The sequence below is a fragment of the Calliphora vicina genome, chromosome 4 (genome assembly GCF_958450345.1).
Source record: "Calliphora vicina chromosome 4, idCalVici1.1, whole genome shotgun sequence".
In the NCBI taxonomy this organism is placed as follows: domain Eukaryota; kingdom Metazoa; phylum Arthropoda; class Insecta; order Diptera; family Calliphoridae; genus Calliphora; species Calliphora vicina.
Genome location: NC_088783.1, coordinates 29,834,414 through 30,310,266, shown reverse-complemented (window position 1 = coordinate 30,310,266; position 475,853 = coordinate 29,834,414). Strand labels below are relative to the sequence as shown.

Here is a 475,853-nt window from a genome sequence, read left to right as displayed (position 1 = left end):
ATACGATTTATCGTACGATTTATCGTAACGTGTATACCTAGCATTAATATATTTCATTCTGATACTTAATTTTTTATTAATTATGTGAACGTTATAGTGTTTTATAATTTATTTACATCTTTCTTTCTAAGAAATTTTTACTTAAGAGAATAATTTAAAAACTCTAATTAATAAAAACTAGACAAATTTTCTTGACTGATTAAATGTCAACTCGTAATTGATTGGTTTTGGTTTTTCAATACTCCAATTTGGTTCAGACAAATTTTATAAAATGATGTATTGACGTTTCGACATATAGAACACAATTTTAAACATTTGAACTGATTTATATGAAGATTTTATATTTTACATAAATATATTTTTTTTATACAAATCACAGATATATGTTTTATCATTAAACATAACTGACAGAGATATGATTTATTACCGGTGCAATATAAATTACCCAATTTCGTCTAAGAAGTGCTTTAGAAAAAGTTTATTTCGAAAATAACTCCGTAGGTCGTGAATGAATGGAGGTTAATGAAATTTTACTCAGTTAGAGCTGAGGTATTTCTGAATGGATTTGTATTTAAATTTATTTGTTGTTGCAATGGAGAAGTTCGTTCAGCCCCTAAAATTTTGTTACCATAGCCCCATGAAAGTTACTTACAATAACGTATCTAAAATTATAGCGTAATTCCAAAAATATTAAAACTTTTGTTTGTGTTTTTCCGTTTTTCCAAATTCAATACAGTTAAATTTGAATCTTGGGGAACTTTTCCCAAGAAAACGTTGCCTTTTCAAAACAACTTTTCTGTACAAAATTTTGAAGATAAAATTTTGCTCTTTTGACGATAACATTTCTATGGAATTGTTGACTTTTGGATGACAATTTTATATAGAAATGTAGTTGGAGGACAACTTTTCTACAGAAATAATGCCTATTGGAGGACAATTTTACTACAGAAATGTTTCTTTTTAGAGGACAATCATTCTATAGAAATGTTGCCTTTTGGAATACAAATTTTCCATAGAAAATGTTGCCTTTTGGACAACAAATTTTTAATAGAAAATTATGCGTTTTTGAATACAATTTTTCTAAAGAAATGTTGCTTTTTGGAGGACAACTTTTCTAAAGAAATGTTGCTTTTTGGAGGACAACTTTTCTATAGAAATGGAGAACAACTTCTCTATAGAAACGTTGCCTTTTGGAAGACAAATTTTGAATAGAAAATGTTGCCTTTTGGACGACAAATTTTTAATAGCAAATTATGCCTTTTTGAATACAATTTTTCTAAAGAAATGTTGAATTTTGAAGGACAACTTTTCTACAGAAATGTTGCCTTTTGAAGAACAAATTTTCTACAGAAATGTTGCCTATTGGAGGACAACGTTTCAATAGAAATGTTGCCTTTTGGAGGACAACTTTTCTATAGAAATGTTGCCTTTTGGAGGACAACTTTTCTACAGAAATGTTGCCTTTTGGAGGACAACTTTTCTACAGAAATGTTGCCTTTGGAGGACAAATTTTCTACAGAAATGTTGCCTTTTGAAGAACAAATTTTCTACAGAAATGTTGCCATTTGGAGGACAACTTTTCTACAGAAATGTTGCCATTTGGAGGACAACTTTTCTATAGAAATGTTGCCTTTTAGAGAACAACTTTTCTACAAAAATGTTGCCTTTTGGAGGACAACTTTTCTACAGAAATGTTGCCTTTGGAGGACAAATTTTCTACAGAAATGTTGCCTTTTGAAGAACAAATTTTCTACAGAAATGTTGCCATTTGGAGGACAACTTTTCTATGGAAATGTTGCCTTTCAGAGAACAACTTTTCTATAGAAATGTTGCCTTTCAGAGAACAACTTTTCTATAGAAATGTTGCCTTTCAGAGAACAACTTTTCTATAGAAATGTTGCCTTTCAGAGAACAACTTTTCTATAGAAATGTTGCCTTTCAGAGAACAACTTTTCTATAGAAATGTTGCCTTTCAGAGAACAACTTTTCTATAGAAATGTTGCCTTTCAGAGAACAACTTTTTTATAGAAATGTTGCCTTTCAGAGAACAACTTTTCTATAGAAATGTTGCCTTTCAGAGAACAACTTTTCTATAGAAATGTTGCCTTTCAGAGAACAACTTTTCTATAGAAATGTTGCCTTTCAGAGAACAACTTTTCTATAGAAATGTTGCCTTTCAGATAACAACTTTTCTATAGAAATGTTGCCTTTCAGAGAACAACTTTTCTATAGAAATGTTGCCTTTCAGAGAACAACTTTTCTATAGAAATGTTGCCTTTCAGAGAACAACTTTTCTATAGAAATGTTGCCATTCAGAGAACAACTTTTCTATAGAAATGTTGCCTTTCAGAGAACAACTTTTCTATAGAAATGTTGCCTTTCAGAGAACAACTTTTCTATAGAAATGTTGCCTTTCAGAGAACAACTTTTCTATAGAAATGTTGCCTTTCAGAGAACAACTTTTCTATAGAAATGTTGCCTTTCAGAGAACAACTTTCTATAGAAATGTTGCCATTCAGAGAACAACTTTTCTACAAAAATATTGCCTTTTGGAGGATAACCTTTCTATAGAAACGTTGCCTTTTGGAGGACAACTTTTCTATAGAAATGTTGCCTTTTGGAGGACAACTATTCTATAGAAAGACAACTTTTATATACAAATGTTGCCTTTTAGAGGATAACTTGTCTATAGATATATTGCTTTTTGAAAAACAACTTTTCTACAATTTTTCTATAGAAATGTTGCCTTTTTTAAGACAATTTTTTCTTGTTAAATACAACATTTCTGTAGAAAATTTATTTTAATAAAGAAATTTTTTTTAATGAAAAATTGCTCTCTAGACATTTTTTTCTAGAAAATGTAAAATAAAGAAAAACATTAAAATTTTCACAAAGAAAACAATACAAATAAATGCAAGTTTTGCATGTACTACATACTTTAGTCAGAATACCAATGTTTGGCTTATGAAATTACGCTAATTTTTTTTTTTCAGGGAGAAAATAGTTTTAGAAAAATTCAAATAAAATTGGAAATATCTTGAATTTCGAAAGGTTTATAACATTTTAATTTAAACTAATTAATTCAAATAAGTCTATTTCTATGTTCCTATATTTTTGAATTTATACGAAAATGTCTGATACAACATTGAAAGCGCTTTTCAAAGACCTTTCACAATATATCAATATTTCAAATGTTTCCTTTTGAAAAAATATGAAAAGAACCTTTTTATATAGCTCACCAAATACTGACGCCAGGACAAACAGAAATTGTCTTTTCAAACATACTAAACTTTAATTTTAGTAGGGAATATCAACACTTTATTTTTCCTATTTTTATCAATAATAAAACTATTGAAAAAAGAATTGAAACTAAACACACTTGTAGCAGCTACTTGTCAAGACATGAACAAGCACGACACCACATGACACCATAAATCCAACAAAACTAAAATACATATGTACCAACAATACACACGTTACAAATTTACAACAAACACATAGAAATTATTCACAAGCCAAGTGATGACGTAACAAATACACATATGTACAAGCTTAAAATACAAGATAATGCTGAATATGAAAACAAACAACACCGTTAAACAACAACAAAGTTATGCCACAACCATGTCTCAACTTTTTCCATATGCTTAGTAAGATTATCAAAGGAAAACTACCAATAAGAAAGAAGTTAATAAAAGGAAAAGGAAGAGCTTTGCTAGAACTTTGTTAATTCTTCTATGATCATCCTTAAGATAGACTATACAATTTTATGCATTGTAATGAGAATTAATATTTCCTATGCAATAAAACTGCATTTGTAGAAATGCTGCCATGTATAGTGCTTATATAATTTATCAAACATGTGAAGCATACTTTAGGGATCTTTAAAATAACAGGGTTTCCAAGTCTTAAATTTGAAGTGAAAATATGTGCTGAATCAAAACTTATTTCTTAATAAAGGGATTGGAACAGAAATTTTCTTATTTATAGAAATTTGTTTAAATATTATCTTCAATGTGATGTGATAAAAGTCAGTAAGCAAATGTTTTCCTCACCTAAAATAATATGTACATTTTACAATTGTTTTGCTCTATTATTGAGATTTTCAAAACCTTTAAATTTAATGTTATACAACATATTTGCATACAAATATGTATATGTATGGATTTCTGGAAATTTTGGTACAATTTAAACATCCCCAGAAAATATTAAATAAAATTATTATGGTAACCCTAACAAAGTATTACTACTTATTCTGCTTTAATTTGTAGTTAATATCCCACAATAAGTATGTACTACTAACAATCAGACTCCTATCACTTATGGAATCTTAATAGCAAATATTAAAGTAATTTATAAAAAAGCTACGCATATCCCTAGCTGCAATATTTACATATAATAAAACATCTACAAAAATATTTACATAAGTAAAAAAAACTCACTTTGCCACAGCCCATGATATTTTAATTTTTACTTTTCACACTTTATTTAATAAGCACGCACCTTTTTTACACATATTACTTTATTTATTACTTTTTACTAATATTTAACACAACAAACCATTTGATTTTGCAACATTTTTTAATAAATTTATTAATTTTCTTTTCCACTCGCGTTTTCACTTACTAAATGCAACCGATTAGTTTAATTGTCAGAGGACGACTAAGCAAAATGAATAAAAGAAAATAAAGCTCTTCTAAGCTGAAGTCTAATTTTAATATGATCATCCTTAAAGTATGCTAAATGATTTGAATAAATGAATGTAAAAAGCTTTCTAAAACAAGGAATAGGATTTTTATAAACAATTACATATATAAAAAGAATGATTATATAATTGTTTATAAAAATAGTGCGTCAATAATAAAATAATACCATTTACATTTAGACTTATTCTTATGCATCTTTTTCCATAAGCTGAGTAAGATAAAGGAAAAGAAAGAGCTTTGTTAATTCATCTGTGATCATCCTTAAAATAGACTATACATTTTTATGAAATAAAATGAGAATTTATATTTCCTATGGAGTAAAGCTGCACTTGTAGAAATGCTACCATGTATATTTCTTATATAATTTTTCAAATATGTAAAGTCTACTTTAGGGATCATTAAAATAACAGAGTTTCCATGCCACACATTTGACCTAAAAATCTCTACTGATTCACAACTAATTTCTTATTTTATTTAGTGGTTACGTCTTTTTCGTCAAATATTTGACATTAGTTTCTTAATTAAAGGATTGAAACAGAAAATTTCATATTTATGGAAATTTATTTAAATATTATTTCAAATTAGAAATGTCAATAAGCTAACTTCAAATAATACATTTTTTAATTGTAATCAATCAAAATTATTTTTCTCTATTATTAAGATTTTCTAAATCTATAAATTTAATGTTATACAGTATGTATTAGAATAAAACTATTTGCATAATATATCGCACTGGTTCCTCTAAAGAGCGTCTACTCAAAATTTTAAAATTTTCACTTTTTCCAAGAAATCGATGTGCAGTGGTCATATCTGCCCACTGTAAAAATCTGCTATCATTTTCTCTACTCTTTCACCAAAAAATACAGTATTAAAAAAAATATTTTTTTGCGAGTTGACTCTCTTTAGAGGAAGCAGTGCGATATGTTACAATTTAAACATCCCCAGAAAATATTAAATAATATTTACGTGGTAACCCTAACAAATTATTACTACTTATTCTGCTTTAATTTGCAGTTAATATCCCACAATAAGTAATACACATTGACAAGCAGACTTCTATCACTTATGGATTCTTAATATAGAAAATATTGCATTAATTTACAAAACAAACTACATCCTTAGCAGCAATATTTATATTAAAACATCTACAAAAATACTTAAATAAAAAACTCACTTTGCTACAGCCACCATTTTGCTTAAGTTGATTTTTATATTTTCTTTTAATTTTTCACACTTTATTTAATACGCATTTTTCTTTACACACTTTTCAGCTAAACTATTGATTACTTTATCTCCTATTACTATATTTAATACAATTAAACACTTTATTTTGCAGTTAATCTAATAAATTTATTAATTTTTACTAACAATCGCGTTTTTACTAGGTAGTTGCAACCGATTAGTATGATTGTCGAAGGAGGACTGAATAAAATAAATAAAAGAAAAAGCTTAACTGACATTAAGCTGACGTTTAATTTTAATATGATCATCCTTAAAGTATGCATTACAAATGAAACTAAACATTCATTCGCAATGTTGCCAACTCTAATCTGTTCTCTAAAGTAGTATTTTTAATTCCGGTTATGCTTGCACATTAATAACGAAATAAATTGTTTAGTATTCTCACCTTTAAGATGTTAAATATGTACATTAGGGAAAAAACTTTTGACATTTTTGCCAAATATGCAAATTGGCATAGTATAGTCGAATAGAGCATTAAAAAATATGGTATTATTTTTTCGCCGTTGTTAAAAAAGTTCACGCACCAAATGCAGTAAAGTTTTTCATTAAATTTTTTCAATTATTTTGAAAAACAATATATTTTATTTTAATAATATCTGCGGACATACTCACACTCAGAAAATGGAAGCATTAAGATTTACAATGTATTTACGTAGTCCTGGATGCATATTTCGTTATTTATCAAATATACTGGACCGACACCAGAAGAGGAGAAACACCCCCATATCATGATGGATCCACCGCCTTGTTTTACGATCTTCTTGGTGTATTTTGGATCATATGCTTTATTGTCTGGGCGCCTAACATAATATTTCCCATCGGATCCAAATAAATTTATCTTTGTTTCGTATGACCACAGACCAAGAAGAACGTAAAAACCCCATATCATGATGGCGCTGGATCCATCATGATATGGGGGTGTATCTCCTCTTCTGGTGTCGGTCCAGTATATTGGATAAAGAACGAAATATACATCCAGGACTACGTAAATATATTGCAAAGCTTAATGCTTCCATTTTCTGAGGAAGGGATGCCCTTCAGATGGGAGTTTCAGCAGGACAATAGTCAGAAGCACTCCTCAAAATTGGGAAAATACTGGTTTGGTGTCAACAAAGTACCTCTTATGGAATGGCCTTCGCAGTCACCGGACCTTAACCCAATGGAACCCCTTTGGGGAGTGCTCAAGAGAAAGCTAGAGGGTTTCAGTCCGAAAAATAAGCACGAATTATGGGAACAAATCCAGGAAAAGTGATTTGACATTGACAAGGACGTTTGCATAGAAATTAGTTGATTCCATGAGCTGCAGATGCAATAAAGTTGTGAAGAACAAAAGTAGAGCAACTAAATATTAAGATAAGATAGTTTTTTAACAAAAAATATAAAGATGTGCCTCGAAAAGTTGAATCCTTTTACGCGTTTCTATTATTTTTTCCAGTAAAAATATTGACTCTATACATTGTTAGTCATATAATGTATTAAAATATAGATGAAAATAGGAATGATTATGTTTTTTCTTAAGCTGTATGTCTGATAAACAAAAGTGCATATACATTTTTTTAAACAAAACTAAATTTGACTAACATACTTTCCAAGTTTGAAAAAAAAGCATTTGTTGCTATTATTTTTTCCAACACATATATAAAAATATATATATATGTATATATTTTTAAATTTTTTTTAATTTTGGAATCAATAAAAATCATAATTATGTTTTAGATTGGCATTATTTGCATAAATATAACTCATCTAAATCGATTATAAAATTACAATGTTTTGGTCAAAATTCGTGGACCATAATTGTTATTCATGATTTTTGTTTTCATGTAGTTTTAGTATTTTTTGTTTGTTACATACATATTTAAAAAGCGCCATATGTGCATTACTAAGAACCTACTGATATAAGAAAAACAATAAAAACTCAAAATCTATAGCATAACTTGAGGATCACAATAATATTTAAAGAAAATGCAACCTTGCATTAAAGCTTTTTCTCTTATTAACTTCTTTCTTTTTGTTAGTTTCCTTTTGAGATTTGTGCTAAGCGGATGCAAGTAGAAGATAATAAAGACGTACGCGAGTGAAAATTTTAGTTTTTAGTTAAAATAATTAATATTAAATTGTTTGTTCAGGTGTAGTAAAGTATTAAGTGTTTAATTATATGAAATAAATTAGTGTTTAGCTATAAAATGCGTTATTTTGAGTGAAATCTTAAGCTGAAAAAAATGTGTATAAGAAGATTGCATGAATGAAGAAAAAGCAACACCGGCAAGATGGTGGACACTGCAAAGTAAGTGAATATTTAAGGTTTTTTTTATATGTATGTATATTAATATTAAACGTGTTGTAGCATTTACATACATATGCCCAATTCACAACTGGTGTTGTAGCGTTGTATCGTTGTATGTCGTAATTTTTTTTATTAATGTTTTGTTTTTGTTTCGAAAAATTTGTTTGAAAAATATTTACGACATACAACGATACAACGCTACAACACCAGTTGTGAATTGGGCAATAGATATTGTTATCAATATGAAATTGTGCTAAGAGGTTTACATTTGTGTAAGGATTTCTATATAAGAAAATTTCATGACAAAAAATAATTTGTTTTCAGGGTTGCCATTTAATTAGTTAGTTAGTTTTGCTGCTGGGGTTATTTTATTTGTTCTAAAATGCCTGAAAATAATTGCAGAGTAAAAAATTAAAGTTAATTTCGACATAAAACTTAAATATTTTGAAAATTTTCCTAGTTATTTATATACATACATATTTAAAATAAATTAATAATAAAAAATCGGGTTTAAAACAAGCAATAATTTAAATTCTCTAAATTGTTTAATGTAAAATCAAAGATTGATTTAATTTAAAGTTTAATTTCTTCTTTTTAGATAATTTAAATAAATGCTTGTTTTGAATATGTTTTTTTTTGAAAATTTAAACTATGGTGGCTATTTTTATACAAAATCATTAAAAAACTTTTTTCACATTAAAATTGAAAAATTTTCACAAAACAAAAGCAAATAAATAAGTAAACTCCAATACCATAAATATAATAAAATTAATAATGTAAAGTGCAAAATGAAAACTGTGTTACTAAAATGCAAGTACAATATTGTGATGTTATTGTTGTTGGCATTGAAAAGAAAACTTTATGAATTGTTAAAAACTTAATTAAAAATTAAACAAAAATCAGCAAAATACACAGTGTAATAAATAAACAAAAAAAGAAGAAAAAAAGGTTTGAAAAAAACAATAGGGGTATTCACTATGATAAGTGTATTCAAGTATTAAATATTTATTTATAATCAAATGAAGAATAAAATTAAAATCAATAATATTTTTTGCATAATTAATACAAAAATTATGATAAAAAGAAAACACTTGTCAGCAAGAATACCTCTACTATTAAATAAATTCCCAGCAAATACACTATAAAATGTTATTTTCATAATAAAAAAAACATATTTTCATTCAAACTTACTTTGATGACATAAGGTGACATTTGCCGGGATATACATATATAAATAAATAATGAAAGAAAATTATAAAACAAGGTATAAAATTAAAACTTTAAAGAAATTTATAAGCAAGCTAAACTTATAAATAAAAAAAAAATAAATATATTTACAATAAATTTGAATATAAATATCTGCAAGCATATAAACAAAATACAGACATAATTAAATAAATAACTATTTCTATTTAAATCTTACTAAGTATGAGGATTTTAGTTTAACTCTAATTTTCCTATTCATAGACTTATTTTATTACGTGCATACATATATTATTTAAATAAGTTTACTCTACTAAGCTGATAACTAGTTATTAACAAAAGAAAACAAAAATATTCTACATTTAACATAAAACAAAAAATACTCTAAAAAATGTATTTACTTTAAATTAAAGAAAGGATTAAGCAGAAAAATATAAACAAAACCACACAAATTTTGTAGTAGTTTTATGTATAATTCTCATTTAAATTCTAAGATTAAATAAAAATTTATTCTACTCAAAAGTTTCAAATGGTTTAGTTTAATTTTTAATGATGTTTATAAGAAAGTGGAATTGCTTTCAGAGTTTAGCCAAGTTAAACTGTTTCAGTTTTATTTTCATTTTATTTCATGAAAGAACCATAGGCCAGCGTTTATCCAACAATATATACGATTATCTGTAGAACATACATATGTATTTGTGGTGGCTGAGTTTGTCGTAGCAAAACCTTCACTATTGAAGATTCGAAAAAGATATCAAATATTTTTTTCTCAAAATGGTCTTCATTTCATAATCAGGTCATCTCTTATTGTAAACAGATTTCTTCAAATTCGAATACATTTTGTATGTGTTTCTGAAAGAAACATACCATAAATGCGTATATAGTAAAGATTGGCTTATTCAAGTGAACCTAACCCTCCCTCTGTACTAACAAGATTTATTGTATCTGAAAAATTTTAAAGTGGCAAACGCCCGATTATAGAATCAACTTTTCGTTGATCCTGTATGTATTTTAAATACACCAAAAGTTAATAAGATATCACACTGTATATAACGACAGAGCAACCTCTTTTATGAAAAAAAACTTTTTGGGAACCTATTTACCCCATATATAGATAGAGAAGTCGATATAGTAATATCCGTCTGTCTGTTGAAATCAACTTTCCGAAGCTCCCAAATAACTTTCATAACTGATTGATACATTAATATACTTTATTAATCGATTTTAAATACCAACTTTATTGGTATTTAAAATCGAGAAAATCGGCTCACAAATGGTTGAGCTATAAGCAAAAAAGCTCGACTACGTCGATTTAAAAAAAAAAACAAGTAAGAGTGCTATATTCGGCTGTGCCGAATCTTATATACCCTTCACCAAATTATACTTCAAAATTTTAAATATTTTTAGGTAAACAAAATTTAATTTTTTTCCAGTTGTTTTTTTTAATTTTTTGAAAAAAAAATTTTTTCGATTGTTATTTTAATTTTTTTTTTTAAATTTAAAATTTAAAAATTTTTTTTTGTTTTAAAAATTTTTTTTTTTTTTTTTAAAATTCGGGTTAAAAATTTTTTTCCGATTTTGACCCATTGTAGGTCCAACTTACTATGGTCTTATATACGTCGTTGCAAAGGTCTTTGTCTATATTAATGTCTTAGTAATCCAGATATAGGTCAAAAATCGAGGTTGTCTTGGTTTTTTCCTCATATCTCAGTATAATTCTCGAAAGCATGTCTGACAGAATTATTGAAGATTTGGATCCCGAAGATATCTGGGGTCTTCAGAAAATTGATTTCAACAGACAGACACACAGACAGACGGACATGGCTTAATCGACTCCGCTATCTATAAGGATCCAGAATATATATACTTTATAGGGTCGGAAATGAAAAATGTAGAAATTACAAACGGAATGACAAACTTATATATACCCTTCTCACGAAGGTGAAGGGTATAATAAAAAAATTCAATCAAAATTTTTTTTAACCAAAAATAGTTTTTATATTTGGTGAAGTGTAATAAGATTTGGCACAGCCAAATATAGCACTTTTACTTGTTGGTTTTAAAATTTATTTTATAATTTTTGGTGATGTATCTAATTATAAGATATACATACTGAATATTTGGAGAAAATCGTATTTCCATCCTCATCATTTATGATTAACCGATTCAATGTTTTATAATTGAATTGTCTTAAAGTAAACGATTTTTTTAAGCCCGATAGAACGAAAGGGTTAAATGTCATACTGCATTCATTTTTTGAAAATCATCATGAATTGATTGACGCTTGAACAACGCTACTTAATTATGTGAATTTACTTTGATTCTGGCAACTGGCTTAACGGGTTTTTTAATAAACAAAATTGCACGCTTTTGTCATCAACGGGCATTATTTCTTCAAAAATGATGACGTAGCTCGCGTTACGTTCAATAGAGATTGTTACCGAACCATGATCAATGATTGTTTGTTGTAAAATATAGATGACATTGATCCGGGCGAGATCTACAGGATGGCGCTAACTGCCATAAGGCGATCGCAACCATCGATTTATTGAAAACATTTTTTCGATAACTTCTTTTCAAGAAATGGACCTGTCAATTCACATTCAAAGTCGTGCTATTTCACACCCCTCGATTATTTCCGGTGGGTCCGCATGAAGTCATTGGTTTATACCAATAAACCAGTAACAATTAACGCCTTGTAGGCCAACATTGTTCATGTTATTCGTGACATGAGCAATGCTCAAAAAAGTGGCCTAAAATTTTACGTTCAGAATGCTCTTCGTCAAGATGCCTGAAATCATTTTCAAATGTTAATACCATGAATTGATCTTTCAAATAAAATTTTTTTTTGATTAAAAATTACTTTCTTGTGTTCTGGTTTTGATAAATTATATTTAACTGAAAGTTCTTCCAAAGCTAAAGGGTTTTTCAATGGGGATTTTCGAACTTTGAAACTTGATAGCGGTCATATTATTAAAGTTACATCTGTCGAATCACCGTGGACGAATATAGCGTTCAACAACACGTGCATATGATAAAATTAACGACGAGGAACAATTCTGAATGCATGAGTACATTAATTTTGAGATACCAAACCACATGAGATCCAAGTGCATCCAATGCATCAGGAAAAAGTCAGAGTTTGTTGTGGAATCATGGAAAATTGGACATTTCGAAGCCGCGGCGAATACGATGTTAGTATATTCCATACATAATGGCATCGATAATGGCTTTCCAAACACTTGACAACACTGCTAAAAGTATAAAAATATAAATTTTATACATTTTGGTTTGGATGTGTACCAACCTGAAAGGTTGTGGTCCGTAATTAGTTGGAGACATTTTTGTGGAGCGCTTTGGTAAATCATTAATTGGTTTATGTCTTTGCTGTTAACCATTATGCAGTGTTGTGCAACAAAACATCATTAGATGGCGCTTTAGTAGATGGTGCGGGGTTGCTGCTATAAGTGCTGCCAGATCGTTTTTCACGATTCTCAAACGAACCAGTTGCGTTCGGAACAGGTTCGTAATGAATCCATTTTTCATCAAAAGTAATAATTCGGTACCAAAATGATTTTCTTTTATAGCGTTAAATTTTTTTTCAATTTTCATGCAAGGACTCATTCAATCCTTTTTGGTTGGCCTGGGCGATCTTGTATTCCCTGTCAAAATTACCACTTCTGAACCTCACAAACCATCTCTAACACGTTGAAACCAATGGAACATATTCACCATAAGCTTTGATGAGCAATCGCTGTGCTTCGCGACATATTTTTTATACCCTTCACCTTCGTGAGAAGGGTATATATAAGTTTGTAATTTCCACAATATAATTTTCCGAACCTATAAAACATATATTCTGGATCCTTATAGATAGCGGAGTCGATTAATCCATGACCGTCTGTCTGTCTGTTGAAATCAATTTTCTGAAGACCCCAGATATTTTCGGGATCCAAATCTTCAATAATTCTGTCAGATATGCTTTCCTATTTAAAATCAGCTAAATCGGTCCACAAATGGCTGAGATATGAGGAAAAAACCTATATCTGGATTACTAAGTCATTAATATAGACAATATGGATATCTAATGTTAGATATTTCAAAGACCTCTGCAACGACGTATATAAGACCATAGTAAGTTGGACCTACTATTTGTCAAAATCGGAAAAAATATTTATTAAACCGAATTTTTTTTTTTACCAAAAAAATTTTTAAAATTAAAAAAAAAAAATTTTAAATTTAAAAAAATTAAAATAACAATTCGAAAAAAAAATTTTACAAAAAATAAAAAAACAACTATGGAAAAAAGAATAATTTTTGTTTACCTAAAAATATTTAAAATTTGTATTTTGAAGTATAATTTGGTGAAGGGTATATAAGATTCGGCACAGCCGAATATAGTTCTCTTACTTGTTTTTAAATTGAAAATGTTTACAGTTTTTCCATTCACGGTCTTATCTTGTGAAATAAATAGATTTAAAGATCTTTCCCCGGAAAAATATAAAATTAATTGATTTCTTCCCACCCTCACATTTTTCAATCCATTAAAAATGCTTTAGATTTGATTGTCATACTCTTTCAATTGAAAGAGTTCAATAAATAAAACACACTTTTATTTCTTTCAATTAAAAAAAAATCATAAAAAACAAATAAGAAAATAAAAACAAATTAAATAACAAAATAATATAAAGTTTTTTTAAAAATAAAATACACAATAATGAGGGCAGTAAGTACAAATACTAAATGATCCACATAAAAATTTACACTTAGATTAAAGGACTAGTAGTAGAAAATAGTCAAGCACTTATGGATCTCAAGTCTGTTCTCAATTAAATTAATTAAAATTAAAAATAGGAAATCATAAAGAAAAAACAAATTAAACTCAACAATGACAATCACAGTTATAAATTTGAATAAAAAAAATCTTGGTAATTTTTTACATATATAGAAATGTTTATAACAATAATTAAAATATAAAATATTTTTTCTATTTTGTGGCCACTAGACCAGACTCATCAAAAGTTTGCAAACAAAAAAATATAAAGTGTCATCAAGAGTAAAAAAGTGTATTTGTGGGTGTGTAGGGGGGTGTTTAGAAATCTTTGGATCATTTTGTTAATACTTAATATATAAAATATGTTTAATAAGAGAATTACACAGTTGTCTAATAAGACAACTTGAAAATCGAGAAGTTACTAAAATTATTATAATAAAAATGGCCTGTTAAAGGGGTTACATGATTAATAATCAATTTAGTAATTCCGGTTTTCAAGAGATCTTTTTATTGCAATCTGTGTTTCTCTTTAAGTGAAAACTAGTACATAAATACTAGACTGTACAATATCGCAAAAATATATGTTAGTGTATAAACTATCAATTAATATACAATATTCTTAGACCCATTTTCTTAATATCAGGGGCCGAATTACCGCATTGATGATCGAATGATCATTTCGATATTAAAATTATAATAAATAAGAAAATTACGATCAATTTTATTCTATATAGAATGCAGTAATTCGATTATATGTTATCGTCAGGATTTGCAATAACATTTAATTGAGACTTTAAGTCTAAGATTATTTCTTTATTTTTTAAATTTTCTTTTTAAATCTTTAAGATTATCTTTGTTTTCTTTTTTAAAGGCAAGTATTTTGTTGTTTAAAACTTAAATTACAAAAAAACACAAAAAAAACTTATCAACTAATTTTGTAGAGCTTAAAACTAGCGAGTTATTGTCGTTAAATAGAGAGTAGTGATATGATTTAGGGATATAATAATAATGCCTCCTTAATATTGAGATATTTATAGGTTCATTTTTCTAAATTTGTTCATAAATGAATATCATTCATTATGCAAAACATAATTTAATAATAATAATAATAAAAATCTACCAGTCTTCATCATCCTCATTGAGTTCAGAAATCTCAAGACGGAAAGGCGTTTGGGCACCTTTCAGTCTACGATGACAGGTGCGACCCAAGGGATTGTGACGTAAATCTACCAATTCTAAACTTTCACTGGTTATAACATCATCTGTGTCGATTTCTAAAAAGTAGAAATAATATTGTAATCGATTTTTATATTAATATATGGTTTTCTAAGGTTAAATCTTACCTATAATGGCATTATGACTGGCATCTAGTTCCTTTAATTTAGGCATTTTGAAGACCACTGGTGGCAATACAATAAATGAATTGTGTGAGATATTAAGTTTGGTTAAATTCATCAAATCCGCCAGTTCATCGGGCAATTTTGTCATTTGATTATGTGAGAGATTTAGATCTGTAAGACATTTATTTGTTTAGTTTTTTTTTTTAATTTTTAAAGTTTCGTTCTTTGTTTTGTATTTACCTGTTATCAAACTGAATTTCATGGCAAATTTGGGAGAGATCTTTTTGATCACATTACCGCTGAGATCACAGGTTTTCAATTCTGTATTGCGCATTAAATGATAGACAGCATCTGGTATTTGCATTAATTCACATTCTGATAAATCTGTAAAAATATAAATGAAAGAAAAATTATGTTATCTATATATATAAAAGAGTAACGTTACTGACTGACTGACTGACTGACTGACTGAATGACTGACTGACTGACTGATTCATCATCGCACAGCCCAAACGGCTGAAGCTAGAATCACGAAATTTTAACTGTGGGTTCCTCCCTCCCCAAAACGATCCGATAAGAAGGGATTTTTGGAAATTCGAACGTTTAGGGGGTAAAAAAGGGTAAAAACGGGTAAATTCGGTAACCTTATATCTTCAAAACTAATAAAGATACAAAAAAACTTAAAATAGCATGTTACTCCATTTAAAAAATAAGCTGACAGGTGTTTCGTACTTTTTGGAAATTCGAAACTTTTAGGGGAGAAAACGGGTAAAAACTGTATTTTGGTACTTTTTTTGCACCCTATGTATCTTTTAAACCAATAAACATAGAAACAAATTTTAAATCGTATTCTTTAATTAACAAAAAATAAAAAATATAAGTTTGGTACTTTTTGGAAATTCGAACCTTTAAGGGATAAAAATTGTGTTAATTTTTGGTACTTTTTCATAAAATATGTTTTTCTATAATTTGACATAGACATACGAATATTTTATTATGAGCTCCCACCACGTTACAGAAATTTATTTGAATGAAATTGTACCACCTCAATGGGGATAAAAAAGGTACCAAAAAGGGGATAAAATCGGGAAAATGCATTATATTTGAAATTATTAAGCCAATTTTGATAATTTTTTTTAACGTTGGTTCCAGGATTCATACAAAAATTAACTAACAGGGTGTTATTTGGAACTCGAGTACCAAGGTGTATATTGGGCCAAATTCGGGTAAACAGTTTGGTACTTTTTTTAAAGTATATTTATTCTTGGGCACATTAACACAGATTTTAATATTTTGATACATGCCAGTAGCATAAACAATTTTGGCAAAATGGAATATTTTTAAATTTCAAACTTGAGGGGTGTTCAAGTAAGAAAAGGGAAATTTGTACTTTTCTCCTAATGGTACTTTTTTAAAATTTAAATTATTTCAGTTATCGACATTAAAGTTAGCTGATATGTATTTGAGTGAAGTTAGTGTTAGGAATAGGGGATAATATTTAGGTACCAAAATGTGTGAACTGTACTATAGGTACTTTTTTGTTCATCTAATGGTACTTTTTGAAATTTCTATAATAATGGACTTAGAAACATGAAATTAAACATATATGGTCCTAAGTGAGTGAGAATTCTAGGGGGAGACTTTTTGGTACTTTTTCTTTATTGGAATGGTACTTTTTGTAATTTCTTCACCAATGAACCTAGAAACATGAAATAAAGCTTATATATAAACCGAGTGAGTGGGAAACCACAAGTGTGGGTTTTTTGGTACTTTTTCTATATTCTAATGGTACTTTTTTGAATTTTCTATAACTATGGACTTAGAAACATGAAATTAAGCATATATGGTCCTAAGTAAGTGATAATTCTAGGGGGAGACTTTTTGGTACTTTTTCTTTATTCGAATGGTACTTTTTGTAATTTCTTCACCAATGAACCTAAAAACATGAAATTAAGACCGGAGTGAGTGGGAATCTACAAGTGACTGCTTTTTGGTACTTTTTCTATATTCGAATGGTACTTTTTGAATTTTCTGTAATAATGGACATAGAAATATGAAGTTAAGCATATATGGTCCTAAGTGAGTGAGAATTCTAGGGGGAGACTTTTTGGTACTTTTTGTTTATTCTAATAGTACTTTTTTGAATTTTCTATAACAATGAACTTAGAAACATGAAATTAAGCATATATGGTCCTAAGTAAGTGAGAATTCTATGGGGAGACTTTGTGGTACTTTTTCTTTATTCGATTGGTACTTTTTGTAATTTCTTCACCAATGAACCTAGAAACATGAAATAAAGCTTATATGGATCCGAGTGAGTGGGAAACTACAAGTGGGTGCTTTTTGGTACTTTTTCTATATTCTAATGGTACTTTTTGAATTTTCTATAATATAATGGACCTAGAAATATGAAATTAAGCGTATATGGTCCTAAGTGATTGAAAATTCAAGCGGATACCTCATGGTACCTTTTGTTTATTCTAATGGTACTTTTTTTAATTTTCTATAGCAATGGACTTAAAAACATGAAATTAAGCATACGTGGTCCTAAGTGAGTTAGAATTCTAGGGGAGACTTTTTGGTACTTTTTCTTTATTCGAATGGTACTTTTTGTAATTTCTACACCAATGAACCTAAAGCCATGAAATTAAGCTTATATGGACCCGAGTGAGTGGGAAATCACAAGTGGGGGATTTTTAGTACTTTTTATATATTATAATGGTACTTTTTTGAATTTCCTATAATAATGGACCTAGAGTTTCCAAAAAATCGAAGAATTTCAAAACCACGGTTTCGGTTTTGTGATAATTTATTAAATCTTAAGTATTATAGAAACAAAATTAGTTGATAATATAGGAAATGATATACAAATCTAAAATTCAAACTTGACGGGTTATGGTTTAGTGAATGCGAATTTAAAAGTGATAATCAATGTTACTATTTCCTTATTGCAATGGTACTTTTTGAATATTTTATAATAATAAACCTAAAAATTTAAAATCAGGAACACATTTTGCATTTTCTATAATAATGGACCCAGAAATATGAAATTAGACATTTACAATTAGATTCACAAAGTGAGACTTGATAGTACTATTTCTTTCTTCTAATTGGGGTGGCGAAGCACACCGGGTCAGCTAGTTGATATTAAAATCTCTGCAAAAGGTATTGAGGAAGCTTATCTTCTGATATAAAGCTATTTAAATTTTTTGTAAAGAAATTGAAGATGAGAGCGATTCTACAACAAGTACAACGTTAACAAAAACCACATACAATTTGTTTTTGTTTATGTTGGCTGGGCTGTCAAAGTCTGAATGTTGGTTTTGTTGATCTTGCGATTGTTGTAGTATTCGCAACAAAAATTTGACAGATCAGCCTCCAAAAAAGTGAAGTGAAGTGAATTCGCCTTGGATCAAATCAGTAGTGCAAATTTTTGACACTTGAAAATATGCTAAAACCAAGTAAGAAAGTATGATCGGTCAAGCCCGACCATTTAATACCCTACACTAAGTAAAAGAGCAAAAACATTTTTCTTTTAAAATTTCAATTATTTATATTTTTAAGTGATTTTCGGAAGTGGTCCTTATATGGGGGCTATGACCAATTATGGACCGATCACCATGAAATTAGGTCGTGTGATTTATGTCTATATTAAAGTTAACTATGTTGAATTTTGTATGTATACCAACATTTTTAAGCGATTAAAGTGATTTTCGTTAAAGTGATTTTCGGAAGCGGGCATATATGGGAGCTATGACTAATTATGGACCGATCGTAACAAAATTTGGTGGCATAAATTTTGTGTATGCAAAACTTATTTGGAGCGGAATTTGTGGAGATACATATATAAATTAAACATTTATGAGCGATAAAGTCCAATTTCGGGAGGACATTGGGGTATGGGGCCTAGGTGAAATAATGGCCCGATTTCAGCCAGTTTCAATAGGCTTGGTCCTTGAGCCGAAAAAATAATATGTACCAAATTTCATGGAAATATCTTCAAAATTGCGACCTGTACTCTGCGCACAAGGTTTACATGGACAGCCAGCCAGCCGACCAGACGGACGGACATCGTTTAATCGACTCAGAAAGTGAGTCTAAGTCGATCGGTATACTTTAAGGTGGGTGTTAGACTAATATTTTTGGGCGTTACTAACATCTGCACAAACGCATAATACCCTCCCCACTATGGTGGTGTAGGGTATAAAGAGATAACCCTTAGATATATTTATATTGACAAATTAAATTTGTGGCCGACGTTTTTAGATAAAATTTCAATTAATAAAAAAAAAGTTATATACATTCAAATTTTTAAAAAGATCTTCATAATTTTTCTCTTATATTGAGTGTATGACTCAATATAAGAGAGATTTACAATAGATGGCGTATCGTTTGAACGCGGTTTTTGTTTTTAATAACTTATATGTCATTTTGAAGGATATGTATCTGTCATTTATTCTCACTTAGTTATTGAATATTATAGTGTAAACAACAATATTTTTTTGTTTCGAAAATGTTGAATTTTGTACCAACAAAGAGTCATATGCGTGAAGTTTTGCTTTACTTCTTTAATTTGAATAAAATTAACGCTGAAGCACCCCGAATGCTCACAGTAGCTTATGGTGATTGTGTTTCATCGGTTTCATCGTTCCAGAGATTGTTTGTGCGGTTCAGAAGTGGTGATTTTGATACGGAAGACAAAGATCGACCAGGCCGGACCAATAATTGGAGGCATTACTCAATGAAGATTGTTGTTAATCTCAACATTTTGGTACCATACGAATTGAAGCCTAGAGATCTTGAAAAACGATTTTGCATGTCCGCAATGATGCCATAAAAGAAACGCCATAAAAGAAAATCATTTTTGCAGTGAATCATTACTTGCGATGAAAAATTGATCCATTACGATAACCCGAAGCGTAAGATATCGTATACGAATGCCGGCCAGGCAGCCTAATCGACACTAAAGCAAAATCTCAACTGCGCTAAGGTAATAAAACCTAAAATCTGGCCAGACCATTACAGGGAACTTGTACCGAATGCAATTGATTCGTTTGAAGCGATCATTAGCCGAAAAATTTCCAAATTATGCGGCCAGGCGTGAAACCGTAATATTCCATCATGACAACGCAATACCTGTTAAAAAGTATTTATAATGAAGTGGTTGGGAAGTTTTGCCTCACCCGCTTTATAGTCCAGACCGTTTCATGTCCGACTACTATTTGTTTCGAACGATGCAGAACACTCTCTCTCTCTGGGAACAGAGTATCCGATATTGGCTTGATTCTTTCTTGGTCTCAAAAGATGTCCAGTTCTTTTTGGCTTGGAATCCACATGTTTTCGAGAAAGATGGGAAATGGCCAATACTTTGAATAAATTTATATTGTACAAATGTTTCGAAATAAAAGCTAAAAATATGTATAAAAAAAATCAATTTTTGGAACATAATTTCCCCGTTTTAGGAATTTAGATATTTAACGACAGACAATAGCTAAAGTAATATACCCATTGATTAAAGAACCTTTCGATATACAGAAGTTCCACATTTTATAGCGATATCTTCAACCGCTTGAATTTTATACTAATAAAAGAACTTCAATTTTTTCTTCACGAAAAATCGTTTTTTAAACCACCACTTCTATGGAAGTTTTTTTTTGTAAAATTGTGAATTTCCACATAATTTATGATAACTCAAAAAGGGTTAGTTCGATATTATTGAAGTAAACTTAGTAAAGCTCTATTTTTTGCTTCATATTTGTTATTATAACTCCAAAACTACAGAGCCGATTAAAACGCAATATATGCATGCAGATGCAGGAAAATGATTTCAAAATTCAATCAATCGATACTCAATTTTATGTATATCAGACAAAAAAGTTAAATTTTGAGAAAATGAGCGATTTCACTTAATTGAGAATAAATTCGAAAAGAATCATTCGCTTTTTATGTTCTATATCTCATTGTGTTTCTATTATATGCAGCTTTGGGACAAAGTAATAAACCTGAACAAGTTCTGCCGTTTTCGATTTTTCATGAGTTTTTTAAAACACAAAAATTAGCTATTTTCACGTAAAAAATATATTTTTTGCTTAAATTTGTTATTATAAGTCCGAAATTACTGAGCCGACTAAAACGCAATATATAAACAGATTAAAGGTTATGTAAATTTGAACTTTTCTAGGTTAACTTCAATAATATCGAACTAACCCTTTTTGAATTATCATAAATTATGTAGAGTAACATCTAAAAAATTCACAATTTTAGAAAAAAAAATTTAAAAAAATCTATCCATAGAATTAAAATTTTTTACCATTTTTGTACTTAGTTAGGTTAGTGAAGCCTTCTTTTTTGCTGTTGACATGTGTAATCATATGAAGTATATTTTATGTTTTAAATCAATTGTTCTAAAATTATTTCCATTTATTTTGCAATAAAAACAAAAACATTTTGGAATTGCATTATATATGTTTTAGATATTAATACAAAGTCTTTGTGAATTACGGGGACAACAACAACGAAAAATAAACATCTGGCCGCCCTTTTCTAAACATTCTACAAACAACTCTGTTTTCATTCATATTTGTTTTTGTTATTGAATTTTATCTACAAATGGTAAAAATAAAGCAAACGTATAAATAAATACACATTCGAATTTAGTCATCATTATTAAATTTAAATAAATACATATAAAAGAAAAAGAAATAATAAATGAAACTTTACCTAAATGTTTGCTTTCTTCAGCATTTTCACAGCGTTGAACTACTTGTACCACTAAATGAGCCATTTTGTTAATACGTTTAACAAAACCTTTAAATAAATTTCACAATAAAATTATACAACGTTTAAAAAAATATGAATATTTTATTTAATATAGAATATTCTATGAATTCTTTCAATTGGTGTTCACCTTAAAAACTTTTCAACACACACGATCACTTTGTATTTTATAGAATGAAAAGAAACTAACAATTCAGACCAACTGTTAGCTGTCAAACACATTTTTCTTTTATTATGTTAACAATCAGCTGTTTAATTTTCTAGATACTCTTTTAATTTTTAAGGTATCGCCAATTGAAAAAGAACTTCTAATACTCTTTATTAATGCACCTTCATATTTTTGTTGCAAGGTTGTACTGTTAAGAAACATGTTTTTTTAATTATTTATTGGTTTATTTAAGCAAAAATCCTTTAATTAGATTTCTTAATTTTTAAATTTATAAAATTTTTCTTGTTAGTGAAAATGTGTTTTAGAATGCTCTGGAACTTTTTATTTATTAAATCTGTTTTTTATGTGAGATCTTTTCCTCTCACGCTTGTTCTCTGCTCAGTTTCACGATTTCACTTGGACTAATTTATGTTTTCATTTGAATGGATCTTGCAACGTGAGTTTATGCCAATATGTATCTTTGTCTTGTTCAAATTGTAAACAAAGAGTATTTAAGAGATACATGCTGCCGCTATACATTCATATGTACATAGATATATAAATATAAGAGCTTTTACACTGAGAGATTTTATAAGGTTTTCTGGGAATCACTGTGTTGTGAAATTACGCATTTAAAATAATTATTATATCGTATAATTTAAACAAAGAAAGTTCTGCTGTAAAGTAAAATTGTTGTTGTCAAATAACTATAACAGCTTTTCGTTTCGTTGATCTTGTGATGATCGGTTATCGAAAACTCATGCAGGAAACGATATTAACAGTATGATTTGCCTTACGATTTATTTAAAAAGCTTCGTATTACAATATTAAGTAAAAGGGAAGAAGCAAAAATATAAGATTTTCATTTTGAAAATTTAAAAATTAATAGCATTGTTAATATCTTAATAGAAGTACGAAAGTGGTTTTATTTTTTTTTTGAACTACTGAGAACAATAAAACTGGTGACCAGAAAAGATTTTACGAAAATTTAGCAAGAATGGTTAAGAATAAGGTGACCAGACAATCAATTTGGAAAGCTGTATACTTCGCCGTAACACGATTATTATGACTGATGAATAATACAGAACCATTATCAACGAGATATATCAATTTAATGTCACTACATGCAATGTCATTGATGTCGTTGTTATCGGATCTTATTTGTTCGAGGACGCCTTGTGTAACACGTAAGGTTTCAGATCAATTTACAGCATAAAACAAGTAAGAAAGTATGGTCGGTCAAGCCCGACCATATAATACCCTACACCAAGTAAATGAGTAAAAATATTTTTCTTTTAAAATATTAATAATTTTTATTCGTGAGTGATTTTCAGAAGTGGGCCTCATATGGGAGCTATGACCAATTATCGACCGATCACCATAAAATTAGGTCGTGTGATTTATGTCTATATGAAAGTTATTTATGTTGAATTTTGTGTATATACCAACATTTTTAAGTGATTTAAGCACGTTAAAGTGATTTTCGGAAGCGGGTCTGTATGGGAGCAATGACTAATTATGGACCGATCGTAACAAAATTTGGTGACATGAATTTTGTATATATAAAACTTATTTGGAGCGCAATTTGTGGAGATACATTTATAAATTAAACATTTATGACCGATAAAGTCCAATTTCGAGAGGACATTTGCATGGGGGCTAGGTGAAATAATGGCCCGATTTCAGCCAGTTTCAATAGGCTTGGTCCTTGAGCCTTGAGAAAAAATAATATGTTTCAAATTTCATCGAAATATCTTCAAAATTGCGACCTGTATGTACTCTGTGCACAAGATTTACATGGACAGCCAGCCAGCCGACCACACGGACGGACATCGTTTAATCGACTCAGAAAGTGATTCTAAGTCGATCGGTATACTTTAAGGTGAGTGTTAGACCAATATTGTCTTCATCTTTTTGGGGAAAATATCCGAATTTGGTTTCATGTAACTTTTTAAAAGAACCAGATAACTATATGGAACTTGTATATATTTTATTTAAAATTTTAAAAGATATTCCAACTACGAAACCACGTAAATCCCAATAAATTTAGAAACATTTCAGCTTTGACTGTGTATAATTTCATTAAGATATCACCTGTCGTTCACAAGCTTTGGAATAATTTCCAAAATAAATTGTTTCTAAACATCTGTGCCCTGTTAACGTGACTGCTAACTGATGCAGCCACATGAGCGATGAGTTTTTATTGTATCAAATTGATAAATTGGGACCGGATGACATGTAATCAGTGTTACCATATGTCAAGTTTTCCCGTTATTTGCAAGTTTTTTGGGACGCAAAAAGTTTTATTTTCAAAAAAAAATCTTTTTGCAAAATTTAAAATTGTTGATATCTATATGTTGAACCGTTTATTTCTAAATTATAGTCCCCGAATTCATTTACCAACTGGGGGATTGATTTGAATATATTGAAAATAATGCGTAAGAACCCAAAGAAATTTAGGAGCTGAAATGTCTCCAGTACTAAATTATCTCAGTCTGAATTTGGTTTTGTAATTTTAGTACTTAAAAAAAGGTTTTTTTGTTGAAAAAAATTTTTTCTTTAGAAATAAAATTCTTCAAAAAATATATGGCCTCGGTTCTACCAACAGAAAGAGAGTTCGTAATGATGAATTAGGTTTAAAACAGTAAAAAATTTGTTTACACCATCAAGGCTTCGTACAACTGTTTTATCAACCTGCTAATTTGAGGTCCATTTGTCCAGCATGAGAATAAATTGTTTTTAGTTTTAGTTATAAATACGAATACTTATTAGCTATGTTCAATAACTAAAAGTTGTTACTAGTTAGTAACAATTGTTACTGGAAAAGCGTTCATTAACTCAAAAACTTGCAAGTAGAGAAAAAATCAAGAGCGTATAAATTTTAGAGAGTGTTCTCTCGTTGCAAACTATTACAAGTTCTATTTTGATGTTTATATTTTATATGTTTTGTGTTATTGTTTATTTATTTAAAATTTTATTTTTCTGGTGAAAAAATGCCAAAACAAAAGAATTTTCAATAAAATTTAAGAAAATGTGAGTATTTATACATTTTAAAAGGAATAAAATAAGGAAATGGTGTGTATAAAACAATTGTTACTGGAAAAGCGTTCATTTACTTTTTACTATTTTTGAGAATTTAAGAAATATAATATATATAGAACTATATTCTAGATTACTTAGAAACAGTAAAATGGCAATTGACTTCAAGATATATTATCTGGGGTGTAAAAAGTAACCAGATATATAATTTTGGAGTCATTCAAATTGGGAAGATTTACTGTCTAAAAGCGATACATTTACTACTACAGTAGTCGAGATGTTGACAACAGAAAGGCAACATTTTGCCACAACATTCTTTGTAATTTTTAGGGTCAGATTTTTAAAAACAAATACTATGTAAGCTGTTCACTGCTTTTAAACATAAAAAAGACAAAGGCATAATTTTTCCCAGAAAATAAACGCCAAAAAGTAATTCGGAAAGTCTAATAAAATTTCAAACTGAAAGTTTACTTATTTTTTTTTAACGTTTACTAATTAAATGCTTAAAAGCTTACATAAAAAGCTTTCTATAACCTCCTCATGTATTTTCTCTCTCTCAAAAAAAAAAACAACAACAACTAAAATAACATACACTCAAAGCAAATTGTTAGTATGTATGTAAGCATGTTCACAAAAAATTAAAAATATAATTGAACATTTAAAATTTATTAAAAGATAAACAGGTCATTACACTTACCAAAACTACTCGTACATACATACAAATTCGTATGTAGAGTTGTATGTATTTGGTATATAAAACTTGATCAAATGCCAAAAAGATTTTTCTTTTTAACAAAGAAAGAACCCCCCTGCCTAGGCACTTGTATGAACATCAAGATGCAAAGATTTGGATAAATAAAAACAAACAAACAAATAAACAATCAAATCGAATCGAATTCAAAGAAATGCGTCAAATGCAATTTCTTACACTTGTAGTTTTTTTAAAGTTGTAAAGAGGAAGTACAACAACAACAAAAACAACAACAAACATAAAATTGTAAACGTTTTTAACTTAAATTTATTATTATCATTATTATGTATTATTTGTTGCTTCTGTCATGGTTTAAAGAAAAACTAACAAAAACACAGAGACGAATTCATTAAATCACACATATAATTAGCCATTAGGAGAAAAAATAAATTAACAAAGAAACTTAAAATAAAGAAATTAACAAAGATAAAATCGAAACAAAAAAAACATGTACGAACGGTAAAAAAGTATCACAACATGGCACGCTTTTGCACCACCACCATCATCAGGCAGGCAGCATGTTTTCAATTTTACTCTTAAAGGAAAATTTTTTAGCCGGAAATGTGACAAAGAAATAAATAAATTATTATAAATAGGTAATTAAGAAAAATACAATAAATATATGTAGATACATTTAAATGAAATGTCATTATTTAAGAAAACACAAGTACTACTGGTGACAATGACAGATTTATTTATATTTTATGCGCCATAACTTTTTATTTATTTTAACATATGTTTTCATATATAAATATTTAACTTTTTACATTACTGTATTATTGAATCATTTCACCAATCTAGGGAGACAAAAATAAAATTGTTTAAGATAAAGCTTTAAACGTGTAGGTCATAAACTAGATTATGACCTTCATTTTATTAATATATAAGGGGCGGGTCTAAGAACCTGCCACGCCCATTTAACATGAAGTTAGAGCCGTTTTTTTAATATTTTTTATTCGTTATACTAATTTTTTACTTTTGAATACAATATACAGGCAAATCCTGGTATGACGAACGATATGTTGTCAGGCCCATTCGTTAAATTGAAAAATTCGTTATATCGTTTTTTTTTTTTTTTAATTTTGGACAACTTTTACTGTATTAGAATTTAACTAAACATATGGGGTTTTGATACCTAGGTTGGATGAGCTGTGTGACATTAGGAGGAATGAATATTGTCCAAATTTGTATATCTTTAGTAGTTTTTACTAATTGTTCTTTTGAAGTCTGGCATGGTGCACTATCCACGATTAATAAAGCCTTCATTGTAGGGGATTTCGATTCTGATTGGTCGATTCTGAAATGATTCAACCTGTAGAAAATTAAACTCAGGGCCAAACATTTCAAAAATAAACAGATTTCAAAGATTCCAGATTCCACTTAATTTGTGTGAAGATAATTTACAGGAAACACTTAGTCACGATAAAATGTTTGTTTTTATTTTCTTCAAAATGTTGAGAATTTTGTTATTCCATATTTCATTCATTCATCTAATTTTTTTACTTTATCTTTCAGTGAAATTCTTCTACGGTTTCCCATATTTAATTCACGTGAACACTTACACAATTATAGCCTGTTTCACAATATTGAATGAAAGATTTCGTTCGTATTCTAAGCGAAAGAAAGCTGATTTTGGATTCCCTAACTTCATATTTATGTGAACGAATAAGTTTTATTTCGCTTAGAATGCGAACGAAATCTTTCATTCGATATTGTGAAACAAGCAATTAAAACCACTATAAAAAAAATTACAGCACCTATTATTAAAGAGAGTAACCATTGAAAATGGTACTGTAACGACTTATTTTCTTATTTTTACTTTCTTTACTACTTTCATTTTTTTTATACTTCTGTTCGTTATATTGAGCGTACAATTTTCGATATGTTCGCTATATAAGGTTATCAATGTTAAAAATTAGGTCGTTTGTTTGTTTTTTCTCACCATTTGTTATATCGACGAATTTGACCGTGCGTTAAATCGGATTTTTGTTAAAGAGAGATATGTTATACTGGGATTTGCCTGTACTAACATAATACTAAAAAAATAATGTTCAAGACATTTTCAAAATTATTTCACACAATGTTCTGAATCTTTTTAATACATTTGGAACATTAATAGGTCAGTAATTTAGACACAATTTTTCCACAAGGTCGGTCGAGAACTCTTTGAGTTAGAGGAGGTCAAAATTTGACGGGTGTTTTTTCTCATCCATGAAACTTATTACCTATTGTTCTTAGTTTAGATATATATTTCCTCAAAAAATTATAATTTTTGACTTTTTTTTGCAAAATTAAAATTTTTTTCTCTCTTTTTCTTAAAAGAAAGCTTAGGAAGTTTTTTACTTTTTTTTGCAAAATCTTTTTTTACTTTTTTTTTTCAAAATGGACGCTTTCTTATTTATTTTTTTTGCACAAAATAAATCCTAATTATTTTCCTATAAGACCTTTTTGTTCCCTTAGTGCGATGCGAGTGGGATATCTATCAAAATAAATATTTTTTTAACTCAAGACAAAAAAAACACTTTTTTGTCTTTTTTTTAAAATTGGACACTTTTTTGTTATTTTCTTTTTGCTCCAAAGATAGCTTAGGACCTTTAAGAGCTTTTTGGTCGCTTAGTGGGATGGAATTGGTATATATCTACTAAAGGTATCCCGATAGACCAATCTATAGTGTGCTGGACTATTAATCTGAGGGTTGCGGGTTCGATTCCCGTCAGAGACTCTGTGTGCATCTGCAGACAAGCAAAGCGCTTCGCAGTTTGTGTTTGTTTTTAACAAAAAAAAATGTTGAACTCAGAGAGTTGTGAACCGATTTTGTTGTGTTTAAATTACTATTCAATAGGACTAACCTTAGTGCAAATCCCGATCGGATGACATCGGTTTCAAAAGTTTTTTTTATACCCTTAACCATGAGTGGCAAGGGTAATTATATAAGTTTTTTATTCCATTTATAATCTCTACATTTTTCATTTTCTAGCTCACAAAGTATTTATAATCTGGATCGTTATAGATAGCGGAGTCGATATAGCCATGCCCGTCTGTATGTTAAATTCAACTTTCCGTAGCCACCAAATAACTTAAATACATCAATATATCCCCTATAGACCCGGTTCGGTTGCTATTTAAAATCGAAAAAATCGGCCCATGAAACAAACCAGGTCAAGCTCTTTTAGACCTTTGCAACGACATATATAACATTATAGTAAGTCGGACCTACAATGGGTCAAAATCGGGAGATATATTTTTTAACCTGATTTTTTTTTCAACAAAAAAATTATTTTATCATAAAAATAATAATTGAATAATTGAAAAAAAACTTTTAAAAAAATTAAAAAATAATGAATTTACATTAAAAAATTAGAAAATTTTTTTAAAAATTTGTTTTTTTAAATTTTGTTTACCTAAAAAAAAATTAAAATTTTTAGTTTAATGTATAATTTGGTATAGGGTATACAAGATTCGGAAAAGACGAATATATCTCTCTTACTTGTTAGGTTAATGTTGACCTTAGAGAATAACGAAGGGCGGGGTCGCAAAGTCCCAAATTAGAGCACCTCGGGTATATGCAAAATTAAAAATTATCACAAATTGATGCTTCTTGATAAGGCATATTTTGTGTATTGAAAATAACAAAAATGAGCTTTGGAGCTAGTATTCTTAAAGTTGCGACTAGGGTTTTTAATTTCCCGACCTTTTTTGATTCCCGGGAAACGGGAAATTTTGTTCTACATTCCCGGGTACCCGGCTATTCCCGAAATAATAATACTGTATATCACTGTATATTATATCCAAATTTCATATAAAAACTTAGTGTTATAATTAATAAATATCAGAGCTTCGAATTAATTAATAAAATTTGAGCTTAATTCACAAAAATCTTAATACGTAGTTAAAAAATGTCAGCCTTTCATTCCATAAATCCATTCTAATATTTAATTTTTTAGGTTCATTCCAAAGCCTTTGTTTAAACTGAATTAATTTTAAAGTTAATTAATAACAGAATTTATTCAAACTTTGAATGATTAAATTTTTGTTAAATCAAATCATTTACAAAATTAATAAAAATTGTCTTAAACCTTTTTGTACTAGATTTTAATTGAAGAAAAATTTATAATAATATAATATGCGGTTTATTATTGATTTAAGATATAAGCAAAAAACTATAAAAAAAAAACTTTTCACTGTTTTTTGGTGAAAAAAACATAGTTCTAACTTGTTTTCTATGTATTTTCGTCAGTTTTTAATTGCCGGGTTTCCCGACTAAAAATACCGGGTATCGGGTAGTGAAATATTGTAGTAATGTTAGTAATTTTAAATAATTTTAATACTACTTATTTCACAAGTGAAACTTTAAATTGTTTATAATCCCGATTACTTGGTAACTAAAGTAACAATTGTCTCTACACTAGATTACCTGGGATGCATAAGGTAATCAAATTGCCTAATCTTACAATGAACTCATCCCAAAAATGTATAAATTGAAATAAGACAGGTAAAATAATGAGTGTGTGAATGGACATCAATACTGCTATGAGTTTTAATTGATTAGAGATTTTATTTAGCTGAAGTAGGTATATTTCTACTTGTGTATAATTTCACCATTTACTTAGCAATGAATCAGAATGGCTCTTAATAGGACCTATTTATAAAAGTGTTACAAACCTAATAATGAACAGATAATTCCTCCATTTATATGACAGTTTCTTTTTTTTTGTTAAATAAAAGTGGACATTGGTCATTTATTGTCATAAACTTGACGTCAGCGTCATTCTGTCTGCTTTGTATTTATTTGAAATTTTAAATACATTTATTATTATACACATAATATAATAATATGCAGTCAACAAACAGTTCTTTCTAGTCATGGGAATTATCTAAATGATGTTTTCTTTATTCCATTTTATCTGTATTCATATGTATTAAGAATTTTCAAAAACACATGCGTTTTAATATATTCTGTCTGTTATTCAAAGAAATCTGAAAATTTGGAAATTGCGCAAAATTGTATTTTTGCTGAAATGTTGCCAAAAAAGAAAATTTTCAACTGTATTTGGTCTAAATAATATAATGAAAGAAAAGAAAAAGGAAAAACGCAATTACAAAGAAAAAAAGTATTATTGCAGCGTCACTTTAAAGAAACTCATAAATTCGTTGAAAAACACATGAAAAATATAAAATGTTAAGAAAAAAAAATAGGAAATAATAACAATAATTTTCTTTATTTGCAGTCGTTAATTGCATTGTTTTCTTTGTATTAAACAACAAAAAAATAAAAAAAAGTTTACATTATTTTAACATAAAGAAAATGCGTTATTTATTTAACAACGAAAGCAATCAACACAAAAGATTTCACCATTTAAAGGCCCTGTTTGTCCCCTGATCATTTCACCTTCACTTTTATATTTTTTGTTCAGGTTTTCTGGCTTTTCATGTAAATCACGAGTCTTTACAAGAAATGCCATTTTTAACACATTTCATTTAATTTTACTTTATTTAAATGCGTCTTAGATAATTTTTCTTAAAAATACACTTCAATTTGTTTTCAAAATTAATTTATGTCAAATTTGTAGTTCATTATCGTTTGTTGGGTTGGTTCTAATTTTATTTTCATTTTATTATTTTTAAATTTCTTTTTTGTTTTGTTTTTATTATTTATCTTTTATTTGTCTTAGAAATATTAAAAATATTAAATACGTTTCTAGTTGTTTTCTTTTTGTTTACAAACAATTCATAATAGTTTTGTTATCTGGGCTGGGGGTTTTTTGCGGTTGTGAAATTTGAATTGAAAATATGGCCTAATTATGAAAATGAAAACGCATTTTAGTTTAAAGAAAAACGCATTTCACTTGAAAACAAACTCATGTGATGATTTAATGAAGGCGCAAAAATTTGCGGCAAATATTTGATAAAAATATTATGTTTAACACAACCATGTTTTGTCTCTGCATGTAGTTCTGTGTCAATTGAATTGACTCAATTCTCTTTATATTTGGCACAAATATTAAAGTTTTTGAAATATTGATGGAGTTTTCAGTTAACTTACAAGAATATTGGAAATTCGAAATTGGCTGTAACAACTTTTATTTTGTCTTATGAAATTCATGTTTTTTCTGCCACTTTATTTACAATCTAGTCCAATGACCTTAAACTCTTAAATATAAAACATTTTTATTTGTATTAACTAGCTTAACAGGCCAGTTACTGTAATAATAAATTTAACATTCAAAATTATAACAAATACGTCTTCTTTTTTTATTTTTAAAATGTTAAACAATTGATTGTTGTTCAAAAGAGAAAAAGGTAAACAAATGTAACATCGAAATAGTGAAACAATTTGGACGGGTTATTGCTCGTGCCACCTTGATAAGATAAAAACAAAACGAAACGAACAAACAAACGCCCAGTTAAAGTTTTCTTTTGTCTAACCCACCAACTGGTAGTTAGTTAATAATCATTATCATCATCATATCATTTGTATTACGTAGCAGAAATTGAAGAATCAAAACAGAAAAGAAATAAAAACAAAGGAAATTTGTTCATATATGCAAATTGAAACGAATTTTGTGGTACCCTATTAACTCTTTCATCCACAGTTTTATGTGCATAAGTTTATAATCAAAACAATTGCATTTTTATTTCCATTAGGGTTCATTTATTATGAAAAATTAGGAATACAGCTAAAGGTTTTTATGGAATAAGGTGGTTAGTTTTTTAACCACCATGGCGGTTGGCATTACAAATAATTATGATACAAATTTTCTTAAAATATTAATTTGTTTGATAACTTATCATTTTGACAAAATTTTATTATTTAATTTTTTCTTATTTACGACTTATTTATTATGAATTAGACCGAAAGTGTTTGTTAACAAAATTGTGTTTTAAATCTACAATAAGGTTTTTTATGCATATAGCCGTAAGCTTTTAACACTTTACGTATATTATTTTTTCTTTAAATCTACTTTTTTTTGAAAGTATAATAATCTGTGCTGACAGATTAAGTTTTAACTGTAAAAGTACAATAAGAAATCCAGGGTTACAAAACAAAAGAAATAGCTATGTAGGTTTAATATAATTTGGTATACCCCCATCTTCTATGTAATCAACCGGCTCTTCCGTACAATCGACAATCTTTTTTTACCATTTTGGTTCCACCGCAGCAGTTTGGGTAGATAAGTCATATTTTTATCATATTTTAACTAGAGCCCCAAAGGAATGTCACCGAGCACCATCATCAGATCTAATTGCTCCTAATAATCCTCTTCTCCCCCGGGTTCAAGACAGCATACACATTCCCACCCGAAATTTCCATTGAGTACACGCAGCATCCTTACAAAATAACATAATATTATATAGATAAATACATAATATAAATCCTATTTCAGTCACAGTGGTTAGTAATCTAACCACCATATTACTTACGTTATTTAACAAAGAGTATAGTATAAAATATTACTTTGTTAGCACAAGCCAATCAAACAAACACTAAATAACATAGTAACACTCTGGAGTTTTTTTATTAAATGCGGAAAAACCCCTTAGAAAAACTTCGGTTTGCAATATTTTCAAATTAATATATTAATCTTACCAGAGCAACCTGAGGCCAAAGTTTTGCCAAAAAACTTAAATGATGACTTAAAAAAATTTAATTGTTTAGCAAAATGTCAATAGATGTCACTAAAAATTGTTTAAAGTCTCTAGAAATGGTGGTGGTTAGTAAAGTGACCACTAAACCTGAACAAGTTAAAATAGGTGCAATATTAACGATATTTAATGAATGAAACTTTTTGGTAAAATACTGGATATAATAGAACAACATTAGCAACAGATAAGAATCTGAATACTGTAACTTTAAGAAGAAAACTTATAAAGAAATTCCTGAAATTCCCGACAAAGAGATCCCGAAAATTTCCAAAAAATATTTCAAAAAATTAAAAACATTATTTTCGATATTCCCAAATGCTAAACGAGGATTAAAACTGCAAATATTAAATGTTGCGGGTTAGCGTGGTAATGGATTTAAAATTAGCGAATTTCGTAATTGATCACAAATTTGTTTAAATTATTTCTTTAAAATACATTTCGTATTCAATTTCGAATTGTCTCTTAGGTCTGCTGATTTTTGTGTTTGTTCGTAATTTAAAAATTTCTAGGACACTGATAAGCCGTTTAAACTCTAAACTAAAAAATATTAAACAGATTTCTAAGTTAAGAACTATACAAATAGATATATATATTTTTATTTGGACTTAACCCATGATAAATAAAAGTTAAAAATTCTGTTTGACCATTGTTTTTCAAGAAAAAATTATGGGAATTAGAATGTAAGATAGGGTAATCTTAAACAAAATTCTTTTGAAATGAGATTTTCGTTCCAAACATGTTTAGTATTGTATGCCAGGCAATAGCGCCAACTAAGTGAATGAAATAGCATTGACTCTAACACTTTAGCAAGAGGCAAAATTTTAATTTAGAATTATAGACTTTTCAACAAAACCTCACATTATTGTTCACATAAATATACTTTTATTTTTTAAATTTGCGATATTTAGTCGCTTGAAATATGATGGCTTTAGCATTTGATATTAAACCTAGACGCCAAGAGTCTTATAGGCCAAACATCGCATAATTTCTTGATTTGGAGATGTCAATTGGCCGTCTCGTTCTTATGATTTAACTCCGCTTGACTATTTTCTCTAGGGCCAACATTTTTAAAAATTTTTTGAAAATAAATCTGGCATTTCGGAATGGCTAGTCCGATCGGGATAAAATTTGATGTGGGCATAGCCAAGTATTCGAGTTTAAGTTTTAAAATGGACCCTACAAAATCTCCAGGGGCGGCGCTTTGGAGACTCAAAGTAGGGTAAATTCGAGAAGAAAAATTTTTAAACACGTGCCATTTTTTTTGTTTCCCATCCGATTTGAAAGATTTTTATATTTTTGGAAAGCGCAATTTATCTTTTATAACTTCCGAGTTATAGGAATTTGAAAATTTAAATTTTTAAATTCTGCCGCTTTTCCGCTTTTTTAAAAGTATAGTTCGTATTTTTTGACTGAATGGACTTGAATTTTGTTAGTTAGACAACTAAATTACCCATAATATACAGAAGATTTCAGAGCAATATCAATTATGGATTCAAAAATAATGGATTTTCAATTTAAAAATTCAAAAAAAACTTTCTTTAAAAACATATAACAATTTTATGTTTCTCTGTATGGTATCTTACGGAGAACATTTTGATATAAAACCATGTCATATTTTTCGAATATGTCGCGCCTACGCTCTTCGGAATTTGACCTATTTTTTTTATCAAAATTTTAAATTTGTGCAACATTTTCTAAAATTCCAAAGCTGGGATCAGAAAACTTGTTGTGTTCCATATTTATCGACAAAGTATTTTCCCAGCCCCGAAGGAAATGTGTATCCTATGGGCAAAAATTGTAAAAATAGCATTTTTGGGATTTTCGCTGCAATTTTTAAGAATTGAGGGAAATTGAAACTGATAATGTGTTGCTACAACTGTTAAGGTAGTTTATGTAATAATTACACAAAATATACTTTAACTGACTGACAAAAAAATTTAAATATGGCTTGACTTTAATGTAACTTAATTTAACTTGACATATTTCCTCACAAAGCAAACAACCAAAATATTTTAATACAATAAATGAAAAATATTAATACTTTAATACTATTTAATTATTTATTTTATATAAAAACAATAAAAGCAAATAATTAACAATTTAATAAACAATATATTGTATAAAATCCATTAAAATGTATTTTGAAATACAGGTATTAGTTAATTAGCACGCACATTTAATAATTGGCTGGCTGGTTGGCCGCTTAGCCAGTCACTCGGACAGGCCAACTACAAACGGGCGAGTGTTACTCAGTCAGTGGGTTAAAACGGATTAGGTTTTTACAAACAAACAAACAAATAAATTATTTAATTAATAAAACAACCAACTGACAGTTTAAATGTTATAAATAGCTAAAATGTAATTGATGTATTGTTTGTTTGTAGCCGTAAGCATTTTCAGGTTATTATTTGCACTATTTATACAAAATTTTGTAAGGTGATGATGATGATGATGATCGTTATGAATTTCTTTCTTTCTGTTTATATGTATGTGTGTAGTTTTGATGTAAACAAATATTTCAAAATTTTCTTTTTAGCTGTTTTATAAATTTATTTATTTCTTATTATTATAACATGCACTTTGCAATTGCGGAAAATACAATACGATATAAACTACAATAAATTTCAAATTTTGTGTGCTTTTATTCGATTTTAGTTTTTAAGTATAAAAACACTGTTTTCTAGTTATGGTTTATTTTAGTTTATATTTTTTTTTGTTTGCCAGCAATTGTCTAAATTACATAAAACGTTGAAAAATTTGAAAATTGTATAAATAATAATAATAATAAAAAAAGTAAATAAAAAATCATTTGTTACATGTGGTCGGTCAGTTTATGTGAGAGTCTGTCTAATAATAAAAATTAATGAGAATGAAAGTTTGTTACACATGCAATACACTTTCGATACCCTATACTACCATATATTGGTCTATTAGGTACTACCATGTAGATGTAGTTATATAATAATACCTTGGGAACCGACACAGAACTGGTTCTATTACTGACACATTAATATGGGATGTCATGACTGATCAGAAATACTGCAAAATACTCAAACCAGTCTTTGGGAATTATAGCCAACACTTTGGCAATACTATTAATGCTGTTTTATTGCTTGAATTTTATATTACTTCTCAGTAAAAAATCTTATTTGCATGCGAAAGCCACTTAAATGCAATTGTGTCTGAATCCAGATTCAAAATCGTTACTATGAAATAGAGTTTCGTATTCGGTTTTAATCGAAACCGAAACCGCGGTTTTTCAAGGCCTAAAACCGAAACTGACTATTATTCTTCGGTTTTTACTTTTAATCTATTTTCAGTAGAAAAATTAAAAATTTAGAAATGAAAAACAAACTTTTTCATTCAAAGATTCATCCAAATATTTTCTGACAATAAATTTCAAATGACTGTTTATTTATTTAAATTAAAAAAAGAATGCAAAGTGTTTTTAACAAAGACATATGGTGTTTTCTTTTCTGGCATAAATGATGCATTTTTTCTGCCTTTTACCCTTCTTTGTGTTCTTTTCTGAAAAAAATGTGGTTTGGTCGTGTTCTTTTCTAATAATGTTACCCTAAAACCCTGAATCTATGCTACTGTTTCACCCTCAATTTTATCAAAGGGTTAGAAATGCACCACTCGTTAAAAATGCAACACATTATCAAGGTATTGGTAACATTTAATAAATGGTACAAAATATATAGGCAACATTTTGTGTCAGAAAAGAAAACACCATTAGTTATTTTCAAATATCCAACAAAAGTATGGAGTATTGACTGCCCGGTGCGCTTCGCCACCCCAATTAGAAGAAGGAAATGGTACTATTAATTCTCCCTTTGTGAATTAATAATAACTCAAGATAACATGCCACTAGTTTCAAGTTTATTGGTTCATTGTAATGTATATTCGAAACGTATTATTAGAATTAAAAAAGTACCATAATGACCCACATTTTGTATTCCCAATCAGCATCATGAATGCCTAATTTCATATTTCTGGGCAGATTATTATTTAAAATCCAAAAGAAATGTACCACTAAAGTCACCTTTTGCGAATTCTAAATCATTTAGAATCATGTGTGTCTAATTTTTAGGTTTATTATTATAAAATATTCCAAAAGTACTATTACAATAAAGAAATAGTACTATTATGTACATAAGTAAAATAATTTAATATAATAAAAAGTACAATTAGAAGATAAAGTACCAATTTTCCACAATTGAACCCCCGTCATGTTTGAAATTAAAGTAATTTCCTGATTATAGGATCAATATTATAGAAAAAGTACAAAAAGTACCATTTTGAAAAACGAAAAAGTACTCCTTAGTTTTGTTTAGTTTTCCTTTTTTGGTATCATAATACCATTGAGCCCCATATTCCTGATTATTTCTTTACTGAGAAGCATATTAGCCAACGTTAATGTATATAAGCTAACTAATTTAATATATTAAAAAAGTACCATTAAAAGAAAAAAGTACCAATTTTCCTTTATCCTCTTGAACACCCTTCAAGTTTGAATTTTAAATTTGTTAGCTTTTCCTATATTATCAACTGATTTTGTTTCTATAATACTTGATATTTAATTAATTATCACAAAACCCAAAAATAGTATAGTTTTTTGGAAACTATACTATGAAAGTAGTGAAAAATAACTTTTTTTGGAAATTTTCAAATATATTTTTAGAAACAAATATGCGGAGTATTTAGCAGCCTGAAGTAGAGTCAAATAAAATTTAATAATTGTAGTAATAATGTCAATTCAGTCTTTGTTCTAACTATTTGTTTAAAACAAACGTTTTGTTTATAATTAAATATCTTATCTTTTAAACAAATATAAATGCACAAAAGATATATTTAACATTTCACTGAATTAAATGTAAATAATGATATTTCAAAAAAAACAAAAAAATGCTTTTTATTAATCATCACTGAATGTATACAAAATTAATTGATTGATTAATAAATTTGTCCAAGGTCGTTGTCGTTGCATTATTGCAATACATGTGAAGCTAAAATGATTATATTTAAGAAAAGTTAATAAAACTGTCCTACACAATAGGGCACCACGCCCATGGAATACTCATTCGAGTTTGTCTTTGGAGGCCCTTTTAAAAATCATTTTAAAATTATATCGATGGAAAAGTTGTTTACCAACTTTGCCCATTTTCAATACCAAACATTTCTGAACAACACAGATTATTTGAGGAAAATTTCGTCCCCCTAGGCTCTTTTATCTAGAGCCAATCGTCCATTCAACGGATATATTGGATATTGGAAGGACATTTCTAGACCGCCTTAGAATTTAATAACGACTAAGAATATAAATGTTTACTTTTGTGGGTCTGCGACCAATATTTCTATGTGTTACAAACGGAATGACAAAATTGGGATACATTGATTTTGTGATTCCGTGGTGGTGGGTATACAAAAGTTCGGAAATTTTTAGCAATTTTCAAGTAGGAAGACATAGGTAGGTGGTAATTTCAAAAGCATAAAAAAGTCTTGCTTGATTGATCTCATTTAATTTGTATTATTGGGCGGGAATTTGGTGGTATTCCTTTTGCAAACAGAAAAATAGAAAACAATATTTAGTTCTCATATAAATACTTGAAAATGTTTCATGTTGTCGTGGTTTGCCTAATCAAAACAGAATTATTAAGATTGAATCCATAATTTAATAAATTTTGAAATACTGACAATACTGTTAGAATTTCAGCATGGCTTCAAAATTCACATTTATTTTCTATACCAGATGTTCTGATACTCCCAAAAGTGAGCTGGTAGTTGGTAGAACTTTGAAATGTGTCCTTAGATCTACTAAATGTAACCAAAGAATTAAAATCTCCGGAAATGTCTTCTTTCTCTAATAAAGTTCAGTGCCCTCCATTCCACACTTTTTTATACCCTACACCACCATAGTGGGGAGGGTATTATGCGTTTGTGCAGATGTTTGTAACACCTAAAAATATTAGTCTAGCATCCACCTTAAAGTATACCGATCGACTTAGAATCACTTTCTGAGTCGATTAAACGATGTCTGTCCTTCCGTCCGTCTGGTCGGCTGGCTGTCCATGTAAACCTTGTGCGCAGAGTACAGGTCGCAATTTTGAAGATATTTCGATCAAATTTGGTACATATTATTTTTTCGGCCCAAGGACCAAGCCTATTGAAACTGGCTAAAATCGATCAATTATTTAACCTAGCCCCCATACAAATGTCCTTCCGAAATTGGACTTTATCGATCATAAATGTTTAATTTATAAATGTTTCTCCACAAATTGCGCTCCAAATAATTTTTATATATACAAAATTCATTTCACCAAATTTTGTTACGATCGGTCCATAATTGGTCATAGCTCCCATATACCCGCTTCCGAAAATCACGTCAAAGTGCATAAATCGCTTAAAAATGTTGGTATACTCACAAAATTCAATATAGTATACTTTCATATAGACATAAATCACACGACCTAATTTCATGGTCATCGGTCCATAATTGGTCATAGCCCCCATATAAGGCCCACTTCCGAAAATCACTCAAAGATATGTATAAATTATCGACATTTTAAAAGAAAAATATTTTTGCTCTTTTACTTAGTGTAGGGTATTATATGGTCGGGCTTGACCGACCATACTTTCTTACTTGTTTCATCTTGGACCAGCAGTCAGGTCATGACCTGATACTGCAAAACATTGTGTTGAATCTAGAAAAATACGTTATGGGAAGGAGGGAGGAAAGGCAGACTTTCTATTTGAATTTCCCTACATTGAAAGTGACAGGAATTTTGTTTATTTAATATATTCTGCTGAAATTAAGGCAGCTGTTCCTGGTACCTGGTACGTATAACATCCACTAATACAAATGAAGCGACATGATATGTTGTGCGTTTTTGTGTCAACATGCGACATGCTCAACCCCATTCAGAGATCAAAGGATCCTGATTAAGCAAATCCTTCTTGTTTTCCCCATTGTCCCAATCATCGACAGGCTTGGTCTATAAGTGAATGAATATGAATGGCAAATCTTGCTGTCATCTGCAAAAGAAAATATAGAGTAGGAAGTTTGACCTAAAAGGTCCTTTAGCAAAATAAAGAATAGAGTAGCAGAAAGAACGGAGCCTTGCGGTACCTCTGAATAGATCTTCAACTCTCGATTTAAATCGAGAGAAGTTATTATTGACAACAAAAGCTAATGAAATGCGACTAGACGATCTCATCGTATTAATTTTCAGCAAGTCTGACTGGTTTAGATCAGCTTTTGAAACTCATAGTCAGCAAGGTCGATTGTTTACTAGAGAACAAGACGACCAAAGATTAAGATCAATAACTGATCTATAGGTGTAAGAGTAGGTGTAAGAATAAATGGCTCAGCATCCATATTCTAAAATGTATCCTTCTGCGCCTGCAAATGTACTTATATCCCACTGAGGAGCCTATTTCTTGGCTTGTAGATTGGTCTGGCGCGCTTTCATTGGGCCTGCACTAGAGTGTCCAAAAAACCGACAAATTTAAAAAAACCGGTTTCCGGTTTAACCCAAAAAGTGTGTTTTTAAAAAAACCGATTAAACGGTTTCGGCTTTTGTCTTCAAAAAAAAACCGGTTTACCGGTTTATATTAAATTTTTATCTTTAAATTTATTTTTATTTGTGGACGCTAATAGGAAATGTGTTCAGAATTGTGTACTAAATCTTGGGAAATATCAATATAATAATTTTAGAAGAAACTCTATTCAGTATTATGTAATGAACAGCTTGAGCTTAAGTGCCAGACGTGCTTTTTTGAATTGTTCGAAAAATTCCTTTCGTGATATTTTTTTCTTAGGTGCTTCCACAAAAAGTTGTTAAATCGACCCCTTCTTATAAACTGTTAGAAATAGAACTATTCTCTCCCAATTTTTGTCAGTATTTTTAAGTTTGTTTTAAATTACAAATTATACGAAATTCTATTTTACATATGAGCACTATAAACAATAGCAGAATGCTGTTTCACTTTGTTGTTTTCCTAAATAATTCTGACTGAAACCTGTAGTAAATTTAGCAAAATTTGTGTATTGTAGAACAAACCATATGTTTGAATGCATTCAAAAATGTTTACCATAAAAAACCGGAAATCAAAATTTTGTTTAGAATGTAAAAATTAAAAAAAAATAAAATTTTGTTAAAGAATTCCTCAGCAAAGTAATAGCAAATATCCAAGGTCTTTTAAATAAAAGTAATTTTTCTCTCAATATGAATATGTAGTACACATCACCCAAAGATAAATTTATTTATTTGCAAAACAAGTAAATAAGACAAATAAATAATTAAATTAATGAGTTTTTGCCTATTTCTTTATAATTTTTTTACGTTTTAAATAAAAACTCATACAAATAATATGTACAAAAAAAGTAAAACCCCACTGTAACTAATAGAGAAGACTAGAGATAAATGTTGTATATATTTTGCAAAGTATACTGGCACAAATTTATGATTAATCCAAACAGTTACTCAAGGTTTTTTAAGTTGGGTAAATGTGCAGTTTTTTTTATTTTGTTACTATTGCACTTTAAGTTTAAATTATATTAACTGGTTTTTGAAAAATCCATTAAAACAAACTTACCCAACATGTTGTTCTCTTTGGCATCCTCACAGCGACCCACTACCCGTATAACACCGCGACCAGCTACAGGTGAAAATGTAACAATTCCACCAATTCTGGCAATATGAGGCGGTACTCGAGGATCATCTTCGTATTGTTGAGTTGAGAGGCCGTTGTTATTATTGTCATTATTATTGTTATTATTATTATTATTGTTGTTGTTATTGTTGTTGTTATTATTGTTGTTGCCATTATTGGCAATATTTGTAATATCATTACCGAATGGACGCATTTTGTTGGATTTTTGGTTAAGTTTGTTTTTCTTAATTAATTTCTGTTCAGTTTTTTTCTTTAAGTTTTTTTAAAACACTTTAATTGAGGTTTTATTTAGTTGTTTTTTTATTCTTTTTATCACTTACAATTTTATTTGAACTTAATATTTTTTTTAATTAAAATTTTTCTTTATTAACTTGTTTGTAAATTTAATATTAATTAAATTGTTTTTTTCTTTTATTTTATTAATTAAATTTTCTTTAATTTTCAGTTACAAACCGTCTGGTAAGTCTTCCGTTTTTCAAATGTTTCAAAAGCTTTTACATCAGCTGTTTTTATACCACCGTAAAACCCAAACAAAAGAAAATTCACAACCAAAACACAACTCACACACACAAACTCAGTCCAATTACAAATAGTACGAACCTATGAATGTTTAACGAAGTCAAATTAATACAAAAACAAAACATAACAACAAAAATCAAGCAACATTCATCTATTATTTAGTGTGTTTATTGTGACGTGATTTTTTGATCTGTTTTGTTTTCCTTTTCATACGAAATACATAAATACAACAATAATAACAAGAAAAGACAGCGATCGTACATTTGCGTCTTTTAGTTTTTTTTGGTTAGTGCACTTGCTCTCTTAGCTGTTTTTTGCTCTTACTCTCACTATCTATACTTTTAGCGGAAAGCTTTTTTTTAAATATGACATAGAGTTGCCATTGCTTGGATTCATTCTTGTTGTAAGTCAAAACTTTATTACTAAAATGGGGATTTATTAGCAACTGAGAAATCAACATTGAATATATTTATAAGTTCAATGAAATCGGAATTTAGTTAAAGATGTTAGTAGATTTAAAATCATTTTCGCATTTGTTGTGGTCTATTTTAAAATACTGCATATCGTTTATTATTTTAAATAAATTTTCTTTAAGCTTGTATGATACCAGTGAGTTATTTAAAAAAAAAATTTAGAACATAATTCTCTTTTCAAAAGAGTATACAATAGAGTGTTCCATGATTGTATGGACGAAAAAATATTACAATGTACACACCGCCCCCCTGGTCAACGACGCAAAAAATGCATTCTTCAGGTTTTGTAACAAATTTTCGATTAAATAATTACTTTTGCAATTTATTTAAAAGAATAGAAATTGTACGTAATTGTCGTTCTAATGAGAACGACACAGACGGACAGACAAAAATTGGTTAAAAAATTTTAAAGTTACTAAAAATTACCCCCCCCCCCCCATAACTCAGGTCACATAGTGGGGCGAATCAATTTTTTTTTAGAATCTGGCATTTCTAAATGGCTAATCGATTTAGATTTTTTAGTAGAAAAAGTGCAATATTTTTGATGGACGGTGTTTTAAGGTGGCATATTTTTGAATGTAATTGAGATATTGACTTGACATTTTTTATGTAAGACCAAAAATTAACTTATCTAAACAAAACAAGTAAGAGAGCTATATTCGGCTGTGCCGAATCTTATATACCCTTCACCAAATTATACTTAAAAATATTTTTTTTTTAAATATTTTTATTTAAACAAAATCAAAAATTTTTTTTTAATGTTTTAAAATTTTTATAAAACATTTTTTATTTTCCAAATTGTTTTTAAATTTTTTTTAAAAAAAAGTTTTTTTTTAATTTCTTTAATTAATTTTTTTGGAAAAAGAATGACAAAAAAAAAATTTTTGATGAAAAAAGAATTCGGGTTAAAAAATATTTTTTCCCGATTTTGACCCATTGTATGTCCAACTTACTATGGTCTTATATACGTCGTTGCAAAGGTCTTTGAAATATCTATTATTAGATATCCATATTGTCTATATTAATGACTTAGTAATCCAGATATAGGTCAAAAATAGGTCAAAAATCGAGGTTTTCCTAGTTTTTTCCTTATATCTCAGCCATTTGTGGACCGATTTTCTCGATTTTAAATAGCGACCGAGCCGGAAAATTTTGGACATATTGATGTATGATTCGTGTATGTAGGTTATTTGGGGGCTTCGGAAAGTTGATTTCAACACACAGACGGACATGGCTATATCGATTCCGCTATCTATAAAGATACAGAACATATATACTTTATGGGGTAGCAAATGAAAAATGTGGAAATTACAAACGGAATGACAGACTTATATATAGCCTTGCCACTCATGGTGAAGGGTATAAAAATATAACTCGGAATAAATGGGGATCAAATTGTTCCTAATATTTGCAATGCTATTGAAATTTTGATATAAATTTTAGTTTTAGAATCTCAATAAATAAATAATAAAATCTTTACTTATCAACAAAACTAAATGAGATTTTCAACGTTTTTTAAATCTGTCATTCTAAATAACAATATATAAAAAAATTTCTAAAAAGGTCAAAGGGAATCCCGCAATTCCTTAAAATTTTAGCAAAAATCCCAAAAATGTTTTTTTTTACAATTTTGCCACATTTCCTTCGGAGCTGGGAAAATACTTTGGTTATAAATGGGAAACACACCAAGGTTTCTAAAACTGTTTCGCGTTTTTTGATCCCAGCTTTGGGATTTTAGAACATAAAAAATAGGTCACATTCCAATGAGCGTAGGGGCGACATACTAGAAAAGTAGGACCTATTTTATATACCAAAATGTTCTTCGTAAAGATACCTTACAGAAAAATATAAAATTGTTATATGTACTTAAAGAAAGTTTATTTTTATTAAAAAAAGAGTTGAGCCACCTTTTCGAGCAAAAAACAGAAAAAAATCAACTATTTTTGGAATACTTAAATTGAAAATCGTTTATTTTTGGATCCATAATTGATATTGCTCTGAAATCTTTTGTATGTTATTAATAATTTAGTTGTCTAACCAACAAAAAGAATTCGGTCCAAAAAACCGACTTATATTTAAAAAAAAGCGGACATTTTTGAAATGCCTATAACTCGGAAATTATAAGAGATAAATAGTACACGCAAGCATGTTTTTGCAAGACCTAGCCGAGCGCTTTCCAAACATATAAAAATATTTGTAATTGAAAAGGAAACAAAAAAATTGCACGTGTTTAAAAATTTTACATGTCGAAGGTACCCTACTTTGAGTACCCATAGCGCCGCCTATGGATCATTTATAGGGCTCAAATGATCGAATACTCCTTGGCTACGCTCATGTCAAATTTTATACCGATCGGATTAGCCATTTAGAAATGCCAGATTTATTTCCAAAAACTTTTAATTCTGCCCCACTGTGGGTCACTAGATCAGAAATGTAGGAACAAAATTAACATATTTTAAGAAATATTAAAATAAAAATTGTTTCAAAACTTCATTTTCAAATTTTTAAAAATATTATTAAACAAATTTCAGAATTTTTTGATCATCTAATTGAGATTTAATGAGAATATAATAGGGAATAGAAAGCCTCCTATAGTTATTCCGTAATTGCGATTATAAATTTTGTGATTTTCGAGAAAAAATATTTTTTTTTGAAATATTTTTGCGAATTAGGATTTTAAAAAATTTTAAAAACTCATTTCGATTTTAAATACATCTTTAATGGATTTATTTGGACTAAAATTTTATTTTTCGGATCTAAGGAATATTTTTCTGAAATTTAATAAATATTCGTATATTCGTAATTTTATACATTTTCATAAAAAAATCCATATTTTTCAAAATTTTACCTATGATCCTGCAGATGTATGGCTATATTTCTCGATAATATTCATAATAGAAAATGCATTTGAATTTGCCAATTGTACAAAACTTAGTATTCAGTGATATTATTTGAATTATTATAGATTAATTAAGCCTAATTAAACATTTACTTTCAAATTATATAAAATAAAAAGTTCAAATAATTACCAAAATATTCATAATAATCGATATCAAAAATAAGGGCCAACATTAAGGTATTTTCCGAGATTTTATGAAACACTATAAAAATATATTATTCTTTTATTAAATTCACATTTAGTTAATTTATCACCGTTAAAGAATTTTACTAAATAACGATTGGCAACTCTGCCCTCTATACTATTAAGCTTTCGTTTTCTATGACTTTGTCGTGTGTCTTTTGGCCCTATACTAAATGCCAGTGGCGTTTTAAATAAAACAAAAAAAATGTATATGTTTTTTTTTGCCAATATATATTTTTTTCTATTTTACAAATCTGCAGGTATTTTAATTTTAATTATAGTTTTTTTAGCTCTTTTTATGCGTTTGTTTTCATTTGGTTTGTTTTTTGTTTGTGTCTTTTTTTTAAATTCATTTCAAATGTTATGGTTCTCGTATTATTTAATTGCTATTAAGAAGAAGTGCGCCAATTTTGTAAAAGTGCCAATATTTATTTTTAAACAATTAGAAAATTTTGGCACACACATCTTAGAATGTTTTTTCTTGTTATTTTGAATTGCAGTTGCGAATAAAATAAAATTAGAAAGCCAAAACGCATGCATTACTAAGAATTGCAAAATTTATTGTTAAATACGATAGATCGAGTACAAAACATCTCGTTTTATTTATTTGTTTGTTTTTTTTTTTTTTGTTAAATTTTTTATCTGGTGTGTAGACGTTAAATGTCATGTGATTATGTTGTAAGAAATAGAAATAGATTTGCAATTGTTTTGAAATGAAGGACTTGCAAATTAATTAAAATTATGGCTAAAAATTATTAATAACCTAGATTTAGTTTTGTGTGATCTAAAGGTCTTTGCTTATAATAGAACATTGCACTTTTTAGTTATATTTTATAAAGAATATTTGTTGAGTTTTGTTGAGGTCATTAATTAAAATAATTGTGTTTATTTAATGAGAATAAAAATTGAGGACATACAGAAACACGAATCTTCAATTGAACATCAGCATAAACGCATTTAAAATTATAATTAGTCAAGGACTTATATTTTTACAATTATTTTTAATTTTTCTTTGATCCCACAAACTTTTTAAGAAGCCATCTGGGAAAATAAATTTTCATCAGAACAGGCTGTTATACACAAGATTTTCTATAGAAAAGATTGTTATACACAATACTTTCTATAGAAAAAACAATTATATGCGGGATTTCCCATAGGAAATACTGTTATACACAAGATTTTCTATAGGAAATACTGTTATACACAATATTTTCTATAGAAAATACTGTTATACAAAAGATTTTCTATAGAAAATACTGTTATACACTAGATTTTCTATTGAAAATACTCTTATACACAATATTTTCTATAGCAAATGCTATTATACAGAAGATTTTCTATAGAAAATTCAGTTACACACAAGATTTCCAATAGAAAATACTGTTATACACAAGATCTTCTACAACAAATTTTCTACAGATACAACCGTTATACACAAGATATACTATGGAAAATATTTTTAGATTTTCTATAGAAAATACTCTTATACAGAAGATTTTCTATAGAAAATACTGTTATAAAAAAGATTTTTTATAGAAAATACTGTTATACAGAAGATTTTCTATAGAAAATACTGTTGTACACAAGAATTTCCACAGAAATTACTGTTATACAATAGATTTTCTATAGAAAATACTGTTATACACAAGATTTTATATAAAAAATACTGTTATACACAAGATATTTTATAGGAAATACTGTTATACATAAGATTTCTATAGAAAATACTGTTATACACAAGATTTTCCACAGCAAATATTGTTATACAGAAGATTTTCTACAGATACAACTGTTATACACAAGATTTTCTGCATAAAGAACTGTTATACACAAGATTTTCTAAAGAAAATACTGTTATACAGACGATTTTCTACAGATACAACTGTTATACACAAGATTTTCTGTAGAAACAACTGATATACGCTAGATTTTTTATTGAAAATACTGTTATACACAAGATTTTCTATTGATAATACTGTTATACACAAGATTTTCTGTTGAAATACTGTTATACAAAAGATTTTCTGTTGAAAATACTGTTATATACAAGATCTTCTATAGAAAATTCTGTTATACACTAGATTTGTTATAGAAGGAAAAAAGCTCTTTTTATTTAATTTCAAATTCTCTTTGTCTTTGTAAACAATTTCTCTTATCTTTCAAAATAAAAGCAAAGAAAAAGTGATCACACGTTTTGATCAAAAGCAAAACAAAAAAAATTATTTGAGGGGGGTGTTTCTAATCATGTGTAGAAAATAAAACTATTTGCCAGTATGACACATTTTGTGCACTACATTTGAGTTGAAACAAAACGTAATAAAAAAACACGATTTGTAGAAAACACAACGTAAATATAATTTGGCTGACAGCCAGAAAGAACAATATTTCCTGAGTGCCGTGACTCGGTCAATATTTTTTTATTATTTTCATATTGTTGCTGTTAGTGTGTTCAGAATTTTTATAATTGAAACAGGCAGGCAGGCAATGTTGATGAATTTTTTGTACTCAATGTAAACAAATGATAAATTGTGAACAAATTATGGGAATCTCGTACACATACAGGAATTTGAAACAAACAAAAAAATAAGCCTCAACAACAAGAAAAAAAGTACGCATAAGGTGATTTTCCATCACACATTTCGATGACGGCTGAAAACGGTTGAATTGTTGGTCGAAAACAACGGAAGAAAGGAAATGTAAGTGACCGCTATGGGGTAAAATCTCATTGTCGCCGTAGTCTTTGTTGGCAAAAGTATAAAGAACTGGGAAAATATTTTAGTTGAATTTGTCAAGAATTTAGTTTAACAATTGAGGAAATTAGAATAAGTTGTTAAAATTGGACTAGGCTTTTTGTTATGTTTGTTCGATCAATGACAGTTGTAGTTAAATTTTTGTTGTGTTTAAAATGAGTCACAATTTTAATCTATAGCGAAACACTGTACTTTGAAGTTATCAGGTTGATATTATTCTACCACCTGCATAGAAATGATTTTCCACGAATAGTAATTTGATTATAATTGTGGTTTTTGATTTAAGGTAAATATAATTACTCATAAAGTAGCATTATCAATTATTCGATATGCTTAATTCATAACACTACTTGGCTTTCTCAAAGTCTATGAGACGGATGTAAAAATATGTACTCCATTCGAAATATCGCTCGACTTGATCCACGCAGGATCTTCGAACCCAGCTTGATCAATCCTGAGTTTAGGGGAAATGAAGTCTGATATTCGTTTGTTTATTATGTGCGCGATGCCTCTCCCTTTTTTTAATTCCTATAGATTTAACTTCTTTGGCGGCCTTCGGTAAGCATAGGAGGCAATACTTCATCAGCTTAATTTAAAACGAATGGGCTGCCTGGGTACCCAAAATTACTGTGTTGCAAGGCGTTTATCGGGGTTATACCGTTCATGGTCGTATGACAGAGCTGAGTTTACAGAAAACTAAAGGTCTTGATGGCTTTCCTTTATGATCTATTTGGTAATTATTTATCTTAATAAAACACCCATCTTTTGTATATATTTATTTTTATTTTCTCATATTTAATTTGTTTTTTTTTTGTTGAATTCATAATTGATTTTTTTGTTAATAACAATTACATATTTAAAAACTAATAAAATACATAATTTGTTTAAAAGATTCCGTTTTTCGTTTTAGAATTAAAACCTTAAATACTGTTTCATTTTCGATCCTTCTTACTTTCTGGTAGTTTTTTTTTTGTGTTTTCAAACAATATTTTCATTTAACACTCTGCTTTGTTTTATTTTATTTTGTTTAATTAATAAATATATTTGTTAAAACATTAAAATATAATTGGTGTATTTGTAACACTAAGTTGAACTCTGCTAACTTTATTTTCATGATGAATAATTAAAATATTTTCTGGTTGTTAAAAAAAAGGCCGTTTTATTAATAATTCTCAATAAAGATACAATAAACGATTTTAAGAAAACTATTCATAAAAACTGGTGCAATAGTTGTAAAAATTATAATTTAAAACAGCCATTCAAATACATCCATACATAAATGTAAATAAATGTACTCATTGGTACGTAAATACTACAATTACATCCAATATTCATTATTATGTATTTTTATTTTCAGTAAGTATGTATGTACGAGTATCAAGGGAATTTGATTACAACCTTGTCTAATTTTTTTTTAGGGGGAAGGGTTCATTTTGTCTACTGAAGCAAAAATCTTGCTAAATGTTTGTGTTTCCCTTTATATTGTGAACATATTAAGTTTGATTATAAATGTCAAGCCTTAATTTCCAAAGTTGCACAATACTTTAGTTTGTTTTAATATCTTAAACATCTACATTTTAGATTTAGTTCTAGTCATAATAGTTATACATGTATGTTTGTATGTAGTTCTTTTAATACTTAATTTTTTTATTTTATTTTCTTGTTGTTTTAATTTGACTACTTCAAAATTCCATAATATGTTTTGAAATGTTTCAGCCTTATTTTTAAAAAAAAATTGTATTCAATATGTATGGAAGGTGTGGTAACCTTCTTTATTTTTGTATCCTGCCACTGCAACATTAATGCATGGCAACACCTTGAGCATGCTGCAGTCCAGTGCACAAGTACAACATCGTAACACTCAACGCCTGTATACGTTCCTCGGATTTCCCTAAAATATTTGGTTTAGTTGCTGTTTGTTGTTGTGTTGTAGCAGTTTCAGTTGTGGCCAAAAGTTCACTGCTGCCATTTTTCATTGAAGCAGTTAAATTCGAATGTATAGCAGTTTCACTGTCCAGAGCCAAGCGTAATTTTGAGAGCTGAAATGGTAGAGAGACAGAGAGAAATATTTTGTGAAAATTCGAGAAAGCTTAATTGCACATATTGAATAAATTAATGAATTAATAAATTATTCAAGATTTATTGTGTATAACAGTATATCTTGTGTATAATAGGAAAATCTTGTGTATAATAGAATTTCCTACAGAAAATCTTGTGTATAACAGTATTTTCTATAGAAAATATTTTGTATAGCAGTATTGTCTATAGAAAAACTTGTATTTATATAGAAAATATTGTGTATAACAGTATTTTCTATAGAAAATATTGTGTATAACAGTATTTTCTATAGAAAATATTGTGATTAACAGTATTTTCTATAGAAAATATTGTGTATAACAGTATTTTCTATAGAAAATATTGTGTATAACAGTATTTTCTATAGAAAATATTGTGTATAACAGTATTTTCTATAGAAAATATTGTGTATAACAGTATTTTCTATAGAAAATATTGTGTATAACAGTATTTTCTATAGAAAATATTGTGTATAACAGTATTTTCTATAGAAAATATTGTGATTAACAGTATTTTCTATAGAAAATATTGTGATTAACAGTATTTTCTATAGAAAATATTGTGATTAACAGTATTTTCTATAGAAAATATTGTGATTAACAGTATTTTCTATAGAAAATATTGTGTATAACAGTATTTTCTATAGAAAATATTGTGTATAACAGTATTTTCTATAGAAAATATTGTGTATAACAGTATTTTCTATAGAAAATATTGTGTATAACAGTATTTTCTATAGAAAATATTGTGTATAACAGTATTTTCTATAGAAAATATTGTGTATAACAGTATTTTCTATAGAAAATATTGTGTATAACAGTATTTTCTATAGAAAATATTGTGTATAACAGTATTTTCTATAGAAAATATTGTGTATAACAGTATTTTCTATAGAAAATATTGTGTATAACAGTATTTTCTATAGAAAATATTGTGTATAACAGTATTTTCTATAGAAAATATTGTGTATAACAGTATTTTCTATAGAAAATATTGTGTATAACAGTATTTTCTATAGAAAATATTGTGTATAACAGTATTTTCTATAGAAAATATTGTGTATAACAGTATTTTCTATAGAAAATATTGTGTATAACAGTATTTTCTATAGAAAATATTGTGTATAACAGTATTTTCTATAGAAAATATTGTGTATAACAGTATTTTCTATAGAAAATATTGTGTATAACAGTATTTTCTATAGAAAATATTGTGTATAACAGTATTTTCTATAGAAAATATTGTGTATAACAGTTTTTTCTATAGAAAATATTGTGTATAACAGTATTTTCTATAGAAAATATTGTGTATAACAGTTTTTTCTATAGAAAATATTGTGTATAACAGTTTTTTCTATAGAAAATATTGTGTATAACAGTTTTTTCTATAGAAAATATTGTGTATAACAGTTTTTTCTATAGAAAATATTGTGTATAACAGTTTTTTCTATAGAAAATATTGTGTATAACAGTTTTTTCTATAGAAAATATTGTGTATAACAGTTTTTTCTATAGAAAATATTGTGTATAACAGTTTTTTCTATAGAAAATATTGTGTATAACAGTTTTTTCTATAGAAAATATTGTGTATAACAGTTTTTTCTATAGAAAATATTGTGTATAACAGTTTTTTCTATAGAAAATATTGTGTATAACAGTTTTTTCTATAGAAAATATTGTGTATAACATTTTTTTCTATAGAAAATATTGTGTATAACAGTTTTTTCTATAGAAAATATTGTGTATAACAGTTTTTTCTATAGAAAATATTGTGTATAACAGTTTTTTCTATAAAAAAATCTTGTGTATAACAGTTGTATCTGTAGACAATCTTCTATATAACAGAATTTCTTAAGAAATTCATGTGTATGACAGTGTTTCCTATAGAAAATCTTGTGTATAACAGTTGTTTCCGTAGAAAATCGTGCGTATAACAGTATTTTTTATAGTTAATCGTTTGTAATCGCATTTTCCACAGAAAATCTTGTGTATAACAGTATTTTCTATAGAAAATCTTATGTATAACAGCATTTTCTATAGAAAATCTTATGTATAACAGCATTTTCTTTAGATCTTGTTTTAGCTGCATTTTTTATGGAAAATTGTTTGAAATTTGTATTGAAAATGTTGTCTAAATTCACCACACAATTGCGATGATATGAGAAATTTAAAAAATATTATTCGAACGTTATTTTGATGCCGAACAGACATATATTTTTCCATTTCAGATGAGCTGCTATCGTACACAATAAGAGCTTATATAGAGAAAATATAACAGATTTCCAATTGTGACCTAATTCAAGTCTTGTCTCACGAACTTTGAATTTCACAGTCTAAAGTTTTGTTAACAAAATAACAACTAAATAATCAATTCTCTTACCAATATATTAATTTTATCCACTCTCTCGGAACCACTTAAATCACCATAAAGATTTTTGCTAGCATTCTTTGCCAAACTCATGACATCTTCATCCTTAGGTAAAAGCATAATATGATCGGTAATTGAAATAATTTGTTCGGTCGAAAAGCTAGTAACATCGGAGGGCAATGCTTCCAAACGTTGGGTAACCAAATCAAAAGTATTTGGACCTAAAGAAATCACAGAAGATTTTCTGAAAATATATGAAAACACAAACTCACAATTTATAGAAATATAATTTTATTTATACTATTTACCTTGAAGGTGTATGTTGGGGAGTTGGTGGTAAACTTTTTGCTATCGAACCCGGTGTTACGCCACCACCTACACTACTACTCACATTGCCCGTAACACCCGCTATAGAAGATACTATGCCAGGTATGGCTAGATTATTAGCTGAATTAACACGCTTAATACCCTGTGCCAATAAACCAGTCAAACTTGAACGATGCACCTCCAAATTACTGGGTGACGGTGTAGTAGCTGTTGATTTTTTGTCGCTATTGTCTGAGTTAAACATAATTTCGTTTTCCACTGGTTCTACGCCGGTGTCAATGTCGGCATCGGTAACCATAAATTCGGGTGTTGCCACCGTTGAGGTTGTTTGTTGTTGCTGTTGTAGTGCAGAGGAACAATCTACCGGACCGCATACTGTGGCATTTTGACATTTATTTATGCATTTCTTGTGGCAACACATAAAACAATCGCGACACTGTACGGCATCTTTAAGCCAAATTTTCTTGCCACAAAAATCGCATTGTGTGGCTCGTTGGAAATGTGTGCGTATGAAGTTGTGGGCTCGTGTTTGGTATGTTGTGGTGGTATCAGTGGACTTGATGGAAATGGTGTCCGAGTAGCCACTGTCATCGGTTTTGTCAACAGAGGTGATTGATCTGAAATGTTTGGAAATAATTGTAATAAAATAGTGGGAAATGATTTTAAAGATAGTTATTAAGCATGGAGTTTATTAGGTTTAATAAGGCTTTGAATTTGGAATTTATTTTCTATATTTATATTGACCGTTCTCAGCGATCGGGATTGCACAGTTGCTATAGATGGGATTTTATTGAACGAGTTCAAATTTAATTTGTAATATAAGGATCCGTTCTTTGTCTTACCCCCATTTTCTCAATCTCCGGTTATTTTTTATCGTGACGATAAACTGACAGTTCTCATACAAAAAAAGATGTTAATTGGAGGTTTATCGTTACGAAAAACGATAACCGGATATTGAGAAAAAGGGGGTTAGTGTATTATAAATTTCATGCGAATTATTAAAAATTTCTAACAAGACTATGGCCGTAGCCTCGAGATTTCGTATTACAGTTTTCGATCGCGTTTGATCAACGTGACCTCGATCAACTTGAGCTTCATGGGACTCCATAGAAATCACAAAAAGTGTCCAGAGTTGAATTAATTTGACATGAGTGTTTCCAACAAGATAATGCTAAAGTGATATGAGCTTGTCAATTAACTTACTTGGATTTAATTTTCAATGGCTGTTTAGAGGGTGTCTCTGTGGCTCCCAAATTGGGATTGCCCTCCCAGGTAAAAGCAAATAATATATCACCAAAACACAAATTGGGATTAAAACCAGATTGACTTGACAAATAATGATTTTTTCTGAAATAAAAAAATGATTAATAAAATTTATAAAAAATCTAATAATTTCATTAAACTTACAAATCCTCTGGTATGGGTGGATTCAGTTCATACGCCTTAAACGATTGACTCAAACTGGTTTCACAACATTCGGCCAATATCTGATAGATGGGTATATTGGTGAAACCCAACAACTGATTCTCTCCCAAACTTTTTCCATAAACACACACATTTAAGTAGCGACACTGGGGATCCAATTTGAAATTACAAACATCTTCCATGTGTATCAAATTTGCCAATTTACAATCGATTGTAGAATGCTGATAATAATGTTCAACATCATTTACGCCCGAAGCCGCATTAAAACTGGTAAGTAAACTTTCACAATTGGTTTTAGACGGAACTTTGTGTAGAGTAGCTTGTTTGGCTAAAACTTTAGCTTTTGATTTGGCCTCCTCATCCTTAAAACTCTCACTATGATCACGACTTATGGTTTTTTTTAAAGCTTTCGCTATGAGTTTTGTCTTTTTGGGGGAATTGGTAGGAGTATTCGATAAACTGGACTCGCTGCTGGTGCCCTTGTCAATGCTGCTGCGTATGGGTATGGTATCAGTGGGCTTGGCAGCTGTGCTGTAACCACTTTTATTATCTCCCAAATCTTCGTAGATATCTAAATCCTCTAAAATGGCATCGTTGCGTATAATACCCGGTATGACACGATCAATGCGCAAACAAAAACTATTCGCCTGAAGACTCTTAATAACTTTGGCTACTTGTTGTATCGTAGCCACGCGTTTTCCCTCTATGGCCAACAGAATGTCACCCACTTTCAAATTTGATTTACAGGCTGGGGTATTGGGCAACACTGCCTCGATTTCTACGATATCAGCCGCGGACTGTTTGAATATAATACCTATTTGTTGGTTTTTAGCTTTATGTATCTCCACATCCAGGGACACCATAACATGCCGATCATCCTGCTGGTGGGCCTCCACAAATGCTAACGATGCCATGGTTATGGAACAATAAATATCCGTTAAATGTGACGGACACATTAGGCGTGATATTTCCGAGACTTTTACTTCCAACACCCCATTCGGTTGTATACCTTCACCCTCGCCCACATCTTCTTCGGGTGTCTTGTGGAAAAACGGTTTATAACGTAGTTTATAATTGGGTAGGGTATGCTTACGTCTGACCGCTTTGCGTATTTGATTCGATATTAAACTGGTAATGTTGGATTGCATTTGTCGTCCCTGATATTTCGATTCAATGGCCAAGTCCAATTCCGGATCACCCAGAAAACTCAAAGACCAATGGGTGTAGGGATTGCGAGTAAATTGCAAGCGAGCTAAGCCCGAAAGTTGTTTCACTGCAATATCATAAATGAATATATTAAATAGACTTTAATGAACTTAATTAAAACTGTTTAGCTAATATACCTTTCAATGTCAATGAACCTTTCTTGCCCAGCACCATATCAGCATCTATTGATGTACGGAAATTGCCCATATAATGAATCTCCAATAATAAATCTAAATTCTCAATACGTTCGCCACTTTCATCCAATTCAACATGATGAACTCTTAAGGTTTTTATCTCCGGAAATTGATCACCCAACTCAAGTTGTTTTATCTACAAAAACATATAAAAAAACTACATAAATAACAACAACAATAATGAGAAGAGAAAGAAAACCAGTGAGTATGAGAAGAAGAAAAAAATAGAAAACAAAACAAATGAGACAATGAGTAAATAACCAGACTAATTAATGTCATAAATTAACACCTACAGACACAAATGCTTATGAACGTAATAAGAGTGTGTAAAACACAACAAAAAAAGCTACCAGTTCTTTACATCAAAACAACAACTACAATAGCAGCTGTAAACAAAAGATGTAATTGTCTGTGCATTTATAAAGCTAAAGGATAATAAGGGTAAAAACTATAAAAGAGGAAATGCCTTTTACAGATAGGTCTTAGGCGACAGGGATTTCAGCGATTGTATTCCTAGAGTAAGTATTAGTTTCGATGTATATTTTTAAGAATGTGTCGCTTTAAAGCTTAAATATTGCACACTAGACAATGCTCTATTACACAGTGCAACACGAAAAAAAATAACTATATACGAACACCACTACGTGATAAACAAAAAAAAGACCTGTGTCTCCAAGTTTTGCCCAAAGTCATGCATTTTTCTTATGGGCCCCCAAAGATTTGGGGCCTCGGTGTCATTTTTGCAAAAAAGTGATCATTTTCTCAGGCTCATATCTTGCAAACAGTTCCGAATTTTGATTTACTCTCTGAGGCATACTTTTAGCCCTTGTCATAAAGAACAAAAATTGTGAATCAAAATCACAGAAAACTTTAAAATATTCGAAATCAATTTTTTTAAAGCTGCCTAAAAGTTCCGCTGAAGCAGACCGATTGCTCATCAAAGCTTATGGTGGATGTGTTCCATCGGATTAAGCGTACGAGATGTGGGTATGCGATTCAGAAGCGGTGACTTTGACAAGGAAGACAAAAAGATCGGCAAGACCAGTCAAAAAATTTGAAGACCAAGAAATGGAGGCATTACTCCATGAAGACTGTTGTCAGATACAACAAGAGCTTGCAAAATCATTGGGAGCTACTCATCTACGAGCAGCAGAATTCATCTAAAAGCAGAGAAATTGGTTACCATACGAATTGAAGCCGATGTCCGAAATAATGTTTGAAAGCTATAAAAGAAAATCATTTTTAGACTTGCGATGAGAAATGGATCCATTACGATAACCCGAAGCATAAGACATCGAATGTGAAGCCCGGCAATCCAGCCGAATCGACACCAAAGCCAAATATCCATGGCTTTAAGGTAATGCTCCGAATTCGGTGAGACCAAAAGTGTCCTAGCTATTATCAGCTGCTGAAATTCGGCCAGTACATCCAGGGCACCTGTACCGAACACAAATGATTCTATTGAAACGAGCATTGGCCGAAACCAGCCCAGAATATACGGTCAGACATGAAACTGTAATATTCCATAGCCCAGACCTTGTCCACCCGTCCGACTACTATTTGTTTCGATCGAAGCAGAACGCTCGCTCTGGGATTCGCTTTACTTTGGAACAGAGTAGCCGATATATGTATGCTTGCTTCGTTCTTAGTCTCAAAAAATGAGCAGTTCTTTTGGCTCGGAATCCATATGTTGCACAAACCATCTTTCGCAAGTTGAAACCGATGGATAATATTCACCATAAGCTTTGGTGAGCAATCGGTGTGCTTCTACCGCACTTATAAAGAAGTAAAGCCAAACTTCTCGCCTATGACGCATTGGTGGTACAAAATTCGACATTCTCGAAAAAAAAACTTTGTTGTTTACACTATAATGTTCAATAACTAAGTGAGAATAAATAACAGGTATGTACTCATTAGGGTATTCAATTAATCGGTTAACCGAGCAAATAATTAATCGGGGTTTATATTGATTTGGTTAATAATCGGTTAATTTAAAATTATTCGATTAACCAAATAATATCTATTTTAATTTTAAATTGAAAATACAACAACGAATTTTGTGTACACAAATATAACAATTCAACCAAAAAATAATAGCAAATATGGTATTCGAGATACTTTTTGTATATAATTTAATTATTTTCATTTTAAACAATTTTTTCTTTAGATTCAATAAAACTTGGCTTGGAAAAAACTCTCTCGTTGATTGTAGATGTTGGAGAAATCGAAAGCATGACGAAGAATATTCAATATCTCAGTTTTTTTTAGTTTTTATACCCTTCACCTTCGTGAGAAGGGTATATGTATAAGTTTGTCATTCCGTTTGTAATTTCTACATTTTTCATTTCCGACCCTATAAAGTATAGAGTAACTTCGGGTAATGTGGACTACCGTTTTGTTTTTTCTAAATTTTGGCCACAATATATATGGATATTAAAAGAGTTGTGAAGCAATAAATTAGCTAATGTATTCTCTAATGGTTTTTGCAGTTGAATATTTTTTCCGTTAAAGGATAAAAAATTTATGTGAAAATATTGTAAGGAACCCAAAAATCAGCATTAAAAAAAATTGGAGGGTAATATGGACCACTATATGAGGGTAATGTGGACTAGTATTTAATACATAAAATTCATGAACCAGCTAATCATGAATGATTAAAAAATTTAATTTCAATATATTTTTATTAATACAAACTAAAAAGTCGCGTTCTTGGCTTAGATAGATACAAAGTACATAGTTATTGTCGGGTAATATGGACCAGTAGTACATAATCAAGTAATTTAAGTGGTACACATTACACGAACTTGGGTTACAGTGGTAAAAAGTTATTTTTACCTAATAATCTAAATGTGCTTAAATTCTTACCAAATATATGCAAAACTACGTGTCCACTTTAACTATATAAAACAACCAAACATTAAATTCTACCAAGTAACTGTACCAAATTTTGTTTCTTACATGAACCGAAAAAAATGTTGAGCAGGCGCATTAATTTCAATACAAGAATAAAAAGTCAACATATCAATAACTCATGAAAGCAAATGTGCAATTGTCGTTTCAAACAAATTGTAAAATGTACGACAAATCAGTTTTATCATACCTTCAATAGTTTCTGAAAAAAGACACTGGTCCACATTAGACGCATAGTCCACAATACCCGAAGTTACTCTATATATTTTGGATCCTTATAGATAGTGGAGCCAATTAAGCCATGTCCGTCTGTCTGTCTGTTGAAATCAATTTTCTGAACACCCCAGATATCTTCGGGATCAAAATCTTCAATAATTCTATCAAACATGCTTTCGAGAAGTTTGCTAAATCGGTCGACAAATGGCTAAGATATGAGGAAAAAACCAGGACAACCTCGATTTTTCACCTATATCTGGATTACTAAGTCATTAATATAGACAATATGGATATCTAATGATAGATATTTCAAAGACATTTCCAACGACGTATATAAGACCATAGTAAGTTGGACCTACAATGGGTCAAAATCGGAAAAATATTTTTTAACCCGATTTTTTTTTCACCAAAAGTTTTTTTCGCTAAATATTAAAAAAAAAAAATTAGAATTTCAAAAAAAATAAAAATTTAAAAAACACAATTCGAAAAAAAAATTTTTCCCAAAAATTAAAAAACTGCAAAAAAATTAAATTTTGTTTACCTAAAAATATTTAAAATTTTTATTTTGAAGTATAATTTGGTGAAGGGTATATAAGATTCGGCACAGCCGAATATAGTTCTCTTACTAGTTTCTAAGCATATCATTAGTGTCCTTTTTGGATTGTTTTAGATATTGAATACCTTTTATAGTTTCGTTAAGTTCTGTATATGTAAATGGAAACACATTTTTAAATACATGTAAATTAAATATGTCAGTTGTTATTCTCACTAAACATTTTTCTTGGATGTTCGAAAAAATTAATAATTTTAATTTGAAATTTGTAATTGAATTGAATTGGAAAAATAAATACAAAAAAAATATGTTAAAGTGCAAAAAAAAGGAATTTCGGTTAATCACGTTCAAAAGATACGCCATCTATTATAAATACCTCATTTTCAAGACATACAGCCAAAACAATTTGGTCAGCTTTGATTTTCCAAGACTATTATTAGGTCTGGCAAACCTCAATGCAACAAACTATGCAACAAATCTTTCATACCACTTGCGGTTAGTAGGGTTGGATACAAATAAATAAAAAACTGGTAAAACACATGTCTTCCAGCAGTAAGTGAGCTGCTGTGTATAGATGGTGCAAACGAGTGCAAGCACTCAATGTATCATGTAATCCCACTGTTATAAAATGGACGTACATCAGTGACGATAAGGACGAACGAGAACACTATCGTCGACGTTGGCGACCAAAAGATATATGCAGAGATATGCAGAGTAGTACGTATGAATAAGTATCTGAATGGTGGTCATAACACACAGACACATATAAGTACATATGACTCGTACTCTCTGTGCCCACATATAAAAAGGTCATCAGCAAATGCTGGCAAAACGATATAAAATGGAATCATTTTAATATATATGTATTTTTTCCATGTTCCCTGATGCACTTTTGCGTGCTACAAACATTCATACCACTTATGCGGGTTTGTTTACGTAGTTAATTGTATGTAAGTGTGTATGTATATTAGACAACTCTGTATGTATGTAAATGTAAAATTCATACATGTACTACTTATGTACGTGCAACACTCGTACATGAATTTAGTTGTTAATGATGATGATAGTGGCATTGTTGTTAGTAACCTATATACTCTTCTACAATAGAAAATGTAGTCCTGCCACATGTACCTACCTACATATGTCTGTATAATGTCTTTTTTTCTTGTCTCTTAACACACATATCGAGCAAAATTAATAAATACTTTGTAAAGAATTTAAGACAATTATAAATTATAGATATTAGTTTTTTCAATTAATAGAAATGGGCAAGTTACAACAACACGTTTGCGTGTCTCTATGAAACTTAACTGATATTTATTTTATTTTATTTCGGTCACATTACGTTATGATAATGTGTTTTAAAAGAAATCAATTTGATTTTTACCCAAAGGATGAATAGGAAAAATATTAAAATTTGTAGAAAGTTTTTAAATTTATATTATGACGCAGTAGTTTTTTTTTAATATTTGGGAAAGTTGAAATTTATATGAGTGTTTTGTGATTCCTTCTAAATTTTGGAAATTAGATTCTTTATTATTATAATTATCCTACAAAATGGAGTGAGAAATTAAAGTCTGTTGTATTTAAATAAGTTCAATTTATATTGTTATTAACTACATTTTAAGGATTCTAAAAATCAGGAACCGAAACAGTTATATTTAAGTTTTAGTTGATCGATGCGGAGACCTGAATACTGGATCGTACAATAAAACCTTGCAGTTCAGGTCTCTTTATCTCCATGTAGAGATACATTTCCTGTGGTTCAGACAAGATTTATTTGGAAATGTTTAATGTATAATTCCTCTTATCGGCAATTGCACATTGGCAGCAATCCCAACTTCTGTTCCTGCAAAAATCATTCAAATATATCTTGTTCTACCAAGAGCTGGACTCTCACGCAGAAAAAATATAGATAGTTGTGCATGTTTACTGTAACTATTTCAAAATTTTTTCAAGTTTTTTTTAACAATATTATAGTCACAGTAACTATTTAAATGATTGTGGTAACTATAATATGGTTAATTTACGATTCACATGATTGTATCAACTACAGGTTACAGTAAACAAGTATATGTTTTGACAACCAACGGAAGCAATTCCGTTATGATTCTTCAGTCCGATTTTCTCTTTGAACTTTTGTGCCGACTTAAGGGAGATGTATTTAATTTAGATATAAAGTTTGTCTAGTATTTTTAACATCTGTAAAAAGTACCAATTCGGCTTTAACCACTTTGACCCAGAATGCTTTTATTAGCGCATATAATATAGTATGCCAATGGCTGGCATGGAGAGCTTATCGTTAGAAGACATTTTCATTTAATAAGAAGACAGCAATATATGCGATAACCTCTGAGTATAAAACGGATTTTATTCACGACAAGATTCTACGGAAGGGAATATATAGGAAATAATAGTGTTTTTGTGTCCTCATACCATGTTCTTTATTAATTCTTAACATTGCGATTTTTTACATCGAAAATTGACCTTTGACCCTTTGGAAGTAAACAATTTTATTCACATAATTTTAAGGACAATATCTTTGCCTTTAAAATGGAATCAAAAATTATGTTGGACTTTGAGTAGTTTCAATGTTATGGGCAAGTATGTGTATATATTTTTGGACAATTTAAAAAAAATTTTCAATTTTCAAATCGCTATATTTTTTAAATGGAAAGGATTTCCGATGAAAAAGTCATTGATTTGAGGAACCCTTTGGAACCGTAATATATGTGGTAAATATCATTAAAATCGTAGATTTCAAATCCGAAAATATCAGTTTTCTATCCGTTTTGCTATGGATTCTCCCATGTGTCTCTTGCACATGACGATCCCGAAAATATTCCATAATATAAGCATTCCTCAGTAGTACCGACAATGTCATGCAGGGATCTTTGCATATAATTGCCTTTAAGTTATGCTTGTTATACTGCGTGAGGATATTCCTGGCATGGACATCAATCAGCCTTTTAAATAAAACAACGACGACAGATAATATGGTCTATAGACCTTTTTGGTACTGCGGTTTATCTTTCCATCATTGGGAATAAATACCACAGCACCTGGTTCATATTTCCCAAATCCTTAATGTTACATATGTGAGTTATTAGCAACTTGACCTGTCGAAAGTCTTCAGCAAACCACTGATCCTGGAGGTCGATTCTGGTTCTGTGAAACAGTGAAATTCACAGAACCAGAGTTCTGTGAAACGGAGAAGTATGAACTTCTATATGGTAAAACAATTGAGATATATCTAATTTCGTAAAGCAGTAAAATATAAAAAAAAATTAACGAAAATATGATTCAAAATTTGTTGAACTTATGGCGCTTCTGTCGAGGAAACGAAATGTCCAATTGATAAACCGTTTTGTATTGGAGGAGAGCAGATTGTCAGCTTCCGAAAAAACATACAACCAGTATGGAGAAACTCACAAATATCCAGACGGACCAAGCTTAGAATATTCAGCACATGTGTAAAGTCTTCTCTGTTATATGGAAGTGAAACTTGGTTAGTATCGAACACTATCACGCAAAAACTAAAGGTATTCATTAACAAGTGTTCCAGAATCATATGCAGAATATTCTGGCCTAACAACAACAGCAATACGGATTCCGGGAATCTTACCAACGAGAACCCATACTAACACAAATAAAACGTAGGAAATGGAGGTGGATTGGACATACTAGCAGAAAGAATCCTGACAGTATAATAAGGATGGCACTAGAGTGGAACACTCAAGGTTCAAAAAGCCGAAAACATAAACGTATAATAAGTATGATGGTGTAGAGTTTTAAGTTCAGAAGGCAGCAACAATTATAAAAAAATATTGATGAAAACACCATGAATAACCTTTACTCTATCTACTTACTACAAAAATAAGGCTCAAAATTACTTTAAATACCACTTGATTTTGCCCTTGGTATAACTATTTCTACAATATACATTTTGATATTGTTAAAGGCCAGTAAAATAAATAATATGTTTCATTTGGTAGGTGCTTTCGTCATAATTATAACTGCACTTACACTTTGTTTTCTTTTTTTTTTGTGTTTTTTATTTTTACATACCGTTAATTTATCGAATAATTTGCCTGTTGTTGTTTTTGCTATCAATTCGTCCAATTCCAATGAAAGTTTGCGATAAAACCATTTTCTCACGCGATTTGAATTTTTCAATTCATGAAATAGGAACTGCATAACAAAATTCAATGACACCAACGACGAAGCATCTGGCTCTTTGCTATTTAAATTGAAACCCGAGGCGATTGGATTGGATGGTGTGGTTGGTGCTCCAGCTGATGATGCAGTTGCGGCGGCCACAGCTGCAGATGATTGATTAAAAGCCAGAGCAGTTTGATAAAGACTCTGTAATAGTAAATGGTAAAAATGTAAATTATTGAAATTGTTTTTGTAAATGAGAAAAAGGCTGATCTGTATACAAATATTTACCGTTGGCAATTTGTATTTGGAATTGATGTCCTTCTGCTCGGGTGTCTCCTCGGGCAGTAGGGAGAATTTCATATACACATAATACTGCAGCAGTAGTATAAAAACTGCTCCAATTATAAAAAATATAAAACACAATAGAATCAACATGGAAAAGTTTATATCCATATTGATTGATTCGTAAATCGTGCCGTTTTAATTATTTCAAAATTCTTTGCTATTGTATTGAGGAATTTATGAATTGTTTGTTTGATTTTTAATTATATTTCATCACTCTTTAGACTCATACAGCCAATCACACATAATTCTACAGTCGTCTGCGGAGACGGAAAAGTCAATAAATTTGTGTTTTGTTAAAAAAAAGTTATTTTTAGTGCATTGTTTAATATACAATAGATTGGTATACATTAACTTAGGGTGTGGGTTGTTAAATTCTTCACTAAAAAAAATCAACTTTTAAGCAGACGTGTTACATTTTTGATTTTTTGAGGAAACTCTTTCCCTCTTTTTTTTAATTTTATTCTGCACTTTTATTATTATTTCTTATTTATTTTTCTACAGTTTAATCATAACTTTTTAGCAGTTTTATGTAGATTTTTTAAATAAATTTCTTATTAATTTAATTTCCGTATTTCCGCTTTTGTTTATTCGACGTGTCTGTATCACTTGCACTTGTATGGACATTAATATTCAAAGTATTTTTCTACTGAAGTGCTTGCGCTTTGGGGGTGCATTTTGTGTTCGATTCCGTTTTGTTCTCACGCTCTTTTCCAAACAACCCCTTAAAATCAATAGTTGCGCCGGAGTTTAGTTGTGCTGCCATCAGCTGTTTGAGTGGAAACGAAACATGTTTGTTATTCAGAGTTTTGTTTGCATTTGTTTTTGTTTACGATTTGTTTGTTTTCAAACAAATCCGGCATTTGAATGTTTTCATTTGATGAAAGTAAACAATCTAAATCCATTTTGTTTTTGTTTGTTCCCGCGACGGCGGTGGTGTTTTGCTTTCTCTTTTGTAAAACAGTGGATGTCAAGGATTTATTTAAAGGTAAAGTTTACGGTCACATACAAAATACTTAAGTTTGAAAACTTTCGAGTGCTCTTTTACTATCCAATGTAATAAGAAAGAGATATTTCAATTTTCGAATTGGGGGATGATCTTGTATTTGTGGTTTAAAAAGTACATATAATTAAGAGTTGAAGTCGAATGATGTCATTGAGCGAAAACCTTGTTCTTACGCTCCCTTGTTGTAGCTACATTTTCAATGAGACCCAGTAAATGCAATTCTTGTTCTATATCTTAATGTTTATGCATTTATTTATCATGAATAGTAATGACCAATTTACGAAGATAACATTGATTTAAGAAATAATTGATGATCAGAAATAGGAGTGATCACACATTGAGCTCCTTCTCATGATCACAGATTAAGCCTGCTTTACTTAAAATCGCAGTATTTATGAAGATATGAACGATTTAAGATATTTGAGTTTTTTATACTAAAAATCGATTATTGAGCACGTTTTTCTTAAAATGGCATTATTTACGAAGATATTAAGAATTTAAGATATTTGAGTTTTCTCTACTAAAAACCGATTTTTGATATAAAATATGAGTGATCACAGATTGAGCTTGTTTTTCTTCAAATCGCAGTATTTACGAAGTTATTAAGGATTTAAGACATTTGAGTTTTTTAAACTAAAAACCGATTTTTGATATAAAATATAAGTGATCACAGATTGAGCTTGTTTTTCTTGAAATCGCAGTATTTACGAAGTTATTAAGGATTTAAGATATTTGAGTTTTTTAAACTAAAAACCGATTTTTGATATAAAATATAAGTGATCACAGATTGAGCTTGTTTTTCTTGAAATCGCAGTTTTCACGAAGTTATTAAGGATTTAAGATATTTGAGTTTTTTATACTAAAAATCGATTTTTGATACAAAATATGAGTGATCACAGATTGAGCTTGTTTTTCTTAAAATCGCAGTATTTACGAAGTTATTAAGGATTTAAGACATTTGAGTTTTTTAAACTAAAAATCGATTTTTGATATAAAATATGAGTGATATGACAGACTGAGCTTGTTTTTCTTAAAATCGCAGTATTTACGAAGTTATTAAGGATTGAAGATATTTGAGTTTTTTAAACTAAAAATCGATTTTTGATATAAAATATGAGTGATCACAGATTGAGCTTGTTTTTCTTCAAATCGCAGTATTTACGAAGTTATTAACGATTTAAAATATTTGAGTTTTTTATACTAAAAACCGATTTTTGATATAAAATATGAGTGATCAAAGATTGAGCTTGTTTTTCTTAAAATCGCAGTATTTACGAAGTTATTAAGGATTTAAGACATTCGAGTTTTTTAAACTAAAAACCGATTTTTGATATAAAATATAAGTGATCACAGATTGAGCTTGTTTTTCTTGAAATCGCAGTATTTACGAAGTTATTAAGGATTTAAGATATTTGAGTTTTTTATAGTAAAAATCGATTTTTGATATAAAATATGAGTGACCACATATTGAGCTTGTTTTTTTTAAAATCGCAGTATTTACGAAGTTATTAAGGATTTAAAATATTTGAGTTTTTTAAACTAAAAATCGATTTTTGATATAAAATATGAGTGATCACAGATTGAGCTTGTTTTTCTTGAAATCGCAGTATTCACGAAGTTATTAATGATTTAAGATATTTGAGTTTTCTTAAACTAAAAATCGATTTTTGATATAAAATATAAGTGATCACAGATTGAGATTGTTTTTCTTGAATTCGCAGTATTTACAAAGTTATTAACGATTTAAGATATTTGAGTTTTTTATACTAAAAATCGATTTTTGATACAAAATATGAGTGATCACAGATTGAGCTTGTTTTTCTAAAAATCGCAGTATTTACGAAGTTATTAACGATTTAAGATATTTGAGTTTTTTATACTAAAAATCGATTTTTGATATAAAATATAAGTGATCACAGATTGAGCTTGTTTTTCTTGAATTCGCAGTATTTACGAAGTTATTAACGATTTAAGATATTTGAGTTTTTTATACTAAAAATCGAGTGATCACAGATTGAGCTTGTTTTTCTTGAATTTGGAGTATTTACGAAGTTATTAACGATTTAAGATATTTGAGATTTTTATACTAAAAATCGATTTTTGATATAAAATATGAGTGACCACAAATTGAGGTTGTTTTTTTTTAAATCGCAGTATTTACGAAGTTATTAAGGATTGAAGATATTTGAGTTTTTTAAACTAAAAATCGATTTTTGATATAAAATATGAGTGACCACAAATTGAGGTTGTTTTTTTTTAAATCGCAGTATTTACGAAGTTATTAAGGATTTAAGATATTTGAGTTTTTTAAAATAAAAATCGATTTTTGATATAAAATACGAGTGATCACAGATTGAGCTTGTTTTTCTTAAAAGCGCAGTATTTATGAAGTTATTAACGATTTAAGATATTTTAGTTTTCTATAATAAAAATCGGTTTTTGATATAAAATATGAGTGATCACAGATTGAGCTTGTTTTTCTTAAAATCGCAGTATTTACGAAGATATTAAGGATTTGAGTTTTTTAAATTAAAAATCGATTTTTGATATAAAATATGAGTGATCATAGATTGAGCTTGTTTTTCTTAAAATCGCAGTATTTACGAAGATATTAAGGATTTGAGTTTTTTAAATTAAAAATCGATTTTTGATATAAAATATGAGTGATCACAGATTGAGCTTGTTTTTCTTAAAATCGCAGTATTTACGGAGTTATTAACGATTTAAGATATTTGAGTTTTTGGACTAAAAATTGATTTTTGGTATAAAATATGAGTGATCACAGATTGAGCTTGTTTTTCTTAAAATCGCAGTATTTACGAAGTTATTAAGGATTCAAGATATTTGAGTTTTTTATACTAAAAATCGGTTTTTGATATAAAATATGAGTGATCACAGATTGAGCTTGTTTTTCTTAAAATCGCAGTATTTACGATGATATATTTTATTGATAAATATGAATGATCACAGATTGATCTTCTGTTATTGATCGAAAATATGCATTAATATTTTCTGATTTTTTCCATAATACTATACCTTATTTCCAAGAAGGGTTTTGTTTTTTATATACATTTTTTGGTAAATAAAACACTTTTGATAATTTTTTTTTAATTTTTTTATGTTTTCATGTATTTGAAAAAAATTATTTAGTTTTTTTTTTACTGCAGTTTTTTCGGTTTTTATAATTATCCATAATTTTATAATTTATTTATAACAATAATAACTAAATTTGTTTTTTTTTGGGGGGTTTTTATTTTTGGTTGTCTTTTTTTGTTATAATTACTTTTGTTTTGTTTTTCATTCGTAGTCTGTGGTGTGGACAAAAATTGTTTTGTTTTTTTATTAAATAGTTTTTTTTTTGGTTTTTCTTTTTTGTTAATAAAAAAATAAAGAATAAAAATGGTATTAATGAATAAAATGCATAGTTGTTGTTATTTATTATACACTGAACCAAAAAAGAGTATTTTAAATAAAAAGAAATGTTAATAATATATGTATTGTATATATAAAAATTAGCCTTAGAAGGATTTAGAAATAATGTGGAAAAAATTTATTGAACTGTGGGGAAGGAACTTAAAGGGAATGAAGTTGGTAAAAAGAGAAGTCACTAGTCACTAGTGTGATAGAAATTGTTAAAGTATTTATGGTCCATATTTATATGTCATTGTCTTTCCAAATGTCTTGATACACATGATCTAAGTGAGAGTACAGTATTCGAACAGTGGTCGGTACTCTTAGCAACTAGCTGATGAAGGTGATCGGCTGCACGAATGTCAACGAAACTCATAAAAAGAGAATTTCAAGAAATATGAATTTACAAATGTGTTATGTTCTCTTTGAGCCGATCACTGATTTATCCCTGTTATCTTCACAGCAATCCTCTTATTAATTCCTCAATTCAATAAATATTTCCTTAAATTTTTGAAAATGTTGCTGAATAAATTAAATAAAAACTTATCATTGTATAAATGGCTCAGTTCTGAAATCTATAATTGTTCAAATAATTAAAAGAAATTGTTAAGAATTTGTTTTTTTGTTAAATTTTGTTTTTTATTTGGTTTTTAATAACTTTAAGAAAATTTTAAGAATTTTTAGCGTTTATTTTGTAAATGGGATTTTTTTTTCTTTTATTATATTTATTTATTTCTTTTTTTTTTTGGTTTTGTTTCTTGTTGTATTTTTTGGTAAAAAATCGTTTGGTTTTTTTTTTTTGGTTTTTTATTTAATAGAAATAAATTATTATTTTATATAAATTTTTTAACTACTTGTTTTATGTTTTTCTTGTTTTTTGTTTATATTCAATACGTATTTACAAATCTTAGCTTCAACAAAGAAAACAATTTACGCGTTTTTTTCTTCTGATTTTCAGTTTAATTCAAAAAAATGCTTGTTTTTGTTTTTATTAATTAAGCGGTTTTTTTTGTTTTATTATAAAGATTGATGTTTGGTTGGTAATAAAAAAAGTATTTTTGTTTTTCTTTAAGTTTTTAAATGTATATACGTTTGTTTTGTTTTGTTTTGTTAGTATTGTATTATTATTATTTATATTGAATTTGTTTTTCTTGTTGTCGTTATTATTTATTTAGTTTATTTATTAAATGCCAAATTATAGTTTTTTGTTTTTATTTGTTTATATTTTTGTTATATGTGTGTATGTAGGTTGATATTGAGAGGGAAGGAGGAGGAAATTAAATGAAATTATGATTGAATTTTGAATTTGATTACACTAAGTGATATTCTGTTAGAGGCTGAGTATTTTAATTGAAAATTTGAATAAAATTGTAGTTCCCTCATGTATTTTATGTACTGTGTAATTGAGTTATGATAAGTAGTAATTAGGCAGTAAACTCATCAAGATTTGGCAATAAACATAGAGTCATGTCCTTTCCACGTTTCTTGCAAACTTAGTCGAATATACTTAGTCCCTTTTAATAACTATTGTTGCAGCTGCATCGACCTTGGGAAATGGGTGAAGTTTTCTCATCTTCTTTGTAAATATTCGGCCTTTTTATACGGTATAACTTATACGAATTATCGAGAGGTAGTGATCTGACAATTTAATTCATGAATGGCGGTATAATCTTAATCTTATCAAAGCACGTACTGATCTACCACGATAACCAACTAAATAATGGGAACTCTGTTATCGTGCTCGTACGAGACTGACAGGCTCTCATTGTTTTTATACATTAATTGGCTTTTAATACAAATACAATACCTACAAATCCTAAATAACGAAATCAAACACACATTTCGCAAAAAAAAAGACACAACTTCCCAGCAGTTCTAAGAGACAGTCCCAAACTTGTGATTTTACCCATCATTTAGGGTGACAAAAACGTGACTAGTTATTTTAACACGTCTATGTCCTAAGCATTTTGATTACAATGAGACTGTCTAGCTGATAGCTGGTCCAACGCATTGGAATTACATACCGGTTACATTGCGTCAGTTAGCTTACTAGCTACCTAGCTGGTTACTTGATCAGCTACATAACTATTTATATTAACATTTATGCTAAAAATTCAGCTAAAAAGACATATCATAGACAGTCCAATAAATGAGTTTTGGTTGACAAACCTTTAATTTAAGTTTATTTTACTCAAATTTTTTTGCCAGAATTGTACTTAAAAATTTAAGTACGATTCATACTCATTTGTACTTAGAACAAATATAAATGGGATTGATTAATAAAATCAAGCGGAGATTTTCTTAAAACAAGAATGAAATTCTTGAATTAAGTAAGAAAATCTTGTTTTAAGTACAAGTGTGAAGTTAAATCAAGTTAACTCTTAATCTTAAAATTAAGAGTGACATAACTTGAAATAAGAAAACAATTCTTATATTGATCTCTAAGAGAAAAAGAGCGGTATAAAATTTACTCTCATTGTAAATTGTATACAGTACAAAATAAACGTTTACAGTAACTTCACTATAGGTTACTAAGATACACTAAAGTGACTAATGACTATTGATGCTGAAGCAAAAATAAAAATAAACTATATGAGAATTATATCAACACAATTTGTATAAAACCAGTTTGGACGAATTACTCACACAACATTTAAAGTGTCTACTCTCTAGATTACTTAGAGACACTTAAGTGACAATTGTCTTCACGCAAGATTACCTGGGATATATGAAATATCCAATTGTCTTCTCTCTGTACTACAAAGAGTATATACGAGTAAAATAACCAAAATATATAAATTCGGGTCAGCCAAGCGATAGGATATTAGTGACAATTACTGTCTACTAGGGATACATTGACTACACTACTTGCTTAACTGCTGGATTCAGTCTCATTCTAATGTAACATTTTCTCTTGATAGCTAACTGTGAGGCAAGAGCAAGTAAGTAAAATTCAACGCATTGGTGATGATGAGTATGTGGCCTAAATACAATCAGCTACGGAATTTAATTAAATGTTATATATGCGCGATCTGATGGATCAATAGAATGTTAGAAACGCTAAAAAGGTGAAATGTCAGACGGATGGAGCATTTTTCTTATTAAATCTTTTAATCAATGGTAATAGGCCCAAGTAAATTATTCAGGGTTTCAACCTACTATTAGTGCAAGAGACATAAATTTTAAAATATTCTATAGTTTTTTGATGTTTTAAAACAATTATAAAATTTGTATTGAATCAATTGGATTGGTCATTTGAGTAAGTTCATGTTTAGATCACGGAGACTTATTTAATAAGTGAAAAATACTTTCGCTAATGATATGATTTATTATCATTATATTCTTCCAATGGCAACCTATGGTAGAATCGGTAAATTAGTCATAATAGAACAGTCTTGAACAGTTCTGTTTTGACTGATCATACAAAAAAAGTTCCAAAAATGAAATGTGATCGGAAAGGTCAATTTATAAACCACTAGAGGGCTTATTTAACTTATTTAGACTCCGGAAACGCCTTTAAAAGCATCTACATCGAACATGCTCGTATATACAATGCAATGAAAAACTATCTGACCATTTCTCGATACTCCATCATATATATCTCACTTATCATATTTCACATTTTGTTTTCAATTCTGGTCTTAAATTTGGGACTAATGCTCTGAAGGTTTTTTGTATAGTCAAGTGCAATATTAGCAACCCTTTTATTTTTCACAGCATCAATTGACGAATTATCGCAATTTAACGGACTCTAGAAGATATAGTTGAATAGTGACCATATTGAAATCGAGAGTTATAACTGCTTATCTTGGGAGCAGCAAACAAAACACCGCAAGGTGAGATGATCTCTCCTCTACTGCGAATGATTGTTGTTTTTTTTATCGAATTGAAATAAGAGAATGAAAGCTGCCTATATTCAGTTATGTTTCTAAATGTATAAGCAATATCATGTCCAATACCAATGCTCAGCAACTGGGGCAAATAAAGTGAGAAGGTACCAAGGTACCAAGCTTCAGGCGATCTCATTGAATCATATCGATTCTACTAGACTGCTTATGTTCTGCGAGCAACAACTGTTCAAAACGACGATCAATGGCATGATAAACTGTGTCCAAAACCTCTAAATATTTCAAATTGATATGATCAGCTCATGCTAGAAATTTTAACCTAAAAATTTGTGAAATAGCTTAAAGGGATTATTTTCAAAAAATATTTTTCGAAAAAGTAAAATAATCGATCGAATCAAATCCTTAAGAAGTTTGAAAATGAGAAATATACAGGTCTGTCACTGGGTTCCATTCCGATCGTAAGTGGAATTATTTCCGTATTTCGCTTCTTCAGAAAAAGTAAATTGAAAATTGCTTTCGGAATGAAACATAATTTAGAATTATTTTTAATCACTTCCAAAAAGAGATATATTAGAAGTACCTATTTTATCTCACCCTGAAATAAACTGGCATTGTTTACCTTCATGTGTTGTTTTCCACACAATGGTATGTCTTTGTATTTTTCACTAGCAACATATATTTTTTGTAGGCAAAATCTTGATCTATGGTAATATAACATACTTACTTTAATTTTTTGTTATCTGTTACATTAATTAGTTTATCTTAAAAACATTTTACTCAAACATATTTTTTGGCAGAAACAGCACATTTGACAAAGTGTGATCCTTCTAGTGCATAATGTATAGACATTGCATATGTGTTCAAATCCACTCACCAGGGTAAGCAAAGTCACTTTTTGAATAACTCGTTATCAAAATATACTTTTGAATCAATTAATGCCGTTTGTATATTAAATTTAAATAATAAATATACTTTTGAATGAAGTAATGGTTCTGTGTGTTAAATTTAAATGTAAATTTCATAAAAATCGATTAAAATTTTTTTAAAAATAATAAAAAAGATTTATTGTGTGTGATTTCCCACACAAGGATGGGATGAGGGTTAGAAAAGACTTTAGTTAAAATATTTGGTTGGTAGAAACAGCATGATCCTTCTAGTGAAAATTTATGGAAATTACATATGTGTTGAAACACACACACCAGGGTAAGCAAAGCCACTTTTTAAATAACTCGTTATCAAAATATACATTTGAATCAATTAATGCCGTTTGTATATTAAATTTAAATGTGTAAAGAAATTTCTTAAAACTTTTGTAACATTTTTTTTTTTTAAATTAATAAAAAATATTTATTTTGTGTGATTTCTCACACAAGGATGGGATGAGGGTTAGAAGAAGATTTTTGTTTAAATTTGTGTTTGGCAGAAATTTAACATTAGACAACAAAGTATGATCCTTCCAGTGCAAACTATATGGAAATTACATTTGTATTGAAAATCACACATTAGGGCAAGCAAAGTAATTTTTTTAAATAACTCGTTATCAAAATATATTTCTGAATCAATTAATGCGTTTTTGGGGTTAAATTGGTGAGCAGGAATCGATTAAGAATTTATTTTTTTTTTAATTAATAAAACAATTTTATTTTGTGTGACTTTTCACACAGGGATGAAAAGAGGGTTGAAAAGTTTTTGGTTTACAATGACACAGTTAGAGAAGTTTAGCATGCTTGTGTGTATTTTGTTTATTGCTTGACGAATCGAAATAATTGTTTGCCTTCAAACGAATTTCCCTTAGTGTCTACAATATAGGTGTAAAAATTTATTTCAGTTTAAATCTAAAGGTTCTTAAGAAATAATGAATATGTTAAGAATTTTTAAGGAATTTTAGAAAAACAATTTAAAACTTACTTAAACAGCCTCTAATAAAATGGCCAATCAAGAAAATGATGAAAATAATGAATTTGGAATGGGTTTTTATTTAACAAAAGTTTTATTAATTTACAATTTATGTAAAAATTGGCTGTTTATTATATTTTTTTTTTGGGGGGAGGGGGTTTTAATGTTTAGCGTGTTTTTTTGTTTATATTTTACTTAATTTTTTAAATTCTTTTTTGGTTTTATTTTTAATGTTAAGAAGTAATGAATTTATATTTTTTTTTTGGTTTTTTTATTTTTAAGGTATAATAAAAATTTTTTTGTTGAAGGCAGGTGTTAATATTGTTATTTTTTATAAATACAGTTCAATTTTTTATGTTTTATTAATGTTTTTTTTTTGGTTTTATTTTATAATAATTTTAATTTAATAATTTTATTATTTAGTTTTTTTATTTTTTATTAATATTTCCTATTTTTTTTGGTTTATTTTCACTAAAATACGTTTTGTTTTAATCTAATATTTTTTGGGGGATTTTTTTTTCGCTTTTTTATATTTTTTAAATTATTTTTTGGTTTGTGGTTTTGTTTATAGAAAACATTGTTTGTATAAACCGGCTAGTTTAGTTTACTTTAAGATATATTTTACAATTTAATTAATTTAATTTTATGTGGTTTTTTTTTTGTTTCTTTGTATTATTTTTGTATATATAAATATTAATTAAATTTAGAGGCATTATAAAGTATATTAATTATTTTGGTTTTTATTTTTATTTTAAGTTTAATTTACAATATTAAATGAAACTATTTGAAATTGTTATAAAAATCTATAAATGTCTAAAGTATTTTTTTTATATTTTATTTTAATGAAATTCATGTATTTTTTGGTTTCATGTATTTGTTTAAATATTTTTATATATAAAAATTTCTTTTATGGAATTTAATACAATATAAAATCAAATTGTTCGTTTTCATTTTTTATTTTTATTATTATTATTATTTGGGTTTTTCTTGCGCTGTTATGAAGGGAAGATGTTTATAAATTTTTAAATAATAATTTCAAATATTAACATTTAATTCATATTATTTACTTTTCTTTATATTTTTTTTTTAATATTAATATCTAAATGTTTTATTTTTGGTTTTTGTTTAAGTAATGCTAAATGTTTATTTGGTTTTTAATTTATTTTATAAATATTTTACACTTTGTTTTTTTTTTTTTGTTTTTTAAATTTTCATAATATTTATTAAATTTCCTAGTGTTTTGGTTTCTTATTTTTTATTTATTTGTTTAATATTAATTTTATTTTAAGAGTAAATATTTATAACTCGTAATCCAAGGAACAGATCAAGCTAATGTTTCTTTTGTATTTTTTTTTTTGGAAAGATTTTTGTTTTTGAAAAAAAATAATTATATGTTTATAAATGGAAAATTTATTTAAAAAATGTTTTGTTGTTGCTGTTGTAGTGTGTTAGTGTTTTAGTATGTTAATGTTTTTTTTTTGTTATGTTAAACTAACAAATTTATTTTAATCTCAATACTCAATGAACAACATCTTAGAAATAGTGTGTTTAACGAATCGATAAATTAAAATGTTTTATGCCTGTGTTTGGTTTTTAAAGATTTTTTTTTAAGTGAATTTTGTATTTTGGCAGTAATAATAACTATAAAAAACGATTTTTCTTAGATGTCTTTATCGGTTGGTTTTTTATATTTATATACAAATATATGTATGTATCTATATACTTATATAAAAAGTTAGTGATTTGGTTTCATATATTACAGTTTATATACAGTTCTTTATATATATAAGACTAGAGAAAAATAATCATTAAATTTATCTAACCTAAAAACAAAATCTATTAAACTAAATAAACTCCAAAAGAACAAAGTTAATTTCAATTTCTTAAATTTACTAAAAAATAAACTACTTCAAATTTTATAAAATAGTTGAAGATCTGTCAGATCTTGAAATTTCAGATGAACAAAAAGCTGACTTTCTTAATGGTATGCTCTTTTCATTAAATATTATTTGCTGTACTAATCAGCATTAAAGAAGAATAGAGTAAAAGTTGTTTCCCCCTGGATCCGCGTCAGATCTATTCTCACGTCTGGAACATCCAGAACTTCTGACAAGCATATACACATGCCTTCATTCAGAGATCGTCACAAGATTGATCGAATAATTCATGTTTGGCCCCAAGTGGATCTTGTCTGTGAAATAATATATATTTTTGGATGTGGAGAAACAAAAAAAACGGAACCTTGCGTTAAATCCTAATTAATCTCGATCTTGATTGATCAGATCTCATGTACAACAATTCGTTTAGTAGCGATCTCTGATAAAACTCTTCCAGCAAGTCTCCCTAACAGTGTGCTCTAAGAAAGCCTGAGTGAATTATAGGAGATCTCTGTAGAGTGTGCCCTAAGAAAGCGCTCTCTATGTTAAACGTTGGACTCCAATAACAACAAATAATAACAATAATTGCTATCAGAGGATCATTTTCAGGGTTATTAGGATCTATCGTTAAATTAGCAGCCATCTAACATAAAGGAAATTCGCTGGCAAGATAAAATAGGTTACCTAATGGTCGAGCTATAGTTAAAGAGCACTGCATCAAGACCAATGCTGGTATGTCATCTGACTCAGGAGAATAATAACCTTTTAACAGTACGACTCCTTAGAAATCAGACAGTGATTGATTACTTCAGATATGCGATTAATTCTGCCAAAAGGTTAGCCAAAATTATTTTTTGATGAAAATGAAAGCTTTTACCTTTGGATACTTTATTCGTGACAATTCTGCATTTACAGCGAACTTAACTGCTTAGAATGAATTCTAATTCTATGGAAAATAATGTACAAAGTGAAATGGTTATCTACTTATGGAATGAGAGAATCTGACATCACATCTCAGACATCACTAAACACTTGCAAATATAGCTTAACTAAAGATGCAAAGTGTCTCAACTAAAACTGCCAGAGCAGATACAATGTGGGGAAACCCAATGTCGTAAAAAAATATGAAACTTACTTAAGCAGTCATAAAATCAAAAAGACGTGAGAATGAAAATAAGGGAAGCCAAAACCAGCATAAGCATTTTTATCGTGCAGGCAAGCTCGACTTGCCTATTGTTGTAAAATGTTAACTTTGGAAATCCTGCACTACAATACAATAAACCCTATGCTAATGCTCAGCTACACTTATCAAGAGTAGACCAATTTTGGCTGGATAGCAACAGAAATTCTTTAGGACAAACGTTGTGGTTTCGGGCCTGATATAGCAACTTGCATGAACAGGGGTCAGCGGTCATTTGGACAACCAAATCTGGTATTGAACTTATCATATGTTTGGCATCATATGAAGTTAATTTTGTTCAACACAAATATGAAATCTACAATGGAAATCTACAAATGAAATCTACAATTTAACAAACACAATTTGTAAAGCATTTTGGCTAGTCTGCAGAAAACTCCCAGAGAATTTGATGGGAATCGAACCCGCAATCCTTAGACTGTTAGTCCAGCACACTATCATTTAGTCTATCGCAAATAAATCTTTAAAATAAAATCCAAAATTCAGTCTGGCTAGAGAAAGTTCAACACAAATTTGCAGGTGAGATATCCGAAGAGAATTTTCTTTTAAATTAAAATAAAAATATCGTGCATCAGATCAAAAAAATCTTGTCCTATTCTCTTCAAAGCAGTTAAAGTATTAAATAATATAACAGCATGTTATTGCGGAAAAAATTCTCTCAAATCAGTAACTAAAGCTGGGTTTCCGCATACACCGTAATCTATTATTTTTTCCTCGTCCAATAAAGAAAATTTATTTTTTTTATTCATTTTGATTTTCTTTAAATTTGAAATAAGAAAATAATTTCGTTCCTACAGCACCGAAAACAACCTACTTGAAGTTGTTTTCGTTCCGGCCCCAAATGACAGGTTTTTCGTTACTGATCGGTGCCGTTTCGTTTCCAATTTTCGTTGCCGATTTCTGGAACGAACTTTTTTTCGGTGCAAATGTATAGAATTTCGTTTTCGGTGCCGATTACGGTGTATGCGGAAACGTAGCTTAAGACGTGGGGCTTAGAGTTGTTGTTCACTGTCCTTGGTCGAGTAACCCAGTTGATTCCGTTCTGTCATTTAAAGAATACACAGGGAATAATTTGCTGCGGAAAATAATAATAGCTCTGGCAATACCGTGGTGAAAATGAAGCATCCTCCATGCATTTAACTGCTCCTAGTTCATGTCTTCCAATGCAAAACTAGGCTTGTCATTTGAATAAAAACTATTCGAATAATCGAGAAAAAATAATGACTAAACTTTGCAGAATCCTAGGATTAGAATCTACGGAGAAGGAGGTTCAACAAAGATTATTTCAAATTGTAAAAGTAAATTTCCAACTAATTTTGCCAACTTTGAAAAGTTAAAAGCCATAGAGATTGAACTAAATTTGCATTTTTGCTTATCCTTTCTTATTAGTTCAAGTCAAACTAGTTTAAATTCTATCACAATTAAGTGTGATAAATATTGAATATCTTGGTGGCGTTTCATAAAGACCAATATCATAATATAACAGTCATAACAGCATGACATAACAGTGTCATAGTGATCATTATGACAAATGTGCTTTAGGTCACTATGACAGTGTACGCCACCTTAATAACAATTTGATTTAATAAATAATAAACAAACACAAACTGCGAAGCCTTCTACTTGTCTGCAGATACACCCAGAGTCTCTGGCGGGAATCAAACCCGCAACCCTCAGATTGATAATTCAGCACACTATCCTCTATACTCTCCGGTCACCCGTGAGAATAATTAAAACCGACTTCATATAAATCTGAAGTCTATTCAAATGCACTGTCTCTTTGGTCCTCGGTCAGCCCAAGACTTGGACTTTAAGGTTATCTTGTATAAAACCAATATGGTCGTATGACATCCAGCTATATTGAACAGCTTCTTCTTCAAACATCGAAAAGGTACAACGAAGATAGCCAAGACTTTTAACAATGATAAAAATAGAGATCTCAATGTTCCTACAATACGCGAGGAGATCAAATACTCTCGAACTACAAGAAAAAATTACTAGATCTTCCCAATCCACTTGCAAGGGAATTGTTATCCTTTGAGGTTCACAGACGCCTCAGAAGAAGAATGGAAATCTTGGATCTAGTCAGATGATATTATTGATGAATACTTTTTGTGGGATATTAAAGTGACAATAACAACTTTCTTTTTAATTTAGGTTAAGGTGTTAAAGAGAAAGACTCAAAAAAAAAATTTCAAATAATTCTGCCACAATTTGGAGTTTATTTTTCGAAATTATTAAGCTTTAACATTATTATTATTATTAATTATAAAATTTTAAACTGAAATTTACTTCAAAAAAACTAAAGAAAAACTCATAAATTTCATACCTATATTACTTTACAACTACCACCTCTGTATGTCTGCCAAAATGCAAATCTCTATTATTTTTTGTTAATTTAATTTTGAATTTAAAAATTATTAAATAGTACTCGTATCTATCGTATTAATTAGTATTTACTTTCTTATATTGTTTAAATTTCATTTTGCTATATATATTTATATTTGTTTGTTTGTTTATTTTAACCTACCATTAGGTCTACAGAGGTTTTTGTTCTATGCCTAATATGGGGAGGAGTGGGGGGCGGAGTAGGATATTTACGATTTCGAATGTAATTTCTTGTGCGCTCTCGTCTTAAAAAATTGTATTTTATTTTTTATTATATAAATTTATTTATTAATATTTTGTTTTTATTCATTATTTAGTAATTTAATAACTATTATAAGAAAATGTCATATTGTGTAAGATTCTGAATTGAATGATGCTGATTTTGACATATGTAACTGATTAAACGAAATGGTGACGGTGTATGTTACGAGTATAATTTGTTTATATTTTATGTGTTTGTTAAATAATTATTTACATAAAAATAATAAATAAATTAAAACAAATATGTTTAACAAGGGCTTATATTCAAAAAGGGTTATCTTTATTATATATATAAGTAAAGATAGATCTTTTTGAATATAAGTATTGATGGCAATGGTTTATATGAAATTAATAGGGCCTTGATTTTCTTATTTTTTGTTTTTTTTTAGATTCTTAATGTTTTTTAATGTTTATGTTGTTTGTTATTGTTTAATAAAGTACTAGTATGTTTGTGGTTTATCTTAATTTATTAACTTATTAATTTTATTGAGTTTGTTATGATTTTTCTTTAATTTATTTACTAGAGAGAGTTAGAGATAGATAGAGAGAGATGGGTTGGGAATTTGTGGGCTGTTTGTTGTTTAGTTTATTTTGTTCAATAAGTATTGCGATCGCTTTCGGAAAATTCTCTTTTCATTTTCTTTCGTCTTAATTTAGACCAATTGTTCTAATGGTTCTAGTGGTTATGTTGTTTATTTGTTTGCTTTCAATAAAAAAATTGATTTTCTGTTGTAGTATTTGTTGATTTTTTTATATATTTTTATTTATTTATTTTTTATTAAATATATAAATTGTCTAACTACTGTATGTGTGTCTGGTTGTTGTTACTGTTTGTTAATGTTAATGCTGTTGTTTCTGTTTTTAATTGTTTATTAATATTTAATGATTTGTTTTCTTTACTGAATTGTTATTACGATGAGTATAAAGTTATAAATGTTTATTTTTTATTTTATATTTATTTAATATTGTTTTATATTGGATTGACTGATTATTTTATTTTTATTATGATAAAATTGTTTCTCTATTCTGATGCTTTTGTTGTTTTCAAATGTAAATTTTTCTAACTAATATTTTTGTCTAATTAAATTTAAAAAAAAGGAAATTTTTAACAAAACCTATAACTCTTAATAACAATTTTACCAAATTAAGCACTTTTTGTTGGGTTTATAGCAAGTTTTTTTTAAAAACATTTTTAAAATGCTTTATATTATTTAAGATTTACTCGTTTTAACAATAGTTTTGTGATTATATTTGTATTTTTTTAAAAGGCAAACACTTGAAATTTGTAAAGTTAGTCAATTATGGAACATTGATCAAAAAATTACTTTTTTTTAAGATTGAAAGTACTAGATATTGCAACCAATTGAAAGCCATTTCAACTAATTTGAACTATGATTCCATTTGTAAGTATTTGAAATTAATTTTAAAGTACTCTGTATTCCTTTAAAAATCTAGTTATGTCTATCTGTATGTATAAATCACGCTTATGTTCAAAATACGTCACTAAAGTATACGAAACTTTTCCATCATATTTGTAATTCTTCTAGAAAGTTTGGTATTGAAAACCATTCGAATCGGTTTATTAGCAAAAAAAGTTATAAACAAAAATTTTGCGGGCAAACTTGAAAATTATGTTTTACACAACAATTTTCAATATTAATAGTGTTTGATGCTTAGCTTGTTGTTGTAGCATGTGTATTAAGATATTGTTGTAGTTTTGATTGTTGTTGTAATTTGCACAATGTGTAAAAGCAACAACAACACAAGAGCATCAATTTTGAGGCGAATGTAATTTTAGTTAGAAACTCTTTCAAATTTTAATAAGTTTTTTTCCACCATTAATAAAGGCGTCGAAATATTCATCGCAGGCCAACAAAAGTATATATATTATGGGCCTTATGCAGTTCTAAGATGATCTAGCTATGTCCGTCCGGCTGTCCGTCTGTTGAAACCACTATAGGGCCCAAACGAAAGGAACCTAACAGCTGACATTTTCCACAAATACTCTCTGTTGATTTTGTTATTCCGTTTATAACACATCGCTGACCCACAATATTATTTATATTCTGTGTCCTTATGAAATTCTAAGATGATCTAGTTATGTCCGTCTGTCTGTATGTCTGTTGAAAACAAGATATTGCCCAAACGAAAGCACCTAGCTAGCTAAAATTTTACACACATACTCTCTGTTGATTTCGTCATTCCGTTTATAACACATTGAAATACTCATCGCAGTCCCACAAAATTATATATATTCTGGGTACTTATGAAATTCTATCACGATCTAGCAATGTCTGTCCATCTGTCTGTCTGTTGAAAACACGATAGGGACCAAAAAAAATAAGCTAGCTAGCTGAAATTGTCCACAAATATTCTCTGTTGATAAGGTTTGTTTGGTATTGAAATTGTGAAATTTCGGTTCATGATTTCATATAGAATTATACTGTAAAATAAATTATTGCGCAATTTATCCGAGTCAGCATAGAAGGTCTCACTTAGAAAATGAATTGAACATTTATAATGTTTGCAAGGATTGGTTCAAAACTGAGCCACGTCCCTTATAACTCCTACATCAGAAACATATTTTATTGTCCCATATTGATGGTGGGTATTTCGATTGCATTGTTAATTGTTAAATTAGATATTCACCTTCGAATCTATATATTATTAATGAACACAAGTTGACGTCTATATAAATCAGTGGCCGGCAGCCATAGCCACGAAGTGAATCACGAATATGAGCGAAACTCATTTAGGTTATTGAAATGGACACAAATTGAAGATTGCGCATCAAAAACACAATCAAAAAATCCTTTTTACACAATATTACAATACATCCACTAATACGGCAGGCTCTATTTGTGCCGACCACTGATTAAAACAGATATGAATGTTTAAAATTTACGAATTTCTTTTCTTTTGTGTTTGCCTTTTTTCTTGCCTTCTAACTACTCTCCTTCAGTGAGATCATTTCATAATAATAAATTTTTTATTATATATAATTTCTTTAATAATAAATTCGTTTTTTTTTCTTTTCAAAAAAATAAGCAATAACTACAGGAATCTAAACAAGTTTCGTAACAGGCTGGATGGTATTTTGATTTTTATAAAGTTAAATTATTAAAATATATGTATGTACTTATATTGCATTTGTTATTATTATAAGATTAAATTAAATATAGCACAAATTTAACAAATTTTATTAGAAATTTAACAGAACGAGATCCATAAGTTGCTTTTTAGTGTATTTTAATTAATGCAAAACCTCTACTCCTAAACCCTTATCGCATAATTTTACTTGCTTTAAGAGCCAATATTACAAACCTACTATGTATTTATATTATAAAATATAAAAAATTTTAAAAATTTCCAGTGCTTAATTTGGTGTGTATTTTAGTTTTTAGCAAAGTTTTTTTTTTAATAAAATTTTAAATGAATTTAATATAAGCTTTTGGTTTTAAGAGAAGCTAAAATGTTTTTGTTTTAGAAAAATAATCATAATAATAAGTAATAAATCTGCTTAAAAATAAATCTAAAAACAATTCTTTGGCCTTGTTTTAATTCTTGCTAGAGGTAAAAATCTTGATTTTCTTTAACGTTTTATTTTATTATTATTATTTTTTTGTATTTGGTTAAAAACTTGTAATAAATTTGTTTTCATAACATTTTCATTATTTAGGTTTTTTTTTTGTTTTTCTTCAAGGTACATACTTAAAAATGTTTTAAAGCTTGGTTTACAATATTAAAAACTAAAATGAAGCTAAGGTTTTTTTAGTTAATGGTTGTTGAGGAAATTGTTGGTTTCAATCATATTTGGGAAACTGTTGAAGTTAAAGGAATTGAGTACTGTTTAAATGCTCATGAGACTTGTATTGTTTGGCTTTGTAGTTTTCCTTAGTTTTAGTTAAGACAATTGCCGCAAACAAATTTTTTGTTTCACTTATCAAGTGAAGGTAATGATTTTTACAAGCAACAAGGTTTATTATCAAAAAATGGATTGAAATTATAATAAAACTCCAATGATAATTGAGTAATCTTTCAATTCGATTCATTGATAATGCCTTCCTAAATTGAAAGATCACTTTTATATAAAGTGTTACACCTAGAACTGATCTGTTTCTCCGATGATCCTGTCATGTGACTACATTTGTGACAGTTGCATTTCCTCTAGGGATGTTTATCATATATTTAATGCTTTTTAAATTTATATAAATTTTCCATTTTTGCTACAAAATGGATACATAATAGACGATAGGAACAATGCAGGTAAAGTAACAAACTTTGCCTTCGCATTCCACAAAATCATTACTACTTAGGCGTAAAATATTAGTAAGTAAATGTGAATTATATTGAGTGGAAAAAGCGCGTTAAAATGTCTATTACTGATAACTGAGAATTTAATAAACTCATTCAGATGTGAAGATCATATATAAAGACTATTTTTTTTTACTTGAACCAGCACTCAGGGGATTTCCCCCACATTGTGTTGGAACTACGAAAATAGGTTATGAGAATGAGGAGAACCCATCTACAACTACTCGTATAGTGCGATCTCTGAGAGAGCTCGATTTAAATCCAATATCAAAAGGTATACAGTTTATCTCGGAACTTTTTCTCAAAAATATTTTCAATCATTGATTGGCATCGATCTAGATTGCTTTAGAATTGTATGAAGAAAAGAAAACTCTAAGCTAACGGCTGTAAATCCTCCTTGAATTGCTCCCTTTATTACGAAAATCCATTGTACAAGAAATTCGTATAATCGCATTAAAGCTGAAGTCGGAAATTCATTCACAATAGTGGCCGTCAAATTCACACAACCAAATTATGTTCACAAGACTTAACGGTTTCGTTTGCTTTCCTTTAAAGCGTGAGCATATGTAGGCGTAAAACAATGACAAACAAGCACATCTTCGGGACACGAACATTATTACACTAACACGAGCTTATTACACTAACATGAGCAAAGCTAATGTTCAAGTCGCTTTACGAAAGACGACATCAACATATTCTCATATAATATGAAAACCAATACATTCTCTGAAAATTCTACTATTAATATATACTTGAACTTGGATTAAAGCTCTTGATTCCATCGTAATTAGGTCGAAATATGTTCTCAATGGTATTTATTCACTGGAACAACTTAGACAACACCACTTCGTATTGATATATGTTCCAGGCATTCAGGTAAATGAAATCGCTGATGAGTGCACTACTAATTGGTGGTCCCTGCACGTAACTCTTGCACTCCTTTAGTGATGATATTGAACTTGATAGGTATTGAGAGACTGAATACTCTGGCTCTATCTGGCAAAGTATAGGATCAGGTCTCTTTTGTCTCTTGGCAGAAATTCGATCAGGCTTCTTACGGGTACAATTACTGTTCACATTATGATTGGACAAAGGTTACCCAAGTTATAACTATATATTGTAGCAGTTGTTTAGATGATGAAGAATCTGAACTCAGGTGGTCTAATATCACCACATGAAGAATATCTAGAATGCTCTGTCCCTCTCAAAGGCAGAAATTCGAAAAGGCTTTTTACAGGTATAATTAATGGGCACAGTACGATTGGACATAGTTTGCCCATGTTAAAACTATTGTAGGAGTTGTTTAGATGAGAAATAATATACACACGACCTTCTATGTGAATGCCCAAGAGCGCAGATTAAGACATCCTAGTATAGTTCTCTTTCATGATCTGGACTGTCTCAAAGATGTGACGAATCTGATAAAATTTTTCAGAAGTACAGGTTGGTTTTTACGGCGATCACTATAGTCCCAAAGTAATCTGTATAAAGGGAGGGCGATTATTCTCTTACAACACATGTAACTTAACCTAACCTAATGCATTCTCACAACGATACAATGTGCATTCTACATGAACGATTTGAGTGTATGTTATCTCTTGCAAAGATTTCGAGAATGTGCACACCAAGATCGAGTTGATCGCATTGATCTCGACTTTTTCTTGTGGAGCTTTCTGTCTATGCCAATAATCCACAAGTAACCGATGCCGTTAAAGTCATCTATCAAATTTAGCTGGATCTATGCCGCAGAATCATTGAGAATTTTAACTATCGAATTCATGCTACCGTTCGAAACCCTAGAGTAGATTGTAGTAATGTCACATCCCATCCATAATGGCACACATATGCATTTCAACAAGAAACAAATTTCATTATCATCTTGTTTTATTTGATTTCAATATTAAAAACTTTCATATCAACTATATATTTTCTCAGTAAATTTTAATAAAATTTAAATCTTTCTTGCCAACTGGAAAATGTTCAAGTTTTTTATGAATTAGGCCTACTATAATGTCTTTCAGACCATATGAAAAATAAATTCAATGAATTCAGCATCTTTTCAACAAAATTAAAAGTAAAGAAGCTTATCGCGACATGAACGAACATGCTTGGATCAAACTGAAAATCACTCGGAGGCTATAGTCTACTGAAAATAGTGAGAAATTAGCATATTAGTTACGTAAGTATCTTTAAATATGAAATACTATCACATCAGCTTAATTGGCTGATTAATTGGCTTTCATTTTCAACAGTTACTCAATTTCAATAATAAGGTTTTCACTTAAGTTATAAAAAATTATCTAAAAACTGGGTGGAAAAATGTTTAAATATTCTTGAAAATTTAGTGAAATTATTTAACAAATGTTTTTAACTCTACATTTCCTGCTACTGAATTCAGATATTTCAGTAGCCTCAATCAAACTTAGTTGTGACAAACAATTTCCTCCAACCATTAACATAATTTTCATGATTACTTGTTTGTTTTCGTTTAATCAAAGTATTTTGTTGTTTAATTTAAAAACTATTTTAAAAAGTCTTTGTTTAATTATTTGCATTATTCAAAAATGTATAAATAAATTAACAAAAATTAGCTGCTTGATGATTATTTTAATAATTATTCTAGTTGTTATACGTAATGAGGAGTTGAGGGGGATGGAGAATTTCTTTATGTTTTTCTTGTTTGTTATAGTTTATGTTTGTTGTTGCAGTTGTTAATTAATTTTTTTTTATGATTTATAATGTATGATAAAGATGTTGTTCTTGTTTATGCTGATCTGCTGTTGTTGTCATACTAATCATTTGATTACAAATTGGTTCTTCGAAACCACTTATGGGTGAATCTATTGTGGCGATAGTAGTTGGTGGTGGTGGTTGTAGTAGTTGTGTTGTTGTTGTAGTTAAAGTGCTGCTATTGTTGTTATCGATTGTTGTTGGCGGTGTTGTTGTAATTGGTGTGTCATTGGTCTCATGATATCTACTCGAATAATAATTAATTTCATGATCTGAATAGACTTTTGTGGTTGCAATATTTGGTTGCATGAATGAAGTTTCAGCAATGATTGCTTCAATGTCAATATCGTCATTGTCATCATCATCAATATGATAATTATGCCTTAAGATGGTTGTTGGTAGTTGTAGTTGTTGTAGTAGTAGTAGTGGTGTTGCTGTTGTTGTTGTAGTTGGTGTAGGTGGTGGTGGTGGCGTTATAAGTCTTTGGTTACATTGTAATAATGTTAATAAATCATTATGTGACATGGCGGCTGGTATTGTTCTTCCTGTTGCTGTTGGTTTTATTGTTTTATCAAAATGTTGCATTGGTATTGTATCAAAATTATGATCTAAGTCTGGTGCGGATAGTGTGGTTTGTAAAATGGCCTGATGCTATACCCAGATCTGTTCCCTTCGATCACGCGATCGCAATCAAAGCCTTTGCTAGCACCAATCCTCTTCGTCTGAATCGGAGTGGCGTGCATGAAGGCCACCCTTTGGCTTATAGCCATTCATAACGGGTGAGGGTAAAACTCTCCCCGTTCTGCCCATAGCTACCGCTTGTTCAAAGGACAAGGGTGCTACGTATTCCAGTCTGTAAATGAGAAAAAACAAAAAAACAAAAATCATAAAAAGACAAAGAGATAGGAAGAGACAGAAATAAATATAAACATTATTAAGACGAAGTTCGTTTTAACTACATAAATATTTGTTGTTATATACTTAATTTAATGTATTTTTGTTTGTTTACGATTGATGTTTTTTTTTTGTTACCTTTCTCTTTCATACTCCAACTCACGATCTCGTTCTCGTTCATATAACTCACGCTCTCGATCCCGATATTCATATCGTGGATCGTCGAGTAAGCGGTCCCTATAACGAGCGCGATCACGCTCACGTTCTCTACTACTATAATACAGATCTCTAGGGTCCCGCAACAGATCGCGGTGGTGTGGCAACGAGTGAACACTATGAGGTGTTGAATGATGTGTCTGCAACAAAAAAACCAAAAACAAAATGCAAGTTTATCGAAAATAAAAAACCAAAATAAATCAAATCATATGTTTTTTTGTTGTTTGTTGTAAAAATCGGAACATGCTTGGTAGTTGATGAGCGTGGTTGGTTGGTTGGTTGGTGGTGGTTGTACGAAATGATAATGAAAAACTCGTCACTCGTATGAATGAATTTTTGATTTATGATGTGGGGGGGGGGGAGTACCAAAATAGTGATAATTTTTAATACCAAGATTTAGTTTTTTTTTCCAGTTTGTATATTCTTTTAACATGTTTCTCAATTATTTTAATTGTGATTTTATTTATTATTTTAATAATTGTGTGCTTTACGAAAAAATGATCCCTGATCTTTTATAGTTTATGAATGTTTTCAATGTTGTAATGATTCAACTTAAGAAATCTGAACTTGTAAATAACCAATTCCCCAAAAAAAGCTGCAGGTATCATGCAGACATTCATGATGATGATTTCATGCTTTTTGCATGCATTCTGAGACTTTAGTATTCACGCGTTCTGAAGATGTTTTCGTAGCAGAGTTTACACTAAAGGCATCTCGCTTATTGGAATGTCTTGCGAATAATATTAGTTTTTAATAATTTTTTAATATCCCACTTAATACTTATTTAAAGTAACTAACTTTATAATTTTTTTATTTTAAAATACAGTATTAAGATTATTTATAAATCTAAGTTAGAAAACAAAACCTGAACAAAAAAATACTTTAACTATGATTAAACAAAATATTTACTCAATATATTACAAACTTTTGGTACTTTTTCGTTTGAGGGATTTGAATTCCATAAAACAAATTATTCAATTCTTGATGAACTTCTCTTTTCTAATATGGTTATCCACTAGTGAAGTAGAAAACTGACAAAATGTACAATATTGATCAAAAATGTCATAATCATTATATCAGTTTCCAATGAAGTTTTCCCTTGAGACATTGATGGCTACTTTGGAATTCAAATAACCGACAAAATATGGATAAACATGCCTTATTGTCAAAGTCATTGATCATACAATATGTGGTACCCCTAAACTTCTTAGTTTTCTATTTGATATAACCATTATCACTAAGGATCATGCAGCGTCTCTTGTTTTACAATTGGTCATAAATATAAATCAGAACATGATTAAGGATTTCGAGTTGTTTCATCAATATCACAAGGATTTCTTACGAATCAAGAATGAATAACGAATTATAGCAATACACATTGAATTATAATTGTGGATTTGTGAAGCCGAGAACACCGAAATATTTTCTTTTGTATTACTTATGTTGGTTGTATCAAGACCTGAAATTACAAGCCCTTAAAATATTTGGATTACAAATCTCTTCTAAGCGCCACTAAATAACGCATTTTAGATATATCAAGATGACAAATGGGAATTGTCTATATGACGTTTGTTCAAAACTATCAGATTCAGATCCTGGAATTCCTTCCACTATGTTTCCGGATAGGCTTAAGATGCTATCGCAATGACATCATTATTCCACCCGACATCAACCGAATGTCTTTAGCGGATCTTCAGAAAACGTTGTAACGTTGTCATCTTTTTTTATTTAGTATTGTATAACAGTTCAAACACCACAACAACTTCTCCAAATTATTCAGCTGTATTACAAAAATAAGAGTTCTATGAAAAATGTTTTTCATGCTGACCTTCCTAACCAAAATTTCTGAACCTGTAACGTGATATTAGGATTTTTTATGTTTGATTACGTGAAGTCGAAAGCTTTCGTAGTTAAGTTAGCTACGATTCAATGTCCAAAACATGGAAATCAACATAACTCGATTAATTCGCTAGATACTGGAAGCAATGCTGGCAAGAGTGATCGAAACTTGCATATTCCGAATGTACCACCTACATTTAAGCCAAATATCTTTAAAAAGTCAATTTCAGGTCATCGCAAAAATTCTAACATCCAATTCCATTTAAGATGCAACAAAGTTCTAAATGATCTCAGATACCTGCGACCTAATAAAGTGAATTTCTGCTTTCAAGAATATGTACTCGCTCCCGGATATCTCAAGATGACTAATGTAGATCATCTGAGTAAAGAAACCAGGATATTGCCGGTCGGTCTCATAAGAACGATATATATATCCCTTACACTACGTATCCGGATGGCCTTCCGACATAATGAAAAAATGCTCCACCAAGTGGAAGACTCCGAAGCCAACCGAATACAATAACATCCTAAATGAATAGCCTATGATCTTGCATTGTGAGTGGTTGCTTTCAAGAATAATTCTCTATAAATATAACAACCGAATATGTGTAGATGATCAATGTGGATCATCTACATAAGGAGACGAAGATGCTGTCTGTCATCTGTCAACATTATTTGTTGATGGCCAAACTTCTACTAGTCATTCGAATAGACTTCCGACGGCGGTCTTCAAAGCTATTGATAGCTAAAGGCGGATGTCCGAAATTAATATCATGCAATCTTTTAAATTGAGGGGTTAATTCCCACGTAAGCAAAATATATACCCAATCCCAATTAAGAGTCAGTTGGTCTGAACTGCTAACGTGAAGAAAACGAAATTTTAAACTATTTTCATCCTCCAGAGCAAACTTTCCAGGCAAAGCTAGCTACTAGCCAAAAGGAAATTTTGGGATGAAATTTTGGGGCACCTAATGTTAGGCTTTAGGTCTGAAATTTGCGAAATATGACTAATTATTTTATCTCAGAACTTCGATCAAAGCTACGGTTCGAATCTGGACTATACTAGTAAGGACGGGGAAGTTAAACCTCCTATATCCCACTACTAAAGGTTGATATTCGAAAGATTTCGGGACTCTACAAACAAATCCTGGTGTAGTAGGACGGATTGCGGGTTGTCCAGGGCTATTTGGCCAAAGTTGGATGCAAAGGCAACCAGAAGAAGAAGAAGAACTGATAAGCGGGCACTGCTCTATTGGATCCTTCATTTTTAAATGGGATATGGGTGCACAGAACTTCTGTAGATTGTACGAATTGTGGAAATGGAAGAACATATTCCGCGTAACTCTTCTAGTCTACAGGGTCTCTGGCAAAAATGGCTAGGGGAAATATTCCATAATAAACTAGGAGATATAGGTAGATATGATCCAGGAAATCTTTTAGGCTTTATTAGAGGAATAGTCTGGCTATATTTAGATAACTAGACTATGTGAATCCCAGTCAATACTTATATCCTACACTTCTTTTTTATTTTTATTTGGACTAGGGTTATCTTTATGGTACCTTACTTCTTAACGTTGTCTCTCTAATTTAATTTCTTCTCTTCGCATTAAGTTCACACCAGGTTATATTTCTAAAGGGTATCACAATGGATCCTATGGGTCTCCGAGTGGAATTGTACACACCACTTTAAATGAAGCATAATTCCCAATACAATATCAGCGTCAGCGGTTTGGATCCAAAACCGATTAAACTTTTGAAAGCTGTTACTAGAAATCAAAACCTTAACTTAACCATGTAATAATTTCGGAACAATAAACTTGATTGTTTAGGTTGATGGTTGCACAAATTTGGCTTCTGGAATTATGAATTATTTGTTCCGATATCGTGTTCTTCAGATCTTCTTAGCTCTCTACTACAATTATTTGTTTTTAAAATTGAAAATGAATTGGTATAATATAATTTTATTCTCATCGCTATCCTGTTCTAATATTTTTAAATATATTTATATCCCAAATAATCTATTCCCCATTGCGTACCTTATAAGAACCATCAAAGGTTTTAACATACATTTCCTTCCATTATATATACAATTTTTCACTTAAATTTCCCCAAAAAAATACTTACATGTGTTGGACTTGCATTTAATTTTGGAAAATTAATATTTGTTGGCTTTAGCTGCAGTGTCGATGGTTTACTTGGTGTCGGTGGTAGACGTCTACCTCCACCACGACGATGGTTTAAATTTGGGTAACTATGTTGGCCATGGGGTCCACCTAATTTGTTAGCGAGAGAAAAACACAAATGAAAAAGAGATGTTGTTCAAATTATAAGAAATATTTGCAATGAGTGAAAATATTGTATGTAAGTATGTTTTACATAAATAATATATGGAATAAATTGAATGAATAAGTATTTAATAACACACATTTAATGTAGTTGGTTTATTTTGCTGATAAAATGTATGTATAGCGTTTGTTGTAGTTAGTTGTTATTGTAGATAATGAATTCGCTGTTATACAAATTTAGACATCAATTAATTAGAAATTAAACAGATAGAAATAGAGACAAAGTGCTCTTAACAAAAAAATCATATGATAGACATGCATGACATTTAAGAAAAAATAAATGATAATTGTTAAATAAATTCATAAAGAATAACATAAAATCTTAAAGTAAATAAATTCGAAAAGTATAAACAACTAAAAATAGCCAAACTAATGGCCTAAAAAAGCCATACAAAATGAAATTATATAGAAAATATTAATTAATTAATTAATTAAAAACGAATAACATAAAACATAAATTTGTTAGTAACGCATAAACCCACTTAATAAAACGTTATGATGACATGTTATGACATGAAGGCGCACATTGACATTGACATAATTTTGTTAATTAAATGTTGACATTTTGGATGACATTTAACACATAACAAGACGGCGATTTTCTTAAGAGCGAGAGAAAGAGAAAACAAAAATGCATGTATGATATAGATGGATTTTGATAAATAACCTTTGAGATGAGAGTTGTATTAAAAGCTATTTATTTATTTAGTTAAATGAGTCGTATGAGGCCTAAACGAACATAATGACTGACATTTGAATAAACATGACACGATCAAAAAACTATTTTCAAACCAAAAAAAAAAAAGAAAGAAATGCATGGCTCTAAGAAAAAGACAACAATGACTTGACTGTAACAAATGATGCTCTAAGTTGTTGTTATTTGACTGACTGACTGATTGATTGTTTCTAGTGTTTTGTTGTTGTAGTTGTGAACTTGACAGCTAGTGTTAAATGATGATGGACCCCAAAAAGGACCATCAATTTCTTGTACTGAAACAGTGTTTTTTTTTTTTAATGTTATTTTGATTTTACAAAGCAATTTAGACAAAAACATGGATGTTTCTAGACTGAGTGTAAATTAGAGCTTTTTATTGAATTCGAAACTGATTTAAAGCTAATAAAAATGATTTTGTTTTTCTTTTGTATTTTTGTAGGTGATTGAGTATTGACAGAGTGTTGTAGTTTTTATATATGAGAGAAAAAAGAGTTATACTGAGTAATTTGGCGAGAAAGAGAGATAGAGAGAAAGAGTATAACAGTGAAAAATTAATATAGAGAGTGTGTATAGAGAGTACCCATATCAATCCCATAGCCAAGTCTATCTCTTTCACGCATCTCCTGTAGTCTAGCAGGACTTGGTGATCGTGATCTTTGACATAGACTTGTTGTCCCATATGTGGGATAAGGCAGTTCAGGGCGTCTGGTGCGCGGTAAATGGCCACCATAACGTGAAGGTGAAGGCGAGCGGGCCGGACTTGTCGATGCTGACCATGAACCTGTTAGTTGGTATACATTAATAATTGAAAAAACAAAATAAATAATAAAGAAAAACAAACAACAACAAATAGGCAATAAATAATAGAGAAGGGGAAAAAAGTATATATAAATTTTCTTTTTTTTTTTTTTTAAAATTCATGTAAAATTGTTTTTTTTTTAATAAAATATGGCAGAATATTTTCAACAATTTTTTTTTAGATAATAATGCGCAATTTAAATTTAAAGAAATTATAGGGAAATCATTTGTTTCAAAAAAAGCTTATTTACAAAAGCAACGAAATAAGTTAATAAAAAATCTAATACATTTATTATAAAAATATTTATTATTTGTAGTTTGTATAAAAATTGTTAAAATGTTTTTAAAATTGGTGTAGGTGAATTGTTTGGAAGAAATATTAAAATTATTATTGGCATTTCATTCTATTCTCACAAGCTGTAGTATTCCCGATATCAAATACTGATATACTCCAATTAAAGCTAAACATTTTTCTAAGATAGCGTTTCACAAAATGTTTGTCCTGGATTCAGTATGAGCTTGATCAAATTCTTAAAAAAACGAAATTTGCTCCTAAATTTCACATTTGGTTTAAAAGTGGTCAAATACTTAAGAATAAATTAAAGTTTCCTAAACTACTTTCAGTTTTAATCCCACTTTTTTGAATAATTTTTATAAATGTTTAATTTATGTAGGTATCTACACAAGTTTCTCTCCAAATATGTTTTAAATATGTCGAATTCATGTCACCGAATTTGATTATGATCGGTCCATAATTAGTCATTGTTCCCATAAGACCCACTTCCGTAAATCTTTTTAACGTTCATAAATCTCATAAAAATGTTGGTATACGCATAACATAATTACTTTCATATATACATAAACTATGACATAATTTCATGCTGATCGATCAATAATTGATCATAGCTCCCAGAAGTCCCACTTCAAAAATCACTCTCGAATATTGTTAGTGTAGGGTATTATATGTGTCGGGCTTGACCGATGATACTTTCTTACTTATTTGATAAGGAAATTTGAAGATATTTATGGGAAAATGCATGGTGATAATAATAAAAAAAACATATGGAAAAATCGTACGTTCGCGACCCGTACGTTCGTGACCAATTAAACCAAAACCAATAGAGATACTTTATTGTGTAAGTTCTGAATAGAGACCTAGATTAATACACTTTTAGAATAAACTAGCTGAACCCAGTCTGCGTTGCTGGCCCTTCAAAGACCAAAAACCAAGAATCTGACTTTACACTTTTCTGAAGATTCTGTGAAAACTTCATCAAAATCGGTCCAGCCATTTTTGAGTCCATACGGAACTGTACATACAAACATCCATTTTTATGAAATATAGGGCATTAACGGTATAATGTAAAATTTTGATTTTTACACACCCCTCCGCCCACAGACCGAATATCAAAAATATAACTATACAGTATTACCCGCTGGGCTATTGAGAAGATTTCCAGAAAATTTAATTAAAATCGGTCCAGCCGTTTTTTATATATATAGATGGAATTAGCGGTATAATGTAAAAATTTGATTTTGCCACACCCCTCCACCCACAGACCAAAAATTCAAAATCTGACTTTACAGTCTTACCCGCTAGACTATTCTAAAGATTCCCTGAGAATTGCATCAAAATCGGTCCAGCCGTTTTTGAGTTCATTCAGAACATACATACATACCCACATACAAACATCCATTTTTATATATGGGGCATTTCATGTCAAGTGAACCAACTTTTGAAATCGATGTCTTCCGATCGGGATGAAATTTGCACCAAGGTTAGCTCTATTGGATAGTAACTCAGACACAATTTTTCAACAACATCGGTCGAGAACTCTCTGAGTTATAGGGGGTAAAATTTTGACAATTTGGTCAAACAGGGGTTTTTTCTTATCCATGTAACTTATTACCTATTGTTCTTAGCAAAATGTGTCCCAAATAGTATAGATAGCTATTTCTTCGATCTTTCAAAAAAAATATTAAAAAAAAAAAAAAAAAATTTTTAATATTTTTTTTCCGAAATCAAAAACTTTTTTGACTTTTTTTTAAAATTTGTTCTCTTTTTTTTTTTTTTTTTTTTTTCTTAAAATAAAGTTTAGATATTTTCCTTGAACACCTACTTGGTCGCTTAGTGGGATGCGAGTGGGATATCTATCAAAATAAATATTTTGTAACTCAAAACATAAAATTTTTGACATTTTTTGCAAAATCAAAAACTTTGTTGACTTTTTTTTTCAAAATGGACCCTTTTTTAATCTTTTTTTTAGGTCAAACTAAAGCTTAGATATTATCCTTGAAGACCCTTTTGGTCGCTTAGTGGGATGCGAGTGGGATATCTATCAAAATAAATATTTTTTAACTCAAGACTTACAATTTTTGACTTTTTTTTTTGCAAATACGATTTTTTTTCCAAATGGGCCCTTTTTTTAAAATTTTTTTTGTAGTCAAAAGAAAGCTTATGTCCATTCCTTTAAGATATTTTTAGTCCCTTAGTGGGATGCGAGTGGGATATCTATCAAAATAAATGTTTAAAAAAGGGTCCATTTTGAAAAAAAAAGTCAACAAAGTTTTTGATTTTGCAAAAAAAGTCAAAAATTTTATGTTTTGAGTTACAAAATATTTATTTTGATAGATATCCCACTCGCATCCCACTAAGCGACCAAGTAGGTGTTCAAGGAAAATATCTAAACTTTAATTTAAGAAAAAAAAAAAAAAAAAAAAAAAGAAACAATTTTTAAAAAAAGTCAAAAAAGTTTTTGATTTCGGAAAAAAAATATTAAAAATTTTTTATTTTTTTTTTTAAATATTTTTTTTCGAAAGATCGAAGAAATAGCTATCTATACTATTTGGGACACATTTTGCTAAGAACAATAGGTAATAAGTTACATGGATAAGAAAAAACCCCTGTTTGACCAAATTGGCAAAATTTTACCCCCTATAACTCAGAGAGTTCTCGACCGATGTTGTTGAAAAATTGTGTCTGAGTTACTATCCAACCTTGGTGCAAATTTCATCCCGATCGGAAGACATCGATTTCAAAAGTTGGTTCACTTGACATGAAATTCCCCATATATAGAATAGATTATTCGCTTTTAAATATTCCGTTTACATTTCACTACTGTCAGCCAAAGTTGACTTCTATTTTGCGTAAGTTCGTTACCACATGTTTATAACTATCATTATGAAAACTTAAACTCGATGACATCCATCTTTTGTACTAAATATAGAGCTACCAAAATGCTATCGAATCGCAAAAAAAATGCTATGAAAAGTTATATATAGAAATTCTTTGGACATCAAAAGCGTATGAACGTACGTTCGTAACCCCAGGAAATGCCCATATGTTTTAAAAGAGAATAATTTAAAATCCAAAATTTTTTTTTAATTTTAAAATTTAAAAACTTTTATTTTAGGATCCGAATGAGATGTTGCTTCGAATACGTTTAAGTTTGATAGGAAATGCTATTATTAAACTAACAAAAAAAACGGGTGGAAAATTCTGTCTGATAATTTTGAAAAACCGAACCAAGGTCCTACCAAAGTCCAGAATTAAAAAAAAAAAGTGGAATGGATCAATTAAAGATAGTATAAAACACAGTATAACAAAAATTCTTTTCTAGACATCGAAAGTTTTTAAAATCGTATTATCGGACAAGAAACTTTTAACAATCTTGTCGATATGTGCGAAAGTTGGAAAATTGATTACATATAATAGACCGATGCAAATGTTCTTCTTTATTCAAAGTATTGGCTCCCAGAGAGAGCGTTCTGTTGCGATTGAAACAAATTGTAGTCGAACGGGGCATGGTGTGGACTATAAAGTTGTGAATCAAAACTTGCCAACCATTTCATTGTAAATGCTTTTTAATATGGCGTTTTTTTGAACAATGCTCGGCATTCACGGTCTCTCGGCTTCAAATCGTATGGTACCCAATTTCCCTGATTCTGAATGAATCCCAGTGATCCCAATGATTTTGCAAGCTCTGGTTGAGTTTGACAATATATTCATGGATTAATGCCTCCAATTATTGGTCTTCAAACTGTGTCTTCCGTATCAAAATTACCACTTCTGAACCGAACAAACCATCACTCGTACATTGAAACCGATGAAACACATTCACCATAAGCTTTGGTGAGCAAGCGGTTTACTTCAGTGTCACTTTTTTCAAATTAAAGAAGCAAAATTTCCCGTTATTGTAAATCTCGAATTTTCAAGTCATACATCAGTTTAGGAACTGCAGATTTATGTCCACTTATTTAATTAAACCCCTATCCATGATTTGGTGGCTCTCATGATTCATTTTATTTCTACAATCTAATTATTCAATTCTGGCCCATTATAGTTTTCTAAAAGTTCATGATAGCGAACGATCATCCTCATAATAAAAGCATACCCCAAATAACTGAAGCCAGAGACATAAATTTTGGACTTTCGATTCGAATCCCACCCAAATATATTCATTAAAAAAGAAAATTCTAACGTTTAGGGAGTAACAAGATTAAATTTGTTTGTAAAGGGTGTCTCTGTAGGAATGCACTTTTTCATTTTAAAATAAAAACACGTATTTTTTGAGATAGTTGTGATTTTTTTATTGGATTGTAAAGAAGATATGTTACGATTAAATATGGCATAAAATATCCGTCGAATGGCCCCACGGCTCTAAAGACATACCATTACTATTTTCATGACTTTTTCATAGAGATGTGGCTGTATGCCACCGATGGATCAAGGATTTGACATTTTTAGGGGGCTAGGAAAAATAATGGACAGATTTCAGAAATTTTATCGAAATATCTTCAAAATCGATTAATCGATTGAGAAAGTGATTACTGTCGATCGGTACTTTAAAGTGGGTGTTTGACTAATTGCGTGTTATAAACATTAGCACAAACGCAATGTACCCTCCTCACTATGTTGGTACATATAAGTTATAATGAGTCATTACCTAGTAACCCTATTATTAAGAAATATCCCTTAAGAAATAATAAAAAAATAAATCTATTATTAAATTAAAAAAATTAAATATTTTACTATCTTCTTCTCCAGTATTTTATATCTCAAATACTGTGTTAGGTGCTGTATAAATTTTTTTTAAATTTACAACAATTATTGACAATATTTTCCAAAATGGGGGAAGTATAAAAGTATTAAATTGTTTGCTTTGATTTTTTGTTTCATACAAACAACATTTAACAGTGTCATGCAATTGTTTTTTGTTTTTTTTTTTTTGTCATTTTAACATTTGTTGTTGTATGTTTTCTTGTGTTATATAAATTTTATATTTAGTTTATACAATAAATAAACTAAAATTTACGAATAAAAAATTAAACAAATCATAATTTTAAATAAATTAAGAGAACACAATTAGCATGCCTTTCTTTTGTCTTTTTTTTTAAAAAAAAGTATTTATTTTGGAATTATAAAAAGCTTAAGAAATACCAAAAAAAAAGTAAAACTTTCAAAAGGGATATTTTTGTAGAAGGAGTAGTGTAAAAAAAAATTACATACCTCTTGGATAACGCGTATGATGACCATAACTTCGAGGATGACGGGTTTCCTTGACCATCTCTACAACATTAGATACAGTATCCGAAAACCCAATATCATGATGTTGATATGGATGGCCACGCCGTCTACTTGGACTAGGTGATCTGTAATTAAAAGTAAAAAAGGTGGAAATTATGAGTATATTTTAGTGAATTTTGGATGATTGAGTTATAAGTTGAAAAAGAGCTTTGAAAAGATTCATTCCATAAATAAAGAAGAAAGAAGGTCTTGTTTTTCGAAATGCTAGCTGAACGATTTCGTCAGCCCCACTTCAGATTATGCCGTGCTATTAGCCAAGAAGAGACTACCTCACAATTGGGTCGCTTATAGTTATTTGTGCCCGCAGAGAAAAAATATAGTTGTACATGTTTACCATAACCATTTCAACATATTTACAAGTTTTTTTAACAATATTATGGTTACTGTAATTATGTATTTGATTGCGGTAACCATAATATGTTTAAGTTAGCATTCACATGATTGTAGCAATCATATATAATTGTGGCAGCCATTTTTATGATCAATATTGAAATGGTTATGGTAAACATGTACAACTATATTGTTCTCTGGGAGTGTAGAAGGGAGCATAGATTGAACATGGCACGATTGGAAGAACGTGCTCTTTCTGAATGGGTGAAGGAAGAGTTAAACAGTGACAAGAGAAGGAGATGAAATTTTGATTTCGAAGTTCTTATAGAAACGTCACAGATCGGTCAAAACATTTTTGTATAATCTTCCACGTAATTCGGACGTACTGCGGATGTGAGATCAGCCCTTACAGAACTATTAGTTGCTCCGATAGGCTAGAAGATAGTGTGCTGGACTAGCGATATGTCGGTTATGGGTTCGATTCCCACCGAAGACTCTGAATGTTTCTGCAATTAGGGTTTTGAATTGGGTTTAGGGAAAGTAATGATAAAGACATAAGAAAGTCATTGCATAGTCATAGAAGGAATGACAAATTTTACATTCCCGAAGAATATCGAAATTGAAAGAGTCTTTATGAAGACAATTTTCTACAAATATTTACCTTAAACTAGGTGATCTTCTATGGCCGTTTTGATAAGCGTGTCCAGGATGTAAATGAGCAGCATCGGCACCGGTTAATGATTCCTGAGATGGATGTCTTGGTGCATCCCGCAGTTCCAACATCTACACGAAGATTATTGATTATAAAATAAATGATTAAAACATATTAGTACATTGTTCTCTTATAACAACTGTTTGTTTAATTAAATAAACTTTTCCAAATTACTTTTTTGTTTGTTTTGGTAAATTTAAATAATTTATAAATAAAAGTTACAAAACTTTAAAGAGGGAAAGGGGGCAGTCTAATATATAAATAGTTTTTTTTTTATTCAATAAAGGTTGGGATACAATGCAGGAGGGTTTTTAAAAATATATATATATTTTAAATGTATTTGGTTTTGTTATATATATATATATTTATATGTATATAGATGTATATTAATATAATTTACGAGTATAATTAAATAAATCACATTTAAAAAACACTTGTAACATTTCTACTTAAAAATAGTAACTTTATTTATAAACGAAAACCCCTAAGTTTAACAATTCATATCAATTTCATTTGAATTTGTTTAAAACTAATGAATTTCATTTCAACTTTCTAATTCTGTTGTAATTTTTGAATTAATTCTGTTCAATTTTCATTATAATTGTTTTTCAATTTGTCCTATATTTATGAAATATTGAAAACTAAATTTTTATATCATAATAAAAATTAAAATTAAATGAACAAAAGTAATCAAACTAAAATTTTCTAAATTATAAAAGAAATCAATATATAACAAAATATTATTTATTTTAAAAAGTGCTACGTTAACATTTGACTATTTCAACTAATTTTTACAAATATTTTTTGTTTTACTAAAAAAAGTTAATATTTTATTTGCATGCTTTTAGTATTATTGTGCTACATGATTTATTTATAAATTGCTAAAAAACAAAATTAAATTAAAGTCTTCATTGTCAAATACTTACCCCTGTTTAGTTATTGTAATGAAATTAAAAATTTACAAAAAATCTCAAAAATTGTTAATACAAAATGTATTTGATGCTGATGATGATTGACAATATTTACAGTGTTTTATGTACAGTGTGGTGCAATAATGAATGTATGAATTTTATTTACGTGTTGTTACAATTGTTTTAACATTAACTAAATATTTATTCTAAACGAAGTAAATATTTCATAGTTTTACGATGAATGTACACGAGACGCGAACTACATGTTTTCTTTTTACATTTCACACAATTTACCTCATAAAAATAGAATATGTTGGAGAAAATAAATAGCATTTTAAAGGATTATTTTTCCCCTAATCAAATATATTAGAAGTTTGAATTTTTTAAATTAATTTCCAATTTAAAAAAAATCAAAATTTGTTCTACATTTTATTTCACTCCCTCTGGATCCGCGCCAGTATTACATATACCATGGGAAGCGCCATAATACTTTTAGGATTAAAACAATTTCTGACACTCCTAACGAATGGTTACCAATGACAACAAACTTACAAGAGAATGAAACATGCTCTTATAGCAGGGATGTCCAAAGCTAAAACTGCTATAGTATTGGTGAGAGAAAGAGAGCTGCACCGCAAGAAAAGTTTAGTAAGCTAAATAAAAGATGTAAATATTTGTAAGGCTTTATTGGTTAATAATAATCAAGCCAAAAAAAAATTGTTCACAGAAGTATATTGATGTGAAAAACCAGACAACACTTTAAAGTTCTAAATATATTAAACAATCAAAATATTTCTTTCAGTGATCATGAACAAAAATTTAAAAATAGCAATACATCCGCTTGGCGTGTGCATTCGTCGCTGTCTCAGTGACTACTAAACAGAAAAGAATAAGAATATGTGTGTTGTTATTCAGCGTTAAAGCATAATGAAATGGACATCATTGTCTCATAGTATAACTAGATCAGTATCAATCGCAAGATCCTGCGATTCGATCGTGTACCCAAGTCAATGACACAATAAAATCAAGGAGGGTGTAACCTTTAAATTCATATTAACATCGGCCATAATTCTTGGTTACTTGACCAATTTGGCACATGGTGGATATGTGCAGTGACTTGATTCTCAACTTCACGATCATAACAATTTCTGGCTCTCCAAATGAAAGGCTACCAATGATAACAAAAACATAACATAGCAAAACAAGAGTATAACTAAATAAGTATAAATCCCAGAATCTCGCAACAGTTTTTTATAGTTGGTCGATTCACAAGCTATTCATATTAATGTCATAATGGTCTAATATTTCACGATTCGGAGGCTCGGCTTAACCGACTCTTAGGCGTTCGACGAAGGTCTCTGCGGGTTGGTTATGATTACATAATAAACATAGCATACAGAGACATTTATTTTAGGACATTTTTTGTTTGAAAGGCAATAACAACATTTTCAAACCATTGATAGGATACCTTGTGAATCGGTCAATTATATAAAGGGATCTACATCCTAAGCGATGTAGAACCTTTTCATCTAGATGACATTTATTTTAGGACATTTTGTGCTTGAAAGGCAATAACAAAATTTTCAAACCATTGATAGGATACCTTGTGAATCGATCAATTATATAAAGGGAAAGTTTGTCGGGCACTGTTTCAAACAAAACTATCCTAAGCGATGTGGAACCTTTTCATTTAGATGGACTTAATATATTCGTCAACATTGCCGGATTGCCTGGTCGTATACTCTCTCATTTCGGTGGTCAGAATTTCCACATATTAGATCGTGCCCTTCTGCTTTTCTGTCACTAAGGAATTTTGATAGGAGAGATGATTAGGTAGCAAACTCTATTGTACAACACGACATGATATCAATTAACACTAACGGTTCAAAAACGGAGAAGGGCACAGGCAGCGGAATTTTCTCTGATGAATTTGTCTTCTTAGTTTTTTTCGATACCTGTAACTTCTTACGAGTAGAGGTCTATGATTGACACAATCGTGAAAAGCATCCGAAAATTAAATCTCAAAACATTGATTATTTTTATCTACGTGGATAGCTTTAATCTTCAAGCCTGCCAGGCTTGACACTAAGAATCAAGTGAACTACAACATAGCTTTATTGGAGCATAGGTTTGCCAATATTGGGAAAAACATCTGATAAGGAAATTTTTAAAATCATCAATACAGCAGCGAGAAGAAGTCGGAAAGTGCATCTTGATACATCGATCTTACATCAAGTCTCTCAACTCCATCGTAATTAGGTCGAAATGTGTTTTCAACTAAATTTATTCACTTGCCTAACTTAGACAATACCTTGTCGAGTTAATATGGACATGGAGGGCAATCGGAGAAATTAAAATGTTGATGAGTGCGCACCGAATTGCTTCGGCCTTTGTATGTAACTCTGGCATAAATTAAAATTCATTTACCCCTGGTATCGAATATGATTGACGAACTCTACGATTAACACTTATTGAATATTAATAATGCTCTTGCACTCTATGCCAAAGAAAAATACCAAGATTTCCTTAGCTTTTGGTTGAAACTCGAGTAGACTTCTCACCGGTATAATTAATGGCAAATATTAACTGCTGAAGAAAAGGATAAATCGGTACAACCATTCTATGAGAAAGTTCCATTCTAAAGCAACATAGATTAAAATTTCATAGCACAGGCCTCTTTTATGACTCTCTCAGGCATGTTTCACTGACGGATCTAATTAAATTTGTCAGAAGTTCGGATTGGTTCTAACCTAGACTTGGAAGTTTGGGGCCCAGTAAAAAAAAATACCTTTTACTATGCTTCTGGGTCTAGAGTTTACTAGATTTACCACAGTATTATCCTGAAATTGCCCCGGTAACTATTGCAGGATATATATGGGGCATTTCATGTCAAGTGAAATAACTTTTGAAAGCGATGTCTTCCGATCGGGATGAAATTTACGCCAAGGTTAGTTCTATTGGATAGGAACTCAGTCACAAATTTTTCAACAAAATCTGGCGAGTACTCTCTGAGTTAAAAAATTGACATTTTGGCCAAGCAGGTGTTTTTTCTTATCCATGTATCCTATTACCTATAGTTCTTAGCAAAATGTGTCCCAAATAGCTTAGATAGCTCTTTCTTCAATATTTCGAAAAAAAATATTTAAAATAAAAATTTTTCAATATTTTTTTTCCGAAATCAAAAACTTTTTTGACTTTTTTTAAAAATGGGCCCTTTTTTTCTTAAAATAAAGCTTAGATAGTTCCCTTGAAGACCGATTTGGTCGCTTAGTGGGATATCTATCAAAATAAATATTTTGTAACTCAAAACATAAAATTTTTTACTTTTTTTGCAAAATCAAAAACTTTGTTGACTTTTTTTTTTCAAGATTGACCCTTTTTTAAATTCTTTTTGCTAAAAAAATGCTTGGGTCTCTCCTTTTAAGACCTATTTGGTCGTTGAGTGGGATGCGAGTTTGATATCTATCAAAATAAATAGTTTTTAACTCAAGACAGAAAATGTTTGACTTTTTTTTTTTGCAAAATCGAACTTTTTTTCCAATATGGGCCCTTTTTTCCAATATTTTTTTTTGCTCAAAAGAAAGGTCCATTCCTTTAAGATAATTTTGGTCCCATAGTGGGATGCAAGTGGGATATCTATCAAAATAAATATTTTGTAACTCAAGAAATAACATTTTTTAATTTTTTTTTGCAAAATCGAAATTGTTTTCCAATATGCCCCTTTTTTAAATTTTGTTTTTTGCTCAAAAGAAAGCTTAGGTGTTTTCATTAAGACCTATTTGGTCGCTTAGTGGGATGCGAGTGGGATATCTATCAAAATAAATTTTTGTAACGCAAAACATACAATTTTTTTTTTGCAAAATTTATTTTTTTGTTCAATATGGGCCTTTTTTAAAATTTTTTTTTTGCTCAAAGGAATTCTTAGGTCTTTTCCTTTAAGACCTATTTTGTCGCTTAGTGGGATGTGAGTGGGATATCTATCAAAATATATATTTTGCAACTCAAGACGTACAATTATTGCCTTTTTTTTTGCAAATTCGAACTATTTTTCAAAATGGGCCCTTTTTTTATTTTTTCAAACATCTGAAAAAATTTCTTAAATTCGAATTTGGCATAATTTTTTTTTTAAATTATTTAACTTTTAATATGAAGATTTTTAATCTTTTTTTACATCCTGTTTATATTAAAAAAAGTTTAAAAATTCGAAGAATATCGGAAAGTCAAACATTTATTTCAACTATAGAAATTTACTTAAATTATCACTCATTTCCTATTGAATTTAATTTTGTTTAACAATAATTTCTTTCTTTCTTGCCTTCTTTTCTCGCTAACTGAGATCATTTAAATGAATTAAATGAAATAGTGAAGACAGAATACAGGTCTTTGACAATAAGCTTCATAAATTCGCATAATAAAAGCTAGTTATTCTATTAAAACTTAAAAAAATAATCCTATTAAAATGTTCAACTATATATAAGAAATATCTAAATAAAATAATATTTGTTTGTTATCAATTAATTACAACAAGCTCTATACACTTGTCAAATTGAAATTGGGATAAATTCTCCGACTCCACTTTAACTAACTAAAACATCTGATGTGACTAATTAAAAAAAAGTTATATACAACTATAAAACTCTATAAGTAGCTCTGTTACTAAAATCTTTTTTTTTTTTTTTTTTTTTTTTTTTTTTGCAAATTTTAAGGATTTTTTTTTTAATATGAAACACAATTAAAAAATTAAACAACATTAAATTTTCTTTAGATGAATATTACAGTTAAGAGAAAGAAAAAACATAAAATAGGACACACAAATAGTAATATTTAGTAAGTAGTAGTACGATTATAGTATACATAGTTATAGTAAGTAACCACATCGATTATTATTTTAAGTTTACACACACACACACTTATTATTGTTTAATTAATTAATTAGTTTAATATACGAATTAATAGGACTTTTAATTTTTAGTTTTGGTTTTGTTAATATCATTGTTTTTTGTGTTACCATTTGTTGTTTAATACAATTATTCACCTTTTTGTTTCTGAAATTTGAAAAAATTATATAAAAATATTTAAGTAAAAATGTGAATTTTCTTTTTTTTTGTTTTTTTAGCTTTTTTGTAAATGTTAGAATTGTAAGTTTGATGGTGGGTGGTTATTGTGAAATGATGATGGTAGTTTGTATTGTATGGTAGATGTTTGAGATATGATAGCTTATGTTGGGATATGCGGTAATGGATAATGTAGTTGTATATTGTAATGAGAAAGTAAGGCATTCAATTCTGATGTACTTTTAGTTTTATACATATTTGGAAAGGTTTTCCTAGGAAATATTAAATTAAATTGACTTTGAATTTTATTTTATAATTGAAATGATAACATCGAAAGCGTATGAATTAATTTCTGCAATCATTCATGAGGTGATACAAAAGTGAATAAAAAACAATTAAGAAAGTATGATACCCTACAATGAGCAAAAACAATTTTCTTTTAAAATTTTAATAATTTATCATTGTGAGTGATTTTAGGAAGGTATGCCGAATTATGGACCAATTATCATAAATTAGGTCGTGTGATTTATGTCTATATGAAACTTTTTTTTATGAATTCGATGTGCCAGCCAGACGGACGGAAGGACAGACATCGTTTAATCGACTCAGAAATTGATTCTGAATTAATGTGTATACTTTTAGGTGACTATAATAGTCATATTTCTCATGATGCAATTTTGCTTTTTTTAATGTCCATATAGTACGGAAATACTTCTAGTTCTTCTCGATCACTTCGTTTTAGTGAAATAACGGTATTCTTAATGTTACAATATCATAAATATTTTATTTTGAAACAAATTGTTTCTTTTCTTTTTATGGTAGTTTAAAGCAACAAAAACAATATACTGTCAGCCAAGGTCCATTAATAAGGTCTGTATATACAATCAGCTGATCGTTTTTTGCTCATTTATGTTAACATACTGTGCTTGTCAAAATTGTGGTTTATGTTGGACGGGGCCGGTAAAGTCTGCCTTTTGTTTTTGTTGCTTTTAATTGTGAATTTGACAGCTTGAGCCTCTAAACATGCGAAGGAAAAGGTAATCAGCTGAGCTATCGGCACCACACTATGGTGAATTTGCTTTGATATGTAAATTTTGCTTGATATTTTAGTCAGCTGTTTTTGACATGCTCATTATAGTTTTATCTTAATAATGGAGCTTGTTGTCAGCTATGTGCGATTTTGAAACATAAACGACCGATTTTCAAAAAGTCTCTTCAGTTCAAAAGGTAAAACATATTCGTTAGCTTGGTCTGTTTCGTCGGTTTCAACGTTTCAAATTTTGACACGGAAGAAAAAGATCGCCCAGGCCAGCCTAAAAAGATTGAAGACCAAGAATAAACATTGTTGTTAAACTCAACAAGGCTTGCAATATCATTGGGAGCTATTCAATCAGCAATTTCATAACGTTTGCAAAAGCAGGGAAATTGGTTACCATACGAATTGAAGCCGAGAGACCTTGAATGACGTTTTGTATGTCTGAAATGCTGCTTGAACGCTGCAAAAGAATATAATTTTTTCACCGAATCATAACTTGCGATTAGAAATGGATCCATAACGATAACGCGAAGAGATCGTATGTGGAGCCCGACCAACCAGCCGAATCCATAACAAAGCTGCTAAAGTAATGCTCTGTATTTTATAGGATCAAAAGGGTCTTATTATGAGCTGCTGAAATCTGTTCAAACAATCATAGGAAAACTGTACCGAACGCAACTGATTCGTTTGAAACGAGCATTGGCCGAAAAACGGTCAGAATATGCGGCCAGAAATGAAACCGAAATGAAACAATACTCGGACACATGTTGCAATACTTGTTGAAAACTATTTATTTAGAATGAATTGGTTGGAAAGTTTTGCCTCAATCGATTTATAGTACAGACCGTGCCCCTTGCGACTACTATTTGTTTCGCTCTCTCTGGGATACGCTTCACTTTGGAACAGAGTATCTGATATTGGCTTGATACCGAATGCAACTGATTCGTTTGAGACGAGCATTGGCCGAAAAAAACTCAGAATATGCGGCCAGAAATGAAACCGTAATAGTCCATCATGACAACGCTAGGCCACATGTTGCAATACCTATTAAAATCTATTTAGAAAGAAGTGGTTGGAAAGTTTTTCCTCACCCGCCTTAAGTCCAGACCATGCTCTGCCCGACTAGTATTTATTTCGATCGATGCAGAACTTTCTCACTGGGATACGCTTCACATCCCGATAGGAGTATCCGAAATTGGCTTGATTCTTTCTTGGCCTCAAAGGATGAGCAGTTATTTTGGCTCGGAATCCATATGACATCATAAATATGGGAAAAGATCATAGCTTACAATGGCCTATACTTTGAATAAATTTATATTCTACAAATTTTGCAAAAGAAATACTTAAAAATTTAAAATCCGCATTTTTAAGTCATAAACCCAACATACCGTCAAACTTGTATTAACGTTTAGTTTATTCATTTAATTTACACTATAAATCATAACTTTTTTAAGGAAATATTGTATAATTTTGAATTCTATTAGCATCTCGACTGCTAATATCAAAAACGGAGAATGGAGACTTTAAAAGTCCACTATAAAAACAAAATAACTAATAGAAAATGAGCTAAGTCTCAAAAATGGAGTAATAAGTCGCTAATTCTTCTAAGCTGTATTATTTTATCATTATAAGTCATACAATTAAGTAATAGAACTGCATTGGCATATTTCTAAAACATTTCAAACCAAGGCTCTAAAATCCTTTCTTGTATCTGTAAAATTTGTGAAAAGGGACGTTTGTATCAGAGGATGTACCTTTAAATAAAAAAAAAATTATTTCAAAAAAAGAATATCGATATTTCACTGCATTTGATAATAACAAATAGTACTAAACGAAGTGATCGAGAATAACTGTATGTACTTCCGAACTCTATGGACTCTCTTATATAAAGATATTGCCTAGGACCTGTGCAAAATAGTCATGAAAGCTCCAATGTGTTTAGCAAGGGGAAATTTTGATGAAACTTAAACATGTATTATAGCTACGTAGGTTATTTCATCACAATTGAATGCCTAATTATAATGTAAAATAATCACAATTTTAAATATTTGGGAGTATGAAAATGAATGACTTGGTGTTACAGTGATGTTGTGATAGTATGAAAGTAAGAGAGAGAAGGAGAGAAATATTACCTAACGGAACGTTTTCTCATAGTACTCCGTCGTGCCAGTGTTGCCAAACTACCATGTTCAGCATCACCATTAGCGTGACCATTATTATTTGCTAATAAATGCGTTTGCGAATTGGCAGCATCAGTACCATTTGGCTCATAACTGATGGAACCCTGACGCGATCCTCCTTTGTCGAGGGCAGCCATATCGAGCAAACAATCAAAGAATGATTGCTTCTATTATTTATATAGACAATCATAAATTGTTATTGTTTGATTTTTGTTTCATTTTAATAAAGTTGTTTGGTTGGGTTGCGTTGATGATATTGTTGATATTGTTGTCGTTGTTGTTTATTAAAAATTTACAAAAATTTGTTCGATATTTGACAGTGTGTTTTTTTTTTTTTTTGGTTTGTTAGAGCATTTGTTAATTGATTTTGAGTTTTGTACAGTGCATTTAAAAAAATTTCATTGTTTGTTAATTTATTTGTCAAGTGATGCGTGATTATTTAGGTTTTTTGTTTTGTTTTTGAATCCAAGTGATGAAAATTTGTTTTTGTAATTTTTGAGATTTTATGATTTTAAAATTTATTATACAGAGAGGTGTTTGAGATTTTGTAAACGCGTTGGTACCAAAAAAAAAAAAGTTTTTGTTGAATGAAGAAAAATAAACATGATTAATATGAGTAAAAATTGTTTAAGTTTAAAAATTATACAATACATAAATATATGCTTATAAATTTTATAAATTAATAAATATGTTGTTGAAAAGATAGTAAGTAGCGTCTGTTTTGTTCCAAGTATAGTAAAGAAATTTACAAAATTTTACAAAAAATTACATACATATGTATCTAAATACGTTTTAATTTATTAAAGTTATTATAAAGTCTAATTGAGTTTAGTTGTTTGTTTAATGTACAAGCAATTTTAAGAAAATTTAATTATTTAGTTTATTTATTTAGTTTTATTTTTATTGTTATTATTAAGTACTAAGAGATCACACTAAGTGCAGTTTATTTTTTTAAAATTGAAAATACAATATCTGTTTTGATGTTCACCATTGCTATAATTTTTTCAAAGTTCAATCTATATTCATATGTGCATATATTGTTACGACATTGCATTATCAATTTGAATTTAATGGTATGTAAGGCCGTAGAAACTTGTTGATAACACACTGTTATTATCATTGTTTATAAGTGTGACACTGCGAAGTAGCTTTAAAACATTGGTCTCCAGCAGTACGCCCGCGGGCACCGTCTATGTGTGAGTTTCTTATATATGTGAAACCGAAATTAAAAAAACGAACATGAGTTATTTTACAAGTGTTGCCAGTGAAGGATATTTTCGTAAGAAACTTGGTTCATTGTACACACATCGTAACACTAGAATACGAAGCAAATCTATTGTTGAGATAGTTTGGTTAACAATGCTTTAAAAGCTCAAGAATTAGAACATTCGTAAATAATCCTAGAAATAGCTAAAAAATGTCGCTGGTGTATAAATAGCTGCAGCAAGAGCATTCACGGGTCAGTTATCGTAAGCACAGCTTCAATTAACATCACACCAGTGTATTTTTGAATTGTGTAGTATAATTGTGTGTATTAAAAGAGAGTGATATTTTTGAATTGTTGTGTAAATTTAAATTTAAATTATTTGGAGGTTTTATTTGCAATTTAAAAGAAACCGGTTTATTTAAAGAAAATAAACTACCATTTTTAAAAGGTAAAAATATGGATGAAACACTAATGAATTTAACAAGAAGTAAGTGATCCAAACTGGTGTATTGTATGTTAAGAAAGTTTATATTTGTTGGTGTTGTAGTGACAAATTACAATCAATTCACTGGTTACGTATTATAAATGATTGCAGTTTTTTAACGCTTGTGTTGATCAGCTTCAACTGATTTACAATTGTTCCGGTTTTCTTCAAATCATGCATTCGCCTAAGCGCTTATTCTATCTCTTTACCTCCTTCCCATTATGATGGTTGGTAGCAGAGCCGAGAAACTGAGTGGCTGGTGATTGATTGAAGGAGACTACTCATCCGTTGTTAGACATTTTCATGTTTTATTGATGTTCGAAATAACTATTCCTTTATGTGCATGTTCGTGAGACTGATTTTAGACGATGATTTTATCCGAAGACGATTATTTCGCCTCCAGTTGGGAAATGTTAGAAAACCTCTAAGGTAGCCCTAATTAAATCCATAACACTCAACTGATTCCAGACATAAAATATCAGGAAAAGGATTTTTATAAGTACCAGGAACCATTCCTAGCAAATCTCAAGGAGCTGAAAGAATTAAATCGTTGAAGATTAGAAAGATTCTCGAGAATACCACCAATCCTGGTCAAGCAACAACGTCGTACGAGTCTCTATTTATAAAAAGTAGATAAAGATGGTCTATTAGTGGCTCTGGAATACGATAAAGTCAAACACATTACGCGTAATGAGTTATCTGATAGCTTGGGATATTCCGGCACCTCGTTTCGAATCTATTGAGATAAATCTACAGATTAATCTGAAAAGATTTTCTTAGAAAATTTATCGCTATAAGTGCTGCACGGGACAGGACAGGAAAATCCAAATTAAATCGCTGGCAAGAGTTTGATTACACTAGTTTACAAATCAAACATTTTTGTTTGCTCATGGAATGAAACTTATATTATTGAGAAGAGCTAGGGACGCAAGCTAATTGACCATTTTTTGTTTCCCACCTATACTTCAGATATGGATTTTTATTTTTCACCTGCCTTGAGTACTACTAATGCATACTATAGTGTACCGAATTGTGGTAATTAGGTATTTACATCGTTTTTGGGTACTCAACACTCTGGCGAATCTACTAGATGCTTTCAGAGTTGTATTTTTTTGACAAATTCCAAAAAAAATTAACGGGAAAAAATAAATACTGTTTAAAAGTACATATTTTTTTATAGATAAACGTTAATAAATCGCTTATAAATACAAAACTCTAAAGTAAAAACTATTTTAAAATGTCTTCAAGAAAGTGTAAAATAAACCCAGACCATTTTTGTTTTATTTGCGAAAAAATTATTCAGTTAAATCGAGGTTTTCCTATAACACAAACACTGCAAAATGCTTATTTACATCATTATGGATTCCCCGTGTCAAATCAGGATAAAAATGAAAATTAAAAATGTCAGTTTGGTTGACCCACAAAAAATAGTTTTGCCGCCACTCCACATTAAAACAACTTCGTAAAAGCTTTAGATAAGACAAAACCAGCATTCTAATATTTATGCAGTGTTCCCGAGGCTAAATTAAAAGAAGGGATATTTGTGGGTCCTCAAATAAGAAAAATTTTGGGTGATACCAAATTTGAGTGTCTATTAACCGATGTTTAAAAAGCAGCATGGAATTCTTTTAAATTTGTTGTTCAAGAATTTTTGAGGAATAAGAAAAGTCAAAATTACAGAGATATTGTTGCGAATTTATTACATAATTTTGAATTGATGGGTGTAAATATGTCCCTCAAAATTCACTTTTTACATTCTCATGTGGATTTTTCCCGGAAAACCTCGGACACATTAGTGACGAACATGGAGAGCATTTCCATCAAGATTTGAAGTTTTTCGAGAGGAATTATCAAGGTTTTTGGAGTGTCATGAGGGAGACAAATGAACAACACTTTTAATTTTTTTGTCCTAATTTAATGTACATTTTTATATGTTTCGTTTTTAATAAATATCTCAAAAGTTTGACGTCCAGGATTTTTTTTAATATTTTTTCCGAAGTTAGAGGACCTTAATACACAAATCCCCATATGTTTCAATTCATGAGGAAAAACCTTGTAAACTAGTGTTATCTAAAATGAGTAACAACGACAGTAAAATGTTAAAGTGTCTGAAATTTTTGAATCCAAGCATTCCAGTTGATTACCTAACTGTAGATCAGCAGCAGCACGTGCCTAATTCTCGTCATTTTTCCACTCGGCTTAATCATCATATCCCATCCACATGTTGTCATTCTCAATAACAAGTCGTTAGCCGGTATATATGGTCGTATCTTCCTGATCCTATTAGTCGAATTGTCTTCATGTTATAACCATTTCAAAATTTTTACAAGTTTTAACAAAGTAATCATGTGTATTATTGTGGTAACCATAACATGTTTAGGTTACCATTCACATGACTGTAGCAATTATATATGTATGTATATGATTGTTATTACACTCTGAGAACTAAATATTTTGAATTATCATGAATGTGATTGCCATAAAGATATATTTAATTACTACAGTAATATACATGATTGCTGCAATGATGTGGATGGCAACTTAAACATATTATGATTATCACAATGACCATAATATTGTTAACAAATATGTTGAAATGGTTATGGTAAATATTTACAACTATATATTTTCACTTTATTGTTACCAATTAACTGCCAAAGCGTTTATCTTATTTAGTTGTTCTCGTTTTTGAGAGGAACTGCTGTAACTTTATTCGCTTATGACGAAGCATTATAGCAGTGACTCCTGAAGTTCAAACTTTTTTTATGAATCTGCTAGATCAATATCCTATAGAAATGGGGACAGAGGGAGTAGTGTTTGTGGTGATTAGATTTGAACTTTCCTAACCATTATTAAGAGAAATCTTCAAGTATCGGAAGCAAGTTCTCTTAAATATTTCAGCAGAACACATCACACAGTTTGCGACACTGTTTCAGTGCATATAAGTACTTGTGTGTTAAAATACAGGTATTGAAATCGAGCCTATTCAGTATGAATTGGCGATTGCTTCAAGGCCCCAATCTTCAAATATGTTGACCTACAATTGAATGGTTTCGAGGTATCTTAAAAGCATTGAAATATTATTGCAAAGAAAAACTAGGTTTATATGGACGAATATTAGTAAGAATCGAGAGATTATTTTATATTGATTGGTGTACATTCAATTCCCTATGTTTTTCAATTTTTAAATAACAATGTCTTAACACTTTTCTTGATATTGTATTTTCATTTTTTGTAATAATTTATTTATATTTCACTATTGTTGTTAAAGATTTCTAAAGAAATTTAAAGATTTAAAAAATCTATTTAAGTAAGAAGAAAAAGGAAAACATGCTAAAGGCTAAAAAATTTAATTTTTACAGGAGACTTTATAAAGAAGACAAAGGAATTTGAATAAAAGACAAACAAGGTGTTTTATTTAATATTGTAAATAAACAAAATTTAAATTAAATAATTGAATCATAAAAATTTATAAAACAAAAAACTAAATAAAATAAAAAAATAATCTAAAGCATGCTGCTTCTTTAAAATTTTGGGGGAAGAAAAAAACATTATTTACATGCAGTTTAAAAGAAAATATAAATTAATTTAAAAAAATATTAAAAAAAATTAAAATTATTTCAAAACTAAATATTAAATTAATGACCAAATAAATAAAAACTAAAATTAAAAAATTTATTAAATATAGGACACATTTATTCCTTTTTTAATATTGTTGGCTAAAATTTGTTTGGTATTTCTAATTGTTTTATTTTTTTGGTTGTAACTTTTCAATTAATTTATCAATATTGGTGTAAATTTGGTTAAACTATTTTTTGTTTTATTGTAAAATAAAATATTTATGTAAATACATTTATTCTAGGAATAGATATTTTTGTTTTCATACGACTATATAACAATTAGACCATAGCTTTTTTTTTAGAAAACATTTAATATAAAAATATTTTAGATAAACGTCTAATAATTCATTTTGTAATATGTTTAAGGTGCTTAAAGGTAAATAAAATAAGAAAATGTTAAACGGTGCAAAAGTAACAATAAAATGGTTTATTTGAAATTTGTATGAGGTTTAAAATTAATTTAAATCTGTAGACTTTTGACAAAACAACTTAAGCGGAATTTTAAAATTTTTCAAAACTGTTAAATGATTGATACAAATTTATATAATTTGTCCTTGCATAATTGTTTGAGAGCTTTCAAAAATTTAAATAATTATCGATCAATTCAATACTTTTTAAACTTTCCTGAAAAATTTTAAAAATTCCACTTAAGTTGTTTTGTAAAAAGGCCACAGATATAGTTGTTATTGCTTGCAGAGGATTCTTTCCACGCAAATTCTTTAAACCAATTTGTCTTGATGATGCTGATGAATTTTGTGTTTTTTTTTAATCAAATACATATAAGTTTTTGAAAATTTTGCCAAAATGTAGAAATATTTTATCAATTTTGTATTGTTTTTTTTTTGTTTGGAAATTTGCGTTGAAATTATAGGTTGTTTGTTTTTATACATGATTTATATTTTACACATAATTGGGTAATGATTGATTTTTTTCTTGTTTTATTAATAAATTGACCGTTTTTTTAAAAATATTTTATTTAAAGATATATGCTCATAATGTAGGTAAATAACCTATACCTCGATCTCTTACCAAAAACAAGGCGAACTAAAGTTTGTCGATTGAAATTGAATTCTTCTATGTCGAAAACTTTCGCTGAAACTAACAAGTAAGAAAGTATGGTCGGTCAAGCCCGACCATATAATAACCTACACTAAGTAAAAGAGAAAAAAATTTTTTCTTTTAAAATTCCATTAATTTATATTTTTGAGTGATTTTCGGAAGTGGACCTTATATGGGGGCTATGACCAATTATGGACCGATCACCATGTAATTAGGTCGTGTGATTTATGTCTATATTAAAGTTAACTATGTTGAATTTTGTGTGTTTACCAACATTTTTAAGCGATTTATGCACGTTAAAGCTATGACTAATTATGGACCGATCGTAACAAAATTTGGTGACATGAATTTTGTGTATATAAAACTTATTTGGAGCGGAATTTGTGGAGATACATATATAAATTAAACATTTATGACCGATAAAGTCCAATTTCGGGAGGACATTTGTATGGGGGCTAGGTGAAATAATGAACCGATTTGAGCCAGTTTCAACAGGCTTGGTCCTTGGGCCGAAAAAATAATATGTATCAAATTTCATCGAAATATCTTCAAAATTGCGACCTGTACTCTGCGCACAAGGTTTACATGGACTGCCAGCCAGCCAGCCGATCAGACGGACGGACGGACATCGCTTAATCGACTCAGAAAGTGATTCTAAGTCGATCGGTATACTTTAAGGTGGGTGTTAGACTAATAGTTTTGGGCGTTATAAACATCTGAACAAACGCATAATACCCTCCCCACTATGGTGGTGTAGGGTATAAAAATAGAGAAACCGAAGGAAAATGAAGGTGATTACTATTGTCTTGTGTTTCAACTCATCGTTCTCTTAGAATTTGAATTATGAAACCCAAATGAGATTTCTTAGAAATCGTACGACTCCAAAACTAAACTCTTGTGTTCTCTAGATGCAAATTTATTAAATCTTAGAGGTTTTTTAGTAGTGAAGATTCAATTAGCATCCCTCACGGTCTAGTTACTAAAAATTTTCCGAATTTTTCTCACCTCCACAGAAAGGTCTATCATTTTATTTTCAACCAAATTAAAAGTCGATAGATGATGTACAGTATACAGAGAATAATGAGTACATTCGTGGAGTGGTTATTTGGGGAAGGGCTTATATAGAAGCTATGACGAAATATTTGGGAGGACTATCAGTCTTCGGTAATGTAACTTTTGTTTAGTATATCTCATGTGGGTAAATACGAAGCGTTTCTCCGAAAGAAAGTTTCTATGCGAGCTAAATATATAAAATTTCAAGGAATTATTTTATATATTCCGAAATTTCTCGAAATTAATATTTTAAAAAATTTTGCTATCATAGGTAGTTCCCTCACATCCAAACATCCAAATAAATTAATTTTTTGTGTGTTTTTCTAAATGTTGTAGGCCGATGGCAGCAAACTTTGGGGGTCACCATTAGCCCCTATTCCAACTGCGAACCCATGTAAATAAAAATCTGACTGCGTAATTTCTTTCAAAATAAAACGTTTATAAACTATTGAGATATTACGATGACGGGTCAATATGTCCGTGACTTTTTGAATTGCGCGCCTTTTAACTGAAATAGTAACATTACTCCAGTCAACAGGCATCTGTTAGTTGAATCCAGTCAAAATTTGAAGAAGCTGTGTCATTTAGTTTGTGTTTGACATCCATTGATAGCAGACTACTTCGTGACTTAAGGAGAAATTGGAAAAAATTAAATTTCGTACGTTCATTAAAAATTATTTTTTGCCGAACCAAATCATTACTCAAATCATTACCATAGTATTTATTAAGCTTAATAAATACTATGGGATATCTGCACCATCAATTTCAATGGTAAAAAGGGGTTTACTGACACGGAAGATGCCGAACGTTCTCGAAGCCTTGTTGACGTCTCTTTACCCGAAACAATTGGAAAAAATCACTATGTATTGGGTGATCGGAGATTGAAAGTACGAGAGATTGTAGAAGCCTGGCTCAGTGGTTTAAAGTTTGAATGATCACTTGGGTATGAGAAAGCTTTCGGCAAGATGGGTTTACTCACAATCGACCACAAACGCAATCGTGTGACAACTTCGCAGGAATGTTTGTTGTTGTTCAATGTGGATGAGTTTTTGTGCCGTTTAGTAACCGTGAACGAAACGTGAACTCACCACAACACAACAGAGACCAATTATGCTCGCGGTATAATCCATATTGACTACCTTTATTAGGGTAAATCAATCAATGACTCCACTTATTGGGTCGATTTAATGAAAATTAAAAAAAAACGACCGCATTTGACTAAGCATAAAGTTCCTTACCATGACAAAAATCCACAAAGCCACGAATTGCTCCCTCAACCGCCCTATTCTACGGATTTAGCATCGAGTGGCTATTTTTTATTCCCAAACCTGAAGAAATGTCTCCGTAAGGAAGGAGATTTGACTCCAACGATGAAATCATCTCACAAGCAAATACCTATTTTGACGACCTAGATAAATCTTATTATTTGGAAGAGATAAAAAAATCTCAAAGTTTTTTTATTCAAAAATGTGTTTCATTCCAAAAGCAACGTATGACGAAAAATGGAAATTTTTATGGTAAATAAAGTGGTTAAAAGGGCTTGGCATACTTGGGAATTTAGTCAAAATGTTAGATTTTCTTGGATAGTTTTTAAAATCTACTTTTTTGGATTTTCTTGGATCAGAATTAATCAATGACCTTAATTTCTCAAAGGTCAAGTGAATATAAAAAATTGGATAAATGCTAGGCAACTAAACAATCCACATTTGGGGATCTTCCATTTAATTTTAAAATATTATTCTTATTGAAATGAGTGTTTGAAATTTGTGGAAAACTCCATTTTATGGGAAGTAAAATGAAATATATAAATGCTTTTATAATTTAAAATTATTCCAGAAAAGATTAAAATTTTCTTTTTTCTTAATTTATTTTTAAATTTTTTACAAAATATTCCAGAAAGGTTTAAAAAAATTTGAATTTTTTGTAAAATATTACTAAAAACTGCATGCAAGACATCTTTGGAACCATGTCTTTTTTCAAAATTTTCCCTTTGGCTAAAAATGGGTCAAGGACGGGAAGCTGGAAATTGTTGCATTATGTAAAGGAATAATTAAAGAAGTTATTTTGAAAATTTAAATTTATTTATAGAAATTTATATGTTTTTTTATTTTCCATCAAAGTTGAGAAATTTTGAAAGAACACATTTTTTTATTCTTAATAAATAGATCTATCGATAGAATCAAAAAGAATGACGATCGATCCGTTGCCTAAAAATGGTCTGTTTTTTTGAACACTGAAAATCAGTCAACTTTGAACCAAAAATAATTGTTCAATTCACAACTGACTCTTGTTGATAATTTCTATATAAATGTTTTGTACAACACCTACAACATTTTTACATATGTTTTTCGAATGTTGTATGAAAATTTAAGTGTTACCAAAAGTTCATATTTATACATAAACAAAAAAATTCAAATATTTTAGTGCAAAATACAGCCAAACGGTAACACTGAAATCAGTAAATTTATTTTATTTATGAAAAACGATAATTTGTTTTAAATATTTGTCAATTGTTTGAATTTTTTACATAATGCACACATTAGTTCGCTTTCATTATTAATTTTACATATTAATAGATTTTGGAATGTTTTTTTATCATCTTCATTTGGAATTGTCAAGGCTTGGCAGGGTAAACTTACGACTTGACGAAATTTGTGTTCACAACCACCATAGTTGTAACATACAACGTACAATATACAACTAGGTTGTGAATTGAACAAATATATAATAAGAGAAGTCGTTGGACAATTTCCTGCAAAATAAGTATATTCAATATTTTTTAGAGACATTTTTACATTTTTGTTTTCAACATACGAACAATATTTTAAAGCATTAAAACCAAACCTAACATTCGGCCTAATCCGAAACAAACTAGAACTTAAAATAATTATTTTAAATTTATAGCATGTTTCGACTCATTCTTAGGTCCCCTAGATTCTATTAATTTGGTTTTTTCATATTGAAGCATTATTATAAATTACTAGTTGATCGGCTTCGCCCGGTAGCATTTACTAATGTTAGTTCTTCAAGTTTATCCAACCCACGCACACCAGCCTGTTCTTATTTATTGGCAAATAAAATATCTAAATTTGTACTGCATACTTTAAGGAGCTTTTTTATTACAGTTAACTGGACTCACAAAAAAAAGAATTTCCGAGTTTTACCCGGAGTTTTTGAATTTTATATATAGATTAATTTAGATTTATATTACATATATATATATATATTATATATATATCTATATATAGATTTATTTTCAAAACACATTTCTCCATTAAAATTCCATTATATGTATATGTTTTTCCCTTCTATAAGTTTAGCTTTCGGTATTGTTATTAGGCCGATTATTTGGAATAATCCGAAACCGAATATTCAGCCGGACTCTGTATTATGTATATTGGATAACGTTATATATCGCTGATCAATTATATACATATAAGATTCAGTGCAATCGAATGATTTGACTTTAACTTACAAATTGAGCATAGATCTATAACATAACTATTTGTCCAAAATAATTGTAAAATACATATGTATGTATGTATGTATGTATGTATGTATATTCATAAAAACATGCTGTATTTTATTAACTTTATAAATGATTTTCAATGGATAAATATAATTTTACTTAAGTTACTTTAATGATACCTTAAGGTAATTCGTGGCTTGTAGAAGCATAATCGTAATAACGTGCAAAGTTGTTCACTAAATTAAAAAAATATTTTCTTTAAGTTATATCTTTATCATCTCTATATATCTAAGCCTGTTTTTAATGCATTTATTTTTATATCTTTTCAGATTTAATCATTCATTATCACTTACTGGTGAGTAGTGTCAAAAAATCATATCAATCATAACCCTTTTATAAATGAAAATTTATTTGTTTCTGTTTATTTTTGATAAATTAAAGGGGGATGCGTTTGGTTTCATATTTATAACATTCCTTTGACAAAAAAAAAAGTTTCTTTGTTTTTTTTTATCAATAAAAGCGCAAGAAAGTATTGTATATTTAGGTTTTGTTCCATTTAGCAATAAAAATATTTATGCATAATAAGTGTAAAATAAAGGTTTATCTTCAAAGGATATTTGTTTTTTTTTTAAAGGGGTTTTGTTCACGTTTATTAGAAAAACAGAAAAAAAAACGAGCATTATGTTGGGAGGGCAGTTCATTACATTCTCTCTAGCAATTGTTTCTATTAGAAAGAAGTGAAAATTAAAAAAAATCTTTTTGTATACCGGTTCATCATCAGCTGTTGGACTATGCAAAGGTTCTTCCTCTTCATCATCCTCACGCTTTGTCCGCTAAGTTTTTTGGTTTTGGCGTTTGGTTTTTGAGGATTTTGGTTTGTTGAGTTTTCAAATTTATTTTTTTTAGTTTTTCAATTCGATTTGTTGTGTTTGTTTTTTATGGGTGGTTGGTTTGTTTTAATTTATACGAAAAAATAAAAATAAAATATGAATGTACATTTTTATGAATTTTGCAACAACATTTAATGGCATTAATTAATATAATATTTAGTTAATCTTAAGAAACGAGTATATATGATAAAGTTTCTAATTAAAATGATTTAAACGGAGATTTAGCAACCCCAAATTTATGAGAAAATAATAAGGGTACTCATTTAAAGGCTTAAGTTTCCCATTTGTGCAAATGGGCAAATTTGCGCGACATGTTTCATGAACCCACCTTTTCAATTTTGTGCAAGTTTATACAGAAACTTTATATTTGTCAAATAAAAATACATAAATTCAACAAAAGCTTTAATAATTTTTTTTTCAAATTGTATACATTTTAATTTTAAAATGTTGAATGAAAGTTAAATCTTTGGAACAAACGGTGGTATACATAGTTTGGAGGATTTTGTTTATGTTCTAGCTGTTGGTTAATGTTTTCATACACAATGTCATTTAATACAATCATTCTGTTCCAAAGTTACACAATTTTAACATGCACAAAATTTTTATATTTTATTTGATTTTTATTTCTTATAAATAAAAGTAAACAAAAGCAGCTGATTCATCAAATGTACAATAAATTCAAGTTTGCGAGTCTAAATTGTCGCGCAAACTTATAGGAGTTGTGCAATCGAATTTCCATACATTTTTTGACATTTCATTTGCGAGAGTGTAAAAATGCTCAGATTGCACAGTTTGCGAGGCTTTTAAGCGTTTACATGAGGACCCTTAATGTTTTTTTGCAAGAAATTTAATAAATCTTGAGAAAATATTTAGTAAAATTGATATTTGAATCTAATATGATTTTATTTTTGAATTTGTGAAAGAAACAAAAAGTATCCTTAGATTTGAATAGAAATTAAATATCTAAATCACTTAATTTCAAAATTTCTCTGTACCCATTTCAAGATGGTTTATAACTTGAATTTGGAGTTCCTTGAGAGTTGGTTTCAGTTGAATTTATTACATAAGCAAAAAATGCTTGAATAACTACTATATAAATTTGATGCACCATTTATAAAAATTGTAAAATTTTTCAATTCTGTGGATAGATTTTTTTTAAAAAAAATTTTAAATAAAATTATAAATTTTGTTAGACGTTTCTCCACATAATTATTGATAGTTAAAAAACTGTTAGTCCGATATTATTAAAATAAACTTAGAAACATTTACATTTAGATAGCCTTTAATCTGTTTATATATTGCTTTTTAATCGGTTCAGCAGTTTCGGAGTTATAATAACAAGTTGAAGCAAAAATATATTTTTTACTTGAAAATAGCAAATTTTTTTGATTTAAAAAAATCATGAAAAATCGAAAACGGCAAAAATTGTTCAGATTCATTACTTTGACGCAAAGCCAAATGTAATAGGAACAAAATTAAATATCGGTAATAAAAATCGATTGATTCTTTTCGAATTAATTCACAATTAAGAGAATTTGATAATTTTCACAAAATTTTAGTTTTTTGTTAGATATACATAAAATTGAGTAGTTAATGTTCTTCTTTCAATTGATTGAATTTTGAAAACATTTTCCCTATGCTATATACAAATTTTCACATATATATTGCGTTTCAAGCGGCCCATTAGTTTAGGAGTTATAATAACAAATTTAAGTATATTTTTTACTTGAAAATATTAATTTTTTTTTGTTTTAGAAGAATCATGAAAAATCGAAAACGGCAAAAATTGTTCAGATTTATTACATTATCTCAAAGCCACATGTAGTAGGAACAAAATCAGATATCGATCATAAAATTCGATTAAAAGTTTTCGAATTTATTCACAATTAACTTAATTCAGTCATTTTCACAAGATTTTAGTTTTATGTTTGATATACATAAAATTCAGCAGTTAATGTTATTCTTTCGATTGATTGAATTTTGAAAACATTTTCCTCGTGCTATGTGCACATTTTCACACATATATTGTGTTTTAATCGGCTCAGTAGTTTCGGAGTTACAATAACAAATTGAAGAAAAAAAAAATATTTTTTACATGGAAATAGCAAATTTTTTTGTTTTAAAAAAATCACAAAAAATTGAAGGCGGCAAAATTTGTTCAGATTTATTACTTTATCTTGAAGCCACATATAATAGGAACAAAATCGTATATCGGCCATAAAATTCGAATGATTCTTATCGAATTTATTTACAACTAAGTGAATTCGCTCATTTTCACAAAATTTGCTATTTTGACGTAAAAACAATTTTTTTTGCTTCAATTTGTTATCATAACTTCGAAACTACTGAGCCGATTGAAAGGCAATATATAAACAGATTAAAGGTAATGTAAATCTTAACATATCTATGTTTATTTTAATAATATCGGACTAATTCTTTTTGAGTTATCATTAATTATGTGAAGAAATGTCTAAAATATTTATAATTTTACACCATTTTTTTAAAAAAAATCTCTCCATAGAATTTAAAATTTGGAACATATTTATAATTCTGGAACCACAATACATCAAAATTGTGTAGTGGTTTAAAAATCCTTTGTTGTTATCATTTGAAAAATCCTCGTTTAAATCATTTTAATTTTAATATAGATATATGTAAATAAAGATAACCAAAAATATAACAATTAACCTGCAGAAATATTTCAAAACTAACAATAAAACAAATTACCATATAAGTAATGGCATGCCATAATTCATATGTTATACCATTATTAAACAATAATTATTAATAATAATACGAATATATAACTAATATTTAAAATACATAATTATTTCTTTAATCATTTAACAACTGGTGGGCTATGGTCTTAACTCAGAATATATAGTATTTATTTGTTAAGCAAAGAAACCTAAATTACTAAAATTAAATATCATGAATAACAAAATACTAAAATACTTCAAACTCTGGTAAAATTGATTAACTTTTTTAATTAAAATGATTAAACAGTTTTGATTAAATAGTTTTCAAAATTGTAAGCAAAACTTAATACAACAAACCAAAAAAAGAAATTCTTTTTCATAACTTTATTATTTTTTTTATAATAAAGAATTTTCTTTTATTTTACTTAAAGGGTCTGGTTAAGAGAGTAATAAGTACCTCTTTCCAATTCTGCTATAATTGTGAAATATTTCACAATCATAATTAAAGACATTTGTTTTTAAACGATTTTAATGTGTGAGAAAAAGTTAAAATAATATATTATAAATTAAATAATATCATAAATATTGGTTTTATTCTAAATATCTCTGCTTGGTAAAATGTGTATTAAAAATTAAATGTGACTACCAATTAATTTGTTTTGTAAAGTAAATATTTTTAGTGCAAAATTTTACTTTTATAACTAGGTGTTGTTTAATAACATTGTAATTATTTCTAATTTATTTTCATTTGTTAACTTTAATACCAATATAATTTTTAACTAAATCAGTTTTTTTATAGTTTCTCTGCCACTAAAATTAAATTAATTTCGGTCTTGTTATTCTTTTAAGTTCTCTCTCTGGCTTGTAAAATTAGTTAAAAATAAAATTATTTGTATACCTAGTTTGAAATTTGTTAAAATGTAAAAAATGTGTTGTTTCCTTCTTTTTGTAACAATACCTATTTTTGTTATTATTTTAGGAAAGACAGTTTCTATCATGATAACTTACCCCCATGCCTCCTTGTGGCTCTCCTCCTTCACGTCTAATGCGATATGCTTCGTATATTAACAGTCCCGCATAGACTTTACCCACTGTCAATTTGCCCTTATTCAATTGATCATTGGGTGGCACCAGTAGATTCAGCATTTTCTTGGCCTGCAAAGGCCATATATTTGTAATAGTATCCCTAAGTTCAGAATCGGCTTGGTCCATTTCTTCCGCTAAATGGGGAAATAAATTTTTAATAATTTTGTGAGCATTTTTTTTTTTAATTAAGATATTAACATGTAAATATCTGCAAAAATTACAGTAAATATATTTCCTGTTGTTTCTGATCAAGTGCCAACAGTTCATAGTAATCCAGATATAGATACAAAATTGGTCAAAAACCGAGGTAAAGTGTGAGTTAGGAATAACTTATACACACTATTTCAGTCAACACTTGTCATTGGTGCAACAAATTACACTAGTTTACAAATCAAAAATTTTTGTTTGCTCATGTAATGAAAATTATATTTTTGAAAAGAGCTATGGACGCTAGCTAATTGACCATTTTTTGTTTCCCACCTATACGTCAAAATGTTGAGATATGGGTTTTTATTTTTCACCTGCCCTGAGTACTACTAATGCATACTGTAGTGTATAAATTGTAGTTATTAGGTATTTACTTCGTTTTTGTGTACTCAACACTCTGGCGAAGCTATTATATACTTTCAGATTTGTATATTTTTGACAAATTCCAAAAAAAATTAACGGGAAAAAATAAATACTGTTTAAAAGTACATCTTTTTTGTAGATAAACGTTAATACATAGTTATTAAATACATAACTCTAAAATAAGAACTATTTTAAAATGTCTTCTAGAAAGTGTAAAATAAACCCAGACCATTTTTGTTTTATTTGCGGAAAAGTTATTCAGTTAAATCGAGGTTTTCCTACAACACAAACACTGCAAAATTCTTATTTAAATCATTTTGGATTCCACGTGTCAAATCAGGATAAAAAATGGGTTCCTCATTAGATTTGCGCAAATTGTAGTGAATATATTCCAGGTAAAATTAACATTAAAAATGTCAGTTTGGTTGACCCACAAAAAATAGTTTTGCCGTCACTCCACATTAAATTAGGTTTAATGAAAAATTTTGTAAAAGCTTTAGATAAGACAAAACCAGCATTTCAATATTTATTAAGCGTGTTCTCGAGTCTTTCTGAGGCTAAATTAAAAGAAGGGATATTTGTGGGTCCTCAAATAAGAAAAATTTTGGGTGATACCAAATTTGAGTGTCTATTAACCGATGTTGAAAAAGCAGCATGGAATTCTTTTAAACTTGTTGTTCATGAATTTTTGGGGAATAAGAAAAGTCAAAATTACAGAGATATTGTTGCGAATTTATTACATAATTCTAAATTGATGGGTATAAAATATGTCCCTCAAAATTCACTTTTTACATTCTCATGTGGATTTTTTCCCGGAAAACCTCGTACACATGAGTGACGAACATAGACAGCGTTTCCATCAAGATTTGAAGTTTTTCGAGAGGAATTATAAAGGTTTTTGGGACCAGAATATGCTAGGAGACTACTTTTGGAGTGTCGTGAGGGAGACAAATGAAAATAATTATAAAAAGATTACTAAAACACTTTACTTTTAATTTTTTTGTCCTAATTTAATGTACATTTTTATATGTTTCGTTTTTAATAAATATCTCAAAAGTTTGACTTTCCAATTTTTTGACTTTTAATATTTTTTCCGAAGTTAGAAGACTTAAATACACAAATCCCCATATGTTCCAATTCATGTGCAAAACCCTTGTAAACTAGTGTTATTATTTTGTATTAGAATATGTTACTGTTATGTCAAAATGGTCACCGAAGAAAAAGTACGCGAAAAAATAATTAAAACTTTTCAAAAAAATTCAATATGCACTTTCAAAAAACTAGCAAAAGATTTGAAGGTTCATCGTCATACTGTTTCAAAGGCCATTAAACAGTATAAGGGAGACTTTAATATTGAAAAAAAATCTGGATCAGGAAGAAAAAATGGTCAGACAGATATTGGTGATACAAAAGAAGTCGAACAACTTTTTCGAAGAGCACCAGAGCAGCTCGTAAAGATTAATGATTCGATTCTTTTGTGCGCAGAGCCAAGGCTTCTGCTGCTTAGTGGGGCAGAATCGAAATTTTTTGGAAATAAATCTGGCATTTCTAAACGGCTGAAATAAAATTTGACTTGAGCGTAGCCAAGGAATTGTGGAGCCCAACAATTGTGGCTCCAAGTAGGGTACATTCGACATGTAAAATTTTTAAACAAGTCCCATTTTTCTGTTTCTTATCCCTGGTCCGCTTTTTTAAAAATATAGGGCGTACTTTTAGACCAAATAACTCTTTTTTTTATTAAAAAAAAACCTTATTTAAGAACAAATAACAATGTATGTTTTGCTGTAAGGTATCTTTATGGAGAACATATTGGTATAAAGAACATGTTCTATTTTTGGAATATGTCGGCCTTAAGCTCTTCGGAAATTGACCTATTTTTTATAAATATTTCAAGTTTGGGCCACATGTTCTAAAATCCCAAAGCTGGAATCAGAAAATGGAAAGCAGCCTTGAAAACCTTGATATATTCCCTATATATTCCCAAAGTATTTTCCCAGCTCCGATGGAAATGAGGACCCTATGGGCAAAATTATAAAAATACCATTTATGGGATTTTTGCTCCAATTTTTAGGAATTGCGGGATTCCCTTTGACATTGTGACAAGTTTTTTTTTTCACTTTGTTATTTAGAATGACAAATTTAAAAAACGTTGAAAATTTAATTAAATTTTGTTAATAAATAAAGATTTTATTACATATTTATTGAGTTTCTAAAACTAAAATTTATATCAAAATTTTAATAGGATTTCAAATATTAGGACTAATTTGATCCACATTTATTCCGAACTAATTTTTTGTGTTTAGATATGTTAATTTTTGGTCTTACAAACACAATTTCAAGTCAATATCTCAATTAGATTCAAAAATATGCCACGCCTTTCAAAAATATTGCACATTTTCACTTTTTTTTTGATAATTTTTTTTTAAATATTTTATTCAATAAGTCAATGGTTCTGATTTATCACATTTTATACAAAAATATGAAAAAGTGAATTTTTTTTTGAAGGACTAAGTTTTAAAAGTTAAGTTTCCATTTTCTTATACCCAAAATAAAATTTAAAACATATATATTTTGTTTTGTTTGTACTTACCCGCTCTCATTTTAATACTAAGATTTTCACGTATCAATGCAAATAGTGTGGTGGTAAATTGTACTCTCATCTCATCGTCTAGGGGCATATTCATACGTATCAGTTTCTTGAAGGCGAGGCGATTGGGACATTTGTTACCGAACCCCAACGGAGGATCCATATTTTTTAACATATCATACATTTCCGTATAATGGATTCGGCCACTATACAGTCAGTATCGTACAATTGCGATATTTTTCATAATTTTTTGTGGGATTTTTGTTTTTTGTTCGTTGTGATGAAGACAAATTTTGAAGACAAAATAAAAATATTGATTTTTAGAATAGAATTAATTTTTTTAGAATTTCATTGCAATTATCATTGAGTTTAGCAAAATACACACACACACATATATATAAACAATGAAATAATTAGTAACAAATATTACTTTTGTAGTTTTTTTTTTTTGTTATTCTGTAGTAGTGATTGATTTGTTTTATTTTTGTGGTACGTTTTAGTAGAAATTACGCAAAGTAAGTGTACGAATATAATACAATAATGATAATTTACAAAAGGTAATTAACATGTAGGTAATTTATATTTAGTAAAATGTGTTTAAGATTTGCAAGTTATTACTGTTTATAACATAAGGAAGAGTGTTGGCAGCTTAAGGTTTTATAAAGAGCTTTAGTCATAAAAAAGCTTTAAGAAAGTGTTAATTAGTTAAGAATATTTTCGTTATTTTTACATAAATATGAAAATTATGAAACTTGGAAAAAAAAACTTAATTTAAGTAAATGGTTTTCATTAAGCTTTTAAGTATAGCTAGCTTTACTTTAAAAATATTTATGTTATTATATATAGGCTTAAGTGAAAAAGAGCTTAAAGCTCAAATTATTAAATTGCTTTAAAATTATTTTACCTTGTTGTTGCAACGTGTAACGTTTTCGTTAAATATATGAAACAAATACGATCAAATAATAATCATTTAATATAAAAGCTTTTAAGCTTTGTGCGTTGAAAGCTATTTCTTTGTTTTTAGCTTTTATTTATTGAAACTTATTGTTTTAAATTTTTTGTGTAATTCAATTAACTTAAATGTGTATTATTTATAAAAAAAAGCATACAAAATTTATCAACAACAATTTTAGCTACATTAAACGAAAAAAATAAATTAAAAGTTTACAAAATTCAAATTTCAATACGTTAACAAACAAACTACAATCACAATACCAATTTTTTACATTAATAAAAGGTAGTTTTGTCCTTAATTTGATTAGAGAAAAATGGTGAATTTTTTTTTATATTTAAATTATGTGAAGAAAATTTTATTTTTCAGATTTATTCATACTTTTCAATGTCTCTGTAAAGTTTTAAATAAAATGTTTAGTTACATTTTAATTCTGGAAGCTTTAATTCTTTAATTAATCTAAATTACTAACGTGGTATGCTATGAGCTTTTAGCTAAAAGCTTAATAAATACAATAATCAGGTATTGAGTTTATTAAATTTCAAAAGCTTATTCTGGGTAGAATTTTCTTCCAGTATTCACGGAAAGCTTTTAAAGATACTCAAATGACTCATTTGAGAGCTTTTGATAACCTTATTTTATAAACGTTTTATCTAGTAAAGGAAATGTTTAATTTGACCTCTAAGCTCTAGATTTTAGGAAGCTTAAAGCTTGCTTAATTGTTATATAATATTTATTCTTATTTATCTAAATTACTAAAGTTTTAAGCTAAAAGCTTAATAAATATGTACAATAATCAGGAATTGAGTTTTTTTAAATTCGAAAAACTTAATCTGGATTGAATTTCCTTCCAATATTCATGGAAAGCTTTTAGAAATACTTTAATGCAGTGGTGGTCAACGAGAGAGTGCTTCAAATACATATGTAGTAGTGAAAAAATAAAAGAGTACACAAATGGAAATGCGTGTGCTTTGCATTGAAAAAATTGTATGAAATTGTTTTTGTTTTGAGTTTACTTTGTGTTTTTACTCAGAGCATTCGTATTGTGTATGTATTAGTGAGAATAACATAACTTCCCCGGGGTAGTGTTTGGCCACCAACACTCTAATGACTCTTTTGAGAGCCTTATTTTATAAAGTTTTTAATTTGAGCTTTAAGCTGTAGTAAAATTCAAGACTTTAGGAAGCTCAAAGCTTGTTTAATTGTTATATAATATTTGCAACAACTCATATTTTCCATTTTTCTCATTTAAATATAAAAACCGGGACAAAACTACCTTAAAATAAAACTTAAAAACATTTAGATAGATAAATTTTAAAATTTCAACATAATGAAAATAAAAATTTGCAACTCATTAAGTAAATACGAATAGAACAATATGAAATTTTTAGTTAAACAAATTAAAAGCAAACTCAAAAACATAAAAATCAAATTGGTTAATTAATTTTACAAAAAACACATTTAAATAGAAAATCATACAAATAGTAGTAGTAGGTAGTAGTAGTAATAGTAGTAAAGAAATATACAACATATTTATATATATAAATAATATATAGAGAGAGAAATATTTTTTAGAATTATTATATTAAATTGATAATTACGTCGCATTTGGATCATATTCAGCCCATATCCGTACAAATTCATCTAAATGATGCGCCCCCAATATACTGGAATCTCTTGTTAAATAATCAAAATTATCCATAATAACAGCCACGAATAAATTCAACATTAGAAATGAACAAAAGAATATAAATGATACAAAATAGGCATAGGCCAATGTGGAGCCACATGTCTCATCGCCCTTTTCGGCTTCGTCATCGCATGGCCTCCCCTTAAGGCACGCCAGCATAATGTTCGGCCACGCCTCGCCCGTTGCACATCTAAAATAATACATTATTAGTATCAAAACATTCCCTTAATGATTTATATTTATATAGTTTTTTTTTCTTTTCTTTATATATATTTATTTCAATTTTAAATAGAAAACAAAAATTTTTTCAAAACTATTTAAAGTTTTCAACTAAATATTTTAATACAAGAAAATTAAAAGATTATTTATTATTCAAATCTAATTTTAAAATATTTAGTATGTATAAGAAAATTTTTTAAGTTTTCTTTAATTATTTATTAATTAATATTTTTTTTTTTGTTTTTTTTTTATGATTAATACATTTTTTTCTCTAAGAAAAAAATTATTCAAAATTTATACTACACAATTTGTTTATTTTTCTATATACTATAATTTCTTTTTTTATTTTGTATTTGTTATGTTAAATAAAAGTTTAGTTTTTTTTATTATTAAATATATTTATATATTTATATTGAACAATATTGAAAACTCAAATTATCTACTTGAAAAATATTTAGTTATTTACACTATAAATATTTAGAAAAAATGTTTACCAATTCTTTTTATTATTATATTTTTTTTTTTTTATAAAACAAAATTATTTTTTTTAGCCTAATTGTCAAACCTAAATGATAAATGTTAATGAATTTGGAAGAAAATAGAATTTTGAATAGAAACTAATATCAAACTAATTTGTCTATATTTCTAATTGCCAATTGTTTGAAAAAGGTTTTGAACTGAAAAATGTTGCAGTAAAATTGTTGAGCAACTACCGTAAATAATAAATAAGGAATTGTAATAAAAATTTTAGGTTAAAAAATTAATTAGAAAAAATTATTTTTAAATTAACTTCTAATGTAAGTTTGAATATTGTCATAATATTAAAAAAAAAGTTTAAAGTTTAGAACGTAGTTTTTGGAGAAATGATAACGAAATGTCAGAAGAAATCATTATAAAGATTCTTTAATATATTGGGTTTACTTTAATATGCGGGATTTGCACGCGGTCTTTTCAATAATTTATATCGCACTCGTTCAACAATACTGTATTAACTCAAAATTTTAAAATGTTCAGTAGAGGGCAAAAACTGTTTGTGATTACATTTTAAGAGAATTTGAAAATCCTAATACATCATAGTAAGCAAATTCCATTTGAAAGCATATTTACATTGTTTTTCTTTAAAATTTTTGCAATTATTGCAAAATAAATCTATTTTTTGAGTTAATACCATTTTTCTGAAACTTCTCGATATTTTTTTGTATTATTTTATCAACAAAACAGTATCAACTCAAAATACAACCAAATTTAAATAAAACAATTTGATTATTTTTAACTTGAATAAAAGCTCAATTCAAAATAATACATTTTTTATGAAAATATACGATGTATTTCTATTTAAATTTGTGTATTAACTCAAAATAATACCTTTTTGTTGATACAAGGTAGTCACTAATTATCACGAAAATGGTCTCAAATGTGGTTTTCGAGATGAGAGAGTAATCGGAAAACGTTGAAATTTTTACAGCAGATAGATATTGATGTTGTTAGTTGATTTCTTGCAAAAAGTGAATTTTTAAAAATTTTGAGTTAGTACAGTATTGTTGAACGAGTGCGATATGTCATTTTGAAGGCTACATATTTGTCATTTATTCTCAGTTAGTTATTAAACATTATAGTGTAAACAACTCTGTTTTTTTATGCTTCGAAAAGTCGAATTTTGTGCCAACAAACCGGCATGTGCGGGAAGTTTTGCTTTACTTCTTTAATTTGAAGCTCACTGATTGCTCACTGAAGCTTATGGTACCAAACATCGGTTTCAACGGTAGAGAGATGGTTTGTATGATTCAGAAGTGGTGATTTTGACAAGGAGGACAAAGACCGCCCATGCCAGGAAAAAAAGTTTGAAGACCAAAAATTGGAGGCATTACTTCATGATGATTGTTGTCACACTCAAGAAAAGCTTGAATGAGCTACTTAATCTGAAATTTCAAAACGTTTGCAAGCAGCAAGACTGATCAAAAAGCAGGGAAATTGGGTACCATATGAGTTGAAGCTGAGAGATCTTGACAGACGATTATGCATATCCGAACGCTATAAAAAAAATCAGTTTTGAACCGAATAAGTACTTGCGATGAAAAATGGATCCATTACGATAACCCGCAGTGTAATATAGTGTATGTGAAGCCCGTCCAACCAGCCGAATCGACATCAAAGCCAATACAATGGTTTCACCAAAAGGGTAATTAATATATATTATGAGCTGATGAAATATGGCCAGACCATTACAGGGAAACTGTGCTGAATGCAACTGATTCGTTTGAAGCGAGCATTTACTAAATAACGCCAATAATGAAGTTTTATCTCACATGCCTTATAAACCAGATCTTGCCCCGACAGAATGCTCTTTCTGGGATGCGCAACACTTCCGAAATTGACTAGATTCGTTCAAAAGATGAGCAGTTCTTTTGGTGCGAAATCCATATGTTGCCAAAAAGATGGGAGAAGGTCATAGCCAACAATGGCCAATACTTTGAAAAAATGTATGTTGTATAAATTTTTCAAAATAAAAGCTAAACATTATAAAAAATCTTGCATATTTAGCTCATACACCCAATAAATTATTGATAAATTTACTTCAAACATTCAAAAATATGAACTGGGATTTGAACACGAAGTTATTTTCATAACTAATCGATCTTTTTATTTTACAATACAAAGAGAAAGTGGAAATACAACATTTTTGTTTAAATTCCCAGTATTTTTCCATGAAAATCTGAAGACATCATAATACATTTATGAAGCAGGTTGAAATTTCGGGTCAAAAAGCCTTTTGGAACTGGTAAAAATAGGTTCATTATTTCACCTAGACAACATACTAATGTCCTTTCGAAATATGACTGTATCGACCGCTTCTCAGATGAAAGTTTTTGATGTTTATATTTCAGAGAGTAATTTTCTCTACTCCTTCCTTTCCATTCACAAACAAATTTTAGAATTACGGTGTTTGTTCGTAACATAAAAAAATATGGTTCCTCTAATTATGTGAGAGCGTAAAGATGAGAGCTTTAGATAAATCACAATGAGAATAAAATAGATTTTAATTTGGTACGGATTTCGATGTTGAAACTTCATATAAAAAAAGAATCGTAAAACGTTCCCCAAGCTTTTGTTCCTACTCTAAAGATGAGAATGAGACAGTGTTTTATTTATTCTGTCCATGTACGGTCTTGGTCAATAAAAACACATATCCTTGCTCTTGTGCATGGAAGAGCAGTAGAGGATGAAACTTAGATACATACATTTATTTTTTCATCAGTGAAAGATCTGTTTAGGATGGATCAAACAGATTTAAATAATTTGTGGTGTTTAGTCACTTTTGAGGATCTCTGTATCTTGAATACGTCGGTCAATAAGTCCCTCACTTTTTGAGTTGAGTCAAAGGGAGACCTGCTCCTGTCGACAAGTATCTGTCAGTTGACTGCTTCCAAAATTTGAACAAGCTGTGTCATTTATTTTGCACTTGAGAGCCATTGAGTAGATTACAGCATAAATTGAGGAGAAAATGGAAGTGAATTTCGTGTGCCCATTAAGCATTAATCAAACCAAGGTTAAGCTTGGTAAATACTATGGGAACTGTGCACCATCAGTTTCAGTGGTAAAAAACCGAATTTCGTATGAATTTCGTTGTTGCGGTACAAGCACTATGCAAGATGTCGAACGTTCTGGACTCCCAGTTGGGTGTAGAGAGCACCAGAAACAATTGAAAAAAATTACGATGTTTAACCATCGGAGATTGAAAGTGGGAGAGATTGTGGAAGCCATAGGCATCTCACATGGCGCAATGGTTTTACTTAGGTATGTGTAAGCTTTCCTCAGGATGGGTGCCGCGTCTGCTAAGAATCGACCACATAAACAATCGTGTGAGAACTTCGCATGAGTGTTTGGCGTTGTTCAGTCGCAATATGGACGAGTTTTTGAGCCGTTTCGTAACCGTATGCGCAACAAGGATCCACCACAATATACCAGAGACCAAACATTGGGTTTTGTCTGCCAACAGAGTCATGGTGAATGGTTTTTTGGGATGCACGCAGTAAAATCGACATTGACTACCTTCCGTAGGGTAAAACAATCAATGGCGAATATTATGCAACCTATTGGGTCGATTAAGTGAGGACCGCATTTGGCCAAGCTAAATGCTATTTTTCTCCAGAAATTTAGCTACGAATTGATCCTTTATCTGCCCTATTCTACCGATTTAGTACCGAGTGACCATTTCTTGTATCCAAACCTGAAGAAATGGTTTGGCGGAAAGAGATTTTGATATGTCTTCAACAGATCTTATTATTTTTTGGAAGGATTAAACAAATTGGAGATACGTTGGACAATGTGTATAGAGATCAAAGGAAAAATTAAATGATTTTTTATCCAAAAGCATGTGCTGCAATCAAAAAGTTACGGACTATTTGAATAATATGTATTTCAAATGCTTATCTAACTCCATGAACTTTGTCCTTTATGTTCTTTATTCATTACTGCATTTTTATCAAATGGCATATTTCTTTTTAAATATTCTGAAAGCATTGAGTAGGTTTTTTTTAGTATAAAATAATTCCCAGTTTAATGATATTTTTCCAATCTCAGTCAGTACACTGTGAAAAAAGTTACAAAATAAAAAAAAAGTATAAAGGCTAAGAGAGAAAATAAATTAGTTTATATTCTATAAACAGTTTTCAACATTTTACTGCAACATTGACTACAAATGATTACAATGAATAAAAATTTTGAATTTTCGATAACGAACAAAAATGTTGAACAAAAATAATAAACTATATCAGGTTGTTTTTTTTTTTTTGGTTTTTTTTAACTATAGTAACAAATAAAGTGCAAATTTTGTTTAAATTATTTTCATATATTTTTTTTTAGTATTTCAATATTTAGTATTTAACCACCATATTAAAACCACAAATTAACTCTTAATTAACAATGCAAGCTTTTAATTAACAAATCAACTGAACAAATTTATAAATGACAATTAAAACTAAAGAGAAAAAACGAATAAATAAATTAAGAAACAAATATTTATTAAATGATGAATGCGATAAGAGTGTGAGTTTTTCGTGTAGTTTTATTATTATTTGATTCACATAAGTAAAAGAAAACAGCTAAGAAAGATTTCAGTTTTTGAAACTATAACAAGTTAAAACTAATTTGTTGGGTGTTGTGGTGACCTTGGCTAAAACATTTATTTAAAAACCTAGAAATAACATGTAGATAATTAAAAAAAAAATTTATCCTAGAAATTTGTAAACAAAAGCCTAAAGCTTTCATATCAATTTAAGCTAAAAACTTATTTAATCAGTTGTATCGTCTAGTTTAAATTTCAATTGTATTACTTGGTGTTAAACTAATTTTTAGATTTTATTTCTGATACGAACTTAAGAACAAAAGATAGATAATTTTTAATTTCGATTTTTTTTTTTGGTTTTTACTTTTCGTGATTTTTTTTTTTGTTTGTTTTGTTTTAATATAAAATTTCAAAGTAGATAATTTTAGAGTTTCATTGTTAAAACATGATTACATACCTGAATAGGAGCATGACACCTTGTATAAATGATTGGAAGTTGTTGTGCCTAGTAATGGAATTTTCCACTGTACCTAGTTTGATATTTCCAAATACCTATTTGCGATACAATACACACAGACATACACGAAGTGGCGAATGTCATAGAAGTTTTAGTTTTTTTTTGATTTGTGATTTTATTTGTTTTAATTGTTTTTATTTATTAAAAAGTATTTCAAATTATAGTGTTTTGTTAGAAAAAAAATTAATAGGAAACAAAAAATAAAAAATAGAAATTAAAATTTTGAAAATAAAAATATTGTAAAATAAAAATTATAAAATTAGGCCAATTTTTATTTTTAAAATTTATTAAAGTGTTTTTTTGAGTGTTTTATGTAAATGATTAGAACGAAATTATTATCAAAAGCGTTCTAAAAGTTTAAATACAGTTAAAAATCAAATTATAACAATGATAATAAATATTCAATTTAATTAACTACAAATAACAACTGTTTATTAACTCTGTTTTTATTTAATCAAATTAACTAAGGTTTTTTTATTTGGTTTTGAGGGAGGCTCTATATGTATGTATAAATAAAATACTAGATAAATTTTAGCCAATTAAAAAATGATTTTCTTATTAAGTTATTATATTCCATAAACATTTTAAACAAATTTAGTAATTTCGTTAATTAAATTTAAGCCTTAAAGTAGGCAACATTTTCTTGTTCAAAATGCAAGGGAATTAGACATGTTATAGATTTGCACATAAAATAGGACTGAAATGAAGTTGAGAAATTTCTTTGCAAATTGTTAACTTTAATTTTCAACAAATTTGTTGAATTTTTCTTGTGACATTAGTTTCAAGTCCCATTCTATAGCTTGTATCTTAATTGTGGCAATTTTTTATCAGAGACATTTGTATATAGTGAGCGAAAATATAGTCAAAATTTTGTTTTGAAATCTAGTAAATTCAGTTTTCAAAAACAGAACTTATTACCAAATACAGTGGTGGCCTGATATTTTGAGACAACATTGTATGCTATATTCCACTGTAATTTTCAATTAATTGTTATCAACGCTATTTGTTACACACTATTATTAACATTGTTTGTAAGTATGATATTAATACTAACATTAAAGCTCTGTTAGATAGATAATTCATGAAACTACTAGAAGATAGAAGATCAGTCAGTCAGTACTATTACTCTGTTAGAGTCAATATCAAATGTATTACCAGTGTAGTCTTGTGAACAGTGATTATTTAAATTTTATAAATTTAAATAAACAAAGAGTTGTTAAAAATTTTAAACTGTTGATCGCTTTATTAAACAATTAAAAATAATACGGGTTATTTAAAGGAAATAAACCGTTTTTAAAAAGTATAAACGTAACAATTAGTGTCAGAAGTGGGATTACAAAATAAGAAGCAGTCATGAAGTTTGAAGAACTACAAGTCGAACAACTCAAGAGAGATTTGAGAAAGTTGGAGCTACCAACAGCAGTTAATTAGGTATAATTGCAGAAAAAACTTATAGACGAATTCAAGAGGCGTGATATAGACATCGGAACTTATGAATTTGAGTATAAAGAAGAAACGGAGGTCTGTATCGGTATAACAATTTTTGCTGATATGATGTACAAATTTTAAGAAGCCAATGAAACTTTTAGAGTCAACAACGAGAAGCTGTTTGCTCAAGTTAAAGCTGAGGTTCAAGAAAATTTTAGAGAAGTTCAAGAAACTTCTATAGCCAACAATGAGAAGCTTCTTGCTGAAGTTAAAAAGAAAATAAAATAATGGAAATGATAATTTCAAGAAACTTCTAGATTAAACAACAAGAAATTGTTAGCTGAAGTTCAAGATATTCTTAGCTGAAATGGAAGCGAAATTTAAAGAATCTTCTAAAGACACAGACGAGAAAATTCTGGAAATATCTGAGGTTATTAACAGCAGAGAGGATCGTTCTGACAAGAAGGTGTCAGATTTAGAAAATGGTAATAAATTCCACAATAAATACTCCAAGACACGATCAGTTAGTATCAAGAGAATTTAAGAAATTCCCAAAAATGGCTGCTCAGGAGGTTGACAATAGCCTAAAATTGAAAACTAGTTCTTCGAACTGTTAACCGCAGGGCTAATGAGGCTATCAACACCCGTACTGTTCGTATACAATTTCTGGTGGGAAAACAGTTGTAAGATAACTGTAGTAAAGGAGACTGAATTCCAAATACTCAGATAAGGCTGTCAAGTTTGTCGGTGGTAATATGATGGTGTGGGCCTAGTTTCCATGGTAAGGTATGGGTGCAATTCATATAATAAAATATGATATGACTGTAATCGGATACAGATCCATTTGAAGCGAATTTCTGTATTAATACGCTGTGGGAAATATACATTCAGATTGGAGATTCCAGCACGACAATGACCCCATACACCCCTCTAGTGTTGAAACCGATCTCAGTCAGATATCAGTCCCATAAAAAACCAGTGGGAAATTGTAGATCACAAAATATGGACTTGAAATTATACCTCGGAGGAAGAGGTTTATGGGAATGGCAAATTATTTTAAAGGGGGCGACAGAATCCTTAATTGGTTCATTGCAGTATCGCTGTGAAGCAGTAATAAAAACCAAGGGTTATCCGGACAAAATATGGGTACATTTTGGGAAAAATATTTTTTTTCTCAAACAAATTGTTTTCATTAAAACTATTTGAAAAATAAAATAGTACTTTTTTCAAATGTTACTATTTGAAAAAATACTTTTTACTACATTTTCAATAAGTACTTTTTAGAATAACACTTTTTTAAATGGTACTACTTTACACTGCACTTTTTGAAAACATAAATATTTGAAAAAGTACTTTTTGAAATTGGAACTATTTAAAATTTTTTTATTTGAAATAGTACCTTTTTCAAATGGTACTGTTTTAAAGAATAGTACTATAAAAAATAGTACTTTTTTAAAATGGTACTTTTTAAATAATATTTTTTAGAATGGCCATAGTACTTTAAAAATGCTACTACTTACAATAGTCCTATTTGAAATAGCACTTTTTTAAACTGGTACTACTTAAAGCAATACTATTTGCAAAAGTATTTTTTGAAAAAATACTTTTTTAAAATCGTAATACTCAAAATAGTACTTTCTTAAAAATGCTAGTGAAATTATGAAAAATTATTTTTGTGAATAGTTCTTTTTTTGTAAAGGTATTAATGCAAATATTACTTTCTTAAAAATGTGCTTAAAATTGTACTATTTGAAAAAGTACTATTTTATAACAGCACTTTTATAAGTACAAAGCCTGATATTACCGAGTAAGTTTTGGTAATGATAATATTATGAAGTAGTCACTACAATTCATTGTTAAACAATCTCTGATAAATTTTACCACATTTTTTTTTTTTAATAATTTATTGTTTTTTATTTGTATTATTTTTAAAAAATTTTGTTAATAAGTTAATAAATTTTGTAATATAAGCTCTATACTAAAATAAATATACTGTTTTTTTTTTGGGGTAAAGGGAAATAAATTTAGACTATTACTCAAAAAAAGGGAAGAATTAAAAGCTAAATCCAATTTCAAGGGGGGGCTGAGGGTGAGGAAAAATGTCAAGTGATTTATTTTTATTCATAGCTATATTCAAAAATACAAATAAATTACGTTTATACAAAAAAATCTTTATATAAAAAAGAAATTCAAACAATAAAAACCATAAAATAACCCAACAAAATCTAAATATTTATACGAGTATTTTAATTTTTATTGCTGGTTTTTTTATACACATATAAAATTAAATAAATTAAGAAAAAATTATAAAGAAAATGATATCAATAATTAACTAGCATTCAAGTAAAATCAACAACGTTTATATTTTTTTTTTCAAATTTCCAACAATATAAAACTTTTTGTACCAAAGTAAAATAATTGTTTAAATCTCTAACTACTGGTAAAAGATAATTAAACCCTGCAAAAATATATATGATATTTATAGTTGGTTTTTTTTTCCAAAAATTTATATAAACAAATTCTAAGACATTTACTTGTTTTTTTAATATGTATAATATATAGTATATAGTTAATAATAATATGTATAGTATATAATTTTCAAATTGTTACTTTTATTTTTTTTTTGTTTTGTTTAAAATTTAATTTAAAAAATTTTTTCTTGCAAATTATTTGTTTTAGTAATTTAATTAATTAATTTGTTTTTTGGTTTTGGATTACGAAAAATACTTTTTTAAAAAAATAATTACTTTGTTTTGCAAATACTTGTTCAAAATCAACAATGGTTTTTACCGAAAAAGCAGCATGATTCCTCCGGAGAATGATTGAAAATTATTGTGCCGGTTAAGTTGCGTATCCGGATCGTATTTTATATTGCCAAAAACCTTTAAGTTTTCGTTATGATTTCGGTTATTCGAGAAGAAGTTATTTTTCGTTTCGTTTGTTTGGTAAACGTTTTGATTTTGTTTGGTTGGGTTTGAAAGCGTTTCATTTTGGTATTTTTAAGGAATTTTTTTATTTTTTTGTTTGGTTTGGTAAAATATTGAAGTTGTGATTTTTTTTTGATAAACAATAAATAAGTATACACGAATTAAGATTAATAGTTTTATTAGAAACAATTATATAAATGACTAAATGTTTAAAAGTAAAGTAATTATAATAAAGAACTAGTTTATGTTTTTTTGAGAGTGAAAATAGGAAGGAATTTTGAGGGTGTTTTAAGTATCCTAAATATCTTAGAATGAAACGAATTTAATATTTACACTCGTGTATTGTTTAGCACACATTTTGCAATAGCAACATATTTTTTCGTTGTCAAAATTTTTTACATTAATAACGTATATATATTTATATTTCGTTATCTGTAACATCAAATTGTTTATCTTTATTTTATACAAACATTTCTCTTATAAGTCTACTCACATAAAACATAAAAAATTCAGTTTCTACATTGAAATTGCATATGTGTGGAAAACCATACACCAGGATTAGCTACGTCACTACTTACATATTTCGTTTACAATATTTTTGCATCAATTAATGCGTTTTCTGTGCTAAATTGAAGCTGAGGCAAATGTGTGGTTTCCCACACAAGATTGAGTTGAGGGTCAAATTTAGTTCGAGCTGTTATACCAAATTCATTTTACACCTTTTGGTCAGACACAACATATTTGACAATAAAAAAATTCTGTTCTAGTGTAAAATACATAGAAACTGCATATGTGTGGAAAACCACACACCACGTCAATATCTAGATATCTCGTTTCCGACATTTTTGAATCTATTAATGCGTATTCTGTGCTAAATCGAAGCTACAAGAAATGTGTGGTTTTCCACACAAGGTTGAGATGAGGATCAAATTGAATTCGAGATGTTACACCAAATTAATTTTACACCTTTTTTTCAGAAACAACATAGTTGACGATAACAAAATGCTGTTCCTAGCATAAAATACTTAGAAATTGCATATGTGTGGAAAACCACACACCAGGGTTAGCCACGTCACTATCTAGATATCTCAAATTAATTTTACACCTTTTTTTCAGAAACAATATAGTTGACGATAATAAAATGCTCTTCCTAGTGTAAAATACTTAGAAATTGCATATGTGTGGAAAACCACACACCAGGGTTAGCCACGTCACTATCTAGATATCTCGTTGCCAACATTTTTTAATCTATTTAATGCGTTTTCTGTGTGCTATTCCACACAAGGTTGAGTTGAGGATCAAATTGAATTCGAGCTGTTACCCCAAATTCATTTTACACATTTTTGTCAGACACATCATATGTGACGATAAAAAAATTCTGTTCCTTTCGTAAAATACATAGAAATTGCACATGTGTGGAAAACCACACACCAGTATTAGTCAAGTCTCTATTTAAATATCTCGTTATCAATATGTATGAACCATTTATAATGTTTTCTGTGCAAAATTGAAGCGGTAGAAATTGTCAAGAAATTTTATAAAGATATTTCTGGAAGAAATTTCAAAGATATGGCATTTTTAATAAGTTTCTGGATGGATCTCCCCTTATAAATTCCTTCCCTTTTTCATATATTTTATACTTAATATTACATATCTAAATAATTATTATTATAGCTAAAGTAAATGTGATTGTCTAAACTAACATTGTTAAGTAAGTCTAAGACTAGATGCTAATTGGCTAAACTCCTCCTTCAAAGTCCACTAAACACTAAATAAAACCCTAACCATTAATAAAACTAAAACCAAAAATAAACTAAAAAACATAAAAATTAAAGCTAAAGACATTTTTCCTAAAATTAAAAATAAATAAGTGAAAAACCACCTCTGTTTTAAACACTATTTAAAAGTAAAATCTAACAACCTAAACCTTAATTTTTCCTTTAACTAAAACTATAAATAAAACTAATTAAAAATCTGTATTTGAACTATTTTCGTTGTTTTTAAACTTATATATAAACGTGTTAAGAACTCAAAAAAAGTGTCAATAACCATTTAAAGAAATTAAAACTCAATATAAAACACAGAAAAATAAACTTAAAAAAGTAAAGTGTGATTATTTTTGGATTCATTTCATATAATAATAAATATTTTCAATAAATTATAGTTTTTTTTCTTTTTTTTTAAATATTAAAAAGCATTATTATTATTTTTCTTTTTGGGGTTTGGTTAAGGATCAATAATAATAATATGTTTAAAATAGATGTTATGTAATGTTAATTTGGGACGTAATTGTTGGACTTACCTGCATGCCAATAATGGCATAGATAAAAAATAGCATGGCTATCAGTAGACAGACATATGGAAGTGCTTTAAATGATTGTACAAATGTCCACAGCAGAATACGTATCGTGTATCCTTGACGCAGTAATTTAATTAAACGCGCCGCACGAAATAAACGCAGGAAGCCAACGTTGATTGAGTTCGACTGTAAAATATTTTTGGTCAAACGACAAAATGAATGTGTGTTTTTTTGGTTGAGCGGGGGTTCGGGGGGAGAGAGAGAGCAAGAAATAGAGAGAGAGAGAACAAAAAACAAACAAACAGAGACAAACAAATAAACAAACAAAATTCATCAAATTAGCAGAGTTTTTGTTGTTATTGTGAATGTTATAGTTATTATTTTTTTGTAGTTTTTTTTTTTTAAATGTTGTTTGTAATTGTTGTTGTTTATTTTATTTTTTACAATAAAAAAAAAGTAAAAGTGTTAATACGGTTTATATTTTAGTGGTTTTATTTTTGTTTTTTTTTTAGTACAACAAAATTAAATAGTTGAAAATTTGTAAAATTAAATCTGTTAGTAAAAGTTAGTTGGTTTTAGGTAGTTGTAAGTAGTTAGTTGTTTGGTTTAAAGACAATTTGTTGGGATTTTTTTGTTGTTGTTTTTAAAACACTGTGCTGCAGAATAAAAGAGAGGATCAAGCTTCTATTTACTAATATTTTCGGAAGATCAGAATCAGTCGCCAGGAAAATTAGTGACAAAAACACTAAACAAAACTTCCAAGAAAATTACTGAATATATAAACGATCTTCTTGTGGAACTATACATGTATGGTAAAATCTTATTTACCTTTTCATTTGCTTAAGTTTCATTTGTGAAAGTATTGTTTCGAAACTTTGTAATGCATGGTCGGTCAATGCATTAAAAATATTACGATTAAATCTAAACCAAACTGTTATGAGAACTTTTTTCTTTTAAAATTTCAATAATTTAGTTTTTGTGAGTGATTTTCTAAAGTGGTTTAAAAAGTTTGAAGATCAAGATTTGGAATATTGCTCCATGAGGATTGTTGTAAAACTTAAAGCAGCAATTTCAAAATGTTTGCATTCAACAAGATTCATCAAATTGAGTACCATACGAATTGAAGAAAAAATACCTTGAAATACGATTTTGCAAGAAAAAAGAAAATAATTTTTGCACCGAGTCAATTCTTTTGCCTGGCCTACCGCCGAAGAGATATAATTCTCTGTATTTGGTGGGAGCAAAATGGTCCTGTCCATTATGAGCTGCTGAAATTTTACCAGACCATCACAGTGAACCCGTACCAAATGCAACTGATTCGTTTGAAGCGAGCATTGCTAGAAAAACGCGCAGAATATGAGGCCAGATATGAAACCGTAATATTCCATTATAACAACTCTCGGCCACATTTTGCAATACCTGTTAAAAAGGTTTTAGAATGAACTGGTTGAGAAGTTTTGCCTCACTCGCCTTTAGTGCAGACCATGACCAGACCATCTCCCTGGGATACGCTTCACTTTGGAACAGAGTATCCGATTTGTTCTTGGCCTCAAAAGATGAGAAGTTGTTTTCGCTCGGAATTCATATGTTGCTAGAAAGATGGAAAAAGATAATAGCTACCAATGGCCCATACTGTTTCAAAAAAATATGGTGCCGAAGAAATTTGAATTTTGCAAATTGTGAGGTCTAGTAGAATAGACGCACTGCACCGATAAATAATATTACTTTTGCAATGTCTTTTGGATGATCTACTGCGCTGAGTACTGATCCGTAGTAGATCCAGGCACCTACAAGCACAAGAATCTATTGATGCCGTAGCTGCTTCCATACAAAGCAACTCCAGCGTTTCAACAAGGGGATTATCTTCAAATGGGTTTCAGTTGGCAGACTTTGCAGACAATAATACATAAGCATTTGAACTTATTCCCCTACAAAAATCAAATTGCGAATAAACTTAATGCAGCAGACTTGCTGATTCGCTTAGAATTTTGCCAGAAGATGCTTGGAAAGGTGGATGATAACGAGGACTTTTTGAATTGTCTTTTCATTTCTAATTAGGCCCATTTCGATCTGAACGTTAACGTAAACAAACAAAATTATCGCATATGAAGTGGTTCCAACCCAGAAATACTGCTTGAGAGGGAATTGCATCCAATTCGCGTCACAGTGTGGTGTGCAGTTTCTTCAGGCTGTATTGTCGGGCTATTAATCTTTGATGAAAACGGACAACGCGTTACGGTTACTGGAGACCGTTACATGAGCATGCTAAAAGAATTTATTCTATCCGGAACTACGCCGAAAGAGAATTATTTTCAACTCTGTGGGATTTTAACAAGATGGTGCAACTGTACACATATCTCAGATGGTTATGGTGGAATTACGCAGAAAATTTTCTAACAGGCTCATTTCACCTAACTCCACCAGGCTGTGGGATCATTGTAAATAGGAAGTGTATAAATCGCAACCGACAAATATGGATGAACTAAAACAATCAATTCAGGCGACAATAGCTGCAATTCTAGTCTCAACATTGCGGGCATTAATTGACAACTTTTAGCATCAACGAGCAGGGCAAGCATTTAAATTCTATTATCTTTAAGACTAATTTAACTATTTTTAATACAATTCGATGGGCTTTTAAATGAAAGAAAGATTGAACAAATTGTATGCATTACAAAAAAGATATTCCAGTTTCTTAATATGTATAGCAAAATTCAAATGTACTGATTTAAAATAACTTTTGTATTATTGGGTGAGATCTCATCAATTCTTTCTTGAAACATAATTAGTTTCGTAAACAACCATGTTGTATTCGTGCAAATAGACCACCAGCTTCGTTTTCTGTACGATATGAGTGTATATCACTGGTCTAAAGCACTGCTTGCCACAAAGAGAACATGTTGTAGTAAAGATTGTAGGATTTCTATTTTAGATTAAAACTAAGCGAATAACAAGTAGTAACAAGATGTGCTCTATTTTATATTTAATATTTTAAAGAAACATTCGATATGAGCCACATATGTTTAAAGCAGACCAGCTATAGCTCTAATTGTTATTTTTTCATGAAGTCAATCCAGGCAGTATGAGTGCCAATGGTCCAGATCACACACATACAATCCTAATTAACGCTTTTACCTTATTAAGAGAAACAGTTCACCCAGAAAAAAAACTGTAACCATTTCAAAATATTTACAAGTTTTTTAACCATAATATGGTAAAGCTATGATTCACATGATTATAGAAATCATATATATGGTTGTAGTAAATAAATATATGTTTATGGCAATCATGTTAATGATGAATCATTAAATCATAATATGTTGTTCTTAGATTATGATATCCATAAGTCGATAACAATATAAAATGATAAATCCTTTATCACAAACATATACATATTTGCTGTAATTATATATATGATTGCTATAGTTATCTAAATCATAACTTAACCATATTATGGTTTCAATCATATAAATAGTTACTGCAACTATAATATTGTTAAAAAACTTGTAAAAATTTTGAAATGGTTACACTAAACATGTAAAACTATATTTTCTCTCTGGGAAACAAGAAATCCACATATTTGTCCTCTTGTCTGGCTCTAGTATAGAGTTACATACGATTAGCGGAAAGAGTTGTTTACACAAATTCTGCAGCACAGTGTTATATTTGTTTCCTAGTTTTGTTAAGTATTGTATGTCCTTTTACTAATTTAAGGCATAACAATTATAAATAAAATAAAATTTATCAAATGAATTTAGTTTTGTTTAGCAAAAATCAATATTCAACATAAAGGTTACTCTCAAGAACTAACTTAGGGAATTTAAAAAAAAAATAATAATATTTTTAAACTAGTTTTACATACAAACACCAATTATAATTATTTAGAAAAGAAAAAGAAACTAAAAATATTAACCAAAATGAAAACTAAATGTAAATCAATTTCATTTATACAATTCGAAATTTAAATAAAAATTAAAAAAAAAGAATTATTCAGTTCTTAGCAAAATTTACAGTAATTTTAGTTTTTTTTTAATATTTATAAATTTAATTTTGCATTTCATTACAGCAAGAGAAATTGGGTGAAAAGAGAAGGGGTGTTAGTCGACAGTCAATAGATTTATTTATATAAATGTATTATTTTTCTGGTAATTATTGTATAAAGAAAAGTTACACAATTAATTAAGCTTTTCAACTAAAGAGTAAATAAAAATTTAGGCCAATCCATTACAGTTCATTAAAAAAATTATTATTTGTTTACAATTAATAATGGAAATAAATAAGAAATTATATAAAATTATTTTTACAAGAAATCAAAAAAAAACTAAAATAGTTTTAAATACACCTAATATGTTTAAGGCTTTAGTAAAATTTTAAATATGCCAATTAGTTTTAATTTATAAACTAAAAATAATTTAGATTCTAATTTAAATTTAGACAGATTTTGGTTTTTATATGGAGAAAATTATGGTGAATTTTTAAGGATTTAACGAAACAACATTTTGCGTGAATTTTTAGTTAAAAAACTTATTAATCAAAAAGAAACTTTTGAAAAGGGTTTTAAATTGATTTAAATTGCCCATATTTTTATATCCTCCGTCTTTATTAATAAGTCAATATAATATTGCAATATTGTATTTCTTATGAAATTCTAAATCATTTTATCTGAGAGTATGTTTGTGTAAATCACTGCCAAGTCCATACTACAACATCGAAATTAATGAAATTACCTTAGAATGTTTATTATTCTACTATGTAGATTGGTATTGAAAATCGGAATAATCGGCTTTGTAGATAAAATGGTATGAACCAAAATGTTAGACAAACTACAAAAGAATCTATGGTTTTAATAAAACCAGTTTTCATGATTATTACAGCTACTTAAATTTGTTTTGGTTTTTAATATATCAATTTTAAGCTACGTGTTAAATTTTAGCTTTAGGATATTTCAGATTCATCAAAGATTCTTAAAAATTCACCATTTATTTTCACATTTAGCTAAATAAATAAATTTTGTTTAATTTTGTTTTTTAATTTAAAATAACTAAAAATACATTTTAAAAATAATTTAATTTTGTTTTATACATTTTTGTTTAAATTTCTATACAATTGGGATTTTAAAAATAAAAATACACACACTTTATTTATATAATTAAGTATATAAAATAGTACGAATTAAACTAAAGTAAATGTTAATGTGGAGGAAAAGTAACACAATATTAATTTTTATTGCCATTTGGAAAATAATTATTTTTAATATGGCACTAAAAATTCAAGTAAATGACCAAAATATTTTACGACACATCAGTTGTTGAGTTAGGAGAAGTAGGAGAACAACCGATGCAAAGACGCATACCGCCTCGCAGTGTGGCCTCACAGCTTTATTTTTATTATTATTTTCTTTCACTTTTGTTTTTTTTTTATAACATTTCATAGTAGGTTTTTAAAAAAGGGTTAATAATAAGAGAAAGTCTCTTTTATTTTTTTAGATTTTTAAAAATAGTTTAATAAAATAGTTTTTTATTTGGTAAAGTTTTTTTTACTACACTAAACTACTTAAAAATTTATATATTAGAGAAAAATAAAATACTTAAATATTAAGAGTTATAATAGTTAGAGTTACATTAGCAGTAATAGTAATAAATGTGTTAGGAACTAGTATTTAAAGACTAATAAATAAAACTTAAAATAGAAATCTAAAATACTAAATAGAAATCTAGACAAAAATTTAGTTTTGTATCAAAAAAAAACCTTTAAGGAACCACTTTGGTATTTAGGGCAAAAAAATCCGTTTAAAAATGTTTATGAGAAACATAAACAGCCATATCTTTCACTAATGGGAAATGGGAAAATTTTAAATTTAGGTCCTTATTCATATTCAATAAGCAAATGCTGAACCTCAAGTATATAAGTTTTCCTAATGAGAATTTACACACATCAAATTCAGATTTTTTTAATTTATGAATAAGACCACAAAACATATAAGGCTTAGGTTTTGAAAGCTTAGGGCATTTTTGGTTCGTTTTAAAAAAATAGTAGAGGTATCAGATAATCCTGTTGTAAAAAGTTTATACCAAAATTATTGAGTTGAGATTAGCCGGAAACAGGGTACCTTTTGCTGTTAGGGACAGGAATTTAAACTAGTTTTTTAGGGCGAAAAATCAGTAAAACATACAGAATTGTTATTATATAATTAAACTAACCAAAAATCGTATATTTTGAGGAAAAGTTTCAGAGAGCATTCCATTAATATTTTCTTTAATATTAACATCATATCATACGACACCATTTTTTATTTATTTTCTAACATATAACTAAAGGTATATTCATTAAAAATACTTCATCATTATATTCAAATTTAAAATAAAAAATGTATTAAAATCGAATTTAAATATGAATTTTATTTCCGATGCAATATGTTCCCTATAAAGTGTTGTTCGATCTTCCAATAAATCAAACACAATTTAAAAATCCCTTCTAGAATAACAGTTATCTTGGGAGTTATCCGTATAACTAAAACCGAGTTCTCTAGTCCCTTATAATACTCGACACTGAAGAGTATCTTTGCTAGGAATTAATACCGAGATATTCGATTTTTTTTAAAAACACAATTTTGGTCGTATCATGAAACTAAGTGCTAAAATTTTATATATGGGGGATTTCACGTCAAAATTTTAAAATCGATGTCTTCCGATCGAGACGAAATTTACACCAGTGTTTGACCTATTGGATAGTAATTTTTCAACAAGATCGGTCAAGAACTCTCGGAGTAGAGGGGGTCAAAATTTTACATTTTGGCCAAACATGTGATTTTTCTCATCCATGTAACTTATTACTTATTGTTCTTAGAAAAATGTGTCCCAAACAGTTTAAATAGCTCTTTCTTCAATCTTTCGAAAGAAAATATTTAAAAAAAAAATAAAAAATTTTTAATATTTTTTTTCCGAAATCAAAATTTTTTTTTATTTTTTTTTAAATGGGAACTTTTTTTTCCTTAAAATAAAGCTTAGATATTTTCCTTGAGGACCTATTTGGTCGCTTAGTGGGATGCGAGTGGGATATCTATCAAAAAAATGTTTTGTAACTCAAAACATGGAATTTGTGACTTTTTTTGCATAATCAAAAGCTTTGTTGACTTTTTTTCGAAATGGGCCCTCTTTTTAATTTTTTTTTTGCTCTACAGTAAGCTCAGATATTTTCATTGAAGACCTATTTAGTCGCTTAGTTGGATATCTATAAAAATAAATGTTTTGTAACTCAAAATATGCAAATTTTTTTTTGGCAAAATCTATCTTTTTTTTAAAATTGGCCCTTTTTTATAATTCTTTTTTTCGCTCAAAAGACAGCTTGGGTCTATTCCTATACAATTTTTGATTTTTTTTGGCAAAATAGAACTTCTTTCCAAAATGGGCCCTCTTTTTAAATTTTTTTTTTGCTCAAATGAAAGCTTATGTCTATTTCTTTAAGAGCTTTTTGGTCTCTTAGAGGGATGCCACACAGTGCTTTGTTCAATGGACAAAAATCAAAAACAAGATTATGTCTTTGATGTTAATGAAATTTATATTTTTCAATAGACAACTAAATAACTCATTCGTGTAAAAAAGACTTTTTTATAAATATCTCTTTTTGTCGTCACTAGAGGTCGCTAAAGTTAGTACATTTTCAACATAAATTTTATGGAGAAAAATATATTTTTTTTATGGTTAACTAAAATCATTGTTAAAAGTTCGTTTTAAAAGATATAAACTCGCGATTGGCTGCAAATGAAATAATATGAATGTGGAATTATGGAAAATTACTGTTTTTGTCAAAAAAATGTTAACAGTTTAATCTGCGCAATTTTTAATAATTAAAATTTTTTTTATTGTAAGCCTGAAATTCTAAAACTTTGTTGGAATATTAGTAAAATACGTGTTAATCTATTTTGATTATGTTTTACTATAGAATAGCCATAAGTATTGTCTATAAGAAAATGTAATCATTAGTTGTCCTTTCGTATGAAAACTATTAAAATTTTGTTTTCGTTTAAATGTATAAATTACAATTTCGTAAATTTTCAATTTGATGGTTTTGGGAAATAGCTCCAGATTTTTGGTTTTTTATAAAATAATACCGTTTTTTCTTTTAAATAACTAAGAAATATTGCGTTATTTAACAAAATGGCATAAAGTGTATTAATAGGTCTTTATTTGGTTCTTGATATTGTATGTTTTTTTGCTGAAATCAAAAAAAAAATCCAAAGTTTGATTTAATTTTGAAAAAAAACATGTTAATCAATTTTAATTTTTCTTTAATTTTATCTAATGCCTATCTCTTATTTATTATAATGTGAAATCATTATTTGTCCGTTTTGACTAGAACTTTAAAAAAAATTGGTTTTTGATGGCACCCATAAATAATAAATTTTTACCGTATATGTAAGTAACTCAATAATTTAATATAACCTACATAGCCTTAGATTGAGATATTAATATGAGCTTCTGCTGATATTAGGAACACTTAAAATATAATCCAACATCCAGTTTCTAATTTTACAGCTGAACCATAAGGCTATCAATACTTGAAAATGTCCGTCCATCCGTCCTTCCGAATTTAGAAAATATATAAAATATTTCAGTATTTTTTTTACAAAAGGATATTTGGCAGTTATGTAAATCCTTGCTAGAACTAAAATGTTAATTACTAAATTAATCTGATATTATAAGAGAACAATAATTTCTGAAAATTAATAATTTTATTCAGGTTCATAGGTTTTTTAAGGAAAAGGATGTATGGCAGCCACCCGAATCCTTGCTGCGATTGTAATAAAAATTTTCACAAACAACAATAGCTTTATTAAAATGATTATAACCAAATTGGTTCCAAAATAAGAAACGATTTTTACGAATTTTTTAAAAAAAAAATTAGATGTTATACAGGATATTAAAATCTTGATGTCTTGGAATTATGAATATCCTTCCGATAAAATTTTCATAACTTTGCATCTAATATTATAAGACAACAATAATTTCTGAAAATTAATAATTTTATACAGGTTTATAGGTTTTTTAAGGAAAAGGATGTATGGCAGCCACCCGAATCCGTGCTGCGATTGTGATAAAAATTTTCACAAACAACAATAACTTTATTAAAATGACTATAACCAAATTTTAAAATGTTAGGAGTATAACTGTGAATTTTATTCAAAATTATATGTTCAGGATATATGGGAGGTACCCGTGTCCTTTCACGGATTTTTTCAAGAATTATATTTTTTCTTAATCTTACCAAAAGGTAATATTCCACTAATTTTTATTCGTCTGCAATAACTCCTTCTATTTTTGTCCATTGCCTATATGAAAACAAAGCACTGTGTGCCAGTGGGATAGACTCAAAATAAATGTTTTAACACAAAAATTGTATGTCTTCGTATCTCACTAAGAGACCAATTGTGTCTGAATTACTATCCAATAGGTCAAACCTTGATGCAAATTTCATCCCGATCGGAAGACATCGATTTTAAAAGTTGGTTCACTTGACATGAAATCCCCCATATTTTTATGCAAAAACAAACCCCTTTCCATACATTTGTTATGGTTTTATGACAAATTTAATCACGCTCATTCGGGTTTTCAGTGTCTTTAGTAATGGACAAACAAAATTTATAAAAACCATAATCTGAGAAAATCTATGAGGTTGTTTCTGAGAATATTGTCAAATGCCCAAAAGTTTCATTCATAACGAAAGGGTTAATTTTTAGCCAAACAAATTTTAATACCAAATTAATTTAATACCAAATTTTGTGCTACGGTACAGTCATCTACATATTCACATATTTATAATACTCATTGAGTATTCAATACAAATTAGTATAGCATACTTTGGGGAGTTCATTTAAATAAGTAGGAACGTATGAATAATATTATTATTCGAAATTAAATGTAATGTATTCGTCTTATTTATTTAAGATAGAATTTTCAATGTTGTCTTTAAAAACGAACTGTTACATAAATTTAAAAATAATAATTATTTTTTAGAAATTCTTTGTAATTTCGCTGAAAAACAGGTGCATCAAAATCATTAAAATTTGGTTTTGAGATTTTCTTAATTCATCGTAAATTAAAGCTCAATATTATAAATGGATAGGAAGATCGAATAAAGACTTAAACATTTTGTTTTTCGTTGATGTAAATTTCATAATAAACAATTCGCTCTAATCATACATCAATTTGAATTATAAGAACATAGTTTATGTAAAATAGAGTATGACCATAGCACCAAAGCCTCAAAAATTCAAGCATTTGAACATTTTGTTGGAATTTGATTGAAAAGCTAATATAATTATATTTTAAACCTAAAAAGTAATTAAAAAATTAAATATTTCTCAAAAAAACATATGACTTGAATTTATGTTTTCTTTTTACTGAAAAATAAAACTATAATTCAATAGTTTGACTAAAAATCAAGGATTGAATTACACTTGATTTCAACTTAAATTCCAGTAAAAAAGATTATTGAGTGAGTAATGAGTAAATTCAAACTTTAATTTAATCATTCATTTGTTTTTTGATCTGAGATTATAGAAAATTGTGATTTGATTATAAAACTCATTCTATATATAGACCACTATTAAAAACAATTCTGTATGTTTAAATTACTGCACAAACTGAAAATTTATTTCAAATAATCTAACATATTTTAAGTTAGTATGTAGGTACTAATAGTTGGTAAAACAAATATATATATATTATAAAAAGGTCTAAAGTAGAAACTATTTAAACGTTTATTAGAATTAAAGCATAAATATACAGTATATAGCATATTGTATGGTAAATATAAGTAGTAGCGGTAGTATAAATCAAAAGGATTTTTAAATATTTAATAAACCACAAGTAAGTATGAATATATACAACAATTAGATTTGTTAAGCTACCAGTACTTACATCCTGTGTGATATAAGAGATTTGTAATATTATTTTTTTTTATTCATAAATATTTTACGCATTGTTTTTTTTTTCAATAATTTTATTTTTGTAGTGGTTCGTGTGTATTTTAGTTGTTTTTTTTTTAGAATAATTTTACAATTAGATGCAAATTGATGTTAAAAATTTTACCATTTTTAAATTGGCATTTAACAAGTTGGTGGTGGTGGTGATGGTAGTGGTAGAAGAGAGAGTATCGGTAGTAGTGGGTTGTGGTGATGGTGGTTTGGTGGTGTTGTTATTTTATACATATATAATTTTTTTTTGTTTTTTTTTTGATTAATTAATGGTGTTTTATATATAATTATTGTTTATAGGAATTTCAAAATGTTATGGCAGGCATTTAGTTTTTATTTAAAATTTCCCATATTACGTTATAAAAAAACACAATGCATTATAAATGTTTATTATTATTATTTTTTGGTTTTAAATACATTAAAAAAATTATTACGTTTAAAAGAGAGAAACACAATCATTCACAATTTGTTTTAGTTGTTTGTTATTGGAAAAAAAATTATTTGTTTTTGGTTTTTTGTCAATTGTTAACAAAAAGTCAAGTTGCCATACGCGCACAAAGCCCCACAGTTGATTGATTTTTTTTAGATGTCAAATTTTTTTTGTGACGATTTTTGATTTTTTTTTTTTTAATTTTTTTAAATCAAGATGTTGCAGTTGTTCAGTTTGTTTTCGTTTTTGTTCAAATTTTTTTGGTTCATTTTTAGAAAAAAAAGAAGAAGAAAAATATAGAAATGATTTATTTAAAAAATTTGTGCTTAATTATTTGCTAATTAAATTTGTCAACAAAAAGGAGGGATTTTTTTTTGTTTGTTTATTTTGGTTTTTGGAGTTTATAGTAAGTTTGGTTTGCGCAAATTATAATTGAATTAACAACAACAATTGTAGGTAAATTGTAATAAAAGCTTTTTGAACATCAAAGTAATACATTTAGTGGTGTTTCTGGTAAATAACAAGAACAAGCAGCAACATTTTGTAACCAATAATACAACATTATTATTTGTTTATGCTTTTTTGTTTATTAGTTTATTTAATCTGTTAATGGATATTAACTAAATAAATATTTCCAAATAAATTTTTAAACTAAGTAGTAATTTGTTTTGATTTATGATACAGATTTATTTGCTTTAATTTTTTTTTACTTATTTTTTTTTTGGTAATAAAGCTAGGGGTATGGTACAACTTTGTTTTTTTTTTTTGTTTATTTAATTTGTTTTAGAGACAAGTATAGAGGTGTTGTGGGCTAGAATTGTTTATTAGAAGCTGTTTTTATATAAGTTTAAATATATATAAACAAGTACTAAATATAGAGTTTATGAGTTGCTAAAGTAAATGAGCTGATATTGTTATATTCAAATGATTATAAACTAGTTTTGTATGAGTAAATAATCCCAATTTATATATATTTTTTAGTACAACACTTGTTTTTATTAATAACATTGTAAAATACGACACGATTACATACGATATATATTAACACCTACCATATATTTTCTGAGTGTATTTTAATTACAAGTTTAATAAGAGAAAAACCAAGCTTCCTTTTTTTTATTTACTCCCACAATTTTGTTGTAACGCTGTGCGTATGAGTGTTAGTTTCAAAACACTAATTATATAATACTCATACGCTTTGTATTACTCATGAGTATGTAATACAAATTACTACAGCATACTTTGGGGAGTTGAATTAAATGTAGGGACGTATGAGTAATATTATTGTTTAAAATTAAATATAAAGTATTCGTCTTAGCTATTTAAGATAATATTGGCTTTAAAAATTAAATTCTCACCTAAATTTAACAATAATCAATATATTTTCAATCAATCTAAGAATTTTTTTTAGAAATTTTTTGTAATTTCACTGAAAAAAGGAGCATTAAAATCGATTTTACATGGCAATTGGAGAATGACATGAATATAAATCAAGTTGGAAGTGGTTTAAGAAATAATTTTTTTCGAAAAAGTCGGGATTTATTTAATGAAGTTATTAAAAATATTAATGATCATTTGACAGTCGAAGGGAGTCATGGTCAAAAATGGACGGCAAAACATATTCCCAAAAGTACCTGGTTTGGATAGCCAGGTTAGCAATTGCTAAATTAATTGGCAAATTTATCATTATTGAAGGGATATGATTAAATGGTATTAGAACAATGAAATCAATTTTGTGCCATAAGAAAAGCGAAGAATTGTGACATCTTTTAACTTTAAATTTATATACACTCAGAAAATGTATATTTTTTATAACATTAGTGACCCCCCTCTACGAATTCAATAGCTACAGACATACATACATTAAATATATGAGAAAAATTATAACTTTTATATTATTTTGCAAATACGAAATATATACTACCAGTATTTATTGTTACATGTTAACCCATCAAAGTTTTATTTAAAATTATTTTTTATATTCTTCAATTTATTACGTTATCATTAATATTTAATTATTAGCATTAAGTATTATATTAGGATAAATAAAATTAAATAAATTAAGGGAAATAATAAGAAAAAAATATAGGTTTTTAATAAATTACTTTTAAAAATAGGTGTGTACTCTTAAATTGGATACTCAAATAAGTAATCATAATAAATAATTAATAACAAGTGTATTTTAGTAGCAGTGTAAAACGTTAGAAAGGAGCCATAGGAGGTAGGAGATTAGTAAGAAGTCTTTTTTTTAAATGTGTATTTAAAAATAATAAATTTATTAAATAAAACATGCCTTATTTCAAAGTCAATATGAGAAACTACTGCATATTAAGGTGCTCTTTAGAATTTATAGTTTGTTTTATAAAAAAAATATTCATACACAAAAGAATATTGTGGTGTTCAAGTAAAAATATTTGAATTTTTAATCATAATGCTTAGAAATTTATTAAGTGGTGATATAAAATTATTGTTTTAAAAAAATAAGTTATTTTTAAAGCACTGTTGGATAAAAATAGTTGTTTTTTTTAAATGAATATACATATATAACAATTTTATATTTTTACAACTAAAGGAAAAGAATATCCTCTCGCTGCTAAAAAATAAGTTCTCTCAAATTATTGTTTATAAGCCTATACAAGTTGTTTCTAAATTAGTCACTAATCATAATTCTGAATACATAATAAAATTAATTGTTCAAATTGTTTCTGCTTTGAAATTACAAGTGAAGGCCTTGCAACTGAAGGCCTGAAGAAAAGTATTCAAAATTTTAAACTTATTTAAAAATGTATGAATTTTACGAAAGTACGCTTTAATAAATGTGTTAGAAATTAATGAAAATATTGCTTGTGGTAGTGGGAACAAAAATTAAATCACTATTTGAATTTAGCTGAATTATTGTGAAAATTTTTTTGAATGTTTAAATCAGATTGATTTATTAGCAGCTAATATATGAACTTTATAATCGCAACCTGATATTTGAAACATAATTCAAATAAATTCTGATATTTGAGACGTAATTCATGGTAATTTTAATGAAAAGTCTCAAGTGTGATTTCAAGTTGTTTTGGTTAAATTTGAGCTTAAATTTGCATCTCATCGTAGGCCGAAATAGCTATGCCTGATAATTTCCTGTTTATAACTTCTTTTGCTCTGATTCAAAATGGTCTAATAATGTGTAGTTTGGATTCCATATTTGCTTAAAAAACTATAATGTTAAATACTATTTTGAATCACATGTTAATGTGACTATCTAACTTTTTAGTGTGTCATTTTATGACTGCCCATCGACCAAAGTACCGAAAACAACAGTGTTTCTATAACCGGGTTCAGATTAGGGCTAAAAAGTTTTTTAAAAAGTCGACTATTCGAACTTTCGACTTTTGGTAGTTTATGAAAAGTCGACTTTTCGAACTTTCGACTTTTTAGTTAATCGACTTTTTTCGACTTTTCGACTTTTTTCGACTATTTTCGACTTTTTCCCACTTTTTACCATTTCTTGTAAAAAATACATGGTTTCTACATTTATTGATGAGCCTTTTATAATGTTTAGCAATAAAAATGAAATTTATCAAGGCGATAATAGTTAGAATAATGTTGTAAGAATATTGTGTAGAAAAAAGCTTTATTTTATAAACATTTATTTATTTATTATTTATTATTTACACTACAAAAAATGCAAGTGCAATATTTTTTTTAACAATCTAAAAGGTCGACTTTTATCGACTTTTTTCGACTTTTATCGATTATTTTCGACTATTTTCGACTATTCGACTTTTGAGATAACATAATCGATTGTTCGACTTTTTTCCGAAAATAGTCTATTTCGACTTTTTTCAGGAAATAGTCGATTGTTCGAACAATCGAACAATCGACTTACAGAAGCCTAGTTCATATCCGGTACATGGATCAGGTCCATAGGATTGCAGCCAGACTACCAGGCAAAACCTGGATTGCCAAGCGAATAATAGGGATCTTTGGGAACTATCCTAGCATTGGACTAAATGTGCTTGGGTAGGAGATTGAGGGGCATAAGAACATGATCCACTTCTGCTCTAGGTACTATTATGTACATTCCATCCTTACATATTTTGGTTATAGATAAGATCTATAAGAGTGTGTCCAGATTATCAGCTATATTAGAGGCAAATCCTGACTGGAAATATGAGATCTAGGGATCTTTGAAAAGACTAGAAATACCTATGGGCCTAATTTTAGAAGGAATTTACTAAGGGGTTAAATATTCCGTCAATATGAGTGCTTGGGATGAATATTTAGGGGCATTCGAATTTTTGTAATGTTGACGGCTATCCAACTTAGAGCCATATCTTCTTATGAGCTAAGGTCGGGTGTTGTCATGGATTGTGTTACATCATTGAATGAACTCGATGTGTACATTATGATCTGTATCTGATCATGAGGTCCATGGCGGGAACGATCAGGCTTTGCATTATAGGGGTACAATGCTTGCTATAATAGGATCTTAAACTTTCTTTGTCATTCCGCTATGAAAAGAATTCGTTCTTGAATTGAATTGGATTGAAATTCGGGGTAACTTATCTGGAATCCGTCAGGCCATACGACATCGGACAGAGTAATTTCAGAATAGTTGCGGGTCATTGCGGTCTCAGATATCATGAATTTGACTACGAAACAGTGCGGATTTTAGATCTCTTAACAGAACCTTGGTTAGTATTGGTTTCTCATCCAACAGAGTAATTGGCTTCATGCAAATCATGAACATGTTACGATAATGTCTAGGGCTGCAATATGTGTTTTGCTCTTTTTTATTTTTATAAAGAGTGAGTCAGAAAAAAATTATACCAACTATTCCAGCCAATACTTATACTTGGTCCAACAAATTATTATGTTTTTAATCACGTTAGCTCTCAAAAATATGTCAGCTGTTATCTTTTCTAAACCATTAATTTTCAACTGTTATTTCGGTCAAAATGGACAGCGAAAAAAGTAAGTGAATAAATAATTAAAACTTTTCAAAAACATCCAATATGGACTTTCAACAAAATAGCGAAAGATCTGAAGGTTCATCGTCACACTGTTTCAAAAGCCATTAAACAATATAAGGAAGACTTGTGCATTGAAAGAAAGCCAAAACCAGGAAGAAAAAAATATCTAACAGATATTGGTAAGTTAAGAGAAGTCGAACAAATCTTTTGAAGATCACCCGACACTTCTATCAGAAAAGCAGTTGTCACCAATTTGGTTACGAAACAGTGCAGATTTAAGATCTCTTAACACGACCTTCACGTCCTCTTGGGTAGTTTTTTTTCTCATCAAACAGATTAATTGGCTTCATATGAATCTTGGATATATTATATTATATTCAAAATAGTTTTTGAAAAGGGTGTTTTTTAATTGAAATGAAACACAGAAAAGCGTTTTTAATATCCATCAAATTGCCTTTATTAATTGGGTAATTTAATGGCATTAATGCTTACATATGTGGCTAGCATGTACATGGCGTAACCTGGAGCTCAAATTTTCACACACTTCATTTGAAATTGGCTTCGATTCAAATAAACGCTAAATGAGTATTAAAAATTAAACAGTTGTAAGATCAATAAAAAAGAATATACTGTTATGAAATTACATTATCAATTTAAATTTAACGGGCTGTAACATTTCTATCAGTATAAACTTATACTATCATAACACGTTACTATTAACATTGTTTTTAAGTATGACAACATTAACTGTTAAAGCTGCTAACATTAACATTAAAGCTGCTGATCATTGTGGAAATAGAACATTCTGGTTTTATCAGTTGGATAATTCATGAAACTACTAGAATATGGCGCTGTGAATATAAATAGTAACAGCGAGTTGCGAGTTAGTCAGAATATTGTAGATGCTTTAAGACTTAACATCAATTACCATTGTGTTTTTAAATTGGGTGTATTCAAAAAGAGTGTATTTAAATTGTTGTGTTATTTTAAATAAGTAAAGAGCAACTGAAATAATTCGCAACAATATGCTTTTTAACTTACTATAATCCTATTTAAAGAGAATATAATTTTTATATATCTTTGACCCGATATTTTTAATAAAAATTATAAAATTTCAATACTTTTTATAAACAACCAAATTTGTTCAAACAGTGCTTTTTTGTAAAAAAAAAATATGTATAAATATTTATGTGAAAGAAATAAAAGAAGCCAAAACTAAAATGCAATTCGAGTTTGAGTTCAATACGCAAAGAAAATTAATAAGTATTTTTACAAATATTTAAGCCAACTTAAGATTTAGAGATTATTAAATTTTTTTCATCAAATGCAACTAATTAGAAAAAACTTTAAATTATTTAGTTTTTTTTATATATTTTTTTGGTTTTTAATTAAATAGTACTTAAATCTTGTGACAGCAAATCACAAAATTATACAAAGATTTTAATTTTTTTTCAATATAGATTTGATTTTTTGTTAAATATTTAGCAATTTTTAATATTTTTGATTTAAATTGATTTGGTAAATTCTTACTTACAGTTAAAGTTTGCTGATGATTAATATGGACTGTAAATTGCCTTGCGGTGTTATTTGAACTGATATAGTGGTTGTAGGTGTAATGGTATTGTATAACTGGTGGAGTTAGCTGGTGGTTGTTTAGTTTAAGTTTCAGAGTATTTTTTGGTTTTTGGTATTTGTTAGATTTGAGTTTCAAAAAGGATGTTAAATGTTGTGGTAGTGGTTTGGTTGTATTTTTTTATTTGGTGGTTTTGGTGTTTGGTAGTTAGTTTTGATGGTGGGGTGTAGTACATTCAAGAGTTCAAGCAAGTTGTTTGGTTTTGTTTTGTTTTATTTTTGGTTATTTTTAAACAGGTTGAAGTAGTAGATAGTATTAAGAGAGTTAATTGCCATTCAATAGATTTGTAGTTGAATTGTTTGATGTTTGAGTATTTAAGATGATTAGAATTTAACATATTCAGAGTGGTTGTATATTTATTTGGAAAATATGAGTGTTTGTTTGTTTTTATTTTTCAAATTCAATAGCCATTTGTATCGATTTTTTGCCAGTGTAACATTCAATTATTTTGAATTTTGTATTTGAGGTGTTTTGTTTTGTGTATTGAGTTTCAAACAGTTTATGATTTATTTTCAATTTGATTTGAATTTAAATTCGCATTCGCATTTATGTAGAAGTATAGGAGTATAGTCGCATAGAGATCACATGATTTTAAATAATAATTTAATATTTATTTTTATAGGTTTTTTGTTGTCATAGTTGCAGTTGAGAAACATTTAGTATTTGTGGTGTTTAAGTTGAAGTGTGTTTTTTGTATTTTATTAAAATAAACATTTCAGTGTTTTGTTTTAATGAATAAATTGTAAAAAAAAGTAAAAAAGGTGTTAAAAATTAAATCACTTAAAATAAATTTTTGATTTTTTGGGTGATTTTTTTATAAAGGATTAAATCAGAATAATGTGTTGGGGTGTCTTTTTTTATTAAAAAAAGTGTTGTGTTAGTGATTAGAAAATTATAAAAATATAACAAAATCAAAGCTTAAAAAAGCCAAAACATTAAATTTAAAATAAAACTTATATTTCAGGTAAAATTTATAGAAAAACAAAATCTTCTTTAGATGGGTTTACATATATTTTTTTTGTACCAATTTTTTTTGCTACTTAATAAGAGAAAAAAGATGCTTAAAATAAATGTTAGGTTATGTTTTGAAATTTTTTTGTTTTTTGGATAAAATAGCATTCCATGTTAAGAAATTTGTTTACAATAAATTATTATTTTGTTTTTATTTTTTTATTTTTTAAGAAACTCAACATTTAGAGACATTCTAAAAGCGTTATGTAAAATATGTTAAAATTTTGTTTAGTTTATATTAAATTTATATAATATTTTGAATAAATGTTAGTGTTTCTTGATGTTTGAAATAATGATGCTTTAATGTAAAAATTAGTTAAATTATAAAACATATAAATGGTTAATAGTTATTACAAAATTCTATGAGAATTTTAGTTTAAACTAGTTAAAGTTTTGGGTGTAACTTATTGTTATTTTGTAAAGACATTTATTCTAAATTGAAATTAAAAACTAAAACATCGATTTAAAAGAAACTATCTAGATTACAATTAGAGTTCTGTAATAGTATAATGATGTGTTTAAAATCGCCGTATTAGAATTATTTAAATTTTTGGTTGATCTTAGTTAGTCTCTACATGCAAAGAAACAATATAGATGTACATGTTTACTATAACAATATTATGGTCACTGTAATTACATATATGATTGCGGTAACCATGATAAGTTTAAGTTTGCATTCCCATCATTGTATCAATCATATATATGATTGTAGTAAATAAATATAAGTTTATGGCAATCATGTTCGTGATGAATCATTATATGCTGTGAAATCATAAATCATAAACATAAACATAAACATATACAAATACAATTACATATATGATTGCTACAATCATGTTAATCGTAAGTTGACCATATTATGGTTACCACAGTCATATAAATAATTACAGTGACCATAATATTGTTCAAAGTAAACATGTACAACTTTATTTTTTCTCTGGGTGTGAAATTCAACAAATCGTTTTCTATAATAATATTAATAAGCACTTTTCCTCTTGTGCTTCTACGTACTTAAATATAGAAAATTAAAATAACTTTTATCGCTTTTCTCTACAACCCTTACACACTATACCTGAGATAGTAACATAAAATTAATGTATATAAAAATATATATTGGTCTTAATTATCAAGATTCCTATCTTATTATTGGGTCGACATTGCCTTAAATAGACACACAATAGAAATATTATTAAATAAAGCTTTATATTGCAGTTCTATATTATATTTGGCTTTCCAGAGACTCTGGGTGTATAGCTGCAAACAAAACGCAGTTTGTGTTTGTTTTTAAAAAATCTTTAAAGTTGGTGAGTTAAATGGAAGATGAGTAATATATGGCACAGAAAAATGGTTTGCAAAATCCCAATCAGAAATTTCAAAATCTATTTGGTGGGTCCAAAAGGGTCTTATATATTTTGAGCTAAACCGAACGCAACTAATTCGCTTGGATCGAGAATTGGGCAAAAAAGTCCCAGAATGTGCGGTCAAATATGAAACCGTAATATTCCACCATGACAATGCTAGGCCACACGTTGCAATACCTGTTAAATACCACTTAGAATGAAGTGGTTGGTAAGTTTTGCCATGTCCACCGCATACCGCCCATGCAATCCAAATGCAATACATTTTTGTGCAAAAATTATAAGGAGCAAAATTATATTACGGCCAGAGCATTGAAATTTGGCACCGAGAATTATATGGACTAAATTAAGAAAAAAATAAATTTTACCAAAATCGTCCGCGCACAACGTCCACTGCCCATACAATCCAAATTGATTTTTCGCATATAAGTGTTTATATCCAACCAAAAGTCTAGAAATTTGATACATGATGTATTGAAATGATTTATTGAGTTTCAATAAAATCGGTCACGCCCACCGCCCACTAAACCCATACATAGATAAGAAATTGTTGGATATTTCGTTTATTATTCGACAAATTATGTTAAGTTTTCATCCTGTTCCGAAAGCTTCCGAAAACAATTTTTTTTTAATCGAAACAAGACACTCCCACCTTTCATTTTATTAAAAAAATAGCTTGGGGGAAAGTGGGGCTACATTTTTTTCTCCATGGAAAATCAAAAATAAAATAATTTTTGGAGACTTATAGATTTGGGCATATTTTCTTAATGGTTTATGGTATCCCCATATTTTTTTTTATTGATGGATAAATGTTGTATTTTTCAAATATGTTAAACTAGGAAAATTATACTTATATAAACCACTGAATTGCGTGAAAATATAGGTACATTTTTACGTAACACCCTTGCATGGACTTTACTTAAATTTTTTAAAAATAAAATAAAATTTTTCTTAAAACTATAAGTGTACATTTCATCTTTAAACAATTCTCTACAAAACTGCATCATTTCATTTTTGAAATTGAGTGTTGAAAAATTTACTTTTTGACACCAAAATCCCTCCTTACATCAAGTATGTATTAGACATAACTATGTACTGTGCTAACCGGAGAGCCAAGTTGGGTTCCGTAACAGCTGCTATGTAGGTATGATATAGTTATGGATGTCGTGATTATCCTTTTCATATGCAATCAGAAAAATAATAATAACGCTGCACTGAGGATCAGAATCAAAATATTTTGGAAATAAATCTGTCATTTTTGACATGCTGATCCGACTGGCATGAAATCTAGTATAGGCTAAAGAAGAGGAGTATGACCGATTGATTTAGATTTTTTGTAATTTAAACAATAAACAAGAAATCATATTAAAAAAGTTCCTATGCAATATCTATTACGAGTCCAAAAATAATGTGTTTTTAAATTTAAAAATTTAGAAAATTTTCAATTTTAATTTGGGCAGAAAAACTGCTATTACTCTTTGCTTTCTAGAAAAAGTGTGTTTTTTGTCCATTACCCCACTTGGGGGCATTTGGCTTCCACAAAGCATCTCCATCTTATTCGAATTGTTGAAGTAGTTGTTTTTTTGGCATATTTCCCCATGTAGATTGCAATGTCCTTCCTAATTATTGGAGTATCGTGCGTCTTTTGTACGATGTTGCCATTAAATCGATTGTTATGGTTTGTATCAGTTTAAACGGATGTTGTTCCGGTCTTCGGATACATGTATGATGTTGTCATAGGGATTCAATCGACTGTTATTATTGCCTTGTGTCAGTTTCGTTAATCGGAAGTTTCTTAGGGAACTTATAATGATTTTGTAGTATTTTGAAAGCCTTCTCCACAAGGATAACTCTAAAATAGAAAGCGATTAAAATATGCTAATAGGGATTTCCCTACATCTTTCCGAGTTTAAAGTAATTTTTTAATAGGCGGCAAATTTAGATAATATGATGCATTCTAAATCATTCACATTGTTATTTTATCAACCCGAACCAAATGTGGACCTTATGGTTGAAATTACAAAAAGTGCGAAAGTTGAGATTTTTTTTTTTTTTTTGGGGGGTGGGGGTTGTGATTTCTTTCCTGAATAAATAGTATGTTTGTTTCTACGCTTACATTTAATATCAAAAGGTGTACCAACGTAAAAATTTCATTGCGATATGTTAACAAACATTTTATTGAATATTAGTATGTGTTTATATGTTATCCAGCATCAATACATATTGATCCTATATTTTTGAATTTTATGTCCTTAAATCCAATTTTTAATATTGTACTGTACTTAAGTATCACTCTAGAACCTTGCATTAGTACTACATATTAATATATTTTAAAAATATCAGTGACTAAAACATTAATTAAACATTTATTAAATTACTTAAGTTACACCCCAAACATTCTTAACACAATAATTCTCATAGATTTTTCCTAAAATTAAACTAAAACATAAATAAAATACATGATTAACATAATTGTCAAAAAAGAATAACACTGAAACTAAACAATAATTAAAAAGACATTTAAATAAATAATTAAATATTTGTATGTTTTTTATATTTTTTTTTAATAAATAAAGACAACAATAATGCAATTATACAAAGTTGGGGAATGTATTTCACATGTATCGAGTATCAATTAAAAATGGGATTAGTAAAGATGTTATTTTGTTAATTAGACGAGAGAGAAAGAGAGTTAGAGATAAATCAATTTTGATAAACGAAACGGGTATTGAGTAATAGTTAACGTTAAGAATCCTTGCTCTTTTATTTTGGATGTTTTTCCAATAAAAATTTATTAACTCAAGAGCCGTTTCATTTGTTTGGTTAAATATGTATGTTTTTGTATGAGTGGATATGTTAAGTATAGAGCGAGATAGATAGAGAGAGAGCTTGAGATTGAGAAAGTGTTTTAAAGTGTTTTTGTACTTACATCGTGCTGTTGTTGTTGAGTTGAGATTAGAGTACGTGATGAAATTTAATTGGTGTTTTGTTGATGATGAAAAATTGTTTTGTTTTTCATTTTAAATTGTTTTTTTTTCAATAATTGTAGAAGAAAGTTGTTTGTTTTTTAAATTTTGATGAGATGATGAGATAATTTATTTTTGTTGGTAGAGAATTTTGAGAAGAAGTTAATAGTTTCAGATTGGCAAAAAATTGTTTAATTTTACGAGAGATTTGATTTGTATTGATTGATTGAGTATTTTTTATATGAGGAGTAAGTATTTGTTTAAGATTATTTTCAAGAGTGTGTTTAGTTGTTTGGTAATTGGTTTGAAAAGGTGTTGGTTGGTTGTTTGATTTGGTTTTTGGTTGGAGTATTTGTTATATGTTTAGTTTGTAATTTTATAGATAGAGAGAATATGTATATAGAGTTGTGTATAAAGTTTATTGTTTATTTATCATATATGGTTGGTTGCATATAGATTTAAGGTGTTCAATTGTTGTTAGGATTTGTTTGATATTCAATTGTTTGTTGTTGAGGTGTTGGTGGTGGTTGTAGCAGTGTTTTCAATTTTGTTTGGTGTTGTTTTGGTATTTGATTTTTTTTTTTAGTAAAATTTTGTTTTCAGACCCCATTTTCGTAATTGGTTAACAGTTTTTGAATTGATTTTGTATTTTTTATTTTTTGGTACACATAAACAAATTATGAAAAAAAGGAAATTAAAAAAAAGAAATATATGAGATTAATAATATTCAATGACTTATGATTAAAATGAGTATTATAATTATTATAAATATTAGTTTATATTATATATATGTTTATAATAAATATATTTAAGTAATAGTGATAATCATATTCATAACGTTAATAATAATTTAATATTTAAGAATATTTATGTATATTTATTGTGTTTCCATGTTAGATATTTATGTTATTAATGTATTATTATATATAAAGTTATATTATTAAACTGAAACCTATTCATGTTCTTAAAGTTTTACTAAAGCTTTAAGTTAAATTAGTGATTTTTTTCTTGGTATACAGCAGTCATTTTGCTTTCGCACGCATTTAATTGTTATTTTTAAAAAAAACTTAATAAGTTAATAACCCTATGTTTAAACAAAAAAAATGAAGGTAATAAATAATTAAATACATAACACATACATTCCAACGCAAAAAAATAAAAATGGTTTGTTCATTAAACATGGCAAAAAAGAGTTTTGCTCAAAATAAAACTCTTGAAACAGTTCAAAACAATTGGACACATGTTAAATATTAAATATTTTGTGAATATCTTTTTTTTTCTTTGTTTCTTTATGTCCTCCTTAAGTTTACACAATCTTTTGTATACAAATAAATAGTTAAATAAAATACTTAAAATAGTTGGCATAAAAGTTTGTCAATAATTACCCCAAATTCCATCCATAAGGCATCCACTATACTGCCCAACACAGTGATTAAATCAAAGATATTCCAGGGATCTTTAAAGAAATTCTAAAAGAAAATATGCCAATACTGTTAATAAAAATACTTGTATAAATAATAAATTTTATAAAACTGTCAGCTGAAGTTTGCAATGTTTTTTTAAGACTGTTCCTTAAGCTTGCAAAGTCTTCTTTGTATTAACCTACCGTCAGGCCAAAAGCTACAACTTTCAATATGGTTTCCGTTAAGAAGAACGCGGTTATTATTAAATTCATGTTGGCTAAAATCTCACTGTGCAGAGGTGGTGCATCGTGAAACTACATTTTCAGAATTTGTTTTTGAATGAGAGAAAATACGAAAACAGAAAAAAAATATGCCAGATTCTAAATTTTTATTGAATTTATTAGTGGTTGGGAATTTGATTTTATTCAATGTAAATATAAATTTTTTGTATAAAAAATTAAATAAAGTTTTAAATCAAGAAAGAAACAAAATTAGGAATAATTTAAATGTAAGTGTGTCTTGTGTAAAGTATTTGAGTATAATAGCCGGGTTTTGTAAAATACGTTTAGTGCATAATTAAAGCCAAAACTTGCGAAAGAAAGAAATAAGTTTAATTTGATAACTTATTTCGTTAAAAGTTATATAAAATATTTAACCGGTGCAGTTTTTTTTATTTACAGAATAAAGATAATAGAAATAGAAATTCAAAAGTAATTACAGTAATTTTTAGCCAAGTTTAAATTTTTTTCTCAATGTATTTTATTCACATTCACAGTACTAGAACAGAATTAGATCTTCGTTTCTGATTTAATGAAATTAGAACATTATTGGACATAATTTTGAACATCTAGAATTCAAAAGCTAAAAATGTTATCAAAATTTTGCAAATTTTGTTTGAAATTTCGAGTTTTAAGACAAAATTGCAATATTTCGAAAAAATATAAAAAACAATTCGTCTGTGATTTTTTTTTCATTTCAATATTTTGAAAAAATAAAAAAAAATTAAATTTTGGTGAAAAAATTTTGATGTTTTTTCAAAATTTATTATTTTTTTTTAATTTGTTAGTGAAACAAATTTTATGAAAAACTATTTTTTTGTTGGTGAAAAAAAAAATTCGGGTTAAAAAATATTTTTCCCGATTTTGACCCTTTTTAGTTCCGACTTATTATGGCTTTATATACGTCGATGCAAAGGTCTTCGAAATATCTATCTTTAGATATCAATATTTTCTATATTAATGACTTAGTAATACGGATATATGTCAAAAATCGAGGTTGTCCTAGTTTTTTCTTTATATCTCAGCCAAATGTGGGCCGATTTTCGCTTTTTGAAACTGCAACCGCAACGGGTCTATAGCGAATATATTAATATGTGAATCAAGTATATAAGTTATTTTGGGTTACGAAAAGTTGATTTCAATATACAGTCAGAAGACAAAGAACACCTAGGCCAGCCAAAAAAGCTTGAAGACCAAGAATTGAAGGCATTACTCAATGAAGTTTATTGTCAAGCTTAACTAGAACTTGCAGAATCATTACGAACTACGCAGGATTTATCCAAATGCAGGGAAATTGGGTACCATACGAATTGAAGGTGAGAGACCTTGAGACAAGAAAATAATTTTTGCATCGAATTATTACTTGCGAAGACATATAGATCCATTACGATAACCCGAAGTATGATATATCGCACCAACCGAATCGATACCAAAGCCAAATATACTCGGCGCTAAGGTAATGCTCTCTGTTTGATGGGACCAACTGATCCTATTGATTATGAGTTTTTGAAATCAAGCCAGAGCATCACAGGGAACCTGTACCGAACGCAACTGATTCGATTGAAGCGATCATTGGCCGAAAACCCCCAGAATATGCAACTAGACATGAAACCATAATATTCCATCATGGCAACGCTCTGCCACATTTATGCAATAACTGTTAAAAACTATTTAGAAAGAAGTGGTTCAGAAGTTTTGTCTTTATAGTCCAGACCTTGCCCCGACTGACTTATTTTTTTCATCGATGCAGAAAACTCCGTCTGGGATACGCTTCACTTTCGAACAGAGTATCCGATATTAGCTTGATTCGTTTTTGGTAGGGTTTTTAATTCCCCGACCTTTTTTGATTCCCGGGTACCCGGCTATTTCCGAAATATATAATGATACTGTTATATTATAGCCAAATTGCATATAAAAACTTAGTGTTATAATTATTAAATATCAGAGCTTCGAATTAATTAATAAAATTAATAAAAAAAATGTCAGCCTTTCATTCCATAAATCCATTCCTAATATTTAATTTTTTAGATTCACTCCAAAGCCTTTGTTTAAACTGAATTAAATTTAAAGTTAATTAATAACAGAATTTATTCAAACTTTTAATGATTAAATTTTTGTTAAATCAAATCATTTACGAAATTAATTGAAAAAATTGTCTTAAGCCTTTTTGTACTAGATTTGAATTGAAGAAAAATTTAATCAATTAATAAATTTGTGAAGCTATTTTGTTATGGATTTGAAGAAGAAATTTAAAGAAATTAGAATGATTCAATAAGAAATAAATTCTATAAATAATGAATTCATTTTTTAAATTTTCATACGAAAATCCTCAAATAAATAATAATAATAGTAAGCGGTCTATTATTGCCGCGATATAAGCAAAAAACTGTAAAAAACTTTTTACTCTTTTTTGGTGAAAAAATGGAGTACTTAGTTGTTTTCTATGTATTTTCGTCAGTTTTTAATTCCCGGGATTCCCGACTAAAAATCCCGGGAATCGGGTAGTGAAAAATTTGCAAAATTACCGGGAAATTTGTACCGGGAATTCCCGGGATAAAAACCCTAGTTGTTGGCCTCAAAGGATGATTAGTTTGCATTTTAGATCCTCATTTTTCGTTTATTAGAATTGAAAATATTTTTTTGGAAATTTCGTTTTGAAAAAAAATAAAATTTGGTATTAAAATGAGTTATTGATGTTAGATAATTTTTCTAATAATTTCACTTTTCTATTCTTCTTAATCAGTGAGCCTAGAAATATTGAATTTTTTATGTTTTCGAGTGATATCAGTGAATTTCCTTTTTATTCTACTAAATCAGTGATCGGCTTAAAGAGAGCGAGAATTATAATAATATGATATGCACTTATTTCTCTATTCTATTGTAATCAGACCAGCCATTTATTGTGATTTTTGTTCCCTATTTCAAATGCTTCACTTTTAATAACTTCGTTGACAATCGCCCCATGGAAGATATATGTGCCGACGACTGTTCTAAATTAATGAATCTAGAGCCACAAAATAGTTTTAAAAGAGTGTAAGAAAATCCAAAAACATAATGTATAAGTTATAAAAAGGTACTTTAGCGATACTTGTTCCTTTATCTAAGGGCCATTTTTGAGTTATCGGAATAAATAACGCTATAGATCTAACGAATTAGAATCAAAACGTCCAGTTAACCATAAATCATTTTTTACAATAATTTGTGCTCCAAGATATTTAAAAAAAAACATGCTGCAATGATAAAAACTTAAAAAAAGTGTGACTCAAAAAAGCGTTTTCATAAAACTCATGCTTTATTCAAAGCCTAAAAGCTCACATCATAATAGTGGACACAACTTAAAAAGAAATGTACTTACTAGAAGAACTCCTTTCTATAATTATGCTTTAAAAACATTGCAAATTTCAACAGCTTTCATTTTTTACATATTTATAAAATTTACTTTACATTTATTTAGTAAATAAAAATCATAGTAATTAGTATTTGTTTTTTTTGTTAATATACATTTTTGCTTAATAATTATAACATTTGTGGCACCTACCTTTACACCAAATCCAATTATTTTCAGCACAGTTTCAACACTGAACATTCCTGTGAATCCCATGTTGATATACTTCAGTGATTTCTCATACATCTCACCTTGATTATGGTACTAATGTAGGGGAGGGGGGAAAATTCGATGTTGGTTTTTTATTAAAATATTTCTTTTTTTTTTTAAACGAGTACTTTGTTATTTCTTTTAAAAAAATACAAAAACTTAAGTTTGAAATACTGGATAGTAAAAAAAATATAAATTTGAGTTTTTTCATCGAAAGTTAATAAATAGTGATTGTTATAAAGGGGAAAGTTTAAGTTCTAAAATGGATGTGTAGAAAAGTTAAATTACGGGAAATATATTTTTAGTTTAAGGTACTAAATATTTCAAATGATTGGAAATAAGATTAGTATTTTCTTAATAAATACATAATTTATATAAGGAAACATTTTCGATGTAAATCAGTTTACACAAACAGTCAAGGTCTGTATAAAAATGGGAGTTCTTAAGGAGTTAACAACGATTTTCGGGAAGTTTATATATAAGTATTAGCTTAGACATTGATCATAGTATTCGAGAATTACAGCGTTGTGTATTATGGTTAATATAATAATATCTTTTTTATTTGACAGTATTTTTTTCAAAGGAAATATGGTTGTAAGTTAATTTGTTTATGATGTTATAGATTTATTAGAGATACTGAAAAACAAAAGATGTTAAACATTTATTTGATAGCCCAGCAAAAGTTATTTAAATAATTTTTATATTTATCTACATCTTCATTGGCAACTAAAATTTCGGTATGAGATTTCCACCCATTTCCTTAATAACTGGTTATTTATTTCATTACAGTTTTCACTATTTAGATTAAACCTATTTTGACCCCATTTACGACGAAGAAATCTTATACAATTTTTAATCTCATGAAAGGTCTTAAAAGGAGGATTAAAAGTTATGTCCAAGGAAAAAATGAATTAGTTCTACAAATAATTCTAGTTAGGATGCAAGTACCAGTTTTAGTTTGGTGTTGAGATCAAAGATATTTGCATGAAATTGTTTCCAGAACCTCCAGAATTGGTTCTAAAATAGAGTCGCGGGGCCAGCTCACATTATTTACAAAGGATTTGGAATTATTTTAATAATTAGAGATTTTTGTTTGAAATTCCCAACCATGGAAATAGTCATACGGAAGATTTACGAAGTTAAAACATATTCCTAGAAATGAGACTTGAAAAAAAAACGTTTGCGTTTTATATTCTGTAAGATCAGGAACACGTTTCCTTGATAAACACCACGAAGATGAAAATTACTAATGGTAAAACTCTGGAAGGTGTCTACTTTTTGAATAATGATGACAAACGTAGAACATAGAAGGTCCATGAGAAATTTTTTAATTGAAATCAACCATCTGAGGACTTATTTATGAATCTTGGTATAACTAAAGAAATTAATTAGGTGAAATCAAATATAAAAACCCCACGAGTTCTAGACAAAAGCTGGAAAGTTATATCTCTGCAGTCACTTTACTTATCTGGCATTTTTCAGGTTAAAGAAGATAAATCAGCTGAAAGTTAGTTAGAGGAAATAAATTTTGTGTCAAATATATTAACCACTCCACTAGCCAAAGGCGATGCAGTTCAGGGTGAATTGAAGGCTATCGACAAGTCATTAACCTCATTCTCAACTTCATGGCTAACACGGGGATTGTATCTGGATTCGATCCCGCTGGTATGCGGATAAATTCCAAAAGATAAGGGGTCACTTAACACTGATTCCGAGGAAAATGGATGTAACAAGCGTGACAGAAACAAGGATTCTGGTATGCCGGAGGTGACAGTAGTGACATGTCAAGGACTGAATGCATATAATGGGGAATGTATGCATCATGGATGATGATAATTCTAGGCAACCTTTATGGAGTAATCATAAACTCTCAGGAACATTACTTTAACCAGTTATTTCATAAATGTTTTTTTTTTGGAAATTGTCCCGATCGGAAACGGATGATTTTGAGGTTAAGAAGTTGTGATTTTTACATGGAAGACAAAGATCGTACAGGCATTACTCCATGAAGATTGTTGTATAACTCAACAAGAGCTTGCAAAATCTTTGGGAGCTACTCATGCAGATGTTTTGTGAGCATCAGGATTCATCCCAAAGCAGGGAAATTGGGAACCATTCGAATTGAAATCGAGAGATATTGAAAGACAATTTTGCATGTCCGAAATTCTGCTTGAACGCTATAAAAGAAGATGATTTGAGCACAGAATCATTACTTGTGATGAAAAATAGATCCATTGAGATAACCGGAAGTGTATCGTATGTGAAGCCCGACCAACTGTCCATGGTGCAAAGGTACTGCTCTGTATTTAGTGAGAACAGAAGGGTGTTACTTATTATGGGCTGATGAAATATGGGCAGACTATCACATGAATCTGTTCCGAATGCAACTAATTCGTTTGAAGCGAGCATTGGCCAAAAAATGAGCAGAATGCGCTGCCAGACATGAAACCGTAATAATTCATCATGAAAACGCTAGGCCAAATGTTACAATATGTGTTAAAACTATTTAGAAAGAAGTGGTTGGAAAGTTCTTTAAAAGTTCTAAAGAAGTGCATATCACAGCATTAGTTCCAAGGCTGTTATTTCTAACTGCTCAGTAGTAACTTCACCTATTAAATAATCTGCAGAAAACTTAGAGCCATATTTGCAATTTCTGTGAAAACTGCTATGTATTTACAACCGATTTCCTAAACAAATAATCTTTAGCCCAACAATATTAACAGGATTACCAAAAAAAACTAAGAGCCTCAGATGGGAGTTGAACTTGATTGATGTACGAATTACCAGGAAGATATTCTAGAATCAATAGAAGATAATGCTGTAATAATCGATGAAAGGTAAAGCAAACAGCAGTGAAATTGCTTCGGAATTAATAAATGATCTACACGCAGAGAAAAAATATAATTGGGCATGGTTACTGTAACCATTTAAATAGTGTTACAAGCTTTTTAACAATATTATAGTCACAGTAACCATTTACATGATTGTGGTAACCATAATATGGTTAATTTACGATTCACATGATTGTTGCAACCATATATATGGTTACAGTAAACAAATATATGTTTGTGGCAACCATTCATATGATGAATAATTTTATCATAATATGTATGTTGTTCTCAGATTATGATAAGCCGAGAGCGCAATAATATGATAAGTCCTTCATCATATGAATGGTTGTCACAAACATATATTTGTTTACTGTAACCATATATATGGTTGATACAATCATGTGAATCGTAAATTAACCATATTATGGTTGCCACAATCATGTAAATGGTTACTGTGACTATAATATAGTTAAAAAACTTGTAATAATATTGAAATGGTTACAGTAACCATGCCCAACTATATTTTTTCTCTGCGTGTATAGATCTAGTCTAGACATATTGTATAAATAACATGAATTACAGATAACTGGGTATAGAAGTAGTTGCAGCATCAATAGTTCCAATGCAGTAATTTCCTAGGGTGGAATTAAAAAACAGTCCATGGTTTTTTGTTATAATGTATGTTAGACATTTATTAGAATTAAATCGATGTTCAGGAGGTTATCTTACAGAGTTTATGATAGTTTTTATTCACAATTCTTTTGCTTTAAAAAATCTTTTGCTGGGCATTAAAATATATCAGGAGGATAAACTAATAGTAATAATAATACAAAATAGTGCTGATACAGCTGATTTTTGAAAATGAATACACTTTAGGTAAAAATAAAGGAAACAACATGCCAAATAATGTAAATAACAGAAATAATAAATTAAATACAATATAAACATGGGCTATAATTTTTAGCAGAACTGCTAAAAATATTATTAAATACAAATTAAAGCACATATTTATTTATATTAACAAATTTTGTAGCAAAATAGGAATAAACCAAAAAATAAAACAAGAATAGTGTTAATAATGTTTTGTAATTGAGTGGATAGTTTTGGTTTCAATAAAATTAAAATAAGGAAATTAAGGAAAATTATTAATAACTAATACAAAATATAAAACAAAAATAAAATTTAAATTCATTTGTTTTGAAAAATAATTTATTTTTTTGTTATAAAACTTACCTTCATCATTAATAATAAGGTATTGAACACAATTAGCATCATTATAAAATATTCGAATGGTGTCGATACGACAATACGCCACACTTTATATTTAAATGTATTACGATTTTTGGGCATGTAACGTTCTAATGGTCGTGCTCCTATTGTAAAGTCTATACATGATTTCTGCAAAAATATTTTTAGGATTTTAATTAAAATTGTTTATATTGTTAAATTAGTACAAAAGTTGCTAAAAGTGTTTTTTTACTATTTTGTTAGTTACACTTAGTACACATACTATTTTAGTTTTATTATATGAGTTTAAGGCAATTATATTTTTATTATTGTATGTATATAATGACATCTAAAGCAGAGTTAGTTTGTTTTGAAATTTAGTATAATTTTATTATTAATATATTGTGGATATTTATAAATACTATAGCTATGTATAGTTTTTAATTGTGATGTGTTTTGAAGCAAATCAGATGTTGTTGAAATCTATTCAGGGGGTTTTTCCAAAAAAGACTACTACATACCATCTCTTTAGTTACTTAAAAGTATTCTATTAATGGCTGTCATTTTAGAAATGTATCTGCTTTTTTATTAGACATTTATGTAAGAAATTTCGATTCTCAAGCTCAACAAATCCGTGACTTTTTTTAATTTCCCGTCTCTTAACTGAAAAGACTACACTGCTCCTGTCAGCAGGCATCTGTCATTGGACTCCAGTCAAAACTTTAACAAGATGGAAAAAACAGAATTTCGTGTGGTCATTAAGCATTATTTTTTGCGTAAAAAAATCATCACTCATAGCAAGGCTAAGCTTGATAAATATTATTTACTGAATTTCGCTGTGGACTTACAAGCACGGAAGATGCCGAACGTTCCGGATGACCAGTTGATTTCTCTACACCCGAAACAATTGAAAAAATGCTGATCGGAGAGTTTTAAATGATCAATTGGGTATTAGAAAGCATTCCGCAAGATAACTGCAGCATTTGCTCAAAATAGATTACCTAAAAGGGTACACAAAGAGGTACATAAAGGTGTGCAGTTTCCATGGAAAAAATCAATGAATTAGGCAACGAATTGCTCCCTCATCCGCCGTAATATCCGAATTTGGCGCCGAGTGACGACTTCTGGTTTCCAAACTTGAAGAAATGGCTCAAAGGAGGCTATGTTGACAAACAAAATTTTTTTTTTATCCTAAAACCTGTATTATATTCAAAAAGACAATACTCATTAGTTAGTAATACAGAACTCTCAGAGCTATAAGATATATATAACTCACTGCCATCCTTCAACAAAATCACACTGGGATCGGTTATTGGCGTCATGACAAAAAACAGATCCTCTGATCATCTAATTTCTCAGAAGCCTTTAAAAAGACAAGTGCATTGAATCTACTCTAGGAGCCTCGAATATTTTCAAAGTGTCGGAATGCATAACACAAATGCTCTTGAATGTTAAAATCAACACTATCAAACCCAAAAAAACTTGTTGCATGATTTTGGCTTATGCAGACGATGTGATGGTGGCAGATCCAGTAATATTCTCGAAAGAACTGAAATGTGAGCTAAAATTATTATTAGAATATTTCCAGGGAAGATAGCTGGGAGTATATCCAACTAAGACAGAACTAGTACTATTGTAAGGAGTTTCAAAATCCCTCAATTTGTTAATCTTAGGATCAAAGGAGTGACACTAACATTATTCGACAATGCTAAATACCTTGGACTAATACAGAAAAATTAACTTAGTTGAAACCTAAAAGCGTAAAAGTTAATTGACCCAAACTGGGGAATCAACTAACCAAACCAATGGTATCGGTTTGGTGGTTAACATTGAAGAAAAAAATCAAGGCAAGTTCGTAATTATTACGACTATTCCATCTAAGTTTTCAATTGGTTACCACATTAAATAGTAGCCGCGAACACTGAAATGAGGCTAAATGTCATTTATGCATCAAAATATGGGTCATGCCAAAATTTTTGATATTCAATATCGATCTTCCTGTTGCCTACACAGGTTTTATGATGAATATAAAAGAAAGATCTGCCTATGACTTTCCAGAGAATGTCATCCATATTACCGTAGAATTGTCCAACTAGAAATTATGCCTTTAAAAGTAGTCACTTAACTTCAGTATAATCTTATATTGATCAGCTACTAAACTGGAACATACCATATTTGCAGGAAGCAATGTATATATCACATAGAAAATTGTTCAGCATGGTTTTCTGGATACGAAGATATTGATGAAAACTAAAGAGAAAGGACTTGCGAAAGCTGTCAGCTTAATTAATTCCCACGAATTCGAACTTTACATTGGCATTACTCACTTGAGGGTTAAACAAATAATTTCACACAAATCGTATATCATAACCGAAGATAGATGGAAGAAACACGACTTCCTATAAGCTTTCCTAGATTCCATCAAAGAATGCTTATAGCGGTTATTACACAGAGTCATAGCCTGCGAATCCTTTGGGAATATATCTTGCTACTAAACTGGAATTTTTTTTATTAGATGACACCTACACACAAAGCTTAGTGTTGGAACTTGAAAAATAGGTTATGGGAGAGAGGAAATAGGGAGTAGTGTTTGTGGACTTTCGATTTGAACTTTGCTACATTGAAAGTGATAGAAATACTTCAGTGAGAAGTCTGTTCCACATACGGATTATAAGGCTAAAGAACGAAATTTCCCTGTTGTGTTTTGTGCGGTCCACTGGCCAATCGACCATAAAGGGATGAGTGCTTAATGAAAAACAAGTTCCCTAATTTCTTCACAACACATTCCATTGTAGTACCGATAGAATATTAAAACGAAACCCATATTGCATCGGTGCAAAAGGATTATATAATCTTTGAATTGTACAGCAGTCGAAATAATTCCTGGAATTTGTAGTAATCATATATATGATTGTAGTTTTGTAAATAAATACATTTTTATGGCAATCATGTTTATGATGAATCACTATACCATAATATATTGTTCTCAGAGAATGGTGACCATAATCCGAGATCAACAAATTATGGTGAATTGTTCACATCATAAATATGCTTGCCACAAAAATATACTTAATTACTACAATCATATATATGATCGATGCAATCATGTGAATGGTAGCATATTATGTTTAGCGCAATACATTTAATAATTTTGATATAATTTCCAATTTTTCTTTAACAACATCTGATTGCTTTAAGCACATTAATTAAATATTGTGTTTTTTACTCTATTTATTATAAGTATGTATCTAGAAAATAATAAGCATTTAAAATGAAAAGAAAAACTTGAGATTTAAAGCAGCTCACTATAAAGCAACATACAAACCTGGTTAAATGATTTCAGATTTTTGTTTTGTTTTTGTTTGTTCGATAAGGAAGCGATTTTATCAAAAAAAAACATTTTATTTTGAAATGTTTAAAGCAAAATAAAATGTCTGTGATAAAATATATTTTTAACAAATTTATACACTGAAAAGTACATAAACTTAAAGAACTTCCGGAAAATGTTCAACATTTATACACATTTAAACTAAAAATTTATAAGACAAATTAAAACTAAAAATGAGATTTATGAGATTTACAAACAAAATAAATGAAAATGAAAATATGTAATAGGAAAATGAAAGGAGACCGTAGAGGTCTAAAATCTAAAAGATTTTGGAAAAGGGTGTGAGAGATTTCATATAATTTTTATTTGCAAGAGGAGAGACTAAAAACTAGCAAGAATTATATGCTTTTATTGTGTTTTTTTTTTTTGACAGTAACAGCTAAATTTCAGCTAAATTTATTTATACATGAGACTAAACTAAACATGAAGAGATGTTTAAGTTAGAATTTTTTTTGGAAATTTTTTTAGCAAGACTAATTGGTTTCTTTTTAATATTGTAAATTATTATTTATTAATTTTAGTATTAGTAAAAGCAGAATTTTTTACACTAAAGGCTAAATTTGTTTTGAAAAAAAAATTATATGATTAAGACAAACATTTATGGTACAACAAACACATCTATTATTATTAATATTCTTAATTTTTTTTTGGTTAATTTTTACAGTCAATTGAAATTTCTGGCAATAGCAATTAGTTGTTTAGTTAATAGTAAATTTAGATAATTGTTTTTCTTTTTTTTTAGTACATTTCTTAGTTTGGTTTTAATTGTGACATAAAGTTCTTAATCTCACCTGATTCTTATCAATTTCACCGTCTTGTAATTCAGCTTCGCCTTGTTCTTGGAATGTAATGATAATCAAGGCCACGAATATGTTTACAAAGAAGAATGGAAATACAATAAAATATACGATATAAAATATGGACATTTCGATCCGGAAATTTTGTATTGGACCCCTATCTTCATAAGTGGCAGCCATGGAGTGTTGCAGTACTCTAAATTAGTTTTTGTAATACAAAATTTTTTTTGGTTTTTTTGATTGTTGGTTTTATCAATTCAAGTGTTATTAATTTTTAAATATTTTTTTTTTTGGTTTGTTAATCAATTAAAGTGTTTTTTTTTAGTTAAGTGTCAAGTGTAAGTTATTAAATAATTAATAAGTTGTATAGTTGTAGAAATAATTTATTAAAATAGAAATTAGTAAACAAAAGCTCTTACTGTGGCCATCCTTCGCCTGTTTGCACTGCAAATAGTGTTAACATCGCCGCTGCCACATTGTCATAGTGAAAACTTCGGGGTTTCCAAATGCGTAACTCTGGTCTGGGCAGCAGTTCACCTTCTTCATATTTAAAATATGAACCCCTTTTTTGGTTTTGATTTTGGTTTAAAGTTGTTTCAAGTTTATCAAAAGTTAAAGTTGAGTGTTTTGAGATTTTTTGTAAAAAGTGATTTGTTTTTTTATATAAAATTATTATTAAAAAAAATAAATTATAAAAAATATATAACTACGGAAATTATAAAATTCAGCTACTTTCAAAATAAAATAAATCTTCTACAAAATTATTTTCAAACGAAATGGTTCATGTCAAAATGGCTTTAATGGCTAAGTGTTGGGGTCGGTTGGATTGGATGTGTTAATGTTTGAGTGTGAAATAAAGCTGTTTTCTTAAAATACAGTTTACAGTTTTATTTGAGAAAGATAGTTATAGATAGTTAGAGATAGAGAAAGATGTTACACAAATAAGGCGTAAAAAAATAGCAAATGTTACAAAATCGATACATAAAAAAGCATTTTTGTTGATAGGAGGATTTTGTTTTAGCTGTTGTTTAAAAAAAATGTTTAGATTATTTTTTTTTCAAAATTATAAAATTAAAAAAGCTTTAAATTATAAAGTTTATATAATGGCTTTTATGAGAGATTTTGTGTTGATTGTTTCAAATGTATAGGAGTATTTTTGAAGTGGTTTTTGTAGACCTGTTTGTTTTATAAGTTTAAGTTTTACTTTTTTTTAATATTGTGAGCATTCTTTTTTTGTAATTTAAGCGGTATTTAATTTTTTTTTAGAGATAATATTAAAGTTTTTACGTTTTACAAAAAGCCTAAATGATACAGTGTTATTTTTTGGGCAAAGATTTTTAGAAGTGATAAATTTTATAACTGTTTGATCCAATTAAACTAATACAAAATAATTTTTTCGTAAACCAAATAGAAATGTAGACTTAATCAAATATTTTTCTAAACTTTTATCAAAACTAATCAAAATCACAAAATATCTTTGATATGTAAATAACGCAGTTGCGTAGGTCCTTAGTAGTAGTTGGTCTTCCCAAATTACTCACATCGGATCTAAACGTTAAAAAAATTCAGATTTCAAAGGTGATTTTAGGTTTTCTAGGTTCATAACTAGTTAAGCGACAACCATCGTAAGGGATAGTAAATTAACAATAAATCCATCAATATTGTTTGCATTACGTGAAACTCCACGCTAGATTACCTGGTATAAAGAAATTAAATGACCAAAAAATATATAAATTGGGGTTTTTCATTGTAAAAAAGCCTTTTGAGCAAGATGAAATTTAGGTAATCTGTTTTGAGTTGTATGAACTTTGAAAAAACTTATGTATTCAGAACTCTTAAGGTTAATGGGGGGAATTGGTTACAGAAAATTTTATAAGATTTATTTTTAATATTATTTGTTTTTCTTCTTTTTTACAGAAAACTGTTTCAAAATGTAAAAGGTAAGTAACTTTAATTCTAAGTAAATATTCATAACCAATAAGAATCTTGCAAAATAGCCAGAAACTTAATTTTGTGGGTAAGGCTAATTTGGTGTAAAAGGATTTGTTAATAAAAAACTACTTAGAAAAATCTTTTGTTTTAAAAAAATAAAACTTTTTGTAAATAAACTTTTTTTAAAATAAACATTCTTGTTAAAAGCTTTTTTAGAAAAAGTTATTTGTTAATTAAATTAAGCTTTTTATGAAAAAAACTATTTTGAACAAGATATTTCCGACAAAATCTTTATTAGAATTTTTTTGCAAAAAGCTTTTGTTAGAAAAAATTATTTTATTTTTTAAATTTTTTGGAAATACAATGTTTTGAAGAAAGTTTTATTAGAAAAAAAAAATATTTTATTTGGAAAAAGGCTTAATTAGAAAACAATGGCCCTAACTATGAAAGAAATTTTAAAGTTAATTTTTGTTAAAGTCGACTTTATTTTAAAATAGAACTTTTGTTTTTATTTGCAAAAAGCTTCAAAACTTTTTCCAACATATACATTCAAATAATTGAAAATATTTTTCAATGAATGTAAATAAAAAGAAGAAATTTAAAAACAAAAAGCTTTTTTTTGAAATAATAAAACAACATTTTAAATTATATTTGAAATTTGTTTTATGATACGAAATTTAAAATAATAGTCAACTTTATGGACTTAAAATCGATTTTAAGGCTTTCGTAGTTAGGCTGTTAGAATAAACATTTTAAAAGGCTTTTGGAAAAAGCTTTCTTAGAGGAAGATTAATTGAAATAAATTATTTTCGAAAAACTTGTTTTAAAGATTCTCTGCAAAAAAGCTTTCTTAAACTTTTTTAAGAAATTTTTTTTAGTAAAGAAGCTTTTTTTGTAAAATTAGTTTTTTGCTTTAATCTTATTTGGCAAAAAAATTGTTAGAACAAACATTTTAAAAGGATTTTGGAAAAAGCTTTCTTAGAGAAAGATTAATTGAAATAAATTATTTTCGAAAAACTAGTTTAAAAGCTTCTTTGCACAAAAGTTTTCTTTAGCTTTTTTAAGACAATTTTTTTAGTAAAGAAGCTTTTTTGGTAAAAGCTTTTTTAGAAAAAATTATTTGTTAACTATATTTGTTAAAGATATTTCCGTCAAAATCTTTATGAGAATTATTTGTTGGAAACAATTTTTGCGTAAAAAGCTTTGTTAGAAAAGCTGATTTGAATTTTTAAACTATTTTGGAAAAATAATCTTTTGAAGAAAACTTTATTAGAAGAAATATTTTTGAAAAAGTTTTATTAGACATAAATACTTTATTAAATAAAAATATTTCTGAAAACAAATTAAAAAGCTTAATTGAAATCTTTTTAAAGCCTATCTGGAAAAAACCTTTTTTCAATATTTAATAATAAAATATTTGAAACTCTTCTTAACGAAAAGCTTCATAAGAAAGAGTTTTTTAATAAAAACGAACTTTAATATATAAAAATAATAAAAAAAATCAAAAAAAGATTATTGCAATAAATTTGAGATTAAAAAATTTTTAAGAAGCTTTTTTAGAAAAATCTTTATTGGAATAAAATTAGTTTGAACAAACATTCTAAAAGTTTCTTAGAGAAGGCTTCTTTACCAAAAAGCTTTCTTTAAGTTTTTTCATAATTTTTTTTTAATTTTTTTGGAACGAAGTTTTTTAAACAAAAATTAATTTGATGTTAATGTTTGTATAAAAAGGCCTTAATAAAAAATAATTTCGAGAACTTGAAGAAAACTCTTTTAAGAAAAGCTTTTTAGTAAAAATCTTATTTTAGAATCAAATATTAATATAATTATTTTTTTTAAAAACTTTTAATAAAAATTTTTTATTTCAGTTTTTTTTTATAAATTTTAGAAAAAAAGTCAGAGTTAAAATCCCTATAAATCTTTGTATTTGAATTGTACTCTAATATTTGAAAAATTGTTTTAATAAAAAATTGTTTTTCAGGTTCCCTACATTCAAAACTCTTAATTCTTTTCATTGCAAGGTTTTATATGTTAGAAAAAAGAATTGATTTAAATAAAAATCTTTGCTTTTAAAACACTGTATCATTTTCGTAATTAATGGATTCTTTATAAAAATCTCCATACTACTTTTTGTAAAAGTTTCATTGCACACGAAGGCAAACAATCAAAAGATATAAAATCTTTTTGTTTGTTTAAAATTAGTTTTCTTGTGGAAAAAAACGTTTCTTGTTGTATTTACAAAACAAGTAATGAGTGTGTTGTAAGATTATTAGAATTTTGTTTTTTTTTTTTTTGGTTTTTTACTTTTCAGAACATTTATAACAAATAAGAAATAAAATAAGTAGGAATGGCTTTTTTTATATATAAAAAAAATCAAAGTTTTCAACTAAACAAAAAATTCTAAAGATTATATTTGTTTTTGGTTTTTATGATTTGTTAACAACTAATGAAGCTAAATGTTTTTTATATATAATTTTTGTTAATTTAATATTAATTTTCGTTTAGCTTTAACTATTTGCTAAAATTTTAAGCTGTATTTTTTTTGGAAATCAACTAATTTTATAATAAAAATATTATTTTCGCTAATTAAAATGTAGTTACATACATTAATACATATAATTTGAATTTCAACTAATTAAATATTTTGAGAATTTTGTTTTTAAACTAGCAGCTTTTAAGTTGGGAAATTAAGATATTGATATTGAGTATATAAATTTTGTAAATAACAATGTAATTCAACTAATTAAAAATGAGCAGTAATATTTAGTAATAGTTGTTTGGTAGTTGCTGTTGTTGTGTTTTATTTATTACTAATAAATCCAGACTTGAGAATTTCCTGCGTTTTACTTTAGAAATATGCAAAATCAAAGGCATATAACTAAGTTTATTTAGTTTGTTTTTCTGTTAACAGATTAGTTAATAGATTAGTGAATTGGAATTTAGAGCGCGTGTAATTTTTAGTTTTAAAAAGCTTATTAAGAAATCTTCTGGCAGTAGTATGGACTCTTTGGTATTTTAACAAAAAATAAAATACCCAATTCACAAAAAAAATAAAGAAATTAACGCATTTTTATTATTTACATTAATTAATATATATGATGTTGACAATTACATTTAATTCAAGTCAAGTCCTTTTACTACTCAAAATGCAAAAACAATTTTATAAGGCAATTCTCAAATTAAAATCCTCATTAGCTGAATTTTGTTTGATTTGTTACATTTGTCACAATTATATTATGGATCTTTTTAGCTTTGTTTGGTTGGTTTTTAAAGCCAGTGTTTTGATTTTCAATTTGTTGAATTTTTGTTGATCATATTCGGATTTTCCAGTTTTGGGGGGTTTGATTAGATTAGATTTGGTTTAGTTTTTCATTTTTCAGCATTGTTTGCTTGCATGATTTTGTTTACTGGGTAGTGTAGCAGTAATCAGGCAAATAAACAAGCGGGGAAACTTTAAAATGCTACTCTTACATTCTGTAAAATCTGTGCACGCATTTTTTTTTTGGTAAATTTTCTTAATGAACTAAAAAATGTCTGCAAAACTTAAAAAGAAATCTATTTATTTTAGTTTTTTGTTTTATTTTTATATGGGAAATTTAGAACTTTTTATTGCACGTTAAAATACCGTTTGTCTATTTTGCAAGGCGACATGATTTCAGGCGGGCCAAAGTTGTACATTTTGTATGTTTTGTTTTTTTTTCATTCGTTAGAGTGTGATCATGTTTTTTATGTTATTTGGTTTGAATGTGTGCAAGTTTCAGTGTTTTTTTTGGAAATGTTTCATTTGGTATTTGGTTTGTGTACAGACTTTCAGTGCAATTAAAAGTAATTATTTTAAAGTCGTCTTCTTTTCATATGGATCTTTAAAATTTTGTATTAAATTTATTTAATTCTTTTTATTGATTTTACTTTTAACACTTGGCGTCATCGATGGTCATTGCTTTAAATAGAAATATTAAAAAAAAACATCCTGAGGTTTTTTGTTTTTTTGGTTATAAAAGAAAGACTAAAAATGCGCTCTTTTCACAGAATCTTGTAGAATTCTTCAAATCTGATTTGTGTTTATTTTTTCCTAACAACTTTTTATGATGGAAATTTCTAAATTTTAATTGTTAACAGTAGTTTTACTTCAGGTGGAAGACTATAAATTATTTCAAGCTGAGTTTGTAATTTAAGTACTCAGTAACCTTCCTATTTAGCAACACTTTTTTAATTAACATTTAACAAATTTGTTTTTTATCATGATAGTACCAATTCTGATAAAAGATATATTTCATTTCATCAGATTTTAAAAATTTCTTTTTTAATATGAATTTTAAGTATTTTTGTTTAATAATCTGACATTAAAAGTTCAATATTAAAGATGTGGGTGTCAAATTTGATAAATACTATCAATTTAAATTCTTAGAAATGACAAATTAAGTCTAGAAATCTTCGGCAGTGAATACTGTTACGTTTTTACCTTTTAAAAACGGTGGTTTATTTTCATTAAATAACTCGGATTCTTTTAATTGCAAATAAAAGAGACCAATATTTTAAAAATTCGCACTCCCTTATAATACACTGGTAATACGGTTGATGTTAATTATAACATCTTGTACGATACACAGACTGACTCACAACTCGCTGTTACTATTTATATATACAGTGCCCTCTTCTAGTAGTTTCATGAACAAACTGAATATTCTCTTTCCACAATGATCACCTAGAGATTTTGGCAGCTTTAATGTTAATTTATAATTGATGGTGGCATTTTTAACATGGTGTTCAGGATTGAGTTTATGTATATAGAATATTAATATTTAGATGCTTTAGATGTAAATAATGTCCGGTACGATTTTCATCAGCAGTCTTCGTGGCATTTTAGTATCAGCTGTAATCACAACTCTATATTTATTTATAACGATTGAAATATTATCTTTTTATTACTTTGTAATGTATAGTTTATAGTCTTCCACCTTGACTATCTAATTTTTCTAACTAATTTAATTCCATCTTATATTTATTTAACACTTTATATTTCTAACTTGTTAATTAACTCAGTTTTAGTGATGACATTTTTTAACCTTTTAATATTATTCGAATAATATTTGATTTACTATAACAATCTAGCAAACGAAACTAATGTGAACATATAGCTTAATGCAACATTTAGTGACTATAGACTCTCTGAGAGTGTACATAAATACAATATTTGCTAATTGTGTGATGACTGCAAACTATATCAAAATTATTCGAATAATATTGGAATATTTTATTTTTTGGTTTGTGTTAGGCCAGATTAGGTTATGTAGTTCCTTCTCAGCATGTTGCCAGTTTACATGTGTATTCATCTAATAAAAAAAACTATTTTGAATCCGCAACACGTCACAGTCAACGTTTTGGAAAGCATTAGTTTTTAATTGTTAAATGCAGAAATTTTTTAAAAAATTTTCCTCATTTTTCTCCATTTTACATGTGACGTATACGTTATATATTTATAAATAAACAAAATAATATTACGTATACGTCACATATAAAATGGGGAAAAATGTTTAAAAAATTCACATTTTTGCAATTTTTAAGGCACTGCATGCACATTTTTCGGGTAGGTATGTTTCGCTTTTTTTCTATTCAATATCTACAACTTTGCTTCAGACACAAAAAAATATTCCGTACGGTTTACCGAGAATGGCTTTGCCTATAGTTGAATTGAATAGATAGAAGGTAATTTTGAAAAATATGTGTAAAGTAGGAGAAAGAACTTATTCAACCTTGAATTCGCCTGATGAGGTGCCATCTGTAACATCTCGTATATTGTGTTCTCTGAGGAAGCTCGATATTAATCTAATGAAGTTATTACCAACACCAAAAGCATTTGTTATTGATAAGTGCACCATGCCAGACTCTTTCTATAGCCACCACTTAACTGATAGCAAGGCCATGTTAACGATAAGAATGTTAGGGCGAATTTCGTAGAACGTTTCTGATGAGAACTGTACTGGCAATATCTAAGTAAATATCCCAAAAAGTATGCCAAAAATTGTAGTTTACCATATTTTTCAGAACAGTGCTGAACAAATTGCTATTGGATGACAATTTTCTGTTGCTTGTCCCTCCCTTTTTAGGAATTGGCAAGAAAACAAAGAACATGTCAGGATACTTTCTTGCACTACAAAAATAAATTTTAAATAATTCATACAAAGTCTTATGTAGTCAAATATGAGTCGACAGTATGAGATCTGGAATAGCATTAAAAAGTAATTGAGTATTTATTTTTGTACGAATCCTAGATAAATATGATTAGGGTTCAGTCCGAACAATCGACGTTATTGTCGGAAAAAACGAATAGTCGAAAAAAATGGATCTATTATTTCCGTTTATTCCCTACACCACCATAGTGGGGGTATTATGCGTTTGTGATGATGTATGTATATTAACACCCACCTTATACAAAAACACTTTCTAAGGCGACTAAACGATGTCCATCCGTCCGTCCGTCTGACTGGCTGGCTGTCCATGAAAACCTTGCTCTTAAAGTACAGGTCGCAAATTTAATATTTCGATAAAATTTTGCACTTCCATTGTCCAAGAACGAAACCTGCTGAAACTGCATGAAATCGGTAAATTATTTCACCTAGCTCCCATACAAATGTACTCCTGAAATAGGACTTTATAGCTCCAAATAAATTATGATCGGTGTATAATTAATCATAGCTCCCATATCAGACTCATTTAATCTCTTAAAAAGGTTGGTAGTATTCGTAGCTCATATATAATGTCAACCTCCAAAAATCATTCACGAAAACAAATTATTGAAATTAAAAAAAAATGTTTTTGATCATTTTACTCAGTGTAGGTTAAGTATTACATGGTTTCTTAATTGTTTTTACATTAAAATTAGATGAAAATCCAAAAAAGTCGAAGAGGTTAATAAATTTAAAAAAGTCGAAAATTGACTTTTGGATAGATCTCAGAAAGCTACAAACATTTATTCTTGGGCTTAATGAAACGGGGATACATTGTTTCTTTATTAAGACTCAACTTAAAATTTAAGAGCAGGAGAAACGAGTTTAGACCCAAATGCTTAACTTAAGTAAATTAAAAATTAAATTCTGTGTCAGTTAGGGAACATTTTTCAAATATCTGGCAAAATATGCATAATTATTATTTGGAAAAGAAAATTGTGTTGACCATGTCAATAGTCTCGGGATAATAGTCGAGCAGTCCGTTGAATGGAGATCCCCATTATATCTCCTTTTTATAGATTTTGAAATGGCGTTTGACACGCTCAATCATACAGCATTTTGGAACGCGTTAGCCTGTTCCATTACAGCTGATCTCTCTTATAAAATCTATTTATGCTAATGCAACATGCAGAATATTGCTTGAAAATTAACTATCTGATAAGATAAACATCGGTAAATGAGTCCGCCAGGGATATGAGCTCTCGCCACTTCTCTTTAATATTGTGCTAGACTTGAAGACATTGATAATGCTGACGATATTTGTCTCCTCACACATTCACATGCTGGTATTAAACACAAGTTGAGCAGCATTGTCGATCATGCCCTCACTGCTGGCCTGAGAATAAATATCGGTAAAAATAATACCCCGTTTCACATTGGTGGCACACAACTTGAATTAGAATCCTTTTGCTGCCTTGAAAGCATAATTGACAGGCAGAGCTGCTCCAACGCAGCTATTTCGGCACGCGTAAAGAAAGCAAGGCAAGCATTTGGAATGTTGACTAAAGTGTGGAAATCTTTAACTCCAACGTAAAGTCAGTTCTTCTATATGGGTGTGAAACATGGAACGCCGCTAGCTCTGATGTTCAATCATGCAAGTTTTTACCAATAACTGTCCTCGCAGACTTCTTAAAATATATTGGTCAAATACAATCTCCAACTCACGCCTTTGGGAAACAACTCAACAAATTCCAATACAAATGGAATTATGTAAACGCAAATGGAAGTGAATAGGTCATACACTTTGTAAAGATTATAAAGATATTGCTAAGCAGGCAATAAAACGGAATCCCCAGGGAAGCAGGCGTAGAGGTCGACCTGCTCATACATGGAAGCGGCAGATTGATGTGGAATTGACGGAACTAAAGCCACTGCATACGACAGATCCAAATGGAACGAATTAGTTACGGGCCTATGCTTCTTATAGGAACAACAGCAATTAATATATATATATATTATTTATTGCACATATTGATAAGAGCCAACATCAACTAACATGAAGTTCAATCTGGAATCTGGAATAACCTTTTTGAGCTGAAAAAGATTCTTTAATTATTTAAGCTATGGTAAAATATTCTACAGTTGTAAATGTCATCACTAAATTATAAATTGTTTGCTGCTATTTAGCAAAACAACACAAATAAAACCAAATACACTAAATGTATTTACAATAGAAATAAAAATAAAAACATCTAAGTTTTTTGAAAAACTAAATGTGTAAATGAAAATTTAACATTTAACATTTAAAATTTAAAAAAGGAAATGATAAACATTGACTAGATCAAAACTATGTATAGTTAGTCAATATCGGGAAACAGAAATAAATACATATATGCATAGTTCAGTATATAAGTAAATAAAATGAAAACAGGAAAAGAGCGTACTAAAAGGAAGTTTTAGAAGTATGTATACAAAACATATGTATGTAGTTGTTGTAGTAATAATAAGTAGTAGAAATAGCAAAATTAATTAAATATTTCTTTGTTTCTTAGTAGTTGTTTGTGGTTTATAGTTTGTTTGTAATTAAATCATGGAAAATATGGACTAGGTTCGAGACAAAAGATATTCGCGAATCTAGTACGTTGCGTAAAAAATTTAAATTGAAAATTTGAAATTAAAACGAAGTCGAATACAAATGAGTTTGAGAAGAAATAAGTAGAAAACTGAGTGTAACTGTGTGTTTTATTTAGCTGTAATAACTGTAGCTGTTTGTAAATTAACACTACTTGTAAATGTAATTGTTTTAGGTTTTTACATTTGTATTTGAAATAAAATTATTAACGAAAAGTATTCATTCATTCATCTAGCTGTTTTAGAAACGTTTTTTTGTTATTAAAATGAAGAATTTTTGACAAAAAAAAAAAAAAAAAAAACTTGAGATATGTATAATTAGTTTGTTACTAGCACTCTAAGTTAAATGATGTTGAAATAATAAATACTTTGTTTTACCTAAGACAATTTAAGAAATAAAACTAAAAAAATTAAGTGAAAATTTAAATAAATTTTGAAATTACTGAATTTTGTTAAACATAAAACAGGAAAATTAAAAATCAAAAATATAATTTTGTATAAAATTTAATTTAAATTGAAACAAAAAATAGAGTTTGATTTAAAAAAATAAAAGTTTTAGAATTTTTGTAATTTTTTTTTTACTTACTGGCACTCTTCGGCAGTATGTTTACTTTCGTCCGTACAATAAAAAAATTTCCCATTGAATAATTGTACACCAATGACAGAAAATATAAATTGAAATAATATGTACACGATTAGAATGTTAACAACATTTTTCAATGAATTTACTACACAATCGAAGACGGCTTTCAATTTGGGTACACGTTTGATTGTTTTTAATGGTCGCAGGACACGTAGGACACGCAACGATTTGATTGTTGATAAATTTTGTCCAGCACTGCTACCGCTCATATCGAAACCAAAACTAACAGCAGCGCATATAACGACCACAGCATCCATAATATTCCAGAATTCTCTTAAATAGCTGCCAGGATGTAATATAACACCTAAATCTACAATTTTCAGTAACATTTCTATTGTGAATACGCCGGTAAATGCATAATCGAAATAATTTAAAATTTTATTTCGTGGTGAATTCTCACGAACGGGATCTTCGGCCGCTAACGCTATCGATGACAATGAGATGACGACCATAATGAAAAAATCAAAGTAACGTAAATTAACAACCCAATGGGCGCCGCGACGTATGCTGTTATTTTTATTTTATTGTTTTTTTTTAGATTTTTTCAATATCCAATTTTCAATTTTTTTTGTTTGTTTTCAATCCAATTTTTGGGCGCGGCGCAATATTTTTGAATTTGGTGAGTTTTTTGTTTTTTTTTTTTAATTTTCAAGTTGATGGGTGTTTTTTGTTGTTTAGTTGTTTTTGGAAATGTTCATGATTTGGAATTTGTTGATGATTTTTGTTTTCGTTTTGATTTGATTTTAGCAATAATGATTTTGATTGTTGTGTTGGTTGGTGGTGGTGGTGGTGGTTGTTTCGTGCATCATGCAAGCATTATGGAGCGTTTGATTTATTTTTTTTAATTTTAACAAAATTATATTCGAAATTATAATCAATAATTTGATTAAAAAGGCAAATAATAAATGTTTACCATAAAAATTAAAATTGGAAAATATAAAAGAGAAAAATGTTTACATTAATCATTTGTTAAGTTTACCTTGTTCACTAAAATGTTTAAAAAGAATAATCTTAAGAACTAACTTAGAAAAATTACATATTAATGTTTACAATTATTTAATTAAGATTTTTGGTTTAAAAAATTTTTTAAATATTTTAAAGAAAAAAGGATCTGGAAATGGAAAAAATTCCCTTTATTTAATTTAGAACTTATGTGAACTGGAGAGAGAATAATCCTCTCTGGAAGATAATTTTTCTGATGTTAGCTATTAACGTGACCAGTAAATCTTAGTCCGTGATTTAATTATGATCATCTACATTATCATGATTAAGAGCCAATTGCAGTTGAGAAATCCAAATTAATATTGAGAAAATATAAATTTAAAGTGAAATAAATTGAAATTGTGATATTACATATTGAAATTGAAAAATGCAAATTGATGTACAAAAAATTCAAACTAAAGATGAGAGAAATTCAATTCAATTTTGTGAATATAAAAAGGAATAAAAAAAATATAGCAAATTAATATTGAGAAATTCGAATTAAAAGAGAAATCTAAAAATCTTCAATGACATTTTTTAAATACATATCTTTTTTTTTATAAACCATAAAAAGTTTAAATTTGAATTTTGTTTAACTCTATAGAAATTTATTATTTCTCAATATCATTATTGATTTTCTCTATTTTATTTCATTTTTTCTCTATTTCAATTAGCATGTTCTCAATATTAATTTTAATTTCATAATTTCGGTTGTATTTTCCTCAATATTATTTATTAGACTTCACAATTTTAATCTGTATTTTAATTTAATTTTGTTTAAATTTCTTATTTCTTAAAATTAATTTTGATTTTTTGATTTACATTTGTACTTTCCCAATACTGATTTGGTATTCTAAATTTCAATTTCTCACTTTAATGTTTCTTAGTAACCAAAGTATAGTCAGTTTGATACATCATTTGTATTTAATTTTAGGAACCAATTGCTTTCCTAGCTATTAGTAGTCGATTGTAGAACCAATCACTTTACTGTCCCTTAGTAGTCAAGGATGTATTCAGTTGGAATTATTGGAAAACATACAACACATTTTTCTTTGGAAATATCTTAGAGTTCAATGAATATTTAGTGAAAATTACCATTTTCCTGTCACTTAGTATCCAAGAGTGTAATCAGTTCGAAATTTTGTTTATATTTTATTTAATATAGAAATTTGTTTTATGCTCACTCTCAATAATCTATCATAAGATCAATCTGTTCAAAGTAATTAAAAGGGACTATTACCACTTTCCTGTCCCTTGGTGACTCATAGAGTAATCAGTTCAAAATTTATTTATATCTTACTATAGAGATTTGTTTCAAATTTTCAATTTACTTTATGTTTTGGAAATTTTTTTTACAGTTAATCGTTTCGAATAATATAACATATTATCAATTGTCACCTTACTGGTCCTTAGTAGTCAAGAGTGTAGTCAGTTGAATTGTGTTTTTCTTATTTTAAAACAAAGAAAACTTTGTTGTTAGGGCCTGATATACTTGTAAAGGATTATTACTACTTTCCTGGTCATTTGTATTCCAGAAAGTAGTTAGTTTCTCATATCTAATAAACCAAAATATTATTAATCGTCATTTTACTGTCACTTAGTAGTCAAGAGTGTAGTTAGCATGAATTTTATACCAAAACAAAGAAGGCATTGTATCATTTATTAGCCTTTAGTAATCTAGATTATAGTTAGTTCGAAATTTTATTTTATTTTACAAACAATGGACTCTTGTTTTCTTCTCGCTCCTAATCGAACTTTAGAACAATAAGAACAAAGTACTTCCAATGGACTATCATCGCTTTTCTGCCTGTAATATAGACATTATTCGTTCATATTTTGCTATAAAAATCTATCGTACGATCTATCCTCATTTTACTGTTCCTTGGTAGTCTAGAGTGTAGCTAGTTTAATGTTTTAAACATCTCGTATACAAAAAAACTAATACATTATTGTTTTGAAACATTTTTAAAGCTCAAAGTATTTAATTTGAATATTTTGCCACTTTCTTGATTTGTATTCTTCTCAATTAAAAAAAAACACTCTTAGGATCAGTCATTTTAATGTACCTCAGTAATTAAGAGAGTAGCTAGTTCTATATCAATTATTAGTTTGCACTTCCTAGAAAAGTGAGGTGTATACAACTAGTTCAAGGGTAGTATGGGACTGCCTGAATGTCTTTCTCATTAAGGGGGGTTTCTCAGATCTGATCTTAACATACTGTTGCATAGTGTTAGTTTCTAAAATATTGAATTTTTTTGCTGGTTTTTTGTTTTGTTTTCACAGTGTTGAAGTTGGTCGAGTAGAATATTGGCAGCAATAACTAAGCAAATATTTTCCAGATCCTTTATTTCTTAACCATTAATAAAATTAAATAATATACTTAAATCCTTAAAATACATACACCTAAATATACACATACACATTAAAAAACATCAAGAGAGAATATTTCTATTCCAATCTTTGAAATTGAATTCATTTGTTATAAAGAGATAGAGAAATAAAAATGTCAGATTAAAAAAAAACAAAAGAGTATTTACGGATTTGTTGGTGATAATATAAACATTGATGAGTATGGCAACATTGGTTTTGGACCCTCCGTAACTTCGTCGTCTTCTTTCTTTTCGTCTTCTTTCTTTTTGCTTTTCTTGACGGTTGTGGTGGTACCATCACCGCCATTTTCCACATGGACACCATCACCTTGTAGCGCTTCCATTTCTTTTTCTAATTCTTGTAATTGTTTCTCTTTATCTTCTTCGACTTGTTCCTCTTCGGCAGCAGTTAATTCTTGAGCATTTGCCAAATTATCGACGGCGATAGCCAAGAACACGTTTAGCAATGTATAATTACCGAAGAGTACCAAAACGATAAAGTAACTGCTCGGTGAAGCATCGTTTCGTTCGCAATTGAAGTTGTTGTTTCATGCAGAAGAAGATATACATAAATCGTTAAGGTTTCGGTATTAAATCGTAGATGGATCAAAGATTTTGTTTGTTTTTTTTTATTTTATTTTTTTTTTGGTTTGGTGTTTTATGATGAGAAAGTCAGAGAGTAAGAGAGTGTGTTGTGTTTGTTGAAAGAGAAAAAATCATTGTGGGGAAAGAGAGAAATATATAACATTTCGGTATGAGGATTAAAATTGCTTATTGTTTAAAGTTTAAAGATTTTTGTTTAACAATTTGTTTTCATTAATGATAGATTTTTTTTCAAAAAAAAAGTTATAGTTTAAAAAAAGAAGGGGATAGAGAGTTTATTTTTTGTTATATATAAAATAAAAAATAAAATAAATCTGCTTTAAGCTAAACTTTAATTTAAAGCTAAATATTAATAGTTTTATACACATGAGTTTATCATAAAAAAAGTAATTAAATTAAAATGATTATTTATACAATTAATTGTGGAGTAGTTTAAATGTTGTAAATGAAACTGAAATCTAAATGAGAGGAAAGCTTTAAAGATGAATAGTTTGTAAGTAAAGAAAAATTAGAGTTGAAAATGATTATTTTATTTTGATTTTAAGAAACTTTAAGAAAATCTATTTATTAAAGTGATAGACAGAAATAAAATAGATATTCTTAAATTTCTTAATTGAAGACATCAAAAAGTTGTTGTTTTCTATTTTTGTTTTAAAGACAAAACAAAAATTTATTAAGATTCTCTGTTGCTCGTTAACGTTAGTCTTGCCAAGTGAGAAAAAGCTCCCGTAAATTCAACGAATAGAAAATAGTTTTTTTGTTAAACATCAAAAGAAATTGTTATGTATAGAGATAAAGTTTAGTAAATATTTAGAAATTTTTATATTAAAATTGTTAAATATGTATAAAATTAAGCATTTTTATATACATTATTACAAATATATTTATGTAAAGGACTTCATTTATTTATACTGGGGATATCAATTCAATTACGAGAGAGTTAGGCGTTATTTAAAGAGAGAAGAAATAGCAGGATTTAGAGAGTTATTAAGGTTTAGCTGTAAACTTTTCAAAAAGCTTTATAATACTAATCCGTTTAATAGGAAAAAAACAAGCTGCAAAAATTACATAGAAATATTAGTTAAAAAATATGTTTTAAAATTTGTTTGTTAAATAAATTTGATTTTTCGCTAGAACTCGAGTAAAATCCATCACCTAATTTCATAAGTAAACTTTTTTGTTTTTGGTTTTTTTATAAAAAGCTTTTAGCAGCTTTTCATGAGTTGCTGGAGGATAGTAGAGTATTTACATGAAATTATTTTTATTTTTGCAACATTTTTATAATCTTTTTCTTTTGATGTTTTGTGTGAGAAATTTGGAAAATTTAACTTTAAATTTTAACTTGTTGTGGTAAAATTGTGAGTTAAATTTTTTTCTTGGAAAAGATTATAAAAATGTTTAATTTTATATTGTTCCCTACTTTTCTTTATTTGTTGAAAATTTTTATTTTATTAAATATTATTCTTGTTAAAAGTTAAATTTTGTTTCATGCATCTCGTTTAGAACATGCCTCTAAAAGTTTGCATTTTTTGGTTGATTTTGTGTTTTATTTTTTTAGTGTAATTCTAGCTGTGTGTTAGGTATGTTGTTTAAAAATTTGACCGATAAATGACTGGTAGGTAAGCTAGCCTAAACTTAAATTTTGTAAATATAAAAGTGTTTCATTGATATATTTTCACATACAATTTGTGAATGACTTAATTGTATTTAACCTCCTGATTTGCTACAAATCACTTTCTAAATTGGCTATGCAACACTGTAATGTATCTTGGCTAAATTGCTTTTGTGTCTTAGCTTAATGTGATCGATGAAAAAATTAAAGAAAATCAATAGCCCATCTATTAATCTATTAATCCCATACAAAAAACTTCATGACATCCCCGTTGAAAGTATATTTCAAAAGGAGTTAAAACATCTTATATTACTGACACTACTCGTAGTAGAAAGTTGCAGAAACTGTTGGCTTCTAAATAAAGAAAGAAAATACGAAAATCACCGACTTTTTGAATAAAACACAGGATTTTGAATAAAAAATTATCAACATTGTTTTTCTGAGTCGTACCGAGCATGTTTGAAGAGCAAGCCATGACTTGACAATGTTTGGTGTGACAATTATCGCTTTACTATAAGCTTTTCAATAACACAATAATATTATTACTCATAAAATTAAATCTGTAATGTTAATTTATTTGCTATTTATATAATGTCGCATTACTTAATACAAGATTTAATTAAATTAGCCAATTACATATAATGAGAGCTTTATAATAATTAATTTTCTCCAGCCGTACTTACATACATAAATATTTGAAGTTACTTATAGTGTCCATTGGCTCTTTTCTTTGAAACCTTAAAGGAAAACTGTTAGTATTATTGATATAAGCATGTAAATTATAATCTTGGAATTTCATTTAAAATTTTCTTACACTTTACTTAATTAATTACTGTGTCATTTATCGGTCAAATATGTGTTTATACGTAACGTAAGCAATTTTATGAAATCATGCAATTTTTATTTAAAGCGTTCTTAAAAAATCGTATTATTTTATACCCTACACCACTTTCATTTTGTGTTTTTAACACCTGAATTAGTTAACAGAAATCTACCGCAAACTTTTTTATATTCTAAATTAAAATCAATTATATGTATTTAGAAAACTCCTAGAAATTTTCAAAATTTTTGCGGAAATTTTATAACCATCACAATTCTGACATTTCACAGCTGTCATATGTGTTTATTCCGATTTTTTAAAATGGAGCGATTTACGAAAGAAAACTTATTACAACAGTTTCGAAAGTTATGCTGAGATAGCTCGCAAAACTTCGAAGAATTTTCAGCCTAGAAAGTGCACCTAATGTGTCAGCTAGTCGAAGAGTGGTCAACAAATTAGAAGAATCTGGCTCGGTTATGGAAAGTTACAGGTCTGTCTCTAGAAAACATTACTGCTGTAAATGAAAGTTTCGCCGAAACCCCGAAAACATCAATTCGGCATCGTTCTCAACAACTTAAAATTTCACGAAGCACTACGCAGCGAATTTTGACAAAAGACCTCCACCTTCATGCTACAACATTCAGCTTACTCAGGAGCATAAGCAGGAGCAGACCATGGAAAGCGCCGCAAATTCGATCAATGGGTAGTGGAGCAAAGTGATGAAGCACATTTTCATCTGAATGGCTTCGTGAATACACAGAATCGTCGAATTTGGGGCTCAGAAAATCCTAATGCAATCCATGAGAAACAAATGAATTCTTACTGAGACACCCTATATGAATGGATGATATGGATTTGCAGTCTTATGTGCTGAATTAGGGTTAAAGTTGTAAATATAAACCAAATAAAACCAACGTATTTCAGGTTAAGATATTGTCGACCCGGGATGCTTGTAAAATTTTATGCGAAAATAACATTTGTTGGAGCACTGGTATTTTAGTCGACCGTTAGTCTGAGAGTATAAGAAAAAACTGTCATGGATACGGTTCCCTGCGCATGTTTACGATGCAGTATCTATCACAATACCGCTTGGGACCATTAAAAGCGCAATCTTCAGACACTACCATTTGAAGTCCCACATACAATGAGAAACGTTGTATACAAGTCTTGAATATGAACTAGTAGCAGTGTTTACAGGCCACTAGGGGATCGCTAAATATGCAATCAGACTCGGACATCCCTTCAGCAGCCACAGCTTTCTGGAACGCGGAATAAATAAACAGTTTTTCACCTACTCTGTGAATGTCATGGGATACCAGACTGTGTGATCTAATTGGATACCTGAATGCGACAGGTTAAATTTATATCTCGATTCACTAGCATTTGGGCATGATCAAGTTTTAATTGATCTGCTATAGACTATACTTCTATGCTTGTATGTAGCGAACTGCCACGTAAACCAACCGATTTTCGATCAGATAATGAAACATAACCACCAAAGAAAATATGTTCAGGTGAATTAGTAGACCTGGATTTCTTATTATTAGTGATAAGCCTCTTTGTATCCTCCTTAAGTCACCGAGTATCGTCAAGTTATATTACATTTGTGGCTGCATGTAGATGGCATAATTATCAAAAGGATCAGACAGAGTTTTGAGTGTCAGGTATTTTACATTTAAAAAACCGATTGCTTTTTGGGCAGTTGAACGACGGACAACATGCCCGGATCACCTTTGCTTCGATTTCATCGTTGTTTAAAATACCCTTAAATACTGAATTTATGGCAGATAACTTTAAGTTGGAAAGACTGATATCTGTGATAGACGGTTTGGCAGATTACTGGTGATTTGGGATATGTTTGATTTATCAAAGCATCTTGAAAAGACTTACATAGGAGTTTCCTTTGCAAATTGTTTAAATTTATTTCGAAGATCATGGTTTGATTAGAGAAACTCGTCGGGAATTATGTGCATTTTATTGTGGTCATAATCCGTCTATTAAAGCAATTGTTTCGAGAAACTATGGATCGCCACTACGTTGTGATTTAACATCATTAGATTATTTTCTTTGGGTATATGTTATGTCGCATGACTACGCCGATAAAGCAGAAATAATTTAGCACTTGGAAGGCATGAAAAGAACAGCCTGATAAAGGTTGAACCATTTACGGTGGTCACCTGTTCGGACTTTAATGTCATAAACTTATCTTTTAAATAAGGCCATTTTCATGATGATAATACGCGGTGTGTCTTGGACATAAATAGTTGAAATCTCTGCTAATAACTTGCAGCACAGTGTCGTTATTCGGCATAACTGTTTTCAAGTTAAGATAAATAGTTCTCTTTGTTATTGGCGAAAGAGAATCCAGGTTGATACAGCTATCATTAAGTTGTGCCATCTATTAAATCTGTATAAATATTAAAAAGTTTTGATATCCCAAGATGAAAATCGATCATTTACTTTAGCCAACATTTTATTAAACTGTTTTAAACAACACAAAGTGGTGTAGGGCATACAAATACCAGCCGCTATTAATATTATTTAAAAATCTATAAATTGCATTTAATTGCAGTTTTTCTTTATTGTATAAAAAAGCACATGTTAAATTTGTAAGCAATGGATATATCATAAATAAACAAAACTTGTAAGCTTTTGTAAATCTTAAGTGAGCTTTTAAAATGTTCTTAAAGAGAAAAACAAAATGGAGAATATTTCAAAAGCAGTGTAGCGTTGTTAAGAAAACTGTTTAGTTAAAGTGCTTTAAGTTTTAAACGTGCAAAATTATGAAAATTGTATTTAAACATTTATATTTTAAAGTTTTTATTTTTATTTTAAATAAAGTTAAATTTAATTTTTTTAAAATTTAATGCCTTCAATTTTGAAATTTATTTATTTATTGATTTTAAATGGTTTTGTGTAAAATTTTGTTTAAAACTAAATATTTTTGTTTTGTAACATGCAACTAAAAATTTACTCTAAAAGGCAAACAATTTAAATATTGCCAACTAAGATGGTAAAGTTTAATAAAAAAAAACAAAATTAAAGTTTGTTTTCTGTTCATATTACTATTAAAAATATGGCAACGCTACTTTGTTTAAATATGGTTGATATTAAGTTTAACTACAATAGTTTAAGTAGTAATTAAAAATATAGTTTAAATGTTTTCAGAAAGAACTACTACGTTATGTTTTGGTAAGAGTATTAACAAGTATTTTGTATGTATTTGTGACAAAAAGCTTTTGATTTGGCTTCTTCAACTAAATTTTATGTTTGAAATGAGAGTTTAAGTTAAGTTTATGTTGTAAGGTTAAGTTTAAAGTTTAAGTTAATTGGAAAGTAACGAAAAGCTATCTATGTAAATTAAAATGAACTTTTAAGTTTTGTAACGAGAAACTTGAACAAAATATATAACTTGTAAGTTATGTAGTTGTAATTGTAATTGTTGTAGTAAGTATTATTATAAATTATTAATATGAAATCAAGCTATTTAATACCTGAACGAACGATAAAACGATTTAGCGAAATTTTAAAAGTTTGCTAATTCATTAACACAACCAAACAATTTCGTCTTAAGAAATTGCTGGTTTATTATTTTTTTTTTAGAAATTTTTTGCAAAATTGTTAATAAATTGCAACAAACTTTTAAAGTTTGTTTAATTTTCAATTAGTTTTTGAATATTGTTGTAATAAGGATTAATAATTGTTTTGAACAGGAAGCAGTTTAAATGATGTTTGTTATATTTAGTTTTACTTATCCTTATTTGATTTGATTTGATTTATTAGCACATGGATTGTACACATTAATGGTTCGACGTTCTAAACATCATTATCAATTGTATGAAAATTTTGATTGAATTAAATGATTTTTTATTTACAACAAATATTTTTGACAACTTAACAAGTAATCAGTACCCTTCGAAGCATTTTTTTTTGTTTATTTTGTAAGTTATGCTTTCTTGTTATTGTTGTTTATTATTTTTTGAAATTTTAATGATTTTTGTTGGTTTTTGGTTACAAATTATGTTTGTTTTGGTTTTCATTTGTTACAAAGCTCTATTTGACACTAATTTTATGTTTAAAATAAAAAAGTATTAAATAGTGCTTTTTTATCCTTTAATTAAGGGTATGGAAGGGATTAAGGGGTGAAATGCTGTTACTATTGTTTATTAACTTTATTGTTTGGTAATTATTAATGTTTAAGGTAAATACACAAGAGCAAACACTTGGATAGGGGATATGGATTTATGATGAGTTACTTTGGTTGATGCTGGCTAAAACTAGATATGAATTTAAATAAGTTTTTGTATTGTTTTATTTTAGTTATTTTTGAAAATTGCTGTTTTTAAACTAAAACTTTCTAGTTGTTGTGGTAAATATTTATATATTTTTTTAGTTTTTATGAAAAATATTTTATGTTTCAATTTCTTAAGTTGTTCTTTTTTTTTGTATTCGTGTTAGATACTACCGGCATTGAGTTGAAGAATAAAAAATTTAATGATGTACTTTTGGGTGAAAAAGAATGTCACATTACTATAGATTTAATATAGAACTAGTTATGTGACTAGTTAATTGGGTATACAAAACGGTTGCAATTCTCCCGTCTCGGTTGCTATTTAAAATCGAGAAAATCGGGCCACAAATGGCTGAGATATAAGGAAATAACCGGGACAACCTCAAATTTTTGGCCTATTTTTTATCTATATCTGGAATACTAAGTCATTAACATAAAGAATATGGATATCTAATGATAGATATATCAAAGACCCGATGGGTCAAAATCGGGAAAAATATTCTTTAACCCGATTTTTTTTTTCCAAAAAAAAATTTTTTCACTAATAAATTTAATTAAAAAAAAAACAGAAAAAAATACAATTTTGAAAAGAATAATTTAAACATTTTTTTTTAAATTTTTTTTTATCTAAAAATATTTAAAATTTGTATTTTAAAGTATAATTTGGTGAAGGGTATATAAGAGTCGGAACAGCCGAATATAGCTCTTTTACTTGTTTTAGATGATTTATTTTGTTAAAGGACAGATTATGCTTAAACCAAATAGTACAATAAACTTGAGTTACGAGGACAGGTTAATAAGTCCATGACTTTTTGAATTTTTCGCCACAGCACTGCCCCTGTCAACAGACATCTGTCAGATGACTCCTGTCAAAATTTTAACATGCTGTGTCATTTAGTTTATGTTTGACAGCCATTGATAACAGACTACCTCGTGACTTTTTGCGGAAAAAATCACTTGGGTAAGAGAAAGCCATCCGCAAGATGGGTGCCGCATTTTCTCGCAATCGATTGCGTTTGTGCAATCGTGTGAAAGCTTCGCAGGAAGAAAAACTGAGCTTGTATTTAGATCTCCCTACCCAACATAATGGTTTGGAACTAACCTTATTCGAGATCGCAAAGTTATTCCAGATTCGGCATTGCGAGCTTAGTGGGATGTCTATAGGGTATTAAATTTACTATACCTGTTAATGTTAACCGATTTTAAATCTTCACTGATGGCTTGAAATTATCGCTGAAAGAGAGAAGCCTCGCTTTTGGATAAGGTTAATCGATTGGTTGGTGTACCACTCTCATCGTGCAAATGAGAGGTCTATAATTGCATTCAAACTGGATCTACAAGGACAATAGTCTCTTTCGAGCCACAGCACTGATCAAAATTCCGCATGATCGACTACGAAATGTGGTGTCAGTGATCCCATATAACGACTTATGTGGGATTTAGCATGATGCAAAAGAGAAGATTACGGAGATGCACCACCACTGACACAGCCCGGCCCTGGCTGAACAGAGTTGGGAAGTTCTGGGACAGGCGTCGGAAGGTTGGATATGTGCAATGTGCATAATGTTTTAAAAAAGATAAACTCATAGTAATTCACCTTTGTCTTTTGAATGTCTGGTAATGCAGTAATCGATAATGCCGTTCCAAAAAACCACGGTTTATTTCTCAAAACTTTGATATTCTATGAAATTACTTTTAACCAAAAATAACAAATAGTTTAAGGGTAATACCGCACTTAGTCTTCTTTCATTCGAAAATATAACTCCAAAACTATCGAGTTGTTTTTCATATCGAACACCATTATTTTATATGAATTGTAGAACTGCCAGCAGTACTTCATTAGGGGTGAATTAGAAAAGCATCAACAATTTATTACCTGATAGATCTTAGTTTGAGTTACTTTGATACTGAGTTTCATTGTTTGTCAGGCCTATTGCTGTGCTCATTATTACCATATCTTCATATTTTGGAATGTGTAGTCACAACAATATTATGAATTAGATAAAATATATGTTAAAGTAGCTCTATAAATATTTTTTGTTTTGGAAACTTCATCATTTCTTAAATGTTTTATTCGAAACTTATTTTAAGAATTATTTACAAACAATGTGATCCGTTGAATTTGAAAATTACTCCATTGCGTTACTCTTTTTATAATATATAAAATTTAACTAACAATTATGTAGTTAATTCTTTTAAAATCTTGATTAATACAAATTTATTTCAATCTATTTATCACCATTTAATTTCTTTACCACACAGAAATTTAAGCAGCACAACACACATCGAATAAAACCGTGCAACCTCCACAGTTAGCAATATGCAAAAAACGTTTAATCAATAAAAAGCTTTTTAAAGCAGCATTAAGCATATTTAGTTAATAAAAGCAGCCATAATTCGTTAAGCTCTCAAAAAACAGCAATTTCAAAAACAAAATAAAACATTTCACTTTACAACCAATTAAATAAAAGGGAGAACTGAAAATATACTATTCTAAAAATCAAAATGCTTGCTCCTGTGTAGATCCCTTATTGCAAAACGACGTTAAACTAAGTTAGAAAGAGAGTTCTAAAACTTTTTTACTAGCCCAATGAGATACTTCTGGTTTTGTTGGGTGTAAAAATTAAATTATATCATAAATATATAATAATGATAGTTTGAAAACTCTAAAAATATTAGGAATGTTGAACTACAATTAAGAAATTCGATTAAAATTTGTTTTGTATGTTTTTGTTTTTTTGTTAATTTAAAGATGATGATAGTACATCAAAGGTATCTGAAGAAGGAAAGATTCGTATCAAAAAACTAAACTAATAATATCCTAGTAAAAGAGTTTTTTTTTGGTTTTTGTTAATTAAAAAAGCGATACCACATTTAGTTAAACAAATAATAGAAAAACCAATAAAACCATAAAATTATAGAGAACTTAAAACAATAAATAGTTAAAAATAAAACAGAAAAAAGCTACAAAAATCTGGATAATTTGTTTGATTCTTTAAAGAAATCTCATCATACCGATCTAAACTAATTAGTAATTTTTATTTTTAATTTTTGTAAAAAAAATTCTTAAGAGGGATTAAAAAAAGCTTTAGCAATAATCATCACAATTCTTGTGTTAAAATTTGAATTTATATATTTTTACAAGGAAAATTTTCAAAGAAAATATACATAAATAAAAAAACAAAAAATAAATCATAAATAGAATAACCGAAAATAAGAGAAAAACATAGAAAAGAAATAAAAGGAAAGAAATTAAATGAAAAACTGAATCAAAATTAAAACTTACACAGAGTAAATCATTCCTCTTTTAGCGCCACCTTGTGATATAATACCCTGATACATAACTTCATTCCAATCTTCACCGGTTAGAATTTGAAAGACAGTCAATAAGGCTATAGGGAATGTGTTGAAATTTGTTTCGGGGGTACCGCTACTAAAATTAAATTGCCCACCAAATAATTGCATGCCAAGTAGGGCAAATATCAGTATGAACAAGAAGAGCAGGAACAACAATGAAATGATGGATCTCATCGAGTTCAATAACGAAATCACAAGATTTCGCAACGACGACCAATATTTGGTCACTTTAAATATACGCAGCAAACGTAAAGCTCTCAAAACGGATAAACCGAATGAGCCACCCTTAACTTCAGACCATATAACTTCGAATATCGAACCACTAATGACGACACAATCGAAACGATTAAACGATGATTCGAAATAAATCCTTGGACTCATTGCATACATTTTTATAAACATTTCAGACATGAAAAGACCCAAAAATACATATTCAGCATAGTCTGCAAAAAAAAAACACACAAAAAAAGAAAATCAAATTAATTTAACATTAGTTTGTTTGTGTCAACCACTTACGCTCACGTAGATAAATACAACGTTGAACATTTACTGGATAAATATATTTTTGTTTGAAACGTTAACTTACATAAAAAATCTGATAGATATTTGGGTTGACCATAATGTTCCACCGCCACACACACGGTATTCAGAAACACCAGCACAATGACAAACCAATAGAACCATTGTTTCTTCACCGTCTTACGGATCCAATAGCGAAAACTTTTCTCTTTGCGCCAGAAACCCGTACAACTTCCTTGAGGTTTTGAACGAGTTTTCAAATAACCTAAACGAAACGAGGGAAAAAAATAGAAAATGAAATATTTGTATTATCACAATAAGAGTTAAATAAAACAAAGAGAAAGAGAGATAAATATGTTAAGAGAAAATTAAGCTGAAAGAATTATTACAATTAGATTCTAATTACTAATGCTTTGTATGTTTTAATTTTTTTTTTTATTTTTCGATTTTTATTTCGGATCTGTTGGTGTTAATGTCTGAGTTTTTTTTTTAAATGTCTAAATGTTGAGAGAGTGTTGCAAAATTCTAGCGTTTTGTTTAATGTGTGGTGAGTTGTAAGTGCCTTTTTGCGTTATTTCGATAATCGTTGAGATGATTATTTTTTGTGGGATCCTATAGTTTGGTAAGTATTTTTTTTGAGGGGGTTTTAGCACTAGTTATCATGATTTGGTTGGTTGTTTTAAGTCTAAACAATGTTGATTTTAATGAGCTACGGTTTTTAACAAAACTATATATAAAAAAATAATAAAATACAAATAAAAAAATTAAAATTTTTAAATGTTTGTTAAATATTGAATAAAGGTTGTTTTGGGGATGATTTTAAACATGAGCTTGTACTAAGATACAATTTTATTTTATGTTTATACCGAATTTTTTATTCAGAAATATGTTTTAAAATTATTTTGAGCTACGTATTTTGTGTTGAATTTTAAATATTTGAAAGGTTTCTACAAATCATGGTCTTTCTGAGACTTGTTTGCTTAAAAGCTTTGGAAACTTAAACATTTTCCAAAAGCATCCTAAGTTACTGGTCTAATTGTATAGCAATGCATTCCAATCTTTGAGAAAATTTAACTTCTAACCGTCCTATTGGAATACAAGGTGAGGTACAGGGTATTATATTTGAAAAGCTTGAGCTTTAAATGCTTTTTAGAGCTTGTAGCCTATTCTATTTTTATCCGAAGTTTTATGTTTCGTTTGGGTTTTTTTTTTGACAAATTCTCTGATAACACAGGATAACACTCTGATAAAATCGGAAAAATTTTAGAGGCTTTTTAAACCACTACACAATTTTGAAAATGAAAATGAGCAAATTCACTTAATTGTGAATAAATTCAAAAAAACTTCATCGATTTTTATCACCGGTATCTTATTTTATTCCTATTACATGTATCTTTACGATAAAGCAATAACTCTGAAAAAATTCAGCCGTTTTAAATTTTTTATTATTTTTTTAAAACAAAAAAAAAAATTCTATTTTCACGTAAAAAATATATTTTTTGTTTTAATTTGTTATATATCTACGAAACTACTGAGCCGATTGTACATATCATGGGGAAAATGTTTTCAAAGTTCAGTCAATCATTAGTCAAAGCATTAACTACTCAATTTTATGTATATCACACAAAAACCAAAATTTTGTGAAAATGAGCAAATTTACTTAATTGTGAATAAATTCAAAAATAATTCATCGATTTTTACGGACGATATCTCATTTTATTCCTATTACGTGTGGCTTTACGATAAAGTAATAAATCTGAACTATTTCTGCCGCTTTAGATTTTTCATGATTTTTTTAAAACAAAAAAATTTACTATTTTCACGTAAAAAATATATTTTTTGCTTCAATTTGTTATTATAACTCCGAAACTACTGAGCCGATGGAAACGCAATATATAAACGGATTAAATCTCAACTTTTCTAAGTTTATTTTAATAATATCGGACTAACTCTTTTTGAGTTATCATTATTTATGTGGAGAAATGTTTAACAAAATTTATAATTTTACTAAAATATTTTTTTAAAAAAAATCCATAGAATTGAAAAATTTTAACATTTTTGTATTTAGCTATCCATGATGCATCAAATCTATATAATGGTTAGTCAAGCCTTTTCTACCATTGACCTATATAATCTGTTAAATTGTCTGTGTACAACAATAGAAGCAAAGATTTTTGGCTACAAATGATTCACAAATAAAACTTTTGAACCATCTATAAATATTAAATCATAAATAAAATGTTTATTTGAATTTCAACTTAATTGACATCTACTAAATATGAAAACGATTATCTAAAGCCATGTTATATATAATATATGACCTAATTCTATTGAAATGATTTTAATTTTAATTTGCATTTGATTCAATTTATTGTTTCTTAATTTGTGTTTATAATAAATACTAGTAATGTTTTTAAAGTGAGTTACAATTTCTTGGAATTTGAGAGAAAATTTTTTAAATGATTCTTAGAAAAAAAATTACTTACACAATTTATAAAAAAAAGTTTCGTTGTTTTTTATAAAAGAAATTAAATAAAATGATAGCATTAATATAAGTTTTAAAACTCGAGAGAGAGAGAGATATAGAGAAATATATATATATTTTTTAAAAATATATTTTATATATTATACATTTGTTTTTGAAAACAAACAACACATTTAGAAGGTAACAGGAATTTAAATTATTTAACAAATACATTAAAACAAACAAATAAATAAAGAAATACTGGTACAAACTGAACACAGGTTGAAAACAAGGACATTATTACAAAATTATTAAGAAATATTTATTTTTTTAATTCAAATTATTACTACAAAAACAATAAGAAAAACTGGCCAAAATATATATTTGATTTGTTTTTTTTTAACATTTTAACACTTAGTTTTTTCAGAACACTGTCTAATCTAGGAATATTTTTTTTTGTTTTTTTCAGTTTAACACTTTTATAACAACTTTTTACAAATAACTAAATTTAATTTAAAATTATAATGCAAGCTTTAAATATAAAGGATTTTAAATTTTAATTATTCAAAGGATATAACAAATTGTATTAAACTTAAAAGTCATTATTATTCATATTTAATAAAGATTAAGCTTTAATATGATTTTAAAACTTTTTACTAAGGAATCGTAAATATAACAGTTTTAATCCTAAATGAGCTATATATATATTTTTTTAAAGTAGCTCGGTAATAAATTTTCCTAATTTCAAAAGAAAAGATTCCATTGTATTATAGATAGGAAAGAGTAATGCATTCCATATTTAGTTTCAATGAATCGATTGGAATGGTCGTGAAACCCCAGATGACAGCTCGTCTAATATAGGAGAGGTATTAAATAAGAAATCTATTACTAAATGCAAAGTAACTATTAAAAACAACAGTTAGTATTAGAAGCTTTTTACAGTGGATCTTGCAAAGAGAGACAGACAAAAAAATTAGGGTTGTAGATGAAAAGGAACCTTAGGCTATCCTTGAATTATTTTAAAACTGTTCTTAAATCATTTGACGATAACTCGTATGCGTGTTAAAACAAGTAAGAAAGTATGGTCGGTCAAGCCCGACTATATAATACCCTACACCAAGTAAATGAGCAAAAAGATTTTTCTTTTAAAATATCAATAATTTATATTCGTGAGTGATTTTCAAAATGGGTCTTATATGGGAGCTATGACTAATTATGGACCGATCGTAACAAAATTTGGTGACATGAATTTTGTATACATAAAACTTATTTGGAATTTGTGGAGATACATATATAAATTAAACATTTATGACCGATAATGTCCAATTTCGGAAGGACATTTGTATGGGGGCTAGGTGAAATAATGAACGGATTTCAGCAAGTTTCAATAGACTTCGTCCTTGGGCCGAAAAACTTATATGTACCAAACTTTATCCAAATATCTTCAAAATTGCGACCTGCGCACAAGGTTTACATGGACAGCCAGCCAGCCAGACGGACATCGTTTAATCGACTCAGAAAGTGATTCTAAGTCGATCGGTATACTTTAAGGTGGGTGTTGGACCAATATTTTTGGGCGTTACAAACATCTGCACAAACGCATTGTACCCTCCCCACTATGGTGGTGTAGGGTACAAAAAGCTATACATACATGATTGCAGATACCAAAAGTAATAAATTTTTCCCACTGAGTGCTTTTGCGAATACACCTTTCCAAATGCCTGATTACAAAAAAAGGATTTGGAAGGTCTGCTGTGAAAGATTGATGAGTAAATTTCTGAACTTCTACATGAAAAATAAAGTTTGAAACCAAAATCGAAGCATTTATCATCAAAATTAATTGACTAATAGAAATCTATGAATATTTAGAAAAACCAGATCAGATCATTGTAAATCCAAAATTAAGTCCATATTTACCTGATATGTTCTTGTGGGAGGAAATCAAAATTTATTTTTAGAACTTATGTCTTTTCCTTTAAGAGCTTTTGTAACTCAAAACATAAAATGTTTCACTTTTTTTTTTGTAAAATCTACAACTTTGCTTTCCATTTAGGCCTATTTTTAAAAAAAAAGTCAAAAATGTTTTTGATTTTGGAAAAAAATTTCAACAATTTTTTATTTTTTTTCGAAAGTTTTTTTGATAGGATGAGATAAAACACCTGACCCCCTCTAACTCAGAGAGTTCCTGACCGATATTCTTGGTCCACTTGACATGAAATCCCTATACAAATTATTACATTTTTTTTTCTATTAGTTAGACCTTAAATAAAATAAATTTTATGAAGAAAATTCAAAACAATATCTCTTACAAAAAATAATCGACTTTTATTTTGAAAATTGAGAAAATGTTGAATTTTCGTATTTTTGGCGAAAAACAAAATATTTCTTAAGGAGCATCCAAAGTTTTGAGATTTTGTTGAAAGGTATCACAACAAGTATAGGTTTGTAATAGAAAACGCCCAAAATATGCTAAAAGGGTTGTTCCTAGACCCTTCGAATTTAACCTTTTTTTATGGAAATTTTAATACATAAGCTGAGATTCCAAAAACGTGCAACAGTGTTGGTTGCATATTATGATGTATATTTGTTTTAGTATTTACATTTGGTATCAAAAGGTGAACCGACATAAAAAATAACATTAAGATATTTCAACAAACAAGAACAAATATTTTATTGAATATTACATATATATGTGTTTTCCGATTTTGATCCAATTGACTCTGAATTCCACTAAAATTAACTCTTATATTTAGAATATGCTCTATTCAGTTACAAAAATAAAATTTAAACTCAACTAAGTGACTTTAAATTTGAATATTGCAGAAGTTTTGAATTAGTAAAAACCCACTTATAAATCATAGTCTCTGTAAAAAAGATATTTGCAATATCTTTATTATTTTCTTAAAGATATTATTATAGAAAAGTGTACAATTTTTAATAGGGATCCTTCACAGGTTCTTCCGAATTTGTGTCGAGATTTCGGATTTAAGTTATTTATTCTAAAATCCCAAAGCCATGAGTGGCAAGGGTATATATAAGTTTGTCATTCCGTTTGTAATTTCTACATTTTTCATTTGCGACCCCACAAAGTATATATATTCTTGATCGTTATAGATAGCGAAGTCGATATAGATATGTCCGTCTGTATGCTGAAATCAATTTTCCATAGCCCCCAAATAACTTACATACATGATTCATACATAAATATATCGGGAATTTTTTCAGTTCGGTTGCTATTTAAAATCGTCAAATCGGCTCACAAATGGCTGAGATATAAGGAAAAAACCGGGTAAACCTCGATTTTTTACCTATTTTGTATCTATATCCGGATTACTAAATCATTAATATAGACAATATGTATATCTAAGATAGATATTTAAAAGTCCATTGCAACGATGTATATAAGGCTATAGTAAGTTGAGCCTTCAATGGGTTAAAATCGGGAAAAATATTTTTTAACCCGAATTTTTTTTCATCAAAAAATTTGTTTCTCATAAAAAGTTTTCCAAACATTTTTTTTTTTTTTAAAGTTAAAAAAATTGAAATAACTTTTTTTAAAGATATTAAAAAACAATTTGGAAAAAAAAATTTGAAAAAAAATTTAATTTTGTTTAAATAAAATTTTTTAAAAAAATCATTTTTAAGAATAATTTGGTGGAGAGTATATAAGATTCGGCACAGCCGAATATAGCTCTCTTACTTGTTTAACCTTTACTCTTCTGAATTCGCTAATATTTGGTATTCATAGTTTGAATGACCATATAAAATATAAAGATCTCCAGAATTTGGAATTCTCTTTAGTTTGGTTTTTGTGTGGGTTCGAAGTTCATAATTTTTAATAGATTCCTGCAAAATACCTAAAGTAAAACTGTTAATAGCTTTTGGACTGTAAGTCAGATGTAATCATCACATATAAAAGGTAATGAATCGTAGATTTTTCTAAAAATCCGCTTCTCATCAAAAGCGGATGCAGTTTGGAAAATCGTCCTTGAACAAAGGACATTTCAATTCTCCAAAGATTTTCAACAAATATGAAGCATTTCTAGATTAAAAATATATATAAAATTCAGAATGGGACCATGTATTTCTATTTCATAGAAAACTTTCTTTTGCTAAATTTCAAAAAATTTTGTAAGTGGTAAACTGCGATAACCTGTCGAATAAATTTGTTTCTCGCAAATATGAAAATTTAAATGTAAAAGATAGATATGGTACTATTATGGTACTTTTTGACTTTTTTAATAAACATAACGGTATAATTCAAGTTGATAAAATAATATGGGTAAAAGGAATATTATCGATCTTATCCCATAATCCAAAAAAAAACATCGATACTTATATGAATCTTGCTACAGAGATGATTGTCGTAATTTTACTGAGGAAATATTTTTTATTAATTCAATTGATCTCAAAAGAAGAAGAAAAACCACCATTTTAGGCCCTAGAATCTAGGGCATTTTAAAAATTCAAAATGACTTTTAAGTTTAATACACTGAACTCTCATTTAACATATATTTGTAAACAAACTATATATAAACTTTTTAAACAAACTCGAATTAAAATCAAAAAAATAAAATAAAAAAATTAACTAAAAGCCAACAAAGAACAATTTAAAACTAAACTTCGGGAAAGAAAATTGGAACATAAATAAAAATAAATTACCTGCTTCGCCTTTTTCGCCACCTTCTGTAGACATATTAGCGAGTTTTATTAAATAAACAATTTCACAAAAAATAAAAAAATAATTAAAGATAAAAAAATTACACAAAAATGTTTAAAACAATGAACTCAAAAATAAAAATGGACAAAAACAACAAAATTAAATAGAAATAAAATATTTTAAATGAGACATAAATCAAAAAAAAGGCTTTAAAAAACAACATTTATGTACAAACAATTTGAAGTAAATTAATTTGTTTATAATAGAAACTTTTCATTGGTTAGTAATGCCTGATATTAATTATTTTTATTTTGTGTGTAATTTTATGTCACAAGTGCTTTTCAGTTTTATTAAGGTTTTAGTAACTCTGGTTTTTTAGCAGTTTTTTTTTTATTGCAAATTTTATATTGTTAAGTGTGGTTTTTGTAACGAATTTAGATGTTTATTCTTTATCTTGTTGGGTTTTTTTTGTTTGATTGATTGTTGAAAAAACAAATAGTAACACAATAATTGAGTTTTTTTTACACATTTTATACAAAAGTTTTGAATGTGTTTAAATTGAATTGTGAATGACAATGAAAATCAATAAATTGAAACATACCATCATCGCCATAGTCCTCTTCGCCCTCCTCCTCTTCGGTATCTGTGGACTTGGATTTACCCAGACTTTTCAGTTTTTTTCTTTTGGCAGCATTACGACGTCGTGCTGGAAATTTTAATACAGAAATTAGGTTTAATATTAATTGGTTAGTGTGTAAGAATCATTTAAATACCCTCCATAATGTGCATTCTTTCCTCTTCCGTTGTACGCTCTTCGGCTAATATCACTTCCTCTGTGAATTTTTAAAAACATTAAGAGAGAGAAATGTTAATTTGATGTCTCTGATCAATTACATATGTTAAAATGTTAAATATGATTGTAGTCAAGATTAATATAAAAATATTTATTAATTAATTTTTATGTGTTTGTTATATTTTGTTATAATTTAAAACATATCGGAATTAAAGTGTGTGTTAGTAGTGTACAGGATTAGTTAGTAAAATTGTTAGAATTTTGATATTGAACAAAATACTATACCAGCTCTACATATCCACTGAACATAGCCGTTTAATTCTCTTTCTAGTTGCTGTTGTCTTCTAAGTTTAAGAAACTCTTGTCTATTTTCTACTTTTTCACGTTCTTTTGCGAATTCACTACAAACAAAAATATTTTCGTTTTGGTTTTTATGTTGTTGTATATTTTACAAATGAACACAAAACAAAACAAAAATTAAACAAATTATAAACATTTACATTCACAGTATATAATGAGAGAGAGCTTCAAAATAGAGTAATTGAAATTAAAATTAAATAAAAATCATAAAAATAAACTAAACTATAAGGGAAATGAAATGTTAATTAATGTTTTCGGGTTAAGCTTAAATAAATAGACTTGAAACTAAAACATCAGAAATGAATTATTAACGAAAATTAAACTAAATTTTAAAGAAAATGTTAGGAAAAGTAGTTTCTTAAGTTTTTATGATGACATCATTAATGAATTATTTGACGAGGATGAGTTATTTAACCAGGTTACTAAAGTTCAACTTCTAGTTTGGAATGTTAAGAGTTATCAAGAAAGTTAGTTTGTTAGTATTAGACGGGGTTGGGGTACGAGCGAAATACTTTTCAGGTTAAACGTTTTATTTTTAAACTGGGTGGCTAAAATCAATGCAATCAACTCTTCTAGTCTATAAATATGAAAGGACATGGGAAGGGAGTTCAAATTTTTAAACCAATTTTATTGAAGAAATTATCTTTTTTATTTTTCTAAAGTTCTGAATATATCCAGAAATTACATTGATTTTAATATCACTTTACATTGATTCCTCGAGGATAGGGAGCATTTATAGTTTTAGAAGAAAGAAATATGTAACTAAATTTTGGCGTTTACCTAACACGTGACAAATTAGCGCAATTCATTTACTCTGTAGTAGGTCAGTTGAAATTCGGGATTAAATTTATATGAACTGACATTCATGATACCAATTATTTTGGATGTTAAAACATTTTATGTTTTAATATCTTTTAAATATAGAAACTAAAAAATTCCTTATAAACATCCTTTGGACTGAAGATTGTGAGTAATTTTCCAATAGTAATCTTTTATCTAGGAGTTCAGAGTTGAACATACAAGGTAACGGAACTGATCGTCATTAACTTGGTAAGGTCCTGAACCATTCCTTTTCCTTGTAACCAAATAAGAAGACTCACGACCTCCGACCACTCGGGGCAGGGTAGGCAATGATATTATAACACCCTGGCTAGTGTGAGCAACGTTACATCTGTTTGAGCCAACCTGACTTAATCGGGGAATAGGGTAAATCAGACTATTGCGCTACAAGTAGTGTCAGGCTCCATTAAGCCCTTCTTTGTCCTTACAAGCATTGAAGGAATCCTGACAAATAAGTCAAACAAATAACATGAATAAAACAAAATACAGAAGATAAGTCTCCCAGAAGGTCACAGACGTTTGCAAATCCTTCCGCTTCGGGTCCAAGCTCAATGTATTGATGAGAGGAAGCATTTCATGTTCAGATAATATTTTAGAAACCTCAGATGCCCTATGCTCCACGTAGAGTTAAGCGGGCTGAAGAGGAAGAATCTTAATTCTATGCTAATTTGTAAAATACTCTGTACGAGATTTCTGGATGAAGCGACGTCAGTACAGTACTTCACTATGATATAAAATTATCGATAATTTTGTCTTTGAGAGAGACTAGAAGATGGATTAAGGACTTTTTCTGACTTAGTAATCCAGATATGGTTAAGAAAAGTAGGTTCTCAAATCGGGGTAGTCGTGTTTTTTCTTATATCTAAACCATTTTTGGGCCGATTTTCTCGATTTTTAATACTAACTGAACCTGGACTATAGCCGATATATTGATGTGATGTACCAATCATGTTTGTAAGATATTGGAGGGCGTTGGAAAATTGATTTCAACAGACAGACAAACGTACTTGGCTATATTGACTACGTTATTTAAAACGATCGAGAATACAAGGGCGGGTCAGTAAGTCCGTGACTTTTTAAATTTCCCGCCTATAAACTGAAAGTACAACACTGCACCTGTCAACATGCAGCTGTCAGTTTATTCCTGTAAAAATTTCAACAAGCTGCTTTATTTAGTGCCATTGATAGCAGACTACCTCGTGACTTGATGAGAAAATGGAAAAAAGGGAATTTCATGTGATCAGTTAGCTTTTTTTTTTTGCAGAAAAAACATCACTCCAACCAAAGCTATGCTTGATAAATATTATGGGAAATGTGCACCATCAATTTCAGTGGTAATAGAGTGGTATACTGAATTTCGTTGTGGCCCTACACTGAAGGTGCCGAAAGTTCTCGACGCCCATTTAAGGTCTCTACATCAGAAAATTACTTTAACTAGCAAAAAAACTCTTGATATCCAGAACTAATTCAACACAAATAAGAACAAGTCACATAATCAAATTTCTTGGCGATCAGACCATACTTGGTCAAAGCTCCCATATAAGTAAGAGCCACTTCTGAAAATCACTCACGAAAAAAAATTATTGAAAATTTAATAGAATAATGATTTGCTCATACTCAGTGAAGGGTATATAAAAAAAATCACGATATGGTGTTGACCGATCGGAGATTGTGGAAGACATAGGCACCTCACGTGGCTCTGTGGTTTCAATTTGGTATGATCACTTGGCTATAAGAAAGCTTTCCGTAAGATGGGTGTCGCGGTTGCTCACAATCGCAATCGTGAAGCAACTTCGTAACCGTAGATCTACCACAACACACCAGAGACTAAACAGCAGTCGAAACAGTGGGTTTCTTGTGGTGAATTGGTGCCAAAGAAGGCCAAGGTGTGTTTGTCGGCCAATAAAGTCATGACGAACGATTTTTTGGGATGCACGCTGTAAAATCCATATAGACTACCTTCAAAAGAACCAACTTATTTAGTCTGTTCAATGGGGATTTGATAAAAAACGACGGCATCTGGTCAAATGCGGTCGTTTTTGCAAGGACGCACACATGTGCAGTCTCCATTGCAAAAATCCATGAATTAAGCTACGAATTGCTGCCTTATCTACCTTATTCTCAGGATTTAGCCTCGAGTGACTCTTTCTTGTTTTCATACCTAAAGAAATGGATCGAGGGAAAGAGATTTGATTTATTTTTTGGAACGGATAGAACAATCGTAGAAACTTTCGACAAAGTGTACAGAGCACAAAGGAGACTATCGATGGCTTAATATAAAAAGGCATAACTAATTTTTTTCTTCAAAAATATCAATGAAAAAAGGGTTATATTAAATAACTTCATTAAAATAGAAAAAAAAACTATTTTAAATGAGAAATAAAATGTGATATCTGTTCTTATTAAAAATGGCTTTAAAACTTTTTTTGTGTCTAAAATTTTATAGATTTTATTAAGTTTTTTCCTTTTCCTGTAAAGTAACAAAAATCGATTTACGTCTTTTTTATATTAAGCCAGCGCTATGTTGAAAAATACAATTAATTTATCGTATTAAAATGTTTAGCTTTATTTTGAATCATGTGTACAATAAAAACTTATTCAAAATATTTGCCATTGTTAGCTATGACCTTTCTGACAACATATGAATCTTACTGGCAACATTTGGATTCTGAGCCAAAAGAACTGCTCATAATTTGAAGCCAATAACGAATCAAGCCTATTTCGGCTACTGTGTCCTTAAGGGAAGCGTACGCCAGAGAGAGCGTTCCGCATCGATCAAAACAAATAGTAGTCGTACGGGGCACTGTCTGGACTATAAGGCGGGTGAGGCAAAACTGCCCAATCACTTCTTTCTAAATAGTTTTTAACAGATATTGCAACATGTGGCCTAGCGCTGTCACGAGAAATATTACGGTTTCATGTCTGGACGTTTTTCGACCAATTCTCTATTCAAACGAATCAGTTAGGAACAGGTTCCCTGTGATAGTCTGGCTTTGGTGCCAATTTGGCAGGTTGGCCGGGCTACACAAAAAATAATGTTTGTCATGAATTTTTTTTATGAAATTATTATTATGTATTATTATAAACGTTGTAAAAATACACTTTAAACGAGTTTCTAAACCATCCATCATCTCTTGGGCATTTAAAACTATCACATTTAATGACATGTGAAACAAATTGATGCTATGGATTTTTATGTGAGCGATAAGAGTGAGACAATAATTTTTCAAGTGTATTGATTGACAGTGGTGCATTTACATTTAGAATATAGTTGTATTTATTATTTAGTTGTTATTTGTAATTGTTTGAACTTGTGCATAAGTGTATTATTTTATTAACTTGTATTTTAGTTTATTTTCTATTGTATTTATTTTGTATCATATTCTATAACAAATACGATGATTTTTCTTGGTATTATAGAAACTTGCAATCAAAACACCATCACAGAAATACAAATGAGCCATACAATATATAAAAAAAAATAGATATTTAAAATATTATTAATATTTAAGTTATGGTTATTTAAATATATAGAACAACGTATAGACATACAAACGTATTTGCATCAGCTGGTATAATTTATTATTATTATTAACTAAATGACTAATAAAAACACAGAGAGCATACACTCTAAATACTAAAGATATTTATAAGAAACAAAAAAACACTTGAATTTAATATGAATAATTGAAATTAAAAGATAATTAAGCTTTCATAAGCTTTTAAGCTTAAATTTATGGTGGTAAAAATTCAAGTGTTTTTTCATTTATATTTTTGTAGGGTTGACTAACTAATTTTTTGGATTTGAAAAAAAAAATTTACATGATTTGTGGAAAGAATTTTGTAATATTTATAGAAAGTGTTTTTTATTGTTTTAGTTTTGATTCATCATGTTTTTTGAGAGGGGAAAAGTAAATTGTATGTAACTCAGAGGAGGACATTTTTTCTTAGCAATAATTGCTCGGATTTGGTTTCTAAAACCAAACGTGTAATTGGTTTTATTTTTATTTTGGTAGAGTGTATATAAACCTGCTTGTGTTATCCAATCAAGATATGATACCATGGCTGTTTGAAACATAGCACGAAAACGACATTTTTGAAATTCCATACGACGTTCAACGCGATTACGTTCATTAGAAAATTCACTTGAAAAATTTTATAAAAAAAACAAACAAATAAATAAATAAACGAAAGAAAATTAAATTTTTGTTGTTTGGTTAACAAAAACTAAAACAAATAGAAAGAAACTTAGTAGTAAGTACATAATTAATAATAAATTATTGAAAATAATAAATAAAGTTAGAGATAAATTAAATTATATTTTAAAAATAGCAGAATTTGTTGAAAGTTTTTAAATGTATTTTTTAAAAAAAATTAACAAAGTATTGAAACTTACCCACTAAGAACACCAAGAACTAAGTTGAGCATAAAAAATGAGCCTATAACTATAAGAGGCACAAAATATATCCAATTAAATTGTGAACCTAAAGCGTCGTTGGTCTGGAAAAGATGTATGGCATATTTGTTGATTTTAATACAGAGTTTTTAAATGGAGAAATAAGAAAATATAAAATAGATTAATACATTTCTATTACATTTTTTATATGTCAATATATTATAGAGTATTAAAAGTTCTTTAAAGAGATTGAAAATATAATTACATTTGGTTACATTTAAACAATATTTTAAGCTTTCACATAGAAAGCTCTGATGCTTAAATAATGATTGCTCGAAAATATTTAACTACTACTGTGCTTTTATTCTTTATACACAGATTTTTATATGAAACTACAATAGAAAAAGCTTTTGTGTGAATTATAAATTTTCATTGACCTATAATAAAAAGCCTGTACTCAAATTTGCTAAGAAAGCTCGTGTTTGGGAAAAGCTTTCATATAAACAAATTTGAATTTGACTTTATTCCAAACGACTCGAAACCTATTATAAAAAGCTAGTATTCAAGTTTGCAAAGAAAGCTTGTGTTTGGGTAAAGCTTTCATCTATACAAACTTGAATTAGACTTTCTACGAACCGACTTTAAAAAAAGCTTTTAATCATATTTTTAAGTTAAAGCTCATTTTCTGAGCAAATTCTCTCGAGTGTTACATTAATTAGTATTTATGTTTGTTTAACTCAAAGTTTTAACAAATATCAATACTTTTAAAATATTTGGTGAAAGTTCTAAGTATTTGATTATCACAACGTATGTTAAGGAAAGTTTTAAAATTTAACATTTCAATTATGAGTTTTGTATGTTTATTATTTTGTTAAAATATTTTCAATCTCTTTAAATAACTCCTGATCAATAATGAAATAATGAATACATTAGATATGACAACTTTGTTATTATTTACAAAAAGTGTTTAAAATATTAAATATATATTTTTTTTTAATATTACTATAACATTTATGTTTTTTTTATTACAACAATGTGATGATGCCTTATAGTTTTATGTTAAATGAATAATGTCGCTTATTTTGGTATTAATGTTTTTTAAGCCTTATGTAAAGCATTTGAAATTTTTGTTTTGTTTTAGATTTAAAATTTTAGATTTTATTTGTTGAATTATAAATTTTTAAACTAATTTGAAAAGCTCAATTATTAAGCCAAATTATTATAATATTTTGCCAAGCAATATTTGTTAGTTTATTCTTGTGTGCGCTGAGTGTTTTATTTTTTTTTATTTTTAGAAGTATGAGTAAAATTTTGCTTTATTTTAATAATTTACCAATTCAGAATGATTTTACTACTTTAAAAGATACGTTAACGAGCAAAACTACTTACACATTTAGATATTTTATAGAGTTTAGTATTTATAGGTATTTGTATTTCTATTTTATATGTATATAAGTTTGAAGTTCAATTGATGATGCATTTTACTTTTCAAAAATGAATTGTTTTAAAGTTTTTGGTTTTGAATTTTGTTTATTTTGATATTTTTAATTATTAATTGAAGCTCCTAATGTATATTTTGTAAACTTAACAACATATGTCAGATGTGAATTTTTTCGAAATTAAATACAGTTCTTTTTCTTGAGATATACAGACTTTCGTTAATGTTAAAATTTACCAAAGTAATCATGTGTCCAAAATCACCCTATCTGACGATGCTATAACTTTTTCAAGTGACAGCAACTTTTAATTTTGTTTTAATATAAGTGAAATTCTTTTAAACAGGTATAGAATTAATGTTTTATTCATGAAGAACCATGAAAGCCACTCGTATTTACTAGATGTCATGGGACTTAATTTGTTCAATGATTCCGCGGTTCGAACACACGATTTGGCATCATCAGACTATATTTGAAAATTATTGAAGTCAAAAATTAATGCCACAGACAAGAGCGAGTTTTATTATCTCCCAAAGTCGCGAATCGGGTTAAAAGAGCTTAAAATATTTAATTTATATCGGATAGTCTGTTCTAAAGTGAAGCGTATCTCAGAGAGAGCGTTCTGCATTGATAGAAACATATAGTATTCGGACGGAACAAGATCCGGACTATAAGGTGGGTGAGACAAAACTTCACAACCGCCTCTTTCAGGTATTGCAACATGTGGCCGAGCGTTGTCATGATGGAATGACTGGACGTTTTCGGCCAATGCTCGCTTTAAACGAATCAGTAGCGTTCGGTAAAGGTTCCATGTGCAGCAGTTCATATGACTATTTTGCTACCAAAAAAAAATACTGCGCATTACCTTAGCGCCATGGATATTTGGCTTTGGTGTAGACTCGGCTGGATGGCCGGGCTTCACATATGATTTATTACGCTTTGGGTTATCGTAATGGATCCATTTTTCATCGCAAGTAATTATTCCGTGCAAAAATGATTTTGTTTTATAGCGATCAAACATTATTTCGGATATACAAAATCGTCTTTGAAGGTCTCTCGGTTTCAATTCGTATATTTCCCTACTTTTGGATGAATCTTGCTGCTCGCAAACGTTTTGAAATCGCTGGTTGGGTTTCACCCAATGTTTTTGAAAGCTCTTGTTGAGTTTTATTACAATATTCATGGAGTAATGCCTTCAATTCTTGGTCTTCTAACGTTTTTGGCTGGACTGGGCGATTAAAACCGATTCAGCACATTCACCATAAGCTTTGGTGAGTAATCGGTGTGTTTCAGCGGTACTTTTTTTTCAAATTAAAGAAGTAAAGCAAGACTTCCCGCATATGACGATTTGATGGCACAATATTTTTTTTCAGACTTCGAAGTTTTAGAAACTCAATGAATATGTAATATGTAATAAAATCTTTATTTATTAACGAAACTCAATGAAATTTTCAGGGTTTTTTAAGTTTCTTATTCTAAATAACAAAAATGGTATTTTTTACAATTTTGTCTATACGGTCTACATTTCCTTCGGGGCTGGGAAAATACTTTAAGGATAAATAGGGAACACATCTGGGTTTCCAAAAATGCTTTCCGTTTTCTGATCCCAGCTTTGGGATTTTAGAACATGTGGCTCAAAGTTGAAATTTAGATAAAAAATAGGTCAATTTCCAAAGGGCGTAGGGCCGACATGTTCGAAATATAGGACATATTTGTTATGCCAAAATGTTATCCGTAAAGAAACTTTATAGAAAAACATAAAGTTGTTATATGTTCTTAAAGAAAGTTGTTTTAAAAAAAGAGTTATGTCACATTTTTGTTCAAAAAGCAGCAAAAATATACGATTTTTTTAATTTTTAAATTGAAAATATGTTATTTTTGGATTCGTAATTGATATTGAAATCTTTTGTATGTTGTTGGTAATTTAGTTGTCTAACTAACAAAAGTCCATTCGGTCCAAAAGTTCGCCCTATATTTTTAAAAAAGGGGACCAACGTATGACAAAATTTTAAAATTTCAATTTTGAAATGCCTATAACTAGGAAATTATAAGAGATACATAGCACACGCAAGATCTAGCCGAGCGCTTTCCAAAAATATAAAATTCTTTGAAATCGGATGGGAAACAAAAAAATGGCAATTTTACATGTCGAAGGTACCCTACTTTGAGCCCCCATAGCCCCTGGATTAGTTGTATGGCCCATTTTAATAGCTTAAACTCGAATACTTCTTGGCTACGCCCAATTTAAATTTTATCCCGATCGGACCAGCCGTTTAGAAATGCCAGATTTATTTCCAAAAAATTTTGATTCTGCCCCACTGTGTACTGTAATGTTCAATAACTCAGTCAGAATAAGTGACAGATGTGTACCCTTCACAATGACATATAACTTGACCTTTGAGCCTCACGGTTTAAGAGATGACGTTGTCGGATTTTAGCAAAGCTTTCGGGTTCTATTTATTTTATTATCAGGACTATAATATTTTAAAATTGTAGAATATAATTTATAAAAAGAATTTAGTATTGGTTTCAAGTAATTTAGACATAGCTAGATCGTATTAGAATCTTATGAGGATCCAGAATATATATAGTAATGTGGGTTTGTGACAAATATTTTGATATGTTACAAACGGAATGACAAAATCAATCTTTTTTGATGTTGGATATAAAAAAAATAGTATTTTCCAGTGTTAAGTATTTTTGGTGTATTTGTACTTCTTTTAAAATGTAATTTTTTTAAAAAAAAGTACTAAAATTAGTACTATTTTTAAAAAATCCATTATTTCTTAGTACCATTTTTAAAAAATGCAGTTATTTTAGTTATTTAAAAAAAGTATTAAAGTTACTCAACATTTTTATAAGAATTAGCATTTTTGGTAGAAAATGTAGAAAAGTAGAAAATGTATTTTTACGACCTTTTTAAAAATATGGAATTTTTAATACTTAATAAAAGGAGTATTTTTGGTATCTTTAAAATAAAAAGTTTTTATAGTACTTTTTTTAACAATAGGTTGTACTTTTTAAAAAAAAATAATTATTTTTAGTCCTTTTTGAAAATATCTTTTGCGATATATAATTTGAAACACCTGTTAAATCAATTCAAATCAACAATATTCCCTAAAATTTTGATACTCTAATTAAACACCACACTAATTTTATTATTATTATCATTATTGATCTCATCACAAAATTCATTTTTTAATTGAAAATGCATCAAAAAGAACTTCGTTTAAATTGTTTTCATAAATATGGATTTGTAAATGAAATGAAAGAAAATAAAATTTTTTTGATCTATTCTTTTAGCAATAAAAAATTAGAGCGCTACCGATAAACGATAGGCAATTCTGTATTAGGTAAATTATTACACACACACACGCACGCACGAAATAGTATGAAGTCAAAGAGAAATATGTTACAAAAAGGAACTCAGCTTAAACATGTTTGTTTTGATTTTTTCTTGATCTTAAAAAGCTCATAAAAACTGTAACAGAAACGATATCAAGTAACAGATATTTAAACAGATATTCATATAGAAAAACTTTTTAACACAAAAGTATAGAGAGAGCTGTTGATTTGATGTTTAAATATTAAAAGAAACATTTATACAATTAAGTAGAAAAAAGTACAACAACATGCGTTTATTTTTTTTAAAAAAACAAAGTAGTAGAAGTTGAGTTTTTAAGCTTTTACCAGAAATTAGAAGGAATTACAATGAATTGAAAAAAAAACTTTTAGAGCAAGCTTTAACAAGTTTTTTTTATAAACAATTGATAATTTTCTTAATTCTGGAATAAACTTTAAGTATAAATAGCAATACAGTTAGAAATAGCACTAAAGCTTTATATTACACGTTGTAATGTTATTAGGAAAAGCTTTAAAATTAGCTTTAAGTTCTTCCTTAGATTTATTTATGTAGCTTATTAGTATGATTTTTTCGATATATTTCAATAATTACACAAATTCAACAAAAGCAATGAAAGTTTTTTTTAGCACAGAAGTTTTAGAAACAAAATGAAGCTTTAATGATTTTATGTAGATCATTTAGAGCTTTCACAGTTAGTAGTAGTTAGTAGATAGAAATTTGTTGATAAAGTTTGATTTTTTTCATAGTTTTAAGTTAGATTTTTGATTTAGAAAATATTTGGCCTATTATTGGCATTTACCCAATACAGTATTGCTGTCCAGCCTTCCATAGTGATACATTGGAATACAGTCAACATGGCAAAACCGATATTGTCAAAACTAGTTATGCCAGAATTTGGTCCATCCCATTTTTCCAAACACATACTCGTCGTATAATTACATACAAATGAACCACCGGCTTTTTCTGTGTCATTATCCGTATTACACGGTGTTTCTGATTCACCTTCTTTCACAGGCTTATCTGTAATAATGAGAAAATCATAATGAGCTTTTAATGATTCTATTTGAGAGAGTGAATGGGATAAAAGCTTTTAATGATTGTTTTTTTTTTTAATTATGTATATTGTTTGTTTTTTAAAATTGGAGCGATAAATACTTGGATCTTCTAAACTATAACAAGTCTTATGTAAAGCACCCGAATAGAACTCGAGTCCAATGATGGCAAATATAACGATCGCAAACAACACCAACAGACCAATTTGCAGTAACGGTGCCATTGCTTTTATAATGGACTTTAAAACTACTTGTAAACCTGTGGAAGAGATTTAAGTTTTTCATTTTACACAAGAGAGAGAGAGAAAAGTAAAAGAGAACAATATATTAGTAAAAAGTTCTTAGAAAATATTACAAGAATAACATAGTAACTACTTTTATATTTTATATAAACTATTTACTAGAAAAATACTACATTTTTTTAAATATATTTTAGTTTTTTTTTTACTACAACTAAAAACAAAATAATACTTTTAATTTACTCTCTACATAATTATTTCAATTAGAATAATTTTATAAAATAAAAATTAAAAATTTATTACTAATTAATTAACTACTCACTAGGAATTCCAGAGACTAATTTTAAGGGCCTTAGCACACGTATGGCCCTAAGAGTTCTTAGATCTACTTCGGGCCCTAATTGTGGGAATTGTGTCATGAATCTGCTCATATGACGTTTATTGTTTTGATTTTTTTTTTAAATATTTTGTTAATATTTATTTGGATTTTAGCAATAGTTGCAAAATATTTTTGTTTGGTTTTTTGTTTTAAATAAAAAAGAAATTAAAAGAATACAAATATTTTTATTTAATAAATTTAATTCAACTGGCAGTAATTTATCTAATTAAAGAAAAATATTTATTTTAGATTTCTTTCACATTTATTTGTTAATAATCAAATAAGGAGTAAACGAAAACATAAATTACAGAAGGAAAATTGTTTCATGAAGCTACATTCAAAGCAAAAGTGTAAATTAAAGAAATTAACTAAAAAAGAAGTTGAAATGAAAAGTAATTCCACACGTTTTTTTTTTGGTTGTAGGAAAAAAAGACCCAAAGCAGTTAAAGTTAAATATTTTTTAAATAATGTTTTTTGTATAAAAACTAAAATAATTAATGTTTTCTATATTTACGTACGTTTTGTTTTACAACTAGCTGTTTTCGATTTAAACAGAAAAATATAAAAATTTAAATATTTTGAATCTTTGATACTCTACCTCTACATTCTTTTGCGGTTTTATTTTGTGACACATTTATTTGATTTCTTAAAAACTCTATAGTTTTTGAGTTGTTATTCTTAGCTCTAAGAAACTACATTTTTTGGTAACTAAAAATATTTGAAACAGTTTTTATATGACATTGTTAGTAATTACAATATATTTATTAGTAGTACTACTAGTACTAAATCTTTTAATACAGTAAGTGACAGTTCAACTGACAAAATGTCAGTTACACGCAGAGGCCAGACACAACCGAGTTAAGGCTTCCATGTTCCCAAATTCCATAATTCCCAAACTAGTTGTCTTAAGGACAATTGCTCCCACAGCTCCACCAGCTGTAAAAACAAAGTTCACCGGCACATCCTCTTAGTTGGCACTACCATATCCATTTCAACATTTTTTAAAAGTTTTTTAAAAATATTATGGTCACCCTAATTATGTATTTGATTGTGGTAACCATAATATGTTTAAGTTAACATTCACATCATGTAGCAATCATATATATGATTGTGGTAAATATATATATGTTTATGACAATCATGTTCATGATGATAAATCATTATATGATAATATAAGAACAGCATATTATGTTGAAGTAATACATCATAAACATGGTTACCACAAATATATACTTAGTTACTCTAATCATATATATGATTGCTATAATCATGTGAGTGCTACCTTAAATCCATTACAACACCGAGCTTACTTCAGAAAATATAGAAATATATAAAAGTAACTTTTTTCCCATGCGTTCCGAAAGGAAACTCTTCGATTAAGTTGAAAACCATTCTCGGATCGGATTGTAACTGCCACATTTAATACCAGAGCTAGAAGGCTAACATGCGTCCAGTGCTGCGCACCTACCGGAACATCGGCAAGATCGATAAAGGATGTATTCTATAGGCAACTTGAAAGAGTTTTAGCAACTGTTAATCGCATCTATATACTAATGGTCATAGGCGATTTTAATGCGCAAGATGGTGCTGAAAAATCCAGTATGGAGGGTACGATTGGAAGACATGGTTTAGGGAGAATGGCGAACTATTTACTGAAATGTGTACTACAAATTCTCTAGTCATTGGTGGCACACTATTTCCTCACAAGAGAATTCACAATGTTACTTGGATTCATCTGACCATGTGAACGAAAACCAAATTGATCACCAGCCGGAAATGTCTAGGGTCCCTTTTATACGTACGTAATAAGAGAAAGGCCAACATTGCCAGTCATCACCTCTTTGTAATTGCCACACTCCAAATGAAGGTCACTGCCATAAGGAGGAACAAAACATCGTCAAGGGTCAAATTTGATATGAATAAGGATACCTTGCTAAGAAATACACCGAAACATTGGATACAACAATGCCAAGCTATATCACTTTCCCTGAAACTTTAATACCCGTTTGTCGCCGCTGCCTTCAAAATATAGGCTTCAAAGAGAAGGGACGGAAGGAATGGAAGATGGTGGAAGAAAGGAGAGCAGCAAGGGGTGACATTCGCGCTTCCAAAACACGCCTCGTTAGGATGAAAAGTCAGGAGAAGCACTTTAATCTAGATCGAGCTGCCAAGAAAAGCGCAAGACGCGATAAGAGACGATGAGCGGAAAATATTACTCTTGTACTCGGCGGAAAGCCTTTAAAGGATAATAATGAGTAGCTAACAACATCAAAGGATAAACAAATGCAAGCATTATTCGACTGCGAGTCACATGATGTAGACCATATGTGAAGCTATAAAATTATTGAAAAACAACAAATCTAGACAAATCCTGGACAATATCCCTCCCGAATTGCTGCTGGTCGATCCAATGCCAAGCTCAAAATTGCTACTACCGCTTATGGATGAATTTTGGTCTTCCAATTATTTACCACATTTACTCTTGGACGGTGTATTCATAAAGGATAATGGAGATACTGGTCCGTTGAATGGATATCCCCATTACAAATACTTTTTATAGATTTTGAAAAGGTATTTATCAACCATACAGCAATTTGGAACGCGTTAGCCTGTAATGGAGTTCCACAACAGCTGATCTCTTTCATAAAATATATTTATGCAAATGCAACAAAATATTGCATGAAAATGATAAACATCAATAGAGGAGTCCATCAGGCATGTGTGCTCTCGCCACTTCTCTTTAATACTGTGCTAGATGTAATTATGCAACAAGCTACAACATCAAGAAATGGAATTATGTGGTGCTTTCAATATAGACTTCAAGACCTTGACAATGCTGACGATATTTGTCTCCTCACACATTCACATGCTGGTATGGAACACAAGTCGACCATGCCCTCACGACTGGTCTAAAAATAAACATCTGTAAAATTAAAATAATGCGTACGAAAATAATACCGATTTTCACATTGGTGGCACACAATTTGAGGAGGTAGAATCCTTTTGTTACCTTAGAAGCATAATTGACAGTCAGGGCAGTTCCAGCGAAGATATTTCAGCACGTGTAAAGAAAGCAAGGCAAGCATTTGGAATGTTGACCAACCTGTGCAGATCGTTCAATATTTTGCAAAGAACGAAGCTCAAAATCTTTAACTCCAAAGAAATGTCAGTTCAAATATAAGGGTGTGAAACATGGAATGCCGCCAGCTCAGATTTTCGATCGATGCATGCTTTTACCAACTGTCTTGGTAGACTTCTTAAAATATATTGGCCAAATACAATCTCGAATTTTCGTCTTTGGGAAACAACTCTACAAATACCAATACAAACAAAATAAAGTAAACGGAAATGGAAGTGAACACTTCGTAAAGATGATAATGATATTGCCAAGCAGGCAATAGAGGACGACCTGCTCATATATGGAAGGTTACAAAGTATCACAGACTATTTTCATAGCCTCGGAAATAGGATTTGCGTGATTCGCGTATTTTCAAATGATATGGTACGAATATAATATATTTTACTGCTCATAAAACAATATTAATTAAATAATATTATGAAATAATATGTTTTTGATGTTATGGGCAAGATAATATCTTTATAGGGTAGTGAATCACACAGAACTAATCCTGTAATTGATTCCACGGTGCTAGAGAGCACAATCATTTATCTAGTGGGATTGTAGTTTATTTATTCTCTTAGCTATTGAGAGCAGAAGAATACAACTCATCGGATTTCATCCAAAATATCGTCGGATTGTATTCGTTAGCTACTCTTAGTTAATTAACCATAGTTTGGCAATTGAGAGCAGTCGAATTCATCTCGTTGAACTATATGCCATTTATAGTTCTACATCAAGAGCCGAGCAAAATTGTTATCAACCAATGAAATTGTAAAAACTGTTTCAAATTTTATTTCATAAATTATACATCTACAAAACTAAAAACTTAAAACACATATAATCATAGTATATTTATTACACACACACGTTTGAATGATGGCTAAATTTTTCGTAGATTTTCTAAAAAATAGAGATTATTATTAAAAAAAAAAATAAAAAAAACTATAGGTCCAACAGTATCTAGATATGAAGTGTCTCCAAATTATAGAAAACTCACCAACATACTTTTAGGAAATTATTCATTTTCTAAATTAAAAAAACTAAAAGATAATAACCTAAAAGTATATTTCTTTCTTATCTTTCATATAAAGATGCTGGAAACCTGCAGATATTTAGGAATATTTTATTTATCACGACTAAGTCACACATTTATTTTATTTCTTATCTTGCCAATATCAAATTCTAGACTATATATAGTTTTTATGAAATCTACTGAAGTTTTGTTTAAATAAATAGATATGAGACCCTAAAGGTTACTAGAAAAAATTTTGATTTAAAAAAAATATATTTGATTTACTAATATAAGTATGTATCTCTTTTAAATAATCGAAATAATTTTATACTAATTATAGCATGTTTATTTAAACCTACGAAATTTAGTTTTGTGATAAAGAAACATTTAAGAAGAATCGTTTATGAAAGAAGAAAATCTTACTTGGAATTCTTGAAACAAGTTTTAACGGCCTTAAAACACGAAATGATCTTAACATTCGTAGATCGACATCTATATTGGCCTCGGCAAAGATTGTCATGGCTCTAAATAAGGCCAGCGTTAAGTATTTCGATACGATAATCGTTTTCAATAACCAAACACGATCAAACGATCACGCACGACATAAAGTTGTAAAACCGTGAATTTGAGGAATTTTTGTTTTATTTTGCGAAAAAAATAAATTCGTTTGGTTGCGAAAATCAAAAAAGAAAACAAAATTAAACAATAAATTAAAAAATCAAATTAAAATGCAAAATTGAAAAAACGAAAAATATGCGGAAAATTAATAAAAAGACAATTTTAAAAGTTGAAATAAAAGACAGTAATAGTTGAAAGAGATAAAGAAAGTGTTAGAAAAGAAAAACACAGCACAACATTTGTAAAACAAAAAGAAAACAAATAGCTAAACAATAATAAAATTAAATAAAATAAAAACCCAAAAATAACGTTTTATTAAAAGGAAATTAAAAAAAAAGAATTGCAAAAAAGAAAGAAATAGTTGTTTTTCTTTTTTTGAACATAGACTTAAAGCTGTGGAGAGTTTTGTTGTTAAAAGAGAAATAAGTTTTCACATACACTCTTAAATACACATTTTCACACACACACATAAAGTTAAAAAAATAAAGAAAAACCAATAGGAAACAAAAAAATTACACTCACACAAAACGTTTCAGTGTTTTCAGATATCAAAAAGATATGGAATCTAGTTGACATTATAAATCTCTAAAACAATTTGTGCTGAAGTAATATAAACATGTATTCAGAATGTAAATCAAAAAATAAAAATAAATATTTACCCCGTTACTACTACGAAGAAATCCATGATGTTCCAAATATTCCTGAGGTAGGAGTGTTTATGCAAAACTAGACCTAAGGCAAGGATCTTGAGCGATGCTTCTACACAGAAAATGCATAAAAAATAGGTCTCCGTTTTTTCCTAAACAAAAATTTAAATTCATTAGATTCATTTTCTTGTATATTAGCTTCAGTTGTTGCTTTTGTATTGAAATTAAATATTAATTGAAAACATTTGCCAAGAGATTTAGATTTAATATTCCACACTAGTAATTATGTTAAGCTGTTTCACATTGCTAATTGTTTCATTCATTTTTTTTTGGCAATCAGGTTTTTCATGTCTGTTTGTTTATTGTTGTAGTTGGCGTTTTTTATTTGTTTTTTTATTTTTTATTTCACTTACCAGCTTTTGGGCCAATACTGTTTTATCACACTCAGGCAAATGTTCTTCTAATGCCAACACAACACAGTTGGCAATGATTGTCAATAACACAGTGTACTCGAAGGGCGGCCATTCTATTATGAAACGTGTGTATTTTCTAATTGGATTATCCTCGGTGAGGATAAATAATGATGTGGGACCACCACCAGGTGGTGTTTCCTCTTTCTTTGGGCCACCCATTCTATCAGCTAAGCGATGGGCTCCCCTTCGACCCGAGTGCCCCCCGCTTGTGGAGCCCTGTTGATGCCCTGCTAGCGCCGCTTCCTGAGCCGCTGCCAACCTGTAATTATAATTGAGAAATAGATAAAAATTTAGTATAAATTTTTTTAAATTTTGTTCAATTTAGAGCTTGATTGAAAACACGACCGAAAAACAATTTTTATTCAATTTTATCAGTATCAAAACAAAATTCTTACTAGATGTGAATCACATCCAGAAACTATTTTACTGCATATAGCTAAGATTGATTCATATTTGAACTAATTTTTTATGAAAATTAAACTCTCTCAAATGTTTTTCAAATATATGATGGGTTTATGGGTAAATTTTAAAATAATTAAATCATTGTATTATAAAAGCGATGAAACAAATTACATAATTTTACCATTTATTCCCATTGGTGTAATTACAAACATATGTAAACTAATGTCTATTAATTATTATGTACCTAACTTTATACGGTTTTTTAAATATATTGAACCTTCTGTACTGTACAAATAAATATGAGGAAACAGGTGAATAAACAATTAAGATAAAAATGTACGAGCCTATTTTATTTTTGAACCTTTTACGATTTGTAGTTTAATCATTATTTATTCTTTGATATTTTCAATATCTTTTGCGTCTGGTGATAACAGTCTTTAGAAAAAGATTTTAAGTATTAAACTTATTTTTTTATATAAGTTTCTCCATTGCAAAATTAACAAACAAAACCATAAAAAAGGACTCTAATAATACATACATATTTAAATACATATCTATCTATTTATTTGTGTGTTTATTCCAATTCATAAAATTTAACCCAGCTGTAGACAATACTAGACATACTCACTGTTTACTTTATTATTTGTTTGTTTTTGTTTTTGCCAACATATTGACGTTTTTTGTTTTGCTGTTGTTTTAATATCGACATCATGACGTCAATGTTTGATTAAAAGTCCTAAAATACAACTCTAATAAATTAGACACGCTGAAAAATATTTAGTCATGAAGCTTTTATTTACCAGCCCCATAAAAATATACATTAAAGTAAACAAAAAGCAAACAATCTATAAAATTTTGAGATTAGTTACAATGAAATCAAAACAACAATTTATGAAAATCCACACAAACAGACATTTATATGGTTTTAGTGTTTTTGTTGGATAAGTTATACCTGTAATCATGGGCATTTATTTATATTTTGAACAGGTAATGTATTTTGGAAATTAATGAATTTTATAAAAAATTTTTTTTTTTAAATTTAAAATTTTAATAATTTAAAAAAAAAAATTAAAAAACAGCTTTGGAAAAAAAATAAATTTTGTTTACCTAAAAATATTTAAAATTTGTATTTTGAAGTATAATTTGGTGAAGGGTATATAAGATTCGGCACAGCCGAATATAGCACTCTTACTTGTTTTTTACTAAAGTGGAAATACTTATACTAGTCTGAATTGAAACCGGAAACTGAAACCTAAATATTGGATTTCGAATTCTTTAGTTTAAAAAAATCCATTATCGAATTAATAAAGAAAATTAATCCAGAAACCATAACGTTTCAAAAAGTACCGCACTATTGGTAAATTGTTTGTCCCTCTATAGAAGAAAAAAATATTTCTTTATTAATGTGGGGTTTTTATAAAAGTTTTTATCATATTAATGTACATAAAAAATATGTTTGTAAAAAAGTACCATATAAGGGGTCAACTCATACATTCAAATTTCAAAAAAGTTCCAAAATCCACTTGCATTATTTTTTAGTAGGACTAAATTCCATTTAAATGTAATTTCTGGGATATGGGATACATAAAAGTACTAAAACTCGGTTTTCGCCCGTTTTATCCTCTTAAATGTACAAAAATCAAAAAGTAACACACACTTATCCGCTTATTTTTTTGCATAAATTCTGATTAAGTTGGATTTTTGGCTATCAGTTTTATTAGTTATGGAGTTGTCGAGATAACGATTTTACCCAATTTACAAACCTTAAAATTTTAATTTCTAAAAATCCCTTCTTAGTGTATCTACAATTTGGGAGAGGTGCCTACATACAACATTGCAATACATAGAAATTTTCAACTTTTCAAAAGTTAAGAATTGAGAAAATTTCATTGTCTACTCATACCATTTGCATTACTTAGAATTAGTTTTGTAATGGCTGTCATATCATGCGATATATAAGTACATGTTTACAAAATTCATAATGAAATATATTCAACCTTTGAATGCTTACATTATTGTTAATTCTACTTCATCCAATCTAAATTGAATTAAAATATTTTTTCATCATTCAATTTGTTTATTTTAATCTTTATTTTATTATATACACAGTAGTACAAATATGATCCAAATTTTAAATTCTATGGATTTTTTTTTTAATTTTTTTTTTTTTTTTGTAAAATTGTGAATTTTTTTAGACGTTTCTCTACATAATTTATGATAACTCAGAAACGGTTAGTCCGATATTATTGAAGTAAACTTAGAAATGTTTAAATATAATAACAAATTGAAGCAAAAAAATATATTTTTTACGTGATAATAGCAAAGTTTTTTGTTTCATCATGAAAAATCGAAAATGGCAAAAATTGTTTTGATTTATTACTTTATCACAAAGCCACATGTATGAAGAAGAAAATGAGATATTGATCATAACAATCGATTGATTCTTTTCGAATTTATTCACAATTAAGCTAATTCGCTCATTTTCACAAAATTGTAAATTTACAAATAGAAAACGAGATTATTTTTTGTCTCGTGACACCTCTGTATACTTTGTGATTTGGACCATATTTGTACTACTAGAACCACAATACATCAAAATTATGTAGTCTAAATCTTTTTCTATTTTTGTTGACCTGTGTAATTATCATAACCAGGGAAACCAAAATATGCAAATGCATGTTTTTTCTAGTGAGTCTAATGAGCACATGGATAAGATATTTACACGTTTCAGAAGTATTTAAGAATTTTGGCATCGATTCGTTAGTGCATATTTTACCCTTAAATGCATATTTTTGCATATATTTGTTTTAAGAGCATATTTATGTCATATTTTTGCGTTTTTAGAGCATATTTTACTGTTTAATAGCATATTTTGACTTCATCAAAAAAAAATTTTGTCTTACTTATTTTTCGCTGTTGTGCTACAGGTTTTTGCTTCCTTTGTTTAAAATTCAAAATTGAAAAGTATATGGCTTTGTTAATATAAAGTAAGCACTATTTTAATAATAGCGCCATCTAAATTTTAGTTCTAATTCAAACTTAACCGATCTAAGTTGTAATGAAATATTGTCTTTTAAATTTGCTCCTATAACATCAGTTGATGCCGAAAGAACATTTTCTATGTATAAAAATATTTTCAGATCCAATAGACAACGATTTTTATTTGAAAATCTAAGTCAATATTTTGTAATAATAACCTTAATTGAAGATATAAAATATTATCAAAAAATACCTCTCGAGGGCTTTTCATACCTTAAGTTCCAATTGTTTTTATGTTGTATTTATTTTTTGTTATACTTGTTTTAGTTCATGTTGTTATTGTTTATTTTATGTTACTCTACCTTTTTAGAAATGAATTGTATTGATTTTTTTAAATAAAAGTATATTTTTTATTTAACAATTATGTAAAAGTTTGTTTTTTTAAGAGCATATTTTTTAAATTTTAAGAGTATATTTTAAAGTTTTTACTGCATATTTAAAGCGCTTTTTTAGAGCATATTTCCGGTTTCCCTGATCATAACAATTAATGACATTTGTTGTCAACACGAAGTTGTCTGAGCAAAAGCACTAACAATTTTGTCATAACAAAGCAATAATACTAATAAATCGAGATACTTTTTTTAACTAGAGAAATTTTAACAAATACTTATTTCTTGGTAACTTCTGGACGTTTTTACTTAAAATTAAAACTTTTTCAAATATGTTTCCAAATGATTTGTGATCTCATTTTTGTCCAAAGAAAATTTAATAAATACTTCACCTAATTTTAATTTAATAGACAGCAGACTGTCTTGTTTTTATTAAAGAAATATATAATAATAAAAAAATGTGTCTAGTTTTTTGATGCTACAATTTTATTTTCGTAAATTGTTTAAAAAAAAACTTTATCTTGTTATTAAAAAAAGAAACAGAAAATTATAATTATAATTAATCATAAATATCATATTTTCTTCCAACTTTTGCGGTTGTTTAACGAATTAAAGATAAAACAAAAATACTATCGCCAGCAAATATCTTAAACAGCCTCCTTGTTAAAGTAAAATTGTTTTGGTATCCTTTGCCTGTGAACGTCAAGGAATATGGTGGCACATGTTTTAATACTAAAATAAATTTATAATCGAAAAGCGTCATGATGTCGAGTAACACTGGCGCTAAGCCATTGACAAAAATACGAAAAATTTTCTTTAAAGGAGGTTAAAGATTTCGTGCCACAAACACACACACACACACTAACGATCTCTTCAAAGGAAAGGAAAATAATATATATGTGCAAGTGTGCGTATGCGTATGCCTGTGTGTGTATGTGTTTAAAAAGAAGTAAATAGGAATGTCAATTGTGTGTATGTGTTAAAATAGGAGCCGTAATGTCTAAAAACATCATACTACTTAACAACTACTCACTAGCGTTTTTGCAAACACATAAATATAGAAATATATGATGCCGCAGCATCACTTAAAGTAAAAGTCATATATATTGAAGATTTCTACAAAGAGAAATTATATGGATCCTTGGAAGTGTGTACTTGTGACTCAGTTGGTTACAAAGAAACCATTTAAAATTTATTTGATACTAACACTCATATGCGCGTATGTATTTAATAATTATCAGCAATTTTAATCCTTTGTACTCATTTACTACTTTTCATATTTCTTTTATGCTAAAAATGTTCACTTCCAATACCCTAAAATCCCTGATAAAAGTAACTTAAAGAGAACGATTTTTCCGGAAATATAATAATTTGTTTAGTTTTCTTAAATTTGTCACTGTTTGTTTATTTATTTGTTTGTTGTTTGGTGTTTTATTTTCTTTTATTTGTTTGTTTGTGCCTTGGCAAACTTTGAAATAATCCTGCCATCCATTGTCACAGAGTAACCAGCATTGTAGGCTCATAAACAATGTCATCGTTGTCACCATCATCATTGTCACCAGTAGTAGCAAAAGCAAGAGCAGCATGAGGTGCTACATCATCAGTGTCATTATAAATGGTTGCAGTATGGTTACAGTGAAGTTTAAAAATGTTGGGTCATATTTTTGTTTAAAAATTTCTATCAAATTTATACTTGTATAAGTTATAAAAACAATTACAAAACATCGAATTTTTTTGCAAAAAATTTAAAGTTTTTTTTTTTTTGGGACAAATTTTGAATTTTATATTTTTTATTCAGATTTTAGATCAGTTCTTTAAATTTTTTTAAATAATTTTTTTTTTAAAATTTTTAAAGTTTTTATTTATTTTAATGGATTTGCTTTAATATATGTGTCTTTTTAACTAAAATTATTGTAGAAAAAAATGTTTAAGCCAGAAAACTCCAATTCGTTTTAAGCAAGAAAATGCAATTTCAAAAATCGGCGATAAAAGCAAATAAATTTTGAAACCGAATTTTTCCGAAATTTGCAGAAATTTAAAAATTTTATAGAACAAATCTTTTGCAAATTTTGTCTCATGCTAACAAAGATTGAAAATAATACTTTTTATACAATTTTTGTGAATTCGGATAAAAACGGATAATAGAGGATAACATGGTTTAATTAAGGTTGAAAATGTTATGTAAAACAATTTGCATTGCTTTTTAGAAATTTCATAAATTCGGATAAAAACGGTTATTGGCGGATAACATAGCTCTAGGTTAATTAAAGTGGAAAGAAATGGATTGTTTTACATCTACTGTATTTCGAAAACTAGGATTATTTATGATTCTATTGATAGATCTATTTATTAGGAAAAGTATAAAAAAACATTGTACTGGTTGCTTTGTACTTGTCCATATAAATCGATATTTACCAACTATCCATTTTTTCAATATTTCTCAACTTTGATGGAAAATACAAAAACTATCAATTTCTATATTTTCCATATTTTCAAAATAAGTTCTTTAATTATTCCTTTCCCTAATGCAAAAATGACCAGCTGCCCTTCCTTGCCCCATTTTCAGCTAGACGTGAAATTTTGAAAAAAGACATGACATAAAACCGTGCGAACTCAATTTTTTCAATATTTTACAAAAAATCTTTTCTGAAATATTTTACAAAAAATTTAAATCTTTTATGAAATAATTTTAGATCATAAAAAGAAAATTAAAAAATCAAAACTTTAAAAAAAATATTTTATTTTACTTCCAGTAAAATAGATTTTTCAACAAATTTCAACTTTGCTAAAACATAATTAGGCACCTAAAATGCGTAAAACCATTCTCAAACACTCACTTCATAGGTTGATCAAGTATCTATCACATGCCTTTTAAATATTTTGATTGTCTGGTACAAAAGTTATGAGTTTTGCAACGAAAATCTCAAACGTCGCCATTATGCGTTTGATCCCAAACGAAAGGAGCTAGCTATCTGAAATTTTCCACAAATATTCTCTGTCGATGAGGTTTTGAAAATAGGCAATATCGGTCCACGATTTCACGTAACCCCCATACAAATGTCCCCCAGGAATACTATTTGAGCAGTCATAAATATGTTGATTATGCGCTAATCCTGATAAAATTGTGTACAAATTTTTTCCAAGTACTCTGAAAAATATGGCGAAAATCGGGCAACATTTGTCCCTAGTCCCCATAAAAGGTCCCCTTCTGAAAATTACTTGATCATGAGATTGGACATAAACAATTTTTATTGTCACATATTGCCGAATATAACACTTCTACTTGTATTAAAAAAGTTTTAATTTGTTTGAATTTTCGTTTAAAAAATTTGAATAATGTAGAATTTGGAATTTAAGATATCTATGAAATTGAAAAACAATTTCTAATTGAAATTTTTTTTTAAACTTTTTTTTTAATTTTTCCAAAAAATTAAAATTTAAAGTAGAATTTATAACCTCTTAACATTATGCGATTTTGCTCAAATTTTCAAAATTCCGCTTTTAAACGACATAAAACAATAACATATTTTTGCATTTCTTTTAAAAGCCTTTTCGGTCCATCTTCGTACATAAATATTATTACATATGTATTTGTGTTTATTATTTGCGTAAAATTGCATATTTTATGCACATGTCACTGATTCATGAGGATTTTAGCACTTATTTTAGCCGTTTTTTCATCTCTTGTTTTAGCTTTACGTATGTATATGTGTGTGAGTGTTATTCTTACAAATACATTCTAATAAATATTTACACATACAAAAATGTATGTATGGATGTGCGAATGAATATATTCCTATAACTTGGCATAAAATGATAAACAAAAGGATTTTTAAACATATTCTTTCTCTCTAGTGTGCAATTAACAATGATTTATTGTCAAATGATGTAATTTTTATATTATTTGTTTCAGTTTTTTTGTTGAGCTTAAAAGCAATACAATAACTAAATACAAAGAGAAAAAAATGCCAAATTTTTTTTTATTATGTATTTTACAAATAACCACATAATGCACTAAATACATATATATAAACATCTATACAATGTACATATGTATAGATATGTTTATATTTTTATATGTAAATATGCCTGTATAATGTTTATTGTTTTCATATCTATGTCATTCATTCTATAAACATTTATAAGTACTTAGATGCATACATACATACATATTTATATTTATAACAATCTGATAAATATTAAATTGTATTCATTTTTATTTTTTTAGTACTACTTTATATCAATAAATTCAATATTTTGCAAACTGTAAACATTTTTTTTTTAGATTTTTAGATAATAATTTCCATATTTCTTTGTCTTACGCCTTTTTGGTGAAACAAATTTAAATTTATTATGTTAAATTTTGCAGCTTGCGTCATTTAGACGCATATTTGATAATCAAATTTTATTCTAGTTATGACAAGACCCCAAAAAATAATGTTGATAAAACGATACTGACTAATTTTTTTTCTAAGCCATCAAGGACATTTGTAAACGTTTGCTTTTTCTGTTTCATTTATGAATCTTAAACAATAGTTAATATTGTTGAAAGCATTTTTTTGGGGGGGATAAATATTTATTTGTACTACATACATACATATTTTTAAATACAAACATTCATACATGAATATTTCTATATTTAAATGCTGAAAGTTAGAAAATTACGGAAACCATATCTTTAGGGGGAATTATTTAAATTTGTCAGCAGATTGCTTTATGTTCCTTATTGATATGATATGGTTTCTACATATTAGTCGTCTTTCGTCAAAAATAAAAAATCGACATTTTCGACTATTCAACTTTTTTGGATAACAATCGATTGTTTGACTTTTTCCAGCATAAAGTTAAAACCATCAACTAACAAAGATCTCCCCAATCAGCTCTATCATGACCTAGGAACAATTGTTATCAATAAATAATGGAACTTAACCCTTAAATGCATGATTTTTACTTTTATTTTTCTACAAAGTTTCAACTATTTTGTTAATTTTTATTTATTATATTTCATTTAGCTTTATTTTGATTTAGAATTTCTTTAGCTGAAACTTTTCGTAATCCATTTGATTATGCTGAAGGAGAATCTGAATTAGTATCAAGCTTATATTCGTCTAAAAGTAAGTGGAACTGGAATGTAGACAATTGGCAACAATATGCATTAAAGGGTGAAAGACTGCTGATGATAGAAAATGCATACCAATTTGTATATTCGGATGTGTCGAATCTTATACACCGTTCACCAAATTGTACTTTAAAATAAAAGTTTTAAATATTTTTAGGTAAATAAAATTAATTTTTTTAATATTTTTTTTTTAAATTTATTGGTGAAAAAAAATTCTTGACAAACAAATTTTTTTTGGTGAAAAAAAAATTTGGGTTAAAAAATATTTTTCCCGATTTTGACCCATTGCATGAACAATTTACTATAGCCTTATATACATCGTTGGAATGGATTTTAAAATATCTATCATAAGATGACCATATTGTCTATTTTAATAACTTAGTAATCCAGATATAGATAAAAAATAGGCCAAAAATCGAGGTTGTCCCGGCCATAGACAACAACTAGATAGATAACTGAGAGCCAAAAACCTAAGTCTTTTGTCAAAAACCTAATTCATGAGAATGTATGGCATGTATTTTTTTTTGTATCACCCGTATGTGTGCAAAGAGAGTAATATTTTACTCTCTCCTTCCGTTTTATGCGTTTATTCTATGGCCCCAGTTTTTTCCTTATATCTCAGCCATTTGTGGGACGATTTTCATGTTGATTTCAGCATACAGACGGACATTACAAACGGTATGACTAACTTAAATATATCCTTGCCACTCATGGTGAAGGGTATAATAAAATGAACTGGACCCGAAACAAAAATATTACTCTCATATTATAAATTTTAATTTCAAATGAATTAAGAAAATGTCTGATGTTTCATATGCCAGCACATGTTAGGTTATAAAATTTAGAAATCTAGAATCTAAATGTGCTTACGAGCATTTTATAACGATAGATGAAATTCAGAGTTATTATTATTGTTTGAAGTGAATAATAAAAAGTAATTCTAAACATCATTTAACTTGCATCCATTTTCTGCAAGATTTTGTAATTATAATATATATATTTTTTTAAATAATATAGAACGATTTGGTTTTCGGTCGCTAGTTTTCATATTGAAATGTTTTCATCTGTGCAATTTTTAATACGACTTATCTCGCTACATATTTACATGTCACGTTTGTAATAAGTATAAGTTCGAGACATTTCAACTCTCACTTACATGAATTAATCGGGCAACTTTTATACATTCAGCAGATTGCTATTTGTTTTTCCTATTTCAATATGTTGACTTTATTGCTATATTCTTTATACACTATACCGCATGTTTCCTTTCTTCAGGCGGCACATCTAAATACATAAGCATTTTAAAATAATAAAATAAAGATTTGCTTTTGAAAAAATATATGCTTATGATAGCGAATGCGACACACTTTGAAAATCAAAATGTGTTTATAATATTAAGTAACTTTTTTAGTTATATCCATTTCATTTTGATTTGAATTTAAATTTTCAGACACTTAGTTATAACATCTGGAATACTAATAACAAACGACGATTTAGGTACAAGAACGCGACTTAGAACATGAACAAAGACCAATCGAATTAAAATTTACCGTTAATCGAGCTTTTATTGGCCTCTTAGTACACGTTACCACAGAAGAAACCATATAAAACATTTCTCCAATTATAATATAAATATGTAAATTATAAATACTAAAGAGAAAATATATTTAAAACTAGCTAAGAATATGATAAATTTCTCCAGTTCACAGTGAAGTACTGATAGCAAACTATAATTTAGGTACAAGAATGCGACATTAGCACATGAACAAAGTCTAATCAAATAAAAATGTTCCGCTAATCGAGCTTTGTTTGGCCTGTTAGTACCACGTTACCACCAACAAAAAAAAAACAATGTAAAACATTTCTCCAATTACAACATAAATATGTAAATAATTGGGGGATTCAAACGGTCTGCTATTAGATCGTATTGTCATAGTATCGTAAAATATTTTTTTAGTTTAAAAAAATTCTTGTTGTGCTGCAAACAAAAAAAGTGTTATTTTATGACAAACCAATAAACATAGTTCTAAAAGTCTTATTAGTTTATAACTTTTTTGCTTGAAACCCAACAAAAATTTATTTAAACTAAAAAAATATTTTGTGACATTATGACAATACGACCTAATAGGACAGTTTGAATCCCCCAAATGTATACCAAAGCGAAAATATATTTAAAACTATCTAAGAACATGATACATTTGTCCAGTTCACCACAGCCTATGTTGTATTGTTGTAAATCAAAAATATTTTTCAATTAAAAAATTATACAACAACGATTTCGAATTTGGGAAAATATATTTACTGTTTTTAAGGAAACGACTATATTAAACAAATTTAGTAACCATTTTTATTTATCCTATATATGATTCGGCAAATAACCCAAGGAATAACCCTACTTAGGCTGAGTTATTCCTCGATTGAATCTCAAAAAGATAATTCTTCAATTTAAATGAGACATTTACAATTCCCCCTTAAGTCTTTCAATCGTACACGCAGAGAAAAAACATGTTTGTTGTAAACATAATCTAAGTGCAACATATAATGTTTAGATTTATGATTGTAGTCCAAACATATTATGATCATTAACTATTAGTATCATAAAACATCAGATAATGATTAAATATATTCGTAATATCATTGTTATACATGATCATAATATGATTTGAAGTAATCATATAATGATCCAAAGAAATCATAACAAAGTTATAATATTATGATCCAATGAAATTATATTAATCATAATAATCATAATAATGATCAAATGAAATCATATTATGAAGCAAAATGAATCATTAAAAAATATTTTTGGGAATACAAAATTTAATTTGAATAGACTTTACTTTTAATTATTAAATTTAGAAAATTATAGATATTGGCTATCAGGCCTGCCACAGAATTTCATTCCGATCGAAAGTGGAATTAATTCCTTATTTTCCTTCTTCAGAAAAAGTAAAACGAATTGAAACCACTTTCAGTTTTCAAAATGGAATTGACATTTCTTTGTAATTATTTGTTTTTTTTTTTTAATTTTTAATCAATTTCTGTACCAAAAGCTTCCCTTTTGTTTTAATATAAAAAAACGCTGTCAAATTTAGATCAGAAATATAGAATTAATAAATTAAACGGAATCTAAAGAACCTAAAAATCTATCGGAATAAAAACCACGGAATTGAAACCATTCCGAACAAAATATGTGAAAGGCGTGTATGTTACATATGATGTAAGTAGACTTAAGCAAAAACTAAAATAAAATGCATGAGAATTATATCAACATAATTTGTATAAAACCAGTGTGTACGAATTTATCGAAAAAAAATTCAGTTTAAAACAAACGTTTAAAGTGATTACATTCCAGATTACTTGGAGACACTTAAATGAAAATTGAATTCATGCTAGATTACCTTGGATGTTTAAAGTAACCAATTGACTTATCGCTCTGCTCTAAAAAGAGCACATACATGTCAAATGATACAAAGTATAAAAATTGTAGCAATTACTATCTATAAGATATATATTGAATATTTGCTTAACTGCTGAGATATCATATCTTACACAAAACCAACAATATATGTTTTAATATTTATCATTCTTAAGTTGTTCCCAAAATAATTATGTTTCGGTGAACCATACTCAAATTTATATTTGAGAAAGAACACAGTGTAGTTGTTGTAACCATGTCGTACCATATTTTTTCTCTGCGTGTATATATAAATAAATCTTTTGATATTATGCTCATGCTTTATTTAATGATTTTTTTAGTTGTAGTTTTTTTCCATAATATGCATAAATATTAATCAAAGGTAAATTAAGTATGAATGTTTGTGGCAAAATGCAAACAAAAACAGAAAAATAAAAATAAATAAATAAATAAATAAATACGTTTTCTTTATTTATAATGGATTCATAAAACGTTTATCATTTATGTATATTTTTTCAGTGTTTTGTTTTTGCTTCTTCTATTTTTAATATAAGAAAAATATCGGTCAAATGCGGAAAGTGACCTCATTTCTTATTTTGCTAATGTTGTTGTTATTCTGTTGTTTTAGTCTTTTTTTTCCTTTCTTCTTAATTGTTGACCATTAAGGGCAATGTTTTCTGCCTTGAGTTTTCATGTCATAGAAGAAAAACTGAATAAAAAATAAATAAAAAAAAGCGAACACGTACATACTCGTACATTGTATAGCAACATAGTAATAAATAAATATGTTTGTGTATTTTTTCTTATATTGCAAACATATATTTTCCATATACCCCGGTTTTCTCTAAAGTACATACAATTTAAGTTTAGCTGAATTCCATAATGCAAAACAAGAAGATATATGCTGCTGCTGTTTTTTTATTTTTAAATCTACTAAGTTTGAACGACCCACCGACCCTTGCGCAATGTGCAGATACTGACTTGTTTGTACCTATGAATTTTGTAGGCAAAATGTGAATTTTTTCTACATAGGAATTTGTAGCTCATACGTTTTTATTTCATATTTCTTTTTTTTTTTTTTTGTTTGTTCATTCTTTCTATTTTGATAGCACTTGCACGATACATGCGAACGAACATTACAAAACATTAAACTTCTTACTCCTCGTGAATATAAAGTTCTTTGCAATATAATTTTATTGGTTACAACAACAACAGCTGAAATAACAACACCTATAAGGGTTCAGTCCAGCTGAAAGAAATGTGAAGTAAAAAATTTCAAAATTTATGGTGGAATGAGTGAAGAACAAGAAATAGCAAAAACAAAGTAGAAAAAAAACAAGTAAAAATATAAAAATAAACTGTGTCACTCACTCACTACTAACACACATTTTATCCAACATCCACATACAAACAAATAAACACTTGTTCATAATACAACTAACTATAATGGGGATGTGATACGATTGCGTCGAGCAACTTGAGTCCACCACCACAAAAACAGCCAACTAAACAATCAAATATTGAACCAACCACCACAGCATTAAACGGCAATAATACTACATAGTACATACAACTTGATATGTATGTATTATGGGCACAGTGGAGCACAATTATCTAAAACTTTTTTTTATCATTAACACAGGCTAAGGATAGAATCCTTAAATAAAACACATTATCCTGTATGAATAGGTACCGTTGTCGGAACTTATAGCCAACACACGTGACATGCGATCGACTATTCAGATGCACACATCAGGAATGTGAGCATAACTCGTTTAAATTATGGAATGTAATAAAAAAGGCAACATTTATGCAAGATTACAATTGGTCTACTCACAAGAAATCCTATCATGTCATATTGTCATAAGGTTCTAGGCGGTCGGCGAAGTCTCTGCTGGTTGGTTACGACAACATAATAAACATATCAAACAAAGTAATATTATTTTACAAAATTTTTAACTATAAAAAAAAAAAAAACATTTTCAAACCATTATGAAATTATGATAATGTGACATGATAGGATACCTTAATAGGATACCTTAATACCCCCATATAAGGCGTACTTCCGAAAATTACTCAAAAATATAAATTATTGAAATTTTAAAAGAAAATGTTTTTGCTCTTTTACTTAGTGTAGGGTATTATATGGTCGGGCTTGACCGACCATACTTTCTTACTTGTTTTTAGTTAAATTTGAACTTTTTTTTTTCATGGTAAATTTTTGTGGTACTTTAAAATAAAATTCTTAATAAATGCCAAATTAACTCTTTTTTGTTGTGTAGAATTTCTGACTTTCTGGTTGAATTTTCCGTTTTGGTGTATTCAGCGACTTAAGCTAGGTACTCTGTTCAAAATTTTGTGCGAAATGCTGTCAAACTACATATAAAATATTTGGAATGAAATATATGCGAAATAATTTCGCAAAAGCAGTACTCTGTTTTTATTGTGGAAAATATGTGAAATACATCTGGCAACCTTATTTTTCCACACGAAATAACATACGCAGCACTTCTTTCGCACGAACAGCTAGCTGTCAAACAGCATGTAAAATTTTTCGCATGAAAAAACCATAATTTTTCGCAAATATAAACAGAGTACTAGGCTTTATAGTAAAATTTCACAGATAATAATTTTGAGAAACATTTTAACCCCTAAAATACCTGTTTGTGTTTTTTGCTCTTTTTTAAAAGAAGGACAAAAAATACCCATGCCTTCAGATTTTAAAGGGTTAACATATTCTACAAAAATATTCTCCGTAATATTTTACATAAATTTGCTGAAAACATTTTATACCTAAAATGTAAGGATCACATGGTTTCTTATGCCGATTAACAATAAGAATGTGCCAGAGCTGGGAAACTTTAAAAAACGCCCGCCCCCCCTCAAATGAAATTCAGATTTAAACTTTCAAAACGCCGATACACGTGTCTTTTTTTGTCTCCTCTATCAAAATTTATTGGTCGGATCTTGTAATTTTGGAAAAAAATTGATTTTGTTGTATAGTGTTATAGTTGAAATTAATGTTTCCAAAATACAAATAGCTCTTAAGTTTTGAGGTAATTAAGTATTTAGAAAAATTTGGAAATGATAGATAGGGAAGTCATTAAAAGAAAATCTTTACATTTCATATGTATCATAAGATGATGATGAACTATGTAATTGAAGAACAAATCTTTAAACTAAGTAAGATAGCAAATTATATATTTGCAGCTACAAAAGCATTTAGAATTCATAAGTGTGACCCCTAAATATCTCCCGGATCTTTATGAATAACATCCCTAACATAGGGATAATATTATTGTTCAAATCAAGGCTAAAGCTTTATACATATTTCAAAGACTTGGCTTCGGGTGAAAATATGCGATAATACCGAAGGCCGCTGGCAAATCTTAGCGACGGAAAGACAATAAGCAAATTATTGGACAGATACACAAGTGAAACATATTTGTCGATGAATCCAATTCATTCCTATCAATTTGCCTACAAAACTGGTCAATCAACGGTGATTACTATTCATCATGTTACGATAGTATCGCATCAAATAACTCTGTGAGCATTTAATGACATACATTACATGCAGCTTTCGATATGAAGCAATATACCAAAATACGTTCTGATTATTATTAGCCTAATATTTCACAATGGTTTGAATACCTTTCAAGAAAAAAATGTCCTAAAATAATACTACTCTGTATGGTATATTTATTGTGTTATCCTAACCAAACAGCAGAGACCTGCGCCGAACGCCTAAGGTTCAGTTAAGCCGATCCGCCGAGTCTTGAAATATTAGGACATTATGACAATATGACTTACCTTGTGAATTGACAAAATATTTCAGAAAAAACTTACATTAAGTTAATGTCTGAGATAATTTTTATAGTCGGAATTATATTGAGGAATTTTATGGGGATAAATTTTGTGGAAGATCTTAAATTTCTAGCTCCTCTCTTTAGGGGTCAATTTGACCCTTTTTTCGAGAAAATCATAAAAGTCCTTTCAAAAAGGACATTTAATGAATAAAATATTCTATAACATTTTTGCCGGAAAATGTCAGTGGGGGTCATCAAAGATACCAAAGTTGTAATTAAAGTTCATTACGCTTAATTAGCTAAATTACACGTCACATTGGGTTTCACATTTTTAAAATAAAATCGCCAAAAATCTAATTATGATCCGAATAAGCTGAATTTTAAAATATAAATAGTCCTTGAGAAGATCTATATAATAAACTAATATGTAAGTTATCTCTTAGAGTTCAAAATATATTTAGGTTTTTTTTTATTCTGCTCGATTTTTTTTAGTTTTTTAGATATTATGATCTTCCACAAAAATTATCCCCATAAAATTCCATAATATAACTCTGACAATAAGAATTCTCTCAGACATTAACTTACAATTTGTTTTAATTTTGTTTCCCTTCGATCAAAAAAATAAATTTTAACCCACTGTAAAAAAAAATAAGATCTTATTAAGATCTACTCAATATGCCCTTTCAGAATTATAGGATCGCTATTCTGTTGCAATCAAAAAGTCTCAATTTGTTGAACAGTGTAATTACTTATTTGTTTTCTAAGTAATTTAAACAACAAAGTCAATGAAGACAAAATATTTTAAGTATCAAGGCTGAACGAATTTAATTATGAATTAATACTGAATGTCTTATTACCTATATTTCAGATTATATGCAAACCATTACTAAACTACTTCTAAATAATGTAGATCATTGGTAAGTAAAAAGAGGCATTTAATTTGTGTACTCTTTTGGGTAAAAAATAAAATATCCACAACAACATCAAGAAACTGAATGAATTGTGTGTATTTTTACGCTCTTTTGTTTACATTCGGGTTGTTTGACGAAAATCATCGTAACCTAAACAATATGAACGCCTACCATGGATGTAGATGGTACTAAGTAATCATTGGAAAGGTATTTAGTAATTGCAATTCATTACCAAGATTTTGCAAGGATCTTAATAAAAATTTGGCGTTTAATGTATTTTGAGCCAAACCTAACAAAAAGGCAAAACAAAAAAAACAATAAATTTTAGAATTTGTAAAACGAAATTTAAAATTATATTGAAAACAATAAGCTAAGAAGTAAACATCTATGATACATACATTTGTTTTGAAATAACAATTTATAGTTTTTAGCTAAAAGAACTTCAAATTATAGCCACATTTTGCATAGCATGTCCCACTGTATATTATGGGTACTTGTATCTGTGGATATGTAAGTCTTCTTGAATGTACATATATGTTGCATGCAGTTTAGTTAAAAACTAAAGTTAAAATACATACTCGTACCATAACTTAACTTTAGTCTCGTTTGAACCATGGCATACTTTTACTTTGATACAGTGTGTGCGTGTGTGTGAGTTCATTTGTGTTGTTGCTTCTGCCTCTTCTTCTACATTAACCCTTTATTTTCCAGAGGGAAATAGGTGCAGTAAAGAGGCCTTCCTACAGGCCCTTTTTTCAGTCACAAGGAGAACCAGCCGCATTGCAAAATTCTTTCAGTTTTACACGGCTTGTCATTGGGAGCCACGACCATACATACTGTGGTGAACATTACCATATAATAAAAATTCTTTCTAATTAGACCACCTAGCATGTATAAATATCTAACATATTTCTTATAGTAGCTATGTTTTTTATATTATATAAAACCGTAATAAATAAGACTATAATAAATAAATAAATAAATAAAATTTTAACATATACAATCTTAACAAATAAATAAAATTTTGATAAATAAAATTGTGAATAATAATTAACTATATAATACTGATCTACCAAGAATCATTTAAGCTCTCAGTGTGAACAGTTTAAGTTGCATACAGTACTTAATTTGAGGTTTTTGTCTAAACTTATCGCACTAATTTGTCAGCACTTTTATCGGTTTAGTTAGATATGTATGTACGCATGTATGTGCATAATGAGAGGCTAATTGTCTATTAGTAAAGTGTTAAATATTTCTTTTCAATTTTGTCTTTTAAAGAATACACACGCAACATTGGATTATAGTGATCAGTGAAGTTTGCATATTTTTTTTGAAAGAACAAAAAGAACAAGTTATTACCGTTAGTATTTTTTTTTTTCATATTGAAACTTATTCAAATTTTATAAATTTCAACGAGAAGTGTTTAAAGAAGATTAAAGCGAGATATTTTATTTGGATCTCCACATTTGTGACCTCCACTTATCCAGTGATCTGGAGAGGTTAAGCTCGGAGAGACAAAATTTATATTTTCCTAAACCCATCTTTACAATCCAAGATTTGCAACAGTTTTAGGGTTGATTATTTAACCTCAACATTAATGTGTGCTATATTTTTCGACTCAACTGCACATATTATATTTGGTAATCTTGTGAGAAACATTAAGAGTGACCGTTAGCTTGAGTGACGTCACATAATTTCAAGCTTTAAACATGAGATTTAACACAAAATAAATGTTAAATAAAAAGATCAGCTAAATAATACAAATTGAAAAGTGAAGATCAAACTAGAAGAGAGAACAAAAAACGCAAGAAGGAAGGTCACCGTGACATCATATATAGTGCATGCAACAGAAACATAAACTTTTACCAGATAATATACATTCTGAAGTCTCATCAGATATCCACAGTTTTTTTTTTAAATTTAAATTCTTTCTACATATAGATATGGTTAGATAATGTCACAAATTTCTAAACGTTAAAATCTAATACAGTTTTTTTATCAATTCTAAATTTGTTCAAAATTAAAAAAAAAAAAATGTTAAAAATTTAAAATAATTTCTAATTTAGTTTTAAAATTAAAAATTTTAAACATGATTTTAAATTTACTGCTTAAAATATAAAACATAAAACAATATAAAAAATTTAAATCTACCTAAAATCTAAAAAATCTAAAATCATGCTTTAAATCTAAAATTTGATAACATCTAAATTGTTGTTAAAAAGTTTAAAAATAATGTTTAAAAATCTAATTAAAATCTGATAATGTTAAGTTTAGTTATTGCACTAGTTTTATATCACAGATCAATTACGTATTATTATCACAGTAAATATTGCACCAAGTTATCTAACCATAATTAATTATTACTAGAAGTTAAGAAAATATATTTAATATAAGCATAGGTATGGTATGTATAAACAAAATGAAATACTTATTTTTACATTAATATTAATTTAAACATAAATTCCATAAAATAGGTATATGCAAGTAACTACCATTTTTTGAGTTCACTGTAAAAAGCAAATCAACAAAACAATCTACAAATGCAGATGTTCGAAGAGGCCTCTACGTCATCAAACGCAACAAACAACAAAATATATTTGATTTAAGTTGGTGAGTGATCATACATTTCTTTTTTTTTACTTGCATATTTCTCTTTTTTCTCAATAGAAGCAACAACTAAAACAATTGAAGTCAAACATGTTTGATTAAATGTGTTTTATTTATATTTTGGTTTTTGCTTCACTATTTTTTATATTTATGTATGTATCTTTATACTATTACGATTTTTTTGCTTTTCGTGATTTGGAATTTAGGGATACTAGTAAGGGACGTATTCCCAAGTATAATCAGTATGTTTATATATTTAGACATAATATTAATTAAGATCAATAAATTTTTTAGGATTACTATTAGTATTTTTTGTTGAATTCTTTAACAATTAGTTATTAATGATTTTTTCCTTAAATCATATTACACTATTTTTTTTATTATTTGAAATGTGAATAAATTTGTTAAATTAACATGAATCTTTAAATTGAATTTAATTTCTTACGGATGTGAATCAAATAGGAATAGGGCATTTTTGGGTTTTAGCATAACTAGCCAACGCTAAAACATAGGTAGGGAGGGTAAAGAGGCAATGGCCCCAAAACCATCTTGGGTGTCCTAAACTACAGTTTCTTTTATAGTTCGCTTATATTAGCTTCGTTTGTATTCCATATAACAGAGGCAAGGGAGTCTACAAAATATTATGATTTTTCGTACAAACCAGTATGTGTGTTTTAGGGTATGTAGAAGACAAGAACCCACCCCGAAAGACTGAAAGCTAGCAGTATAAAGGCTCCCAAACCGTATATCTTCATGTCCCAAAGAATCCTTGCAATTGCTTAAACAAAATGACCACATACACATAACATCTTTTAGGTCTGTTGACTTGATACGCCGCTGGAATGGTGATTCATTTCGCCACAATACAGAGGTTGTGTTTTGAACATTACATAATTTGGCGCCCAACGGGGGGCACATAGGATTTCATTTCCGATAGGATTTCATTTCCCATAGGATTTAATTTCCCATAGGATTTCATTTCCCATAGGATTTAATTTCCCATAGGTTCCAACTTACTAGCAATATTTTTTCCATTATTTTGTAATTGCTTCAATTTCATAAATATATTGATGTTATTAATAAAATAGACTTTAATAATTTTCTGGATATTCGTCTATTTGAATAATATAAAATCGAATATGGCGACCGAAAATTCCCTTAGAGTTCTTTTTTACTAAAAACGGAAATTAATTTATTAACTTTTTGCTTTTGCTGTCAAGTCTGCTAGAATTATTTATGTTTTGTTATTTTGTATTTTGATATTCGTATCCTAAATAGTGCGGAACTATATAAATTTAGCTGATTGCATTTTTATATCCTGCTTTTTTGTTGTTCTAAATAACCAGAACTAACTTTTTCTAGTAAACTCCATAGTTTATTATTTTTTCTATATAAATACGAACTATTTGCGAAACGTTTTCCTATTCTATTTTTTATTCACATCATTATCGTAAGAAATTATAAAACCTGATTTGTTTGTTATCAAAAAATTTTTATAAATTGTGTTTTTTACCAATTAATTTATTAAATTTTGTTTTGATTAATTGTTTTGTATAAACAATTGTACCTATATTCATATACATATATATTCGTAATAACAGGATTTGTTACTGTTATTATTTTTCTTTAGCAATTTTTAATCAATATTTAAAATGTCGTTAGAACGTACACCTTCAGAGCTAGTTTCCGCTGCCGTTCCACCTAGTGATGATATACCCAGTGTTTCAAGACCTGCTACAAACGATGTGTTGAATTGTATAATCTGTAGCGAATTGATGTTAGAAACACAAGACTGTTTAATTTTGACTAATTGTAGTCATGTTTTTCACAGGATGTGTATAGAGGCATCTCTGTCACAGGCTGCTGAATGCCCTGAATGTCATAAACCATGTGATCTTGCAGATCTTAAAAAATTCAATATTCAAAATTTGTCGAAAACATATCCTAAGTCAAAAGCCAATGCAAACGTCAGAGGAAAAGGACGTGGCGCGATGAGTAAACGATATAATACCCGAAATGTTACAAAAAACTTATTTCGAGAAAATCTCCAATTAGATTCTAGCAACGTTCCTATTCAAACTGATGATGAAAATCCATATATATTTTTTAGTCCAAATCGTGTTGTTCAGAACACACAGAATATGTTCCCCGATGTACATCATACATCAAATGATAGAAATCGTTGCCAAGACAATTTTAATATTAACCCTTCACAACTTACTCAAATTATTGAGACAAGTATTGTCAGAATTTTAGAAAATTTAAATATTGTACCGAATAGTGGTCAAAACACGAATGCTCAAGCACAAATACCGAATGTTCCACGAACACCTCAATTTCAACTACCCCCTAATGTACATAGCAATGTGAATCGACTTCCATCTGCATTTTCTAATAATAGTGACAATGTTAATATACGTGCCGACAAAGTTACTTCAATTATCCAGAATTGGAATTTGAAATTTGACGGGTCATTAAATGGTTTAACAGTGGATGAGTTTCTGTACAGAATTCGTTCATTAACAAGAGATAATTTTAATAATGATTTCTCCATTATATGCAAAAATCTGCATATTTTGTTGTCAGGGAAAGCGCGTGATTGGTATTGGCGCTACCACAAACAGGTGGACAATATCCAATGGAATGAGTTTTGCGTGGCAATAAAATATCAGTACAAAGACTTTAAATCAAACTTTGATTTACGCGAAGAATTGCGAAATCGTAAAATGAAAACTGGCGAATCTTTCGATACATTTTTTGAGGCCATATCCATTATTATTGACCGTCTTGATACTACCATTCCCGAGAGTGAGCTAATTGAAATTTTGACGAAAAATTTAAGACCAGACATACGTCATGAATTACTTTATGTTCCCATTTATTCAATTGCTCACTTGAGAAAGTTAGTACAAATGAGGGAAAATCTCATGAGCGATGATTATTTCCGCAAAAATGCTCCTCAAAAACCATTTAACCAACCTTATCCGCGTCGTAATGTCGCAGAATTAGATTTACCAGAAAATACAAACCTTTTTGCATCCCCTGATACTGAACTCGTTGTTGATGCTATACAGCAGGCAACCACAAACAAGTGTTGGAATTGCGATGACGTAGGTCATCACTGGCAAGATTGCCTAAGTGAAAAAACCATTTTTTGTTACGGCTGTGGGGCCAAAAATACATATAAACCCCAGTGCCAGAAATGTATTTCCAAAAATATGGGTTCAAAAAACTTTCAACGCCCAATTGCACCACCACACAAATCGTAAACCAGACTCAGCATTCCAATAAAACCAATAATTCTAATTTAAATAATGATTTTTTTGAAAATTTACAAATTATTAAACGCTCCAACGTAACTGATCTATGCACCGAAAATATTTTATACCCGATACGTCCGTACCATGAAAGATGGCATCAATATATTTTAAAAAGAAATGAGATATTTAACGTTTCCTCTATAAAATCTCACAATAAGTTTAAAAGCAAACGTTCGACAATTCGTCTTAGACTTTATTACAAAATGCGCAAACTTACATGTAATTACACCGTTTCCACTGTGGTAAATAATTGTGATGATAAAAGATTTTATGCAAATGTTAATTTTTTAAACTATTCACAATTAGGTCTTTTGGATACTGGTGCCAATATTACATGTATTGGTGGTGAATTTGCACAAACTGATTTTTCCCATTTAACACAATTTAATAAAATTAAGTCTTTCGTTAAAACCGCAGACGGAAAGCTACAAAGGTTAGTAGTTTTTTTGCAAGTAGATGTTTGTTTTAGGAATCAGATTCGTAAAATGAAAATATGGATTGTTCCATCACTTTCTCAAAATTTGATTTTAGGTTTAGATTTTTGGAGGTTATTCGAGTTAGCTCCGGATTTGTTTGAATCCGCGATAATTAGCTGTCCTTCTGATTTGTCCGATTTTAAAAAATCGTCCGATATTTTGTCCGTAAACACCATTAAGTCTGACGTTAGTTCTGACGAACACAAATACCCATTAACTCCTAGCCAAAATTCACAGTTAGAAGCTATTATAGCTCTATTCCCCAATTTTGAAACACAGGGTTTGGGCAGAACCAGCTTAATTAAGCATGATATAGACGTTGGCAATGCCACGCCTATAAAACAAAGGTTCTATCCAGTTTCTCCTGCAGTGGAGAAACTGATGTATAAAGAAATAGATCGAATGCTGGCTTTAGGGGTGATTGAGCAATCGTCATCACCTTGGAGTTCTCACATGCGCTTGGTTGTCAAACCTAATAAAGTCCGCCTGTGCCTAGATGCCAGGAAGGTCAATCAAGTGACCGAAAAGGATGCATATCCCCTTCCGAGTATCGAGGGAATTTTTGCGAGACTTCCAAAAGCAAACCTAATTTCAAAGTTGGATCTAAAGGATGCATATTGGCAGATCGGCCTAGCCGATCAAGCAAAACCTCTTACGGCGTTTACAGTCCCTGGTAGGCCCCTTTACCAGTTTAAGGTAATGCCTTTCGGGCTCTGTAATGCGCCGCAAACAATGTGTCGTCTCATGGACGAACTGATTCCACCAGACCTAAAACAGTGCGTCTTTGGTTACCTGGACGATCTTGTGATTGTCTCAGAGGACTTTCAAACACATCTATCAGTCCTAGTTAGAATTGCCCAGGAGTTTAGAAAGGCAAACATAACTTTGAATATTTCCAAATCTAGATTTTGCGTTACAGAAACAAAATACTTGGGTTATGTAATCGGTAATGGAGGTATAAAAACAGACCCGGAAAAAGTTGAAGCTATACTAGCTTGGCCTGTTCCGAAAAATATAAAACAGGTTCGAGGGTTTTTAGGCATTGCAGGCTGGTATAGGAGATTTGTCCCTAATTTTTCCACTGTAGTTTTTCCTATTACGGAAGTATTGTCCACCAAGAAGAAATTCTGCTGGACAGATGAGGCACAAAAGGCATTTCAGCACGTTAAATCTCTCCTTACCTCAGCCCCCATTCTTTCTAATCCTGATTTTAGCAAAAAGTTCTTCATACATTGCGATGCTAGTGATTTCGGTATTGGTGCTGTTTTAGTTCAGTTAGACAACAACGGAGATGAAAAACCAATCGCGTTCATGTCAAAAAAACTGAATACAGCACAACGCAATTATAGTGTAACCGAAAGAGAGTGTTTGGCAGCAATAGAGGCGATTAATAGATTTAGATGTTACATCGAGATGCAAGAGTTCGAAGTGATTACTGACCACTCTAGTCTAGTGTGGCTAATGAGGCAAAGTGAGCTCAGTGGAAGACTTGCCCGATGGATGTTCAAACTTCAAGGCTACAAATTTACTATTAGCCACAGAAAAGGCAAAGACCATATTGTGCCAGATGCCCTCTCTCGGATACACTGTAATGAAGTCTCCGGTGTTGAACTGGCTGAGCCCGAAATTGACCTCGATTCTGAACATTTTCTAGATCAAGATTATGTCGAACTAATTGCTAAAATCAAAGGAAATGCTTCAAAATATCCTGATTTGAAAGTCATGGAAAAATATATATATGTTCGAACAGAACATTACACTGGCGACGAAATGCAACAACAAGAAGCCTGGAAGTTGTGGGTACCGAAACTTTTACGTGAGGCAGTAATATCTAGAGCACATGACCCGGCCATATCGTCCCACAGTGGTATGGGTAAAACTTTAAATGTTATTCGTCGTAATTTTTACTGGCCTGGAATTGTCATGGATGTCCGAAATTATATCCGTAAATGTGAGGTCTGCAAAACTACAAAGTCACCCAATTTTATTACTAGACCGGAAATGGGAAAACAAGCAATATCTACTCGCCCTTTTCAACGTCTATATATAGACCTATTAGGCCCCTACCCGAGAAGTAAGAGGGGTAATATAGGTTTGTTAATAGTACTAGACCATTTGACCAAATTTCATTGGTTATATCCAATGAGAAAATTTACTTCTTCCTCTATTCAAACGTTTTTACTAGAACAAATTTTTCACACGTATGGTATCCCAGAGCACATTATCAGTGATAACGGTTCCCAATTTAAAGCTAACGAGCTAAACGCGTTTTTTACAGAACTTGGCATTAATCATATTTACACTGCGGTGTATTCGCCACAATCAAACGCGTCCGAACGTGTAAATCGTTCGTTGATAGCAGGGATTCGTGCATATTTAAAAAAGGACCAAACGTTATGGGATGAGAATTTAAGTTCCATCAGTTGTGCGTTGAGAAATACTGTTCATCAAGCTATACAAACATCGCCTTATCATGCTGTCTTTGGACAAGACATGATAACACATGGAGATTCGTATAAGCTTTTGAAAAATGTTAGCATGTTGAATGAAAATATATCTCCACTGTCCCGAGATGATAGTTTATCTATCATTAGAAACAAACTTCGAAAGCACATTTCTGATGCCTATCAGATAAATCAAAAACAATACAACCTACGAGCACGCCCAGTCACCTATTCAGTAGGTCAAATTGTATATCGCAAAAACTTCTCACAGAGTAATTTCGAGAAAAAATTTAACTCTAAGTTTGCACCCTTATATATAAAATCTAAAGTCAAAGAGAAAGTCGGACAAAATTATTATATTTTAGAAGATCTAGACGGAAAGGTAGTTGGTACTTTTCATGCAAAGGACTTAAGGGAGTAATGTTCTTTTTCCTCCTAATACTTTTGCATAAAATGCAAGTATTATGCGGTTTTGTGGTGAACATTACCATATAATAAAAATTCTTTCTAATTAGACCACCTAGCATGTATAAATATCTAACATATTTCTTATAGTAGCTATGTTTTTTATATTATATAAAACCGTAATAAATAAGACTATAATAAATAAATAAATAAATAAAATTTTAACATATACAATCTTAACAAATAAATAAAATTTTGATAAATAAAATTGTGAATAATAATTAACTATATAATACTGATCTACCAAGAATCATTTAAGCTCTCAGTGTGAACAGTTTAAGTTGCATACAGTACTTAATTTGAGGTTTTTGTCTAAACTTATCGCACTAATTTGTCAGCACTTTTATCGGTTTAGTTAGATATGTATGTACGCATGTATGTGCATAATGAGAGGCTAATTGTCTATTAGTAAAGTGTTAAATATTTCTTTTCAATTTTGTCTTTTAAAGAATACACACGCAACATTGGATTATAGTGATCAGTGAAGTTTGCATATTTTTTTTGAAAGAACAAAAAGAACAAGTTATTACCGTTAGTATTTTTTTTTTTCATATTGAAACTTATTCAAATTTTATAAATTTCAACGAGAAGTGTTTAAAGAAGATTAAAGCGAGATATTTTATTTGGATCTCCACATTTGTGACCTCCACTTATCCAGTGATCTGGAGAGGTTAAGCTCGGAGAGACAAAATTTATATTTTCCTAAACCCATCTTTACAATCCAAGATTTGCAACAGTTTTAGGGTTGATTATTTAACCTCAACATTAATGTGTGCTATATTTTTCGACTCAACTGCACATATTATATTTGGTAATCTTGTGAGAAACATTAAGAGTGACCGTTAGCTTGAGTGACGTCACATAATTTCAAGCTTTAAACATGAGATTTAACACAAAATAAATGTTAAATAAAAAGATCAGCTAAATAATACAAATTGAAAAGTGAAGATCAAACTAGAAGAGAGAACAAAAAACGCAAGAAGGAAGGTCACCGTGACATCATATATAGTGCATGCAACAGAAACATAAACTTTTACCAGATAATATACATTCTGAAGTCTCATCAGATATCCACAGTTTTTTTTTTAAATTTAAATTCTTTCTACATATAGATATGGTTAGATAATGTCACAAATTTCTAAACGTTAAAATCTAATACAGTTTTTTTATCAATTCTAAATTTGTTCAAAATTAAAAAAAAAAAAATGTTAAAAATTTAAAATAATTTCTAATTTAGTTTTAAAATTAAAAATTTTAAACATGATTTTAAATTTACTGCTTAAAATATAAAACATAAAACAATATAAAAAATTTAAATCTACCTAAAATCTAAAAAATCTAAAATCATGCTTTAAATCTAAAATTTGATAACATCTAAATTGTTGTTAAAAAGTTTAAAAATAATGTTTAAAAATCTAATTAAAATCTGATAATGTTAAGTTTAGTTATTGCACTAGTTTTATATCACAGATCAATTACGTATTATTATCACAGTAAATATTGCACCAAGTTATCTAACCATAATTAATTATTACTAGAAGTTAAGAAAATATATTTAATATAAGCATAGGTATGGTATGTATAAACAAAATGAAATACTTATTTTTACATTAATATTAATTTAAACATAAATTCCATAAAATAGGTATATGCAAGTAACTACCATTTTTTGAGTTCACTGTAAAAAGCAAATCAACAAAACAATCTACAAATGCAGATGTTCGAAGAGGCCTCTACGTCATCAAACGCAACAAACAACAAAATATATTTGATTTAAGTTGGTGAGTGATCATACATTTCTTTTTTTTTACTTGCATATTTCTCTTTTTTCTCAATAGAAGCAACAACTAAAACAATTGAAGTCAAACATGTTTGATTAAATGTGTTTTATTTATATTTTGGTTTTTGCTTCACTATTTTTTATATTTATGTATGTATCTTTATACTATTACGATTTTTTTGCTTTTCGTGATTTGGAATTTAGGGATACTAGTAAGGGACGTATTCCCAAGTATAATCAGTATGTTTATATATTTAGACATAATATTAATTAAGATCAATAAATTTTTTAGGATTACTATTAGTATTTTTTGTTGAATTCTTTAACAATTAGTTATTAATGATTTTTTCCTTAAATCATATTACACTATTTTTTTTATTATTTGAAATGTGAATAAATTTGTTAAATTAACATGAATCTTTAAATTGAATTTAATTTCTTACGGATGTGAATCAAATAGGAATAGGGCATTTTTGGGTTTTAGCATAACTAGCCAACGCTAAAACATAGGTAGGGAGGGTAAAGAGGCAATGGCCCCAAAACCATCTTGGGTGTCCTAAACTACAGTTTCTTTTATAGTTCGCTTATATTAGCTTCGTTTGTATTCCATATAACAGAGGCAAGGGAGTCTACAAAATATTATGATTTTTCGTACAAACCAGTATGTGTGTTTTAGGGTATGTAGAAGACAAGAACCCACCCCGAAAGACTGAAAGCTAGCAGTATAAAGGCTCCCAAACCGTATATCTTCATGTCCCAAAGAATCCTTGCAATTGCTTAAACAAAATGACCACATACACATAACATCTTTTAGGTCTGTTGACTTGATACGCCGCTGGAATGGTGATTCATTTCGCCACAATACAGAGGTTGTGTTTTGTACATTACAATACTCGGTTATGTTGAAAGGCTGATTGAAGGCATATTAGAAGGTCTTTCGTTGAAGGCCTTTACGAAGACCTGAAGTGTATTTTTAGAAGCATCGCATCATCCAGAATGTGTAAAATGTCCACTGTATATATGCCTTTTAGAAGGCCTAATAAGTGAAGTCCTAGCATTTGTGCCCGCTGGGTTCCTACTACTCAGAATGTATGTAAGTTTGAAAAAGCGTATTTTCTGTACTTATATATCTACATACACTCATGGATGTATCCAAGTTTGTTCATATGTTCCATTTTTAAATGTCTGCTATGCTTATGTACAATACTGTATTATTTTAGCTGTACGTATGTACGAATGTATGTAGTGTGTAAAAGCCATTTATTAACAACATTGAAACCATAAATACTGCATGTTGTAGTACTTTGGTATGATACTCTAGTTGTAGTTATACCAGGAAAACGAGCCCCCCTCCCCATTTGTTCCAAAAAAAGGAGCCATGAATATGGCCAGCAGGGGTAACTAGCGAGTGTTTTTTTCCCAGTGCATGTTGCATGTTGTCAGTTGATATTAAAGGAATATAAACACATGCGTATTTTTTTATTATTGTATATTTGTTTTTGTAGTATTTTCAACAATAATACGAGAAAAAAAAAAACATTGACTTTTGTTTGACAAAAAAAACGGAAAAAGGCAAAACTACAACGAATGAAACAACATCAAAAAAAAAAACTACAGAAAAAAAGGACATGTGACTGCAGTAAATTTTTTCTGTATTATAATTGAAATTAATTAAAATACATATATATGTATGTATGAGTGTGTGAGTAAAAATATAAACTAAATACAAATACATATTTATATATGTATGTAAGTATGTTAAAATATAAATTAAAAGATTCATTTAAAATTGTTCGCTTGAAAAAACTAAGTGCCCCAGATTGATGGGAAATTAAATGAAATAAAACAGTTATTGCCCATTTAGTTGCTAAATAATGTTTAATATATTTATTGCTTATACAAATGTATATAAAACATTAAATTTTTAATTTATAACTATTTCAAAAGACAATTGCTGTGCAAATTAAAATACACTTTAAGTGTTTACAGAAGTTAGAAATCTAATATTAATTTTGTTTATAGTAATTACTTTTGGGGCGAAAAATTTCGATAAAAAAAATCATTTTGTTAACCATATTTTAAATGGCATACAATAGTTTAAAATACTACCCAATTTCGTAATTCGCTAGTTGGTTTTTATATATGCTCAAAGTTCAACTTTAGGACTGTTAATCTGATTCTATAATTATACCCACCATCAAAAAATCTAGATTTAGTCATTCCATTTGAAACATATCAAAATATTGGTAGTGGAATCAAAAAAATATATATATATATTCTGGGTCCTCATAAAATTCTAAGACGATCTAGCTATGTCCATCCGTCCGTCTGCCTGTCTGTTGAAAACACTAGAGGGCACAAACTAAACGAGCTAGATGGCTGAAATTTTCCACTAATACACTTTGTTGCTAAGGTTTGTTTGGTATTGGGCAATATTTGTCCATAATTTCACCTAGCATGCTGTATTTATATTGTAAAGTATGGGGACCAGTCCCAAGGTCCCCCTCAGAAAATGACTTTAACATTCATAATTGTCTTATAATAATTAATATCGTGATTATATTGGACATAAACAAGTTGTATATAAACCTAAATCTTTCTACAAGCTTCTGTGAGGATCGGTCCATAAGTTGACTCTACCCCCATATAACCCCAATATCAGACAAATATTTTAGTTTCACCTATTGATGGTGAGTATACAAGATTCGGCACATCCGAATATAACACTCTTACTTGTTTCTCATAAAAAAAAATGAACACATTTTTTTTATTTGTTGAAAAAAAGGAAATTTTTTTTTACTATTTCGAAAGGGGAATGTACATTAAACATCTTTCATGATTTAACTATCACCTGGGCAATTTAGATTTTTTACAGCAAAATGAACAATGTCATATTCGAAGAATTCAGCTGCTTTTTTAGCAATTAGCAATCACATGTGGCTATGACCATGCAATTTGAAATGTTTTACCTGTACCTGCAGGTAAAAAAAACTACCTACTATCTCGTATTGATAATTATTTGTTAATAAAAAAAAACTATTTAACACTTTCGTCGTATTTTTATTATTAAACTCTCAGTTTTTACTAAGGCAGAAATATACTTGTCTGAGTTGAAACCGAAAACTGAAATTTCGAATTCGACAGTTTAAAAAATCCATTTTCGATTATCAAATTTATTGAACAACCATTATGTTTCAAAAAGTACCCCACTATGCGTAATTGAACCGGTTTGGTATTTTTTGTCCCTCTGCAGAAAAAAACATATTTCATTATTTTTATAATAAACTTTTTTTCATTGAAGATATTTTTGTAAAGGAAAGTACCAAAAAGAGTCCCAAAATCCATTGGACAATTTTTAGAGGACAAAAATTTCATTTAAATTTAATTTCTGAGATATGGGATACAAAAAAGTACCAAAACTGGGATTTCGCTAGTTTTATCCCCTTAAAAGTAAAACCATCAAAAAGTACCACACAGCTGTCCATTTATTTTTTGCATAAATTCAGATTAAGTTGGATTTTTGATGCTAACTTTATTAGTTCTGGAGATGTAGATATACCAACTTTATCCGATTTTACACATTTCCTCCTTTAAAATTAGAATTTACAAAAATAACTTCTTAATGGATCTACGCAACGGGAGATTTGCCTATATACAAAATTTCAAAAAAATATACAAATGTTCAGAAATTCCAAATTGGTAAAAATGTTTGTATGGTAAAATTCGAAAATTTACCGGATGTAGAGTTTTAGGTACCTAAAACCATCTTTACCAAATATCCTTGCTAATGAAACCGGTTTGGAGCTCATCGATTGGATTGTTTCAGAGTCTATATATGTAGGTGGGTAGAAATATTTTTTTGTTTTTATACCCATCTCCTTCGTGAGAAGGGTATATATAAGTTTGTCATTCCGTTTATAATTTCCACAATATAATTTTCCGACCCTATAAAGCATATTTGTATATTCTGGATCCTTATAGATAGCGGAGTCGTTTAAGCCATGTCCGTCTGTTTGTCTGTCCGTCTGTTTATTGAAATCAATTTTCTGAAGGCCCCACATATCTTTGTGATCTCCAGAAGTTTCCTATTTAAAATCAGCAAAATCGGTCCACAAATGGCTGAGATATGAGGAAAAAACCAGAACAACCTAGATTTTTGACCTATTTTTGATCTATATCTGGATTACTAAATCATTAATATAGACAATATGGATATCTAATGATAGATTTCAAAGACCTTTGCAACGATTTATATAAGACCCGAATTTTTTTTCACTAAAAAAAAAATTGAAAAAACAAAAAAAACATTTTTTTAAATTTAAAAAAAATATTAAAACTTAAAATTTTTTTTTAAATTTAAAAAAAAAATGTTTAAAAAATTCGAAAAAAAATTTTTTACAAAAAATTAAAAAAGCAAAATTTGGTGAACGGTATATAAGATTCGGCACAGCCGAATATAGCTCTCTTACTTGTTTATATATCGATTGTAAAATTTCCATTGCCACACCCTTTATATTCAATTAAGAGAACTGCAAAACTTTTAAACTTCGGCAAATTAGCTTAATGCAAAAATTACGTGACAAATAACCAATTATCGTAAACACATTTTATGATTAATATCCTTCAAAATCTTCAATAAATTAGGATTTCCCCATCATATATGATTTCCAAACCACTTTTAAACATTTCTTTCAAATATTCAGCAATATTTCCAAACTAAATCTGTGTGCCAAATGTGAAAATCCTTAGAGTAACGGAAATTTACTTTTAGCTCAATAAAAAGAGTCAACTCAAATTTTATGAATTTCCTTCACGGATTTATTAGCTTATAAACGGATCAATTAGTATTTTCGTAAATACCCAATTAAGCGCTGCCCAGCATTCTATTCATTGAAGCTGTTCTCTACCTGTATATTAACATAAAAGCTACCTGTTTAGAATTTGTATAAATATAAATGATTTTAAATAGTTGACATTCAGCATTCACTATCACAACCTGAAGCAGAACAGTACAAAGAAAATCAGTCCTAAAAATGAACTCAATTATTGAAAAATCATTACCATCAAAGGATTCGAAAAGTGTGGCCAAAAGAAGCTTATCTAATTCGGAAAAGCACAAAACTATTAAAATTATTGGTTTAATAATTGATATTATCTTATTGATGATAAAAATATTTAGAATTTTCTGCACAATTCTAAGTCTTATTTGTAAAAGTGACAAGGAAGAACACTCCCATCAAGAAGAAAATTCAAAGAATCAAATAACAATTACAGCAGCGATCAAAACAACCAGCAACCTAAGATGTCAATATAATCAGCATGTCATACCAAACAAATCAAATTACAAGAAAGTTAGATTTCAATTGGAAAACAAGGAAACAATCATCAAAACAGTTAAACATCAAATTTCCATGACAGCTGCAAAATCACTGGACTCAACCCAAATTATAAAGAAGAAATATGATGGTAACAGCTCTGAAACTTGTTCCATGATATCTACCGACTATCTTACTACTACCAGCTTTAAACAGACTAAAGTAGATAAGATTCAAATTAACAATTTTCAATCTTCGAAAATGAATGTCGAACTTTATTGAGTTGAAATATGATTATCATGTTTTGGTTCAAATCACAGACGTTTAGAATATTAAAAAATATTTAAAATTGTTTAAATTTAAGTAATAATTTTGTAATTAAAATTTTAAGTTTCTTTAGGTTTAAGTATTGTCAAACAATAACTAAATATATTTTCTTAAAATAAATTCAAATATAATATAAAGATTCTTTATTTAAATATCTATTAGTAAGATCGAATGGTTTGTTATTTCAGAAATTATCCAGAGAGAAATTTCGACAAGTCGTTTTTGCCTCCAAAAACTAAGTACCACTACAATAAACGAAAAAACAACCCCAGACTAATAATATCGGGTTTCCAAAAATACTACACTACAAGAAAAGCACGGCTCTAGAAGATCAAAAGAGTTTAAGTTTTGACAACGGACCCCACAGCGGCGAACCTGAGGGTTCTAAGGAAATTATAGTATCAAAGTATAGCACGCGAAGGGGATTTTGTCTATCTTTCAAAAATATACATAACTTTTGACAACTAGACAAATTATGGAATACTTTTTTGAAAAATATAAAAAAGGTATTTTTTGCAAAGATAAGCAAAGTATAGCACGCGAAGGGGATTTTGTCTATCTTTCAAAAATATACATAACTTTTGACAACTAGACAAATTATGGAATACTTTTTTGAAAAATATAAAAAAGGTATTTTTTGCAAAGATAAAAATGTTTAAAATTGAAATTAAATTTTTCATTATGAATATTTTTTAATGACATTTAAAAGTCATATTGCAAATAGAAAAATAAAAACAAATTTTGAAATTTGTAAACCAGAATCCCGTAATTACCAAAAAATTGTTGAAAATCCCAAAAATTGGATTTTTTAGGTTTTTGGCTATAATATCTATACAGAGGCGGAGTTATCGGAACCTTTTACAAAATAATTAAGAACATATGTATTTGGCCATCTAAAATGGGTTACTACATTTTCATATCGATTATGCGATTTGAAAATGTATGCCCTAAATTTGAACTTTACATAAAAAATAGCCGTAATTTGTATGGACCTATGGTCCCCTCGGTATCAAAAAATTATAAAATTTTTAATTTATAAATTCAAATGAACTTAACTTTGGATTTAGTCATGAATTTTAAAGAATTTCTTTTCTGTTTGACAGATACATTTGCACATACATTTGTTAGACCAATAAAAGAAAAATGAAGAATGAAAAAAATCGGGAAATATTTGGACTAGCTGTTATCAAAAAACTGGAATAGGGTGGGTAAAAATTTTTAAAATTTAATTTTCAAATGCGAATAATTTATAAGAGATACTTATAACAAAAACAAAACACATTTTCTGAAAATTTGCGAATTCACTTAATTGTGAATAAATTCGAAAATAATCCTTCGATTTTTATGATTGATTTCCTGTTTTGTTCCTATTACATGTGGCCTTGCGGTAAAGCAATTAATCTGAACAATTTCTGCCGTTTTCGATTTTTCATGAATTTTTTAAAACAAAAAAATCTTTATTTTCACGTAAAAAATATATTTTTTGCTCCAATTTGTTATTATAACACCGAAACTACTGAGCCGATTGAAACGCAATATACAGGTGAAAATTTTTACATAGCATGGGAAAAACGTTTTCGAAATTCAATTAATCGAAAGAAGAACATTAACATTAAAATTTTGTGAAAATGAGCGAATTAACTTAATTGTGAATAAATTCGAAAGGAATCAAGCGATTTTTATGGTCGATATATCATTTTATTGCTATTATATACAGCTTTGCGATAAAGTAATAAACCTGAACAATTTCTGCCGTTTTCGATTTTTCATGAGTTTTTTAAAACACGTAAAAAATATTTTTTTTGCTTAAATTTGTGATTATAACTCGGAAACTACTGAGGCGATTAAAACGAAATATATAAATGGATTAAAGGCTATTTCTAAGTTTACTTCAATAATATTGGACTAACCTTTTTCGAGTTATCATAAATTATGTGAAGAAACATCTAAAAAAATTCACAATTTTAGGGAAAAAAATTTAAAAAAAAAACTTCTCGATAGAATTTAAAATTTGGACCATATTTATACTTCTGGAACCACAATACATCAAAATTGCGTAGTGGTTTAAAAAGCCTCTAAAATTTTTTCGATTTTGTTGCCCTGTGTTATTGATAGCTACGACGTGGTTTTTTGTAGTGTTGGGCGAGAAGATTCTATACGTGTAATTTTCTATATATGTAAATTAAAATCGGAATGCAAACGAAGAAATAGAAATAGTGTTTGCAGAATCATTGGATGCTACTCAATCAGCAATTTCAAAATGTCTGCAAGCAGCAGGATTCATTCAAAAGCAGGGAAATTGGTTCTATACAAATTGAAGCTAAGAGCCCTTGAAAGACGATTTTGTATGTCTGAAATATTGTATTACTTGCGATGAAATATGGATCCATTACGATAACCCGAAGCATATGATATCGTATGTGAAGCCCGACACCAAAGCCAAATATCCATGGAGCTAAGGTAATGCTCTGTATTTGGTAGGACCAAAAGTGTCCCGTCTATTATGAGCTGCTGAAATCTGGCCAGACCAATTCAAAGAACCTGCAACTGATTCGTTTGAAGCGTGAATTGGCCGAAAAACGCCTAGAATATGCGACTACACGCATGTAAATGGTTACTGTGACTGTAATATTGTTAAAAATCTTGTAACACTATTTAAATGGTTACAGTAACCATGCCCAATTATATTTTTTCTCTGCGTGTAGGCATGGAGTCGACTAGACATAGAGTCTGGGATACGCTTCACTTTAGAACAGAGTTACGATACTGGATTCGTTCTTGACCTCGAAAGATGAGCAGTTCTTTTGGTTCGGAACCCATATGTTGCCAGAAAGTTGGGAAAAGGTCATAACTACCAATGGCGAATACTAAAATAAAAGCTAAAAATTTCAAAAAATTTTGCATTTGCGAATTAGGCTCCCAAGAGTTTAGAAGTTATGAACCAAAACAGAAAGAGTGTTCAGGTTAGAAAGTTTGTAAAAATATGGAAGCTGGTTTTTGAGATGCATATAAACCTTTTAATTTTATAACTCTAGAATTGAAATTTAAAATTTTGCAAATCATAATAACTTTGGTAAAAACGGAGATGACAAACCCGACTACAGTCGGCTGGGGATGGATCATACCAATACAGGCGCGGATCCAGAGGGGATGAAATTGGAAATTTCCCCACCCAAAACCAAAAAGTTTTCATATAAAAAAGGAATAAAAAGAAAAATGTAAAACAAATTTTCAAAATGGTTGAACTGGATCCGCGTCTGTACCAATAGTTAAGAGATACAATTTATTCCTATTATTAATTCTTTTTTTATATATTTTTTTAAAGAAATAATTCTTTCGAATCTTTTTTTTGTACTGTCAGAAAAATAAGTTATAATTTTTTAAATCTAGGAATATCTCTCATACAAAAGGAGAAAATTGATATTTTAAATTATTTTGCATATATGTTGATTGAAAAATTTTAAAACATAAACCTACCGTCAGTATATCCAATTTCTGATAATTATAGGAGGACCGCTCGGCCATAATTGTGTTACACCAGATGTACGGCAACACACATTTGTGTAGATTGACACGTCATACACATGGCATGTAATTAACGATGTCAAACTATTAATTTATTTAATATTTATTTATATATTTTTTTGGGTTGTGTTTATTATTATTATTGTTGTTATTATTATTATAGTTGTTGCTATTTGTATTTGTATTATTATTGTTGTTGTGGTTTAAATTCTATTCAAACAATTTGTGGGCCTTAGACGGCGACAACGTGTAGCACTCACGCACTTCAATCACTCACAAACACTTTCCTTTTTTATTATTTTTGGTTTTTGAGTGTGTGACGAATTAGAAACAGGACGTTTAATTAGGAATTTGTTTTATGTGAATATAAATTTACAGGATATATAGTGAATAAATACAGCGGAACGTTTGAACAATTGGTTGGGTTAAGAGTTTTTTTTTTGTTTTATTTCTTGTTAAAAAAAACTTTATTTCTTTGTATTAAAAGCGGTTTTATTTAATTTTTCTAATTTTGTTTTAAGGAAACTGGACGCATTTTAAAAATTATTTATAGTAATAATTATTGATTTTTCTTTTTTATTTTATTAATTAATTTATCATTAATATTTATACATTTTTTTCTAATGATGAGTGATTGATTGATTTTGTTTTATATACAGATGATTATTTTTGGAAATTTCTTTTTTGCGCTTGTATATATTTCATGTTAATATTTCTTTTTGAATTTTTTGTTTTATTTGCTTTCTTTTAACTTTTATTTTATATATTGCACCAGGAGAGAGAAGAAGAAAAATTAATTTTAAAATAAATCACAAAAATCACAGATTATTTTTATTACTTTTTTTTTGTTTTTTTGCTTAAAGTTGTGTTGGTATTTTTGGAAATTGAATAATTTATTATTTTTTAGTTTCAATTGATTTTTTTCTTAAGTGTAGATAGAAAGACAGTGGAGATCTGTTGTATTTGAGTATTTTTTACGAGTTTGTTTATCAATTTTATATTTATATGAATTTTTGTTTGTATTTACATATGATGTTATTACGAATGATGAATTTATTGCATAAAATTCAATTTCTTTGATTTCAAAACAAATATTTTGTAAATCTGTTTTGTGTTTTCTTGGAATTTTCTTTGAAGACCTTTAAAAGGCTTCTTTTAAATTACGGTTTTTACACTTTATACAGTAATGTTTTTTGTGTAAATTTATTGCAAAATTTTGTATGTTCTTATTTTAGCAATAAAACTCTTTGTTTTCTTTTAATAATTTCTATATTTAATTGGTTTTTTTTCCCATTCGTTTTCCACTATTTATGTCCAGACTTTTTTTAATATTTAATTTAAATGTTTCACTCAATTAACAATTTCTGGCTTCCAAAGCAAAACCTTCAAATATAATATACATTGCCAAATTAAATGGATATTTTGTGGTATTTCATATTTTAAAGACAGTGTCTCAAAAAACCTTATTTAAAATTAACTTCCAAGAAGTTATATTGTATGTAATGTATATAAATTAAAATGTCTAGAAGAACACAAACACATTGAAGAAGTAAAAGTGAATTTCATTTAACTGAAATTATCTTTCTGACTAGTAGATTTTTCGACTATTCGATTTTTTAAAATGCGACTTTTCGAAGATACGACTTTTTTCAATTTGTCTTTAACTACGTCTTTAACTATTAAGTCGATTTTTTCGTTTTTTTTTGTGTTATTTTATTGTATAAAGTATGATTGCTAGATCTATTGTTGAGAAAAATTTTTTTTTAAATTTTGTAGAACAAAAATTAAAAATAATAAATCGAATTTTTTCGACTTTTTGTCTTTTTTGGGACAACGTATTTGATTGTTCGACTTTTTTTGTCGAAAAAAAATTTAGATTTCGACTGTTCGAACAATCGACTTACAGAACACTCGTTACTAATTGTTTTAATATGTTCGTGTCCTAGTAGACGTCAGTTGACTCCGGATTACAAAAGGACACTAGACACTTAAAATTAGCAAAGTCACGACTTTATAAAGAGGAGTACAAAGAAAGTTTAAAGCGAGAATAGTGACAATTGACTTCACGCTATATTACTTGTGACGCATAAAGTAAATATAAATTATCTTAGCACACATGTGTCAAATAATAAAACAGTACTTGATGAAAATTACTGTCTAAAATAGATACATTATAAAACTGCTGGGGGTTTCTAAACAATTGTGATTTAAATATTTGCTATTTAGAAGAGATCTTAGATAAATGAAGATTGCAGAAGGCTATCTCGAAACAGAAACTTCATGCAAGTCTGCTTAATGTTTAAATAATTGTTTAAATGGCTTCGTATTTTTACGAAGGAGGGAAAATCGTGCCATGCTATTTAATACATGGGCAATGGATATAAATTCACTTTTCTGAAAAATATTTCCCATGAAAATGCCTGTAAAACTAGATAAACATCCCACGGTTCGGCGATGTTCCATAATCAATAGATCATACAAGATCCAATGTCCTCCTTAGTACATTGTCTAGGACCTCCAGAGTGAATCTTACAGCTCCAACCCATACTCAAGAGTTAATTTTCTTATGCAATTAATAAGAATTACTTATATCAGATGGAGGAACATTTGGTTAACATCGTCTTAAGAGGCCACAGTTCTTCTAATTTCCAAAACTATCGCAATTTATACTTATATCCAGTTTTGAAATAAAAGATTTTTTTATTAGACATTAACATCTTTTCAATCCCTATACAGATATCGTTGAAAACATATCGAGTATTCAAACTTGAAAGTTTGATGAGCGAAGACCTCGATCAATTAATAAGTATGAGTGACAATTTCTGCGGTCATCCTTAAAAAGACAGATAGTTTTGCAACTCTGAAGATCATGGGAGTTCAGTGTAAAATGCCAGGAATGTAATATCGAATCATGACGGCAATGAACCATCGAGTAATTAATAGAGAACACTGAGTCTTCAATTTCCTAATACAGACATTATTGAAGTAATCACGATCGAGAGATCAAAGCACTTTTAATATTGTTGTACCCAGACTTTAGGTCACCATAGAGTTTGAAGATCATTAAAGTGTATTCCATTCAATTCAAATTAAGATGCTAGTGAATCATTGAGTCACTAATAGATAACATTGAGTCGCAAGCGCATTAAAAAGAATCGTATTGAATTTTCTCAACACAGATATCATTGAAGACATCAAGGTAAAGTAATTCTTCTATAATCCAACTTGAAAGTTTGACGTATGAGTAACCCACCGCCCAAATATCGTTGAAATGATCACTATAAAGCGAGTATTCCTATTCAAACTAGAAAAATTTAAATTTGAGGATCCCACCCTATGATCGAACAATTACTAATGACATCATGATTGTAGTTGTCTCTATTAAATTAAAGTGATCAAAGAGATCACTATAAAGCGGGTCTACCATTTTAAAACTAGTAAGTTTAACATTCGAAGGATCCGGTCTATAATTCTCATCCACATAAGAATATATTGGAATTTTGAATATAAGATGTCTATACACGCAGAGAAAAAATATAATTGGGCATGGTTACTGTAACCATTTATATAGTGTTACAAGTTTTTAACTATATTATAGTCACAGTAACCATTTACATGATTGTGGTAACCATAATATGGTTAACTTACGATTCACATGATTGTCTCAACCATATATATGGTTACAGTAAACATATATATGTTTGTGGCAACCATATTTATGATGAATAATTTTATCATAATATGTTGTTCTCAGATTATGATAAGCCTTAAGCCGAGAGCACCATAATATGATAAGTCCTTCATCATATAAATGGTTGTCACAAACATATATATGTTTACTGTAACCATATATATGGTTGAGACAATCATGTGAATCGTAAGTTAACCATATTATGGTTACCACAATCATGTAAATGGTTACTGTGACTATAATATAGTTAAAAAACTTGTAACAATATTGAAATGGTTACAGTAACCATGCCCAACTATATTTTTTCTCTGCGTGTAGGCATAAAATAATTTAATGAAATATTAGGATGGTTCTCTAACAGAATCGGATAATTCACAGTCAATAAATCATTCACTGTTTTTTAAAAGTCTCTCGAGAAATAGAGAAAAGTAAGTGCAATACATGGTTCCTAATCCCTCTCAATAATGAAAGGATTTTTAGGATTTAAGAAAATTATTAGCAATTATATGCGGACACTTTCTTTAAATTTGCTGTAAGTTTATGAACATCGATGTTTAATTTATTTAAGTTGGATAATTTATAAGAAATCTCCCTGTGTATTTTGTTCGAGTTATAAAGAGTTTTATTTATTCCAACACAAGCAAAACAGATTATGAATTTAAGGGTTTTCTATCTCTGCAAATATGTTTCGAAGTCACCACATTCGTGTCGAATAAGTGCTTAGAAAATGGCTTTGATCTTTGAGGAAAGAGGTTTTCAATTTTCTCAAAATATAAGTATTAACTTTTCATGCAAAATTGGTTCGACATCTAATGAATTTTATATAAGAAAAGCCAATGGATTCTTAACTGGTAAGAGTTAGGCAAATTTTTTATATTTTTATGACGACCGATAGTTGAGCAGAAATTAACATTTTCTTAAAATTTGGAGTCAGCTGGAGGCAGCAAAATTTCCAAACTAGTCATACAAAAAAGTGTATGGATGCTCTAGATGAAAAAAGCCATAAGTCTGGAACTCTTAATTTAAGAATTTATAAATATTGCCAAACATTTCTCTCAGCACTAACATTGCGAATTAACCCCCTCTGGGAGTTTATGTACTTCTTGATCTTGATTCATACACAACTGGTGCCAGAAAGACTGGAATTTAACACTACATCATAAATTTAACTTTAAAAGTGAAGCAAGAGTGCAGAGTTAATATCAATTATGTTAATTAAAGGATGCTCGAAGTAAAAAAGAAATAGTACAGTGCAGATTTTGCTTTATTTTTAGTGGTAACTATTAAGTTATAAATATTTAAGACATTCATTTACTGGGATGCTGGCATGTTTTCTTTTAATTTAGAAGTTAAACAAATTTTTTCTTTTATACATTTTTGGTAACACAAAAATGATTAACTGAATCGATAAATTGAAAATTATTGAAACAACACAAGTTTTTCTTTTCAGTCTTCTTTTGATTGATTTTTTCACATGTTTTTTTATATTTTCAAAATGAAATTTTTTTTGAGACACTGTATGTTTTAAAATTAATCACGGTTCTAAATATTTATTAGAAAAATAATTTGTATAGCCTCGAGATAAGTTATTTTTCAATTAATGCTTTAACTGGTGCCCTGTAAATTAAAATTTAGATTCTGTAAAAATTAATTAATTTTTCACTAAATTAATTATTTAATATTTTTTTAATATTTATATTTTCATTTAATTTTATACAATATTTTTTGTATGTACTACTATCGGCAATTAACTTTTAAATAGGCAACTTTTTTATTTTTATTGATAATCCACTCTAAATAATTTTTTTTATTTAATTATTATTTAAAATAATTTTTGATAATATTTCTTAGTATTTATATTTTTTTAATTTTACATTTACTTAAATTTCTTCGATTTATTGTCCCTTGTAAATTCTTAATTAGATTTTAACATTTCTCTATTTGTAAACGAAATGAAAATGTTTGTGCTGAAAACTCAACGGAAAACCCCAGTGATTGTTTGTTATGCTGTCATTTCAGCCTCTTCTTTTTCTTTATGCTTTTTTCATTCTACTTTAGATTCGTTTTTATGTTTTATTCTCCTTTCGGTTTTACGCATTTCTTCTCTCATTCGTGTAAGTTGTACGTACACTCATGCATAAACAAGTACATATTTTTGTGTGTGTAAGTTTGTATATGTTCAGCACGTGTGTCAAAAAAAAAATGGAAGAGATGTAAAGAAAAAGTTTCGTTAAGTTTTATTTTTACTCCATCATTATTTTTATTTGATTTCGTTTCGTTACATTTTGTGTGTTTTATTCATTCAGTTCTTCCTTTCGTGTTTTCCCATATTTTTTTATTCGTTTTTTTTTTTTGGTTTTCCAGGCCAAATTCAGATTTTGTTTATTTTTTCTTACTTTTATATTTACATTTATAATCATTGACTTAATTTATATACTCTCACATAGATACACTCACACATCCACACTCAATTCATACATAACGGAACATAACAGGGTGAAAAGAGAAAAATTAAATTATCATATTTTCTGTATTTGTATGGGTGCTCTCCACCTTTCATTTTGTCACACAGACAGACATATCTATAAATTCATACATACTTATGTATGGATGTATGTATGTAAGAACTCGTAGCATGTTTATGTTTCATAGTTGTTTTCTAGCTCTGTTTTTAGTCTGTAAGGAATAGAATCAGTCAAACTACAAATCCAACTACTTCCACTTAACAATTACACTGTTTTGCTGCAAAAAATTACTCGCAAGTGCTATATTTTGGAATATTTGAAAATACAACAACATTTATAGTTATAAAAATTGATTTTATTCACATATGGAAACGGATTAAGATATCGCAATAAAATATGGAACTCGTATAGATCGAAAGGCCTTTTAATCAATTGATTGATGGAGCTACGAACAAAGTCGCTAAACCGAAAACGAATTAAAGCCCTGAAATTTTATAGAGAAAAAACTAACAACAAAATTTAGGAACTTAGGCCCTAATTTTGTAAATCACGTCACCAAAGTGATATGTATATGGAAAGTAAAAACAAAATTTAAAAAATTTTAACAATTTGTTTTTGTTTTATATACAAAATTTTCAAATTATGAAAGGCGAATCAACACTTGAATTATGGTGCGTTTGTTCTGTTAAGAATTTGTATATAAAACAAAAACAAAATTTTAAAATTTTTGAAATTTTGTTTTTGTTTTCCACATAAATATTACTTGGTGACGTGATTTACAAAATTAGGGCCTTAGTTAATTTTTTTGGGGATTTATTTAATTTTTAAAATTGGGGACTTAATTCATAATAAAAGTACTCCCCAATTACTGAAAATGAAAAAATCCCAAATTTATTTTGGGGCGTTAGTTCACTTTTTTCAATTTTAAAGAAATTTATTAATATTTACACAGAGAAACAAATTTTCAAATACTACAATCTAAAAGCTTTCACCTATTGACTTAATATTATTTATGTTTGAAATTGTTATTATGAAAAGCTACTGTGAGAAAATATTTCAAATCAAAACCTTTAATTCATACATTTGTAACAAATCAAGATCCCTGTTATATTTTCACAATTTTTTTTATGTTAATATTCATATTTTCTCTATTGAGGGAAGGGACTTTAAACTCTGGGGTGTATCGAATATCGGCTTCGCTAAAATCACTTTTCTGTATATCAAAAAATTTTCTGAAGTACTGTCATATAATTTCAAAAAGGAATTTATGGTTCACAATGTTAATAAACAGTACCATATTATATATTATATTAAAGGTATTTTGAAGCACTATTCAATGATACCTTAAAGATCAGATTATTTTCCAAATGCATGAGAAATTTACAATTATATATATATTAGCGGTATTCACTGTTAAGTGCGAATGGTCTAGCATCATTGCAAATGCAAAATTTTACCGTAATCCAAAAACAAAATACACACAAAAACATTTACAATTTTGCATTTGCAATGATGCAATACCATTCGCACTTAATACTGAACTCCGCTATTGATTTAAATTCCTTAAACTAAGAGAGAGCGGGCAAACATTTTAACGTTTTTGTACTTATAATATGAGAACTATCAACAGCAAAAAAAGATTATTAAAATGCAAGCTGATTAAATGAATAAGAAAAAATTAAGATTTATTTCATTCCAAGTTTTTTATTTTGTTATGAAAAACAATTGCGGAAATAGTTCATGTTGGTTTGGGGGTTTAGTTCCTTTTATTGAGTATTTATTTTATTTAGAACTTTAGGGTTTTAATTCATAATGAATTATGCCCCCCCAATTTTGGGATTTTAATTCATTTTCGGATTGGGGACTTCGTTCATTGGGGACTTTGTTCGTAACGCTTTGATTGATAACTTTTGTCTTCACTTAAATACCAAAATTCTGGGAAATTACGTTTCAAAATTTTTTGATTTTATAAAAGTGACCGCCATTATTACCGTTTTATATCTTATTACCTTGAAGTGTATCTAAACTATATTTAGAACCTTTCAAAATTTATATTTTTTTTATAAACTGACCTTTGCGTTTATAGAAATTTTTAGATAAATCTGAAATATGTCTTCAAAATTTTTATTCCACACGCATTTACGCTAAGGTTTCTTTCAGAAACATTTACAAAATATATGCGAGGCCGAACAAATATAAGTACTATCTAAATATGAAAGTGCTTCACATTAGGATAATAATTGAATTTTTAGTGATATTGTTAAAAAATTTGTAATCCGTATTTGTGGAATTTTGGGAGGCCGTCCACTAGATTCCCGAATAAGAACCTGATTGTTTTCTGGATTCAAGACAAGAGGCTTCGTAGTTTATGTTTATTTTTAGAAACAAAACAACTTAATTCCAAAACGCACTAAAAAATGCTGACGAAAGCATTGATTACTGCTGTGTATTGTTCTACTACAATTATCAAAACTATGAACTTACATTTTGTTTTAAAGGTACAATCTATCGACTCTTTTTCAGAGAATTGAAGTGAGAGAGCTGATTGCACCAACATAATGGAAAAAAACAGGACATCGAAATAAAACAGAAAAATTTTTAATTCGAAATATTGTCTCAAATCGGAAATTAAATTTCACATATAATATTTGCCTCCATGCTGTTTGTTTTTTATGTTTAGTTTAGTAGATTCTCGATGTATGGCGATTCTCGACTGAGCTTATGATATCGTGTCTGGTATATTTGGACTATCCATTGAATCAGGTGTCCGATATACGGGCAAAATCATAAATCAACCATTCAAATCATTGTTATTTGTATATATTGTGATATACCCTACAGAAAAGGCAACAAGACTGGTCCCATATATTTACTTTCTGTGTGCCAGGTACCGGTTCTAATTGCAGCACTTTCATATATAGTGTATATAGCCTTGGCCTAGGCAACCCCTACCTTTGGATTAAAATAGTTTAATAATATTTTTTGAATGCAATTATATGACCAGTTGTACAAGGTATTCCAAAATTCAAAGCAAAATTTAAAATTTCCGGTATTAATGCGGTAAAGTTTTGCAACAAAACAGTTTGACAGCTGACAATTTAGGACTAGTAAAAATTATGCTTTAAACGAGAGAACAACTTGTTCTTATTGTTGAAAAATATTTAAAAAAATTACATTGTGGCGGCCACAGTTCGAGCAAAATTATCTTAACCCTTTCGGGACTACTGCAATAATACGTCCCAGCAATTTTCAAACTTTCGTATTTCTTTATTTTCAATGCAATTTCTTATCAAAATAACCCCTAAACCATGCTTAAGAGTTCATTATAATATTTGAATACAAACATAACGGTACATGGCTGCGTATTCATGCATCTTGGCAATAAATTTCACAACATTGTTAAACTTGAGTAGTTTGAAAAACGGCCGCACAGTGGTATTGAAAAAAAATGGAGGGAAATAAATCTGTAACTTCAAAACTCTTAGTCCAATTTGATTGAAATTCGACATGCGCAAAGAGGAAGTCCTGTCGAGTTCAAGTTTAGTTTGGACCTCAATGACCCACTAGGGAAGCGGCCAGGAAATCTCAAGGCAGGTCACCTCGGTTATGGTAAATTTTAAAAATGATTCTATTTCTTCGTTTGGATACCGTTTAAAAAAAAAATTACATATAAAGAATCTCCTTAGGTGTGGTACAGATTTTGGGCTGGAAGCATCACTGTGAAGCAGTTACAGGTGATCGATATCATGAATTCTTTCTACCCAAATAGGATAATATTGATGTGAACTACATGTGATATCAACAATTCAATTTTCTGGTTTTGTACTCTCTCGTTACGGTGGTCAGAATTGGCCCCCTAGATTATGAGTTTTAAAACCACTCGATTTCTTTTTTTTATTTTGAAGAGCAAGGTGTGTGTCAAAAAGCCCACAGCCACTCGTGTATTGAAGGAGAGATTTAACGCTGCATCAAAAAAATTTTGCCAGTCAATTGATCAAAAGAATCTCTGTTTTCTGTTAAATTTAAATATTTTGTAAATTTTGAGACACACTTTATATTATTCAAAACTGAATGACTTGAATTTTCTTAGCTCCGCCACAGAGTATCCAAAGTGTCAATATACACCCTTATAGGCCAATACAGTTTCCCTCCAAGTGTCAGAACCATAACCGGTTCCTACCTCTGAAGATCCAATCACATAACTAGATCTGTGAAGCAAATTTCAATCCATTTTCGATCGCTATGCTTATCATTCGAGAGCGAGGAATGAATGAAACCATAAGTAAATCTGAAGATTTTATTAATATAAATTTATATTTTACTCATGAACTAATTTCACTGATGGTACTCCTTATATATGAATGTATTTAAGGTATTGCTGCGTGTTAAAAATGCATTTTAGTTTTTATGTAGATTTACGTTTTCATTATTATTTTTTTTTTTTGCCTTTAGTTCTTCATATTATTACAAGTGTTTTTTATGTCTGTTACAACTGTCTTAAATTGAATTATATTTATGGATTTGTGGTTCTTTTTTTCATAGTTTTGCTTTTCATTGTCTGTTTCTTCTTACCTACAGGGCTGCTTACAAAGGTGCATATTGTATTTAATTGTTTATAATTGAATTATTAAGAAGTGAAACGGTAATGTTTTGTAAGTGTTATTGAATAAATGTATGATGGTAGCAATGTCTTATTGGATTTTTCTTAAATTGATTTTGACATTGCTCATGAACTTTTAGGTCATTAAATATAGCATAGAATAAACCAAACAAAATTAACAAATATGTACATACCATACTTACAAGCATAGTCAAACCAAAAGTCAATTGAATTTCACAACTTTTAAATTGTTTTTAATACAACAATTTTTATATTTCTTTACAGTTGCTGCTCTATTTTCATTCTTCTATTAAATTTTTATGAAATCAATGTTCGTTATTAGTCATCCAACCACTATCATTGCCGCCTACACAAAAAAAAACAGTCAACTGAATTGTTTGTAATTTTGAGAGAGTTGTTGGTTGTTAGCAAAAAACTACAATAAAAACCAACAGCAAATTAATTTTATAAAGCTTCCTTTTTTTCAGTCAATACATTTTATAGTATAGTTTGATGGTATTATTATCCCTTAAGGGTAGAAAACATCACAAACAATTTCGTCAAGAAAACTGTAGTTTGGCTGAAATATCTCTTGAGTTACAAGTAAGAGTTTAAAAATGAAAGTTTTTATAAAGAAAATGGTCGTTGGATTCTAGAAAATGTTTAAATTATACAATATTTGTAATACATTTATAGATTATATTTGTGTAAACAGCCCATAAAATATTAGAGTGGGTTGTGTTACTTACATCAGAGTTGGCAAATTATCTTTTATAAGAAAAGGATGTTTTTTCTAACTATCGAATTGTATTTCAGTGGTATTCAATGCTCTTTGGAAGTACTCTAGAGGGAAAGGAAACGACAAAGATACCGATTATAGTTCTAACATTATATATGAAATGAAACTATCACTTTTATATGGCGTTGCTGATCTGTTGACATATTTTTTTGGCTCTCTGTGGGGTCCGGAATCTTACTCAAATGAACTTGTTCTATTTTATTTGACAATACTAACAAAAACTTATAATAAATTTAAAGCAATGTTTTTACTATAATTTGATAAGTCATGGGTATATTGCCTTTAAAATAATTGTCAGTCATACCAAAAACTTCGCTAGTTTCGAAGGACCATTATTATTGAAATAAATTTCGTTTTTTTATAGTACAAAGTTCAGAAAAACGAAAATGTTGTTACTTGCATGGGCTTTGTATTTTATTGCCCTGAATCACCTTTTGTCATTATAACAGCTTGAGAATATTGCATTGTTATTTGTGTTTTCCTTTCTCTCTGATATCTCTCTTATAAAAAACCTGAGTTCAAAACCTAGGAAGATGGAATATATAGTTTAAATCAAGTTTAAAAAACAAACTCTCTTTTGACACAAAAACTTTTAAATAACATTTATTTTTAGTAATTTTTACTTTTCTGGTATTGTGTGCTGATTCTGTAATTGTATATTATTGCCACGAACATTTTTAGAACTTGTTCTAGAATGAGTGTAATCAAAACCATTTCAGATTCTTAAATGGCTGCCTTGGAAATAGTGATGTCGTAACTAGTTGTAGAACCCGTTCTATGAAACCATATTTTGATTGCAAAGGACTTCTATAAAGGAATCATATGTTTGGAGCTAATGATAATTTGGTTCTAGACTTGTTCTTATTAGTTCCGAATTAGTTCCGAAACAACTTTATAGAACCGATATAAAAACTTTTATGTTTTTGGGAAAAATAAAAAATTAATATCCAACAATTTAAATCAAAGAAAAATAATAATAATTTTAAAAAAATTTATAATATTTATTCAATTGAACAAATGAAAAGGAAAAGTAATAAAGTTGGGGAAGCGAGTCTTTTTGCAAGAATATTAGGGATTAATATGATTGTTAATTCAATTATAATGCAGCTGACGTTGAAAAAACAGACAAATCGATTATCAGACATTTTTTCGGTAAATATAAGTATTCTTAAAATAATTCTATAAATGAAGCAAAGAAAAATAAAAATTCCTCAATTGCTTCTACACTCAGAGACAAAATATAATTGGGCATGGTTACTGTAACCATTTAAATAGTGTTACAAGATTTTTAACAATATTATAGTCACAGTAACTATTTACATGATTGTGGTAACCATAATATGGTTAATTTTCGATTCACATGATTGTATCAACCATATATATGGTTACAGTAAACAAATATATGTTTGTGGCAACCATATTTATGATGAATAATTTTATCATAATATGATGTTCTCAGAGCTTTAAGCCGAGAGCAACATAATATGATAAGTCCTTCGTCATATGAATGGTTGTCACAAACATATATTTGTTTACTGTAACCATATATATGGTTGATACAATCATGTGAATCGTAAATTAACCATATTATGGTTACCACAATCATGTAAATAGTTACTGTGACTATAATATTGTTAAAAATCTTGTAACACTATTTAAATGGTTACAGTAACCATGCCCAATTATATTTTTTCTCTGCGTGTAGGTTGTGTTGATGACAATTTCAAACAAATGTCATTGGTCTCCACGCCAGACTAGTTAGAACGAGTACTGGCTACAGGAATGCGTTTTAGAAATAGCTGAGGAACCATAGATTCGAAGTAATTTATTCAATTTGAGTTTAGTTCAATATAACCTTAATTGATTTCCTTAAATCCATTCACAAAAACTTATTCTTTAGCTTCAATCGTAGGCTTTTATTTAAATAGAATTCATTCATTGTTGAATCATTTCATAATGGATTTAATTCATAAGAGAATTCATCCTTTGAATGATTATTTTTTTAATTTGTGTTAATTAAAAAATAAAATATTTTTTCATTCGGTATGGTTTCTGCTCACAGCTGTAAATGATTCATTATTTTTTAATTTTAATTCATTACGAATTAGCTAAATTTTGAATTAATTCTTTTCCCAAAAAAGAAGAATTGAATTAAAATTGAATCAATTCAAATGAATTAGGCAGAATTGAATTTCGTTTCCAATTCAAATGAATCTCTAAAAGTGAATTGCAATTCATTTCCAATTCATTTGAACTGAATTGATTTTGATTTCATTCAAATGAATTAGAACAATTAATTGCAATTTAAATGAATGAAATCAAAAATGAGTTGCAATCAATCAAATTTAAGAGCAGATCTAGGGGGAATGAAAAACAAAAAATTTAAGTTTCTTTTAGCAAATAAACTAAATTTTCCCTATATACCTAGTACCTAGTAATTCAATTCTTATTCTGCCGCTATCTGACAATTCCAGTATATCATGGGAATTTCAAGTCTAAGAATTTTTTGTCTTTGGACTATGCTATACAAAACGAGAGTAATGCTTGCTCTCTTTTACATAAAAAATGTTTTGAATAACAAAACGACAGTGATTGCTATAGATTTACTTACAAAATCAATTCAATTCAAATGAATTGCTAATTCTTTTTTCTAATTCATTTGAATTAATTAAAAATCAATTCAATTCAAATGAATAGAAAATAAGTTGCAATTCACTTTGACAAATTCATTTGAGTTGGAAATGAATTAATTTTTAACAAATTCATTTAAATTGACTCAAATTTCATTGACTTCATTTATTTGTGTGAAAAGAATTAGTTGAAAATTTTCTAATTCAGTGCATGAATAATTCGCGAATTAATTCAAAAATGAATGATTCATTTACAGGTTTGTTTTAAATGTGTTGATCAAAATTTACTTAGATTTGGATGGAAGAAAAATTTTAAAATTCAATCCATTTTAGAAAGCTATTTTGAAATGTATTTAAATTACAGAAAACTTGATTCAAATGATTCAAAAACACAATAAGCTCAAAAGCCCCAAAAAATTCAAGCACTTGAACATTTTAATGGAATTTAACTTGAATGCAAATGTAAAGAAATGTTTTAAACTTGAAAAATATTTCAAAAGATTAAATATTTAAAAAAAACCGGATAATGCTATTGAAATAAAGTGCTTTACTATAGTTCAACTTCAATTCCAGTAAAACTGCTTATTGGGAAGGAATTAATTCAATAAGTTTGAAGTACTAAGGAATTAATAAAACGAATTAATTCGTGCTGAATGCATTAATGGAATGGTAAATAGATAAAATTTATGGGACTCTTTATAGATAGCGGAGTCGATTTAGAAATTTAAATTAAAGCAAATATTAATTCTGGAGATATCAATCCGGTCTACCTAGTTTTCACAAATAAACGATTTTCATAAACAAATTTTTTATTTAAATACAGTTTTTTTCTTACGATTGGAAACACTTAAGTTACTATATTTACTTGTTTTATTTAGTAGTACATATTTTATTAACCTAAAACCAAACTAATTTCGTCATCTATTTTCCATTGCAGATAACGCTAAAGATATTTACGGTAAGTTCATCTATCAGTCTCTTTCAATTGTAAAACTTATAGATGTTTTTGTGTAATCTTAAGTTCTTAACATAGTTTAAATGTAAAAGTCTTTTGCCAAATAAATATGCAACTACTAAAGAAGTAAAATACTTTTTAAGAACTCTTTGGAAAGAAACCCGCATTAAAAAATGCCACAAAATAATGTCACAAATAGAATAAACTACATGCATGCTAGGGTGATCGACTCGGGATATCAAAGGGTTAAAAACCCGGGTTTTCGGTTTTATTGTTGAAGTTTGTTCAATGACGAGCAGGATTTTTCTTCTAATGTAGATGAAATACTAACAATAATTTAGAGGATAAATTAAATATATTAATAGTTATCTTAAAACAATCATGACAAAATTATATTTCATTTTCATTTTATTTTATGAATTTAGTTTGAAGTTGAATTGAAATGAATTGAAAACAATTATTAGAAAATATTTTTTTATGATAAAATTTTTCATTATGAAAGAAAATTGTTTCAGAATTGTCAAAATCACAATCAGTTATATTTAAATTTCCACTATTCGAAAACCGGTTTCAAGAAAAAGTCAAATAATCGCTTACCCTATACTACATACCCAAATACACTGATTCATTTATACGCACAAACATACAGCAAGTGGAACTAAATATTTGTTTCTAATCTTTAAAGTCATTAAATGTAGGACAAACAGTTCACATGAAAAGAAACATAATATTGCTAAACTCAGCTTTTATCAGGAAACAATTTCAAAATACATGAAAGAAACTATTTAAATGGTTAAAAAGAAACAGGACATGAAACTTGGAGAAAAACTCCCTCATTATTTACTACAACAGCAAACTGTAGGCGACCAAAAGTTAATGAGAATCTATACTTAATAACAGTAATTTGAAACAAAGAGTTTAAATATTTCTTTGATATGTGGAAACTTTCCTAAATTGCAACGAAAAATAGGTTGTTTGCTATCCACAGTAGTATGTATTTACATATTTTATAAAGAATTCTAAGAACTTTAATTTTAGCTACAAAAAATATTTTTAGACTGCAAGGAGTCTGAAGTGCTTTCTTTTATTCTAAAATGTTTTGTTTCTTTTTGTGTTTACTTTTTTTTTATTTACATACAAAAAGTTTCGAATAAATTTAACACCGTACGCGACAGGTCAATGAATTTGGTCTTTTGTATTGATTAAATGAACTATTTCTGTTGTAGTTGTTGTTGATGTTGTTAAATACAAACAACTAAACATGAATGTACAAAAACAAAACAATAGGATCCATCCATTCTTTATAAACACTTGAACTATAAAGATAAACAAACAAATACATACGAATATAAATATAAATACAAATACAACAAAAATGAAGTGTATATTTTACATACGTTGAGTTGATGTGAGACATCAATTCCTTGTGTACACACACTAGTGTCTACAAGTGACTAAGAGAGTGAGTCAGGGTAGACGAATGAGTGGGTGCATGAGTACAATTGTTTATAGTGATGTATGTAAACAAAAACATAAAAATCATAAACAAATATGTAAACAATCCTAAGAACACACACACTCACCTACGCACCCATAAGATCCTCTCACTTACATTATACCATTTACAAAAAGTGAAAATGAATTTTATTTTTATTTACTCAACACACAGACAAAATTAATACATCAGCACATGCAAAGTATTTATAGGAAATGAAAAAAAAACAGTTTTAACAATTGCGAGATTTTAGGAAAAAAAAGAAGAGGTATTATTAAGAGTTTATTTTGAAGTAAATAACTAGAGGTAAGGGAACTGACACAAAGCTATTTCGCTGTTCAGATCTTAGGGTTGTAACATTTCATAAGAAAAAGTGAATCGACACCCTTTTAAAACAAAGAATTAGTCCAAATGAACGATCTCTATTTTAGAATACTGTACGCTGAGAAAAAATATTTATAATGGTTTACTGTAACCATTTCAATATTGTTACAAGTTTTTTAACAATATTTTAGGCACAGTAACTATTTGCATTATTGTGGTAACCATAATATGGTTCATTTACGATTCACATGATTGTATCAAACATATATATGGTTACAGTAAACAAGTATATGCCTGTGATAACCATTTTTATGATGAATAATTCTATCATAATATGTTGTTCTCAGATTATGATACCCATAAGCCGAGAGCAACATAATATGGTGAGTCCTTCATCATATAAATGGTCGTCACAAACATATACTTGTTTACTGCAACCATAAATATGGTTGATAGAATCATGTGAATCATAAATTAACCATATTATGGTTACCACTGTGTTAGTTACTGTGACTATAATATTGTTAAAAACTTGTAACAATATTGAAATGGTTACAGTAAACATGCACAACTATATTTTTTATCTGCGCGTGGTCACCCAATTCGATTGAAATCTATTGATAAGATTTTCCACCAAACCTGTTACAAATTCAGTGATATATTGTATTCCCTATTACTTGTTAAATCTCTAGTTAAATTTATTTCGACATAAAATTTGAGTCAATTTTGTTCACGATTTTTTTCTTTTTTGTTCTGTATGAACAAAAATAAGTAATTCAGCGTGTAAAAACCGTTAGAGAGAATAACGTTGGTGAGGGATTCAAATGTTACCGCGGTTTAAAAAATATTTTTAAGTGAAAAATTAGTAGCATCAGAACAAAAAAAAATTTAACTCTATTACAACAGTGAACTCCTTTTTACGTTAGTTTTAAATAAAATCAAAATATTTAGTTTTCTACTTGCATTATAAACGGGTTTTAAAAGTATTTTTGAATATAGCTGAATATATAACCAAAACGAATTGGTTCACTAATTGATTTAAGTTTTAAATGAATTATATAGAGATGCGTTTTTATACAACGAAAGCTTTATTTGGGCCCCCTCAATTTTGGTATAAAGTTTGTTAAAGCTTACTATAGCATTTAGTTTCAAAAACTTTCGCGTATGATCTTGGATGCGACTCATTAACATATATTGGTATAAAAGTATCTCGTTTTCCGCTTACACAAATTTATTTAAATAAATAAACTCTTCAACAGTGTTTAATTTTTTTTACTAAAAAATTTTTCCTCGTGGAACAAGATTTGTAAATTTTGTTAAAAAGTAGTCATTTAAATTTTTATACCCCATTTATGAGAATGTCTTACGAAGACTTTTTCATACAGAAGAGATTTAATTTTCCATAAGTTTTTAGTCAGATTTATTGCATTAAAACTATATATACTGAACACCAAATGTTTAATTTATGGATCAAGAAGAGTGATATAGAAGGTATATGTAGCTATGTTGAAAGCAAGATTTCTAATAATATTTCCGATAACATTAAAAAAACAATTCGCTAAAAACTAAGAAATTTGAAAATATTGGATGAGTGCTTGGGGAGGGGGTTTAACAAAATTGTGGGGGGTTAGTACAACTAGCTCCCTTGGAAATATTTTTTGACGCAAATTTTGGCTTTTGGACACATTTGAAAATTTTGAACTGTGTAGTAAATTTACTTCCTTTGATACAAACATATTAGCTGGAAATGGGCACATAAAGAAAAATGGAGGACAACCAATAGAAAAATGTGTGAAATGGCGGCAAAATAGGTATTTCTTTAATACACTGCATAATGAGATTTCAAATATATCTACAAGAAATATTTCTGTTTTTTTACATACAAGGAGAGATAATTTCTCGAAAGATAAGTCTAATTAATTCAAAGTCTAAGGTAATTATAAAAAGCTGATAACGTATCCGTACTCTAAAAAGCTGTGTAAAGAGAAAAATCTGGTTTTAAGTATGTAAACTAAACTTGCAGGAACGTAAACCACATCTCAAGTTTGTCAGTAACGCCGATACCATATCGGAATTGCAGTTCTAGTAATACATCTTATTTTAAATCTTATATATAAATAGGCTACAAGTTTTTTTGTGGTACACTTTTAAGTATGTTATTGTCCATCAATATTGATGAAACATATATGGTTTGAAAGGCTATTTTCTCTAGACTTGCAGAATATAATTTTTTTTAAATTCTTTCCATAGAAGTGGTAAAAAGCGTTTAAAAGTGGTCGAATTGCGGCCACCAGGCGATCCTAGTGTGGTATAAATGTCTTACAATACAATATCTGTAGGGTCGTTTCTCTGTTTGGGTGAAAATAAAGTGATGGCTCTTATAGAGTTACCGCATTCGTGATCGAATGAGCTATCGTATCGAAAATTGATTCGATATTTATGATAAAATATACTAAATTTCTTGCTCGATATCGAATGCCATAATCTCAGATAAGAAAATTTCGATAAATTTTACTCGATATTGAATGCGGTAATTTGGCCCCTGATATTTAAAATTAACTTTGATCCTCATTTACAAATCCTGCATACAGAAAATGAGTTTATAAAAATGCTTAAAAACATTATTTTGGTGATGAACATTTTTCCATCTTGCAATAGTTTGTGAAATGTCTTTAAATCTTGTTGTCAAAACCTAATTTATGAGAATGTATTGCCATGTAATATTGTATCACCTTTATCTATGAAAAGAGATTTATTTGCATTGACATATTCTCTCCATCATTTATTCTATAGCTAATAGCATATTATATAGAACTGTTAGATTGCGTCAACGAGGCAAATTTTAAATGATTTCAGGATTTATTTCACTTCAACCGGTATCTTCACTAATTACACCTAAGCAGATCTCCGTATGCCCCTCAGAGATAACCATGTAAGCATATTTTTGTAGACCTTCTCAAGGATTAACTATGCTTTAAATTTCACAACTATTTAGAGTGCCTAGACACGTTCAGATTGCATTGATATGTTCGCAACAGTTGTTTAGCTTTACAAAGTTACAACTTTGCTAAATATTGTTAGTGAAAAACTATATTATTTTCAAAAAAGGATGCGGAAAATTTAAAAAAAATAAATGCAAACAAGATTTGTTTGGTGGACTCTTAGCTATATATACATAGTTAAGCGGTATCACCAAGTCTGAATTACATGTTGGCCAAAAACTGATAACACCTTTTATTAGAGGGCCCACTGAGCTTCGCAATCTTTGGAGGCTCATCAAAAAAATGGTCACCAAAATCGCCAAAATGAGTATAGGATTTTACTACCTTTTGGTAGTAGAGTCGATCCTATACTGTCATGACCGTGTTTTGGTCTACATTTAGGCTAAATTGTTGAAAATAAATAAAACAAAAAACTATTTGAAGCTTTACGGATCTTGAAATCTCGATATATAAAGTGTTTTTTTTTAGCTTAATAAATGTTTCAGTTTTTGTATGGCAAGCATTCAAATTGTATTAAAAAATAAATTAATGATAAAAATATTTATTTTTACATCTTGTATTTTATACAGTTTTTAATGCTTAAAAGAAGGACGTTGCTTCTTTCGTGGAAATCACTTAAACATGTCGAAATATTCATACAAATATTGGGATTGTATAAAATTAATTTGTAAGAATATTTCCAAATTTCCAAGAGTGTGAAAAACATAGTCAGAAATAATGTCATGTGCGTTTTATTTTGAAGGGTTAAATCAGATACTTAAAGAAACCGATAAATGAAAGAAGTAATAAAGTATAGTCTGTTAAGTCCACCCATATGATACTCTATACCGAGTATATATGTATATATAGCCCAATTTGAAAAAAATTGCCCGGTAGTTTTTTCCCTTTTCTCATTTTTCCTATTCAAATTCTATGTTTAAAAAACGAAAAGGGAAAAAACTCACGGGGAATTTTTTTCATAATTGGGCTGATAATGAAAATTTGTATGTATTAACGAGATTTGTATCAAGCATAATCCACTTTTATAGTTCTTCCTTTTTGAAAAGATTCGAATAAATTTGTGTACTATAAAATGTTTTGCGCAAGTGATCGTAATATGGGAACTAATACCAATTATGAACCAATCGTAACAAAATTTGTCGGCATTATTTCCGAATATATGAAACTTATCAGAGTTTAATTTTACAAAGGGATTTATGAGCAATTAACTGTTAACAATTAATTGCAGCTATGTATATCCACTTATTGACTGATCGGTAAAATATTTGTAAGCTTAATTGTGAGGTTAACCATTTCTACATTTCAGGCTTGTATGACGGAATATTGAACCAGTTTCAATAGGGTTCGTTTTTAGTCTAATAGAAGAGCTCTTGCGAAATTCCGTTGTATTGTCTTCAAAATAACAGCATATAGTTTGATAGCAAGGTTTTCAAGGATGAACATCAACAAGTCGACACAAGAAGTGATCCTGAATCGATTGATATACTTTAGAGAGATTGTTGGGCCAATATTTTTAGGCATAACAAACTTCAGTAAGAAAAATTAAAGAGCTCATTCTTAAAATAAGTATATTTTTGGTTTTATATTAGAATGCTATTTTACAATAAAATTACAAATTTATTTAACATAATTTTAAATTCTTAACTTTTTAAAGTTTTACTTTACAATCAGTTTAATTTATCAGAATAAAAAAAGTTAGAAAAAAAGAAACCCACTTAATTGTCATCTCTATTCTAAGGGGGTTGTAAAAAATGTTTGTTCTATTTATTCTTTCCATTGTGTGTGAAGAATGATTTTATTTCAATGAGTGCTAGTGTGTGTTTGAATATCTGTGTGAGTTCAAACAATTAAAATCAGCTGTGTTGGGGATACAACGACCTGTCAAGTTATAACAAAAACAACAACAATATTAAAGTAAGGAAATACGAACGAGAAGTAAAAAGGAAAACAAAAAAAAATATATTGTTTTTCTTGTTGTTCTTATTTTTTAAGTAGTAGTTGGTTGTAATAAAACAAAATTTAACGAAACTTTTTTGTTGATGATTCCTTTTTGGATTTTTATTTTTTGTTGTTTGTTTGTTATTAACATACACACCACATGGTAAATTTCTCCCAGAAATCAAAAAGAGCGAGAGCCAGAAAGTAAACTAGAAGAAACGAGAGTATATGTCAGTGTATTAGAAAACAAAATCATGTTGGTAAATGCAAAACACCGCTAACGAATACACTATATATAGATAAAGGAATGCACTAATCAAGTGTTTCTTTCTAGCACGCATTTCTATTGAAACTGGATTCGAAACGAAACCAAAAAAAAACTAGAATAGATTCCGAAAAAATAAATTAACGCACTTGGGATTTTATGTTTTTTTGGGAGTTTAAAATAGAGTATAATTATTATTATTTTTCTAGATTCATATTACTTTACATATGAATTAAATGTTGACAGTAATAAAATTTAAAATTTTTAGACACATATACACAGACACTTACAAACTTTTGCATAGTTATACATGTGTGTACAACATATACACGCATGATTATGTTCAAGGAAAATTTGACCGAATTTTTCCGTTTCTTGTGTTCGTTTAACTAACGACCACGATTGTGTTGGTTACGGCGACGATATGTCGTTTATATGTAAAAATACCAAAAAAAAAGATTTTTCTTCTTGTTTTTTTTTCCTATTTTTCCTTAAGGGTAAGGGTCCTTTTTCCAAATTCTGGGCATCAGGAATTCAATTACTGATTTCATTTTACACTCTTTAAGTTTATGAACAAATTCTTAATATTTGTTTAATTCAACAAAAATTTAGTTTTTAATTTACAATATTATTTTCTTCTCGTTTTACTCATTCGAAATGTAAGAATTTTCATACACTTTCTTCATTCAGCACTTTTCATTTTAGTTAAAGGGAAAAAAATGGTTGCCCCTAAAATTAGGTTAAACTTTAGTTAAGACATTTTCATTATTTTCGGGAGGTTTTAACCTTAATTCTCTACTTAATCCCGGGTATTTAATGTAAATCTTTTTTTATGTATTTGTTTAAATGCAATTTTAAAATCGAGATTTTTCTTCTTCATTTGGAAAAAAATTAAATTTTCACACTTGCTCCACTTTTTTCTTGATTATTATTTTTTTTTATTTTAGAATTTCATGTAGGTATAAGGATTTTGCCTCAACCTCAGATTAGACCGCGCACACCCGCTCTTGTTCACTTTTCATAGATTCACTTGTATCAGCACCAGCCCCCTGACCCAAAAACCTGCATACATGTGTATTGAATTTTCCGTAAGCATAGAAGAAAAAAAATTCTTGTCTTCACAATTCTTTTCACATCACGCTGTTACGTTTTCCCAACAGAAACACTTTTTGCAAATCAACTTTTAACACTCGAAATCCATTTTAATCCTTTCAAATTTTCGCAAATTAGTTTCTTTACTCTAAATACTTGAATTTTTTCACAAATTTATTTCAATTTATTAGGATTTTACCAATTTATTTTCAATTTTTCACAGAGCTTCTAACGATTTAAGTCTAACCATTTGGGGAAAAAATTCAACGAACCTTACACTTAAACTTGGTCACAATGTATTTTACAGCTTTAACACACCAATACATTAACATACAACGACCAAAATTTTCACTTCAGTTTCCCTGTATGGGTGAACATTTCAGGCTAGAAATGTCAAAACGAAAAGAAATGTCCATAGACTACCAAAGAGCAAAAACAAATTGCAGATGGCAAAGAGTAAATAAGAAAAATATATGAATTTAATACATTTTGGGGGTTGTATAGTTGTCTTTTTTATGAGGCCTATAGTCGTTTCGCATGAGGTCGAAAAACAACCCCCTCTTCATTCACACGTACACAAAAATCCAATGTATATGTAAATGTACTTAAATGAAGTTGTGTATTGTTGTTGTTATTTTCATATTTTTTCGGTTAGTTGTATTTTCTACAAAGCACACATGCACAATAATAACTTTTGCTGTAATTGTCAAAATGAAAGCTTTCGTAAATACAACTGTGAGCTGTCATTATAAATAATCTCAATATTATTGTACATATAATAATTTATTTACAAGCAATGTAATAAAAGTATAATTAACTTTATTACCCACTTAATTTCCTGGGTCGATTTAATAAAATTTAAGCTTCTCTAAATGTTCCCCAAAAACACTCTTTACTTTGCAAGGTTCTTGTCTTGGCTAGAAGCTTTTCTCTCAAGGGTTGTTTTTATTATTTTTAGGAAGCTTTTATGTTGTACAAATACTAGATTTATACCACAAGTTTGTTTCCTTAATCAACAGGTGTTTTACTGCCACACATATTTAGGCAAACACAAAAACCTACATTACTTTAGTTTTGTGGGCAATTATTTTCAAGCATTTAGTACATGATAAAATAAAGTATTTGAATAAATTTATGTTTGCGTATGGTTTTTATTGCTCACACTCATAACACTGTGACAATGTATGTTGATGACAAAATAGGTTGACAACATAAAGAACAGTGTTTATAGGCAATTAAAATTGGATTATCTCATAAAGATAATTTATATACATACATGAAAATACACATGCAGATTTGAATAAGAAATGCATGTGCAAATTCAATATAAAATAATAAAGTGATAGAATGTATAAAATATCTGGGTATAATTCTGTTCATACGTAGACTATTTGGCTTCCATCGAATATTTACTATTTGTTTCCCAACTTAAAGGATGAATATATGTATAGGGAGTTGTGAATACAGAAGGAGAAATTAATAAACCCAATTGGATGGATGTTAAAAAAGTTTTTCTCTGTTTTATTTCAATTCAGAAATCTTCGCCTCTATAAAAAAAACAACCGAGGATCAATAAAAAATTAAGATGTAAATAGTTCATTATGTGGCAATTTAAAGTAAAACCATTTTTTGATAGACTCATATAATGTATATTTTAAGGTGTAACTGAATTGTAGTATCATCTTCATATTTTGTGTAACATCTCTAAATTAGTCGTAGTTTTGGAAAGTACTACGTTGGATTATTTCTAAAAAAATATTTTTTTTTTTATAAATTCCACTGAGCTTTGTAATGGAATGATGAGAATATAGGAATTTAGTGTGGTCCTTATTTTCTATACTTCCAAAATCCAAAATTGTTCTCCGTCATCTAAAACCCAAATGTGGGAAATTTTAACAAAATCCTTTGATACCCAAATAAAATCATATTTTGCAATTTTTTATCTATATCATTCTTTTATTTTTTTTCTTCCTGGACCAGCACTCAGGGTATGACCCCTACTAGGAAAGTAGATTATGGGAAGGAGTAAAGAGGCAGTAATGTTTGTGGACATTCGATTTGAACTTTCCTGCATTGAAAATAACAGGAAAAACTTCAGCGGGAAGTGTGTTCCACAGACGTGGAACGAATTTTCCCTGTAGTGTGTTGTGGTGTCCACTAGCCAATCCACTACAAAGGGATCTGTTCTTGATGAAAAACGTGTATTACACATTTATCTGCGGGTATCAGGAGCATGTTCTCTAATTTCATTAGAACACATTCCATTATAGTACCGATAGAACAGTCCACATTGTGACGGTGCTCCTGCGAATCAAAAGAGTTGGGTACTCTACTCTCTCGAATAAAAACCTTCGCCCTCTTCTGTAGGTTGTCGATCAGCTCCAAAATAGACTTTGAAGCACCATTCCATACATGAGAATTGTATTCCATTTTCGGTCGGATATAAGTGGTGTAAATAGTGAGGAGATCAGATGGAGTGAATTAATTCCTACACCGATTCAGAAATCCGATTGAAAAATGTGTTTTGACCAGCATATATCACATTGTATTCTAATGCTCAGAACATCAAGAGCGTCTGATTCCACAATATTTATGCCACCCATAAATATAGATGAAGCGACAAGGTCTGTCTATCGTTTTTATGACAACATGCAACACTGACTCTTGCGAGTGATCCTATTGAAAGCAACCCTATTCGCACGATCCCATTCAGAGATAGTCAGAAGGTCCCGATTTAGGGAATCATTCATATTTTGCCTCATTACCCCAATCTCCGCAAGGCTTGATCTGTAATTGAATGTATATGAATGGCAAATGTTACTGTCATCTGCAAAATAATAAATAGGATTGGAAGTTTGACGTAGAAGGTCGTTTAGAAAATAAGGAATAGAGTAGAAGAAAGAACGGAGTCTTGCGGTTCTCCTGAATTTATCTTGAACTCAAAGCTCGATATAAATCGAGAGAATTTAATACCGACACCAAAAGCTATAAGTTTTGATAAAAGTCCACCATGCCACACTCTATAAAACGCTTTGGAAATATCTAGAGCTACCACTTTAATTTAAGCAAAACGGTGAATAGAACGACCCCATTTCTCCGATAGGAGGGCTAGCCAGTCTCCCGTAGAGTGTCTTCTACGGCAGACATACTGGCGGTCATTAAGTAATTTGTTGGACCCCAAATGCTTGCTATACATTTAATAACTTTGAAAAGTGCAGAACAAGTTGCTATAGGACGGTACATAATAGGATTATTAACCTCTTCCTTTTTAGGAATTAGCGTGACATTACCAACCTTCCATGATACAGGAAATACACTTGCACGGTATGAACAGTTTAGCTAATGAACGAGCTAACGACGAAGAGCACTGCTTCAAGACCACCGCTGGTAAGCCATCTGACCCAGGAGACTTATTTGCGTTGAGATACAAAAAAAAACCCTTTTTATAGCACGAGTTCGAAAGAACTGTTACTGATTAATCACTGCAAGTGAGAATTACTTGCGAATAATTCAGCTAAAAGGTTAGCAAACACGTGAATGTTTGGCCATCCAGAGTCGGAATTGTGAAACTAGCATTATGCTTTAGTCTTCTAACGAATGACCAATAGCTTTTACTACCCCGTGGATCAGTAAGAACTGTAGTACGAAGGCGTTGTTCGTATAGAACTTTTTCGAGCCTTAGTACTTTGGCACACGAAGATCTTGCTTTTATGCGTAGCGTATCAGCTTCTGCGCCAAGTTCTAAATGCTTCCTTTTTGGATGTGATTGCTATTTTGAACGTCTGATTAAACCAAGATTTTTGTCTAGGATTTCTTTAATGTAATGAAAATCTTCATTCCCAACATGATTACTTTCTTAACCTTTTTCGCCATGGCATTGACTTTCTTGTCTAGGAAACAAAATTTCCAATTAAAATGCCGAAAGAAATCGTTGAGCTCAGCCCAACGAGCCTTTTTGTAGATAAAAATTTAACGTTTCTTAGCTGCTTGTGAAATATTGCGAAGCTCCGAGAGCGAAAAGGAAGCGAAAATGGTGAAATGATCAGAATCACCGAGAAGTGCAAGGACATCAAGAGTGTTATTTTGGTACCCTTCAACACGTGAAATGTGTGCTGGTTCATTCAATAATTGCGCAAGGTGATTGTGCGCTGCGAAAAGCTCAACATATTGGCCTTCTGTAGTCGTGTGGAGAGAGTCGCGAAGAAAACAAGAGTTGTGTACATTGAAATCACCAGAAACTACAATTTCACTGCACGGACAACTCTCAAGAATCTTCAATTTTAAATTGGAAAGAGCATCGAAGCTTGATAGTGTAATATCCCTTCCTACATTTGGACCTCTATAAAGAAACAGTGTGCCCTGATTTTGAATTAAGCCTAAGGATTTCTGGCACTGGTACACAACTTCATCGCGTATGTACATTGCAATGCCCCGATTAGTTGTTCTTTAGCAGATTTTAGCCAAGTACCGCATTGTTGCTTCCCTTCCTCTTTCAGCACATGTAAACATATTAAAAACAATTGTTTTAAAAAAATATTTTGATTTGAATTAAAATTTTCAGACACTTGAATATGATTTAGGTACAAGAACGCGACATTTGATTATGAACAAAATAAAATTAATAATTTTCTTTTAATCGAGCTTTCTTTAGCGTCTTTTAATTTTGTATATTTAGTTGTCATAAATGTTGGCAGACAAAATATATTCTGAGCAATGAAAAATATGTTCAATATGCTAAATTTGTAAATAACTATATACCATTCCCTCAAAACTATATTAGAATTATATAGAAATATAGATTTCAGCACAGGTAAAATAGATTTTCAATAACTGGCAAAACGCAATTCAATATTAGCCTTTGAAACACATGTTCTCACTTCAAAGCCGATGCCGAGTTCCGGTTAATAGCCTTAGGTATTGTAATTTTCACTAACATGACTAATAATAATTTGAAAAATTCTCATAAAATTAAGGACAAATTTGTACTTACATGATATCACCCAATTTCAGTCTAGTTTGTATAAGAGCACAACTCTTGTGATCACTTGTGGTAACGGCACGTCGACGTCTGGGTGGAATTTTCGGTATATATGGTGAATTCATACCTCCACTACCCTCACCACCAATGCTGCCATCTATACTGCCAGCATTTAGAACGGTGCCGCTCAAGCGCACCATTGGTGATGAGCCACGTCGACGATTCGACATGTGGCGACCTGCTACACCGCCCAACATGCTGCAAAATAAAGAGAGAGACAATAAGTATTAAATTTTAAATAAATTCTTTTTTAAAATAAGTACAAAGGTTATTTTTACTTTAACATTACGCCTGTTGTAATTGATTTATGTGAATACACAAGTATAAAATAGGGTTTCATGAAATAGCTTAAAGACTTGTAGTTGTTGTATGTAAAATTACATTAACTTTTGCTTTTGTATCTGTAAGCTGGAGTGGCAGTTATCTTTGTACTTGTGTAATTTGTAATTGTACAGTTGTTGTTTTTATATTTCATTATATGTATGGATGTAAGTGTTTTTATTGCAGTCTTTTGTATGATTTTTTCCACTTAATTTCCTTAAAATGCAATAAACAATTTAATTATAATGACTCATTGCAACAACAATATAAAGATCATAAAAAACCTTACAATTTCTATGAAAACTTCTGTTTATGACCTTTAGAAATAATAGATTTAAATATATTTCAACTATCACTAATAGAATAAATTTTAAAATAATATAAAGCAACTTATTTATTTTATTTTTAATTAGTTTTTAAGGATTTTATTAAATTTGTTTGTTTTAAAGTCTTTAAATTTTTTTTGTTCAGCCATGTAAAAACTAATTAAAAGAAATATTTTAAATAAATAATAAAAAGGAAACCTGTATTTTATTGTATTTTGGTTTGAGTGTCTTTTTCTTTAAACATTTAAACAATTCTTGGCCACTGGCGACATATATTAAGTTCAAAAAAAATACTTTTTTAGCCTACAATTGATGAGAATGTTTAATGTTTTGTTGGATGCTTGTAACTAACAAAAATTATTTGAAATTCAAAGATACAGCACTGAAATCCAAATGTTGAGATTAAGGAAAAATCTGATAACTTTTAGATGTTGAACATTTTATTTGAAGTTTCATGTTTTAGGTTAAAGTAGGAGTTTTGTCCTACTTTTTAGATATCGATAACATATTATAATAAAAAAAATCACAAAATTTCACTCAAATCATAAATTTTACATTTAAAAAAATTTTTAACGAATTTTAAACAAATAGTTTTCGATTTAAATGAACTAAAAATACATTTCGTATAGTATTTTCCAACATGTATCTAATTTCAAATACTAATTTACATGTTCGCAATTTTAAATTTCTAGGACATTGTTAACCCTTTTATATCTGGGCTCAAAACTGTTCAGTACAGCAAAGTAAAGCCTCAACTTAAAGAATGTGTGAGGGTTTTTGTTTTTAATAACTTATATGTCGTTTTTAGGGTACATATGAGGAGCCGCAGAACAAAAGGTACTTTTTTTGAAAATTTAAAAATTTTGGGAAATTGATTTTTTCTAGAAGATTTCAACCCAAATATTATAAAAATAAAAAAAAAACAATTTGTAAAAAAATTCGAAAAATTGCATTTTGTTCTGCGGCTGCTCATATCTTTCATTTATTTTCACTTAATTATTGAACATTATAGTGTAAAAAATATGTTTTTTTTTTGCTCTGAAAAAGTTTGAAGACCAATAATTGGAGACATTACTTCATAAATATTGTTGTCAAACTAAACAAGAGCTTGCAGAGTCAGTGGGAGCTACTCAATCAGTAAATTCTAAACTTTTGCGAGCAGCAGGATTCATCCAAAATCATAGAAATTGGGCACTATACGTATTGAAGCTGTGAGACCTTGAAAGACGATTTCGAATGTCTGTCATGCGATGAAAAGTGGATCCATTACGACAACCGGAAGCGTAAGAGATCGTATGTGAAGCCCTGCCAAGCAAAGGCAATTATACATGGCGCTAAGGTAATGCTCTGTATATTGTGGGACCATAAGGGAAACTGACCAGGCCTTCAGAAGGAGTCTATACCGTCTACACAACTTACTTCGCTTCTGAAGCAAGAATTGGCCGAAAAACGCCCAGTGTATGCGTCCAGACATGAAACTGTAATATTCCATCATGATAATACTCGGACCTGTTGAAAATTGTTTAGTTGGAATGAAGTGGTTGAGAAGTTTTGTCTCTCTCGCTTTATAGTCCAGACCGTGCCCCGTCCGACTACTATTTGTTACGATCGAAGCAGAATGCTTTCTCTGGGATACGCCTCACTTGGGAACAGATTCTTGGCTTCAAAAGATGAGCTCCTTCTTAGCCTGAAAAGTTGAGCAGTTCTTTTGGCTCGGAATCCATATGATGAAAGATAGATCGGAAAACTTCTTAGCTCACAATGGCCAATGCTTTGAATAAATTTTTATTGTACAAATGTTTAAAAATAAAAGATAAATATTTTAAAAAGTACAGCAATTTTTATACCCTACACCACCATAGTGGGGAGGATATTATGCGTTTGTGCAGATGTTTGTAACGTCTAAAAATATTAATCTAACACCCACCTTAAAGTATACCGATCGACTTAGAATCACTTTCTGAGTCGATTAAGCGATGTCCGTCTGTCCGTCCGTCCGTCTGGTTGGCTGGCTGGCTGGCTGTCCATGTAAACCTTGTGCGCAGAGTACAGGTCGCAATTTTGAAGATATTTCGATCAAATTTGGCACATATTATTTTTTCGGCACAAGGACCAAGCCTATTGAAACTGGCTGAAATCGGTCAACTATTTCACCTAGCCCCCATACGAATGTCCTCCCGAAATTGGACTTTATCGGTCATAAATGTTTAATTTATATATGTATCTCCACAAATTCCGCTCCAAATAAGTTTTATATAAACAAAATTCATGTCACCAAATTTTGTTATTTGGTATATATATAGACCCGCTTCCGAAAATCACTTTAACGTGCATAAATCGCTTAAAAATGTTGGTAAACACACAAAATATAACATAGTTAACTTTAATATAGACACGACCTAATTTCATGGTGATCGGTCCATAATAGGTCATAGCCTCCATATAACCCCACTTCCGAAAATCACTCAAAAATATAAATTATTGAAATTTTTAAAAAAAATTTTTTTTGCTCTTTTACTTAGTGTAGGGTATTATATGGTCGGGCTTGACCGACCATACTTTCTTACTTGTTTATTCTATAAATATTAAAAAAAAGCTAAAAAAATTGAAAAAATTACGCATTTTTAAGTCATAAACCCAATAGTTAAGACCCATGATTGCACTAATTCCCACTAAAACTATCGTTTGGATTTTCAATGCTTCCCATTTCTAAAGTTGTTCTCCGTCATCTGAAATCCAAATGTTTCAACTTAGAGAAATATCGAATAACGTTTCCAAATAAAATTTTAAGCGAAATTTAAAAAATTAAAAAACTAGTTTTCGATTTTTATAGTTGTGCCTGATTCACAGAAAAAAGTGGTTTTATTTTTCACGTGAAAATATACCCTAGTTTGTTTTAGGATGTCTCCCAACATATTTTGGGTCTAGTGATAACCGTTCGTGAACTGGACCATTTTCAAAAATAGTTTTTTTTTTAGTTTTTTTAAAAAATATTTTTATTTTATCCCAAACAAAAATAATATAATATCGGGTATGATTTGAAAGTGCTCTTCCAGCCGCATACAACTCAATAGTTGTCTTGTACAAGCTTAGCCATAATATAGAGATATTCCATAATTTATACAATTTTTCAAGGATTTTTTTTAATTTTTTTATGATTTTAAAAGTAAATTGAAAGATATATTTAAAAATTAAAATTTAATAAGTTGCTGCAACAGTTTCTTCTACTAGCATGTTGTTGTTACATTTTATATCAACATGTTGCTGCAACAATTTTTGCATAACCTTGGTTATTTTTAAGATTCATTAATAATTGTCTCTAGGTTTATTATGTTCTTAACTTAGGTCTAAATCTGGTTTTCATAAGCTTTAACTATTTCTAATATTTCAATATTTCTATGTAATCGACACTTCAACTATATATGTTTCCACCCAGTGTAGGGTCGGGTTTGGCCTGCAACCATTTAATAAAATAACTTAATATTAGAATTTACCCCATTTACATTCTGCTGTCATATTAAAACTATAATAATAAAATATTCATACACAATTTATTAATAATTTCAATACACATGTGTCTGTATAAATCTACAGGTGTTGACGCAATCAAGCATGTGTTATCTAAACATGTCAATATATTTTCAATTCCTTTTAATAGAAAACGCGATACTTACACATTTATTATTATAATAATTATGCAAATTTATTTGTATTTCAATTATTACTAAGCTGATCAATCAGAAATTACATTTCTCTAAGCTAAATAATATGGCTGAATGAACAAAATTCATACAAATATAAAACTTAATCAAAGTGTTCATTAAATATACATACACTGAATCAATTAAGTCTCCGTACAGACATACTCATAATATAAACTAGATATTTACGGTCACTTTTCAATACATATTTAAACCTTTTTTTAATTAATTTTATAAACTAGAAATCAACATAAAAAAACTACAAACATTTTCATTAAAAACATAAAATTTTACATAAACTCAATAATTGTACGAAAAGTATCACCAAAAAAGTCTCCGTACAGTTAATCGTTTTAAGGCAAGGAATCCCAATATTAATTTTAATTGAATTTAATATGTGGTAGGTCCTCCTTTCTGAGCAATTGCAGCATTTTAAAGGCTGTGCATGGAATGGACCAGCTTTGTTGTTGTCAGGGAATCCAAAAAATAAGCAAATTTTAATGGATAGAAAGAAAATTATTATTAACTTGCAAAATGAAGGAAAAAATCTAACCCAAATCAAGGATATTGTAAAAACGCTAAAAGAGCGTCCATTAAAAAATTAAAAAAAGTTTTAAATATGTATTGAAAAGTGACCATAAATTGCTAGTTTATATTATGAGTATGTACGGAGACTTAATTGATTCAGTGTATATATAATTTAATCTTCAAGAAAACACTTTAAACTTAACTTATTTTATAATTGCTAAACCCTATTATTAAAATCACTTTAATAATTTTAACAGACTAATATCGTTATCATAACAAATTTATTTTAAATTTAGTTATAAATTATTCCAATTATTTAATTATGGTCTGTCTGGTTATTCAAGCAAAAGTTCTGGAAAATTTTAATGGACATTTTCATGCAGAAATATTTTTGCTTTTGTCCACTTCTCATTAATTGCATTCAAGAAAGTGGTCTCATTGTTAGTAGAGTTTATTGCAACTGTTACTTAGTTTTCAATTTATTTTAATTTTCTTTCTTTTTATTTTCACCGTAATTTCATAAATCCGTGTGTATGTCATTTTCATTAAATTATTATACTTTTTTTCGTTCTGCAAACTATGTTTAACCGCATACAAATGCCAGCAAATATTTTAAATGCATAAACTACAATTCGAATAAAAAATATTAGAATACTTGAGGAACAAAAAAATTTAATCGAATGAATAAAATTTGTCAGTCGAATAATCGAATAGATTTATTTTTAACCTTTATGTCAACGGCAACATACCAGGGTATGTTTTTCATTTTCAAAATGTTGTATCTCTGAATTGGATATTCGGATCGACTTGAAATTTCTTGATATCCTAGGCAAAACTGTTTTCCACAATTTTCCCAATTTTGGTTAGGATAGGATCACCGTTTTGGAAGACAAAGCCCACTTACAAAGTTGCACCCTTACGTCAACAGCACACATACCTGGATATCCATAGTAAAGCGCAAATATAATGATAAAATTGAAAAGTATAGTATTTTTTCAACGTTTTTACCCACCCTACTCCACATTTTTGATAACAGCGGAACCAAATATATCCAGATTTTCTTTTAATGGACTAACAACAATGTATATGTCAAAAGAGTTATTTAAAAATGTATTTGAATTTAAAAAAAAAATTAAAAAGGCTATTTTTCGGTAGTTTTTGGGAGAAAAGTACTTGTTTTTTAAGTTATCTAAAAAATTTCAAAGGAGATGTATTAGGAATTTATACTTTTTGAAATGCTAACTTTACACTAAATATTCTAAATGAAAATAAATTTGAAAATTGTTGATACGGAGGGGGCCAGGTCCATTCTAATAACGCATATATTTATGTAAAATTCAAATTTAGGGAAAAAATTCTCAAATCGCGCAGTCGATATCAAAATAAAGTAACCTATTTTATATTGCCAAATATGTTCTTAATTATTTTGTAAAGGGTTCCGATAACCCCGCTCCTAGTGTGTAAATTATAGCAAAAAAACTAAAAGATCCCATTTTTGCCATTCACCATACAAAACGTATGAACATACCCAGGTATGTTGCTGTTGACGTGCGTATAGCAGTTCTGCTGTTGACATAAAGGTTAAGCAATAATTTTAAGAAATAGTTTATATAAATAGATATGTTGAATAAAAATCTCAAATAAAGAAAACAATTTTATTATAAACTAGTTCTTACATTTATTAAGATTTCAAGATCAAACCATTATCAAACTCAACTTACTCAACCGAAGCTTTGGAATTTATGTGTTGGCCCAAGGACTAAGCATATTGAAATCGATTAATGGTTTCACCTAACCGCATATTAATGTCCTATCTCATTAATGATTTTAGTACCCTAGAATCAGGATAATATTTTGCATAATTTGTTTTCTATTTGTTACTCCTGAAATAAGTAAGTGGCTTGCAATAAAAATAATAAAAAAAGCCAAGTATTGCTTTCAAATATAAGTAAATTGAATTTTCTAGGCTACATATCTCATAAAATATAGAAGTAAGATACAATTCCATTTTGTTGTAATTTAGAATAGATAGAAATATTTCATACAAATTGTTTGCTGGGATACATTCATGCATGCATACATATTTACATAAAATACATAATGACACATTTAACACCTCGAATTCATATGCAGACAAACTTGTTATTTTATATTTAATTAAAATGTTAAATTATGAAGGTATTTTCAATTTGCCGGGTAGTTTGCATTATTTTGAAAACGGTGTACGTTTTTGCAACGATTTAATGGGTGAACTAGTTCTGAAGAATGTCTATTTTTTCTAAATAGTGTGAACAATTTAAATTTTACAATTTACATTTACAATTCTTTCCAGATTTATAACTCAGTTCAGAAACTTCCTAAGACACTAAATTTGTACTAAAATTGGATCTCTGCCCAACTCTATTTTTAATCATCTTTTGCAAATTAATTAGCTATATCCAACTCTTGCTTCAGACATAAGCATTTACTAATATTTATAGCACTTAAAGGTTTGTTTTTAAAAAGAATTGTTTATGTCCTAGGGGCTTTATGAGATTGATTTCCACGGCCAAGAAATTAAAAATTGTTTCTTGTTTTCATTTTTCCGTAGCTTTTGGCACTCTGTTTAGTTCAAATGGTAGGTTTAGTCGTTTTATTGTTTTCAATATACTAACTAACAATACAAATGGGATCAAGAATGCTACAAAAGCTAGAATTAGTTTTCGACTGCATGCTGAAATTTTCTTGAAGAAATACAGTTTTAATCCATTTACTCGATCCCCCATTTTCTTAATCTCTGGTTAATTTTTATCGTGACAATCTACTGACAATTCTATATCGTTACGAAAAACAATAACCAGAGATTGAGAAAATGGGGGTATGTCTTATAGTATCCTATATATTATATTTTTTAAATTTGCTTCGTGCCACTATTAATACTCCGCCAAATATTTTTTTAAAAACGGCAGAGATACTTATGAACAAATTTATAGTTTTGTAGATATTCTTTTTTTTAATTTACATATGAGAGATGCCACGCCCACTGCGGCTACTAATACCCTTTGCCTCAAATATTTATGCAAACGGTGGAATTGCTCATGTTGTAGTTTCCTAGTTATTCTATTATTAATATTAACTTTGAATGGGAAGTACCACGCCCACTTGAAATTTCAAAACAAAAAGTAGCCTATAGTTCGTTCCAGACATACAGGAACATACTTTAAAAATTCAAAGCAAATCGGGTCAGCTGTTTAGCCGTCTAAACATACAAACACACATTACTTTTTATATATAGTGCCGGCCAGTCATTTAGGGACAAATATTTTATTTTTTTTATTTACTGAATATAAAGTGCGAAAATGCAAAAACCTAGGGGTATGAAATTAATTGTTACAAGTTTTAGTTGCTCAAAAATTTTTTAAAAAATCGGTACAATATGTATTGGCAAAAATATGTGGAGATATGTTGACCCGCCTCAGTGAGCATCCGCTGAACAGTGGAGCAAAATCAAAATGTTTTGGAAATAAATCTGGCATATCATAGTAGGGTAACTTCGACATGTAAAATTTTTAAACACGTGTACTTATTTTGTTTCCCATCCTATTTCAAAGTTTTTTATATTTTTGGAAAGCGCTAGTTCTTGACAAAACTCTCATATCTCTTATAATTTCCGAGTTATAGGCATTTCAAAATTAAAACTTTAAAATTTTGCCATACCTTGGTCCACATTTTTGAAAATATAGGTCGGGCTTTTGGACCGAATGGACTCGAATTTTTTTTGTTGGTTAGACAACTAAATTACGAATAACATGTAAAAGATTCCAGAGCAATAACAATTATGGATCCAAAAATAAACGATCTTCAATTTAAATATTAAAAAAATAGTTGATTTTTGCTGTTTTTTGGGCGAAAAGGTGACTTAACTCTTTTTTTATTAAAAATAAACTTTCTTTAAGAACATATAACATTTTTATATCTTTCTGTAAGGTATCTTTATGAAGAACATTTTGGTATAAAAAACATATCTTATTTATGGAGTATGTCGCCCCTACGCTCTTCGGAATGTGACCACATGTTCTAAAATCCCAAAGATGGGATCAAAAACCGGGAAGCAGTTTTAGAAAACCTAATGTGTTCCTTATTAATCTCCAAAGTATTTTCCTAGCCCAAGAAGAAATGTGGACCCCATGGGCAAAATTGTAAAAATACCATTTTTGGAATTTTTGCTCCAATTTTTAGGAATTGCGGGATTCCCTTTGACCTTTTGACACGTTTTTTTACATTTTGTTATTTATAATGACGATTTTAAAAAAACGTTTTTAACGTTATTACATATTTATTGAGATTCTAAAACTAAAATTTATATCAAAATTTCAAAACCGATTCGACAATGTTTGGATTCTATAAAATATATATTTTATGGAATCGCAAATCAAAATTTGGAAATCACAAACGAAATGACAAAATATATAAATCTCTACCACTCATGGTGAATGATATAAAAACGAATGCATTTTATTGTGAAAGGAAATTTACCTAACCAATTTTTGATAAAAATTTATGTAAATTTGTTTCTAAATTTTTTAGTATCACTTAAAATGTACAATAATACCTCGTGTGAAAATAGTATTACTTATCTGTATATAATTTATTTAATGCCTGGTAATGGTACTTTACATTCGACCAATAACCACTATTTTTTTATTACTAGTTTTTTTTTTGTTTGGTTTTTGTATGTACCTTGATTATTTTCCATAACATTTTTCTACTGACCATGAGGGTGGTGTCTGGTTAAGAAAAAAATGATTGACATGATAAAAAATATAAGAAAAACAGACAAGTAAAAAAAAAACTGCGAAATTATTGTTTGAAGTACTACAAGTATGAGGTTTATTTAGTATTTCTTTACTCAGGAGTTTTGAGGTTTTCAATAAATGTGTAATATATATTCTCAAGAGTTTGGTTTTCAATAACAAAAAAAAACTTAAGTTTAGAAAATGTCAAAGCGTATTTAAAATTATTAAAGGGCTTAACAGAAATGTACTTAAGTTTTTTTTACAATTTCAATAAAAGCTATAACTTTTATAGCCTATAGGAGTTTAATACATATTTATATTTATACATATTTAATTTTCTGTTTTAATTTAAAAACAAAAAATACCTAAAATTTATTGTTTATGGATTATCTAAATAGCGCGTTAACAACAAAATTATTTTATTTTCTAATGACATGTGATAAAGAACGGGTTATAGGGCTTTTTAATGAAAATTCACTTCCGTTGATTTACTACCACCTTCCATTTACCTGTAGTAAATTAAAATATAAAAGTTACGATATACCGTATTAAATATAAGGTTTGCTCGCTTTAATCTATAAAACTCATATTACCACGAACCTTTTGTCTACCCCAACACCCTCTATAAGCACACACACATCATAAACAGAGAATTTAATAGAGATGGAATATTGAAATTTTTTTAACTAAAAGCTAAATATAAAAGTACTTTCTTGGTACATAAAAATGCTTATGTTTTTGATCATAATGTAGTGAAATTAGTAAAAGAGAGATACTTCATATGGACATTTCCACAGAAAGCTCCACAGAAAGCTCCATCGAGTTATTCGTGTTTTTTTTTGCTTATATCTCAGCCATTTGCTGGCCGATTTTTTACTCTCTACTGAAATACTGATCAATCATGTTTGTAATAAATTTAGGGGCCTTAGATTTCAAAAGACAGACGGACATGGTTGTATTGACTACGCCCCGAAGTTATTGAAGCATTATTAAAAAATCCTCGGAAACATATGTCGCGTGCTAAATCATACTTAGGGCCTGGCTCACTAAATGCGAACGAACATTTTCTTATTTTATAGTGAAAACAACAAATAAATTTGATTTTTTTTATTGTTTTCAATACAAAATATGAAAGAAAATGTTCGTTCACATTTAGTGAGCCAGGCCCTTAATACTGTTAAACAAGTAAGAGTGCTATATTCGGCTGTGCCGAATCTTATATACCCTTCACCAAATTATACTTCAAAATTTTAAATATTTTTAGGTAAACAAAATTTAATTTTTTTTCCAGTTGTTTTTTCATTTTTTGGAAAAAAAAATTTTCGATTGGTATTTTAAATTTTTTTTTTTTTTAAATTTAATTTTTTTTTTTAAATTTAATTTTTTTTTTTAAATTTAACATTTTTTTTTTTAAATTTTAAGAATTTTTTTTTTGTTTTTTCAATTTTTTTTTGTGAAAAAAAAAATTTGTGTTACAATTTTTTTTTTCCGATTTTGAGCCATTGTAGGTCCAACTTACTATGGTCTTATATACGTAGTTGCAAATGTCTTTGAAATATCATTAGATATCCATATTGTCTATATTAATGTCTTAGTAATCCAGATATAGGTCAAAAATAGGTCAAAAATCGAGGTTCTCTTGGTTTTTTCCTCATATCTCAGCCATTTGTGAACCGATTTTGCTGATTTTAAATAGCAAAATTCTCGAAAACATGTCTGACAGAATTATTGAAGATATGGATCCCGAAGATATTTGGGGTCTTCAGAAAATTGATTTCAACAGACAGACAGACGGACATGGCTTAATCGACTCCGCTATCTATAAGGATCCAAAATATATATACTTTATAGGGTCGGAAATGAAAAATGTAGAAATTACAAACGGAATGACAAACTTATATATACCCTTCTCACGAAGGTGAAGGGTATAAAAACGAATGATAATATTGCGTGAACGACATAAAAATGCGGCGTATCTTTTGAACGCTGCTTTTGTCTTGGTGTAAACAACAAAATTTGTTTTTGCTTCGAAAATGTCGAATTTTGTGCCAAGAAAGCTTCATATGCGGAAAGTTTGTTTTACTTCTTTAATTTGGAAAAAAGTGCCGCTGAAGCAAACCGATTGTTCACCAAAGCTTATGGTGAATGTGTTTCATCGGTTTTAGCATGCTGTTTAGAAGTAGTGATTTTGACACGGAAGACAGATATCGACCAGGCCATCCTAAAAAGTTTGAAGACCAAGAATTGGAAGCATTACACTATGAATATTGTTGTAGAACTCAACAAGAGCTTTCAAAATCATTGTGAACTAATCAATCAGCAATTTCAAAACGTTTGCGTGCTGTAGGATCCATTCAAAAACAGGAAAATACGAATTGAAGCCTACAGACCTTGAAATACGATTTTACATGTTCGAAATGATGGCGCTACGGTAATTCTCTGTATATGGTTGAGCAAAAGAGTCCTATATATTATGAGCTGCTGAAATCTGACCAGACTATTACAGGGAACTTGTACCGAATGCAACTGATTCGATTGAAGCGAGCATTGCGCGAAAAACACCCACAAGTAATATTCCATCATGACAAGACTTGGCCACATATTGCAATACCTGTTAAAAAGTATTTAGAATGAAGTGGTTGGGATGTTTTGCTTCACCGGCTTTATAGTCCATTTGTTTCGATCGATGAAGAACGCACTCTCTGAGATACGCTTCACTTTATAACAGCGTATCCGATATTGGTTTGATTCTTTCTTGAATGAGCAGTACTTTTGGCTCGGAACCCATATGTTGTCAGAAAGATGGGAAAAGGTCATAGCTAAAAATGGCCGATACTTTGAATAAATTTATATTGTACAAATGTTTCAAAATAAAAGCTAAAATTTTCGTCGAAAACGAGTTATATTTTTTGTAACGTTCAAGATCCCATGTTCATTTGCAATATATTGGATAGGAGAGATTACACCTTTTTCACTAAACGTAGTCCTAATAAAACAGGCACGAATCCTGGCCAACCATTGCGGGGCAGGGAACAGAGTAAAATTTATTTTACATTTTTCTTTTTTTCCTGTTTTATATTAAAACTTTTTGGTCCTGGGGGAGGAATTTCTTGTTTCCCCTTGGATCCGCGCCTGTACTATAATTCTATCGATAATGCTATCGAAAAAAGGAAGTTGTTAAGATTTCTTTATTTTGTTTCGCTTTAAAAGCTCACTAATGTCGCTTTCTGGACCTAGAAAATAACCATATTCGATTTTGAAAAGGTACCTGAAACCTATACAGTACTTCTGAATTCGTCCATCATTGGTATTGAGTTAAGTAGAGTTGAGTAGAAAGTAAAACAATCCTAAAGCCCTACCATATTATACTCGTATCGTTCCTAAAAGTAATTATTTTCAGTATTCATACCTGTCATTTGCCAAAAAATCGTACGAGAGTATAGGTAACCGAACACTTTGCTTTTGCAATCGATGTTGTTGTTGTTATCAACATCATTGCTGCTGGTGTTTTGTTGTTGTTGTTTGTTATTATTGCTATAACTGTTTGGAAAATGATTATTATACTCTTACACTCACTCAGTCACTCATTTTATGTTTAAAACTTTATTAGAAAATATTGTTGATAAACCACAAAAATGTGTTGATAAAATTTTACTACCTGTTAAGTTGCCATACTATGCAGATACATACATATGTTTGTAATACAAATATGTTGTAAGTATGTTTCTGTGTGTTTACTAACAATATGGTAATGAAAGTAATGGCTTTCTAACACATTTGAGTGTTTTGAAAGTACACAACCAAAATACTGCCATAGAATTTGGGTTAAATAAATAAATGAATCAAAGTGTCAATATTTTGTACGGACAAACTTAAGGGTTTGTTTCATTTGATTTCAGACTTAAAAAGTCCTTAACAAACATAGGAAACTATATTTATTTTAAGGATATTATATTCTTAATAATTTACGTCATGACTTCTTAAGAAATATTTCTCCATCCTAATTTATTTGTTTAGAAAGGGTTTGTTAGTTTACTCTATTTTCACCTTACACACGTATTATAATGTGATCGAAAATTTGCATAAATTTGATATGAATAAGGGATTATATTTAATATACGTATCATATTTTAGTTGCTTTTATTCACAGTACACGTAAACACAAACAACTCTTGCAATTTGATTGATAATGGGTCCATAATTGGCCATATCTTATAAAAGTAAAGTATACTTCAGGCCCCTATCTGTGCCCGAAGAATGGCTATATGAAGACTTTTAACCGAAGACAATATCCAATATACAGCTGAGTTAGAAGCAATTTAATAATAATATTTTAATATTTGAAGTAATTAAGACTTTTACAAAGTCTATCGACATTAGGACATTGGTGGAAATAGTACCGAACATTTGAATGATAATAAACAAATGATTTTTTCTATCATTATATTAAAACAATTAAGAGAGATATATTCGGATGTGCCGAATCTTATATACCCTTCACCATATTATACTTTAAAATAAAATTTTTAAATATTTTTAGGTAAACAAAATTAAAATTTTTTTCCAGTTGTTTTTTCGAAATTGTTTTTTAATTTTAAAAAATTATTTTTTTTTAATTTTAATATTTAGTGAAAAAAAAATTTTGGTGAAAAAAAATTCGGGTTAAAAAATATTTGTTCCGATTTATGCCCATTATAGGTCCAACTTACTATGGTCTTATATACGTCGTTGCACAAGTCTTTGAAATATCTATCATTAGATATCCATATTGTCTATATTAATGAATTAGTAATCCAGATATGGATCAAAAATCGAGGTTGTTCTGGTTTTTTCCTTATACCTCATCTCCATTTGTGGACCGATTTTCTCAATTTTATCGCAACCGAGCCAAAAGAAATACGGAGATATTGAAGTATGAATCGTGTATGTACACAGAAAAAACTATTTCTTAAACCGTTTCAATTCAAATATATATCATATATTGAACTGGTTTCAATTATTTTATAACTGAATCAAGTATTCATGTGCTCAAAAACAAAATTTTTTGATATTTTCTATTGAATTTTGAATTTGATAATTTTGACAATTGAATATACAATTTTCGTTATTGGTTGAATTTCAAATACAAAAATTATTGAATAGATAATTTTCGTAATTGAAAACACATTTTTGTTATTTTTTGTGTTTCAATTACGAAAATTATCTATTCAATAATTTTTGTATTTAAAGTTCAACCAATAACGAAAATTGTATATTCAATTGTCAAAATTATCAAATTCAAAACTCAAAATTCAATAGAAAATATCAGAAAATTTTGTTTTTGAGCACACGAATACTTGATTTAATTATGAAATAATTGAAACCAGTTCAATATGGGATAAATGTTTGAATTGAAATATAATTTTTTCTGTGTAAGTTATTTGGGGGCTTCAGAAAGTTGATTTCAACACGCAGACGGACATGGCTATATCGACTCCGCTATCTATAACGATCCGGAATAGATAGCGGAGTCGATATAGCCAAATAACTTACACGATTTTGTCTGTGTAAGTTATTTGGGGGCTTCAGAAAGTTGATTTCAACACACAGACGGACATGGATATATCGACTCCGCTATCTATAACGATCCAAAATATATATACTTTGTGGGGTCCCAAATGAAAAATGTAGAAATTACAAACGGATTGACAAACCCTTGCCACTAATGGGAAAGGGTATAAAAATCATCTTGTTTATAATAAATGTCTTTGAATGAGAAAATTTGCTCTTAGCTACATTTAATGAAAGTTTATCTTTAATATTTATATCATGATTGATAACATCTTATGAACAAAGTGAAAACAATGATCGATTAACGCTAAATTTTTCATTTGATTTCTTTCATTATCTAATGTCACGTTCGTGTACCTAACATAATTTGTTGGCTATCAATATGCGTATTCGTTCTTAGAAACTGGGCCAGCCAAAACTTATCATTGGTCCATAAAATTTTTATTTTTTTTTAATCATGTTAGCTTTTATAAATATGTCAAATATTATCTTTTCTATATCATTCATTACGTACTTCTCAAAAAATAATTAAAAATTTAAAAAAAAATCCAATAGTCAAAACTTCAGAAAGTTCCAGATCGCAATGCATTAAAGAACTTATAAGAGAAAAAACTAGCGAAAAAATTGAGGTAAAATTTTATAAAAAAAATACACCTGTTGTGTGATGGATAGAGTTTTACTTTTCCCGCACTTTTTCATTTTCCCGGAAATCGGGATTAGTTTTGAAATTTCCCGGAATCCCGGGAATTCCCGCCTAGAACAAATTATTTAACTTTAAGAATGTAGATTTCCATTTCCAATAAAAATTAAATAGAAATAGATAAACTGACTCGATTTCTAATTTTGGCTATACAAACCAGTCACCTTTTGTCATTTGTATCGGAATGGCTTCAATTTCCATTGGATTTTGTTCTACCTTATTTTGATTTCAATTATATTTTTTTTAAATCAAAAATTAAGTAAACTTGAAGAAAATCCAATAATATTGAACTAAATTCAATTCCACGGAATTATTCCAATAATTTTGGTTTTATTCCAATAATTTTCGTTTTTATCTTTGTGACAGATTCTGGGACAGCCCTGAACATTCGCGAGTTTTTTGGTATAATTTGAATAATGAACTTGTTATTGGTTTTAAATCTTGTTGTATGATCTTCTGCATTTGTTTTGGAGCTTTAAACATCTTTTAGAGAAAGTAGAAAAAACATCATATAAGACTAAGGAAAATAATTCCCAGGAATTCTCGCACAATTTAACGGGATTTCGGGATTGAAAATTTTGCGGAATTCCCGGACCAAATCCACTCAACTGTCCAGAACTACGACGTGTAGAAATGTATTGTAGTCTGTAAAAACGGAATTAAAGAACACATGAAAGGTATCCCAGGACAAGTCCGATTTGGAATTGTCCAAAAAGATAACGGAAGCGACTATAAAATCTTTAATGGGAAGATTTCCGGAAAAATAAATACCGAGTAATATGCCCATATTTTAATATTTAATGAATTTGTATTGAACGGTTTAAGTTTTATTTAACTTAATACAAGTATAACATTTTTTGGCTCACTCTTAGTTATAACTTTGCTTTGCTTTCCTCATGAGAAGGTGACTTCTCTTCAATAATATCGGACAAACCCTTTTTGAGTTATCATAAATTATGTGGAGAAAGATCTAAAGAAATTCTCAATTTTATAAAAATAAATTTAAAAAAAAAATGTATCCATAGAATTCAAAAAGTCTTAATTTTGCCAATGTTAAAAATATGAATTTTGAACCTATACAAAAACCAAACTAATTCCAATTTTGAAATTATGGAGATAATTATTGAATTCAGAAGGGTAAAAGTTTAAAAATTATTTTTTTTTTCGAAATTTTTAACATAGCCACAGTTGAATTGCTAAGATTTTATATGGTGAATTTAATGTTTTCATTAATAAATGCAATAGTAGGTGTCTTACTTGATATGTAAATAAAGTATCTGCTAGATACTGCGAGTATTTGTAGCATTGCTATTCAAGTAAACATAAACCTACTTATATTAATGATAACATGATAAATTTGCTACTAAGTAATTAATTAATATAAAAGTTCAGGCATTGATTACTCTATTCCCCCATTTTTCATACAAACTATTTTTACCTACCTATCGTATCAATCAATTATAAGTCATAGATATGAAATTTACCATAAATTGATTGCAGCTATTGGTTCAACGAATGTTTGCCAAAATGTTAAATATAAATAATTCAATTAAAATTTTTTTGCTGAAAACTGCATAAAAACTAGAATTTAAATTAAATATTCTAGAAAAACAAATCTATGCATATTTTCATGAATTTAGTTTTGTTTAAAATAATAATAAAAATCGATTTAATCTGTATTAAAATTCTTAAAAAAAAACATGTTATGTTTGTTAAAATAATAAATGATTTAAAGAAGAATCTATGAAAGTATGTGGGTGGGTGTGCGTGCGTGTGTATGTATTTATATGAACATACACATACGTACGTAAATAAATCGAATTAAAACTGAACTCACACAATAAAAATCATTTTTCACAACTCCATTAATATAAAACCCCAAGAACAAAATATGTATTTTATGCAACCATATTTTACTCGTACTCAAATGTATGGTTTACTCTGGATGATGATGGTGATGTTGTGTATGATGAGTGTTTGTGTGGTTTCCTGAGTTGTTTGTGCAGCAAAACTATATACGTTTTTTTCAGCTGTACTTATTTCTATTTTTCTAGTCTGCTTTAGTTATTAATGTGTATTAGGTTGGCCCTTATTTTGATTTTTTTGCGAATTTTGAATTTCCCAAGGTCGTTAAAAAGTTTTTTTTGAATTTGAGATTTGCATGGAATTTTATAATTGATTTTGGAATCATGTTAAAATGGGTTATCTATGTCAGACAATTGTTATATTTTAAAACTAGCATTTATTTTCAATATTTACTTTGACCTAAAATCCAAAACAGCAACTAAAATATGCAACCTCTAAACGTTATCAGATTTTGCACAAATTTTCGGCATTTGATTTTTAGATGAACAAGAAACTTGGGATGAGGCCCACTCTAATGTTATTTTTACTTTTCTAAGTAAGTACTCTACAATATATATTAGTAGCTTTTGGTTTTTAAAGAAACATATTTTATTTATGCTGCATCAGTTTTTTTTCTAAATTTTGCTTAAGTAAATCAATATCTTTATAAATTCTATTTCATTAAACTTTGTCAAATTTAAAATTTGATTAATTATAAGGTTAAATGTTTATTTAAAATTTCATTTTAGTTATTTATTTAGAAAAATGTATGCCCTTCATTCTACCCTTTTCCTTTATATGTATTTTATTGTGTTTTGTTTAAAGAACTGTTTTTGCTTGATAAAAAAGTAAATTGTTGTCCCTTTACCCTTTTCAATTAGTTTAAGTTTCAGTTTCTGTGGCATATGAGGTTGGGCCGAATCTTAAATATCCTTTAGAGCAATATAATCTGGAAGAAAAATTATTTTTTTCATTTAAAACAAGTAAGATAGTATAGTCGATCACAACCGACCAAATGATACCCTACACCGAGTACATCATTATAAACTATGGTCACAGATGGAACTACAATTGATGTAAGCTAATCTGCTTAAACAAGAAACCACGATTGATCCACAATTGAAGCTAAACTGGAACAACAAAAGGAACTAGGCTGATCCCAATTGAAGTTAAACTGGAACAATAAAATAAACTAGGATTGATACATAATTTCAGCTAATCTGGGACTTTATAGGGATATATGATTGATCAAGTTAAGCTATGACAACAATAGAAACTACGAATGTCCAGAATTGAAGTTTATTTGAGATAACAGAAGGAACTATTATTGATCCCAATTGAAGCTTATATTGGACAATATAAGGAAACACTATTGATCCACAATTGAAGTTAAACTGGGACAACAAATTGAATTGATCCAAATTGAAGCTAATCTGGGACAACGAACAAATCTATGATTTATTTAAATTAAAGCTAAACTGTGGTCATGGAAGGAACTACAATGGATCCCAGATTGAAACAACAAAAGGAACTAGACAGATCCCAGTTGAAGTTAAACTGGAACAGTAAAATAAACTACTATTATCTTATCTAATCTGACCCTTTATTGGGATATACGATTGTACCACAATTAAAGTTAAACTAGGACAACATAATAAACTACGAAATATCCTGAATTGAAGCTAGACTGAGATAACAGCAGGAACTATTATTGACACCAATTCAAGCTTATCATGGATTACATAAGGAAATACGATTGATATACATTTGAAGTCAAAATGGGACCAAAAAATAGGGTAGCACCCTAAACTTTGATCACTAAAGGAACTGAGATTGATGCACAATTGAAAGATCCAGAATTGAAGCTTAACTAAGATGACAGAAGGAACTATTATTGATCCCAATTGAAACTGATCTTGGATTACATAATGAAACACAATTGATCTACATTTGAAGTCAAACTGGGAAAAAAATAGTGTAGGACTGAATCACAATTGACTCTAAACTTTGATCACTAAAGTAACTGCGATTGATCCACAATAGAAATGAATCTAGGACTACATAAGAAGCCACGATTGATCCACAATTTAAGTTAAACTAACAATGATTAATAATTGCAGCTCGACTAATCTATAAATTTATTTGATTAATCGGGCATTAAGTAAGAAAGCTGAAAGGATTACCTTTTATAGTATCAACTTGTGTTAACTAGCGGTACAAAATTTTGTCTAAAATTAACTTTAGAGGCCACTTTAATACTATTACTCAAGTAATGAAAATTGGATGAAAATTGGGCTAAAAGCAAAAAATATATCACTGGCCACTTTTAATCTTCATAATTTTTCGCGAATTTCAAAAATATTTTTTAAAGCTGCTCTTAATTTTGCTTGAAATATTGAAATTTGACACACATATAAGTACATAATATTAATAAGTTCTTCATACCGACTCAACATCGTTGAAAATATATACACTTTTTCAAAATTTTAATTGTCAAAACAATAATTTTGATAACCATTTTTGAAATATACCAGATTGACAGTCCGATAACATGCGGTCTAGTACGAATATTCTTAAATCAAGTAAATTTTTCGTTGAAAAATCGTATACATTATGGAATATCTCTCTATATTAAGAGAAAACGTGGACATGACACATTAGCGTTATATGTGGCTTTAAGGCCTTTCAAATGCTTCCCTATATTATATGCATTGGTCTGGGAGAAAATACAAATAAAAAAAACTAAAAAAAAAGTTTCTTTTAATGAATCACTAGACCATTTGGGAGACATCATAAGTACTTGTGTAATCTATTAAGAAATTTCAACTAACCACTGCTAGATAAAAATCATTCAAGTACTAAAAGTTTATATGAAATAAAATATTTATTAATAAAATTTGTTCATAAATATCCCTTTAAATTCGTCGCCGACCTATTTGTCTACCACTATTACTTGATTGTATTTACTACACTCCTCCTTTGCGTTACCACCAATAGTTTATGAAGTACTAGAGAAACAAAACTAACAAAGCCATTAGTAATTTATTTTCTACTTTTTTTATAATTTGCTCTTCGGTATTATTTTTATTTTAATATAATGTATGTAAATTATTTTGTGCTCATTCATAAAGTAAAGTACTGAGTAAACTGATGTCTATACGAGTATAGTAAATGCGGGTAAAACTACATTTACTGGTGTGTTTGTTGATGTAAAGAATAGTGTAAAAGTTATTATCACTATATAATTTTTTCCCTTCTACATACGTACTTACATGGATATTTTTGCATTACAACAAATATACAATTTAAAAGAGAAAATATTCATTCATTTAGCCAGGCTTTTACCTCAATATTTATAAATTCTTCATTTGCATCGTAATAGAAACAATTTTACACTAACACACACTCATATTATTTAATTAACTTTGCACATACACACAAACACATCCCAACAGTTCTTGGAGACAATCCCGAACTAGTGATTTTACCCATTATTTGGGGTGGGAACTAGTTACTTCAATAGCTACGTGACTAGTTATTCCAAAGTCCTAAGCCCTTGACCCTTTTTTATTACAATGTGACTGTCTAATAACTGGTACATGCTGGTTAAATATCGTCAGTTACCTTACTAGCTACCTCACTTGTAACTTGATCAGCTATACAACTAGTTATTTTAACATGTACGGGTGCTAATTGACCTCAAATAGTCAGCTTAAAAGACATATCATAAACAAACCTTCCTCCGACAACTCTCCAATGGATTGCTTTCTAAAGTGCAATACACAATAAACATTTAAAGTGACTTCACTATAGGTTACTAAGAGACACTAAAGTGACTATTGACTTCACGCTATGTTACATGGGATATCAGTATACTTAAGCAAAAATAAAAATAAACTGTATAAGAATTATATCAAAACAATTTGTATAAAACCAGTTTGTACGAATTACTCACAAAACCTTTAAAGTGACTACTGTCTAGATTACATAGAGACACTTAAGTGGCAATTGTCTTCACGATAGATTACCAGGGATATATAAAGTAATCAATTGTCTTCTGTCTGACACTCGACAAAGAACACATACGTGTCAAATAACCAAAATATATAATTTGGAGTCAGCCAAGTTATAAGACACTTGTGACAATTACTATCTTTAAGGGATACATTGACTACTTGCTTAACTGCTGGGGTTTATAACATCAAAAACTACTACTAAAATCTCTTGTAATTTAATAAAAAAAAAAGTTTTTCCTATCACCCTGATTGTTTCTATATTCAATTGTGTTAAATATTGTTTACACCTTTTTTTATATAGTTATTGTTTTATTCAAATTCCAGGTGAAAATTGGTTTTATAAACAAAAAATGTGAACATATGCATGCAGGTTTACTGCTGCTGCTGCTATTCACACATGGAAAACCAATTTATCATTACGTAGAATAGTTTTATTTATTTCCCATTTGTTTTTTATAACAATTGCTATCAGTATTAGCAATTGTGGGTGAATATTCCCGTGTAGGAGTATACGTATTTTTTTTTGGTTTAACAAATATGTATGTAAATAAGTGAAAATGAAATTATGAAAAAAAAAATATCAATAAAAATATTGTGACAATGATTTATTACTGTTTACAACAACAGCTACTTAGTATTGTTATGACGTTTGTCATACATTGAATGAATTGAGATTAGGCTACCCTATTGCTAAGGATCTATGCTTTGTGAAAATATATTGGTAACTACTGTGATGACGCACAGGCAGAGTTAGTGGGCGTAAAATTTAACACATCGAAACTATAGCGCTTCAACACCTTGATTGTTTAGGAAATTAGATCAATCAAAACCAATAAAAACTAGAAAAGCGCCTTTTAAGTTAAAATATAAAATTTGTAACAATTACTTGAATTGAAATAATTTAACTTAAATTAGAGAGCTATATTCTGCTGCATAGTGAGATCGAATTAAGAGGTTTTAGAAATAACTAGGTACCGATTGAACAAAGTTAGCAAAAAATCAACTATTTGGTGAATAAGTGTCTTGTCTTAACAAATATATGTATAAAACGAAATAATTAAATTTTTGGTTTTTTATAAAAATATGACAATAATTTTAAATGAGATTCTAAGGATGACATAAGATAAACGTTACTTTTGCAAATTTCATAGCTTAGTTTCTAATAAATTTTGCATCGAAGAAGTATATTTTTATTCCATATAATAAAGATACATATCGTCACCTAAAATGCAAAAGGCCCTATCAACACCTGTTTTTAAATTTAGCAGGAGAGATAAACAACATAAGAAAATCGAATGTGTTGTGCTTACAAATATGATTTTCTTTCTTCAATAAAGTCATTATTTTTAAAAATATAAAGCTAAAATATGTGAAGACATGTGCCTCATTTTTGAATTTTTTGGTTGTTACACCATTTTCCATTTCAGGTGACTATATAGTTAATCATATTCTAATATCATTTGTGATATTCATTATCATTTAAGGTATTTATAGACAGCAATACTAAGTATTAATATTTGTCAAAAACTCAAGTATCATAATACAATTTCATAGTCTAAACAAATTCTATTAGATTTTCAAAAAATACAAATGATTTTTTTCATTTACGGTCGGTATTCAAAATTTGTTTAAAACACTTCAAAAACTTTTTATTTTCATATGTATCGGGTATGTATTTTTAAATACAAATATGGCAAATAAAAATGTCAAGAAAATATAAAATAAAAATAAAGTTTTCAGAAAAATATCAATCAACAAAGACATAAAATATTTGTAATACTATCGTGCAAGCAATAAATGTTTTTTCGATACGATTTTTTTAAATACTGAATGATTTCAATAATATTTTAAATTTGCAAAGTGTTAATACTCAGTATTGCCGTCTATAAATACCTTAATATTAATTTTGAAAATTTCGTATAAAAGTATACAGAACTTAAAAGTAAAAAATAAATATTACTGTCTCCATATAATACCCTACACTAAGTAAATTAGCAAAATAATTTTTCTTTTAAAATTTCAATAATTTATTTTCGTGAATTGTTTGCGAAGAGTTCCTTATATGGAAGCCATTACCAATTATGGACCGATTGCCATGAAATTAGATCATGCGGTTTATGTTTATATGAAAGTTATGAGTGAATTCCAAAATGTATGTATGCAGTGCAACCTTTAAAAGTCGAGCGATTCTTAATGCAACCTTGTAAACTTTGATAATGTTTCATATCGCAAAATGTATGAAAAAGTAAAAACATCCAGTATGATAAGTTTCTTTTAAATTTTTACTACGCGTTTGCATGCTTTGTCTTGATAAAGATATTACTACATTACATACATACATTTTGGAATTCACCCTATTTCTGTTGAACATTTTTAAGAGATTTATGCGCGTTAAAGTGATTCGGAAGCGGTCCTTATATGGGAGCTATGACTAATTATGGACCGATCATCATAAAAGTAGGCGACATGATTTCCATATATGTATATAATATTTATTTAGAGGGAAATTTGTGTAGATACCTTTACATAAATTAAATATTTATGATCTATAAAGTCCAATTTCGAGAGGACATTTGTATGGGGCTAGGTGAAATAAAGGACCGATTTCAATAGGCTTTTCCTTCTGCCAAATTTTATCAAAATAACTTCAAAAATGCGACCTGTACGTTGCGCACAATGTTTACATGGTCAGCCAGTCAGCCGGACGGACATCATTGAATCGACTCAGAAAGTGCCGAATTTTATATGCGAATGGTGAGAAATTGCTCAAGTTGTAATAAATTTGGAACGGGTAAGGTCTGATGATTTGTCGAACACTATTCTTTTTTGTTTGTTTTAATCAAATATCCAATAGTAAATACCGTAAATAATTTATTAATTATTTGTAAAACATAATTTATTTTGTTCATACAAATTGGTTGTCTTCAAACATAAAAAGTATGCATGACTTAAATGATTGAAAAAATGTTGGTAACAAATTTTTAAGTACACAATTTGGCCTACAATTTTATAAATATTATAACTACACTCTAGGGTATCCCATTACAGTTTTCTATGCTGTTAAGGTGAACAATTATTTTTCGTCATCTAAAAACCACATTTTTAAAATTTTATTTTATTTTAAATTTCATGTTTTAGGCCAAAGTAGCATTATTAAAAAAAAAATGTTGAAAAAATATCCAATTAAAAAAAGCTTTGGTATTTGATTTCCCCATAGATGTTTAAATTTAAAAACAAAATGTTCCGACATCGTTTGATATGAAATAAAATCATAAAATTTCATGCAAAATATGTATCTCAAATCCCAAGTTTAATATTTTTTTTAAGCGAAGTTTCAAAAATTTAATAAATCAATTTCGATTTTTATAAATGCTAGTAAAAGTTTTTCTAAATATATGAATATTGATAAAACTGATTTGTCGTACATTTTACAATTTGTTTGAAACGACAATTGCACATTTGCTTTCATGAGTAATTGATATGTTGGCATGGTTACTGTAACCATTTAAATAGTGTTACAAGATTTTTAACAATATTATAGTCACAGTAACCATTTACATGTTTGTGGTAACCATAATATGGTTAATTTTCGATTCACATGATTGTATAAACCATATATATGGTTACAGTAAACAAATATATGTTTGTGGCAACCATATTTATGATGAATAATTTTATCATAATATGTTGTTCTCAGATTATGATAAGCTTTAAGCCGAGAGCAACATAATATGATAAGTCCTTCATCATATGAATGGTTGTCACAAACATATATTTGTTTACTGTAACCATATATATGGTTGATACAATCATGTGAATCGTAAATTAACCATATTATGGTTACCACAATCATGTAAATGGTTACTGTGACTATAATATTGTTAAAAAATTTGTAACAATATTGAAATGGTTACAGTAACCATGCCCAACTATATTTTTTCTCTGCGTGTATTGAAATTAATGCGCCTGCTCAACATTTTTTTCGACTCAAGTAAGAAACAAAATTTGGTACAGTTACTTGGTAGAATTTAATGTTTGGTTGTTTTATATAGTAAAAGTGGATACGTGGTTTTGCATATATTTGGTAAAAATTTAAGCACATTTAGATTATTAGGTAAAAATAATTTTGTATCACTGTAACCTAAGTTCGTGTACTGTGGACCACTTAAATGACTTGATTATGTACTACTGGTCCATAGTACCCGACAATAACTATGTACTTTGTAAGAAATCTATCTAAGCCAAATCGCGACTTTTCAGTTTGTATTAATAAAAATATATTGAAATTAAAATTTTTAATCATTCATGATTAGCTGGTTAATGAATTTTATGTATTAAATACTAGTCCACATTACATCCATATAGTGGTCCATATTACTCTCCAATTTTTTTAATGCTGGTTTTTGGGTTCCTTACAATATTTTCACATAAATTTTTTATCCTTTGACGGAAAAAAATTTCAACAGCAAAAACAATTAGAGAATACATTAGCTAATTTATTACTTCACAACAATGCAAATAAATTAAACTATAAATATTGTAAATTTATGTGATTATGACCAAATTAAATTCAAAAACAATTGTTTACTAATACTCGTACCTATTACAACTTATATCGAGTTTTTGAAAAATTAACCCTCTCAGCACGAAATCTTTTTCGTATGAACTATTTTTTTCATACTTTATAGGGATAAATTTTGAAAGATATAATAATATAAAGGCATTTATTAGAATCGAAAACAAGTTTTTGAACTTTCATTAAAAAAAATTTTTAAAAATGTCAACAATTTTTGTATTTTATATTTAAACATCTCTGGGTAAATGAAATACAAAAACCATTGTTAATCCAATTTCAACATTTCAACCATTAATTTTGATTTCCTATTTTTTGAAAATATTTCTACATTTACCCAAAACTTGAAACATCAAATAAAATGTGCCACTTTTAAAGTTATCCGATATTGTTTAAAATTTCATCATTTAGATTTAAAAGGGTCACCCTACAATAGAAACACTCACAAATTCAAATTTAAATATTTGCTTGGTCAGGCCTTAGAAATACTTTTAAATAATTTCATTGTCCTACATCCATACATACAATGTATTGTTGGAATATTTTTTGTTCTATAACAATTCGAAATAATTTGCAACAAAATAAATTTAAAATAACTTTTCAAATGAATTGTGAAATAAAAAAAAAATTGAAAGAAAGAAATAAAACTATCAAAAATAAAAAAAAAAATTCAACGTACTTGTAATACTGTTGTATTGTGGTTTAATTTTCTTTTATTTTTACATAAATATTGCCAGTCTCTTGGTAGGTTAAATTCATAGTGTATTTGTTGTAAACGTAACACAAAAGTCAGTTTAGCGTAAAGATACCCAAATCAAATAATATTATACTGAAACTGAAATATACATAAATACCTATACAAAGGGGAGCTCTGCTGCAAAAATAAAAGGAAATAAGAGATAATATAACTAAAGTTTGAAAAAAAATGGTCACAAAACAAAAATACACACCTACGTAGTACGTACATATGTATCCATGAATGTATTTACAAAGAGCAACACACACTATTGAATTAACTCAATACAAATAAGTAACATCCTAGTCCTTCTCATTGTGATGAAAGAAAAAAATGAACATCAACTATGTTAAATTATTTCCCAAAATAATATACTACATACTCGCATAGGGACATAAAAGCATAAAAAATATGCAGTCAAAAATGTCTGTCAAAGTTACAAAAAAACACAAGTAACTGCCAATTCGAATGCTATTGTCTTTCTTTTTGTTCTTTAGTACAACGGCTACATTTCATTTATTGGTATTAAATTGCAGACAACAGTGAAACTAAACTCTAATATATTCACTAGTATAAACAGGGTGTTTCAGAAAGAGGTGCTTTATCGAATGCATTATCATATAATGCTTAATTTCCAAGTAGGCCTCTTAATAAAACCAAATTCAAAGAATTAAATTTCTTAATTTGAGAATTCAGATAAGAGCCAAAACGTTCGTTTATATCCCAGCAATTAAGCAAGAAGTCAATGTATCCCTTATAGACAGTAATTGTCATAGTGTCTGCTCCAATTCATATATTTTGGGTCACTTGACTAGTATGTGATCTTTGTAGTGCAGAGAAAAGTCAATTGGCTACTTTATACACCCCACGAAAACAATTATCCCTTAAGTGTCTCTAAGTAATCTAGAGTGTAGTCACTTTAAACGTTTATTTTGTACTGCACTTTTTTGTGAGTAATTCCTACAAAGATATCCCATGTAACCTAGCGTGAAGTCGATTGTCACTTTAGTGTCTCTAAACTAGAGTGTGGTCTCTTTAAACGTTTATTTTGTAGTGCACTTTAAAAAGTAGTTATTTTACTCATCAAATGTAATCTATTGGAGAGTTGTCGGATGAAGGTTTGTTAACAAGCAATCGGTTATTGGACTGTCTATGATGTGGCTTTTTAACTGACTTAGCTCCAGTACATGTTAAAATAACTAGTTATATGGCTGATGGGATAATCACACGCAGAGAAAAAATATAGTTGGGCATGGTTACTGTAACCATTTCAATATTGTTAAGTTTTTTAACTATATTATAGTCAGTGTAACCATTTACATGATTGTGGTAACCATAATATGGTTAATTTATGATTCACATGTTTGTGTCAACCATATAAATGGTTACAGTAAACAAATATATTTTTGTGACAACCATTCATATGATGAAGGACTTATCATATTATGTTGCTCTCGGCTTAAGGCTTATCATAATCTGAGAACAGCATATTATGATAAAATTAATCATCATAAATATGGTTGCCACAAACATATACTTGTTTACTGTAACCATATATATGGTTGATACAATTATGTGAATCATAAATTAATTATATTATGGTTACCACAATCATGTAAATAGTTACTGTGACTATAATATTGTTAAAAATCTTGTAACACTATTTAAATGGTTACAGTAACCATGTCCAATTATATTTTTTCTCTACATGCAATTAGGTATCTGGTAAGGTTACTGACTCTATGTAACCGGTATGTGAATCCAATGTATTGACTACTTTGGACCAGTCTTGTATCCATTTTATTTTAGTGAAAATGATAGCTTTTATCGTTTTTTTGTCTCCAATATATTAGCAATAAATATGTGATCAAGTACGTGACAAAAGATTTATTTTTAATATATTTGAAGAAAATTGAAAACAAAATTTAAAAAATTTAAATGTTTTGGAGGTTGTCTCACATTTCGGTCCATAACATTGACTCTACTTGACCGATTTTGTCCATTTTGAATACAAACCATTTCTGATATAAGAAATATTTGAAAAATTTTCCCTGTAAGCACTCAACAAATGGACGGACATAGCTAGATCGCCTTAAAATTTTATAAGGACTCAGAATATATATACTTTTATGGGTCTGTGATAAAAAATTTTCGATGTGTTACAAACGGAATGATGCTGGTCTGTATAAAAGATAAATATCAGCGGATTAGAATACAATTTTTTAATGCGGTTGTTTAAACTAAAATTTTAACCGTTTCGAATTGGTAAGCTTGCTTTTAATTTTCTCCAAGATTCCCCCTTTCTTTCGGCATACTTTCTACCATCTAAAATAAAACAAAAATATAAAAACATTTGTGTTTGAAAAAAGATGCTAGTACGATAGCGAACGAGTCTCATTTTGAATATCACAGTAAATGTTTAATGTGTTTTTATAAGAAGTAACTATTTTCAGTTAAAGCCACTAAATAGAGACTTGATGTAAAATTGCAAAACTTGATTAGGTCGATCAAAGAATACTGATAACAAATGATGATTTAGGTACAAGAATGCGACAATATTAAATGAAAAGTTGACCGTTAATCGAGCTTTATTCAGCATCATTTAATTTTTCTAATTCTTCTTGATAGAAAGACTTAATTAGGATGTATGTATTCATGAAATAAACAAATACAAAAGAGAAAATAGGCAATTAAAAATTGCTTATAGTAAGAAAACTATATTTTCAGATATTGTTTAAAAAATTTGATATTTTTTAAAATAATTTTAAAAAAACATCATTTGTTTATTTGTATACTGTCTACAGAGCTTCAAAATACTATTGTAGTTAGTCGGTTATTTAAGTCAATGCTTTTCATATTTCTTTTCTTCTGTCCCGATAAGATATATAAAAAACACAAAATACATTCAAATCTTGTTTTCACTGTGAAATATTTATTTTCAAAGTTTGATTCATGTCAGAAACAACTGGGCATTAAACTATGCAATCGAAATATTTAAAGAAATGTCGAAAAAATACAACCGAGGAATATAATCATTGTCGCATAATATACAATTTCCGCTTCATTAAATTAAGACGAAATGGCGGCCAGCAAAATGAAAGCAACACCATAGAAACATAAAATAAAAGGACAAAACATAAAAATGCTTAATACAAAAAAAGGCGAATAAAATACACCCTTCTTAGCATATTAAATTATGACAAGAATATTTATTCTGGAAATATCTAAGGTGATTAAATTTAATAATATGAAAGAAAAAAATAAATTGTATTTAAAATGAGACAGAATTTTAATAACAAACAAATAAACAAACTAGGTATGCTATTAAAAAAGGTCTGTCTAAAAATGTTGATGCTTCCAGGAAAATATTAAACTTAATATGGTAGAACCATAGCTGTAACTTGTGAATAAAATACAAAATATAAATATTTTTTATATAATTTTAGTTTTTGTTTCTAATTATAAATATTTATTTTCCAAATTATTTATTAGTTAAATAAAGTATTTGTCTAATTTATTAATAATATTTACAGTTAAATGTTAAATTACAAATAGTACACTCCACTTTAAAACAGAACACTTAATGACAATAGACAATAGTAAAATAACTATTTTCTTAAGTACAACAAATGTTTAAACTGACTAAACTCTAGATTAGTTAGAAATACTAAAGTGGAAAATTAATTAATTAATTAATTTACTTTCCTTTGCATTTTAAAGAGCACATACAAGTCAATGGAGCCAAAAATATATAAATTGGAATCAGTAATTAGATATGACTTGAAACTCTATGCAAGCAGAAAAAAATATAGTTATGTATACATGTTTACCACAACCATTTCAACACTTTCCAATTTTTTTTAACAATGTTATGTTCACTGTAATTATGTATATGATTGCAGCAATCATATACAGTGAGCCTCAAATGTGAGTATACACCAAAAATTATTTAATTTTTTTTAAGATAATGAAAATCCTAAAATTTGTTCATCGATTAAAATTTTAATGTTTAGGTTTGTTGGATATTGAGTTTAATAATAGATTCGGTTGTGAAAAAAAAAGATTTAAGTCGGACTATAATGATTTTCATGATCATAAAAAAATCAAAAAATTCGCAGGTGTTTACTCACTTTTGAGGCTCACGTATGCTTGTAGTAACCAAATATATGTGTATGGCAATCATTATATTATAATATTTTGTTCTCAGAATATGATAAACATAATGCGAGAATAAAAATAGTTGCCGCAAATATATACTTAATTACTACAATCATATATATGATTGATGTCATAGCTGTAACTTGTGAATAAAATACAAAATATAAATATTTTTTATATAATTTTAGTTTTTGTTTCTAATTATAAATATTTATTTTCCAAATTATTTATTAGTTAAATAAAGTATTTGTCTAATTTATTAATAATATTTACAGTTAAATGTATCCATATTTATATCTTTTAAAACCAATTAAATTATAAATATAATCATTTTATATTAGTTTAATTAAATTATATTGATATTTTTTTAGAAAATAGTAAAATTTTATATATTCAAATAAAACAAAATTTAAATTTATTTCATTTAGATACAAAAAAATCAACTAATTTCTTTGGAATATTTATTCAAACAAAACACAAAAAACTAAAATTATTCAAACAAAAAATGATTGAATAGAAAGAATTCTAATAAAACTTTAGAAATATTTTTATTTCTCACAAATTAGAAACAAATAAATTTATTTTTCCAAAAATTACTGAATAGAAATAATTCTAATAAATGTTAAAGAATATTTTTATTTCACAATAATACTGATGTAAAATGTCTTCTGATTGCATTCTGAGTTGAAAAAGTTATTTTCAAAACGAATTACAAATTTTTTTCAGACCCTAATTCTCTGGTATATAATATTCTATTTTTAAAAACTACTACTTAATCATTGATTATCACTAGAATATGAACACAGATTTATGGTTTCAATTGGAGGTTTATTATTAATTTAAATTGTGAAGAACAAAATTCATGAATTATTTTTGAAAACTGTTTTTAAAGTAACTAGTTGATCAAAATGATCGTCTGACATGGCATTCCTCCTAGGGCTATTTATCGTTGAATTATTTTTGAGCATTGTTTTTTCATAGCAAACGAAGGATCTTTTTCATAATCATCGGATGAAAAATCTCATTTTCACACACAAAAATATTTTTTTATAAAATTGTTCAAAAATTTGTTGTTAAAATATTTGACTTTATTTTCACAAATCAAATTATTCAAAGAAAATTTCTATGAATAAAAGTATTCTAAATTTTTTTGTTGAATATTTAAATATTTTTATTTTTTTTGGAGAAATAAAATTATTCAAAGAAAATTGCTTTGAATAAAATCTATCAACAAATTTTCGAATAAGTAAAATAATATTTCATTTATAACTAGTTGAATAAACTAAATTAATATTTAATTTTTACTATAAAAATATAATTTGAAAATAATTGCATGTTTTCATATTGATTAAAATATTTTAAAATCTATTCATTATATATTGAATAAAATACAACTTATTGTTACTAAAATACAAATAATATTAGTATAATTTTATGAATGTTTATTCAAAACTTTTAAGTAAAATATATTAATATCGTATTCTATTTAAATCAAATAATATTTATTGCTTTATATTCTAAATAGATATCATAGCTGTAACTTGTGATTAAAATACAAAATATAAATATTTTTTAAATTATTTTAGTTTTTGTTTCCAATTATAAATATTTATTTTCCAAATTATTTATTAGTTAAATAAAGTATTTGTCTAATTTATTAATAATATTTACAGTTAAATTTATCCATATTTATATCTTTTAAAACCAAATAAATTATAAATATAATCATTTTATATTAGTTTAATTAAATTATATTGATATTTTTTTAGAAAATAGTAAAATTTTATATATTCAAATAAAACAAAGTTGAATAAAATTTAAATTTATTTCATTTAGATACAAAAAAATCAACTAATTTCTTTGGAATATTTATTCAAACAAAACACAAAAAACTAAAATTATTCAAACAAAAAATTATTGAATAGAAATAATTCTAATAAAACTTTAGAAATATTTTTATTTCTCACAAATTTGAAACAAATAAATTTATTTTTCCAAAAATTACTGAATAGAAATAATTCTAATAAATGTTAAAGAATATTTTTATTTCACAATAATACTGATGTAAAATGTCTTCTGATTGCATTCTGAGTTGAAAAAGTTATTTTCAAAACGAATTACAAATTTTTTTCAGACCCTAATTCTCTGATATCTAATATTCTATTTTTAAAAACTACTACTTAATCATTGATTATCACTAGAATATGAACACAGATTTATGGTTTCAATTGGAGGTTTATTATTAATTTAAATTGTGAAGAACAAAATTCATGAATTATTTTTGAAAACTGTTTTTAAAGTAACTAGTTGTTCAAAATGATCGTCTGACATGGCATTCCTCCTAGGGCTATTTATCGTTGAATTATTTTTGAGCATTGTTTTTGTTTTTTCATAGAAAACGAAGGATCTTTTTCATAATCATCGGATGAAACATCTTCATCGTCCGAGCTCATTTTCACACAAACATTTTTTTTTTTATAAAACTGTTCAAAAATTTGTTTTCACAAATAAAATTATTCAAAGAAAATTTCTATGAATAAAAGTATTCTAAATTTTTTTGTTGAATATTTAAATATTTTTCTTTTTTTTGGAGAAATAAAATTATTCAAAGAAAATTGCTTTGAATAAAATCTATCAACAAATTTTTGAATAAATAAAATAATATTTCATTTATAACTAGTTGAATAAACTAAATTAATATTTAATTTTTACTATAAGAATATAATTTGAAAATAATTACATGTTTTCCTATTGATTAAAATATTTTAAAATCTATTCATTATATATTGAATAAAATACAACTTATTGTTACTAAAATACAAATAATATTAGTATAATTTTATCAATGTTTATTCAAAACTTTTAAGTATAATATATTTAATATCGTATTCTATTTAAATCAAATAATATTTATTGCTTTATATTCTAAATAGATATATATTAATTAGTATCCTATTTTGAATAATATAGAATGATTTCAATATAAATTTATTTTTTCAAATATAACTAAAATTCAAAAATAATTAAGTTTTTGGAAATATTTTGAATAAAAATATTCACAATTTGCAGCTATGGGTAGAACATAGCATTGTTAAATTTATTTCGAAAACTGGTTGTTTTATAACTGTTTTTATCAGAACGCAATTTTAGTTCAACTGATAGACTATCTATTTATCACTTATGTGTTTCCAACCCTCTAACAAACTTAGTAGACTTTCTTAAATTTCATTGTGGTTTAGTTGCTTAAACTCTGGTCATAATCAAACATCATTATTGCAATTACACTTATACTTTTCCCCATTTAAACTCTTGAAATATAAACACCTAAAATTTCTTAATAAAATATTCAATGTTTGAGTTCAAATATCTTTTAATTTCTGTGCGTTTCTTCGTTGTTTTGCATAAAAATGGAATATTTTCTGTTTTTTATGGCAAAAGTCACGTGCTTGATAGAGCATAAGTAATCAGTAGAAATTTGTCGCCAAAAATATAAATATTTACAAAAGGATTTACCAAATTATGCTACAGAAAATAAACTCAAATATATTATTTAATTCTTCTTATATAGAAGTGGTCAGAATGAATAAATAGTTATATTTGATATTCAAATTAGACTAAATATTTTAAAGTACAGTAACATAACAGTCCATATACTTCACTCGAAAGGCCGTATCTCAATTTTTAGTTACTTTATAGGAGAAGGAAAAAACTCAATAAAATATGAAAATGAAAGCCAAATACTAACAACTAAAAAATTGTAATATACCAAAAAATACTTTTAGAAAAGTCTTAATATAAACCAAAAAATATGCATTCAACATTAAATGAGTTAGGGGTTTTTCTTTCAAATCATTTTTGAAATGAGGTTAGAGTTTTTTAAATTACTACAGATCTGTTATTCTTCAACATAGGAAACCGATTTTTTTAAGGGAAACGAGATACGACCTTTCTTTATTAAGCCATCGATATTAAATTTTGTCTGCTTTTCTTGAACAATTTTTCAATGAAAGTATATATATTATATATTAATTTTTGATAAAAATAATTGTTCTGAATCCATCCAGATTTAATTTTTAAATATGGCTTGGAAATTGTAGAATTTATTCGACTTTTCTATAACGCATTAATTTAATTCTGTTAATTTTGCCGCCTAAAACTATACTATGGAAAAAGGCAGATAATTTTATATTTTGTTTTAAAATATATGAAAGTTTTGTTAAAAATTTAATAACTTTTACAAATTTGGACCAATTTTAACAAAATATTCACAGTTTAATTCAAAATAAACACTCTTTAAAAATATGAAAATAAAAGTATTTGGTTTAATAGAAAAAATATAAATAAAATAACTTCAAATTCGTAAAACAGAAATGAAAAAAAGCAGCAAGAATTTTTGCTTAGATTTATAATGAATTGGAGCAACTTAAATAATAAGCTAATTTCTAGCGACAGTCTGTTGTTTAAATAATTTGTTTTAATATTTTTCTGATTTTGCATTCTTATTAAATTTCATTATCAATGAAATTTATTTATCAAAAAAAACTAATTTATCTGTATGCTGGTACATTTTAAATATTTGTATAGAAAACTATGGTATTAAATAAATAGAATAGATTTATTTAAATTTCTTTTCATTAGCTTTAGGGGACAAATACTTTCAAATGAATATACCAAAAGTTACAACTTCAAAAAAAGTCATTATCGAAAGCAAGCACTAAACATTCGATAAATTTAAATTTATTTTTGTTAATTTTTCTAAACTTATTGGAAATAACCCTCAGAGACTTTTAACAAGCAAACCCTTAAAGGGTTAAATAAATACACACCAAATCTACAAACAATCAAAAGTATTTCTCCTCTTTACAAAATACGTTTCCTTTTAATATTTAAGCGGACGAATGGAACAAATTTATAAAGAAAAGTAAGATTTTAAAAAGATTTAAGTTTTAGTAAATCTAACAATAAAAATAATACCATAACAAACAAACAAAACAAGTGTAACAACAATAAAGGAAAATGTACAAATTGAAGATTTTCATTTAAAGAAAAAAATTCCCTTTTCTTATAGGAAAAAAATAGATTTAATACAAAAAGCTTAACTTTTATAGGCCCTTTACTACCACTTACTTATGAAAAGTCAAAGGGACCGAGATGTTCAAGAAAAAGTATCTTAAATACTCAGATATAAAAATTAAAAGAAAAAAACACTATTGCTATTGTTGTCAACTAATAAAAGGATTATAAGACAGGTTTCTCTTCAACTCAAATGGAATACATGTAAACGTGTGTTTATTCTCATCATTAGTAACAATTTTTTACTTTGGCTAACCTTTCCTTGTTTTGCAGATGTCGTATCTTTATACCCTACACCAAAGATTTATAATGGTTGGCTACGTTGGTTCCGAAATAATAATATTGCATGAAATCAGTCATTTAGTATCAAATGCCCGATTCCTTTAATAGATTTCCTGAAAAATTAAGTTAAATTTTAATGAAATTTTGGAGCCCACAAAAACCATTGGAACAATGCATAACTGCACTTGGAATATGAAAATAAATCAATTAATTAGTCGTTTGGATGTTATGACATTTCACATTTCTAAGTACTAATTGGCATTATAATACAATAATAATAATAATTCAATAATATGAACCTAAATTAGGGTATCATAATTTTGAGCATCGTCCACGTTATTTTATCATTTGTTTCACTTTAAAGATAGTTAACACAACAACGTTGAACTGATAAATTATAACAAATTGAAGTAGTTTTTTCTTAGCAATACAAATGTGTTTGTATTTCTTAGAAATATGCTCATTGTGTTCTTTCAATGGTCGAGGAAAATTTCTTTAGAAAAGTTTTTAAACAAAGGTAAGAGAAATGTGTAAGTAATAGTCAACATGTTGATTTAATTCTATGTCTTTATAAAAAATATATTTTTTATTATACACTTGTTAAGTTTAAGTGTAAAATATTACAATGGCCATTATTAGAGGCCAATGTTTAAAGAAATTTAAAATGAATGGGAAATAATTTGTTTAAATTATGTCGGAGATCGTTGAAGAAATTATTTAATAAGTATTAGACACTTATTTTTCATAACCATTTTCACAAATAAGTACACAAGTGATGATTGTGAAATGGTCTTGCAAACTTTTTGTATTTCCATAATACAGCTGCATCTAGAGAAAAAATATTAAAAGATGAATGCAAGTTATTTAACAATATTGTGCTCGCTGCAATTATTTATGTGGTTGCGGCAACCATAATATATTACTATTGCTATTCATATGATTGCAGCTATCATATGATTATCATAACCTGCGATATGATAATCATATGATCGCTACAAATTACTACAATCATATATGTGATTTCTGCAATCATGTGAATGCGAACTGTAACATATTCTGATTGCCACAACCACATAAATATTACAGAATTCAAAATTCTCTCAAAACATCAAATAAGTTAAAAAAAAGTAGATAATAAAGTTTTTTTTTCTTCGAAAATGTAGAACTTTGTACCAACGAATCGTTATATGCGGCAAGTTGAATGGGGTTGTGCGAATAGAGTCGATTTTAATGCGCGCAAGACTCAATGTTGTATGTTAACCCACAAACGTACAACAGATCATGTTGCTCCATCTGTTTTTATGGGTGGTGTAAATATTAAGGAATCAGAAGCTCTTGATGTTCTAGGCATGAGTATTCAGTGCCATGTCCGCTGGACAAAACACATTTTTCGAGTGTCGAAAGAAGCATTCAAGTGCCTTGGTTTTCTAAAACGGGGTAAGAAATACTTCACTCCATCTGATCTCCTTACTATTTACACCACTTATATCCGACCTAAAATGGAATACAACTCTCATGTGTGGGCCGGTGCTTCGAAGTCTATTTTGGAGTTACTCGACCGCGTACAGGAGAGGGCGAAGATGCTTATCGGTGACAGTAGGGTATCCAGCTCTATTGACTCACTGGAACATCGTCGCAATGTGGGTTGTGTTTCACTGTTCTACCGATATTGCAATGGTATGTGCTCTGCTGAAATTGGGGAACTTGTTCCCCAAACCCGTAGATCTTTACGCAACACACGCTCTTCGGCAAGGGCACATCAATTCGTTGTCGACTGGACAGTAGATCGCACAACACATTACAGGGAAAATTCGTTCTTTAGCCGTACTGTCCGTATGTGGAATATGCTTCCTCCTGAAGTATTTCCTGTCACTTTCAATATAGGAAAATTCAAATCAAATGTCCACAAACACTACTCCCTCTATCCTCCCTCCCATAACCTATTTTCCTAGTTCCAACACAATGCTTTCAATGAGTAGGGGTCATCCCCTGAGTGCTGGTCCAAGAAAAAAAAAAATCTGCAATTTCAAAAGCAGTAGGATTCATCCAAATGCAGGGAAATTGTTTACGATACGAAGCTGAGAGGCCTTGAAAGACGATTTTGCATGTCCAAAATAATACTTGAACGCTATAAAAAGAATAATTTTTCCACCGAATGATTATATGCTGAAAAATGGATCCATTACAATAACCCGAAGCATAAGTGATAGTATGAGTAGCCCTGCTAATCAGCCGCATTGACATCACAGAAAAATATCCATGGATCTATGGTAATGCTTTGTATATGGTAAGACAAAAACTCAGACCATCACTGGGAACCTGTACCAAATGTAACTGATTCATTTGAAGCGAGCATTGGCCGAACGCGTCCAGAATATGCGACCAGGCATGAAACCGTAATACTACATTTAATTCGATCGATGCAGAATGCTGTCTGGGATAAGCTTCACTTTGAAACAGAGTAGCCGATATTGAGTAAATTCAAAATAAAAGCTAAAGATTTGCAAAAATTCCGGAATTATGCAATTACTATCATTTGTCACGAAATTCAAGCAGCACTTTGAAAATCTTTGCAGTATTCATCTAAAAGCTGGGGAAATTGGGTAACATACGAATTGGAGCCGAGAGACCTTGAATGATGATTTTGTATGGCATTTTTGCACCGAATCATTAAGTGCGATGAAAAAAAATTCATTACGGGTTATCGTGAAGCGTAAATTTTCGTATGTGTAGACCGGTCAACCAGCCCTAAGGTAATTCTCCGTATTAACAACTCCAGAAATCTGACCAGACCATCACAGGGAACCTGTACCGAACGCAACTGTATCAATTTTATGTACACGCAGAGAAAAAATATAGTTGGGCATGGTTACTGTAACCAATTTCAGAGTATTAAGTTGTTAAAAAACACATATCGTCACATAAAGAATGAAGTAACTTAACAACAAAAATCTAATGTTTGATTGGTAACACAGGTGAACAGCAAATAAAAGGCTTGAATAACCACTATATAGATTTGATGCATCTAAAGTACAAAAATTATGAAAATTTTTCAATTTTATGGAGACATTTTTTTTTAATTTTTATGTAAATTAGACGCTAGACGTGTCGATGCCACAAACATATATATGTTTACTGTAACCATATATATGCTTGAGACAATCATGTGAATTGTAAGTTAACCATATTATGGTTACCACAATCAAGTAAATGGTTACTGTGACTATAATATTGTTAAAAATCTTGTAACACTATATAAATGGTTACAGTAACCATGCCCAATTATATTTTTTCTCTGCGTGTACATATATCAAACAAAAGACTAAAATTTTGTGAAAATTATCGAATTCACTTAAATATTTTTAGCTTCAATTTGTTATTATAACTCCTAAACTATTGAGCAGATTGAAAAGCATAAATAAATGGATTAAAGGTTATGTAAATTTATTTAATTTATTTTAATAATATCGACACGTCTAGCGTCTAATTTACATAAAAATTAAAAAAAAAAATGTCTCCATAAAATTGAAAAATTTTCATAATTTTTGTACTTTAGATGCATCAAATCTATATAGTGGTTATTCAAGCCTTTTATTTGCTGTTCACCTGTGTTACCAATCAAACATTAGATTTTTGTTGTTAAGTTACTTTATTCTTTATGTGACGATATGTGTTTTTTAACAACTTAATACTCTGAAATCTATTTGATACATTTTTATTCATTTTTGATAATGGTTTGGCAAGGAGGATCAGTTAGGCTTTCAGAAGGTCAAATAAAACAAATTTGAAAAATTGTATATGAGACTTTTTTTTGACGAACCAACGTTATTAAATAATGTTAAAAAAAAACCATCTAAATTACTAATTTCGCCTAATGTCGGGTAAAATTTTAGAATCGTCAATGAGTCAGCTAATTATTAATTATTTAGCTCAAATGAGAACTTACATACTATAAATCAAACATTAAGAAAATAGAATTGTCATGCTTAGATTCTTTTCAAATCTCTAAGACAAAATCTATTATAACTTTAAAATATGTTCAATTGTTTCAATTCTAGCAAATTGTTTGTAATATTTTACCACAATCATACAGCAAAACAAAACCGTTTCTACTACTTAACTAACAAAAAAACCTATAACGATTGACTACACAAATATGATGAGAATTGTTTAAAATTGTATTTTTTTCAAAAACTTTATAATTAATTTCTACAAAAAGCCAAGATTCATGATTTCAACTAAAAAATTATTTAATGATTTCGCTACATATTTTTTTTTCACAAAATGTATTCACCCTGATAATTTATAAAACTTTATCATATTAAAATATAATGAGAAAATACTGTATATAAGCTTCGCTATTTTGTTTGTTTTTTATAAATATAAAAATGTTAAAGTTGATTTTCATACAAAAAAGAAAATATATACAAATCATTTTATTATATTTTTTCACACAGCTACAACCTGAAAAATTTGCATAACTTTTGAATAAACAACAACGGCGAGCGTCATGAGTGGCAACAACATCATCATTGAAAATCATTTAATGGTAATAATACGACGCGTCGTAGTAGCAAGTAATAATAATGCCAGTAAAATAAACATGTTAGTGTGTATGTTTTGGTGGTTCTATCCCAGCAGTTCTTCAACGAATGTCCCGAACTTAAGCTAACTAATAGTAGTTAGGAGACTAGTTACTTTATGTGTTTGTCCTAAGCAAGGTCTAAATTTACCATTTTTGAATATAATGAGACCTTCAGATAGCTGGTCCAAAGTAGTCAATGTATAGGATTCACTGACATATTGAAATAACTAATTGATCGGCTACATAACCCGTTATTTAAACATGTAAGAGTGCTAATTGATGTCAGTTAATGATACATCTCATAGACAGTTCAACAACCGATTGCTTGTAAACAAATTTCCCCCGACAATTCTCCAATAAATTACTTGTGGTGGGTAAAATAATTAAACGTTAAGACCACACTCTAGGTTAATTAGAGACTCTAAAGTGACAATTGACTTCACGCTCTTACATGGGATGTCAGTATACTTAAGCAAAATGAAAATAAACTGTATGAGAATTCTATCAGTTTTTACGAAATACTCACAAAAAATTGGAGCACAAAATAAATTTCAAAGTTCTATATACTACACTACACTCCAGATTACTTAGAGACACTTAAGTGACAATTGACTACAAGCTAGATTACGTGGGATGTATAAAGTAGCCAATTCGCTTCAGTTTGCAATTGTTAAATGACCCAAAATAAATATATCTTTTGAATTAGCCAAGTGATCACACATTAGTGACAATTACTGTCTATAAGGGATACATTGACTACTTGCTTAACTGCTGGAATGCTCCAGAAAAATATAAATTTAGCTGTTGCCGTTGCTTTTTGGTGCTGCTATTGATGTATTAATTTGTTGTTGCTGTGTTTAAACAGAAATACTTGTACCACCCTGCAGTTTTGATATTGAACATTTTTCCCTTTGAATTTTACTTACATATATATAGGGTGTATGACTTAAAAATGCGGGATTTACAATAAATACCTTTGAACGCGGTTTTTGTCATTTGTTCCAATGAATCGTCGTATGCGGGAAGCTTTGCTTTACTTCTTCAATTTGAAAAAAAGTGCTGCTGCAGCACACTGAAGCTTATGGTGTATGTGTTCCATCGTTCGAGAAATGTATTGTACGATTCAGAAGCGGTGATTTCGACACGGAAGGCAAATGTCGCCCAGACCAACCAAAAAAGTTAAAAGTTAGAAGAACAAGAATTGCATGAAAATTGTTGTGAATCTCAACAATAGCAGCAGGATTCATCCAAAATCAGCGAAATTGATTACCATACGAATTGAAGACGAGAGACCTTGAAAGATTATCTTGCATGTCCGAAATGATGTTGGAAATCATTTTTGCACCGAACCATTACTTGCAACGAAAAATGAATCCCTTATAATAACCCAAAGCGTTAGAGATCGTATGTGAATCCCGGCCTACCAGCCGAATCGATGCTGAAGCCAAATGTCCATAGCGCTTAGGTCTGTATTTGGTGGGACCAAAAGCGTCCAATACTTATATATGAACTGCTTAAACTTATTCGCTTGAAGCGAGCATTGGCCGAAAAACGCCCAGAATATGCGGCCAGACATGAAACTGTAATATTACATCATGGCAACGTTCGGCTGAAGTGGATGGCAAGTTTTGCCTCATCCGCTTTATAGTCCAGACCGTGTCCAACTACTATTTGTTTCGATCGATGCAGAATTCTCTCTCTGGGATACGTTTCACTTTGGAACAGAGTATCCTATATAGGCTTGATTATTTCTTGGCCTCATACATATTTTGCCAGAAAGTTGGGAAAAGGTTATAGCAAACATTGGTCAATACTTTGAATAAATTTATATTGCACAAATGTTTTCAAAATATGAACTAAAAATTGGAAAAAAATCCCGCATATATCCAATTAATTGTCATTTTTGAGTTCATAGTTAAGTAATCTGGAATAAAGGGAGTTTCAAATATTTCGTTAAGGAAGTTGTTATTTTACTTAGAAATGTAAGCAAAATAACTATTGAAAAATGGTCACTCAGGGATCCAATAAATACCCATTGTAACACTTAGACACGAAAATATTAAATTGACTGTTAAGGATCAATTATATATACATGTTTAAATAGTTAATCAAGTAACCAGCTAATAAAAGTGGAAATCCATAAAAACAATCTGAAATTAAATGAAATACTTTGACCCAAAACTCTAGACATCAAATGATATGTTCTACACGCAGAGAAAGAATATAATTGGGCATGGTTACTGTAACCATTTAAATAGTGTTGCAAGATTTTTTAACAATATTATAGTCACAGTAACCATTTACATGACTGTGGTAACCATAATATGGTCAATTTACGATTCATATGATTGTACCAACCATATATATGGTTACAGTAAACAAATATATGTTTGTGGCAACCATATTTATGATGAATAATTTTATCATAATATGTTGTTCTCAGATTATGATAAGCCTTAAGCCGAGAGCACCGTAATATGAAAAGTCCTTCATCATATGAATGGTTGTCACAAACATATATTTACTGTAACCATATATATGGTTGATACAATTATGTGAATCGTAAATTAACCATATTATGGTTACCACAATCATGTAAATGGTTACTGTGACTATAATATTGTTAAAAAACTTGTAACAATATTGAAATGGTTACAGTAACCATGTCCAACTATATTTTTTCTCTGCGTGTACCTATACATGTTACCGCTTTGGCCAAATTGTCTGTATTTGATTTTGAAAATCAAAACATATTTAAAATAAATGCCACCCTAATATGAAACCACTAGGTCCAGGTACTGCTATTATAACAGCTCTGCTGTCGTCGAAAGCTCTTTCCTAGGAAATAATTTCCGGTTGGTACTGCTCACGCCGAGTTGACAATCTTTGACTGAGTAAGACTCGGGTCATTCTGGAGCGATGATTTAGTGGGACCAATTTCCAGGTATAATCACCAGAACTGCTGGGTATATGTATATAAAATACAAATGGGGTGTATATTTATTTAGCTTAAGCTACTTTATGAACAACAAAAATTCTAAAACGAAAAAAAAGAAAAAACCTTTTTTTCTTTCGTTCTTTGTTTACAGTGTTCTGATGGAAATTTAAACTTAGCTGCACACAAACAGGCATATGGTGGGTAAACAAATACAAGTGGAAGTGATGTATGAAAACCTGTACAGTGGTATCAGATGTGTATTAGTAGAAAATAAACTGTAAAATAAGAGCGTTATAAAATATTCTCAAAGATAAATTTTATTTTTGTTGCACTTTACTTGCTCAAACAAATTAGCTTTTTTGCCCCACTGTTAAACATTTAACAACAATACACCCACCAGTTTATAGGTTTAACATAAAATCTGAAAACAAAACCATTCAATAAAAAAAGCAACAAAATATATAAATAAAATTTTAAAATTAAATGTTTTTTACAGCAATTTTTTATTTCTCATAGCGTGATATATGATTTTAAATTTGTGCTCTTACAATTCATTTGTATTAAATGAACAATAATGTTTTTAATACGTGCATTAAAATACAAATATTTCACTTATTTTTTTTTTTTGGTTTTTTTGTGGGGAGAAAAATGGACACATAGTAGGAAAAAGGTATAACAAAAAAAAAATCACTTACCTTTTAAATTGACTGAGGATAATCCGTATTATATCCAATTGTCAACTGTGACACAATTTTTCTTTTAGTTTTATACATTTACTATACAGCATGATTTACTGTAAAAATATTGATTGCAACATTTTAAAGAAGAACACGACATTACTTTGTTTCCTCTACAAGTTAATTTATTTTTTTTTATTTATTTGTTTAGCTTTACTTTATTTTCATTTATTTATTTAGGATTTTTTAGACCTTAACAATTTTCCCTTCTTTTCTTTTGTATATTTGATATATGTTTTAATAAAATAATTTTTGTTATTTGTATTTTGTTAGATTTTTAATTGAACACATTTTTTATTTTTGTTTTGGATTTTTGATTTTGTAAAACATATTTATTTGTGTATATTTTTGTTTAATTCCAATTTAAATATTTATTATTATTATTATTTTAAATTAATTACCTTTAAATTGATTTTATATAAACTTTTTTTGTTTGTTTTATGTATTACAAATCCTTTGATTTGTATTACATAAATAATCCCATTTATAAATGGGTATTAAATGGTGTTATCGGGTATTAATATGAGTGAATGGAAAATTAAAAATTACTCATACGTCTGTATGAAACGTTTTAATGGTCATTCATACATTTGAATTTAAATTAAAAATTACTCATACGCCATGTTTTAAAAAGTCAAGCAAAAATTACATTTCTAAATGCATATTAACACTAGGGTGGCACCCTTTTGCAATTTATGAAACTGTTCTTTTTCATTTGATTTGAGCAAAATCGGTTGCAGTGTTTTCCAAAATTAAATATTGAAGAAAAATCCAATTAAAAATGTGTTTTGTATATTATTTATTGCTATTTAAATATAAAAATTTTCTGTCACCGCTAATCCATTATAGCTTGATACCTTAAAAATTTCATATAAATCAGAAATTCCAAATTTGACATTCAATCACAAAAATAAATTATTGAAATGAAAAAAAAAATGTTTTTGCTCATTTACTTGGTGTAGGGTATCATGTGGACGGGCTTGAACGACTATACTTTCTTACTTATTTTTAAATTAAATTTAAATGTTAAATACTAAACAAACAATATTTTTAATATAATTTTTAATTTTCAAATACAGATATAAATTAACTTTTTCGCCAATACTTATTTATTTAGTAACCACCAACAAACATAAAAAATTATAAAAATCAATATTTTAAAGGTTAAACTCCCCATTATTATAGCTAGTAAACCAGTAATTTGATATTTATGCCCCATCTATTTATTGTGAAACAACAAATGTATGAATGTGTAACACGAAATACACATTTAATGAAATATTAATTATGCTCACATCACATACAGTCATTACATTTACATTTTCATTAAATATATTTGAATTTGGGTTCTGTGAACTCTCTTCCTCTCTGTGTTTCTATCTTTAACACAAATCAAATTGTTCCCCATAGCCATTATGTATTTTTAACAAAAAAATAATTACTAGCGAATTTCCTTAAATTCCTTCATCACATGTTTACACATGCTCTCGCTAGCGAAAGCAGGAAATAGCAACCAAAAAAAAAATACGAAATAATGAAAGCAAGGAAAATATTTTATTTTATTTTTTAATTAGTACACAATCAAGCAAAAACTCAAAGAATTTTTATTAATAAAAAAAATAAATTTCATGTGTTTTTGTGGAGAGTATAAATATTAAGTTAAAGTAAATTTGAAACTCAAACATATTTTGTTAGTAATTCAAATACTTTGGAAAACTTTTAAGGTTTACATAGCAAATTAACTGCGTTTGTTTTTGAAAGTTAAACACAAATATTTGATAATTAATAAAACAAAATGTAATTATTAAATAAAAAACATTTTGGTTTATTTTTCAGATCAAATTATATGTATGCTAATGACTTAAAAATTCCTTAATTGTCCATCTAAGATTTTCCACATGTTATGTAAAGTCTTTAATCCTCATATTAACAATCAATATCTAAATTTATAAAAGATTTATAAAACAAAATTTCCATACAAAATCAGTTTCATAGACCTTTGATAAATTTAAAAATTGATTATTAATATGGTCTTAAAAATCTGGTATATTTCTTGTCTGTAAAATACATATAAGTATATGTTTTATACCCTACGCCACCATAATGGGAAGGGTATTACTCGTTTGTGCTGATGTTTGTAACGCCCAAAAGTATTAATCTAAACCTTAAAGTACATACAGAGAGCCTCAAAAGTAAGTAAAACCAATGAATTTTTTGATTTTTTCAAGATCATGAAAATCACTAGATCGACTTAAATCTTATTTTTTCAGAACTGAATCTATTATTCAGCCAAATCTCCAACAAACCGAAACTTTTAAATTGTAATCGATGGATAGATTTTAGTATTTTCATTATCTTAAAAAAATCAACCAATTTGTGATGTTTACTCACTTTTGAGGCTCTCTGTAGATCAACTCAGAATCACTTTCTGAGTCGATTAAACGATGTTATTCTGGCTGGCAGTCCATCTACAGGTTGGAATTTTGAAGATAGTTAAATTTTTTCGATCCAATAACAAAGCCTATTGAAACTGGCTGAAATCAGACCATTATATCACCTAGCCCCCATACAAATGTCCTACTGAAACATGACTTTATCCGTCATAATTGCATAATTTATATAGGTATGTACTAGGGTGATCGATTCTTCGACATTTTTTAGAAACCGGTTTTCGGTTTCTTCGAAAATTGCAATTTAATATAAACCGATTTCGGTTTCGGTTTTTTAATAATAACCGGTTAACCGGTTTTTTGGCAAAATATTGAAACGCCTAGAAATAAGAAGAAATTAAGTTTTATTTTATATTAAAGATCTCATACTTATGATAAAGAATATACAAGTATTTAAATTAGAAAAAATAAGACTTTTTAAAACGATTAAATACTTTTGAATTCAAATTTTGATTATCTGTTTTAACGTTCAAGGTCTTCTGGTTAAATTCGGCCCATTTTGATATTAAAATTGAATTTTTTTCTAAAAGTGAGTGGTTGATATTTTTTATATTTTATGAACTTTATTTAATTTCAAATATCAACAACTACATTTTAGAAACACAAACAACTTTTTGCACTGAAGGTCATTGGGTCAAATTTAACCTGGAGCTAAAATCTTGAATTTTTGTTACGCACAATTAAGTTAAATGTTTTCAGAGATTTGGTAGCACTAACATTTATCCGTCTCTTTTCATCATACTTGCTGAACATTATCAGCCCAATTATGAAAAAAAAATCCCCGGGAGTTATTTCCCTTTTCTCATTTTTTCTATTCAAATTCCATGTTAAAAAAATCAAAAGGGAAAAAACTCCCGGGGAATTTTTTTCATAATTGGGCTATATATTTGTATGAAAACTGGTATTCCCCTTGTAAATACCAAAGCTATTAATTTCTTAAGATATTCGGATCAAATTTGACACTTTTTGAAATTAAAATAGATTTTTTTCTAAAATAAGTGGTTGATATTTTACGACTTTTATTTAATTTCAAACGTTAGGTTTTAAAAAAATGGAAAAAATATATAGAATATAATATAGATCGCTTGTGACATTTTTGTAAATATAAAAAGTCTTCTAAAATTTTTTTTTAAAGTTTTTTTGGATTTTTAATATTTTTTAAAGATTTTAATATACTAAAACTCATAAAAACCGGTTATTAGAGGAGAAAAACCCGGTTTCTTCGATATTCGAAATGTGAGCTTTTCAAAAAACCGAAACCGACTTAACAAAAAAAACCGGTTATAACCGGTTATTAAAAACCGGGCTGATCACCCCAGTATGTACTAGAATATTCAAATTGTTCGATTTTTCTCTAGTTCGAATAAAACGAATAAGATATTTTAACTTGTTCGAATAATTGCTTAAAATTGTTCATAATTCCAAATTTAAATAACTTCTTTCTTTACTTTTTTTTAAAAAAAAATAATTCGATTAATTTTAAACGTGTTACACGTAAAGAAAGAAGTTGTTTAAATTTGGAATTATGAACAATTTTAAGCAATTTAATAAATTTAAATATATATGTATATTTATTCGTTTTATTCGATTATGCTACATAAAATTATTTAATTTTTAAATTATTCGAATAATTATTCGTAAGAAATTATTCGATTAATCGAACGATCATTACTGGAATAAATACCCTAGTATGTACACAAATTTCGCTCCAAATAAGTTTTATATTTACAAAAGTCATGTCACCTAATTTTATGATGATTGGTCCATAATTAGTCATAGCTCCCATATAAGGGCCACTTCCGAAAACCTCTTTTACGAGCATAAAATCATTTAAACATATTGGCTTCCATATTAAATTTAACAAAAATAAGTTTCATATAGATATAAATCACAGGGCCTAATCTCAAGGTGATCGGTCCAAAATTGCTTATAGATCCCATGCCCCACTTCCGAAAATAACTCACGAATATAAATTATTGAAATTTGAAAAGCAAATTGTTTATAATCATCTTCTTGGTGAAGGGTATAATATATGGTCGCACTTGATCGACCATACTTTCTTACTTGTTATTATTATTATATTACCAAGTTTTACAAAGATTTTATTTCAATTAAAATGCATTTCCGATGTGTGTGTGTGTATGTGCATGATTGGTCTTGCCAATCGTTCGTTAAGATGTCTGCAACTGACGTTAAATGCATTACAAAGAACTTAAGAGCAAAATAATAAGAGCGAAAGATTATTACGCACAGCAAGCATTGATTGTATTCAATTAAATCTTTTAATGAAAATGTTAAATATCTTTGCCATATACATACATGGATCTTAATAGAGTACACATTGAGTTTATATATTATTTTCAAGACTTACGTTCATTGTAAATATAAAAGACACATACTGTATTTTAACAATTTGTTTTAGCTTCTATTATTCATTCCTGCTGATATACTCGTATGTATACTTAATTTCATGAACATACATATCACTCATACGCAGTGGTGTTCTGTTTGTTTTAAAATTAAATTTTGGCTTTACTGTTTTTGTTTGTTTTTCTAAAAATATCTTTTAATTACTTATACCTTCAAGAAACACGTAGTATTTTTTTATTTTTACGCTTTTTGAAGAATCTTAAGAAAAATGTATACTGGGGTCAAAATTAGCTAATGGAAATGATTGAAAATTAAACTTAAGAACATATTTTTGTGGATTTTGAAATGAAAAATGGGAAATTTAAAAATTTTATAATACATAAGTTTGTATTCTTATGATCGATGATATTTTTGTATTGAAATAGGGCTACAGAAGCAAATATTGCAATCTCCATTTATTTCTAATTCTAAAATATAAAAAAAACAAATATCCTTAAAATTCTTAAACAAATAATGAAAAATATTTCACTTTGGGTAAATTTAGCCTTCTTTAGATTCAAAACAAATACCCTAACCACAAAATTGGAAATGACGATTTTAAATCCATAATGTCGACTATTATTTTAAATTTAGTACCATAGAACAAATTTCTAAAAATTTTAAAATTTGGTTTTATACATACAAACAGTCCGGCTTTTTGACAACAGTACCGCAAAGTGGGTCCGTATCTTCTAAGTCCCAGATCCGATTTAAATGAAGTAGAAGTGAATGAATTGAGTTACCCAGCCTTTCAAAAAAATGGCTTTACATTAACCATGTTTAAATACCAGATGAGATACAGGGGTCAATGTAGGACATATCATTGCAAAATATTAATTTAAAAGCTTCTAACATCTATTAATCAATTCCGATTTGGCTTACTTTAAATTGTTTTAAAGCAGTCATTAAAATGTTAAAGTTCATAAAATATTATTCTAAAACTAGCTACAAGTAATGACCAAAATAACACATTCATAGTTAGGTCTCACAGAAGCTGTAAAAACAGAATGTGCTTATGAAAATTACTAGCAAGTAAGCATATATCGTCCCCTTAAAAAAACAATAGTGTATAATTTTTTTGCCATTTCGAAATAATTGAGTATAAAATGTTTGTGTTAGTAGACACCTAGAACAAAAGTAATATTTCAATTGATCTTTTAACCCATTTTGTGGAAGTAGAATTTTGACCACTTATAGAATCAGTTATGTAGATCCGTATTATGCTACTACTAGTGCAGACGATATGTATTAATCATGGTATGGCAGTTTTGCTGACAATGTGAGAAACCGACTAAAAGCTGGCAAAAATTAACTTGGTGATTTTGGTGAAGATTCTGAAAATCAGTGGGCCTTCAAAAAAGGTGTCATCAAAATTTTGTTTACATTTTCTGTCAAAAAAAAATATTTTTGGCCAAGTTTTGCTAGGGCTGGGGGGGGCCAAACTTTACTTTATATGATTTTGCATTTAATTCTCTTTCCAGATCATGTTTCCAGGAAAAAAAATTGCGAATTTTTTGTCAAAATGATTTCAAAAATGCACGTATTCAAGTTGAAACATTTAAAAATATGTTTCAAGTAAGGTCATTTTAAACAAAAAAATGTGAGAATTTTATTGGCTACCCACTGACCCCCATTCCGCCTAGCAAGCTGAACACCTGTAAATCTACTCGAAGGTACAAAGTGATTTTTAGGAGCTATTTAGAGTGCCTAGACACGTTCAGATTGCATTGATATGTTCACAAGAGTTATTCAGACTTACGGTCGCTACAACTTTACTAAATATAGTTAGTGATAAATTAGAAGTCCCTGTAAGTTATTCTAAAAGAAGTGAACAATTTTTGTACCCTACACCACCATAGTGGGGAGGGTATTATGCGTTTGTGCAGATGTTTGTAACGCCCAAACCGATCGACTTAGAATCACTTTCTGAGTCGATTAAGCGATGTCCGTCCGTCCGTCCGTCCGTCCGTCTGGTCGGCTGGCTGGCTGGCTGTCCATGTAAACCTTGTGCGCAGAGTACAGGTCGCAATTTTGAAGATATTTCGATCAAATTTGGTATATATTATTTTTTCGGCCCAAGGACCAAGCCTATTGAAACTTACTGAAATCGGTCCATTATTTCACCTAGCCCCCATACAAATGTCCTCCCGAAATTGGACTTCATCGGTCATAAATGTTTAATTTATATATGTATCTCCACAAATTCCGCTCCAAATAAGTTTTATATATACAAAATTCATGTCACCAAATTTTGTTACGATCGGTCCATAATTAGTCATAGCTCCCATATAGACCCGCTTCCGAAAATCACTTTAACGTGCATAAATCGCTTAAAAATGTTGGTAAACACACAAAATTCAACATAGTTAACTTTAATATAGACATAAATCACACGACCGAATTTCATGGTGATCGGTCCATAATTGGTCATAGCCCCCATATAAGGCCCACTTCCAAAAATCACTCAAAAATATAAATTATTGAAATTTTAAAAGAAACATTTTTTTTGCTCTTTTACTTAGTGTAGGGTATTATATGGTCGGGCTTGACCGACCATACTTTCTTACTTGTTTTTCCTATATTTGCATCAAAAATGGACACGAAAGAGTTATTTTTGGCAAAAAATTTAAACGAAATATATTTGGTGGACTCTTTTAGCTATATTAGTGTCATATATAGGTAAGCGGTATCATCAAGTCTGAATTAGCTATTGACAAAAAACTGATGACACCTTTTTTTGAAGGCCTACTGATTTTCAGAGTATTTGGAGGCATATAAAAAAAATTTTTCACCAAAATCGCCAAACTGTGTATTTGGTTTTGCTACCCGTTGGTAACACAATCCAATCTATACTGTTAAAGCCTTCATTTGGTGCACAGTGTATCCAATGAAAGTCTACGGGTCCAAATATCCCAACTTCTCGTACACGTCGAGATTCGCAAATGACTATATTACCAATTTTATTTTTTTTTTGGGTAAGACATGTTTTTAAATTTGAACTCTTTTCTTAAATACTTGGTATAAATTTTACTATGTATCGCGGTAGTTGAGATTGTTCTTAACATCATTATTATAAATGACTTTATTATAATTTTATTAGAAGTCGTTTTCCTTTCTATTTCATACTAGTCACATTTTAAACAATTATTAAAAATAAATATAAATAATAAAACTACATTTAGTTTATTTTATCCTTTGCCTTACTAAATTTTACATCTCATGATTTTTTTTTCTTTTACTTTAAATGCATATACTGATTTTTCAAATCCTACACTTTAATACTTTTTTCGCATTTAAGCTTGTTTGATATTATGTAAATAAGACTTAATACTACTTTTAACAAGCTGTCATATAGAAGGACAAGTATTTTTTAAGGACTTTTGATTTTGCATAAGAATAACCACGACTACCTAGTTGTTACACAAGTAAAACTAAAAACCAACCATAAAATAAAGTTTTCAATAGGAAAATTTACATTTTGAAAAATTTAACAATTTTATGACTAAAAATGTATTAAATATTAAACTCAAACGACACAAAATAGAATACAATTGACAACGAAATTCATAGCAACAGGTATAAAATGTAGTTGTTACAAATTAATTTAAATTTTCTGTAAAAATGTTGAAATTCAAAGAAATGTTTGGTTGGGAGTGAGATTATTTCTGGTTGCTGGGGTTTTGTGAGCAGCAAGAGATATTTTTTTTCTACTTATGCGCTAATTTTTGAAATATGAGTATTAAATAATGAATATAAAAATAATTTGTTAAAAGTTAATGTAACCATATGTTTACAATATTTTGAACATGTACAATTTGTAATTTAATTTTATTTTACTTTACTTTATGGATATTCACAACAAATATGTGTGTTTACATATGTTTTTTGTATATAGTATATTACAGTAAGTACTTGTACCTACATGTTGTGACAAAACTGTCTTAACTCACAAATTCTAAATTTTTGAGAGTTGTTAAAAATAGTTAACTGAATAAAGTTTTGCAAATAAATCTTTATATTTATCAATATATTTGTATAATAAAGATGGGTTAAATTTCAATATAAGTTTTTTTCTTAAAGATTTCAAGTTTTATTTTGATTAAAATATATGTATATATTTTAGTTAATCAAGCTAGCTAGGTTTTAATTTGACAACGTTTTGTACCTTGAAACTTTCGATCGGAATGGAATTCTGTGACAGGGGAGATAATTTATTGACTTTCATTGCGATAAATTTAACCCAGCTTATATATTTTGAAATAGTACGGTTTTGTTGCAAATGGTCCCTATACATGCAAATTTTATATTTAATCAAGCGTATACAGCTAGTAATACTTATATAAATATATATTTTTTCTTTTTTTAAATGTTAAATTAACCATGAAACGAAAAAGTATGAAAAAAAATATACGCTCAACTCAAGCATCATACACACATAAGTATTTACGAGAATTTTGGTTAAACGCATAAGTAGTCTATCTATCTCTATATCTGTCTGCCTTCCTGCCTGCCTGTCAGTTAGTTATTTTTTTACTATGAAATGTTTTTATTTATTTACAATGCATTCGAAATAATAATTTTAAAATGTATAAAATAAGTATGCATTTAGAGTGTGGATTCGAATGGAAACTACTCGATTAAAATAATTGTAGTAAAAAAAACTTACGGGGAAAAGACTGACATGAATTTAAGTTTAGTGAATTTCGAGATAAATACAATTTTTGGTAAAAATTTTTATATACAAATATCCAATGATTAATAAACAACATAAAAATCGAAAGATTTACAACACTAATGCTACAACATAGAAGTATGTACTTCAACTCTAATTGAAAAGTTTCAATAAATGTTATTGAAAAAAAATCATACGCTACAAAGTTATAGTAAAATAAAAAAAAGTTAGATTTTTTAAAGTTTTTAATGAAAATTTTAGATTTTGTTAAATAATTAAAATTTAATTTGTTTTTCATATAGACAAAAAAAATCTACATATTTGTGGATATAGTAGTGTATAACCAAATTGTACTTATAGATATGGAATTTTTAATAAAAAAGTTTGCTTTCAGCAAATGACCACATACATACACACACACACATCAACCACTACTGAGACAAATGTTGACATTTTAACAATTTTCTGTTTTTTTTCTATTTCTAAGTATTTTAAAAGTGGAAAATATGTATTGCTACATAGTTTCTGTTTTACGAAAAAAAAAAACAATATTTTGATATTTCTTTATACACTATTTTGCACACTCAGATACTTTAAGTGAAGTGCAAATGTATGGGGAAAAAATTGTAATTTGTATAAAGTATAAAAACAGAAAAGCATAAAACGTGAAGTTTTTGTTTTTCCTGGTTGCTTTTTAAATTTTGTTTCCTTTATTTATGTCAAGTGTTGAGCGGCATATCGATTTTTGTATCCACAATTTTAGGTAGTTTTATTCAAATATAAGTTTAGTTTTAAATGGAATAATTTTACCAAAATTTTTAAGAGATTTATGCTCGTTAAAGTGATTTTCGGAAGTGGGTCTTGTATAGGAGTAATGGCCAATTATGGACCGATCGGCATGAAATTAGGCTGCGTGATTTCTTTTTATATTCAAATTATTTGTGTTGAACTGTTCGGAAAACCGAATATTTAAAGTAGCTTTCGGATGTAGGCCTTACGTGGGACCTTAGGTCCCCAAGCTAACATTTAATAGGTACAATTGGTAAAATTAGGTTTTTTTAATTCTCATTTAGGTTTGATTAAAATCGAGATCTAATTTTTAAATTTTTTGAAATTTTCTTTAAAAAATTTGATTCTATGATATTTTTTTGATATCAAGTGATAATGATTTACCGACGGGAGATAATTTTTATATTAAACTAGTTGACCTGGCTTCGCCCGGTAGCATTTACTAATGTTAGTTCTTCAAGTTTTTCCAACCCACATACACCTGACTGTTCTTATTTATTTGCAAAGAAAATATCTAAATTTTTACTGCATACTTTAGGGAGCTTTTGAATTACATTTGACTGGACTCAAAAAAAAATCCGAGTTTTACTCAGAATTTTTGAATTTGTTTTCTTTACAAACCATCTCCTGAAAATTTCGAACCATTCTTGGACCAGCACTGTTGGAACTAGGAATCTAGATTATGGGAGGGAGGTTAGATGAATTTTCCGATATTGAGTGACAAGTAAGACTTTAGGAGAAAGCTTATTCCACATTCGGGCAGTACGGCTGACGAACGAATTTTTGCTTTAGTGTGTTGTGCGATCCATTGTACATTCGACAACGAATTTATGAGCCTTTGCCGAAGAACGTGTGTTGCGAAAAAAAACTATGGGTTTTCAGCAGAGCAATAAATCTGACATTTCTAAATGGCTAGTCCGATCGGTATAAAATTTGACGTGGGCGTAGACAATGAGTATTTGACCCTACAAATTTCGAAAATTTTGATTCTGGCTCACTGTGTATCGGTAGAACAGTGAAGCCCAACCCACATTGGGATGATGCTCCATTGAGTCAATAGAGCTGCATACCCAACTGTCATCTATTAGCACCTTCGTCATCTCCTGTATGCGATCGAGTAACCGGTCCACACCTGAGAATTGTATTCCATTTTGGGTCTGAAATAAGTAGTGTAAATAGTAAGGAAAAAAGGAACTTGAATACTTCTTTCGACAACTGGAAAATGTGTCCAGCGGACATGATATGTTGCGCGATTGTGTGTTAACATGCAACATTGAGTCTTGCGTGCATTAAAATCGACTCTATTTGCACAACCCCATTCAGTTATTGTCACATGATCTTGATTAAGCGTATCATTCATGTGTTGCCTCATTAATCCAATCTCCGATAGGCTTGGTCTCTAATTTAATGCATATGAACGACAAATGTTGCTATCATCAAAAGAGTAGATAAAGTTGGAAGTTTGACGTAGAAGGTCGTTTAGAAAAATAAAAAATAGAGTAGAAGAAATTGATCTTGAACTCGTTGGATGAGATTCCATCAACAACTCGTATAAATCGAGAGAAGTTATTACCGACACCAAAAGCAATAAGTTTTGATAAAAGCGCACTTTACTTTCGCCATAACGATGTATGGAATGACACCATTTTTCTAATGGGACGACTAAGAAGTTTCCCATAGTGCGTCCTCTACGAAAGCCATACTGCTGGTAGCTGAGTTGATTGATGGACTCTAAATATTTCACAAAGATTGTGAAAGATTTAGAGTAACTTTGGAAAGTGCAGAACAAATTGTTATTGGGCCTCTGCCTTTTTAGGAATTGGCGTTACATTAGCAACCTTCTAACATACAGGAAATTTGCCGGCATGGTATAAAGTGCTGAAAATGTTAGCTAATAGACGAGCTAGCATAGAAGAACGCTTCTTCAAGACCTGTGCTGGTATACCATCTGACCAGGAGGCTTTTTTATGTTGAGATAAAACAATTTGGATCATCGAAAATCCAAAAACTACAAAATATGGGCCAATCTTATATACATACATATTAAGTCTAGCAACAGGTCGTTGTTCACAAATATTTGATGCTAAATCAAAGTTATGCCTTCCTAATAAATTAAATTATTTGTTACAACATACTTATATTAATATTAATATAATAAACAAGTGTGCTATTGTTTTGCTTTTCAGTTAATTTAAACAATTAACTTTTTGTTCCCATTTTTCCCCCTAATGGCATCACTACAACATAGTATTATACTGTTTTTGTTTTCATTAAATTCATTTTAATTATAATTTGTTTTTTATTTTCTAAAACAAAAACAATTTCATTTCAATTGTTACTGTTATTTGTTCTATTCCAATGTTTTAATTATAAGAAACAAGAATTTTGAAAAAATCCCTAGTAATGGAAGAAGAAAATGGAGCAACAATATTTGCCATTAAAACATTCAACGGAAAGAATATGATTGTTATTATGAAAACCATAAAATTTAATATAACTAATGTACGAGTTGTTTCATTCACTAAATGGTTTATGGATGGTTGGTTGATTTGTTTTCATTTTGGGTTGCAAAAGCAACAAATGTTTGGTTTGTATAACAATTTCGCCGAATGAATATTTTGTAAAAACAACTCTTTCATACACAAACACCATGTAATTATTAAAGGGAATTGAAAAACGAGTAAAAGAAATCCACTACCACATTTACGACTACTTTGAGGACAACCAATGTAATACAAGAAACTACTGTTGCAATCAGTTTATAGTTAAATGTGAAATGTTCATTTCCACTTGACGAGTATACTTCCGGAATTTCGTCAGTGTTCTCTTTTGATTTTCCTGTTTGTATGTACATGATGTGTGTGCTAGTGTTTGAGTGTTAAGTAGGAATGTAAGTGTATGCGTGTTTTATATATTTATTGTGGCATTTAACTTTTATCCTATTACTTGTTGTAGTTTGTTGATTTTTGTTGGTTTAACTGCTATAGTTTCACTTTTAAGCTGGTTTATCCTTATTTTATACTTTTCTTTCGTTTGTTTTTCTTTTTATTTTTCTCTTTTTTGTAATTTTTGCCGTTGTCTGCTCTTGTCAGTTTTGCTAAATGTACAAAGTTCTATGCACTTGTATGCAAGTGTATTGTCTAGTGTTCCGAGTTGGACTTTCAACAGGTTGTTGTTGTTGCTCTTGCTGTAGATAGTTGTTTGTTTGCAACTTTTAATGTTAAAAAGTTTTTAACTCAACTTTAGTATTTTTCTCTAACCATTAAAGTTAATTAGTCATTTTGGTGTTTATGTTTGCTAAAATTAGAGTTTTAGTTTTTTTGCTTAAGTCAACTTGGTAAATTGTAATGTTTTTCTGTATAATACGGTTTAATCTTCAAAATATTATCTGTGGAGACTATAACAATTGAATTTCTGTTAAAGATGTGATGTATTTTTAAAATTAATAGATAAAAGTGTGGAAACTGTCAAAAGTTCAACGTTTTGTTCATTGTAATGAATGGAAAAACCAAATATTGTAAATAAAGGTTAAAATAAGTTTTATAGAAAATTGTTTTCTATAAAAAAATGTGCAAACAATGATGCAAAAAATTTTCTTTAGACGATTTTTCGAGCATTTTTTTAGACGATTTTTCAAGAATTTTCTATAAAAATTTTTCTAGAATTTTCTTAGACGATTTTTCAAGAATCTTCTATGGATTTTTCGAGAATTTTCTATAGACGATTTTTCGAGAATATTATATAACGATTTTTCGTGAATTTTTCTATAAACAATTTTTCGAGAATTTTCTATGGACGATTTAGCGAGAATTTCTGTAGATGATTTTTCGAGAATTTTCTACAGACGATTTTTCGAAAATCTTCTATAGACCATTATTCGAGAATTTTCTAGACGATTTTTGGAGAATTTTCTATAGGCGATTTTTCGAGAATATTCTATAGACGATTTTTCGTGAATTTTGTTTAGACTATTTTTCGAGAATTTTCTATAGACGATTTATCGAGAATTTCTGTAGATGATTTTTCGAGAATATTTTAGATGATTTTTCGAGAATCTTCTATAGTCGATTTTTCGAGAATATTCTTTAGACGATTTTTCGAGAATTTTCTATAGACGATTTTTCTAGAATTTTCTATGGACGACTTTTCGAGAATTTTCTGTGGGCGATTTTTCGAGAATTTTCTATAGAAGATTTTAAACGATTTGTCGAAAATTTCTGTAGATGATTTTTCGAGAATATTTTAGACGATTTTTCGAGAACTTTCTATAGTCAATTTATCGAGAATTTTCAATAAGGAGTGAGATCGAAAAATTCTTAACACACGTTTTTCATTACATTTTTTAACCCAAGTATTATTTGAATTTTTTTTTGATCAAGTTACCTTTGAAAAACATGTCAGTTATTATGTGTAATGTCAATTATATTAATTTTTTTGTTAATCTGATTAAAATGAGTGACCAGAAAAAAGTGCGTACTGAAATTATTAAATATTTTCAACAAAACCCAACTTGGTCTTACAAAAAGTTGGCCAAGCATACAAAGGTCTGCCGTCAAACTGTTTCCAATGTTATTAAACAGTACCGGGAGAACTTGTCAGTTGATAGAAAACCTGGTTCAGGTAGAAGGAATGGTCCACATGATGTTTCTAAAGCCAAAAAAATAGAACGCATTTTCAAAAGAGCTCCCAACACATCCGGTAGGAAAGCAGCCCGGTTAGCTCAGTGCTCGGACTATTTGGTACGAAAAGTTAAAGCTAATGCAGGTTTAAAAACATACAAGGCTCAAAAAGTTCCTGACAGGAACGCTACTAAAAATTTAGAGGCCAAAAACAGAGCACGGAAATTGAAGTCAAGTTTTATAAAAAAATATTCTTGCTGCATAATGGATGACGAAACGTATGTTCTGGCAGATTTTTCGCAACTTCCAGGTCAAAAATTTTATGTTGCTGATGCTCGAGGGAATGTTGAAGAAAAGTTTAGGACCCAAAAGCAGACAAAATTTCCCAGAAAGTTCTTGGTATGGCAAGCAATATGCAGTTGCGGCAAAAGAAGCCACTCATTTGTTACAACGGGCTCTATAAATACCGAAATTTACATCAAGGAATGTTTACAAAAAAGGCTGCTTCCATTCATAAGACTTCATAATGTGTCCACTTATTTTTGGCCTGACTTGGCATCCTGTCACTATGGCAAACAAGCCCTTGAGTGGTACAAGAACAATAATGTGGTATTTGTACCAAGAGAGGCAAATCCTCCAAACTGCCCGGAGCTAAGGCCAGTGGAGAGATATTGGGCTCTTGTTAAAAGAGAATTGAAGAGTACAAAAAAGGTGTCCAAAAGTGTGGTAGATTTTAAACGGAGATGGACTACATGTTCGAGCAAAGTGACAGAAAGCACTATAAAAACGTTAATGGAAGGGTTTCCGAAAAAGGTTCAAAATTTCATCACTAGTGATTAAAACTAAAAAAATAATTTTTTTTGTAAATTGTAATAATAATTTCAATCAAATAAAAAAAAAATTAAAGCTGTAAGTTTAGTGGTTTCTTTTTTATAAACATATATGTATGTTAAGAATTTTTCGATCTCACTCCTTAGACGATTTTTCGAGAATTTTCTATAGATGATTATTCGAGAGTTTTTTATAGACGATTTTTTGAGAATTTTCTTTAAACTATTTTTCGAGAATTTTCTATAGACGATTTTTCAAGAATTTTCTATAGACGATTTTTCGAGAATTTTCTACTAACAATTTTTCGAGAATTTCCTATAGACGATTTTTAGAGATTTTTCTATAGACGATTTTTAGAGATTTTTCTATAGACGATTTTTCGTAAATTTTCTCTTGGCGATTTTTCAAGAATTCTCTATAAGAAATTGTTGGAGAATTTTCTATAGGAAATTGTTCCAGCAATTTGTATAGGGAATTGTTTTTATAGGAAATTGTTCCAGAAGTTTCTAGATAAAGAAAGTTGTTCCAGAATTTGACTAAGAAGTTTCTAGATATAGAAAAATGTTTGAGAATTTTCAGCTATAGCAATTTGTTTCAGAATTTTCTAGATATAGAAAATTGACCGAGAAGATTCTGGATATAGTGTTTACAAGATTTTCGAAAAAAAAAAATGTTAGATAAATACTCCTGAATTGTTTTTAAAATTTTTTCAAAAATGGGCTTATAGAAATTTGGATATATTAGTAAAGTTTTTCAATAGTTTCTATAGAATATTTAATTGTTTTATAGAAAACTGTTGACAAAATGTTTTTGTGCAAAATATCGAAAAAAACTTATATTCTACAATTTCTAAAAAAGCATTTAAAAAAATCTCAATAAGATCTATATATCCTTACATAGATTATTATAAATTCAGTAAAAACATATCAATATAATTAAAATTGAACAACATTAAAAATATGTATGTATTATATAATATTAAATAAACTATTAACAACACAGAAAGCTGCTTTAACTTTCAATCTCCCTATTTTATAAATATAAATAAATAAATATTTGTGAATTTTATCTGTAAAAAAAGGAATACAAAGGAAACCTTCCTTTCAGCAGAATGTACTCATCAAATACCAATGTTCATTGATTCGAACTCGAAATCTTTGATGAACTTTCATTTCAATACAACTTTTCTGTATGTGTGTGAATATGCAACTGTTGCTATGTGTAGTTTTGTTACCCTCTTTTAATTCGTAATAACGAATAAGAACTTAAACTTTGGAAGCAATTTTTTACTTGTTTTAGCTATTCATATTTCAAGTAAATAAATTGATAATGAACCAGAAATTTAGTAATATTTTTATCATAACAAGTTAATATTGTTAAAATATAATAATAGTTGAAACATTTTATCAATTCTCCTTCGTAAAGTAAAATATTCAGACACAGTAACCTTTGCATTACACAAGAGAGAAACTATAGAAACAAAACTCTATAAAACAACAATTCAAACAAAAATATATAATAAAATATTTCATCTAGTCTCTGTTATAATACTTCAATTGACTCAAAAGACACTTGAAAGTCACTTCATTGCTTTGCTAAAGTTTTATTTTTTTAGTTTTTTACTTTTCTATTTCTCCATTTAGCTTTTTCCAGTTACCGTGAAATTTTAGTTCATTGTTTTTAATTTTTCTTTTTATATTGCATGAAAAATACTAAACAAAAGCTAATAGTATTAGTAATATTACACAAATACTACGATAAGCTAACACATACATATGCAGACAAGTCAATGATGTGTAACTTTTTCTTGCTGTTATACATAAACTCATACATACAGGTTTAGATAATTTTAACCAAAGATTAACTGTGGTTTCAGATATTTAAATTTTATAAATTATGGTCTCAATGTTCGAAAATTTTTTAATAAGAATAAATGTTTTAAAAGTTTTGAGTAAGAATATGTTCGAAAAATCTTGAATAGGAATTTTCAAAAAAAATGTAATAATAAACAAATTTTAATAAATAGGATAAATATTTGAATAATTTTGAATAGAAAATTTTTTGAAGAATTTGGAATAGGAAACTAATCAAAAACTTTAATGGAAATATGTCCAAAAAATTCGAAAATGTTCGAAAAATGTTTAATATATAATATTAGAAAAGTTTTGAATACGAAAATGTTCAAAAAATGTTGATTAAACAAAAAAGTTTTTTGAATCGGAAAATATTCGAAAATTTGTGTATAAAAGCTAGAAAAATTTGATATTTTCTTCAAAAATAAATTACATGAACACCTTTAGCATATGTTTTATGGTGGACCTTATTTCGATTTTCAAAGTAGAAATATAAAAAAAAAATTGTGCAAAAAAAACTATTTAAATACAGTCTTGTATTTCATTCAACCATAGGTTTTTAATTACCAATTATAATTTCACACCAAAAAATCATAAAATTTCATGCATAACTCAAATCAAAGATACCTTTTCAAAAGTCCGATTTAATATTTGTTTGTGTGGTTATTTTGACACGTAAGACAAAGATCGTCCAGGCCAACTAAAAAATATTGAAGACGAAGAATTGGAGACATTTCTCAAACACCAATTTCAAAACGTTTGCAAGCAGCAAGATTCATTAAAAAGCAGGGAAATTGCTTTTGAGAGACCTTGAAAGAAAATAATTTTTGGACCGAATCATTACATGCGATGAAAAATTGATCCATTACGATAATCCGCAGCGTAAGAGATCGAATGTAAAGCCTGGCCAACCAGCTGAAGCGACACCGAAGCTAAATGTCCATGGAACTAGGGTAATTCCATGTAATTGGTGGGATCTAAATGTTCCCATCTTTTATGAGCTGCTGAAATCTGACCAGACCATCACAGAAACGCCCTGCCGTGAAACCGTAATATTCCATCATGGCAACGCTCGGCCACATGCTGTTAAAAATTATTTAGAATGAAGTGGTTGGGAAATTTTGCCTCACCCGCTTTATAGTTCAGAGTGTACCCCGTCCAACTACTATTTGTTTCGATCGATGTAGAAAGCTCTCTCTGGGATAGCCTTCACTTTGCAACGAAGTATCCGATATTGGCTTGATTCGTTCTTGGCCTCAAAAGATGGGCAGTTCTTTTAGCTCGGAATCCATATGTTGCTAACAATGACCAATGTTTCAAAATAACAGCTAAATATTTTAAAAAATTTCGCCTTATTACAACCAATTTTTTTAACAATTTTTAATGTCTATTTTAAACTATTTTAAATCGCCAATTTTAAATCGATTCCCAAGTTAACTCATAATATTTTTTAATCCCGATTATTAAAAATTATTTTTTTCATTTCCGGTTTAAAAATTTTTGAAAATATAAAATTTGTGATTTGGGGTATGCATGATATTTTCTGATTTTTTTGGTTATCGATGTCGGAAAGTAAAACGAAATACAAAAACTGTTTCTAATTCGATTTTTTTGAAAATATTGCTACTCTAAACCTACACATACACATAGATGGGAAACTTTCCTAACAAAAACCTAACTCCGTTGTCAAAAAAACTAAGTGCTGAGTCTGTATTAGAAAAAAAACTATGTGAAAACAAAAACAGCACTCGTATGTGTAATTATTTTGATTAATATTTCTGTTTGAGTTTCTTCAAGATTCCGCACTATGCTCTAAACGTTTTCCGATTTTGCTAAAATCTTCAGCATTTGTTTCTCAAAATACAGAGAACATTGTACACTTTAGGAGATCGAAAACCTCAAAGTTCAAGATAAAGGCCAGCCTAATGTGTACTTTAAAATCAAACTACTTTTACTACTATAATTTTAGTTAAATTGTTGAACATAACTACAAATTTTCAAAATGAAAAAATATCCTCTATTCAAACCGAGTGACTAAGTGATCCATTTTCTTAAACTTTAGGTCCTCCTCTAAGCCCATTCTAGGAACTTAAAGAAAACTGTATTTTTAAACACCAAATAATAAGAAAATTAATAAATAAATCATATTGATGCAAACCACTGTGCCAATGAGATTACAACGATGGTGTTTTTGATCTCTTTGCTTCCACTCATGTAAACTTTACAATCAATTCCCCCGCCATTATGCCCCACTGCCTCATCGTTTTTTGTTTTTGTTTTATTGCAGTCATTGAATTGTCGTTGATGTCTTTAAATGTTCTGTGTATTACAACAACAACAGCAGCAACAACAATATGAACGAGTACTCAAATTGGTAACTGGAATTATGTGGTGAATGAAGTCAATTTTCAATTCTTTTTTATTCAACGATGTTCTTTCGTGCAGCAGTTATTTTTTTATATAAAATTGAAACAGTTCCCAGCAGTTAAGCAAGTAGTCAATGTATCCCTTATAGAGAGTAGTTGTCACTAATGTCTTATCACTTGGCTGAATCCAATATATAGTTTGCGTCATTTGCCACTTAAATGTCTCTATGTAATCTAGACTGTAGTCACTTTAAAGGATTTGTGAGTAATTCGTACAAACTGGTTTTATACAAATTGTTTTGATATAATTCTCATACAGTTTATATAACATAGCGTGAATTCAATAGACACTTTAATGTCTCTTAGTAACCTATAATGAAGTCACTTTAAACGCTTGCTTTATACTGCACTTTAGAAAGTAGTTATTTTAGCTACCAGAAGCAATATATTGGAGTGTTGTAGGAGGAAGGTTTGTTTACAAGAAATCGTTAATTGGACTGTCTATGATAGATATGGCTTTTTAGATGACTATTTGTGGTCAATTACCACCCGTACAAGTTAAAATAACTAGTTATGTAGCCGATCAAGTAACCCGTAAGGAAGCTAATAAAGTAACTGACACTATGTAACCAGTATCTGAATCCAATGCGTTAGGTAAAGGGTAAGTTGACCCCTGCTTAGGACTTAGGAATAACTAGTCACGTAGCTATTGATGTAACTAGTTCCCACCTTAAATAATGGGTAAATTCACTAGTTCGGGACTGTCTCCTAGAACTGCTGGGTTGTAAGTGGTATGTAAGTATATGTGTACGAATATCTGCGCGTGTGGGGCTATACATATATATTTTATTGTGAAAACAATACCAGGATAATCTTATAATTTCAATGAAAACAACAATGAAAATATAAAGCGAACGAAAACTTTAAGTAAGGATTGGAAGCAAGCAAAATAGTAGATTTAAATTATTATAGTTTAGCATCAAGAACGCAAAAGCAAAGTTTTTATGAGTCAAAATTCAAATTTCTATAAAGCTGTGGATTTTGAATTGTATCACTCGGCTAATTTTCCCTAACTTCCTTTTTTTATTTGCGAAAAACTTAGTGTTTTCATAAAAATCTATTATAAAAACACACTTCTATAATCGCCCTCTTGTTTAACTTATCGCTTGCCTTATTTTTGAAAACAAAAACCAGCAGCTAAATAAACAACTAAAAGAAGAAAAATATAATAAATGAATTTCGATGTTTTATATTGTTAAATATTGAGGCAATAGCAGGTGGTATTTTATTAAGTGTTTTACAAGAAAACAAAACCAAAACTTACATACATATGTTCATATGAGGACCGAAAGAAATGATGTATTATTTGTGGTTTTAATAGACATTGGGGATAAAAGAACATTTTTTTTTTGTTTAAAATAATGATCAATTTAATAAAGTTGTAACAACAGCTACATTTACAAATAAATGTAAGAAACTTTCTCTTCGTTTTCTATTGGGAAAGGACCTTTTAGCTTGTAGTTTTGGTTGTCATGTGTATGTCATTTATCAAAATCTAAAAAATTAAAAAAAAAACATTACCATTGCTTTAGTACAAGCTATTGTTCTACCACATCGTGTAGCAGTCAGTAGTTTTCCCTTATTTGTGCTTATTTTTTGTACTGTCTGTTTATGTAACAAGTTGTTGTCAAAATTTAATATAATGTATAACAAATTTTGCGACAAAACTAAGACCTTAAATTATGATTTAGCTAAAAAAAAATAGTTATTTCTCCATTCTTGTGGAGTCATCGATTTGTATAAAATTTGAATTATGTTTGTGTAGCTTTACTTAAATAATACACTACAACAGATGGTTTTTTTAAAATACCAAAAGTGTCGGAAAATAATACAAAATTATAGGTAATTACTTAAATTTTTAAATGCGTATTTATTTGAAGGTTTTAATTCTGAAAATTCGATAAGAAGTACCTTTTATTTATAGAACATTTCTACATAAAAAATCCTAAGAATTACTAAATCCTAATTTATTACTAAAAATAGATTTTAAATATGCACCAAAAATTTAAAATAAGCAAGCCAAAGAGCTTAAAAATAACTGGAAAATATGCAGAAAAACCATGAATATACAAAGGAAAAATCTACTTTAACAGTTTAAATTCATTTTATGGTAATACATTTTATTACAAAGTAAGATAAATTTTTTTCCTGTTTTCAGAATAAAAGTTTTTGCTTCAACATAGCCAGATCGTCTTTAAGTTTCATACGGATATTCGTTTTGGGGTCCACAAACGATACTCGATGAGTGATGGTGTACAAAAGCCCAAAAGTTTGTCCCAAGGTTTAAAATTGCTCTCTGTCATCTAAAAACCAAATGATGAAAATTTGGTCAAAATCGGGTAACGTTCAGAGATTAGAATATCCTAAATTCATTGAATTTAATTAAAGTACATTGTAGTTAATATAACTTATTTTTCTTTAATGTATAAAGAATAATAACACAAAAATTAATTACACATTTTATTTGAAGTTTCGAGTTTTGGGTCAAAGTAGCAAGTTATGTTAAAAAAAATTCCAATAAAAACAAGTAACTCTATCAATCCCGACCATATGATACACTACACCTTGTATATGATTATAAACAGTTTTCTTTTGATATGAAACACATTTGTATTGAATCTTATTGGACTACCAACATTTTTGAGAGATTTAATCTCATTCAAATGAGTTTCGGAAGTGGGTCTTATATGGGAGCATAGACGGACGGACGGTCATCGCTTAATCGACTCAGAAAGAGATCCTGGACATATTAGTATGTTTTAAGTTGGGACATAATTTTTACAAGTTACAAACATCAGCACTAACCCAATATACCCTCCCCACTATGGTGGTGTAGGATTTAAATAATTTTTGTATAGAATATAATATTTTGTAATTTTCTGACGGACTATCTACCATTATAACTTGATGCCATTAGTTATAATTTCAAGCATATTTAAAATTCCATGCATTTTCAAAAAAAAATTTTAATAAAGTTTCTAAAATTTTAAAATTATTCTCCCGAATCTAACAAATAATAAATGAGTATTCAAAATTCAAATTTTAATGGATTTTAAATTAGAGGATTTCGAGAATATTTAGATTTTGCTCTCAATTTTCTTAAAAAAAAATAAATTTCGTAAACCATTTTCTAATATATAGTTTCAGATTATTTCTTTGCAATCAAAAACATTCACATTAATTTTTCCGGAATTTAAGTAATTAAAGGGCAAAAAATCTCGTGCAGTAATTTGTAAAAATTAATTTGTAGTTTTATGTATTACTGAAAAATAGTTTTGAAGTTTAATTGTTTAACATAATTATATTTTTAAACAAACACAAACAGCGAAGCTTTTTGCTTGTCTGCAGATACACCTAGAGTCTCTGGTGGAATCGAACCCGCAACCCCCAGATTGATAGTCCAGCACACTATCGTGTAGTCTATCGGGGTGTAGTCTAATTTATATGCATTCAAAATTACTGAACAGTTATAAAATGGTTAACAATGTCCTAGAAATTTAAATTTATGAACACGTAAATTAGCGAAATTAAATATTGTCGAATATGCTAAGAAATGTATTTTTAAGAAATACTTATTGTTTCGATAGATTCAATTTAATTTTGTTGTTTTCTAAAAGTTTTTTTTAATTTTCCGAAATTTTTTTTTTTATTTTTCTGAAGAAAGGAAATTTTGTGAAAGTTGAATAATTTTAACAAATTTGTGACCAACATGTTATATTTTACTCGAAATCCGCCAATTTTAAATAGATATCCCACTCGCATCCCACTAAGCGGCCAAAAACCTTTTAAAGGAATGGACCTAAGCTGTCTTTTGAGCAAAAAAAATTAAAAAAGGTCCTATTTTGAAAAAAGTTAGATTTTCCCCCCAAAAAAAAACAGTCAAAAATTGTATGTCTTCTGTTACAAAATAACTGAAGGAGAGGAAAATATCTAAGCTTTCTTTGGAGCAAAAAATAAAAAAAGGTCCATTTTGAAAAAAAGTCAACAAAGTTTTTGATTTTGCAAAAAAAAAATCAAAAATTTAATGTTTTGAGTGACAAAACATTTATGTTGTAGATATTCAACTCGCATCCCACTAAGCGGCCAAATACGTCTTCAAGAAAAATATCTGAGCTTTCTTTTGAAAAAAGTTTTAATTTCGGAACAATTTTTTATTTTTTTTTTTAAATTTTTTTCCGAAAGATTGAAGAAATAGCTATCTAAACTATTTAAGGACAATAGGCAATAAGTTACATGGATGGGAAAAAACACCTGCTTGGCCAAAATGTAAAATTTTGACCCCCTCTAACTCAGGGAATTCTTCACTGATCTTGTTGAAAATTGTGTCTGAATTACTCTTCAATATAATTAATTTGGTGCTAATTTCATTCCGATCGGAAGACATCGATGTCAAAAGTTGGTTCACTTGACATGAAATCCCCCATATATCAGTTTTGGAGAATTTGTGATTTATGTTTTATGGTTAAAATTAAATTAACAAACTAATAAATAAAACATGCTATTATGCATACATTTAGAAACTAAGTTATACTCAATGTTATTGAGTACAAGCTGTGCCGAATATTATATACTAAAGTTTCGTATTCTAATAATATACAAAAATACCTTATATATTATTGATAACAGATTTAAATTTGAAAAATTTATCAGTTTGTTCATCGAAAACAATGTTTCTGTTAAAACCGAACACGAAACCCTTCACCAAAATATACTTTAGATTAAGATTGAAAACAATTTTTTGTGAAAATTTAAAAAAAAATTCTGTTACAAAAAATATCATTAGATATCCATATTGTCTATGCTAGTGGCTAAAGGTAAGGTCACACATGACAAATATTTAACGAAAAACACGTGACCATTAAATAAAATACATTTGAACTCTTATTTATTTCAAAAACTTATTTTACTTAGAACGATTCAAAACAAATATTTAGTTTTATTTTATTTGATGGTGTTTGATTTTCCAAACACTTGTAAGAGCAAACAACGTCAATCAAATTTGTGCTAAAAACAGTGGTTATGCTTTTTTGAGTAAATATTTGCTATGTATAGCCCTATCTTTAGTAATCCAGATATAGATTAAAAATCTAGGTAGTCTAGTGGGCAGATTTTCCCGAATTAAAATGGCAACCTAACCGAAAACACTACTGATAATCCATTATGTATTAAGTAATTACGTAGAAAGTTAGTTGGAGCTTCGAAAAGTTGAATTCAACAGACAGGCGGACATGGCTAAATCGACTTCGATATCGGTAAAATTCCTAAATTTATGAAATTACGATTACACATTACAGTGAAGGAAATAAAAATAGACTAACCTGTTTTGCATACCACAGTACAACAATGAGAAAAAAATAAATAATTGTTAACATTTTTTAAGACAACTGTAAATTTAATCATTATAATGTTGTGTATTAAAATCTTAATTTTCATAAAAAGTTGACTTAGCTAACGATATATTGAGCTATGGTCCAGAAAGGGGTGCTTTATTATAACGAATAGTTAGTATTGCCTATTACTAATAGCTAAAAAAATATTCATAAAAGCAATATTCGTATCGAATATATAGAGTAGTGTTCACTTTCAGCATCCTATTAAGAACATAAATATGAAGGTGCCATCATTTTTTTCATTATCTTTCATTTTGTCAATAGAAGTTGTTTTTAAATTCATCTTTCATATAATTAAATTTTATTTCATTAAAATTGTCTGCACAAAAAATCCATTATTTCCTTAATTTAAAAATTTAAGTTGCAAAATATTAAAAAGAATATGCTGGTTACTATGTTGTCTACTTAAATCTCTCAAAGATCGACAAGTTAACTACAAATACATTTTTCTTTATAATTCCACAACAATTCCCAGAACATGAAAAAAAGCAACAGCAAAAATTGTGGTTTTTTTACAAGTGCAATATGAAGCCGTATGTACAAACACAAGATGGTTTCATCTATTTTTTTTTCTTCTTATTCATTTTTTATGTTCATGTGAAGAACTGGCACTACACAACGTATGAGTAATTTAAAATATTTATTCAAAATCACTTTATGTATAAATTGCTTTCTTTTAATATATTCTAGGGGTTTATTTGCATACAAAATTGCTTTGTCACATTAGATACCAGAAAAATTCAAACATTTTTATGGAATTATTATTATAAAAATCAAATTATTATTATTATTAGTTTTTCTTTTTTATAAACAGAAAGTTAAAGTGTCCAGTGAGACTCTAAATAATAGTACTCTCATTTTGCGAGAACAAAATATTTTTATAATGAATGACAAAGCACAAATATGATTTTTTTTATATTCTTTGAAATAATTTTTTTTTTTTATTTTATGAAATAATAATCAACTTTTATATTATTTTTCTCATTCTTTTGTTGCTTGACAGAGGAAGTAAGTAGCAAGCTCACTTATTTCAATTAAAAAACTTTTTAAGTTTTTTTTTTATTTTTAAAACTTTTTTCACAACATATTTTCATTTACTTTACTTCATATTTATTTCTATAGATATTTTCTTTTATTTTTAATTTCTATTAATTAATTTTTTTATCATTATTTTACATTTTAATCATCTTACAATTTTTCAGCATTTTTCTCACTTCTTTTTTCTAAAATACTTCATATTTTTTTAAATTTCTAAAGACATTGATCTAATCACACACACATTTACACGCACACACACACAGAAAAAACACACGCGCCTGCTGTGTTCAGTGTTAAAACTTTCTTTGTTTCCTGCTTGCTTTTTATTTCCCGTTTATTTTTTCTTCCGAAATTCTCGCACATTTACGCGCTTTCTACAATGCGTGCATACGTACGGCACTACGTTCGTTTAGAACTGAAAAATACTGTAAATGTTAAAGTGAAAGACAAAAATGTACGTGTTGCAGACCTAGACTGACTGAAGTTTGAGGGGGGTGTTTTGGTTGTAGTCATATTTAATGTGGGTGGTGGGATGTTTTCACGACTGGTTGTTGATTGCCAACATATGGCAACAGTAACTTTTCATCCAAAAGTTCGAATGTCTACATCATCACATTCTTAAATCATACAACAACGACGACAACAACATCAGTGCCAGTTTGAATATTCTGTTGTGAAGCAACAATTGTGTGGTTGCGGTATTTTTTGGCGGGAACAGGAAATTCCTGAATTCGCCTTACTCTTGGAAAGTAGGGGAAATTTTAGTTTTTCGCCTTATATTAACACGAGTAGGCAAATGGAAAAATAAAACAAGAACAAACAAGAACTTGATAAGATTGAATGCAAACATATGTTTTGTACGAGTTGTATGAATATTTGGATCATTTATGGCATAAATATGATTGAGGTTTAAGCTCTTTGATTAGCATTGAAAACTTATTTATTGACATTATTAAAGGGGTGGGATAAAATTCTAGGAAATCTTTGAAATTTTATATGTTCATATCAAGCTAGAAGAAAACAAAATCAAATATCATGCAAAATTTGTTGATTTCTTATGAAAAGTTTATTTGAGTGAAGAAAATATTGTATCAAATTTTAAATATGTATATATTCTGAGAATAATACAATATGGATTCAATAAAGTAATTTTTCCAAATACTAATTGAGGTAACAAAGGCCCAAACTCATTCAATAATTTTGCTACTGCAGCTAACAGACAAAAATCAGATTCAAATACAATTTACGACTTTCGAAAATGTTTTTATTTTTAAAAATTGTAAGCAGTAAATTAATTAAATGGAATTAACATTGATTATAAGTAAGTTCAAGATGCCAAATAGATTTAATTAGAATATTTTATATAGATGGTTGATTACTCAATAACATAACTACCAACCTGTTTTTGGATATTTTGTTTGACTTTTGGTAATCCTTACCGTGTTTAGGTTTCAGCTTATATTTTAGCATTAGCAAATATTTCACAGAAAAAACTATTTCTTAAACCGTTTCAATTCAAATATTTGTCACATATTGAACTGGTTTCAATTATTTCATAATTGAATCAAGTATTCATGTGCTCAAATTGTATATTCAAATATCAAAATTATCAAATTCAAAACTCAAAATTCAATAGAAAATATCAGAAAATTTTGTTTTTGAGCACATGAATACTTGATTCAATTATGAAATAATTGAAACGAGTTCAATATGTGATAAATGTTTGAATTGAAATATAGTTTTTTCTGTGTTTAAGAAGGCAGCCAAAGTTAATTTTTTATAGTCTGAGATTTTAAAGTTATGTTACTCCTCGGTAAAAAATACCACTGAACTTGACATCTACACTTCCACTATGTCACAGCAAACAGGGTGATCCCAAATGCTCTATATCAGTATTTTGCAAATTAAAACTTTTCTTAGTAAATTTTTTAAAGTCTAAATTGTTTGATTCTTTTAGTCGGAACCCTACACTCCTATACCCGATTGTATATTCGCCAGTTTCCGCCCGAGTGCATGTTCGGAAATATGAGTGATCACACATTTTTGTCCTTTTTCCTCTAGGACCTCTTTATAACAATCTGGAAGTGATTTTATGTTTTTCATGTAAAAATCGATATTTATTGGGAAATATTAGTGATCACAGATTTACGTCCTTTTTCCTCTAGGACCTCTTTATAACAATCTGGAAGTGATTTTAGATTTTTCATATAAAAATCGATATTTGTTGGAACTTTGAGTGATCACAGATTTTTGTCCTTTTTCCTCTAGAACCTCTTATTAACCATCTACGTGTGATTTCGATTTGGTGCGAAATATGAGTGATTTTAGATGTTTGTCCTTTTTCCTCTATGACCTCTTTATAACAATCTGGAAGTGATTTTCTGTTTTTCATGTAAAAATCATTATTTGTTAGAAAATGTAAGTGATCACAGATTTTTGTCCTTTTTGATCTAGGACCTCTTATTAAAAACCTAGGAGTTATTTTAGATTTTTCATATATAAATCGAGTGTTCACAGTTTTTTGTCCTTTTTCTTTATAACAATCTAGAAATGAATTTGTGTTTTTCATGTATGCAATGGTCGATGCCTATAACTCCTACCATAAGGTATATCAATCGTTTCAACTGAGACGATTATATAATGTCCATCCATCGGTCTTGGTAAATATCATTCAATGTAAACCCTGTGGGCAAAGTACAGATCGCAATTTATAAGATACTCTGTTGTTACTCCAAGAACATAAGCACTGGATAATTTTTATTATTAATTCATGATTTTCCTAGCTTAATTTTAAAAGCAATATTTCAATTTTACTTCTAGAATACCAGTATTTTAGATCATGATTTGTTTATATTTATATTTGGGTAGTAATTGCCAAGACAAATTTCGTGAATTTTGGTAATGGCAACTAGTTACCACATATATTCTTTTGTTGTTGTTGTAGTAGCAGTGGTTGCTGAGTTTACAGCCTTTGGCCGAGTGAACTCTCAGCATTCCGGTGCATAGAACCGGCTGTCGTGGGAATGACATTCTTTTGTAATGAATGAATGAAATTTAGTAAAGCGGTTAGTTATTTTTATACATGATCTTTCTAGTATGTTTGAATGAAAAACGAGCCGTTGGTGATTCAACATCAGTCGAAGCCATTAATTTTGTTGTTCATATTATATTAATTTACTTATATGTTTATGTTAAAATCATTGTTAACTTTCTATTAAATAACTCGAACATGGAGCAAACCCTAACCAGGCAAATTTTGCCTGTTTTTTTAGGTACATATTCTTGCGGTCAGTGTAAGTACATTTGTAAGCGAGACGCATGAATTTTGTCAACTGGTGAACAAATATATGTCCGTAAACATTTGAAATGCAGCACAACTAAGTTTCAGGATATTAAAAGTGATATACATAACATTTGACCACCCTGTAAGAACAAAAAGTCAGACACAGGGTGTCAAATTCAACCATTTCAGGTTTAAAAAACTCTGTACAGCTGATACAATACATACTTTATACATATTTTATAAAAAAAAATTCAAAATAGCTTTACATTTTTAACATTTTATTGTAATAAAATTCCTACAATATCTCACACTATCATATATAAATAGATCAATTTCGAACGGTAATATTGCATATGTAATTATTGATTTCAAACTAACTAACTTAGACACATAAATTCATACACAACTCATTTGTTATACAATATAAACTTAATTCAAACGCATATTTGTATGGACGAGAGTAATTAGTAAATAAATGTACATACATTAGGCCAGTTCAACGACCATACAACCACAAGTCACCACCTCAAAATTCAATTTGGTTCATAGGCTTTTAGATGCTCGAATAAAAAAAATAAATTGAAAAATTACACATACATCTTTTTGATGTCGCAAATGAAATTAGTCGTAGAACACCAACTTATGAAATAGAGTTCATATTGTGTATACAAAAATAAACTTCAATTTTAGTGGGTGACCGGAGTTATTATCTATTATATTTATAAGCCGGCCTAATGTAATTACATGCATATGTACATGCCTGCTAAAATGTTTAACTAAAAGACACTCTCATAACAAACCATAATACTATTAATAACATTGCAATTAGTATTATTTTCACAAATTACTAACCCAGGAAACAAAAATCCAAAATCAAATTAAAGAGTCTATATATATCAAAATTAAATGGTCCATGTATGTAATGTCATCACGTGACAACGGCTGGAGCGATTTGGCTGATTTTTTTTTATTCGATTCGAAAATTTCAGGAGATGATTTGTAAAGAAAAAAAATTAAAAAATTCCGAGTAAAACTCGTAAATTCCTTTTTTTGTGAGTCCAGTCAACTGTAATATAAAAGCTCCCTAAAGTATGCAGTACAAATTGAGATATTTTATTTGCAAATAAATAAGAACAGGCTGGTGCGCGTGGGTTGGAGAAACTTGAAGAACTAACATTAGTAAATGCTACCGGGCGAAGCCGGGGCGATCAACTAGTTATATAATATTTATCAGGGTTTCGATATTCAGCTCTAGCAACATATTTCTTACATTTGACTATGCAATAAATATGAAATTATCTCATTTCATCACAATCAGCTAATATAAATATTCATACTGTTCGTTCGTATTACTATTAAAATTGCAATGCTAGTATGCAATTTTTAGTAGCAAACACAATCCATTGCATATCCACCAAAATATATGTTCGTGCTTTAGTAGCACACACAGTTTTTTTGTCGTGCTAATATTGCACTCCATTCGTTTATTTTGTTGTGCTGGCAAACTTTTCTAGCAAAAATACACACTTCTGTAGTTGTGCTATAGCACAATTGACATTTCTGCAATTGATGCTATCAGTTGCTGTTCTTGATAAGTGCGTAACAACATATCAGTAAACACACCCAATGTACAGTTGGGGAGAATCAAAATTTTTTTGAAATAAATCTGGCATTTCTAAACGGCTGATCTGATCAGGATAAAATTTGACGCGGGCTTAGCCAAGGAGTATTCGAGTTTAAATTATTGAAATGGGCCCTACAAATGCCCCAGGGACGGCGCTATGGGAGCTCAGAATAGGGTACCTTCGACATGCAAAATTTTTAAACACGTCCTATTTTTTTGTTTCCCATTCGATTTCAAAGAGTTTTATATGTTTAGAAAGCGCTCGCCTATGTGTTGAAAAAATGTGCTTGCATGTGCTATTTATCTCTTATACTTTTCGAGTTATAGGCATTTCAAAATTGAAATTATAAAATTTTGCCACGGGCTCGATTTTTTTTGTTAATTAGAAAACTAAATTATCAGTAATATACACAATATTTCAGAGTAATATCGATTATAGATCCAAAAATAAACGATTTTCAATTTAAGAATTCAAAAAATAGTAGATTTTTGCTGTTTTTTGGATGAAAAGGTGACTTAACTCTTTTTTATTAAAAAAAAACTTTCTTTAAGAACATATAACAATTTTATGTTTTTCTGTAAGGTAGCTTTACAGAGAACATTTTGGTATAAAAAACATGTCCTATTTTTTGAACATGTTGCCCTTTCGTCCTGCGGAATTTGACCTATTTTTTGATAAAAATTTCTACTTTGTTCCACATGTTCTAAAATCCTAAAGTTGGGATCAAAAAACGGAAAGCAGCTTTAGAAACCTTGATGTGTTCCCTATTTATCCCCAAAGTATTTTTCCAGCCCCGAAGGAATAAAAAATACCATTTTCGGGATTTTCGCTTAAATTTTTAGGAATTGTGGGATTCCTTTTGACCTTTTGAAAAGTTTTTTTACACTTTGTAATTTGGAATGACAAATTTAAAAAACGTTGAAAATTTCATTGAGTTTTGCTAATAAATAAAGATTTTAGTACATATTACATATTTATTGAGTTTCTAAAACTAAAATTTTTATCAAAATTTTAATAGGATTGCAAATACATATTAGGAACAATTTGATCCACATTTATTCCGAAATTTTTTTTTTTCTTGTTTAGATATTTTAATTTTTGGTCTAACAAAAAAAATGCAAGTCAATATCTCAGTTAGATTCAAAAATATTTACACTAATGAATAATCGTTATTTCGTATTACATACTTGACAATAAAATAACTAGCAGCATCCAAACAGCCAAAAAACAAAAAATATCAATGCAACCATAGCAGAGCAACCAAAGAAATGTAAATTGCTGTCAGAGAAAATTGCTAGCACAACAAAACAAAAACGAATGCTGACGCGCAATATTAGTTCGGCAAAAAAGTGTGTATGCTGCTATAGCACGAATATATATTTTGGTTGTTGTGCTACAATAACGAGTTGACAACTGGTTGTATCTGCTACTAGAAATTGCAAACTAACATTGCAATTTGTATAGTAATATATGAATAGTAACAGCAAATTTATATTAGCAGAGTTATACAAAATTATAATAGTAACTATATTTTTAGTATGCAGATTGATAAAAATGTATATTTACTGCAATTGACGGCTAATATAGTAACAATTGTAAACCCTGATATTTATCATACGCCACCATAGATGGTGGGAAGTAATCTTATGTAATTTATATTCATGTATTTGGATCATAATTGGTCACAGGGCTCATGTTTGTCAAATTTATAAATATACAGATATTTATGAAGTGTTAGTCTTTTTCGGCTGAAACAGTTTAAGTTTTTTTAAAATCTTATAGAGCCTAAACTAATCAAGAAATAAATGTTTGCTGGGCTATATAAAAGTAAAGGTACTTTCCCATTATTCACATATTTGATGACATAAGCGTAATGTAAGCTTACATGCCTTGAGTAAGATCAATTAGCCTGCAAATAATATAATATAGATCTTCGTATATGATGTTTTGTAAATAAAGCTTTTTAAGATAATAAATATTTATGCAAAATAAATTTAAAATATGTTTTTTTAATATTTAAACAATGTGAATGTGCAAGTACCTTCCTTCATACAGACAATCTACATACTGTTTATTATTTTCGTTATGAAATCCACAACACTACAATGACAATATTTCCACAAGAATTTGCACAATGGAGCAACATTATAAAAAATTTACAATAAGAAAAAATTTAAAGGAAATTTTGTTTTTGGTAACTTGTTAAAGCCAATTATTTAATATCTAATTTCAAAATGTTATATTGTACTGCCAATTTACAAGTTTGTTATTTTAAATTACTAGGACATTGTTATGCATTTTATATCTGTAGTCAAAACATATCTAAACAGCAAAGTATTTATTGATTATACAAAGGATAGAAAATTATATTAAGAAACAAAAAATTATTGTTATATAAACTATATTATAAAATTTTAAAGTCTCAATAAATTTTATTAAATTAATTATTTTATAATTTTTAGTTTTGATAGTTTGTATAGTTTTTATAGAGGTGGAGAACTATAAATTTAAATAAAACAGAGAAAAACGTTTTAGTATCAATCCAATTGGATTTATTACCAATTTTTGCACACCCTTCATTTGAAAATGTTGTTCATTGATAAAGCACATGTTGGTTAAATTGTTATGTCAATGAACATAATTGTCGTTGGTGCGATGATAATCCTCAATCCATTGTTGAAACATCATTACATCCAGATAAACTCATTGTTTGGTGCTCTTTATGGGCCGGTGGAATCATTGGTCCATATATCTTACAGTGAACAGTGCAGAGAGCGGTGGAGAGACAAGCTTACTAACTTGTTCGTGCCTCAATTAGAAGGTATTAATTAGTAATATGAAAACATATGGTTTACTGAGAGAAACATTTGGAGAACGAATTATTTCAAGAAATGGACCTGTTAACAGGACACCTTCTTCATGCGATATCACGCCATTATATTGTTTTCTCTGGGGTTATATAAAGTCCAAGGTCTATGCAGATAAACCAGAAAAATCGAGCACTTGGAAGCGAAGAACTACGAAACTAACAACCAAAATAATGTCCTAAAAAGTTTAAATTAAAAAATCGAAAATAGCAACCCACAGTGGCAGACTCAAATTTTTTTGGAAATAAATCTTACATTTCTAAATGGCTGGTCCAATCGGTATAAAATTTGACGTGGGCGTAGACATGTAAAATTTTCAAAGATATTCCACTTTTTCATATTTTAATGTGACTAAGTCAGAAACATTGTATGTATATACATTTTTTATTATGAAAAAGAGCAAATTTTTTGAAGGACGGAGTTGTAAAGTGGCATATGTTTGAATCTAATTGAAATATTGACTTAATTTTTGTTTGTAAAACCAAAAATTAACTTATCTATACAAAAAAAAATAGTTCGGAATAAAAGTGGATCAAATTTGCAATCCTATTAAAATTTTGATACAAATTTTAGTCTTAGAAACTCAATGAATATGTAGTATCCGTAGAGGAACATGAACTAACACAAAATTTGTCACGTGACTAGTTCCAATGTGATAGGAACCGGTACTAGTTCAGACGCTTTATATGAATGGAACCTGTCACTTTAATTATGGATGTCCTAGGAAGGATTAAATTGACACCATTTAAGCACAATAAGATAGATCACGAAACTAACCAAAAGCATTTGTTATTTTTATGATATTTTAATACTTTTTATTAAAATACTAGTACTAATGTTAGTTCTTCAAGTTTCTCCAACCCACATATGTATACCTGCCTGTTCTTATTTATTTGCAAATAAAATATCTAAATTTGCACTGCATACTTTAGCGGGCTTTTTTAATTACAGTTGACTGAACCCAATAAAAAAATCAGAGTTTTACCCGGAAGTTTTGATTTTTTTTCTTTACAAACCTGAAAAATCAGCCAAATCGCTCCAGCCGTTCTCAAGTGATGCCATTACATATATGGACCATTTAATATTTATATATATTTATATATAGATTTTTACCAGATTTGTTAAAAATTGACAATTTATAAACTATACAAGTCATGTGATATGTCCTCTTTTCACATATCACGATACTAGTTCGTTTAAAGCAATTGACACCAATTTCCCGCAGGGATATAATAAAATTTTAATTCTTAATAACAAGAATATAATAATAACAAGAACACATCAAGATTTCCAAAGCTGCTTTCCGTTTTCTGATTCCAGCTTTATGATTTTAGAACGTGTGGCCCAAAGTTACAATTTTGATAAAAAAATAGGTCAAATTCCGAAGGGCATAGGGGCGACATATTCGAAAAATATGACGTGTTTTCATAAAGAAAGTTTTTTTTTAACAAAAGATTTTTTGAATTTTTTTAAATTAAAATCCTTTATTTTTGAATCTTTTTTAAATTATTAGTAATTTAACAAATAAATTCGAGACCATTCGGTCAAAAATGACGACCTATATTTTGAAAAAAGCGGAAATACCTATAACTCGGAAATTTCAAAGATTTTTATATTCCAAAAATATCGGATGGGAAACATGTTTAAAAATATTACTTGTCGAAGGTACCCAACTTTGAGCCCCCATAGCGCCGCCCTTGGAGCATTCGCAGAATCGATTTTAATAATTTAAACTCGAATACTCCTTGTCTACGCCCACGTAAAATTTTATCCCTATCGGACCTGCCGTTTAGAAATGCCAGATTTATTTCCTTAAAATTTTGATTCTTCCCTACTTTGCAATTTAAAAAAAATTAAAAAATTTTTTTTTTTTTTTTTGAATGTATTATTTGGGAATTTGTGATATAAATGATATGTCATTTATTTCATAAATTAAATTTTTAAATTTCTTCTCCACTACTATGCATAACTGCCCCAAAGTGCATTGATCAATATTCGAACACACACGTGCAAAAACTCTAACACGCAATAGTAAGAAAATACACCTAGTAAACTTATACAAGCGGATACACACTCAGACAAACAAACGCATAATAAACATTAATGTAAATTTATTCATGCAAACACATCAGTTGGTTTATAACATTCAATTAGAATACCCACAATTAATTAAAATCAAATAATTTTACAAATTCACAGAGAACATCTAGACACCGCACAGCTAGACTAAAGTCGAAAGAGACATTGTTTTCTGTCTGTTGAGGTGGTAGGGTAGAAGTTAGTGGAGGTGGTGGTGGTGGCGGTGGCAGAAGCAACAGTCTTAAGAGGTGACATTAAAGCCACGCACTTGTTCCGTGGCTCTTTTGTCATTGGAATGGTGCGAACCACATTTAAAACAACTGAATAAGATGAAAAGAAAACACGCAAAAAAAGGACATCAAACATCGTCATCGCCATCTACTAAGAAGTCATAACAACAGGATACCCATAACAACAGCAACAAATAACTAACTAAGTATAATATAACTAACTACAATATTATTACTTATAGTTGTTGCTTCTGCTGATACTGCCTTTACTACAGCAACTGTTAAAGCCGTGATGTAACAACAATTTACTTAAGTTAAAATATAAAATGTTGCAAATACAGACACACTTATTCTAACTTGCACACACACACATAGATTCAAAAGAAAAAAAGATATAACGCGGCTAAAACATTTACATTCCTTAATTATGTTGTAGTTGTAGCAGTTAAGGACTATATGCCTCTTGCATTCATCCATTCATTCAAGTTTTTATATCCTCCAGTGGGGAATCAGTTTATAAATAAGTTTGTAATTCCATGTGTAATACCTAGAAATAATCAACTGATAGACAATATAATTAATAATTGTTTTCTGGATGCTTATGAAATTCTAGGACGATTTAGCTATGTACATATGTTTAAATCAGGCTCAACACTAAAATACGTAACAAAAGTAAACAAGTTTTATACGATATATTTGTCATTCTTCTAAGTAAATTAGTATTAAAATTTATTGAAATTCGTCAAGTAGAACCGAAGTTCTGGATAAAAATATAAGACAACCTCCATTTTTTTTAAACTATATTATTATGCCCGTTTTTTTTGAAGCTATGATTGTTTTTTTTTTTAAATTAACAATTACATACAGAATATAAAGATCATAATTTGCATAATTAATGATTTTGATATTTAAAGTGTTTCGAAGGGCATTTAACATTCGGCACAGCCGAATCTAGCATTCCAATTTGTTTTCCTGTATTTTTCCTCTCTGTATCTTAATAATTAAGTAGTGTCACTGTTAAATGGTTTAGTTTATAGAGACAACTGTGTAAAAAATTGTTTCATAAATGAATGAAGGGACTGCTAAACTCCAGTTGGTTTGTTTTTTATAAAACATCCCCTGAGACAATTAAAAACAGAATAAATGTTTTTGCTTTTTTCAGTTGGTTTCATTAAAATTAAAATAAAATTACATTTGCGAATAGAAAAACTATTTAGGCCATAACTTAATATGTATAATATTTATTTATTCAAGTTTTACAACAAATTAAGGTAAACTAATGATTAGGGTTATCATTCGAATAAAAAGTTTTCGAATAATCGAAGATGAACTATATTTTTTGTTTAAATGAATATAATTTTTCAATTTATAATAACAAATTAGTCAATCAATAATTTATGATTAATTAAATAGTCGATGAAATTTATTTTCTAGTTCAAATTAAAAAAATGGTTAAATACTCAAAAATTTGGATAAAATTATCTCAAGAAAACTAGAACAATAAATCACAATGTTATTTAAAGATTTCAAAAATTTATCAGAAACTACTTTCTACATTAATTTTCGATTGGAAAGTCGAAACGAAAACCTTATGACTACTAAATATCTAAGAAAATACCAACAATAAACTTAGGAAGATTTTCGAAAAATGTAGATACAACTTAAAATCTATTTTAATCAAGCGCCATAAAAATACATTAAAGCCATTTACGTATTTATTAATATGTTTGAATCTAAAGTCTTTCAAAAAAATGAGAAGTTAAAAAGTGGCAGAGTTGTTCAAGTTTCTCCAAAAAATTTTTCATATTAAGAAAAAAGAGAAGTTAATTTAAAAACTTAAAATTTTCCAGTTTTACCATCTCTTGAAAATTTCGAATCGAATAAAAAAATCAGCAAAATCTCTTCATCCGTTTTATATATATATGGGGAATTTCACGTCAAGTGAACCAACTTTTTAAATTGATGTCTTCCGATAAAATTCGCACCAAGGTTAGTCCTATTATAGTAATTCAGACTCAATTTTTCAACAGAATCGGTCAAGAACTCTCTGAGTTATAGGAGGTAAAAAATGTGTCACAAGTAGTTTAGATAGCTATTTTTTCAATCTTTCGAGAAGAAAAATAAAAATTTTTTTTTTTTAAAAAATTAAAAAACTTTTTTGACTTTTTTTTCAAAATGGGCCCATTTTTTCAGAGAGTTCTTGACCGATTCTGTTTGAATTTATTCCAATAGGACTAACATTGGTGCAGATTTCATCCCGATCAGAAGACATCGATTTCAAAAGTTGATTCACTTGACATGAAATCCCTCATATAGATTTTCGGGTTTAAATATATTTTATTTAATCCTTCGAATAATATATTTCTCGATATTCGTTCCGATCGTGGAAATTTTAGTCGATTACTCAAGTAATAAAAAATCGAATAATTGACAATCCTTCTAATCATCATAGTAGCAGTGAAACTGTCTATATCTAATTTGGAAAATTATGCTCCCAAAGCCAAATGCAGACAAAGTTTCGACTTCTGGGTCAAAGTGTAGCACTATTTTCAAAAATATTAAATTTTGTATAAAAAATCCAATAAAAATACCTTTTGTATTCCATTTAACGACAAAATATAAACATTTTTTAACATCGTTAACCCATTATAATTTGATACCTAAAAATTCATAAAAATCCATACATATCTCAAATCCCAAATTTTATATTTTCCATATTATTTTTAAACGAAATTGACAAAAATTAAAAATTTGTTTAATTGAATGCAAACATATTTTTGGATAAAACATTATTTTATTTTTCAACATAATCTCTTTGTCCAATGTGTCTATAATTTCTTTTATCAACATAGTTATACTTTTCTTCAGCTTTAGAAACAAGAAATAGTCACTCTGAGCTAAATCCGGAGAATACGCCAGAAGAGGAATCATTTTATAATAACTGTACCCGATTATGAGCAAACGTGGCACCTATCTTGAGGAAGGCTTTCTCATACCCAAGAAATCATTCAAAAATTCACTGAGTCATGTGAGATACCTATAACTTCCACAATCTTTCGCATTTTCAATATCCGATCGGCCAACACCATATCGTGATGTTTTCCAATTGTTTCGGGTATGAGGTCTCTACAACTGGGCATCGAGAACGTTTGGTATTTTCCGTGCTTGTAGGGCCACAAAGAAATTCAGTAAACCACCTTTTTATCATTGTAAATAAGTTCACATATTATTTATCAAGTTTAGCCTTTATTTGAGTGATGATTTTTTTCCGCAAAAGTTAGTAGTTAATGAGCTGACGAGATTCACTTTTTTCCAATTTCTCCTCAAGTCACGAGTAGTCTGCTATCAATGGGTGTCAAACACAAACTAAATGACGCAGCTTGTTGAAATTTTGACAGGAATCAACTGACAGATACTTATTGACAGGAGCAGTGTTACCCTGTCTGTTAATAGCCGGGAAATTCAAAAAGTCGCGGTCTTATTGACCCACTCTAGTACATAAAGATTGCAAATTCTAATTTTTAAGAGCAGATTTGAAATGGTCGGATTTCGAGAAAATTTTGTTTTTATTTACAAATTAGTTTTTAAGAAATAATTCTTAAAAAAAATTCTCAGTCTATTTTCCAATATTTAATTTCAGATTTTTTTTTTTTTTTGATTGGCAAAATACAGCAAAAATAGAACTCTACACAAAAAATATAAAATAGACGAAATTTTTTTGAATGCGGAATATATTTAAAAAAAATTATGTTAACAAATTTTTTACCAAAAATTCAATTTCCTCAAAATCCAGCAATTAAAACTCGATCCCCACTCTAATCCATAACAGCGTTTATTAGAATCCAAAACAATTTTGTTTGCATGAAATTTTATGATTTTTTTGGTATCATTATACCCTACACCACCATAGTGGGGAGGGTATTATGCGTTTGTGCAGATGTTTGTAACGCCCAAAAATATTAGTCTAACACCCACCTTAAAGTATACCGATCGACTTAGAATCGCTTTCTGAGTCGATTAAGCGATGTCCGTCCGTCCGTCCGTCCGTCTGGTTGGCTGGCTGTCCATGTAAACCTTGTGCGCAGAGTATAGGTCGCAATTTTGAAGATATTTCGATCAAATTTGGTACATATTATTTCTTCGGCTCAAGCCTATTGAAACTGGCTGAAATCGGTCCACTATTTCACCTAGCCCCCATACGAATGTCCTCCCGAAATTGGACTTTATCAGTCATAAATGTTTAATTTATATATGTATCTCCACAAATTCCGCTCCAAATAAGTTTTATATACACAAAATTCATGTCACCAAATTTTGTTACGATCGGTCCATAATTAGTCATAGCTCCCATATAGACCCGCTTCCGAAAATCACTTTAACGTGCATAAATCGCTTAAAAATGTTGGTAAACACAAAAAATTCAACATAGTTAACTTTAATATAGACATAAATCACATGACCTAATTTCATGGTGATCGGTCCATAACTGGTCATAGCCCCCATATACCCCCAATTCCGAAAATCACTCAAAAATATAAATTATTGAAATTTTAAAAGAAAAATTTTTTTGCTCTTTTACTTAGTGTAGGGTATTATATGGTCGGGCTTGACCGACTATATAATTTATTATAGTCAGATTAAAGCTCTTTTAAACACTTTTACCATCTCAAATTCAAATACTTGCATGAATTATTTTGCAAAAAAGTACAAACTATATCTTTTTAATTTATTTATAAACATTTGTAGTTTTTTTTTATCTCCACTTCCTAGGATCTAAAATGGTTTTATCTCTATTCTATTACACTCTCTGTTTATTCCAAGTATTTGTATGCTTTCACATTCTCAAATATATATGAATGTACTGCTGTTTTACCATGGCAACTGTAAAATAAGTGTATATTGGATTTTCTATAGTTTTGCATACATTTCAACATAAACTTTGCAACAAATCCAACAACTGTTGAAGCAGATTGTGTTGAATGCATAAATCGGCCGGGCATAAATATCCAACATATAGAGAGAGGCAGACACAAAAAAAATAGAAATTGTATGTAGACACTCTTGAAATATGATCACTATTGACACAGGACCTTATAACTAATAGGCCTTGTCTATTGTTGTAGATATTCACAATTGACCATTTTTCTTGTAAATTTTTACTGTAGTTTTTACGCTTTGATTTAATGCATGTCAAATTGATAAATTGTTTAAGGTTTTGTTTTATTGATTTCTTTGGATGCTTTCGCTTGATTATAATTTTTATTTTTTTTTCTTATTTTCAGGTGAGTCATTTAAAATTTGTAATAATGGTAAGATATTAAACGTTTATGGAAACTGAGAAGTGCTTTGAATTAAAACAAATTATTTTCCCTTTTATACAGTATAATTTCAGAGTACTTAGAATAAAATTTTATCAGGATTTCCGCATAATCAATATATTTATGACTGCTCAAACTGCATTCTGGTTTTTCGATCTCAGTCCTTAGTTATAACTTCCTAAAGTTGAATAAGTTATTAATAAAATTATTGAAACGAACGAAATTTCAACTTTTGTATGAATGATCTTCTATGGATATGGAAGGGCAATCATGGTCCAATATTGCCCATTTTCAATACAAAACAAACTTTATTAAAATTCAGCCAGCTAGCTCTTTTCGATTAGGTCCTATCGTGTTTTCCACAGACAGATAGACAGAGAGACGGACGGACATACATAGCTAGATCGTCTAGAAGTTGGCCAAACAATCAAAGGTATGCCGTCAAAATGATTCAAATGTTATTAAAGATTATCGGGAGAACTTGTCCGTTGCTAGAAAACCTGATTCAAAAGAGCTCTCAGCACATCCGGTTGGCTCAGTACTCGGGTTATTTGGTACGAAAAGTTAAAGGCAATACAGATTTAAAAACATACAAGGCTCAAAATGTTTCTGAACTCTGCTAAAAATTTAGAGACCAAATACAGAGCACAGAAATTGAAGTCAAATTTTATACAAAAAACGAGTAAGAGAGCTATATTCGGCTGTGTCGAATCTTCACCAAATTATACTTTAAAATTAATTTTTTTTTTTTTTTTTTATTTTTTAAATTTATTACTGAAAAAAAAATGACGACAAAAAATTTTTTTTTGGATAAAAAAAAAATCGAGTTAAAAAATATGACCACATTACTACAGCCTTATATACACCGTTGCAATGGACTTTGAAATATCTATCATTAGATATCCATGTTGTCTATATTAATTAATGACTTAGTAATCCAGATATATATCAAAAATAGGCCAAAAATCGAAATTATCCCGGTTTATTCCTTACATCTCAGCCATTTGTGGGCCGATTTTCTCGATTTTTTTCTCGGAAGAATTTCCGATATACTGATGTATGTTAATAAGTTATTTGGGGCTACGGAAAGTTGATTTCAATATACAGACGGACATGGCTATATTGATTTCTTTATCTATAACGATCCAGAATATATACTTTTTGGGGTCGCAAATGAAAAATGTAGAAATTACAAACGGAAGGACAAACTTGTATATTCCCTAGCCACTCATGGTGAAGGATATAAATATACCTGCTGCATAATGGATGACGAAACGTACATATGGAAAATTTTTCGCAGCTTCCGGGTCAATATTTTTATGTTGCTGATGCTTGAGGGAATGTTGTAGAAATGTTTAGTACCCAAAAGCAGAAACTTTTCCCAAAAAGTTCTTGGCATGACAAGCAATATGCAGTTGCGGTAAAATAAGCCAAATATTTGTTACAAAGAGCACAATAAATACCGACATTTCCATTCCAATTCCATTGAATTCCATTCATAAGATTTCTTAATGTGTTCACTTATTTTTGGCCTGATTTAGCATCCTGTCACTCTGGTAAGCAAGGTCTTGAGTGGTATAAGAACAATAATGTGTTATTTGTACCAAGAGAGCCAAATTCTCCAAACTGCCTGGAGCTAAGAAGAGCACAAAAAAGGTGTCCAAAAGTGTGTTAGATTTTGAACGGAGATGGACTAGATGGTCGAACAAACTGACAGAAAGCTCAATAAAAACCTTAATGGAAGGGTTTCCGGAAAAGTTTCATAAATTCATCACTATTGATTAGAATTATAAAAATAATATTTTTTTGTAAATTGTAATAATAATTTCAATCAAATACAAAAAAATTTAAACTGGAAATTTTGTGATTTAATTTTTATTCGCATATATGTATGTGAGATTTTCGATCTCAGTCCTTATAATGGATTCTGAAATTTTGCAATTTTGATGCGAGTAGCATCATTGACACAATGTTATTAGCAGGGAAACCGTAAATATGCTCTAAAAAAAGTGTTTTAAACGCTTTAAATATGCAGTAAAAACTTTAAAATATGCTCTTAAAATTTAAAAAATATTAAAAATTAATAAAACAAACTTTTACATAATTTTTAACCAAAAAATATACTTTTATTTAAAAAAATAAACAAAAATAACATGAACTAAAACAAGTCTAACAAAAAATAAATACAACATAAAAACAATAGGAACTTAAGCTATGAAAAGGCTTCGAGAGGTATTTTTGGAAGATATTTTATATAAATATAAATAAAAAGCAATAAATTACAAATATGACTTAAATTTTCAAATAAAGATCGTTGTCTATTGGATCTGAAAACATTTTTATACATAGAAAATGTTCTTTCGACATCAACTGATGTTATAGGAGCAAATTTAAAAGACATATCTTTAACACTTAGGTTAGGTTTGAATTAGAACTAAAATTTGATATTTAGATGGCGCTATTATTAAAATAGTGCTGATTTTATATTAAAAAAAAGCAATATATTTTTCAATTTTGAATTTTAAACAAAGGAAGTAAAAACCTGTAACACAACAGCGAAAAATAAGTAAGACAAAATTTGTTTTTGATAAAGTCAAAATATGCTATTAAACAGTAAAATATGCTCAAAAAATGCAAAAAGATGACATAAATATGCTCTTAAAACAAATATATGCAAAAATATGCATTTAAATTAGAGTTATGCAAGAATATGCACTAACAAATCGATGCCAAAATTCTTAAATATTTCTGAAACGTTTAAATATCTTATACATGTGCTCATTAGACTCACCAGAAAAAACATGCATTTGCATATTTTGGTTTCCCTGGTTATTATCTATTATGTCAAAATCATAAACACTTAAATAATAATACACAATAAAGATCGGTTTCATATTCTTACATTTAAAAGAAAACGGTTTTTGCCCATATATTTGTATTACCAATTTTTGGTTCGGTTCACAATCAGGCCATGTATTTCACAAATACTTCCCTCTACCAAATGTTTGCAGTTGTATTTGATAGTTTGAGTTTTATTTACTCAGCTATATAAAACAAAAAACTTAGTAACAAGATGAACTTCGAATTTTCAACCTCCAACAAAAAAAAACTCCAAACTTTTAACAAATGTTGTAAATTGATACAAATTCGCAGACATGAATACGACTCACACTAAAAGTCATACATTTATGTATGTCTATATCCGTTTTATTTTTTTTAATTTGCCTCAGATTACCTTGAATACTAACTATGAAATCATGGTGGTAGTATTTAAAAACAGCACAAAAAATAGGTTACTATAACCCGCATTCGAGCAAGTGTATTTTACATCCGAACACACAAACACCCTCACTTGTAAACAAATTTGTTTCTAACGTGTTCAATTCCATTAAAATGCAAATGATTTAAGTTTGTTGTCATCAGTATAAAGCGAGTATAAATGTGTCTACTTTTCTGTATTTCATTGCAAAAAAATTAAAAAAATATAAAAAGCAAATTTATGAAAAATATGGCAGAAAAAAAGCTGTAGTCTGCTCGTAAGCTTAAGTGAGTGAGTGACTGGCTGACTGAATGAATGAATGACAGTTGGTGTATGCCAACAAATACTTACACACGTGTAAACAAATACCTACATATGTTTGTTGTTCATGACTCGGTTCTTAGGTTTCCGTATCCTGTTTGTGTGTTTCATACATGTGTAGAAATACATCCAAACATATAAATATTTCCAAGTATATTTGGGCGTGTATGTTTATTTATAAGCTGTCAAGCATAAATTTACCATATAAATGTAAGTGTGTTAGTTTTTTTCTTGCTTGCATATTTGTAAAATTTGTTACACTTTTTTTTTGGGAAATTTAAAAAATATTGACTGATTTTTCAAACTTTTATATTTATGCATATATAACACATACATCATAGGTTTAAAACCCTTTTCATCTTCAACAGCAAATTTATATTTTTTTTGCGGTTTCCTTCAGACATGAAAATAATGCGTTTATGATTTTATAAACTTATCAATATATACACAAAAACATCATAATCATTCAATATCATACACAAACATACAAATATTTAATATTCTTTACATAGCCACGCTCTCATCCATACCTTACTGTGTTGTACAGTAAAACATGTACAGCAATACTTTATTCTTACAAACAATATGCGAAAGCTTAAAAATCTAAAGTGGTTGTAGAAATAAGCATCTAGTTTCCACATCAATAGTTAAATATTTACATACAGTAAACCTTCATACCCCTGAGTAAACCTTCACACACGAGACTGCATGTAACTTAACTTAAGGTAGGGTTACACATGTCAAATACTTGACGAAATAGACGCAACCACTAAATAAGATATATTTGAATTATTTTATTTATATCAAAAACTTTTTTATTTAGGACAATTCACAACAATTCACAACAATTCACAATATCAAAGATTTGTTGTATTTCATGCTGATTTCTCTTACAAAACACTCGTAAGAGTGAACAACCTCAAACCAATTTCTACTAAAAAAAGTGGTATTACTTTTTGGAGTAAATATTTGCCATACCTGACCCTACCTTTAGAATTTAAGTATACGTCCAACTACAGCAGTTTTACAAGTAGCCAAGGTATCCCTTATAGGACGCAATTTTCACCAATATCTCCTCACTTGTCTGACACTAATTTTTATATTTTTAGTCATTCCACGGTGGTAAATTCCGTCCAAAAATGTTTTTTTTTTTTGTTTTTTTTTATTTTTATAAAATTTTGATGGTAAATTTTTTTAACACTTCAGAATATACAGTGTCATAATTATTTTGGCTATAAAGTAACTATATGGGTATTTATAGAGCTGTAAAGTCAAAGGTTTTTTCTTGTCATTTTAATATTAGAAAAATGTGATTTTTTTACTTTTGAATTGAAGTAGCCTGTGCTTTTTTCCATTTTTGCCATTCTAATAACCAGAACTATTTCAGTGTCTACATATTTTACACATTTTTTTGTATTTTTTGGTCAATTTCAAAAATTATGTAAGTTTGAGAGTTATTTACGTCTATGCTGAATTGGCAAACCATGTTCCGAAATTTGTACGACCATTTTTTTCAATCACTTATGCTATTCTTCATTTTTGGACTAAATTTCAGGCATTTACATGAATAACCTGTTTTTTTGATGCTTGTAATCCGAAATTTGAATGACCAATTTTTTTTCGATCACATATTTTATTCTTTATTTTTGGAATAAATTTCAGCCGCTTGATGCAATTTTTTTATACTTTTAGAACGTCCATGCTTTTTTGACCAAACCCTGTACTTGACAAACGAAATATTTATCGATCGATTGGTTATGTTATTCTTAATATAAATACCAAATTTCAAACATTTTTATGAAGAAATAAAGAAGTTATGGATTTTTGGCCGGAATTTACCACCATTCTTTTGAAAAAAAAAAAATAAAAATTGGACCCATTTAAAAAAAAAATTAAAAAAGTTTTTAATTTTTCCAAAAAAAATAAAAATTGGATATCTTGAGTTACAAAACTATTATTTTGATATATATCCCATTCGCATTCCACTCAGCGACAAAAAAGCTCTTAAAGGAAAATACAAAAGCTTTCTTTTGAGTAAAAAAAAAATAATAAATAATAAAAATTTTATGTCTTGAGTTACAAAACATTTATTTTGATAGATGTCCAACTCGCATCCCACTAAGCGACCAAAAATCCCTTCAAGGAAAAGACTTGTCAAATGTCAAACATTTCTTTTAATTTTTTTTTCCGAAAAATTGAAGAAATAGCTATCTAAACTATTTGGGACACATTTTTCTAAGAACACCAGGTAATAAGTTACATTGATGCGAAAAAATACCTGTTTGGCTAAAATGTCAAATTTTGACTCCCTCTGAAAAATTGTGTCTGAATTACTATCCAGTAGGACTTTGTGCAAATTTCACCCCGATCGGAAGACATCGATTTCACTTAAATATACACTAAAAGAAATGAAACAATATGTTGATCAAAACAAAATAAATTCGAGGAATCTTTGAACTATAAATTTATTATTCTTTTCGATATGAGGAGCCGCAGAACTTTTTCGAATTTTCTTACAAATTGATTTTTTGGTATTTTAGTAATATTTAGGTTGAAATCTTCTAGAAAAATCAATTTCCAAAATTTTCAAATTTTCAAAAAAGTACTTTTGTTCTGCGGCTCCTCATACAGTATCTAATTAGATTATTTACACTAACTTATTATATATCCTTTTTTGATTTTCGATGCTCCCAATGTCTAAAATTGTCTTCGTCATTAAAAAAGCAAATCGGATAATATATCTTCTAAATATTATCCGATTTGCTTTTATTTTTTTTTATAGAGGGCTGCTTGTTAGGCGTTAACTCCAATAACGCATCTTTTTCATCCGTTGGGATAGTTACCCCAGTTTATTCGAGACATGTGTCCTCCAACACTAAGATAGCATCCAATTCTTCGATTAACGAGATAGGACCATTAGATCCTTCAACAGGTTCAGTTAGGTCCATAGCGACCTGTTCTGATTTGTGTTCATTTGTTGTAGATCCGGCATGTTCTGCTTTTGAAATGGAGACGCCTTATGTAGAGTGCGGCTCTACACCGTGCATGGACTGTCATTGGATACCGGAGAGGCTAAGGCATTATCAACAGATTAGCTATGTTGAACGCTGCGTGCTACTGTGGTAACATACATTAGCATTAAATTACATGATTTGATTACATTTTAGTTATCTAAAAAACATTTCGAAATTCATTAATTGAATTTCTTTTAGTGTATGCATAATTTTCTAGAACCCAACATAAACTTTTGCACAAGTAAACATACTTATTAAAAGCCAATGTGCAAAAACAATATTCCATTGAAGATACATACCACTTCCCCACACTCACATACTAGCAAATTACTTGGCAGTTTTGGGTTGGTTTTATGGTAAAATCAAAAATTTGTATTGCTAATAAACGCACATATATTATTTGGTACAAACATGTGACGTTAGTGCTTGGAGCACTATTAATGTCTTTACCCAGTGACACTTAGGTACACACACATACTTGTGTACTTTACCTATACATTCATATGTTGTACTTGTCTATTGACATAAGCCTAAACCATCCAACAGTTCTGGGAGACTGTTCCGAACTAGTGATTTTGGCAATCGTTAAGGGTGAGAACTAGTTACATAATTAGTTACGTGATTAATTATTTTAACAGATGCATGTTTACAATCAGACTGTCTAATAACTGGTCCAAAGTAGTCAATGCATTCGAATCACACACCGGTTATATTGAGTCAATTATCTTACTAACTACCTAACTGGTTACTTGATCAGCTACATAACAAGTTATTTTAGTATGTACGGGTTAAAAAAGCATCTCATAGACAGACCAATAATCGATTGCTTGTGGTGGGCAAAATAACTGCTTTTTAAAGTGCAGTACAAAAAAATGTTTAAAGTGACTACCTTCTAGATTACTTAGAGACACTTAAATGACAATTGACTTCACGCTAGGTTACATGGGATGTCAGCACACATATGCAAAAAGATAAATAATATATAAACTGTATGAGAATTATATTAATAGAATTTATATAAAACCAGTTTGTGCGAATTACTCACAACAAAGTGAAGTAAAAAAAAAAACGTTTAAAGTGACCACACTCTAGATTACATAGAGACACTTAAGTGGTAATTGTCTTCACGCTATATTACATGGGATGTATAAAGTAACCAATTGACTTCTCCCTGCACTACAAAGGCCATTGGATTCAGCCCAGTTATCATACATTACTGACAATTATTGTAAATATATAAGGGATACATTGACTACTTGCTTAACAGCTGGGCATTTATTCATTCATTCACCATTGTACAGTTCATTAGCTTTTTGAAGGGATCTTTAGGTGGAACTAAAACAAGTCAACAATTTCATAAATGATGGAAAAATATTCAATTGTGGTGTTTAGAATAGTATTTAAATTAGCATATGAGGATTGAATATTTAATCTTGGAAAATCTATGGAAACAATCATCAGGGAATATTTTAAGGGGAGCATTTCTAAAAATTTTAAATTTGGTATTTTTATGTTTAATACAATATTTATATTAAAATAAATCTTCAATCAGCAAAAATGTTTAATAAATTTTGTTCGCTAAATCGCATTCCTCTTAGATTAAGAAGTTTGTTTCAATAAAAAATTTGTCATATTTCTAAAGGTTTAGATTTCCTAAACGGCAGATAAAATACATCTAACAATGCTTAAAGATTTCATTTAAGTAGGATATTAAAAAAGTTTTACAGAAATGAATGATATACAAAATATTTACGTATTTATGTTACTTCAAACGTCTCTCTTGGCCTTTTAACGTAAAAAGTAATAATAAATTCTTATATACTATTTAAGTGAGTTTTTGTCTTTATCTCTAGACGATTGCTACCAACAAAGCATTTGAGGTTTTTCAGGCTGACTTTCTTTGTGCCAATATTTGCAGACTTTTGGAAAACAAAAAACTTTACACTTAAGACACATGCACAAATATACATAGTAGTCACACTTATGCGGTAAATTGACAGACTCTCAGTCACACCTTCACATTTCCGTGCAAATATAAACAAACAAAAACAAACATCATAGAAAAATATTGACAATTCAACTCACGATTGTATGTCGAGCATGAAATTGATGAATTCAAGTAATTAATTCACATCGTACATAAGTTTACAAAGATAAAACCAACGAAGCGGAATATGTACGAATACAAGCTAACTAGCCAAACAGATAGAGAGATTTATTGATGAAAAACCATTAAAGGCAGGGTTTCCCAAATAGCTGGATTGTACTGAAGTCATTATTAGGAAAAGTGCAAAACAAAAATAAACTAGTGCTTCATAAGAAATTCATTATTTAAACAATAATTTAAGTTTCTTTCACATCACCTTTTAAGAATCGCTGATCACTACATTTTGCATATCAATACACGTAGAAACATCGTGTAAAACGCCTACTTATGTGAGTAATTACACACACATATACATACGTTACAAACATTAAAACATATTAAGTACAGACACATCTCCATTACGGTATCCCAAAAAAAAATTTTGTTGGGGTTCAAGCATAATTTCAAAGCTTATAGGGTAAAGTATTTTTTAGATTTTTTCAGATTTTTCGAAAGAGGTTTAGAGGTCTCTCTAGTCGGGTTTGTCGGCCATTTTTTGAGTTTTCTTCATAACTTTGTCAAGACCCACGATTTTCATTACTTTTGAGGACACAGTTTAAAAGAAAAATTCCATGCTTTATTTCTCTGTGCAAACATTTTTAGTTTTTGCCATAAATTGGCTTACTAAGGTGCCCTACATTACAATTTTTCGTAATTTTTCCATAAATTGTGTCAATAAGGCTTTATAACTTTTAAAATTTTTATGAAATTGAAAAAAACTAACAATGCAGTTTGAAAGATCAATTAATTCTTAATAATTTAGGGACAACAATTTTCTTTTAACAGTTTTCTTTTAAAATGCACCAACATTTTTTAGAGATTTGTGCTCGTTAAAATGATTTTCGGAAGTAGGCTTTGTATGGGAGCTATGACTAATTAAGGACCGATCATTATAAAACTTAGTGGCATGACTTGAATTTTATTTGAATACGAATATTTTTAAGAGATTTATACTAGTTAAAGTGATTTTCGGAAGTGGACCTTATATGGGAGCTATGACTAATTATGGACCGATCGCCACAAAATTTGGTAGAGTTTAGCTTATATAAAACTTATTTGTGGTCAATTTGGTTTAGATATCTTTATTACTAAGATATTTATGAGATTTTATCTATTTTTAGATAGGTCAATCGTATGGGGGCTAGTAGAAATAATGGACTGATTCCAACCAAATTCAATATGCATCGTCCAATTGGCAATAGAATAGCTTGTATCAAATTTTATCTTTGAAATTGCGACTTGTAGTTTGATTACACTATGGTGTTGTAGGGTATAAAAATCATTTTGTGTACACAAAATTTTCGTTTGCTTTATATAACTCAGGAACGGTAAAAGCAAATTCAAAAATTGTTGTCTCTAAATTATTAAGAATTAATTGATCCTTCAAACTGCATTGTTAGTTTTTTTCATTTTCATAAAAATTTGAAAAGTTATAAAGCCTTATTTACAAAATTTATGGAAAAAAATCGAAAAATTATAAGGTAGGGCACCTTAATGATCCAGTTCATTACAAAAACTAAAAATTTTTGCACATAAAAATAAAGCTCGGACATTTTTCTTTTAAACTGTGTCCTCAAAAGTGATGAAAATCGTCGATCTTGACAAAGTTATGAATAAACCTCAAAAAAAGGCCGAAAAACCCGATTTTTGACAAAAACTCGATTTGAGCGACCTCTAAGCCACTTTCGAAAAATCTGAAAAAAATCTCAAAAATACTCTACCCTATAAACTTTCAAATTATGCTTGAGCACTCATGAAAATAAGAAAAACAACAATAAAAAATCGATTGCTCCGCATAAGTTTCTTTGCATTTACAACTAAATAATGACAAATTTTTAACCAATCGTGTATTAGGAAGGAAACGTTCCGTTCCAAATTTTCTAAAACTTTATACACAGCTTCTTTTATACAAAATTTTAAGTTCCACAAAAAATTTAAATTTGCTTTAGTTTTTTATAAAATTTTGTAATTACTTATAGATACGCAAAATTTTATCTGTCACTATGTCGAATTTTGTGCCAACAAAACTTCATTCCCGTTTGTACCGAATCATTACTTGCGATGTAAAATTGATTCATTACGGTAATCCGAAGCACAAGAAATCGAATGTGAAGCACGGCCAACCAGACAATCGACACCAAATCCTTGTCCTTGTCTATGAGCTGCTGAATCAGTACCGATCGCGACTGCCTCGTTTGACGCGAGCTTTGTCCGAAAAACCATCAGAATATCGGTCACATGTTGCAATACATTTTCAAAAGTATTTAGAATGAAATGGTTGAGAAGTGTTTCTTCATCCACTTTGTAGTTTACACCTTTCCCCGTCCGACTACTATTTTTTTCGATCGATGCAGGACGCTCTCTCTGAGATACGCTTCACTTCAGAATAGAGTTTCCGAAATTGACTTGATTCGTTCTTGGCCTGAAAAGATGAACAGTTCTTTTGGCTCGGAATCCATGGGAAGAGGTCATAACTTACAATGGCCAATACTTTGAATAAATTTATATCGTTTTGTGTCAATGGGAACTTTTGATAATGCTTCCATAAATAACAGAGTATATCCAAGACCACCTTATTTTTTAAGGACCGGTCTAATGTACATATCAATATTGATTGTAAGTAAATACCAGTAGTTGTTAGTAGCTGTGATTTTTAGGAGAGGAAAGCAGGAAGTGAAAAAATATTACTGTGTTGATTATACCCATGCATGTTTACAAACATTCGTGTGTGTATACAACCCTCATATATGTTAACTTAAATAAAATTGACTGCAAAAAAAAAACATTTACGTTTATTACGATTTAAATGCTTAAAACGTACGATTAATAAATAATTCAGAGTAGACTGTTGGTTTTTTTATACCGGCTTTATAAAAGAAAATTGTGAAAAAAAAATTAATTGATATTAAATGGTAAAGAATTTATATGAAATAAAATATTAAATAAGTAATTTGGTGGGCAGGGATTTTTTTTAAAAAAACGCACTCTTTCCTATTAAATACATAGTTGTCCATATTTAAGAATATATTTTTGGAAAATTTTAAACACTTTTTAAACAGTAAAGCTACGTATACACGGTTGTCATATTCTTACAATATTGTCAGAACATGCTCATAAAATGGTTAACACAACCATGAGAACTTATGTTGAAACATATGGGTGTTAACCATTTATTGAACATTTTCTGACAATATTGTAAGAATATGACAACCATGTATACGTAGCTTAAGCAATTATTTATGTAAGAAATATGCAAACTAACAATTCAACAAAAAATGGTTTTAAATGTTTTTTCTGGTGAGTCTAATGAGCACATGGATAAGATATTTACACGTTTCAGAACTATTTAAGAATTTTGGCATCGATTAGTTAGTGCATATTTTTGCATATTTTACCCTTAAATGCATATTTTTGCATATATTTGTTTTAAGAGCATATTTATGTCATATCTTTGCGTTTTTAGAGCATATTTTAATGTTTAATAGCATATTTTGACTTTATCAAAAACAAATTTTGTCTTACTTATTTTTCGCTGTTGTGTTACAGGTTTTTACTTCCTTTGTTTAAAATTCAAAATTGAAAAATATATGGCTTTTTTAATAGCGCCATCTAAATATCAAATTTTAGTTCTAATTCAAACTTAACCGTTCTAAGTGTTAAAGAAATATTGTCTTTTAAATTTGCTCCTAAGGAGTGAGATCGAAAAATTCTTAACATACATATATGTTTATAAAAAAGAAACCACTAAACTTACAGCTTTAATTTTTTTTTTATTTGATTGAAATTATTATTACAATTTACAAAAAAAATTATTTTTATAGTTTTAATCACTAGTGATGAAATTTTGAACCTTTTTCGGAAACCCTTCCATTAACGTTTTTATAGTGCTTTCTGTCACTTTGCTCGAACATGTAGTCCATCTCCGTTTAAAATCTACCACACTTTTGGACACCTTTTTTGTACTCTTCAATTCTCTTTTAACAAGAGCCCAATATCTCTCCACTGGCCTTAGCTCCGGGCAGTTTGGAGGATTTGCCTCTCTTGGTACAAATACCACATTATTGTTCTTGTACCACTCAAGGGCTTGTTTGCCATAGTGACAGGATGCCAAGTCAGGCCAAAAATAAGTGGACACATTATGAAGTCTTATGAATGGAAGCAGCCTTTTTTGTAAACATTCCTTGATGTAAATTTCGGTATTTATAGAGCCCGTTGTAACAAATGAGTGGCTTCTTTTGCCGCAACTGCATATTGCTTGCCATACCAAGAACTTTCTGGGAAATTTTGTCTGCTTTTGGGTCCTAAACTTTTCTTCAACATTCCCTCGAGCATCAGCAACATAAAATTTTTGACCTGGAAGTTGCGAAAAATCTGCCAGAACATACGTTTCGTCATCCATTATGCAGCAAGAATATTTTTTTATAAAACTTGACTTCAATTTCCGTGCTCTGTTTTTGGCCTCTAAATTTTTAGTAGCGTTCCTGTCAGGAACTTTTTGAGCCTTGTATGTTTTTAAACCTGCATTAGCTTTAACTTTTCGTACCAAATAGTCCGAGCACTGAGCTAACCGGGCTGCTTTCCTACCGGATGTGTTGGGAGCTCTTTTGAAAATGCGTTCTATTTTTTTGGCTTTAGAAACATCATGTGGACCATTCCTTCTACCTGAACCAGGTTTTCTATCAACTGACAAGTTCTCCCGGTACTGTTTAATAACATTGGAAACAGTTTGACGGCAGACCTTTGTATGCTTGGCCAACTTTTTGTAAGACCAAGTTGGGTTTTGTTGAAAATATTTAATAATTTCAGTACGCACTTTTTTCTGGTCACTCATTTTAATCAGATTAACAAAAAAATTAATATAATTGACATTACACATAATAACTGACATGTTTTTCAAAGGTAACTTGATCAAAAAAAAATTCAAATAATACTTGGGTTAAAAAATGTAATGAAAAACGTGTGTTAAGAATTTTTCGATCTCACTCCTTATAACATCAGTTGATGTCGAAAGAACTTTTTCTATGTATAAAAATGTTTTCAGATCCAATCTACAACGATTTTTATTTGAAAATTTAAGTCAATATTTTGTAATTTATTGCAATAATAACCTTAATTGAAGAAGTGACTTTATATTTATATTTCCATAGCTTATTGTTTTTATGTCGTATTTATTTTTTGTTATACTTGTTTTAGTTCATGTTATATTTCTTTATTTTATGTTACTTTACCTTTTTCGAAATGAATTGTATTGGTTTTTTTAAATAAAAGTATATTTTTTGGTTAAAAATTATGTAAAAGTTTGTTTTTTAAGAGCATATTTTTTTAAATTTTAAGATCATATTTTAATGTTTTTACTGCATATTTAAAGCGCTTAAAACGCTTTTTTAGAGCATATTTTCGGTTTCCCTGGTGATCACGATCAGTTTCATTTACTTCACGAATAAAATACATTTTTTTTACAAATTGATTTCTTTGGTATTTTTATAATATTTGGGTTGAAATCTTCTAGAAAAAATTAACAAAAAATAAGACTATCATAGGGTAAAAGAAACTAATACAAAACTTGCCAGGCTCTAAGAAAATGGAATTTGTGTCCTCCCTGTTAGAATTCATATAGTGGCTCTTTTTGTAAAACTTATTTAAGTTTACGAATTAAAAGCATTTGGTTTGGTTATGAAAATAGAGATTTTAATACGAAACTAACTAACTAAGATAAATAAAATGCTTAATACTATTTTCTTAATATAAGTTTACAATTACTTCGTTTTTCTTTTTGCTATAGTGAGAGAGGTGGTTTGTGCGGTTCAGAAGTGGTGATTTTGACACGGCAGCCAAAGATCGCCCAAATCAGCCAAAAAGTTTGATGAAGAATTGGAGGCATTACTCCATGAAAATTGTTGTAAAACTCAACAAGAGCTTGCAAAATCATTGGGAGCTACTCAAGCAGCCATCCCGGAAGGTTTGCAATCAGCAGGATTCATCCAAAAGCAGAGAAATTGGGTACCATACGAATTGAAGCCGAAAGACCATGAAATACGATTTTGCATGTGGGAAAAGATGTATGAATGCTGTAAAAGAAAATAATTTTTGCACTAAATCATTAGCATGCGATGACAAATGGAACCTTTACGATAACCCGAAGCGAAAAAGATCGTTTGTGAAGCCCGACAAACCAAGCGACACCAAAGTCATCACAGGGAAACTCTACTGAATGCAACTGATTCGTTTGCAACGAGCATTTTCCAATAAACGTCCAGCATATGCGGTCAGACATGAAACCGTAATATTCCATCATGACAACGATCATCCACATGTTGCACACCAAACTATTTAAAAAGATGTTGGAAAGTTTGTTTTCAGTCCAGATCTTGCCCCGTCCGACAACTCTCTGGGATGGGTTTCACTTCAGAACAGAGGACAATACTTTCAATACATTTATTTTGTAGAAATGTTTAAAACTAAAAGATAAACATTTAAAAATATCCCGCATTTTTAAGTCATAAATTTAATTTTTTTTTTTTAATATTTAGCGGGAAAAAAAATTCGGGTTAAAAAATATTTTTTCCGATTTTGACCCATTGTAGGTCCAACTTACTATGGTCTTATATACGTCGTTGCAAAGGTTTTTGAAACATCTATAACTTCTTTACTTTTATAACTGTTTTTTTTAATTGGGAAATCCCCGAATTAAGTGACATATTTGTTTATGTTACAGCGTTATTATTTTCTTAATTGTATCCAAGTATGTTAGTTGTTCTTTGAAATCGCTACGTAAAAGTTGAAAGTTATTAAAAATTCTTATTCATGAAAATGTCATTAAAAACCCGAAAGTGTTATCTTTGAAAGATAAAGTAAATATACTTGAATTATTACAAAAGGGTTATAGTATCAGTGGTTTGGCAAGAAAATATGGTGTTGCTGAATCAACAGTATGTTTCATTAAAAAGAAACAACAGAAAATAACAAATAGTGTAAATAATTCTCTTTATGGTACCGGAAAGCGTAAACAATTACGTACATCTGAACTCCCGAAAATGGAAAAAATCTGTACAAATGGTTCTTTAGCACGCGAAACAAAAAATGCCGGTAAGCGGAATGATGCTAAAAGCAAAAGTTTTATAAATTCACCAACAAATTAAAGAAAGTGATTAATGGTGGCTGGCTTCAAAATTGAAGCCAATTTTCCTCAAAATTTCCGGGGATAAACTTCCGGCTCAGCCACAACATATTGACCCGTTTAAAATCAACTTTCTAATGCTGACGAATCCGGTTTGTACTGGAAGCAGCTACCAGATAAAACATACGTGTAATCATTGGAGAAGAGTGCTCGGTGGAAAACAAACAAACTTGCTAGATTCTATTACAATTTTATCTTTAAAAGATGAAATAAATCTTTTAGAATCAGCATAGAGTCGAATTTCACAAGAAATTTTACACAAATTTTGGAAAAAAATTTTAAATAAAAAAAAAGTTTATTTTTTTTGTTATATTCATAAGAAATTTATTTTTTTATTTATCAAATGCAAAGTGAACTAAATTATTGCATAAATGTATTTTTTGTTATTAAAAATTAATAAAATATATGTTTTAAAATACTTGTTTATCATTTAATTTTAGCATTCGATAACGTGAACGAACTCGTAAACGTGAACCGCCTTGGTAAAAATTAGTTCTCGTTATCACGAGTTCACTGTAATAGAAAATGAGCTAAGTCACAAAAAATTACTTATGAATCAGCCAGCGATCGCACTTCTTCTAAACAGTAATTATTTATCATTTTAAATCACAACAAATCAAACTATAAAAACAAATAATTTTATAACGATGTTTGTTTTATGTCTTCTGTAAGATTTATGAAAAGGGACTTATCTCGTTTGCACAATAAGCTAACGATTTTTAGTTGTATGTAAATTTCTCCAGTTTATGAATAGCTATGGATAAAATTTAAATTTATAAAACTTAAAATGTCTTCTAGTTAAATTGAATAAAGAAGTTCATTTGTCACCCCAAGTGCAGATGTATTAAATGAAAAATATAGTTTTGTATTTTACCAACAAACATAAAGTCTAATATAAAGTTGTAACTGTGTATAACTATTACAAATATAGTCTTGGGTGACTGTTTTTCTTGATGGCTCAAAAATCCCATTTAGCCACCGGAAATCCTTTTCCTACCACACCAACACTGACAACATCATCACCACAACTATTTTAGTTACTGAATATATATATGCATTGAAGTGAGCATAGTGGCAAAGTAACTAACTGCATTTTTAACATTTTCCAAATTTAATGTTAAAAAATCTAATTCTGTTTTTTTTTTATAGATTTTTAAATTTAATCCAATTTTATTTTTATATCAAAAAAAGTTCGCTTTTAAAACTTTTAAATTCTTAAGATTTTATTTCGCTAATAAATAATAAATATTTTATGTACATCCATCTTAGAGTAACCCTAAAAGTGTGCTATGGTGGTTTTTTATTGATTACTTTACTAGTAAGATGTATACCGTTCCGATACCTATATATCATTATAGAAAAACGTGAGTGAAAAATTTACTTTAAATTCTATTCTATCGGTAACAGTATTTGTTTTATTATGGCTTTATATTAATGATGCTTTCTACTTTGTTTTTAAATTTAATGAAACAAAATCCCAAAGTGTAGTTGTGTCCTTTTGCCTTTTTGATTGCTGACGTTACGGCAGGAGTACAAATTACAGTTCAATGCGGAAATAACTGTAAAAATTGTGTTGAAAATTTAAATTTATTTTTTCCTTCTAATGTTTACATTCATGTACGTGTTCAAATTATATTTATTTTATAAGTATTAAAGTCCAACACGTCAAGATGGAGGGCTAAAATAAAATGACGTTTGTTTTAGGTGAGTTTTTCTATTTTTCTCTTCTTTATTTTGTTGTTGTGCAAAATGTATTTTAAATTGTATTTAGATTATTTTCGAGGTTATTTTAAGTTGAAAGTTCACTGGTTTCATTTCATCTATGTAGGTGGCTATAAGAGTGAGTGTTTGATGGTTGTAATAAATTATATTGTGTGTATAATTATATTCAAGTTTCCAGTTTTAATGGAAAATATTTAGAAATCATGTTATGGACTAAATAAATAAACGCTTAGGAAATCGTTTTATTATGTCATGAGTAATTGTTTTATGTAACAAAAATTCGTTCGCCATTTTCGTCGTCAGATTCAGTCATAACAAATTAAACCCTGCTTTTAGTTTCTGGAATTCAAATTGTTTTTCAATAACGTATTGGTTTATTGAGAAATTCAGGATTAACTACAATTATTTGCATGTTTCAATAAAAACTATTTCAAAAATCCATTATTTTTATTATTTTTATATAAAAATCGCTTTTAAATAAAAAATATTATTTTGCTCATATTTTTGTATTTATAAAACAACTAAAGCTATAACTAAACATTTATTTATTTATAAAATTAATTTACTCCCAGCTAAATAAATAACAATTTAACTCAGTTGTTGTGATCATTTGATTGGCAACGCATAATTGTTCGGTGTCATTGTTCTCTCCATTTCTAGTTCAGCCTAAAAGCATGCCACATTATTTGTTGTGTGACTATTCTTACTTGCACTAAATTGGTTTAAAATATAACAATAACAATTGTAGGGCTTAGGAAAAATGAAATAATTTGTTTAATACTTTTTTTATGTTCAAAAAAATAAATTGTTTCTGTTTGTGGACATGAATATTAATGACGTTTACGCCTAAATATTACGAGAGCCAGGTATAGAACAAGAAATATAAAAGAATACAAAAATTTAAGAGAAAATAAACTAGAAAAAATATTTAATAATAGAGATCCAAAGTTTTTTTATATGAATGTGTTGACAATGTGTATTTGTTAAATAAAAATATAATATTAGCTTTGCTATAGTTACACAAAAAGTCAAAGTTTAATTTAAACTTTAAATTATTTGAAACTGACTACTATGACTTAACCCTTAAACGGGATGTTTATATTTTAAAAAAAATAAATAACAGCGACAAATGTGTCCTTAAGCTACCAATAATTCTGTAACTTCTAAACGGATTGTCCGATTTTAATAAGAGTAATAGAGGAGGTAAAGGTATATACATATAAGTTTTGAATTTGGACTTTAAACAATAAATTAAAAAATATGCCAAATTCTTGTTCCGTTTCGAAAAATATATATACAGTGGTTGACAAAACAATGGAAACTTTTCCAAATATGTATTCCATATGTAGCCCAAAATTTAAAATATTTTTTTAAAATAAAATTTTTTTTAGTATTTTACTTGTATAGTTTTATTTATGTAAATTAACAGAAAAACAAGCAACATAATTAATTATATTCTGAAAAAGGGAACAAAATTAAAAATATTCACTATTTCGCTACTGACAAAACAATGGAATCTTTTAAACTTCCGCAAGGAAGAAGTGTAAAACGAAAATAATATTTAAAAGAACGACGTAAAAAGCATCCTGTTTAGAGTTATTTTATTTTATTTTTAAATTCTGGTAATTTTTCACAATTTCTTTTTCTAAGTTTTTCGCATAATTGCTTTTTTTCAAAGTTAACTTTAAAGCTGGTTTAAAACAAAAAAGTATCTGTGACAAATATTTAATAAATAAATCAGCAGTTTCAAAAATTATAAAGAAATTTCGTGAGACTGGTTCTGTAAAAACTCAACATTTAGGTGGTAGACCTCGTAAGACTACTCCTAGACAATATAATTTAATAGCAAGGGAGTTCAAGAAATTCCCAAAAATAACTCCTCGAGAGGTTGTTAATAGCCTATAATTATAAATAAGTACCCGAACAGTTAGTCGCAAGGCAAATGAGGCTGGTTTTGGTTGCTATCGTCCTGTGAAAAAACCACTCATTTCTAAAAAGAAATCAGGGGATCATTAAAATGCCAGGGATCATTAAAACTGGTCGATACGAAATGGAATACTGTCCTCTTTTCCGACGAATACAAATACAATTTAAGAGGCAGTGATGGGAGAAATTTGTAAGACGACCAAAGGAAAAAAGATTAGATCCAAAGTACACAAATAATACTGTAAAGTTTGGCGGTGGCAATATTATGGTATGGGGATGTTTTTCAGGGTAAGGTATGGGCCCAATTCATATTATAAAAGATACCATGACATGTACAGGACACAGAACCATATCAAACGATGTTATGTATCCATACGCTGAGGAAAATATGCCCCTAGTTTGGAGATTCCAACACGACACAACCCGTAACACACCTCTAGGGTTGTAACCGAGTGGTTACAATCTAACGAGGTACGTGTTTTGAAGTGGCCTGCCCAATCGCCAGATCTCAATCCCATAGAAAATCTATGGGAAATTGTAGATCGTAAAATAAGGACCCAAAATTACACCAGGAAGGAAGATTTATCGGAGGAGGTTATAAGGGAATGGCAAAATATTTCAAAGGAGACCATTGACTCTTTAATTGGTTCAATGCATCGTCGATGTATAGCAGTTATAAAAAATAAGGGATACCCAACAAAATATTGAGTTATTGCAAAGTTTAGACCTTATTTGTTAAAATAATACCTAAGTTTCCATTGTTTTGTCAATGCCGTAATAAAGAAATCTTTTAATTTTGTTTTCTCATTTTTAGAATTTAATTAATTATGTCCTTTGTTTTTTGTTAAATTAAGTTAATAAAAATATACAAATAAAATACTACAAAAATGTTAAAATTTTTAAAAAAAATATTTCAGATTTTAGGCCACTAATGAAATATTTGGAAAAGTTTCCATTGTTTTGTCAACCACTGTATCTTAGCTATTTATGGCCTAATATATTTTTTTTTTTGAACATGATTTTCAATTCTCATGAACATATCTGAAATATTGATACTAATATTTGTTCCAGCCAGCTCACAGATATACGAACATCGGACAGTGGCATAAAAAAAAGAGAGAAATAAATCTGTAACTTCTAAACCCTTAGTCCGATTTGAAAGAAATTCGACGTGCTCAAAAAAGAAGTATTGCTGAGTTTAAGTTTCAAATTTGGACGGTATAGGTTCACCAGGAGTGCGGCCAGGACACCCCGGACACCTCGGTCACCTCATATTTCTTCGTCTGTGTTCCGATTTCAATATACATATGTATAATGTCCTAGTCGAGCACTACAAAAAACCTCAATTATCTCTTATAACTTATAACTTAGGAGATATTCGCATTTGAAAATTAAATTTTCAACATTTTTACCCAACCTACTCCACTTTTATTCTTTTATTGATCTAAGAACAAATGTATATGACAAACTAAAAAAGAATTGTATAAAAATCGTGACTAACTCCAAACGTATATGCATTTAAATTTAAACATTTTTAAAACGGCGATTTTTTTCTTTTCTTTTAAAGTTATCTTAAAAATTTCTAGGAAGATCTAATAGGAATTTATTTTTTTTAAAGCTAACTTTACATAAAATATTTTAAATGAAAACAAATATGAAAACAGCCTATTTTTAATGAAAAATTCAACTTTAGGGCAAAACTTCTCAAATCGCATAGTCGATATCAAAATATAGTAACCCATTTTAGATGGCAAAATGTGTTCTCAATTATTTTGTAAAGGGTTCCCATAACCCCGCCCCGTTTAAGGAGAGCATTTCTCAAAATGTTTTCCTGGCTTTAGTATTTGATAACCTTAATTAAAGTACTGAAAGGTCCTTTTTTAATATTTGTATAACTTTTTCATATTTGCAGTGTGAAAAACACTATAATGAACAACATATCGTATCCTACAAACTTACAAAGGGTTAAATACAATACATGAGTTTTAAACTCCAAAATATTATTTACAAAATGCAATATTAATATAATATAAATCTACGTACAACAACTACAGTAGTAGCATGAAAGTTGTTAAAATTTACAAATGTTTACAATATTGCAACATCTGTGTATGCACGTATCCATATATCCATGTGTTGCATGCCTTAAGATGCAGACAAATAAATACACAAACACTTTTACTCACACAGATTTTATTACAAAACTATTGTTGTTATTTTTGCTGCTGTCGTTATGGCAGTATAAAGTTAAAGAACGTGATAAAGAACTTTACAGCAGAGTAGATGTCTTGAGGGTATGATAAAAAAAAAACATAAATACTTTAATAAAATTATACTTACCTACAACATTTTATGTACAAATTTTAAGAAAAAACAACTAAATACAATAAAACATATTTTAAGATGAAACTAAGAAACCCTATGAGCATCATAATAATAATATGTTTAAGGTAAAAATGTACAAAACACGAAAAACTTTTTTATTAAGTGTTAAAATACATTAAACCCAGTAACAAACCATACAAAAACCACCAACAAAATTATTCTAGATACAATATTACAAAACATAAAGAAACTTATTATATGCGTTTTTAATGTGTATCATATTTTACGGGTTTTCAACTAAAACAACAGCAACAACTATATTTACGATGAAAATTCATACATTTTGAAATTTTCTTTTATTAAATAATAACGTTTTAATGTGGAGAGAACAAAATCAGCAAAACCAAAAAAGTTTTAAATAAAATTTAAAAAAATGTATTACTTTGATATACAATTTGCATGAAAATATTATTAACACACAACAGGTTACAACTTGTTGCATGCAACTAACAAAAGTAATAACAACTTTCTATTTAAACTAACCAACCTCCACTAACCATTACTCTTATAATTAAATTCGCCTTAAACAAAAGAGGGGAAATTTGTCTTTTTTTGCGCCTGCGCTTTTTTCTAATAACGACAATATTCCAATAACGCCAAAATGAAACAAAAAAAGATACAACATTTTGTTTATTCATTAAATGTGTTAAACGAATGTTTCTTTTAAATTCTTTTTAGCACCTGTTAGTTTGATTTTAATCCTCGTTGTATGCATTTGTTTACCAAAGGATTTAATTAAAAACCTTTAAACATTTCTTTCTATTCCTTCCTATTTTGCTGTCTTATTTGTCTACATTAAATACCTCTTAATTAGTTTATGATCATCAAGAGTAACAGCTGTCTGAGCTTAAGCACTCATTAACTATAGCTTTACTCTATTCTCTATTCTCCCTTCTTACTCTTTCGTGTGGTGAATAATTAAGGGAATTTCCCTTAATGACATTTATTGACTGCAATTGCAACTGCATTTCATTCACAGGTTCATTTCGTTTTTATGCTTCTGTTTTTCTGTTGTTGCTGGCTTTATGATCCCCATCATTTTTAGCGGATTTTTATGTGTCTTCTTTTATGGCTTAACCCAAACAAATATTTGTTCACATTTGACATTCTAACTGGTAAATGTCATAATAAAATCAGTTGTTTTGGAGCGCTCTCGCAATTGAGTTGCTTGCGTTCTTTATATGAAAAGTGCTAAATAAATACATAATAAAATAAATGAATTTGAAAATAAAACGAAAACTATAAAAATAACAAAAATAATAAATAAAAAATAAGAAAATAAGTGCAAAAAGTGAACGAAAAAAAAAAGAAATAATATTTAAATAATGCATTTACACATCACCACCATCATGTTTATCATATTCGAACATATAAATAAAATATTCACACAAGGTATACCCATCAGTCCTTGTCCCAAAATGTTTCAATATCGTTTCGATGGCTCAGAATGGTTTGGCATACTGTCGGTGCGTAATCCCGATTTTGGTCAGGCCCTACATTTGCGTGTGACACTCTCGATGAGGGGGAAACCAACAACGGTAAGTAGTCGATTCGTAGATTCAATTTGGAAAATATTTATAATTTGAAATAGTGTACAAGATGTGGAATTACTGAAATGATTGTGAAGTTCAAAGCAAATCAGTTCTACACTGATTTTTTATTATAATGGATATGAATCAATTTAAAAAATAATTTAAAGAAGTAAAGCTTTGCTAAAGACCTGTCTCATATTTGAGATTATCAAGAATATTCCCAACAAAACCATTCAGTAGTAAAATATGTGAAAGCGAACTAAAGTCGTCTGATTGGAAAATAGTTTTTTCATACCCTACACCAGCATAGAAATTTAGTATGTGTGCTTAAAATACACTAAATTTATATTTGTTGACCCTAGCCCTATATGAGAACTATCGCAAATCATTTTAACTCTCATTTATCTCTAATAAATGTTGGTATTGCGATTCAATTTGAACCAACTACGTTTTTTTAAACAATAATCCGTCTACCAAATTTTGTGAGGATCTAGTTAGTCATAATTGAGCCTAGTCCCAGTCAGGGATAGAAAGTTGATACGATTGAACTTTGATACTACAAGGTGGCGCAAAAGTAATCCTCCTATCAGAAAATGCTATAAATTTTGCGATTGGCCCCCAATGTCAGCTTTGTTTTGACATCTGTGTAGTAAACACATGCGAAATACACGTTAATAAACAATGTTACGCTACACTGCTCCAGAACGCGGAATATTGCTGACTATTTATTTGACCAATAATCGGTCGGTGACTTCATCAAAAATAATCATGAGTGATGAGGCCCATTTCCATCTTAGCGGGTACGCAAATAAGCAAAATTTACGCTTCTGGGGCACTGAAAATCCGCGTGTAACCCACGAAGAGCCATTACACCCGCTCAAAGTATGGTGTGCTGAAGGAGGCATTTCCCGGGCGCCTAATCTCCCGTTTTGGCGATTTGCAGTGGCCAGCAAGATCGCCTGATTTGACCGCTCCAGACTTCTTTTTGTGGGGCTTTTTGAAGTCGCGGGTTTATGTCGAGAAGCCTCAGACTCTAGAAGCTCTTAAAGACAATATCCGTCAAGAATGTGAGGACCTATCTATTTCTGAGTCGATTAAACGATGTCCGTCCGGCTGGTTGGCTGGCTGTCCATGTAAATCTTGTGCGCGGAGTACATGTCGCAATTTTGAAAATATTTCGATAAAATTTGGTACATATAATTTTTTTCCGCGCTAGGACAGGGCCTATTGAAAATGGCTGAAGTCGGTCCATTGTTTCACATAGCCCCCATACAAATGTCCTCTCGAAATTTGACTTTATCGGTCATAAATGTTTAATTTATATAGGTATCTTCACAAATTTTGCTCCAAATATGTTTTATATACACGGAATTAATGATACCAAATTATATTATGATCGGTTCATAATTCGTTATATCTCCAATATAACCACCTGATTCCGAAAATCACTAACGTGCATAAATCTCCTAAAAATGTTGGTACATAAAATTCAACATAAATAACTCTCATATAGACGTAAATCTCACGACCTAATTTCATGCTGATCGGTTCATAATTGGTCATAGCTCCCATTTAAAAAAAATCACTCACGTATATAAATTATTGAAATTTTAAAAGAAAAATGTTTTTGCTCATTTACTTAGGGTATTATATACTTTCTAACTTGTTTTAATTCTAGTACTGCTATTTAAATATTATTTTGATACCGGACAAAAATTTAATTTTCCGTCCCCTACTCCAATATAAGTACTCTACCTAAAATCACTTAAATAAGCAAAAAACACTTTATATCGACATAAAATTCTAAACAAATAAGTTTGATGTAAGCAAAAATTAGTCTACCAACCTAACCCCAGTATATTAAAAATCTGTTAGCAATGTTAATATACTAATGAAATAATAAGTTATATTAAATTATAAATCACTCTATTAACTTCTGTGTGGATCGGTCTTTATTGAGTGGCCAATTTGGAAAATCTTATAATTTGAATATAAATTTTGTAATCGATAGTAAATTCGACACAAACAAATTTTGATAAACAAAAGTTACTTTACCAAATTAAGTAGAAATTTATAACCGGTTATGGCCAATAAGGCTAGGTTGTTGAAAATAAATAATTAAAAATAAAAAAAAAAATTGTCGGTAATTGACCCAATTGAATCTTTTATTTCAAAAACCAGTCAAGCAACAAATTATAATTATCACCTAATAATTACTTTTACAAAATTGATATGCTTTCCTATGATCTTTATCCATTTTGTTATGTATATTAACATATATACATAATTTTATTAAGACCTTCAAAAGTAAAATAATAAAAAATAAAAATAAATAATTTTTTAAAGAGGTTTGAAATAACTATTCGTCATCATACACTACACCATTTGTCATTGAAATTGAGAAAATTCCAAATGAAATTGAGAATTTCAAATTGAAATTGAGAAAATTCCAAATGAAATTGAGAATTTCCATTTTAAATTGAGAAAATTCCAAACGAAATTGAGAATTTCCATTTCAAATTGAGAAAATTCCAAATGAAATTGAGAACTTTCATTTGAAATTGAGAAAATTCCAAACGAATTCGGGAAAATTCTAATTGAAATTAAGAAAATTCCAAATGAAATTGAGAAACATTATATAAATTATTTTAAACTAAAAAAAAACTAAATTAACGATTATATCAGATGTGGTTGTCTGGAGAGAGAGACCAATTTCAATTTATTTTGTCGTAGAAAACATGGTTGGTCTCGTATTGGATCCCGAACAGTTCTTTCGATACCTACTTTCCGTGTCGCCAACATCCACCTGATAGATGCAATTGGTTCCACAGGCATTATTCAAATGGATAGTCGCAGAGGTTCGTTCACTGCCGAAAGCGCAAACGAATGGGTCAAAAGTATTGATAGCAAGTGTTGGGTAATCAGTTATCTGAACTCGTTTTGGTATGTGACAATGCCCCTTGCCACAGTCGTTTATGTGAAATTTTCGACAACTATCCAGCAACACTTTTACCATTGAGTCCCTATTCACCAATGCTTAACTCTATTGAAATAATTTGGTCCAAAATAAAATATAATTTTCTCAATTTCATTTGGAATTTTTTTTAATTTCATTTGGAATTTTCTCAATTTCAAATGGAAATTCTCAATTTCAAATGGAAATTCTCAATTTCATTTGGAATTTTCTCAATATCATATATAATGTTCTCAATTTCAATGAAAAATGGTGTAGTTCTACAGTGCCTTCTGAACTAAACACGGATTTCTCGGCTTTGTTTCAGTGGCAGTATTTATTATTTTTTCATTAAACTGTACAAAAGGTAAATGGATTTTTTGTTGCTTGACTGGTTTTTGAAATAAACGATTCAATAGATAAGGCAAGCTCCCAAAAATCACATTAATCAAAATGTCCCCAAATTTTAATACTACTAAAAAACACTGTTAATTTCAATAATTTCTACAAGTTTCATACAAGTCGTGCTAAAAATTTAAATTTTTAAATTTGAATCAGCTATAAAAATAAGTACTGAAAATTTTTTTTAAATTTCTGGTTGTATTGGAAAAGTTGAACTTTGTCATTTAAGAATACAATATCATTCCTATGACTACCACGACTGACTGGGCAGTACATAATCCGATCAACCAAATTTTTCAGTACAACGCAGTATTTGAAAACCTAATAAATTGTCAATTAGCCGCCTCGGAGCTATGATTAATGATAAATGTTAAGAAAACTATCCAGAGACAATTTAAGCGTTGCAACATAAAATCGAAGTTGCCATTGAAGAGATTTGAGCCGAAACAATCGACAATGTACTGATCGTATGAAGTACTGCCGAGCCAATCGTGGTAGTCATATGAATGGTATTGAGTTCCATTCTTAAATGACAAAGTAAAACTTTTTCAATAAAACCAGGATATGGGTAACTAGGTATAGGGTGGTCAATTTAACATTTCTTAATCATCTTTGATAAAAGAATAATCTCTGATATTTACTTTTTTTGAAGATAATTTCATTGATTAATTAACGTGAACATTTTTTAAACAATTTAAATATTTCATACCTCGTTAGTATGACAATTGTGTTTACATTAGAATTTTTTATATTTACATGCTAAAATATTTACTTAATTACAACATTTTGTCACAAGTGTTAAATTTATCCATACAATTTTGATCCAATTTTTTAAAACTTTTATTAATCTCTATGAAAAATTCAACTTTCTCTTATTAAAGCACAAAATAAATTTAATTCTTATAATTTAAATAAAATATAGAAAAAGTCACTTTTACACTTAGCAGACGGTAATGCACTTACTGCTTCCTCATCTGTCTTTATTTGTTCATTATCTCTTGTAAACATCATATATTTAACTCAAATGAACTTGAGCCTGAATAATAGAATTTTCACCAAAAAAAATATTTAACATTACTCATATATCGTATCTTTGCACTTTACACTATTTTAAATTATTCTTATTTAATTATACTTACGATAACATTTTTTATTGAATTTTGTTAAATTTGTTTTATCCTTTTTATATCCCTTTAAATATCCTGTATTTTTGAACAACAACGACAACAGAATTATTTGGGCGAAATTGAATTGCTAACACGTGGACAATTCTTAAGCGACACACCGGTATTATATAAAATTAAATTTCCGAAAAATCACTTCCCACCTAAATTGTTACAAATCACAACGAATAATCAAGTTGTTTGTCTAGGAGCAGCAGGTAAAGTATTGAAAAAAAAAACAAAACTACGACAAAAACTTAAAAGAAAACCAAACAAATAGAAAACTTTATACAAAAAAGAAATGAATACACAAAAAAGTTAAAGTAAAATAAAAATCCTACTTTCTTTTAAGAATTTGTTGCTCGTATTTAAGCCAAAATGTGTAACATGTATTTATAAAATCAAACATTAAATACATTCCTGTATTTTTTTCCGTTCTTTCTTTATCTATTTTTATCCTTTTTGCCATTAAATGTTGCTGTTGTGAACATTTTACTTGACACTGTGTACTTGGTACCCATCATCGCAAAACACAAATGTCTATTGGTGATGTGTTGATATGATGCATCCATCAAAAACAACAACAAAAAATATATAACATTGAAAACATCAACCAACAACAAAAAAAAAACTATTCATTCATTTATTCAACCATCCATCCATCAATATACCATTCATGCAACATGTTGTTGTATTGATTATAAATGTATGCGTGCAACTGCATGTGTGTGACATTATCTATAAAAACAGATCACAGTATCTTTGTGACACAAATACAATTGGAGCACACTAGAAAGTTTACATTTCTACCCGATGAAATACCACCACCCTCCTCATCCTCCTCCTCATCATCATCATCATCTTCGTCGGCAACAGCTACAATGGGGTTGGGAGGAGGTCACTCAACATCCATATCATCTTTGCCCATAACAACAGGCATGAAGGAATCATCAATGCTACCAACAAATATTGCATTTGGTACTAAACATTTGCCTTTAACCAACATGGAAAAGTAAGTTCAAAATCTTTACTCAAACACCAAACAATACCAACTAGCAATTTACATACTTGCTTACAAAAACATACCAATGGAAAGACCAACTGACCGTCGTACAGTCTGACAGACAAACGGTTAGGTAAACAGACAGACTATTTAAATTGTTGCTAACAAAGAATTTGAAAAATTATTTCCTCTCCTTTTTCTTATAATTTTCCTTTTGCATTCTATTTGTTAATTTTCTCCAGAAATCCCATGCGCCTTTCAAAGGATATTTGTGGCACTATCGATGACCGTATACGTTTTCAAGTTTTACATGCATTAAAACAAACTACATCGGCTTCTATGGTTTCTTCTTCCTCCGGCACAGCATTTAAAAAGCCAGCAGATACTGTAGGTTCCTTATTGTTGTCAACAATATTGTCACGTCAAAATGAGGAAATCTCTACGGGTGGTAAAGCTGCAACTGCCTCAGAAAACCTGAGACAAGGAGAACACGATGATGATGATGATGTAGACGTGGATGCTGTTGATGACAGTTTACCGCCTTTAGTTACCAGCGACACTGATTTGAATTCTGATTTCATGTTGGATGATGCTGGCTCAGTTGATGGTTCAATGACCATCAATGAATTACCCTCGATTACTCGTGGAGCCTGGCCCTGGCTGGCAGCCGTTTATGTCAACAACTTAACTTCACTGGCTTATCAGTGTGGCGGCACATTGGTCTCTCCGCGCATTGTCATCAGTGCTGCTCACTGCTTTCAGCTGTTCAAGAAACGTTATACGGCCAACGAGGTATTGGTGTTTTTAGGACGTCACAATTTGAAAAATTGGAATGAAGAGGGATCGTTAGCAGCTCCGGTTGATGATATTTTCATACATCCTGACTACAATCAACATCTGAATTCGTATGATGGCGACATAGCTGTGGTGGTGCTGAAAAATGAAGTTCGGTAAGTAGTTATTATCCTCATATACGATTGCTTCGTACAGCAATTTGCAATCGGCCCGGTAGTTTAGAAGATTTATTACCACTATTTTTGCGACATAATACGTATTAAATTAGCCCAAACTCACTATTTCAATTACCTTCGTTGTCATTCCATTTGTAATTTTCACAATATAATTTTCCGACCCTATAAAGTATATATATTCTGGATCCTTATAGATAGCGGAGTCGATTAAGCCATGTCCGTCTGTCTGTCTGTCCGTCTGTTTGTTGAAATCAATTTTCTGAAGACCCCAGATATCTTCGGTATCCAAATCTTCAATAATTCTGTCAGACATGTTTTCGAGAAGTTTCCTATTTAAAATCAGCGAAATCGGTCCACAAATGGCTGAGATATGAGGAAAAAACCAGGACAACCTCGACTTTTTACCTATATCTGGATTACTAAGTCATTAATATAGACAATATGGATATCTAATGATAGATATTTCAAAGACCTTTGCAACGACGTATACCATAGTAAGTTGGACCTACAATGGGTCAAAATCGGAAAAAGTATTTTTTTACCTGAATTTTTTTTTCACAAAAAAATTTTTTCTTTAAAATTTAAAAATTAAAAATTTAACAAAAAAATTTTTTTCCCAAAAATTAAAAAAACAACTTTGGAAAAAAAAATAAATTTTGTTTACCTAAAAATATTTAATATTTGTATTTTGAAGTATAATTTCGTGAAGGGTAGGGTAGAAGGGGGACCATACGCAACTTTTTCTTTGAGGCGATCTCAAATCAAAACCACAATATATATTCTTAAATTTATTCTTGTTTCGGATACTTCAATATGTTGGCTTTAGTTTTATTCATTTCAATCTTGCCTATCTTATCTTAATATATGTACATATTTTTTTAACATTTATAGACTGACCAAAAACGGCGAAACCCATGGGGTAAATACGCCAAAGGGATGGGGCAGATTTGTCATTTGTAAAATAAAACAAAAAAATCCAAAAATATAAACGTATTTTACTGTTTTATACCTCAATTTACAAAACAAAGTATAATAAACTAGATATTTACCCCCGTATTCATAAAAAAAAATTTAAATTTTACAATGTTTTAAAGCAAAATTTCCATACAAAATTGAATTTTAAAACGTTGTTTAAATTTAAAATTTGTTTATGATTACGGCATTTATTGTTTATTTCACATAATTTAACCAAAAAAAATTTAAACAAATTGTGACTGATTTTTTTATATTTTATCGACATTTTGCTCTACATGACAGAGATTCCTTGTATCTTGCGAATGTGCCCCAAGGGGAGTTTTGAGGTTTAATATAAATTTTTTTCGTACTTCAAGTTAAATAATCTAAAAAACTAGTGTTACTAATTGTTCACTATTATTGACATTCTATCACCATCCAATATCTTTTTTATATCACAAAGAATTCACACCCTGAAATATTTTCACAGCAGCCACGCTGCCTCACATCATATGTAAAATTAAACTTTTCAAATTTTCAGGGATGGTAAATAATTGATAAACGAAAACATAACATGATAATGTAACAAAATCGGTTACTCGGTTACGGTGTTGGCAGATGTGCCCCTGTGGCGCATGATCCCCCTTCGACCCTATATAAGATTCGGCACAGCCGAATATAGCTCTCTTACTTGTTTTTAATACAATTATAAATCATAAATTTAATATTTTTTTATTTACAGCTTCAATACTTTCATACGCCCCGCTTGTATGTGGTCTGGTTCAACAAAGAAAGAATATATCGAAGGAGAACACGGCATTGTAGTGGGTTGGGGTCTGGGTGGATTTAATACCACCAAACACACCTCAACCACTAGTACGGTGCCGAAAATTGTCAGCACTCCTATTGTTTCGAATGATGATTGCTTTCACGCAAATCCCAAATATCGCAGTCTCTCCTCGAATCGTACCTTTTGTGCAGGCATTATGTTGCAGCAAGCACAAACTACATCATCCAAAAGTGGATTTGGTGGAAAACCCATAAGTTTTCAGCATCAACTACATCAAGGACCCTGTACCGGAGATTCTGGAGCGGGTCTAATGATTTTCAAAAACAATCGTTGGATGTTAAGGGGGACAGTATCGGGTTCTCTGCCCATGCAATCAACCACAGATAGTTCAACAGCATCGACAACCTCCAGAGCAAGCCACAGCTGTAGCGTAAATCAATATGTGATATATACGGATGTGGCAAAATTTCTAGATTGGATTTTCGCTTTTATTATATAACCGAAAGAAAGGACTGAAACAATTGCAAAAAGACTTTGAGGATAAAGAAAGGGAATGGAAGAAAGTGTGAGTATATGTGTAAGTGTTCGAATTAAGTAATTTTTTTAATTTAAATATCTTTCTGTGTTAAGCACAGTTGCCGCTATTATTAATCATAAGTCATGTAAATATTTTAATTAAGTTTATATATTTAAATTAAATATTTAGTTATTGTTTTAACTGTGATAGTTTTACAAAAGAATAATATGAAATGATATATACGAGTTTGTATGTTCGAATGTTCGAATTTTAACATTTTAATAAATAAATGAAGAATGAAGTTTTTCGAAATCAAACTAAAATGTGGTTTTTAATTCTCAACTAGAGGTACATCTATTCTTAGATAACATTTTTGAATTTCTGCAAAGTCTAAAATTTTATACTTAAAGGTATTTGCTGTTTTATTTAGCGAAACTAATGAAATAAATAGACATTATTTTTTTTTAACTGAAACAATATTATATTATTTATTATTTTAAATTTAAAATTTTCGAAAATTTTAATTTCTATCCTTGTTTATTGGCAGCCTTCTGCTTGTTTGCACCAGCCTTCTGTTTGTTGGCACCAGCTTTTTGTTTGTTTCCACCTGCCTTTTGCTTATTTCCACCAGCCTTTTGTTTGTTTCCTGCATTGGGCTTGTTGCTATTTAACCTGATTTGCCTATTGATAGCTTTTTTTTCGTTAATGATTTGCTGTCTTCTTTTCATCATGTTCTGTTTCCTTTTCTTAATGAACTCTTCTCGCTTCTTAATGGTTTGCTGTCTTTTCATGAGCTCTGCGCGTCTCTTTTGATTCTCCTCTTGTTCTTTCTTAATTTGTTGTCTCATTTTCTTAATAGCCTGTCGTCTTTTCTTGATGGTCTCACGTCTTTTTTGATTAGCTTTCTTTAAGCTGTTCTTGGCAGCAGCAGGTTTATTACCACCAGCGGCAGGTTTATTTCCACCAGCAGCTGGTTTATTTCCACCCGCAGCAGGTTTCTTAGAGGGAGCGCCACCAGCTGGTGCTTTTCCTGGAGCAGGAGAAGGGGATCCACCTGCAGGAGGCTTAGATCCACTAGCAGGAGGTTTAGATCCACCAGCATCATCTTTGTCTTTATCGCCATCACCTTTATCTTTATCGCCATCACCTTTGTCATCACCACCATCACCTTTGTCATCACCGCCATCTCCTTTGTCATCACCACCATCGCCTTTGTCATCACCGCCTTCATCCTTGGCTCCTTCATCGGCTTCATCGCCTTCGGCAAGTGCCAATGCCAATACAAGGCCAAAAATAAATATTGTAAAAAGTTTCATTGTCCTCTCTGTTTTCCTCTTCTACTTCGTTGCCTTGTTCTTAATCCAACAAACTCTTGAATTAAACTGTAATTAATTCTCTGTCTTATATCCACTATTTATGGTAAAATTTTTGAAACATTCTTGTTAGAAACACGCGTAAAAATTAACACAAAATATTTGTCTTTAATTTTCTATAAATATTTTCTCTTTCTATTGAGACTGAATAAATAATAATTACGTGTGTGTTAAAGCAAATTAGTAAATAAATATTAACTTTAATAGAAATTTGAATATAATTCTTAAATAATATTTATACCGTCATGAGTCAAGGAGAAATATAGTTTTATGTTTAATCAATAGCAAGACAAATTAATCAAGGTCGTTTGTTTTTTAATATAGATTGAAAAAGTCTATACTTAGTCCACGCTGTGCCTACATACTATTTATAATTATATAACATATGTGTACAAAATAGGCATAAAACATTTAGCAATTTCTGTAAATCGGACGATTTCGTATATTGAAATAAGTTTATTTGCTCGAAAGTAAAACGAGTAAATCATGTGAATTCTATCTACACAACACCAAAATATGAATATTCGTTTTAAAAACGAAAACTTGCATTCGGTTTACCAACCAGGTTGGCCCCGTTACAAGGCCAACAATATTTTCTGAGGAGGGCTTTGTTTGGGGACTGGGGACAAATGTTGCTCGATTTTTGATTTGTTCAAAGATTTATCACGATTGCCGCATAATCAACATATTTATGACCGCTCAAACAGTTTTCCGGGGTACATTTGTATGGGGGATAGGGTGAAATCATAGGGTGACAAACAAATGTTATCAACAGAGAATATTTCAGCCAGCTAGCTCCTTTAGTGTGGGCCCTATCGTGTTTTAAACAGAAAATCCTAACTTTTCAACCAAATAAGATAATTCAAAAATTTAAAAGGCATATATAGACAATTGATCAGCCTATGGAATGAATGTTAGAAAAATGGTCTACGCCTTTTAGGTAGCTACTTATGGGTTAGCAAAGTTGAAATTTGTGGAAAAATCCATTTTGTGGGATGTAAAATAAAATATTTTATTAAATTTTTTGTGTTAAAAAGATTTATGATTTAAAATTATATTTTAAAATAATTTTTTTTAAATTTTGTTTTTAAATATTCCGAAAAGTTTTAATTTTTCTTTTATTTATTTTTAATTTTTTGTAAAATATTGCTCACAATCCTTAAAAAATTATATATCTAATAGGTTTTCACGGTTATATGTCATAAATTTCCCAAAAATGCATTTTTGGCACCATGTCTTTTTCAAAATTTCGTATATCAATATATCCGCTATAGTCCCCGTTCGGCTGTTTGGTGACTATCTGGATTTTTTACCTATTTATACCCTACACCACCATAGTGGGGAGGGTATAATGCGTTTGTGCAGATGTTTGTAACGCCCAAAAATATTAGTCTAACACCCACCTTAAAGTATACCGATCGACTTAGAACAGCGAGCTGCAGTGAGCTCTCAAATGAGCTCTCTTGTTTTTATTTTCACATGTACGCAAGCACACACATTGTATAAAAACAGTCAGTCTCGCATGAGCATTGATAGAAGCAGGTTGTGTTACGCTTTTATGTTTGTTTATTTCATTATTTCAGCTATTTGTTTTTGTTTTTGCCAGAGACCCAGCGGGAAAAAATTATAGGACTTCAGTTTGTAGGCCTTCTAAAAGGCATACTTACACATTCTAAAAGATCCGATACTAATTCCACACTGCCTGCTCTTAGAAGGTGTTCAAGAAGGCCTATGAATCCCCTTCTAATAACAAGTGGTTAAATAAAAATAGTCTACATCAAAAAATAAAATACTCTGCATCTCTTTGATTAACTCTCTTTACAAAATTTACAACAATAAATTGCTTGATGTCGCTTCTTATTTATTTTTGTTGCTTTTTAAGTATGTAATCAGAAATTATCATGTTTCAAAAAATTAAACATTTTAATTCTTATTCTTATTTTAGATCTTCTAATAAGACTTTAAATAGGTCTTCCATGGTAGACGTTCTATAAAACTTTAAAATGCATGACTTTTCATAGGCCGTCCTTTGATGCCTAATTTCTAATGCTTTTTTTCTCTTTTAGGCCTTCTCATGTAGCTCTTCCATAAGACTTTGCAGTAGTCCTATCTTTCTAGGCATTCCATATGTCATTCCTCTACAGGCCTTTCATTAGAGCAGTAATAACAGGTTTTTGTACAGGCATAAGACCATATATCAGCCCTACAAATAGCCCTTCCAAAGTAGACCTTCTAATAGCCCTTCCAAAGTAGACCTTCTAATAGCTCTTCCCAATTAGGCCTTCTAGAAGCCCTTTCAAAGTAGGCCTTCTAGTAGCCCTTCCTAAGTAGGCCTTCTCTCAGCCCTCTAACAGCAGCGAGTGTGCAAGGCCTTGGCTCGCAATGACACGCCGTGTAAAATTTAAATGATTTTGCAATGCGGCTAGAAGTCCTTGTGTCTGCAAAAGAAGGCCTTTAGGAAGGCCTCTTTACTGCATCTTTTTCCCGCTGGGGAATAATTCTCAACTCATACAACTACAAGATCTAAAAACTGTAGTGGTGTGAGTTTGCATTTCGCTGACTTAGAATCACTTTCTGAGTCGATTAAACTTTGTGCGCAGAGTACAGGTCGCAATTTTGAAGATATTTCGATGGACTAATTTCATGGTGATCGGTCCATAATTGGTCATAGCCCCCATATAGGCCCTCTTCCGAAAATCACTCAAAAATATAAATTATTGAAATTTTAAAAGAAAAATGTTTTTGCTCTTTTACTTAGTGTAGGGTATTATGTGGTCGGGCTTGACCGATCATACTTTCTTACTTGTTTTTATTTATATCTGGACTATTCACATCTACTGATAGATATTTCAAAGTCCTTTCCAGCGACTTATATAACGCCATAGTAATTCGGACGTACAATGGGTCAAAATAGGTAAAAATATTAGTTAACCCGAGTATTTTTAACATAACATTTTTCACCAAAAAATATTTTCAATCTTTATCTTAAAGTATAATTTGGTGAAAGGTATATAAGATTATGTACAGCAGAATATAGCTCTCTTACTTGTTTTATAAATTATTTGTTATACCCTAATAGAACAACTTGTTTTTATTTATTTAAATAATTTTCCATTCCACATACTTTTTCTTCAATAAACTGCTATAGGAAGTAAATATTTGTTTAATAAGTTTCTTTTAGTTAAACTATAATAACGAATTATTAAGTGTTAATACTTTTCAAGGTTATATCACAGATCAAGTGATCATATTTGATTAGTTAAGTCTTAAGTCCAATCAGAAATTTTGACACAACCTTACAGTTCAAGTATTAGAATGATATGTTTAAATTTAGAAGCCTCATTCTTCTCAAAACTTCCTGAATGTCAATTTACTAGGGTTGTCAATTATTCGAGTTTTATTTTAATTTAATAAAAGTTCATATGTTTTATTAATCGAGTGGTCGAATAATTTCTCAAATTTCCTTGATTATACGAACGAATAATGATTAGAAATTATTATTCGAATAATTTAATAAAATATGCTTACAACCAGAAAAAAGAATTTTTTAATTCGGAGACTTTCAGGAACTTTTTAATTGTATTTTAAATTATATTGTTTATTAATAATTGGAAGATATAATTTAACATTACCTACATAGATCTTTAGTAATCACAAATTTTTCGTTTTCAAGTTAAGTTTTAGAATGTTCCATTCATGGAGTTTTCGATTATACGACAATGAACGAATATTTTTTTATTCTAAATAGAAAAATTTTATTCATTGGAATAAAAAATATAGTTTTTCTTCTATTATACTAATACCCCGGTTTGCGTCGCTAATTGGGCCTGGAGAAACGCGACGCAAACCGAAACGACGAACGATTTTCCATACATTAGTATTGATTTTCATTTAATTGCTTCCTAGATTTATAATTTTTGCTGAAAAAAAATGATTTTTCAATACAAAACATTTTCATATTAAAGACGGAATTCGAAGTACATACTAAAGACGCAACTTCGAATCCATGTGACGCAAACTGAAACAAAATCGATGCAAATCGAAGCACTAACGACGAAACTTCGAAGCCATGCAACGCAAACTGGAACAAAATCGACGCAACTTCGAAATCATAGAAATTTTAAAAGACGCAACTTCGAAACCGATGCAGAACGAAGCGACGCATAACGGGGTATTAGTGTATTAAGCATATTAAGCATATTACGATTTTTCGATTTTATGTTTTTTAAAGAATTAACATTTCATTAAAAACGCGAAATCACAAAAATTAATTAAAAATTAATTAATTCAAAATGTTAAAAGAATTTTCAAAAATGACCTACTATTATTAGTCACTTAGCGGGAGACTTTTCGCTGTGGCACAGTTTTATTAAGAAAATATTGGATTCGTCTTGTCGAAAACTATAATTTTTAAGTCTTAATCTGCATTTTGTAAAACTCCTAATGTTGTGGTTTTAGTCATCTGACTTTTGTGTAATATTTATGGCACTCTCATCCATCATCAAATGATGAGATCATATAGAATGCAGACGCCTAATTAAAACAGGTTTCTTTTCCTAACTCTATTAAAATGTTAAAGTCCATTTCAGAGAAGTGACAATAAATTAATTCAACAAAAATCCGCAATCATGCATAATTTCCATAAAAATAAAACAATTGTGAAAAGTTTATTTTTCTTTAAAATCTGTTTAAAAAATATATTTTATTTGTTAACAAATTGGACATTTTATACTTTAAATATTTGAAAACATTTTATCCTTGTCTGTTTGGAACCTTTTGCTTGTTGGCACCAGCTTTTTGATTTGGCTTCTTGTTATTTGCTCCATTTCTCCTTTGGTTAGCAGCCATCCTCTTTCTTTTGGCCTGTAATTTCTTCAAATTGGCCTGTTGAAGTTTAAAGTTTTCCTGTTGCCTTTTCAAATTAGCCGTTTGTTGTTTCACAATAGCACGTTGTCTTTTAACTAAGGCCATTTGCCTCTTCCTAACGGCCTGAATTCTTTTCCTATTGGCCTGCTGTTTTTTCATCATAGCCTGTTGTTTTTTCAAAATTTTCATTTGATTTTTCTTAACTTCTTGTCGTTTTTTAGCCAGTTGTTGCTTATTATTAGCTGGCTTATTTGAGCCGGCAGGTTTATTACCAGCTGGTTTATTTCCACCTGCAGCAGGTTTCTTAGAGGGAGCGCCACCAGCTGGTGCTTTTCCTGGAGCAGGAGAAGGGGAGCCACCTGCAGGAGGTTTAGATCCACCAGCAGGAGGTTTAGATCCACCAGCATCATCTTTGTCTTTATCGCCATCACCTTTATCTTTATCACCATCACCTTTGTCATCACCACCATCACCTTTGTCATCACCGCCATCTCCTTTGTCATCACCACCTTCATCTTTGTCATCGCCGCCTTCATCCTTGGCTCCTTCATCGGCTTCATCGCCTTCGGCAAGTGCCAATGCCAATACAAGGCCAAAAATAAATATTGTAAAAAGTTTCATTGTCCTTTCGATTTTGGTTTTTTTCTACTTCGTTGACTTGTTGTTAATCCAATCAACACTTGATTGGAACTATAATTGATTCGTTGCCATTAATCCACTATTTATGGTAAAATTTTGGAATCAGTTTTCTTTTTATAAGTTGAATAGAAACACGCGTAAAAGTTAAAGCAAATAAAATATTGATCTTTAACTATTCTAAAGTTGTTGTCTCTTTTTATTGAGAGTTATTTAATAATATGTTTATGTGTATATTAGCAAATATTAACTTTAATAGAAAATAATTTTATTAGTAAATTTCATAAGAGTTTTATTTATTTGTTATACATATATGAAATAATTAGAAAGTTATGTCTGTGTACCAAAAACACTTGATATAACTATATCTATCTTCGGTTTTATGAAATATTAAAATGTGATCTACCAATGAACGCTGATTATAAATAATAATAACAATAGGGGGGATATAAGTAAATAATTGTTTCCCATTTTAAGCCGAATGTAGAAATTTAATAATATTGTGTTAAAAAATTTAATTCTAGTCTTGATTGAATCGTTCCCGAGGGAAGTATTACATCAAATTCATTTGGCACTAAAATCGAAAATTTTGATCGACATTTTTATACACTCCATCAAAAAAGGTGAGGGATAAATTGATTTTGTCATTCTGTTTGTAAGACATCAAAATATTTGTCGCATACATACATTAGTATATATTTTCTAAGACGATCTACACAACATTTGTACCTAGTCCCCCTCAGAAAATGCCTTGAACATTCACAATTGCCTTATAATAATTGATATCGTGATGAAGTTGGACATAAACAATTTTTATATGAACCTAAATCTTTCTTTTTATTCAGAGGATCAGTCCATAATTTACCCTACCCCCAATATATGTAACCCCTCAATCAAAAAAAATATTTTATTTTCAATTAATAATTTATATATAAAGATATTAACATAAACATTGAAGTTTTAAGAAACTAATCATTCTAAAAATTCTGTACAGTTCGGACCACAACTGACTCAAGTTCCCATAAAAGGCCAAAACTACATACTGATTGTGGATATACAAGATTCGGCCAAATATAACACTCTTATTTGTTTTCGACTGATTTTAATCTATATATATAAAAATTAAATAGTCCATGTATGTAATGGCATCACGTGAGAACGGCTGGGGCGATTGGCTGATTTTTTTATTTGATTAGAAATTTTCAGGAGATGGTTTGTAAAGAAAAAAAATCAAAAATTCCGGGTAAAACTCGGATCTTTTTTTAGTCCAGTCAACTGTAATAAAAGAGCTCCCTAAAGTATGCAGTACAAATTTAGATATTGTATTTGCAAATAAATAAAAACAGGCAGGTGTGTGTGTGTTGGAGAAACTTAAAGAACTAACATTAGTAAATGCTACCGGGCGGGCCAACTAGTAAGATATATTTCCTATAAAACTATGTAAACAAAAACATTTGGCGTAAATATTTTTTTTACATCGCCATACTTTACAGTATAATCTCTGAGTACTTAGAAAATTTTATCAGGATTGACGAAAACCAACAGAAAGTATTTGTGGTAAATTTCAACCTATCGTGTTTTCAACAGACAGAGAGACGGACGGACGGAGATAGCTAGCTAGATTGTTTTTAAATCTAATGAGGACCCAGAATATATATACTGATGTAAGTATGCGATGAATATTTCGATGTGTTACAAACAGAATGACAAATCAATATACCTACCCCCCATCTTTTTTAATGTTAGGTAGACGTATTATAAATAAATTGTTTAAATTTACATAGTATAATTTTAGGAACTGATATAAAATGAGTATGAAAAGCTAAATATAATGCAATAAATTATTAAATTTATTCAATTTTAACACGATGTATTTTCTTTTTCCACTTACAAGCTATACTTCGAGTTCACAAGAAACCAACCAATTGCGGTAGGAACTATAAGAGAAGATAAAATCACTTTTTATTGTTGGTGTTTTGATTAAGCTTTGATATTTTTTCAAATAAATCTTGATTGTATGTTATTCTCATTCACTCTATAGTATTATTTGTATAATATCTTTAGCTTTTCTAAAGCCTTTTGTGAAAAGTTTTCCTGATGATTTGGGCTAAGCAAAAACAATAAATTTCAGTGAATTTATCAATAAATAAATTGTGAATTTAGCACATAAAAACTATGTAAATCTTACTAAAATATTGTTGTATTCTGTATCGCAATTCTGTAACTTTTTAACGACAAAATTTTGTCGTTAAGTAATCAAAATTATTTAGTTAACAATATTTATCGTTAAGAGATATTCCGAATTAAATTTTACCGATTATTTTCGTTAAAAATAGTCAGTAGATAACGAAATTTGTCGGTAGGTTAACGGCAAATAAAATGTTCTAGTTAAGCCATAACGATTATTGTTTAGGAGTTAGTTTTGTAATATAAATATTCGAAATAAGTTGTTTTTTGAAAGTACGGTTGGTCAACTATTTTGTGCTAACATGCTTCAATTATCTTTTTAAAATAAATTTGGACATATATTTGGTCAATTCACAAGGTCTCTTATCAGTCATATTGTCATAATGTCCTAATATATCTCGTCTCGGCGGCTCGGCTTAACCGACTCTTAGGCATTCGGCGCAGGTCTCTGCTGGCTGCTTACGATAACACAATAAACATAGCATACATAGTAGTATTATTTTAGGACATTTTTTGCTTGAAAAGAAATAAAAACCACTGTGAAATATTAGGACAATATGACATAATAATAGACCTTGTAAATTGACCAATTATATGACTTTGTATAGTATTCGAATTTTAAGAGCAACTTTAAAATGGAGCATAATATCCATAATTAACACATTTCTGGAGTGTATAATGTGTATCCCTATATTCAAATTTCCTAGTTAGCTTTTTAAACCATATTTGGCTATGTGATACGAGTATAAACTTATACAAGACCGTATTCTAAGAAGGAAATTCGTTGGAATTTGTCGACTGTCCTTATAACAACACATATCAAAATTCTGAATCAATGATCACTTGTGGTGGCACAGACATATTTATTACATTGAAACCGCGGTCACCAAAAAACTAGTGTAGGGAGGGTAAAAATGTTGAAAATTAAATTTTCAAATGCGAATATCTCCTAAGCTATACGAGATAATTGATAGCTATGACAAGGTTTTATGTAGAGCTAGACGAGGAGATTCTGTATGTGTAATTTTTTTTTAAATCGAAACACAAACGAAGAATTAGGATCATTTTAAAAATTGAACATACCCGAGGTGTCCTACTTTGGGAACCCCTGGTCCCGCTCCTAGTGGTGTCATGAGGTCCAAGTTAAAAACTTAAACTCGACTACACTTCCTCTTTACGCATGTGAAATTTCATTCAAATCCGCATAAGGGTTTAGAAGTTACAGATTTATTTCCCTCTTTTTTTATTCTCATACCACTGTGCATCGGTAGGTAAGTATAAAAAGTTACAGAATTGCGGTACTGAACAAAAAATCTTTAAAAGTTGTTATATACACCTAAGTGCTTTAATTCAAAAATTATCTTCAATATTTATCCTTTAAAAAATATTAACCAACAAGAAAGTAACTGAATAGTAAAATATACCAAAATGGTGGGGGTGTTCCCGAAAGACTAAACTAATGGCCTAATTTTGTATCTTCAAAAGTTTCCGTTTGGAACAAAAAATAAAAATTTTATAAAACGAAACAATACTTGCGTTTCAAGTCAAGTTTGTGATGTGGTATCAAGTTTGAAAATATCGTTTTTTTATCAACTTTCTGCCAAATAAAATAAATTATTTTTATTTATTTTACAACAAATTAAATTTGTTGAAACAATTTTGAAATGTTTGTTTGTTTTTTACATTTATTTTGAAAACACATTTCTTTGTTATATTTTTTATGCATAAAAAAAATCATTCTCATACGAATGTTTTTTCTTTGAGAATTGAAAAATCAATTAAAAATGTATTGAAAGAAAAAAATCACCAGTTTTGGTTTTGATATTTCAAGTTCATGGGATCGTTAGAAAATTTTTTTTTAAAAAACGTTTCGTTCGTCTTATAGAATTAGAGCATATTACTGTTTAATAACACGAATTTGTGTGATTTCTATTCAATAATGTAGTTACATGCAATTTGAATTGACTGCATTTTTATCTATTCTATTGTTTTCTAATAAAAATCATAATTTTCATAAAAATTTAACCTAGCCCAATAAGCATTTGTACTGGTATTCAAGTTGAAAGCAAGTATAATTCAAGCTTTGAATTATAGTCAAGCAATTGAATTACAATTTCATTACACTTTATTTCAATAGCATTCTCCAGTAAAAAGGAAACATATATTCAAGCCATATGTTTTTTGTTTGAAATATATAGTTTTTTCAAATATTTTTCATGTTTAAAACATACATAATTACATTTGCACATGAATGAAATAAACAAGATTGCGCCATCGCTCTCTTAAAAAAATTCTCTTAAGCTCAATGACGTCAACATTGACCTAAACTGATTGTATTATATGAAAATTGTATGTGATTTATAATGGAAAAGTCAATAATTATGTTTAAAAGTTATTTACGTTTAATAAAACAAAATGTATTTTAGGTTTTATGTTATTAGACATATTTTACTTTTAGTTCATGATTTTGATTTTTTATTATTATCTTAAATATAAATAGGCCACACGTTTTTTTGTGGTACACTTTTAAGTATGTTATTGTCCACCAATATTGATGAAACATATACGGTTTAAAAGGTTATTTTCTCTAGATTTGCAGAACATATTTTTTTTTAATTCTTTCCATAAAAGTGGTCGAATTTCGGCCACCAGGCGATCCTAGTTATTATTATTGCAATTTTTGACTACACACCACATTTTAATTTTTAATTAATTGTTTTATTTATTTTTCACTATTTGTTTTGAATCTTCATATAAAAAGTAAGTATTTTACATTCAAAACATAAGAAAAGGGTCACTGTTGACGTTACGAAAAAAGAGTAAAAGAGTACACTGAAATAACGGAATTGTCGATGGCGCAATCTTGTTTATTTCATTCATGACATTTGCATTCAATTCAGATTCCAACAAAATTTTAATGTGCTTGAATTTTTGGGGCTTTGGTGCTAATATACAAAATAATAATATAAACGTTTACTTACCATTGCTTTTATTATTCTCCACCTGCGCTTTTATGCAAACAGAATCCCGATTATTGTTATAAAATTGTGTTTATTCACTACTGTAATACCAAAAGCTGCTACATACATCTACTTCTGATATCGGTTCTGAAATTTAATAAAAAATAATTATATGTATCAACATGCAGTTACATATTGAGATAATCATACTCACTCCTTTACCAAAAACGCGTTATATTTTAAACTGGCATTTTATCCTCCATTATAATAAAGCAAGGATCTTGGAAATTTAGAAGTTTTAAATAAATACATAGCCACAGATATCAATCACGACATTTCCAAATCCTTCAATTAGCATTTAAGATTTGGTGACCAAATCCTGATAATGTAAAATTTTCTATATTTTTCGGGTTTTCACGTATATTCCTTTTAAACCTTTTAATTTATCCCTTTACTATTGCACATCATTTATCAAGCACTCTCATTTTATACAACATTTTAATGTAAAATAATTAATTTTTGTTATATTTGTGATACTTTATTAAAAACTTTAATACATTTTGCACATATGGTTGCCATTTGACATTTTACTTAAATTTAAATTTTACACATAGCGGTTTGAGCCAGCTTATTTTCCTTATTTGTTATTAATATAAATGTAAATTATCCTTGCCGGTTAGGAGCTCTTCCTCCATTCAACTTCTTCCTAGCAGCAGTATTGCCAGCTAATAATTTCTTGAGATACTCCCTCTGATTATTAACTTTCTCACCTCTTTTCTGCATGACTTCGTTTCTATTCTTAACCAACTGTTGCCTCTTTTTGTTTTCTTTGGCTCTCTTTTCGATGGCTTCGCGCCTCTTTACGTTAGCCTGATGTTCTTTCACAACTACTTGTTTCGTTTGCTTAATTTCTTGTTGTTGTTTTTTAATTTGTTGACGTCTCTTTTGGTTTTCCTTTTCCAGCTTGTTATTTTGAGTGGGTTTCTTGGTAGCTGCAGCAGGTTTTTTAGTAGTTGCTGCTGGTTTATTTGCTGGAGGTTTGTTAGCTGGAGGACTGCCTGCTGAAGGTTTATCTGCTGGAGGTTTGTCTGCTGGAGGTTTATCTGCTGGAGGTTTGTCTGCTGGAGGTTTATCAGCTGGAGGACCATCTGCAGGAGGTTTGTCTGCTGGTGGTTCATCATCTGAAGGACCATCTGCTGGAGGTTTATCGGCAGGCGGACCATCCGCGGGAGGACCATCTGCTGGTGGTCCGTCTTCTGGAGGACCATCAGCTGGTGGTTCCTCAGCTAAAGCCATAGCCAATACGAGGCCAAAAAGAAAGATTGCAAACAATTTCATTATTGTTGTTAAGCTATAAACCAAATTAAGTCTGAAACTCAACTGTGAAATCTGAAATTTAAACTAGCTATTTATGGTAAAATTGTCAAATTTTCGAAAGCGAAAATAACAACTTGTAAAAATTTACTAAATATTATATTTATTTGTCTTTTTATTTGTATAGCTTTTGTCTTCTCTTCATATTAAATAAATATTTACATTGTTAAACAAGCTATAAGATTGGTAAAATTACACTTATGTAAACACTATTACAGTTGTTTTCAATAAAACGTAGATTGAAACTAATATATGTGTCTAAACGTATTAATTAATCTATAAACATACAATCATATAAAAAAACTATAATTATTCTAGTTTACAAATAAATATCTGGCAATTAGCAGGAGTTTAGAACATCTATTCGTAAATAAATACTAAAATAGTTGTTTATTTTAATAACCATTTTAGCAGCAACATTTTATTTCCCTCATAACCGATATTTATCCGATTAAATTTAATTTTTAAAAGTTTCCAGATAATATCGTTTTTTTCAAAATCCAGTTTCAACCAGTGATGAATCATAAGCTTCAAATACTCTTAAATGGAGTCCACATAGAACTTGTTTTAAACACTGAGATAATTACTATATTTGTCTCTACCACTTTTTTCTCAATGTAAAATTGTACCATTAAAACTTATTTTTATACCCTTCGCCATGTGTGGCAAGAGTATATATAAGATTGTCATTCGTTTGTAATTTCTACATTTTTCTATTGCGACCCCACAAAGTATATATATTCTGGATCGTTATAGATAGCGAAGTCGATATAGCCATGTCCGTCTATCCGTCAGTATGTTTAAACTTTCCGTAACCCCCAAACAACTTACATACATAATTCATACATCATTATATCGAAAATTCTTCCGGCTCGGGTGGTATAAAAAATCTACATAATCGGCCCATAAATGGCTGAGATATAAGGAAAAAACCAGGACAACTTCGATTTTTTACCTATTTTTGATCTATATCTGGATTACTAAGTCATTAATATAGACAATATGGATATCTAATGATAGATATTTCAAAGTCCATTTCAACGATGTATATAAGGCTATAGTAAAATGGACCTACAATGGGTCAAAATCGGAAAAAATATTTTTTAACTCGAATTTTTTTACATCAAAATTTTTTTTTTAAAAATTTTTTTTTTTAATTAAAATACAATTTGGAAAAAAAAATTTTTTACTTTTTTAAAAAAAAAAATAATTTTGTTTAATAATAACATTTAAAACAAAATATTTTTAAGTATAATTTGGTGAAGGGTATATAAGATTCGGCACATCCGAATATAGCTCTCCCACTTGTATAATATAAAATTAACTTTTTATTGGGAGTATGACTTAAAAATGAGGAATTTTTAAAAATGTTTAGCATTTATTTTAAAACATTTGTACAATATAAATTTATTCAAAGTATTGGCCATTGTTAGATATAAACTTTCCCTATATTTCTGGAAACATGTGGATTCCGAGCCGAAAGAAGAGCTCATATTTTGAGGCCAACAATGAATCAAGCCAATATCGGATACTCTGTTCAAAAGTGATGCATATCTCAAAGAGAGAATTCTGCTTCGATCAAAACAAAAAGGCCGGGCTTTACATAAGATCTCTTACGCTTCGGGTTATCGCAATGGATCCTTTTTCATTGCAAGTAATGATTTGGTGCAAATATGATTTTCTTTTAAAGAGTTCAAGCATCATTTGGACATGCAAAATCGAGTTTCAATGTATCTCGGCTCGGTACCCAATGTCCCTGCTTTTGGATGAATCCTGCTGCTGGCAAACATTTTGATATTGCTGCTTGAGTAGTTCACAATGATTTAACAAGCTCTTGCTCTTCCGTGTCAAAATAACATCTTCTGAACAGCACAAACCATCTCTCGCATGTTGAAACCGATGAAACACATTAGCGGCACTATTTTTGCAAATTAAAGAAGTAAAGCAACAATTTACATCATATAAATGCTTTGCGAGACAAACCCAGCATCGGGAAAATAGTTATTTTGTAATGTTTTTATACCCTTCACCATGATTGGCAAGGGTATATATAAGTTTCTCATTCCGTTTGTAATTTCTACGTTTTTCATTTGCGATCCCACAAAGTATATATATTCTGAATCCTATAGATAGCAGAGTCGATATAGCCATGTCCGTCTGTGTGTTGAAATCAACTTTCTGAAGCCCCCAAATAACTTACACACGAATAATACACGAATAATACATCAATATCTCCGATATTCTTCCGGCTCGGCTACTATTTAAAATCTAGAAAATCGGTCCACAAATTGCTGAGATATAAGGAAAAAACCAGGACAAACCTCGATTTTTGACGTATTTTTGACCCATATCTGGATTACTAAATCATTAATATAGACAATATGGATATCTAATGATAGATATTTCAAAGACCTGTGCAACGACGTATATAAGAAAAGAAAAATATTTTTTAACCCGAATTTTTTTTGTTCACTAAATAAATATTAAAAACAAAAATTTAAAAACTAAAAAAAAAAAATTTTTAAATTCAAAAAAAAATTATTAAATTTAAAAAAAAAAAAATTAAATTTAAAAAAACAAAAAATATAGCTCTCTTACTTGTTTTTAGTTAAAAACGACTTAATCACAACTTTAGTTAATTTTTGCAAAAAGGTATTTGTATTAGGAAAAGTAAAACCAGAAATAATAAGGTTGCGACTTTAAGGTATGTAATGAAAATATGAAGAATTTTTATCGACTCCAATAATAACTTTTTATCAATGGCTTCAGAAATCTCATACAAATTAATTCGTTTTCAAATTTAAAGAAATATCTAGCCTATTACCAATCCAAATAATAACAACTCTCAACATTATTTTATTAAAATGTAAGCCTGCTTAAACAGGTAATTTATTGGTTAATAAAAATCTAAAAAAAAATGTATTTAAAGTAATTTGTACAATAATTGTTTAACCCTGTCTGTTAGCATTTTGCTTCTTCAGCAAAGCATCCAACCTTTTCTTTTCGGCTAAAGCCTTCTTTATCTCGGCTTGTAATTTATTCATATTGTTCTCTTGAATTTTGAAATTCTCATCTTGTTTCTTGATATATGCCAACTGATTCTTGCGGACGGCCTCTTGTTTCTTAATTATGGCCAATTGATTTTTCTTAACAGTTTCTTGCTTCTTCCTTTTTTCCAATTGTTGCTTTTTAATAGCTTGTTGCTCCTTCAAAATAGCCATCTGCTTTTTCTTGATTTCTTCGCGCTTCTTGTTTAGTTCTTGTTCGCTAGGTTGCTTATTAGGTTTTTTGGTGGTTCCTGCAGGTTTCTTAGTAGTTCCCGCTGGTTTCTTAGTAGTTGGTTTGTCGGAGCCGCCATCAGCTGGGGGAGATGGTTTATCATCTTTGGGGGGACCGTCTGCAGGGGGGCCACCAGCTGGCTTTTCGTCGTCTTTAGGTGGACCATCAGCAGGAGGACCATCAGCTGGCTTTTCGTCGTCTTTAGGTGGACCATCAGCAGGAGGACCATCAGCAGGCTTTTCGTCATCTTTAGGTGGATCATCAGCTGGGGGAGCATCGCCTGTTTCCTCGGCAATAGTCATAGCCAATACAAGGCCAAGAACAAAAAGTGTTAGCAACTTCATCTTTATCTTTAGTATCTAAGTATTTTCAGTTTCGTACTAAATTTTAATCTAAATTCAATGAACTCTTGAATTCGACTATAAATCTTTGCAATTAATCTAACTATTTATGGTAAAATTTTGTAATATTTGTTTCAGAAGTAAATATAATCATGTGTAAGAAATTATTGATATAAAATACACAGCAATACTTTGTCGTTCTATGTAAATATTTGTTTAGCTGTTGTCTGTTTTCGACAAATATTTATTTGATTGTACAGGTAATCAAAATTTGTTGTCTTAATATAAAAATTAAACAATTCTATTGAGTTACAGTTGTTTTTTAATATTAATGATGGCGTTATACTGTAACTAAAACCATAGTAAAAATATCTTAGTGAAATTGAAAATTGATCTCTCACCAATACTTAATTTTTATTTCCCAAATTTGTATTTACATAAATCACAAAGTATTTGGAACAACTTATCATTAATGGCAAGTCCATCCCATTATTGCATGAAAATAGTCCTCCAACATTGTTTGATATTTTAATGTGGCAACAATTTTCATCGAAGACGTAATGGAATCCAATTAAACTCCGACATGGAATGGTGTAACTTGCTGTAAGACAACGCATTTTTAGCTTTGCACTAAACACTCTCTTGTAGATCATGAAATGTGAAAATAAATAGTTTTAAAATAATGGCCTCTGTCCGTCTATTTAACATTCATTGTACTATCAAAAATCACACTTTTGTTAAATGTGAAAGAAGTAACTTTTAAGTCATTTGAATGTCCAAAATCATCCATTTATCTGATTCGTATTAATTCTATATCCGAGAAACTATTCTGAATCAGTTGGCATTAGTTCCAGTTGTAACACGTTATTTTTCACCTTAATATGGCCATATTCTAGGAGGGTGACTAACACAAAATCACTAGTTCCGTTTTGGATATTATAATACTGGTGTACAAATTATGTTTCTATTTGCAATCAAATTTGTTAAAAACTCCTTGATAAATTGTCAAACTTTGCGACAATTGGACAAGTGAAGTGCTTTGTCTTATTTTCACATTGCAAGCAATCAATATTTGAATATGGTTGCTAATTTTGCGATCCGGAGTAGAACAGTAGAACGATATTCCATAACAATTACATTGGTAAACGCAAGCAAAACATGCTTGCTTTGGTTTGTCGTTTATCGAAGATCAAAGTTCAAATCTTATGTATCAATTTTAACTTTTTTAATGCAATATTGATCCTTTTCTAATGAATACAGAATAATGAACCATAAAATTTTTCCAAATAGTTTTCGGTATTGTATATTTCCAGAACCCCCATGATACCATTCTAAATTTTATATACGTTTTTAATCGTACTATGGCTCTTATTTAAGTAAAATCTATGGAAAATGAAAGTTCGTTTTCTTGGGGAATCCTTAGAAATTGAGATATTCATTGACTAAGTACGACATTTTATGATATATCAAATCCAATTTCTAGGAATACACTTTTATTTATTACAGTTTAAAGAGTATACTGAATAATATGTTTAGACACTTACAAGTCATAATTGCATTTTCAGCCACGATAAAGCCTCTTAGAAATATTCAGATTTTGTCAAATTTATTACTCATTCTGTCCTTGCTGAGATCCTCAGCGTTTTTCTTTTTATACATTAATTTTTTTCAGCTAAAGACTTTTTATATCGCCCTCTACTTTCATTAGTTTTTCATATTTAGAACCTGTATAGTTTTTCATATTTAGAACCTGTATTCTATTAAGAGATTGTTTTTCACTCTTTGCTTTTTATTTTAATATTGCATTGTTACCATTTGAAAATGTCCAGTATTCTGGCTAAGTTGAGTTTTAAACCTGTTCGAGATCCCTTTACTATACAGAGAAAGGCCCTAAAGACCGAATTTTCCACTTGAGCCTACAAAATTTTAGATGTAGTGACAAAAATTTGCTAGTAGTACTCAATCCAAACATTCGATTATTCAATTGATAACTATAATAATTTGGTTGGCACAACGAATCTGTTTTCTCTGTTTAACAGCAAAATACGGATTTTTTTAAATCCTTTTCCATCGGCATCAAATATAAATCAGCCAATTATAAGCTTATAATAATTCTTCTTACTCTCATCAACACGAAATCTGGTTATGCGTTAACTAATAGTTATACTGTCGGTTAAAGATAATTTTGTATGAAAACTGTATTAGTTAACACATAACCAGACTTGGTGTTACTGGGGGTTAATAAATTAAATATTTTGGTTACAAATTATAAAACCATTATATTTATTTATGTATTTGTAAAATTGTAAACAATGACAAAAATTAAAAAAATATATGTTTTACAATCTTATCCTCTGTTACCGCTATTCAACTTCTTCCTAGCAGCAGCATTGTAAGCTAATAATTTCTTGAGATACTCCCTCTGATTATTAACCTTCTCACTTCTTTTCTGCATGACTTCGTTTCTCTGCTTAATCAAATCTTGCCTCTTCTTATTTTCCTCGGCTCTCTTTTCAATGGCTTCGCGCCTCTTGAGATTAGCCTGATGCTCCTTTGCAACCAATTCTTTAGTTTGTTTGATTTCTTCTTGTTGTTTTTTAATTTGTTGACGTCTCTTTTCGTTTTCCTTTTGTAGGTTGTTATTTTGAGCGGGTTTCTTGGTAGTGGCAGCAGGTTTTTTAGTAGGGGCTGGTGAATCATCTTTAGGGGGACTGTCTGCTGGAGGTTTATCTCCTGAGGGTTTATCAGCTGGAGGACTATCTGTTGGTGGTTTGTCTGCTGGGGGCTTATCATCTGAAGGACCATCTGTTGGAGGTTTGTCAGCTGGCTCTTTATCATCAGGAGGACCATCTGCTGGAGGTTTATCTGCTGGTTCTTTATCGTCAGGAGGACCATCTGCTGGTGGTTCCTCTGGTGGAGGACCATCACCTGCTGGTTCCTCCGCTAAGGCCATAGCCAAAACGAGGCCAAACAGAAAAATAGCAAACAATTTCATGATTCCCTTACTAGTTAGTTGTAAATCTAATTGAATCTTAAATTCAACTGTAAATTATAAAATTGTAACTACGTATTTATGCTATAATTTTGCTACAATAATTTTCATAGATTTGTTAATAATGTAAGAATTGACGCAAATAAACAACTAAATATTTATATTCCTATTTGCGTACATGTGCCTTTTATTTCAGAATATACAAATATTAACATTAATAGAAATTCATTTACACTTTTTACAAAAGCATACAAATTATACATACATATGTATTTAAAATCTAAACTTTATGTTGCTTAACAGAAATATCATTGTTTTCTTTAAATACACAGTGAATTTTTGTAATTAAAACATGAACGGAAACTTGCTTTTTAAAACAAATATTTGTTATTTAAGCTACCAAATATGTTATTGTTTAATAAACTTTTTGTAGAAAGAAAGACAATTAATACAGTTTAAAATTCAATATATCAAAATAATTAGAACTTGGTTGGAGAGTCACTCTTTTTTACAGAACTGCTTACATTTTTCTACCATCTTTGAAACGAGCTCGAAATATTAAAAAACAGGTTACGAATTGTTTTGATCAAAAATTAAATTTCCTCGAAATACGCCAATTCCAAATGGCTCTTCACTGATTGGATTTGGATTTTTATTCACACCATCTAAAAAGATGAGGGGTGTATTGATTTTGACACTCCGTTTGTAACTTATCTAAATATTTGTCGCAGACCCACATGGGTCTGGATCCTCATAAGTTTCTAAGATGATCTAGGTATGTCCGTCCGTCTGTCAGTTGAAAACACGAAAGGAGCTAGCTGGATGACATTCTCCACAAATACTCTCTGTTAAACATGTTTTCTACCAACTCCTGCGAGAATCGGTCCATAATTAACCCCCCGTATAACCCATATTTCAGAAAAGTATTTATATTATCCCATATTGATGGTGGGTATATAAGATTCGGTGCAGTCGAATATCTTACTTGCATTTATTATAATCGTAAATTTTATTTTTGTTAATATCGATAAAACCTTTATGAAAATGTAAAATTTTGCAGACATGTCTAATGTTGCAAAACATCATGGTCTCGAGTCCTGTAGAATTTTCAAAGCTTTACACAAACTGCATTAGTTTTCTTCTATGTCCCGAGAATTATTTTATAATCCTGGCTTTTTCCAAGATCTTATTTAACATGCAATATTTGTTTATTTGTTTGAATATTTGTAAGCTTTTCAGGTAACAATTTTTAACTGAATTTTTAACCAGTTCTCGTGGCCCGAACTGTTTTAAAATTCGAAATAAATTTAGAAAATTCGAAGTTATATATCGACAAAGGTTTAAAGCTTTAGAAACCTTCTCTGCATCATGCATAAAGCTGCTGATAATGAAATATTATGTTCAAAAAATCGAAATTAAATTCAAAGCTGTTAAAATAATCTCTAAATTATGAGGATTCTTGAAAAAGAAGTTCAAGTTTTTTTTGAGTCCAATTTCTTACATTTTACAATTTTAAAAAACAATTAAAAAAATTAATAAATTTTAAAAACATGTTCGAAAATTCGAATATAAATTCGAAATATGTACTCAAAGTGTTCTAAAAGAAGAAAATAATTAATTAATTAAAAAAAAACAGTTTTAAAACAAGCTTTTATTTAAGTGCTCTAAAAATAAATTTTTATTATTAATTTTTTTGTCCCACTTTTTGTTAAAAAGGTTCTAGTCACAACTATTGTTAAGTCTTCCAAAAAGATGTTTGTTTTAGGAAATGTAAAACCATAAATAATAAGGGCAAAATTGCGACTTTAGGGTATTTGATGAAAAGCGTTCCTTTCAAAAGAACTGATTTGAAAAAATGTTAAGAATTTTTATCGACTGCAAATATAATTTATTCAACCAAATGAATGTGATACAAATTAATTCGTTTCCGAACACGATTTTAAGCACATATCTATTTATTTTCAATTTAAAGAAATAATCAGTTTATTACCAATCCAAATAATAACAACTCTCAACATTATTTTATTAAAATGTATGCCTGCTTAAACAGGTAATTTATTGGTTCATAAAAAATTAAAAAAAAATCAATTTAAAGTAATTTGTACAATAACTTTTTAACCCTGTCTGTTAGCATTTTGCTTCTTCAGCAAAGCATCCAACCTTTTCTTTTCGGCTAAAGCCTTCTTTATCTCAGCTTGTAGTTTATTCATATTGTTCTCTTGAATTTTGAAGTTCTCATCCTGTTTCTTGATATATGCCAATTGATTCTTGCGGACGGCCTCTTGTTTCTTAATTATGGCCAATTGATTTTTCTTAACAGTCTCTTGCTTCTTCCTTTTTTCCAGTTGTTGCTTTTTAATAGCTTGTTGCTCCTTCAAAATAGCCATTTGCTTTTTCTTGATTTCTTCGCGCTGCTTGTTTAGTTCTTGTTCGCTAGGTTGCTTATTAGGTTTTTTGGTGGTTCCTGCAGGTTTCTTAGTAGTTCCCGCTGGTTTCTTAGTAGTTGGTTTGTCGGAGCCGCCATCAGCTGGGGGAGATGGTTTATCATCTTTGGGGGGGCCGTCAGCAGGGGGGCCACCAGCTGGCTTTTCGTCGTCTTTAGGTGGACCATCAGCAGGAGGACCATCAGCTGGCTTTTCGTCGTCTTTAGGTGGACCATCAGCAGGAGGACCATCAGCAGGCTTTTCGTCATCTTTAGGTGGATCATCAGCTGGGGGAGCATCGCCTGTTTCCTCGGCAATAGTCATAGCCAATACAAGGCCAAGAACAAAAAGTGTTAGCAACTTCATCTTTATCTTTAGTATCTAAGTATTTTCAGTTTCGTACTAAATTTTAATCTAAATTCAATGAACTCTTGAATTCGACTATAAATCTTTGCAATTAATCTAACTATTTATGGTAAAATTTTGTAATATTTATTTCAGATGCAAATAAAAACATGTGTAATAAGATACGTAGTAGTATTTTGTAGTTATATGTACATATTTGTTTAGTTGTTGTCTGTTTTCGACAAATATTTATTTGATTTCTTGCACAGTTAATAAAAATTTGTTGTTTTAATATAGACATTAAACTATTCTATTGAATTACAATTGTTTTTAATACTAATGATGACTTTTTATGTTTTTCAGTAACTAAAACCATGCTATATTGTTCATACATGTTAGTGAAATTGAAAATTGAGCCTATGGTTGCTGGTCATAGAGGTTTCTAAACAAACTTAATTTATAATCAAAAATCACCAAATATTTGGATCCACTTATCACTGATGTCGAGTACATCCTATTCTTGAAAGAAAATATTCTTTGAAAATTGATTGATATTGTAATATGGAGATAATTTTCATCGAAGACGAAATGGAGTCCAGTATAATTGCTAATTTTGCGATCCGAAGTAGTGGAAATCCGTAGAACCATTTTCCGAAACAATTACATTTGTAAACGCCAAACAAAACTAGCTTGCTTTGATTTATATTTTATCTAGGTTCAAAGTTCAAATATTATACATCAATTTCAATGGAATACATCTTTTTAAACGCTTTACTGTACCTTAGTTTCAAAATATTTTCCTAAAAATCCCTTTCTATTGAACACAGAATATTGAACCAAAAAATGCTGCTTGATCAAAAAACTTCTCAGAAAGATATCTTCCATTTTCTAAATATTTTCCTGTATTGTATAGTTAACAACACATACAATTTCCTGTATTGTATAGTTAACAACACATCTAAGCAATGATATTTTAAAAAACATATCCCTAAATTGTGTACATTAGTCTTTTAATTATACATACATTTATAAAGATAAATTCATCAAAATCACTACAATTTCACTATTGACAAGTCACAAGGCACAAAACCATATCCTTTCTTTTTTACGTTGAAAATTAATTGAATACTAATAAGTGAGAGGTTGAAATAAGATTTAGCACTTTTTAACCCATTTGTGACCAATTATAATTTTGAAAAAAAAAATTTAATTAAATAATTTATTATTAATGTGCTAATATTTCACACTCAACACTTTTCAAGATTTCGTTTTATTCTTATTTTAAAGTCTGTATTAAAAAAAAATGTATAACTTAAAATATAAATTTTTGAGGTAATAATTAGCTTAAATAATGTAAATTTTGCATTAAACGGGCGAGTTATGGTAAAATAAATTGATTGCAAATATTTCCCAACATATTGGATTAATTTCGGTTTTTAAAATATTTCAATATTTCGTTTTATTCTTAATTGAAGTCTGTATTAAAAATTAGAACCAAAAAACGTTTATGACCAAAAAAAAAAAATATATATTTTTTGGGTAATAATTTGCTTAAAAATGTTTAATTTTTCATAAAACGGGCAAGTTATTGTAAAGTAAATTGATTGGAAATATTTTCCACCATATTGCTCTAATTTCGGGTTTATATACTTTTCTCAACACGTTTAACCATTTTGTCTATATAAAAATAATAATAATAAAAATGGTTAAAATATATCTAATATTTAAGATTTAACTTCTGACATATAAAATATATATCATCAACTATAATCTAAATAAGAAATATTTTATTATTTTCTTTATTTAACTAAAAAATCTGTTGGATAAGCATATACCAACATGATAGAAATATATATTTTTTTTTAATTTACGAAAAATATTTTATTTTCGTTTCATCGCGGGTTAACGTGTAGTAGGTTTTTCAAAAAACAGAAGTCCAAATAAGTATATTTCAAGTGATTACTTTAACATTGCAGTACCAAAAATGTCATCGCAATATTTGAGTTTTGGCCATAAATTGTGTATTTCTAGACCTATGTGCAAGGTTAAGATAGATATACATAAGACATTTTTAAAATTTAATATATAAATGTTAGATATAATTTACAAAAAGTGTTATAAAATTATAGAAATAATATTATAATATGATAAAAATCTTTGGAAAATGAAAGATCACTTCCTTGAGCTATCCTTAGTCCTTGAGATATTCTTCGACTTAGGACGCTATATTATGTTTTGATGTGAATTTCTACAAACAAATTTTAAATTTCTAGTTTTTAGAACCAAACTCTTATTTATTATAGTTTAAAGAGCACAATGAATAATGTATTTAGAGCCTAAATGTAGTGTCTAACTTTTAGACACGTACCAGATATAATTGGATTTTCAGCCACACTACAGGCGCCATTAGTAATCTCCAGATTTTGTCAAAGTTGTTACTCATTCTGTCCTTGCCGAGTTCCAGCAGAATTTTTCTTTTTTTATTGATTTTGTTTCAGTTAAAGCCTTTTTATATATTGACCTCTTGTCATTTCAATCGGCTCTATATATGTTTTTTCATATTTAGTACCTATCTTCTACGAAGAACTTGATATTTTACTCTTAGGTTTATATTTTAATATTGCCTTATTACCATTTGAAAATGTTCAGCTGTTTCTCCTTCACTGTCTTGGCCCTTCTTGGCTAGTCATTTTTTATATGCAGCCGGACTCTTAATTTGTTTACCCTTATTGGAGCAGCATTTCTATTTGAACCACCAGCTGCTGAAGGTAAATCCTTAAGTATATGTGATTCTATTAAAGATAAATATCTAGCTTAGTTGAGTTTTAAACCAAAAAAATCTATGGTTTATGTTTGTTAGTTCGATATCCCTTGACTACAAAGAGAAAGGCCCTAAAGAACAAATTTTCCACTTCAGCCTGCAAAATTTTAGGTGGAGTTGCTCCAACTGTAGTTAACCTTTATCAACCAAATCTATTTTACTAGTAGTATAAATCAATCTGAACATTCGAATATTCAATTACCAACTAATTTAACAGAAAATACGGTTTTCATCAAAATATCCAATCTATTTCTTAAATTATTTTCTATCAGCACCAAAATTATGAGCTTTTCATAGTAATTCTTCTTAATAAATTAAATATTTTGTTGGGTACAAATTATAAAACTTTTATATTTAATTATGCATTTGTAAAATTGTAAACAATGAATGACAATGATATTATCTATTAAAAAAAATATATATTTTATAAATTTATCCTCTGTTACCGGCATTCAACTTCTTCCTAGCAGCAGCATTGTAAGCCAACAATTTCTTGAGATACTCCCTCTGATTATTAACCTTCTCACTTCTTTTCTGCATGACTTCGTTTCTCTGCTTAATCAAATCTTGCCTCTTCTTATTTTCCTCAGCTCTCTTTTCAATGGCTTCGCGCCTCTTTAGATTAGCCTGATGCTCCTTCGCAACCAATTCTTTAGTTTGTTTGATTTCTTCTTGTTGTTTTTTAATTTGTTGACGTCTCTTTTCGTTTTCCTTTTGTAGGTTGTTACTTTGAGCGGGTTTCTTGGTAGTGGCAGCAGGCTTTTTAGTTGGGGCTGGTGAATCATCTTTAGGGGGACTGTCTGCTGGAGGTTTATCTCCTGAGGGTTTATCAGCTGGAGGACTATCTGTTGGTGGTTTGTCTGCTGGGGGCTTATCATCTGAAGGACCATCTGTTGGAGGTTTGTCAGCAGGCTCTTTATCATCAGGAGGACCATCTGCTGGAGGTTTATCTGCTGGTTCTTTATCGTCAGGAGGACCATCTGCTGGGGGTTCCTCTGGTGGAGGACCATCACCTGCTGGTTCCTCCGCTAAAGCCATAGCCAAAACGAGGCCAAACAGAAAAATAGCAAACAATTTCATGATTCCCTTACTAGTTAGTTGTAAATCTAATTGAATCTTAAATTCAACTGTAAATTATAAAATTGTAACTACGTATTTATGGTATAATTTTGCTAGAATAATTTTCATAGATTTATTTATAATGTAAGAATTGACGCAAATAAATAACTAAATATTTAGTTATTTATTTGCGTCAATTCTTACATTATTTGCGTACATGTGCCTTTTATTTCAGAATATACAAATATTAACATTAATAGAAATTCATTTACACTTTTTACAAAAGCATTCAAATTATACATACATAGATACATATGTATTTAAAATCTAAAATTTATGTTGCTTAACATAAATATACAAATTAGGCATTGTTTTCTTTAAAAAACACATTGAATATTTTAATATTTGTAATTAAAACATGAACGGAAACTTGCTTTTTAAAACAAATATTTGTTATTTAAGTTATTGTTTGTTAAACTTTTTGTAGAAACAAAGATTATTGTATCCAGTTTAAAATTTAATATATCAGAAAAATTAGAACTTGGTTTGAGAGTCACTCTTTTTTACAGAACTGCTTATATGTTTCTACCATCTTTGAAACGAGTGCGAAATATTAAAAAATAGGCTACGAAATGTTTTTTTTGATTAAAAATTTAATTTCCTTGAAATACGCCAATTCCAAATAGCTCTTCACGGATTGGATTTGGATTTTTATACAAACCATCCAAAATGATGAGGGGTGTATTGATTTTGGCACTCCGTTTGTAACTTATCTGAACATTCGTCGCAAACCCACATTAGTAATTATATTCTCGGTCCTCATAACATTCTAAGACGATTTAGCTATGTCCGTTCGTGTGTCTGTTGAAAACACGAAAGGAGCTATCTGGCTGACATTATCCACAAATACTCTCTGTTTATACGGTTTGTTGGAAAAAAAAAATGTGGATGTATGATGCCACATAGCCTCCATACAAATGTCCCCCGGAATATTGTTTGAGCAGTCAAAAATATGTTGGTTATGCGGAAATCCTGATCAAATTTTTCATAAATTAGTTCTAAGTACTCTGAAACTATACTGTAAAGTATGATGAAAATAGTGCAATATTTGTTCCTAGTTCCCTACAAGGTTCCCCCTAGTAAATGACTTGAACATTCATAATTATCTTATAACAACTAATGTCGCGAAGAAACTGGACATACACATGTTTTCTACCAACTTCTGCGAGGATCGGTCCTTAATTAACCCTACCCCTATATTAGAAAAATATTTATATTTTCACATATTGATGTTGGGAATATAAGATATGTATGTCGAATATCTTATTTGCTAATTCTCATTTAGCATTTATTAGAATCGTAAAATTTATTTTTGTTAATTTCGTAAAAAAAATTTGAAAATTAAATGTCTAGAGTTGCATTATTGTCTCGAACTGTAGAATTTTCAAAGCTTAACACTAATTTCATTAGTTTATTTTTATGTCTAGAGAACAATTGTATAATCCTGGCATTTATTTATTTGTTTATTTGTTTGTACGTTTTTTTAATAAAAAATTTTAGTTGATTTTTGAAGCAGTTCTCGTTGCACGAACTGTTTTAAAATTCGAAATAAATTTCAAAAATTCGAAGTTATTTTCGACAAATGTTTAAAGCTTCAAAAACTTTCTCTTGATCATGCATAAACCTGCTGATAATGAAATATTATGTTCAAAAAATCGAAATTAAATTCAAAGCTGTTAAAATAATCTCTAAATTTTGAGGATTCTTGAAAAATTAGTTAAAGTTTTATTTGAGACCAATTTCTTACATTTTACAATTAAAAAAAAATCATCAATTTTAAAGTACTTCCAATGTAGTTTCAAAATATAAGCTCAAAACATTCGAAGTATGTATTCAAGGTGCTCTAAAAAGAAGAAAATAATTAATTAATCAATAAATTTGTTTTTAACAAGCTTTTATTTAAATGGTCTAAAAATACATTTTTAAATGTTCTTTTTATTATTATTTTTTTTTAACTATTTTAAAATTTGTCACACTTTTTGTTAAAAAGGTCCTAATCACAACTATTGTTAACTTTTCCATAAATATATTTGTTTTGCCAAAACTAATAAGGGCAAAATTGCAACTTTATGGTATGTGATGAAAAGCATTCCATGCAAAACAACCGATTTGAAGAAATTTCAAGAATTTTGATCGACTGCAAACATAATATTTTAATCAATTGCTTTAGAAATGTGATACAAATTAATTGGTTTCCGAACTCGATTTTAAGCACATAACTGTTTATTTTAAATTTAAATAAATATCCAGTCTATTACCAATGCAAATAATAACAACTCTCAACATTATTTTATTAAAATGTAAGCCTGCTTAAACAGGTAATTTATTGGTTCATAAAAAGTAAAAAAGAAATCAATTTAAAGTAATTTGTACAATAATTGTTTAACCCTGTCTGTTAGCATTTTGTTTCTTCAGCAAAGCATCCAACCTTTTCTTTTCGGCTAAAGCCTTCTTTATCTCGGCCTGTAGTTTATTCATATTGTTCTCTTGAATTTTGAAGTTCTCATCCTGTTTCTTGATATATGCCAATTGATTCTTGCGGACGGCCTCTTGTTTCTTAATTATGGCCAATTGATTTTTCTTAACAGTCTCTTGCTTCTTCCTTTTTTCCAGTTGTTGCTTTTTAATAGCTTGTTGCTCCTTCAAAATAGCCATTTGCTTTTTCTTGATTTCTTCGCGCTGCTTGTTTAGTTCTTGTTCGCTAGGTTGCTTATTAGGTTTTTTGGTGGTTCCTGCAGGTTTCTTAGTAGTTCCCGCTGGTTTCTTAGTAGTTGGTTTGTCGGAGCCGCCATCAGCTGGGGGAGATGGTTTATCGTCTTTTGGGGGGCCGTCAGCAGGGGGGCCACCAGCTGGCTTTTCGTCATCTTTTGGCGGACCATCAGCAGGAGGACCATCAGCTGGCTTTTCGTCATCTTTAGGTGGACCATCAGCAGGAGGACCATCAGCAGGCTTTTCGTCATCTTTAGGTGGATCATCAGCTGGGGGAGCATCGCCTGTTTCCTCGGCAATAGTCATAGCCAATACAAGGCCAAGAACAAAAAGTGTTAGAAACTTCATCTTTATCTTTAGTATCTAATTATTTTCAGTTTCGTACTAAATTTTAATCTAAATTCAATGAACTCTTGAATTCGACTATAAATCTTTGCAATTAATCTAACTATTTATGGTAAAACTTTGTAATATTTGTTTCAGAAGTAAAAATAATCATGTGTAAGAAATTATTGATTTAAAATAAATAGCAATACTTTGTCGTTCTATGTAAATATTTGTTTAGTTGTTGTCTGTTTTCGACAAATATTTATTTGATTTCTTGTATAAGTAATCAAAATTTGTTGTTTTAATATAGACATTAAAAAATTATGTTGAATTACAGTTGTTTTTTAATATTAATGATGGTGTTTTTATTTATTATTGTTTGACGTCATTAAAACTGTAGCAAATTGAAAATTGAGCTATTGGTGCTGGTCATACATTCCAAATTTGTATCTACATAACTATTTGGAACCACTTATCACTGATGTCATGTCCATCCCATTCTTCCAACATTGTTTTATATTTTCATCGAAGATGAAATGGAGTTCAATTAAACTTCGACATGGTGTCCCTTGCTATAAAATAACTAATTTTATTTAGTAACAAATCGACTCATCCAAAAATTGGCTTTGCATAAGCACTGTTAAAATTACAACCGCCGACTCAGAATTTCGGTAGTAATTTTTAAAAATAGCTTATTTATATCATAAAATCTGATACCATGAAATTAAGATAGATTTAAAACAACGTCATGTAACCGACTGCTTAACTTACTTTGTACTCTCGAAGTTCTAAGTTCTTCCTTTGCTAAATGTGAATGTCTAAAACCAATCATTTATCGGATTCATACACTGAGAAAACAGATTCGTGATAGCAACCGAATTTGTTGCCAATCGAATGATTCGGTTGCACACATAGAATTTCTCAGTTCTAACAACAGAAAGTCAGTTGATAAAGAAGAATTTCAGTTGAGGCAACCAAACTTTAGTTGCCCCTTCCAAAATATTGTAGCCACAACTGTAAAATTCGGTCACTAAGACAGAATCATTCGTTTGGCAACAAATTCGGTTGCTATCACGAATCTGTTTTCTCTGTGTATGAATTCTATATCCCGGTAGATTTTTTCTGAATCATTTGGGAGAGGACTGGGGATATTGTCATTTCATTTTTAACACATATTTGCCGCAGTCAAATATTCAGGGTCCTCATAATATTCTATATGTCTGTTGAAAAAATGATAAGCACCAAACAAAAGGAACTTTTCAACAAACACTCTCTGTTTATAAGATTTCTTTGGTACTGAAAATGGGCAATATCGGTCCATGATTTTACCTAGCCCCCATACAAATTTCGCCTGGAATACTGTTTTAGCAGTCATAAATACTTTGATTATGCGGTAATCCTGATAAAAATTTTGCACAAATTAATTTAAACTCTGAAATTATAAATACTGTAAAATATAAACAAATCGAAAATTGTACCTAGTGCCCATTGAACATTCATAATTGTTTTATAATAATTAATATCGTTATAAAATTGGACATACACAAGTTCTATTTGAACTTAAATATTTCTACCAAATTTGTGAAGATAATTGAAAATACCCCCCATATCAGAAAATATTTTTTTATCAATAAATAATTAACGCTCGAATATAAATATTAACATAAATATCGACATAAGTGGTTTAAAGTTTTCACTCTATAAATTCTGTACAGTGCGGAACATAACTGATTCAAGTCCCCATAGAAGGCCGAAACCATATAGTGATGATGGGTATACAAGATTCGGCACATCCGAATACAACACTGTGTTTACTTTAAAATTGACAATCCCTAGGAGGGGGACTAACCAAAAGCATTTTTTTTTTATATAATAATATGATTATATTTATAATCAGATTTGTTGATAAATTTTCCAATTTTGCGGCAATTGAACAAACGAAGTGATGTGTTTCTTTACACATGTCGCAGGACTAGTACGATTAAAACGATAGACATAGTATTTCCAGCAAACAGAATTTTGGTATGGCTGCTAATCTGCGACCCGAAATAGTGGAATTCCGTAGAAAGATTTTCCGAAAAAATTACATTACTAAATGCCAAACAAAACATACTTGCAGATACTGATTAGGATCCAATTTTTTTTTGTATATGAGGAGCCGCAGAACAAAAGGTATTTTTCTGCTCATTTTAAATTTTTGGGAAACTGAGTTTTATTTATTTCGCATGAATCTGAAAATGGTAACATGTTTCTTACTTATCGATAGAAACATCTAACTGCCCTAGGTCACCACATTAAATGTTAAGAATGTTTGATAAAAAACCATTTTTATATCGGAAAAAGAATCTTAAAAAATAAAGTAAAAAAAGTACGTTTTGTTAAAAACAAAATTAAAAGGTAAATTTTTTATGCGGTTTTTTAAAGAGATAATATTTTGAGTGAATGTTTTTAATCCTGATCTAATATATAAACAAATGACACATTGAAATTAAATATATTTTCCCAATTCACAATTGGTATCGTAACATCGTATCGTTGTATGTCGTAATTTTTTTTATTAATGTTTTGTTTTTGTTTCGAAAAACGACATCAATTGTGAATTGGGCAATTATTTTTGGCGTTTTATACTAGTGTTGTATATTTTTTTAAGCACCTATTTTCTTAGAACTCATTTATTTAGTAAAAAAAATAGTTTCTAGAAGATTTCAACCCAAATATTATAACAACACCAAAAAAACCCATTTTTCAAAAAATGCGAAAAAGTACCTTTTGTTCTGTGGCTCATATGTTGTCATTGAAATAGAGTTATAGAGCAACAAGTCCACGTGAGATCTTGAAAATTTTTCAGTAATATAACAGGTTTTTAAGGTTTTGCATAGCATCGAAAAAAGTTAAGTAAAATTGCCACATCGTCCTTTGATTAAACGTCTTTACGTTTCTATGCCAAACAATTATAAATAAGCTAAAGAACATAATATTGACAATTAAATTACAAATTTCATACTTAATAATGCATTATTTTATACAGCAAATGTGTTTTTGACCTTAAAAATTCATATTTTTCGAAACTAAAATTCATAAAACAAAAACGATTTAAGGATTTTAAATAAAAATAATAAAACCTTTTTATTTATTAACAACATTATAAAAAAAGCTTTAAATAAAATATTTAATACATTTATCCTCTGTTACCGGCATTCAACTTCTTCCTAGCAGCAGCATTGTAAGCTAATAATTTCTTGAGATACTCCCTCTGATTATTAACCTTATCACTTCTTTTCTGCATGACTTCGTTTCTCTGCTTAATCAAATCTTGCCTCTTCTTATTTTCCTCGGCTCTCTTTTCAATGGCTTCGCGCCTCTTTAGATTAGCCTGATGCTCCTTCGCAACCAATTCTTTAGTTTGTTTGATTTCTTCTTGTTGTTTTTTAATTTGTTGACGTCTCTTTTCGTTTTCCTTTTGTAGGTTGTTACTTTGAGCGGGTTTCTTGGTAGTGGCAGCAGGTTTTTTAGTTGGGGCTGGTGAATCATCTTTAGGGGGACTGTCTGCTGGAGGTTTATCTCCTGAGGGTTTATCAGCTGGAGGACTATCTGTTGGCGGCTTGTCTGCTGGGGGCTTATCATCTGAAGGACCATCTGCTGGAGGTTTGTCAGCTGGCTCTTTGTCATCAGGAGGACCATCTGCTGGAGGTTTATCTGCTGGTTCTTTATCGTCAGGAGGACCATCTGCTGGAGGTTCCTCTGGTGGTGGTCCATCACCTGCTGGTTCCTCAGCTAAAGCCATAGCCAATACGAGGCCAAACAGAAAGATAGCAAACAATTTCATGATTCCTTTACTAGTTAGTTGTAAATCAAATTGAATCTTAAATTCAACTGTAAATTCTAGAATTGTAACTAGCTATTTATGCTATAATTTTGATAGAATAATTTTCCTTAGATTTGTTTATAATGTAAGAATTTATGCAAATGTAAATATTTACTTACCTATTTGCGTACCTGTGCCTCTTTTTTTTCTATTATATAAATATTAACATTAAAAGAAATTCATTTACAATTCCCCACATTTTTTTATAAAAAACACAAATATTATAAAGGCTTTTAATACTTACACACACATTTAAGTTCTAAAATTTATTTTTTTAAACAGAAATGTATCTACAATATTTAAATTGTTTTCTTTAAACACAGAGTGATCATTCTGTAATTAAAGCATAAACGGAAACTAGCTTTTTAAAACAGAAAATAAATATTTATTATTAAAACTACAAAATGCGTTTGTGTGTATAGTAATAATTTTAAAGTTTTATGGCTGTAGAAACTATGATTACTTTTCCAAGTTTAGAATTGAATACATAAGTACAGACAAAATTTTGAATATTTGATTTGTCATGATCCGATCGTCACAGATTTATGTATGAATTAAGCAGTTCTGATTTGAAATTAAGCAGAGAGAGAATTAAGCAGAGAAATAAATTTCAATGAAATATTTTTAAATTTTTCGAGAATCAAAATAATTATAATTTCGGGTGGAATAACTAATTTTTTTGGATATCACCTTCGTGAGAAGGGTATATATAAGTTTGTCATTCCGTTTGTAATTTCTACATTTTTCATTTCCGACCCTATAAAGTATATATATTCTGGATCCTTATAGATAGCGGAGTCGATTAAGCCATGTCCGTCTGTCTGTCTGTTGAAATCAATTTTCTGAAGACCCCTGATATCTTCGGGATCCAAATTTTCAATAATTCTGTCAGACATGCTTTCGAGAAGTTTGCTATTTCAAATCAGCAAAATCGGTAAACAAATGGCTGGGATATGAGCCATTTGTTATACGAATGTGAAGGGTATAACAAATATGAAAGTATAGTCGGACATGCACGATTATATGATTATAAACAGTTATCTTTTGATATGAAACTTATTTGTATTGAATCTTTAAGATATTTATGCTCTAATATTTCAATTACACTAGTTTACAAATCAAACATTTTTGTTTGCTCATGGAATGAAACTTATATTTTTGAGAAGAGCTAGGGACGCTAGTTAATTGACCATTTTTTGTTTCCCACCTATACGTCAAAATTTTGAGATATACGGGTATATATTTTTCACCTGCCCTGAGTACTACTAATGCATACATATGTACATCGTTTTTGCGTACTCAACACTCTGTCGAAGCTACTAGGTACTTTCAGAGTCGTATTCTTTTGACAAATTCCAAAAACAATTAACGGGGAAAAAATAAATACTGTTTAAAAGAACATCTAACATAGATAAATTTTAATAAATCGCTATTAAATACAGAACTCTAAAGTAAAAACTATTTTAAAATGTCTTCTAGAAAGTGTAAAATAAACCCATATCATTTTTGTTTTATTTGCGGAAAAATTATTCAGTCAAATCGAGGTTTTCCTATAACACAAACACTGCAAAATGCTTATTTACATTAAAAAAATTCGTAAAAGCTTTAGATAAGACAAAACCAGCATTTAGATATTTATGCAGCGTGTTCCCGAGTCTTTCTGAGGCTAAACTAAAAGAAGGGATATTTGTAAGTCCTCAAATAAGAAAAATTTTGGTTGATTTGAGTGTCTATTAACCAATGTTAAAAATGCAGAATTTTTGGGGAATAAGAAAATTCATACATAATTTTGAACTGATGGGTGTTATTAGGGTTTTTAATTTCCCGACCTTTTTTGATTCCCGGGAAACGGGAAAATTTTTCTCTACATTCCCGGGTACCCGACTATTCCCGAAATATATAATAATACTGTGAATTGTGAATTATGTGAAAGCAAAAATTCATATAAAAACTTAGTGTTATAATCATTATATATAAAGCTTCGTATTAATTAATTCAATTTGAACTTAATTCATTTCATAAATCCATTCCCAATATCTAATTCTTTAGCTTCCTTTAAAAGCTTCAATTTGAAGTTAATTAATAACTGAATTTATTCAAACTTTGAATGATTAAAATTTTGTTAATTCAAATCTACTACAAATTGAGTTAAAATGTTTTTTCTCATTCAGTTTTATTTAGCTTTTAATCATTTACAAAATGAATTGAAACAAATTTTATTTTAGTAAAAGGAATTAATTCAATACATTTAACTGAATCGTTAAGAGATAAAAATTATTTTGATCACAAAAATGGAATTAACAATTAATTTCTTTGATCCTTTGTTATATGTTATATTTACATATACATAAAGTCTTCATTTGATGCCTTGTTATTTACAAAATATAGAAGTTTATACAAATAATTTTTAAAAAATATAATGACGGAAAGCTTAAAGATGAAAATTTCCAAATTATTGGATTCAAAGGTGTTCATTCACAAAATGAAGAATTATGCATTTTTATAATACAGAATGAATTTTTTTGCAGAAAACACACTCATTATAAAGATGTCATTGTTACCAAGAACTATTGCTGTGTTTCCCTTCAAAGCCAAAATCAATGTTATACTTGAAAATACCAAAGCGTGTGCCGCCATCAAAAGTGGGGGCCTTTATTCTACTAGAGTTTTGTGGAATAATTCGCACCGGTCCATTTTGGCATTGAAGAGTGATAACTTTTATTTCTAGGTCGTGCAGTTTTCCATATGTCTTTTTAAATGTCAATTCGTTAAACCACAACTAAATAATAATATTAAGCGACCTATTATTTCCGAGATATAAGCGAAAAACTGTAAAAAAAAATTTTTCACTTTAAAAAAAAAATGGAGTTCTATCTTGTTTTCTTTGTAATTTTATCAGGTTTTATTTTCCGGGAATCCCGAATAAAAATCCCGGGAATCGGGAAGTGAAAAATTGGCAAAATTCCCGGAGAATTTGTCCCGATTCTAACCAAATTTAACAGGCTTACCCCATATGCATAAACAGTTTATAAATTTATAATTTTGTATGCAAATTTTGTTTGATAAACCTTTGATAAATTTATAAACTGTTTATGCATATGGAGGTTAGTCTTTGGGGTAATATAAAAGTGTTTGCCAAATATTTTCTTTAAATTTGCGAAAAAAAAATAGTTTAAATTAAAAGGATAAAAATTTATCAAAAATGTAAAAAAACTCGTATTTGCATTTTTAATTTTTAAAGAGATCATATGGTTTCTGAATCATTTTATCATTTAGAGCGATTGGCCAAATAAAAGACTAAGAGAGCTATTAAGTCCCACAATTACTAATTAGATTTTTTTACAAATTGGGTTTTCTTATTAAAATTTGTAATAACAAAAGTCTATAGCAGGATGAATAGCTAACTGAGCCAGCATTAAAAGTACCATAAATTTAAAGAATAACATAATGTACAGTAATGATGCCTGTTTAGGCAGGTAATTTATTGGTTAATAAAAATGTATAAAAAATATATTTAAAATAATTTGTACAATAACTTTTTAACCCTGTCTGTTAGCATTTTGCTTCTTTAGCAAAGCATCCAACCTTTTCTTTTCGGCTAAAGCCTTCTTTATCTCGGCCTGTAGTTTATTCATATTATTCTCTTGAATTTTGAAGTTCTCATCCTGTTTCTTGATGTATGCCAACTGATTCTTGCGGACGGTCTCTTGTTCTTTAATTATGGCCAATTGATTTTTCTTAACAGTTTCTTGCTTCTTCCTTTTTTCCAATTGTTGATTTTTAATAGCTTGTTGCTCCTTCAAAATAGCCATCTGCTTTTTCTTGATTTCTTCGCGCTTCTTGTTTAGTTCTTGTTCGCTAGGTTGCTTATTAGGTTTTTTGGTGGTTCCTGCAGGTTTCTTAGTAGTTCCCGCTGGTTTCTTAGTAGTTGGTTTGTCGGAGCTGCCATCAGCTGGTGGAGATGGTTTATCATCTTTAGGGGGACCGTCAGCAGGGGGGCCACCAGCTGGCTTTTCGTCGTCTTTAGGTGGACCATCAGCAGGAGGACCATCAGCTGGCTTTTCATCGTCTTTAGGAGGACCATCAGCAGGAGGACCATCAGCAGGTTTTTCGTCATCTTTAGGTGGATCATCAGCTGGGGGAGCATCGCCTGTTTCCTCGGCAATAGTCATAGCCAATACAAGGCCAAGAATAAAAAGTGTTAGCAACTTCATCTTTATCTTTAGTATCTAAGTATTTTCAATTTCGTACTAAATTTTACTCTAAATTCAATGAACTCTTGAATTCGACTATAAATCTTTGCAATTAATCTAACTATTTATGGTAAAATTTTGTAATATTTGATTCAGAAGTAAAAATAATCATGTGTAAGAAATTATTGATATAAAATACATAGCAATACTTTGTCGTTCTATGTAATTATTTGTTTAGTTGTTGTCTGTTTTCGACTTGAACAAATATTTATTTGATTTCTTTCACAGGTAATCAGAATTTGTTGTTTTAATATATAAATTATACAATTCTGTTTAGTTTCAATTGTTTTTTAATACTAATGATGACGTTTATATGTATTAGGTTTTACAGTAAATAAAACCATAGCTAATCTATATTAGTTAAATTTAAAATTTAACCTATGCTCACCAAAAAAAAAGTAACAGCAATAATTTGACCGCCAACTGAAAAGAAAGTAAACAACTTAGTTGATTGATTTTTACAGCTAGTGATGTAGAATTTTATCTACTTTTAACCTATATCAAATTTTATAAAAACTTTATTTCTAAATTTCAATTAATCGCCACTTTTATACCATATGAAAACAACGTGCAACGTCTCCGAACTTCGGTATGAAATTGAGATAGTTCCTTCAATAAAAAAATATTGAAATCAAAATTTTTAAAAATTAACTCTAAGATCTCGCCTTAGTTAAATATGAATGAATTAGTATCAAGTCATGTGAATGTCCAAAAACCATTTAATTTATCGAATTCGTATTTACTCTACATCTGCACAGATAATATTGATTCGTAGTAGCAACCGATTTTGTTGCCAATAGAATGATTCGGATGTACACATAGAATTTTTCAGTTCTTTTAACAAAAATTCAGTTGATAAAGAAGAATTTTGGTTGAAGCAACGAGACTTTTGGTCACTAAATCACAATCATTCGATTGACTTCAAATTCGGTAGCTATCTGTTTTCTCTTTGAGCAAAATTTCTGAATCTGCTGATCAAGAACTAGACTGCCTAAAAGCGTATCTAGCCACTTAACATAATCATGGTTTTAAAGGATAACTTCCAAACTAAGTGGTTTCATCAAGTGAAAGTGAACCAACACAGAAATGGTTCCATGATAGGTTCTTCGGGTGTTGGGATCATTTCTGGTTATAGCTCTTTATATATGGCTTTAATATAGTTATGTCTAAGGAGAGCATTAATGTACTCATTTTCATAAATGCACTTGTTCTGCTTTGATATTATAATAATGGTGGACAAATTATTATGATATTTTTTTACCAGTTTTGTTAAAAAATCATTGATAAAATGTTAAATTTTTCACATGTCGCAGTGTTAATTTTGCAAAGTGGACATCGTAAGAAAGGTTTTTGGGTAACAACTAAACTGGTAAACGGAAAGCCAAACTTGCTAACAAATACTGATTTAAATTAAACAAGTAAGAGAGATATATGCGGCTGTGCCGAATATTATATACCCTTCACCAAATTATACTTCAAAATACAAATTTTAAATATTTTTAGGTAAACAAAATTAATTTTTTTTTTTTCCAAAGTAGTTTTTTTTTTAATTTTTTGTTAACATTTTTTTTTTAATTGTTATTTTAAATTTTCTTTTAAATTTAAAAATTTTTTTTTTGGTTTTTTAATTTTCATTTTTTTGATGAAAAAAAAATTCGGGTTAAAAAATATTTTTTCCGATTTTGACCCATTGTAAGTCCAACTTACTATATATAACGTCGTTGCGAAGGTCTTTAAAATATCTATCATTAGATATCCATATTAATGACTTATCGAGTTTGTCCTTGTTTTTTCCTCATATCTCAGTCATTTGTGGACCGATTTTGCTGATTTTAAATACCAAACTTCTCGAAAGTATGTCTGACAGAATTATTTGGATTTGGATCCCGAAGATATCTGTGGTCTTCAGAAAATTGATTTCAACAGACTGACAAACAGACAGACAGGCGGACATGGCTTAATCGACTCCGCTATTGACTTCAGGGGTAAAAAAAATACGCAAGTTTTGTACATGTTTGTCATTGAAATGGAATGCGTTATTCCACAGCAGACCAACAGACCCATATGAGGTCTTGACAACTATTATATTAAAGGGATGGTTTGGTTATCGTTAATCTCGTAAACTGGTAAGTCGAACAGCCACCTCCTCTTTATGATTAAACGCCATTAAATTTATTTTTATGGGATCAACTATTGACAGCTAAATTAATAATTATATAGCCCGATATAAATCATAGGGTAGAACTAGAAACGCAACTGAGAGTAAAATATATTAAAACTATTTACTCTCTCTTCAAAATTTGTATGGCTGATAAACAACAAATTACATTGATTTTGTTGTTGCAAGAACTTTCTCAATCGTTTTTCGTAACGATATACCTCCAATTAGTTTTTGTATGAGAACTATCAGTATATCGTCAAAATAAAAAAAAAACATCTATTGAGAAAATGGGTCTTAGAGGTTTTTGACAACAGACTTAGGTTTTTTGTATATCAGTAATGATTATATGTATATTTTATTTCATGTTATCTAATGTTTTAAATTGATTGCTTGATACAGAATTTCATACACCCAATGAGTTTTTCATGTTAAAAATTTTTTATTTCACGAAACCAAAATATAATAAAATCTTTATATTTATTTATCGAATTCTAAATAATTACAATAATATTATATATGTAGGTATACAATATTTAATAAAATCTATTTATCCTCTGTTACCGCCATTCAACTTCTTCCTAGCAGCAGCATTGTAAGCTAATAATTTCTTGAGATACTCCCTCTGATTATTAACCTTCTCACTTCTTTTCTGCATGACTTCATTTCTATTCTTAATCAACTCTTGCCTTTTCTTATTTTCCTCGGCTCTCTTTTCGATGGCTTCGCGCCTCTTTAGATTAGCCTGATGCTCCTTCGCAACCAATTCTTTAGTTTGTTTGATTTCTTCTTGTTGTTTTTTAATTTGTTGACGTCTCTTTTCATTTTCCTTTTGTAGGTTGTTACTTTGAGCAGGTTTCTTGGTAGTGGCAGCAGGTTTTTTAGTAGGGGCTGGTGAATCATCTTTAGGTGGACTGTCTGCTGGAGGTTTATCCCCTGAGGGTTTATCAGCTGGAGGACTATCTGTTGGTGGCTTGTCTGCTGGGGGCTTATCATCTGAAGGACCATCTGTTGGAGGTTTTTCAGCTGGCTCTTTGTCGTCAGGAGGACCATCTGCTGGTGGTTTATCTGCTGGTTCTTTATCGTCAGGAGGACCATCTGCTGGAGGTTCCTCTGGTGGTGGACCATCACCTGCTGGTTCCTCAGCTAAAGCCATAGCCAATACGAGGCCAAACAGAAAGATAGCAAACAATTTCATGATTCCTTTACTAGTTAGTTGTAAATCAAATTGAATCTTAAATTCAACTGTAAATTCTAAAATTGTAACTAGCTATTTATGCTATAATTTTGTTAGAATAATTTTCATAGTTTTGTTTATAATGTAAGAATTTATGCAAATGTAAATATTTACTTACCTATTTGCGTACATGTGTCTCATATTTCCGATTATATAAATATTAACTTTAAAAGAAATTAATTTATAATTCTACACATTTTAATACTCGCATATACATTAAAATCTAAACTTTATTTGCTAAATAGAAATGTACAAAATTGTAATTGTTTTCTTTAAAAACAGAGTGTGTCTGTTTGTAATTAAAGCATAAGCGGAAACTTGCTTCTCAAAACAGAAAATAAATATTTATTATTTAAGCTACAAAATATGTTTTATGCCTGTAGAAACAATAATTATTTTCTTCCCAGTTTAAAATTTAATACATCCAGAAAAAATTAGAATTCAAAATCACTCTTTTTAACAACAGCTCAATTATAATATTTTTTTTAAAAATATTTGAAACGTATGTGTAACTTGCACTATAATTTGATTTATTTGTGGAATAGTTAATCTCTCAAGAAGAAGGGAAATATGTGTTTAATTCTTGTTCCGAATTTTTGTTACATAAAACTTATTTATGCGAAGATATTACTTGTTAACTCTAAATGTGAAATCATGGATCTTCTGACAAGTCACGATTTGTCTTTCGCGATCGAGTGACAAATTCCAATGAAATATAGACAGATGGTTGTGAATATAATTGCGTACGTTGTAACTGTTGGACATTACCAACATCAGCACAGGGTTTAGTCATTATTAAAAAACAAGTTTCAGGACCATTTCTAAGAAGTGTCATTGCTAAAGTTATTGAACTAATTCTAACTTTTTCATATGCATATTTCATTTGTATTTCAGTGATTTTTTTCATGTATCTGACGAAAAAAATAAAATAAAAAAACAAAATTAGCTTTAATTTAAAATATCCTGTACCAATAATAAAACTATTCGGCACCCAAAAAGGGCTGCTTATACAAAACTCCCATGTTAAATAATTTTAGCTCACTGAACACAAATACGACAGAAATTTTAAAATTGTACGCTCAGTTTTTGAGATAATTCCACTTTTAGGTTCATACTAAAACATTTTTTTTTTTCAATATTATCACAGGAACGTGGAATTTAATTGAAAACATTTAAAACTTTTTATGGTTTCTAAATCTACGGAATTTGAGTTCTTAATTGAGTACAATTTTATATATATGTATGTGGGATTTCATGTCAAGTGAACCAACTTTTGAAATGGATGTCTTCCGATTCAGACTCAATTTTTCAACCAGATCGGACGAGAACTCTTTGAGTTAGAGGGGGTCAAAATTTTACATTTTGGCCTAACAGATGCTTTTTCTCATCCATGTAACTATTGTTCTTAGCAAAATGTATCCCAAATAGTTTAGATTGCTATGTCTTCCATATTTCGAAAAAAAAATAAGCAATTTTTAAAATTTGTTCGCCTTTTTTGTTGAAATATTGATGAAAGTGCTATCTAAATTATTTGGGACACATTTATCTAAGAACAATAGGTAATAAGTTATTTGGATGAGAAAAGATACATTTTTGGTCAAAATGTCAAAATGTTTACTATCCATTAGAACTAATCTTGGTGGAAATTTCATCCCGATCGGAAGACATCGATTTCAAAAGTCGTCGGTTCACTTGACATGAAATCACCCATATATTTAATGATGCTTTCAGGGTTTTAATATTATATAAACTGTTTTAGAAAACTATAAAATTTTTCGATTAAAATTTGAAAATTAACCCCTTTCGTGCAGCGAAAAATTAAACACTTAATTTTTATATGCGTCCATACTGATCTTTAAATGTGTCTGAGTTTAAAATAATATTGAAATTAATAAATATTGGCGTTAAAATTACATTATTTTAATTTCTAATTAGATACTAACAAATTGTCTAAACATGAAACATTTTTTCACATTAAACACATATTGAAATTTTTGTCCCAAATTTAAGTTAAGCTCTCCTTTGATCTACATGTACTTTTTATCCCTTCAAAAAAATAAGATTTGTCGAACAGGTGTTTTTTGATATGATTTCATCGTTAAATTCAAATATCATTCCGCCGTTGAATAGAGGGAAGAGAGATCATTTCGTAGCATAATTCATGGAAACTGCACATGTGGGTACCCTTTTGTGTACCTTATTGTGAGCAAACGCGGCAGCCATCTTGCGGAAAGCTTTCTCATACCCAAGTGATCATTCAAAATTAAAATCACTGAGGCGATCTCCGATCGGCAAACACTATATCTTTATTTTTCAATTGATTCGGATGTAGAGACCTCAACTTTTGGCATATTGAAATTCAGTAAAGCACTCTTTTACCATTGAAATTAATAGTGCATAGTATTTATCAAGCTTAGCATTGGTTTGAGTAATTTTTTTTTTCGAAAAAAATAATGCTTAATGAGCATACGAAATTCTCTTTTTTTAATTTCTACTCTTTAAGTACCCAATCCGGCAAAAAAAAAAAGAATAAAATTCGTGTAAAAAATGGTACTCAACTACGAGCTTAATTTCCGTAGATTTTAAATCCCTAAAAATATTTTAAAACTTTCAGTTAAATTGCAATTTCTTAAGGTACTACTAAAAAAATTGGATTTTTATTAAAAATTTTGAAATAAAATATCTCCAATTTGTATTTATGTTCAGCGTTCCAAAATTATATAAAATAGATATTTTGTACTTCTCTAAAAAAATGTTTTGTAATTTAAAATCAACTCTTTATTTTCAGTACAATAAGGAAAAAAACTGTAATATTTTCCAAATAGTAAAACTGTAGAGATATTCATAACGTTGAGCCTCTGGCCTAATAAAAATATAAAATAGCCCAAAGTTTTTTAAACCCAATATAACACGAAATTGTAAAAATTAACACAAAAAATTTAATTTTAATCAATTTCGGCATATGGCCACCGCGGCTGTTCTTGACGAAGCGCATTCTGTGCATCCAATTATGAGCCTCTTTTTCGAGCATTGCTGGCCGTATATCACGATTACGTGGCAGCTAGGGTTGTCAGTTTTTACCTCCATCGCGATTTTTCGTTTAGTTTTTGACGATGCATCGTAAAAAACTAAACGAAAAATCGCCAAATATCGCCAAAATAATTTTTTTGAATTTTTTATTGTAAAATACATACATACCAATTTTATGTATTATAAAGTCAATTTATTTCGGTTTAAATCTAGTGCATTAGTTATTTATATTAAATTGATATCAAACGTATACATTAATTGAATTAAGTATTCATGTGGTCAAAAACCAAATTTTCTGATATTTTCTATTGCATTTTGAGTTTTGAATTTGATAATTTATACAATTGAATATACAATTTTCGGTATTGGTTGAAATTTAAATACAAAAACTATCTATTCAATAATTTTGTTTTTGAGCACATGAATACTTGATTCAATTATAAAATAATTGAAACCAGTTCAATATGTGATATACATATATTTGAATTGAAACGGTTTAAGAAATAGTTTTTTCTGTGTTAACATATTAAGAACGGCCAATGCTAAGTCTTTAAAGTGAAATGTTCTACCTGCATCTCAATAATTGTAAACTTGTGGCCAAAAATCTAATAAATTTTGTTGCAATTTCACCTTTAAAGATCTGAGTCCAATTGATATATGCTAATTTTGACCATTGTAATTAATATTCCCCTGCAGATACTTTTGGATTGAAAAATAAAGTTAATAAATTTTGAACAACCGAAAATTTCCATTTCATTTCAATATTGAAAATTCATTATATACTTTAACAAGTAAGAGATCTATATTCGGCTGTGCCGAATCTTTTCCGAATTTTTTTAAGTACTAAAAACTATTTTCTTTTAAAATTTCTACATCATATTCCTCCATTTTTATATTTTGTAATTCCATTTCAAATTCTGTGCCAAAATCGATAGATTCCTGAATCCAAAGAAACCGTCGAACCAATAGCCAATTTTAATGAGCACATTAAGTTATCAATATTTCCATTATTATTTTAAAATGACGGCTTAAACATTTTAGAAGAAAAAATTAATATTGTTGAAACTATTTGATCATGTATGCTACCTCCATCCATATGCTCAGATTATAAATGATTAATTTTATTAACTATTGGGTTAATAAATATCAAAAAAATATTTCAAGAAAAACCAAAAATTTGAATAAAATTAAGATTTCAATTTATATTTAAAGACATTTCTTAGCCTATTCCCTACTAAAACAATGGATTGAAATATAAAATAGTGAAGCCTCTTTATTGGTTAATAAAAAATGTTTGAAAAAAATCTATTTAAAGTAATTGTACAATAATTCGCTAACCCTGTCTGTTAGCATTTTGCTTCTTCAGCAAAGCATCCAATCTTTTCTTTTCGGCTAAAGCCTTCTTTATCTCGGCTTGTAATTTATTCATATTGTTCTCTTGAATTTTGAAATTCTCATCTTGTTTCTTGATATATGCTAACTGATTCTTGCGGACGGCCTCTTGTTTTTTTATTATGGCCAATTGATTTTTCTTAACAGTCTCTTGCTTCTTCCTTTTTTCCAATTGTTGCTTTTTAATAGCTTGTTGCTCCTTCAAAATAGCCATTTGCTTTTTCTTGATTTCTTCGCGTTTCTTGTTTAGTTCTTGTTCGCTAGGTTGCTTATTAGGTTTTTTGGTGGTTCCTGCAGGTTTCTTAGTAGTTCCCGCTGGTTTCTTCGTAGTTGGTTTGTCGCCAGCAGCTGGGGGAGATCCTCCTTCAGATGGTTTATCATCTTTGGGGGGACCGTCAGCAGGAGGACCATCAGCTGGTTTTTCGTCGTCTTTAGGAGGACCATCAGCTGGTTTCTCGTCTTCTTTAGGAGGACCATCAGCAGGAGGTCCATCAGCTGGCTTTTCGTCGTCTTTAGGTGGACCATCAGCAGGTGGACCATCGGCAGGTTCCTCAGCAATAGTCATAGCCAATACAAGGCCAAGAACAAAAAGTGTTAGCAACTTCATCTTTCTTTAGTGTGTAAGTATTTTCAGTTTCGTACTAAATTTTACTTAAATTCAATGAACTCTTGAATTCAACTATAAATCTTTGCAATTAATCTAACTATTTATGGTAAAATTTTGTAATATTTGATTCAGAAGTAAAAATAATCATGTGTAAGAATTTATTGAAATAAAATACATTGTAGTATTTTGTCATTCTATGTACATATTTGTTTAGTTGTTGTCTGTTTTCGACTTGAACAAATATTTATTTGATTTCTTGTATAAGTAATCAATCTTTGTTTTTTTAATATATAAATTAAACAATTGGATTTAATTGTAGTTGTTTTTTTAATACTAATGATGGTGCTTTTAATTATTATGGTTTACTGTAACTAAAACCATAGTAAATACATGTTAGTGAAATTGAAATTAGAACCCATGGTTGCTTGTCAGAGAAATCTCAAAACAAACTTAAATTGCTGCATAAATTATAAAGTATTTGGAAGCAATTAAATAGTCTTCCAACATTGTTTGATAACATAACATACCAGGAAGCGTATTTAACTACTTAACTCCCCAAAATGGAAAATTGTTAATATAAAAATTAAAAAGGATTTATAGATGTAAGTATATATGTTTAAGTATATATATTTAAGACCTCTATATATCGTAAGGAGATAATACTGAGACATACGTTTTTGGTTTAAAAAAAAGGAAACATAAAAACTTTTAACGAATTTAAACAAAGTAGTAAAGATGTACATTATTCAATTCAGTAAGAAATTATGGTCGGCAAAGCCCGACCATATAATACCCTACACTATATAAATGAGCAAGAACATTTTTCTTTTAAAATTTCAATTAATTTATATTCGTGAGTGAAGTGTTCCTTATATGGGAGCTATGACCAATTATGGATCGATCACCATGAAATTAGGTCGTGTGATTTATGTCTATATGTAAGTTATTTATGTTGAATTTTATGTGTATGCCAAAAGTGATTTTCGGAAACGAAAAATGAGCTATGACTGATTATCGACCGAAAATACGGTTCAACCATCGAATATCAGTTGATAAAGAAGAATTTCGGTTGAAACAACCAAACTTTTGTTACCACTTCCAAAATTTCGTAGCCACAACTTTAAAATTCGATCACTAAGGTAGAATCATTCGATTGGCAACAAATTCGGTTGCTATCACGAATCTGTATTCTCTGTGTATTAATTGTTTTAATGTTTAAAATAAAATATCAAATATACGAAAAAATTTATTTTTTTTAAATTCCCCTAAAAATCCCCGAATTGTAGTTGACATCAAATCAAACATCCCCATTTTTGCATGTTTGTAACGTGACAAAAATATTGTCCTAACACCCACCTTAAAGTATACCAAACTGCTTAGGATCACTGTCCGTCCGTCCGCCCGTCCATGAAATTCATGTAATCAAACAACAAGCCGCAATTTTAAAGATAATTCTATTGGGTTAGTGCTGATGTTTGTAACGTGCAAAAGTATTGTCCTAACACCCACCTTAAAGCATACCAATCTGCTCAGTCGATTAAGCTATGCCCGTCTGTCCGTCCATGTAAACTTTGTAATCAAACTACAGGCCGTAATCTTCTTCTATATAAATAAAATTCAAATGTCGTTCGTTGGTAATTACATCAGTACAGAACGGCCGGACCGATTTAGACAAAATTTTTTTAGAATGTTGATCATAGCCCAACATAAGTTTTTACGGAATGAAAAATTGACCACGCCCACTTTTTTCGATTTATCTAAAATCGGAAAATGGCTACTTTTTTTAGAGATTGAGAAAAATTGACCACTGCCATTTTTCGATATATCTAAAATCGCAGGACGCCTGGGCCGATTTAACTAATTTATTTTAATGTTCGCAATAAATAGTCCGCAAAAGTTTTTACATAAATAAAAATTCTCCACGTCCACTACTACGCCCACTTATTGAATACATCTGCAAAATACATTGGTCTGTGATTAATCATATTTCAGACCAAAATTCGTTACTTATATAAAAACTCATAATAGCTTAAATAGATAATAACTTGGCCAATATGCGTTTAATCAAGAAAAGAAGCTCGATCTGTGATCACTAATATTTCTGACCAAAAATCGATTTTTTATATAAAAACTCAAAATATCTAAATTAATTCACTAATAACTTGGCCAATAAGCGTTTAATCGATCTGGGATCACTCATATTTCTGAACAAAAATCAATTTTTTATATAAAAACTCAAAATATCTAAATTCGTTAATAAGCGTTTAATCAAGAAAAGGAGCTCGATCTGTGATCACTCATATTTCCAACCAAAAATATATTTTTATATGAAAAACTGAAATCACTGATATCTTCGTAAGTAAGAGTTTATTAAAGAAAAGAAGTTCGATCTGTGATCACTCATATTTTCGACAAAAAATATATTTTTATATGAAAAACTGAAAAAAATCTTAAATCATTGATATCTTCGTAAATAAGTGTTTAATCAAGAAAACTAGCTCGATCTGTGATCACTCATATTCCTGAACAAAAATCGATTTTTTATATAAAAACTCCAAATATCTAAATTCGTTAATAACTTAGTTCGATCTGTGATCACTCATATTTCTGACAAAAAATCAATTTTTTATATAAAAACTCAAAATATCTAAATTCGCTAATAACTTGGCCAATGCGTTGAATCAAAAAAAGAAGCTCGATCTGTGATCACTCCTATTTCTTAACAAAAATCGGTTTTTTGTATAAAAACTCAAAATATGTAAATTCGTTAATAATTTGGCCAATAAGCGTCTAATCAAGAAAAGGAGCTCGATCTGGGATCACTCCTATTTCTGACCAAAAATCGATTGTTTATATAAAAACTCAAAATATATAAATTCGTTAATAATTTGGCCAATAAGCGTTTAATCAAGAAAAGGACCTCGATCTGTGATCACTCATATTTCTGAACAAAAATCGGTTTTTTGTATAAAAACTCAAAATATGTAAATTCGCTAATAACTTGGCCAATAAGCGTTTAATCAAGAAAAGGTGCTCGATCTGTGATCACTCATATTTCTGACCAAAAATCGATTTTTTATATAAAAACTCAAAATATCTAAATTCACTAATAACTTGGCCAATAAGCGTTTAATCTAGAAAAGGAGCTCGATCTGTGATCAGTCATATTTCTGACCAAAAATCAATTTTTTATATAAAAACTCAAAATATATAAATTCGCTAATAACTTGGCCAATAAGCGTTGAATCAAAAAAAGAAGCTCGATCTGTGATCACTCATATTTCTTAACTCAAAATATGTAAATTCGCTAATAATTTGGCCAATAAGCGTCGAATCAAGAAAAGGAGCTCGATCTGGGATCACTCCTATTTTTGACCAAAAATCGATTGTTTATATAAAAAATCAAAATATATACATTCGTTAATAATTTGGCCAATAAGCGTTTAATCAAGAAAAGGACCTCGATCTGTGATCACTCATATTTCTGAACAAAAATCGGTTTTTTGTATAAAAACTCAAAATATGTAAATTCGCTAATAACTTGGCCAATAAGCGTTTAATCAAGAAAAGGTGCTCGATCTGTGATCACTCATATTTCTGACCAAAAATCAATTTTTTATATAAAAACCCAAAATATCTAAATTCGCTAATAACTTGGCCAATTAGCGAATCAAGAAAAGGAGATCGATCTGTGATCAGTCATATTTCTGACCAAAAATCAATTTTTTATATAAAAACTCAAAATATCTAAATTCGCTAATAACTTGGCCAATAAGCGTTTAATCAAGAAAAGAATCTCGATCTGTGATCACTAATATTTCTGACCAAAAATCAATTTTTTATATAAACTCAAAATATCTAAATTCGCTAATAACTTAGCCAATAAGCGTTTAATCAAGAAAAGGAGCTCGATCTGTGACACTCATATTTCCAACCAAAAATATATTTTTATATGAAAAACTGAAATCATTGATATCTTCGTAAGTAAGAGTTTATTAAAGAAAAGAAGTTCGATCTGTGATTGCTATATTTTTGACCAAAAATATATTTTTATATGAAAAACTGAAAAATCATTGATATCTCCGTAAATAAGTGTTTAATCAAGAAAACTAGCTCGATCTGTGATCACTCATATTCCTGAACAAAAATCGATTTTTTATATAAAAACTCAAAATATCTAAATTCGTTAATAACTTAGTTCGATCTGTGATCACTCATATTTCCAACCAAAAATCGATTTTGGCCAATAAGCGTTTAATCTAGAAAAGGAGCTCGATCTGTGATCACTCATATTTCAGACCAAAAATCGATTGTTTATATAAAAACTCAAAATATCTAAATTCGCTAATAACTTGGCCAATAAGCGTTTAATCAAGAAATGGAGCTCGATCTGTGATCACTCATATTTCTGACCAAAAATCGATTGTTTATATAAAAACTCAAAATATCTAAATTCGCTAATAACTTGGCCAATAAGCGTTTAATCAAGAAAAGGAGCTCGATCTGTGATCACTCATATTTCAGACCAAAAATCAATTTTTTATATAAAAACCCAAAATATCTAAATTCGCTAATAACTTAGCCAATTAGCGAATCAAGAAAAGGAGATCGATCTGTGATCACTCGTATTTCTGACCAAAAATCAATTTTTTATATAAAAACTCAAAATATCTAAATTCGCTAATAACTTGGCCAATAAGCGTTTAATCAAGAAAAGGAGCTCGATCAGGGATCAGTCATATTTCTGACCAAAAATAAATATTTTATATAAAAACTCACAATATCTAAATTCGCTAACAACTTGGGCAATAAGCGTTTAATCAAGAAAATTAGCTCGATCTGGGATCACTCATATTTCTGACCAAAAATCGATTTTTTATATAAAAACTCAAAAGATGTAAATTCGCTAATAACTTGGCCAATAAGCGTTTAATCAAGAAAAGTAGTTCGATCTGGGATCACTCATATTTCTGACCAAAAATCGATTGTTTATATAAAAATTCAAAATATCTAAATTCGCTAAAACCTTGGCCAATAAGCGTTTAATCCAGAAAAGGAGCTCGATCTGTGATCAGTCATATTTTTGACCAAAAATAGGTTTTTTATATAAAAACTCAAAATATCTAAATTCGCTAATAACTTGCGTTTAATCAAGTAAAGGAGCTCGATCTGTGATCACTTATATTTCACAAATCAAACACAAGCATTTTCGCATCGGTCACCAAAATGGACAAACTGGGTATAGGGTTTTACTTACTACCCTTTGGTAGTAGAGTCGAACCTATACTGTCATGATCTTGTGTTTTTCCAAAAGTCTTCATTTGTTGCATAGTGTAATTAGCCATAGCTTCCATATATACCCGCTTCCGAAAATCACTTTAACATGCGTAAATATCTTAAAAATGTTGGTATACACAAAAAATTCAATATAAATAACTTTAATATAGATGTAAATGGCACGACATCATTTCATGGTGATCGGTCCATATTTGGTCATAGCTCCCATATGTATAAGGCACAATTCAAATTCAAAAATCACTCACGAATATAAATTATTAATTTTTTAAAAGGAAAATGTTTTTTCTTATTTACTTAGTGTAAGGTATTATATGGTCGGGCTTAACCGACCATACTTTCTTAATTGTTTTTTTCTTTACATTCCTCAAATGAGAGATCTTTGCGTCCTCGTTTATTTAATGGTGTTGGTGGTGCAACAAACGAGATAGACGCATCAAGCCAATTATTATGATTTTTTAAAAAATCTAATTCCTTTCTACTTATAATCCGAGCAAAAACAACTAAATTTTTTAAAAAAAATCTATCATATCTGAGGGTCTACACGTTTGATTACTTCCCATCTCAGAAGCTTGAATTTATCTTTAAGTAATTGAGCTTCTGTATTTTTCATAAAATTATGTAGTTCACGACGAGAAACGAAAACTGGATTGACGTTTGTTCCTAAAATAGCAAGATTTCAATTGTTTAAAATTTGGAAAATGTTATTCTTGTAACAAATAACGAATACAGTAAAGCACTTAAAAATATATAAGTTACTCACAACTGTAATTTTAGCAGTTAGTGATGTAGAATTTAGTGCACTTAACCCAATATCAAATATGACTGTGACAGATCCCAGCGGGAAAAAATTATAGGACTTCACTTTGTAGGCCTTCTAATAGGCATACTTACACATTCTAAAAGATCCGATACTCATTCCACACTGCCTGCTCTTAGAAGGTGTTCAAGAAGGGCTATGAATCCCCTTCTAATAACAAGTGGTTAAATAAAAATAGTCTACATCAAAAAATAAAATACTCTGCATCTCTTTGATTAACTCTATTTACAAAATTTACAACAATAAATTGCTTGATTGTAAACAAACAACTTCATTTTAATTCCTATTTTTATTTTACAAAATTTACAACAATAAATTGCTTGATTGTAAACAAACAACTTCATTTTAATTCCTATTTTTATTTTAGATCTTCTAATAAGACTTTAAATAGGTCTTCCATGGTAGACATTCTATAAAACTTGAAAATGCACGACTTTTCATAGGCTGTCCTATGATGCCTTATTCTAATGCTGTTTTCTCTTTTAGGCACTTTATTAGGCCTTCTCATGTATCCATAAGACTTTGCAGGCTTTGTAATAGTCCTATCTTTCTATGCATTCCATATGGCATTCCTCTACAGGCCTTTCATTATATCAGTAATAACAGGTTTTTTACAGGAATAAGACCATATAGCAGCCCTGCGAATAGCTCTTCCCAATTAGGCCTTCTAGAAGCCCTTGCAAAGTAGGCCTTATAGTAGCCCTTCCTAAGTAGGACTTCTCTCAGCCCTCTAACAGCAGCGAGTCAGTCAGCAGCTAGAAGTCCTTGTGTCTGCAAAAGAAGGCCTTTAGGAAGGCCTCTTTTTCCCGCTGGGATAAAGTTCAGCTTTTGAATTAATTGCCACTTTTGGTACATTTCAACCCTCTGTGCAACGTTGAGTTTCTTTTTATGGGATTGAGTTATGTCTTCGGTTTATGTCAACTATCTAGCAATTTTAAAGATAATAAAGTGCAATATTAACAGTTAAATTACCAATTTCATACTTAATTATAACCCGATATCTACTTTGTTTAAGTTGATACTTGATACATGATTCGATACACCAAATGAGTTTTTGTTCTTAAAAATTTTTATTTTTGCACAAAACTAAAACGATACACATATAGATTTTAATTGCAAATAATAAAATCTTTATATTTATTTATCAAATTCCAAAGAATGATAATGATATTTTATATATTATATTAAATAAAATATTTTATATTTTTATCCTCTGTTACCGGCATTCAACCTCTTCCTAGCAGCAGCATTGTAAGCTAACAATTTCTTGAGATACTCCCTCTGATTATTAACCTTCGCCCTTCTATTCTTCATGACTTGGTTTCTCTTCTGAATCAACTCTTGCCTCTTCTTAATTTCCACTTCTCCCCTTTCAATGATTTCGCTCCTCTTTAGGTTAGCTTCATACTCTTTCATAACCACTTGTTTCGTTTGCTTGATTTCTTCTTGTTGTTTTTTAATTTGTTCGCGTCTCTTTTCGTTTTCCTTTTGTAGCTTGCTATCTTCAGCGGGCTTCTTAGTAGTTGTAGTAGTTACAGAAGACTGCGTAGGAGTATCATCAGTAGTAGCATCTTCAGCTGAGGGCTGAGCTGTTGTAGTATCATCTGTTGGTAGAGCATCAGTAGCACTATCTGTTGTAGTTTCCTCAGCAAAAGCCATAGCCAATACTAGGCCAAAAAGAAATATTGCGAACAATTTCATTTTTGTATTAAAGTTGTCAAATTAACTATTAAATTCAACTGTAGATTATAAAATTGAAACTAGCTATTTATGGTAAATTTTTCAATTTATTTTCACATAAATTGTTGCAAAAATTATAGCAAATAATACTGTTTAAATATTATTTGTTTTATTTGCGTGCACATGTCATTTATTTCAGATTAAACAAATATTTAAACTAATCGAAATCCGTTTTCAATTGTGCAAATTAATTTTGAAAATACTTGCTACATATATACATTATTTTTATATATAGAATCTTACTATTATATTGCTTAAATAAATTTATCATATTTACCAAATACGCTCTATAATGATTTTTTTTGCAATTCAAATATCGTACTTTCATTAAACATAAAATAAATATTTGTTTAACCTAAATATATTATATATTATACCCTACACCACCATAGTGGGGAGGGTATTATGCGTTTGTGCAGATGTGTGTAACGCCCAAAATTATTGGTCTAACACCCACCTTAAAGTATACCGATCGACTTAGAATCACTTCCTGAGTCGATTAAACGATGTCCGTCCGTCTGGCTGGTTGGCTGGCTGTCCATGTAAACCTTTTGCGCAGAGTACAGGTCGCAATTTTGAAGATATTTCGATAAACTTTGGTACATATAATTTTTTCGGCCCAAGGACGAAGCTTGAAACTGGCTGAAATCGGTCCATTATTTCACCTAGCGCCCATACAAATGTCCTCTCGAAATTGGACTTTATCGGTCACAAATCTTTAATTTATATATGTATCTACACAAATTTCGCTCCAAATAAGTTTTATGTATACAAAATTCATGTCACAAAATTTTGTTACGATCGGTCCATAATTATTCATAGGGTCTATACTGGACCCGCTTCCAAAAATCACTTTAACGTGCTTAAATCACTTAAAAATGTTGGTATATACACAAAATTCAACATAAATAACTTTCATGTAGACATAAATCACACGACCTAATTTTATGGTGATCGGCCATTAATTGGTCATAGCTCCCATATAAGGCCCACTTCCGAAAATCACTCACGAATATAAATTATTGATATTTTAAAATAAAAATATTTTTACTCATTTACTTGGTGTAGGGTATTATATGGTCGGGCTTGACCGACCATACTTTCTTACTTGTTTTTATATGTATATATCTGTTTTCAAAGGTATTTTATAAAAAAAAACAAAGTGTATCGTAGAAATATTCTTTAACTTTTAACGAAACTATTAAAATAAATATTTTTATGTGTTTTTCTTATTGTATGATATTTTAGATATAATTTAGAAAAAGTGTATGTATCTGTATTATACTAGATCAGATGATTGTACTAGTAATAGTTTGTATATATTGAACAAAAATATCCTTCAAAAGTTGCGATTATCTTAAGAATTCCCTAAAATCCCATTTCCAAATTACGTAATATTTATGAAAACAAAATAGGACATGAATTTGAAGATATCCTCCTTCAAAGCATCTTAATCATTCTATTACAAAAAAAAACAAAAACATAAACCTGTTTTTTGGAGTAATACATTACCATAAAAAACGTTCTGGGAGTAATATTATCATATATATTATATGTATATAGGGTGCTTTTTGTGAAAAGGCGAAATTTTTCTTAAAATGTTTAAGTGCTCACATCTAGAATTGTTTCTTTTAGATTGTAAAAGTTTTAGCTCAATCGGACTTTGCCTTCCCGTGCCGAAAGTGCCTCGAAGTTGAATTGTATGTGATTTTCGGGAGCCGATAAAATTAGGTCGAGTTATTTATGTCTATATGAAAGTTATTTGTTTTGTATTTAATGTGTATACTAACATTTTTAAGAGATTTATGCTCGTTTAAGTGATTGTTGGAAGCGGGCCTTATATGGGAGCTATGACTAATTATGAACCGATTATCATAAAATAATTTGACATGATTTCCATTTATATAAAACTTATTTGGAGCGAAATTTGTGTAAATACCAATATGAACTAAATATTTATCACGTATAAAGTCCAATTTCGGGAGGACATTTGTATGGGGTCTAGGTGAAATAATGGACCAATTTCAGCTAATTTCAATAGGACCAAAAATATTGTATGTACAAAATTTTATCGAAATATCTTAAAAATTGCTACCTGTACTTTTCATGGTCAGCCAGCCAGACGGACGGACGAACATCGTTTAATCGACTCATAAAGTGATTCTGAGTCGATCGGTATACTCAAGACTAATACATTTGGTTGTAACAATTATCTGCATAAATCAGTGTATAAAAATATTCGTAATATGTTTATAATGTTGATGGCCCTGGACTTGCAAATCGCACTTGCTTAAGTTGTGCATCCAACTCGTCGTCCGAATCTGATACAGAACTTATGGTGTCCACAGGCACGTTGCTTCCAGACTGCCCTCCATCATTTGCTTTTTATACCCTACACCACTATAGTGGGAAAAGTATAATGCGTTTTTAATTTTCAATGTAAATTTTTTCGAAAAAGTTTAATAACTTTTATAAATATAAACCACCTTTAACAAGTAGATAATGTCTCGTTTTCTTCTATATAAAATTGTCAAAAAAATAGGTTTTCATAGAAAAAAATTTAAATTTGAATTGAATTTAAACAAATAAAAAGAAATACGAAACTTTTTATAAAAATTTACCTAATTTCTTGAAATATATATTTAATGAAAGCTTAATTCTTTACCTCTCCATAATTGTTTATATTTTTGAAATCGTCTCAAAATTGTGTGAGTAAGAAGTACTAAAGTACTACTACCTATCCTAAAGTACTGCTATCCTCACCTAGGTTCACAGCACCCATTGGATCGCTTTTCAAGTTCTGACAAAAAGTGTCATTTTGTAGCAGAGTGTAGTATTTCTTAAAAAGTTCTTTCTAATTATGAATTCGTCAAAGTCGACTTAATTACAATTAAAATTAGCTTTACTTCCAAATGTAATTCAAACAAAGGCCCAATTTTATGAAAAAATCCATGAGCCATTAATCAAACTTTTGGCAGGAAGGTTTTTCTAATTGTTCTATGAAATTTGTTAACAAATTAACCTTCACTTTACCAAAGGTTTTTTATGTACATGGTTTACCCACCCGGGTGGTCCTGCACTTCTATACCTTATAAAAAGTTTAAAATGTTTTTATTAAATTCTTTCATTTAAATCGAAACAAAATTAAAAAAATATTAAACTACTAAATCCATAATGGTCACCCGGGCGGGTATTGGTAAAGCGAAGGTTAAAACTTCACAAAAACTTATACGACAACATTTTTCGTTATCTCTTTTCCATAGAAGGTAAAACTGAACATGACCTAAAGGTATCTGATAATATTATAAAATAATACTATTTTTTGGTTAATTTATGCATAAAAATTCAGTTTGGCTCTTCATAAGTTTTGTGATTTTTAAATAATTGCACTAAATAAATGTAATTTCAACACTTATAAACGCCAAGAATGAAGAAACAATTAAAAACGAAAAATTAAACGAAAAAGTATCCTTCTCTAATTTCCTAAACAGTATAACATTTTCTAAAAGAAATAGTTTTTGCAAATAATATTTATTAAGATACTTATATACTTTATGTTATAAGTTGACTTTAAATAAATGTTCCGGATTGTCATCTCTTAACCCCTCTGTTGTTTTTGCCTTAGCAAAGCATCCAACCTTTTCTTTTCGGCTAAAGCATTATTTATCTGGTTTTGTAGTATTTTCATATTGTTCTCTTGAATTTTGAAAATCTCGTCTTGTTTCTTGATTAATTCCAATTGATTCTTGCGGGCGGTCGCTTGCTGTTTGATTAAGGCCAATTGATTTTTCTTAACAGTTTCTTGCTTCTCCCTTTTTTCCAATTGTTGCTTTTTAACATCTTCTTGCTGCTTCAAAACAGCCAACTGTTTTTTCATGACTTCTTCGAGCTTGCCGTCTTCGGGAACATCCTGGGCAATAGCCATAGCCAATATAAGGCCAAGAATAAAAATTGTTAACAATTTCATTGTTCTTAA

General features: G+C 29.0%; 15 protein-coding genes across 16 annotated transcripts; 1 reads left to right on the top strand and 14 right to left on the bottom strand.

Moving 5' to 3' along the window:
• Positions 1-13,998: 13,998 nt before the first annotated feature.
• Sclp (sclp) lies at positions 13,999-42,863 on the bottom strand. 2 transcript variants are annotated; one of them, XM_065509064.1, is made up of 4 exons: positions 42,510-42,863; positions 15,793-15,936; positions 15,556-15,723; positions 13,999-15,486 (listed from the first exon to the last, which is right to left on the bottom strand). In XM_065509064.1, exons 1-4 carry the CDS (start codon positions 42,778-42,780, stop codon positions 15,329-15,331), a joined length of 741 nt encoding a protein of 246 aa, XP_065365136.1. In that variant the 5' UTR covers positions 42,781-42,863; the 3' UTR covers positions 13,999-15,328. The 2 variants fall into 2 exon arrangements, with proteins under 2 accessions (XP_065365136.1, XP_065365137.1); XM_065509065.1 differs by lacking the exon at positions 42,510-42,863 and adding an exon at positions 22,273-22,368.
• Positions 42,864-50,174: 7,311 nt separating this feature from the next.
• Positions 50,175-66,152, bottom strand: Pdzd8 (PDZ domain containing 8). Its single transcript, XM_065508773.1, has 8 exons — positions 65,135-66,152; positions 64,754-65,050; positions 56,950-57,142; positions 55,589-56,879; positions 55,385-55,528; positions 54,163-54,798; positions 53,867-54,098; positions 50,175-51,450 (listed from the first exon to the last, which is right to left on the bottom strand). Exons 1-8 carry the CDS (start codon positions 65,297-65,299, stop codon positions 51,211-51,213), a joined length of 3,198 nt encoding a protein of 1,065 aa, XP_065364845.1. The 5' UTR covers positions 65,300-66,152; the 3' UTR covers positions 50,175-51,210.
• Positions 66,153-88,818: 22,666 nt separating this feature from the next.
• On the bottom strand, positions 88,819-298,967 carry cac (cacophony). Its single transcript, XM_065509066.1, has 33 exons — positions 298,723-298,967; positions 233,131-233,449; positions 232,730-232,869; positions 227,263-227,363; positions 226,805-226,960; positions 226,449-226,669; positions 220,850-220,953; positions 220,483-220,598; positions 215,234-215,293; positions 215,062-215,166; positions 207,404-207,601; positions 206,747-207,260; positions 196,303-196,638; positions 192,728-193,291; positions 181,831-181,974; positions 181,406-181,607; positions 177,233-177,397; positions 173,112-173,222; positions 169,278-169,361; positions 167,856-167,861; positions 144,559-144,741; positions 137,842-137,936; positions 132,012-132,290; positions 129,462-129,664; positions 126,224-126,435; positions 110,687-110,901; positions 107,500-107,509; positions 101,503-101,624; positions 100,434-100,576; positions 94,707-94,907; positions 93,191-93,339; positions 89,150-89,367; positions 88,819-88,970 (listed from the first exon to the last, which is right to left on the bottom strand). Exons 1-33 carry the CDS (start codon positions 298,965-298,967, stop codon positions 88,820-88,822), a joined length of 6,072 nt encoding a protein of 2,023 aa, XP_065365138.1. The 3' UTR covers position 88,819.
• Positions 298,968-408,750: 109,783 nt separating this feature from the next.
• gd (gastrulation-defective) lies at positions 408,751-417,710 on the top strand. Its single transcript, XM_065510006.1, has 5 exons — positions 408,751-408,981; positions 413,561-413,711; positions 414,244-414,505; positions 414,739-415,446; positions 417,164-417,710. The coding sequence occupies exons 1-5, from the start codon at positions 408,769-408,771 to the stop codon at positions 417,708-417,710; spliced, it is 1,881 nt and encodes a 626-aa protein (XP_065366078.1). The 5' UTR covers positions 408,751-408,768.
• Positions 417,711-418,255: 545 nt separating this feature from the next.
• LOC135958323 (golgin subfamily A member 6-like protein 2) lies at positions 418,256-419,044 on the bottom strand. Its single transcript, XM_065509226.1, has one exon. The coding sequence runs from the start codon at positions 419,042-419,044 to the stop codon at positions 418,256-418,258; it is 789 nt and encodes a 262-aa protein (XP_065365298.1).
• Positions 419,045-423,853: 4,809 nt separating this feature from the next.
• On the bottom strand, positions 423,854-424,588 carry LOC135958322 (uncharacterized protein DDB_G0290685-like). The gene has a single exon (XM_065509225.1). It carries the CDS (start codon positions 424,586-424,588, stop codon positions 423,854-423,856), a length of 735 nt encoding a protein of 244 aa, XP_065365297.1.
• A 5,825-nt stretch (positions 424,589-430,413) lies between these two features.
• Positions 430,414-431,046, bottom strand: LOC135958321 (uncharacterized). The gene has a single exon (XM_065509224.1). It carries the CDS (start codon positions 431,044-431,046, stop codon positions 430,414-430,416), a length of 633 nt encoding a protein of 210 aa, XP_065365296.1.
• A 3,026-nt stretch (positions 431,047-434,072) lies between these two features.
• Positions 434,073-434,747, bottom strand: LOC135958320 (transient receptor potential protein-like). The gene has a single exon (XM_065509223.1). It carries the CDS (start codon positions 434,745-434,747, stop codon positions 434,073-434,075), a length of 675 nt encoding a protein of 224 aa, XP_065365295.1.
• A 5,103-nt stretch (positions 434,748-439,850) lies between these two features.
• Positions 439,851-440,525, bottom strand: LOC135958319 (transient receptor potential protein-like). Its single transcript, XM_065509221.1, has one exon. The coding sequence runs from the start codon at positions 440,523-440,525 to the stop codon at positions 439,851-439,853; it is 675 nt and encodes a 224-aa protein (XP_065365293.1).
• Positions 440,526-446,826: 6,301 nt separating this feature from the next.
• LOC135958318 (transient receptor potential protein-like) lies at positions 446,827-447,501 on the bottom strand. The gene has a single exon (XM_065509220.1). The coding sequence runs from the start codon at positions 447,499-447,501 to the stop codon at positions 446,827-446,829; it is 675 nt and encodes a 224-aa protein (XP_065365292.1).
• Positions 447,502-450,658: 3,157 nt separating this feature from the next.
• LOC135958317 (acidic proline-rich protein PRP25-like) lies at positions 450,659-451,306 on the bottom strand. The gene has a single exon (XM_065509219.1). The coding sequence runs from the start codon at positions 451,304-451,306 to the stop codon at positions 450,659-450,661; it is 648 nt and encodes a 215-aa protein (XP_065365291.1).
• A 3,578-nt stretch (positions 451,307-454,884) lies between these two features.
• LOC135958316 (swi5-dependent recombination DNA repair protein 1 homolog) lies at positions 454,885-455,559 on the bottom strand. Its single transcript, XM_065509218.1, has one exon. The coding sequence runs from the start codon at positions 455,557-455,559 to the stop codon at positions 454,885-454,887; it is 675 nt and encodes a 224-aa protein (XP_065365290.1).
• Positions 455,560-458,306: 2,747 nt separating this feature from the next.
• Positions 458,307-458,954, bottom strand: LOC135958315 (uncharacterized). The gene has a single exon (XM_065509217.1). It carries the CDS (start codon positions 458,952-458,954, stop codon positions 458,307-458,309), a length of 648 nt encoding a protein of 215 aa, XP_065365289.1.
• Positions 458,955-463,356: 4,402 nt separating this feature from the next.
• Positions 463,357-463,980, bottom strand: LOC135958314 (fibrous sheath CABYR-binding protein-like). The gene has a single exon (XM_065509216.1). It carries the CDS (start codon positions 463,978-463,980, stop codon positions 463,357-463,359), a length of 624 nt encoding a protein of 207 aa, XP_065365288.1.
• A 7,363-nt stretch (positions 463,981-471,343) lies between these two features.
• On the bottom strand, positions 471,344-471,838 carry LOC135958313 (uncharacterized). Its single transcript, XM_065509214.1, has one exon. The coding sequence runs from the start codon at positions 471,836-471,838 to the stop codon at positions 471,344-471,346; it is 495 nt and encodes a 164-aa protein (XP_065365286.1).
• Between the last annotated feature and the right edge of the window lie 4,015 nt (positions 471,839-475,853).

Excerpts from the sequence above, each read along its gene's own strand:
- LOC135958319 (XM_065509221.1), bottom strand. The coding sequence starts at position 440,525 with ATGAAGTTGCTAACACTTTTTGTTCTTGGCCTTGTATTGGCTATGACT.
- gd (XM_065510006.1), top strand. The coding sequence starts at position 408,769 with ATGCATTTACACATCACCACCATCATGTTTATCATATTCGAACATATA. Across the intron at positions 413,712-414,243 it reads TGTTTGTCTAGGAGCAGCAG|ATCACAGTATCTTTGTGACA; the intron begins GTAAAGTATTGA and ends CTATAAAAACAG. Across the intron at positions 415,447-417,163 it reads GTGCTGAAAAATGAAGTTCG|CTTCAATACTTTCATACGCC; the intron begins GTAAGTAGTTAT and ends TTTTATTTACAG.
- Pdzd8 (XM_065508773.1), bottom strand. The coding sequence starts at position 65,299 with ATGGATATAAACTTTTCCATGTTGATTCTATTGTGTTTTATATTTTTT. Across the intron at positions 57,143-64,753 it reads AATTATTCGATAAATTAACG|ATAAAACAACTTGAGTTGGG; the intron begins GTATGTAAAAAT and ends ATGTTTTTGTAG. Across the intron at positions 54,799-55,384 it reads CCATTGAAAATTAAATCCAA|ATCAATCACCTCTGTTGACA; the intron begins GTAAGTTAATTG and ends CAAACATTTCAG.
- LOC135958323 (XM_065509226.1), bottom strand. The coding sequence starts at position 419,044 with ATGAAACTTTTTACAATATTTATTTTTGGCCTTGTATTGGCATTGGCA.
- LOC135958318 (XM_065509220.1), bottom strand. The coding sequence starts at position 447,501 with ATGAAGTTTCTAACACTTTTTGTTCTTGGCCTTGTATTGGCTATGACT.
- LOC135958315 (XM_065509217.1), bottom strand. The coding sequence starts at position 458,954 with ATGAAATTGTTTGCTATCTTTCTGTTTGGCCTCGTATTGGCTATGGCT.
- LOC135958321 (XM_065509224.1), bottom strand. The coding sequence starts at position 431,046 with ATGGCTTTAGCTGAGGAACCACCAGCTGATGGTCCTCCAGAAGACGGA.
- Sclp (XM_065509064.1), bottom strand. The coding sequence starts at position 42,780 with ATGCGTCCATTCGGTAATGATATTACAAATATTGCCAATAATGGCAAC. Across the intron at positions 15,937-42,509 it reads CAAAGAGAACAACATGTTGG|ATTTATCAGAATGTGAATTA; the intron begins GTAAGTTTGTTT and ends ATATTTTTACAG. Across the intron at positions 15,487-15,555 it reads CAGTCATAATGCCATTATAG|AAATCGACACAGATGATGTT; the intron begins GTAAGATTTAAC and ends TCTACTTTTTAG.
- LOC135958322 (XM_065509225.1), bottom strand. The coding sequence starts at position 424,588 with ATGAAACTTTTTACAATATTTATTTTTGGCCTTGTATTGGCATTGGCA.
- LOC135958320 (XM_065509223.1), bottom strand. The coding sequence starts at position 434,747 with ATGAAGTTGCTAACACTTTTTGTTCTTGGCCTTGTATTGGCTATGACT.
- LOC135958314 (XM_065509216.1), bottom strand. The coding sequence starts at position 463,980 with ATGACTATTGCTGAGGAACCTGCCGATGGTCCACCTGCTGATGGTCCA.
- LOC135958316 (XM_065509218.1), bottom strand. The coding sequence starts at position 455,559 with ATGAAGTTGCTAACACTTTTTATTCTTGGCCTTGTATTGGCTATGACT.
- cac (XM_065509066.1), bottom strand. The coding sequence starts at position 298,967 with ATGTTGGGCGGTGTAGCAGGTCGCCACATGTCGAATCGTCGACGTGGC. Across the intron at positions 215,294-220,482 it reads TGATTGGATAACACAAGCAG|AGGAAGTGATATTAGCCGAA; the intron begins GTTTATATACAC and ends AAAAATTCACAG. Across the intron at positions 126,436-129,461 it reads TAGTATTAAAATGAGAGCGG|CGGAAGAAATGGACCAAGCC; the intron begins GTAAGTACAAAC and ends TTCCCCATTTAG.
- LOC135958317 (XM_065509219.1), bottom strand. The coding sequence starts at position 451,306 with ATGAAATTGTTTGCTATCTTTCTGTTTGGCCTCGTATTGGCTATGGCT.
- LOC135958313 (XM_065509214.1), bottom strand. The coding sequence starts at position 471,838 with ATGAAATTGTTCGCAATATTTCTTTTTGGCCTAGTATTGGCTATGGCT.